The sequence below is a fragment of the Ptiloglossa arizonensis genome, chromosome 4 (genome assembly GCF_051014685.1).
Source record: "Ptiloglossa arizonensis isolate GNS036 chromosome 4, iyPtiAriz1_principal, whole genome shotgun sequence".
NCBI lineage: Eukaryota > Metazoa > Arthropoda > Insecta > Hymenoptera > Colletidae > Ptiloglossa > Ptiloglossa arizonensis.
In genome coordinates, this window is record NC_135051.1 from 15,653,806 (window position 1) to 16,230,521 (window position 576,716).

General features: G+C 39.2%; 8 protein-coding genes and 4 long non-coding RNA genes across 23 annotated transcripts; 7 read left to right on the forward strand and 5 right to left on the reverse strand.

The window, feature by feature from the left end:
* The first annotated feature begins 2,451 nt into the window (after positions 1–2,451).
* On the forward strand, positions 2,452–280,342 carry LOC143146124 (uncharacterized). Its single transcript, XR_012991840.1, has 4 exons — positions 2,452–2,549; positions 152,584–152,675; positions 211,146–211,233; positions 280,209–280,342. It is a non-coding gene; the product is annotated as an uncharacterized LOC143146124 (long non-coding RNA).
* LOC143145468 (uncharacterized) lies at positions 127,729–130,205 on the forward strand. Its single transcript, XM_076308865.1, has 3 exons — positions 127,729–128,185; positions 129,259–129,418; positions 129,492–130,205. Exons 1-3 carry the CDS (start codon positions 127,729–127,731, stop codon positions 129,850–129,852), a joined length of 978 nt encoding a protein of 325 aa, XP_076164980.1. The 3' UTR covers positions 129,853–130,205.
* On the reverse strand, positions 169,337–176,557 carry LOC143145408 (uncharacterized). Of its 2 annotated transcripts, XM_076308757.1 has the most exons (3): positions 173,889–176,557; positions 173,097–173,243; positions 169,337–172,493 (listed from the first exon to the last, which is right to left on the reverse strand). In XM_076308757.1, the coding sequence occupies exons 1-3, from the start codon at positions 173,984–173,986 to the stop codon at positions 172,412–172,414; spliced, it is 327 nt and encodes a 108-aa protein (XP_076164872.1). In that variant the 5' UTR covers positions 173,987–176,557; the 3' UTR covers positions 169,337–172,411. The 2 variants fall into 2 exon arrangements, 1 of the variants encoding a protein (XP_076164872.1); XR_012991677.1 differs by having other exon boundaries at positions 169,337–173,208.
* Positions 280,241–316,906, forward strand: LOC143145673 (uncharacterized). Its single transcript, XR_012991749.1, has 2 exons — positions 280,241–280,391; positions 316,697–316,906. It is a non-coding gene; the product is annotated as an uncharacterized LOC143145673 (long non-coding RNA).
* An 8,695-nt stretch (positions 316,907–325,601) lies between these two features.
* Tara (SERTA domain-containing protein 2 taranis) lies at positions 325,602–382,978 on the forward strand. 2 transcript variants are annotated; one of them, XM_076308815.1, is made up of 2 exons: positions 325,602–325,980; positions 375,278–382,978. In XM_076308815.1, exons 1-2 carry the CDS (start codon positions 325,960–325,962, stop codon positions 376,676–376,678), a joined length of 1,422 nt encoding a protein of 473 aa, XP_076164930.1. In that variant the 5' UTR covers positions 325,602–325,959; the 3' UTR covers positions 376,679–382,978. The 2 variants fall into 2 exon arrangements, with proteins under 2 accessions (XP_076164930.1, XP_076164929.1); XM_076308814.1 differs by lacking the exon at positions 325,602–325,980 and adding an exon at positions 374,928–375,172.
* Positions 357,303–374,103, reverse strand: LOC143145469 (uncharacterized). The gene is made up of 4 exons (XM_076308867.1): positions 374,076–374,103; positions 373,607–373,876; positions 373,306–373,494; positions 357,303–357,942 (listed from the first exon to the last, which is right to left on the reverse strand). The coding sequence occupies exons 1-4, from the start codon at positions 374,101–374,103 to the stop codon at positions 357,344–357,346; spliced, it is 1,086 nt and encodes a 361-aa protein (XP_076164982.1). The 3' UTR covers positions 357,303–357,343.
* LOC143145438 (uncharacterized) lies at positions 376,906–384,021 on the forward strand. The gene is made up of 2 exons (XR_012991678.1): positions 376,906–377,038; positions 377,267–384,021. It is a non-coding gene; the product is annotated as an uncharacterized LOC143145438 (long non-coding RNA).
* An 888-nt stretch (positions 384,022–384,909) lies between these two features.
* LOC143145294 (uncharacterized) lies at positions 384,910–388,230 on the reverse strand. The gene is made up of 5 exons (XM_076308532.1): positions 387,957–388,230; positions 387,193–387,748; positions 386,121–387,118; positions 385,798–386,023; positions 384,910–385,723 (listed from the first exon to the last, which is right to left on the reverse strand). The coding sequence occupies exons 1-5, from the start codon at positions 388,049–388,051 to the stop codon at positions 384,959–384,961; spliced, it is 2,640 nt and encodes an 879-aa protein (XP_076164647.1). The 5' UTR covers positions 388,052–388,230; the 3' UTR covers positions 384,910–384,958.
* A 2,218-nt stretch (positions 388,231–390,448) lies between these two features.
* Positions 390,449–410,258, forward strand: LOC143145152 (tyrosine-protein kinase receptor torso-like). Its single transcript, XM_076308226.1, has 18 exons — positions 390,449–390,648; positions 396,395–396,440; positions 398,422–398,564; positions 399,135–399,261; positions 400,688–400,795; positions 401,662–401,729; positions 401,905–402,067; positions 402,235–402,395; positions 403,240–403,369; positions 403,915–404,051; positions 404,779–405,007; positions 405,144–405,316; positions 405,645–405,750; positions 405,863–405,928; positions 406,905–406,978; positions 407,641–407,855; positions 407,981–408,118; positions 408,542–410,258. The coding sequence occupies exons 1-18, from the start codon at positions 390,544–390,546 to the stop codon at positions 408,708–408,710; spliced, it is 2,358 nt and encodes a 785-aa protein (XP_076164341.1). The 5' UTR covers positions 390,449–390,543; the 3' UTR covers positions 408,711–410,258.
* Positions 394,793–395,095, reverse strand: LOC143145208 (uncharacterized). The gene is made up of 2 exons (XR_012991638.1): positions 395,015–395,095; positions 394,793–394,930 (listed from the first exon to the last, which is right to left on the reverse strand). It is a non-coding gene; the product is annotated as an uncharacterized LOC143145208 (long non-coding RNA).
* Positions 408,324–420,823, reverse strand: Rme-8 (receptor mediated endocytosis 8). Of its 2 annotated transcripts, none has more exons than XM_076308225.1 (18): positions 420,393–420,823; positions 419,504–419,771; positions 418,455–419,300; positions 417,659–418,027; positions 417,107–417,517; positions 416,446–417,011; positions 415,403–416,318; positions 414,970–415,326; positions 414,693–414,884; positions 414,106–414,618; positions 413,382–413,960; positions 412,850–413,279; positions 412,491–412,773; positions 412,199–412,412; positions 411,901–412,086; positions 411,678–411,818; positions 411,171–411,411; positions 408,324–411,099 (listed from the first exon to the last, which is right to left on the reverse strand). In XM_076308225.1, the coding sequence occupies exons 1-18, from the start codon at positions 420,458–420,460 to the stop codon at positions 410,984–410,986; spliced, it is 6,696 nt and encodes a 2,231-aa protein (XP_076164340.1). In that variant the 5' UTR covers positions 420,461–420,823; the 3' UTR covers positions 408,324–410,983. The 2 variants fall into 2 exon arrangements, with proteins under 2 accessions (XP_076164340.1, XP_076164339.1); XM_076308224.1 differs by having other exon boundaries at positions 417,659–418,102.
* Positions 420,824–420,836: 13 nt separating this feature from the next.
* Positions 420,837–472,607, forward strand: LOC143145153 (angiogenic factor with G patch and FHA domains 1). Of its 9 annotated transcripts, none has more exons than XR_012991621.1 (10): positions 420,837–420,951; positions 421,553–421,750; positions 421,825–422,067; positions 422,165–422,323; positions 422,514–422,673; positions 422,968–423,128; positions 423,208–423,650; positions 424,064–424,163; positions 470,596–470,803; positions 472,536–472,607. XR_012991621.1 is itself a non-coding variant. In XM_076308233.1 (9 exons), the coding sequence occupies exons 2-9, from the start codon at positions 421,568–421,570 to the stop codon at positions 470,743–470,745; spliced, it is 1,515 nt and encodes a 504-aa protein (XP_076164348.1). In that variant the 5' UTR covers positions 420,837–420,951; positions 421,553–421,567; the 3' UTR covers positions 470,746–471,730. The 9 variants fall into 9 exon arrangements, 7 of the variants coding, with proteins under 7 accessions (XP_076164348.1, XP_076164342.1, XP_076164349.1 ...); XR_012991620.1 differs by lacking the exon at positions 472,536–472,607 and adding an exon at positions 471,163–471,730; XM_076308233.1 differs by lacking the exons at positions 422,514–422,673; positions 472,536–472,607 and adding an exon at positions 422,393–422,468 and having other exon boundaries at positions 470,596–471,730.
* Positions 472,608–576,716: the final 104,109 nt, after the last annotated feature.

Genomic DNA, 576,716 nt, shown 5'->3' on the forward strand with positions numbered 1-576,716 from the left:
GGGTCAGTTGCATTTGCATTGCGATGCGCACGGCGTTCCCGTTTCACAACTCTCTCACGTATTTTCCCTCCTTCTATCCCCCCTCCCCCTCCTCCTCCACCTCCTCACCCTTCTCCCCATGTCTGTCTCACCGTCCTTGCTTTTCCACTCCTCCTCTCTTTTCGTCCGTCGTCCTTTTTATTTCCACGTCAGTTTCCTCGTTTCCATCCTCGTTCCGAGCGTGCAGCCGTGTGCTCGACGGCCCGTATCGCCGGGAAATTGTCCGATATTCACTTTTACTTGGAAGAAACGTCGCGTGCCAATCGCATCGACGGCAAACATTTTAGGTAGACGCGTTAACGCGACGTACAACGCCGTGTTCTTTCGCGCGCGTTCGTTAGGGACGCGCGAGAATACGGGGTTCACATACGAGACAACACGGCGCAACGCGACACGCAACGTTGTCCGGTTTTTCTTTCGTCGTTCGACTCCCATTACCCCGGTCGGCGTATAAACAGTAATCGCGCGATTCGAGGAAGGTGGATATCGGACGAACGAACAGCAATTATGATCACAATGAACGTTCTTGCTAACGTTGGCTCACCAAACCCCAATCCATTACTACCGGCTGCTAACGAACTACATATCTGACGGATTGGATGGACTGTTGTATCTGTGTACCTTACAGACCCGTGGATTCATTTGTGCGTCCACGTTTGCGTATTGAAAAAGATACGTAAACATTTATGGTTGTCCGACGGATTGAACGAAAAAAAAAAGAATGAAAAAACAAGAACGCATAGCAAATAACGAAAACGGATAAGAGGAACACTCGGCGATAACGTTATTCCGCGCGAGACGCGGTAGACGGCAGGCACGGTGAGTGGTCTCTCCGTAACGCGAAAAATAATTCAAACGGTCGTAGCTTAAATCGGGATAGTCGGTGATTTAAGAACCGCGGGGTTGGCAATCAGAGCGCGAAGCGGACTTGGTGGAGTCTGGCTACTTTTACCAGCCAAAACCTCCACCAAAAGGAGACCAACGTGCTGCCGTAAACACCCCTGATGGATGGATTGTTTTCGCGCCTTTGGAGAATCGAGAACTGTTGACTCACCAGTTTCGATTCAGACACGGTGGAAAAACAGCGGGGAAATCAAACACGTTTCCCAGTCACTCGGATACGTGCGATCGTTTACGTAACGCCCAAACGAATACCTATTTAGAAGGGCATAGGAGAGTGTATCGCATTGTTCCAAGGTGTTTTCGTTGCCCCGTTGGTAACCCTATCCGGTACCAGGGCCAACACTCTGCCGCGATGGCGACGCTGCTGCCGTTTATCTCACGAAACTCCATTACCGACGTTTTCTCTGAATTCCGCGCTAAGCAGACGAGAGAGCACCGTGAGCTTGACGCAATGAAATTTGAACGCGCGGTGCGACGTCTCGTTCCTCTCTGTCCCACTCACCGACCGCCCGGTACAGCCCTCTCTCTCCTGCAGTGGTGCACCGTCACAGTTTCTTCGTCTTTGTTCGCTCCGCGTTTCCTTCTCTCTTGCCGGGCGCACGGTGGGGATAGACGGTTATCGTGTCGGCGGAGGGGCGTGGTATAAAGGGAGGGAAGCACGAAACGTGGCAACACTACACGACCGTGCCGCCAGCAATAGCGTGGATGTGTGTATCGGCAACGCAGCAGTGACTCAGCACCGGGTAGCAGCGCTGTTGCAGCTGATGGCAATGGCGTGCTGCGCTCTGCGTCGGCTACGTGATACGAGACAACGTCAATGTAGACCTTTTACAACTCGGTTTTGTAACTCGATTCTCTATGGTGAATAGTCGCCCAGGAGTCGTTTGCCCGTGGTGTCACGGCGCGACGTCGAAAATATGCTGACTGCGACGTGTTTGCCAAGTCCACTTTCATAGGACACGTGCCGAAAACAACGCGTATCTATGCTTCCCTTGATCAATTCGAAATTACGGCCCGCTTACGCTCCAAGTACATCGTTCGATTATCAATCGCGATCTAGCTGGAAATTGACGACACTGTAACGTAACGTTTAAGAATACTTCGCGTTTAATATTTTATTCTTATTCGAGATTCGTATATAATTTATATTTTGTTCTTAACGGACTCTTTCGTGTAACTTTAACTACTTCTTTAGATGCGATTGTAGCGTCTGAAATAGCCTTATCACGGTATATCAGCGTCAAAAGTTCAAACGAGAAATTATTCATTTCTATTCTTAGTACTCAGAAATAATACCGCGGGAAAACGGAGCGTATCAAAGTAACGCCGCGTCATATCAACTGCCGATAAAGCAGAGACTCGGCAAGTAATAATACGCCAAGACGTTCTCGTGGCCGGTGATTTTGTTATATCGTGCCGATATTTAGAATTTCGTGTGAGCGAGCCCCGGGAGCTCGTTGTCTGCATCGATGACGAAACCGAGGCACACGAGGAGAGAACTCTGGACTGATGTCTGGCCTGGTGGGAGCGGCCGAAGGCCGACGTTTTGTAACAACGAACATACCGGGCTCCGGAACGCCTACGACGAAATTTCGGCTCTGCTCACGGTTCGATTAAGCAACTTTTATATTTACGGTACCCTCTCTTCTGTCGTTCACAATTTCAGCGTTATTTCCTCACGATAGCTACATACGTGCAATCAAACTTTTTTTTCACGAGAAGGTGCTCGTGGAACAGACTTATTTATCAAAGACTTTTCTTTACTTTTGAACACAATATCGGGCAATACGATTTAGGTTATGACAAATATGGCGGTACGTACGGATACAAAATTTCACCCTCGTTCTCTTTCCTTTCGGTACTTTAAATATTACCACGTAGTTTTAACGAATAGTTAACGCGGAATATTTATTATTGCGACTAAATAATGGATAAGTAAAATGCTAGATTACCAACAATCCCGAATGTTTCTTCGAATCTTCTCCGCGTCTCTTAGAAATCGATGTAAGCTGGCGCTAAATATAATTACAGTTCGCGCATTAAATTTTCAAGCAGCTTCGACCTTCTACTCTGCGCTCTCAATAACGGACTCCAGTCCGACCTTATTATTTCTGCGCTCCAAAGTTTGTAGATTCAAAAGCGTTCCCTTTCGAAGATTATAAAATTTTCTAAAACGTACGTTGTCCAAAATTGTTCAAACGCGTACAAATTCGTGCTGCTTTCGATTTTTCCGTACAAAAGTAAAATAAATCTCTTCGTATCTAACGTCACGAGCAATTTTAAAAGTAAACGCGTTCGGTTCGATCCAATTGAGAATTAGACGCGTAACGTTATTAATGTTTAACGTTTCATATTTTTCGATTCTGCGCACAAATAAAACTCTATTACCGATGCAAACGCCATTCACGATGAACGCAAAGAGAAATAAAGCAATGGTGAAAATAGGATGTAGAGAAATGAAGAGAACATGTAGTGGAATAACAAAACAGGTCGTATGTACGAAGTGAGAGCAAGTGGGAGCGAGAGAGACGGAGCGACGATTCTCGTACGTTCTTTCTCGCTCGTGGTGGGGAGATCTATACTGCAAACAAAATCGTGGCACGGCGAGAAAAGCCGGGAATAGAAGGTTACTGCAGTATCGGCAATACGTCAGGATGTCGAAGAGGGAACCAATCGTTTCTGGCGGAATTGGGCTCATAGCACGCGTATATGCATCCGAGAAGGGAACTGGTTACCGACTGTGATTCGGTGAACGCGGAAAGTTCCCCAAAGAGGACCGTCGTAAGGCGCCTGGGCTCAACGCAGATGAGAATACGAAAATAGTGCGAGGCGCTGTATGAAACACGGTACGTCGTCGTTGCCAGTGACACGCTAATTATGTTTCCGAACAAGAAAATCTTCCTGATTCGGCTCCCTAGCTTCGACTATTCTATTTTAATACGAATATGTACTCTCGTTTCGCGCGAGTCAGAATTTTTATAGAAAAAAGTGTACAATATGTCTTTAAACGGTATGAGACACTACGAGCAAAATTCGTTCTCGTTAGATTTAGGTTAGAATGCCCTTTCACCATACTTTCTCCGCTACTATATTTTTTTCTCTTTTATGACGAATAAGGTCGTTGAACAAGTGAATAGAAAATAGTATTACATCGTTTTAGATTTTTATTGTAGCAGCAACGCCTTTGAGTGTATCGATACAATCGTTTACCTTTGCAATGTTTTATCTTTCGTTTTATCGTTATTCTTGCGATATATCTGTACAGTAGTAATTGCTGCCGGACTGCACACGGTATCTAATCGGTAAAATCAATCCACAAATAGGCGATGACGAAACATTGGACAGGCTTGGGCGTTATCATCGAAATCACGAAAAGACGTTCCATTGTGAATCTCTTGATCGCTTCCTACATTCCGTCGATGTTGTGACCGATCGTTTCTCTAACCTTCGCGTCGAACTTTTCACGGTTTATTCTCCACGGTGTTCCACTGATCTCGTTTTAGTTTTGTGCTTTTTACCACGACCTCGTTATTTATAGCGAGACGAATGCGTCGATCCGCGGCGCATCGAAAGGACTTTGCCTCGCGTTTGCAAACATTACGAACTCTTCTAACAACAACCACCGGCACTGTATATAGAGGTATCAAAAAAAGAATCGAGGAATCGAGGAGTTTACAATACTTGCGAAAATAAGAAAAAAAAAGTCTCCAATTAACGGATACAATACGGGAATCGATCGTTACGAAAAATATACGATGCGACTATTATCCGTTTTAACAAACATGTGATAAATTTGATATTCAACGCGACGTTCAGATTAAACACTTACGAAATATTCAAATGAATCTTTCACGATAAATACCAAGTTTAGCCATCGTTCGTAGTCACGATTTAGAAAAAGCTGTATTGACCTACAGAGACTTATTTATCTTTATAAATATCTACTTTACATATTTCTTTTAACGAACGTTGGTTACTAGTTACATAAGCAATTGAAAGCACTAAGTAAGTCATTTCAATTATTCGATTCAATTCGATATTTGTCACCGATATTCGTAAAAGTACCTGACTAGGGATTTATCAGAACCGAAGTATACGTACATTGTTCAATGCCTCGTAAAGTGTACAATAATTTAAGTTTGATGGAACAAATTCTGGTGATATTTTTTGCTTCTCCGAGCAAAAATTTCATAAAAAATTCAAGTACAATATCATTCTTCCCACACCAAGTGCAACGATATTAAATATTGTAGGTCAAATTATACATCACGACGTTTAGTAGTTTGCAAGAAAATATAATATTAAAGTAACTACTTGCATCTGTGCCGATATGTTAACGGATCTCTGTTAATTAAATCTACGACTATTCGAATAATTTAACATTCGAATATTTGATAGATATTCGAATACTATAAATAAACTTGGAATATTTGATAAATATAGTATTCGAATACTATAAATAAACTTGGAATATTTGATAAATATTCAAATACTATAAATAAACTTGGAATATTTGATAAATATTCAAATACTATAAATTAACTTGGAATATTTGATAAATATTCGAATACTATAAATAAACTTGGAATATTTGATAAATATTCAAATACTATAAATTAACTTGGAATATTTGATAAATATTCGAATACTATAAATAAACTTGGAATATTTGATAATTTTTTCAACACTATAAATAAACTTCGTATATTTAATAATTTTTTCAACACTATGAATAAACTTGACTCACAGTCCAGATTACACCATTCAAGTATTACGAATATCCAAATACTTAATCGATCACGAAACATTCAAGTGGTATTCGAATTATATTCTCCAATTATTCGAATCGCTAAAGTGTTTAAATATTCCAATACAGAAACATTCGACAATGGACTATTCAGTCTATACTATTAACTAAACATTCTTCGCGTATTTTTTAGTATTGTATATCTCCCAATTCCTCGGCCCTTTTTTTAGGTCATTTGGTGTACAGTAAGGTGGAATGGCCTCGGGTTGAATTTTGCAGGGTGAAAGTATAAGAGCGAAGAAAGTGACAAGGATATTCTTTAGCCGTCGCGACACATGGAAACTCGACGGAGTTAACGCACGCGCTCCTTTTTCGCTGTTCCTTTATTCCTTTGTACTTCTGGGCTGTGCTCCACATACAACTTGTCGCTCCTCGTTGTCTCTTTCACTTCGCCTTGATCTCTAACCGAGCTAGACGACGCCTTGAATCCCGCGAATGCGCGTCCTCCTCTCGGAACTTTCATTAAAGTTGTTGCCCGCTTTAAATATGTAACATTAAGACTCATTTTACGAGATTGTTTGCAAATCAGTTTTCTGGCTCGCTTTGAATTGCATGAGGCGACGGGAAGAGCCTTCTTTTAACACGAAGATCTTAGATAATCTCTATTAGCATAATTACTTAAACTAAAATTGTAATTAGCGCGTCAGAAACAAATCTTCTTTCGTGAATGTAACATTCAGGCTCGGTGCTTAACACTCGATCGTTAGGTTCGTGGAATATTAGCCGAGGCCAGGTATATTATAGCGGACGTCATTTGGGAAAATACCGAAGTAAAATTTATTGCCGGGCTTGTGGAAATATTTACCACAACTGTTCGAATAGCGATGTATCGAAAGATTGAAAATTATAACGATTAAAATTGCGAGAAATGTTTGAAAAAATTGGAAAATTTGCTGGTTTGGGGGATAACAATGATATTCTGTATTTTTTTTGCTAAATATTTTGTTGCTGTAATATAAGCAATTTTGGGAATGTACGTGCATATATTATCTCATTCGAGTAAGGTGATTCTTTAATTATTTTAACCAATGTAACTAAATACATCTCGTGTGGTATTTTGAGGGCATACAAAAGAATAAATTTTTCTTTTGTTAAAAGACATACATACACGTTTAAGTTCGTTGTATTTATCGTTAAATGGAAACGAATTTCTTTCCGATAGTATTCAATATATAAATAAATCGTTACGTTTTACAAAGCTTAACACTGTAGTTCATCGAATCTAAAAATCACATATATTATAAAATCGCATACATACATCACGCATGGAAGAATTTAGCGTCGATATTGAACGTGACGATCGATACAATGATATGTAAAATTTGGCGTTCCGTGTAATTTCAATACCTAGTTTCAAACAAGAAATTAGTATTCCATTTCTCATCAACCTTTGACAATCGTTTCCACGCCAACTAATAGCACTTGTTCGTTAAAAATCACAAATTTTACCACTGGTTCGTCCAGATAAATTCATCCATCGAGATAAAACAGTCCCGGGGACGAATAAAAAATGAACAAAATTTTATCTCTCACCCGTTCGATATTATTTTCAAAATTCATCGAATTAGACTCCGATGGCGTAAACGTCGTTTTCGTTCATTTATCATTCCATTCAAATACGACCTGTTCCCGGATTCGTCTCAACGTTCGCGTTTTATTTTCGTGTCGATTATTCTCCACGAATGTACATTTAAATATACCAAAACGTGTATCGATTCTATGTTTCTACGTATCGATATTTCTCACGCAATTTTCCACCCCGAGGGAAAAGCGTGATTTTTCGAACGTATGCGATATAAAAAAAAAGAAAAAAGAAAAAAGAATCGAGAATCTAGCCTCTCGGTAGTGAACTGTACGCTGGATACGAGTTCAGCGCGCAGGGACAGCTGTGCCGCGCACATGTGGGCCTCTTCGAACATCGGGCCCCACTCTGTTGGCCGCCTCGGTGGCGCGGCTATAGCGCGGTCGGCACGACACTATAGCTGTTTCCGGTATGTTCGTCCTTCGTAGAGTTTAGAGCGGTTGCTTCGACGCGCGCTGGGAGGCAGCAGGCCAAACCACTCGATACAGTCGACCGCATTGACCCTCGTATACCTCCGCTGACGCAGTCCCCTCGAAAATTTCGGAGAGTGTGACTATCGAGAAATTCTTTGCGCAGTGTGTATTGCAACAATATCAACCATTTTCGAACAATTTTTTTACCGTTTAACGGAGATGAATCACGAATAAAATTGAACACTTTTCGATCGTTAATAATCTACGATGATAGATATTTTTTAAATACTTTTTTCTTTTTTATAGAGTCAAGGTTTTAGTGGGTATTTCAACCTCTTTTAATTGTTTTGTTTAAAATAGAAATTCAGATTGTTCGTTATCCCTTTTGTAAAGATGCGTGTTGTATTATTGGGAAGTTTATTTAGGAATATTTACGTTCGATGACTTTCATGTTACAATATTTAAAATAATTAAAAGTATTTTTGAAGAGGTTGAATAGAATTATGCTATTTCTACACTTCAGTGTTGTAGAATGAATGGGGACACGTGGAAAGGGAACACGTAATATTATTTTTATGAATGTTTCAAAGAAGGAAAAATGATCGATGGCAATAGATTGAACAAACGTGAGATACATACGTTTAATATTTTAGACAAATGTAGATGGTAGATTGCGTGTAACGGGTAACGCTTAATTTTAGGATTTTCGTAACGAGCGTTACGAATTAAAAGTAACATTGAATACTTTATCGTGTATTTTTCCGTTAAATTTAAATAAATGTGACATTAATTTCAACGCTCTTTAGACCACCGTAAACGATAAAAATATTACATAGTTCGTCTAGTTAAAAATACATTCACAACGAACAAGTAATACAATAAAGAAAAAAGGAAAAATAAATTTCCACCTTCGTTTATATTATCGTACTTCTTATTCCAAAATATAATAATAAATCTACAAGGTTCCATATCACTAAGCTTCTATATCGATAAATCGAGTTTTACGTTCGAGTTTCCTTACGAAAAATTGTACAACAGTAACAAATTAAAAATGCTAGAAAAGTGTGCTTATTTTCCTCCATCGTTGTTCAAAAGCGCTTCACGTTGCAATCGTTTAACCTAATAACTGCGACATTAATGAATCAGGGAATCAAATTTCATACACTTCGTGACAAGTCTGCAAGTTACACGGTGAACCGGTAACTCTCGCCGCTTACTTTCCTAGGAGAAGTAATCTATTATTTCATCGGTCGTATGAGAATCATAAAATACTCGAATAATTTCCGCTTCTCTTCGTTCCGCGGCGATTGTTTTAACCACTTAACCGCCGCGGCGGAGTTAACCCGGGGCAACGTGGTTGTCAAATAATGGAATAAAACCATGCTTGGTGACTAAAATAATAAAGACCGTGGTAAAACGAAGAATATTAATTTCGTTGGGGAACATTTTTCGATGTATTCTGGTGGCTCGCTCGGAATATTTCACTGAAAAGAAACTTCGATGCGCGTTACGGACCGAGTGACCGTGGAAACCGTAATTATTAAGTTCAACCGGGCAATTGTACCGCGATTACGTTTTTTGTCGAACGTGTACAGATTCGTGGTCCGCCTTGGTCAGTGAATCGTCGATCGATCTGTATAGAAGACCTCGGTGCTGGCCGCCGGATGAAAGACAAACGTGGACAAAAATGAAGTCCGAGACGCACATTAAACGCACTTACCTGACTATATGCTTCTCCAGCCGGCTGTTTCTCGCAGCTGCTCGACGCTGCCGGCGGGAGCAGTACGCTCGAACACCGACGTCTCGACGCTCCCTCGAACACGCATAAGTACACGTCTCGGTCGAAGAACGCGAGGGGCTCGTTAATTGCGTTAATATAATTACGCACGCTCACGAGGAGATAACGCAACGATTAATTTTATTGTTTGATATTTTACTTTAATTAAAGATTATTCCTTTAATTACGTCGACTTGTTAGGGAATTATTTCAAACGTGGGGCCGAGGACGGTGAAGCCGGAGGTTGAAGGGCGGAGGGCGGCGGTGGGTAGTCGCGCGGAGACACGGCCGGGTAGAATTTCGGTGTTATTTATCCAAGAATGTTTGCTTGAATTATTCTAAGTTACGTTTAATAATAATAAAATCGGATCTAATAACACGCGGCGCAGTGTTCGCCGGATGTGCTTCAAGGAAACGTTTGTCGGCAATGTTGCGATGAAATTTCAAGTTTTTCGTTGGTCGATCGTATTTGGTGTCGGGGGAGTATCGTGGGGTATTGTTGTACGAATTTTTGTTCATTTATCTTGATCGAGCACGAACGAGCAAATAATGAATAATAGTGGGGTATTTATTTTTAAGTATACGTTTAGAGACTTGTCTAATGTATTTAGGTGGTTATTAGCATTGATGATTTGAAACTTGAATCATTGTGGGGAGTAACACGAATTATACGGTGAGGAGCATCGTTTCGAAAATTTTCTTTGGTTAGAGTTTTGTTTTTTTCTTTTTTTTTGGTTTTCAATTTTCATTTTTTGTATCCAAAATGTATTGCGGTCGATCATTGCATACTTTCATAGCTTTGCTTGTATATATAACACAAATGTACGAATATACTTATAATGTGTATATATTATAATATATATTATAAAATAACTGCTTTTAAAAGATCATAATATACGTATGTTATATTTAGATGCAAAACCGTTAGAATATAATTATTTGATAGTAAACAATAAATTTTGGAAAGATCTTCACAACTCGAAACTAACGATGAACATCTTTCGAGGTTTTGCAACGTTTATATTTCAGAAATCTACCTTCCTTTGACTCGCTGCTTGCCCAATGACGAGACGAGTAAACTATACAAATGTATAATACTCGATATACTAAATCGTTCAATAAGTTTTATCGTTCGATAAAATAATACTAGATTGCTCAATAAATTTTATCGAACAACCTATTAGCAGTCAATCATATTATACTGATTCCAAGTTGTCCGAATGGCGTCGTGTTTGGTTTCATTTTCACAGGAAAAATCTCGTCAATGCGTTAAAAATGGTTGCGCGAAGATGGAATGAAAAATATAAAAATGTCGTTTTCCATTAGTAGACTCACCTTTAGCGCGTGCCTTATCGCTTTCGGGATCCGGTCGCCAAGCGCAGATAATCTGAAGGGTCGTTTGCTCCGAGCAGTTCCGGGAAGTGTTGGGGATAGGAATGTACATACGGCGCAGAAATATCGTTCCACCACCACAGACCCACAAAACGTGTGTGTGCGCACCTGCCTTGCGCATCACGAGCCTCCGAAGGATCACCTTTCTTACGAACACGTTTCGTGTATATGTAGTATTACGAACGATATCTTTAAACCGAGTGTACAAGTTTCGAGGTTTGACGGATGGACATCTTTCCGAGTATCATTGAACGTACATTATCGTTGATCATTTTTTAACGATCTTAGAGCCTCTGATTCTCAAGTAATCATTTTGATATTTCCATTCTCGTCTTTACGTTTTGAACCGATACTGCTGCAGCTGAACCTCGATAGTTGTTCGTAATTGATTCTCAAGTAATCGTCGGTCTCTTATCGATTGTTTTTGTCTATAATGGAAGACTCGGTACTTTTTGGTCAGTGACTATCCCTTTTAAGTGTTAACACTGCAACGAGCACGGTTTATGTACAAGTATCGAGGTACGATCAAATTAGGTACGTTAAAGCGAACTTGAACTTGTTCGAACGTAATATTCCAAGTGAAGAATTCTACGAATATTTGTGATCCGATTTGTGTACAAAGGGGATCTAAAACGAAGGTCGAAACGTTGATCTATAGATTGTAGGATACGATTCAAATGAAATGGTAAAACACTTTTCCGGAAAGTTTAAATAAATACAAAATTTGATCCGTTACATTATCCACGATAAATAACCGAACAACGAGTTACGTATATTTTTATTATTTAATTTCCAATTGGATCTACACAAGAGGCATTGTTTTGGAATAATGAAGATGTTTTTGAAAACGTATGGCTGCTTAGTATTCGTACCGACTTATTATCCGAGCCAATAGTCGATGACTATCAACTCTGATCTTTGATGCGTAAAACATACGCAACTTGTAAGATAGTCTTATGTTTTACGGCGCGTGAAATTGAAGTGCGCCGGATAGAATTTTATCTATTTATTAATCACGATATATGATAATATCTTTGTTAGTATTTCGGAAAACAGGAGATTCGCGTTCAAACAATATATTAATTTATGAATGCTCGTTTATTTATGAGGCGTTACGCGATATTATCGAATTTATCGCCAGCATACTAACGAAGTGAGAATACCGTCGTGCAATTGAATCCATCGTTCGTGAATGTTACAAGCGTCTTGTCCACTAGAGTTATAAAACATTCATAACCGATTGACAACCTTCTGCTTGGCTTTATATACTTCGTTTTGTATTCGTCGCATACGTGCCATGTTATTAACTACGTGCCATCGTTTATGCATCGTCGTAAAAGATTGAAAAATAAACGATCTTTCAAAATTATGACATTTTTTGGCTTCGAAGGACTCGAGTCGATCGAAAATCTACTGTCGAAATTACGTTACTCCTCGTGATATTAAAAATTTGGAACAATGTCTGGTAACATTTTTATTTACTTCTGAGTGGTAGATCATTTTTTATTCTACGAGAAATATTGCAATAGCAGAAGACTTGAATATCTAAATCTGTGGAGAAAAAAATATACTTTCTATAGTAATCGTTGGTTAATTGTATAGGAAAATAGATATTTATATTAACTAAAGTTAATTAAAGACGATGACCAGTGTTTATTATTATTTCTGTTTCAGGAAATAGCTCGATTTTTTATTCAAATTTTATATGCATAATATTCTAGAGTTTAAGACACATGTTCTTAAAATCGTTTAGAAAAATATCTCTAAGCCAAGTTAAGACATCGTACAGAATTAAGAAATATAAACCGGGAGATTTACATAAAAAAAAAATCATAATTCAGATGTAAGCTCGCATTTTGAATATAAGAACAATTTTCGAACACAATGGTCCTTAATAAGTGATTCGTTCACAACATGTCCGGCCTGATGGTTTCTAAATTAATCATTTTTATTACAACGAAGAAGTCTAAGAACACAAACTGTTACGAATAAATTGGTTCTTAAGTACGTCGCGTTAAAAAATTTTTTAAATCACTTTCTTACGTGTACCTTTACTCTTAAACAGGTAATTAGTTTCCCTCCGGTGAGCGACGCTCGGAAATAAATAATTCATAATACATCAATTTTCCAATTTTTCGGACCACTCTCGCTCGGTCCAAGAACAATTTACTCGTTCTGTCGAGCAACTCGGAACAAACCGTCGAACGTAAGCGTAAATCGAAACTGAACAAACATCTCGTGTTTCACCGTATTACTATTCGTTCTACGTTCGGTTACCCACGTGAAAACGGACCGATAAGTAATATTTTTTTTAACGAGAATCGTTTTGATATTTACGAGACAATTTCTACCGAAATGTGGACTTACGGATTAACGTCCACGATGGGAAAAGTCTGATATTGGTAAATTTATCCGTAAACGTCTTTTCAATGAAATTTATAAAATTACACTCCGGTATACCGGGTACGGTTGCCGTGCAATCAACGATACCGTGGATTAATGCCATCTGCAATTACGGGAGGAAGGAACGCGAAAATGTCTTTTGAAATGCGTCTGGTTATCTCCGTTCGCGATGTGTACAGACGATACACTGTTCCAAATAATTTCAACGCGGTACAGGGAAGTCGGACCGCATCGCACTTTCCTGTTGCGTCACGCATGCCAACGCATAACAGTACAACGTACGGTCTGCCAGTAAGTGCACAAACACGCGGCCGTTTGAGAACGTCGCCGGTACACCTACGTGTATACGTACGACGAACGACGACCAGAACGTCTGGGATAAGGATCGGCGCACTCGTATGATTTAGCGTCAATTTCCATGACACGCAAAGCCTCCGCTTTACCCGTGACAATGATGTAGCGCCTATTAGGGAATGGTAACCGAGGTCAGGGGTTTCGCATATAGAATCGAAGGGAACGTTTATTAATTATCGAATTGTCGCGCACCAAACGTTTACAATCGGATAAAAACACTCGGTCTCACCGAATAGAACCAATTTTGCACAGTACTTGCACCGAACGGAGGAATTCCCGCTTTCAAGTAACAATTTCTTTTTTTTTTTTTCGAATTGTCGCGCACCAAACGTTTACAATCGGATAGAAACACTCGGTCTCACCGAATAGAACCAATTTTGCACAGTACTTGCACCGAACGGAGGAATTCCCGCTTTCAAGTAACAATTTCTTTTTTTTTTCGAATTGTCGCGCACCAAACGTTTACAATCGGATAAAAACAGTCGGTCTCACCGAATAGAACCAATTTTGCACAGTACTTGCACCGAACGGAGGAATTCCCGCTTTCAAGTAACAATTTCTTTTTTTTTTCGAATTGTCGCGCACCAAACGTTTACAATCGGATAGAAACACTCGGTCTCACCGAATAGAACCAATTTTGCACAGTACTTGCACCGAACGGAGGAATTCCCGCTTTCAAGTAACAATTTCTTTTTTTTTTTTTCGAATTATCGCGCACCAAACGTTACAATCGGATAGAAACACTCGGTCTCACCGAATAGAACCAATTTTGCACAGTACTTGCACTGAACGGAGGAATTCCCGCTTTCAAGTAACAATTTCTTTTTTTTTTTCGAATTATCGCGCACCAAACGTTACAATCGGATAGAAACACTCGGTCTCACCGAATAGAACCAATTTTGCACAGTACTTGCACCGAACGGAGGAATTCCCGCTTTCAAGTAACAATTTCTTTTTTTTTTTAATACTCGAGTAACGAAATTCGTTTCTATGAACGTTTAGATTTGTTCAACGCGACCCTTTCGAGACGCGAACGATGATTCGCGTAGTGGATTGAATTTTAGCGGTTTGTTGGGTATTGTTTTTTTCACGTTGGTCATTCTTTTTTTGGTTTGAGTGTTATCATTGGATTGGCAACGGTTTCCAGAGGAAAACGAGCCCAAACACGACCATATTCGAAGAATTTGTAATTGTGCGTTGTTCGATGATTTTTGGAAATTTTCAAAATTTGGGTAAATGGAAGGGACTCGAACCGGGTCGTGTTTGGACTCATTTTTCTCGGAAAAATAGCGTCGGTATATTGGGAATGTTCTCGTGGTTGTATAGTAAGAATTTGACAGTTTTATTTTGCGTTAATTAGTTGAGAAACCAATGCGAGATCGGTTCGAAGTTTTTGTCATTGAGTATACGTAATTCGAGATGATCGACTTTCCCTCGAAATAAAAATCACTACTCACCTCGCTTTCAAGTTAACCGATGGTCTCGATTTTGTCACTCAAATATACCAGCTTGTCCAATAAGTTTTGTCGTTTTTTCCATTGTAAAAAAATACTGTGATACTTGAACGTTTGAACAATTATAAATATATGAACGAGTCGACAGATCTACACGAAACTCCACACATGTCCATCAAGCAGTAGTACCATCTTTAGAAAAATAAAACGACGAATTTAATACTTCAATTTCTTATCGAACGACAAAACTTATTAAACAACCTATTATTATTGCGTGAAACCTACGCAAGATTCTCAATCTTCATACTTGGCTAGTACTCCAGAATGATTTATCATCTCCAAATTGTTTTAAACTTCCTGGACAAAAGTTTTCAATTCACCCTTCCATCTGAATTCTAACATTTACGGATCGGTTATAACAGTAAACAAACGAATAAAAATCTATTGGATTGTTCGGAAAGTTATTTCGTTTTCCAAAATGGACAATATATAATTTAGTAAAATGCTGATACACTCTAAAAAAAATCACCAAAAAAAAAAAAACGAAACGACTTTCCGAACAACCCAATACTTCCAAATATTTGTTAGAAATAATATTGCATAGTCGAACACAGTCAACTTGGACCGATCGATCGAAACCTACCTCAATCCCTAATTCTGATATCCACTCTGCGTATTGTACGAACACTGGAAGAAATGTCGACGTATCGATCTCGTTGAATCAATGATCGCCTCGATATCTGTTCGATAGTAAAACACGATGCTTGAGAATCGACGCGTATCGGTGTTCGTGGACGCGACATCGGCTCCGCCGGTAATTACAACAATTATCACGATTGTCGCGATATTTGGCCGTATAACTGTCCCATTGTCCGCCGAAAGTAATGTTAATCTTTGACGTCGCTCATTACGATCTCTTAATACCTTTTAATAATTACCGCGTTACGTGTAATTGGTAGACACAAAAGGGCAGTGTGCGCCACGAGTTTGGAAAAATATTTGGAACGGAACCACGGTTATCGGTAGGATCTATTGTGTAATGGTCTCCTCGTTCGTTATCGTCATTTTATTTCCTCATAATTGCAGACGCGCGTGAACGCCGGTTTCGTAATTAAACCAGGTATTATTTCCCAAACAGCACAAAGTACATGGTTCCATAAATTTCTCTGCATATGCCAGTAAAGGCGCGAGTTCGTCGCTCTCCCGCGATAATTAATCACGCCCACGCCCATGTATCTGGCCGCAGTAATTACCTTTTGTCGGGCCGCGAACGAAAGTCAGAATCTGGCAACGCTGATTACCAACTTCATTAATTCGATACGTACAGAATAGTGGCCGCGACCGCGTTACAATTCTGTTACCGTGGAGGGGGGAGGAGTAGGAGGAGGAGTAGGAGGAGTAGGAGGAAGGGAGTGTAGGTTGGAAGTGGGGGCCAATACATATTTTATTTGAGCTTACCGCAAGTTAATGGAATTAATTACCTGAATGGTAAAATGCGGCCAATCCATAAACAATGCCATTGTTGCCTATGCCGTATATAATAGTATTCGAACGAACGAATAACGGTTCAGGTATGGTAAATAATAAACGAACATAGGCAGCGTAACAATTGTCGTGTTTTCGTAACACGTTACACGTTCAAAGTTACGCGTTTCTGCGCGAGAGATACAATATGCAGTACAGAAAGGAATTATCCGATTCGGAGTGATCGTTTAACGAACGACTTCTGTTTTTTTTTTTTTTTTTTTTGAACACGATCCTAATGTTTCACGGGGTCATGGTTCGAACGATAACGATAGCGCGATTCGACGTTAAACGCGGTCTCTGAGACTTGGTACGATTGTACAGTTGGAATGTATTCAAGTGACCGTTCAAGGTCACCGAGAGGCTATCTCCATCCTACCGAGAGGCTACGCCCAAGTCCTGTTTCTGAAACAAAAAGACAGATCGTTGAAGTAGGAGGAGGTCATGACGTAATTCACGTTAGGGAATTGAATTGGTTCGGATTATTATAGCGATGTCAATGAAACTTTGGAACATTCTTCTAAAAGGATGTGACTGATAACAAGTATCCCATAGTATTAACTGGAGTTGATCCTCAAGGATTTCGTTAAGAGCACTCGTGGAACAGTATATCAGTCACTGTTTCCCAAACTATACTATTCTTGTATACTATCACTATTATTATAGTGATGTCAATGAAACTTTGGAACATTCTTCTAAAAGGATGTGACTGATAACAAGTATCCCATAGTATTAACTATTATAAGGATTTCGTTAAGAGCTCTTGTCAAACGGTATATCAGTCACTATTATTATAGTGATGTTAATGAAACGTTGGAACATTCTTCCAAAAGGATATGACTGATAACCACAAGTATCCCATAGTATTAACTATTATAAGGATTTCGTTAAGAGCTCTCGTCGAACGATATATCAGTTACTATTATTATAGTGATGTTAATGAAGCGTTGGAACATTCTTCCAAAAGGATATGACTGATAACCACAAGTATCCCATAGTATTAAGTCGAGTTGATCCTCAAGGATTTCGTTAAGAACTCTCGTCGAACAGTATATCAGTCATTGTTTCCAAAACTATACTATTCTTGTATACTATCACTATTATCATAGTGATGTCAATGAACCGTTGGAATATTCTTCTAAAAGAATATGACTGATTTCTTTTCGTAATTTTTTCTAGCTCTACAGAACCTGTACCTTAAGACAAATTGTTTGGCACGATTGGAGCAAACGTGTAGAGATTTAGTAACCTTTAATAAATTGGTTAATCGAACTAAAAAAAAGTTCAAATAAATTTCTCGTGGTGGAACATTGTCAATTCGAGGACTTTTGTTTCCACTATAAACTTCTGTAGACCTCATTACGAATATCGTTGACTTTTTTACGTATTAAGTTCACACATTTTACTACACAAGTTGGTAGAAAATTTGTTAAGCATCGTCTCGTCTATTCCCCCATGTAGTCTCAACACCAAATTGTCTCAGGCTCAAGACACAACAAATTATCCTACTGATATTACACCAGGCATGGGATCTTCTCTCTTGAACTATCCTGTACAATCTTTTTCACTTGTCAAAGATGAAGGAGACTCGGTAATTCAACCGCCTACTATCTCAATCAAACAAGTTCTCATCCAGTTATTTATTTCTACATGTAGATTCTCGGTCCTCGTATCGAGTGATCCGGTGTCTGAGCAAAGATAAGTTATCGTACTCGTGTCATATGAATCATAGAATCCTTCGTACAATATTTTTAAACTGCCAAAGATTCAAGAGCAGACTTGTTGACTTAATTGCCAACTGTCTCGATCAAGCAAGCAAGTTCTCATCCGATCGTCTATTTCTACACGTCAATCCTTCGAATGAACACCCAATGACCTTAGACTCGAAGCTACACAAATTATCAATACTAATGTCATCCAAGGTATAGTACCCTCTTCCTTGAACTATCCTACATGTACTCTCTTTTAACCGATTCAAGAGGTAGACTCGTCGATTGAACCGTCTACTGTCTCACTGTTTGATTATCCCAAAGTATGGCTCGGATTGAGCACACAGAAATTTACAACCTCTGACAAATGTTCACCTCGATAAATTGGATTCTACAATGAAATTTTCTCGACGAAGACCAATTAATCAAAGGTTACCAAATCTCTACACATTTGCTCCAATCGTACCAAACAATTTGTCTGTATCCATCACCAGGTACTCCCTTTAAACTTCATCGTACAGTTTCAGTTATCTGACCAGGAAAAGCGCGATGCTCGGTTCGAAGAGTATCAGCAATGGTACTCGGTATTTCGAGATGGTCGAAAGCGCGTGCAGACGCTCGGTACTTGGTTCCATCATCTTTATAGCATTCCACGATATGTCTCTGGCCAGCCAACGTTCCTCCGTCTGGAGTTCCCTCCACGTTCGTATCTGTTCGTCGTTCAAAGTCAGCTGTCGACGGATCAAGCGCGGCTGCAACTCTCTCTTCTTCCAGGGTCTCTCTCTCTCTCCCTTTCTCTCTCACACGGTTCCTGGTTGTCTCTCTTTCTCTCTCTTGGTCCCTCCGTTATTCGTTTTTCTTCGTCCGTCGCGAGCCAGGAGAAACGCGGAAGAACCTTGGCATTGGGCTCGCTCCTTCCGCTCAATTTAACGCACGTCCAGCGTCGTGGTAGCGGCCGGCCGCATTTACGATTCATCCACGCGGAGCGAGGAGGAACGAGCGGAGAGAGACGGTAGCAGTCAGTGATAAAAGGGATGAACGGTTGTACGTACGGCTCGGGCGGGAAAAAGAGCGAGAGACAAAGAAAGAGAGCGGGTCGAGGAGGTAAGCGGGGAGGTAGAAGGAGAAAAAGAGGAGGTGCATTGAGCTTTGATACCTACATAGGGCGAGCCTAGTATATACCGAATACATACACCGGACACACACGTGCGTGGTGACGTACATAACCGTACGTACATACACGTACCTGTTGCTTATTGCATTGTTCGGTGTGTTGGTCGTTTCGTGTACGTGTACGTTCCTCATCTCTCCTCCTCCTCCATCTCTTCCTCCTCCTCCTCCTTCTCTTTTCTCCTCCTCGCTGCTCGCGGTATATAGCTGCCGGCCACTCTCACCAACACGTCCCTGATCTGCCGGCACACTCGTAAACAAAGTATATTTGCACAGGAGCGTGCACGTTCACCTCCTTTCCCGCATATACTTATGTGTATATAGAGAGGGCCGCGACGAGGAAGACGCGAGGCCAGGATGCGCGCGTTACTCGCGGAGCACATAGGTAGCCAAGATATTTATGTATGCGCCGGATAAACGGTCGCGAAAGGGCGGGTGAACGTTCGTGTGCGCCACAAGTACACGCCTAATGCCCGCAGATCTTGCGGGGCTAAGCCGCTCGCATTCATGGCACCCGTTCCCTTGCCCCGGTGTCTTCTCGTTCCTTTTGCCCTGGACGTCGAAACGAGAGAGAGAAAGAGGGAGACGACGGGGGCGAGGCGAGTACACCGAATCCCTTTCTTCGTAGCGGGCCGGCCCTTATGTGTACGGTCGGCGTGTTAACGTTTACGCGAGCCCACGAGAGCAGAAGTTTCTCCATTCATAACCGTGGAAGTGGATGCCGGAGCAATGGTCCCTCGACCGCCTTCGGGCTGTTGCTCGTGTAGTGTACGTATACGTAGACACGGATCGCTCTCTTCGGCGATGGTAAATGTAGGTTACGCCGGTGACGACTGTGTTCCCGCGTTGCTTCGTTGTTTGTGTTCGTTTCCACCCGGGTTCAACCGTGTAGGTTAACCCGCCGTCCGTGAGAATACCCCCGAAAGTCATTGGAAGCCGCCCGCGTGCTCGTTCCTATGGTTGTCCTTCGTAACGGAGCGCACTCTGTGCGTCACTTTTTCGGGGCCAAAGGTCGCGTGCCGGTTGATTCTCCTTTTAGGTACCCTTCATCCTCGTTGGACGCTTTTTCCGTTGCTTCAAACGCGACCTCCAACGATTCAAGGCTGCTTCGCGGTTCAACAGTTCCGCGTGGACTTCCAGCGGGAAGAATCCACTCGGTTGAGTCTCTTTCGGGCCGTAGGGTAGCTTTGTTTCGTGGTAAATAAGTTGAATGAAGTGACTGTGAGGTTACTCTGGTGTTGAGAGACCTCGTGGAGAATTCGGTTCTTGATGATTGGGCCGTAGGGTAGCTTTGTTTCGTGGCAAATAAGTTGAACGAAGTGACTGTAAGGTTACCCTGGCATTGAGAGACCTCATGGAGCATTCGGTTCTTGATGATCGGGCCGTAGGGTAGCCTTGTTTCGTGGCAAATAACCTGAACGAAGTGACTGTAAGGTTACCCTGGCGTTGAGAGACCTCACGAAGGATTCAGTTTCTCGACAGGAACGAAAAGAATTTTCAGTTCGTACGGTAGCCAGTGCGAGTGTCCACAGGGTACCGTATCAAGTATGAGTGTACCATACGTCTTGGCCTGGGAACGCATCCCGCGATAGTTCAATCTCTACGAATCATTTGTCTTCCTTTGTTCAACCGTACGTAGACTCAGCGTGGTTGCGTGTCCGAGTACTCGCGCGCTGTTATTGGGGATCGTTGGTAGCGTGAAGGAACCGGTCTGCCATTTATTTTATTTCGATGTTACCGTGGAAAAAGGATCGAACGCGATCCAACGTTTACGATTTCAGTATCCCCGGTTCTACGTTATTACACTCGTCGCGTCTCGCGCGTTGTATACCATTTCGTACGAAATTGTATGTTCGTCGGGGTTAAATTATCCGTGCTATTTTCGTTATCCCGGACAGCCACGAATAAACGATTCGTGTTATTCCCTTTCGAGCGCGGAGAGAACAAGCGCCGCTCGCGAAAATAAAAGCAAAACGTGGGGACGTGAAACTGTGGAGCGGTGGAATAAACGCAGGAGTTGTAGGCACGACTTCAGCGGAAAGGAATAAGCGGAAGAACGGCTAACCTGACAAGTGGCGCCCCGTCGCTTAATCCCCCCCTAGCACGGCCCACAAAGTTTAGCATAAGACAGCACACGCTTCGTCTACTTCTCTCTCTCTCTCTCTCTCTCTCTCTCTCTCTCTCTCTCTTTCTCTCGTCGAGGTGGGACCGAGTATTCCGAAAGTACTTGCTCCGGTGTACGTGTATACACGCTTGCCAGCGTGCAGAATCGAAGGCAAGAGTGGGTGGTGCAAGAGGAAGGTAGGGTGGTAGGTGAGAGAGGATCCAGATAGAGTCGAGCAACAGGTTCCCTAAAGCTCGAATGACACGCTCTGGGGATTTTCGCGAAACGACTGTTTTGCGTCCCGCACGATCGCTCGGCGACAGTGGCTGCGCGTAGGGGAACCAAGCATTTCGTCTTCTCTGTCGTTCGATCGCGGCACACCATGCCGCGTTTCCTTCTTAACATTTGTCTTGCAGTTTCGATGAACTTGCTTCTCGTTAAGTCGACGTTTCACGCGCACAGTCTCGATTAACGGAACGACCCACTTGCGCTCATCCCGCGCACCCTTGCGCGTACTTGTCACGTCCTTGTCGACGAACCGATGGCGACGAAGAGGATCGACGGTAGACGGAAACGGAGCTCTAAGACTAAGATAGTTATACGTTTATTGGTCCCCATCGCTGTATTTAGAAAGGTGTATGAACATGCGAATTATTTGAATCGATGAGAATACGTGGGTACGATTGTACAGAGTGGATCGATTGCTGGTGGCTGGACTGAACAGGATTGATTTAGTTTTTCGAAACGTTGTGCTTTTGCATATGTGTATGGAACCGAATGGTGTATTTATTTTCTATTTGGGCGGGAAACTCTTTGGGATACCTTCGAGGGTGTCAAAGAACGACTAATATCTACGTTTCACAAGGATTGACAGGTAGCTAATTTTGCAATCCTAGGTAGCTAAATGTATCTGTGTTACGACGCTTCTGATATTGATACACGATTCCCGGTATGGGAAACAGTTATCTCGGAACGTGAACTTTCTTTGTAGACATGCCTCGATGTCAATTAAATTTGAATCGCATCTCAATCGATATCAATTTTCAAGAAGAACACGACTCGCTATTGATCACCGTCCGTATCCAGAGACTACTGTTGTTTATTCTTTCTCGTCGTGTTAGCGAAAGGTACAACGAGTGCCTAGAGAAGGGCAGCTCTCTACTGTTCCAGATCGTCAATTAACACTTCCCGAGGTAATAAGAGCGGGCCTGTCCAAAACCAGTTCTGGACGTTAAACTTCTCCACTCTCTCTCGTAGTCACCATGGTGTGGAAACTCTAGCTGCACCGTGTAAGAAATGCGCGGTCAGCGTAATTTCTCCAATCAAAATTGGTACGATCTCTATCCCCAAGACGATACGTAATTCCATTCTGGTACGAGGTGTCTTCGAAAAGACACTGCTACCTACGGAGACACCGCAACGTTGACCAAACAGGACATCTTTCGTCCTGGATGCTCAGGGGTCCATTCTCCGACAACAGAAGCGATTCTCTAATTGCTCGGAGCGAACCGACAAGACTGCCAACCGAAAACGTTGAAACGCGGGGCGTTGTTACGGTAATAGGTCAACGACACGCCGATTTCGTCCCCCGAACAGCAGGACGGCGTGGGAACCGGCGTCGATTGTTCGCACATGGCGTCCTCGGTAGCGGGCACCGGTACCACGTGGCCGAATAAGTTTCACCGGGGCCACGACGACATGCATACGTCACGGCACAGCTGAGCCTCTTGCATCCACGTGAAATACCGTGACGTCGGTTCCCGGTATGGGTCGCGCATGGATTCACATACAGGACGACGAACACGCAGTGTGCACGGCGGTGTGCAGGTTCCCGTGTGTACTCGCCAAGGGGATGAAGGTAGGGGTGTAGAGATGAATATGTGAATATGTGCCATGCAAGCGAGCGGGCGAACGAAAGTGAAAACGGGGTTGGAGGGCCTCTTCCTACTCTTCCACCCCCACCACCTCCACCTCCTCCTCCATCGTTCTCTCTCTTTCTCCCTCGGCCGACTCCTGCTCGATGTATTGCATCCCGGTATGCACAGCCATGCACCATTCGGTTCGATGTATGCGGGGATAGATGCGGTGCAACGAGGTCGAGTCCCGGCTTACTGGCTCACCCCCTTCCCATACCACGTCCCCCTTCCCCCGCCTACGGCTGCTCCTCTTCCTACACCGGATTTCCTAGTCAATCCGTACAAGCGAACCGTCCGCGACGTGAGTTCCGACGCGTTCGCTTTTGAAGGTGGCTGAAAACGGATCTTCCTTGTTCGAAGTCACCGATCCCGCTCGTGGATCCGGGTGAGAGAGGGGGGAGATCCTTTCGATGTCTGGTCCACGTCAATCACGACTCACGGCTAAAGGTCGAATCAGTTTCCAAGGCATTCGTGCAGGGTAGAACCCCGTTAAATAGGTCCCTCTCTCTACGGTGTCTATTGGCTACCGTTGGCTACAGGGTTCCGCGTGCCGTTTGCTGCCCATATGGTCCGCTCGCCTCTGGACCCTCGTGTCCTTTCAATTCCAAGCCTAACATACATTCCCATAGCCTCCTCCTCTCTATCCACCGCCTCTACACCGGATTTTCTAGCCAATCCGTACGAGAGAACCGTCCACGATGCGAGTCTATCGACGCGTTCGCTTTCCAAGACTGAAAGCGGATCTCCCTTATACGAAGTCATCGATCTCGGTCGAAGATCCGGAAGATCCTCTCGATGTCTGGTCCAGGTCAAGCGCGACGGACAGGTCGAGTCAGTTTCCAAGCTACTCCCGTAGGGTACAGACCGTTAGGTTCCTTCCTGTCTGTTGCCCACAGGGCCTAGTGTAACGTCTTGCTGTCCACATGGTCCGATCGCCTCTGGACCCTCGTGTCCTTTCAATTCCAAGCCTAACATACATTCCCATAGCCTCCTCCTCTTCCCTATACACCGCCTCTACAACCAGATTTCCTAGCCAATCCGTACCAGCGAACCGTATACGATGCGAGTCTATCCACGCGTTTGCTTTCCAAGACTGAAAGCGGATCTCCCTTATTCAAAATCATCGATCTCGGTCGAGGATCCGGAAGATCCTCTCGATGTCCAGGTCAAGCGCGACGGACAGGTCGAGTCAGTTTCCAAGCTACTCCCGTAGGGTACAGACCGTTAGGCTTCATCCTGCCTATTGCCCACAGGGTCTAGTGTAACGTCTTGCTGTCCACATGGTCCGATCGCCCCAGGACCCTCGTGCCTTCAGAATTCTAGGCTCGAAAAATAGTCCTGCAACCTCCGATCCCAAATCGTTGGTCATCCCGCAGCCAAGGGTGCCCCGGCACCCCATGGTTTTTACGAACCGTGGTGTTTGTTCCAGCGTCTGCGGGAACGTGTGGCGCAGTTGGACGTTACACGCGCGCGCGTAACGGACGTAGACCTAGGTCGTGAATACACAATGGGATGCTTCGATGAAGCTTCGCCGCGCGGGGGCAGGTCGGTTAAAGGCCTGATCGGCGGCAACGACCTTCCGAGCATTGTTTCTTTTCGACGATCCTGCGGCCGGTCGCGATCACGTCCGCATTCTAAGCCGAGTTACGTGCACAGCCGGCACGCGCCGATTACGTAAAACACGCTCGCTCCCGCATCCATAATGTACGAGCGGCCCCGCTTGAAACACGCCAAGCCGGCCTTTGCGGATACGTTCGGGAGGCAGCAGTCCTATCGGTTCGATCTCACGGGTATATCATCGGTCTCGCTCGCACGCCCGTCCGCCCGCTCGAATAAGGCGCGAGCAAGGCCGCGGCGGGTGCCCGCCGCGGTCTAAACTTGTCCGGCGACGAAAACTTGGCACGAAACATCCCAGTGACCCCATTGTCTGCCCTCCGCGAGCAACACGGCACTCTCCCTTGTGCCACCTCTTGCTGCATTAAGCGCAAATTAACAAAGGGTAGATATACTTACCTACGACCCCTGACCTGCGAGCCTCTCGCGCCGTTCCCGATTCTCCGACTCTCTTCGACCTTCGCGATCTCCCGCAAACCTCTCCGGCGCCCACCCGCACCCTCGCACCACACCACCCAACCCGAACCGCCTCCGCCACCCGACAACCGTCTCGTTCCACTCTTCCGACTACACCACCGCTTTATGGCCCTCCGTCTCCTCTGTGTACCGGGCCATTTGTTTCTAACTGCGAAGCGAACACCAACACCCTCCAGTCCGGCGACGAGACGGAGCAACAGGTCCTCGAGGATGCAATCACACGTTGGCCCGCGCACCACTTCCGGCCACTTTCTATGCCCCGGTAAGGGATATAGAGTGTCCCTTGGGCGTTGCTTCCTGTCTCAAGGACGCGGATAGACTGTCGAGAATTAGGTTAGCCCAGCTTCCGGACCGATGCTGGCCGCCCGTGTGTTGTTCGCCCGAGGATTTTAAACGCGAAGAATTTTAGGAGTACGGGGATCGCGTGTTGCGGTGTCGTGTTGCAGCCGACTGAGAGTTTTGCACACGTTGAACCACCAGGGATGACACTGGGTGTCCTGGGTCATCCTGGACGATCGTTGGAATTGTCGAGACTCGAATGGTTCGATTATTGTATTTATTATATTGTGTTGGGACGAGTGCAACAGTGACTTGGGTAGTGCCACATGTTGATGGCGAGCAGTCTGTGTTAAGTTTTAGGGACTGTGTTTGTTTTGCCAAATTGGTCAACCGGTTTGGCTGTTACTTTCTTTTTCAGTTTTCTTTAGGCAGAGAGTCGAGCAAAGTACACGACGCTGTTTGTCATTCACACGAGGTTAGAGACCTGTGGATTGTAATAAACCAGATATTTTAATCTGAGCTTTTACAACATCTTATGGTACTCCTTGTTGTAGAGTCTGTTTATGGTAGAAGTTGGAATTATTTATCTTACTGTAGATTATAATAATGGAAATGATTATATAATAAAGGATTATATAATCCTGTGGATTGTAATAAACCAGATATTATAATCTGAACTTTTACAACATCTTATGGTACTCCTTGTTGTAGATTCAGTTTATGGTAGAACTTGGAATTATTTATCTCACTGTAGATTATAATAATGGAAATGATTATATAATAAAGGATTATAACAAACCAGATATTATAATCTGAACTTTTACAACATCTTATGGTACTCCTTGTTGTAGAGTCTGTTTATGGTAGAAGCTGGAATTATTTATCTTACTGTATTCCTTGTTGCCAAGTCAGTTTGTAATAGTTTATTATGGAAAGGGAAACGTTTGTTATCACACAGGGATCCTTCCGGTATCATAGCGAACACTTGACGAAATGCGACGACAGTGTTGTATGCTCTTTATGGCTCACGGTTTGAAACTGAACTCAAATAAACAAACCTTAGTTCACGCTATGGAATACACATATAGAACCTACCATAACGCTATGGAATACCTCTTAAAATTAATACCAGCTATGGGCTATCGATGTCTGGCAGGTCTGACATCACTGTTCTGTTTCGAGTAATCGTTTTAACATTCCTGATGAATTATTATTTGGAAATTTATGAAAATCAGAGATTACGTCATGTATGTGTGTCTTGATGATTCTTACCAGAATCCAATGTCACATGAAAGGGTACACAAAATAATGAGAATAACTATGAGTACAATATCTTCTTTTGAGGCTTTTGTTTATTTTTAATTCAATCTCTACCTTTTTTGAAATATATTCATACAACTTTCGAATAGTTTGGAATATTGTCTCCTTCTTCCATCAGAACGTCTTTTAACCCTTTCCACTCGAGAGGCGATTCTTGATCGTCATTTAATTCGGTGTACTTTCTCCAATTTGGAAAACCATCGTGGTTTGGAATTGAAATTAAAATTCAATCACTCCATTCTTGTAAAATGTAAACATATGTATATGAAATGTTGAAATGAAAATGCTCCGTTTTAAATTAATTACACGATTTGAAGGATTTCCTCGAGGTGCTAGTTTCTGGTAGCAGAAAAGTTTCGAGTGCAAAAGATTAATGTTTATAGAGTTGTTGGAGGAGGGTCTATGGTTCTCACTTTATTCCTCAAAATTGCCTACAATGATTCGATGGTATTTAAATCAGATGATCGTACTGACCAGTACACGTTTATCTTGTTGCTCCTCAAACCAAGAACCATCTTAAAAAATTCTTAGGGAACAATACACAAACCATACTACAATCATCTAGAATCTATTTGTTGATACTTATAGACCACCTGGACGAATTTCGAATTTTAACTGTATATTTTCAATGAACATTTTTTGCACCCACGTCTATTGAATCTAAAAATAATGAAGTTTACAGTCTCCATCCTGTATAAAACTCAGATTTTGATCAAATATTCGTAACAATTTACTGTTATAAATCATCAGTGTTAGACTGGCGTGAAATAACGTATCGATCGTTTTATCTGATATCGAGTAAGTTTGTATTCGTTTCGTTAAGATTTATTGGAAATTATTATGACCTGTATTTGTCTAATAAATACTCTTGACAAGTTTCACAAGCATGCTTGATAATGGTCCCAGAAATTTAAACAAAAATATTTTCTAACGTTAATTTAATTCCTCGTGGTCTTATACCGAGCTAGAGTCAACATCGTATTTCGTTCTAGCCAGTATTACGTAGAACTGTCCTCGACAAAGGAATTTAGGACAATTTTTCAACGCGTAATTCGTAGCATACTTTTTCTATAATATAAGGATCGCGTGCTGCATTGTTACGAAGAATTCTTTTTTGTAACTCGTACTTTAAAATTCGATTCGAGATTAAAAATATACGCGTTTGTATTACGTTTGACGCACGAATGACACACGGAACATTATAATTGTTTCACATCCAGATGGAAACCATAAGAATTGCGCAATTCACTGTAATCGTAAAGTCTCGAGCAATGGAAGAGAGACCTGTTACATACGTGAAACGTGTGAGAGAAAGCTTGGACTACATGTTGGACGTTGTTTTAAAAGATATCATACCACGATCATAAATTGTCAAACCTCTTAGCTCATTTTCTTTCTATGCATTTTAATATTTCATTTAATATAAATACTCTATTATGGTAAATGTTCTATCATATTAGTTAGATGCTAATTGGAAGAAAAAATAGGGAAATAGGTTTCAAGATTCTTCATTTTCCAATATACAATCACATTTTACTATTATATACACATTTACACATTAGATATTTTAACTATTATATACGAAATTAGTATCTAAATGTCACTCAAAAATCGTCTCACTTTCGTTACTACATCCATCCCACTTTCTCCAATGTAAATAATGTTGTACATCAACATTTACTTTCGATAACAGAACCTCGCTCCAAATCATCATTCCCAACCAAACGAAATTCTTTCCCCAAATCCATGACCTCACCCTATTACTCATCCGAACTTCGAATTCGTTGTCTCATCCTTGACTAAACTCAAGCTTGAAGATAACTCGTACCCTAGTATCTTTCCTAAAATGTATATATTTCTTAAAAACCGCAAAATACCAATTTCGAATCAGTTCAATTCAATTTTGAATGAAAAATTAATCACAGTTTCGAACTACACATCGTCAGTCAACGAATATCTATCGTACTCCCACATTTGTACTCTACAATTATATTCGAAAACAAACCAAGCGTTACAGAACACAACAATAAATACTTAAACTAGTTTCCTACCTTCGTTCAATTTTTGATGGAAATTTCATCGATGAAAGTATATTTTCGAATATCCTTCGAAAGTACCTTTTCAAAACGAGACTCTGTCGTTTAATGCGAGACCTTTTCGCATTTTTTCGTTCAACGTTGAACCAAAATCGTGCAGTTCGAGTACCGTGTAAATCGACGAGTCACGTGTACCGGTGTAACTTTAAATTACACGATACCGATTAAAGTGGGAAAAATGATTACCGACCGGCTGGAAGCACCGAGTGCAACCCGAGATTCGCGAGCGCGTCAAACCTGTTACAAAATCCCGAAGGCAATCTATCGGGTTCGAGAGTGCCCGGAACGTACACGGACGGAAATAAATCGTCGGATTGCGAGTTACGGCATTCGGCACGGTCGAGGAGGGAGTTCTCTCTTCTCTTTTTTTTTTTTTTTTTTTTTTAACTGGGTCATTGTGTGATGCCGCATGGAAACTATAAATCTTCCCCTGGATGGCGAGGAACTTGACCTTGCCACTTGAACTTGTCCCCTTTCTCCAACGCAGTTTCGACCGCCATATAACTTCGCCAGTCATTCTTCTTCCCACGTCGGATCGCCGTAACTTGAATCATAAACTTCCGAGAAATAAAGGATTCGCTGAAACTCTAGCGATCGTGCGAGATTTCAGTGCGTTCACCTACGTCTCGTTCCGTTTCACCTTGTTGTTCCCTTATTCTTGATCATTTTCACGTTCTCGAGTAAGGTTTGGAGCGAGGGTGTACAAGATTAGACGAATACTGTTTACGTTTTTGAGAAATATTTTGTTCGAGTAAATTTGATTCATACTTTGAGGTTATGAATCATGTAGTTTGTAGGGTATAGATACACGAGTGTCTTGGGAGATAAAACTAGAATAGACGTTTTGGACTGTTGTATAGAGAAGCATTGTAGAATTTTGTGAACATTTTTTTATTTTTGAATCGTTTGAATAAAGTGAATCTTTGAATTACGTGGTTAACGAGTTTTAAAGGTTCTTTGAGTTGAACTCGGTGCAAGTTGTATTGTGTAAATACAATATGTACTGTAGGAAGAAAGAAAGATCAAATCCGAGTTAAGAAGAATGTATTATAACGAGGTAAGGGAATGTGAACATTGTTTGCTTGTAAAACGTCTGACCCAATATAAGTCACAGCTCGTTCCAGGACTGATCTTTCGTTCTCCTCGCAATACATTTGGTACTCGATCCTAATTTCAGAAGTTCATTGAAGTTAAATATATATTGTTTCTTGTGAAGTTAAACAAATCGTGTTTCTTCATGGAACTTTTTAAATCAAGATTGTATATGAAATGTATTCTAGGGAGAAAAAAGATTGCTCCAAGGTTAAGACAAACGTGACTAAGTAGAATGTAAACAGTACAGATTAATCTTTTCTTACATGCAGACCTTACCCAAGACTGACCAAAACATTTGCCCTAAGTATGACTCGAAATTCCTTTCAGAAGTGTTTTTCTTTTTCTCTAGAATACCTTGGGTCCACCTTAATATAGGAAACATCGTAAATTTCTTTCGAAGTTCAAATTTGCCTCAAATATGACTCGAAATTCCTTTCAGAAGTGTTTTTCTTTTTCTCTAGAATACCTTGGGCCCACTTTAACACAGAAAACATTGTAGATTTATTTCAAAATTCAAATCTGCCCCAAATATGACTTGAAATTCCTTCTAAAATTGACTTTTCTTTTTCTCTAGAATACCTTGGGTCTACTTTAACACAGAAAATACCGTAATTTTTTTCGAAATTCAAATTTGCCCCAAATATGGCTCGAAATTCCTTTCAGAAGTGTTTTTCTTTTTCTCTAGAATACCTTGGGCCCACTTTAACACAGATAACACAGTAATTTTTTTTCAAAATTCAAATCTGTCCCAAATATGATTCGAAATTCCTTCCAGAATTGACTTTTCTTTTTCTCTAGAATACCTTGGGCGCACTTTAAAACAGAACACACCCTAGATTTATTTCAAAATCCAAATCTGCCCCAAATACGACTTGAAATTCCTTCTAAAATTGACTCTTCTTTTTCTCTAGAATACCTTAGGTCCACCTTAACATAGGAAACATCATCAATTTCTTTCGAAATTCACATCTGCCCTAAATATAACTCGAAATTCTTTTCAGAACTGTTTTTCTTTTTCTGTAGAATACCTTGGGTCCACCTTGACATAGGAAACATCATCAATTTCTTTCGAAATCAAAATCTGCCCCAAATATGGCTCGAAATTCCTTCCAGAATCAACTTTTCTTTTTCTCTAGAATACCTTAGACCCACCTTAAACCAGAACACACCGTAGATTTATTTCGAAATCCAAATCTACCCCAAACACAACTAAAAATTCCTTCCAGAATTGACTTTTCTTTCACACCTCAGTACCCTCGGTCCGACGCCATCGCACGTGAATCTGTCTCGAAATCCCTCCGAGTTGCACGTAACCGGGCCAGCGAGGTGTCCTTCGTTGTTTACGGCAAGGGTGTCGTGAAAAAGTCGTTCGGCCATAAAGGACAGGCGTCGGTCGTTCAACGGCAAAAGAACACCCAATCCGTTCGGCGGGGAAACAAGCGTAAAACGTTGCATCGGGCGCGAGGGCGCGAAATGAACGAGGAAACGGTCGCGTAAAACGTCGATAACCCGCGGAGATGAGAGGGCGAGAACGAGACTCGTAACGGCCGGTGGTACATGTGGGCCAACAGTTTGTCGTGGTGACGTCGGCGTACGATATGGGGGCAGGTCAGTGATATCCGAGCGGAGTTTAAACGGTTGTTCGCTTTGATACAAACTCTCGGTGGCCAGTGAGGGCTCTCGAACGGCTTGCGAGCACGGGAACAAGACAAACCCGCCTCGGTCCTCCTGGCGGCTCCACCTCAGATTTCTCGCGGTATTGACTGCTCCTTGATCTAATAACGCTGTTGATTCTCGTGCCCGCCATTCACAGCGGCTCGAGCACGTTGCATTCGGCCCACTCGATGTTGTTTCGTTCGATAATCTTAGCTTTGGGATATCAAAGGGCATCACCAACTGGAGAGTGTTGCTCCTACTGGTGCCAAGGGATGGAATTCTTGGCAGAAAATTGGGAGAACGTGTCGACGATGTTTGGAAATATATTACAAATATTTCGTACTTAACCGGTGGATGAAATGTGAGTTCACCAGGATCGCCCTCAGCGATTGGCCGACTTGCTAGCCACGTGATTCTATGTTCGCACTTGGTAAACACAAGGTAGCGATGGGGATGATTATGGCTCTTGCAGTTTGGGTAAAAAGTGGACCTCCAAAGTGGTTATTAGTATATTTAGTCAGCGGAGTTACTGAACCGAAATAGACAAGATGTTGGTTTTTTTTATAAGTTATGCTCTTAATCTGGTTGCTTCTTTTTGATCACTTTGTCTTGGAGTTTGAATCGAAGTTACACTTTCAAACGTTCATTGGAGTTATTCGTGTTTGAGTAGCATCCCTTAAGTAGCCCTGGGGGGTATAATGGATTATATATGTTAAGTGTTGTCATTTAATATAGATCGGTTATTTTTTTAATTAAATTAGAAGAAAATTAAATACGCTATTTGCAGGACAAAGTAAGGAAATAATAGTATGTATTTATAATTTTAAGAAAAGTACAAATTGGAAGTTTAACAGGTCGCTTCAAGTATTTATTGACGTTTACTCTAACCTTTCAGGTTAGAGTACTCTGATTCCAAACAAACTTGTCTAGACTACAACAAATGCTTTACAGTCGGCGTCAAACTTGCGTATTCAACCCCATTCCATCAATCATAACTCGAAGTCTTTAAATTTCTAACAATATGTGCAAGTCTTTTTGAAGTCAATGCACCTCGTGCAATAACTCTCTCTCACTTCCGTTCAAAGATTGATTCTTAACCTTAAAGTGTTTTTCCATGTATTCAAAATCTTTGGATAAAAAAAAAACGTTCCAAATATTCAGAACTCATATTTTTAACTTCGTAATGCAACGAGAGAACTAAGGAAACGCAAAAGCATCAGTTGCATTCGTTACAATGACTTTAATTACAGATAAGTGATATATTATTAGAACATAATGGGTTGAAAAAGACGAGGAAAGCGTTAGACTTAATGTAACATTCTGTCCTTTCTAAGATTAGAGAATATTCTCTCGTTGTTCAATAAGTTTTGTCGTTTTTTCCATTGCAAAATAAAATACTATAACATTTCAATCTTGAACAATTGTAAATATACGAAAGAGTCGATAGATCAACGTGAAACTTCACACATGTTCATCAAAGTAGTACCATCTTTAGAAAAATAAAACGACGAAACTAATAACTCTGTTTCTCATCGAACGACAAAACTTATCGAGCAAACTATTACAATAACATAAGGTGAAAATACTTCTTTGAGCCACTGTACCTGTTCACATACTTGTAATACAACGACAAAACTTATCAAACAACCTATTACAATAACATAACATGAAAATACTTCTTTAATCCACTGTACCTGCTCACATACTTCCAACACACACCCAACACCTCTATTTCTCATCAAACGACAACAAAACCTATCGAGCAACCCATTACCTAGCATATCCAAACGCATTCGCGTCGAGAGGTTAACCACGTACTCAATATTTAATTATTTCACTCTTCGAGTTCCACGTCAATACGTGTTTCCTATTCCAACGGAAAGCATTCGTTCCATTTCCAGAATCCCATCCTCAACAATCGGTATCGAAAACTGATTCGTGGATAAGAAAAACAGCGACGGTTCGTGCCCGTCGCTACCCAGTAGTTATTATGCGTGGGGCGAGTTTCAAAGACCGTGATCGTAACCTAACAATCAGGGCTCTGGGTAGTTAGTGGGGCTATTAGCCGACGTCGCTGTGCCGCCCAGTAATCAACGCCCCGACTATGTTGTCGGTGAACGATAGAGCAAGAGTGAAACAGAGACGGATAAGGGGAGGTGGTACAAGACACATACACGCTTTGAGCCATCGAAACACCGTAACGGCATAATTATCTTTAATCGACGAATCGTAACAGAGCGTTAAGTAGGTGACTGGTAGCATCGAAAGTATGGCAGGGCAACGTTCAAGGGATAGTTGCGTTTCAAGTGGCTCAGTTTACGACGTTCCTAGAAACGTGCCGTCCTTGTAGCAGTTTGTACACGATACCTTTTTTAACGTTGTTTTTATCCTAGAGGAGGTAGTTAATTCGGTATACAAATCGCAGCGACGGTCTGACGTTTATGTTCCTAACGAGTGTTTGTCTTTGTGGCGTTTGGACGACTGTGGACGGTAGTCTCGGTACCCTACTCGAGAACGATCCTTCCGGGACGAGGATACTTAAAGACACGGGTGTGGTATCAAGTGCAGGGCATTTGTGAACATTTTGGTCGAACGTGGACAACGTATCGATGAAGATACATCGTAGAAACGACACTGGTCAGTGGATCCATTTTCGAGTCGCAAACGTCAATGGTTGTACCTTAGGTTCGCACGGTTGTATATCGATAATGGTGTTCAAGAATCAACGAGACGGTGTCGTGTTTGTTTCGTTGTGCAAAGAGTCCTCTTTGAACGCTTTCACTAGCGCGCAACTCGAAGCGGTTGCGACTCCAGGAGAAAGCATTCGTAGGCCTCTGTTCGTAAGAAATATTTCATCGCCTCGGTTGGCAAGATACGTTAGCGAAGTTTGGTGAAACAGGTTCAGAACACTTTGAATAAAAGAGTAACTGCCGAGCGAGTACAGGCATAATAGCCTCTGTTGCTAAATTCTCTTGCTAAACCTCTGTCTAAATGCTCGGTGTAAGGCTTTGCAAATTGTAACTCCTTACTCGTTGACTTTCAAACCTTAATTGTACTCTTTGGTGCTCTCTGTTCGTGCATACCTGCCCGTGCAGGTGTGCACACTTTACCAGGAACCCCGTACGAGTCCAGTCGATCCTCTTTCTGTCTCAAGAGCGGAGCTTCCTTGAAATTTGTTCAACCTGTCGATATTCTTGGCACCCTCCCGAACACTTGTCGCTCTCGCTTATTCGCCCAATTCATAACGGACTTTAAATGCACTTCGTTCGTCCTATTTGACGTGACAAATTAACTTTGTAATTGCTAGTGTTGATTACGGTTAAGCGGTACTGGGAGTCGAACTCAAGTCTCTCGTTTGCGGGATGACAGGTATAATCAATCTGGCTGAATGGGCAGTCAACAAATTCACCCTAAGTCCGTTATTCGGTACGTACGTCGATTGTAATTTTCTTCTCGCGATACGGATATATGGTCGTTCGAAATTCAGGTTAAAACCTATCGAAAATGGAAAGTCACGAGTTGCAATTTAAGTCTTTGAATACTTTTCTGGTAGACTCTGGGAAGAATTTCGATCTTACGGTTATTCTTGGTGAAAATGTTTCGTGTTAGGGACCATTGGACCGTAGATTTATAAAGTTGTTCGCGGTTAACTGGGTTACGAAGCGCGCGACTTGTTACGTTATCGATGTATACGCAGTTATGCACTTCACCCGAGGGAACATTGGATAATGTATAATGGAACGTAGACATCTACGCGAACTTCGCCAACTATGCGTTCGTCGGCTCTACGTCCTGTAAATGTTTTCGCCACGCTGATCCGCTGTCGACACGCATAAACTTAAGGAAAGTTTCAAAGTCTTCCGGCTTCGGACGTTTGTACGATCAGGTGTTGCGTAATCTCGTTATACGTACCGTAGTGTCTCGCGTAGTATTTACATTTCAGTGAATGACGGAGGCAAATGAAAATCGATTGATTCGACTCTGTGGCGGTCTACCTCGATTGCGATGCAATATTACGTAAATTACATTATCGTGTTACTCGGTAGAGTATTCCGGTCCGACGATCGTTGTAATTTCCATTCTGCTGTCGTTAATTACTTTCGAAGTGAAGAATTTTTTCCAGGTTAATTTTCAAGAGGAAATCGATAGCCCCAATCAACGGAACGGTTAATCGGTTAAATAGACCCAGTTCAAATTTAGATACTATCGATAGATACTCTAGCGTGGGTGTCATTAATGCGACGATTTTGTTTTTAAGTTACTTCGAATTTCGAGGTTCACCGGATCGACCAGGTGCTGCAGAACTATTTTTCATATCAAGGTTTATATCCACTTAGTATATTATAAGGTTATAGTTATAGTGTAAGGTTCATAGCGAGAGAGGATCCAAACAATTACATTGATACATTGATCCAGGCCTATACTCGTCCCTATCACAACAGACAAGTGTCCTGCAAAAGGTTCACATCGGATAGTTCCAAGAGAACTCGCATTTATGGGAAAAATAACCAGATACAGAGATCAGGACCCTCGCCACTAGTAATGGCACTAATTCCACGACATGTCCAATAATTCTGATGCATGTTGATGCCTGTGCACCCATTAAATAAAGATCAATATCGATTATCGTCGCTTCGGCAAGATACGATACGAAGCAGTAGGTACCGTTCTGGTGACAAGAGGATTTTAGTTTCTGACAGACTGTCTCGTTGAACTCTGAAACGACTACATCCTGGGATATCCCTTCTCAAAACTCTTAAGTAAGCAACAACGGAAAATGTTGGAATACAACTACTTTAACCGATGTAGCCCATGAGAAGTCTTGAGGGTTGTTACCAACTTGGATATTTTTCAGTTGGTGTCTAGTCAGTCTACTATTTAAATTCTACTATTTAAACAATCGTTCCATTTACTTGTCTCTTGTGTTAAATAATTCCATTATTGCCCAGAAAAGACATGAACAATCGTTAGATTCAAACTACTCAATATCGTTCGACACGTTCCACAAGAGAGGAACGTGGACACTGTTCTCGAAAATCCGTCTTGGAATTAATCGTCTCGCGTGGCCTCTCACGTACGTACCGCGGTAACATACGATAATTACCGAGCATCGTTCTCGATCACCGATGCCGATCGACGATTTGCTCGCGTGGTCGGTACGCGCGTGTACGTGCTCGTCCCCGTACGCGGTATCTTATCGTACGGTGCAACAATGTCGGGTCGGTGTGCACTTGTCCCACCCGATTCGTCTTTCTCGCTCCGTGGCACGCGAGTTCTTTATCCCGGTGTCGCTTCACGATGCTCGAACCACCATCGAAGGAGAGGGCCCCCACGTACTACGACGGGGCGTACTCTCGAATACGATGTGACTGGGCGCGAGGTCGTGTTCGTGCAGGCCTCAACATCTACCAAAGTTCCGCGCTCATGAATGAACTTCCTTGTGTGGAACCGTTTATGCTTTCCCTTCCTGCCTGTCTGGCTGGCTGCTGGTGCTGCTGCTGCTGGTGCTGGTGCTGGTGGTGCTGCTGGTCGCGTTGCACACGTGTACACCTAGAGACGGTGTACGTTCGTGTGATGATTGTGTGTGCACACGTTCTCTCTCTCGTGGGGGGTTAAACGGCTTCCCAACGTGGTCAATAGTTTCCCGATCCCTCCCTTGCCTCAGCCGCCGCCCCCTCCCCCCTTTCGGGCCCCCACCCGCGTTCGTTTCCCTTTAGTCGGCCGCCTCTGGCGCCGCGACGTTTCCTCTCCGGCACTTTATATCACGCTGTCTAAAGAACAGAGAAAGGAAAGCCAGGAGAGGAGAGGAGAGGGAGGTATATACCCGAGACGTGTAGCAACCTGACGTATCTTCTATACGCGGACCCATCCGGACGTTCCCCTTTTTCCCCTTTCTCGCGTTCCACCTCCTGTTACTCTTTTTATACCACTTTACCTCCCTTCCTTGTCTCCCCCCTACCAGCGATACCCTCGCTACCGTTTGCCACGCTTTCTCCTCACCGGTGTCCTTCTGCTAGCGTCTTCAACCGCCCTTCCCTACTCTCCTCTACTCCCCCTCCCCCAATCCCCCGTTCCTCCGCATCTAATCCGAAGATTGATCTTCAGAGGTCCGCCAGGCACGCGCCACCTGTTTTTACCCCACGGAGTCCTCCTCTCCTTTCTTGTCCCGAACCTTTTGTTATCGCATCAACGGGCGCCCGTGTTGAACTTTAGGTGGGGGACAGAGGAGACTACAGTGGCCGGGGGGCCGTGTAAGGGGACCCAAAACGAGCACCGGTCCCGAACGAGGCGAAACTTTTTTTTTCGCTACGAGAAGGTTGTTTTTGTTCGGTCTCTGTGCGTCGTGAGTTCTTCACGGTTTTTTGGCACGGATTGTTGAGGATTTCGGGGGATCGGTTTTGAAGTTTCAGGAATCGAGGTACAACCGGCGACTCGAGAAATGACGTTAATTGTCGAGGATTCTCGCGGTGATGCATCTTGAGAGGACGCAACCATTCGGCGAAATGCGAATATCCGTTTTGCGGGTTCTTCGAAATAATGATTTGCACCGGGGATGACGTCGAGCAAGATGGTGGATGGTGGATTCCGTTTTGGGTGTTGCTCGTAAACGTTCTACTTCGAACGATCGTGTAACACTTTAGACGGTGTCGGTTGCGAATGCACCGAGTCTTCGTTAACGGACTTTTGACTTACGATGATAATCGTTTCGGAGATCTTCTGAAATAATAATAGGCAATTGCCTTGCGTAGTCGATGATAGAGACTCAAGCGTGGTGTTTGTTGTTGAGAGTCATTCGAAGATTAATATTTGTAGTTGAATTTGCTTTATTTTTACCAGTTGATCGGGTTTGTGATAATACGACCCGTTTGCAAAATATCAATCTTTCGAACCAAAAGTATCCTAAACGTTAGAAGCTTTTCCCAAAAGATCGATACCAATCTCCGGTCAATGTCCATGAACGATACTCGAGAAAAGAGGCAATTGAATGTACCTCTGTGACATCATAATCTGGAACTTTGTTACGCTTTGGTGAAATCGTCGCAATATCGTCGACGTTTAAAAATAATTCTAACCCGAGTGTAACGATTCTAAAAGAAAACTTGGACGCAATCTGTCAGCGGTGTTCCATATCCCGTAACTCGATTCGGAAGTACGAATTCTCTTTCGATGGTAGGTACGTGTACGTAAACGCGTCGACGTTTAAAAATAATTCTAGCCAAGTGTAACGATTCTAAAAGAAAACTTGAACGCAATCTGTCAGCGGTGTTCCATATCCCGTAACTCGATTCGGAAGTACGAGTTCTCGTTCGATCGTGGCTGTGTGTACGAATCCCCTTGGAACTCGAGCTACCGCGATATAAGCATACGTGAACCCTCGTCTCGCGGTAAAAATATCGACCAAACGGGTGTGCAAAGCGATTGTAGAGGTATTATAGCCGATCAACCAGCCGTGACATCGATTCAACCCAGGGTGGTCGACCACGTGGCGAATTACACGGATTCTCCCACGCTACATGGACACTCAGCCTTTCTCTCCCCTCTCTCGATCACGTTCTCACCCTCCGTTTGCTCTCTCTCTCTCTCTGTCTGTCTCTATCTCCATCTCTGTCTCCCTTCGACGAACCCATCCATTTCTTCCCTCCTCGTTCCATCTCTGTTTGCGCGTTTGCACACGATATTCGACTTTTCCTTCTATTTTCCAACGTTATCAGCGCGCTCGCGCAGCGACCGGTATCGGTGAACGGGGTACCGGTGATACACGCTCGAGTCTCGGTGGCGGTTCTACAAAAGGCTTCCCCTCTGGCTCGGCTTTTACTACTCACCGGGGTTATGAATGGATTCGAACTATGTACTATTAGGCCATCAGCTCGCCGCGATACACCGGGTTTTCTGTGTTCGTGAGCGTCTCTGTAACAGGGCAAAGGAGCAAAGGAGAGCAACGCAGCGACGGGACGTAGGACGGAGGGGTACGGGACCGGGGGACCCGGGCAAGAATGAATGGCATACGCCACGTTAATAGCTTGTTCTCGCTTCAGGGTTGCACGAGGTCAGTTCACTTTTAACCGGCCCGATGCCGTTATAACTCGCACGACCGTCACCTGTCTTCTTTTTGGCCGGCGTAATATGTTAGGAGGGATTTCGAGCGTGAACTTGCCGGCTAAATTGATGACTGAATAGCCGTCTGAATGGGGGCGAGAAAGATTACGCTTCACCCGCCGGCACGCTGCTTGGCACTGCTTTTGTCGCGATGATTCAAGTTAAGATTTATTGTCGCGCCACGGAGGTGCGAATGAACGCTGGTTGACCCTTTATCGCGATGTCCTCGCAGGCTGGCCGTGCACTATCGAATTTCTGGCGCACGACTGTTCGGTCGAGGTGGTAAGGAGGCTGTACTCGACGGTGTATATTTGTTCAATTGCTCCTTCAGGCGATTAAATAGTCACTGGGTCGATTTAATAGTTTCTCGATAAAAATGTAGGACAAGAGTTTAGTTAGAAGGCCAACTACTTCTCCAGGTGGCAAAGTAGTCATAGTGTCATTTTAACAGTTTCTCGATAAGAATGTAGCACCAGAGTTTAGTTAAATGATAAGCAGGCCAACTACTTCTCCAGGTGACAAAGGTGACAGGTGACTACTTCTCCAGGTGTCGCACGACAGTTTAGTCGAGGTGGTAATCACTATATATATATGTATACAAGGGTGTATATTCGTTCAATTGCTCCTTCAGGGGATGAAGTAGTCACAGTGTCATTTTAACAGTTTCTCGATAAGAATGTAGGACCAGAGTTTAGTTAGATGGTAAGCAGGCCAACTACTTCTCCAGGTGACAAAGTAGTCGTAGTGACACTTTAACAGTTTCTTGACAAAAATATCGCACGACAGCTTACTCGAAGTGGTAACCATTATATATATGCAAGGGTGTATATGTGTTCAACTGCTCCTCCAAATGACACAATAGTCAGAGCACTTTGACGGTTTCTTGATAAGAATATCGCATGGCAGTTTAATTGGGTGGTAAGGGACATGGGACTTTTACTTATGCACAAGGGTGGATGGATTTGTTTGATTGATTATCAACTCGTCAAATAATCAGAATATGTTTCTCAGCAAAAATGTTGCACGACAGTTTAGTTGATATAGTAAGGGACATGAAACTTATAGGTGAGGGTGCATATTTATCAACTGCTCTTTCTACTGGGTAAAGTAGTCATAATAGCACTCTTTGATGTTTCTCAACGAAACAGTTTCGAGAACAAAATATCCACAGAGTATATATGGATTTGATGTGCTTTGTTTTGACCATTCATTAATAGTTGGAAACTTCACTCACCAATGACAATTAAAGTTTTTATATTTATTCTTCTATTGTTTGAGAGTGTTATCAATGAACTGGTGCAATATTCTCGATGAAAATCCCTCCAAACCCAACCTTATTCGAATTACTTTTATTATACGTATTTCTTAGAACATTTTTCAGAAATAATTCCTACTTGGTAGTATTCTCGCAAAAATATTACAAAAGAAAAAAGAAAAATCTAAAACTGTTAATTTTTCTTGAACGATCTTCGGTCAAGTGCCTCTAGTGTCCGATTAAGTTGTTTTTTCCTAAACAAAGTTCCTCGATGAAAATATATATTCTACAATTTCGAATAATTTCGAAGCGTAGAATCGTTCCACTTTGCGTGCCATGTTTCACGACCCTTCCAATTTAGCGCCGTCACGGTTCAAAAGTTGCCAAGCAAAACGTGCAATTTTTAACCCGTGACTCCCTACATTCGTTACTCTCAGCTAAGAAGCGTAAGTGGGAGAGAGCGGTTAGCAAAACGGAATCCCTTTCGTCGCTTAAAATTCAAAGCGATTCAAAGAAACAGCCAGAAGAGAGAGAGAGAAATATAAAGTGAGAAAGAAAGATAGATGAAGAGAGAGGGTGAGGAAGAAAGAAAGAGAGAGAGAGAGAGGGAGGGAAAACAGAATCTCATTTTTCCTGTAGAAACCGCGTGCACCGACCTCATCAGCAGGGAAACCACGTGTTAGCACGGCACGCGCCGGAGTTAATAGCCCCATTCCCGCTTCAGGGTTGCCTCAGGTTAGTTGACGTTTACATAAATAGTCGGACCGACTCCCGCGCCGTTGTAAAAGAGAAGTTCGGTGGCAGGCGAGCCGGCGAGGGAGTACAAGGAGAGCACGCGTACACGCGCACACAGATCCGACCACGAATCCCATTAGCGCAAGAGAGAATGAATCGGGTAGAAAGAGGGGGACCGTGGCGTTGGATAGAGACGGAGAACGGAAAGAGGCTGGTCGCAACCGTGGCGGCAGTTGGTGACAGGTTATTAGTCTGCCGTAAGTCTGCCCGCGGAGAATGAGAATAATAGCTTAGGTGTGACATTGCCCCAGTGCTAGACTCGTGCCAGGCAGCTCCGTCTCTGTCTGTTCCTCTGCCACCGGGTCTTCTCGTCCCGTTACCGGTCTCCCTTTGCTCCTCCGTGTCCTCGCTCTATACTATGTCTTCGTGTTCGTCTCCTCGACGCCGGGAACCCGGCATTATTGTCGTAATCTAGGTCTAGGCGGCGCGGTTTGCCCTCAGCAGGTGTCATGTGCCTATTGTTCCTCAATGAAATCTTGGGTCCTACGGTCACGCCACGAATCCAGAGGCGGTTCTTTGCTCGTTGATCGCGCGGGTGTGTGCACGCGCGCTCACACGCCGACACAGGGGACAAAACATTTCCGGCGGCTGCGATTCGCATCGGATTCTTCTACCACCTATTTAGCCGAAGTTGAAACACGCTCGCACACAAAGCAACGGTCTCACGATTGGAACGAGAGGCACGTTTCCGCGGGACGAATCTCGGGAACGATGAACCGTGCCTCGGGTGTACCGCGGTTAATGCGTTGGACGTACCAGTTAATGGAAAGTTTTGTCCTGGCTGATCGGTACACGTTGATCCTTTCGTCGGGGAAGGGGTAAACCCAGCGGGGCACTGCACGGTTCAGAGATGGGGTCAACTCTTGTAACGAGTGCCACGTGGGCGAATCGAAGTTCCGGAATTGCGTAAGCAACATTTTCTCGGTCTCGGTGGAACGTCGTTCTTGGTCGGTGAAGCAATCCTTGGATACGTATGGATTCCTCTTAAAATTCTTTTTTTGCGCGTCTCTATGGATTTTCTAGCCTAGTCTCTTATCTCTTATCTATACCAGACCCAAAAGTAACTTCATCCGAGATTGAATCTTTTTAGAAAAAATCTTACGACTACTTTGACGATTCCAGGTATCAGCCGTGGTCTTGGGCAAAGGCACTTCGGTGTACGGTCGGAAGACAGATTAAAGATTTATGGTTGGTGAGCAACGATCCGTAACGCGATCATTGATACTAGACACTGGACAAGATCTACAGGACAAATAGTAATGTCAGTGTGACGTCTGACCTGCTGATACTAACCAGCTGCATTACCAGCGAAACGTCAAAGTGTCTTTCCAACAGGACACAGTTCATATCTGAAAGTCTTGAACAAACTGTTATCTGTGAAAATATATTTCCATCCGCTCTTTAATCCCAATCAAGATTACGCGTACACGCGAACTACTCAACATTTCTCAAGACTCGAGGGTCTTAATTTCCCAACCGGGCTGATGATTTCGATCCTTGAACTTGAGTCACCACCGACAGTGAAACGTGTCCATACCTTCAACAAGCTTAACAAGATCCCTGACTAAGTATCCTAAGTGTGAACGACTGAACGGTGAAGTCTTACCCAGTCTTACCTACTTTACCCAGTAGAAAGAGCAGTTGATAAATATGCACCCTCACGTATAAGTTTCATGTCCCTTACTATATCAACTAAACTGTCGTGCAACATTTTTGCTGAGAAACAGTAGAAGCACCAGTTTGATTATTTGACGAATTGATAACCAGTCAAACAAATCCATCCACCCTTGTGCATAAGTAAAAGTCCCATGTCCCTTACCACCCAATTAAACCAACTATCGTCGAGAGCAAACTGTCGCATGTCGTCTCATCTGCCCGAAAGATGACACTGTTACGAAAAACATTGAAGGAACGTAGGGTCGTAGGACAAACAAAAAAGGCTATACATACTGTCCGAATTAATCCCGGATTTTCATCGCGCGATCAAGGCTCCAGACCCCGTTCAGCATTCCCAAACGTCGGAGATCTCACACGGCACGTGAATTTACACGTGTTTCATTTACAGCGGCAACGTAACCGGCGATGTTTCATCGAAACGAGAGGCGTTCCTCGTTACCAAAACGAGTTACGCTCCGCAATGTTACCACCCTCCGTTCCCGTGACAAACGAGAAACGTAATAACGCACACCGCGTTCTTCGACGATCCTTGCCGAAGGCTCGCTGAGCATATTCCTCCGCAATCTCTTCTCGTGGCGTCTGTATACGTCCGACTCGTCTCCCTCGGTTCATACGGGGAAACAGACAGAGGGGTGGGTGGGGTAGGTAGAGGCGGAGCGCGTAATGAGAGCGCGGGATTTACGATCGTAATCAAGCGTGACAGATTGCGCGTCAAAGAAAACAGGTCTGGTCGTTAGATACGTGTGTCCCTTGCTCCTCTCTATCGGTGTTGCGGCACGGTTCTCCACGACGCGGCGCGGTGCACCTCCTCGTCGCACTCTCGTGGAAAGAACTGGCACGCGCCCAACCGCTCGTGCATTAAACAGAAGCCTTTGCCTCTCTGTCCGGGCCGCGGCACCGTGTGTAAGTATGTATTATACGGTCGCGGCGCAGAGCTCGTGCGACCGTATAAGCTAAACAAATCCACGGACGTCCACGGTGCTCCTGTTCCCTTCCCCTCCCGACATCGGACATGCCGATTCGTCGATGTTGGTGACACACGGCCCTCGTGTGTTGACATTGGTTAACGGCGGTGTGTCCCGTTGACATTGGCGGCGGCGGTGGTGGTGGTTTGTCGGTCGGGTTCAGGTTCACGGAAGCCATTCACGCTTCGCACGCCGGCATAAAGAAGCGCCAGGCGCCTACCGGCGATAAACTGGGTTGCCGCATTCAGGAAGGGATTTAGGTGAGCTCCGCCGCGTAGAGAGCTCGCGCGTTCGGGCCAAGTGGAGTTCGTTCACCGGGGCTTGTTTTGTTCCTCGATCAAAGACGCTGGATAGAGTTGAGTTTTTACGAACGTCCGAGAGACGAGGATCGCTAGCCTACTCATCGTTCTGGTAAATCGGAGGGATTTCGGAGTAACAGGTACACCGACGCGGTACGGTCTTCCCTTATTACGCGGTAGTGTGCGTTGGAACGAATGCAACAATGATTCTAAGAGTGCCTGATGTCTATAGCGCTAATGCTCTATAGTGACGTCTATAGCGACATGCGCATTATGTCTATTGCTCGATGTCAGTTTTAAGGACTGTCTTCGTGTTGGCACGGAAGGGTAGTCTGCTAACCGGTCAACGGTTTGGCTATTTTTCTTTTGGGGGTTTTTTCTAGGCAGTTCCAAGTCGAGAGACACGAAGACCACACGACACTGACGTCGTTCAGGTCAAGGTATATTACTGTATACTTGTTTCTTAGGACTTATTCTCATATGTGTCAAAATTATACCACTCGATATAATATGATGTATGCGAGATCTCTGTATATTATAATGAACTACATATTATAATCTGAACCTTACAACGGTGTGTTTAATAGGAGGTTCCAGGATCTCGAGCGAGTCTGTATATTTTTATTTAGATTCGGTCGCTTTTCTCGCTAGCGACCCATGTGTCACGTTGTTGGGTATGGAAACATTCCAGGTATTGTATTATGGTACAGTTGATTAGGTTAAGTCTATTGTTGTTGTTAAGTAGTAAGTCGTATTGAATTGAAAATGAAATATTCCTTGTTTATAATTACACTTTATTTTATTAGTTGTTGGAAGGTGTATGGGTTTAACGTCGACAGTATTGTACTCGCCCAAAAGTGTCTACTATTCTGGTTGGACCCTTTAGCCCTTTATCGCATACCATAAACACTTTAGTCTTTAAACAAATAGATCGAGCTAAGGTTAAGTTATTCTTCTTGGAACGAAATGTTTAGAAGAATATTTTCGGACAAAATCTTTGATTAATGTTTGTTACGTACATTTAATATATGTAACAGTACATTATATTGAAACAGGAAAGGAATATTACAATAGTCTTTGTCAGATTGTCACAAGATCGAGGAGGAGCTGTGACAACTTGACAGGGTGATAGATAAAATTTGATTAGTCGTTATCTCCTTGTCTTGTTTGATTTTGTGTATAATTAAAGTGCAGTTCCAGGTAGTGGTGGGGAGAACTTTGCGACAACTTGACAGACAGAACTAAACTTCTGAGATTTTGAGTAACGGGTTTGGTTCTTCGATACAGAACGTTCCTTTGTCTATTAAGCGTTTGTTAAGTAAAAATTCTAGGGTTTCGAGCGAATCTGAGCATTTTTATATTCACTTATGATGCAATTATTATGTTGAACTAGTTAGACAAAGTCTACCACTGATGTTACATGGTATGCCACGCATAACTGTATAATATTTACATTCAAACAGAATAAAAATATTATACTAGTATATACAGTAGTTTTTGTCAGGTAGTCGTAACTCATGTCCGATCTTGTAACAACCTGACAGAACGGTAGATAACATTTGATTGCCGTCATCTCCTCGTTTCGCTCGCATTTGTATACAACTGGAATGAAATACAGTTAACACGGTCGCAGTTGCAGGAAGTGGATAACTTTGTGACAACCTGACAGACAGTCTCTCCGAATACGTCGCGTCAATCGCGTCGAATCAATTTTCCTATAGATTTCTCGTTTTTCGATCGGTCGTGTTCCCCGGTTAAAGTGCAAGTATATCGACCTAATCGCGTGGAAACCAAACTCGGATTGACCCGCCGAGCATCGGGGGACCACGAACCGATTCCATCCCGGAAAAGTAAAAATATTTAAAAGCGCGCGTTTTACACGTCCGCTGGTTAACTCGTTTTCAATAGAAAACCAATTTCCCCGTTGCAGGGAAAAAGGAACGATGCGACGAGGGACAGAAAAAAGAGAAAAAAACAAAAAAGAAAAAGAAAAAATAAAAAATAAAAAAAAAGAAACACTCGACGAACGTGCGTCGATACGGTAGCGGGATTCACAAACACCAATTGCGCGACTTTTAACTCGTTAATGAAGTCCCGGGCGTTAGCAACGCACGCTCTGTTAACACGGTTGCTAATGACGCGACGCGCGCGTATCCGTCGTCGTCAGTAGTGGTGCACGTCGCGTTGGTGGCTCGTGGTGGTGGTTCGTGGTGGTGGTTCGTGGTGGTGGTGGCAGTGGTTCCGTCGGTCGGGTCAGATTAACAGGAGGCTATTAACGCTTCACACGCTGGCGCAAAGAAGCGCCGGGCGCCTAGAGGCAATAAAGTAAGGTAGGTGCCAGCGAGGCAGCGCCGGCACATCGGCGCGAGTAAAACGGTAGGGGGATGCTGCTGTGCCGCATCTGTGTACAAACGCAGGACAAGGAGTACGGGCGGGGCAGGAGGGTAACGGGAATTTCAGGGTCGTAGGGAGATAATGCCTCTCTTACAGCGTTCGTGAATGGAACGGATCGCTTGCCGCTACTACGACCTTTCCTGGTGTAGTCCTATGGAAGGGTCAATGGCCTTGTTTAAAGGCGGCTGCCACGATCGCTCCACGTCACCGAGGCGTGATCGTTTTGCGTAGGATACTATCGACAACCGCGTCTGGTTGTCTCTACACAACACCGGGCACGTTGCGTACGATGTTTGACGGACAGCGAGGTTTTACGAGCACGTTGAATCGTCTTTGACCGCTTGGGACAGTTGACGACGACACGGTGACATTTAGGTGACGTTTGCCTTTGAACGTCGACGCAACCGGTCGTTAGAGGTGTCCCACGACAACGAATTGCCCCCACTTGTCGTCTACCGTCTCCGTCAGTTGCGTCGCTCGTGCACCATGTGATACACGCGCGGAAGGAAACCAGGGAGGGGCGGGGGAAGGGCAGGAAGCTTCTGGCTAATTTGAAATTCAAGACTACTCGGCTGCCGCATCTGGGATTCCCTAAAAGAGCGCCGGGGTGGCGTATCAGCTGACTGGTACCGCTTCTAAGATGCACCCATTCATCCCCGCTCCATCCACCTTCTCTCTCTTCATTCACACATTCACGTGGACCCTCTCTCGTATTCGCCCATTGACGTGCCTTTATTTTCTCTCTTCCTCGTTCCGTCCCGGTCTAGCCACCGCGTTGCCGTTATGCCGGCCGATTATTCCCCTCTCTGTCCCGCCATCCGCGGCATCTTTCTCTTCTAACGTCCTCCTGCGGTAATGCCACTACGACCAGCGCAATCACGACCACAAACAACCACGGATATCCACAAGCTTCTCCAGTCGTTACCGTCATCCCCTTGCTCCTCCAACACAAATACCCTTTCCCCCCTTTACACCGCAGCCCCTCGTTCGCCGACCTCCGCGTGCCATCCCTCTGACTCTTCGTTGTATTTTTCTCCGTTTCTCTCCCTCTCTCTCTGTCTTTTGCGCGCGCGAGCAAGCATTTTCCTTTGTTTATTGCCGCAAACAACGCGGTCGGCAGGTAGCTCGCGTAAGAAGAAGAGAGGATACAACTGGACGAGGAAAGGATCCGGTCACGCTTTCGCGGAAGAAGGACATCCACCAGGAGGATTGCGGTTGAGCGAAATTGTAGCTGTTTCGCGAGAGATGGACGAACGAGGGAATGAAATTTTAGCGCATGCTGGGAACACGGGGTATATTTATGGCTGAATGGAGAACACGTGTTTAATCTGGTTCTTGACCGTTGTTACGAACGGTGATTCTGTCTTGTGGATGGATTTTGAATGTTGTTCGATGTACGAGAAAATGGTCAAGTGCAATGGGAACCGAAGAGGTCAAAGGCACGTGGTTTGATAGGGTAGAGAGATGTTTGATCAGTATATATAATTGTTTGTCGAGGTAGTTGAACGATCGAAACAAAAGCTCTATCCTCTTTTGGAATACTAAAACTATAACATTTGTGTCCGAAGAAAATCAGTAACCAAACAGAGCAGCAAACTTCAGATTGGTACGTGGTTTGATAGGGTGTAGAGATGTTTGGATCAGTATATATAATTATTCGTCGAGGTAGTTGAACGAACTAAACATTTCAGTAGTATCATCCGACATGTAAGCTATCTATCCTCTTTTGAAATACTAAAACTATAACATTTGTGTCGAAGAGAATCAGTGACCAAACAGAGCAACAAACTTCAGATCGGTTGTACAAAATCTTCCGCTATTTGTAAAATTAAAACGAATATGACCACGAATGTAGAAATCATTTCAGGAGACATCGTTTACTATAGACGTATCTAGCGAATAATAGACATAGACATCTAGAAGAAACAATATAACAAGACACTAATAGACATCTAGTGTCTTCAATTGTTGATACTTTCCCGAGAAATTTTTTCCCAACGTAATAACACCTTTTAAAAACATCTACTGACCATCCTCTTCCATGACTCGTTACTTTTGCACCAGCTTAGAAAATACACCAGTGCACATTTCCAACGTAGCCACCGAAGAAAGAAACATTCGAACAGTTTTCGCACCGATCCGTTAAAATCTTCCCTTCCCGTGGTAGCCATCGCGGTTGCTTATCTGTAAAGAACATCTTGGGTCAAGGAGAAACGACACAATGTACGGTAGTACGAAGCATCGTAAGCAGTTTCGAACGTCGAAGACAGAGGAGTGCATGCGTCCCGTAATTTCGCGCAAGGGTGTTGAACCATTCCGATCGAACCATTCTCGATCGGGAATTCGTTCGTCGGATCATACTTCGCGCGTAGAATGGGTCAAGGTTACCAAGAGTGTTTCGATTCTCCGCAGAGCATCGTACGTAGTCCAATCGTCACACTCGAACAAACTGCAACACTCAGCCGCGTGCATTTCCTCGAGATCCCGAAACACCGTCTAACGGTGGTGGTAACGCAACGCGGAGATGCGGAAAGGTCTCGCTCGTCTTTGTAGGTTAGAGGAAACGAAGGGTGGGATCGGTGGCACTCGAGCGAGCGAGCGAACTGAAATATTCCAGTCGTCCTCTCCTCCGGGCTCTCCTTCGTTCAGTGGGTCAAGTTCAAACCGGTAGTAAGACGGAAATAGGCTGAAAGGCCTCACAGCGAAGCAGACGGAGAGAGAGAGAGAGAGAGAGAAAGAAAGAGGGAGAGGGAGGGAGAGAGAGGAGGACAGAAGAAGGCCAAGTCGTTCTTTCGTTAGTAACCACCGATCGATGCTTGATCGAGATAACAGGTAGGCGAGGTCGCTATAAGGGGTTTGCGAAGTTTCGAACGCCGGTTCAAATCTCCCTCCCCCTTCCTGTCCCCCGGCCGAGCCAACCCACCCCATCGCCTACCACCCCAGTTTTCTCTCGCTCCCTCCCTCGTTCACTCATTCACCTCGTGCGTCTTTCTCTTTCTATACGGGGGCCGAGAGTGTCCCTCTTTAATCTTCTCCCTTTGCGTTACGCCGCCACCCCACGCGAATGTAGGTGAACTTGCCTCGTTCGAGGTAAACTACAGTCGACCGCTGTGCACACGTATCTGTGTATGCTTTATGCGCACTTCCGTGCACGCGACAGTGTGCATCGCCCTTGTGCACGCCGTGCGTGTGAGAGAGCGAGTGTCGCACGTGCACGCTGACACGTTTGCACGGTTCGTTAGCGGATACCTCGTGCTCCAGATTCGTGGCACGACAGCGCGAGCGTGATAGAGAGAAAGAGAGAGAGAGTGACACCGGGGGAAGGATAGGTATGGGGGGCCACGGGCGTGCAGGAAAAAGAGAGCGCGGTTGTAGAAAGATAAAAAGGGTAAAGGGTTTATCGTGATGTTCGTGCACCGTAGGAATCCGGTCCGCTTATCGGGAGGCTCGGTTGTAAACATCGACGAGGATCTGCTCTTTCGCGTTCAGTTCACCACGTTTTCCTTTCCACGGTACCCGGGACCCCTGTTCTTTCGTGTTTTCCCGCACCCCCTTCGATTATCTGGACTACCGCTCGGCCGGTCCTCCCGACGTCATCGGGATTCGTGACCAGAGATACCCGGTAGTCTATACTCGGTCCGACGGAACGATCTCGGCAAAGAACAACAAACGTTCGTGTAACCGAGGACGACGAACCATCAGTTCGTTGGTGTCTTGTCCATACGTCGATCGTGTGCGTTCGTTTGCATTCGTCGACTCATCCCGTTGGTCCCGAGTCTAGGATTTTCGAAGACAGGGTACACGGTACCGGACGCTTGGGATCCATCGTGGACACTCTAACGCGTTAAACGCCACGTCACTCAACGGTGACTGACACAAACAAGACTTTTTGTTTGGAACGCGTCAATCATCGATGAGCGATAGTATACTTTTCGTATACTGCAGCTTTCTATACCATTTTATGAATATTCGTAACGGAGTATTACCGCCACTTGTTTCATCAGATGACTGCTGCTTTTACTGCAGTATAACATACTACAATTTTTGGTTCCAAGTAGAACTCGGATATCGCGGACTGGACGAAAAGGAAGGAGAAATGTGCGTGGCGCTTAGCGTGTTAAGGAAAAGTTTATGAATCGTTCGATACGATGTAGATATACAAGACGTCTTTGAGAAGTTGGTTTATAGGCAAAGTAGACACTATTGCGTCGACAGTGGATAGAATCTTGCGGTGCATAGTGATAAAACTAGGAGATGCAAAGGCTGGTCCCAAAGGGTACTGTGAGTAATTAATAATTCTCTACTTGGATGTCCTTGAGTCTGTTTTGGAACAAGTGTATCAAAGTCCCAATTCGGCCGATAGACAACTCTCTGGGCTTCTAACTGTATATATACTCACCCACCTACTCACCCACTGTCTCTGAGAGAAAGTCCAAGTGGACTGTCCAACGAACGAATGTCCCGAAAATTGTTCAAAGGGCGGAAAAAGTATTTTCGAAATCGTCAGGACGACAGGACAGGGAATTCCAGCGGGTCCCCTATTCCTCTCTCGACGGGGCTTTGACGTATCGGAGAACACGAGCGCGTACGGTTGCACGTGTGCATCGAAGGACGCACGTGATGCTCGCGTGGTCACGTGAAGGCAAGGAAGACCGCAACGGAGGAGAGACGAAGGGAAAAGAAACGGTTCGATCCGTCGTTCCGTTTTTCACTGGGTCAAGTTTATCGCGGCGGGAGAAAGAATAAGACGAACGGGAACGGGGGGGATGGGTAACGGAGGGGGGCTAAGGGCGGGCCCGAGAGGAAGTCGGAGCGAGCGATGAAGCGTGGTGCACGATAAAGAGGTTCAGCTTTGTGCGCGCGCCACTGACCTGTTCCTGTGCGATAGAGAGTAAAAGGAGCACGAAGAACCGTTCTTCTGTCACTAATGAGCGATCGATGTCTTATTGAGATATCGGTCTTCCCTCTGTGTCAGAATTCTTTTTGTATACCACCGCTCCGCGAGTCCTGGCCCGTTCCCCACGGCCAACGAGGACCGTTGCTTGAATCTCGTTCAGACCCCCCTCCGGGGGATCCCGGAGTCCAGCGGTTTCACTTTTACTTTTTTACCCGCGCAAAGATCTCAATCTCTCCTCTACCTTTTTCTCTCCTGGGACCGTGGAGAGTGAGTCACGCGGCCGACGCGAACGAACACGATGACTTGGACTCTGGCCCGTCGAAGAGGTTAATGCGCTTCGCGTCGAGTACCTGCTCTCGCTTCTTTGTCTTTGGCGCGGGATGAAACGATCGAACGTTCGCTTATTTGCATCCGTGGTATCGCCACGTTAACGAGGACTTGGTGTCGAGAATTGGAGTTGGGGAGGAAGGATACTGTCAGCAGACTGAGGAGTACAGTTGACTTCAGTCTTGCGTTGAGTAGTTATCTAGTCAAACTAATTAATATTTGGAGGCTTTAGTCGACATGGTTGCCCTAGAATGTGTATGTATGTGTAGGGTCGGGGATAAAGAATTCTGTCAACAGACTGAGTAGCACAATCGATTCCAATTTGACGTTGTGTAGTCATCTAGTCAAACTAATTAATATTTGGGGGCTTTAGTCGACATGGTTGCCCTAGAATGTGTATGTACGTGTAGGGTCGGGGATGAAGAATTCTGTCAGTAGGCTGGATAGCACAATCGATTCCAGTTTGGCGTGGTGTAGTCATCTAGTCAAATTAACGTTTAGAGGCTTTAGTCGACATAGTTGCCCTAGGATGTATATGTACGTGTAGGGTTGAGAATGAAGAATTCTGTCAACAGGCTGGGTAGCACACTCGATTTCAATTTGACATTGAATAGTTATGTAGGCAAATTAACGTTTAGGGGCTTTAATCGACATAGTTGCCCTACACTGTACATGTACGAGTAGGGTCGAGAATGAAGAATTCTGTCAACAGGCTGGGTAGCACAATCGATTCTATTTTGGCGTTGAATGGTTATGTAGGCAAATTAACATTTAGGGGCTTTAGTCGACATAGTTGCCCTAGACTGTACATGTACGTGTTAGGGTTGTGGATGAAGAATTCTGTCAGCGGGCCGAGTAGCATAATTGATTCGAGTCTGACGTGGAACAGTTACGTAGGCAAATTAACGTTTGAAAGCTTTCGTCGATAGAGTCGTCCTATACTATACACGTATTAGGGTCTGGGGGGAAGAATCCTGCCAGTAGAATGAATAGTACAATTGATTCGAGTCTGGTGTCGAGCAGCTGTGTAGGCAAATTAAAGTTTGAAAGCTTCGGTCGACATAGTTGCTCCGTACTATGTAGAACTAAGCCTAACGAGGTTAGTGGTCATTTTAGTTCATGACTCTTGGGGTGGTGTGTTTAGTTTTCATAGAATATATTGCGAACATGAAATTATCTCTTACACCTGTTTATCTTCAACATCTACGAGCGCAAACACGATAAACTGATCTTTGCTAAACAGTACCTAGGAAGAATTTCTTTTACAGTGTCCGCAATAGTGGGCAAAAACTATCTAGTTAACCCGAAGGAAAGCGAGCAATTAGCGTTGCTAGAGCTAAAAATCGTAATCTACTTCGAAAGGATTGATTCACTGACACGCCACAACTGGACACTTTCACCAATTTCCTCTACGCGCTTGAATTCATCGGATGTTCCTACGTAGGTTTCTCTTTGAAAGGAAATCTCTATTACGTGTCTTTGACAGCTCCAACGTAACCGTCCAAAATCATAGTCCAGATTCGAGACGCTGGTTAGCACGAGGATCAAAGACGTGAGTCTCTCGAACTTGGATGGTTCCGATTCGAGGCACTGGTTCGAACGAGGATCAAAGTTGTGAGTCTCTCGAACTTAGATGGTTCAGATTCCAGATAGAGGTTAGAACAAAGATCAAAGTGGTGAATCTCTTAAACTTGAATACCCAAAATCATGGTTCAGATTCGAGACTTAGGTTAGAACGAGGATCAAAGTGGTAAGTCTCTTAAACTTAAATACCTAAAATCATGGTTCAGATTCGAGACAGAGGTTAGAACAAAGATCAAAGTGGGGAGTCTCTTAAACTAGAACACCCAAAATCATGGTTCAGATTCGAGACCTAGGTTAGAACGAGGATCAAAGTGGTGAGTCTCTTAAACTTAGATGGTTCAGATTCGAGACAGAGATTAGAACGTTTAGATGGTTCAGATTGAAGTGGTGAGTCTCTTAAACTTGAACACCCAAAATGATGGTTCAGATTCGAGACACGGGTTAGAGCGATGGTCAAAATACGTCATCCTCGGTTACGCAAGACGAGGTGGTCGACACGCGGCAAAACAAGTGCTGAAATCGCTCTCGTAACGCACACACGTCGCTTTTGTCGGTGTGGCCCCAAGATCCTTCACCGGGCACGGTTTCCAAAGAACAACTTTTTCCCCCTTCCACTTATCCGCCGAAGTCGTTCGAGGCACGTGCGATTGCTCGTGTGACGGACGTGGATGGAATACGTCTGGATGCTGGGCATACGGAACTTGCAAAGTGTCGTGTGCTCTCTCTCTCTCTCTCTCTCTCTTTTTCTCTCTCTCACCAGTGCACGCGGTGTATATGTATGCTCGTAACCGGGGAAAAAAGGCGGAGAAAACTCGATGACGGAGAAAGAGACAGAGAGTCGGAGAAAAAAACGAGCGGGTAGAACGAGAGCAAAAGAGGGAAATAGGATGAGAGGGAGAGTAAAAGCGTCGACTGTGCGCGCGAGGCACGCGATCGTCGAAACTTTTGCTGTCCCGCGAATCGAGAGGTATGCAACAGCTGTTATCGTGTTACGGGTTCGCACGAGCGGCCCGTAACTTCATATCATCGTGGTGGTTGTAGGAGCCCACTCCGTGGAGTGGGTCAAGTTCACTACGCTTATGATAACATTTCTGCTCCGTTCCAGTTCCGTTCCGCGTCTAACTGCGCCTTCTGCCCCGTTCTCCTTCGCCTCATCCTCCCACGATCTCAACCTCCTCCGTCTTAACCTCTATTCTTGCTGTTCCTCGGATCCCTCGCTCGAGATATCTCTCTCTCTCTCTCTCTCTCTCTTTCTCTCTTTTTCTTTCTTTCTCTCTTGTTTTCTCCCTTGCTCTCCCCGTCTATCCAGGACAACCCTCTGTTATCCTCCTTTTTCCGTGTCTTCAGACCCGTCTAGCTTATCCTATCCTCTCGCGTTTGTAAACATCTCGAATCTGTCCGGATGGAGAGCTTCCTGGAACAAGTCTCCGAGCGAGGACGTTCGGATCTTTTCGCGTGAAGCGGTATTATTGCCTCGGTAGGTGGGAATTTCGAGTTCAAGGGCGGATCGGGACGTTCTCGCGAGAGACGGATGAGGTCGTTGACGTTTCGGCTAGTCTCTTTCGCGCACTCGGGTCGGTTGGCCACTGTTGCGCCCGGATGACGCGTCTCGCGATACTATAAACCCCCGGCGCTATTTATTACGTGGCATTATTTGTGATTAATCCGGGGAACGACGTCTCGGCGAGTATGCTCGTATAAACGTGTTTTATAGCGACATTAAGTGAATAACAGCCGTCCACTAGTCGTTCCGCCTCTGTAAGTTAATATACGAGCTGTACTTACCGATAATTCTTGGGACTCTGCCTGTAAACACACGAACGAAAGGGTTCAATTTCGAACCATCTCTCGAGACGTAATTGCACCATTCAATATTCTACCATTGTATTATTCCTTTTGTAGAAAAATATATTCTTTCGAAAAGAGTTTCACTTACAATACTTACTTATTATCGTTGATTGTATGGATAATTATTCGAGATAGATTTTCGTGAGAACACTTCTGTAACTAATTTTTATTTTTCCAAACGGTAAATATTGTTTACACGAGTTTTACTTACAGTTTAGAATTATTTGCAAGAAATATATTTATTGTTGTTTTCGATGGAAATACTGCATCTTAAAGGTATTGCATGATCTGACGTGTTAGAATGCTTCGAGTTTCATCGGTTACAAGTTCACCGGATGCTCAACTTTCACTGAATATTGCTCAGAATTGTTTCGCGAAAAACAAGTTTCCATCGCTGTAAATAATTCTATGGTGTATTTATGTCCGACTGACTTATAATTAAACAATCATTTTTTTCTTTTTCGTACACTCATTCTCGAATTAACGTTACTCCAATTTCCTCTCTGTTGGAAGCTATCGAGCAATTGTTCCACCGTGTGATATCGTGAAAAATATTTTGTAATAATCATAAATCATGATAAATACAGCAGTACGTTGCGAGTAGTATTCTTGAAAATAATCCCGTTTACGTTGCACGAGTATTATCTCTCAACTGGTAGCCTGCGACTGCTGGCGTGAAATCAGTTTGACCTCAATTAAAAAAGTAGATTCGGTGATACACTTTATTCTACTAAATATACGATTATTCTTATGTCAGTGTTAATTGAACTTATTACGAAGCTAGGACAGAAAATTTCATTTATCGTTCCGCATGGTTAGTCATTGTTATGCTGCACCAGATGTTCGACATAGTGACAAACTTGTAAATTACAATCGAGGATCGATCAATGCAAAGTAGAATCTTTTGCAAAAGTATCGATACGCATTTATTACTTCCGCGAGAGTATCGATACTTCCTGAAAGTATTTTTATTTAATTTTTCCTCAAAAGTATTACTAAGGTCATGAACACTCTAAAATGATAGTCTTCAAATAATATGGCATTGTGTTTCAATGTATAGTTTTGAAAATTACACACTTTTATATTATATTTACATTGCTTTTCATATCGATTATATTTCTTACATATTTACAATAATATCGATGCCAATCTTTGTATCATACGATATTGGTATCAAATTATTACAAAAGTAGTTAAAATTGATTACAATTAACCATGATTGGTTACTTTTTGATACTTTCTATTAAATACTTCGATATAAAATTGTTCGAATTTATCAATCTTATCGTTGATTCGATGAATAATTACTCAAGATAGATTTTCGTAAGAACATTCCTATAATTAACTTTTATTTCTCAAAACGGTAAATATTGTATACAGTCAAAATGACTGGTTGCAACTATTTTCATAATTAAATTTGCTTCATATTCCACCTCATGTTTATCAAAGGTATTACAAACGTTTCTATTCTACACACATGTTCAATTTAAAAAATTCCTCTTTTCCTCATCGATTAGTTTCTTTCGAAATACATATGAAATACTAGGTTCTCCAATAATTTTTTTTCCTAAAAAAAAGAATTATTCCATACACGACCCAGTATGCTTTACCCACCCAGAAACTTTCGTTAAAATCAAATCTGTAGCTTAGGTAAATGTTCTTATACTAGTTTGTTCAATAAGTTTCGTCATTTTCTCCACTGTAAAAAACTACATACACTTCTTTCTCAATACACTTCGACTTTGAACAACCGTAAATACAGAAAACTTCACACAAATACACCAAACAACAACACCGTCTTTCTAAAAACAAAACAACGAACTTAATAACTCCTTTTCCTATCGAACGACGAAACTTATCGAGTAACCAACCGAACCTTGAATATTCCAAAATCTGTCGAAACACTTCCCGAGAGATCGCCTCGAGAGAATCAAAATCGTCTTAAAAAAAAAAGAAATAAAAATTCACTACCAATCGGTAGTACGCGATCGCTAGGTTCGCTACGCGAGGCACTGTGAAACGCGCGTGGAAACGATCGAGAAAGCAGAATTCTTCGATGCTAAATATTGACGTGGTTTCACGGTCGTCGATAAATAAGTCACGGTGACGCGAACCATTACCTTCCGCAACGCGGCTCGAGCGAACGGTTCGAATGATTTCTTGCGTAGTAAACGGGGCGCTCTCGCACACATCCACCGAAACTCGATGTTTAGCGAGTATATGCGGAACCCGGCGATTACACGATCGTTGAGTGATTTACGAGCTCGCCGCCTCACGAGTCCCTTAACCTGTATGTTTGCAGACCGCATTCCTGGGACGGTTCGTAATGCGGCGAGAGCACGTGCTGCCGGGTCTCGTGCTGCTCGATTTGACCGTCAAATAGGGACGCTGTGGGAGAGGAGAGGACGGTACGTTTCCCGGGTAAGTATGCATTGCGCGTATAAACGAGCCACTCGTCTTGCTTTATCTCCCCGTGTCTTCTGTTCCCGTTTTATGGAATTCCCGCGGATTCTGGCCGACGGTTCCATACGAACCAAGGGAACGGGAACGGTAAATATTAGGCCATCGTGTAAGCGACGCGACACACGCGCGTTCAATGTACCTATATACGGGGTGTTTCCTTTAAAGAAAAGCAAAGTGAAACGTCCACGGTTCCGGGGACGATATTTTCTCGTGTATGTACAGCGTTGTGAGGTTTCGGTCCGCTTGTATGCGGTTTAATTTTGTTCTTTTGTTTTTTTTTTTCTTTTTTTTTTTGGCGAGAAGAAATTAGAACGATTATCTTGGGGAAACGTTCCATTTTTGAAATATATTCTTTCTATAGTTTCGTACGAAACGAAGATATTCTTTACGATTGGGTTAAAGGAGATATTAGGTTTGGAAAGTTATTTCATTTTTTTTTTTATTTTTTGGCGAGAAGAAATTAGAACGATCATCTTGGAGAAACCTTCAATTTTTGAAATATATTCTTTCTCTAGCTTCGTACGAAACGATGATATTCTTCACGATTGGGTTAAAGGAAATATTAGGTTGTTTGGAAAGTCATTTCGTTTTTTTTGGATAAAATGAAACACGATTTTGTTTAGAGTGTACAAACATTTTATTAAATTGTATACTCTCCGTTTTGGAAAACGAAATGATTTTCCCAAATAACCTAATAGATCGTATACGTATATCTTGATCATTTTTAATATTTTTCTTATTTTCAATATTTGAAATATTTTTCTCGGAACGTGAATCTTTAAATGCCCCGAGTTCGATATTTGTTTCTCTACGTACGTTGAGAATGTTTGCATCGGTGAGAAGATTTGCGAAAAATCGATCGTTTCGTGTATTTCGTCGCAAGAAAGTCTTCGACTACGTTTTACGAGTCGTTCTCGGTATAAAAAAGTTTGTTAGACACCCGATAGCTAACCCAAAGGCCTGGATAATAGTCTCAGCCCCGCCCTCTCGCTCAGGCCACTCCCTCAGGGATCTTATTAAAGTCGGATAGTATCTATTCAAACTGGAATACATATATCGCGATAAGGTAATTCGAACAGTGTTTCTTTCGCATCGTTAGGTATCGATGTTCAAACACGGAAAAGATCGTCCTAACCTAAATCTCCACTTTGCGAGTCAATCTTGGGCGATACATTTTCAAATTCGAACATCGAAACAGTTACGATACTGATTAAACTTTGAACTATTTACGTGGATCGAATAGCCCCTAATAAAGAATAATTTCTATCAGATGATCAACCTATTAATATAATTGAATGAACCCCAACTCTTATCAAGTTTAACAAAATTATAAAATTAAAATTTGAAGATACTAAACCTACATATAAAGGTGTCAATAATCATACTAAAAATGATAATAATAAAATTCTTATAGGAGTTGTCAAATATATATAATAATTGATCTTCTCTAAATAAAACATCCCCTTAAGAATTAATTTAACTGTATCGCTGAAAGGTTGAAGCAACCCTTAAATAACTTACTTAGAGTGTATAAACATTTGATCAAATTGTATACTCTCAACCCAATTGCAACCCAATAAACTTTATTAGGTCTTTTACGATACTGAATATAACAAATAAACTTACCCTCTAAAATTGATAAGAATTCGAAAAATAACTTACATAGTTTCTTAACTGTGTACCATTTCATTCAAAAATACAATTAATGAATTTTCCTTTTAGTACTATCTGTGAAAAACGAGATTCTTCAAAAGACTACCAAGTAAAATTGAAAATAAACAAGTTCAAACTTTCTCAAACTTCTCAAACTTTCTCAAACAATCTTTCAGCGATCGCCCGGTCGTACCGGTTTAAATTCGTTTAATTTTCCCACGGAAAGGAAAACCATTCCAGGAACAAAGAAAAAAAAGAAAAAAAAAAAGAAATTCATAGACGATTACGTACGCGATTCCCTCCCTCTCTTCGCGCGATCGAAAATTTCCCGCGTCTCTCGTTTCGAAATCGCGGACCACGAACGAACGCAAACACGTCGCCGTGTAAACACAACCGTGCACACAACGGTGATATTAAAACACGGATAATTCGACTAATTGCCGTCAGACCGATCGATCAAGCGGAACGATGTAAAATCGCGTTCCAGCGACACTCGATTCGGCCAATTCGGCACCCGCGTCCATAATGGACGCGCGCATACTCGTATTTCGGCGGGCCGATATCAATCGCGGCCTTGCGGCCGTCGTTTATACACACTGTCTTACACACCGGTGTCCTCCCTCTTTCTCAGTCGCCCTCGGCCCCGCCACTCTCCCTTTCTGTCGTGCAACAAGTGTGACGGCTCGTACCAGTGGGTAGGCGAATGAACCAACAAAAAAAAAAAAAGAAAGAAAAAAAAAGGAAAAAAAAAAGGTCCGGGTGGTTAGAGAGCGAGAGAGGAAAGGCCGGACAGAGAGAGAGAGAGAGAGCGAGAAAGAGAGAGAGAGCGAAGGTGCATCAGCTGGGGGCGAGGAGGACGGGAGCCTTAAACGGGGGAAAGATGGAAAATGGGTCGACTTTTGTGTACCGACGAGCTTTGCGAATACGTCAGCGCCAGGACACACCTGCAGTTCGACGGTTTACCCCCTTTTCTGGTAAATGTCCTCCCTTCGTTCGTGTGCGCGCGCGCGTGAGCGCGTGAGCGCGTTCGAGCGCGTGTCCTTGAGAGGCAGTCTCTCGTGTGCGGCACGGTACATGCACGCTCGGTGCGCCCACCGCGACACGTCGCCCGTCGAATGTACGATCGAACGTATAGGATATGTAGAACGCATCACGGGTTCCGGTGCATCGATGAAAATATGTAAAACTCGGCCGCTGGCGCTGATAGACGGCCCGATGGATGAACGAGGACGACCAGACGAACGCGTGATGAACTTTGGTCGCGCGTGCCGCGCACACGGTTCGACCGAGTGGGCTCGCGGATATCGAGGAGACTCCTAGCGTGCGGGGGACTTTCGATTCCGTTCTGCGTCGCTTTGATGGATTCTTTCCCGTTGATTGACGGACTCGGATGACGTAATATAATACAAACGTGACTGGTCTACTAGGGGTCTTGCCGAGAGGAAAGGAGACGATCGATTCCAGGGTTCACGATTCGAGACACCGAGATCGTTCGATTGAATATCGACCAATTTGTGCCTGGTTGACCCATGGATGATTTTGAGGATAATTTTGTATGTAGGGGGTGTCTGTTTTGTTTCGATATGGTGGAATATATCGCGCGGAGGTCTAACGAAATGTTACGAATTTTTGGTACGGATTATTTGTATTGGGTAATGTACTTTTTAATGTCAGACAATTTTTTTCAGAGATATTTTGGATATATTCAATTCTTTGGAAGATATTTTACCGAAGGTGTATCGAAATGAATGTTGTTTGGTACAGATGGAGATGGATAAATTATTTGTATTGGGTAATGTATTTTTTAATATCGGACAATTTTTTTGAGAGATATTTTGGATATATGCGGTTCTTTGAGGGATATTTTACCGAAGATGTAACAAAATGCTTTTACAAATGTTTTGGTATAGAAAGAGATGGATAAATTATTTGTATTGGGTAATATACTTCTTAATGTCAGACAATTTTTTTCAGACGATATTTTGGATATATTCGGTTCTTTGGGAAATATTTTATCGAAGGTGTATCGAAATGAATGTTGTTTGGTATGGAAGGAATTGGATAAATTATTTGTATTGTGTAATATACTTCTTAATGTCAAACAATTTTTTTGAGAAGATATTTTGGATATATTCGATTCTTTGGGAGATATTTTACCGAAGTTGTAACAAAATACTTTTACAAATATTTTGGTATGGAAGGAGATGGATAAAATATTTGTAATGTTTTTCTCAGAATCAAACAATTTTTTGAAATAATATTTTGGATATATTCGGCTCTTTGGAAGATATTTCACCAAAGTTGTAACAAAATACTTTTACAAATGTTTTGATACGAAAGGAGATGGATAAATTATTTGTATCGTGTAATGTTTTTCTCAGAATCAAACAATTTTTTTGAAATGACATTTTGGATGTATTCGATTCTTTGGAAAATATTTCACTATATAATTAACCGATAGTATCGAAAAGATGTTCTTACGAATGTTGTTTGGTATGGAGAGAATGGTTAAGTAATTTATATCATACAATGTTCTCAATGCAAAATAATTTTTTTCAGAACATATTTTCTATACATCCAATCGAGAAGATACGTTCTACTTGTGAAAATTATTTCAGGGATGGTTAGAATCGACCAATCAGACCTAACCCAGATTTCTGAGATAGGTGTCACAGGAAAGTTTCCATACTAATAGTTGTTGCTTTTCGATGATACGAATCATCTCCGATGAATAGACAGCGTGACGTCGTGTAGTTCGAAGTACCAATCATCGTATGTACATTCCATTGTGGAAGAGCAAGATTCGACTTCGTTCGATTCTTCTTCGTGAATAGACGTAATCACGTATCGGATTCAATCGCGTTTCGTATTCTTTGCGATCATTGTGTCTATCTACGACTTCAGGAGCGGAGTATTATGAAAACCTTTCGCACCTGTTTAATTGTTTGTCGAACAATTGCTCCAATCAATCGACAACATTCAGACTATGAGAAACAGTCTGAGAAACAGTTCCACAGTTGTACAGGCTCTAACCGGTGGTTACCTACATAGATTTCGAATAGAAAAAATAAAATAGTAAAATAGAATAGTGAAAATCTTTTCTCACCCCTTCAAAAATAAATTACTCTATTCCTTTAAGTTGATCACCTGCACAAATATAAAAATCTTTCATTATCCCTCGAAAAAGATCGTTCAAACCCTTGAATTTGATCACTTGCAATGACGCAAATTTTAAACAGAAATTGAATATAAAAATCTTCCATTACCCCTCGAAAAAGATCGTTCAAACCTTTAAATTTGATCACTTGCAATGACGCAAATTTTACACAGGAATTTAATATAAAAATCTTTCATTACCCTTCGAAAAAAATCGTTCGAACCCTTGAATTTAATAACTTGCACAAATCTTCAATAGCAACGAAACCGTAGATATTGAATCCAAGATAGAAATAAATATAAATCGAAGAAAAATCTTTGATCACTCTTCCAAAAAAAAAAAAGAGATCACTTCGTCCCTTGAATTTTCCACAAAAGGTCACGTTCTCTCGCTACAGAAGTTCTCGATTTCTCTGTGCAACGCTCACGTTTCGTTCATCTTCAAAACTTCTCTCGAATTCCACTCGGTCCCGTTTTCGAAACACTTCTCGGTAACAAACATTCCAGACGATACTCTTCCCTCAGAACGGTCAATATTTCGTTGCATCGCGCGTAATTCGGATTCGTAATTTACAAGCACGAGTGATCATGGGTCCGTAACGACGAAACGATGAACTGGTCACTTTCTACACCATAAAAGACGCGTTCGGGGAATAACTCGGCGCGTTCGACTAACAAGGAGGATTAATGAAATTCCGTGAGAGTGTCGCGTCAGATCGTGGCGGTTGGCGATATCGATCATTACAGGCGGCACGATTCCGATCGTAAATTGCACGTGAAAGGGGATATTGCTTTCGTTCCGAGAAAACGCCTACCAGTTTCTCGATCGGAAATGAAAAAAACCAGTGACGCAAAGTGACCGTCCGACAACTTAATTACAGCTTTTGCCACAGGTGCACGCGCCCCGGCTTTATAAATATTTTATGAGCGGGCCGTACCTATTACATTGTTTGATTACATTTACATTGCGCGCGTTTCATTGCCAAGTCGGCCGATTAATAACCGTTCGGTGCTGCGGCAGCTTCCCTCGATTTCCGATCTTTTTATAAATATTTCATTCGTTTTCATCGACGGTGTTCTTTCACGCGCCCCGATAACGAAAACTCCACGCTCGATTACACCGCGTTCCGTTGCGTTACAAACAGAAATATTTCACGAAGCAACGGCGTATTATCGACTGCAACGCGATAAATCACGTTGCTCGTTATCGAGCACGGAATACGGAACATTCTTTACCACCTCTCTATTTATTTATAATACGCGTGGCCGAGCCGTGGTTTATACTCTCGCGACAATTTTCAATTCGGTGCGCAACGAACGTGGATGATCCGCTCGTGACTGGTAACTGTTGTAATAACATGTTTGTTGCACCGTTGGAGAAAGAGTGCACGAGTATGAAACGATTTAAGAAACGAGAGTCGGTCGAGTCTAACTTATATCGCGAAAAACGTGAGGAAGAACTCGTGTGGTTTGAGTAAGGTTCGAATCGTTTTGAAGACAGTGAGGAAATTGTATTTTATCGCGTTGAAAATCGAGAATTTAGAATCACCTCGATAAGAGTCACCGTTTTGGGCCCGCTCGAGAACTCTTAACGAGGGTGGTGTCGGTCGAGTCTAACTTATATCGCGAAAAACGTGAGGACTGTATGTAACATTAAACGAGACCTATGTACACTTACACGAATTCTTGTTTGATACTACGCTGACTTTTTCGCAACTCAAAACTTTGAAAACTAACACGATCGAGTACCGAAGAAAAGTATCCAAACCAAGACACTCGAAATGCTCTTCGTTCGAGATAAAAATAATCCCACCTCGAAATTCACTAACATTCCTGGAAACCATTTATCCAGAATTCGAATCGCGCGATAAAACCAGCGACAACACGACCAGCACCTGAGAAATGCACTCGCGCGAAGCGCGCCTCGATTTAACCGAGGGAAAAAGAAGAACAAAAAAAAAGGAAAGAAAAAGAGAAACAGAAATTAAAAAAAAACCAATGAAACAAGAGTCGCGAACTACTGGTGGATAAAATCGACGATTTGGTCCGGGACGTGTGAGAAAAATGAGGCATAACCGTGTAAAATGAACGTGTAATGACTTAATTATGTCCTGCCGCGGATCGCGAGGTGTTAAGCACACCGAGACGACAAGGGGGCGTGTTAAATGGGGGGTGAAGGTGGCGTGGGACGCTCGCGGGACGGAAAGGTAGGAAGGCCAGGGTGGAGGAAGGTCGGCGGGGGCCACTCTGAATGGTTTTAATGGGATTTATGAATGGATAACGAAGCTTGGCCGGCTTTTTCGCCGCGCGTACGTGTAAACGACGAACACCACAGTCTCGCGACGCCTCGCGGGCTGATGTAACACGCGTGCACGGAAAGACACGCATACACCGGGCCGCGAAGAACGAGGCAAACATTATTATACCCGAGCCGTGAATTATAGCTCGTTCGTTCAGCGTTTCAATTTCAAGCCGGCTCTCGCGCCTCTCTCGGACCTGCTGCAGCCTCGCATCAATTAAAGGGGAAGAAGCGCCACGGTTTACCGGCCACCGTGTTCCCCCTTCGTCTCATTTCCTCCTCTACTCCCCCTCTCTCTCTTTCTCTTTCTCTCTCTCTCTCTTTCTCTCTCTCTCTCTCTCTCTCTGCGCGCGCCACGCTTTTCTCCTCCGCGCCAGGGAAGTTTCCGCGTCTTAATGCACGGCGATTTTAAGCGATTTACGTTCTGTTTACATAAGCGACCGTAATTACCTGCAATTTGTCACGAAAACGCGCCGTATCAGTTTCACGTTGCGACCATATATCGCGCTGCGTGCACCGTACGTGCATCCCGAGTCTGTACAGGTTTGTATAATTACCGTCGCCGTGGCTTTGGATTTCGTAGACGTTCGCTCCTCGAAGCGTCGGCTCGCGTCGCGCGAATTCATCGAATTAGACGCAACGTTTCACCAGGAGGAATCTTCGAACGACCGAAACGAACATTCCCCGGTTAATCGCTACAAAATCGTCCCCCACCGCACACTCACTCGTGGTTACGTTTATTCAATAGGAACGACCCGTCGAATCGAACGACGATATCGTGGCTTTAAAATTGAATTTCACGGAAAAACATTTTTAGGCCTGGTCGTTTATATCGTCGCGAGAGTATTAGCAATGGATTGGCGAGGTTCTGACGATGAAAACGAGTCCAAACACGATCCAGTTCGGACTAGATTTAATTTCAGGTTGTTGGAACGATTTTTGAAAAACCTTTGGAATAATTGAAAGTAACGGGGTAAGTTTCCAAGTAGATTTGTTCGCATTGAAAAACGTCGTTAATCGTGGTAAAATCTAGTGGGAATGCTCTCACGAGGATATAATGAAAAATATATAAATTTTTATTTACGTGAAATTTTGTGTATTTTCCGAGAAGGAATTATTTTATTGTTATTTACGAGTCTGTGTATACATTGAACAAGAACGAACTCGCAGAGTTATTAAATATTGTTGTAAATATATTTCACAGGGATTGTTCGTATGTGATTAACAGTAGGTCTCTTTGCGCAACAAATAGTTAAGATTGACACACCGATACGCGTCACACGTCATTCTGAAGTTTCATCTCGAAGTAATGCGAGACTCGCTCGCTGTGCTCTGTCTCTCTCGCTCTGGTTGCATCCCTTTCACTTTCCTCTTGGGACAGTACAGACGATGCTCGGTCTTCGCTGACAATTAAGTAACACTGTTACCTATTCTGACAAAGTTGAAGGGTTGAGGTGCGTTTGAATAGGTAAGATTGATCGTAATTTACGACTAGAAAGAATTGTTTTATCTTTTACAATTTGTACAACATAGAAATATTCCGTCCAAGACACAGAGAAATAAACACTACTTGCAATTAAATATGCAAAGTAGTAAACTCTATTCTCTACCAATGATGAGTTATCATACTTCAAATATACGAAACTTAAATATACAAGGGTCGAAGGAACTTGATTATTTTCTATTTAAATGGCGTCGAAATCGTATATCCTAAATATAAAAATATTCCGTCCAAGATACAGAGAAGTAAACACTACTTGCAATTAAGTATGCAAAGTAGTAAAATCTATTCTCTATCAATGATGAGTTATCATACTTCAAATATACGAAACTTAAATATACAAGGATGGAAGGAAATTGATTATTTTCTGTTTAAATGTCGTCGAAAATCTTTCAAGGTCCGAACACAATCCCAAAGAGTTCTACGTTGACAAAACGATGTTAATGGATCGCGACATCTCTAGTTTACCTATAACCGTAAAAAAAGCTGGAACTGGTCTCCACTGTTCGTTCTCACTCTGCCCTTAAAGTTCCAACTAGTTGCTTCGTCTTGAAACCTTTCCTAGACGCGTACGTTGTCCAGTTCCATGATCGAGCATGGGAGAACGTCTTCATCGGGTGGAAAGAACAGGCCATTTAATCCGACACCTTGCAATACGGGTAGCTCGTCTAAGCCGCCAGCAAGAAGCGTGTTCGCGTGCCAACAAGGCGAGCAAATCGTCGCAAAAAGGGCGTAACCTTATAGAATCCGCGTTCAGTCCAGTTCGGGAATGCGAAACGTACGAGCGCCGTTTATATACAGGGTGGTTTGCCTAACATTTCCGTTCGATTTATTTATGAAACCATCATCGTCGAAGGAAACACCGAAAATGGAGATTTTCTCGATGTCACGATCAACCCTTTGGACTCGAGAGAAAACTCTCAGTCCAACTGAGAATTTAAGTAGCTTGGGATTTAAATATTATACTTCTCTAAGATGGGAACGTGTGTATGTAAAATATCGATATACGAATGTTACTTTCCAGATTAATTATACGATTCAGAGGATTCAATCGAGGTGTCAGTTTCTCAGTAACAGAAAAGCTTCGAGTGCAAGGGGGTTATTTTTTCAAATTTTTCCTATAGTTTAAGTTACCACAGTAGTTTTAACCTTTTGCGATCGCATTTAACCTTATGCTAAACAAGGGATGTGCCCCACTGGATAGTTATTATAATGTCTATCGACGAAGAAAGATAAGCTTTCGTTTCTTAGTAACAAAAGTGTGTAAAGAATAAAAAAGAGAAGGAAAGATCAGCTAAGTAGAAAAAAATACTACAATCTTTAAATATTTTCATTGCACACTGTTTCAACTATCTGAACCTTTTGTACGATCCCTGCGAAACTCACTGTACCCATTATTTCGATCATTTCTGTTTTTTACGATCATATAATAAGAAACTGTGAAGAAATTTGTCGCGTCAATTGACAAGTGTTCTATCCATCAGAGAACGTTTCAACTCGAAACTTTTTTTTCGTCACAAACTAACGTATTTTCTATTCATTGGTTACTCAAAATCCTATAATCGAACATTTTCAAGTCACGTCACTTTTCACAGTGGACGAGACACACCTCTCTCCTAGACGAAAGCACGCAGATACGTCACGTTGAAAAGTACAAGTGAATTCGAACGAGTAATGTGGCATGCAACAGGCATCGCTCGCGTTTCATATCTCTTGGGTGATGTTTCGGTCTTCGAGCACTCGATATTTGCTTGCTCGGCCAGACACGTGTAGTTTGACCTATTTTTACTTATAAATCGATCGATCCAGTTCGGAGACAGGGTTCAAGGTTCGCGGCGCCGGTTCTTTTCTAATTACAATTAATAATGTAATACGGAGCGCTCCTATCAATTAAGAGTACCGTTCGATCGTCGATTAGTCTGGTTGCAATTGTCTCTCTGCGCGCCATTGGTAGGTATACTATTAATCCGGTTTGCGATCGATCGATCCGGATCGAGATAGTCCGGAGGAACGGCACGTGCCACGGTAAATATGGTAAATGACTCAATTGCTGCTGCAGGTCGGGACGTCCACCACGTTTTTTATCTTCGCCTTGCAGGCTGCGAATCGTCTTCTGCATTATTATCCGCGAGCGTTCACGTACTGGGTGGATCGTCAGGCACTTCGACCAGAGACGTATCATTTTTGAACAAGAGAAGTAATTTAATAGCAGCGTTGTTCTAATCGTTGCGCCCAGTTTGGAAAGAATTATTTTTCGACGAACTGGCCATTAAAATTGGGAAACACGAAGACCAAGCGGGGAATGGAGCAGACGAAAAATAAAGCGAGTCGGTGAAATTTAATTAAAAGACACTGGCCGCTATGAAAACTTAAGTTAAGTGACAAAAGAAAAACGAAAGAGAAACGGAAGGGAGCTTCTAAAATTAAAACTAACGTCAACCGAAAGTCAGGTGGACGTTCTTTATCCTCGGATGTTAGCACGCGGACAACCCTTGTGTCTCTGTTCGTACTTTAGAAATTAAAACGTTTCCTACTGGCCAACGTTCGCTTTCTTTCGTTCGTGGCCTTTGTCACTGTGCTGACACAATTAATTTAGCAACTTGGATGACCACAGTTCATTCTTACCAAAATATGGACGTTTCCTGTTCTCTACAGATAGTCTCCAATTGTGACCGAACCGAGTGTAACGAACGCGAGAAATACAAGAACTATCAGTTTGTTAAAAATGTTCCTTTAATTGACCAATAGGGGGTGTAACGTAAGCTGATACCATATTGAATTCGAATCCAAAGTAAAATACACAGATTTGAAATTTACTGAAACTGAAACTACATTGAAGATTTGAATTTGGGACTAGTAAGATAAAGTAATGGTAATATTGATAAATAAGTAGTGAAATTTAATTTCAATTTACGACTAATCTGGTATTAACTAAACCGAGGGAATGCAACGAGTTTTAAGGATTTTGAATTAAGGGGAAAGTCTAAATTTTTTTTGGAGTAAATGTGAAATTTGATTATTATTAAGTTAAAAATATTTGTCTCTCGTGTAAATTAGATTCGATACGTTACGAAAGAACAGTATCTAAAGTTTGTATTATAGAAATGTATATCTGGTAGACGTTCGAACTTAGAAAAGAAGTATTATACTAAATTAGAGTATTGAGTTACAGAGATGTGACTGTTTAGGACAATACAGGAAATATCAATTTAGGTTTGGTTAATGAACACTGTGCAGGTTCTACAGAGTCCAATAGTTTGAAACTAAATTATAATAGAGCCAACAGCTGGTCTCAAAAGTCTACATACGTCCTATAAATTGCTGTATTATTGACAATACGAAACTTTCGGTATCTTATGACTATTAACTTGTAGTCGGTTAAAATCAGGAATATTCTGAGAAAATAACACGCTTTCCACTCGTTATTAACTGGATTCGTGTGACACTGTCACTATGTTGTTCATGAGTATGACAGTGTCACTACGTTGTTCATGTGCGTGACTCTGTTACTGTGTTGTTCATGTGCCTGACTCTGTCACTATGTTGTTCATGTGTGTGACTCTGTCACTATGTTGTTCATGTGTGTGACAGTGTCACTACGTTGTTCATGTGCGTGACTCTGTTACTGTGTTGTTCATGTGCCTGACTCTGTCACTATGTTGTTCATGTTTGTGACTCTGTCACTATGTTGTTCATGTGTGTGACTCTGTCACTATGTTGTTCATGTGTGTGACTTTGTCACTATGTTGTTCATGTGTGTGACAGTGTCACTACGTTGTTCATGTGCGTGACTCTGTTACTGTGTTGTTCATGTGCCTGACTCTGTCACTATGTTGTTCATGTGTGTGACTCTGTCACTATGTTGTTCATGTGTGTGACTCTGTCACTATGTTGTTCATGTGTGTGACTTTGTCACTATGTTGTTCATGTGCATGACTCTATTACTATGTTGTTCATGTGTCTGACTCTGTCACTATGTTGTTCATGTGTGTGACTTTGTCACTGTAGTTTATATGCGTGACTCTGTCACTATGTTGTTCATATGCGTGACTCTGTCACTATGTTGTTCATATGCATGACTCTGTCACTATGCTGTTGATATGCGTGACTCTGTCACTACGTTGTTCATATACGTGACTGTGTGTAGTTCTCCGATAAATCAACGGCGAAATCTAAACAACTGTCTCCGATTAAAGAATCGAGTATAAGCTACCGCACGATAAGAAATCCACCCGCAACTTCGTCGCTCGTGTGCCTCTCTCTTTATTCCGACCGAATGAACTTACAAAGTTCGATGGTATTGATTAATTTCAGCAATTTGCTCCCGTAGAGCGTTAATAGAGCAATTTAGTTCGTGCTGTTAGTCCTGATTACGCGTTCGAATTAATACAAAATTATTCAGCGATTCGAGCCACTCGACTAGAAAATTATGCAAGCAAGGTCTCGCGGAGGACAGCTCCGGGCAAGAAAAGGTAAAATCGTGACGATCTTTCACGTGAATCGTTCAACATGTTTATCGTGGCACGTGCCGCTGCCTCTCCGCCGTATCGATCAATCGAAACGGATTAATGACACGCTTGCCAACGGAATACCTGATGATAGCTGGCGTCTCGCTGACCGACGTGGCCTCTGAAATCCAAGCGGTTGTAGAATCTCTGATGCCTGGGAACACTTTTATGAATCGTTTCATTGAGATGCTCCGATACGCTTGTCAGTTTAAGCAGGATTACCACGGTATTTGACTCCTCCTATAATTAGATTCAGTAGTGTGTTACGCGCGTTTATCACGTAACCTACGTGTCGACGGTAGAAAAGTAAACAGAGAGCTGACAATCGGAGCACACGATGACAACACAGATTCGATTGTCGCGCAGTTGTTACATAACACTCGCACGACGAGCCGCGAAACTTATTACATAATACTCTAGATTAACCCGTGGAAGATACCGTGCCAGTAATAAAAGTTATCGGGAGTATAAACGAAACAGATACAACGTTATTAATCGCTCTGGTGGAACAGTTTTGCAACAATTCGAACGTTTCGTTCGTTTAGACGTAACATCGAGAAGACGATGCAAACGTGGATCTTGAGATCAATTAATTGAAAATTAAATTAATTCTAGAAAATTAGCAAATTTTCGGGACACCATTGAGCGGTGTCTGAGAGATTCTTTAATGTTATTTGAACGCTTAAAGAATGCGATGGAAATATTTAGTATGTGCTTCTTGAATTTTTCTGTATAAGTCGTTAAGTATTTGACAGAAACGTTCCAGGAGGAAATATGCAAAAGAATGCTAGTTTTGTGTGTAAAGATTTAAATGTATATTTCTTAAGATTAATTAAAATATTTTCTCCTCTTAAGATTGGTTCATTTAATAATATTTTTCCTACAAAGAGAATTCATTTCTTTAAGATTTTTTGTTCGGTCGAGTATCGATGAGAAGTGTTCTATCTTTACAGTTTGTTTTTTTAAACTATAATTAAAGTGAATTTCAATATTGTCTCCTTTGTTTTAAATTGTTATTGCGACTATATTTAAGTCCTTCTCCCCGAAGTTAGATTCCCGAAGAAAGAAATCCTTATAAATGAGTCCAACTGATAGATCCAAGATGAAACTTTTTTTTTTTGTACCAATAAGTTTCTCAAAATATTGAAAATACAGACAAATTGTACGTATAAGAGTTACTCGATATAAAGTGGAAAGTATTATATATTTTAATATCGAACCCCAACGTATCGCGAGATAGCTACTTGCGGAGATTTCAACGCTTAAAATTTTTGCAACCGGAATCGTATGTCTTTATTACATTTGTACCACCGTGTTGCAATGTATGGTTGACAAGCTACACGGAGTGCACTTTTTATCGGATATTTTCATGAAAATTGACGACAGGTACCAAATTCAGTAACCGTGTTCAACTTACGACAAAACATCCGAATTGACCTACCTAGTCGTGTCTACATTTGTCGATATTTCCTAAAAAACGAAATGTACGTGTACAAAATTTTCCTTCCGGTTAAAATTTATTATTACCCTCGTAATAGAGCCAAATACGATCGAAACGTTCAAGTAACCAGATACTGCGAGACTCTAGTTATTACTATTCTGATATGAATAAAAAGTTTCATATTTTTGCAATGATGTGACGATTAATGAGAAAATATACGTTTGAATACGAAATGAACATCGGTAAAAAATTATCAACACGTGTTCCGCTCTTATATTGTTTACATCGTTACATCATCTACGTGGTTCAGGTTACTCGCACACTCTCTCGATACCTGTCGCGAGTACAGTGTCGTCAATATTGTTCTTCGTCACTCATTATAGTAACGATGTATATATATATATATATATATCAGCCTTTATAGATGTTGATTGCTGTAATATACAATATGCTTTAAAAACCTATACTTATCAACTACGTATTTACGAGACATTTCAATTCTATTAATAGACATTTTGTAACTTAAATTTACTTATCAATTCTATTAATAGACATTTTGTAACTTAAGTTTACTTATCAATTCTATTGATAGACATTTTTTAACTTAAATTTACTTCTAAATTCTATTAATAGACATTTTGTAATTTAAGTTTACTTATCAATTCTATTGATAGACATTTTGTAACTTAAATTTACTTATCAATTCTATTAGTAGACATTTTGTAACTTAAATTTACTTATCAATTCTATTAGTAGACATTTTGTAACTTAAATTTACTTATCAATTCTATTAATAGACATTTTGTAACTTAAATTTACTTATCAATTCTATTAATAGACATTTTGTAACTTAAATTTACTATAAGAATACACTTCTAAAAGTATGTTAAAAAATCGAATACTCAGGCCGGTGCAATCGCGTCAATTAATTTTTTTGTAAACGCGAGGCCCTGGGGGGCAAGTGCCCCGTTTGCCCGGTGCTAAGGGCAGTGTTGAATTACGTATTTCAAACTCTCTTCGAGTGATCTTCCCGCCGTTACAACTTGAAAAAAAAAGAACCGTACGTATATTTATCTCCTAACTCTCTGTAACCTTACATTCCCCCCATGGTCTCTACGTTTGTCCACGTTGTGCAGCGTCGATTGCGTAATTCAGAACGCGGAGCAGCCAGCCCGGAAACGCTCGAGAATAAGCAGGCGAGCGGTAATCCGTGCGTTAACGCAATCCAGATAAATCGATTTCAGCGTCCGTCGGCGACCTCGATAAAACGGTCATCGATTGTCGTAATAATTGTTACGTAATCGGCGCGAGAAGTGATAGCTCGCAACAGGTGAGGTTCCGTAATCGCGCGGAAGGACGTTTGCGTCCGCTTTTACGGGCGAAACGGAACGATTAAATAAGCAACCCGGCGCGCCAACACGTTCCGCGCGCTTTTTACTATGTACAGAGAAAATGTAACCGCGACTACTCGGGGCGGCGAGTGGCGATGACGTTGGTGGTGGTGGTGGTGGCGGCGGTGGTGGGGAGAGAGGAGCGAGTGGAGAATTTGTTCCCTTTTTTCCTCCCCGCGGTCTCCCTCGGCCCCTCCCCCACCTCCCATTCGTCCTCACAGCCCTCAGTCGATAAGCATCGTGAGAGCCACGCACGTGTGCGCGATCGAGTCAACAACGTTGTCGGGTAACAAAACGAAACGAAAAGTCACACGCGATAGCAATCCCATCGAAGCGTCGATCACGTTCGTCGGGGCGCGTGACGAGGCGCCACGTGACGCTCAACGATCGATTCCTGCGATCGAACGAACGAGAACAACGTTCCGTCGATAGATCCGACGATCGTTCACGACGAGACGATCGCAAGAAGCGTACGACGAACCGAGCACACGCCACCGACGCGACCGCCGGGAATGCCCGCGCTCCAATTGGGCGCCGCGGTGGTGGTGTAGACCGGGTGGTGGGGGTAGGGTGCGTGCGGTGCGCTCCATACGGAGGAAAAAAGAAACCGGAAAAAAGAAAACGAAACTGGACCTCGCGGCGGCCGTCACGCCGCTCGTTTACCATATTTAACGCGCCACGTGCCGCCCCCACCCGAACATCTCGAGGATCGAGCCCCGTTGGATCTCTCGATCAATCAACGTGAAACAAACAGAGACGGCGGGGACTGTACGACTTTTTTTCTTTTTTTCTTCTTTTCTTTTCTTTTTTATTTTCGGGCCGGGAGAGATAGAGGGGGGACAGAGAGAAAGATTGTCTGCTCGCTATTCGCTTGATTGATTTTTCCACTCGCGCACGTCTGTAGAGCACTACAGACACACTCCCGGACGTTTTGATGAATCGTATTTGAAACAAATTTGTTTTCTTCGTGTTTACTCTATGCGCTCGGACCGCGTTCGCGTGATGTTGACAGGTAAATAACGATGTGTATGACTCGGATACGCGTGGCAGTGTTTTTGAAATTTGACCTTGCGATTTCGTTCCACGACGTACGCGCCGAGAGAAAATTTTAGGGTTCGTCGCTTTATCTCGCGGAAGCTTTGTTAATCATTTTCTACCCTCTCTATATTTAGAATATTCTAAACTGATATTGGTACCATTTATATTTTCGTGTCCGGGGATATTTTATTAGCGCACTCTTGCGTGTTTTTGATGTTCTACGAAGAAAAGCATTTTGGAAATTTTCTTACAGAGAAGAAACATTTGATTCGAATGTTCGCGTAACGTGTCTACCACGTGTCTGTCTATTGAAACAATTGTGTAGAAATAGTTTTTCATACAAACTTTATTTTTACGTTTTGTGCTCGTGTCTCGAGATCTAATTCAATTTTGAGAAAGATCGGTCCAGAGATAACGATAGCTACTTCTTGTAGTTTTTAATTTCTTCGATACACGTATTTATCTGTGAAACTTTTCAAAATCCTTCAAACGAATCTTACAAGTAATTAAGATTCCACGTAAAAGTAAATACAAACGAACATTTCTTTGGTAACTTTTTAATCATTCGAGAATAGAAAGATCGACGAAAAAGATTCGAGAATTCGTCACCGGGTTGGAACTAATTGCAATTAACAATAATGCTGTGAAGTAATTATTGTACCCACAGATGAACGACAATTGCTTGTAATTAGATCCGATACATTTGTGACGTATGGTAATATGGAAAACACGTGTAAACCATAGACAAATATTTCACAAATCGTTGCAATAATATTAATACGACATTTTGCATAAATCCGTATATTCTACGTACGTATATTTTTCATATCTGCAGAAATGTACGAAATCCATAATTTCAGAAACAGTAAATAAATCTGAGTAATTATACCTGCCTCCGTATTTCAAAATCAAAAATATCTTTTTGAAAATATGTAAAAAATGTCCATCCGTAAATATTCAAAAATATTCCCTTAAATCGTCGTTAAGTGTATGCACGTTCGTACGAAGATTTCGAAAACAGCCTAAGATCCTGCGCTCGCCCTTAAACCAGTTCAATTTAGTGCAACCACTCTATTTGCAGTGTGCACGCTTTTCTTCGCTGTCGTAACTCACAATTCGAACGTCATCGGGTTATCTGGCTCCCTCCTCCCGCGTTCAATTTGTCCAGATTCCCCGATCCGATAAAAGGGAATGCAATCAAGAGAGAGAGCACCGTGCCCGTCTGTCCTCGTTCCGAACGAAACCACGCTGCACGTCGTCGCGTTCGGGCGATCGTTATTGTCGAACAGCGTGCATATACTTTAGGCACGATTCGGTTCATTCACTCGGTCGTTGTATTCCACCGTTCATTGACTAAGGTGTACGATAAACCACGTGTCTAGCACTTCTGGCACAGCCTGCACGACCTTGCCGCGTACGTACGCACCGTGTACTTTTACGTGTATGCACATACGTGGCTTTGCGTACAAGTAGTACACACAGGGTGCTCGTTAAATGTTTCACCTAACATTGGAGGATATTCTTCCAATAGTACTGGTAAAGAGTGGTATACAAACGGGCATTTGTAAATGAATTCTTTTCGAGTTATAGATATCGAAAGTTATACATTAGAAGGAAGATTTGAATAATTGAATGGTTTGTACTTGGAAAATGTTTCACCTAACATTGGAGGATATTCTTCCAATAGTACTGGTAAAGAGTGGTATACAAACGGGCATTTGTAAATGCATTCTTTTCGAGTTATAGATATCGAAAGTTATACATTAGAAGGAAGATTTGAATAATTGAATGGTTTGTACTTGGAAAATGTTTCACCTAACATTGGAGGATATTCTTCCAATAGTACTGGTAAAGAGTGGTATACAAACGGGCATTTGTAAATGCATTCTTTTCGAGTTATAGATATCGAAAGTTATACATTAGAAGGAAGATTTGAATAATTGAATGGTTTGTACTTGGAAAATGTTTCACCTAACATTGGAGGATATTCTTCCAATAGTACTGGTAAAGAGTGGTATACAAACGGGCATTTGTAAATGCATTCTTTTCGAGTCACGAATATCGAAAGTTATACATTAGAAGGAAAATTTGAATAATTGAATGTTCTGTACTTGTAAAATGTTTCACCTAACATTGGAGGATACAAGAGTGGTATACAAACGAATATTTGTGAATGCATTCTTTTCGAGTTATGGATATCAAAAGTTATACATTAGAAGGAAGATTTGAATAATTGAATAGTTTGTACTTGTAAAATGTTTCACCTAACATTGGAAGATACGAGAGTGGTATACAAACGAACATTCGTAAATTCTTTTCGAGTTACGAATATCGAAAATTATACATTAGAAGGAAGATTGGAATTGAATATATAATATTATGCACATACGTGGCTTTGCGTACAAGTAGTACACTGTATATATACAATATATAATATTCAATTCCAATAATTGAATAATATGGGCTCGACGGCGTCAAATACGTTTATAATGTTGATTATTGGTCGAGAACGATAGCACAGACTTGTTTAAAGCGAGATTCGTGTGGAGTCAGTGCACCGGACCGACATAACTGGGCAGTTTCGCTTAACCCTCAAGTAGGCGCGCAGGTGTCTGCAATATTTTTTTTCTTTTCGATTACCAGTAAAAATTTCTTTCGAACTGATCGTTTTTTTTTTAATTTTTATCATACAAATAGTGTATTTAATGTTTCTTTTAACGAGATTTATAACAATAGAAAAACATATGCATCTAAACTTGTGTCTAGTTTCATCGAACGAAATGATGTATTAAAGAAAATGATATCATTGAGAAAATGTTCTCGCACAAACACAGCTTAATAAAAATAAAAATATCTTGGTCACGAAGACGAATAAAGGTGTGAAAATTTAACAATTGTTTTGGATCGTAATAAGTATGTACAAGAATTCCTATTTTCAGATGACGATAAATTGAAAGTACTTCTTGATAATGTACTAAAAAGTGGAAGAACTTAAACTAAATTTTTTCACAATTACAACTACAATTGACAATACCGATGGTTCCTTGGCACGCGCGTATTGTCTACCGAAGATTCGATAAACAGGATATAATTTACATGATTTTACACTTCGGAGCGACATTTATAGACTCTCTCCTATGACAATAAAATACGTCCTATCGGGAAGGGGGTGAAATATGGGAGGAGTTAGTGAGCCAACTGAGTTATGTGCTTTATCCAAGTGGGTGTAAGTAAAGTTCGAGATACACTGCGATAGCGGATAAGATAGACGTTAACATGTATCATAGTTGGATGCTAAGAATAATAGTATTGGTATTAGGGGTTGTTCCGTTTAATGGATACTGGTCAATCGTTTATCACGATGTATAATTGTTGCGTGATAAATTAATATAGTTGAAGCTGTTCGAAATACGATACAAAGTGACGACGAATAAAATTTACGAGCTGTCGCAACAACTATAACTATTATACTACGAGACAAAGAGTGTTGACCTCTCAAGGTCACTGAATGGCTCTCCCTACTAATCGTTCAATATCCTCCACCATAGTTTTTAATTACCCTCGTTATATGATTCAACCATCCCATCTCGTTTCTTTTCGTTCGACGTTCGATCCATCGTTTGAGAAATATAAAATACAAACCAGCACGTTGTAAAAATACACGCATAAATATTCCATCTGATACGCTCCACATACGAGCACGTAACTACTAACGACAAACACATTTTATATCCAAAGCAGGTACCATCCCTGTACAATGTATAAATACACATCAGACGCGTTCTGAACTCAAGTGTCCTCGGTTGGTCTTCAACAGTCTTAAATGAGTCGCGTTTACCACGAATCACCTCCTTCGAAATCGTACAATTTTCTTAGAAACATCTCCGTGCGATTTCTCAGCGATTGGCAATAAAGAGGGCATCGGTCCTTACCAATCTTAATATTTCAGGCGCGATGAAGTCATTACGCATGCCATACGTGCACCAGATACCCATGTGTGTAAACCAGGGTATGCATATACGTGGTGCATAAACAAGGTGAGCTGTCGGGCGTAGCACGGTCGTATATAGGTGTACTTACGCACGCGGGCTATATAAATGCACACAAATATAAGCAACGTGGTAACAGAGAAAGACGATCGTATTGGCTTCGCAGTGGTTTCTAAAGACAACATCTTCCCCATTGTGCGCGCGTTAATCGCGCATTTGCTGGCCTCTGTGTAGTTAACGCTGTGTACAGAGCCCCCGGAGCTTGGTTACGTGTGGAATGAGATTGTTGTGTACAGCAACCTCGAACACGTGTTCGTGTACACGCACATAAATATGAATATAGACACAGGTGTGCGTGGAAACGGTGTGCGTATTCGATCGTGTGTGCGTGTGTGCGTCTGTATGGCCCACCAGCCACGAAAATCCTCGACACCGGGCGAACGATTTCTGTTTCTTTCTTTCTGTTTTCGCGTTTCGTCTGTTTTTAATCGAATCGATAGGCCGACCATCAGGAAACGTAACCACAGGTGATAACGCGGTCACGATGAAAAGGCTTGCGTTGCGTAGCTCGTTCACCGGTTACGTACGGAATGTCCGTGGTCAGGGTTGCAATCATTTTTTGGAAACAGATTTCAGTGGGTTTTCAGGTTGCGGTTTCCTCGATGACATCAATTGTTTCCCGATAGGGTCTAGGCACGTCGGTTTTTGACGCTGTCGTTGCTTTTACTTCAACGTCAAGGGTGCATCCTGCAACGTGAATAGTATGTACGATAGTTTGCAATAGAGCAGGCAGTGGTACAGTGACACGAAAAAAAAATTGCACGAAGAAGTATCTGCACGCTGTGTTATTGTCATTGGTTGCTAGATAAGTTTTGTCGTTCGATGAGAAATAGAACAATTTGGAGATATTAATTGATCATTCTAGAATACGAGCCAAGTGTGAAGATTGAGAAAATATTGGAAAGTCATTTCGTTTTACAAAATGGAGAATATGTAATTTAATCAAATGTTTACACACTCTAAAAACATCGTGTTTCATTTCCACCAAAAAAAAAACAAACAAAATGACTTTCAGAACAACCCAATACCTAGCGTACGTTTCACGCAATAGTAATAGGTTGCTCGATAAGTTTTGTCGTTCGATGAGAAACGGAGCTGTTAGGTTCGTCGTTTTATTTTTCTAAAAATGGTACTAATGTTTGGTGAACACGTGTGAAGTTTCACGCAGATCTGTCGACTCGTTCGTATATTTACGGTTGTTCAAAGTTGTAGTGTCGTAGTATATCTTTACAATGGAAAAACGACGAAACTTATTGAACGAACCAGCATAAGGAAACTCACCTAACCTACAGGTCTGATTTTAACGAAAGTTTCTGGTTGAGTAAAGCATACTGGGTCGCGAATGGCATAATTCTTCTTTTTACGAAAAAAGAATATTCTCCAGAGGATAGAATCAAGATCTGAAGATTCAACATTTCTCCATCTTTTTAATAGAATTTTTTTGGGGGACTTTTTCCAAAGTAGAACGATAGAATATTATACCCACGGCACTCTGTACAATGAAGAAATTTATTACATGTGAATTTATTAAATATACTTGATTTGAATTACATGTAAATTAAACGTAGACTATTAAAACTGCAATATATAAACTCTCTGAGTCACTCATCCAGTTGATTGCAAATTACATTACAATTTTTATTTCCAAAATTATTCAACATCCATTTTGTTGGGTGCTACAATTATTGTAAAAAAAAAAACTGATACAATCTTTCAATATATATTGTAATCGTGTATATATAAATCTTCCAAAAGAAATACAGATGGAGTAATTTCTCGGATATTGATCAAATATGTTGCTCGAATTCGAGATCAGGTATTATTTTTATCTATAGATGAACAAAACCTTTGGTAGATAAAAGTTTCTGACAACGAACGAAAGATGAACAATATTTTATCCGTTGTTCGTCGACTGAAACTTGGAATTTCAATTAGAAAATTAAATATTTCACAATGAACAAATAAAAGATTAACTCCTCAATGAAACAAACATCGTGGATAAATAGCTACACGTCGGTGTTATTCGTCTTCTTTCGTTCGAATAAAATTGTGCTCGTCCCTGTCTCCATTACTGTTTGTGTTTCTTCAACTCCAGCAACCGCCATTTAGAAGAATACAGAACTTGGTTCCATTGTACTCCATTCATTGTCCTTTTAGAGTGGTGCGTTAGAGTTCCACCATTTCTGCCAAAAAATTCTCTGCTCATTTCTCGTATATTGATAACTGACGGTCTTGTTGCTCTAACACTGGACGAAATATAATTGTATCGTTAACAAAAATTTTAACTTATTCTTCATCTTGTTTCGAAAATATTCGGTTGTTCTGAAAGTCATTTTGTTTCTCTTTTTTTGGTGGAAATGAAACACGATGTTTTTAGAGTGTATAAATATTTTATTATGTTATACATATTCCATTTTGGAAAACAAAACGACTTTCTGAACAATCTAATAGAGTAACTTTCGGTCTAATAATTCTATAAACAAACAGAACCGATGTAGGTCCTTTAACGCTGTAAAAACTATTCGAGTAGGTTAACACGATATCCTGGTAAACAATATTAATTGGTCTTTAAAATACAGTTAGGCATAAAGTATCCAGAACGAAATTCACTACCGAGAGTTCAATTTCGAATTAGTAAACGTTATACTTTTCAAGAAGCTTTCAAATTCTATAAACAAACACTTTTAGAGTGTATAAACATTTGATTAAATTATATATTCTCCATTTTGAAAAACGAAACGACTTTCCAAACCACCTAATAGATTAACTTTCGGTCCAATAATTCTATAAACAATCAGAACCGGTGTAGGTCCTTTAAGTCTGTAAAAACTATTCGAGTCTTTAAAATACAGTTAGGGATAAAGTGTCCAGAACGAAATTCACTACCGAGAGTTCGATTCCGTATTAGTAAACATTACACTTTTCAAGGAGCTTTCAGATTAGCACAGAATGATAATACGCGAAAACGGGGAACACCTGACCCGTTTCGAGTTGAATCGAATCCAAACATTACCGTGGTCTGTGTTTGTTATCCTTGTAGACGACCTCTGGGAACCGAAATTGAGGCAAACGTTGCGTTTGCCTTAGAAAAGGATCAGTCTTACTTGACTTTCGGTTTCGAGCATATCGTTCTTGGCCGTATTGTGTTTAACGTGCCTCGTGAGATCGAACTCGGTCGTTGTTTTCGTTAACAATGAAAACGCAAATGGTGACGCTTCCGTGACACACCGAACGCCTCTGTGTCTTCGTTTTATATTACAAACAGTGAACAGCTTCGGTCTCCGTACGTGTATTCCTCGATTGCGTGCCTTAGACGCGTTTCAAGCATCCCTGGATAGGGTTCATCGGACGCAGGATTCTGCGGTTGAAGGTAGGAAGATCGATAATCTGTTTATGATAGGAGACGCACAACAATATTATCTCGCGGGTAACGTTCACGTTTGGTATTCCATTCTCGACCCGAGAAATACAACGGTCTGCGAAAGAGAAGTTTTGCTCGTTGCGTTCGACCTACGAAGAGATTCGACATTTTTCGTCGTCAACTTATCTTCGTAGATATTCACGTGGCACGATTTACGTGGCTGGCCCTATTCAGGGTGACCCATTTCACGCGAGCACTCTAAATATTTTGTCGCTCCTGGTGTCTGGGACGGAAAATCTTTCAAAATATTAACCGCTGTAAAGATCGATGTGACGCTTTTTTTTTTTTTTTTTTCTCGTCGGTCGTATTGTGTATTTTAGATTTTAAGATCGTTTGGGTTTCTTTTAAAGCGGTGATGAAAAATATGTGTATATAGATATTTTTATCGACAGTTATAAGGTTCGTTAGGGTGACCTTCGGGTAACCTTGAGCATGAAAATTTCCGTTTGCATAAATTGCATAATTTGCTTCGTTTGCATAATTTGAATACCTCGAGTTGTATTTTTATTCGATTAGTAAACAAGAATGTCGCTTGTTTTGTTAATGTATGGACGATAATTGTACTAATATTTGGCAATAGAAGATTGTACAAGTACATACTATAAGTAGTAGATGGCTTTTTATGCATTTAATTAAAATGATTATTGTAGCAGGAAGAGTACTAAAAAATATCTTGAATATTGCTCTTCTCGATGTATGTACATTTGGTAGGATCGCTGATTTTAATTTGGTGTTAGCTAAAATGGAGTATAAATAGAAAAATATAATATCGTTAAAAGAAACACATAAATGTCATCTCGAAGCTAACATTCATCCTTCGTAACAGTTATAATAAATACAATTGTTGAAAAGTTAAGAACTTGAGAATCAGGATTGCAAAGAGTATAGAAACGAAAAAATTCACGTTCAATCTTCGTATCCAGGTAATGTTAGCAAATATATTAGAAAATTGCAAATTGAATATACAACGGAAACCTACTTAAAAATACATATCAGAACGAGTGGGAAAAGAAACGAATAATTTTGTTCAAACGATCGTTTCCTTAAATTATTTTATTCGGAATAAAATTGAAACCAATATTTATTCGTAACGTATATCAACCTCGCAATAATGGTAAATTTGATCGAATATTTACATCATTATGTGATACATAACATTACTTTTTCGTATCACTGTATTAAATATAATTTAAGAAACGAAACGTTCAAGTATACGTGAGTATCCTTAACGATTTTGCCATGGCGATCAACCGTCTCACTTGTGACATCACGATTGGAACGTTTCCTGTTTCAATTTACACTTTGTCGTGTAAACGGAACACACGCATTTAGGTTAGTCAGGCTGAACGGGACACCCTGTACGTACGCGCACGTTTTTGTTGTTCTTTCTCTAACACGTGGTTCGATGACTTGTTTTCCACGCGTCCGTGCGATCCACGGCAACCTGTATCACGTTACATGAGAAACTGAGGGTGGTGAAATGGGTAGTCGATGGGCTAGTACCGCGGTACAGGTGCACAGGACACGTGTATTCTTGCGGCACGACAAGATCGTCGGATTCTTGGCGAGAAAGCGAAACGCGACGACAATACGCTTCGTTGGCCGGATCGAACGAACCGTGCTTTACATCTGCCTTGGTAGTTTTATCGACTTAGACTCGAGTCAACTCCTTTCGCTTTTGTTGCAAGTTTGGTACTGAACTTAAAGCCGAGAGATCTATAACGTGGAGAGCAAACGTTACAAGGAGAAATTAATATTCTTCGACGAGTCGACGATACGTGTCAGAAATTTTTTTATATTTAATATTAAATTGGACATTTAATGCAAAGAAATATTTTCGATACATCGAGCTATATTAATACTATTTATTTAATTGAAGTAAAAAGAAATTAATATTCTTCGACAAGTCGACGATACGTGTCAGAAAGTTTATGTTTAATATTAAATTCGTCATTAAATGCAAAGAAATATTCTTGATATATCGAGCTATATTAATATTATTTAGTTAGCTGAGGTCATCGATAAGAGTATTCTAGTGAAAAGCAAACGTTACAAGGAGAAATTAAAATTCTTCGACGAGTCGACGATACGTGTCAGAAATTTTTTTATATTTAATATTAAATTGGACATTTAATGCAAAGAAATATTTTCGATACATCGAGCTATATTAATACTATTTATTTAATTGAAGTAAAAAGAAATTAATATTTTTCGACAAGTCGACGATACGTGTCAGAAAGTTTATATTTAATATTAAATTTGTCATTAAATGCAAAGAAATATTTTCGATACATCGAGCTATATTAATACTATTTATTTAATTGAAGTCATCGGTCTAAGAGTTTTCTAGTGAAAAGCAAACGTTGCAAAAAGAAATTAATATTCTTCGACAAGTCGACGATACGTGTCAGAAATTTTTTTATATTTAATATTAAATTCGTCATTAAACGCAAAGAAATATTTTCGATACATCGAGCTATATTAATACTATTTATTTAATTGAAGTAAAAAGAAATTAATATTCTTCGACAAGTGGACGATACGTGTCAGAAAGTTTATATTTAATATTAAATTCGTCATTAAACGCAAAAAAATATTCTTGATACATCAAGCTATATTAATATTATTTAGTTAGCTGAGATCATCGATAAGAGTATTCTAGTGAAAAGCAAACGTTACAAGGAGAAATTAAAATTCTTCGACAAGTCGACGATACGTGTCAGAAAGTTTGTATTTAATATTAAATTCGTCATTAAACGCAAAGAAATATTCTTGATACATCGAGCTATATTAATATTATTTAGTTAGCTGAGATCATCGATAAGAGTTTTCTAGTGAAAAGCAAACGTTGCAAAAAGAAATTAATATTCTTCGACAAGTCGACGATACGTGTCAGAAATTTTTTTATATTTAATATTAAATTCGTCATTAAACGCAAAGAAATATTTTCGATACATCGAGCTATATTAATACTATTTATTTAATTGAAGTCATCGGTCTAAGAGTTTTCTAGTGAAAAGCAAACGTTGCAAAAAGAAATTAATATTCTTCGACAAATCGACGATACGTGTCAGAAAGTTTATATTTAATATTAAATTGGTCATATTAATTCTATTTAGTTAATTAATTGAAGTCATCGGTAAGAGTTTTCAAGTGAAAAGCAAACGTTGTAAGAAAAAATAAAAATTCTTCGACAAATCGACGATACGTGTCAGAAAATTTATACTCAACATTAAATTCGCCATTAAACGCAAAGAAATATTCTTGATACATCGAGCTATATTAATATCATTCAGTTAACTGTTTGAAGTCATCGGTCCAAGAGTTTTCCAGTAGATGCTTCTTTCGACGTGACACGATTAATCGTTTGAGCATTCTCCACTTTTCTGAAATGAAATTTCAACATTCCCGCGCTTGTTCCAAATTTCTACTAGCAGATGGCTAAAATGTTGACGTTGATTTTTGTCCGAACCCTCTTGTAATTGGATATTGAACGATTAATCGTGTCACGTCAAAGGCGCGAAATACCGAAAGAGTCTCACCGATGAGTACAACCATTTACTAAATCGTGAATTAGTTAATACTTAATCGATTATAATGACAGAAAGAAAAAATTTCATTAATTACGTTTAATTATGCGAGTTCGAGGACCATTGAATGTATTGGATTTATCGTATCCCCGTTAACGCTTCCCCTAAATTTCGGTTTAATCTCGAAGGGGATGAACGTGGCCATTCTTTTAGCGAAACTTTGGTTTCTGGTAAGTAAACGATCCACGTTAGGGGTCATTGGTGACCAATGGCGAATTGATAGCTTTAGGGGAGTTATACTGTCCAATACGATATAAGGATTCTTCGAATCGTCATACAGTTCGATAAAATATCTGTGATTCGTAACGATAAATAATATATCGTTTCCTCGACTTTTCAAGAAGTAGAAAATGAAAAAAATTCGTCACCTTGTTATCGTTTCGTACATAAATGTTTGCAAAGAGTACTTTTGAGGTTAGATTTAAAATTAGCCTTCGTAGTTTACAAAGCCTTTACGCAATACGATTCTATGTGCTATATTATATACTAGTATACACTTTCTTTATTTGCGTAATACAAGCGGTATCGATCAATCAATGAACGAGTCAATCAAATTGTATTTCATTTAATTTAACCGAGAAAGGAATGTTCCTCGGGGAAGGGAATAATAATTAATTTTCGCAGTCAGCTTTGGCATTTTAAGATAATAAATTGAGAGAGAATTGTAGAGAGGCTTTGTCTTTAATGTTTAATTATACTTTACATCAAAATTAGGAATATATAAAACAGATTACTGACACTTTCAATTATTTCGATCACTATGCATGGTCGGAAATGTCCATATACATTTCATAAATTTGCAATATTCTAGAAAATTCAGTTCGGATAATCCTCCAGGAATTAAATTGTTCGTCAATTTCGCAAAAATTCAATTACAATAATACAGATGTATAAATCCTTCGCAATTTAAATTATTTCTAAGAATTCAAACAGGTAATCCAATCCAAATTAATTTTGAAAAAAATCAACGTAAGTTGAATGTTAAATTTATTCAATGCTGTAACTGTAAGGTTTGTTTAAAAATATCGGTCTTAATAATTTCGTAATTTAAAACGAACTACCTAAGGCTGTCGAAGTACACCTTGACTTTATACTTGCAAAGATTAAAGTTTACAAACACATCCACGACAAAGTACATTTTTAATTTATTTTCACTTCCCAAACCATATTACTTCTATCCACGTAGATTTTTACAACTCTCTGTACATAATTTCGTCTTTTTTCTCCGTGCATAATGCATAACAGTCGAATTAAATTCCGAAATACAACCGAAGAAGCCAAATAGAAGAAAAGAAAAAAATCACTTGCATTACGAGAATTGAAATTTGTCGTAATTTCTAATTTCCGACGAATTCTTCGGAGTTAATCGCGCGATTGTTTTGAGTCGTGTAACCTCAAGCGAGGAGAGGAATTCTCGTCGATTGGGTAACGTTTTCTTGGACGCACTCGCTGGCGCGGTGTTACGCAAGCTTTTTGAAAAAGCTCGCGCCTGCTAGCACGAGTTTGCAGTCCATGAAACTTCTTACGTAAGGTCCAGAATCACCAGTTACTTTCTCGGCGAGCGCTCCGTTCACCTGGCACCGCAGACAGTGCGGCTGACCAGTGCAAGCACACGCTGCACTCGGCACACGCCACGCTGCGATATAAATATTTATGTTTTAATCTTCAAAGGTAAAGAGCTTCCGTATTACGAGACGATAATTGCGTCGCGCGAGATGCATCGCCATTATCGTACAAGGTGTTCCAAAAATCAGCACCGTACTCGCGTTACCAGCCCTCGTGAAGGGCACGTTCGCGTTACGTGTCGTCACGTAAGACAAATTTACGTTGTGGTATACTTTCGAGGGCCGAACTTACGTCACGTGTACTTATGTGGGTTAAATTTACGCGATACGTAAATGCGTAACTCGTTGCGGAGATGAAATTAAAAAAGTCGATATAAATGCACAGGGTTAATTGCTCCATTTGTGATACAACAATTTTCTAAAATTGCGTATAGGTGGAAATATCGTCAGTTGAACGTTACTTAAAAAATTAATACAAATTTTAGACAAATGGAAGTTTGTTAAACGATCTACAATTCTGAATGGATTTTTAACGTACATTTTGAAATGTAATTGTAAATTTGAACTATCGAAGGATGAATTTAGAGTTTTATTTACGTTGTATTTTTTTGTCATTGAAACGAGCAGAATAATTTTCTAATTTTGCTCGTTTATTTTAGGGGCACCCTATACACAGGCACACAAAGTACAAAGCAATGATTACACATTAAAAAGATATTGGATTGCCGTTGAAGTTCTCGCGAATGTCTTCTTATGAAAGCATAATACCGTATGCAATACTTAAATAATTTTTTATTAGCCAAAGTATACGTTTCTGCGTCGGAACTCGACTGAAACTCGGTAAAGCGGATTTTACTATGGGTGATTATCATGTTCGCGTATAATGCGTAAAGGTAATAATTTATAAAGAAAAGTAATTTTTATTCGTGCAGGAATTGTGGAGATATTTAAAAATTGGGAGAATAATTTTTTGAAAAGTCGAAACTTGGAAATATTTCCGCGAGTGTTCCTTTGTCTCTGATTTAACTGTACTTTGTGTACAAATTTTAAGTTGAATTTTCTCTATGAATAATGTACATTATTATGCAATCGAGGGTAAAATAACAACCTTTTTAAAACAGTAATTTTCTTGGAAGTATGTAACTAAAAAATTGATACGTCGAAGAATTCTTTGAGACGATCTTAACTTTTAAACTTCAAAAAAAATTAAGATATATTTTTTACAAACAACCTTTGCACAAAGAAATGCAATACTATACTTTTTTATTTATTTTTATACAAAACACTATTGTCTTCTGTTGTCTAGTATCACGTATTTCGGCTCATCAGAATTTTAAATATATAACGAGTTCGTTAATATAATTTCCAATGTATATAATTATTGTATAACATAGAATTAACTAATTATTTTATAACATAGAATTCCCCCAATCGGATATAGTATCAAATGATACTTAAAATGAAGCAAAACTAATTTCTGGGATATTATTTTGTGTAAGTAAATTATTTGATATTCTATGGATAACACATAGCATAGATAATGTGTTGATTTGCGTTTAAAATAACTTGCATTCATTTCGAAGAAAATTTTAACTATTCGGGTCACAACGAATTATTTCAAAAGAAAAAGAAATAACTGGACTATGTAATATACTACAACTACACGTTTCTATAGAATAAATTCTATAGAATAACGATGGTATCGAAAAATATAACGAACGGTTCATTTTTTATACTTCTCTACTTGTCCTTTCAACCTCCCATTGCACGAAACATTGCGCGATGTATTTCTATTTTTTTCTTCTTTTATCTTCTTTTTTGTGGAAAATCAGTTTCTGCTTTTATTCCATGCTCCAGGTTTTCAAACTGAATTCGTATGAGATTTATGACGTTCTGTTTAAATTCAATAAAAATTTAACGTTTGACTTCATTCGAATAATCTTTGCTTTTCGAATGCTTCGTTGTTAACTCCAACTAGGAAACTCAAGCACGTGTTAACATTATATTTAAACGACGTTATTACATTTCCTTTTGAAAAATGAAGATTTAACACGAATATATATTTTATGTAATACTTTGATCTAGAATCTTGACAGTAATCGACTAAAAAATACTTAATCAGTTTTTGAAATATTTAGGTGTGTTTAAAGAATTAGAATCATATTTAAAAATTACTATAAATCATTACCAATCATTCTTCAAGAACGTAATATATTCCTAAAGATATTTTAATTTTAAATAAGGAGAACAGATATGTTATCTGTCCGTTGTGCAAAAGTAATTTAGTTGAATTTTACCGAGTAAAAGAAAGTTTAATTTACCTCTTAACGCTGTAATATTTATTATTTTATTTTTACACACCAGCATGAGTTACTTACAATTCTTTTTGGGTGAAAATGTATTTAATCCAACGTAAAGGATTGTTTTATTCCTGGTCATCTAGTTGGCTCTCGTTGGAAAGATTTATTCGACAAAATTGATTAATTATCAGTACTGTGAAAATTGTCCAACCAATGATGATTGCTCTGTCGGCAAGCACAAAAGTGTTTTACGGAGCAGAGAAATTGATTCTCATCGTAAACTACTTTCCTCCAACCTTGCGATTTAGAAGTTTTCACATTTCAGTATTCATCAACCTATTATATTTTAATATCACCGCGTAACTTTCCTCGTGCCTCGGGAATCGCTCGATTTTCCCTTTTTTTTTCTACTCGCTTTTGGAACACTCAATTCCATCGAGTACGTATTCAAACTCATCCTTCTATCGTCATTTTTCCCCCGGTGTTCAACGCGCTTAATTTTTCTTAATCCTTTGGCTATTAAAACTTCCATTAAATGTATTCGATTCCCTTCGTAATCGTTTTCTCCCTTTTCTTACATTTAACATAATAATCGTAAGTAATTACGTAAGTGATCGTAAGAAAAATATTCACAATATGTATATCTAAGATAGAAAATTAAAATACATTGTAGAAAATTAAAATACAAAAAATATCGAATATTTTACTTGCTCTAGAAAATATAAAAAATTTACAATTTTTCAACATCTGAAATTTTTTACAATGTCAACTTGCCAATGACAGTTTTTCTTACCTACTGTTATCAATCGTTTCACCATGTATCCTCATATTTTTACATTTACCATTCTAATAAATCCCTCATTTGAGACCCATGATCTGTTATACCCGCCATTTTAACACAAAGAGGCCCAATTAAATTACACGTGCGTTAATTAAATTACATTTAACCGTCTTGAAGAGACAACGAGAGTTCTGAAATACATTTTAAAGATTACTTCTCGATAGTATTCGAAAAACGAGTCACAAGTGTCCCTCGATGCAGTGGGTGCATTGTGTGCATCTATCTGTCTAGCCTGTTGTGCATTTCGCGCGATCGGGAAATGTAACGTTCGTTTTCCACTTTGGTTCTTTGTAACGTTTGTCTATTTTTCGCCGACTTCGGGATGTCGTCGCGATCCTGATTGAGTATAACGGTTCCATTTATTCGTCCGAAGTAACAAGGTAGAGTCGCGACGCTGATTCCAGCCTAGTGACGCAGATCCGACGCCCACGCGGCAGAAATTCTGTTTCTCGACACTGCAACGCCTTCCTGGATAACCTTTGCCGACGATTCGTTTTTCTGTCGCTCGGTGTCCCGTGCAAATTGTGTAAAATTAATTCTGATTTCGCTGTAACTCGATGGTAAAAGGATGTTTCGGTACGTGCAGTCCTATCTGGTTTTTTTTTTTTTTTTTGCAATGATTAACCTCGTTTATCGTAAATTTGTGTTTCTACCGTACGTAAAAGAAATTTGTTAGATAGAAAATAATAATAATGATAATAATGGGCCGTCGTAGGTAGCGTGGGAGAAAACAAAATATACTGTGTATATGTATGTATAGTGAGAAAAATAAATAAATATATATATAATGATATATAATATATAATTGCAAACAGATTAGATATAATAATTTTTCAAACCATGAATATCGTGCGGTTAAATTACAAGCTACTGATCGACAAATATATAAAATTATCAATCCAAATAAAGAATTGTGTTTATTGGACCAATTGCAATCTTCGTATACGACAGTTAAACAATTGTAGGGGTTAAACACATTGTACTTGACTGAACAAATGCAGAGATCCGTTATACTGGATACATGTCACATGTGTTCCTTGACACAATAGACTAGAAAACATCGCGTGATACTCGATAATAGTATCGCAGCTGCAATGCTACAGTCACTGTATTAAAAAATGGAATAAAAATGATACTAATAATAAAACGTCTTTATCGCAGCAATCTTACGTACAGTACGAAATATGGTATTGAGTAACATATACACCGTGTTACACTTCACTCGAATACTCTACCATTATGGAAAAAAAAAGAAAAAATAATAATAATAATAATACGTCTTTATTGCAGTTGTAGATGCAGATACATGCATCCAGTATGAGACGCGCGGTATTGAGCAATATACAGGTTGCCTCTTTCAACTTGAACACGTCTTGTCATTATGGAAACAAAAAAGAATGAAAATAATAGTAAGAATAATAAAATCCGTTTTTATCGCAACAGAGTACGCATCGTGTAATATAAAGGGTGTCCTACTTGATTCGAACATCTTGATATTACAAGAAAAGAAAGAATAAAAATAATAATAATAATAATAACAAAACAGGCATTTATCGTAACAGAGTACGTATTTGGTAATATAAAGGGTGTCTTACTTAATTGAAGCATCAAGGCATTAAGAGAAAAAAAGAAATAGAAATAATAATAATAATAATAACAAAACACGCATTTATCGTAACGGTGTAAGTATTTGGTAATATAAAGGGTGTCTCACTTAATTGAAGCATCTTGACATTACAAGAAAAGAAGGAATAAAACTAATGATAATAATAATAACAAAACACGCGTTTATCATAGCAGAGTATGTATTTGGTAATATAAAGGGTGTCCCACTTAATTGAAGCATCTTGACATTACAAGAAAAGAAGGAATAAAAATAATAACAATAATAATAACAGAACAAGCATTTATCGTAACAGAATAAGTAGTGGGTAATATAAAGGGTGTCCCACTTGCTTCAAACATCTTGACATTCCAAGAAAAGAAAGAGTACAAATAATAATCATAATAATAACAGAACAAGCATTTATCGTAACGGAGTACGTATTCGGTAATGTAAAGGGTGTTCCACTCAAACGAAACGTCTTGACATCGCGAGAGAAAAGAAGAGAATAGATACAATAATAATAATAATTATAATAATAATGTGTTTTCGTTTGCGACAGAGCGATATACCCACAGTACGAAACGCCGTATTGAGTAACACGCAGGTTGTTCCACTTAACTCGAGCACCTTAAATGTCTATCGTCGCCTTTGATGATACCTTCGGAAGAATACACGTACGCGTGCTCCACCCTCGCGTGTTCTTCGAAATCTTGCGCCACGCGTGTAGTTTTTGCGTTTCGCAGAACGTCGAACATCGACGGGGGTGGGGGAGGGAAAACTTTACGCGCAACGTCTAATATTATTCGCCTCCGATCTCTGACGTAACGTTCTCAATGATACCAATCATAGGCTCTCGCTCGCGAGCAAAACGAGATGCGTGTTACGAATTACACGCCGCGATCGAAAAGTTAGTCACGTTGCGTAAGAAGCGGCGGCGGCTACGGCGGCTACGGCGGCTGCGCAGTGAACGCTGCGCAGTGAACGCTGCGCAACGCGATTATTTAAATGCGCGATGGGAACATCTAATCTGATAACGCACGGCGAAATATATCGCAAGAAATATGATACATTGTCCTACGGTGCAATTAAATATTGCTCGCCTTCCCTTCGCGTAATCGGTCCGGTTCTGCTCGATTTCTTTTCAACGTAAGAGGCCGCCTCATGGGAATGAGAAAACACCAGACTTTTTCCCATTTTTTTTCACTCCGATTAGCATAGTTTCGCACACCGGGCGAACACCGTGCACGTAGCACGGTTTTTCACAATTTTCATCGAATTGTACGACGTCATCGACGCGAGAATCCGTTTCCCGTTTCTCCTTTCCACTTCTTCTTTTTTTCTTTCTTTCTTTCTTTCTTTTTCTATTTTTTTTCTCTTTTATCGCGGAAACGTAGTTTCCAGCTAAATTACCTCGAGAAGATAATCGTGTAAATGTGCTTTATAAGAAGATAGTTACTGAAACGAGATCCGTAACAAAAATGAATATTCACCGGTGCATCGTTGAGGAATACTCCGTGTGCGCGTCGAGTTAGCGATGTTTTCCTTTGAAAGTGTTCACGGTTTCTTCTTTTTTCTTTTTTCTTTTTTCTTTCCACAGCCGAGGAATTCGAAGGACGTGAAAAATCCAACGAACGTTGTTGCATCATCGATACGTTGTAATAATTAATACAGTTCAGCGCTCCTTGTAGTAAACTCTCACGGTATAGTGAGACTATTACTGCTGTTTCAGTGTGCTCGCGACATAATAAATTGAAACAAAGCTTTATCGATCACAAAGCCGATTCCGGCTAAATTACGCAGAGCGTACGGTTGCATCGATTCGTCGCGACAATGCGATAAAATAATATATATACATTTTGTTGTGCAAACGGTGCGGCATTTATTAGTCGGTGTTCGAGGGAAATGGAGGTTCCCGATAGACCTGACGGAGCATACGAAATATTCGAAATTCACCACGGGAAAGAACTCGTTTCGACGATTCGAGTAGTTGGAAAATATTTGAATAATTCGAGAAAGTTGGAGTAGTTTCGAAGGATTCGTATTCGATAACCTTTGTACCTATTATTAGAAAATATTTGAATAATTCGAGAAAATTCGAGTAGATCGAGAGGATTCGAGTTCGAAATTATTACAATCAATTTGAATAATTCGAGAAAGTTATAGTGGATTGAAAGGATTCGAATTCGAAATTATTAGAATCAATTTGAATAATTCGAGAAAGTTATAGTAAATTGAAAGAATTCGAATTCGAAATTATTAGAAAATATTTGAATAATTCGAGAAAATTAGAGTAGATCGAAAGTATTCGAATTCGAAATTATTCGAATCAATTTGAATAATTCGAGAAAGTTATAGTGGATTGAAAGGATTCGAATTCGAAATTATTAGAATCAATTTGAATAATTCGAGAAAGTTATAGTAAATTGAAAGAATTCGAATTCGAAATTATTAGAAAATATTTGAATAATTCGAGAAAGTTATAGTGGATTGAAAGGATTCGAATTTGAAATTACTAGAAAATATTTGAATAATTCAAAAAAAGTAGATTGGAAGATTCGAATTTGAAATGATTAGAAAATATTTGTATAATTCGAGAAAGTTAGAGTAGATTTTTCGACTAATCTAATAGTTCTTGTTCTTAGCCATTTATTCCTAACTCAATACCCGTGATAACGAATTGTGGTTTTTGAATAAAATGATAAAATATTATATATGAATGCATCGTAAATATTGATAATTATCGGTGGGTTCCAAATGCACGATGTTGGTAAATTTTACACACGTGTAGAAATAATCAAAATAAACAGAAAATTTCTTTTTTTATGACTTTTGAAGCATCCTTTTATTATGTCTACTCAGTTTATCATCCAACGGTGCATTCGTATCAGTTAATCGTATCTTATTGCTGCTGATAATTTGTAAATATACATTCGAATACCTCGTACAACGAATAAAAATATTTATATTTTATTACTCTATCAATACTTTTGTTTTAATTAGTTCTACACGTGTAATAAAGAAATGAGGAATTTGCGAACACCTTATACAAAAATGACATCCTGAAAATAAATAAAAAGAACAGTTTTCATAAAATAGACGTGTAAATCAGTTCGATTAGAATTTTTTACAAATCTTATATTTAATTCTATTCATTTTGCACCATTTGGAACATTAACTCGAGCATTATCCTAAGCCATTCAGTCGTTTAAATTATTTTTGTTAATTCTTGATATCATTCTATTTTATAAATGAAAAAGAATTGCGTGTTAACGAGAACGTTGACTTCTCGACAGAAGAAACGCGTAATCGATAAAAATTTATGTAATTTCTAATTTTTTATCTTTTTTTTCCCCTCGAAAATTGGTCATTTTTGTGTCAAGTGCATTTTCAATTACTGAGAATCCATATACGGAGCATTGAATATTTTTTTATACGAAATCCAAAATGTGAAGGAACGCACTCAACTTTGCAACGAATACGGTTTATGTAACACTTGAGTGCTCTTCCGAAGAAAATGTTTCACACAACAAGCGTTATCTCGCGGAAACAATCGAGAGCTACTTGTTTCGAGTAGCGGACTTTTGCTACCCTGCCATGTAGATAGAACTTTATAAAGAAAACGATTCACTCGTATAGATAGAGTAAATTAGACAACTCTATATACGTAATAACGTAGAAAAATGTTGCGCGTATGTCGACTCGAATTGTCAACGTTTGCTATGCGTAAGTACACAAAATCAAGGTTTTCGAGCACTATTATATCGTTTACGAATACTGTTACAATTAAACCTCGTTTTGTGAAAAATAATTCCCGATTGTCAACACTTTTGATTAATTTTCACGTCTTCTCTTATTTATACCTCTTTTTCTTAATTCGAATATATATCCTTACAATTTTTGTTGCATATTAAATTTTAGGTAATTAAACCTTCTTTGTTTTAAGTAATACCTAAGATTCTAAGTACAAATGTTTTTCATTTAAAAAATTCATTCATTAATGTGGTGCACAGTTCATTCATTTTATTCCATCGACATTTGTGTTTCTGCATTTGTAATTAACTTAACTTGTCACATTATCACAATTTGCGACAAAGTATCGGATTGAATTCCAAAGATTTATAACCGTTAAAAATTTATGTACATATATACTATATTCCTTCTTTCGTGGTTCCTATTAGAGTGTCAATATTCGTGCTCAATTTATCGGTACCTCAATTTATTATTATAACTGAATGTTGTAAGTCATACGAGTACGTAATCGATCGATGAAATTTCAATCGAGACAATATAGATTTAACACTCGTCAAATTCTCAATTGAAAGTTATAGACATACAATCGTGAACGAGGATCTTTCTTTAATTTCGTCGAAAAGAAAAAAGTGGAAAAAACATGACAAATATCTCATAAACCTTGACCATAACCGTAATTATTTCGATGATGATAGATTGCGCCTGTGGAGGAATAAAATTGCTCGGTTTATGACTCAATTTTACGACTCGAGCATTTCGATGTTAATGTAAAATCTGTATATATTATTCGCATTGTACGCGCAAGAAAATTTTAACGCGCGCGGGCGGGTTTCTCTATTTTTTTTCTTTTTTTTTTTTTTTACACAAGGATCACTCTTTCAGTAATTTCGTAAATTAATTAATACTTCACCTAGCGGCTTATTTAAGTACGAATATACACGGCAACGACCTGAAAGTCTATTGCACAGGAACGCGCGCGAGTGTTCGTAAAATCTTGTAACTTTTGAATAAAAATTGAAAGGAGAACTTTCTATGTTACTCTATATTAATTTAAATTGACGTCAACCTGTTTCCTCAAATTGAGGAATTTTGCAAATTTTACAACCAAAACATGGTCAGTAAAGCCCACCAGTAAATAGACACTGGAATTGAGAAACCTATGATCAAGCTTCAGATAGACGAAGTGTAAAGTTTCTCTCCTCTGTTCTATTATTTATAACCTGACAAACATAATTTTTGAAATTCGAGTAAAAAAGTTCTTATTCATCGAAGAATACTCAAACAGGCGAATAGAATACATTATATTAATGTAATGTCTTAATTAACAGTATATAAACTTTTTAACTTTCATGAACAATTCTGTAAGAGTTCTTCTTCGTCGTTTAATTTAAACGGCGTAATTAATCAAATTCTTCTCTCTCTGTATTTATTGATAAAATACAAGACAATAGTCTTGAGAACAAAGTAGTCTATTTTACACGACAAGACAAAGTTTCCAAGAACCTTGAATAATACCCCATGAATATTCTAATCATATATATATAATACACATTATCGAAACTAACAGACGATAAAGTTAAGCATAACTTGTACCTAAAATACTGAAGTATTACCGTAGAAAAATATTAGAATAGAATACTCGAGTACCATAGAAGTAAATAATATTTAATTTCATTCTCCATCAGTTTCGATGTACACGTATCCTTAGCGCATAGCGGACAAATGAAGGTTCGTCAGAATGATTTCTTGCATAAAATAAACGAGCCTTTTTGCTTCAAAGGCCATCGCTCGACGTTCTCTAAATTAGGAAAAAGAATTCGTCGCAAAAAGCTTTCCTTAACGATTGATTCAACAGTAAAACCGTCTAGATTAAAATACGCGAATCGACTCGTACACCACTGGTGTAATTATATCGGTTCCGATTTCCCGTTTAACCGGGAAACAGTACAGGTACACGTATCGGGGAACGCGGTCGTGGTACGCCACTTCGCCGAATTCGAATTCCGCGGGTCCCGCGGATCAATTCCGCGCTCGAGACCACTTGGAAGCATTCAAAAGAGCAGCACGCCGCGCTTTTCCCGCCGCGACGAGGGGTCTCGACGCCGGCAGCCAGCGACGGTCTCGCAAGGAGTAAGTGCGCGGAGGCCTTCGGTTGCTGCCGGTGGTATGTGAAAGGAGAGTTCAGAGATATTTCCTTGGCTAATGCACGACGAGGACGCGAACGTGAGAGAGCGAGAGGAGCGAAGCGGTCGCGCGACCGTACGGAGAGAGAAAAAGAAACGACGGAACGAGGATCGCGCGCGTGACAGAGACGGGGGGATAGGGAATCTCGTCACGAAAGAGGGAACAAAACGAGGGACGAGTAAAGGAGCAGCTAGAAACGAGGAAAAGAGAGGGCAGGAGACAGAGAGAGAGAGGGGGAGAGGGAATGGAAAGGAGAAAGAGAGAGGGCGGATCTAGGAGAGGGGCACGAGGAGCGGGAGAGCGGAGAGGGTAAATTTATCTGTTGGCGCCGCGCTGCCGAGCAGAGCCCACACTCTCGTCCACAGTTTTACTGTTTCGAGTCGCGCCGTTACGCGAAACTTTTAGTCCCATCGGCCCGTTAGAATTTTCGCGTGAACGGGGCACGTTCACGGTACATTCGGCTTATTTTCGGTCGCTTGAGCGAAATGTACGATTACCTTAGGTCGAGATAGCGGCAACTTTTTTCTTGCCTTCGAAAGAAAGGAAATTTAGCCTCTTTCAAGAGTTACTGTATACCACCCGATCCTTGCTACGATTGTTTTGCTCAATTTAATGCCGGTGTTCTCCTAAGCGGGAAACACTGCCTCCTAGGGTAAGCGCGTCGCGATCCGAGGTGGGGGCGCAGAAGACGGTTTTTAATGTAGAAACATGTGGGAAACATCTATTTCTATCAATGTCGGGGTTCAACAACCGTACGAGAGAATATTCTCTGTGTATTATTTTACGCCCGTACTCACTTCATTTTATGAATTGCTCCGCCTGTTCAATTTTACTTACGAGGAAATTATATTGCAAATACGTTACTTGAGTTTCGGGTTCACGTTGATTTTAGTTAATCACGATAAATTGTGAGAAAAGTTTCTTATTAAAAATATCGAGCATTGAAATTCTCTCTTTTTTTTACATGAGGTGTCTTTGAAAAAGTTTGAATATTAATGGTCTGCGAAGGTAAATTGGCCAATACTGAGGAATAAAATCTGGAAAAAATTTGTGATATTGTTAAAATTTAAGTAAAATTGAAACATTTACAGAAAATGGTACGAATAGTTTGGTTTGTCAGAAACTCGTGTTTTCCTGTTCGTTTACCCCGCCCACTCTTCCGCATAGGTTACATCTAAATTCACGTACGCCAACCATCTATTGTCAATCAAGTTTTGAACTCGTGTCTCTTGAAACTTGCATACTAAATGTTTGTCGATACAGCTTGTCGCAACCCCGAAGTTCCGGGTTTATCAACCATTCTTATGTCTCTTATCCTTTAACCTTCGTTATTAATGCTACCACACACCTTTGTAATTCATTTAATTTATGTACATACATTTCGTGCTACTCGTACAATGTAGATATGTTATTTATGTACATATATTTTTGCTAATCGTACAAAGGTGATCTGCTATTTATTATATGTATATACATGTATTTCATACTATTCACAATAGAGTGGTATTCAATGTTTATGTGAATATTTTTATTATTCACATTAAAAAAAAATTATTACACTACGTTCTTCACAAATTTATTTATCCCAAAAATTGGTTTCGATACTTTCTAGCCAAAAACTCAATGTACAATTTCAAGTATTACTGATCACAATTTTTGAAAAGTACGCGTTACGAGAAAATATATATTTCAAGATTCAGTGAACAATAAAGAAGATTATCTCGTGTAATATTTTAACAGTAAACGGGAGATACATTCCTGGCACTAAAATTAGCCGGATTAACTTGCATGTACGTATTTACAACGTGTATACGGCGTATTACAAAAATAATGTATAAATATATAAGAAAAAGTGCTTGTAATGATAATACAAACTTTTCGGTACCGTCTTTTTCCACCGAAACAAAAAGTGTAACACGACGTAGTCAAAACAAGTTACATAGTTACGAAAAGTAGGGTAGAAAGTTTATAACTCGCACAGAGTATATCTTTCAAGCTCAAACTTAAACATTCAGGGTTAAGAGGAATAACCCGCACAACATGTTTTTCACATACAACCCCTTGAGAGACAGAACTTACAGGGAACATTCATGAAGCGAGCTCTTCTTCTATTTCTCCCATTTGATGAAACTTTGCAGGTTTGCAACGCGGTCAAAAATAAGAAATACATTTTTCTTCTTAGCTACAGAATTGTTTCTTGACGGAAACTAACATCTGTGACAAAAAATTAATTAAAAACGTAAAAAAAAACTCACTTTTACCACGACGATATACTCTACTATTCTTCAAAATAAACTATTTTCATTTAGAATCCTCAGTCACAGATATCTTCATTTTTTGTATCAACATTATGTACAATACATATTTACAATTAAAAAAAAAAATGAGTAATTTCTATTCACCGCGTTATTTCCTCCCCCAAAAAATCATAAAGAATTCGTTTGATTCTCCTATACGTACAACAGCTTCGTAGATAGTATCGGAAGTCTGAAACTTCGGAGGGTGGTTTCATCCCTTGAACTCGGGGGGTGACCGTGGCTAAAATAAATACATACGCGTTCCCCGCTTTCGCCCACTTTCGACGAACTAGGAAAAGTTTGGCGAAAATCCGGAACAGGGAACGTTTCGCGTATGAGATTCTCGAGCGTTACGATTTCTCTGCGCGTGTTTATTATTTACCACGTGTACGTGACACGAGCGACGTTGACGATTTTACTCGTGCTCGTCCGTGTGCAATTCCGAGGGAAAAATCGGTGATGATTCGACGACGACGACGCGATCGTTAGCAGAACGTCCCGAGCGCCCGTGTGAAAAGTTTCGGCGTGACCAGAGCGCACAATAACTCGCAACCTAACTATGTGAATTATAACAGGATGCAATGGCATTAAGTTATTACATTTAGGAGTGCAAATGGGCGGGCACGGTGTAACCGTTTCCGGTTGTATCGCGTAGTCGTGCATCGCGATTTCTCTGGCGCTTGAATTTTCTCACTGCCTCGACGGCCCCTATGGTGGGCGCGTCTCCTCCCCCCACCCTCGTGCGGTGAATCAATACCGCTGATTAACAAACGAGGCGAATTAAAAAAAAGAAAAAAAAAAGGAAAGAAAAAACTCCCCGGTTAAACGTTTAATCGCAGCCTCGTCGAAAGCGTTGCGATTCATCAATAAGGGAAAAATCGTTGCGAAGCGGCGAAGCAAGGGGGAGGTCTGCGACAATGGCTCGTGTCTCTGGCAACGTCCCCACGGACGAGGTCGCGCACTGTTTTCGAATCTCCGTGTTTTCCCGCTCGACTAGCTCGACGAGAATGCGTGCATGCGTGCGTAAATACACGCCGTATACTCCGGAGGCCGTATACTTGCTGCGCAAATCACCGGCAACGGCTGAAACGCACGCGAGGAGCGAACAGAGACGCACAGCTTCGCCCAGGCGGTAGGCCAACGAGCGTTGTTCAGGCCGGAGAAAGAACGACAGCACGGGCGAAGAGAGGACGCCGAAGGACAGGCCCATTGAAACAGAGAGCAATTTACGAGGCGTACGAGTGAGACGGGGAGATGCCACGCGCCCGACGAGGAGAATGCAAAGAGCGCGGCCGAGAGAGAGCAGAGAGAGAGCAGAGAGAGAAAAAGTTTTTCGTGTACCCTTGGGCAATGTGTACGCTTATATCCCGAACGAAAGAACATTACTCGCGCGACTGCGCATGCGCGCGCGGTCCTCCCCACCACCGCCACCACCACCACCACCGCCGGCGTGGTTTCTTCGTTCGGCGTCTCCTTCGACCGCTGTTTAACTCTTTTCTCGCTGACCCTCCTTTTTTTTTCTCTCGTTCCTTTCCTTTTTTTTTCCTTTTCTTTTCTTCTTTCTTTCTTTCTTTCTTTCTTTCCATCGCGCTTTTGTCACGCGTCTGGGTGTCAGTCTGTTGTGCGGTTCCACAAAACGTTCGCGCCACGTTCCTTTTCTTTCCCTTTGCGGTCGAACGAGTCGCACTACAGTTCTGGCGTTTCTTTTTCTCTTTTTTTTTTCTTCTTTTCGGAATTTTTTTCTTACTCCTTCTCCTCACCCGAGCGCCGAGTTAATTGAACGGAGCGGGAAAGGTCGCTCGAGTTTGGGGTTTGACCTACGGATCGCGCTTCCGCTTCGAATTGAAGAACTCGACGAGAGTCGCGCCCTCCTTGATTTCGATTTCGAAAAAGAAGGTTTACTGGGCGCGCTCGCTCGCGACGCGGCGCGAGTGTCGTCTCGAAAAGTAAGGTTAGGACGTTCCGTGAAATTCAGCGATGCCACGTAGCGACGCGCGAGGATAGACCGTCGCGGAGGTGGCGCGTTCTTCCCTCTCGCACTTTGTACTCGTTAAGGTCGCCGGTGCAATGGTCAGGGGCAAAGACATAAGTAAGCGGCTACGTGATGCTCGGCCAGTGGCTGCGTGTGCACGCGCGCACGAAATGAAGTTTACAGTTACCCACTTTAAAAACACTGGCTGTTCGACGGAGCAAGAAGGAGCGCAAGAACAGCGGACGGAACACAAGCGAAAGAAGAGAAAGAAAAGCCAGCGACGCGCGGTCGTACGTTGAGCGAGAGAGTCGTGGAAGGGAACGACGGGGTCGCGGGAGGAGGGGGGGTGAGGAGGAGATCGGCGAGAAAAGAAAAGGAGGAAGGGAAAAAACAACGAAGAGGAGAGACGCGCAATCATCGCCGTCGTAGAAGAAGGGGACGAGGGGGGTGATGGTGATGGTGGTGGTGGAGGTGGTGGGTAGAGAAGGCGAAGTTTGTGCGGCGGGGGAGGAAAAAGTCGTCGCGGTGAAGGGAGAGAAGAGACACGGACTCTATAACGAGACAAGGTTGGGAGGTCATCGGTTGTTTGGTGCGACGAGGACGTCCGACACGCTGGCATCGGGCCATGAGAAAGAAGGCTCCCAGGCATATTCGCCCGGTCTCCGCGTCGCCGCGCGTTCCGTGGGAGCGAGCGAGACGTGAGAAACGCACGGTGAGACGAGCCGAGAGAGGACTCTAGCGACGCTGGGGACGACGGAGTGAGACGCGCGTACAGATACGAGACGAGCGAAACACCAACGGGAAGAAAAAGGACGGAGTGAACCGAGAAAGAGGGAGAACCGGTGAGAAGAACCAAAAGAACCAAAGAACTCCTCTGGCCTGGCTGGCTGGCTGGCTGGCTGGCTGGCTCGGTTGCTTCTCCTTCGGTTCCTCCTCTCTCCTTCTGGTTTCTCACTCGCTTCGTCCGTGGGTCTTTCTCGCCGGGCGAGCGTTTGCATGACAAAGACGGGAAAAAGGCCATCGAGAGGCGGCGAGCCGCGTTCTACGGCGCAACACGGCGCAACGCGCGAAGCTGTTCCCCGCGCGAAGGACGATCGTAACGCCGCATACTGGGAAGATTCTGAAATTCTCCGCCGTTACGGCACGAATATGAGCGCTGGAAATAGTGTCTCCGTTTCGAAACGGCGCCACATACGCGCCGTGCGTTACGTTATTATTATTTTACGCTACGCGCGGCCAGACCTTGCATGCACCGACCCGAACCTAGGGCGTAGCCAGGCTTCGTTAAATTCCGCGGGAACGTTAAGAGCGTCGATCGACTCTTTTCGGAGTGGTGGGCGTTGCTTGAGCGGCACAGCACGCCGGAATGGAAACCGAGAGGGTTTTATTCGATAAGTAAAACGCGATTTACAGGTATTGCGACACGCCCGTGGCTGTAACCGGGGTCTAAGAGGAGAGGACCCGTAGTAATGTTACAGCTCGAGGGGAGATGTAAGTTTATTTATTCCAACGAGCGGGACACCGCGGTCGCGAAAATTACTCGTAGTCAACCACGATCGTCACGGGGAAACAATCATCCGGCGGTGTCTACCATCGATCAAATCGCCTCTCCTTTTGCGCGGAAGAATCGCTTCGAATCGAATTTTCTCACCGACTCGGGGAGAACGACCCAACTCGGGAATCGAATTTTCGTCCCTCGCGCGACCCTCTCTTCTTCTCCTCCTCGTTCGTGGCTTCTAACGGTCTCCTGGCAAAGTTTTCGAAATTTCTTGGGACTCGGTGGATCGAAGCACGAATCCTCCCGTCGCTTTCGGTTCTGTTCTGGTTTCCCCCGGACGCCACAACGGAGAACGGTGAGCACCGAGAGGAAGGACCGGTTCCAAAGGATGCTCCTACCTTTCGTCCTTCGAGCTGCCGTGTACTCTTGGGGCTCGCTTCTCCACCTTCTTCGTTCATCTTTGCTCCGCCGTCTCAACTTTTTTCTCCGTCTCGTTCTCCTTCTCCCCCGATCATCCTCCTTTTTCTCGTTTCCCCCCTGATCCGCTTCTTCTTCTTCTTCTTCTTCTTCTTCTTCTTCTTCTTCTTCTTGGTCTTCCTCCACTTCTTCCTCCTTCTCTCCTTCTCCTTTACTTCGACTTCGAAGTTGCCTACGCATGCACGAAGATCGGGGCGTCTGGTCGCGGTCCCCCTGCCCCGCGTCGATCTTCTTGATAATTTATTTTTCATAAAAGACCATCGGCCGTCTTCGGCGTCGAGTGCCATGGGAAACTCACCGTGCCGGTTCGTTTGCAGTACCCCCTCGAAGGGGGATCCTTTTCACGGACGATCGATTCCTCGAGGTATTCCTCGAGGTGGCACCCCGCCACGAGGTTGCCTCGTTCGTGCAAGGTCGGGACCTTGCGAGTCGCACCAAGTCCTCCGGCATGGCATACCACGGTCATTACGGGGGCCCGCTATCGGCCAACAGAAATGATCCTACGGGGCCCGAGACGATACGCGCGCCGGTGCCCCCGTAAAAATCCACGCGTCCGGTCGTTTTCACCGCGATGCGCCCGTGGCTCTCGCGGTAGCCACTTTGAATCCGCGCAAATGAGCAGGATTGATGGTGGAAAGCACGCTACTGGTAAACGAGCGGTTTGCTTAACTGCACACGTGAGCCGGAAAGATACAAGCCGGGAGATCCTAGGAAGAATTTAACCCTGTTCGCGGTTCGGTATGTGCGTTATCGAGACACGTCATTGGAAAAGTATACCGGTCGTCGCTGGATCGTACTTAGCGAATACAAGAATCCAGTCGAAGAGTAATTTCTATGGACGTATCATCGGGTCCGTTTGAGAGACACTTGTCGAGGTTGGGTTGTTAAGTTTTCAATCGTACGTGGGAAATTAATTATTTTGGAGGACTTGGTATGGGGAAATAAATTGGTCACTGTATATCTCTTCAAGTACTACGATTTAATTTTTTGAAAAAATTTCGCAGAACATTAGAAAAAATGATAAATTAAAAACTTGGACCTATCTGAAATAACACTTATCGAGTTTGGACCACTATGTTTTGAATTGTTTGTGGAATGTTAAATATTTTGAAGGATTTGGTCACTGTGGTCGTCTTCGAGTATCACGATTCAATGTTTCGAAATAATTTTACAGAACATTAGAAAAAATTATAAATTGAAAACTTGGACCTACCTGAAATAACACTTATCGAGTTTGGACCACTACGTTTTAAATCGTTTGTGGAAAGTTAAATATTTCGAAGGATTTGATATGGGGGAATAAATTGGTCACTGTATATCTCTTCAAGTACTACGATTCAATTTTTTGAAAAAATTTTACAGAACAGTAGAAAAAATTATAAATTGAAAACTTATAACGGGTCTATTCGAAGTAACTGCTTTCCTCTATTGGAACATTAATCGAGAACATTAATTGTCCAGCTTTAGATGCTCGGTAAACAATAAAAGCAATGAAATTTTCTTACAACGACGAATGTAAGCATGGAACAAATTAAACGGAGATTTTTGTGATTTTTTCCAGTTGCAATTTATGATTTGAACAATTTTTACTTATTGAAACGTGAAAACGAAATTCATCAAGGATTTGTTTTTACTTTTATTTACCCTTCCATGGCTTACAATGAACCGATGCAGGTAACAGATTGCGTTGCAAACTGTGCAACTTTACAAAATAATTGACCCAATTTTAATTCCAGACTAGAATTTTAAAACGACGATAGTATCGTTTACCTGAACGAAAAGGCTATCTGAAGGGTCGATGTAATAATTTATTATTTGCAGTAGAATGACTATGGACCTTTTGATCTGTTGTTTAAACATTCGACTGTTAACCATCGCAACACTATCGTTAATTACCAACTGAATGTAACGATTGCAACGAATAGATTAGTTTTATAGTCTATTTACCAACGTAAGTAATCTGTGTTGTGAGCTTTACTAACGTATGTAATCTGTTGTAAAGCTCAAATTACAACTCGTCCAATGTAGACAACGATTCAGTTAAGGCAACTGTTCTCGAAATCACATCAATTTGCAATATTCTCGAAAATACAACTGGTACTTCTGTGTACCACTGCGCCATTGTGTACAATTGTTTTGGTACTTCTGTAGGTGTTAAATTAGTTGTCGGTTGAAGTTAGAAATACTTCGAGAAAGTACACAAAATACAATCTGATAAATATATAGGTATCTAGGCATTACGGATATATTAATGTACTTTCAATAATTTTTCCCGTCGTCGTTGATATATTGTCTGCATAAACATATCTGTATCAGCATCTATCTCTAGTTTGCCCAGATTTCTCATACTGTATGAATTGTATATGGAGAAATTAGTCCTTTGAAGATTGTACAACCTTTCAGTCCAATATAGTGGGTCGAATTCCACCTAAAACTCTAAATCCTCCACTAATGGTCAGTATTGATGAATGCTAGTTAATGATAGGACTAGAACTGTTTACAAATTCCTCTTTTGATCGTAGAGCACGTTTTCCATAACTACTGCTCGAAATGTAAGATTACATTTTCTGTAGGATTACTTATACACAAAATGGTCGATAACAAACGACAATAAAAACGAACCAAATGGCAGGAATATTATATAGTAAGAAATTAACGTTTATAAATATATCATCGATTCGCTACCAATGTTAATGCCGTTGTTGCTTCACGTTTACGTTGTATCGCAAAAATACCAGAGCAATCGAAAAAATGTAACTGGTTTCTTTTTATCTCGATGTTCCATTTAATGCAGGCCGTGAATGGGAAAAATTGTTCACTTGTACTTGCAAATTGAGGAAGGAACTCAATAGTTAAAGTGGAATTTTAAAGATCAGTAGCGGTCACTTGTTTGTGGAGTCCTAAATCAATAATTCATAGATACTTTCCTGAAGAGATCCTGTATTAAGAGATTGAAACGCCAAGAAAGAGAAACAAACAATACTTTTTCAATTACTCTACACGATCTAATACCTACCATATACAAAATTATCAAAATATCAGTAATCAATTAACACTATTACTATATCACGTAAATTATACATTTCCTTACTCTATACTTACAACTGAGACGTGATTCACCTTTTACAATAAACAGAGTATCATCTGCAGTAATTTCCAAAACTCATCTAAAGTTTTCAAGCACAATGAAATTTTTCAATTCGGTGATTCGAAGATAGTAAATTTCGTTCAGAGAAACACTTGCACGTTTATCGATAACTGTCCCGTTACCGAGTAGAGCACGTACGTTTCCGGTGCAAACATTTTCCGTTGTAAAAATTCCAAGTCTTACGTCGAGAATAAATAAACGAATAGTCGTTGAAATCTATCGGATCTTTTAATCGATAAAATAGCAAACACGTTAACAAACGGTATTAATATTGACGCTCGTGACTGTGTCCGTATCGGTGCACACTGTCACGTTCGCGTACCAACACACGCGTGTACAATACGTACACGTACGTGTCGAGTAACAATGGGGTGGCAACGTTATCGATAAATTACCATTACCGTTAGTGCCACTGCTGGTTACGTTATCGTGTAGCATCTCTATTCGCGAACGATGCGCCGTACTGATAGTCTATTTAGCTCTCTCGCGTGACGACAACAACGCCGCGCGCATATTTTATTTACTTATTCTTCTTCTTCTTTCTTCTCTTTTTTTTTTTTTTGTTTTCCACGGTATTCATCGAGGGCGAGGAATCGAAGGGTGCTCCGCAAACACCAATAGGAACGCTCCGGAATAATAATTGAAATATACGGAGCGAACGGTGAGCATTTCGATTTACACGTGTAATTCTCTTTAATTAATTTAATTTATTTACTTTGCCGGTGAGTTGTTGATCCAGCCCGTTCATTATTTGCAGCACGCGTCTTTGAACTCTTTCAAAATTATTCGTTCAAATATTACGCGCGTCCACTGTACACCAAATATTCGATTAATTACATCGTATCGAATTGTTTGAATCGGAATTGTGAAATTAATTCCGTAAGCGTGCGCGTAGGAGCGCGGCGCCGGATTTGTATTTAATCGCGGGTAACGTTAAAGTGTCAGAAACGACGACCTTGAAAAACGTGATCTTCTTCCCGTATTTTCCTCGTTTAAAATGCGCGCGACTTTCGTCACTTTCGCTCCGTTCGTGTATCGACACGCAACGAGAGTGTTGCTTGCTCGTGTGTCTCGTGTTGTCTCCACCCTGTACACTTGTCCCACTTGTAATGTAATTAATTCTTCGCGTTACACGTCGCGGTTAATCTGATTCGTTTGAAAAAACTTCTGACTTTTACGATATTCATAATTCCTTGTAACGGGCACACGTCACGTGTATGTGTGTGTATGTATGTGTGTGTGTGTGCAGTATTTGTATCGCGTACGAACAATTTTTGGTTGTTTTGTACACCGTGTTCAATTTGCTGCAAAATGGGACGCGATAAAACGTAATATGTGGTCAAGTCGCATTTGAAAATGCGAGTGTTTATAGTACTTCGCATTACGTACCCTCGTCGAAATATTTTAAAGCGCAAAAATTGAACGAATGATCTGCAAGTGGTACACGATTGATACGAATGTATAAATTATCGCGGGTATTACACAACGTGGATAAATATTGTGGATAACATTTCGAGAAAAGTTCGTCTGAATGAATATTACATAATCCAGAGAGAATCGTGTATTGTACAAATTTTTATTTGTCGCTTGTAGTTTTGAAAATTTTAGATCACCTTTTATTGTTTTAAATTGAAGTAACTTTTTACCTTATAATAGAAAATATAGATTCGAACGATTCTTAAATTCTTTTTTACGAAATTTAAAAATTTGTACTTCATTCTTCGACTACTATTATTAATATCCTAAATTGTATCTCTAAATATAAATATTTGATCGAATTAGTATTACTAAACTTACGTTTACAATCTTATTATTTCTTCCACTATCAGTTATCTAGCCATTACTAGGAAAAGAAATTTTTTTGCTATTTCTTTACATATTCCTCAAACAAAAATAAATATTTGGAAACTTCACAAATGGAAATCACTGTAATGATTAACTTCACCGATTGGTAACGATCGAAAGATTTTCAACTAATTGTAAATTACTGGTACCAGAACTTTTGTGTATCAATGAAACGAGTAGTAACGTTATTCACACTTCTTTTCTTCTTATTGTCACGTATTCATAAATTGACGTTCCGCGAGCTCCATCACAATCTAAAATTTGTACCTCTTCATTCTTCGACCACCATTATTAATATCCTAAATTGTATCTCTAAACATAAATATTTGATCGAATTAGTAATACTAAATTTACGTTTACAATCTTATTATTTCTTCCACTATCAGTTCTCTAGCCATTACTAGGAAAAGAAATTTCTTTGCTATTTCTTTACATATTCCTCAAACAAAAATAAATATTTGGAAACTTCACAAACGGAGATCACTGTAATGATTAACTTCACCGACTAGTAACGATCGAAAGATACCAATTTTCAATTAATTGTAAATTACTGGTACCAGAACTTTTATGCATCGACGAAACGAGTAGTAACGAAGTGAATAACAATTCACACTTCTTTTCTTCTTCTTGCCACGTATTGGTACACAGACGTTCCGCGAGCTCCGTAACAATCGTACGTAGTGATCGGTATTCGATATATGTTTCCTCGGTCGCGATTTCGGTGACATAACAAGATACGATAGCTGGTAATAGCACGCGAGAGACCACCGATTACGATTCTTGCCACGAGTGGTACGAATCCATTTCTCCAGCCGAACCGTACTCGAACATAATAAATCAGCGTGTCGTCGCGCGAGCAGCTTTTTGAACGAGGCGTTGATGGAAATTTAATATGATGAAAAAGACACTCGAGGAGGATTTTAATATCGCGAATCTGTCAGAAACAAAGCGCCGTGCGCTCTCCTCTTGCTTCATCGCGCGATTAATAATTTATTATCTGTCCACTCGTGGACAGGGAGTCGCTAAGTGTGCCACCGAATTAGTGCCATGTTCACGTGATTTTCTGCATATAAAAATTAACGGGAATATATATACAAACGGATTGGTTCGTTGTATCGCGTGGAGATATCGGTCGGATGATCGAACGAGACGAACGTGAAAAATGGCATGATTTACTGTCGATTTTCCATTACCATCGAACGAGACCGCCGAATAGTTATGGCTGGAACGAATTAGACTCGGTGGTTCAGAGTCTGGCAATTTTTATCTCGTTTCAATTTTTTTCAATGAACTTCGCCGAGACGATATCGAATTGGGGAATTTTTTTCATTAAATTTTTCACACCTCCATATTTTCACACCTTTTCGATAGGCTTGCCGCGAATTTCGAACCGAGTACATTGGTGCTCACGATTGTTCGAACATACTGGGGTTTTTTTTTGCAATGAGCGAAAAAAAAAAGAAAAAAGAACAATTTTTCTTTTCATTCGCGTAGTAATTATTACGATAAATAACTTCGTTCTCGGAACACGAACGTACATCTTGGGTTAGGCGTATCGATCGCTTTTGCCAAGAATTTTGAAATTTATCCCTCGTTAGAAATTACAATTGTAATTTATTTCGTTATCTTGGATTTATCCGTGTAATACAGTAGGTGATAATTCGTCGTAACGAAATTATTCGACTAAAGTAGAATTTGTTTTCGAAGTGACGATTAATGTCGGTGGAAATACTTACCTGGATTTTATCTTGCATAATCGCAAGAGCAGGAAAGGTTACTCTTATGTAATTTAATTTAAACAAAATTACCTCTTTCGAACTGTGGTCTTTGATAAAAATCCGTTTAGAGATAATTGCGTGTGTTTGCAATTGATAAAAGAGAGCTCGCTCGTTCTCTTCGCGAATCATTATTGTTTCTTCGAGCAATTTGTTATCAATATTTAACAAAGCGATACAATACTCACAACGATTCATAAATCGTATTTAAGACTTTTGTTCTTTTCGTACGTGTCTCTGTGAACGTTCGAAAAACTGTAAAACAAGATTTCTCGACTCGAGTGGCTCAATTATGTATGCATCGACAGTTCGTGAAGTCAGTTAATCAGTTAATTACGAAGTAATCGGTTATTATAGTATCGCTAATTTATTAGCTCGTAAGTAGCTCATAAGAAGCACAGCATAATGTGAATTTCGCAAAAACTGAAGCAGCGAGGCAAGAAGACTCAGTGAGGTGCACTTGTCGGAAGCACGATGATCAATTTCGAAATTAATTTTCTCAGAGAGGGTACTCGGGTACGAGGAAAATCTATTCTACAATATTTATTTATTTCTGGTCGAGGAATTGCCCTCACGGTTATTCTACAAATTACGTTCTTATATTGTAATACCGTACACGATCCCAGTAAATATTCTACGATATTTCACAATGACGAGTGAAATAATTTCTTACAGTTATTTTCCTTATCGTAGAAATTTTCCTTTTAAATAATCCGGATAGTGTACACTCGTAGAAAAACTTTGATTTGCTTCTTTAGTTGAATGTTTTACTTAGAGATTGAATATTTTCAATCCATGGTGTACGCCCTCTTTTCAATAAAAAAAATATTCATTTACATTTTAAAGAATAATTATTCTCAACATAGGAGTAATTATGATAATATTAGGTTATTCGGAAAGTTATTTCGTTTTCTTTGGTGGAAATGAAACACGATTTTTTTAGAGTGTATAAACATTTTATTGAATTATATATTCTCCATTTTGGAAAACGAAATCACTTTACGAACAATCAAATACTTTTAGTTAATTCAGAAATGCAATAATCTGTAATTTGGAATGTAAATTACAGTAATTTAGAATTGCAAACAATTTAAAATGTAATTATTGCATCACAAATGCAATAATTTCATAGCATTTTTACAAATGCAATAATTTCACAGCAGTTTCACAAATGCAATAATTTCACAGCAGTTTCACAAATGCAATAATTTCACAGCATTCTTACAAATGGTTTGATACAAGAATCGTGTACTCACAACGTAATCACATAAAGTGACACATCGTGTACACGTACCCAACGAAGGAAAATATGTGCCAGAAAATTGATTAATAAAAAATTCCGCTCCTCGTAAAACCCCATCACGAATCAAAACGATCCGAAACGTTACAAGAACAAAGTTCGTCGAGGACCAAAATCCGCGAAACTTGTTTTTCTCTTCGTTACGATTATCCCAACGAGTGTATTATAATTTGTAGTTCAGGGTTACAACTTCTGCCCCGTTGACCGATGAAAATTAATAAACACGTTGCGTAGTAAACATGTAATCTTTATCTCTCTGGACGCACAGTGAGCTCGTCGAGAAATTCTTATCGGTGCTTGTTACGCGAACGCGTGATGCAGTTACGCGTTGTTCGATAAACATTATTTCTCATTTTTCTCCCTTCTTCTTTCTGCGATTTCAGGCAAGCTCGAAATTCCAAAATTCACGTGCCTCGAGCAGAGGCCGGATCCTGATGATCATCAGAGACAGGCGACTCGGATGAAAGTTGCTCTAGCTGGCTAGAGCCTGGTCAGGCTACTTTCTAAATTTAGGCCGCCTTGCTTTCACGCACCGAATTTCTGGACGAAATAACGTCCACGTAACATCTCGGCATACGGAACTATTATTTCCTTTCAGTCTGCCGATTAACAATCTTAACACCGGACCCACCAACCGGTCAAAACGACTGGTTTCGATTGCCTTTGCAAAGAAATTTACTTTCTTAGCATTTTTACAAATGCTATCATCTCACAGCATTCTTACCAATGCAATCATTTCACAGCATTTGTACAAATGCAATAATTTCACAGCATTTTTACAAATGCAATCATTTCACAGCATTCTTACCAATGCAATAATTTCACAGCATTTGTACAAATGCAATAATTTCTTACTACTTTTACAAATGCAATAATTTCTTAGCATTTTTACAAATGCAATAATTTCACAGAATTTTTACTTATTTTTACTTAAAAAAACTGAGAAGAAATTAAATTTCTTAGCATTTTTACAAATGCAATCATTTCTTAGCATTTTTACAAATGCAATAATTTCACAGAATTTTTACTTATTTTTACTTAAAAAAACTGAGAAGAAATTAAATTTCTTAGCATTTTTACAAATGCAATCATTTCACAGCATTCTTACCAATGCAATAATTTCACAGCATTTGTACAAATGCAATAATTTCTTACTACTTTTACAAATGCAATAATTTCTTAGCATTTTTACAAATGCAATCATTTCACAGAATTTTTACTTATTTTTACTTAAAAAAACTGAGAAGAAATTAAATTTCTTAGCATTTTTACAAATGCAATCATTTCACAGCATTCTTACCAATGCAATCATTTCACAGCATTTGTACAAATGCAATAATTTCTTAGTATTTTTACAAATGCAATAATTTCTTAGCATTTTTACAAATGCAATAATTTCACAGAATTTTTACTTATTTTTACTTAAAAAAACTGAGAAGAAATTAAATTTCTTAGCATTTTTACAAATGCAATCATTTCACAGCATTCTTACCAATGCAATCATTTCACAGCATTTGTACAAATGCAATAATTTCTTACTACTTTTACAAATGCAATAATTTCTTAGCATTTTTACAAATGCAATAATTTCACAGAATTCTTACAAATGCAATAATTTCACAGTATTTTTCAAAAGCTGCTACGACTTTTTTTCATTCTATAGATACAATCAATATGATAAGTACCTCTTTTTCCTCGATCATCAATTTTCCCGAGACACATTTGAGGAAATTCATTTTTTGACACCTCGACATACTGGATTCTATCGACAGTCTTAATGTTAATCGAACACAAAAATTGATCAATTTTCCAAGGATACGCGAGCAATGATGGACAACGATGAAAATAATTTACTAAAATTTATACAAGCGATTAATCACCGGTTAATGACAAATTTATTTAAAAAGAAACTTAGCTGAATATCGATCGTGAATCTATCGGAATTTCATAGCGAATAAATTCAAGTGGTAAGTAATAAAATAAATTTATCTTCTTCCATGGGACCTATTGATTATTTTAATGGATGTTTTGATAGACCATTCCTTAGTAATTCGATTAGGAAACGATCTCTTTTAAGTGCTTTGTTTATCCTGGATCCTCGATTATTGTCGTTGAAACATCCGAGTCCCTCTTCCTGATGTAAACATTCATTTCGATCGATATATTTTTCATAGGTTGCGACTCGGTTAAGGAACAGGGATCAGAATTCTTCGTTTACAATGGAATTTCAAATCTCTGTGAGAGAAGGAAAACATGTCGGGGGAACTTTACTCGGCTGTCAGGTCTCGTACGATTAATTTCTCCATCGATGGACGGAGGATCGTTTTCTTTAAAAATTGAAATAGTTCCACAGAAATGAATCGAACCGATGGGTACGATAAAGATTCTTTTGAAAATGTTCACCATCGTACGATCGTTTCTGTATTCGAATAATTCTGGTAGCTCAAGTAGCAATTCCATTATTGCAGCGTACTGGGTGTGTCGTCTGTTTCGTTTAAGATAGAAACACAGTGCTCGAGGAAAGTACGTTGAATGGAATAAGAAGCTCTATCGTTTTTAGAGCTAATTTTGCTCGAAGAATTGTATCCAAATAGTGCAATTGAACTTCTAAAATTGAACCTATATTTTTTTCTTTCTTACGTATAAATATATAGATCGATTCTTCTCGTTATTACTCGTAGAAATCTATGGAAATGTATTCCAAACATGAATACTTGAAGAGATATTCCAAACGAAGAACACAAAGAAACGGTTCGATAGATACTTGTTATGCGAGTTCCTCGAAAGTCGAATTGATCAGCTGCACGAAATGAAAATAAGAAGAAATCGACGTTGCATTGTTCCTTAAAATTGAACAATTTTTCGAAGAATGAAATCGATCAGTTTCACTTCCCAGAAGCTCATAAGATGGTGGAACGTTGGAACAGTGCTTGAATAAAGCACACGCTACGCTAAGAAACTTGAAATATCTCATGAAGTATTCATTTTGAAAAATACCTTGCATCGATACATTTTAGATTATCGATCTACCTGGACGAGAAAAAATACATGGTTCCGTTGATAGGAAAAATTGCAGTTGCACTTGGCAGGTGCATCGTTGCTGCTTGTGAAAAAATTAAGGTCACTGGAAGGGATACCTTGTGTTAAATTTCCTTCTCGACCATTTTTTTCACATTTTACAGTACAGAGTCTGTATTATATTGTAACTACTTTAGATGGTAATTATGTACGAGCACTATATATATAATCAATGTTTAATATCTCGTGGGTAATCTTTCTATTTTTAAACAACTTCTGCAGCGTTAAATCACTTCGATCCGTTCCTTCGATAAAATCGATACTGGGTAAAAATTCTTGGGAATAATTTTTTTTTTAAACAAATCGTATTCTCACGCCAGAAAAATGGTCTCGAAATTGGATAAATTTTGGTAATTTCTCTGCGTTGAATTCACTTTTAAAATTACGTTTACATTTTATCGTACGTGTTTCTTGTAAACACGGTCTGATTTACAAATAAAAAATAAAAAAACTGTAAATATTCTTGGAAATATACGCTATCGAAAATAAAATCGTACGACACGTCGTCAGAATGAAACGGTAGTCGAATCGGGAGTCCACGACTCCGATCGAACCTCGAATTTTCTCCTCGTTCACTCGACATTCGTCGAATCGCGTCCCCGGGGACCTGGTTTCGAAAAATCGTAATAACGGGATTCGTAGTAACGTTCATCGTCCCATGGAACATCGAACGACGAACGTTCCTCTCGTGACACGAACGAAAGAAGATACAGTTCCTTCGCACGAGAGAAATTAACTCGGCGAGAAACCGTTGGAAGCGTACGGCACCGCGAATGTGTATAAATCAGAGAGCCGGGAGCATGTGATTCACTCTATGACTCAAGTTCTAGCGGCAAGAGAAGACTCGCGTGGATCGCGCGTTTTCCAATATGAGCCAGCGACTGCCACGTAGTTCGGGACCATCCGCGTGCGGTGAACGCCTAAGGGCGTTCGTCGAGTACACTCGACGAACCTGGCTATTGGAACTTCCGCACGCGACGTAAGAGTTGTAGTCTCGCCATGAACAGAGTTCAGATTTTAGGGGAAATATTGAATAGTAATAATCTCGTTCGTTTTTCTGGAATCTCTATTAACAGAGTAACTTCTTAGGCACTTGTTACGTTAAATAAGGTGAAAATAGGGTAAATTTGAAAAAATTACGTTCTGGAGGACGAAGATTATATCGTCGCATATTTGGAAACGTTTGAAGTTGTAAATTGCTAAAAATTGAATAGTACCGATCTCGTTCGTCTTTCTGGAACCTCTTAACAGAGTAACTGCTTAGGCACTTGTTACGTTACATAAGGTGAATATAGGGTAAATTTGAAAAAATTACGTTCTGGAGGACGAAGATTATATCGTCGTATATTTGGAAACGTTTGAAGTTGTAAATTGCTAAAAATTGAACACCACCAATTTTGTTCGTTTTTCTGGAATCTCTTAACAGAGTAACTGCTTAGGCACTTGTTACGTTAAATTAAGTGAAAATAGAGTAAATTTGGAAAACTTACGTTCTGGAGATTATATCGTCGCATATTTGGAAACGTTTGAAGTTGTAAATTACTAAAAATTGAACAGCACCAATTTTATTCGTTTTTCTGGAATCTCTATTAACAGAGTAACTGCTTAGGCACTTGTTACGTTAAATAAAGTGAAAGTAGGGTAAATTTGGAAAAATTCTGTTCTGGAGGACGAAGATTATATCGTCGCATATTTGAAAACGTTTGGAGTTATAAATTGCTAAATCTAGCTGGAAAAAAGTGTTGGTAATAAGTTATGTTACTATTGGTAAGGAAAAATACGATCGATACGGTTTAATCGAGTACTAGGTCAATAACGGTTTCTTTTGAAAATTTATCGCACGATACGACGCGATTGGCTAATTAACATTCCATTTAAGTATTCTTTATTTTTGTCAAACGTGGAGTTTTATTAGAATACCTGGCTGGATAAAAAATACAAGTACTGTTATCATCTACTTTGTGTTGATAGTAAATTGCCTCTAGCGATGAGATAAGTCAGTTTGACATTGTATAAAGAGGAAGGAAGAGCAATATCCGTCCAAAGATCAAACTTTGAAGACCTATGAACTTCTTAGGCATCTTCGTGAAACTATATAATAAAAAGAGAACGTTTGAAATTAAAGCAGACATATTTAACACACGGTGTTGCTGAAATTTCGTTTTCATTTTCGAGTATTGTGAAACTTCTTCAAGTTTGATCATTTATTTCTGGGATATCTTTTGTTACTTCATTGGAGGTATCGTTCGGTTTTGTTATCGCGACGAGTTGAGTACCTACGTGAACACTCGTTATCAGAATTGATTACAACGGTTGATTGAGAATTTCTTTTATTTTGGTTCGGTGGCAGGTTGAACTCTTAATTGCTTGGCTCAGGTAAACTGAAGGGGCACTTGTTAGCAGTATTGCGATATACTGGTCGATTGATAACATCGTATTGTTTCGATGTTGTCCAGTTCTCTCTCGATACGTGTAAGAACACTTCTCAAATGTTCGAAGTACACACTTGTTGATAATATTTCGTAATATAATAATTGACATGAGTATTTCTCAGCCTTCAGAGGTGCCATTGAAACGCATAATTATTGGGCTGTTCGAAAAGTCATTTCGTTTTTTTTGGTGAAAATGTAACACGATTTTTTAGAGTGTTTAAACATTTTATTAAATTGTACATTCTCCATTTCGGGAAACGAAATGACTTTTTGAACAACCCAATATTTAAAAATTCGTTCTCGATAATTATAAAGAGTAACATTGTTTCCAGGTTTCGTTAAATCGTTCGAAATGCCTTTCGAAGTTATACGAAACACATACGTGTCCTTAATGTCTCTAGAGACCTAGAAATATTTGTGTTAATTATGAATAGCACAAGTTGTGTTTTGTAGTATTTGAATTTAATCTTAAATTATTATTCCATTCAAGCTTTACATTGTTACACATTTATCTCGTTTAAGTACACTAGAATTGTTATAATTTTTATTCTGCTGTTTTCCTTCTTTAGAACTTAACATTTCAAATGAATTTTAAGCGCGATAAACAAATATATTGCTTCTTACGTTTGGACAAATATCATTATAATTTTCATTGTGTACTCTGAAAATTTAATTTTCAGTAAACTACTAATCCGTATTGTTTCAAAATGGTCGAAGACATTATTAAAGATTATATTTTAATAACAATGAATAATCATTCCATTATTCCGGAACAATGTTCCGGTGAATAACATTACGGTATCGATCGTGCAAGAATTTCAAATTCCCGGATAGACATGTTTCTTTCTCGCTCGACATATCAAGTAAAAAAAAAAAAAACCAAAGAATCTCTCATTTCTAAAAACTCTTCAATCTCTCTATTCGGTGAACAGTTAATATTTCTTCTTATAACCTTGATTGGAAGAAGCAATCGAATCGCTTTCGGTTAAACTCGGCCGACTTGGTACTCCGTACTCCCGATTTCGTTCTTAAAATATATCTTAATTGAAATTCATTCGATCGGAGACCGTGATCGACGCAAGTTTACGATCTCCACCTGTTACGTATTTCTCCCGGCACGATTCGATTCCTATCGCGGAAGAAATCTCTGTCCCTGCACTTGCTTCTCCGTCTACCTCGTATTTATTTATTCCCCGTTATTTCCACCGCGTCGTCGTCCGATCGCAGTGATTCGCTTCGATCATCGTCCCCCTTCGCAGGGCGGCGCGGGCCCGGACGCGCGCAGGCGCACGCGCGCGCGCGCGCGCGAATGATTCACTCTGAGTCAGCGATTCGTTTCGGTCGTATTTAATGTCCTGGAAACGAGGAATCGCGCGCTCGCTAGGTACGTACGCCGGCCAGGTTGATACGACGGCGACGTACGAGCGCGCGCGAGGCGAGCGCGAGACGCCGTAACGTTATTTCCACGGCGGCGTGCCCGCGGCTCGCGCCGTGGAAGCATCCGACCGGCTGCTGCGACAACACTGTCTCGGCGACGGTGGAACGACGGCGGCCGCGTTACGAGAACGCCGCGGCGCAGCTTCTTCCTCTTTCTTGGCAAAGATTTACTCGTAGATACCGTGGAAAGAGGTGTAGAGAGGGACGGAGGGGAGGGGGATTACGTAACACGTCACACCGGCGACCCTAACCGTTCTACTTGCAGCTTTGTTCCCGATAAAATATGTCGCTGTCCGCCCGTGGCACGCTCGGAGAAAATTCGAGGATCACGCGAAGGGAATGCTGATGTACACCACGGGCCGGCCAATCGGGGTCCGCTCTTCTCCGCCGTTGTCCCTCCACCTCCTTCGTCCGCGATCGAGGGGAGACGGAGACGCCTAAGCGCGCAGCGGCAGAGGGGGAGGGGAGAGGAGTGCTTGTTTCCCTCCGTACGGAGGGGGATCCTCTCTATCCCACGATCGAACTGTTTTCGCGACTCGCCCCAGCCTAGGCGCGCGTAGCCGTTCGTAGTCGGGGCCGCTAACAAGATAAAATATATCGGGACGGTCGATCGACGGGCGCAAACGGGAACTTTTCGTTTCTAGTCTTTCGAAAATCGTTACTCGCCCCGAGGGGGGGTCGCGTGTAGGCGGAAGGGGGCGGTGGAGAGCTACCGGGCGGGAAAGAGAGAGAGAGTGGGTAGAGCGGAGGAAGAAAAAAGTTCTCTCGTGCTCGCTTGGCGCGATTAGGGTGCAAAAGGGACTGCGGGACGTGGACGGGGGATCGGAGTGTCACGGAAAAGCAGAGCGAAAGAGAGAGGCGCGTGTGGGCGAGCAAGAGAGGGAAAAATAAAAGGAAAAGGAGAAGGAGAGGGACGCGACGTGGCGGTGACGCGGCGCGGGGAACGAGGGGATAGGGGGGCGACACGGAGGAGGTGGAGCTTGGTACGAGGACGTTGGAGAACGGCCGTAGATACAGTTAGTGGCGTCGCCGTCGGACGTCCTCGGGCGACGGCGCCACCGTCGTCCTCGTGCAGGCGTCCCTCGGCTAAAGTAGGTTAGGTCGATGAGGCCACGACGATACCGCCGCCGCCGCCGCTGCCGCCACCACCGCCGCCGCCGCCGTCGTCGTCGTCGTAGTCGTCGTCGCCGCCACCACCACGGTTTCTGCGCAGCGGTCTCGATTCTCTCTGCCTTCTCTCTGCCTTCTCTCCGCGTTCTCTCCGCTATCGTCTTCCTTCCTTCCTTCGTACGAACGATTCTACGAATAGTCACTCGCAGTTACGGCCGCTGATCGATTTTCATGGTTTTTCATACGACGGTCCGCGCGCGAGAAGATCCCGAGAAAAATAGCAGGAGGGCTGCTTTCGAAGTGGCTGGCTTCCAACCCTTAACCCTTTGCGGTTCCTATCGCGGGTCTTCGAGGCGGTACCGCGTCGAGTACAGCTCGACGTTCGATTTTACGACGATTGCTGCCGCGCGCACCAGAGATCGCAGGTGTATTTTTTTATAATGCCCCGATTCTGTGTCGAGGGGAATTTTTTTCTACCGATAAAAAGAGTAGAATATTCATCACGGTTCCCTCTGTCCCGACGAGCTCGAGCTTCGACGATGCACCGAATCGAAACTAAACGGTTTTCAGTTGGAATTATTTTTTTTTCGAACGGGGAATGAAATTTTCAATGACATTAAAATCGATGCACGATCGTTTCTCCGAATTCTTGGAAATTGGTGTTGCTTTTGCAACGTAGACGCGGGGAACGTCGTCTTGGAATTTTTTTTGATGTTTAATTCGATTTTATGATTGCAAGTATCTCGATTATTGAATTGTTTAAGAGCAGTTGTACAATATTATCGATTGGTGACTTTGAGAAGAATAAATCGATACCGAACGTTCGAGATGGTTTAATTCTACTGTTGGGTCTGTTTATTAATACAGTCGAGAAATATAGTAGAATATTGTAACAGGATCTGTTCTGCTTGGATAAAATTACAAGTTGTATAAGTAAGAAAATAATCCAAGTTGTCGACAAATCGATATATATATAGGATCTTTAAAGGTCAACTTACGATAAAAGATACTTACGAACAATGATGATCGTTATTTTTATTTTTTTACCACGATCTCTTATTGTGAAAACAATTTTCTAAAATTCGAGTTTCGTGCAATTGTCTTTACGAATGAGTGATAATAGGAAATATAAATTCTTCCAATTTTTGATATATCGATTCGTTAATTTTTCAAATATTAGTACTTAAAAGTATTACATTATGTTTTTCATTTTTGACACTGGTGCATACCAAATTATTATACGATAATTGGCTAATATATTCTTTCTTCCATCGGTCTTAACTTTTTTACTAAATTTACTACATGATTCGAAGCAGTAAAATTGAGCCGACAAGTACTTACGAGTGACATAGATCTATAAAGTGCTAAACTACTGGGTAATATAAAATATCACGAAGATTAGAACGGTCTACTAATCTGGTTAGTCGGATTGCAAATATGAAAAATACCTTTTTCTCTAGCCATATCTCGAGGTGAATAACCACATCCTAAACCAAAGAAAGCGTCCGACTAGACCGACTCACGAGCTATATTTATCTCTTTCAAAAAAGTTTTCACGTACTTGAAAACAAAACCAAAAATACTTACGAGTGTCTATAGACATTTACCGATGGAAAATATGTATTTTCCTCTTAAGGTGTTGGATAGCTATCATTGTAATTACAGATACTAGATAACTAACTAACTATAATACCTTTTTGTAGATTTTACAGATTTTAGAGATTTTAGAGATTTTAGAGAATTTAGATGATTTTGAGAATTTAGAGAATTTAGAAAATTTACAGATTTTAGAGAATTTAGAGAATTTATAGAGTTTAGAGAATTTAGAGAATTTACAGATTTTAGAGAATTTAGAGAATTTACAGATTTTAGAGAATTTAGAGAATTTACAGATTTTAGAGAATTTAGAGAATTTACAGATTTTAGAGATTTTAGAAAATTTAGATGATTTTGAGAATTTACAGATTTTAGAGAATTTAGAGAATTTAGAGATTTAAAAAAATTTAGATAATTTTGAGAATTTACAGATTTTAGAGAATTTAGAGATTTTAGAGAATTTAGATGATATTGAGAATTTACAGATTTTAGAGAATTTAGAGAATCTATTTTACAGAATTACAAATACTAGGTAACTAACTAACTGTAATACCTATATATTCTTTTGCAATATATCTACGACACCCTGGAAAGTCCTTCAATCGTTAAATCTTGTGTTATCCTTTCCCTATTATTTTGTAACAATTCTCGACCACAAAGTGTGAAAATATTCCAACCTCGAATCGATAACCAGATTACGTATTACTTCGCACATGGTCCTCGTTTGCTATTATTTTCGGTGTTAATGGTGCGCACAGAGAATACGTAATTCTCGACTTGTTGCGATGACAAAAAAAAAAAAACAAAAAAAACATTTTCCATAACGGACGAAGGAAAGCTGCTGCGAATAATTTCGTGGCTCTTCGTTCCACTCGCATCGATCGTTCGTGAACCATTTCAAAAGTAACATTCGCCAGTAACTTTTTACGGTCGCGTTTGACATGGAAGTATAAGTGGCCATTCAAGAAATCGAGATTCGTCGGATAATCGCTCGTAGTCGCGGGTCCATCGATCTTCACGTTTATTCCGCTTCAAAGGATTTCGAATCTGCAGGATCGTGCGACGGTCCCGAAGACGAACGTTCCGTGGATTTTAATGCGTTTTAATATTTAACCGGAAACGACGGGAATTTGCGAAACGAAAACGGCTAGTTTGAGTCGTGGGGTTCACGACGAGTCGGCCAGGTCAATAAATAGTTGCCTCCAGTTACAACCTCATCGATTTTTCTACTCCGCTTCGCTCCGTGGGCTCCAGAGAATCCGTAATCGTAACAAGACCGTAATACGAACGTTTCACGGAATTTCCAATAATATTTCGAAAATTCTTCCGACGAATTTCTAGACAATTTTCAACAGTGGATCGATTTCGTTCAATCCTCTTTCGAACCACTGGGAACAATTGTGCTCCTCGTTTCCAGTTTGTTTCTTTCGATTTAAAAAATGGAAGAATCCGTATTATTTCGAACTACTGTATTCTATTAAATAGACATTGACAGTAGAAATTGCGATACGAAAGTGACGATTGAATTAGATATTACACTCAATAATATAGTTCCATAAGTCCACGAACTGCAGGGACTGCTCACCAGCAGCTATCCCAGAATGCTAATGGTCGCGTGTATAGTCACTCATAACGCCGCAGGATCGATTTTCCTGTTCCTGCCATCTAGTTTCTGTCCGCATAAAAACTAATGGCAAAGGTAACCTGAATTCCCGTACGTTATCTCTACCGTAATAATTCACCCATTTTGCGAATATATTTCTCTATTTGTCAATATTGCTCAGGAATTGTTTCTCCGCGTGCACAGAGCGTTCAACCCGCGTTACGTATTCGCACGGAGCGTGTATTATCGAAATATATACGTATATAATTTTTCATCGAGATTCCCATCGTTTTTAAACGGGTGTCAACGAATCTCGTTCAAATTTTCCCGCCAACCGCGCGACCATTGGCGTAGCGTGCCACCGTGCGAATTCGTGCCACGTTCGATTTCTTCTCGCGTTGTTCCCTCGCGAAGGTTTCACCGTCTCGATTCCTGCAACGATGAAAACTTCATCGCGAAAAGCACGAAGAAACGAGCTATCGTCGAACCGCGAACGCGAGGGTTATCATGTAGGCCGCGTGACGTCATATCGCGGTCTCTTAACAAAATGGCCGCCTCGATGACTCGACATCGGGTCATCGTTTGCTACAAAAATTTCTCTTCACCGCGATCGCTCGCGTTCCACCGCTGCTCCTTGTACGAGATCGAACGCGAGTTATCCATACGTCGAATGTGGGTAATAAATTATGCTACCTCTTTAACCACCGCTAGAACGACACCGTGAATAAAACCGTGCATTACCCTACTAATGATCATTCGACACGATTCGATTGTTTTTTTGATATTTTTGCTCCAGAAATGATTGTCTGGGAACACGTATCGATCGTCAACCGTGTTAATTTTCTGTTTCGAAGTTTAAATTCGTACGAAGTTTGACATACTCTAGGGATTATGGTTATCTTTTCCTCGCTAAATAGTACACATGCACAGAGTGTGCAAGTGACTTGTTTGCTAACTTTGATAGCTAAACAGTATAAATATACCGAATGTGTAAGAGACTTGTTTGCAAACTTTGTGTAGCTAAATATTTTGAATACACAGGATGTGCGAGAGACTTGTTTGCAAACTTTGGTGCCACGAAATAGACGAAAAGGGTTCGGTGAACGTGGGTACGGGGATCGTGTTTTCAAGTTCTTCTCTCTGACTCGTTCTCTGACAAATCTTGAACGTTTCTTACTGCTTATGTTAGATACTAGTTGTTCGATATATAATATAGATTTTTGTTCTGGCAAGTGTCTTCGTAATGTCTCACGTTCATTGAATCACCCTTAGTTTTCTTAATCCAATTCTTTCAACGTGTTAATTACTTTACTGGGCCCTTCACTGTATCATCCTTTAAATAAAAATTCAACATTTCATTAGGATCCATGTTTATCGAGTTCTTTCTGTTTGTTCTTCTGATTATTACGATATATGTATGTCCTTGAAGAGAACAATTTTTCTACATACACATACTATGTAACTCTCCATATACTGCACTCTTGTTAGGCACTTTCACTTATTAGTACTCAATTCCTTGGTATGTACTCAGTGAATGTCTGTGATACAGTGCTGTCTTAGGTATTATAATTTTCGTCTCTGAAGTTCTCATCGAGTTATCTACACTATGTTAACTGCATCTCAGTTTGATCTCCATTCTGTGACAATCTGAGAGACAATACTGCAATCAGAACAAATAACAATAAAAATCAATTTGTAAATCGAGTGCTACACTTTACGTTATCTCTAGGAACTGTTATTAAAATATATTTTTTTATTGTTAGAGTATAATGTAATATATTTCTTCTCGGATTCCGATAACTTAATTGAGGTGAACGAATCGTATAACAAGAATAAAAAATATACTGTAGAGTAATATTGTTACTGAATGCTCCACATAAAATATTTAAGACTATTAAACAACTTATTGTTTAAGGAATACTCTCTTTATGGGGACAATTAATCCCGAAAAAATTTTTTTTCGAGAAATTACGTTTTTACTCTATATTGCATTCGAGCGTGTATTTCTTTAATTATGACTGGCTTGTGTTTCTCGATTTGTCACAAACTCACAGATAACATGTTATATAAATATTCATTGAAGTATATTCAAATCAAGGTTCGTTCAAAATAAAAATAATTAGGAAAGATGAACATTATGTTTTACATACGTACTATTCTTCTTGAATTATTTTCTTTCGAATAAATAGAATTATAGTGAAATATAAAAAATTGCACACTACAGAGTGAACGTATCCATAAATAAATACCTTCTATTATACATCCTAAGGCTGATGGAGATTAACGGTTGTTCGCTTTACGCTCGATTTTATTTAACAAAAATAATCTGTGGGCTGAGTCATGCAAAAATCAGAGATTGTCAATTGGATGATGTTCCTTTTCAGTCTTCGACTCGACAACTCCTGACTCATTGTCGGTCTTACTTGAGTTAAGGCCCCTTTCAGGCGAGCTCGTACAAGGTAGCTCGTGCGAGCCGAGACAACTAACGGGGAAGATCAGAATTGGACGTTATTCCAATAACTTTAAAGAAATTTACGTTATCTGGATAATAAATAACGTTATGGCTAAAAATTTATCTTGGTAAACTTAACGAGTAGGAATAACGAATAACGTTTTGTCTGAATAAATTTCTTTTTTGAAGACGTAGATAATAGTTTCTCTAGATAAAACGTTGTTCATCACCTCGATAAAAGTAATATGAAATATTATTCGTTACTTGTTATCTCAATACAAGTAAAATTCGTTATTTAATATCTCGATACATGTAAAATTCGTTAGTTGTTACCTCGGTAGAATTAAAATTCGTTATTTGTTATCACGATACAAGTAAAATTCGTTAGTTGTTATCTCGGTACGAGTAAAATTCGCTATTTGTTATCTCGGTACAAGTAAAATTCGTTACTTATCTCGATACAAGTAAAATTCGTTACTAGTTATCTCGATTAAAGTTCACTTCCATTAACATTTCCCCAGACAAAGCGTTACTTGTTCTTCGTTATCGTAAAAATTTACTCAGATGAAACGTGATTCGTTACCTCCACGAAAGTTCATGCAATTGAGACATCGTTCATCTCGATGAAACCTTGTCCCTTGCTCGTTATCCAGACAAAACTGTATCCTTCGACGCGAAAGGTTCGTCGTCGAAATCGAAGATCGCTCGCTGACGAGGATCGCGAGTCTTCATGCGAGCGACGCGTACTGTATCGCGTGAGAAGGCTCGCGCCATCTCGTGCGTAAGGCCTTTTAAGAGCCTTTCACACGGACACGCGAGATCGGGAACACGCGAGCCGAGAGCGAACCGTTGCTATAGTCGTAGGAGAAACGAGGCGACGGTTGTGTGCCTGTCGAACGGGCACTGGAGAGCCTGCGAGCCTGGGCACACAGTACCTGGTGGGCCGCTAGTTGCCTTCAACTCACGAGGCACAGAGCACACACGAGCCGGGTGCATTATGGAGAAACAAGTAAAAGTTTTCGATGTGGAATCGTTTGTGGAAGAAATTAGGCGGCGTCCCGCTATCTGGGACTGTTCCGCCGCGGACTACAGTGTCGTGAGGAAGAAACGAGAATGTTGGAGGGAAATATATTTAAAAGTTCATCCGGACTACGAAGATATGCCCCAGAAAATGAAAATGGCCGTCGGTAATTATACCCTGTATTTTATTTCCTCTCGTTCGAGGTACGTGTTACAAGTTTATTCAAAAAAAAAAACAAAAGAGAAAAAGTACTCGAATGCACGTCAAATTGTACGCTGCGGGAATGTTTCATATTTATAAACTTTCGAAGCTCGCCATTTTGTTTCGCCGGGATCAACGAGGCGAACTGTGAAATATTTCCCGTATCCATTTTTCGCAAATCCTTAAAATTATAGATACCTCGAACTTTTTTCGATAATGTTTTCGCAAACCACCAAATGGACTGACATTGCTTTCAATGTGAACATTGCTTTTAAAATTTACGTCGACCGATTCGTCTAGGGACACATTGGAAGATCATTGTTGTAAATCGTTTAAAATTAAATAGGCAGTATCGATCACTGTTTGGAATTAGCTCTGGTTCAATTTTCTTCGAACTTAGGTACTACTTTTAAAAGATCCTGCTCTTTTAACAGTTAAAGAAGTATCGTCCACTTGTTGACAAGAATGTCAAATGTACATTCCATGTAACGTTCGGTTCATAGTGTGACATTAATATCAAAAATACAGTCTGTTTGTAATTGGTGTCTTCCTCGTGTCTGCACCTGACCTTAAACTGTCTACTTCTCTCTGCCAACAGTACTAAACTAAGACTCCATGCATCACATTTCGAAGAATAGTAACTCTAATTATAGTACAACACTGTAACGAGTTTTTGAACTCTCCAGTCTGCAAACTTTTCAAGTCAAGCCGAGTAACATACTTGGATCGCGCAACCACGAGTTAAAACACCTGTTTGAAACAGGTATATTGGGTATACCCGGTAGCAAAGTATGAATGAAGCAAGAATGTAATCAATTATTGTATGCATTTGCTTCAACGTATTTCTGAGAATGTTTCGAAGGTGGACGAGCTAACTCTATTCCGAAGAAGTAATGGCTAGATCAAGGATTGAATCGTGCCTTGACATAGATCGTGCATCCTCATGGATGAGAATCGATGTACCCGATGTCGTATAGTTAAAAAAAAGAAAACTAGGGGACCTTGTTCCTAACAGAACCGAAATCTCGATTGTTCTAGGTACCGAAATACATAGAAGATGGAAAAATATCAGGCAGTGTTTTAAACGAGAATTGAAAAAGAGAAAGTTGTACAAGTCTAGCTCAGGTCGGTCTTGGAGAAGCACTTACGAATACTTTGACATATTGTCGTTCCTCGTGCCAGTAATATCTAATAAACAGTAAGCAACCATTTACGTTGTAACACGTAAGACGATATCGTTACGATACTAAATGGATTCTCGATGCGTTCAGAACAGTTTCGAACCTAGGCGACGATATGGAAGAAGAGGAATCACAGAACGAACAAGAGGAGGAGCAAATGATGCATCAACAGTCGCAGTCAGGATCCTCCGAATGTCGAGGGACCGGAAGAAAAACAATCGAGTGTGATCACGTAGGGGAACTTGGTCAAATTTTGATCGAGAGTTTCTCTCAAAGACGCGCCGCGGATGACGATTGCGACGACGATAAACATTTCTTGCTGTCCCTTTTGAACTCGGCCAGGTCCGTTCCGAATCATTTGAAATTAGCTATGCGGACAGAAATTATGCAAGTCGTTGCGAAATATTGCTCCACGAGTGCAAACGTGCCCCAACAATCCTATCCGATCTGATGTACCAAGAAATCACCGTATCCCAGGTGTGGAACATTCACAACTCGTCCCACGAAACGTCACCTACCTCTTCGACTCAACTTTCGTAGCAAACCACTGATGTCGAATCTTCCGAATCCTCGTTTCCAGGCTTGGAGGGATTCTTGGTGAAATAAATTGCACGTTTCGTCACTTTGTATATTTTACTGATGAATAAAATTTAAGTGCACAGTCTTAGCAAATACGATGTCTTACCTCAGGGTTATTGGTAACTTTTCCACTGGGAAATGACAATCAGATTCTTCGCGTTAATGACTTTCTTCTGTACGGAGAATCGAAATTTTGTAAATTTTTTTGGATGAATTCAAACTTGATTGTCTCACACGTAGAAGTGTGACTTTGGGTGGCTCGATTGGACGATATTACTACGAATGGTCGTCTACGAAATAAACAATATTTGATCATTCTCAAAGTGGTCTCTAGTTATTTCAATATGATTGTCATAACGGAAAATGTTCATATCGTTGAAACGACATTGGTTGTTTTTATTTTCAAAGTACCGATTTCCGCTCTCCATTTAGCTTGACATTTTCTATATCCAAAGCCGGATTAAAATTTTCAAAACGGATAATAGTCGCTCGGAGCTAGATCTGGGCTGTAAGGTGAGTGACCCAGCCCGATGAATCTGCACTTTTTTTTTTTTTTATTGTTGCCTTCAAAATATGAGCCGTGTGAACTGGTGCATTGTCATGGAGGAATCGCACATTTTAACGAGTTTTCCTTGATGGATGAACTGTACGCTACAACTATATATAGCAATAAGTTAGTATAATATTCCCCGTTTACCAGTTTACCCCAATCGACCAGTGTGCCTTTCAATTCCAAAATACGACAGCTATTATTTTTATCTCAGCTTGACCAACATTTGCCTTTGTCGAAGAAATGATTCCATTCCATAGACGATTTTTTTTGAAAGAGATTAGAACAAAGGATCATCTTCTTGTTTTCGGTCGTCATCGACTCTAAAATTTGAATTTAGCTTTCCAGGAAGCTACTGGAAGAATTCTTGGTGTTTTTAATCTTACACTTACTTCATTCCAGAGCAAATGTTCGTGGAGGATACCTAAAACAATTGGTTCAGACAGATTGTGTCTCGAGGGAATCTCCTTGACCTTTAAGTGTCTGATATTCAGCACGTCTTCCTATTACAAGTATGATTGTTTCCTCTGTCATTGTAAACGTGGATAACTGCGATGAGAGTCATCTACGAGTGATTCTTTTCTTCGTGTAGAACCCATTCGATTCACTGTTTTGCTATAAAATGCAAAGATGGAGAATCATCTTAGTCATTGTCAAACCTACGTTTGATTTCAGCCTTTCGTAAACTTTCAATTTATTACTTGAGTGGAAACCTCACTTTCCAGTTACAAAAAATCAATATTTTTTTCTCGTATTTCTTCAAAATTTAATATTTTAAGCGTACAGTTCTTGCACATACAAGTAGGATGCGATATACAGTACATTCTTATCGTACGATCATCAGATTTGATTCGTTGTACGATCATCGCTATTTCTAACAACTGGGGGAATCCCCATCAGAATCAACGAAGCCTAAAATTCGACACGGGCCGGTGGTTATGTTTACAAGAAGTCGCCAACGAGTATTTACAGATTATAGATTTAACGAAGAATAAAATTCGTTAAGTATTTGTTTCATTTTACAAAAATATTTTCATCGTATTGACGAGATTTTTCCAATGAAAACGAGACCGAAGATGGTACAATTTGGATAATGTTTAATCACAGCGAACGATTCGTGCGATCCGCTAGTACGATCGTACGTACAGTTCGCGCAAGAAACTTCGTGTTACTTGATACGGGGCGAACTGCAGTCTTTAATAGTAAAAATTGATCGGTTTGCCATCGAATATCTCAGAGTTATCAATTTTATATTGCGAACGGATAAAAATTTATGTACCTCGCTCGTTTTTATTTTCTCAGATTCACTTTTCTCTCTTCCTGATTTGTTCACACATTTTCTCACATTGAATGTCTCGAAGTTATCAATTTTTATATTGCGAACGGATAAAAATGTATGTACCTCGCTCTTTACATTTTCTCAGATTCACTTTTCTCTCTTCCTGATTTGTTCACACTTTTTCTCACATTGAATGTCTCACATGAACGATTCTTGCGATCCGCTAGTACGATCGTACGTACAGTTCGCGCAAGAAACTTCGTGTTACTTGATACGGGGCGAACTGCAGTCTTTAATAATAAAAATTGCACGGTTTGCCATCGAATGTCTCGAAGTTATCAATTTTTATATTGCGAACGGATAAAAATTTATGTACCTCGCTCGTTTACATTTTTTCAGATTCACTTTTCTCTCCATGATTTGTTCACACTTTTTCTCACACTTAATTCACATCGAATGTCTCGAAGTTATCAATTTTTATATTGTAAACGGATAAAAATTGATGTACCTCGCTCGTTTACATTTTTTCAGATTCACTTTTCTCTCTTCCTAATTTGTTCACACTTTTTCTCACATTGAATGTCTCGAAGTTATCAATTTTTATATTGTAAACGGATAAAAATTGATGTACCTCGCTCGTTTACATTTTCTCAGATTCACTTTTCTCCCTTCCTGATTTGTTCACACTTTGTCTCACACGTTGTCCTTCTCTTCGACCGTTGTTCATTCTTTCTCGTTCGCTGTACTTTTCTTCGACCGTCGACAAAACATAAAGGCGTCCGAATCGCTCGCAGTGTACACGTTGTAAGGCTCCGCCCGGTCCCGTGTGGCGATCATACAACGAGGATTTACTGTATGTGGAGCGAGTCCCAGGCGCTCCAGTCGCTATTCAGTAGTAAAGCGCCCCAATCCTGAAACTTTAAACGCGTTTTTCTCGAAACAAGTTTTTTCCAACCTGGTAAATAACTTCTCTCGTAAATTACTCATCGAATTGTCTTGAAATTTTAATCGAATGTTCACACCAAGGTTCTCTGTTATTCTTTTCCTTGCTAATATTCTTTGAGAAAACTTCAAAAATATAACATTTCTTTCGGAAAAATTTAATCTTCTTTTTAAAGAACTTTGTCGTTCCTGAACAGATCAATATTTTTTTAAATTTACATGTGCAACGATAACGACGTTCATTTATTTTCTAACAATTAGAATTTTATTCAATTTTAACCATTAGGACCAGAGAAATTCACCTCTTTAGTAAAATCATATAACGTGGTACGAAGATTTAAATTTTCTATACAGATTGATATTATTTTGTGAAAATTCACAGAAATATTATCCAATGTATAAACTCTTAACATACGTGCAAGAGATTTACATTAGACATTTCGTATCGTCGCAAAAAATTCCTAAATGTCAGTATTTTTTCTTCGATGGACGAACTGTACGCTACAAATATATATAGCAATAAGTTAGTATAATATTCTCCGTTTACCAGTTTACCCCAATCGACCACTGGCCTTAAAGATAAACTAGAATTACCAAAGGGATCAATTTGACTTGTTTCAAACTTCTTTTAAAATTACTCAATTATTAACGATGTCTTTGCCTACAATATTCATGGACAATTATCAAAATAGGCAACTAATGGTACTCGTAAATTAACTTACCCTTTCCCCGTCTATCTTCAAAAATACCTACACAGTTTAATATAAATATTAATACATTCATCGTCGGTAGTTCTAACATTAAACAAGGATAGAATGTTTATTCGATTAACACATTTCTATTTTCAAGCTACATCGTCAAAAGTATACATAAACAATAGTAAAAAACAATGTCTCGAGCAATTACCGTGTCATTTCCCGCATAATGACAAAAAGATCGTTCGGTGAGTAATTAAGAGCAGCCATCTGGAAAATCGAAAGAAAAAATCAATTTACCAGAGACAAACCGTTCAAAATTTATTTAACCACATTTTTTCCATAGTATCCTACTCTCTTGATTTGTATATTACGCGCCATCGATTTTATACTACCGATCAAAACTCCCGCGTCTTCGGTGCACTTATCGTAGTGCAGACACTTATCGAATCAAGTGCAGCGTTGCGAACAATCGTGAACACGACTCGATACTGTATACGTATCTAAAATCATTAAATTCCTTGTAATCTTCAAAGAATGCAATCTTTATCTACTCTGTTCGACTCGTTGTTATTTTGATTACTTTAATAAATATCTCGTTAATTATCGGGACACGAACTGACCGAGTTTCACAAGGAATCCGTGAAAAATGAGGGACACTCGTCGACCGCGACCAATCGGTGAAAACAAGCCGGGAAATCACACGGTAAATGTAAATACGACGCTTCTCTCCGGTGCTACCCTTTCACGGTAAATATTTCAAAAATTTATTTTTGACGTGAACATTTTTCACACAAACATTTCGAGAATTTGTTTTCGATTCACGCTCGCCGCGCCCCGTTCGGCTCCGTGCACGTTCAATTGTCGCGATAAACTAAATAACACGATGCTTTATTGGCCGTGTGTAAAACAAATTTACCGTAGATTCGAAGCGGAACAAAATCAACGCTAAATACTTCGGCCACTTGCTGGTCATCGAACCATTGACTCGCTTGACACGGGAAGAATTCGATCTTGTCGGAATTCGCGTCATCCGTCTTGATTGGGATACGAATGATGATCTCGTGGCGCGATATGGCCGTGACACGATCTTGCGCTTGTGAATTTAAGAAATGTCTACAGGGTGTACCAACAATCAGGAAAGTTTTCCGATTTTCTACATTCTTTTCTGATTTCTCCACCGATCTTCGAATTTGTTTTCCATAAGAACGAAAAGTGCTATCCAAACATTTTATTCGTAATTTTTCAAGCTGTTCTTCCACGGAGAATCCCGTATACATGGTGTCCCGTTTAAATTGACGCAACGAAATTTTTTGACGATTAATTTAAATAATAGAAGGTGGAACGTGCCTCTTGGGATTTCGTGAGGAGATTCAAATGGAGTTAGTATTAGTTCTTCAATGTGTGGATGTTTTCAAGGTCATTTCAAAATTGTGTTTTTTCTTTAGTTATTAATTTATATATTTTTTCTTTTTATTCCGAAATTCTATTCTACACGAAATTACATATTGTCCTACTGTGACTAAAAGATCAAATGTTTTACGCGATTGTACAATAAATATGTTTCCAGTTAATTTTTGACAGTTTGTATCTTTAAGATACAAACTTTTAATCATTTGTATCTTAGAAACGGAACTTCAGATTACAAAATGGTAATAATTTGCGTTATTTCGACACATAGAGTATACCCTTAAAATGTGTTCCATATTTTTATCAATACACACATATATCGATGAACTAGTTCAAACGTCATCTGTTACTTGCATAAGCTTCCCATTTCTCGTGGATCACTCGGTATAGTCGAAAGTACGTGTCAGCCAGTCTAAACTGAAGTATAGTGGAATCTCCGTTACATGAACTAATTAAATGACAAAAGTGTTCATATATGAGAACATTCTCATAACAGAACAACGAACGGTTAATACTAAATTTGGTCGAATATTTCGAACAACGTCAAACGAAATCACTGCAATTTTTTCATTGATCATTTCTCATTTACAAAATGCAAAATAGAAAAGGAACTGTATCGATCGATTCTCAATTTCTTTTTTTTAACAATTAAATCACGTAATTTCTTCCACGTTGCGCAACGTCGATATTCGTCGAACAAACGTAAAAAGTTACATTCCATTACAAATCGAACAATCGATCGATAATAACTTCGATGCGGCACTCGTTTCGCTTTTATCGCGAGCGAACCGGACACGAAATTTACTACTTAGTGGCCATCGAGAGGAAATCGAAATCTCGAGTTTGAAATTGAAAAAGGGCTATACAAGAACGTTACATCGAGTTTAATTACACCCGTTCGAGCGTGTATTGACCAAAACCGATATGTAATATCGATGCGAAGCCATCGAGTTCGCGACATCTTCATCGACAATTGGAATAAATCGTGGTAGGTACCCTTTGCTTTTTTTTTCTACTTTTTCCTCCTTTTTCAACCACCAAACTTTTTCTTGCCACGTGATTCTTCACGACTGGTCCGTTCGATTCGTGTATCTCGTAAAATTACTGAAAACGCTTGCGTATCGGTAATAAACGTTCCCGTGGTATTCATTAATGGAATCGGTTCGCGGCAAAATTGAATTTCGACGAATAAAAGTAAAAAAGAAAAAGAAAGAAAAAATGAAAAAAAAACAAAAAGCGGGTTTCTGTTCGCGCGTTCGATCAACCGAACGAACGATTTTACGACTTACGTTCGACGGGGGAGTGATTTATGTGTATCGATACCAAGTGGGGGGAAAAAAATCATTTTTGTAACAATGTTTCGAGACTAGCTCGTAACGCCACACGCGTCAGAGTCTCCGCGCTTCCGCGATACGATGTGTGTATGCTCGATTCCTCGAAACGTCGCATAACTCCGCTTACGTCATGCGATGAGTCGTATCAAGACTGATTAGTTTCATAATTAGTTCGTATACGCTACTCGCTGTGTCTTTGTGCACATTGTTCTTTAAAACGCGTGGAAGGTCGTACATTTAGCAATTCGGTGTGACACGATTGATTAACGACGATTAAAAATTAATAATGTAATTAAGTATTACGCGTTGATGGGTCTTGCTGGTAAATTAACTGCTATTTTAATACGGTAACGATTCAATGTAAATTTCGAGTCTTGCGTTTCGAGAACGTTGATTTTAATCGTTTATACGCAAGTAGTGTGTGAGTATATTTAATTTAATATTGTAAATGTAGTTTTGTCAGGGGAAATTTTAAGGTTATCTTTGATGATTTATGTTCGATCAGGTGTGAGTTGAAACGAGGTTGAAAAAGATTGTTAGTGTTTTTTGTTACTGTTTTATGTTACTGTTTCTCGAGTTTGTTGCCAGTATCGATATTATTGCAAAGATTGACGTCGATAACGTAGACGTATTGAAATTTCATTCGATGAGTTTTGTAAAATAATAAAGTCGTAAATAAAGATAGATTAATAAAGTCGTACAAGAAGATGACCACTTTGTGGACTAGTTTATATTAATATTTTTCATATATGTGTATATATATTCTTTCTAAAATACAATCGAAACGTTTTTATGGAAAGTAACGCACCTAAGTACTGAAAAGTAAATTTTTCCAGAACGTAGCAAAAACAATTATTTGTAAATTTTGATTCGTTTCTGTTCAAATATAGAACTAAAGGCAGGATAACTGAAATACGTAACGAAATTAATACAAAATCCATTACTCGAATTAATGTAATCAAAATTCTGCAAAAAATAATTCAATTTTTTAGAAAACCCAGTATGTGCACCCTTTTAGTTTACAAAAAAGACTCTACATTCCTCAATCACTTAAATTTGCAACAACTAAGCGTTAGAATGAACTATTTTTGAAACTTTCATTCTTAGATCTTCACCGTAAGGCTTAAAACGAATGAAAAGATAAAGAATGGATATAACTAAAATATAATCTAAAATCACGAACGGCAGTAAGTAACAGATGACGTAAACGATTCAAGGAACAAAAATAAATGATTAACGCTCGAGCTGGCTGGTGTTTTCCGTGGGAGCAACATGCGACGTACCGGTAGTACCATCGTTTTACACTTTGCGTAAATTACAAACTCTTAGAAAAATAAAATTTTACTCAAATTATATACCACGGAATTACCATTCGCGTATAGAATATTTTTGATGAAAAAAAAGCAATTCTTTCAATTTTCGCATTTACACTTTTCACAAAAATATAAAAATAGTATTTTCTAACGAATTCTTGTGTTCAAAGGGATGAAGAAAATTTCTACGTATTTCAAGGTCGACATTTTGTGCCTACAATAATTTGAAGAAGAGAGATTATAATAAGTTGCTCGATAAGAAATGGAGATATTAGGTTCATGGTTTTATTTTTCTAAAGATGGTACTACTGTTCGATGAACGTGTGTAAAGTTTCATGTAGATCGACTTATTGGTATATTTACAGTTCTTCAAAGTTGAAGTGTCACAGTATATTTTTTACAATGGAAAAAACTTCAAAATTTATCGAACAACCCAGGTTGCACAGTCGCTGTAAGTTTTCCCTTAATACTAGGTAGTACTATACTGTTCAATAAGTTTTATCGAATGACAAAACTTATTGAACAACCTAGTATAAAGGGACAATTTACAGTGACTGTGTAACCTAGTTTGTTTAATAAGTTTTATAGTTTCTCCATTGTAAAAAAAATACTATGACACTACAACTTAAACAACTTAATACTATACTGTTATATCGAATAATTTTTATACAAAATATCAACCTTGAAATACGTAGAAATTTTCTCGGTCCCCTTGAGCACAAGTTTTTCACAATAAGTTTCATCGAACGACAAAATTTATCGAACGATCTATTACTTAAAAAAATAATCTTAATTCGAGTAATGGATTTTGTATTAATTTCGTTACGTATTTCATTTATCCTGTCTTTAGTCGTATATTTGAACAGAAACGAATCAAAATTTACAAATAATTGTTTTTGCTTCGTTCTGGAAAAATGTACTTTTCAGCACTTACGTGCGTTACTTTCCATAAAAACGCTTCGATTGTATTTTAGAAAAAATATATACACATAGATGAAAAATATTAATAAAAAGTAGTCCACAAAGTAGTCCAAAAATAATCCTAAGGGCGGAGCGAAGTACGAATCCACCAGAAATGCAACACAATTAAAAGCTTTCGAATCTCCACCGAAGACGAAATCTCAATCACGAGAAGTCAATTAAAATCGAGCAGAATGCATCGCCATCGATGTTTTCGTTGCACGTGCCCCTACGAAGACGACGACCGATTTCAATAATCAATCGTACCCGGAAATGCACGGGGGAAGATCTCACGATAACGTTTCCTCGTCTATTCTCTAATAGATTCTCACCGAGCGAATACAAACCATTTCGAGTGGATCTATCGATTCACTATGGCGCGTTTCCATCTCTGGAATCATCCCCATGGTTAATTTCCCCGCGTGGCGAAACACGCGCGATCGATGCAAATCGTATTTTTAGCTGCATCGGCAACGAAGAGTCGGACGAATTTCTAATCGAGCCCTTCTACTACACGTTTGAATTATTCCCTCGCGAATTTTTGGGGTTGAAGGGCAAATAGTTGGCGAAAATTTTCGCCGCCCATGGGGGAAGGTTGTCTGAATCGAATCACTTTCGACGAGTCGAAAATGAATATTTTACGACGATTGTGCGACGAGAAAGGAAATTTTTCTTCGAATAAATTTTAATAGTAATTTGAAGAATTGAATACGAATTACTCGCTATCGGAGCAAATGGTTGCTTAATTTGGAGTAAAATATTGTACATGAAACTTTAAGTTTTCTATTTAGATGAACATTTGTATTTATTCAGTAACCTTCGAATGCATCTGGTTGCAGAATTGTAACAATTTATGTTTGGTTTTTGTAGATTTTACTAAATAGTAGATTAAATACAATAAGATATTTTTTTCAATTTTAATTCATTTTTCAGGCAATATTTACCTGTAATAAAAAAAATCATTTCTTTTACAATTTTATTTATAATACCATGCATTCGAGTAAAATGTATTTTTTTTAATTTTGTGCAATAACAGTGTAAATAGTAAACAATATATTTCATACCAATGTCAATAATCAAACATTCGATTGATGTTCGGAGCACATCGCGTGTTAAATAAATATAAACTTTTATTAATTTTTGTTACTGTAAAAGTTTTCTATCCAGAATTTGAAATTTTAAAGTGGTATAGAAATTCCAAATCTCTTAAATATTGGCTCTGCCATAAACGTGAGAATTTATAAATAAAAGAAACAACTTCTACAATCCTGAAACTCTATTACAAATCAATCAGTCGCTTATTATTCGTTCAATTGCAAGAGTAACATCGATTTTAGGCAAACAGATCGAGAAAACGATCACTGCGCTGCTTAAAAAGAAAAAAAAAACATATTTTCGTTTATCGATTTTAGCGTAGCTTAAATTTCCATATACATCGATTTTCTATTGAAGAAGGAATCGTCGTTAAACGTTTAAAAATTTTATAGCAACGCGTGTGAGTGGAGTCAGCCTCGAGCGACGGGACAGAGAAGGGGTTAACCAGGCGAGAATTCTTTGTGCGATCGCCCACGGCGGGCGAACCCGCTGCGAAAAAATATTCATTATTTTCGCTTTTTTTCGCGAACGATTACTGTTTACAGACAGAGGAAATCGGCGCGCGATCCCACCAAATGGTAGACGATGTCTTTGAAAAAAATTGATTGAATTTTTTGCCGTCTCTGATAAGCTCTGTTTACGATGTTTTATTACAAATTTTATGGCAATAATCGGTTCATCGGTCCAAGAATACACATCTTCGATTTTTGCCATCAATTTCGTTGCACACAATTTCGTAGAATCGAGTGTACTATTGTCAGTCCAAATTAAAATGACTGCTCAAGGTCGTTCTTCAGGCGGTCGCTTCAAAGTATCGATACAAAATAGAATAGTTGATATTGTTCACTATATTTTTACGAAAATGTTATCAATGGATTGGTAAAGTTCTCCCGATGAAAATGAGTCCAAACACGACCATATTTGGAGTAGTTTTCATTATATGTATGCTATTCGAATTATTTTTGGAAAATATTTGCTTAAGTACAAATTAAAACAGTTCGAATGAGATTGCGTTTGAACTTATTTTCGTCGGGAAAACCTCTCCGATTCGTTAATAATACTGTTGTAAAGATGTAATGAAAAAAATAAAAAAATTTGATTCCGAATCGGCGATCGACGCAAAAATATATCAAATCTATAGAATTCGGGGTTTTTTAATTAAAGTATATGAAATCTATGGAACTCGTGTTTTTACAAAAAGTATGTCAAATGTATAGAATTCGATGTTTATCAAAAATATGTCAATTCTATAGAACTCGTGTTTTTATAAAAAATATATCAAATCTATAGAAGTCGTATTTTTGTTAAAAAAAAAAGCATCCCAAATCTACAAGATTACTCGTATTTTTATAAAAAAAAAGCATCCAAAATCTACAAGATTACTCGTATTTTATCAAAAGAAGGATCCCAAATCTACAAAGATTGCTCGTGTTTTTAACTTAACAAATCGACAAGAAGTTCAAGGAAACACAAGACATGTGCATCTATATACATAATCACGTACTGTGAATACCACGATATGGGTCGAAAAAGACCCGAGAAACGCAGTAAAATCAAGCGCACGTAATGCGAGGCTCGTTCGTTGTTGCTCCGTCTCTTTCGCACTCGTTGTATTCCATTCACTTCGCAGCCTCGATACAAGCGAGGGGGAGTCGATAAAAATCTCTACCTACCTCGTTGTGGAGCGAATCGACGATACCAATTTCATGACTCGAAAGCGGGAATTACCGTGAATGGAAAACATTTCGATGTCTTTGGCGATATACGTGTGTAATTGGCAGGCAATGACTGTAGGTGACTCGTATCACTTTCTGCAGTCACTCTCTTTTTGTTGGGATCGTTCACTGGCGGATATCGTGCGATTCTCGTGAATAGCGTCGAAAGGGGAGCGCGTGGTGGTCGAATGGCGCGCAAAACACGCAGGGAGACACCTTTATGCGAGTGATGTAACGGTACAAAGCGACCAGTGGCGATCCCTTTATGGTCGTGGAATTTTGTGAAATTTGATTGAGCGCTCACGGGGTATTTCAAAGTATTCGCGACAAAGGTGTGTTTTGTTTTTTTTTTCTTCCTTTTTTTTTTTTTATTTATTATTTTTTATTTTTTTTTTAATAACGCGACAACAGCCCGATTAAAATATACTCAACGGAGAGCCAAGCAACCGGGCATTTTTCCTCTCACTTTCTCCCGTGTATTAATTAATACGCGAACTCGAAATTTTACCACGAGAGTTGTCCCGAATCCCCCGATATAATTCAGTCGCATTATTTGTTAACGAAGTATCGATTATTGGTAATTAACGCAGTTATTCGGTATCGAGGGTTCTGCTCGGAGATGGGGAACATCCAGCGAACATATTTAGAGTTTTATGGCATTTCTGACGCGTATAGAACCGGATGGCTGATCTTTCGACAGATTGTTTTTTAACCGGAAAATTTCTACGTTCGTTTTACTGGTCGTCGAGCAGTGAGAAACTCTTTGGTTTCGTAACAGATGGAATTGCATGAAATGAAATATCCGAGATGGACTTTTAACGAGGATTCAAAACCACCTCGATATAAGGATCGAGAAAGGTACGGTAGAATTGATACTCTACTAAAGTTTGTACGTTGATGTAGAATTAAACGTGAATTGCATAAAATGAAATATCCGAGATGGACTTTTAACGAGGATTCAGAACTACCTCGATATAAGGATTGAGAAAGGTGCAGTAGAATCGGTACTCTACTAAAGTTTGAACGTTGATGTAGAATTAATTGTGAATTGCATAAAATGAATTATCCGAGATGGACTTTTAACGAGGATTCAGAACTACCTCGATATAAGGATCGAGAAAGGTACGGTAGAATCGGTACTCTGTTAAAGTTTGAACGTTGATGTAGAATTAAACGTGTACGCAAATTTATTTTCAGTTATTCTTGTTGAAGTATCTCTTTATCCTGAACCTCCCCCCTCCCCCTTTATCCCAATTTTTTCGTGTTATTCGAACAAATTTTTCACAGCGAAGAGTTTAATTAATTAACGTGCAAACATTTTATTCTTTAACCGTGTGTGTATAAATTTTCGATGTATAAAAATTCAATAACGTGGTCATAATTTTTAAACGAAGGTTCGCACGAACTTGTAAACATATCGTAACTGAATTTTTTCAAAGACGCAAATCGAAATTGAAATCTCTGTTAACTTCTTCAGAGGTACTGGCAAATATGTGTATACGTAATTTTGTAACTCGAAACCGCTAAAATTATGAATAAATATTCTTAATGAAATTTTCGAATGTAACTTGGTTACACAGATTGGTAGATGGGTCAGCACCAACTTGAATATTTGTTTATATCAAACAAAATAATTCATCTCCGGAGCACCCTAACCCTTTGTGGTCGAATACCACAACATTTCCAACAATGTACTTTTACCAGTAGATTGTTCTCGTTGACTTTCTAACGGAAATAAATAAAACATGTGTTCTCTGTAAATATACCGATGCATTATTCAAACGAAATTTATAAATTTACATTCCACGCTAGTTACTGCGCTGCGATTCCACGCACCACAGTATTTTGTACCAAAAGTACCCACATGTCCGTGAGAATTAACCCTTTGCGATCGTGATCTATTTTTTCGCTCTTTGTGTTCGTTTTTTAAATGATTTCTCGCGGTATTCGAAAATCATGGCAAGTTGCGCAAAATTTGCACCGAAATCGATTTTGAAAAATCGAATAATAATTTCGATAATCATTGTGACGGTTGTACTTATTCATAGAATACAATCACTTAACCCAAATTAACAATTATTCTCGGGTTCTGTGATATTACGGAACAACAATGGCGGGTGAAATGTCATGGCGGAATGGTACCAATTACGGAGCTTTCTATCGATCGGTTTTCAAGTCATTATTTACAGCATTCTTTAACAGTAGTTGCTTTCCCCAATAAAAATCATTAACGATTTATCGAGCTACGAACAAAAGTTACCGGATAGATTCCACGAATAGCGAATTTCCCAGGCATCATCTAAAATTTAAAATTCAATTTATTCGTTCGGGAGGAAATTGAAGAGACTAGAGTGTAGCCAAATATTTTGATCTTTCCTCTAGTCTTGTTATACATTTTTTTTCACAAACATATGTACACTGTACCAGCTGTACACGTTACGATTGCACTAAATACATCAGGATATTTAGAAAGAAAATTAAATAAGAGATTTTATCATTTTCTACTGAATAGAATTTATTTAGACGAAAATAATGGTACTGTTCAAACCAGGTACCATTTACAGTAACGCAAGCTAGGAAACGACGCAGCCAATCAGCTATCGCGGTACTCACGGTCTCCAAGATTATTTCAGAAGCTATTTTTGCAAGGATGTTCTTCCAACTAAGCCAAATTTTTCTAAGGAATATCACAAGCAGTGGTTTTCAGCTCCGACTACAGTTTACAATCAAGCGGATTCGAATGTAGACTACCAGAGATGTAGTCTTTGACCGAAATGAACTCGAAACTACAGTTACTACGTACCCACTCTTGAGTTGGCTTTGCTTTGTAAGTTGTGGCGTTTTCTTGTTGGAGAATCCAGATTTTGCTTTGGAAGAGACCAGTACCGAGAGATTTTATTTTATACCTTCCAGCATATCTTTTTGGTAAACTTTTAGACTTTGGCGTAAAACCACCGGTTTTAACGCCATTCTCGCGAAAACGAAGACGCGTCAGTTTGAAGTGACGCTTTCCACAAAACGATCTCTGTGGCTTTCTGGTAGACTAGGTTTGAATCCACTTACGAACAATTATAACCGTGCTCGGAGCCGTCGAATATAGCCTGTAAAACGCATGAAAATTTGAATAGCCCGAAGAACGCCGTGACAAATCCGAAATAACCGTGGAGACTGGTGCGTGCCGCGATAACCAATCGGTCGCGTCGCTTGTAAGTCTATGTTATGGTAAAAACAACCTGTTCGGAATAATACTGCTATTTTTCTCGTGTCGCTGAGTGTACAAACAAATTTCAATCAGTTGGTAAACGATATTTCGTATTTTAAATAGTGGTGCAACGCAATGTCACTCTTGAACTGGATTGACATTATTATTTAATACGTTGTTTCTTTACTTTCTTTCTTCCTTTTTTGTTAAGTGTACTATCTATTTTAGGTTTACCAATTTCGCGTTTAAATTAAAATTAACTCCAAATTTAAGAGTCAAGATAGAAATGAATGGCAAGTGTACAATTTTTTCGAAATTCTTTGCTTCGTGTTTCTTAGTTTATTTATAATACTCTGAATAAGTAGTCGAAGATTCTTTCGAAATTCTTTGCTTTGTACTTCTTAGTTTATTTACGAAACACTAAATAGCTAGTCTAAGATTATTTCAAAATTAGTCATTAAAGTCACTTCTTATTTCTTATTTTTTTTACAATACTCTAAATAAGTAGTCGGAAAATTCTTTCGAAATTCTTTGCTTCGTACTTCTTAGTTTATTTACAATACACTAAATAGCTAGTCTAAGATTGTTTCAAAATTAGTCATTAAAGTCACTTCTTATTTCTTATTTTTTTTACAATACTCTAAATAAGTAGTCGGAAAATTCTTTCGAAATTCTTTGCTTCGTACTTCTTAGTTTATTTACAATACACTAAATAGCTAGTCTAAGATTGTTTCAAAACTGGCCATTAAAGTCACTTCGTATTTCTTATTTCATTTACAATACTCTAAATAGCTAGTTACTAAGAGTATAATTACTATACTACTAGCTAAATACCTAGTCGAAGATTTTTTCAAAATTACTCGCTTCGTATTTCTTATTTTATTCACAATATACTAGCTAGTCGAAAATTTTTTTCTAAATCGCATTTTATTCCCCATTTTATCGAAAAATAAAACCCCACACTCGTGAGCTGAACTCACAACCGGTGTAGGTAATTGTAATCCAAGAAACCAAGGACAGTGAACCCAGCGAACAAATACTCTCTTCTCTGTTCGCTTCTTCTTGATCTTTGCGGTCGCAGTAACCTAACCACTAAATTACTTATTCCCACAACCGTGAAACTCATTTATCAGTGTACGAGTACAAAGTGTCCCGCAGAAGGATTCGTCTTCGGGAAGGGATCAAGTTCCCGATTTTTCTCCCGGTTCCCAATTCCTCGAACGCGGTTCGACTCGGCTCGACTCGGCTCGGCTCGGTGTCGTTCGGTGGACCCTACGGTTATGTTCATCGTCCAGTACACCGAAAGCGACGAAGAAAGGAAAAAGAAGGGTCCACGAGTACGGGACATCGCGGAGTACTCGTGGAGATAACCAAATAACGAGTCGCGGAACAAGATGAAACGGTAATACGGGGAGTATATACATTTATAACAAAGCAATCAAGTCGCGAAATAGCGCGGGAGCGACGGAGAATTTCCAACTCGCTGGAATTCCGTGATGACCGGATGGAGGTATCGATCCATCGAGATAGTCCCGCCGGCGGAGTCCGGCACCGACACTCCGGCCATCATACGTGGCCAACAACAAATAATACGTCCACGTTGCAACGAACACGCGCGTCCAGCCGCTAACAAATAGCGCGAGCAGAGGGTCCGTGCAATCGCGTTGACACTAACACAATCGCGGACAACGGAAGAATGTTAGAACCGGGCAGATGAGTGGGTTAACTTTGTTTTGCGGGGAAGAGTACCGGTGGGCAAATTTTTTGAGGGGGGCCACTTCTTGACGAAGGGGTTAATCTTTCGTGACCATCTTCATCTAAATTTGTACGATACTTAAAATGAATGAAAATTGCATATTCTAGAAAAGAAGAAAATCTTTGTATCTTTTGGAAAAGAAGAAAATTGCATCTGCTTAGAAAGGAAGAAAATTGCATCTGCTTAGAAAGGAAGAAAATTGCATCTTCTAGAAAAGAAGAAAATCTTTGTAGCTTTTAGAAAAGAAGTAAATCTTTGTACCTTTTTAAAAAGAAGAAAATTGCATTTCCTAGAAAAGAAGAAAATCTTTGTATCTGTTAAAAAAGAAGTAAATCTTTGTACCTGTTAAAAAAGGAGTAAATCTTTCTACCTGTTAAAAAAGGAAGTAAATCATTGTACCTGTTAAAAAAGAAGAAAATGTTTGTACCTTTTAAAAAGGAAGAAAATCTTTGTACCTCTTCAAAAAGAAGAAAATTGCATCTCCTAGAAAAGAAGAAAATATTTGTACCTGTTAAAAAAGAAATAAATCTTTGTACTTGTTAAAAAAGAAGAAAATCTTTGTAATCTTTTAAAAAAGAAGAAAATCTGTCTACCTGCTTGGAAAAGAAGAAAATTGAATCCCCTAGAAAAGAGGGCAATCTTTGTACCTTTTAGAAAAGAAGAAAATTGCATCTCTTAGAAAAGAAGAAAATTTACAGCCCCTAAAAAAGAAGAAAATCTTTGCTTCCCTTAAAATGAAGAAAATCTCTGTGCCTTCTAGGAAGAAGAAAATCTTTGTGTTTTCAAATTGAATGTCAACGTACAAAGGAGAAATATCGCGCATCCCTGAAAATGAAGAAAATATTCTACACTTGAAATAAACGATAATATTCTTATGATTATCGAACTCTAATATTCAATCAATTGACAGAAAGAAACGTTTAAGTTATTCACAATTTTCTATATTACGAATTCTCTGTTTTGCTTCCTTTAGGAGTCGCGTTACCATTTTGGAAAACATTGGTGCACAGGCAATTTTGAAACATACGGAAGCATCTAAAATGAAAAAAAAACATGTATGCTAGTTCCACCGTCCTAACTTTATTGGTTAAAATATTTCCACTACGTTCGTTATTTCAGGAAAATATTTCCATTGCGTTGTAGAAAAATAGTTTCATCCTGGCTGGAGTGATCAAGGAGAAATGAATATCACCTTGACACTTATCACATAATATGATATTTTATGATTACAATTTTCCTAGTATCCATACTTATACTGATATGTATATTTATATATAATACATTCTTACTATGACACATATATTTAGAATACAAAAATATAATACGATATAATTTTCAATTGTAGCTAATAACTGGTGTTCTGCCAATTAATAAAGCTTCGAAAGCACGTCGCACACTGCGCGTCGATACAATCATCTTCGTTTTATTGTAACGTTTTCAACTCGATATTGAACTTAATTAACTTTGTTAGTGTTTCTCGACCAAGTTTACTTCGGTATCCCAGTAATAAACACTGCACCTTTTTCTGATCTTATCTTGGAAATTTACATACGCGTGCAATCATATTTATAACGCATTTAGATTATGAACACGCGTTCTAAATTTTCTATTAAAGTAATAACTTAAAATAAGTAAATACGAGAAAAGAAGATAAGAAAACCGCGACAGAAAATTGTATCTGTATCTTAAGTTGCATTTTCCAAACCGGACGAACAAGTGTCCGGTGACTTGTATAGACCAGCACACGTAGAAACAAACTGGTAACGATTCAGTAATTGAATGTCGACATAGAAATGAACTGGTAAAGATATGGAGCTTCGCTGTCTAATACAATAACCATTTACAGTTCGTGAGACTTGTTTTGGTTTTTGAAGGATTTGGAGTAGAAGCGAGGTTAATAGGACAAGGTAACGGACTCGGTCTTTCGGAGCAGGAATCAGAATTTGTTTGACGAGGAATTTAAATTACGTAGAAAATGGACGAAGCATTGAATAAAATAAAAAAATACACAACCTGGAAGGTTTGCTACGCTACTCGTTACTTCACCGGGAAGCTCATAAACGCTCATAAACACTCGTAAACGCTTATAAACGCTCGTAAACGCTCGTAAACGCTCATGAACGCTCGTAAACGCTCGTAAACGCTCGTAATTCCTCGCAGACGCGATAAGAGTCGATGCTCGAATTAATGAAATAATTTCGAAAATCGGTAATCAGTTCAACCATTTTATTGTACGATGTTTCTGACTCCATTTTCTGACTCCATTAGCTTTGCCGCCAAATCTAACCTAAAACGTAAGATTCGAGATATCACGTTACTGGAATACAGATACGTAAAATACAACTCATACAACAGTAATTTTTCAAATTCTTCAATCCGTTCGCGACATATACGATTTTGGAGCGAAGAAATGGTTAAGAAAGCATCAAATATGCTTCTGATACTCGAAACGAGTAACTAGAATGGCCTAGGGGAAAAATACTCATACCGTTGTAATCAGGCGAGTTTCTACTTTCAGACGCAACAGAAATTTTTCAAATTCTTCAATCCGTTCGCGAGATATGCGATTTTGGAGCGAAAAAATGGTTAAGAAAGCATCAAATATGCTTCTGATCCTCGAAACGAGTAACTAGAATGGCCTAGAGGAAAAATAGTCATACCATTGGAATAATTGTTTGAACCACTCGCTGTGGTTCCAAGCACGATCGAAAAGTAACGTGGTTATAATGTGACGTGCCAGTGGTCCGTAGCCCTGCGTTGAATAAATATAAAACGTAAAGAAAAATGTCACGATATCAACGGTGTCGGTAGAGAAAGAGGTTGTTGAATGGCACGCGATTCGTCGTTCCGGCGCTGCGTGAAAATAAATCCGTGAATTGGAGGCCAACCGAATAATCACGCTTCCATCGATCCATCGAAAATAATCCACGGTCCGCTCGTTTCCCGTACGTGTACCGGTGAAATAATGTATAAAATTACCAAGTAAATTGTTTATCCCGTGGCGAGTATTTTTGTTGCGTACGCGTAGATTTTTGCTTGGTTCGATGAAAGCCAACCGATCGGTAGAATCCATTTTCCGAGGAAGGATCTATTTGTCATTACCAGCACAATGCGACCATAGCGAGTGATTGACCATTGTGCGTGGACCGGAGTGGGGCAAAATGTTATCGAACTAATTATTACCGAATCGATGCCCGTTACGATGTTCATGATTACTCGATAATGATTATCATTAGTAACTGCACAGTAGGGACTGTGGCGTGCACCGACTCGTCTGCAATACGCGTATAATACCGTCCTTCGAGTTGTCGCTCTTAGATTCGATAACGAGAATCAACGTGATACGAATTGTTGATTATATCTCTAGGTAATGGAAATGGAAATTCTTCTTACGAAAGATACAGATACGGTGTAGATATTTTCGAAATATTCAACATCAGGTTTACCAATGGACCTGACTCTTAGAAGGGACATCTTACAGTTTAGTTAATATATGAAGAAAATTGTTCTGATTAAAAATACATCGATTTTAGGAATTTCGAAAGGCTACGAGTTCGTTCGAGCAATATTTTCAATTACGACACGTACGATTCTCGAGGTAAATATTAGTTCCATCGTTTAGGATCAATATCGCCTATCGAAAAGAGGCTAAGCTTCGTATAATAATTTAATGAAAAATTGTCTCGCTGCGTTATTTCCGAGCTTGAGAAGTATTTACTTGCTAAACTATGCCAGTTTACCCCCGTTGAATTGTATCACCCACTTGTATTATTTACTTTGGGTTAAATTACGTCAGTCCGGTTATAAAATGTTTTCAATCAACCGATCGAAATTTCAACGTTCTCCGGTACGTCGACTGGCGACGAATAGAAGGGACCAGTAGTCAATGTGGTCGCCGCGGCAAAATCCCGGCGCTCGCGCAGTAGCGTTTTTGAAATTCTCGGGGGCCGAAAATAGGCCCGCGAAATTCAGCGACCGGACGGATGTACGTATCGATCCATCGAGCCGAACCCGCAGGCCAGCGTCGCGGCCCGTCAGACGTAACGGACAGGATAGTAAAAGCCCTCTGGTTCCAGTCGGTGGGACTGGTCCGTCCGTACATCCGTTCGTACGTCCAGCCGCTCGCACGTCCGTCACTTCGACGGATAATACCAGAGTTCACCTAAATATAATCGGGAGTTCCGAGCGAGAGAGCCCGGAGACGCGGAAGAGGAACCGAGAGCGAGAGAAAAGACCGAGAGTCCACGGAATAGACCGAGAGGGGACGACGAGTCGACGGTGTGGGGTGGGGGGAGAACGAGTCCGAGCGGAGAAAGGAGAATCGGGTGGAAAGACAGAGACGTTAGGCGACGACGGAAAGAGGAAAGAGAAACGCGTTTCCAGGCCGCGCGGCAGCTGCGGACATCACCGCGGCGATGCATTATTTTGCACGTGGTTTAATACATACGCTAGTAGGAAAGCCGGTTAACGTCGCCGAAATCTCGACCGCGGACCGTCCGCCGAATTCGGTTTCCGTTAAGCGATGCAAATACCGCCGATAAAGCGGTCCGATCGGCGGTTTCAAGGCTCACGGGACACTTGCTCTCGGTTACAGCGCTCGGGTACACTCGTCTCTCTCCGGCTTTCTTGCGAACGCCTCGTTGCCCCGTATCTCTTTTGACCTTTCGCGGTCCAACGGCGGGCAACGTCAGACGTTGTGGGCCGACAACGAAAGGTCTCACGACTCGTCGACGAGACGAGGATTAAAAGAAAAATTATTCCAGAATGATAACGATGGAGATAAATAAGTTTTCGGCCAGTGTCTTAGACCAAACGAAATCTCGAAATAATGGTAAAGTGAATAGTAATTGTAGTTTTCTTTGGATCGTCGACGAGACGGGGATTGAAATAAAAATTACTATAGATTGATAACGGTGGGATAAATAAGTTTTCAGTCAGTGTCCTAGACCCGATTATATGTTGAACAATATTAAAGTGAATTGTAATTATGGTTTTTTTTTTTACTTGGGAAGAAACTGGAAATTAAAATAAAAATTATTCTGAGGATACATATCAATTTTCGATTAGTGATAATAATATGTTTGGAAAATCAAATTTCGAAAATATATAATTGAAAATATATTTTCAAATAAAATTTAAATCTTGATTAAGTATAGAATATCTATCAAAGATAAATCTCTTTACCGTACCATTTCTAATAAAATACTAAAATGATAGCACATAATAGAAGAAAGTTTAGTACACGAAAACATGAAGAAGAAAATCTTCCAAATACCCTCAACATTTTACTTGAGCAATATCTCTTTAATAGAAAAATGTAAAATTTTGAACGAAACTGGTATACCTGAAAAAAAATCAGATTTGTACAAAATTGAAAGTGCTCTAAATTTTTGAGCGTCGATGCAAGTGCGTGAGAAGTGAAAATATTGTTAAAAAAATCTAATCTCGAATTTAACTTCTTCCTTTCTGAAGTTTTTCTAGAAGAAAGATCGGTCATCGAGTCGAGGAGTTCAATTTTTCGATACAAGACGATTAGAGTGAGGTACGATCAACGCGTACTCGTTTGGAGTAACTTATTGGTTCGCAACCAACTATTCGTTTACATTTCGTGATTTCGAACTTGGAGGATTACGTGTTAAAGCCCCTTTGCGTTATCGCGGCGAAAATCACGCCGAGAACGTGACTAGGTCGTGTTTGAGGAAACACTGCGCTCATCATACGCGGAATAATGATCGATAATCGAAGTAACGAAGCTAGCGTTCAAACACCTCTTCCCGCTGGACGTATCGCATTAAAGCGATATCGGCTTTATTTTATCGCGGCGCACTGACAAAATAAAAGAATATTAAAACGTGTAAATGGAGGTGTAAATTCTTTTGTACAGAGAATAAAATACGAATCGATAATTTAAAAAAAAAAAACATACAAATAATTGTCTGGAACAACACATTAAATGGATGCATACAAGAAGTACCTTGTAATAATATTTACCATTTTTTCAACAAATTCTGAAGTAGTTCAAATTGGACAAATAAATTACAAAATTGATTAACTATCCACGATAACGTACGTTTAAAACAAAAATTTATTTTCATCGAAATGATCAGTTCACCTTTCTTTTTTAAATAGAGATATCGTTTCGACTGTGAATCATTTATTTTTATTTACACTTAACGAAGAACAAATGTAGTAAATTCTGTAGCAGGTTTATTTGTTGATCATAAATCGACCAGACACGAAACAGTGTTAGATTAAACGTAACTTTTGAACTTTTTGTAATATGTAATATATATGAATAACAATATCGAGTGTAATTATTCGGTCTTAAAATCAATGTTAATTTTCTTTTCAGATATTTTTGCAGAGCATTGCAACAGAAGAATAGTGATACCGAAATGAAGCATTTCCAATTATGCGATCGTGTGATTTATTTTCATCCACAATGTAAGTAGAATAATCTTCGAAACTTTGTCCATTCGTTTCTAGGACACCCTGTATATTCATTTAAACGAGTTGTCAGGTTCATTGGTTTTATCTTTCTCGTTTTTATTGTCTTCTCTTCGTAATAATATCCGCCAACGTATCTCAATATATCACTGTCGGTAATACATTCCTGTAAATAATTAATCGAATTTAATCAAGATTACAAATTACAGTATAATTTCGAGTACAGGGTGTTTCAGAAAATGCAGACGTGTATACGTAAGTTTATAAAAGGCACGAAGATAACGAGAACAATTTATAAAAACAATTGTCTTTATCAATATTTGCGATCAATTGTATTGATCGATCAATTAGTAAAATTTATCCTAAGGTAACATTTTCGGCTCTATTTTCGAGTCGTTCGCAATCAGTACAATATTATTTATTAAAACTCCAAAACGAAATAAGTACAAAAGAAAGTTATCGAAAATTAAAAATCCACGTTCAAAAGAAGAAACGATAATAATTAACATCGAACGCGTAATATTTTCAAAATTTAATCGAGCCAATGTAAATGTAACGCGAAACGTCGTAATTAAATATACACGCAACAAACCATATTGATTGGAAATGACAGCAAGTAAAGTACGTAAATAATTAATACAAGATTTGTTAACTGCATTGTCCAGAGCTACACTAATCGTTCGCTCTATTCTGTAAATGAGATGGGTGTCGTAGCGTGAACAAATTGAAATTGAAATTGTATTGAATGCGTAATTCAATGTACAATTTCCTGCGCAGGAATAATTCGCGGAACGGTTTACATCTCGTTAAGACGTTAGTGTTGTAAGAAACCTAGCTCGGGATGCGAGCGGAATCGGATGTAACGCGTGAAAGAGAAACAACAAGGGGATCATGTAAAACGCTACCGAATAAGGGAAATCGTTTACGTTGTTGCAGTCGTACGTCGTTCATTAGCGACAATTACGAAGCTACTGTGAACCCGTAACTTTCCGCGCCTCCTGTAATTAGTAAGGATACATCTCGCACACAGCGTGCCCGCAGAGATTTGTTTAATTGTCCAGAAACTCGATGCGTATCTTGCTGTGGACGATTCGGACTCCCTGCTGGCTCTGTTTCGCGCCTATTCTGTTTATGGGAACAATTTACAAAATGTCAGGGACAAAGAACGAAGAGTCAGATCGATTAAAAGAAGAATTATACAGTGGGTTGGATTTTTTGGAAATTATTTTTCGCGACACGTGCGAAAGAAGAAAAGATAGAAGTGTTGGATAGGATTGAAAGAGGAATCATTTATGGAGTAGAATTTAAAAAAAAGAAGTATTATTTTCGCGTCACGTGGGAGAAACTAAAGAAACGAAGAGTCAGATCGATTAAAAGAAGAATTATACGTGGAATAGAATGAAAAAAAATATTATTTTTGCGTCACGTGTGAGAAACTAAATAAACGAAGAGTCAGATCGATTAAAAGAAGAATTATACAGTGGGTTGGATTTTTAAAAATTATTTTTCGCGACACGTGCGAAAAAAGAAAAGATAGAAGTGTTGGATCGATTGAAAGAAGAATTATACTTGGAATAGAATGAAAAAAAAAGTATTATTTTTGCGTCACGTGTGAGAAACTAAAGAAACGAAAAGTCAGATCGATTAAAAGAAGAATTATACAGTGGGTTGGATTTTTAAAAATTATTTTTCGCGACACGTGCGAAAAAAGAAAAGATAGAAGTGTTACATCGATTAAAAGAAGAATTATACTTGAAATAGAATGAAAAAAAAAGTATTATTTTTGCGTCACGTATGAGAAACTAAAGAAACGAAGAGTTAAATCAATTAAAAGAAGAGTTACGCGTGAAATAGATATTTTAACAATTAATTTTTTACAATCGTGAAGATTTTTCACAATCTAGATTTAGAAACGTTGAAAGTTTAATTCCGGAAGCTCGTAGATATCATTTTGTAGTCGAGAATCATAAATATTGAGATCGAAAACGAGATAATAGAATTTACTTCGTTGTTCGAAGTACAGATACATGTTAGAAATTATTTTGTGGATTAAAATTTTAAACATTGGTAACTCGAGTATCACTAGAAAAGTCAGTTCTTATTATTTTATTTGCCTGTGAAAAAACTCGACAGGATCTACGATCCAGCATTATCATTGTGTACGTATATAATTAGTTCTAGCGAAGACTGAAGTAATTACTCAGCCACAAATGACCAATTAACGATTATAGATTGCAAATGTAATTTGCCACTACCGTTTAATGGATCCTGCAAAAGTTAACACACCGAGAATACTTCAGAAAGATGGACTACATTTTGTGATGTACCAAAATATCGTGAAATACAGAATGGACATCGAAATGCACTATACAAGCTGTCGAACTACATTGAATTGATAAAAATTGCTTTGGAAAAATTAAATAGCTTCGAGGAAAATTTGAGATAAGCTTGGAATAACCTTAAAACGATCTTGAAGCATTTACCCAGACATTTTTCTCGAAAAATCTTTCAACCTTTGAAAATAATTTTGATCATTTTATATTATATGTATTTATTGAAAAAAAAAGTACGACATTTTGTGCAATATCGATTCAGTGGCTGAATGATTAAAAAATATTGACAGAACAATGAATTAACGATGATTCGTAGATTAAATGTCAATATGGTAACGAACTAGCAAAGATTCAGAAGTTGAATGTTTCTTCGACAGGAATTGATTATAATTTTCAAGAAATTTCGAGTAGAATTGTGGATCACAGAGCTAAGATTTACTCAATCGCGGTTTGACGTATAAATCGGATTCGATGATGCAGGACCTAAAATGGCGCCGAGTTAAGGTGACGAGGAGTTTGGATTACGCAAAGAAGGTAGAACGAAAACATTTATCTAGAAGAGGTTGATGCATTATATATACTTAATGCTGATTAATTGGCTAACGATTATTTATGTTACGATTATTTCATTAACACATCCAGTGGAATTTTTTTTTGTTTTTGTGGATTTTCATGTTTGATACTGGTTAATTACCTGGTACTTGATTTTCATGTTTGTAGATACGAGATAAATTTCTTGTCGATTTTGTAGAGATAATTAACTAAATTAATCGAGCGTGTAAGAAAGTTGTATTTGCACAGTAGCTATATAGTTGCATATTTAAAGTTCTAGAATAAAATATTACTACCCAGCGACGGGCCAGAAATTCTAATCGTAAGAAATGTCTTCGAACGATGTGAGAAATATTGAGACGCATCGATATCGATGAATTAAATTCAAATTGATACCAAAAACGAAAATAATAAAAACGAAAACCAAAAACGAAAATAATAAAAACGAAAATAATAATCTAAATCATTAGTAGAAATTTGATTCTCATCAGTTTCATCGTCAAAATTTGATACCTGTTTAATTAAGCTTGCAAGACTCGTCAATCAGTTTTAACGTCACATTTAATTAGTAACTTATTAAAGTTCGAATCCGATGAATTCTTCATAATCGATATTGCTGAATATTTTAAATTTAAGAAGAAGAAACAAATGTAACGAATAAAGCAATGATATGACTGTACAATAATGATACACGAGTACAAATAATTTTAATTTTATTTTATTGTTATTAGAAACTTACAAAAAATAATCTTTCTTGAAGTTTTATTATCAACCGATCTAACAGCGTTGCCATTTTTCTTTTTATAAATAGTGTTAGCGTATAATCTGCCATTTATTTACAAACTCCTGGTAAAATAGAAAACATGATTTAAAAAATTATTTAAACGCAGTTACATAACGGTGATAGGAATCATTATTGGCAAAAGCTTGCAAGACTGTAACATTCTTAAAATATTTTAAATAAATTTACGAACCATACGTAAAAAATGATTTTCATTATACATAAGAATGTTGCGCTACAAGATACCTATATCTACAATAAAAAGAATTCGTAAACGATCGATTATATATCACAAAATAACAAGGAATATTTTTTCTCTACCATTCGTAAACAATTTGGAACCGAAGTAGCTGAAACACACAAATGAAGTAAGAAGATTACGGTCCATGGGAAGAATAATAAAAACAATATTAATAATATTCCACAACAGATTCATTGAAATACGAAAGATTCGTTAAAACAAAGCCTGTCGAAAGCAAAGATCTTCGTCTATGTGTCTACACCATGAATCGTTTAAAAAAACAATTCACAGAAACAATAATGAAAACAATATTAATAATATTCCACAACAGATTCATTGAAATACGAAAGATTCGTTAAAACAAAGCAAAGATCTTCGTCTATGTGTCTACACAGTGAATCGTTTAGAAAAACATTAAAAAAAAAAAAAAATAATCAATCTCTCGCGAATCACCATTCGTGTGACTTCGTTCGAAAAAGTAGCGAGCACGAGTAACGAGTAAGGAAACAGAAACCCTTGCGCCTGACGAGCAGCGCTGTCAAAGAGCGGCATCGAAGACGAGCTTTGCAATCGGTTTATTCGAAATCTGTATAGATCGATAGGTAGATCTTGAATATCACTGGACACATGTTTCACCGCGTCCAGTTTCGAAATTCGTCTCGTACCGTTATCCGATAGCGTTATCGGCACGCGTGCATGTTATACACGCAGCGGAAAGGGTCGGGTCAATGAAACAGGACACGCTCGAGGCACCCGAGAACAGAGCTTTAGAAGAGCTTCTATCTCTCATTCCGCGCAGCCCGTACGTGTAAGTGCTGGTAAGTGAATACGTGGGTAGTATTACTGTAGTTGCAATTGTCCGGTACCTTCATTACCTGTTAATGGCTTCGTATAGTCTTACTAAACCATTAGGTTGATCGTAGATTTACCGCCGTGAAAACGGTGCCCTTTGGAAGCTGCTGTTACCCTTTTCCCGACACGTGGTGTTTTTCCTGTGCATTGAGAATACATCACATTGTGCTGGTTAATGAGCACGTTCACGGAAAAGGTATCTACAGGGTGTTTGGCGAATCGCGGTGGAAGCGACAGGTGATTGGTCACGTAATTTTCTTGTTGTTCATTCTGTTCTAGATTTCATCGAATTTGTAATCTTGACAAAGTTATAGTTATATTCTCATATAATTGAGAAGTTTTGATCGTTTCCAAATGGTATGCAAATCAATGAAGTACAGAAGTGGTTACGAATTATTTTTTTTTTTTTTTAGATAGATTGGAAAATATTTTATCGAATCTGTAATGTTAACAAGGTTTTTATAACTTCGATCGAGAGGTTTGCAAATTAATGAAGTACACAAGTGTTTACGAATTGTATTTTTTGTTAGATAGATTGGAAAATATTTTATCGAATCTATAATGTTAACAAGGTTTTTACAACTTTGACCGAGAGGTTTGCAAATTAATGGAGTACACGAGTGTTTACGAATTGTATTTTTTGTTAGATAGAACGATTGGAAAATATTTTATCGAATTTATAATGTTAACAAGTTGAAGTTTTGATCTTCTCCGGTATGGAAATTAACAGAGTACAGAAGTGGTTACAAATTATATTTTTTTTTTTAGATAGAACAATTTGGAAATATTTTATCGAATCTGTAATGTTGACAAGCGTCGTTATAACGTTTTTTTTTCCGGGTGGTTTCAGTCTTTGTTATGTAAATTAAAGAAATTTGTAAACCTGAAAGTGGTTGTGAATTACAATAGAGGAAGGAGCACGTATAAAGAAGTATGTTACAAAAGAATTAAGTGTACTGTTAGAAGCTGTAAAGAATGCTCCCAAGTGATGTTCACGATGCGAGAGAAATCTTTTCGCTCGTAAATTGCGTTTCCATAAGAGTGATATTAGTTATTAGTTTACTCAGTACGAAAGCACCGACTAACAATGGTCCAGTAATTAACTTTGTTCAAAAATTCTACTCGTAGAATCTGCATTACTTTCAAGAGTAATTAGTAGTTCAAGAGTAGTACTCTCTGACTCTTCGAAGTATACTTATAAAATCGAAATCTCTTGGTGTAAAAAAGTTATTATACGGTGAATAATCGAAACGAATCTTTAATCGTAAGAGCAATATAATAACTTGGTTTAAGAAAATGAATATATTCAACGCACAGAGTGTCCTCTCTGAAGTATTTTAGGCCATTTCTTCCAGAAGTACAGGGGATAGTAAAGTGATTTTTGTTCACTATTAGAATATAGAGGGACCTTTTACACAACGTTCGTAGCACTCCTATTGAGTCCCCCAAGGGGGCAAAGGGTCCCAACCCTTCAATTTTTTTCAATAGAATGCTATAAAAATTGATGCACTTCTAGATAGTCCTCGCCATTTCTAACGATATTGATTTAGAATACTTTTTTTTTCCATCGTTTGGAAATTACAAGAAGTAAAATAATTTTACCAAATAATGTAACTACTACAATGGATAAAAAAGGAATCAGAGTCGATAAGGTGAATTGATTTTATAAAAACATTCAATAGATTGTAAATACAGTCTCAAAAATATAGTCGATATTTATTTCTATTAAATACGATCGGTTCCAACTATTTTGAATTTCTTTTTAAATTAAAAAATTGAAGGTCCCCTTGAAGGTAACTTTTCGGCGAAATATTGGTCTAATTGAAGTTCGAATGTCACTGTACAAATATGTACCGTACATGGCGTGTTTGCACATCCCGCCCGGTTGAAAGGTTTTTAAAGAAAGCCGTGTTTACATCGAATTTGAGCCACCCTTTGTGTTTTCCAGAAAAATTTGATCAATTTATTTTTCAAATCATTTTTCACCGATTGTAGCGAGCCATCCGCCAAAAATAATAGTGTGTTTTCGTTCTCCTTTAATATTATATCGATCGTTTCCATTCGAAGTGGGAAAAATATTTCACCAAATCGACATCGAACAATGTGCAATGCACGTTATTCGAGATTTCGAAATTGTGAACATAATTTTCAAATTGTCCTGGTAAAAGTCTCCGAGTAAACATTGAACAAATGTTTTCTATTTCATATTTTTACTCTATAGATGTGTAAAGTACGTTTATCATTCAAAGAGAAAGTTATTTACTTAATACAAGAAAAATAAGACATCGAACAATGTGCAATGTACGTTATTCGAGATTTGGAAATTGTGAACATAATTTTTCAATTGTCCTGGTAAAAGTCTCCGAGTAAACATTGAACAAATGTTTTCTATTTCATATTTTTACCCTACAGATGTGTAAACTACGTTTATCATTCGTTGAGAAAGTTATTTACTTGCCACAAGAAAAATAAGAAAATTACTTTTCAAGAATCATGCGCAACACCGTGTTTACAATTTTACAAGACAGCAGTGCACAGTGGTTGCATCGTACATTGTCCTCTTTTACCATCGACCACGAACGCTAATTTCCATCCAAAGGTCAATTTTCCACCCACTCTGTATTTAAACATACCGTGTATCGTTTGTACGTCTGGTATTTCAAATTTTGTGCTCCGTTTTCCAAGTTAAGTTTAAAAGCAACCTTTAACCGTAGCCCTCTACGTGGTAATGCAATCACTCGTGTGTACTTTCTGCCAATTTCCCTGATAAGTAAATTCAAAATCGTGATCATCGATACTCGATTATTTCGTCGCGACGTTTTCGATACCACGTTGTTCCCACGGTAATGAGAAAAATTTCCATTACACGTGATCAACGTCGCCTTCGAAACACCGTAACCTCCCTCTTCCACTCGGACATATTTACCGCCTACGACATCCCACGACGTCCACCTAACACACTACTCTCCGTTATATCGAAACCACCACCCCCGCGAGCCTGTTCTCGCAAAACCTTACGCAACTCCCGTCCATTCATCTATCCGTGGAACGTCGTCGCCTGGAGGCGCGACTGAGGTATCGCCACGATAAAGATCAATGAATATTCATAGACGCGGGGCAAAAAAATCGGTCACTCGATGAATAATCAAAGAGTCGTTCGTTTCATCGCGACGAAGCCGCGTCTCTACCCTGAAAATAGTCCTCGAGAAGGGGGGGTCAGTTTTGTCTAGCGACGCGTCGAGTTCTCGTCGAAACGATGTTGCGAACCGAAGAAGCTATCCCGATCTGTCATCTTATTTTCGGGTAAGATGAGTCATCGCCTGTACGAGTCATCCTGTTGTACAGGATACGTGTCATTACGACTGCTCGTGGGTATACAGTAATGATACGAAGTAAGGATATATTTTATGTACAGGATATCTTGTAGAGTATCATATGAGGGGGTAATTTTATGTGAAAAGAATTAATCGAAAATGAGAAATGAAATTTGTTGTAATGAGGCAACGTTTCTTAGAAAATTAATTTTGAAACTTTTGACGTAAGGGTACTCCTTATAAACAGAGTGTTCTGTAGAATACTAGATACGAAGATAATTATATGTGTGGAAAAATAAATTAATAATGAAAACTGAAATTTGTTGAAATAAGGTTTCGTTTCTTAGAAAATTAATTTTGAAACTTTTGAATTAAGAGTACTTCTTATAAACAGAGTGTTTTATAAAGTACTATATAGGAAGATAATTATATATGTGGAAAAATAAATTAATAATGAGAAATGAAATTTGTTGAAATAAGGCTCCGTTTCTCAGAAAATTAATTTTGAAACTTTTGAAGTAAGGGTACTCCTTATGAACAGGGTGTTCTACAAAGTATATACGGGAGAAATTATGCTTGAAAAAATGAATCGAAAATGAAGAATAAAGTTTGTTAGAATACCGCTTCATTTTTCAGAAAATTGATTTTGAAACTGTACAGTATGGGTGCAATTCTTAGTTAATGACTCGGTGAGTGATGTTCATGTCTCTTTCTGTAGAATCCACCATTTTATTGTTACGAAATAAGAAAAATGTTCAATAGGACAAAATGTGTATTTTGGAAATATTTTATTTTATTATCTTAAAAATTGCTGAAAGTGTTTGGTCATGTTGTCTATGTACAATTTGAAATGGAATTACAATTTTCTCTTATCAATGGTAGTTTTTGAAATGGACAACCGTTTTGTTAATCTAGGAATAAAAGACAAGTGTTGTCGGCTTTGGTGATCACAAAAAAATATATTTACGAGTGAAATTTATTTGTACTTCATTGTCTGTAAATTGAAGCACGAATGGTAAGAGAGATGTACATACAGACTCACTAAGTCATTATCTAGTGGTTAAGTGCACTGTCTAGACTGACCCCATTTCCAGATTATTTATAACTTTGCTTCCTTCGATTATTAATTTTTGCTCCATTCAATTATAGCTGTCTTACCAGCATGTACATAAATTGTTGACCTTATTACGCTATTAATATTATTGTTAGTCAAATCAACGTCACGAATAAACCATTTCATTCGTCATCTTTTCTTCGGATAAAATTACACACAATTTTGTTGCCAAGTTTAATATTTGGGGTCATCTGAAACCCTCTCGAATTTAAATTTTATTGATCTTGAATTAAACGAATTTGTAGTATTTATGGAAGATAAATAATACTATTTATAAATATATTTCAAGTTACCATGAACAGAAGTATAGAAAGAATAGAAAATGCAGGAATGACCGCATAATAAAAGTATTCGACTTAATTTTACTTAATTTATAGTACGCGAAGGGAATGGAAAATTTCTATAAATCACGTGCCAATAAATGGAACAAGTTATTAAATAAATAGAATATATTCCAATCGAGAATAAGAATTTCGGAGCAATAATAAAAAAAAAAGGTTGTCATGGATAAAAGGATCGTTACGAAAAATAATTATGCGCAATTGTCGCACCGGGACAGATGACAATTTTCACTGGACACTCTTCCCTGTTAAACAGTGGAAATATCCGATTGTCAAAAATCACGCAGAACGGGCTCCTGAATCAACAAAATCTTTTATAACAATAATTCCATTTCTGTCCCCCGTGTTCCTTGTTAACTCAAATATATTCCCTCATTCGACTCATCTATTCCTCATAACCCATTATTCATCTACAATTAAATCTTCCAGAACAGATGTAATCAAACACCCCTGTATTTCCCTAGTCTCCTCACAATACCATACCTTACAAAATTAAAAACAATCCTTGTCTCAAACTTAACTCACTCAATCGATTCCATCAAATCCAGCAATCCCAAACTATTCTGAAACCCCACCAGTGTACATTTCGCACACGTATAAACCTACACCCGTCCCTGAACTACCTCCTTCTAAAAACTATAAAACACCCAATTGTCATCCACGATGACAACATCCACAGCTTCCTAAAATCATCAGAAGAAACCTGAAAACCAAAACATTCAAGTGTGTCGAGTCGAAGCCATCTGTTGCAACCCCCTGTTCCTTGGTACCCAGTTATTGCTTACTGGACCCTTTCGATTATACCAGTAGTCGCGCCCCCCACTCCACCCGAACGCGATCCAAGTTCGAATCCTGATAATTCGATCCGTCTCCGTTCCCTCGGATCATCCCTTTGTCCCTCCTCTGTCGACCAGTTCCCTCTTATCTTCGTCTTGGTTCGGTCTTCGAGATCGATAAAACGTACGGTAGGATTTTTCCCGCGCCGCGCGCGCGGTCGTGATCGGGCCGTGTCCGCGTATGTTTCGTTTGTTCGTTCGGCGTTGGAGCGTTTCGAAATTGGCGTCGGGGCGGCCCCCGGAGTTTCTGGCTCGAGCGCCGGGGCCGCGGTATAGCTATAATGAAGCATCGGCACCGAGTACCAACCTAGTCTCCCCTCGTCGCCGCGGCAGGATCTCCCTGCGCCGGCAGCCCCCGACTACGGGGCTAGTTGGAAAAGGGGAAGCCCGGGCGGCCGCGCATGCGCGAGGGTCGAGCGGAAAAAAATCGGCCCAGCTCCAACGACGGGGGAACGGGGGAGAGGGGATGGGGGGCGCTCGGGGCGGGCGGTATCGATCGCGCTAACATTGGACTCCGCGGCGAGCGAGTCCGTGGGCACACAGCCGTCGTTCGTGCACCCATGGCGACGACGACGTCGACGACGACGACGACGACGACCACGACCACGACCACGACCGCGGGTACCGGCTCGTCGTCGATGACGTTCGTCGAACCGCCGAGAGCCCTCGCCAACCGACCTGCTGCTACCCGCGTATCTCCACCCACGAGTTGTCCCTTCGATCCACGAATCGATTCCGCGCCTTTGTCCCTAATTCGACGCTTAGTTTCTTTAGACTCTCCGTAGCAGCGCCCCCCTACTGATTTTTTTTTTTTTTTTTGGTAAGGAGAAACGTTTTCGAACAACGACACAAGCGACGATTGTACTTGTCGCGAGTGCACCGCGGATGATCGGTACGATTCTATTTGGAAAATTCGAAATCTTTGAGGTTAATCTCGAGTACTTTGATCTTGGTTTTTTTTGTACGGGTGTTTATCGAATCATAATTGTGACCGATGTAAGGCGTGTTAATGGATGAATGTTTCTTCCGTTTGGTGAATGTATATGTCGAGTTAGCGATAATATATGAAAATTGGACCTCGTCATTGATAGAGGGAGTTAAAGTTATAACGAGGAGCGTTTGTCGGTCTCCAGATGCTCGTTACAGCCGGGTTTGATTGTGTTTCAGTGTGTTTTGTATTACTATTATTGTAGCCGCTTTATGACGGAAATTAGAAGAAGAATGTTACGTATCGTAACGTAAGAATAATTGCATAATTGCGTGAGCACGCGGCACACCTGAAAGCTGCTTTCGTACCTAACCTGAAAATTACCGCACGAAATATGAAACAGAACCGAACAGAGCTTAAAGAAGCTAGGAGAAAGTTAACCGTCGATGGATAAAAGATCTGGTGGCACGTTTAAATGCAGAATAGCTTGGAAGAGTATTTCTGGATTGAGTTACCATCAATTCTTCGCAAAAGAAGAGTACACAAAACGCTCTTTAAAAGAAGAAGATGGCAGTTGGGAGGGGGGATTTATGCGTAAGATGATACAGGTGTTCGATCGAACAGAAAAATGTCAAGGTAATGTTTCTCGACGTAAACACAAAATTTGAATCGAGTCGGTGGAACTTTCGTTCGATCGGTGTCGTCGCGAACGTGTAATTCAATCACGGATTTCGAATAAATAGCCTTGTTCGTTGCAGCTAAACAGATTTGTAAGAAAACGATCGATAATTAGAGACACCCGTAACGCGAATGGCGGACGTAAAATGGTAAATTGGGTTAGATCGGGACGAACCGATTCTCTTGTTTCGTTCGTTTAAAAAACGACTAGATGGGGAAATTTAACAGCGAGAGGTTACGTTAGAAAACGAAGCCTGAAAATCGTCGCGCGACGACGAGTGGACAGAGATGATTGAAAGGGGCGATGTATTTTATTTTATTTTCTTTCTATTTTTGTTATCGATTTTACGAAAATGACGACGGTGGCGGTTCCCCCGCAAATGGGAATACACGGTTGCGAAAAATGGGTGAATCGAGCGAGAATTAGTTTAGATTTTAACCGTAGATCCTTCGATTCTTTTTTTTTTTTTTTTTTTGTTCAACTCTCTTTTCTCTTTGGCGGGCAGTTTGGGTCGATGACTCGCGAAAATGAGTGCGCGGAGGATCAAGTTTCTACTCTTGTTTTATGCCAGGAATCGTTTGATTTACCGCCGATTGATGTGTAACCTTCAACTAGGTGAGTGTGCTCTTATCCCTTGAGACAAATGTTTGCAGAGCGAAGTTCGTACTTTATCGGAGCGATATTTCATCAAAGGGTTAACGAGGTTATCTTGAGTGTTCGTGTGGTTAAAGAACGTACTCGAGGCGGTGCAAAGGATTGGAAATCTTATTTTATATATATGTATATATATATACATATATATATATATATATATATATATACATACACCTATACATGATTATCTCGAGTGTTCTGCGATTAAAGAACGTACTCGAGACGGTGCAAAGGATTGGAAATGTTATATATATTTTTTTTTTCTTCTTTTGTTTCATTCATACATACGTATGCAATTACATGAATTATTATCGACCTGTTTCATCTTCGTTGGTATTCATTTAACAATTTCTCGTCCATTCTCGAGATACTTTCGTTTATTCTTAATTTCTTATTGTTTAAACTCGGTACGGTTTAGCAGTTTCTTCGTATCTGGGTTTGCTCCAAGAATCGAGCTGTGCTTTAGTTGGGTTCCGCATGTTCCACAAGTAGGTGGATCTGTTTTTTTCCGTGAGGCAATTATGAGTTATTCTTGCGCGGCCTAATTGTAAGCGTTGCTGGTGGCGTTTGCTATTCTCCGCCGAGATTATCTTGTTCCACCCGAAACTTGGAATTGTCTATATTTGTTGGCCCCTGTAGACTTTTAAATTCCATTCCAATCTTCGTTGATGACTTTTTCGTTATATTCGAAAAATTTTTTTCATACCGAACTGGCACAGAACTACTATTCTCCGGGTTGATTGTAGCTTCTGTTGCAGCTCTGTCGGCCATTTCATTTTCCCGCTATCCTCCGATAGCGTCCATGACTAATATTAAACACACCGCTAACTTGGTTCTTGAGTTACTTTCACAATATTGTTCGTTACATTTACGATTTTTATTTTCAACGATGGGTTCGAGTAGTCGCATAATCTCATTCCTCTGTGTCGTTTCGTCTCTTAACCCTTTGCACTCGAAGCGTTTTTGCTACCTGAGACTGGCGCCTCGATGAAATCTTGTAAATCGCAAAATTAATGTGGAATGGAATATTTTTATTTCAATACTCGACATACACATGTTTACATCTCAAAAGAATATAATACCTAATTTTCAATTTGAATTTCAAGTCACAACATTTTTCCGAATTGAAAGAAGTTCACTGAATCGAGTGGTGATCGAGGGTCTCCTCTCGAGTTCAAAGGGTTAACATTTGGGTCGAAGATTCCTCGTTACTTCTCACTGTTGCATTCTCCAAAACTGATAACTTCACATGGTATCGATACTTCATATTTCTCCAATTCGTAGGAAAAACAAAGATTAGACATTTCTCTACGTTTGTTACAACCTCGTGTCTCCCTCCTGTATTATTTTTCAGCACATTAACCCTCCCCCTCTCCCTTACGGTCGGATTTAATTTTCGCTCGTCCGATGAGATTTGTGCATTAGAGCTTGACGATTTCGATAAGGAAATAGAAAAGCCCGGAATCTATTTCGCTACATGATTCGATGGTAACTCGAATGTGGAAAATCGACCTCCAATATCGCGAGGTGAAACGTAATCGTCGCTCCATGAGGGTCCTTCCGGAGAAAAAAAAAAGAAGAAAAGAAGAAAAAACCATCAGAGTCTGGATCACTGCCACGAAAACATGCCCACGTGGAGAGTACACCGTCTCTGGATAAATATTCCACAAAGATAAATTTAAATTCCCCGTCCCGGAAGCGCGTTAACGATCCAGGGGTTCGCGAGACCGAGAGAAGAGGAAACTGCGCGAAATTGGGGAAAATTTGAAAATTAATTCGACGTTCGTCGATCGGGAAATGTGACAGGGTTCCAGGAGAACGAGGAAGGTGTCAGGATCCCCGGCGTTCAAGTCCTTTCAGCTTGATCCTGTCATCCGCGAAAAAGAACACCGGGTGGGAGGTTTCGGGGGACACCATTCCTCACGATGGATATCTTGCTTGATGTCTGTATCCATCGTTGGTTCGTCCCCGGCCAGACCTTTTCAATTCGCGGTGAAATGATTCACCGACCACCGGGACACGCGAACTATTTAGAATATTGAATTTTTCATAAGACGTTCCCCGCCGACGCTCGAGCTCTGTTTCACGGTGAGATTTTTGATTTTATCGCGACCTGGCCACATATGTGGCCTGTTCTGCGCCACGGTATTCGCAAATCTCCGATTATTCGAGCTGCTCGTAGACTTGTTCGGATGGTTCAATGTGGTTTTGCGTTTCGGCTTCAAATTGGGAGAATTGGCTGACAGATGGTAGATACCAAGTTTTGTCATTCGATGAAACTTATTGAACTGTATGGTACTAGATCGCTCAATAAGTTTTGTCGTTCGATAAAACTTATTGAATAGTACTACATTGAACAGTACTACATTTGAGTAGTGTTCAATATAATACTGTTCAATAAGTTTTACATTGTACTACATTTGAGTACTGTTCAATATAGTACTGTTCAATAAGTTTTGTATTGCACTACGTTTGAGTACTGTTCAATATAGTACTGTTCAATAAGTTTTGTATTGTACTACATTTGAGTACTGTTCAATATAGTACTGTTCAATAAGTTTTATATTGCACTACATTTGAGTACTGTTCAATATAGTACTGTTCAATAAGTTTTATATTGTACTACATTTGAGTACTGTTCAATATAGTACTGTTCAATAAGTTTTATCGAAGGACAAAAAACAGTACTCAACTGTTCAATAAGTACTGCTCAATATAGTACTGTTCAATAAGTTTTATCGAAGGACAAAAAACAGTACTCAACTGTTCAATATAGTACTATTTGATAAGTTTTATTGAAGGACAAACAACAGTACTCGACTGCTCAATATAGTACTGTTCAATAAGTTTTATTGAAGAACAAACAACAGTACTCGACTGTTCAATATAATACTGTTCAATAAGATTTATCGAAGGACAAACAACAGTACTCAACTGTTCAATATAGTACTGTTCAATAAGTTTTATCGATGGACAAAAAACAGTACTCAACTGTTCAATATAGTATTGTTTAATAAGTTTTATCAAAGGACAAGAAACAGTACTCAACTGTTCGATAAGTTTTATCGAAGGACAAAAAATAGTACTCAACTGTTCAATATAGTACTGTTCAATAAGTTCTATCGAACGACAAAACTTATTGTACAACCTATTAAATAAGACTGGAATAAGAAATTTTCATCAATGGATTATTTAGCCAACTTCTATCGGACTGATATTATTCAAACTATTGCCAAGTGTCACTACGATTGTAAAAACATGAGTTAGGAACGAAAATGAAAACAGAAAAAATTAATCAAGTGTTGTAGATACATCTCAGTCATGAAACAATCTCTGAATTTAGTACTACTGCTAATTGTATTTAACTGTATTTTGCAAACGTGACTTCTAGTAATGATTCAAAACGTTAGAGAATTGTGCTCGATATTTTGGAAAACTTTGAAATCTCAAAGAGATTGAAAAGCATTGAGCAACTTTTCTAGAGTGTTCGTTCTTAATGTTGAGAGAATGGAATTTAAAATTATGAAATACAAAATTAAAGCGACAACGAATGGGAACAAATTTTCATAAAGATTGAAATATCATTATAATCCGAAGAATCGGTTGAATGTACGATTGAATTCATTTATTTGAACGAGAATTCTGGTTATTTAAACGAAAAATTAAAGGTGGTGGGGATAATCGATGGATGCCTATTATACGAACCCATCTGGTTATAGGGATACAGGTAACAGGGATTTCGCGATAAAATTATAGAAATTAGATAGACGAAATCGTGAATAATTTCGCGATTCGGTTAATTCTCCGATGGTTTAAATAAAGCTGATTCATAAAATAATACCGGTATATTTTCAAGGACAATGGTGGAGCAGTTGATCAACGCCAGTATCGATTTACGTTGATGTAATTTCCTGATAAATAGCCTTCTACAATGCAAAATATTTACATATTTGTTGTTTCGACAGTTGGTTTTCGTAAAGCTGTGAATATGTTTGGAGATGGTAAATGAAACTTTGCTTTATTTCTATACAGAATGTTACCCTTTTAATACAAATAAATTGAATACAAATTTAGACAAAATATTTGTACAATTTTATGTCACGTTAAATGTATTTCCCTTATTTCCATATTAAAATATTTTCTAGAATTTACATACTAGGAATTTGTGAATCAATCTTAGCGTAGATATATATAGACATGCACACACACATTCTGAGTAATTTATTTGAATAAATGTAGCAAGAAAACAGGATAATTGTACACACAAGTGTATACTTCGTCGATTTTTATGAAATTTAAATATGTTGTAAAATTCATCATTTTAAACAACTTTTTCCTATACATATAAAGCTCGACCCTAGTTTTCGAAAGTTTTACAAAAAACTGCTACTACTACTATAGCTACGCGTCCATGGCAACGTAAGCATACAACCACCGTACAATGGCTCGGATCGAAAAATTTAGTGACATTTTTGTGTAACTTTTGAACCAAAAAAGTGATGCCAATATTATATTCAGTTCTACCAAATATACAAATGCAGAACATAAATGTAACTTACACTTAGCGAAACAATTGGTAAATATATACATGTAATATACAGAACGCATGAAATATCAATAAATGGGACAGAACGAAACGAAAACTTGAATAGAACGTTTAAAAATAGATTCTTTAGTTATTTCGCTCCGAACTCTCAAGTGGAACTGATAGAGCTGAATACAGATGAAAAATAGAGGACTTACGATTAGTGGAAGGCTTATCTAGACTGTAGGATAAACATCTCGTGTGTCTATAATGTAAACAGTTCCTTAAGAGATCTCTTTAGCGTCTCACGAAGAATGCAAACGCCGCAGCGTAATGCGTGAGACGATGCAGCATCGAGAACTTTACAATCAGTAACAATTTCAAAGACATTACGTAGCAAGAAATAATTTTTGCACGAATATAATGGAAAAATAGTCCTGTAAAACGTTCCATTTAGTAAAAATACGAGACTAAGACTCCAAACATACTCCTCAAGTGTAAAGAATTTTTACCATTTTCTTTATCGCAATAAGCATTATATTTTTAACAAATTATAAACGATAAATTTTAACCATGTATAACCAAAAATTTAACCATGTACAAAATGGAACGTTTTACAGGACTATTTTTTTATTATATTCGTGCTAAAATTATTTCTTGCTACGTACTATTTTTGAAATTGTTACTGTTTGCTAAGTTCTCGATGCTACATATTCAGGAACTATTTCTATGAGAAATTTAATTTTTTATTTTTTTATCAAAGTGTCTCTAAATTCTTCGATCCGGATCGTTGAATTCATTTACAGTTTCTACAGGACGATTCTGTCACCAATGAACTCGAAGACAATGCTATCGTTCACGTTTTTCGTTCACACACGTTAAAAGTGCAACAGTCTCTACTGCAGTGATCGTCGTCGACCAATCAATGACGCAACAGGGACATCGATCACTTCATCACTGTACAAGTACAAACACGAGATTATCTCTGGGGTGTTTAGGCGACGTCTTTTGTGCACTGGCGAGGAAATCATCCTGGACAAACACTGACAACTAAGACGTATAACGGGTGAACTTAAAAACCAAGATCGTGGCCGGTCGCCAAAAGGCAGCTGGGAAAAAGTCTACCTACCATTTACCATCTACCATCTACCATTTATCTACCATCTATATTTGCCAAGATCGTAGAAAATCGTTGTTGGTCGGGGATATATTTTTCCCCGACTATGAAAAGGTCAGAAGTTTTTAAATTCGTACGTTACACGTGCATCTTAACTGTCAGCAAACGTCCATATTTGTAGAAACATTAGACAAATCGTAGAAATAATATTTTCCACACAACTTTCGTTTCAATATCTTTTCTAGTTCCAAAGTTGCACAAAATTGTCACTAGATGCTACGATCTGCACACTGAACCCATAAACAGAATTCATTGTAGCAATGGGCCAGTTACTATGTTATATACAGAAAAAAATTATTCGAAATCTTCATACTGACAACATGTTTACATTTGGTAAAAATCAGTGACGTGTACTCTTGTATACACAATTATCGAAGCAGGCAATAACAAGGACCTAAGTCACACTTCTGTGGATTTCTTATACGTAACGAGGCTTGTTTATACTTATTTATTTTGCAAAAGAACAAGGCAAAAAAAAACTTCGTATCGCAAAATTCACCGAGTTTCCTTCACTGAAATTTCTGAACGACCTTGACACTTTACTATTTAGAAGACGCGTCAAGATCAAAATTGCAAACAAATTGTTCTCATGTGAAGTTGTTCGGGAATTAATACGGAGATACACGGGGGATTCAATTCTGGGTTGCAGCCAGTGATTCGAACACTGAAATCCTACGATGATTTCGATCCAAAACCGTGAGACTCATTTGCGATGCTCCTTGATGTCACGTCCTTGATCATGATCTGAGGATGCCTAAAATCGGCCGTGGTATCGTGCACGTCTGTCAAATCATCAGAATTCCCCTGTTTCGAGGTTACACGGCTCGTTCATTGATCGCGTTTGCAAACCGAAAAGGCAAACGCAAAGCTTCGTCAACACTGTTCGATAAAACACGTTATATGAGAAAATTGCATAACTTGGTAGAAAAAAAGAAAAAAGAAAAGGGAAATGTCATGTGACATGTGTTATGTAACATTTTTTTCCGTTATATAACAAGTTATATGACTTTTTCCTGCGATGTAGCAATCAGTATTTATCATATCGTCAAGCATTGAGGCTGTAGCTCTGGCAGCAGTGTGCTGTGATCGTTATTAACCAAAAGAAGCTATAATAGTGTATATTCAATAACCATAGGTTCACGTGGTGCACGTTTTTCGCGATATAAATCAATCGACTGATTCCGCACCCCACTCTGTATTTAGAAAATTAATAACTAAATAATTGATAACAAAATTAAACTAATAACTAAATAGCTATAACTATAACTAATAATTAAATGACTAACAACTAAATGTCTAATAACTAAACGACTAATAACTAAATGACTAATAACTGAATAACCAATAACAAAATAAATTAGTAATTAATAGCTAAATAACTAATAAATAAATACAGTAATGTCCGATTAAATTTTAATAGAGTTGTCTCGTTTAAACTTCAATGACCTATCCCCCATCGTTCCCCCACTGTACACTGCCGAGCGGAACCTATAAACAAAGACAGTAAATAAATACAGCAAGAGTAAGGGAGAAAGAAATAGTAAACCGTGCAGTAATGATCAAGCTCGAGGACATCAAAGAAGCCGCACGTATCACGATGAATCATCCAATTTGAAAAATTTCAATGCCCACATTTTTCACTTCATCTTTACAACAATGATACAAACGGATCAACGAAGTTCTTCCGAGCAAAATGAGTCTAAACACGACACAAATTGGAGGAATTTGACTGCCATTCTATTATTTTCCTTTAATTTAAATATTTAAATTCGTTGCAAGGGAAGTTCGTCCGATTTATGTCGTGTTTGGACTCGTTTTCATCGTAAGAATCTCACCGATACGTACGTACCGTTATTATAAAGATAAAGTGAAAAAGTAACAAATTTTTTATGTTTGTTCTCTTTCTTTGTCGAATACTTCGACAATCACTAACTGCTCCACGATGATTTCAATATCAACCCCCTGATTTATTTACATTTGAGCAAACGTTACTGTGATTAATAGCTAAAAAAATTTGAACGTAACAAAATTGAAGATAATATTTAAACAATATTTAATATTTGACTTCGATCGATAACTCCATAAGCTCACCCGAAAGAGTCTCTGATTGTTTTCGTTCTTCTCCCATAACAGTTCATGGTTTTCATCGGTTCGTTGAATGGTCTATGCAACGTGATCTTCGATTTTTCAAAGTTTACCGACACTGGACGGATAACATATAAATAACTGGTTATATAACTGAAAAATGTTATACATCGTTACACGATATTTCTTCTTTCTATTTTCTAACAAGTTATATAACTTCACTGTATAAGGTATTTTATTATATAGTGTAGACTCAGTTTAACGAGTCCTACTAACAAGTTATAATAACACGTCCGTATAACAAAGTTAGAAACAAATCGGTTATATAACCCATGTTTTCTTGTATAATGTAGATGCAGCTTAACTCGTTAGATCAATGAAATGATTAATCGAAAAGTTAATACGAAACTGGAGCAATTTACAACCGATATTTACATTTACAATTAATGCAAAAATTTTCAATTGTTACTCTCGTTCGTTTCAAAGTATAGTCTTGTTTTTAAAGAAGTTGCTTCTTAAACACTAATCCATAAAATTCATCGAAACAAAAAGTTTAAAACTTAGATATTATATTATTTTCCTTGGAAAATGTTCGTTTATAATAACGTTAATTAGCTATTTACATGAATTTGCCGAGTGCAGAAAGACTCGTGACCGGTAGTGTAGAATAATGACAGGAAATATTTAACTCTAAAAATAACGTCAAAATTAATGACAATTTTTATCATTTTCTGCTCTTATTCATCCGAAACGTTAGTGTGCAAGGAGTAATTTCTTCGTTACTAAAAGCATAATTACCGAGTTTCGTCCCAGAACTGCCAGTGGACTCTCGAGTAAGGCTTTTCAAGCAGCAGCTGCTTGAAAATTTTTTGCAAATTTCTACTTTTTGCTCTCATTCGTCTTAAATCTAGATTCTTCTCTCTACGCCAATCTTTAAGACGAATGGGAGCAACAGATAAAAATTCGTAAGAACGAAGGAGAACCCATATCGGGGTCAAAACGTGAAAAGAATAAAAGTTTTTTTCGACTTCTTCCGCATCTAGTCAGGCGCTACCACACTTAACATATTTGAATGTAATACTATGTTTCACTGTACCCTGGAAAACCTGATTCCCACCGTATCCACACGAATGTAACTCCCTTTCTGCTGAACTAGGTTAACGCTCAGCATCTATAATATAATAGTGCTGAGCGAGTTAGCCCCTATCTATTAATTTACTCATCATTTTTCCCCTACGGTTGCTTCCAAACACTGAAACTCGATTAAAAAAAAATTACGGTTGTCTGTAGTGTTCTGAACACCATATAAGCAATACTGATAACACAGTGGTGAAAATTGAAAAAGTGTTCAGCTTTGAAAAAATTCGAGAAGTGATAGCTACAGAGATTAACACTTTCGGTTCGAATTCGAATGTGTATTAGTATCGTATTATTTGTTTTGGCTTGTTTCGACAGATCGTTGCATGGATAATAATAATCGATAATGAGAATAGAAGACGAAATGAATACATTTAACTCTGCCTCAATGTCGTTTTATGATTTATATCGCTACTCTATAGTAGTGCTTTAAGGTCTTCAGGTTGAACCATATTTGGACAGTAATCGCGGGTGGTAAATGTTCCAAGAATTCTTGTTCGTCTCGAGATGGATGAACAGTTAGAAGGAGAAATATTGAGTGCGAGCGAGATAATTACACTTGACTCGTATACGTTTATTTATTTTAAATAGGTAATGTCGAGGCGGTACACGTTTCAGAGTCAGTTCTTAGAACTGACGAGGACGGACCGTAAAGCCGGGTGAAATGTGCATCCATCATCGCGTAAAACTTCATTCTCATAATTATCTTCATTGTGTATTAACCCTTGTGAAGCTAAGTTATAATTAGTAATGATCAGAAACTGTATAGGAAACTTTTACAGAACTTTCGAGTAACAATTTTCTAAATTGGTACACGGTGTGTTTTTTTTTTTTTTTTCATATTTTTTTTTTAAACAGAATATAGGTTTACACGACGCGTAGTTCTATTGCGAAAAAAAAACTCCGTTTGATTTTTTATTCTAGACCAGCACAAAAAAATACCAGACTGCACACCATCGACGTGGAAGGTCCACGGAGAATAACATTTATTATTTCGCTAAAAGCCGATAAATTGTAACAAAGAAGAGAAATTTATATTTCGAATTGTTAAAAAACAATATACGGAAAGTGACGAGAAGTTTCATCGAGATTTTACGGTTGAAAAATATTTTCCGAGAATCACTTTTATTTTAACCGTTTACTCGAGTCTCCCCATTTAACTCTTTGAGGTATAGTGGGTTAAGAAAAGTCCCATCTTATTAATATCCTGATACGCATGGTGGAATATTTTTCAAACCTCTACTATGAAAAATTAAAATAATTCCATACAAGTTGCAACTTTTAATTATTTTGCATCACTTCGAGAGTTTAACAACTGTACTTCAAAGAGTTAACTCTTTGGGGCATAGTGGGTTAAGAAAAGTCCCATCTTTTTAATACTCTGACACTTATGGTGGAACACTTTTCAAATCTCCACCATGAAAAATTAAAATAACTTCACACAAGTTACAACTTAGTGTTAATATTCCATCTTGTAATTAAATATCTAATTAATCTATTCTTTTACTTGCAATTATATTGTATCATTTCAAAAGTTTAACAACTGTGGGCATAGTGAGTTAAGAAAAGTCCCACCTTTTTAATACCCTGACACGCATGATGGAATATTTTTCAAACCTCCACCATGAAAAATTAAAATAACTCCATACAAATTGCAATTTACTGTTAATATTCCATCTCATAAATATCTAATTAATCTATGTTTTACTTTTTATTATTTTGCATCATTTCAAAAGATTAACAAGTGTACTTCAAAGAGGGCATAGTGGGACACAGTGAGTTAAGATAAGTCCCACCTTTTTAATACCCTGACACACATGGTGGAATATTTTCCAAACCTCCACCGTGAAAAATTAAAATAACTCCATACAAATTGCAATTTACTGTTAATATTCTATTGCAACGGTACAAATTGCAATTAACCGTTAATATTCCATCTAATAAATATCAAATTAATCTATGCTTTACTTCCAATTACTTTCTATCACTTCGCAAGTTTAACAACGGTACGCCTCAAAGAGTTAAGAGAGTGTCTCGCGGGCCTAAACCTCTCGATTCGTCGCTGGTCGTTTGTTCGACGTTCATCGTGGTCGTTACCAGCCCGCGAGTTTAAATTCATTTCTTTAACAAACCGTTCGCGTTAACCACGAATCACGAAACACGGCCGTGATCCCGCGCTTCGATGGGCCCAGACACATCGTGTTTTCATTTCCATTTCGCTCGTCCACCCCTTTCGTTCGCGCGACGCTGAAATAAGACGACGAAGCTTTCACAATCAAGACCTCGGGAACGGGTCAATGAAAGAAGTACCGGACGTCTTTTTCAGCCGGCCGGCTCCGGCCTGTCTCTCGTCGCGCTCCTTTTCTCCCACTCCCCCCACCATTCCCCCCACCACTCCCCCCACCACTCTAGCCCGTTCCCCCACTCCCGTGCTCCTTGTCGCGAGAAAGAAGGGTGCTTTCAACGAGAGACGCGTTCAACGTCGCGAAACAGATGAACCGATGAATCACGACGGGTCAACGCGTCTCCACGTGGCCTTGGATGACTGAAATTTATGCAACTGTGACGGACACTATTACGCGAAATTAAATGACACTTTGAATGGACTTTGAACCAAAACCCAAGTTCCTTGAAAAATTATCAAGTTTTCGCAAATTTTTGTCGCGATACAGCGGACGATTAATGAAGTGGAATGGATTTCAGGAATGGATGATTCTTCGAGGTTTTAACTTAGGGGTTTCACGAATTTCTGATCGAAGTAACTTTTCCAATTATTTCGATTCTATTTTTTCGGTATATAGATCTTTTTCACCAGTATGTACATAAAGTGTAAGTTTTTGGTGTATCTTTTGATCTGGGAAATAAAGAAACTTGTTTCGTGCTTGGATAAATGCTTGGTAGAAAATATTATCCTTGCAGCGTTAATTGGGCGCGACTGTAATTTCCGGTGAAATTTATAATTGTACTCGGTTGGTGAATATTTAGATTCTCTAGCGTAAACTTCTTCAAACAAGTGAATATTTATCGATAAAGTATGCTGCTTGATATCAGAAGCTGTCATTCTTCAAAAAACAGTATCCAACGATCTCTATCGAACTGAGTGGTTTCAGTTCGCATTTTTCCACAGAATATTTACCATACACAATCCACAACAATTCACCCCAAGTTAATTTCTAACGATTACTAAAAATTTCAAAATAACCCTTCCAAAATCACCTCGAAATATCTTCAAACAAGAAACACAAAAGAATCACGATCCATTCGAGTCATTATCTTCCCATAAATTTCACCCGATCCATTTTTTCTTTCTCGAAATCCATGTACTTTCGTTATTTCCGTTCTCGTCGACTCGTTTATTTATACAGATGTTACAGGTTACAGTGAAATTTCCATCGATTCGTAATCTTCGACAATGATTATTCTTTCTTCGAACCCCGACCATTCCTACATGTTAGATACTAGCCTCCAGTCTACAAATCAGCAATATTTGTTTTTTTCTTTCGAACCTTCCAGTTCTTTGAAGGAGTGGGGGGCCGTTGGGGCCGGCTAAAAAATAATGTCCGTTATCGTATCGCGATCAGGCTCGCTGTCGTTTACCCGCGCAACGAGAGACCGTTTCTGTTTGTTTTGGAGGGCCGAAACTTGCCGTACTCGTTTCGCTCGACGCAATTCGGGAGCGGGTCGCACGAGAGCATAGAGGGTGACGTCCTTTCTAGTCGAGTATCGGGGTTGGCAGCGTAAGTTCACCCCTCGGCAAAGAGGGCATTTCCATCGGCTTACTCGAAGGATGGGGAGGGGGTGGGGGTGGTCGGTTAGAAGCACGCGGCCCTTTTTCGGTGCGCGCTGTTCTTCCGGAAAACGCGCGTTGGAGATGGGCCAAATATCGCGAAAGGTACCCCCGTGTGCACGTCCTGCACGGGGACATTCAAACCGAAACAGTTTAACACTAGGTTTACGGGACGAGGCGTTTTCACGCATTTCGATCGGCCAGCAGAATCACGGAAAACGTGAACAGTTTTTTTTTTTTAAACACTTGCATCGGCTACTGTCCGTTTGAACGAGACAATAACAATATATCACCGTCTCAACGATTCGGGACGTCAAGGAAGGGGTGAATTTTGCGATTTTTTTTTCCAAGTAATTTGAAATGAAAAATTTAGTCTTCTTTCGGAGAATAGAAATGTAACTTTTAGTTTCGTTTTAGAATTTTGCGAATGTGAAAATCGTACAGAATGACGAAGTTATTAAACGAAACAATAATAATTTACCATCGTCTCAACGATCCGAGACGTTAAGAAATGGGTGAATTTTGCGAATTTTTTTTACAGGTAATTTGAAATGAAAAGTGTAGTCTTCTTTCGGAGAATATAAATATAACTTTTAGTTTCGTTTTAGAATTTTGTGAAAGTGAAAATCGTATAGAATGACAAAGTTATTAAACGAAACAATAATAATCTACCACCGTCTCGTCGCTTCGAGACGTCAAGAAATGGGTGAATTTTGCGAATTTTTTTCCAAGTAGTTACCGAATTGAAAATGTAGTTTTCTTTCGGAGAATATAAATATTCACCTTCTGATGAAACATTGTTGACAAGAACTGGAAGGTTTGAAATAAAAAAACAAATGTTGCTGATTTGTAGACTGGAGGCTATTATCTAAAATGAAGAAATGGTCGAGGTTTGACGAAAGAATAATCATGTTTATCCAAAAACACGACTTTAAATGTTTGTAAAAAATTAAATAATTAACATATTTAAAAAAGTGTACGCTACATTGTAGAATACTCTATGCAGAATATTTCTATACAATTTGAAATAAATCGAATTTGTAGTTTCGAAGATTTCGTGTCGATCAGATTGAAAAATATAGTTTTGAGAAAAACGTAAAATAAGTTTATTTATCGCTAAAACTTCTCTAAATGTTTGAATTTAACTTCTGCGAAAAAATATTAGGATATTTCTCCTGAAAATTGTTGATTTAAGAGATGTTTGAACTTTGTTTGTTTTTTCGGTTTTCTTTAATCCCAGGTATATTATTATTACACATGACCGATTATAGGTACAATATTCCATCGGGAGTAACTATTTCTCCCTCTTATTTGCGTTACAAAATATTTCATATTTGAAATAGAGTAAATTCCTGATCGTTCGAGCATTTGTTTGTCGTCGATCTGAACGATTGGAAAAATGCACCCTCTATAAAAATCCTCCCAGGCATGTGAGTTACCTTTAAATATTTTACTTTTTAATTTAAACCAATAAGTTATTACAATAACGAAGAGTATCCAAGAAATAAACCAATGTTTAAAAAGAGTTAAACAACTATTTTGATTACTAATTGTGTACCCATCGAGAAAATAATATACCTATCGTCATCTTCTTGACTCAAACAAATGAACTACTATAATAATTCAGAATACCAAAACAAAAAAAGAAAAATGAACAATAATTATTTCAACTATGTAAAAGACTCACATTTTTCATTTAAACTAATAAACTCTTCCAATAAAGAAGAATATCGAAGAAGTAGACAAAAGTTTAAAAAGAATCGAACAATTATTTCGACTATTAATTATATTCTTATCGAGAAGATTTACCTTCCTGATTTGAACCGATAAATGAGAAGGACCACTAAAAACGTAGAAAAACAATTCTACAATTATTTCAACCGTACACCAATCGATATTTGCACTCTCGATTCAAACCAAGGAACAATCACAACAAAGCAACGTACCCAAGAAGCACTAAAACATTTATCAAAATCGAACAACAACAATCTACCACCGTTAACTCCATACCTATCGAGAAACCCTCTAAATTTCCGATTCGCGCTTTGATCCCTCCCATTCCCCTCAACACAAAACCCACGTATCCGAAATAAACATCGTGGATCGCGAAACTCGAGTCGCGACGTGCCCTCCGATTCGGTCGCGAGCCGTAAAATACTAATTGCATAATACGGCGTGCAACAGCGTATTGGATGCAGGCCAGCCGTTATGAAACGAGTCTTGAGTCGCAACGGGAAATATTTGAACCCGAGTATTGAACGTTGCGGGTTCGACGCGGTCTATTCCCGTTGTCCGATGTATCTAAAAATACACACGGCACTGACTAACCGAAGAAAATTAAGGCACTGTTCGTACGGAGATAGCGTCGCTGGACGGTTGCCAAATATCATAAATACCGAGCGGAGCCGATAGTCCCGAGCGTTGGAATTCGTAAATATTCGTTTCCGATCGCGGATCACCCGAACGACACCGACGATACGTCGATCGACTACGCGGCGGGTTTTCCCCGTTTCTCGGTGATTCACAATCTCCACGAATTCATTCATACGCGGCACGGAGTCGTCCGCGACGACTGGGAATCGCGAGCACGCGGTTCACCGTTCGCGAGAAAACGATCATCGCGACCGCGGCCCGTACGAGGTCTCTTTCTTTCTCTCTTTCACTCTTTCTATCTTTCTCTGTCTCTCTTTGCTTCTTTCTCTCCGCGGAAAGCCACGAAGCAGGTGGAAACGTACTTGCGAAGGTAAACGAGATCGAGGCACGCTCGTACGCAGCCCATCTTCGGTCATCGGCGATCGTCGATGCGATCGATGGGAAATTGATCGGCGCTACGTCTGGTCCCGTGCTAGTCGAGGAATCGCTGATGAAATTTGTATCTTCGAAACGCATTTGTGTACTTGGAAAATACAATTATATTTATTTAGAATAGAATCTTAGAATTTTGGATATAATTATGGTTATATCTGGAAATAATTTCACCAAAAATTGATGTATCTGGAAAATACAATTGTATCTTTTTTTTTTAATAGAATCCTATAATTTTGGAATTATGGTTACATCTGGAAATAATTTCACCAAAAATTGATGTACCTGGAAAATACAATTGTATCTTTTTCTTTAGAATAGAATCCTATAATTTTAGATATAATTATGGTTACATCTGGAAATAATTTTACCCATTGGTGTACCTGGAAAATACAATTATATCTATTTAGAATAGAATCCTATAATTTTGGATATAATTATGGTTATATCTGGAAATAATTTCACAAAAAATTGGTGGAAAATACAATTGTATCTTTTCTTTTAGAATAGAATATTATAATTTTGGATATAATTATGGTTACATCTGGAAATAATTTGACGCATTGGTGTACCTGGAAAATACAATTGTATCTTTTTTTTAGGATAGAATCGTATAATTTTGGATATAATTATGATTACATCTGGAAATAATTTCATGCATTAGTGTACCTGGAAAATACAATTGTATCTTTTTCTTCGAATAGAATCCTATAATTTTTGATATAATTATGGTTACATCTGGAAATAATTTCACCAAAAATTGGTGTACCTGGAAAATACAATTGTATCTCTTTCTTAGAATAGAATCCTATAATTTTGACTGGACCAGTTGACGCAGTTTTTCAATCTCTACGAAAAAGTAGCAGTTACTTATGTCCTACACCTAGCAGTTTAAAAGTTATTACGGTTAAAAGTTTGTTAAATTGCATTTCTGCTTATCAGCACACTTTTGCTGAAATATTCTCGTGCACTGTTACGTGTTATAAACTACACGGTACAATATTTGTAAATACTAATCCACTGTTAATATCATTCGGTGTAAGATTAACTGTGTCATTAATGAAGATTCATTCGGTGACTCATGGTATTTAGAAATAGGGGAAAAACAATTATTTTCAGTTTCAGCATCGTTTGATATCATTGAATTTTTCTTTATTGTATTTTTATTCGTCTCTAACCGTTTCGAAGATACAGCTTCTCTCAGTTACGTGGAACACCCTGTATAGCACTCACTGAATTGAGTAACAGGGGATACTCAGAAGGGATGCTTAGGTGAATTTTCATTGGTCCAAGCTAGAAGTTATCCTGCTCTTTGTAAGGGAGGAACCGCCCTTTATAGCAACACCACTTACAGCACGTGGACTTGTTTCATTCGTGCCTGTACAGCTCTTAAATTGCAAAATACATTGAAGAATGATTCAAATAAAAATTGTATTGTTTCTGGAGGTCCTGTTTCGTTGCTCCTATTTATTGACTGTAAGGGAGAAATCACCCTTTATAGCAGACCCACAGCTTCGATTCGTGTCTATATACCTTTTAAATTACAAAAGATATCGAAGAAACATTTTCAATCAAAGTTCTATTGTTTCTGTAGGCTTGTAAATTAGTAGGCAAAAATACTCGAAACAAACTTTCTTTTATTTCAGAAAAACGATTTCAGTTTGCAAAAGGAACAAAATGTTGTCTAAGACATACGTGATGTGTTATTATTTTTCCACACCAAGTAACCATCTACATATTTAATTATTGTACAATCAGATCTTGGTGTTACATTTTTTGAAAAAATTGTCGATAGTATTTAATGTTCAGTAAAGATAATACTGAACGTTTTAATATTTGAATCTCTCGAAAAGAAACTAGAAAAATATTAACAGCAGTAGTATTCTGTATTTCTAAATTCAATAATTACCATTGAGTAGCAGTTTTTGATATTGAAAATTTCCAATCAAACTAACAAAATATTAACAGCAGTAGTATTCTGTATTTCTAAATTCAATAATTACCATTGAGTAGCAATTTTTGATATTAAAAATTTCCAATCAAACTAACAAAATATTAACAGCAGTAGTATTCTGTATTTCTAAATTCAATAATTACCATTGAGTAGCAGTTTTTGATATAGAAAATTTCCAATCAAACTAACAAAATATTAACAGCAGTAGTATTCTGTATTTATAAATTCAATAATTACCATTGAGTAGCAGTTTTTGATATAGAAAATTTCCAATCAAACTAACAAAATATTAACAGCAGTAGTATTCTGTATTTCTAAATTCAATAATTACCATTGAGTAGCAATTTTTGATATTAAAAATTTCCAATCAAACTAACAAAATATTAACAGCAGTAGTATTCTGTATTTCTAAATTCAATAATTACCATTGAGTAGCAGTTTTTGATATAGAAAATTTCCAATCAAACTAACAAAATATTAACAGCAGTAGTATTCTGTATTTCTAAATTCAATAATTACCATTGAGTAACAATTTTAAATATCGAAAATTTCCAATCAGACTGTCCTGAAACATTTTCCTCAAATTGCACATTTCGAGATACATTAGTTCCATTATTTTTCACCAAAATTATACAATAATCGATATACTATTCCACCTTCGTACTCGTTTAAAAACATAACAATCGTGTCTCTCTTCCTTTAATTCCCCGGATCGCTCTCTCGTATCCGAACGTACACAATTTCTAGACCCAGTAGCGAAAAACAAATAACGAATTCGTTCGTCAATAAATTCCTTTCTCGAATAAATGAATAGTTTTTCCAAACGGCAGAAATTAATATCGATCCGTTGCTACCCATTTTAATTTTCAATAAAATTCACTCGTCCGGAGTCTCGATACAATTGATCCGTACTCGGTACAAATTATACCTAACTGCTTCTCGAGTGCGTCGAGTCTGCGCTGTCGGCTAGAGAAGCAACAGGAATTACAAATCGAAAAAGGAACAGAGAGAGGCTATCCTCGAGCCTAATCTTTCAATAAAATCGATCGAGGTCGCAGACACGAGCAACGATATTCTCCGTTAACCGAACTGGCACACTGACCCAATAACAGCACACAGTTTCGAGCTACTTTTTGTTCTATCCTGATTCACGCGGTTTATCAGCGAGCCTGCTGACGAAAGGGACCACCCGGTCGGTGGTAGGTTGTCTCACAATGGAAGTACATTCCCCTCGGGTACTGGCTCGAACGAAAACCCCGCAGGGGTTCCTGGCGTCGTTTTCGGGGGTGAAAATGTTGGGGTTCCTGCTGACGAAGAGGGCGACTCTGTCGCAACCCCCCTTCGCTCGAGGGGGATCGATCCGGGAACGGTCTGCGCAGCTAACACCGTGCTAGAACCTAAATCCGAATCCTTACTCGGGGATCCGAAGAAACGACGCACGGTTACCTAATGAAAATGAAAATGAAACCCGTAGGAGGCAACGATTCCCATCGACGTTCCAAGATGGCCGCAAATATTATCCCTTATACTCCTCGTTACCGAAAATCAAGATCGCGGTTCAAGATTGGGAGGAGATACGAACGTGTACGAATAGAATAATTGGGGATGATTTGTAATCGATTTTTAAATACGTGCAAAACTGAGAGATTAAACGGAGTTCGAAGGAGACAAAAAGGTGAATTTTAATGAAATCAAGGGTTCGTCTTCAAGTTGTCACACGCTCCGTTTCGAGGTGTGGTAGTGTAACGGGAAAGTAGATGAAATTCGATCTCATTCCAAGATGGCTGCAAGTATCGTTCTTAGTCGTTGTTGAAAATCAAAATCACGGTCCACGATAGAAGAAGATGTAGAGAGATATAATTTTTGAATATGTATGGTTGTAGAACTAAAAAATAGAGAGAGTTCAAACGAGATAAGAAGTCGAGTTCTAATAAAATCAAGTGTTCGTCTTCAAGTTGTCACACGCTCCGTTTCGAGGTGTGATAGTCTAACGGGAAAGTAGATGAAATTCGATCCCATTCCAAGATGGCTGCAAGTATCGTTCTTAGTCGTTGTTGAAAATCAAAATCACGGTCCACGATAGAAGAAGATGTAGAGAGATATAATTTTTGAATATGTATGGTTGTAGAACTAAAAAATAGACAAAGTTCAAACGAGACAAAAAGTCGAGTTTTAATAAAATCAAGTGTTCGTCTTCAAGTTGTCACACGCTCCGTTTCGAGGTGTGGTAGTCTAACGGGAAAGTAGATGAAATTCGATCCCATTCCAAGATGGCTGCAAGTATCGTTCCTAGTCGTTGTTGAAAATCAAGATCACGGTCCACGATAGGAGGAGATGCAAAGGGAAATGAATAGAAAAATTAGGAATCGTTCCATTCACTGTACGAAGATCTTTATCGACTTTAGGCATACTTGTAATTAACCTTTAAACGCATATGGTCCTAGAACTGCAAAATATTTATTTTTCGTTCATATTCGTGTTACTAGTTATTAACGATTTCTTTCTCCCATACTGTCTTTACCTGCTTAATTAATTTTCCAGTCATTATCCGTTTATTGTAAAACAATTTTTCCAATTTTATTTGCAAAACTTAAATTCTGCACTTAAAAATTAATAGAGAACACGATTTACTTTTTACTATTTAAAATTCTTTTTACACAATCTTTGAATCAATTTTTTGGAGATATATATAATTTCGAATGTCAGATCAAAACCTTAAGTATAATTTTCTCTTGAATGTTCTCAGAGTAATATCGGTATATTCTCTGCAAATTGATAAATAATTTTATTTGGGAAAAAGTGAATAGAGAAGACGATTTACAGAATTCTTTTCACACAATCTTTGAATCAATTTTTTGAACCCATCTACAATTTCGAATGTCAGATCGAAACCTTAAGTATAATTTTCTCTTGAAAGTTCTCAGACTAATATCGGTAGATTTTCTCCAAGTCGATGAATAATTTTATTCGGGAGAAGTGTCTTTCTTCGCGCATTGTGAGAATAAAGAACGAAATACGTGTTCTCATTTTGACACCTGAAAGTCCACGGTGTTGAAAATCGCTGAATAAACATAACAAAAGGTTCGAGGAAAGCGCGGCGAAGAAAATATTGCGACCTGTGACGAACGTGTCGCGTTTAAATTAGCAGCGGGACTTGAGGGAAATTAATTCGCTTTAAGGGGTAACAGAGAAGAAACTGAGGGGTTTTTATCGAAGGAAGTGGACCTCAACGACTCGAGCATTACTACTTTATTTACGATATTTTAACATCGCGTCTGCACACAGAAAATTTCCCAACGAGTGCATTTTTCGAACCACCTGACTAACTTGCATTCAACGAGTAGTCCTTAGAAACAGATTGGAAACTACCAGGGAGCGTGCAATATCTCTCCAAGCACGTATTAACGAGTATCTACGTATCGAGCGTGTCGAATGAAATTCTTAACATACCTCGCGCGTATCGAAAACATGGCACTTCCAATACATCGCGCGTAACGTGACCCCAGAATCAATTTTCATTTCTTTTTCAAATTTTCCGCGCCGCGAGAGAAAAGAAACCGAACATTCCCTGAAGAGAAAACAAACAACATTTTTTTCGAGACTGTTGAGCACGATAATTCGATTGTCGTTAAAAAACAGGATGTAGGTTCTTTTTAAAAACGAATCAATTTGCTCGAAATAAAAGGAAAATTTCCACCTATTATTGGTTTGTGATATTCATCGGGGTTGCGACGATTTTACCGCGCTATAAAATTAAATTTATTTGGGAAATTTAATTTCGTGTATATTTATTCTCAATTTCGGTAGTTACTTTTGTGCGAAAATATTCGGTACGACTTAAAAATTAAACGTACATTTGCAATGTAACATTATCTGTGAAGAGATTAATATCCATGCGTGTTGAAAGAAATTTATGTATATATAAGTTAGTTTGTATAAGGGATATAGAGTGATATAAGGGATGTGAATAAGGCAAGAAAATATTAAACAAGAGAGTAGAATAGGGGGAGCAGAAATAAAATGTGAGATTAGGAGAATAGGAAAATAGGGAATATGAGACAAATGAATATAACAAAAGTAATATTAAAACGTGATAAGATAAGAAAAAAGGGATACAGAGGAAGAGAAGATGTTAATATTTTATTTGAAGTAAACTGAATTTGAGACTGATAATTGACCTACAATATTTATCAATCTTTTGATGCCGTTGTTATTTTGTATCATTAACAAATTTAATTACGAATATTTATTTGCTATTGTAACGATTCGTCTTGCAATGTTTAAAATAATTGAAACACTGGATAAGTTAAAAAGAGAAAAATTTTGTCGGTTGACCAACAAAGGTGGGAAAAAATGGAGAAATGGAAAATTAAATTTAGTTAATTAGAATATCAACAAAAAGTGGTAGTGAAAGAAACAGCAAAGAAATTAAAGAACCTGTTTAAAGAAAGTATTTAATATCGATAAAAAACGTAACAGTTGATCGAAAATTATTCATTGTTAATTATTAAATGTAAGCATATTTGGTCAATATAGACAATCATAGTTTGCTAAATAATAATTAAGCGACGCTTCGATCTTAGGTTTACGGATGAACCCTTCGTCAAAGCTTATCCAGCAAACTGTGCTTTAGACACGATTTAATGTTGGGAACGATTCTCATACATTGGAATAATGATTAATTATATAATAGACTTACAATTAGTTAGAAGTCCATCGTCACACCCGAAAAGAAACACTAATTTTAAGTGACAAGATAATATATGAGATCTATTATAACATAATAAATATGTTATAACATAAAATAGTAGATGAATTACATAAATCTTAAACAATTACAACATAAATCATTTCTTCGATTGTTTAACTAACTACTAATTCGTAGTCTTGATAATATCCTTTGAGATTGCACCGACTACACTTCAGATACAAGAGAATAATTTTATAAAAAAAATTAAAAACTTAAATATTTAATAATAAATAAGGTTCATTTGATTACATAAAATTTTCCAACTAACAGTACCCTTATAAATAACATTAAAAGATTGTAATACAACATTTACTTGTTCTCTGTATCATTTTAGTTTTCAAAATTAAAATTCTGAGTCACACTTAATCTGTGCTTTGTAAAAGCAATACATTGAGTATATCATTTGCAAATAATCTTCTCATATTCTTTCATATTGGTTTTTAATTGATCATAAACGATTAATTTTACATAAACCAGAAATGTGGTTTTTACTAGGTTTCACGAATTTCCTTATATTTAAATCTCGTACTTTTGATATTACATAATGAAAAAGATAAATGTGACCATCATCCAGGATGCTTTGCATAACAAGTTTATTTTAAAGTCCTTTAACTTTATCATCTCTCTTTAAAAAAAATGTAGTTATAATATTTACATTTCGTCCACATATTCTAGAAAACCATCGTTGCAATTAATATTATAATTTAACCAAAGGACAAGTAATAAAAATCAAACGTGTCGTAATGAAATATACTCAATGGTCGTGATTGACGTTAAGAACACTTTTGTATACATCGATGAATTAAACAAAACTGCGCGAAGATGTTTTAAGAAACTCTAGTTATAATATTTACATTTCGTCCACATATTCTAGAAAACCATCGTTGCAATTAATATTATAATTTAACCAAAATGCAAGTAATAAAAATCAAACGTAATAAAATATACTCAATGGTCGTGATTGACGTTAAGAACAATTTTGTATACATCGATGAACTAAACATTTCGTCCACATATTCTAGAAAAGCATCGTTGCAATTAATATTATAATTTAACCAAAGGACAAGTAATAAAAATCAAACGTGTCGTAATGAAATATACTCAATGGTCATGATTGACATTAGCAACACTTTTGTATATATCAATGAACCAAACAAAACTGCACGAAGATGTTTTAAGAAACTCTAGTTATAATATTTACATTTCGTCCACATATTCTAGAAAACCATCGTTGCAATTAATATTATAATTTAACCAAAGGACAAGTAATAAAAATCAAACGTGTCGTAATGAAATATACTCAATGGTCGTGATTGACGTTAAGAACACTTTTGTATACATCGATGAACTAAACAAAATTACGCGAAGATGTTTTAAGAACCTGTTTCCCCTCGATATAACTGCACGGGCCGTTTTCATTGGGGAAACGGTTATTAGCGTCCGGTCGACAATTATTAGCCCTACACGAGGTCAAGTGTAATGCGATTCTAATTGCGCTTCGAACATGACACCGACGTTAACCCTGTTTCGATATTCCCGCTGTTCAGTGTTTACTATTGGTAATAATTGATCATCAACGCGTATGAATCGATCGAAAAGTCTGGTCAAACTCTACAATTGGAAAAACAAGAGTATCGTTTTATCAACAGCGTAAATTTATTCAGAACTGGAAGTAATTGAAGCAATTTATGAAACCTTTAAAATTACGCAAAGAGTGTTTCAACAAATATTATGTCAAAGTTATTGCATCCAATATGGACCGTGAGGATAACATTGGTCGAGAATTGAATTATTGTATTTATTGGAAATAAACGAAATATATAAGGAAATACTACTTTGAACGGTACTCGACTTTTGTAAAGAATAATCGATTATGAAAAACTTTGTAAAATACGAATGAACGGAAATAAATGTTATTTTGCGTATGATGTACGAAATTAAAAGAGTTTAAACGAATATATACTAAACTGAAAACAATTCTCGTTCGTGTTAAATATCAAAAACTGATTAATGGTAAGTGGATACTACCGTATTAACAAACTCGAAGAAGCATCGAAAATTTTGTTACGTATAAATCGTACCATTTGCTTGAACGTAATAACATAATAATTTAAAGTGTCGCACCACTCTTACGAATTAAACCAATATACGATGAATATTTACACACGACAATCGTGTTGATAATTGAGATGAAATGAAAACCTGTAATTGATAATTTACCATGTTTGTTGTTAGTATAGATCGATTCTCCCTCGATATCGCCAAATGTCCATTTTACCATCGCATCGAACGGAATGGTAACATTATATTCGCACGACATGCACAGAAGAGTGTGCCCGACCTAAAATCGAAAATTGAATGTTAAGTAAAAAAAAAAAAAAAAATTAACGCGGACCCGGAATCACCTTAATACCTCGTTTAACGAGAAGACTTCGAGAAATCGGGTTTCTCGAATGTGGGGATAATTGCATCCGATCATCCCGCGAATTCGGTTACTCGGCGCACACTAGTCGCGCGTACGGTTGAATAGGTAAAAATAAGATCTCGAGAATCTCGAAAATCCTTTCCGATTTCGAAGAATCCCGAAAATTCGGTTCCAGAGAACGAAGAACGTTCAACCTCTTGACAGTGTAACTACCCTCGAAGAATCTTTAACCCCTTCGTCGTCTAACTGCTCTCCGAGAATCTTTAAACCCCTTGATCGTGTAACTACCCTTCAAGAATCTTTAACCCCTTTGACCGTCTAACTACCCTCTAAGGATCTCGAAACCATCGGTCGTTCGATCGGAGAAAGGATCTCGGGAATATCTCGGTGAACGCTCATCGAAGCTACGAAATCTGTCGAGTGTAATTTTTCGATCAAATATTTCCGTCAGATTCGCCCTACGACGAAAAAACCGAATCGATTAAAGAACACCGGATTGGGTGGGAGGGTACAGGTACAAAACGATCCCTCTAAACGGATCGGAGGCACGGAACGGGATACTTTTAGGAGAATCGTGTTAGAAAGTGGTATCTACGGCACGACGTCGGTGTTTGCGGCGATTTCGAAAACTAAAGCGAAGGAAATGGAATCGTTAGTAGAGCCCGTCGGGGCTCTCCAAAATTGCGAATCCGAGCGCACATGCGCAACCGTCGTCCCCCCTCAGCCGCGCGATTGCAGTCGGCCCCCAGGAAGTGCAGCAGGATGCATGCACCGACGACCTTATTATCATCCTCTCCCTGCTACCAGCCACGGTGGAATGAAGTCAAACTTCGGTTGTTTGCGCTCTGGTTCGTAAAATTTGGACGACGGTGGGACGCATTACGACGCCCAACGACTCGAGAAACGTCGCGCCCGATGATGGAAGACCCCCGCTTTCATAGAAGATGCTCGTCTACTTAATCGCGATAATTGCGCGGTGTTGCGTGCCGGCACTGCCCTGCCCTGCCCTCGGTGGACTACTCTCGATCGTTCGGGGCATCGAGGTAACTTCGAACGCTCGATTCTCCGTCCCTGGACGATACAATTTACGCGTTCGACGACCGTCCAGGTTCCCTTTCCCGGGGTGTTCAAGGAATTCGGGGAAGAAAGAAGAGTAGTTAACCTTAAAGCGTTCTTACATACGATTGTAAGTTTGTGGTAGGTTTTTAGGTTGGTAGTGACTGTCATGATCGATAAGAAAGAAGTTGAATTCCGTGTGTAAGGAATGAGAGAAAGTTGTACTTATTATGTTTATATACCAGGTATCAAATATAATGGTATATATAGCTATGATATAATAGGAACATTTATACTCTATCGTACCCTAACCTCAAAGCGTTGTTCCATACGATTGTAAGTTTGTGGTAGGGTTTTCAGGTGGTAGTAACTGTCATGATCGATAAATAATAAATTGAATTCCGTGTGTAAGGAGTGAGAGAAAGTTGTACTTATTATGTTCATATACCAAGTATCAAATATAATGGTATATATAGGTATGATATAATAGGAACATTTATACTCTATCGTACCCTAACCTCAAAGCGTTGTTCCATACGATTGTAAGTTTGTGGTAGGGTTTTCAGGTGGTAGTGACTTCATGATCGATAAAAAATAAATTGAATTCCCTATCTAAGGAGTGAATTCCTTTTATGCACCAGGTATAAAATACAAAGGTATACTTAACTACAAGGAAAACCTCTATTAGTAATGGGGATACACTTTTCACATTTATCGTGGACCTCAGTTTCACATTTATCGCGACAATCCTAAATCTGGTACACCAATATGATAGGTACATCTATTACTTTTCATTTTTCGTTCTCATGATTCTTGAAACGAAAAAGTTTGTAACTAGTGCGTTATTGTTTAATAAGCTTTGTGTAGTACGATTTTTGTCAGGAGTGCATCTGTGCAATTGCATCAGTTCTTTTAAATGGAAGCCTAGGTTGTTTTGAACGAAAAAGTATTACGGTACAATATTGTAAAAATTAATACCTTTCAAGATATTCAGCTTTCTTTTAAACATTCACAATAAATGCTCCAATGTTCCACTGTCACATTTTAAACATTTTGTTCGTCGTTCATATTTAAACAGTTCCTTTCAGATTGTTCTTTCGTGGCAACATTAATATCTTATTAATTGTATAAAATTTGAAATATCTCGCAAAATATTAATTTTTTTCTAATACTTTTTTATTCTGTATGATGCGAGGAATCAATTCGCGAGAAAACATCGTAACGTACCATTTAAAAAGCAAATGTAATTGCACTTCGCAGCTGCACAGATGCACTCTTGTAAAAAATCGCATTAGACGATAGAACTTGTTAAACGATGCAAAATTTTCGCTACAATTTGTTTCTATCCTCCTGGTAGAAACATGATTATAGTCTGGTTCATTTACTAGACACAAGTGGTCACAAATAAAATAAGATAGTGGAGTTAATAATTTATTTATTATTGTACATATGTATTTCTACACTGAAACAGCATTGTAGAAAATTAAGATACAAAAATACAGAGTATTAAAATATCAATAAAAAATATATAATACACATACACGTATATCTTAATAGTTTTGAAATGCAAGATATTTGTCAAAATGTTCCAGTAAGCGAAATGGTATTTAGTATCTTTTACATTGCGGAGTAACCTCGTTTCTAATTTTATGTTTCTCTCTTATCCACTGTTATTAATTTTTCACCATAATTTTAATCTTACATTTATAACCAGAGTAGCTGCTTTCAACCACATGACGTTTGTTGCACGTCACGTTGCAGTTTGTTATGAAACGCTCATGGCACGTTTCATGTGTCATTTTCGGACAATTAATTAAAGATCGCACGAATAGCGATCGCTTGAAAATCCAACGAATAATATTTTTCTAAACCACCAATCGTAGATCGATACGTATCGGATCGAAAAAGAATTGTTCGAGAGAAATAATTTTCGCGTTTGCTCGTCCACGTGTCGATTACTGGATAATTATCAAATTTATTCGTGGTACGATTTCGTGGAATTTTTCGAACATTATTAAATTTAATGGCGAATCGAGAAACCCATTGTTTCCAGAGGATAATAATACAGGCGAATAAAGAAATACAATGCCTACTAAAAATATATATATATATAAAGCTATGGAAACAAAGGAAGAACGAAATTTAAGTTTATCGTACACCATTGATGCGAAACGAATTAGTTTAGATTCGGTGATTGAAACGACGATACAGAAACGTATTGGTAAAGGTTTAATTGTCAACTGTCGATATTGAAATGAACCGATAGTGATACAGAGATAGAATATTTAATGCAACAACGATATAGAAACAAACTGATCGAGGTACAGAGACAGAATGTATAATACGATAACGATGTAAAAACGAACTGATAACGATTCAGAGCTCCAACGTCCCTTCGGTGGAAGTTCAAGAGTTCTGGAGTGGGATTGAGGGTGATGGGACAGGGCAAGGTTTAGAAAATCGTATTTTCGAGCATGAATCAGGTTCGGTGATCCACTGGGGTTGGAACCAGACAGATTTCGAGTGACGTACAATTTGCATAACGCGAAAAAAGCTCGAATTCTAACGAAAATATCGCATTCCTTTTCAAATTGTCACTCGCTACACCGTGAGCTGAGACAGTCCAGCAGGGAAGTGGATGAAATTCAATCGTTGTTATTTCCTCAATTCGATCAACTTTGTACACGTCCAAGATAAGAGCAACGAACAGTGAAAATAAACGAGGAACGCGATAGTAAGAAATTGAGTGACAACCTGACGGACAACACCGAATTTAATTAAAAATGTAGGTACAAATGTAGAAAAATTAAAGATCGTTTATTCGATGGATCTCCAATAGGGAGATTTTGTATCGACTTTAGGCATACTATTAACATTTAAATGCATACAATCGCATAACTGCAAAATAATTAATTTTTTATTTATACACGTATTGTTAAACACTAACGACGTGTTTTTTTTCTCCAATGTTGCATTTCCACGACACATATTCGTCAATTTTAATTCATTTCCCAGCCATCGTCCACTTGTTACGAGAATAATATTTTTTGCAATTTTATTTACAATTTTCGAAAAGAAGTATCAAGAATTCAAGAGTGAACAGGGAACGTAATTTACAAAATTCTTTTCGCACCTCCTTCCTAACGAGAAATCTGACAGTAAGAAATTGTGACAACCTGACAGGGAGTATTGAATTTCACCGAACGCGTCGTTAGAAATAATTGAATGATAACGACAGTGTAACAACACCTTTGGAATTAATATCGACGTGGAGAAACGTTTCGTTGTAACGCGCGGGATTTTTTCACACCACACGTTTTCCACGTATTCGTTCAGTAAGTTAACATTAATTGTTGCTAATTACACAACCGTCGAGTTCTTTTCTCCTTTACGTGCACGCAACAAACGGGCCACTCGATACACAATTATTTGTAAACGATCAAAGAAAAGGCGATAAAATATCGGGCCGAGGGAATTCAATTAACGAACAATTTATTACCGATCGAATAAAATTAACCGCGCCTTCGGGCGTCGAAATCTCGCGTCCGTGCGAAAACACAAAGATCCCCGGGCCAGACGTTTCGAAATTGTATCCAGTTTCGCGGTGTTTAATTTTTTATCGTTGGAAACGCGGTCGTGCCGAAACGACTCGTCGAGTGTTATCAAACACCGCGCATCGCGGAATGTGATGAATATAAAAAAAAAAAAAAAACAAAAAAAACAAATACTCGACCCGTGGATCCTTCGTGGAAGATGATCGAAATGAAAAACAAAAATCGACGGGCTCACCTCGTACAGAAGTTGAACAGGCTCGCTGGCGACACTCTTCCGGCTCGCAAATTGATTGCAATTGATTGGGGGATATCCTTCGATATATATCGGTGAGTTTGTCACACCGAAAGCAGGGAAAAAGCACGAAATATCTTCGATATCTTTCGTTCTTGTCGTTGCTCGCGTACAACTTGTTTCGTTGGCTCGATGAGTAGCGAATTAGTTTTTAAAATATTGAAAACTTTCTCTCGATCGTTTTACGAAAAGGACACTGGGTACGTAATAGGTGGAAAGGTACGTAATTCAGTGAATTGAAATTAAAAAATCGTTTATCAGTATTTAATCGACAGTATCGTAAACACTGAATGTTTCTAATATTTGCGTTTTGGTACCGATTAATTTCAATTTGAATTTTTCGGTATTTATCGCGATACAATTTATTCAATTTTGTTTCTTATTGTTGAATTTTGAATTTTTGGTTTATTTTGTAGGCATATTCGTGGTCGAAGTAAACATAGCTCGGGCTGGATAAAATATTGTTTGAAATAATAAGTAAGAATCTATACGCGTTTCTATGTTTCTAATATTTGGATTTTAATATCAATTAATTTCAATTTGAATTTTTCTTTATTTATCGCGATACCATTTATTTAATTTTGTTTCTTATTGTTGAATTTCTGTTTCTTTTCATAGGCATATTGTTGGTCGAATTAAGCATAGCTCGGGCTGGATAAAATATTGTTTGAAACAATAAGTAAGAATCTATACTCGTTTCTATATTTCTAATATTTGGATTTTAATATCAATTAATTTCAATTTGAATTTTTCGTTATTTATCACGATACAATTTATTTAATTTTGTTTCTTATTGTTGAATTTCTGTTTTATTTTGTAGGCATAATGGTGGTCGAAGTAAACATAGCTCGAGCTGGATAAAATATTGTTTGAAACAATAAGTAAGAATCTATACTCGTTTTTATATGTTTTTAATATCTGGATTTTAATATCAATTAATTTCAATTTGAATTTTTCGTCATTTATCACGATACTATTTATTCAATTTTGTTTCTTATTGTTGAATTTTGAATTTCTGTTTCATTTCGTAAGCATAATGGTGGTCGAATTAAGCATAGCTCGAGCTAAGTAAAATATTGTTTGAAATAATAAATAAGAATCTATACGCGACTGATTTTTTCGATTAAGCTTATAATAGTCGATGCGAAACGATCATTTATTTGTGTTTCGATTGAAACCCTACTTGAAATATTCAGTTGGTTTTACAAATCTGAAACAAGTATTTTAAATATGTATTTCCCATTGAGCATTTGAAATAACCGATGGAGATGATTATTTATTCCATTATGTTGGCCACGAAATATTTGAGCGCAAATGTTGACTATCATCGGGCTACTAAAGTCAGCGACAAATATTTTTACCGTTCGAGGTCATCGGGCAATAAATCTCACCAAAACGTGCAGTTGCTCTGCCAGTATGTAAATTGTTGCAAATGAAGATTAAATAGCGATAACACTTTCATGTCGAAAGGAATGTAAAAGAATACCACGAAAGAGAAAGACGTATTACGATATCGTTCATAAACAATGACCCTGAGCTGTGAAAATAGTTGGCAGTGACTGTGGTAGTCGATTTCTAATTTATAAATATAAATAGTGGACTTGTATGTTTACACCCAATCATGGAATTAATAGTAATATAACTCTGGCCTCTTAGTTCCACACCATTGTTTACTCTAAAGCCGATAAGAAAGAAACCAAAGCACCGAGCTAACGAAACGAATATCTATGGGAGAAAAATAGCTTCGAATACAATAGTACAGTTGATAGTCCAAAGCAAATAAAGATTAAATAGCGATAAGACTTTCTTGTCAAAAGAAAAGTAAACGAATACCACGAAAGAGAAAGACGTATTACGATATCGTTCATAAACAATGACCCTGAGCTACGAAAATAATTGGCAGTGACTGTGGTAGTCGATTTCTAATTTACACGTATAAGTAGTGGACTTGTACGTTTACAACCAATCATGGAATTAATAGTAATATAACGTCAACAACACGCGCAACAATTTACATAATAACAACACGTATCCTATATTGAAATAATATAACAATATCCCCAAAGCAGCGGTGTAAATTCAAATGCTTGAAATATTATTCCAAGTAGCAGCCATTCCTAATCTTGTCAATATTATTTATTCGATAATCTCGAAGCATTGGTAGAAATTTCTCCAACACACTTTTACGTTTATCACGTAAGATAAATTTTCATTCGTTCGAACAAGACTCTATCCCAACAATTTTTCTCTTAAATGAATCTCGAGTACACTGTTCGAAAATTTCACTAAGACTTAATTTTCATTTAAATCATATTGTAGAATTCTAAAAAAATTTCTTTTTAAGAGATCCGAACAAAATTACCCAAAAAGATCAACGATTCGAAGAGACAGATCTTACGAAATCATACATCGAGCCCAATGCTTTCAAGTATGAAAAATCGGTGCACAGTGCGAACGATCGTTGAAAAAATTCTACCACGTGGAGATTGTTCCGCGAGGAAGAAGCGCGAGGAATGGGTATCGCGGCGTGATTTTCGAGAACAACGAAACGAGAATCGTTCGCTCGGTTGATGCATTTTTGAAATGCCTGGTGGAGCCGTTTCACGGATGAAATTAACGATATATGTGTACCGCGCGTGCGTGTGCATCGACGCGAGGGTATTCCTACGTGTACACAACATTGGCGGGCATTCACCGAATCCTTCATGTGCGTGTGCATTTAGCAGCAACCGGTCGAATTCGCGGACACTCTGAATGTGCCGTATGCACGCTCGTGCATGCCGAGCGTGTGGATTCGTCTCGCGCTATCGTGTGCGGTTGCGCATTTTTCTGCGCACGTTGTACGCATCTTCCTTTCCCACGAGTCACTATTTTCGAAAACCTTCCACGTTGTTGCGAGAATTTTCAACCCTTCGCACTCGAAGCGTTTTTGCTACCTGAAACTGGTGCCTCGATGAAACTTCTTAAATCGCAAAATTAATGTGGAATGGAATATTTTTATTTCAATACTCGGCATACATATGTTTACATCTTAAAAGAGTGCAATACCTAATTTTCAATTTGAATTTCAAGTCACAGAATTTTCCCGAATTGAAAGAAGTACACTGAATCGAGTGGCGATCGAGGGTCTCCTCTCGAGTTCAAAGGGTTAAACGATTCGAAATTACTCAGTTTCGCTTCTAATATATTTTTTCGTTTCCAAGAAATGACGAAGAAAATGAACGGACGAGCGAGATTATTTCAATCGTAAACGAACTGTTAACGATTGTTAAAGATTGTGAATTACAACGAATAGGAAACTTGAAGATTTCGCTCGTTTGCGTTTCAAACGCGCGTAGAAAATGACCAAACAAGCGAGATTGTTTCAATCGTAAACAAACTGTTAACGATTGTTAAAGATTGTGAATTACGAGGAATAGCAAATTTGAAGATTCCCCTCGAGATTGTGCAATATTATTATTCTTACTCTCTTTGAAAAAAAAAGTTTTCCTTCAAGAAACATCTCGCTGCTTTGTAGACGCATAAAGTGTACAGTAGGGGCTAAATCAATTGACCGTTCAAGGTCACCGAGGAGCTCTACTGTACCGTAACTTTCACTGTGTCACGGAAGTGGAGGGCCTTGTGTATTCGTTTGACTTTATCTCGACTTGTATATAACTTTCCACTATAGTCCATCACGATACGTGAATACGATTATAATTGTAATAGAACTTTGTTTGTTCAGTAAACATATATTACCACTTTGCGTATAGAGAACCGATTATTGTTTCTAAAATAATTCCAATTGTGGGTTGCAAAATACCGGAATACATCACGGGAGCAATTAATTTTCCCTCCCCCCTATATTTTCTATTAATTTTCCTCTCGTTGTGCTTTCTATTGTCCACGCTTTGAATTGATGTCTTAATTCGACCGCGTAAAATAACGCCAAATATTTTTTCTAAATACACATTGTCTCGCGTAAGAAAGGTATTATCCGGATAACTGAACGCGAATTGGCTGAGCTCCTGCTCAATTATTCGGGGAAGCTTTTAGAAGTATTTTATTCCAAGAAAAAGAGCTGTTCCAAGTCCAACTAAATAGGAGAGTAGAATACATCGAGAAGGGATGAATACTGTATACGTTTCATTTTCATATATCGTTGAACAGCGTAGAATAATCACGAAGGAATATTCTGTTGAGAAAAAATAATCAACATTTTTAAATTTATTAAACGAACAATTCGTCGTTTTATTCCCGATACTTGTTCTCCAAGATCTGATACCTGATCAACCTCCTTGGACAATATCTTCTAATCCTCTCCACAGTGTTCTTACATCCTCGTGGTTAAATTTTACAAAATAACATTTTCTTCCGAATGTTTACATCCACGTATCTTTAGGAATTCCCCAGAATTCGATATTTGATTCAGTCCCCATTGACAGGATGATTATTTCGAGCACTTGGACCGGTAGTATCGAATCTCGTTAAGTAAACAATCTCTGAAGGGGATTGCCCAGAGACAATGAAATTAAAGAGTACTTACCTGGCCACGATTACAATATCGCATTGTGCACACACATTTGTTTCGCTAAATCACACGTAGGATCCGATTACGTAAATGTACGTATCCACGGCTATGTACTAGCCTATCAATCTACACAGATGTGCATCTACGTGCACACGTCGTCCCTCGTATCATGCGCATGTATATTGGATACATGCATATACAGATCCATTCTAGAGCATGGCATGTAAATGCAGTTAGACTGGCATCTGCGTGTATATGTATATACGTTTACTTCCCTCGTGTCTGTATTATGTTGTTGCACGTTCAGTGTCGTAATAACAATGATGATAAATGTACTGCGCGTTGTGTATCGAAATAACAACTGCGCAACCCGAGCGAATAAATAAAACTTATATACATTAAAGTTCGGAAAATCACCGCTTTGGAAACGGTCCATTCGTATCGTTATAAATATATCCCGTTCGTTAAGTACGTACACGGATCAATTTTATCGTCGATTTCATCGTCATGGCTTACGTGCAGCACACATAACCTAAAAACTTGTCCAACGGACGCGTAACAATCGCGTCGACGTTGATTGCGCGGGAAAAATCAAAGGATCGGTGCCACGGAATGGTGGACGATTAATCGTGACAATTAACGAATTTGGAATAAATTTGTTTCGCGGAAGATCGTTTTTCGAGAAAATTCACTCGAAAAATCCCGTTAATGCGCGCGCACTCGACCACGGTGCACGAATAATTCTCTGCCCGGTAATTATCGTATTACCATACAGTGTACGTAACATACCGTGTTTACCGCGGTAATTTAACACATCTTCGCGTATTTCTAACGCGTAGAGTACTTTGTATTACAATATTGTTGTATCTTTTTCCAATCGGTGCTAACTATGGCGAGAATGTGTGATTCGTGGTGTTCACTTACGTACACGTCAACCAACGGAATAGTTTCAGAATAATAAAGTGGGATAAGTCTGTTATAAAGTAGTTTGAAAGTAGTTCTGCGAATTTCTTTCGCAAACGTTATATCACTGGCACTTTATTGACACGTAATGCACCAGGTATGCATCGAGAACCACTGGTGTCTCTTCGCCACGAACACGTGCACTCAAATTATTTCAAAGTCGGCTGTCGCGAAAATCGAGCCACGGATGGACTAATTTCCATTCTACTTTTCCGATTTATTTTACCATGAAAAAAAATTCACATCGGTGCATTACGGTTTGGGTCATTAAATTACGATTGCGAGTGTTAATTGCGAACAGTTTGGTATGATCCTGTACAGTATGGTCTTATCGAACTGAACTGACCGTTTAAGGTCCCTTTTCTAGAGGTGAATAACTCTAGATATAATAACTGCCTTCAAACGACAAAATCGGAGCTGCCAATGCACTTGAAAGCGGGGTAAGCAGCTGTTTGTACCATTAAATTATGATAGTGAGTATTAATTGCGAACAGTTTGGTATGATCCTGTACAGTATGGTCGTATCGAACTGAACTGACTGTTTAAGGTCCCTTTTCTAGAGGTGGCTAACTCTAGACATAATAACTACCTTCGAACGACAAAATCGGAACTGTCAATGCACTTGAAAGCGGGGTAAGCAGCTATTTGTACCATTAATGGGAAATAAAAATCTGTATACTTTTTATTGTATCTTTACTAGAATTCTATTAACGAATTGGCAAGTTTCTCCCGATGCAAATGAGTCCAAACACGACCTCCTTTGGATTATTTCTAATTCTACGTTTCTCAAATAATTTTTGAAAAATTTTCAATTCGGTGCAACGAAAAACAGTCCGAACGAGATCGTGTTTGGACTCATTTTCATCGGGAAGACTTCACCGATTCATTGATAACACTTTGGCGAATGCATAGTAACAAATGTAAAAATTTTAATTTTCATTAGAGCGTTGACAAAGACACGTAAACAGTGAAGAGGAAAAATTCTGTTACTTAAAGCTACTGTAAAAATTATCATTTGAAATTACACCAGTTTGAAAGACAAACAGAAGAGATTATGCACAGAAGATAGAGTTGAGAGAATTTATTCTCTTTACTCAAAATTCTACAACAAAAATAATAATATCGAGAATATAAGAAACCGGATGAAACGGATCGTGTATCTACGCGAATCCTCCTTATGGTTTTCAATTGCTGAATCTATTTCTACGGTGGATCTCGTGAATTAAAAAAAAAAAAAAACAGCAACCCCATGTATCACAGTCGAACATTCAGTTGAATTGAATGGCTCGAAACAGCATGTACTACTGTACATTAATCCACCCCTTTTGCCCACCCCGTGACCGTGGCCCTTCAACCCTGTGCGTTGCATCATGAACGGAAAGCCAAAAAATCTTTAACCGAGGTGAAACGCTTATAATGGGGTTCCACGGGAATCAGTAAACCCAGAGTAAGCGTGTATGGTATTTTTTTCTGCCTCATCTACCGTTTCTCATCCCCTTTTCCCCATTTTCTGAGGGGAAGGTAAACGCGGCGCGATTCGAACGTCAAAGATTTCTCGAAATTGGCAAACAATCAGAGTGATCGAATTTTTCCGGATCAACATCCACCGTTTGTTGTTACTGGTACCAAATACACGACAGAAGGGGTGGTTTACTTTTGTTAATTAAACCGAGTCTTTTACGACTCCGCGTCACGCTGATTCGATAATTTCTCATCCTCGAACAATCGAACGATTACGTACATTGCATTTGTACTGTCATTATACGTCGTGGATACTAGTCGATGAGATTTAAAAATAATTGAAATATAGATTAAAATTTTCACTTCAGGTTTTTTTATGTACCGATACTCGTTGGTGTCTAAATATTATACATATATGATTTGATAAATCAATTTCTGTATTAATGTTTGCAAGTACGAGTAATCGTTTAAAGTTTTTATTAACAATTTTACAAATGGAAGAAATGAGTACACGTTAGTGAGTTTTATTTTAAAATATTTAACATTCAAAGTTTTCGTCGTGTTCAATTTTTAAATGTTGTCACGTTAAAGTTTCACCGTTTATTTCTTTATTCGTTACTTTTCGTAATTTTTTTATTAGACTAGTATTTTTTTTTTTCTTTTGCTTACGAAGAGGATTTAAAAACGGAGGTCAAAAGCTTAAAGGTTGAACTTGCATAAACTATGTTACCAAATATATATTTTCAATTTGTGTTAACCGATTATTTATACACTACCTTGAAGCTATTTATTTCTTTAGAATCACTTTGCATTACTTAAAAAAAAAATTAGTATTTTTCAATTTCCATACCCTTCCATACTCTTCACAGTATTTTCAGTTCTTAGATACTGTATTGTTGAAAAACTTTTTAACGCTATATATTTCCTCGTTATTATTTTCCTCGTTCACTTCTACGTTTGACGATCATTTATCTCGTGGTTCTCTTTTACGCAACATCTATTGAATCACTTCGTTCTTTAACTACCGGATAACAACCCTCTTTCATATGCAAATATTTCTATACGAAAAACTGTTTAAACAAATTTACGCAAATGGTGTCCTTTATACTTTTAAAGAATCCAGTTGCTTCTTCGACCGTTCACGCTATTTAGGTAATCGAACGATCGGTTAAAGGGAGTTCGAATAATTGGATGTTCGATTAAATGGCGGTATTCGGATAATCGTGCTCCAACTGTAATAGAATATTCAACGCAGACTTTCTGTGTGCACCGGGAAAATATTTAACCAAGTGTATATTCGTATATTTAAAAACAAACAAAAAAAATGTCGAAAGATTGAAAGTATAATAAATAATATTCGTGTTTTTCAAGCACTCACTCGAATTTTCAGATCGAGTCAAGCTACTGGTTTTTGACAGTGAAATTAACATATTTTACACAACGAGAAATCAATTTCTAAATTTACAAAACGATTGATACTGTGATAATAATTACGCCCCTACGATACCGAGAAAAACGGAAGAAAAATTCAATTTTATAAATAAACGTTGCAACATTAGTTACCAAAGTAATGTTACAAAAATTTCGAAACACGACCACCAAGAAATTCTATCATAAAATTATTGCCATTCTGCATCGACTGTTCGGAGAAACTGCATTCATGCTTACCATATCTTATCAAAATGCATCACAGTGCATCCTTGCAATTGTAAAGAATACTTCACATGAAGAATATTATTAACGATACTTGAAACAAACTATTTTCTTCAAAATTAATTCCATCATCGTTAAATAATGTTAACGAAAAGTTAACAATCCACCCGACAGGAGATGCATTAAATACATTACGATTTTCTTGATTAAAATACGATTCTATTTATTAAAATAGAAATTTTCGTTTCGTTCCGTAGATTGTCTTAAATTTTCGCTCGTATTTCATCGTAATAATGATTTTTACGGTATCATAAATATCGTGAGGCACACGCCATAATCAAAACTACCGATCCTGATAACGCGGGGCGTATACCAGCCACGTGGCCTGAACGAAAAGTCACCTAAAATCGACCCGACACGGAACGTGTTAACTGACTCGAACAAACGTTTTCAAGCGCAATAATTCGCGTCTCTCTACCTATGATATTTCGTATTTCTTTCACAGACGTTGTTTATTCAAATTTTCATTTTCATTTCGAGTATACGCTACCAATTACAATTATCAACCTGCCTCGTTAAGCGCACTCGTGTCCTGGAGAATTCCAGTGATGCATGACCCGCGGCGCTTTTAAATAACGCGTGTTTAAATATTCCGAACAGTAAGATTTAAAAAGCTTATATATCACGGTCCCCGTTCCGCATTACTCTCCGTTGTTTACTATTCGCAATTTACGCAATTACAACGCGTGTTCGTAAAATGTCGCGGTTATCGAGGGAAACAAAAACAAAAAAAAAAAAAAAAGGAAAGGTTTCCCGTAATCCTTTTAATCGATACAAACAAAATTCGAGAGTGAAAGCTGCTGGAAATGTATACAATGTTACGAACTGTTTTCATAACCGTTATATTTTAAAATCACAATAAATTTCAATATACCGGAAAACAAATTTCCTCGATGTTTCTGATGTTTTTTAATATCGATAAATTTTTCGAGCCGCCCGATATTTGAGTACACTTTTCATTTTCATTTTGTGTCTTTCATCGTTCGGTGTCTATATTATTATGCGCGATTACGAGTTATAGTTTTCTTTTTCGAATCGAGTTTAAAGCAATCCAGTCAATTTTATATCCGTTATTACGATTGTAAGTTAACGAGACTCGACAGTTCGTAATAGTAAAAGTTTTTTCAGGATTTTTCTATCAAACTATGTCAGTACGTACTGAACGAAAAGATGAAAAAAATGTTACACAATCAGAGGGCCATAATTGCTTCGTTAAGGAATATAAAACATAAGCAATCGTCGACTCCTTTTTTAAAAAATTTCGTTTGCATTATCACCGATATAAGGCTGTTAACCAAGGACACTCTTTGTACTTTCTTAGTATTATATTTAAAGAGGCCTAATAAAATAATAAACGTAACAAATATTTTACGAAAACAAAAATCACCCTGGTACACTCCTTGGGTACCTTTCGACCCATATCACAATACACAATTTTTTCAAAAAATAAAACTACCAAACACCCATAACAAAATGCCTTTCTACGACAACGATCCCCTCAACAGGATGACCCTATACTTCCATAATCCCCTGGTTGTACCATAAAACTAAAAACATAACATTTATTCATAACATCTCCCTTCCAAATACCCCGAGCTTGCAATAAAAACGCATCAAGGTTAAGGAAAGCTCGTACTGTCACCGATCCGCGAAACTGTTCACCAGCCAGCGATTTAACGATCAAAGACGTTGTCGGACATTTCGATCAGAATCGAGACTCGGGTATCCACGTCGCGAGAATCTCGTCGAGCGTGCCGGACCCGTTCCGCAGAAAAATGTTTTTCGAAAAAAAGCTGCTCGGTTGTCCCTCAGGTACGACACGTCCTTCCCCGACAAGGACGAAGTCTCTCCCTCGCGTTCCATCTTGAGACTCGGCCCTGACGAGGGGTCGGTCGGTGCGAGGGAGACACCCTTGTGCTCGCGCGAGGAGGGTGGAAAAACTCATATCCCCTAATGAAGTAAGACGGGACATCTCTTCGCGTTCGTGTGCGTGAGGACGCGCTCGCGAAAGAGAAAGAGCTCGTGGAGCGAGAAACGAGCGAGTAGAGGGCGCGCGGGTGTAGAATAAGGGGTAGAGTAGACAGGTGGCGCGAGAGGAAAAGCGGATAAGGGGAGTAGAGGAGTGGGGGGAGTGTTTCGCGGGAAAGCGGGACCGGGAGAGCGTATCAAAGCTCGCGCGTACGCTAGACAGCGACGAGGCGAGTGGAGCTTCCAGCGAGTAGAAGGGTGGTGGTGGTGGGGGTAAGGGTATGGACGGTACGAACACGCGGGAAAAGAAGACAAGATACACGTGCTCGAAAGAGGGACGCGATACATACTCGACAGTGACGAAGCACCCTTCAACCCGGGGGAAGAAAAGAGGAGAGGAGCCTGGAAGCGAAAAGAGAGCGCCTCGTGAACGAAGGAAGAGACGTCGCGCGAAATGAAAAAGGAGGGAGAAACGAGCTACGTGGGAGGGATGACCGTACGAGGAGGGTGAAGGAGGACAGAGGGAAGTGGTGGGAGAGAGAGAAGAGCCAAATGAGACGGGGACACGGGTGCGTGTAAATCGAACGTTCCCCCCACCCCCCCCCACCCTTCTACCTCTATACTTCGTTGCCTTGGTTCTCCATTTTTTGTCCTTGCTTCTGGAAATGTCAAACCATCGGATCGCGACACGCACAGGTGAAAATGGCTGCTCGGGCGAAAGTGCTATCGGAGAAATTTTTTTTTTTCTTTTTTTTTCGGCTGTTGCGCGGCCTATCGAAAGCTGGGGCTTTCATTAACACGTTGACCGCCATGCTGGTTTTCCATATTTAAGGATGGACATGATTGTTCGCGCTGCAATGTAAAATGTAGAAGTATGCGATAAGTTCTCCATGTACTTGTTATTTTATGTTACTTGTTATTTTGGTATTACTGACGAATGTATTTAAAAGTTTGCAAATATTAGAGTTCGTGTTTTGTTACACGGGTTTTCAAAAACTGCGGTTTATAGTAACACGTTGATCGCTATGCTAGTTTTCTATTATTAAGGATGTCCATGATGTTTGTGCAAACTCTGATGTAAAATGTAGAAGTATTTGATAATTTCTCGATGTACTTGTTATTCCATAGTACTACTTACGAGAGTATTTAAAAGTTTACAAATATTAGAGTTGACCACCATGTCAGGTTTCCATATTTAAGGATGTCCACGATGTTTGTGCAAACTCTGATGTAAAATGTAGAAGTATTTGATAATTTCTCGATGTACTTGTTATTCCATACTACTACTTACGAGAGTATTTAACAGTTTACAAATATTAGATTTGACCACCATGTCAGGTTTCCATATTTAAGGATGTCCACGATGTTTGTGCAAACTCTGATGTAAAATGTAGAAGTATTCGATAATTTCTCGATGTACTTATTTCATAGTATTACTTATGAGAGTATTTAACAGTTTACAAATATTAGAGTTGACCACCATGTCAGTTTTCCATATTTAAGGATGTCCACGATGTTTGTACAAACTCTGATGTAAAATGTAGAAGTGTTCGATAATTTCTCGATGTATTTGTTATTCCATAGTACTACTTACGAGAGTATTTAAAAGTTTACAAATATTAGAGTTGACCACCATGTCAGTTCTCCATATTTAAGGATGTCCACGATGTTTGTACAAACTCTGGTGTAAAATCTTGATAATGCAAAAATTTTTAAATACAGAAGTGTAATTCAAATTTAAACACTTTCCTGTGTCTATAGATTCGGTCACAGTGATTTCAATACTTCCGGCTGGATCTACGAGCCATTTTCCAGTAGCGACACGTTAAACGCTATCCACATCTAAACCTAGAATCCTCAATTATCTATTAAATTTTCAACTCTCGTTACATAAATTAATTTAAATTATAAACGTAATTAACGAAAAGGTTTCCCGACGTTGGACCAACACTGGTTTATACGTTAAATGAAAAACAAATTTATCTTTCCCAAAATCCTTTGCAAAATTATCTAATTTAATCAAATTAAGGACATACTTGCTCATGGTATCAACGAATAAAGTCACCCAGATAACCGGTACAAACATATTACACTGTGCAATAATAATAACGTATAAACATTTCGATTCTGATTTCGGATCATCCTACGTACGACAATATACAATAAGAGTAGTATATTAAACAATTAATGTACTAAAACCGAGCAAGTCAATGCGAACTCCGAGTACGAAGTGAAAGAACAAAACACACATAAATTAAATTAAATATATTCACGAATAAATTCTTAAATTTCCTAGCTAACGAATCTTTTTAACTTATTTATTTTATTTACTTCTTTAGTTCTTTTTATTTACTTCTGTTCATCTTACTACGTACAATTTACTAGCTTGTTCGCTAAGTTTTGTCGTTTTACCCATTGTAAAAAAATATTAAGACACTTATACTTTAAACCACTGTAAATATATCAACGAGTCGACAGATCTACATGAAACTTTACACACGTTCGTCAAACAGTAGCACCATCTTTAGAAAAATAAAATGACGAATCTAATAGCTCCATTTATTATCGAACGACGAAACTTATCGAGCAACCTATTAGAATTGAAAAAATCATAACTAGAACTACCAATAAATTTCAATATACTGAGGTTTCTTATCGAACGACGAAACTTATCTATCAACCTATTATTTTCTCACATGGTGGATCGGTACACCGTGGAAAATCCACAATCGAAAACCATCCATGCGTTACGATTATCGTACGAGCATAACGCATGCTGGTATCGACCACCTGTATTATTATTTTATCGAATTTCATATTTTATCGAAGACGCGACACTTTAATGTGCATCACGTATCGGATACACTTCGTTGTTGGAATGCAAGGAGCGGATCGAGATGTCGGAAGAAATCCGACGCGGGGAGGTAGGGAGTGGGGGGGGGGGGGGTAGAAATAACTGGGAAGGGCTAAAATGAGACCAGGGTCGAAGGGAATACGAGCGGTGGTTAATATAGAAATTGATAGTCTCGTGGATCTGACATCCACCACCTACGTCGCATACACGTTTGTTACACCTGGCGTGCAGGATGACGATATTCAACCTTTATTATACATATAGATATCTAGAATATATATTCATAAATATAGATATCTAGAATATACATATAGATATCTAGAATATATATACATACATATAGATATCTAGAATATATATATATATATATATATATATACATACATCTACTTGATACAATATACATATATGTATATATATACATTTACATATATATATATACATATATGTATACATATATATTTACATACATACATATGTATATATATATATAAATAAATAGACAGATAGATAGACAAATATATATATAAATAAATAGACAGATAGATAGACAAATATATATATAAATAAATAGACAGATAGATAGACAAATATATATATAAATAAATAAACAGATAGATAGACAAAAATATATATAAATAAATAGACAGATAGATAGATAAATATATATATAAATAAATAGACAAATAGATAGATAAATAGATACATATTGTACACACACTGACGTGTGCACATACGTACACGCATAAATAGATAGATATAGACGTGTGTACTATATACCCCATGTGCTCGATAGCCCCGGGTTTATTGCGAGGAGCGTTATCGCGACCAGACGGAACGAACGTCCCGCAGCAAGTGGGCAGTAACGTTTGACGAGCGGTCTAACCCTTTAATTGAGTGCAGTTTTACGATTTCAGACGTCGTTTCGGACAAAGGAGTCAAGAGTTCTAGAACGTTATGCGGCGCGCCGGAATAATTTCAGCCAGCTACGGGGAATAATTTCAATCCACGGTGGACTCAACCCCGTTTTCCCGCGAATCGATCGCCGGGATGGACATTGTCCCGCAGCGTTTCTCGTTAATTCGGGCGGGAAGATAGCACTGCTCGACCGATCGATAAAATAGGTCGCAGCCTGTTTCTTCGATCGCGTCGTTACGGTGGTTACCGAGTGCAAAGATTAGCTGCAATTCATAAGAATTATTTAAACGACAGTGACCCCACCCCACGCGACGGTCGTTCGGTTAATCCCACGAGTTAAGAAATCTTTTTCAATTTCGTTTCCACGCTATTGAAAGTTCAGCTCCTCGTAACGTCACACTTTGGTCACGAACTTGCGACATTACGAGAGGGCGGGCGGAACCTCGACGAAAGTACTGTAATTTTATAATTGAAATTGTAATTTCTTTCGGGGAAGAGGAACTGGATATTAGGTTTAAATTGTGGAGGAATTACTATTATATCAAGTAGATGTGAATACAGTTTTTAGACGTACATCGAACGTAATAGTAGAAATAGAAGAAAATACACAAATTGTAACTACACTTGTTACTTGTATCGAGTAGATGTGAATACAGTTTTTAGATACACGTATATCGAACGAAATAGTAGAAATAGAAGAAAATACACAAATTGTAACTACACTTGTTACTTGTATCGAGTAGATGTGAATACAGTTTTTAGATACACGTACATCGAACGAAATAGTAGAAATAGAAGAAAATACACAAATTGTAACCACACTTATTACGCTGGATGTACGCAACTCTTTTCTCACGTGACAGGAGACGTTTTATTTCCAACAAGTGTTTCAAACGTGCTTCTCTCGCACCCTATATTCTTACATGCATTCGTTCCCTTTCGTTTTAATCCGTAACCTTTCTCACTTCGTGCATCTGGTCACGTTTACCAAAAATTTCTCAGTCTGGCGCCATCTCAATTGCTCGTCTTTCGCACCTTGGTTCGGACACCTCTCCATTCAGTTCAAACGCTCTTCTTTCACGCCTCGAAAACACTTCACTCGCTCGACTATCCCAAACACTTCACATTTTCTCCAGGCCACACGCAAGATCATTCGTTTCCATGTATTACCACGTAAACTTACACAAGTCTACACAATATTTACTAATTCTTTTTCCATTTAGTACTACATAGTCTAGAGCTGGAAAAAATGTATGGTTTATTGATTTTTGAATTTTATTTTTCTTGGTCGTGATGTCACCAGCAACAACCACAGACCTCATAAAAACAGAGAGGTATTTTAACGTTTAAATCAATCGTATCGAAACACCACGTTTTTCATTTTATAAAAGTTAATTATCACGAAATATGACATAGAAAAAGTTTGGAGAATAATTGCTCGATTCGATTCAAAATGCACGAAGTTCATTTACCGTAAATAATTCATTTCTCGAGCACGATTGTGGTGTGATGTTTCTTATTAATTGAGGCAGGTGAGTATTTATTGTGTAAATAATCAAACTTTTAATATGAAAATAGGGAACGATACAAAAATTATTAACAAACGAAAAAATTGAACGGGCACTTAAAACGAGAATATTTGTGACTTAATTTGTGTTTTTATACACACCTTTCGTACCTTTTGATATTTTTATCGAAATTCATTGAAAAATAGTGGATTCACTCTACTTCTTGGACTTTGTAGTTCTTGGATTTGAAAACTTCATTCCTAAAGATAAATATTTGAAAGGAGAAAAAGTTCAAGGAACGTGCAAAGTCTACACGATAATTTTTAATCAAGGCATTGGTTTTAAATCTTTTACGAAAGAAATGAGCTCAGAGGAATTAACTGACAATTAATGTTTTCAGGTCTCAGCCGTGTCCACGTGGAACATACTTCTTCCATTTCGTCAGAGTTGCAACAACGTTCCACCACGTGACATTTAAATATTACAAGGTAAGACACGCTCCGTAATAAACAAAATAGCAATAATAGTAGAAAACGAAGTCTGGTATTAATATTTTAGAAATTATGATGTACAGTTAATTAGACACGTAGAGTCTTAGAGGAAATATAGGGAAATTCTTGGAGGCTCATTAATCATCCGCATTAGCTATTGCTACACTCGAAGTATAGCTTTACGAGATTGACTTGTTTTCGTTTCTAAATCGTCTTCGCGTTGAATGAGACGCGTTAACTCTAATCTCTAATGAGAACGTACAGTATCACAGCTTACCAGATAACCTGTTTATGTATTCTCCCGTTTGACTATTCATTCATAGTTCTTGGCCCACAAATGTCCCAAATGTATACATCAATGCGAAGATTGAGAAAATACAAAAGAATCCAGTCTCGTCTATTATAACAACTCTAGTTGTAAAAGAATAATATAGAACGAGGACGAGATGGGTCGAAAAAGACCCAAGGAAAACACTTGGGTTAAAAAAAGGCTATTATAATAACTCTAGTTGTAAAAGAATAATATATTATAAGGACGAGATGGGTCGAAAAAGACCCGAGAGATGCACTTGGGTTAAAAACAGTCTTTTATAATAACTCTAGTTGTGAAAGAATAATATATTACGAGGACGAGATGGGTCGAAAAAGACCCGAGAGATGCACTTGGGTTAAAAAAAGTCTATTATAATAACTCTAGTTGTCAAAAAATAATATATTACGAGGACGAGATGGGTCGAAAAAGACCCAAGGAATACACTTGGGTTAAAAAAAGTCTATTATAATAACTCTAGTTGTAAAAGAATAATATATTATAAGGACGAGATGGGTCGAAAAAGACCCGAGAGATGCACTTGGGTTAAAAACAGTCTTTTATAATAACTCTAGTTGTGAAAGAATAATATATTATAAGGACGAGATGGGTCGAAAAAGACCCGAGAGATGCACTTGGGTTAAAAACAGTCTTTTATAATAACTCTAGTTGTGAAAGAATAATATATTACGAGGACGAGATGGGTCGAAAAAGACCCGAGGAATGCACTTGGATTAAAGAAAGTTAGGTCCAACATTTTAAAGGTTTACACTTCTCATCGAAAAGAATAAAAAATCTTTAAACTTTTTCTGCTTGAACGAACAGAAAATGCATATTGTGCACTAGGAAATTAGGAAGATATATACCAGTTGATCAATGATCAGTAGACGTGAGTTTTGCATTGCAAGGAAAAGAACACACATCGAACGTTGATACACATATCGAAGAAGTTTGTGTTAAATTTACTTCTATGAAGTAATCTTTGCCGATATTAGCAATAATCGTGTGTCAACAACCTTGAACCGATGTGCTTCGAAGTCAATTCCTCCATTTACATACAATGTGTAACAGAGAAGTTAACTCGTGATATTAAACATTCGAGAATTGCATAATCTGTTGATTAGATACATTTTATCCTTTTAAACGAGCACTACAAACCTTTAAATACTCGAACCCTTTTTCTAACCCTAGTTTTTTGACGTATATAATTTTTCTATAATTAAAACTATCATAATAGACGAAACTGAATGTTTTTGTCTCTCCTTCTCTTTCTATTATAAAATTACAAACACGAGTTTCGTATATTCGGGATATTTTTGATCATGAGTATATAATCAACCAGAAAATAATAAAAATCGAGTTTACGTCGAAACGATCGATATAGGAATTAGGTCGATTAAATATTTTGTACTTCTTTTAGTGAGTACCATATATTCCATAAAACCTCTTGGACTCATTTTTTTTAAACACCCTGTATAACCAAATCTGAATATTTATCGTATCTACAATTAAAGAAACTCATTTGAAGATAAAGTGAACTATCACCGTCCTATAACCCCTCCTTCGAGTACTCAAAATGGTAAAAATACCCCAAGGGATTAAAATTTGTCAGTGGTGAGTTTTAAAGTGGCACAGAAACATCGTCAGTAGTTTGCGTATACTATTAAATACAGAGTACGCAAAATCTCGTAGAGTAAACGAAAATAATACATCCGATTGTACGGTGTTTATTTTAACATAAAACTTTCAGCCCTGTAAATACACAAACGTTCGCGTTTCGTAAATGAATCGAAAGTCGAGAGGATAAAGGGATGCATGCCTTTGTACGCGACATGCTTGACGTACAAACGAATTAAACATTTCGCTGGAAGCGTTGGCTCACTTGTCGATACCACCCGGCGCGGCAGAAAAATCCTAGTCTTACACGCATTGTTATTTACAAACCGAGTGATAAAATTCTACCGAAACGCGAACCAATTGAGATAACATTGTCGCGTCAGATCTGAACATTTTCGGTGAACTTTTCAGCCGATACTGTACCGAAGTTAGATTTTCATTTGAAAAATCGTGCGTTCTTATTGTTCGTTACCGAGGCACAGCTGTGCACTCGCAACGGTAGCACAATGATCCCGTATAAACCCTAGATACAGACGTCTACCAGACACGAGCAAGACTCGGAGCGAGATTTTACAAACGCGAACCGATCGAGACCTCCGGTGAAATTCTGTAAACGCGAAAACGTTTTGAATCGCTCGTCGAGGTTGTCGACAACGTTGCACTTTTATGGCTCGATCGGTGGGGAGGGGAGAAAAAAAAAAAAAAAAAAAAAAAAAAACGTTTCGACCAAATCCGTCGAGCGACTAATAAATGACGTTGCTCATCGATCATCCCCCGACGCGGTACAAAACGGATTTGCAAGAATAAAGTGCACGCAAGAACAGCTGTCGCCGAAAAAAAAAAAAAGGAACGTCACGTGCACGGCTGGCCTGAATTTTTCCCGGAAAAAAGACACGTCGAAGTGATGGGTGTCACCAAATACCATTAAGGTCGACCCTGACCCTCCCGAGGTGTTTACTTTCGCCCATCGATCGCGACAGGTTCACCTTTTCGGGACGCTGACCGTACCTACACAGGTGCGTATCTCCTTTGACGAACTATCTCCATTGGATACTTTAATCGAGAGATGGTGACGCAAAATTGAATGTTGGGGATGGAATTTTGACGCGAGTTGTGTTTTTATAAAATTACAAACGAACTACCTAGGTGGTTACTCACGACCATTCTTCGCAATAGATTTGTTTTTTCGGGGGGATTATCCTACTTAGATGTGTACCAGAAGACAAAGTATATAAGTAAGTATGCATTGGGTACTGTGATGCATAGGGTGATGCAAATTGAATATTGTAGATAGAATTTTTACGTGAGTTGTATTTTAATAAAATTACAAACACACTACCTAGGTGGTTACTCACGACCATTCTTCGCAATAGATTTGTTTTTTAAGGAGGATTATCCTACTTAGATGTGTACCAGAAGACAAAGTATATAAGTAAATATGCATTGGGTACTGAAATGCATAGAGTGATGCAAAATTGAATATTGGAGATAGAATTTTGACGCGAGTTGTATTTTGAAAAATTACGAAAGTATCGTGTAGGTAAACGACAATCGACCATAACGAACAATAGTGGTTGCAAGTGGTGGAATATATAAAAAATATTTAAACGCTAACTGAATGTAATTTTATCCATTGTTAGGTGTGTACCTTCTTTGACAAAGTATCTTTATTAGATACCATAGTGTATAGGACGATGCAAAATTGAATACTGGAAATCATATTTTTACGCAATTTATATTTAAAAAGTTACAAAAATATCGAGTAGAGATTCACCGACCGACCATAACTAACAATAGTAATTATAAGTGAGGGGACGTATCAAAAATATTTAACGCCAAGCAAATGTTATTTTTATCCATTTCTAGATACCTCCTTTGACAAAGTATCTCTATTGGATACTGCAATGGATAAAGTGTCATAAAATTAAGTATTGGGAATCAAATTTTAATCTAATTTATATTTCAAAAAATTACCAAAGACACCACTTGGGAATATAACAATTCCTCATAACCAAGTGCAAAAGTATTTAACACCAAGCAAATGTTATTTTTACCCATTTCTAAATACTTCCCTTGACAAAGTATCTCTATTGGACGAGTACAAATCAAACTTTAATGTAATTTATATTTCCAAAAATTACCAAAGACACCACTCGGGAACATATATTATTCATCACAATCATTGCAGACATATTTAACACCAAGCAAATGTTATTTTTACCCATTTCTAGATACCTCCTTTGACAAAGCATCTCTATTGGACGAGTAGAAATCAAATTTTAATGTAATTTATATTTCGAAAAATTACCAAAGACACCACTCGGGAACATATATTATTCATAATAATAATTGCAGAAATATTTAACACCGAGCAAATGTTATTTTACCCAACGCTTCGACTGAATGCTCGATAACAGTACTTACAAGATGGGAACACCGTAATGGCGAGTACTGGAACTATCGCGGCAGTAGGTTTCTTTCAACGATTAGGGGTGCGTGAAAAATCGTCGCATCGGGTGAAATCCGGCCGCGTGGAACGTGGAAAAAGCTGAAAAGATTAACACAGCCGGGAAAGTCGGTCGGTAATCTCGACGGTAATTGAAACAAAGCTTCCGTTATCTGGGCGACGCGAAGCGTTCTCGATGCGTTATTTATGCGCGACGCGGCGCGCATGCGCGGCCCGCGTCCGTATTATTTATCGCCAGAAATATTAATTTTCGCTTGGCAGCGCCGTATCGCGGACGATTAATCGATAACGTTCGATGATAGCGACCGGCAGCCGCTAGAAGTCTCTTTAATTGTTTCGAGTTGTTGCGGATGTGCGAAACCAATTTTTCTTTTTTTTTCTTTTTGTATGTTTTTTCACTTTTCTCCTCCAGTCGTTGAAATCGGTTATCGACGATCTTCGTTTTTCCAACGATTACGTTCGATTAAATGAAAAACAATGGTCGAGAATACAGTTTCCTCGTCGATATTAAACGTAAGTTTAACCGAAATATGGAGAAATAATTATTGTTCGTTCTATAATTCAAATTCTAATTTTTATTTAACGAGCAACGAATGAAAAACTATTTATCTACATATCGACGATATTTGAAATGTTTATTTATAATGCTTCGAAAATTTACCTGGTATCTGGTCGAAAATAATTATTCGGACCGAGAAGAATTTTTTTATATGTAACGAATCAACGACTGGTGAGAGAAGAGTAAAATTTATATAGGATCGAAAGCTGGTCGTTGATAAAAGCGATTGATGGGTGAAATTTTATAATTTTATTCACGAAAGGATAGATTTGAGAACTTTTTTTTTTATTTTTTTTTTTAAGTAAATGTGGTAGGTGTGTTACTAATATTAATTACAGTGTATGTTCGATATCTAAGTTCAATGTTTGGAAATTGAATCGATATTAATAAGTGTGTCTTTGGATCGGTTTCATTATTAACTGCACCCATCGAACGTACATTTGAAAACGCAACTACACCGAAGGAACGAAAATTGTCTATACGAATAATTTACAACAGTATTTCGTTATAATTTTAATTCATCTTCTTTCGAGTATTTTGTTTCGACAACACCGAATGCAGAAAACTCAACTGTTATGGAATTCTTTCTGCCTCTACGATTCGTTAGACGATTTCATATTTTCATTCGAATGAACTCTTATGAACGCGAAAGAATTTAACAGTGAAATTAATTTTACCGATTTTCGAGTATAATTACAAAGCAATATCTATGTACACGAATGTCAGAGAAATATCTTTCTCCTCTTTCTCGAAAACTTTCCAACCTCGACAAAATCGATGTTTATAAACCAACGAATATTATTCGTTAATGAAATAATTGTTTCTCGTCTCTCTCTCGACGTGTGGGTTTTCTTTTTATACGAAAATAAGCTCCATTGCCAAAATATTCGTAATTGAACATCGATATTGACAAGATTTTATTGGGTACCATAGTTGACAAGTCAAATATTGATAAACGAACAACATATTTTAGCGGTAATATGGTTATTTGAAACCATTTTTAGATCATTTTTAAGGTACTCGTGTTATGTATATTTGTGCCAACAAGTATGAAACGCTACAAAGAACGACATAACTTGAATCTGATTATTTAATGAGAACCTTAAATGTGGTCGAAACGTCATACAAGGGTACCTCGCAATAAGTACCATTTGATATAACACTTAAACTACTGATTTCATGGGATAATGGTAGAGGGAATGTTTTGTCTATGTCTGCTCGTGTAGAATCTAACTGAATAATAACAATATAGTCGACCTCGGTTATAAACGAGCACCGGGGGACCGATAAAATTTCCTCATTATAACCATTATTCACTATATCAATGAGATGCTAAATATATATCCTATTTGTTTAATTCTTAATAACTCGATAGAAAGATACATTCGGGAAACAATAGAAATATTAAAGAAAAGAAAATAATGGGATCAAATAATTAAATATTATTTGCAAAAAGTAGTATACTTGTAAAAAGTAGAATACACTTAACATTAAACACAATTAATTTGCCTGTACAAGAAATATTTATTAATGGTAACTATATTTCGATCGTGAATTTTATAACGATTTCGAAGATCGATGTCCAATTTGAAAATCTCACATTGACATTTTTCTAATTTTCAAATACATTGTTAACGTTTCTCCCGCATTTTTCTATATTTCATTTCGCCACTATTCATACATTACTTACATTTTATCAATTAAAAAGTACAAACTTATCGTATATTTTTCACGCATCCGATGATGTCGAAGCAGAAATGAACAAAATTTAATTCGAATAACAGATAGCGAATAAAATCATCCCATAGCGATTTATTCGCAATATTTATCGTACCGTACGGTTAAACTTTTATTTGTTCCCTATGAAATATTCCGTTCTATAATTCAAATTCTAATTTTTATTTAACGAGCAACGAATGAAAAACTATTTATCTACATATCGACGATATTTGAAATGTTTATTTATAATGCTTCGAAAATTTACCTGGTATCTGGACGAAAATAATTCTTATCGCAAAAACCTGTCTAAAAGAATTCAAAGAGTATCGTTTGCGATACACGATTGTAAATCGATCCAATTAGGGTTGGTACAATTATTTTAATTTCGACAATGTAGTATGGTGCACTTTCGTCGTGGTGGTTCACGAATATGGAAAACTCGATCGTTGCGCGTTAAATTTGACATGTCACGATGAAACAACGTACACGGTGCCATACAAATCGGGCGAAAAAAATGCAAGGGAAATTTTCTGGGACCGGCGTCCACACGGTCCATTCATCAGACATTTTCGATCGCGATATTAAGCCAATAGTAAATGTTTGCATAGCGCGGCGCGTGCGCCAACGTGATTCCCACCGACGTAATTTATCCATAGTCCGCGGAATAATTTCAGCCGCACCGGCTGAATTATGAAATTACCGGCTCCGGGGGCCGTTGGGGGTTGCCCGCCGCCGGCGTCTCGCGGATTTCGCACGGCCGATCGCGCTTCCGATTTCCGCGCGACGAGTCGCGAAAAAATGCACGATTCCTGACAGAATTCGCGACAATCCGTCCCCGTGCAGCGAAACGTAAAGCTTTCGAAAAAAATACGCCGCGCCCGGGTACGGTTGGGTATCGCATTTAAAAACGTCCGTCACTGCTGTGGAAACCCGGCTGAATGTACAGTTGGCGCGCCGGAAGAATGCGTCCGCGCGAGTTGCGTCACGGGGATTATTTGGAAAACTGTGATTGTGTTTCGAGGACGATTAGGAACGAGCAAGGACGGTAGGAATTGTGTTCTCGATGAGTACAATTGTTCCGTTGTTGCTGTGGAAATTTGGCAAAATGTACAGTTGGCGTACTGGAAGAATGCATTTGAGAGAATTGTGTTCTCAATGGGTAGAATTGTTTCGTTGCTGATGGGGAAATTTAGCTAAATGTACAGTTGGCGTACTGGAAGAATGCATTTGAGAGAATTCTGTTCTCAATGAGTACAATTGTTTCGTTCTGCTGTGGAAATTTAGCAAGATGTATAGTTAGCGCTCTAGAAGAATGCATTCGTGCGAATTGTGCCATAGGGATTATTTAAAAAATTGTAATTGTGTTTTAAGACCGGTAGGAATTGTGTTCTCAATGAGTAGAATTGTTCTGTTCCTGCTGTGGAAATTTAGCAAAATGTATAGTTAGCGCTCTGGAAGAATGCATTTGGATGTCATAGCGATCATTCATAAAACAATAATTATGTTTTAAGGACAATTAGGAACGAGTAAGGACGGTAAAAGTCGTATTCATAGTGAGTACAATTGGTCTATCGTTGCTCTGGAAATTTAACAAAATGTACTGTTCGCGCGTCAAAAGATTGCACCTGAGCAACTTGGTCAATCTCCAAATATATATAGTCTTCAAAAATATCTGTTTCTGTTACGAAAACATGGCAAAATGTACAGTCTGCCTGCCGAAAGAATGCATTTGATCGACTTCTTTGAATTGCACCACTGCAACCGTTTAAAAAACAATAGTTGCGCATCAAGAACGACTAAGTGCGAGCAGAGACGACGCGAATGCATTTGGTCGACGATTAACACGATTGGTCGACCGCCAAGTGCCCACTCTCGGCGCGCGAACTGTATTTTTAAAATCCATTTCTCCTATACGAAAAAAAAGTTCTCGAAAATTCATCGTGCCACGTACCAGGCTGCGAAACTATAATTTTAAGAAATGAATCGACAGGAGAATTTGTTGAAATTCATCGCCAACATTTTTGAAAATTGTTCATCGTTTTCGTGACTAAATTACAAAAATTATGGACCAACGAACCGTAGGTTACGTAAGAATCCCGTAATTTGAAAGAGGGACTGTCGAAAATTTATTAAAAAAATCCGTGAAAATTCACTGCCTCCGCGACGAGTTAAACAAGAGTTCCGGTAGAATTTTCCTCGTAAAATAAAAAAAGTTTCGGAAATTCATTGTCCGTGTGAAGACTCGAGGAAAAGTTCGTCGGTTGGTACAACATCCTGAAAGGGAAAGGAATCTCGGGTGCATGATTGGCCAGGTCTGCCGCGTGAATGAAGACCTCGCTCGAATTTCACCTCCCCTCGAAATTCCATTGCCTTTAAAACACTTAACACCGCCCATTCTATTTGCATCGACACGCCGCGTATGACGCGGCGCACACAATCGCCTTTCGACTCTGCGGCCGCTCGAAACGCAGCCTGAAAGCGAAAGGGGTTGATCGTGAAATCACTTCCGGTAGCCGGAATGTCACGACCCTGAAGAGAATTTGTCGAGTTGTGGCATACACGTTCGAATTGAAAACAAAATATATACCCGGTTCAAAACCTCCGATATAATTCTGAAATATCGTTGACTCTCTCGTCTCTCGATATTTCCTTGTAAAATTCCAATCTACCTCTTGAGAAGAATCCATTTGTAAATTAAAACATTAATTTTCTTCGTGTCTGTTATATATTTAGGAAATAAATACTCGACTGCATTGATCGTGAAAATTGAGAACGCAAATGCTGAGCTCACCTCTCGATGATAATCTACTTTTAATCCTTGTAAATCACTTTTTGTTCATTTCACCAACTACCATAATTTTCCATCCGACTTTTTCGTTTCTCTTCGCCATTCTTATAATTCACGCGTAAAAAATTCGTTTGGAACTACTTGTACAATACTTTTATCACTTGAACACAAAGTACATTTTAGATGAGTTTACTTTCTTGCTTCGACGACGAAGAAAATTACAATTTGTATAGTTATCGTTACATCTTCGTGTTTCTACGCAACGTTATTTTTTCGTGAAAGTATCATTATCGAATTAGCGAGATTCTCCCGATGAAAACGAGTCCAAACACGACTCCGATCGGACCATGTTCAATTATTCAATTTTTTTTTATTTTTTTTCATTTTTTTTCAAATTTCTACTGCGTGTAACCAAAGTAGTCCGAATCGTGTCGTGTTTGGACTCGTTTTTCTCGCGGGAACTCCGCCAATTCGTTGACAATGCTCCCGCGAAGAAATAACATCGATGATAAGAATTTTTTTATTTTTTTTTTTCCAGTCGGATAACGAAATCGGGTGCCACGTGTGTAACTTATCGTTCTCATCGTTCGAGCTCGAGTCGATGGTTTGCTCGAGCCGAGTGAACATAAACAGTGGTGGAGATGATTTCGAAACTTGAATCCGATGTAAAAGTTGGCTTTTGAAAGCGGGAACTACTGGTTAATCTGAGCGAGAGCGTGTCTGCATTGTCCGTGCAGTGCACGATTCGCTGGTCGACCCCATTATACTCACGGGGGTAAATAGCAGTTAGTTTCGAAGCGACGCCGCGGCTGCGAGGCACGCGTGTTTGACGAATTACACGGCTCGACAAGATCGAAAGTAAAGTTCTCTCTCGACCGCGTTCGCGACCTGTCACCTGTCCTCTCTCAGCTGTCGCCCGCGGTCCATTCGATGACCCGAATTTTTCATAGAAATGCAGCCCCATTTTTCTTCCAACCGCCAACTTTCTTCCCTCCACGTGTTTCGTGCCACGAGTTTCCGGATATTCGGTCAACAGTGTTCCTAGATCGTCCTGTCCCTCGTTCACCTCTTCAAGAGTACATAGGTAGGCTTTAATTTTTTCATTTATTTTAAACATCGTGCCACATGAGCATTTTCACGTTCGATCGTCGTAAGACGGATCCTCTGTGCGTAAAATGGTACCTGGGTCCGTCCGGACCCACGCTAAGATATTTCTATTCTTGTTATCGGGAATAACGTAAATATTCATCTTGATCGTTTATTTATTTTTTTCTTATTGTTTTTCAATACATCGTTATTGTTATCTAATGGCTAGGAAGGAATTAATTTTCAATTTATTCGTTCGAATAAGGCGGATCCTCTATGTGTAAAATGGTGCCCGGGTCCGTTCGGACCCACGCTAAGATATTTCTATTCTTGTTATCGGGAATAACGTAAATATTCATCTCGATCGTTTATTTCTTTTTTTCTTATTGTTTTTTTATACATCGTTATTATTATCTAATGACTAGGAAAGAATTAATTTTCAATTTATCTTAAATATCGTGCCACGTCGATAGTTTCACATTTAACCCTTGCAAGATGGATCCTCTGTGCGTGAGGCGTTTATTTGTGTTATTAAAAATTACTTAAGTATTCGTTGCGATTACCTAATTATTTTCTTATGATTTTCCAAAAGATTACTATTATTAATGAGTAGAAAAAATGAACACAGTTGTGTCAAATGTAAATATCTATTATTTTACATTACAATGAAACTTTATTATAAGAGATTTTAGTGATATGTTGAAATATCTGTTTATACGTGATTAAAATTGTTAGATTTTTTTTAGCATGTTTTATTCATATTTCTGAATATTCTTGGAAGAATTATTTTAGGTTAGATTACCACATGCATCGTTCCAAAAACGATACTATTAACAAGTAAAATCCCCTATTGTTACAATTACTCGATTAACCTACATATCCTTAATAATCCACACAGTACTCTAACCTAATACAATACTTCTAAAGAGATCCAAAAATATAAACAAAACACAATTTTTCATTCGACATCAATCGTCCAACGATTCAGAAAAGTTCAACCAACAGCATTCCAATTTTAAAAAGAATATAAATTAACGTCTCATCAATTCCTTGCTCATTAAGAACGTCAAGACATTATTATACTACTCGAGCATCAATCTTAGTTTCTTTAACAAATTTAAGCAGATCGTGACTCTTCTTTTTCATCATTCTCAAATATGTCCGTTTTTCTAAAAATAATCCTAATGAAATATATCATATTGTAAAATTTACTTTCTCCTTAAACAAAAGAAACCTTCCGCCAATTCTGCAACAGGATACATCGATAATTTTCCACATCGAGAAATGACAACAACTCAACTTCAACAACTCGAAGATTCCAGTTCCGAGTTTATTCATAACCGCGTAGCCCGAATTTACCTCGTGAAACTGTCACTGACAGAATGTTTCGTTATGGCGGGAACGCAATTTTTTCCAGCGAAAAGGCGGGCAGAAGTTTCGTCCACGTGGACGTGAATCGGTGACCCAGGTGTCCCATTTTCAGGGTCCACCACGACCACGGGGTAGAATGAGTTACGCACCGGTGACGCGTTTATTTACCCACCGTGAATCGCGTGGGCGGGTAAGATGAATGGTTGCACTCGGACACGCCTGTCCGCGATGCACTTGTGCAATAAGCGGGCTCGATTACGTAAAGATCGTTTCAACGACCTGCTTCACGAACGAGTTCGTGTCGTTCGACGAGTTCAACTCGAATTCGATGTTCCGAGTGCACGGTAACGGGCACGTTCGATGCCAGAATTGGACAAAATATAGTCGACGATGATACAATGTTCGAATTTAATGAACACCGTTTATGTCTGTATCCATCGCGCGTTTATATGCAACGTTTTCGACCACCGATCGTGGATCCTCTTCTACGGAATTGATACGCGCACGATAATTGCACAAATAATAACCAGGAGGGGGTAATACAAAATTATTAGGAATTTACTAATAGCGAAAATTGAACGCAGTGTAAAGAATTGTGGGAAGAATGTAAAAATTCATTTCGATGGTTTTTCTGACTGGAATACGGTAGGCATTCGGACCGTGGGAAGTTTACCTCCAACAATTCTGTTCTTTCGTTACACATAGTTATGCATTTCATTATTTCGAAGACAAAAATTTAATAACGCCAGTTTTATTAAACACAATCTAAAAGAGACGCAATTTACATAGTTCTCGGTTCTCCAAAGGGAAGAATTTTAAATATAGTTTAATAGATTTAAAAATGATAAAGTATACAGTTCGTTTCGAATGTTAGAAACGGTGCACTGTAATCCCCGCGAGGTAATTTCAAATTGTACAGATACGTCAGGGATTGCTCCGTTTTACCGTGTTTTTGATTCACAATTTTTGAAAGTACGATATTTGAATGGAATCGATATAACGGAGCATAAAATTTAATAATTACCTACGAATTGTAATTTCCATTACAACGAGAAGTGAACGATTCTTCTTTTCCCTGTCCAACAGTCTTCCAATTATGCTAACGTAATGCCGTGGTAAAAAGTCTTGCAACAAATCATTTACAACAAATCATAGTCCAAACAAACATAGTGTACGTTAAATAAACCATTTAGTGCATAAATTGAGCCTTCCACCACATAAAAGATGTGAATTTTCATATCTAAAATATGATTCTTTATAACTAGAAAATTATTACTAATTGAATTGTACAAAAAGAACACAACACAGTATGAAAACCAAATTAGCCACGATAAAATATGATTGTTCGTAACTAGAAAATTATTACTAATTAAATTGTACAAAAAGAACACAAGACAGTATAAAAATCAAAATAGCCACAATAAAATATGATTGTTCGTAACTAGAGAATTATTACTAATTGAATTGTACAAAAAGAACACAACACAGTATGAAAACCAAATTAGCCACGATAAAATATGATTGTTCGTAACTAGAAAATTATTACTAATTGAATTGTACAAAAAGAACACAACACAGTATGAAAATCAAAGTAGCCACGATAAAATATGATTGTTCGTAACTAGAAAATTATTACTAATTGAATTGTACAAAAAGAACACAACACAGTATAAGAATCAAAGTAGCCACAGTCTACAAGAATCGATATCAATTCTAATTATTTACGCCAATAAATAATTCTTCTCGCCTAAAAATATAAAACACAGATCGAATAAAAGGAAAATAATTTCGAGCACGAACGATACGGTATGAAGATAAACTATCAAATTTGATGTCTTAGGGTTGTGTCCTCGTTCACCGATCGGTCGTCGCTGGATGACTTTTCCACTGCAATAGAGACAATCGCGGTGTCCTTTACCCTGTGTAAGTGACCATCGCTCGAGAAACTTGGACGAACATCGTTCCCAGCAACGTACACCACGTTTGTCTCGATCCTTCGCCTCGTTGCTCGCTGCTGGCAGCACTTCCTGCAAATCGTTCAGACGTCCCGTTGCCTTATCAATCAATCTGCGACTATTTATCAGCACTGTGTGTCTGTAGAAATGTCAGTTGGCTGTCAGAGAGTGGTCCACGCGAGAGGTGGAGACACGGAACGCAATAGTTGTTTTCGAACTAGACAACATAGCTGGACCAGTCACGAGCGTAATGAATCTATTTCAGCGGGATGGCGCAGAGAGGGTTGCTTCCCATCCTATTGCTGGTACCGTTGCTGACCCTCGTGTCCTCGAAAATCGTCCATTGGTCACACAGACCGGCCCTGTTCCGCGATACACGCCGCTCCCGGCGAAACGTGGTCGCTTTGTTAGCGACAAAATTATTACGAGCCTATTATGTATACCGGAGCAGAACGAAGGCCAACCGTGAATAGTAATAATCGTGCAATCGTTTGCACATGCAGCGTTTGGTTCTTGAATGAACACACGTCCGAAGGAAGAGTCGTGTACTTTGTCCAATAGGGTAAATGCTCAACTTTTACAGGAAATTTTTCTTCTCGATTTTTCGCAACCTTTTGAACGATATTTTTCGTAGATAGGAGAGGAACGTTCTGTAGTGTGCATTTGAAGTATTCTTTCTTGTGGAAGTTTTACAAATAATAATGATTTTACAAACGGTAGTAAATTGTGAATAATTGCAAGTTTTAAGTAAGGTGAGAAAGTTGAGAGTAAATATCAAAGATTTGTTGTTTATTTGGCGAATTGTTATATGTGTATTATTATATTTTCTACTTGCAAGGGTTGCAATCCTTTCAACACTCGCCACGTGCGGAGATCGAACAGTCACGTTTATCGAATGTATGCACCGAACGCTCATAGGCGTTCAACGCACAGACTGTGTCGAGCTTTTATGATAGAGTTAAGAACAAATTAAGTATATCTAGATGAGAGTGTGATACAACACGAAACTGAATACGCGTGATTCTTTTGATTATATACTTCCAAATTGTTTTTTGCAAAAGAAAATTTCCAGCTTGGATAATTCGTATCAAATTAAATTGATTGTCACGAATGAAAAATCTAGCAAATCGATACTTGAAACTTATCGAAATTAGATAAATTAGATGACAGATTTCAAATTCAGCGTAAGCACGTAAAATACAGGGTGATTCGAAAATACATGACCGTATTTCGAGTGATGAATCTACATACCGAGACGAGTAAAAATTGTCCTATAAATAACTTGGTCTTTGGATTATGGATAATTGAAGAAAGTATTCAAAATGGTCCCTACGTGGTCCAACATTTTTATTTCGGGATCGTTGAAAGTCTAATCGTGTATTCAACGAAAGCCGACAATGTACTGTGCGGAATTGAGAAGTTGACCTCTGGAAGAAATTGAGAATCGTATTGGTTTAAACGTTTTAATCGGTTCTCGAAGGGCTGCAGCTGACAATAAATAAAAATTGCTCGACACTACCCCATTCCTCTATAACACGGTATTACATTCCCCTTCAGGGGGTATTATGGTGATCCGGTTTCAAAAAATCGATATTTTTTCCGCACTGAACATTTCCTTCGCTCATCCATAATTCAAATACCAAGGTACACAGAACATATGTTCACGATACATTTTTTACTCGTCTTAATGTGTAAATTCACCCCCTGAAGTATACACATACATTTCCAACTCGTAACATAGAACCACACAAAAATAGAATTTTCAGTTAAAACTCCTTCTTGTTGAAAAAAAATATTCAGCATAGATCTCTGGAACACTTCGAGCACGAAAATTCTCCACCGTCTAAGAAAAACAAAATTCCACAATCACGTTGAATCGAAACCGTGTAAAGCAATTAACGCGAACGTCGAAAGAGAATTGTCTCCTTCCTTTTTCTTTTTCTTTTTTTTTTTTTTTTCTGTTCCCCGCTCTCGTATTATTCGAGTACGAATTCAATAAAGCGACGTGTGGACTTTTTGACCCTTTGTGAGTTATTGCCTTGTTTATAGAGGGTTGAAATTCGAACGAAAACAAATGAAATTCCATACGCGATAAAAGGGAGTTAAATCGCGTCACGGAAGCCAAGGTGGTCCCGATTCCGTTCCGAAACAATACAATTCTTTAACAACGTACATCCAACAATCGTCTCGACTGTCCTCTGCGAATCACACGAACGATACTTCCGTTTAATTCCACCGACACGAAGTTCAGCGCGTATCCAACCAGCATGATCGACCGTGTCGGCAAAAATTATGCCCCCGTGCCCCCTCCGCAGAAATTCGATCCGGCTAGAAAATTCGACGCGTCGCTAATTAATCTCGTTTCATCGACGATGCCTGTCACCCACCACCCCCGTATCCCCGACCGCCCCCCGCCCCCCCACCCTCGTCGTTCGCTTCGTTCGGTCCGCGTGTGTGCACGGCAGCGTTTTACATTTTTGGAAATGCGCGCGTTCAGCGCGCTAATAATTACACGCGCGATCTGTTTAAAGGCCACGCGCCGATATTGGCTCACGCACGCACCCGTCGTGCACGGTTTATGCGCGCACCACATTGACGAGGAAATTGAACAATTCCCGTTACCACAAGGCACACAGCGCATTATTTATCCCGGATAATAATGAATTGGTTCGTCAACGAGAATACCTGCTTTCCACCACTGGCTTCCATTTACGTTCTATCGCGCGTGTGTCTCCCCCGCGCCACCCACACCCTACAGCCACCCACTCGATAGCAACCCCTGTGCAGCATCGTCTCTCTTTTGCTTTCCGTCCCCTCGTTTCGACTCTCTTTATCCATTTATGTCTATCTCTGTTTCTCCCTCTCTCTCTCTTTCTCTGTTTATGTCTATCTCTGTTTCTCTCTCTCTATTTATGTCTATCTCTGTTTCTGTCTCTCTCTTTCTCTATTTATATCTATCTCTGTTTCTCTCCCTCTATTTATGTCTATCTCTGTTTCTCTCTCTCTTTCTCTATTTATGTCTACCTCTGTTTCTCTCTCTCCCTCTCTCTCTCTCTCTCTCTCTCTCTCTCTCTCTCTCTCTCTCTCTCTCTCTCTCTCTCTCTCTCTCTCTCTCTCTCTCTCTCTCTCTCTCTTTCTCTATTTATGTCTATCTCCGTTTCTCTTTCTCTCTCTCTTTCTCTATTTATCTCGATCTCTGTCTCCCTCTGTCACTCTATTTATCTCTGTTTCTCTCTCTCTCTCACTCACTCTCTCCCACTTTAGATTGTTGCCAACGATGTCTGCGATTGTCAGTGTTTACCGCGTACATATTATCGCGATGACGTTGCGGCGTTATGGCGTCGACTATCGGCGGGAGGGAAACGAAAAATCGTGGAAATTCGTTCGGGTGTTTGCGTCTGGACCGTGGTCGCGCGCGACGGATTTCCAGCGAATTATAATTGTTCGGTTCGAACGGGGTGGAGCCGGGCACCGCGACGCGCTACAAGAGTCGGCGACACCTCGCGGAAGATTGAACGATGAGCATCGAATCTGTTTCTTTTTCTTTTTTTTTTCTTTTTAGTGTTTACGTTTGGCGAACGATTCACAGTTTTCGACAGTTGGAGGTGCGAACGTTTAACGAGGGTGAGTTACATTTGGGGGGGCAGTGTGAAATCGATGGACACTAGATCTTCGAACGAAACTTTCGCGATCTGTAAGATCGTGTTTCGAGAGTGAACACGAAAGAAGTCGGTACAAATATTGATAATGAATGATAAACACAATTGATAAACACGTATGATGATAAATTTTCGCGTACGATCTGTCTTATGAGATCAAAGAGAGAACAGAAATCGCGAAACGTTAAAGAAATGTGGATCGTGCAGCTTTAACTGTCCGTTGACCGGGCGTGGGTCTCTTTTGACCCACGCTATCGAAAACCCCGTCGATTTTCATGACCTGCTATGAAACTTTCGCGATCTATAAGATCCGTGTTTCGAGATTGAACACGAAAGAACTCGGTACAAATATTGACAATGAATGATAAACACGATTGATAAATACGAATGATAATAAATTTTCAGGTACGATGAGATACTTATGAGATCGAAAAGAGAGCAGAAATCGCGAAACGTTAAAGAAATGTGGATCGCGCAGCTTTAACTCTCCGTTGACCGGGCGTGGGTCTTTTTTAACCCACGCTATCGAAAACCTCATCGATTTTCGTGACTCGCGATGAACGAGCGAGTAATTTTAATCGGAAACTCTTTATTTCAGAAATGATAAAGTGATTGACAGAATGACGAAACAGATGAGAATGGTATGTGCGGGTCTCTATTGACCCAGGCACGGTTGTCAAAAGGGTCGGTTGATGGAGAATTAAGAAGGCATATTTATAAACTGGCTGAGGGTATATCTCGAGTTCTAGCTGACCGATCTTCTTCAAATTTAGACAGATTCTTCAGCGGATATTCTTTTACCGCGTGAACTACGTATTTAAAACTTTGATATATTTTTCTATTATTTATAGTACGTTAAAGACAAACAAAGCATGAAAATATCGGTATTCAAACTTCAAAAGCTCTCATTTTTTTCATGCTTCACATAAAGTTGTACAACTCCTGCAATTTTTATTACTTTCGTCTACAAAAAATCATGATTTTAATGCAAGCATGGACAACTATGTCTGCGAAAACTCCATACCGAAAAGTCTTATAGTTTGTCCGAAAGATAAGTCAGAAAGAAGTCAATGTTTTTCTACTAAATTACTAGAATACCCCTTAAGAGAACACGCTTTTAAATTCGACGACGTGATCTCTACCATGTGAAAAATTACAGAAAGTAAATACGCGTTAAAATGCACAATGAACCTGAAGATTGAAAAATCCAATGCAACAACCCCTAACAGATTGTATTTTTCTATTGTATAAAATAGCTCAGGTATCTCTTTTCCAATATTTCGACAAATTTGTAATTACGCGCGAGTGTTGACCACCCTCCGAAGAACATGCCACTAATTAAAAGTCGATCAAAAACTACAATTGGAAGCTAAGGAAGCTAAGCTTCCAATGCTTTCAAAGCAAAGTTCCGAAGAAAAAGTTCTGCCCGGATACATGATAACCAGCGAACACGATTCGGTTTCTTGTAACCGGGCAACACCGTATCGCCCCGTATCTCCCGAATACAATATTTCGCAGTCGTTTCTAAGTTGCAGACTGCGTAATTACAGTGCCTCGAAATCGCGTAACATTTCTACATCGCGTTAAGTACGCATCGGGAACCTTGTCCAAGTAATCCATAAACGAGCAGCCTATTGGAACCCAATATCGCATTTAATTCTATTGTTTTACACCATCTACCGTCGGCTTGTGTGCAGGGGACAATAATTAAACGCTATTTCAATAATGTAAAAGCCACTTTCGGTAATCTCTGCGCTAATCGGTTCGCAATCATAGTGACAAAGTTCGAACGGATTTTAACTTTAATACGTATCGAATGCGCTAACAACCGACTAAATACGAGTATACACGATTCCCCCCGCGTAGCCCCTAAACTCCAGCCGCTCTCCAAAAAAAAAACTCTGACTCTCGGCTACCCTCTGTCTACCCTTAAGAACTCTCATCCCCGCACAGGTACGTGCACCCACACCGGCAGCCACCACTCAGCCGGTCTGATACACGCACGCGTGTCTAGAATCCTTGTTTCTAAACGTCTCGTTCGCGCCGGACACTTGGGAACCCCTAGCCCCGTATGTAACCTACCCTTAATCGCAGTCGTTGTCAGTTACGAAAAAGCGGATCGATCGTACCGCCGGATGATCGAACTTACTCGAAAGTGTGGCGCGAGCAGAATTTGAAATCGGAACGCGACAACGGTCGGTACTCGGACCACCGACACCACCGAAAGAATATCACCGTATGCAAATCATTCACTCGCAAGTACAGCGTGACCGGCATTCGTACACGGATTGCTACAAACGCTTGGTCCTCGCCACCGGACCGACTAGCCGTAAGAATATCACCGTATGCAAATAATTCACTCGCCGTTGGAAGTGCAACGTGTGTCCAGGATTCGAATCACAATAACCCAGGACCCTGACCGCCGGGCTACCGTAGCTAATGGAAGAATTACCCCGTGCAAAGGATCCGTTTGCGAGTACAGCCGGCCAAGTTTAATAATATCCCCGAGGTGGTGGCAAGAGAGTAGAGGAACGATCGGTACGGACGAAATCGAGCGTTTAGACTATCGCCCGGGGCTATAGCTCAGCTAAGAGTCATCCGATACCCCTGTAGAGACAAAGCGAGACCAATGGGAGCACCGACTCGAAAATATCTTATTCGAGCGGGTGCTGCCGGTTGATCGTGACCCCGATGGAACGAGGACCATCGGAGTCATCCCGTGACCACAACCCGGGACGTTCCAGAATTTTCATCCGCGGTGACGTATCCTCCCACCACTGGCTCTTCGTATCTCCGTCCCGTATTCAATTACAAAATAACGAAACTAATTCCGACGCGCTCGCAAAGAACAGTCCGGCGTAGTAATGCGTTCGTAGCGCAACTTTATATTAGGTTATTAAGCAAAGAGAGAAAAGGAAGAAAAGGGGTTCGACGGGGTGGAGAGCGAAAGAACTCGGGCGATGGGATACGCAAAGACAACGAAGCGGAGCGGGAAACAAAAGCAAGACCAATAAACGTCAGGAATGGAACGTCAAAGAGAGGCGGAGGGGGCCAGCCTGTGCCACGAGCGGTATAAAAGGAGCAGAAGAGGAAGAAGTAGAAGCGCGCAGAGCGATGGCGGTGATGGTGATGGTAGTGGTGGTTGGTGGTGGTGGTGGTGGTGGTGGTAGTGGGCAGGAGGCGAATTCGATGCATAAGAACGAGACAGGGAAACAGAGGATTATAATATAAATGAAGACACCTTACCTTCGTTTCTACCTGCTCCGTCAGCCAGTTCAACAAGGTAGGTGGTGCGACCGAGAGCGGCCGCTAGACGGACGAAGAGGTGGCGGGAGGGGGTGGTGACGAGCTCGCGATCGAGGGGGAGAAGTAGAACGAAAGAAGGAGGGTGTACGATCAACGAAGAGTCGCAGACGGGAAGAGTGGCGAACGAAGTGGGTACGGTGAGACAGAGGTGGTGGAAACCGGGACGAACGAGAAATAAAGGCGGGGTGAGAGAACTGAAAGAGGAGGAGGTGGTGGAGGTGGTGCTGGTGGCGGTGGTGATGGAAGAGGAGGAGGAAAATAAAGCCGCGTATACGCTTGGCGAACGAACGTTTGTTCATTGTGGCTGCCTCGCGCGTCAGGGTTGCGAGATTGGATGACACTCCGCTTTTCGGTGTAACGCGTTTGGTTTTTCTTCACGTTGAATCGATGCTCCACGGAAGTGCACGGAATCATTAATTCTCTTTTATTTTTTTCTATTTTTTCGCCTCGCGAACGACGACACTCGACGAATAACGTTGCGAGCTCGGGATCTTCACGAGGGTTGAGACTCGAGACGAGTTTTTTTTTCGGAGAAATCGAGAAACTCCCGATTGTCGCGAAAGGGGTGGAAGTAAAAGTGAAAGAGGAGTGGGGGGGGGGAGGAGGATGGAACACGTGGTTTCTGTACCTTTGAATTAGTTATTGAGAGGAGCGAGTCTTCTGGCATCTTCAAGGCCAATACTCCCCCTTCTCCTTGGAGAAGTAATTTGTGGCACGCGACCGGCTCTCTGTCACCGCGAACAGTGTCTCTCAAACGGTGTTCGATCCTGGCACCGAAATCTCGCGCATAGTTCGCCGGATTTCCGGTTACGTATGGTGGATAACGTCCAGAGAACTTTATTTGGAAATAATCGAACAGAGATGGTCCACTGACGAAAATCTTCGAGCGTGGAAGATACCGATCGCGAGGGATGCGTTGAGAACCGTAAACTACGAGAAGACGAGTGGGAGGTTTAACTAGTAACGTAGGAAGGGGTCTTGAGAATTTTATCGCGCGCATATGGGATGGTTCATTTAGCGATCCTCCGTACGTTCTTCCGTAGATTTTCCAACATCTATAGACACGATCCCGAACCTGTGCAAAGATCATTTTAAGATCGTGGTGTTTTTCCACGATTCCGTATTGGAATCGATGTAATCGGTACCAAAGTGTATATCGAACACAAATTTTCATATTCAAGGTTACTTGAAGACCACGTTGCTATTAATCGTTAAATTATTTAAATATTGTTCCATTTACACACAAAAAATGACGATTCTCGAATGTCTAAAGATACGACCTAGAAATAAATAATGTTTCTATTGTACTTACTCCCCAGAAAAATAGCTATAAATATGACCTTGAAACGAATAACCTTCCGATCGTATTTACCCCTTCTCCATAGTATAGTGTTTCTTTGTCACATATTTTTTCATACCGTCGAAAGAGAAGTCAACTTTTCATCTTTGCAACGAAGTGGAATTAATTCCACCCTTCTTTCTCGCAATAGCAGCGGTTTAAACAATCACAGGTAAGACCACGTCTGGGTCAAAACGGACCCAGTAATTTTATACCAATATCTTGAATAAAAATTTCACACCAACATTTCGAGTAAAAATTTTATTATTTCATCACATCTTTAAGTTTTTAAGTACAAAGTCGTGCCAATGTTACGAACGAATACGAAACTCTCTCTGGGTCCGAAGAAACTCAAACGCAATTAAAACGAGGTGTTAAGCGATCGTAACCGGCTGGGTCCGTTTGGACCCAGTAATTTTACCAACGTCTCGAATAAAAATTTCACACCAACGTCTCGAGTAAAAATTCTATCATTCTAAATTTCAAATTTCGGAGTACAAAGTCGTGCCAACGTTACGAACGAGTGCGAAACTCCCCCCGGGTCCGAGGAGACCCACGCGCGGCTAGCGCGCGAACCGTACGCCGCGCAAATGAGTCCGTTGCGTGGTACCGGGTGCGTTCGTCGCGCGCGAAAGAGGCTTAAAACCGAAACGTAGCGAAGACATTAACGAAACCCGACATACCGCGACGGTCGAGGAACAAGGAGACACGACAAATGGCAATAGAGCCGCGTAAAAAGAGGGACGAACGAAGCACAAAGGGCAACGACGGAAAAGGGGGCATCCGCGAAACAAGTGACGCGAGGTAGGCGCCGGTAGCGCCGCATGGCGACCGAGGGTAGCGCAACGGGTTAGAGTAGAGAAGAGTAGAGGAGAGGAGATATATATATATAGAGAGAGAGAGAGAGAGAAAAAGGAGAAAAAAAAAAGAACCAAACGAGAAAACAGAGACGAAAGAGGGAGAGGAAGATAAAGGGAATCGAAAGATGAACAGAGGTCGCGATGAGAACGCGATGTGGAAGAAAACAGAGACGAAGAGGTAGGAAACAGAAGGGGGTTGCTACACGGTACCGTTGGAGGGTGAGTATTCCAGCTCCGCGACTGTACCGCGTCGAACAGGGAGCAAACGACGCCGAACAGAGGGAGTAGGAGGCGAAGGGGGGATGGAGGGTACTAGAGAGGTAAAGAGAGGGCGCGTGAGGGAGACAGAGCGAGGAAGGAGCGGATGAAGAATATAGGAAGAGGAGAGGAAGAGAGTGGAAGGGCGGAGGACGGTGTACTGATGAATATGACAGATTATAATTTTACGCTGTGGGTGGTGCGAGGAGGCAGCCGGAGGTGGTGCGCCGGTCTACGCCGGCGGAGGTGTGCTGGTCGTCGTAGCCGATGGAGGTGACTCTGGAGGTGGAAGTCGCCGGGGCGGATGGAGGTGAACCCGGTGAAGGAGGGCGGAGGAGGCAGCGAGCGAGTGCTGTCAAAGCAAAAAGGACGGGGTTGGAAGGGGGAGGAGGTGGACGGATGGAGGAGGAGGAGGAGGAGAAGGAGGAGATCGGGGACAGGGGGGACACCGGGTTAAGTCGCGCTCGTGACTCCTGACGTTTCGACGCTAGAGACGCCTCGTCGCCTTTTTGCACACCGTGCTTCCGAGTCACCGAACCCGATGGACGTATCATTTTTTATCGCGTCCGGGAATTACGATCGGGACTAAAATAATCCCAGCCACCCCACCCAACTCCGCCCCCCCCCTCCTCCTTCATCCCTTCCACTATCAACTCGCTTTGATTAACTATTTGCGGCTCAACGTGCTACTCGTTGCTAGAATTAATTCGGAAAATATACCACCCCGTCTCTGTTCCTAGAGGCATCGCAGTCGGCCAGTACCCGCGAACAACCAACGACAGTTCCAGGTCGTGTTCCTACGCAAAACTAGTGCTCACGGTAAGTCCGAGAACATCAATATCGCGTCAGGATGAAGATAAAGCATAGAGAACGGGAATCCACTCTGAGTGTACATCGAAGCCCGGCTCTCTGTGCTTTATCTTCATCCTGACACCGATATTGGTGTTCTCCAACTTACCGTTTACATCGATGCACGTTGCGTTCTTTGTACGGGGCAACAATGACATTAGAACGGGATAATCGTTGGTCGGATGGTTCCAATATTGACAAATATTCGGGAATTGAAATTCTTTCGCGCCACTATTTATGGTGAACTTCGTTCTAACCAATTTTTGAGTAAAATATTTCTATTTGCCATTTACCACGGAGGTGTCCTGGAAGTAAATCGAATAACATCGCCAGGATGCGTGGTAGGTCATTCTGAATCGGAAAAATCGTGTACACTGGGTCTTTGGTCCACTTGCTTTCTGTTTGTTTTCAGAAGTAGATTCTATAAGTGTACAATTGAATTAGAATAGGGGTGTCTTATTTTTCATGTATCTCTTGCCTGTTTTTTGCTTGTACGAATCAAGGAAGGTGTTCGAAATAGCGACCCATCCACCGTAAACATAAATCTATTCGAAGTTTTAACGACCGTTGCCACTCCGTTCTAATAATTTCATTTCTGACGCCGTCACTTGCAACAGTCTGCTGCTCTTAGCTCGCATTTTGCGCGACACTCGAGTAAGGTAAACAAACGATTACCTCGAGAACGAATCAACCAAGATCCTCGGCGTATCGATCTTTTTGATTCAGAACAGCCCACCAAACACACATTCTTCGGTTTCCTCTTAGCACACCCTGTGCACAAATTTTTGTCTCAACAGTGTTCACACTGATCCACGTGCCTTAAGAGATTCACGTGAGGTCGAAAGGTCCTGATAAAAATCGATATTTACCAAACATCGACGTACGTGTTTGCAACTGTTTGACCAAGCATTCTAGTGGTGCAGTTCCTTCTGTTCGTACCACAGTAGACGCATAGAAAGCGCGAGGTTCCTGATTGGCAGAACAAGGTCGACATGCATTCTACCAATTAGTAGTCTTACGTTTACAACCAAGTATAAAATAACGGAAGACTTGCGACTACTATTCGGGAGAACGTAATCTTCTGCAGACGGAATAATGGTAATTTGGAATCGGTTAAAAGAACTACTATAGTGTCTTTACCAGGAGTACAATCCACCAATACGATCCAGTTATCCTAGAGACCCATCCGAAATGATTTACTTATTATACTATCTTGTTAAAGTCTACCATCGAGTTCACTGTCTTCACTATTTACTTACATTCGCTTTACAAATAATATTTTCATATATTACATTATATATATTACAAATAATAATACTAATATTTTCTCACTAATATTTTCTCACCAATATTTTCTCACTAATATTTCCTCACCAATGTATTCGATATTTCCGTCACGTTCGACTTACTCAAAAAAAAATACACCCGTCTGTGAAGCCTACAGATTCTACGTACGCGCGTAACACTCGTTAACGCTGTTTGGTTTGCACCGTATTTAAAATAAATAATTGGCAAGAATGAAAAGTGGTTGCGAATTTCGCGAGGAAGTACAGATCGACGAGTAACGATAGAGCCTTGTTCCCCTCCCTCCGGTTCTTATTCGCACCCTCTCTCAACGATCACCTGTTCCATCTACCCACATCTCTGGCGTCGGGTCGGTCGTGTAACGCCCGTTGAATTATGAATTGCGTTTACACTCTTGGATTCTCTCGATTCGGACGGCTCGGGTTGGCGAGGAGAGGGGAGGGGGGGGGGGGGCGTTTTACGACGAAGATCCACGTAGACAGTGCCAGCTCGGACCCGGGCCTGTTATTATCGACGATAATCTCGTTTACTAGGCCCGGTGAAAGAGAGTACCGCGCATTGCTAGGATATTAGGATCGTAAATATTTAAGTTTAATTGCACGGCACCGGCACCGGCACGTCGGTGACTCCTTGAACGACCACGGTCTGCGTAAGGCCTCCCCCCACTCCGCACCGGCCGGACTCCGGTTAACGAGGAGTAGGGGCAGACGCTTAAGGAGGGTACGGAGGTCGCGGTCGCGACTTCCGGTTCTTCCACGCGCGTGTGTGGGGCTGACGGCTCGTGAGACGCCCGTGGGAACCTGACTTCCTCCGCGATACGTTTTTTTCCAAGCCGGTGAAAGTAAAGCGGGCGAAGGCGTGCGCTACCCTCCCCCTCGGTCCCGTACGAAAGTACGTGCACGCAACTCTTCCGCTCGTTTTTTCTTTTTTTTTCTTCTTTCCTTTTTCCTTTTTTTTTTTTTTTTTTTCTTTAGTGCTCTCACAGTGTTGCCGACGAGCCGGAAATCGATACACCGTTACTCCGTCGTTCTTAATGAAGCCGTATCGTAATTAACCGGTAATAACAATCGTCGTGGAGTGATCCGTCGGAACTGTTTCGCCAATTGGGTCGGTTTTGACCCGTGTCGCGATTCAGGGAGGATATGTACAGTGGAAACGCAAAGGTACAGGAGGAGCGCGAGAATTATATAGTTGACGTTTGGGTTGGTTTTCCTAAGTTTGTTTTTAATCGGAAAAATTAAATAGGAACAATGTTGTTGCTATTAACCATCTCGAAAATCAAAATTGGGGGGACGGTGCAGTGTGGAACGAGTATGGAAACGAACGTCGTGTGTCTTTATTTTTTTATTTTTAGTTGAAAAAAAATGATTGACACAAGAACGATTACGATTTTCGAGGTTGGTAATATCGTTTGGATCTTAATTAAGGGTGTATTGAACACTTTTTAGAAAGGGTGTACAAAATGGAACGTTCGTAGATATTAATTTTGTTTTAAGGGAATATCTACGATACTGAGTCGAAAAATACATTTTTTGAAGATTGAAATAAATAAAAGGAACATTGCAGAACGTTCTTTTTGTTTTAAGTAATTTAGTTTTATGGTTATCGAGTGTTCGATCGAAACATCTTAAAAAGGAAGTATTTTTTTGCATTATAATCTACGATAACGTCGCTATCCTCCGATCATGAAATAACAATTTGTAACTATATAAGTGTCATTTAAAGTTAAAAATTCCAATTTTCGCATAAGATTTCTCTTCTTTTTTTTAAATATAAAATGAAAACAAATGAGAAGCATAGATCGGAAAATGGAACGATATGTTTCAAAATGTGCTTCCAAGATTTGAAGTTAATTAGTTTATTACGTTCAGAGAAATCTTGAGAGCCAATTCACGATTAGTAGGTAAGTAGACGATCTTATTCCAAAAATCGACCATTTTCACCTCAATCCGAGGCTGAGTGTCGCGTGTACCATTCAATGAGAGAGAATGGGATACAACGGAAGTGAACGAGACAGATAAAGCAACAATGAGCAGTCCCTAATAAAAGTCAACAATTTTTATATTTTTCGTTGCATCTTAATTAAAGCACTACCAATAAATTGATGAAAATTTCCCGATGAAAACAAGTCTAAACACGACCTCGTTCGGACTACTTTTAATTACACGTTACTCGAATAATTTTTAAAAAACTTTCAAATACGCTTAATTAAAAATACTCCAGATACGATCGTTTTTCAAAAAAAAAAGTTTTCCTTCTAACCGAGAAACCTCACCGAACTATTGATAATACTCTCTTAAAGATACAACGATTGAAGATTTTATTTTCATTATTAAATAAAATTTTGCTTCACCCTCGACGTCTCTCACGAGGGACAATATTGTCTCTCACAATGCGAGTTTGCTTTTACTATTAACACAAATAACGATAATGAGCCCGAAACTTATACGGAGGTAAGTATCCGGACTTTTAACGAGGAACGTACACCATGCTTGGTTGACGTAAATCGCAAAATGCAATCTATCGACATTGGTATTAGTATCGACATGTTTAATACTAATACCAATGTTTTATCCTTTTCTGACAATTTCAAACAGCGTGTAAACATAGTAGGTTATTCAATTAATTTTGTCGTTTCTTCCATTGAAAAAAAACAATACTACGACCCTTCAACTTTGAATGAGTCGACAGATCTGCATGAAACTTCACACATGTTCGTCAAACAGTGGTACCATCTTCAGAAAAATGAAACGACCAACCTAATAGCTCCGTTTCTTATCGAACGACGAAACGTATCGAGCAACCTATTATGATCGTCGAACGCGATCGTAGGCAAAAGAAAAAAAAAAAAAAAAAGATACAAAGGCAGCGACCATCGTGGCGAGTCGGTGACCGACATCAACGTGGGATCTACGAATGATTAATGATAGCAATAGACCCTGACAATTCAACCTGCACGGAGCCCCGCGAGTCATTGTCATCCGATTCTCCGGAACGATAAGTTAACTCGCGTCTCGCAGACAACGAGAACGTTGCGTTTTATGCCCGGAGAGGGGTAACGAACAATCGGCCGAGAAATATGCGACATCGTTGAAAATTATTTCAACCAGCGAGCTTTATTATCCGAACGAAATTGTTTCGTTCATTATACCGGGATTCTACGGCAATCGCGACATAATTAACACTAATTCGCGGCCGACCCGCGAAAATATTCACTTAATTGCACAAAGGGTTCTGGTTACCTTCGCGAAATGAGCTTTTCAGTTTCGAAAGAACGACAATGGCTAACAGACGCTAAATGAATTTTTGTTTGCGATATTCCGTTTATTTCTACCCCCTCCCCTCCCCCCCCCCCCCCTCCAACTGCCCGGTATTTAAATAATATTCGATGGACATTTTCTCTGTCGTTCTGCTCGCGATTCCTTCCAGTCTTCCGGTCTAATTAACGGTTCGATCGCTTGCACGTTATTCCTCAGCTCCAAAGGGATCGTTTCCTCGAAAGAGTCCTGCCTCGTAATTTCTGATTTCCGTTTTACGTTCGTGCACCCGTGCAAATCGATAAATCGACAAAGAGCGCGAACAAACATTTTCAATTTATCTCGCTCCCACACGGTGTACACCATTCGTTTTCCCGCGTCGGGCGGTTTACGCGTGGTTGAGTCCCGGCTGAAGATAAAAATCGCTACTCACCCCGCTTTCGAGCGTACCGACGCTCACGATTTTCGCGCTTAAAAGCGGGAATTGATCGCAGGCACAGTTTGTCGAACAGTTTCCAGCCCGACACTATCTATAGTCGTGTGTCTGGATTGGACGTCCGTGAATGTTATTGGTTTATTTGCACCGACGGAATGTTCGAAAATTATTTTCTCATAAATCGATCGAACCGAGAATTTCAATCAATTCATTTCGATTTCTCCCACGTACGATGATACTCTATCACTTTTCGTATCACTTCGTACAATTACAATGCAAATGAATCTGCGAAGACAGAAAGTTGTTCGAGTAATGAATGTAATTTATTAGAAACAATGATCATAACGTACGAATATGGTTCAAATAAGCATAGTTTCTTTCTTTAATGTGAAACTTTCGGACTTTAATTTGAGTCTACTTGCTAGTACCTAGAAATAAATTATAAGTAAATAAAGTAAACAGAAAAATCAAGACACAGATAAAACAACTATGGAAATGCGATTACTCACAATAGTGAACTAATACGTTGGTCAAAGAGATAAAATGCAAGTGTAAAGTGTATAAAATTTGGAAAAGTCGATGATTTCACATTAACCGAGAAATCTCACCGAACTATTGATAATACTCTCTTAAAGATACAACGATTGAAGTTTTTATTTTCATTATTAAATAAAATTTCACTTCACCCTCGACGAATATTGTCTCTCACAATGCGAGTTTGCTTTTACTATTGATACAAATAATGTATTATTTTATGCACGTGTAGGAATATTTGTTTGCAGAATTTCAATAGAAAAATATTCCAATAAGAAACATTTATGTACAGCTGTTTGTAACAAACAGCTACCTTAGCAACATATACTCAATTCTGATAACAGAACGTTAGATCAGTTGAACACTCGGATAACAATCTTTCGAATTATGAACGTCTGTTGCATCTATAGCAAGCGTGACAACCATGACGAACAAACTATCATATATTAACACGGTCAGAAAACCGAGTGATTCCGTAAATGAAAAGCAAATTAGCAGTTGGAAAAATCAAAAGAAACGCTCGACTGTTTATTCGGTATAAATGCTCGCACTGCGTTGAAATTCCCGAGTAAATAGGCGCTTGTGAAAACAAGTGTCGAGTAAAAAAAAAAATACAAATAATTGATCAAAAATTGACAAACAACTCGAGGAGACCACGAAAGAGGTAAATAAATCTACCAAGGTTTCTTCGACCCTCCTTTTATGCTATTTCGTCTTTTCCGCGACTCTTTGGTAAACAATTTTTCAGTTAGGTCTGCGCCGATCTTGATTCGCGTTGTAATTTTCCCCCTTAAGAGCTCGTCCCTTGTGAAAACCGCGAACACGCGAAGGTCTCGCCCCTTGGAAGGGTACACGGTTGAAATGGAGTGAAAAGTCGAGGCACTGGAATTTACATATTTGTCGATTTCCGATAATACGTGGAAAAAAGAATAAAGAATTCGTCACACGCGAAACGAAAGATGGAAAACGCGACGCACAACCGATACCACCGTGTGGATAAGAAGATCGTTCCCGTGTCGCGATTAAGACGAAGCATTCCCTTTTTTTTTTTATGAATTTCGAGGGGAGCTGCGATGAATGGTACTTTGATCTCGTACCTGCCGCGTTTTAAATGTTATATTCAAGGTCGTCGTTCTGTCGGAAGTGTCCCCACAAAGATTCGTAAGTGGCCGTAAATAACTTATAGGTTGAAACTTTAGGGGTTGAAGGGAGTCATTGAAAGGGATAAAAGGGTCGTCGTAAACTTATGTACGGGGAGCTAGTGGTTCGAGAGATATTTAATTTTTCAATTAACGTGCGCGTTACTCTCTTCGCGTTACGAGTATCGTGGAACACCGTTTCTGTAATTTTCACGAACATTTTACTGAATTGATATAATCACCGACGAAAGATCATCGTTTCGCGAGTGTACGTCTCAGAGAAACGAACCCAAGGGCGCACGATATCGTTCCACAAGTACAACCGGACAAAGAACTATTGATTTACAAATTACAGAGGTCGGCTCATTAAGATCCTTCTATTGCTTTCAATAAGCTCTATTGACCCATAGAGTTCTTCCCCTTCGTTTACAACCTGTGTATCCTCGTTGAAACTCTCGACACGGAAACGAGAATACCGATACCTTTAAACGTTGATCGAAAATGGAGATTGATCGTTAGACGAAAAATTCATTTACCTGTGATTAAAAAAGTACGATAGAGAATTGCTCGTGACCGCGTGGAACATGAATTTCAGGGATTTTGCAAAAACCAAAGAGAGGATGGATACGATCGGTTAGATTCGAAGAAATTTCACCTGAACGGTTCTAGACGGTGCATGATTCGCACGAACGACAGTGTGCACGAGAACGAACGTGTGCAAACGATAAGCGATGCGTGGATCGAGCCTAAAGGCGCGTTTTCACGTGGCAGTAACAACGTAACAGTTTTTCGACTGTTTCTATGAAGTTACGCGTTACGTAATGTTAATTTTAATATCCGTTGGTAAATTATTGAAACTAAAGTTTCTTACCAGAAAATATGAAATTTTCAAATTACTATCATGACAGTGATCAAAATTGTCAAGACATTGGATTTTCTGTCGCAACACCGACTATTTATAGTGTCATGGCGGCTAAAATTATGAATACGTTACATGAAAACGTACCTTAACATTGAACTACCAAAGGGGTCGTTTGAACCATTTTAAATTTCTTTTTAAAGTTACCCGAGTATTAACGGCGTTTTTGCCTGTAATATTCGGTGACGATTATTAAAATAAAAAACCTAATTATATTCGAAATTAACTCGCCTTTTCCCCTTCTACTTTTAAATATACGTACCAAGTCTGGTGGAATTAGGAATACGTTCGGGTAGTTTTAGTGTTAATTCTTTGCATTGGAATATCTCTAATTTTCCCAATCTCCAAGGAAAAAATGCTTAGCAAAATACTCAAAGATATAAGTTTCGAATCAATTCCACGATTTATTCTTATTTTTCTATTGAGAAGACCTCCTTGAAGTTTTCGATAACTGATCGTATTCGTAAATTAATAATCTTCCACTTTGAAAGATAAGTACAAAGTCCGTTAGAGATATGAATACGTTCGCAGTTTTAGCGTTAGCTCTTTGCACTGGAACGTGTCTAATTTTCCGAATCTCCTTGGAAAACTTTACAACTCGAGATGAAAGTGACGCTTAACGAAACACGGAAAAAGATACCGAATCGATTCCACGATTTATTCTTACGTTCGATTCGGAAAACTTTCTCGATGTTTTCAACGATTAATTATATTCGTAAACGAACAATCTACTTTGAAAGTTAAGTACGAGGTCCGTTGAAAATAGAAATACCTCCCCCGTCGTTGGTTCGAATGTTAAACGCGTCACGGTTGCGAGAACTGGAGTGCTCAAACGGGTCATCCGATCTACGAGTCTCGAAAACGGTGGAAAACAACGGCGTCGACCGCGTCGCGACACCGAACGTTCGCTCGATCCTTCCGACGGATCGATTGAAAATCCCTACCGCTGGCCCCCCACTCCAACCTCTCGCGTATACCCGCGAAACGCGTACCCTCGTTGCTCCGTGATACGAAAGGTTCGCGGTGGCGGCCTGGAGCGCGAATTAAACGCTAGCTAACGACACCTAACACAACAGAAACGCGGCGCAAAGAAAGTGTCCGAATGAGGAATCGCGCCCTCGCTCGCTCGCGCCACGCGTTCCGAACGCGGTGATCCACGCGCGTGCGAGGTTCCCGTGTACGGACGCAGACCGCCGCGACGGTTGTATTAGTCTCGAATCTCCCTCGACGCGAAATATAGTCGGCTGGCCTAGTACCGGTGGACGACGACGCGGTATACGCGGAAACCCTTCTCCGACGTTGCACGAACACGTTCCCGCGCGCGGCTACACACCCACACAACGGTGCCATTAACGCTACGATCGAGTCGTAAAGCACTCCACACAGCCGCGGGGAGATCCACACGGGCACGGCCCGAGCTCTCCCGTTCTCCTCTGTGTGGGCGTGTGTACACGGAGGGAACTAAATTTCCACGTTGCACGATGGAGCATTGCCCCTCGCGTCACATACACTCGCGATGCGGAGGCTGCCGGCGCGAGAAGGAGGGGACGCGAGAGCCTCCGAGAGAAACGAGGCGCGCGCATCGAACGGTGGAGCGGCGGGGTGGGGAGGAAACGGTGACGCTTATATAGAGAGCCTCGGGTGCGGGTGTGCGACTCGAACGCCGGCGCCGATGCGCGTGTACGTGCGGCGCACGCACACCCGCGACGCCCGCGTTAACACGTACCAGACAACCCTCCCCTCTCTCTCTCACTCTCGCTCTCTTTCTCTCTCTCTCTCTCTCTATCCCCACGCTGCTTTCCACGCGGTGGAGGGGAGAGTTCCGTCGATCCCCCCACTCTCCCTCCGCCCGTCACCTCCCTCCCCACCGGGGTAGAATCTACTTGTGCCACCCCTTTGGCCCACCCTTCTCTCTCGCCGGTTGTCTCGCTCGTTCGTAACCCTCTCCGTCTCCGTTCGTTCGACGACTATACGTATCGCTCTGTCCTCGTCCCGTTCGCGTTACGATCGTATAACGTCGTCCTCGTCCCGCTTTCCAACGCTATCCAACCTTCCTGGCCAGCAGTTTCAATTTGTTATTTTTACATCATTTTGCCCCCTACCGCCCTGTAGACCGCCATCCACCACCACCACCCCCCTCGACGGAATCTTCTCTTTCCAGTACGCCTCTCTTTCGCTCGATCTCTTTCTTTTTTTACGTACCCCTCCCTCCCTGGCGAGCTCTCTTCCTCCCACCTACCCCCCTCTCTCTCTCTTTCTCTCTCTCTCTTTTCCCGTGCTCGTTCCGTCCTTCTCGTTTTTCAGATCCCCTCTTCCCGTCGCGGCCGCCACCGCGTCCCCGACGAGAGAGCGCAGTCGGTAGGGACGCGTTTTAATTGTGTAGTTATTATGTTTTCGGGGAAGTTTTAATTATGTCGGCCGGCGTGCTTAGATCGTCGACACTTACCCGCGTCCGCGAACGCCCCGTCGAACTCGCTCGATGCCGCCGATAGGAAGAACTCGCGCGAGGACGAGGCAGCGGGTCGCCAATGGGGGTTGGGCGTTTTCCGAAAACCCGAGGCGCCCCCTGACCGTCTCCCCCCCCTACCCCCGATCGGTTCTAGGGGAACCGGTCCCCCGATCGTTGTCCGAATATTTTAAGACGCGTTCCCAACGACGCGCTAAATATAGCGCGTCGTAAAGCATCCGTGATGTCACTTTCCCCTTCTTTACTTGAATCCGGGGCGACGGGTAGTTGCCATCGATAACGGTTCGATCGGGCTGGTGAATCCCGTTAATTGAAAGGAACAGGATTCGGACGATTTCGTTGATCCCGTGGAGAACGGGGTAATTATATGTTTGGAAGTTTGCAGAAGAAAGCGGGATGCTCGTTTAGCCGACTGTGGAGTAACAACCTCCCTTAAAAGCACCCGTCGCCCGTGGATCGAGCAACGAAACGATGGACCGAGGCGCATCGCGTTCCCTCCGCTATCCCCCCCCCTCCACCTCCCCATCCCACTCGCTGTAAATTTAACGTCTCAACGTTTCAACGGGAAGCAAATACTCCTAATCGAACTCGACGTTACGCCGAAAGAACGGTCCGTTCGTTCGACGCGAACGAATATCCCGACTCGATCGCACACCAACGTCCTTCCACGGGGGTGCGCGATACCGTTGTCCCACCCTCTTTCGTTTCGAAGACGTTCGGTTTCCAGCGTTTCACCGATCGTCGCTAAATTGGCAATAATTGTTAATACTCGTCCGTCGGGACGTTGCGACGCAACGTTCGCTACGGAAAATTCCAAGGTGATCGTTTCCGTTCACGTGGACCGTTTCGAACCTTGCAGGGACAATTTTTCTGGAAAAAGAGGTCGACGATACCCCGGGAGAAACTTATTCGTGGAATCGGCTCACGGTAGGGGCGAGCCCGGGGTCTACGGTTTTTCAAAAAAGAAAAAGGAGGGAAAAAGGTCGCAGGAGGAAGATAAAAAAAAAAAAAGAAGAAAAAAAAGTCCGTAGAAATCCAATAGGCGCCACACCGACCCCCCGCCCCCTTACCGTCCCCCCGCATCCCTTGGAGCACCTTAGGCAGCGGCCCTTACCGTAGTGCTCGGAGCTAGCGAGGGTGGTGCGCGCGCACGTATCGATCCACGGGCAGCAATCGATCGATCTATATATATACACGCGGATATAGCCCGTGTTGGTGCACGTAGTAGGAGCGTGACGTACACGCGGCTGCACACGGGCCACGGGTCAGAGACGTGGATGTGCGTGGCCCGTGTACGTGTGGGCACGGAGGTTCGAGCGTGTCGCGTATACATCGTTCGATCGATAGTTGGTGCTCAGCCAGTCACACGGCTAGGTGCTAAAGGACGAAGCGAGCGCGACGTACGCAAGATCCTTCGAAAACGTCCACACGGGCCTCCATCAATCCTTTCGATCTTATTCCCGATCCTACACCGGCCCTCTCCCCCTTTCTCGCGGTGGAATCGTGGCATCCGAGGCCTCTTCGCGTTTTCCTCCCCTTGTTTCCCCCATCCTTTCATCACGGTTCGTTCGTTCGGCGGCGAATTTTTCATCGTTCCTCTTTATCGCGCACCGTTCGTATTGTATTCTCTTTGCAACATACTCTATTTTTTTTTTCTTTTTTTTTTTGTTCGTTCCCGCCGGATTCCATTGTTCCACTAATCCCGTCCACCCGTTCTTTTTCGTCTTTCGACCTTTCGCTTATCTCGATGCTTCTACTTCGTTGAATTTTACATGTTCCGCCGGTGTTTTTTGCCGGTTCTAGTCTCTCTCCCGTTGCTCGCCTTCGAACCGGCGTTCCTTTCGTTTCCTTTTTTTTGTTCCTCTCCTCTTTGCACGCGCGCGCGCGCGCTCGCTCGCTCGCTCGCGCGCCTCGTTCGTTCTTCCGCCTCCTCTCCGTTCGTCCTCGCTTTAATCTTCTATTCCGCGCTTCTCTCGCGCGTTTCAGAGCGACCGGGTCTCCGCCTGCTTTCCCGCCCGTTCTCTTTGATTCTTGTATCATTCTCCAACGGAACCTTTTGACGGACTACCAACCTCTCTTCTCTCTTCCCCCTCCCCCTCCACCCCTCCTCCCACCTCTTTCTCAATTCCCCGTCGTTCTACTTCGCGAGAGTTTTCCCTCTTCTGCTTTTCCATCCCTCGACCCGTTCTCTACGGGAATCTTAACGGTGCCTACGTTCTTCCAGCTCGGTTCGTCCTACCGTCGACCCGATGCGAGGGACGATTTTAAGCGTAGATGTAGTCGCGCGTAGACTGCGCCTCCTGTAGGGGTATTGGTGAAAGAAGGAACCGAGTAGAAGGTAATTCCCCGTCTCTTCCTCTCTGTGCCTTCCCCTTTCGCGCTTCTCCTACACCTTCTCCCCCCGGAGAACGCCCCACCTTCGGCTCCCAATTTAGAGACACTTCTCCCGATGTCAAAGCGAGAGAGAGCCCCACGTGTATTCACCGACACTACTTCCAGCTACGGTGCTGTACGCCGTGTCCCGTGTGAACGCGGCCGCGAGACCGCTCGCGAGAGCGAACGCGTGTGCGCCACGTACGGCCATATATTTAAATAGATTTATGCGAATATACACGCGCGTACGTATTCCCGTAAGTCTGTTGATTTACATCGCGCCGAAAATACACCTTGTCCATTACGGAACCTACGCGTTCGAGATAAATACTTATCCGGCGAAATTAAAATCTCTCCGCCGGCACGAGCAACGTGGAACGACGAACGGAGCCAGAGAGGGAGAGTAGGAAAAGAGAGATGCGTTAATGCTCGGACACGATTTCACGTCCTGCACTCCCTTTTCTGTCTGTCTGTCTCTTTTTACGTCTCGCCTGTTCCTCCTATCTTAGACCGGCGCAGAGTATCGCCCGACGCGTTTTCTCTTTCTCGCTCGCTCCCACCGTTCGTCTCCGGCCGCCTGTTTTTCTGTCTCTCGAAACCAGCTATTGCTTGCGCGCGTATCTGCCGTGCTGCACGGAGGTCGGAGAGAAATAACAGAGTAAGCGAGAGGGACGAGAAATATTACCGCTGCCGGTGAGCGAGCGAGACCGAGAAGGGTCAGGGAGTGAGAGAAGCGAGTAATGGTCGGATCGAGCGAGTGTGTTGGTGCGAGCCATGGGATTGGGCAGAGGGACGAGGACGGAAACCAGCCTCGGTTTGAAAGCACGACGAGGACGGAGCGAGACGGAGCGAACGACGGAGAAAGAGAGAGAGAGAGAAGCAGGCATGCGAAGCACGAACGACGACGCGAGTGAAACAGAGGGAGAGGAAGACGGGTGAGAAGCGGCAAGGAGGTAGCTGACGAACGAAGACGGAAACATCCCAGCGACCGAGCAAAGGAGCGAGATCGCCGGGGAATGACAGAGGCGAAATGAGGAGGGACAAAGACACCGAACAAACGAGTGGGCGGTAGTGCGGAAAGGACGGAGAACACGAACGAAAAACAGGGACGGGAGATTAAAGAACTGGTTGGACGAGGATCGAGCGTTCCCTTCTTCTTTGCTCCCTTTCTTTCTTGCTGCATATTCGACCGTGCATGCGCGACTCGAGTCTGTCTGCGTGCGTACATTTCTCTCTTTCTAGTCTTCCAGCGTCGTTAGACGGGCTTCGCCAGAGTCCCTCTCTCTGAAATATCTCTCCGAGAATATTATAGAGACTCGGCGATGGCGGTGTTGCCTGGACTTCCCGAGAACGATGCTCTACCGTCGTATCTGTGGATTATTGTATTATACGCCGCTAGGAATTTTTTCGGCGCTGCGGTACCAACGATTAGAATCTTTTTAGAGTTTTTCTTTATTTTCTCTTTCTCTCGACACACACGCCCCGTGCACCGTGACTTCTCTTCGATGTTCTCGAAGATCGTTCGATGTTGAGTAGGAAGACGATGATTTCCGAGATACGGAAAAATAACTCCTGAACGTGACGACGAACTGGAGTAAGTCGTTGCCAAAGAGTTCACGCGATATAGACGCGCAATGGAAACAGAGTGCAATATAGAGTTCTCTCGATACGGCGTACGTTGAACATTTCGCGTACTCCCCCCGAACGAGTTTTGTTTCACTAAACGTCGAAACGAAATGCCGAAACGTCGCTTATCCCGTTACGAAAATGATCGTGAACTTTGACAGAACCTCTGGAAATGGGCGGCCGTTGTAGATAGCGTTTCTCAAAACGGATGATCCACGAAAAGTCCCGCAAAGGCGTCGCGAAGCCTTTCAGATTTTTGGTCAGAAGGTTCGTGTCGGACCGATTGAAAACACGGACAGTTACGAGAATCTAGGGGAATATCGTACACGAGAGAGCTAACGAGAATGCGGGGATCCTTCTACTTCGTGGATCCTGTGGGGGTTGGCTTTCGTAGGATACGCTAGAGCACCGAGTGCATAACCACGAGGAACGGACCGGCAGGGGAGCGGGAGAGAGAGAGAGAGAGAGAGAAAGAGAGAAAGAAAGGAAAAGAGAGCCAAATGTATCCACCTAACCTACCTACCGCAGGGCAAGAACAGATGAGCGGAGATCCCTCTCTGCCAGCCATCAGGGAAAGGGAACGAGGCGAGGCTCTCTCCTCGAGTCTTCCTCTTCTCCCTTCAAAGCGTCCTTTGTTCGCTTGTCGTGGTCCCCCGGGACCCCGCGTCCAACGCGTTTCCTTCCACCCAGTGCCGTACGTCAAGCTTCGTTACGAGCGTTCTAAGCTCTTTTTCACGAGAGACGATTTTCCTTAAAGCTATTTCACGGACCGTGTTAAAAAGGGCTCGAAGAATTTTTAAAGACACGCGTGACCGTTCCAACGGTTCGATATCAATTTCTTGCTCCGCGAGAACGACACCTCCGTCCGCGAGAAAACGAAATTCCGTTTTTCAAAATTTCTCGTTGCAGGAGACGTTGGGAAACGTTTCCATCGGTGCTCGGTGATTTTCCTCCCGTTTAAGATTCGGTCGGGACGAAAATACATCCGTCGTTATCGACGAACTTCCAATCAACTTTCAGACCCTTCCGAGAGCAAAGGTTTTTTCTTCGATCGCTTGCCCCCGTACGCCTTACGGCCCTGCGCTTCGTCGCTCTCCCGTTTTCCCTCATCCCGTTGGATTTCCTCCCCACCAGCGACTGCTTTCCACACAGCATCCCTCGGACTGTTCCCCGCTCGACCAGCGCGGAACGCGATTGGCCGACCGACCGACCAATCCGGCGCTCCCGTTACGGACCTGGCGCATTCCCCACACACGTGGTTGACGTATGTCCATATTCCTAGGGTGGGTGCGCGAAAAACGTCAAAAAGTTTCGTTTCGGGTCAGATCGCGCGTTACGCGAGAGAAACGGCGCGATGCTGGAAAAAAGGATGAAGCAAGAGAAGGACGAGCGCTCACCGAACGAGAGCGAGCAACCAACGGTGGAGCGAGACGCACAAAAAGCGAAGGGAGCGAGGACGATGAAACGGAGAGAGAACGGTCCTCGATTATATCGGTAGAAGGAAGAGGAACGACGCAGAATTGTGGCTGGAGGGGAGGGGCGAAGGAAAGAAATCGTCGGGCGAGAGACGAGGACGCCGCCAGTCTCTTTGCGCGCGATGAAAGGAGAAAGAGCGACGAAACGAAGAGAAAGACGGTTAACCGAGCACGGAAAGGAGTAGGGTAGCGGTTAAAGGGAGACGAACGGAGATTGTTTCTCTTTCCTCTCCGTGTGACGACGTTGACGTGAACCGGCAACCACGTGGCTCTCCTTTCTCTCTCTTCGACCGGTTTCCACGTCTGTCTTTTTCCTCGGGACTTTTCTCCCTCGCTTTTTCGCTCCGTCTCGCCTCGACGTTACTCTGTCTCCGTCGACGTTGAAAAGCGCCTCCCGCTCGCATGGCTTTCAGGCCTCTGCGGCTGGCGAAGCCTCCGACGCCACCTCGGCAGATGCAACGCCGCAGTCCCGCACTGCAGTTGCAGCGTGCCGGTTCACGATCTGTCGATCCATTCTCGTGTTACGCTCGCGAGGGAACCGCGGCGAATTAAACGGGAATTATGCGATTCAGACCGGGAGGACGGATTTAATTGTATCCGTGTTCCCCGTGTTTTCTCGGCAGCCCACGTCTTCTTCTTTTTTTTTTTTTTCATTTTTCTTCCTCGTCACGCGCATACACACGCGGACGTAAGCGTTCGCGTCAACTACAACCCACCACGGTATACACACGTGGACGAACAGCTTCGTTGTAATTTTCAATACGGAGTTATCGCACCTAATGATTCGAGACCCGAGTTCAGATCCAATTTTCGCGACCATTCCCACCATTTTATGGTATACTCTTACGGGGAGTCGAGTCACGGTTCTGAGAATTTTCTGTCACGTGAAATTACTCGGATACTTGTCACTTTTAAACGGCGCAATTTTAGGGGATATTGTACCTCGCGAAATTGACCACTCGTGTATTCGAACATGTATTTTGTATTTCATACGTTGCTTGACCTGTTAGGTGTCAGTGCCCCATATATGTAAAAGGTATTCGAAAAAATATGTTTCTTCTGGTATTAAAATTTGTTTGAATATCTTATAATTTTCAAACTCGAATAAACGACACTGTGACTTTGTTGTGATCTTTTTTACAATTTACTGTAATCTTTTAGTTGATTTTTCTGGTGTACAATATTTGGGGACCTAATCAATTAATTGATTTGATTTTCCTCGACTAGAATCATCTTGACTACATAAATGAAAACAAAATTTCTTTTTAATAATAGAATTACACTCTTCTCTGCGTAATCTTAGATAATGTCATCGTTATGATAACGTAGAGAAGATTCACAGTAAATTTAAAATTGTCACAGTATTTATCAAAAACTGAGCTTCTGGTAGCTGCACATCACCATCCATTTTCTTCTTAATGGGATACAATAAAAGAGAGGGTTTAATATCTGTGTTAATTTGAACAACGGCAAGTTAATGAACGAGCGACGAAGAGGTTGCAAGATTACAAGAAGGACGCAAACTGTTTATTAATCGAAAAATTATTATAAAGAAAGTGGCCATTAAGAGAAAAGTGGCATTAGCATACTTTTCTATAGGTGGAGCGAAGGAGAATCGACTTGGTGAAGGAATTGGGTTTATGGTCTCAAAAACCTCGAGTATATTGAAAGAAATATGAATTTGCGGTTATTCGATGTCCGGAAAATTCAGTAACGGTTAACTGGTATCTCCCAAGTCAATTCATTTTTTAGTCCGGCTATGCAAAGTGATTCCAGACATTTAGATAAACAGTAGCTCCTTTCTAGGATAGAGACAATTTGTGGAGAAAAAGTTGTACGGTTTAACGAGGTCTACCTTTTAAACGATATAATTTTGTTTCTCAAGTGCAACCATGCGAATGCAATTAGCACGTGTACTTTTTCTGGAAACAGACCCATATGTTTTATTAGCATACGTTGATCCTCCTAATTATTCCGTGTATGAAACTATTAAGGAATGTTTATCGAAAGATGAATATTTCACGAGTTATTGCATATTTTACTTGAGAGAATTACTTTATCCCGGCGAGTGTTCAAGTAGCTCACCATTACATTCTAAACACTTTCTCGGCCACTTGTTCGTGTTTTTGTACAAACATAACCTACAGAGTTCAGTCTCTATCGTGGTCCCTTCTCTCAAGCCCAAATAACGGAAACAAGGCACGTCTACCTCTGAATTATACCATTATATATTTAAATCTTAAGTTTCGTAACTGGGGGAATACCCAAATACGTAAAAAGAACCGCTAAACGAGCCACCCGGAAACCAAGGACGATCACCACCGTGAAATAAAGAATGCACAAAACTCGAGTTAAATATCATTTCGTTAAAATTTAACTAAAATCGAGAGGTCAACCGAGAGGCTCAAATGGTCTCTTCAAAGTCGCAAAAAATTCGGTGGAGAGCAATGTTTAAAAGGAGTTACTACAATTATTTATTTATCAATATTATATATGTATAATATAATTCTACATATATTTATATTTTTTAAACTCTACTGATAGTCGAGACGAGAATTGTACATCAATTAATTAAAGTTCCTTAATCTACCATATCAATTTATTAAATTAAACGTGGATTATGGGTTAAATAACTAAATAACTAATCAGTTGTATTTACCTACAGACTAGTTCAGAACGCCTATAAAGATACATTTATTTCCATACATTACCTTTCTTAGAAATTATTCCCTTTTGCAATCGTTATCTTTCATAGAAACGTGACCATTTGCACTCCGAAACGAAGGGGTTGACTCGTCGTTTCTCCCGAACTCGAAGACGAAAGAGTTATCGAAATCGCGCGAACAAAATAAAATTCCGTATTCATCTTCGCGTGAATTTCATACCAAGGATTCAACGATTTCGTTAAAGGGAGCTGTACAATTGGCCCGCGACACCGATCAAGTATCGAGGCACTTAATCGGTGCAACGCAGCCGCAGCTTTTGCCACCGTGCTTGTTGATCGTATCGGGTTGATCTTCGTCCATAGTCCACGCGTATTCACGCAGCCGGAACACTCGCGCTCTAGAAATAGTCGCGTTTCATCGGTTTCGAGCACGGTAGCCAACTATCCGCACGAGTGCTCCGCCGATCGCCCCAGATAATTGCAGCGGAATCATAGACCGCGATGTTTCTTTCGTGGAAGCAACTTTTCTCTGATATAATCACGGCCAATCGACGGTGTCTCGTAATTCCACGGCCCTTCAATTAATTGGAAAGCGAGAATACCTGTTAATATCCTAAACGGTAGCCGTTATGCTTCCTTTCCACTGCGTTGACGAACGTGCTTGACCACTTATCGATTACCGGCGCTGTTCACCAATTGGCAGGTTTGTTGCTCGAAAGTAACATTTTTTTTTCATTTTGTTCAACCGAACGTGGCGCCGGTCGAGTTTGTTTCTGAACCGCCATTTTAACGATCGGTGATTTGAAACGAAAAGTTCCGCGGAGATTTATTTCTTTGTCAAACGTAACACGTACGATGAACGTATCGAAGAATCGGTAGGAGTCGAGGCAATGTAAAGTGGCCGCTCAAGGTCACCGCGGAGCTCCTCCCACCACAGGGTACTGCTACCCCCACTCCACTGTCGTTTCTTCGCGCGAACATGCAAATTGTACCAGTCGAACATGAACGTTTAACAGCGCGAGGTAATAGTAGGAGTCACGTGTGACACTACGAGCGGATAATTTTTGTTTTTTTTTGTACGGACATAGTACCAATTTGCAGAAACAATATTCCCGAAGCTTTGGCTCGTGACGCGTCGTTTCAGGTTTATTCACATTGTTGTACAACGTCTTTGTTACGCAAGCGTAACGGTGCTAGTACACGAATGTAAAACAGAAAGTACGTAAACGCGTACGAGGTGTTATTAGAACCTAACCTCAATTGGTTCACGCGTTACAGTGGCCGCTGGAAGTAATTTCACGAGTTCATAAGCTGCGTCATTTCAAATTTAACATCTCGCGCTGATAAAAAGCAGGTTATGTTTTAACAGCTCGTAACGAGTCGGAATAAGATGATGCAAGGGATTAGATATTCTTTTTAACCTCAATTTCACGAAAGAAAGCTCGACGTTAATTCGTTGCCCGACACTCGATGTCGCGACAGAAAGGAAAAACACGAGATTAATCGTCCGCACACACCGACTGAAGGGATTAAACTGATATTTGCGACAGAGAGAGAGAGACAGAGAGAGAGAGAGAGAGAGGGGGGATGGGTCAAAATCAACAGTACAATACTCACTGCTAACCGGGGACATTAATTTGTCTGCCATAGCATCAGCCCCGTTATTTAATTACCAGACCGCATAGTATCGATAGGGTGAACAGATTACAACTCGCAGACAATACAGAACCGTCCGTGTTCATTGATACTCCGCGATGAGTCTAGTGTAATTAATAAATGAAATCTTGCAACTTTGGAGCAGTTCGAATACCGCGACACCGTTGTGATTCGACTTGTTGTCGCGGACGTGCAACGACGATGCAATACGATCTTACTTCGCTAACTGTCACAGCCTGAGTACGGTGCCGCGACAGTTACGAAGGGAGATCGGTGTTCCAGGAAATTGAGCACCGTTGTCTACCTATGATTCGTTGAATTCTGAGTACGAGAGTAATGTATAACGAGAGAAAGAGAGATACAAGGGCGTGGAAATTGGTAAACTCGAGCTTCAAAAAAATACGAAATATTTTTAAAAATGGAAAGTTTAATTCTTTGTTCAAATTTTTTCTGAACTGAATTCCTCTTTGAGAAGTAATTCCACGAGGTTAATTTTTTGGTAATACGTTCTTCGGCGTTCGTATAACCTCAATTTTATACAACAAAGCGAAATCGATAACGATAAAAGCAATTTTTATTAACCTTCTGTAGATCCTACGTGCATTATATAAAATTCATCGAATCGACGAGCGAATTTATTTTTCTTCGAGTATGGATTGAAACAATTTATGCATTGATATGTTTGTAATAAAAAATCTATCGACTGTACCGGACGAGTTTTTTCGTAGATAGAAGATCAACTACGATGGAGAAAAGTTTAATTTATTTTTTCATAACATCAGAACGTTCTGAATATTGCAGAAAATGCTGGTATTGATTCAGAATGTTCATTTTGAGATCATTGATTTCATCTCGATGTTTACCAAAAGATAAGTAAAAACGACTATAATATTCTATAAAAAAATATTGATACGACCTTGAAAATTTACAAATATAGAAACACTTTCGAGAATTTGTTCAACCACATTAACAGTTGATACGTCCATTACCAATATACGTAACAAAGATAAATAAATTAGCTACTTTCGTTCGATTCATTATACATTCAATCGTTACTCAACAACGGGGCAAAAATAATTAAATAATTCCACGAATTACATTTCTCGAATATCTAACCTTTCGAAACTATATTCAATTCGATTCTCAAGACTGAAATACCAAGTAAAAGAAAATACTTTAAAGAAGTCTAAAGAAAATACTTCACCCCGAGCAACAAATTATTAACCCAACAACAAAAACACCATCTCCAAGAGACAACCATAGCTCCATCGACCTCTCCGCTCCGTATTTCAACTAATATCCACGATCGTATCCCGTGCGCAAGAAAGTTCCGCTTAACGAGGTGGAAACCGCGACGTTTATCGAGGAAGCCGGTCACAGAGCTCGTAGAAACGTCCACGTGGACAAAGATCGACGAACGTCGTCGATGTTTGAACGATCGAGAGAAAAATCAACGGTACAACATTCTGGAAAGCCGGTTAACGCATAAAAATCGCGCGAGTCCACTGTGTTATCGCGTCCGAAAAGAACGAAAAGGGATAAACCGACGCGCAATCGCTCAACGATCGTGCCTCGTTGCCTTCCCCCTCGTTATTTTCTTTTCTCCCCTCCCTCTCCTTATCTCCGTCTCTCTCCCTTTTTTTTCCTTTTTTTTTCTTCCTCGGGCAACTCGACATGTAAACTCAAACACTCGAGGGCGGAGGGATGAACCACGTTCGATTAGCTACGAGTGCACGAACTCGAGGCAGGGCTGACCACCGACGGAATCGTTCTACTGACCGCGCCGCGGCCACCCGTTAATCAAACGAGTTCCCAGCCTCGGTGAAGCTTTCGCGCAGCCAGAGTCGTGGAAATCGTCTGCGATACATCGCGCGGCGGTGTGCACGCGCGCGTGCGGACGCGACGCAAAGTGGACGTGCTCTTTCAACGGGCGGGAAAACGACGACGCTCGCTGTTTTCAATCGAAGCTGCTTTACCGTCCCGGCTCGGATCTCGATCGCGACGCGTGCAACAGTTGCGAAAGGGGACGCTCCGGTTTGTTTCGTGCACGCGAGGGATGCGCGAACCGACGAAAGTTTATTTAACAATTGAACCGGGATCGATGACGGTGACTCAACCGGTCGGGGAAACGCTCGAACGAACATTTCGTTCGTGTTTGTGCGAATAGGTACAGTGCGCGAAGAAGAAATAATTCACTGTGAGAATTTTTATTTGGAACGAAGAGGAACGATTATTCGGTAAAGATTAGTTGATTTTTTTGGGATGCTTCTCAAACTTTTTTGGATTGTTTTGGAAAGAGGAATTGTTATTGAGTATAGTGGAGGAAATTTGGTTTATTTGTGATTATAGATTTGTGTGTTTTGTTACGGTTGTTTCTTAAATTTTTTATTTATTGTTAGTAAAAATTTGTAGATTTCTATAAGATACTTCTCAAATTTTTTGAATGATTTTGGAAAGAGGAATCGTTATCGAGTATAGTGGAGGAAATTTGGTTTATTTGTAATTATAGATTTGTATGTTTTGTTACGGTTGTTTCTTAAATCTTTTATTGATATATCTTCCATTTTAGATTGATATGTTTTTTGATATGTTGACTGATTTGATATTTCTTTTCATCTCGCTTAAAATTTAGATTTTCCTTGCCAATTCACCGATCGAAGATTTTCGTTCGTAAACATACATTAAAAATTCAATCGAGTCTCCATTTCTGTTTTCCATTTCGTTCGTAAGATACCATCCAACTATCGGATAAACGACACATTACAATTATTCCACTATCGTTTTTACAATACCTTCTCTTCCCTTTAGATAGATTCTCTCAGCTTTCGTTTATCACCAAGTTTTCAAAAATCTATGGCTCAAACTAGCACACATTAAAATTATTTCACTATCGTTTTTACAATACCTTCTCTTCCCCTTAGATAGTTTCTCTCAGCTTTCCTTCGCCAAGTTTCCAAAAATCTATAGCTCAAAATTACACACATCAAAATTATTTCACTATCATTTTTACAATACCTTCTCTTCCCCTTAGATAGTTTCTCTCAGCTTTCCTTCGTCAAGTTTCCAAAAATCTATAGCTCAAAATTGCGCACATAAAAATGATTTCACTACCATTTATACAATACCTTCCGTTCCCTTTGTACGTGTTCCCCCGTCTTTCGTTCGTCACCCAGTTTCCAAAAATCGATGGATCGAAAACGGTCGGGCGACGAGGTCGGTTCCTTTTTCAACCCTTCGTTAGCCCGAATTGTCTCGGTCGTTCTTCGCGCACGATTCACCGACACGGCACGAAACCGCGTTTACATAAGCGGGAAGAGTCGGTTCCGTTCGATCGGGCCGTGGCATCGGTGCCACGGTTTCAGGATTTCGGGCGCGCCAGCCGTCCTTGGCTCGGCTGCGCCGTGGTCAGACCACCGACGGAAAGACCAACGACGGTCCTCGAGGCCGGCCGAAGGCTGCAGGATTACATGACGCCAATGCTAAGAACTTCTTAAACCTCCCGAGAACCGAGAACGTCCCAGGAATACCCAAAGAATCGCGGCCGCGATCGTCCCGTTGAAAAAACTCACTACCGAAGAACGGAGATCGATAGGGGAAACTCACTCACGCCGTGGAAGGGAACGCGAATGAATCATCGAACCCCGTTCGTCCATGGTGACGAACGACGAAAAGAGAAAGGTCTCGGATTGGGGGGAGGGCCGAGTTTCGTTTCGTGGATCCAGTTTTCGAAATGCTTTGTCCATTCCTCGCTCCGTTAACTTTTTCGAACGTGGTGAGTTACAAAATGGCCCACTTTTTTTAATAGCACGATATACACACGGTGGAATATATTTTAATTCAGGGTGAGAATGTTGCGGGGTGGGATTGTTAATATTTTGTCCAGTGATTAAATATCTTAAATATCTTGTTTCTATATTTGTATGTTCTATATCCGGGAAGAGAAGGTATTGTTAAAACGATAGTGAAATAATTGTGATGTGTGTAATTTTGAGCTATAGATAATGAAAATATATTTCTAATTAAATATCTTATTAGTCTGTATTTTAGTTGCGGTTTTAGTCCAATATATAGCAATGTACTATTAATTTAACTATATAGAGTGTAGTTTATAAAATATCACACTTTGTTAATAGCCGGTGGAATATTTTTTAATCCAAGGTGAAAAATAACTCGATAGCTGCAGGGTGGGATTGTTAATATTCTGTCTAGTAATTAAATATTTTATTAATCTGTATTTGAGTTTTGGTTTTAGTCCAATATATACAATGTGCTATTAATTTAACTATATAGAGTGTGGTTTATAAATATCCCACTTTGTTAATAGCCGGTGGAATATTTTTTAATCCAAGGTGAAAAATAACTCGATACAAGTTGCAGGGTGGGATTGTTAATACTCTGTCTAGTAATTAAATGTCTAATTAATCTATATATTAATTTTGGTTTCAGTCCGATGTGTAGCGATGTCCTATTAATTTAACTATATAGGGCGTGGTTTAAAAAATATCCCACTTTGTTAATAGCCGGCTACACACGATGGAATATTTTTTAATTCAGGGTAAAAAATTAAAGTAACTCGACACAAGTTGCACTATGAGAGTGTTAATGTCCTGTCTAATAATTAAACAATAATTAAATATCTGATCGATCTATTTTTCAGTTTCGATTTTTTTACACGTTTAACAATTGTGTCTCGAAGAATTGGATAAAGTTTCAATGTCGAAAGAAAAATAATTTGCTACTCAATGGGTTAAATTTATAGTTTGGAAAACATTTTCTAAGGTTAGATTATATTATTGTGTAACCTGGCTTAGGTTATATTGTTGTGCAACCTGGCTTAGATTATATTGTTGTGTAACCTGTCCTAGGTTATATTGTTGCGTAACTTGTGTTAGGTTATATTCTATACATGTTCGTATTGTTTCGATATGTGAGCATATCGAAAAGTATTTCAGGGTGGTTCAGCAATCTTACTTCGAAATATTTAAGGGTCTCGATTAAAAAATATCGATAAACGTTTAAACACTTATTTCATGCTTTTGCATAAATAAGATCATATTTATAAGCATACGTAGCCCGTCTACGATAATTCCTTCCACTACATACAAAATAAACATGTTTGCAGTCTCGTTTAGCAGCTAAACTTCTATTGACGTTGGTATATCGAAGGTGTTGATTGTAAATGGAGGTTAGGTTCGAATAACAGCATTTCAGCCACATTTACGTACTTCACTCGTTTCGTGTTCCGTGGCTCTGCATATGCGTGGTAAAAACATTGAATAAAATAAACTGTTTAAAAATAAACAAATCGTATTGGTTCGTAATCGAAACAAATCCCGACCCCATTTTTCAAAAATTGATCTTGCACATCGTTGAAAATGGTCGGATGTTACAACGTAGAGAGTTTTTCGTTAAATGTGAACGTAACGTTAACGGTGAACACGTTCATATATGTGTATATAAAGGTGATAAAAAAAGGTTTGTAGCAAAATTAATCCCGCGTGACCTGGTTTTCGAGTTATTACCGATTTTGTATTTTATCGATCGTTTTCGTGTGCATTTTTCCAGAACCGTTGCTGGAAATTTGGAATTGGTGAAAACCCGTAGCCAATGATTGTAAATAAATAAGGAGACTCGAACACACCACTTAGGCGAGACTTATCGGAACAATAAAAACACTCGTAACTCGGGAACAAGGTCGGCTAAGATAAATGTTTGTACAAGCATTCTTTTATTACGAAATACTCTGCGTAACGTAGTTTTTTTTTCTCCTCGATGTAAATAATGAACAAAATTTTAACCATTAACAATTGGTATACAAAAGAAAATTTGTCTCTTTTTAAATCGATACAATCATCGAAGAACCGTATCGGTGAAAAGTATAGTATATTTTCATCAATGTGCGAGATTCCGGGCGAGATTATTGGAAATGTTGTTGTTTACTTTGACATTGGTTAGAATGCGTGTGTTATGTAACTTCGAATCCGAATGATAATTCAGCAGGTAGGTTCCGCTCTCGGTGAATGCGTTGGGAGACTAAACGACCTTGCCCATACCTAAATGGGTCACTGTGTAGAAAGAGGCTAAGAGAGAAAGGGAGAAGCTCTAACCAAGGTTAAAGTATTCGCATGGAGTCTGTCGGTCCTTCCGTGTTTCATAGGAAAAAAGAATTACTATTACGAAGACGTGAGCAGTTAGTTACGCGTGTCAAAATTTTGGATATTTTCTCGATGCGTTTACCAGTACGTGAAATTAATGAAAAGATCGTTTCGTAAACGAAAATGTTGCTTTTGGAAAATTTTCCCAATCCATTCGCGCGGGCCTACTTTCCGCCATTTTGTGTACAGGGTAAATAACAGAGGCAAATAAAAAATTTGAAATATCTTGCGTGATATTTTCCGTGCACAATTTTCGAATATAATTCCCCAATATTGATCTATCGAAAAAGAGAGGAAAAAGAAAATCTATCCAAGTGCACTTTGCAGATGCATCGTTGCACTTCTAACAAAAGTGAGGTTATACGAAGACGGACCATTCTTGTAACATTCAACCTTTTTCTGCAATAGTTGAATAGAATGCACAAGGTTGAAATAAAATATAGAGACTTGTAGCTCAGGTGTAGATATAGTTTTTTATTTATACGACGTTTCTACTTGCAAATTTTCAAGACAATCTTCGAAAGAAAAAACATAAACTGATTGGTATAAAATAGAACGAGAGGGGTTACAAAATTTATGAAACAGAAACATTTATACCAACTTATATTAAAAAAAAAAGAAAATACAAAAGAAATTTCGTGTATACATTATGCAATGTATACGAAACTACGTACATAATAGAGAATCATAAACAATTGTTAAATCGCGCAAGAATTATTTACGCATAATTCGCATTATTACCACCCTCTGAAAATGATTCGAGAGTTAATCAAAAATCTCGTTCAAAATTACGCTATTAACCTCCACCCAAATGTATTATACACAAATATACTATTTGGTACAAGACTATTTACCAAACTATGAATTTTAAAACTACGAATCTTAAAGTTAGGATACATTTTGCGTAAGGATCTTTTCTCAAAAAAAATTCCCACCGATCGGTCCCGTGGAAAGTCTCGAAGAAATTTTACGTCTACACCCTGTATACGAGAACACAACGAATACGTCACCTTCGGACAAGCTGCAAAACGTCGATCGATTCGAACGGTTCAAGAATGCTTGAAATTTCTATGCACGGACGGTTTTATGTCGCGGGTACCCCCGACTCCGATCAACGAATCTCAAAATCGCAATCTCGCGGTGCCCTGGGACCCCCCTGACATCACTCGGCCAGGGTAAGTTCCTGAAGAGTCAAGGTCGGACGAAGTCGCCGGGAGCGCCTCGGTGTTTCTGGGATCCTAAGTATGCCACGGCGATCCCCCGATCACCGCGTACGCCCTGGCCCTGTCTACGATCGAATTCCGGAGGTGCCGCGCTTGAATTTCCCGCGATTTTCTCATCCCGCTGCCCGGAGTCCCCGTAACGCGCACGGGCCAAGATGGCGACGCCTTTTTCCTCGATCTCTCTTGCCCGACTGCCAGACAGAGAAACCAACGATACTTTTCGGTCGATTTTTCACCACGTTTCGCACAATGCGTTGAAAATTATCCTTCTCGACTGTCGAACTTAATTGTTATTCTCGAGTATTAAATTTTCAATGCTGGGCTAAAATTGTTGGGAATTAATCGAGACAATTCGACGACTTGCACGTACTGTGTAAATTCAACGAGTTTTCTTGACAATTTCAAACGATGGGAATTGGTATTCTTTGTTTTTTTTTTTATTTAAGGGGTTGTTCCGTTGTTTCTTGGTCTTGAATTTTCTGTATTGGAATAAAATTTCTGTGGATAATGGGTCTAGTTGAGCCTCTCGAGAAACAATAATCAGATAACTTTCACTTTCTGCAAATGACGAAGTTTCTTGTCAATTTTAAACGATGGAAATTTGTTTCTTTTGCTTTTTTTTTTATTTTATGGAGTCGATCCGCTGTTCCTTGGTCTTGAATTTTCTGTATTGGAGTAAAATTTCTGAGGACAACGGGACTAATTGAGCCTCTCGAGAAAGAAGAATCCAATAACCTTCACTTTCTGTAAATTCCTAAGCTTCTTGTCAATTTTAAACGATGGAAATCAGTTTTCTCTGCTGTTTTTTATTTCACGGAGACGATCTGTTGTTCCTTGATCTTGAATTTTCTGTATTGGAATAAAAGTTCTCGAGAAAGAGACGCCAATTCCCCGTGCCTTCAACTTTACATAAATTACTTATTTTCAACTTAATTTTAAACGATATACAACATTATATGTTATACATCCATACATTATTTTCTTTTTTTTTTCTTCCATGGGGTTTACCAGTTGTTCTTCGATCCTGAATTTTCTATATCGATATAAAATGTCCAACAACATCAAGATTGATCGATCCTCTCAAAAGACAAACTAATGAACCCCACTTATTAAAATTTCTCAATTTCAGCTGAATTTTAACTTCCTTAGAATTTCGTTTCGCAGAAAATTTTTCAAAGATAACCGTTTCGATTCGACGACATTGTAATTCCAATGTTCGAGTTAATTCTCCGTTCACTGAGCGGCACTTATCAAAGCATATGTCACGGATTCTATCAATCGGGAGCCTTCGTGCCTCTGTGACGCACTGTATGGTTCTGACAAGTTTTGCATCTGCCAATTTACGAACGACTGATCTCAACCACGCTTTCTATTCCACAGTTTACGTATTTCAAACCCTCCGCCCTCTAATTCGATCCAATTCGTAAAAAATATATTACTCTCTTACTAAAACGCGACTATACTGTCTATATTTCTGAACAATACCCATTTGGAGTCACGTTCTTCCATTTTGGAGTCACAATGGGTTTTAGAATGTGTTCTATCCCACAGTTTAAATATTTCAAATCTTCTCCTCTTTAATTCGATTTTAATTCGTAAAAAAGAATGTTACTACTCTACTCTAACGCGACTCTACTATCTATATGTCTGAACAATATCCATTCGGAGTCACATCTACCATTTCGAAGTCATAGTGGGTTCCAGTATACGTTCCATCCCACAGTTTAAGTATTTCAAATCCTCTTCTCTCTAATTCGAATCTATTTCGTAAAAAAGAATGTTACTTCTCCACTCTGGCACGACTCTACTGTCTATATTTCTGAACAATATCCATTCGGAGTCACATCTACCATTTCGAAGTCATAGTGGGTTCCAGTATACGTTCCATCCCACAGTTTAAGTATTTCAAATCCTCTTCTCTTTAATTCGAATCTAATTCGTAAAAACTATATTACTCTCCCACTCTAACACGACTCTACTCTCTATATTTCTGAACAATATCCATTCGGAGTCACATTCTTCCATTTCGGAGTCACAATGGGTTCCAGTATACGTTCTATCCCACAGTTTAAGTATTCCAAATTCTCTCCTCTATAATTCGAATCCAATTCCTAAAAAGAAATGTTACCCCTCACTCCGACACGACTCTACTGTCTACATTTCTCAACAATACCCATTCAAAGTCACATTCTTCCATTTCGGAGTCACAATGGGTTCCAGTATAAGTTCCGTCCCACAGTTCACATATACCGAATCCTCTCCGCTCTAATTCGAATCTAATTCCCAAAAGATATATCGCACCCGAATTCTGGCGCGACTCGACCGTCTATATTTCTGAACAATTCCATTTCGAAGTCACAATGGAATCCAGGATTCGTCCAAGTGGATCCCAAGGAATGTTTCCAAAGCGTAATGGTAACGCTCCATCCAAGGGCACGCGTTTTGGTCGTGTGGGTAGGGGTAGAACGGGTGGGTGAGTAGTTAGTTTGCGATTTCCATCAAACTAGTGTCCCCTCGAGCGATGGACTCGCGTATCGATCCGTGCACGCGGAAAATCACCCGGCGAAACATTCATCGTCGGCACATATCTGTCTACCAATGCAGGGGCCACACCTCCTACGATCTCTCTGCGCGGCTTAGCGGACCGTGTCGCTGCCGCCTTTTTTTTTCAAAAAATCGCGCCTGTCTCTCGGCCAGGTCGCGATTGGTCCGACGCCCGGGCTTCGCAAACGAGGATAAAGAAGAGGACCGCGCGCCGTGGGACGAGGAAGATAGGCACGCCGGCCTGGCACACTTAGCCGACGACTGTGAGTCACACGGTGTGTGTTGAATCGCCGAGCCAGAAAGGAACGAGAGAGGCGGTCGACACACTTCGACGAGAGAGCAACCGGCACCGTCGGCCACGAGGCACTCCCATCGTAAAACATGCTGTATCTCTGCCTCTCCTCTACGTGTCTTTTTTTTTTCTTTTTTTTTGTTTTGTTTTTCCTCATTTCTTTCTTCTATTCTTTCTTTCTTCCTTCTCTTCTTTAGTCGTAATTTCGCGTCCCGTTCCAGCCGTGTCTTTCGACCGTCTCCGTTTGAATTTTCAACCCCCAGGATCAACGATAATTGCCTCCAGTGTCCTACGGAGGTTGTTTCGTGTATTACGTATACATGGCCGGGGTGTTCGTTAAGCAACGTCCCTTTCGCACTGTAACTTTGACACATTGGTCGACTCTCGTACCGATAACACCGATTCGATACTCGGTGGAGTCTAAAGTATTGTGGTCGGTACACATTAGTGGAAGTCGGTTTGGATTTTTCGCCAACTCGTTCCGTATTTATGTTTTTCATAGGGTGAAATTAATCAAGAGCGGGGGATCGAGAAGGTTTTTGTTTTGGAGCTGCGTTGGGTGCGTCGAAGAAGGTCGATATCTTGGTTGTTATCGATTTTAGCGAAAATTTGCGTAGATTGAAAAAGATTTGAAATTCAATTTAGAGCAATTTTTGTTCTATATGTTTTTTCTCTAACATTAACGCTAGAGGTGATAGCAAACGTAGATTTATGTTTGGCGCACCTCGTAAGTTTTCCAAACGAGAATTTTTCAATTATGTTTAGTATTTTTTTTTAGAGCTACGTCGAATGCGTTGAAGAAACTACAGTCGATATCTCGATTACTATCGATTTTAGCGAAAATTTGCGCAGATTGAAAAAAATTTGAAATTCAATTTAGAGTAATTTTCGTTCTGTATGTTTTTGCTGTAACATTAACGCTAAAGGCGATTGCAAAGGTAGATTTATGTTTGGCGCACCTCGTAAGTTCTTTAAACGAGAATTTTTCAATGATATTTAGTGTATTTTTTTTTTTAGAGCTACATCGAATGGGTTAAAAAAACAATTGATATCTCGGTTACCATCGATTCCAAGATTTGAAATTTAATTCAGAGCAATTTTTGTTCCGTTTGTTTTAACTGTAAAATTAATAATAAAAACGATAACGTACGTAGATTTATGCTTGGCGCAGTACACAATTTTTCTAAACGAGAATTTTCCAATGACGTGTAACTTAATTTTTAACTCGATCTATTTCGTAGATACACACTAGACAACATGATAACAAACAAACACTACCGCATTTCATTTTTACAGATATATTTCGAGTCACCGTTCACTGTCATCGAAAAGACATTAACCAACATGTTTTATAGCCGTTTATAAGTCATTAAAGGGTCCGAACTTTCTCAAATTATTCATCGTCGTTCTTACTTTCCATTTCGAAATCACCATTCGCACGAACTCCGTCTTACTCATCCAGTAATTACGGGCTAAGGTCATCTCCTCTCTGCTAAGTACTGCAATACGTCTCTCCGTAATCTACACTGGAGCCCGGTATTAACTCGACAATAATTCGGTAATAATTCACTCGTAGTTCAATTAGAACTCGGTTACACTTTTCGTCCGAATCGTACATATAATTGTCACGAGACACTACCAACAAACATACACTTAAGTAAGAATAACTGCGCGACTATACTCGTGAAAGTACACATCGTGATACCATTTTGTTGACCAAAAATCCGCTACCAAAAATACTCCACCGATGTTGATACAAATAGATTCTTCGATGTGTGTCTTGTTGCTCCAAACTCGGGTCTCGAGTGACCCAATCTCGGTCACACAAGGATCTCAACCCGAGTATCCTGTCCAACAGAATTTCCTGGGTTCCTAAAAGTTTCATAAACAAGACCAAGGGTAATGAACCAGTGTTTGAAGAATTGTGTCGCAGCATATGAATCATGTTCGGTGAATCAACGGTTGGGAAAAGTTTTGGATCAGCGAGGAAATATTTGCTCGGTGGAATACGCTTTTCGCACAAGGAAGTGATCGTTACGTCGTTGAAAAAACACACCCAAAGGGCTCATCTTCGAGAGTCACGGTTCGTTATCGTAGCAATTTACTGGAATCTCTTTCGAGTGTGAATAACACCAACGATTACCGAGACTTTGGCCTGTAACCCCATTCGTCAAGGATCACGAACCATAAGAAGCACCTACGCCCTAACATTCATCACTACCAGGTGATTTAACTTTAGGATAACTAATCATCTCGTCGTGTTCGAATCATCGATGACGAATACGAAGGACCCTTGACTCCAGTTTCTACCACTAGCGAGAATCTTTGCTCTTGGGTTAGGTCTGGGTTAGGTTCTGAATTATTTTTTCCTGCCAGTGTTTAACAATCGATTCCATCAGAGATACAACGATCTTCTAGGGTCATCTAGAGTCTTTCGAACGAGAATCTCACGAGTAGCCTCCGTGGCTACCGAGACTTTCTCTTACAACCCCACTGATCAGAGATCAGGGAACTATGGAAGCACTCACCCCTTGGTATCCACCAGCAGCGAGGGATTTAACTTTGGAATAACCAAGTCTTCTCGTCGTGTTCGAATTACCGAGGACGGTTGCGAAGGATCCTTGACCCTCGGTCTCCAATCTCGATGTTTACCTTTGAATCATTATTGCCGCTAGACTATAACTAACAATTCCATCCGAGATACCCTCTTAACTCCTCGCTCCACGATTTCAGTTTCGATAACGCGTATCGTAATCAACACCAACCACCGGTCACGGTTCTCACTGACCTCGAGAACGTTAAATTTGCTTTTCGAAGACTACACAAGGCTTTCTTTTCAATATCACTAAGAATATTTATTCAAACGTAAAATAAGGAGAAGAATGACCAATCACTTGGTGCTTACGTTGGTCCAGTTTCCTTACCACGATCAACTCACCATAGTGTGACATAGCTGAACCACTCTGATACCCCGTTTCATTCTCGATCGAATCGCCACGAGTGGTTAAAATATTCACGTGAACATTGACGTCGATCGTTACAAATTGCACGATATTACCAAACGACACCGATCTCACGGGTACTCGGTGTCGCTGGAACCGCTACCGTAATCGCGGCTGTAGTTGACAAACGGAACACGCATTGTTTCCAAACTTGTCCGTAATTTTCTTAGCTCGCTCGATCCAGGAACTTCGGTAGAGAAACTTTTCCTACCAGCCACCCCTCGCGCCAATGTGGCCCCAACACACTCTTCTATTTCTCTTCGCTGCACTCTTCGAGTGTCTTCTTCTTCTTCTTCTTCTTCTTCTTCTACTTCTTCGTCTTCTTATTCCTCTTCTCTTCTTCTTCCGCGTCCTGTTCCTCTTCTTCTGCGAAGATTTCCTTTGTCTATTTGCCGATTCAATGCCACCGCCAGCAGGTGGGCCGCTTGATAGATGGCGCGATGCTGGAATCCCCCAGGTCGCACACACACGCGCGTACGTGCACCGACACCGCTGAAAGGCACGTACACGCAAAAACGAAACTCTGGGTCAAGATCGGCCGAGTACGTAAATCAACTTTCCACTTCCAGTGTACTTCCTCGTGTTACGACGCGGCCCACCTCCGCTACGACGTCCCCGCGCCGTCCCGACGTCCTTTTCTTCTTCTTCTTCTTTTTCTTTTTCTTTTTTTTTTGTTTTGTTTTGTTTTCTTTTCTTTTTTCACCGCTCCACCCCGTTTCGCCACACGGCCTTTGTTTTTCGGAAGCTCCCGGTGCACCCACCCGCTAGCCACGAGTCCGTGCATCTCGGCGGGAATCTTTCTCGTGTTTGGACAAGCGATTCATAAACGACTCGTGACCCTTTTAACGCTGGAACTACCGATTCAGTGTGCCTTGTATGTGTCTCTGGAGAATCGACGATCGTGGAGATAAAAGAATTTGTGAAATTGATTATGTGTAGAGAATTGAAAATATTATGAGTGGAAGTATAGATTTTAATGTATTAAGGTGTTCCTCGTATGTATCTATGAAAGTGATTATGTGTAGAGAATTGGAAAAATTGTAACGAACTATAGATTTCAATTTATTAAGGTGTTCCTCGTATGTATCTCAGTAAAATTGATGATCGTGGAAAAAGAGGAACTTATGAAATTGATTATATGAATTGAATTGAAAAAATCATAACTGGAACCTACCTATAAATTTCAGTATACTAAGGTGTTCAACTTATAAAATTGATTATGTGTATAGAATAGAAAAAGTCGTAACGTCTTCTGAAAATGTGCTATTGTATTTAAAGTAAATTGCATTGTAAAAGCAGTTGAAACCAGTCATTTTGACTGGTTGGTGAGTCTAGTGTTAATTCATAACTCGTCATCAGATTACTTTATTGTTCCAGAGTCGACATCTTAAAATCGAATTTCCGTTGCAAATTTTTCAATCACGAATCACACTTCTGGAAGGTCCTTTTGCTTCCACGTGAATGGAAAAACAGTGAGTCTAAGGATCACATTTTGATATATTTAAAGAAACAGATCTCTGCACTCTACGAACTCGAGGGACAGACCCAAACACGGGTACAGGATACTTCTGTTGCACTGTTCTTGATCCTAACGAGTTCTATGCATTTCTATGCGTTCTATGCATTTTATATACAGGGTGTACGTTGGCGTGTGTAAAGTACCACAGGTACGATACAAGAATGAAGAAAGAGTTTATACAAAGCTCGGTATGATTTTGTTTCTGTCAGAAGGAACATATTTATGTTGGTTTAGACATAGTTGTACAAATGTAGCAGCAAATGTGACAGGATTTAGATCGATGGCTGTGAAATATGTATTCATTGTTAAGTCAGTGGTGTGCTGTCTTTGGGATTCGATATCAGGGAAGATTTGTGCGACGCAGAGTTTGAATAATAGAAAATTCGAACGATGAGGGGTTCGTATAACCTGTACGACTTGGATAACGCGGGAAAAGGTTGGAATGCAAATATTTACCTAGGAGGGTTGGGTGTATTACACCCTTCTGCGAATCGTTTGGTACTGATGATTCAGGAAGTGGTTAGTCACATGCTCTGCTCGAGACGATTCGTACGAAATGTACAGAGTATGCGTCACTGTGGTTGTTCTCATCGTCCAACTGCGATAATTCGACTTGTTTTTAAGAGTTTACCTAACAACGTTGAACTTCGAGAAGATCCCTGGGGTGCCAGACTATGACGGTCTACGTGACCGTTAGGTTATAAACTGACGGTCACATTATGGTTAATTTCATACCTCGGTATACTTACACTGTGTATATCCAGGTATTTTGTATTCTAATATGTGCATATTCGTTAAGAATTGCACAGTCGACACGATCGAGATTTTTTCTGAATTTTCAAACAGTAATAGGACGTCTTCGTTCCATCAAGATTACATACAAGAAAACAAAGTATCGAGCGAAAAAAAGAACGATGAAGAAAGAAAAGAAAATTAACGTATAGAAATAAGAATAAGTGTAGGTTACGGTACAAAGGCAAGATATAGTTATACCCTGTTATTAACCTAACCTGGACTGTAAAGTACAAATAGTATCTTAACTATACGTAATATACCGGGTGTCTGTTTTATCTCAACACGATGGAATACTTTACGAGCAAAGTATCGGAGAAATATTCTTGCAAATGTTAATTAGTATAAAGAAAGAGGGGTGAATAAATCATTTATACCATATAACAATAATATTTGATATTTTCAATTATTCGTGACATATTTCACCGTATCTAGATAAAACAGACATCCTGTATAAATCTAAAAATCACTTCATACATTTAACCAACTCTAAAAACTATTACTACCTAGAATAACGATTGAAAATACAATTTCCTTCCTTTCTTTCATACCAGATTCCCACCTAACCTCAAAACTGTGTAACCGAGCCACGGATAATTATCCTTGAACATATTTCTAAAAATATGCATCTCACAATTTTTAGAAACATATTTCTAAAAATTAAACGGATCCACGACCGTCTCAAAATAATTTTTACAAAATCATCGAAGCGGACCAAAAGTATACTCTCGAGGCCATCTTCTTCGTTCTCACGTGCATAGTAGATCGTTAAAGTCGAGTCAGCTGTTTCGTAAACACCGTGTACGTCGAAATGCACGATTGATTCCCACCTAACCTCAAAACTGTGTAACCGAGCCACGGATAATTATCCTTAGAACATATTTCTAAAAATATGCATCTCACAATTTTTAGAAACATATTTCTAAAAATTAAACGGATCCACGACCGTCTCAAAATAATTTTTATAAAATCATCGACTCGGACCAAAAGTATACTCTCGAGGCCATCTTCTTCGTTCTCACTTGCATAGTAGATCGTTAAAGTCGAGTCAGCTATTTCGAAAACACCGTGTACGTCGAAATGCACAATTGATTCCCACCTAACCTCAAAACTGTGTAACCGAGCCACGGATAATTTTCCTTGAACATATTTCTAAAAATGTGCATCTCACAATTTTTAGAAACATATTTCTAAAAATTAAACGGATCCACGACCGTCCCAAAATAATTTTTACAAAATCATCGACTCGGACCAAAAGTATACTCTCGAGGCCATCTTCTTCGTTCTCACGTGCATAGTAGATCGTTAAAGTCGAGTCAGCTATTTCGTAAACACCGTGTACGTCGAAATGCTGCACAATTTTCACGTGCATAAATATTCGTGGAAGCTTGCAAGCGAGCGCCTCCACGCGAGCAATTTTTCGCACGCATAATCGATGCACATGCGTCGAGAGCGAGCTGCGAAAGACGTTGCACGCTTGCGCCGGTATCTTCCAAATAACGCGAGCCACTTTGGCTCGATCTAACGTAACGGGACGACGAAAACGTCGGATGTGTTCCGCTTCTACGGGATGTCCTACTTCGGCACGAGCCAGGAATTCACGGTGGAAAACCGGGTGTAATACTGTCTTTTGTTCTTAACAACTCGATTACGTGTACAACCGAACGAACGTGATCAACAGTTATCCAAAGAAACGTGCACCATTATCCGCGTTCCGATACGAGCACGAAACTTGCCACGATAACGCACTCGCGTCAATTATTTAAATTATTCACCGCGAACGATCCAACGAAATTTTCTACGTTCCGCGTAATACGTTAGAAATACGTACTGGGTATCTCTGGATAAGTGTCCTACGAAATGGTTGTTAAACAATTGGTTGTTGAACGATGGAAGATTTTAGGAAACACAGTAGGAATTGTCGCCATTTTTTGCGAGGAATCATGTCTGGTAGCAATGATACGTTTTATTCGTTCGTATACATTTATAGTTTGTATTAAAATATTGGAGAATTGTTTAGGGATTTGTATCGTTTTGATTTGTAATTGAAATTACAGTTTAACTGTTTGGCGAATTGATTTCAATTTTTATATCTCGAGGGGTATCTTTACGAGATGATTCTTGTAAAAAGAGCCCACTTTGTATTGAAAGTATTAAAACTTCGTAACAAGTTTGTATGCATTTGTGCAGCGTTTGATGCAACAACGTTATTGTACGTTTGTTTTCGATGAAAAAAAAAGGTGAGCTTTTTTTAAGGTCGCAAAGCTATTGAAAATGATTTTATAAAACTTTCTACGGTACTTTTAACTTCGCCATTTTCACGTGCAACAATTTGCAATCAAAATCGATATTCATCGAGTTACGAAACGATTTTTGTATTATTCAATTACTGTAATAGTCTGATAAATAACGGTATTTATGTATCAATGTCTTATTTATAGGATGCTCGAAAACAAATTTTTGGCTGTATTCAAATTTACTCGAATATTACGTGATTTTTATAGATGATAAACATTATATTAATATTGATAAGAAAGTAATTTAGTACTTAATGGATTAAATTGAAGGAAAATTTCTTTCAACGTTTGGCGATGCTCCAACATTCACAACATTATTATATAATAATATATACAGGGTGGATCGTTTAATTTAGAATATCTTCGTTGTTTATAAATACATGGAAACACTGTTAGAATATATTAATACGAAGAAATGATCACCAAGGTTGCTTTTTCCAAGATTTAAAGATCATCTGAGTTCTTTTTATCAAGTACTCAAAAATGATACGTCAATGAAAATTTAAATTTTCACGAGAGTATCATCAATGGCATATCGAGGTTTCGCCAATGAAAATGAGCCCAAACACGATCTAACTCGCATACTTCGAGCGACAGTATCGCAAGCACCTTGTCCAACACATACGATCAAAAATAGTTCGAAGAAAGTCAAGTTTGGGGTCATTTTCACCGGGAAACTCTAGCACTTTGTAATAATACTTTCACGAAAATATAACGAAGAATATAAAAATTTCAATTTTAGCAAATGAAATTCGATCCCGTTCACGTTACACTCGCCATATCTAAACAGAAGCAGCGATAGCTATGACCTCGTTGCATTTATCGAGGGTGAAATTGTAGCATTTATCGAGGACCTAGTTGCATTTATCGAGGGTGAAATGTTAGCATTTATCGAGGACCTCGTTGCATTTATCGAGGATGAAATTTTAGCATTTATCGAGGACCTAGTTGCATTTATCGAGGGTGAAATTTTAGCATTTATCGAGGATGAAATTGTAGCATTTATCGAGGACCTCGTTGCATTTATCGAAGATGACTTAATCGCCATCGTTCGCCAGCTAAAATTTAAAAACCAAGCAAGCACTTGTATCGCAACTCGTCGTTAAATTATCAAAGTAAATTAATTACCGGGATAAAGTACAAAATATTCGCATACTGGCAATCGTTGCAATTATAACACCGCGTCTCTACGATTCATTGCCCCGTTCACATATATGTCTCAATTTGTCCAAATTTCTAAAGATCTACCCGCAAAAAGAAAAAAAAAGAAAAAAAAGAATATACCACGTAACGGCTATCACCATCGCCCATCGATACAGAATACCATTAATAAAATCCCCTTCGAATCGAGCGAACCCAAAGATTCGATCGGGCAAAAAATTCCGGACAGAATTCATCGTCGTGAGCCATTCGTTCTCCCCATCGATGCTCCGAACTGTGCCACGCGCTCGAAAATGTTAGGAATCACCGTACGCGCGGATAATACAGAGTTTTTCTTTTCCTTTTCCTTTTCCATTTCTCCTGTTTCGCGCCAGGTGTACGCGCGGTATCGCCTCGATGTCTCTGCCCCACTTGGGGTAGAGAAAGATAGAAAGAGAGAAAGAAAGAGAGAGAGAGAGACGCGTCTTACCGAAACGACTGCTAATCGGCGCGCGCACAATTTACCACGTCGGCCCGCGTAAACGCGCCTTCGGACGCACGTGCGGCGGTACTTCCCCGCGGCTCGTTCGTTCGAAGACGACACTACACGAAGGAACGTACCGAAGCGAAGCGAAGTGGGGGAGAGGGGGAGGGGGTAGTCCCCGAGACGCGAGGATCGATCGCGTCTCGGCGAAACGCCATCGAGATCCAGCTTACGAGATCCCCGATGGACGCGAGAGAGCACCGCCCGACGCGACGGTTGCGCCGAGGTGATACTCGCGCGTCGATCGCCGCGTGGAAAAAAGAAACAAAGAGCGTGGGCGTACGAAAAGCAAAACAACGGACAGTTGAATGTCGGGGGGAGCGAACGGGGAGTTAGAGGGGGACGGTGACGAGGGTGGCGGTCGGGGCCGGTACCCCGTGGCCGGGTGAGGTGGGACTGGAGGGGGGCGGAGGTAGAGGAGGAGGAGGAGGAGGAGGAGGATGAGGACGAGGAAAAGCAGATTCAACAAGTAGAGGCGACAGCTGCTGATGAGAGCGGTCGAGAGCGGCCGGACTTTTAGCTCCTCATTTCGCGCGTACGTGAGTCCTCCGCGCGCTCACGTGCACTCTCTCACCTTGGTTACGGGTGTGTGTGTGCACGTGTACGTGTACGCGTGCGCATGTATTCGGCACATAATACAATCCACCGTGGCCTGCATCCGCGTGGGTGTGCGGGAGTGTGACATCGTGTAACGATGCCGGATCGCTTGTGTTTGTTCCGCGCGTTAACGCGGTTGCGCGTGTGATGGAGGAGGGGGCGGGGGAGGGGCCGAGGGGTAGGGGAATCCAAAGGCAGTTTGACGATATCGGTGTTTCGAGTAGTTTTATGGACAGACTGCACACGGTGTCCCGCGAGAGGTATTGCAGCGATTCCCGCTTTCGAGTGGCGTGGTTTTTGCACCGGATTCGAGTAACGGAATCATCGCTCCCACTCACCCCCTCCACCCCTCCTCTGTACTGTTTATGTTTATTTATGACTCGCGTCGGCGTTGACGCGTTCCTGGTAATTTTTTCCTTTTTTTTTTCTTTTTTTTGCGAAAGCATCGAATCCGATTTGGTGCTTTCGCATTCAACGACAAAATTTACCATTTTAGGGACAGTATTAGGGTCTAATGGATTACCATTGTTGCACGTTGGGACTGGATTAGGTTAGGAGTAAGATGTAGTAATCTTTTGACTGTATTCCAAGGGGTTGTGGAAGCGTTAAGTAGTGTGGAAGGGGTTAGGAAGATTTTATGAAAAAAAGATTAGAAGCAGCGAATCGAATTAATTTCGGTGAACGTAACTCTAGGAGAATGATATCTAACCCCCAAGTGGGCATTTGAACAAAAATGCGGGGAGGTAAAATTTGATTCAAGTGCTTTTACGTATGTATATCACCTGGAAGAGTAAATTGGCCGAAAATTAAAATTCTGGAACGGATTTTAAACGAAGAACCCCTTTATTTACCAGCATCCGTATGATGATCCTCTCCCAGATGAAAAACGAGCTTCGAAGTTGTATATCACCCGGAAGAGCAGTTTTTGTTCAACGTTGGAACTTTAGATTGTATTTTGAATAAAAGACGAATAATTTTCTTTACTTGTCATCATCCCTATAGAAACAGACTTCGAAATTATACTTATGAAAAGCAAGAGTGCGGTTATCCAAACGTTAAATCCGAACTTACAAAAGTTCCCCGCTTTCAAGACCCAACTGTCGCCCCGGATACAAGAAACAGAATAATTCTCACCAGTGCTTGCATTTTCTAGCCTGTCTTAACGACACTTACTGTCCATATATCCATTCCATTTACTTTCCTACTTACCTCGTATTCAAGACTCCATCTTGTCACTTGAAAGCGGGTATTACAGTATTGTCGGATGTAAAGTGATCTATTCTGAAAAAAAACAAATAAAAATTTGTACAAGATGCTCGAGGGAACCAATTTTGTAAATTCACCGAATACACTTGCACTTGATCCACTTTTAATTCCATGTATCTTGTTGTAAATCAAACTAAACATTCGAGAAACTTTTGAACTTAGAAAGAATTTTCACTGCCATCTTCTCGTGAACTTTTTGGACAGTCATAAGCTAGAGAGTTTGGGTCGATTTACGGTCAACTTTTGTCATTAATTTTCACGAGCAGGTTTCCAAATTTTCCGAACAATATTCATCGGGAAATCGACAACTTCGCCTCACCGAAAACTATATCCATTTGACTCTCGCGACACGAATTTACCAATGACGGTACAAAACATCTCCCAGAGATGTAACGTACAACCAATGAAACACAGCTATTGTTAACTTTAAGGATGCAATCTCACTCCACCGACAGAATTCATCCAACACTCGAACTAACCGTACATTCACCGGTCAAACCGCAAAGCAAACAAACCAACATATTTAAACAAACGTACACTCCGTTTGAACCATTTGCACATTCAGTTTGTTTCATCGGTTGTTTCGTTGCATTATATTCATCTGTCGGTCATTGTGTCAACATTCAATACATACGTTGTACCGGTACTGTATCATTAATTTGATGCAGACAAACCGATTTGTTTAACGTCGCGACAGTTGGTAAACGAGATTCACAGTATCGAACATTTCTTTTTCGTGTAACGGTGTCCGAGTCAAGACGTATTCAATATTTTTTTCTCTTTTTCAATAATATTCGTTCCTTCGAAATATCTGTACATACGGTGACATACGCGATTGTAATAAATTATTTGTAATTTATAAATGTAAACGGTATGTAACAAAATATATATGTATGAGTATCAAGAAATAAAAACAAAATAGTTGATGTTTCGTTGAATAAAAACTATAGATATTAACAAAAATTAGAAATGTCTTATGTAACTTTTGACTTATTCACATTAATGGATTATTAGAATCTGAGGATACAGCTTTAGTCAATATTTTTAAATTTTTCCAAGATTAAGTGTATTTCACATCCATTTTATATATATCATATTTATTAAAAAACTCTAATCAACATTACCATCATAAAGTTTCCTAAATGGTACCAATAGGATTTAAGAACCATAGAGGATTGTTCAGAACTCATAATAAATTCATACGTTCGTTAAATTCTATGTCTGCGTTACTTAACTTAAAAAATTAATCGTTACAAAAATTAAAATATGATTGTACTTTGCTACATATCGAGGAAAAATTAATCACACGGTATTAAGTGTCTTAAATCGCTGTTATTATTTTTTTCGATTTATTTCCTCATATCTTAATATCTTATTCGACAATAATAATAGAAAAATATGCACACGTATGCGTACAGTGTAATTATACTCTCGTATATACATGTGCATGTCACACATGATCAACATACCTTGTACACGTAATATTCTTCTTTACTGTATGGGTTTTACAAATTATTCTCTGACATACTTCACATCTCGTAAGCGTCGATTCGTCATTGTTTACATTATAGCGATAAGACGACAGTCGAGTGTCGCGTGAAATGGGCGACGAGCAGAGTCAAAATGTTTGAGTGTTTAACATCCAGCTACCATATTCAGTAATAGTAATTCGTGAAGAAATTAGCGTCGAATAATAAATAGAACGTAAAATATTGAAAATGACACGATTTCGGCTACTCTCTCTTATTAAAATCTACCAAATTACATTCCTACAATAGATTGTGACAAAATGCACACCGAGCAGTCTTAGGCACAATTTACATCGCAATGTAATTAGTTTTGACGCGTAGCCAACTGTATAGATGGCCCAGGGTGTTTATGGAGTACACATCTCACAAGGGAACATCGCCAACTGTCAGCCGCCAATTTTGATGAAACTTCGCGTAAATGTTCATCGATCTAACCTAAAAACCACACGGTATTCCGCCATTGTTAATTTTCGACATTAGGAGAGAAACCATCCCATACACTGGATCCATCCCGATTCATTCGCCACTGTAGAACTTTTTAATTTACAAACGGTACTGAAAAATAATTCGAACAAAAATTGTAATATTTCTGCAAGTTCGTTCATTAATAGAGAAAAAAAAATATTTGAAAAATAAATATTGAAATTCGAATATTTCGATGTTACAATTTGAAAATGTAGTGGAATATTATTCTCTATAGTCATCAATATCGTTTACAATAAATATCAAAAGTTGAATAGACATTGATGATTCGCGTTGATAACATCACGATAGAAACTACAAGTAGTATAAACGATAGTACGATACTATAGCACTGCGAGAAGTAATTGAAATTTTAGTCAAGTGGGTGACAAATTTTCCAACATTTTCTCCACAATTTTGGATTGGTTCTTTTCGAAAGGAATTTTTCATTTATATCACGCGTACCGCATACTGCACCGTACAACCTCGATAATTGCAGGAAAATGAGGCTGAAAATTCCTCCGAGTATCGGAATTCATGCAATTATCGAGGTAACCAATCCAATAAAGAGCTCTACTTCTCAATATGCGTCTATTACCTGTGGTTACTACTACCTGTTATTTCCAACTCTACTCTCACTCGTTGCTAAGTGACCATCCCTTCCACTTGTCAGCGTAGCGCAGCAAAGGAGGTGCTCGTGCAATTATCGGGGTTGCAGTTAATAAGGTACCGTATATCGTACGAAAAACGAGTAAAAACTGGACGTGAAAACACGAGCAAAAGAACGTCTCAGCTTTCGATCGGTCCTAGTATTTCAAATCGAACCGTTTTAAATTCCTCTTTCGACGAATATTATTAATAAATAACAAAACTGAAACGTGAGACCAGTTGCAAGAATTATTTCAAAGTTTCACCGAACATTGTTTCCATCGTCGATCGAACCGTTTCAGAAACGTCACGATATCGTTTCTCCATATCGAAAGTTGAATCTCGAAGTTGAATCGAAGAGATGAAATCCCGCGCAAAAAGCACAATTATAGCGACTAGCGGTGGTAATTAAACAGTTCGAAAACGATGGGTGATACGAAAGTCGCGCAAAAGGGACAACGTAAGGATCGCAATAATCGCGGCGGAGGATCGAATTCGCAAACACAGCGCATCAACTTCTTTGAGAATCCGCAAGAAACACATTACCCACGACATGATCCGATACAGAGGGCATGAATATGCACGAGCATATACACCAACCTCGTGTCCCTGTTCCCACATGCGAGTATCCACGCACACCACGTACATATAATCCATCCAAAGGCATACGTCCATGGATATACACGTACATAATGTAACACGGTGATTGTGTGCGTGTGTGTGTGTGTACGAACGCGTGCATACTCCCACCGATGTATCCGTGTTCGCACAGAGAGAAACAGAGACAGAGAGAGAGAGAGAGAGTACGCGCGCGCATTTAATCCACCCAGACACGCGTCAGGGAATATATACGGCGCGATATAATGTAGCAGGGATGAGTATAATCGCGCGCAGGTGTGTGCATATGCCCGTACGGATGTGTACGACTAGACGGTAACGACGAACTTGATCAAAATCTTCGTTTCAGGCCGCCTCGATCGGTTAAGGACACCGGCCTCGATGAAAGTCAATGGGAACGTGGCTAGAGCCAAATCGAGTCGTGGGCTTGCACCCTGGAAGAGCCAATCCCGAGGGAAGCAATCCCCCGGAACTGGAGTTGGAACGAATTCGGGGATTTCGTTATTATTGCAACGATGTGGGCCTTTTACGGGTGACTCTCGACGGCCGTGATAGTAATTTTTGGTAATTCGGAGGAACGGTTTCTTCCCGGTTGTTGAAAATGAAATTAATAATGTTACTTTACTCGGTGCGGTGAGTGGATTGTGGGAAATGAATTAAAATTGAATGTAGGTTCGATCGATTAGGAAATAAATTAACATTGAACACAAGTTTGATCGGTTAGGAAATAAATTAACATTGAACACAAGTTGGACCGATTAGGAAATAAATTAAAATTGAATATAGATTCGATCGGTTAAGAAAGAAATTAAAATTGAATGTAGATTCGATCGGTTAAGAAAGAAATTAAAATTGAATATAGATTCGATCGGTTAAGAAATAAATTAAAATTGAATATAGATTCGATCGGTTAAGAAAAAAATAAAAATTGAATATAGGTTAAATCGGTTAAGAAAGAAATTAAAATTGAACACAAGTTGAACCGATTAAGAAATAAATTAAAATTGAATATAGATTCGATCGGTTAAGAAATAAATTAAAATTGCATAAAGGTTCGATCGGTTAAGAAAGAAATTAAAATTGCATATAGTTTCGATCGGTTAACAAATAAATTAAAATTGAATATAGATTCGATCGGTTAAGAAAGAAATTAAAATTGAACATAGGTTCGATTGGTTAAGAAATAAATTAAAATTGAACACAAGTTTCGATTAGGAAACAAATTAAAATTGAACATAGGTTCGATCGATTCAAAAATAAATTAAAATTGAACATAAGTTGGATCAATTAGGAAATAAATGAAAATGGAACACGAGTTTGAACGAATTCCGGGATTTCGTTATTATTGCAACGATGTGAGCCTTTTAAGGTTGGCTCTCGAGCCGTGAGGGTAATTTTTGGTAATTTGTTGAAATTTGCTATAATTTTCAAGCGTAGAAATGAACTTTACGTACGAAAGTTGCAAATAAATTGAAAACGTTATTTCATTCCTTGTAATAAATAGATGGATATTGGCTGGGAAATAAATTAAAATTGACAAGTATTTATTATGGAAATGCAACACCAGGTGAGAAACACGTAGCTAGTACCTAATAGTTTTCTTTTTTTTTTGCGAAAGTTGCAACGAAAATTGAGAAAGTTATTTCAGTCGATGTAATAAGTAGGTAAATATTTACCGGGAAATAAATTAAAATTGACAAGAATATGCTGTGAAAATTTAACACCGGGTGTGGAACGCGTCGCTAATATTTAATGGTGTCTGTATAAACGTGACGAATATGTTACAGTTGTGTAACAGTGTGCATTTAAAGATTAACGTATGTATCAATTATATCACAACGCACGATAAAATGAATAAAAATTTTCGTACTAAGAAAATTGTACCAACGTGATTTAACTCGTGAACGCAAGATAAACAAAGTTTGTTTGAAACTTTGAAGATATGAAATAGTGTAATCGAAAAAAAAAATGGTTGCTCGAGATACGACCATGTAATGACTGGTGTTGATACGACCAAAATACTGCCTTTAAAATACTTTCCACCGTAGGAAAATAATTGTGCATCAGCGGTCCGGGACATGATAGCAAATTGTAAATTGGCCCACAGGTGTAAAATTAATTTACATATGTGCAAGCGGTACTCACATTATAAAATGAGTTTGACGTGTCTGGTCTATATTATGCAAATTGGAAGAAAGTGCAGGTGTCATAACAGAGAGTAGTTGGATAATTGCATAATGTTGGGATGGAGTCGATGGTTACTTTTAAACCTAACCTTAAATACAGCGTGTATCGTGGCAATTGGTTGGTCGTTGTCGTTTTAAGACAGTTAAGAACCAATTTCCAACGATAGTAATTCCATTCGTGTATATGTAACTATGGAGGCGTTATTCGTATTTATTTATTAACAGAAGAGAACAATTGGACGCAACGATCGATTGCAAGATAAAAGACCAACCCGAGATACGTTCTTAGAGTTCGAAACCTTGAACAGAGTCATTTTAACCTTACGTGGACAATAATAAATGAAAACACAGATACAAACGAAACGTTATTGAATTTAATAATATTATTGTTAATTGCATTTTATTATTATTACTACGTTACGTAGCATCGCTTGAAACCTGGGAATTCGGGGAATTATCGTTTTATCGAGCGTTTGTACGGGCACGCTATAACGAAACCGCATTAAACGAGGTAGCGTTAACCGAGGTGTCAGTGTATAAGAAATACACGAGGAGCGGAATATAAAAAAGCAAAGTGTAGACTTGTGGTGCAGATTGAAGTACCGAGATTTAAAAACGAAATAATCAAATACAGTTGAACCACGATAAGTATAATCCCGATAGTTGCATTATCTAGATAAGTGGATGAAATAGTTGCTTAGCGGAAGTATAAGGGTGTCCTTGAATCGGTTACCTCGATAATTACGCGAATCTCGATACGTGAAGGAATCTTCGACCCCATTTTTTCTAACTACGTATCGAGGTTCTATACGTCGTTATACATGGTCGGTATATCCTAGACTTGCAACACCATCCCTCGATAAGAAGATTAATAATTTGATCAGCTCCGAACTTTGTTAATCTGTTTCGTGAAATATAACCTCAAATTGCAACCAAACCCACTGAATTTAAAACAACGACCGAGCCTTGATATTTGAACATCATTGAACATTTCATTATTTCATCCATCGACGAAACGTGTAAAGAATTTACAAAATTTACCAAATTTCTTCATTGTACAGATCTACTGTTCACAATTGACAAAAATGCTTTTGGGGGGTATCGTACATTTTCCTGACCTAAATTCCAAGTCTGAATTCAACACCGGTCCAGTAGATGTCGCACTTTTTAGATCTCATTTAGTTTCAGTACCGTAAGAAGTTCCAAGCAACATTCTCAGCTCGTAACAGTACTTTCTGCGTTTTTCTCAACTGGTATCAGTACGTTCCGCGGTGTTCTTCGTCAAGGATTCAAAAGCAACGTACACGACGCGACACAAAACGCGTCTCGCTCGAACCCATTGCTGCACACCGGTGCACACGTGAAAACGTAATCTACCCGGTGGTGCATGCGTCGATTACATACTGCGACATAATGTAGCAAGGAGATGCGGCAGCGTGTCGGGCCTGTGCAACGAGTTGCACCGCATATGCACACAGAGACGTTGCAGCTGTGCATAGGAGAAGAGAATTGGCGCTGGTGGAAAAGTTGGAATGCGACCGAGCGGGCAGCCTTGAGCTGCCCAGTAGTGCGAGTCAACCTCCCGTATGCCTCAAGCCGGGTTCACACGTACTCGAAATGCACACCGACTTTAGGAAATCGCGGTCGCTGCTTGATCGAGGAATTATTTTTTATTCACGAGCAATTTAGATACTCGAAAGAGGTATTCGAAGTGGAGTAATCTTTTCAGCCACTTGAACGTATATTTGTAAAATTATTAATGTAATATATATTTTATATTTTGCATCTTCTATAGATAGAGCATAGGTCGCTGGTTGATCGAAGAATTATTTTTTATTCACGAGCAATTTAGATACTCGAAAGAGGTATTCGAAGTGGAGTAATCTTTTCAGCCACTTGAACGTATATTTGTAAAATTATTAATGTAATATATATTTTATATTTTATATTTTGCATCTTCTCTAGGTAGGACAAAGGTCGCTGGTATTCACGAGCAATTTAGATACTTCAAAACAATGTTTAAAGTGGAGTAATCTTTTCAGCTACTTGAGCGAATATTTGTAAAATATTGTAATATATATTTTATATTTTGCATCTTCTATAGGTAGAGCATAGGTCGCTGGTTGATCGAAGAATTATTTTTTATTCACGAGCAATTTAGATACTCCAAAGAAGTATTTAAAGTGGAGCAATCTTTTTAGTCACTTGAGCATATATTTCTAAAATTATTAATGTAATATATATTTTATATTTTGCATCTTCTCTAGGTAGGATAAAGGTCGCTGGTATTCACGAGCAATTTAGATACTTCAAAGAAATGTTTAAAGTGGAGTAATCTTTTCAGCCACTTGAGCGAATATTTGTAAAATTATTAATGTAATATATATTTTATATTTTGCATCTTCTGTAGATAGAGCATAGGTCGCTGGTTGATCGAAGAATTATTTTTTATTCACGAGCAATTTGGATACTCCAAAGAAGTATTTAAAGTGGAGTAATCTTTTTAGTCACTTGAGCATATATTTGTAACATTATTAATGTAATATATTTTATATTTTATATCTTCTATAGGTAAGACATAGATCGCTAGTTGATCGAAGAATTATTTTTTATTCACGAGCAATAGTTATACTTGGAGTTTTTAAAGTGGAGCAGTCTTTTTAGTGACTTGAGTATTTACTTGTAAAATTATAAATGTAAAATTGTATATTTTGTATCTTCTTTGTGTAACGCATAGGTTAGCCCCATGCCTAACCTAGTGGTAGAGAATTCTTAATTTTAATAGGAATGAATGCTCGAATCACCAAAATAATATCCCTTATTTCAATTATTTTTAATATAACAAAATTTATCTTTCGCTTCATGCAAACTGTAATGATTTTATCGGAATTCTTTATTCCGTTTTATTCTGTATTTGCTACTCTATCTTTTTCCAAATACAACGTTCAGATTCTTTTATTTCCACTTACTGTTTCGTTCAGTTAACAACGTGGTTCTTTCAACCATTCGCAACGGGACATTTTCAGTTAATTCTCCTTCATTTTTATGAAAATTTAATATTTTCGTAATATTATAAAACGAAAATTTCCAAGATTTTAATTTCCCACTGATTAATATTAATACAAAAAATCACGCTCCTTTAAAAATTTCAGATCCATTGTATTTATTTCACTCATTCGATTTGAAGATCTGTTTTACGAAAAATACAAATGGCGTGCTTTGTCGCAGACTAATCTTTTACATTTTTAAACAATTTTTCCTTAGCACGAGTGTCGAGAGGCCCGTAATAATATTTTGAATATTTTCAAAGATCATGTACAGAGTTTCTGCTATTAATTATTCTAGTTCGGTAGCGAACCTGTAAAAACGCGACAATGGCGAAAAAATATTTTTCCCAAGTGACGATTGGTCGCGATAACCTTTTCAATACTTTCAATCGTTCTCAGAACGAAAGAACACAGGATGCAGAATTTCTTATGTAAATAGTTAGCGACAAAGATTCCAGAATTTGCTTTTACTCTCTCCCTTCCTGATTTTAATGAAGCATTTACTGACCCGCGTTTGCATAACATTTTTTCTTACTTCCACACGCAGAATACACTGACACAGTTTAGTCGGGAAATTCTCAGACGCCCCGATGGAAACGATCGATAATTTATTCGTAAAACGAAGTTGAGAACGTAACTTTGTCGAATGTTGGAAACAATTCGTTGCTCGAAAATACTGACATTCGTCATTTTTCATTCGTACGTTGTCGTCGTTCATTCTTTCATTTTCGCGAAGATATTAATAATTAAAATTATACAATTTGTCCTGCCGTATTATACCGTTGGTAAAATGTTAATACTAGAAGTTTCTGTCTATCTAAAATGACCGCTCGCGTCATTTTGACTCGCGCTAATTCCCATCGGCGCTCCAGTCACATCGGTCCGCGGACAAAACTCATTTCATCTGGACAAAAGTAACTCGTGGATTAGTTCTACGTTATCGTATCTTTTTCATTGTCCAATATTTCACAAATATTTATTTCGTCTACTATTGTCTGCACCGATTTTAAATTCTAAACTACCGTTTAGTAATATTCGATCGCTCGTTACATCTGCATATAGAATAACCTAAAAAGAATATTAATTTCAAAGAGTTAATGTACAGTTAGATATTATACACACCAGAGTTATTGTATAGAGTTATTTTTTGTAAAATTATAGATATCATAGATACTAGACTGATTACACAGAATTATTTATGTACAAGATATTATAGATATTCAGATATTATAGATATCGAAATCGTTATATAGAATTATTCGCGTAAAATTTCATATATTGCAAATATTATAGTTACTGTATACAGACTTTATAAGTATATGTAAAGTTTGTACAAGTAAACAGTAGTAAATATAGTAAAATGTTACTCTTTAAGCTCAATCGAAATATTTGTGATAAAAATCGAGCCCGAGTCCCTTCAAACTTACGCGCCCACGTTCGTTGAACAGAAACGAATTTAAACGCAATCGATTACTCTCAGGGGCGGCGGCGGTGCGTGTGCGTTCCAAATTTCGGAAAAGCTCGTTCGCGTTTTGCGCGAAATTCGAAACAAATCGTTTCGACCCGGTTCCCCTCGCGAACGTTGATAAAAATGAACCAAAAGGAAAAACAAAAAAAAAGAGAGAGAGAGAGAGAGAGAAAAAAAAAAAAAAAATAATTTCGTTTCGTTCGGTCGAAGCACGCGAAGCGCAGCACCGATGTCGCCGTCGCGGCGCGATCGAACTCTCCTCGAAACGTCGACGGAAAGAGAGCGAAGAGCGGCGTCGAGCAGCGGGGAGGTAGAGGCGGGTGGAAGCACGGCGGGTGGATGGGGCGGGGGGTGGAGTGGGGGGGCGTGGAGCGAATTTGATCGATTCAGTTGTCAGGTGAAAACGCAACGACCGCGAATAACGCAGTTGTATTTTCGCGACATGCCCTCTGTCGGCAGGTACGCCAATCGAGGGCTCTTAAGTTCGATCGATACTCCGTCGGTCGATCGTTTCGGAGACCTCCTCGGCCGTCAATCAACCCGCGGAAAAAACGTGAGCGCGCGAACGAGCCTGCGAGCGAGCGAGCGAACGAACGAACGAACGAACGAGACCGAGCGCGTACGAGGGAGACCGAACGCGAGCGCCTATCGGGAGACTTCTGGGGCACGCGCTCGCGCTCGCGCGGCCCTCGTCTTCGCGAAGATCGAGGACTCGATTTCGCGTATCGTTCGATAAACGCGTCTCGACCCGCGAGAGTGTTTCAACCGTAATCGACGATTTCGAGAAGACGTTGACCCATTGCCTTATAAAGCCGAGCTCGTGCCGCGGATTATCCAAATCGGGGTACCGTGCGTGGCCTGGGGAGACGAGACGCGATCGGTCTCCGATGATGCACGCATTGGCGTAAACTTTCCGTCGGAATAGAATTCCTCGCCAGGTTTATCCACTCGTGAACCAGATATGATTTCCACCGTTAGAATGTCTTTCGGTGGACCGGTTTCGTCGCCAAAAACTCCGGAGCAATTATCGCCGTTTTGTCACCGTAGCCGGATCCGACGAGGAAATTGGATCGTGTCGGCAACTCGCCGGGAAAATTTACGCCAATGTTCCCACCGAGCGACAACGCGCAAATTTTCGAAACCACGAGGCTTGAACCATTTTTACGTTTATCCTGCGATCGTATTTCTTCCAGAGTGTCGTAAACGGATCGGTGAAACCTTCCCGAGGAGAATGAGTCCAAACACGACCTTCTTCGGACTATTTTTATTTATACGTAGTGGGAAAGTTTTCTTTTTTTTTTCTTTTTGAAAAACTGCCGAGCGACTTGTTACTGAAAGTGGTCCAAATATCATCGTGTTTGGACTCATTTTCCTCGGGGGAATCTCGTCGATCTATTGATAATATTCTCAGGTGTTACAATGTTTTTATTATGTCAACATTATGTTCTATTAATGTTCCATTAGGTATGTTAACGAATGGAGACGAGGTAACTAACGAACTCGCGAAATTTGAAACAAATACGATGCTCTATTCTTTATTCGTCAATTTGCGAATAAATAAATAAACGCACCGTTCGATTACAATATAATGAAAGGTATACCGAATTTTAGTCGTAGAGCGCGTGTAATGCGAGGCTCGCTTGCTGTTGCTCCATCTCTCTCGCTCTTGGTGTATTCGATTTACTTTCACGGTGAAATGGTACACGCGACGTTCGACGTCACCTGAAGATAAAAATCTTTACTTATTCCGCTTTCGAGTGAATTGTACTTGTCAAAGATCTAATACTAAGCCGATCGACGCTCTCAATAATGCTCTTCACAATTTTGTGAAAAATATATTGCACATATAACCCGATCTGTCTCCTTTGAAGTTTCTTCGTCGTGTGTAATTACTTCCTGTTCGATCCCCAATTTATCGTACTCAATAAGAACGATCCAGTTCCTTTAAATTTTTATTTAAAAAAAGAAAAGAAATAATGTATCTCGATTGTGACACTGAGCTGCCCTGCAGTCTCGATTACCACGCTCATACGCGTACCAGAGATATCTACCCACTTGATGTTACAATAATTTGCCATCTTGATAAACACTATCTTAATCTCTAAAACACTTAGATAAAGATTGATAAGTTTCATAGTTACTACGTCGTACAATGACGACCAACATCGAACCGACTCACCCGGAAATTAGTAATATTATTGTTTACTTTTAACTCTAAATTCGATTGTCATTTTTGTCAAGTTTTTAAGTGTAAATTAAATATTATAACAAATATGGAGAAACGAATATACAATAGTTTATTTAACATAAACGTTTGGATTCTTTTCAATATACAAAACATGATTTCAGATTTTACACCCTTTCATTTCACGTATTTGAATAATTGCTAACAATTCACATTCTTTCATATTTTCCTAATCACGGTTTCTCCTTTTTGTACAATTTATTTACTCCTGTGCACCGAGAAGAGATCCAAAGGTTTACATTAAATACATTACGATTGTTCGGACTATATTTATTACAATATTCAGTTTTGCCAAATCTCGTCGTAAACAAAAGGTGTTTATATCTCGGAAAGGAAGGATTCCCAGACTCATGTTTATATGACCATTTTTCATCCTTAAGGCGAGTAGAATACGCTCCAAAAGTTTGCCCACCTATTTCAGTTACAGTCCATGTAACGTAATAAATTCCCTCTTTTTCGATATTTCACAGTTTTGTATCTCGAAAGAATTAGAACTGTACAATTTCTCGGTCATTAGACCCTCGTGTAAAGTTCCAGACAAGGACGAACTTGTACGAGTCACGGTAATCGTTTTTCTATTATCTTTGTAAACAGTAAAAGATACACCGAGACATTTGAAACGTGGAAATCCATGACACTTTATACAGAAATTGTTTCATGTAACCCGATAATGACGTAATCTCAGCTAACGCAACGATACACTTGCTCGAACACGAAGTCTCTTGCGTTTTTACGTTGCATTCTATGCGTAATACGACCAATAAAAATGAATGTTATAAAATTTCTTATTACTAATTAACTCGGGTACACACAGTCGTTAAAAAAAATCGTAAGACAATGGGTTGAACAGGATGCTCTAAAAGGATATCGTGAAATTTTTCTGACGTATTCCGTGCTTAAACGTTTAAATTGAAAAAGTCACTGTAAACGTGCGTTTAAAGTATAGATTTTATTCGTCTCTTACGAAAAAATCGACAAATTTTAGAAAACTTATTTGCATATTCAAATCGATTGGAATTTCATTCTTAATTCCGATACGATGGAAATCGGGAAGTAGTACGCAAAAGGCTGTTCACGATCTTCGATAATGTTTAGGACTGAGAGTCGCTTTCAGCCATAAATCCTGGTTTTTAACATTTATTGAGTTACCTTTGAACTCTACGTACACTCGGAATATTGAGTCTGAAAACAGATAACGTTGCGTAATCCTCTTTCTCGAAACACACACCGATGCACCGATGTAACGAATTTATTATTCAATTTTTTGATCGAAAATTTAACACAGCTATCCTAGAAAAATGTTACATTTTACACGAGGAAACGAAAACGAGGTTAATGAGAATTTTCCAACCACAGTTCCCAGTACAGTCAATCGCGTGACTCTATAAGTAACCTAACCGAGCCAAGAATGTACATTATAAGACTGTTTATGTTTGCAATAGAGACTAATGAAAATATTAATGTAACAATACGAACAAGTTTCGTACGATTTGATAAACAAATGAATACTTAAATGAGAAATTTATCTACAAGTTGTTCCTTTTTATTAATATCCTAATTATAATTTTAAGTTTCTATCAATTATTTTTAACGATGGAAACTTAAAAGTTATTCTCAAAATCTGTAACAAATTATACGTAAACTCGAGTGCACAGTATGTTTCGATTGCAATACGAAAGATTTCTTTGATTTTAGTGCAAAAATTTTGACTAATGTATAATCTAATAATAAAATTATCGATTCACTGATATTTTTACATTGCTTCAGAATTGTACGGTAGACTTTTGTGACTCGATGGTATTAAAAAATTGCAATTTGTTGGCACGAATTATCGAGAAGAAAATGATCAGAGTGCAGTAGCCACTCGGAGTAATTATGCATTTCGAGATTAGAGAAAATAAGGAATGAAATATTTTCGTTCAGTTTGCTTCTCCGCGAGCGCAGAAACGAGATACATACGTTGAAATTGTATTTCAGACGATGCATGAATTTAACGGTATTAAGTTTATTCCGTTTATTTTTCGTAGTTGGCTATCGTCGGTCCCCAAAAGAACTTATAAAAATCTTACGGGCAACTGGTTTTCAGTAGCGCGTGAAACACGAGAAAATGATATTTTCTACGTGTTCCTTTTCGTTTCGAATAGAAACACTATATGGTGTTCCTTACGGGGGTACACGAGGCAATATTCAACGATATTTAACTGTAAAACAATATTCTGGGAAACTTTGTGCACGAGGATATTTAAAATGTATTTTCATCTATTTATCTTCTCTTTGTAAATGTAAATAACCCTCTTCGAAAAGAGCTACGTAATTATAATTGTACAATGTATAATGAAGAATAATATAAACGAATAAAATTAGAAAATATATATTTCTGTTATTTCACATATAATATAGTTCCTATAACCTAGTACTATACTGTTCAACAACCTAGTATACATGGTCATAACAATTACAGTAATCTTGAACTAATCTGTCCCAAAGGTCATCAACATTGCCAAAAATATTGAGAAAATATTCTCCGTAAAATGTTTGCTCCGATTGCTGAAAAAGCGAGAATTTTTTGTTATAAATATGTCACTTATTTATACATAAAAAAACAAACAATTGAAAACTGTTGCGTTATTTTAAAGTGTATTTTCGTCGTCGAGTGTTTCGATAAATATATATATATATTTCCATTGTGAATTCAAAAGGAATATAATCGTCGAGATACAACCATTAAGTTCTTTTTTCTTTCTTTACGATTGAGCTACGAGTACTTGACTCGGGTTCCAATTATACACTAAACGTGTATCTCTCGTCGCACGAGGCGTAAGATTTCAAATCCACAAATTGATAGAAAAAATTCACCGGTTCGTTTATATCGCAAAATTCACCGAATTATCTGTGTACGTCGAAGCAAAAGCAAAATACGATGAAATACACGCAAGTAGGCATTTCGCGACTAGCAACAATAAAATGAATATATTTCGCAAATAAACATCGTATATTTCGCGAGGGGAAATATTTGTATATTTTTGTTCCGTGCATCGGGGTGAACAAAATTATTCGCAACACGCGAATAAAACATTACACAAGTAATTCACTTATTCGTGGTTACGATATGTAGAACGAATACTGATAAGCATTCCAGATGTACGATAACACCTCCGTGTATCTACAATGTAAAAAAAAAAAAAAAAAAAAAAAAAAAAAGAGAGAGAGCGACCGTTGGAGTTTTTCAAAATTTAATTTGTTCGATCAATTGATCTCGATTAGTCGCTCTACGCGAGTAACAATACGCGATACGCGAAATCGTACTTGATAAAATTACATTTAAAGATCGATTGGTGAAAGCAATTTTCGAAAACGTATCGTATACACGCTCGGAAAATAATATATTTCCGTCTTTTTTAGTGGCTTAATACGACCCGATATCGCTTATCGTTCTTATCGGTGTATTGCCTTGCATACAAAGAAATAACTCCTTCCGAATTTAAATACAGCTCGCATTATGTTCCAGTTAAGATAGTAAATAGTTAAAACGTACGTTCCGCAATAACAAATCCCCGTTAATTAGGAAAATATTCATATTTAAACGTGTATCTATTAATAATACAATTTCAAAGATAGTTTACACAAAGAACGCATTACCTTACCGTATTATATCTAAACGGTTGAAAATAAATATTAGTGTCCAATTATTTTTATCAAGCAACTCTCAAACACGGTTTTCTTTCATTCGAATCGTAACACGATACAAGTAACGAATAAAAATATTTGTCGTCTACATTACTGACGAACAATTACCATGAATAATTAAATCTAGACTTTCGTCCGCAACAAATGTTCAGGAAAATCCTCTTTTCGTCTGCAACGTGTGCTCGATCGATCAGGTGCGTTAAACAATCGTAAAATTCTGCAAACTATAATAAACCAAGAAACCATAAAAAATCAAGGGAAAACCAACTCCCGAACCATAAATAGTTACAACTCTCTTTCTCGTTCTTGCTCCTTTATACATTCATATTTTCCCCATCCACATTTGTACATTTCTTTTTTATTTTTTTTTTATTACATTACGCCTCTGAAATGCGTTCAAAATACCCAAATTGTACCCGGAACCGCGTACTCCGAACGTGACAACAAAAGTTTATTCAATCGCTCGCGTACGTGTACAATAGAAATACAACAATTATCCTTAATTCACGTACGACGACACCAGCCCGTTGATTGGCCCGAGAATCGTCTCTTTGTCCGAGTAATTATTCACGCGGCAGCTAGCAACGATTTAAAATCCTAATATCGAAAGGTTACGCTCACGTGTGCGCGCGCCATTTTGTATAATCGGTTTCGTTAATAATTGATACGTTATCGACACTTTTGCGCGGACGTCGAACAGCCACCGACGCCGCTCGACGCCCACACAACGGGACCGTTTCACGGTGGGGAACGACGCTTTATTATCCGTCGACGCCATTAATTCGTTATTACTCCCATCACCGCGAACCCGATGGATTTCTTCACCGTGTCCAGAAGCGATTGTGCGATTGGCGCTCGAGGTGGGCCACCACGCGTTTATATATATGTATATATATATATATATACCGTACGCGTGTTAATGGTTCTGCGAAACCACCCAAAGGAGGCTCGATGGGATCGCTTACGGTCCTGATAAACGGGTAAACAAGCAGGTAATGTCGACAGTAGTAACGGTTCGATGTGTGGTCAGACGCGCGCGTGACTGCAGTTGCATCGCGTCCCGCTAATTCGGTGCAAATACGAATCACTCTCGATGACGACGCGTCAACGTGACCGGCACGATCGACACGCGGCCAGGGAAGGGAAAATAAAAGAAAACCACGTCCTTTCGATCTGTAACTCTTGGAACGAATGCATTAAGGGTGCAAACGATGTCAGTTTTAAGAACTGTCTACGTATTTTAGCGCGAAAGGTTCATCCGTCACCGTAGATGACCAACAGTTTGGCTGATTTCCTTTTGGTTTTTCTTCTCCTGGTTCCAATCAAGTTGATACATACTGAGATAAACTTACATCTCGAAAATGATGAAGTAAACGTTAACGCCACATCAATCTGGTAGATAAGTAAATATATATCTGTTGGAACAGATAAAATATTTCCAAAAATTTTTTTGGAAAAAAACCCATGTCCTTTCGATCTGTAACTGTTGGAATAAATGCATTAAGGGTGCAAACGATCTTAAGGGTGCCAGATGTCGATGTCAGTTTTAAGGACAGAATACGTATTTTGGCGCGAAAGGTTCGTCCACTACCGTAGATGACCAACAGTTTGGCTGATTTCCTTTTGGTTTTTCTTCTCCTGGTTCCAAACAGGTTGATACATACTGAGATAAACTTACATCTCAAAAATTATGAAGTGAACGTTAACGCCACATTAATCTGGTAGATAAGTAAATATATATCTGTTGGAATGAATGCAACAATGATCATAAGGGTGCCAGATGTCGATGTCAGTTTTAAGGACTGTCTACGTATTTTGGCGCGAAAAGTTCGTCCGTCACCGTAGATTTGTTTGGCAGTTTTCCTTTTGGTTTTTCTTTTTAGTCGAGTTCCAAGTCCAGAGTCAGAAAGACCACACGACATATTATAATAAACTAGATATTATATTCTGAACTTTACAACAATATCAAATTTCAAATACCACACGACACTGTTCACATCAAAACATATCACTGTATACTTATTTCTTCAAACTTTATATTCTTATATATACAATAACTATACTACTAGACACTCGAGATCCCTGCATATTATAATAAACTAGACATTACAATCTGAACTTTACAACAATATCAAATTTCAAATACCACACGACACTGTCGTCGTTCACATCAAGACATATCACTTCATACGCATTTCTTCAAACTTTATATTCTTACATATACAATAACTATACTACTAGATACTCGAGATCCCTGCATATTATAATAAACTAGATATTCTAATCAGAACTTTACAACAGTAACCGGTCACGTGTACCTCGTGAGTGTACAAGAAGGAAGAACACGATCGCGTACACTCGCGCGGGTCTACGCTCCATCGCGAACCTGAAGCGTGAATTACGAACCGGAAGAAGGGAAGGGGAAAAAAAAAAAAAGAGTAGAAAGAAACCACGTTGACGTTTGAATTATACTCGCTCGCGGAGAGAGGGAGAAACGAGAGAGGTATTGTGGACCGGAGAGGAGGGAACGTGTTTCGGAATTATAATGCATAGGTAGTTGTCTATTCGAGCGCGTCGTATAGATAAAACCGATTTATGCCCGTGTTTATGCTCGATGATCGTTTCGTTTTACTTTTTTCCCCTTGCTTATTTGCCGTCACGATGAGCAGGGACGACGTTAATCTGACTTTTATAGACGTACCGCGCGGATACGTCTGAATCCCGCGGTCGATTCGAACGATCGATCGAGGTGTCCCGGTAGTATCGTGTAATCGAATTTTATATATTTTTTTTTTTGTTTGTTTTCTTCTTCTTTTTTTTCGTCATTGTTCCCGCTTTTTTCCGTTTGTCTCTTATCCATCATTTCGAGGCTTTTCGTTACCCGACCGTTCGAAACAGCGGCGTCGAATAGTCTTTTAAGCTTTTAGCGAATGAACCAGCACCGGAGAAATCGATCTTACATTCTTTTAGGTTAATGATGGCGCGGTATATGCACCAAACGATGTACCACGTTTTTTAGAAAATCTGTCGAAGATCGTACAATCGTGGAAAACATTGTAAAATTTCCTCGAATCACCGATCACGAATTTATTCCATTCGGTGAGGAAAGTTATACAAGATCGATGCGAGCGAATCGCTCGGTTTTGTAACTAATCTTCAATTTTTTAAATTCGACGAGAAACTTACTCAAGATCCGATCGATTCGTAACTAATCTTCAATTTTGTTTAATTCGACGAGAAACTTACTCAAGATCCGATCGATTCGTAACTAATCTTCAATTTTTTTAAATTCGACGAGAAACTTACTCAAGATCCGATCGAGTCGTAACTAATCTTCAATTTTGTTTAATTCGACGAGAAACTTACTCAAGATCCGATCGATTCGTAACTAATCAATCTTCAATTTTTTTAAATTCGACGAGAAACTTACTCAAGATCCGATCGATTCGTAACTAATCTTCAATTTTGTTTAATTCGACGAGAAACTTACTCAAGATCCGATCGATTCGTAACTAATCTTCAATTTTGTTTAAATTCGACGAGAAACTTACTCAAGATCCGATCGAGTCGTAACTAATCTTCAATTTTGTTTAATTCGACGAGAAACTTACTCAAGATCCGATCGAGTCGTAACTAATCTTCAATTTTGTTTAATTCGACGAGAAACTTACTCAAGATCCGATCGATTCGTAACTAATCTTCAATTTTTTTAAATTCGACGAGAAACTTACTCAAGATCCGCTCGAACTCGATTAACAAAATGCGATGTACGTATTTGTTACGAAGTTTGAATAATTTGAACGTTATTAGTTAACCGTGTACAGTGATATTTATTGACGTATACCGAACGTGGATCATCCACGTAGGAGCCAACGCGTTTGAAATAATGAATTGAAGTTTCCCGCGATGAATAAATATTTATCTTTTATCGAATACGTAACGTGTGTCTGAGTAAAAATATACGTGAGCATAGTTTCCAGAGTGAATGTACGTAAGCGTTGCTGCGGTAACAATATTATCATAAATGTGATAAAAACTGGCTCGCGAAATCAGCGCGTCCATTGAATGAAAGTTCCGCGCGTAATAAATATCGTATAAATAAACATCGCCGGTGACCCACGTGACACGATACGCGTTTAAAAAAACAGAAGAGGGGCGAAAAATTCACAATGGGACCGTGTAAAACGTTTCACGGCTGCATAAAATATTGCAAAAGAAGTGTCAACAACTCTTACGATTCAATAATCATCGTCGTAATTAGCCTCGTCTCTGGTGTTTATTTTCCAAGTAATGGAATTTGTTTATTCGTTGGTCGTTTACTTCGAGTCGATTAGATGACACCTTTGGTTCCATAAGGAAGAGGAACATGTTCTTTTTTTTCACACTTCGCGAAGAGGAGCGTAAATTATTTGACAAGTTTCGAGGAAACATAGAGCACGCGTTGCAACATTGTTGTTTGGAACTGTTCTCGAAATTTACCGAGTGAAATATCAGTGGAAAGTTTTGGAGTCTTCGTTTCTAGCTTTCTTGACTTAGAAGTTTTAAATGGTAAACTGGAATCTGATTTAAACGAATACTAGTAGAGATTAAGTAAAATATTAAAATAGAATATTTTAATATGTGTAAAGTAATGTGTATTAATAATAGTATATGTATTAATCGGTGTACAATTTTTCTTTTCGACGAAAACTATATGCACGTTTGTTTAATTTTAGTTGATTATTGAAATTGATCACCAAATGAGTTGTACTGGATTCAAGGTTTTGGTCAGCCTTCGTAAGATTTATGACCGAACAGAAATTAATAAAAATTGACGACACTGTTGTTATTATCTTTGCTCGTGCTACTTGCGTGGAAAGCTGTGGAACTAATTAACTGGGTAAATCTTACCGTATATATTTTATCCGACAAATTTCACAAATTAAACAACCACAAATCCAACTATCTCCAAGTGCTTTTGCATAACATTAAATGCTTGACAATTGTAAAGATACAATTAATTAAAGTTACGTACGATATAAATTACACTATAATCTGTAAATATCCATTTGTCGAAGTCGTCATAGACATAAATGCTATAAAATCTCACGGTGTAACGTTTCTCCCTTTCGTTACCTTCAACATGGATTTCTGTGGACTTTTGGTACAGTAATGTTTGCCAAATAATTCAATCTTACGTTAGTACCACGTTAATCTGGGAGATAAGTAAATATATGTTGAATTTTAATTATTCGTATCTCCAGAATTATGGAGTATTTACATCTAATATTCTACACATCTCATCAGGGACTTGTACTGTATCACCTTGCAAAAACTCATCAAAATAGAACAGGTTCTAATCAGATTGATACTGAACTTGAATTAGTTATATTTTCACAATTATGGAGTATCTACATTTAACATTCTACACATCTCATCAGGGACTTGTACTGTATCACCTTGCAAAAACTCATCAAAATAGGAGAACAGGTTCTAATCAAATTGATACTGAACTTGAATTAGTTACATTTTCACAATTATGGAGTATACCTTAGTATCACATTAATCTGGGGGATAAGTAAATATATATCGAACTTCAATTATTCGTATCTTCAAAATTATAGAGTATCTACACCTAATATCCTATACACCTCATCAGAGATTTGTACTCTACCACTTTGCAAAAACTCATCAAAATAGGAGAACAGGTTCCAATCAGATTGATACTGAACTTGAATTAGTTATATTTTCACAATTATGGAGTATCTACATTTAACATTCTACACAACTCATCAAGGTCTTATACTCTACCATCTTGCAAAAACTCATCAAAATAGGAGGAGAACAGGTTCCAACCAGGTTGATACATACTGAACTTCAAATATTTATATTTCCAAAATTATGAAGTATACCTTAGTATCACATTAATCTGGGGGATAAGTAAATATATATCAAACTTCAATTATCCATATCTCCAAAATTACAGAGTATCTACATCTAACATTTTACACACCTCATCAGAGACTTGTACTCTACCACCTTGCAAAAACTCATCAAAATAGGAGAACAGGTTCCAACAAGATCGATACACACTAATATAAACTTACATCTCCAAAATTATAAACCAAACCTTAACACCACATTGATCTGATAGACAACTAAATATACATGAAACTACAATTATCCATATCACCAAAATTACAAAATATCTACACCTAATGTTCTACACGTTCCATCAGAGGCCTTTGCACTACCACCCGGCGAAAACTCGTGAAAATCGGAACGTATGGCGTTCCCCCCTCTCTAAACAACCAAAACGACGATCTACCATTGATGGTCGTTCGTTCCAGACCTAACCGCCTCGTAAACGAGCATAAAAATATCGCGGAGCAGAATATCCGGTTTGTCGGTCGAGATCGAGTCCGTTTAAAAAAAAAAGATTTCTTAATTATGAGTTTCGGTCACGTTTGGCGCGATGGGATCACGGGGCCCTCGATCCCGCGGAAATCGGAAAGCGATACGAAGCTCGTCCCGCGCGCACGGTGGTCACCGGCTATCGATAGAATTCTATCACTGCGGCAACGCGCGCACGCACACATAGAAACGCGCCGGAAGGCATCGACCGAATAACAGTCTCTCGTTCTCCCTCGCTCTCTGCGCATCTCTCTCTCTCTGTCTCTCGCTCTGTCCCGTGTTCGGCATCCACCGACCCGGTCGCCGATTGAATAAGGAACGCGAGATATTTGGAGATATTTATAATGCATGGACGCGTGCGACGTCGTCGGAGAAAGAGAACCCAACCCGATAGACGAGGATCGCTTTTGGCCGTTTTCAGGGGTTCCGGTGTAAGAGAGGGGCGAACGGGGGAACGAAGAAGCGGAGCAAGAGACATTGGGGCAGGTCGCGCGCAAACGTGCCTTCGCGGAAGCTCGCGCGGGACAACCGAAGAGACAGGGACGGAGAAAACGCGGGGAAACTGAAGAGTAGCGATGGGATTCGAACAATCTCAGTGTCTCGAGTCAAGAAGCGAGTTCGAGCAGCCTCGAGAGACCCACCGCGCGATTGTTACGATAGAGAAACTCGAAAGTCTCGAATGCCTCGAATAGCTGGCAAGTTGAAGGTCTCGATTGACTCGATCGACTCGTGTGACTCGAATCGCGCTCGATCGACTCGGTTTCGCGGACGTATCGAGAGTCTCGAGAGTGTCGCGACCCGAACTAAACATTCGCGGCCACTCGAGAACTTCCACGGGTACGGATCTATTGGCTCGAGTCGAGTACGCCGAACCCGCAACGGGATTGCAACGACTTTTTCGTTCGCGTTATTGTTCTCCGAGGTTAGGTTTCGGTAACGTGGACCAACAGCGAACGTGGCAAGAATGGAGATCGTTACGAACGAGGATCGAAATTAATCGACCGACTTGGAGCTGATCGTTGCATCGAGGAACGTAGAGAGACACACATGGAGAGGATTTTTTTTTCGTTTCTTTCTTAACCTCGTTAAACTTTGAACAGATCTCGGGTTCTGTGAATCTTAAAAACAATCTTTTCGAACACTTTCATCGATGTTCGTCCACCTTGCTTCCCCTCTGACGGTACCACTTGGATCTCTCTCAAGCACAATCTCCTTATCGATTCTCGAGTACGAACCGAAAAAGGTAGATTTATTTAAATGGTTCTGCAATTTGAAAGCGGTTAACGACTCGACGTAATTGATCGAGTTCTTTATTAAAAATAAAACACTGTACCACGAAACTGTTGAGCCGGGGTATCGGTTGAATCTGGATTCAGAATTTACTCTCCGATGGTTTCTACTTTTCTAAGCGCACCGCTACTTTTCCAAGTGTAACTTATCGAAAGTGGAGCCAGACTCGAGAGTGACTAGTCTCGACTTGTTCGAGAACTCGCGAGAAAGACTCGCGGAGAGCCCTCGCTACCAAAGAGAATAAGAGAGTTCGGGAATGGTTCGCCGAGGGGCCATGCAGAGGAGGGACGAGGAACGACGAGATAGAGAGGCCGGGAGAGATTAGGTGATTTGTATCGGAGCTCTTATAAGGCGCGGGATATTTTGTTCGGCTCCTACTTTACCATGCCGTGTGCACGCGATTGTGTGCGCGCGAACAGCGGATCCGACCGCGCTGGTAATAAATAAGGGGCGAGAGCCATTGTACGGCCGATTTGGTAATCGCCGTTTAAGGAAGGCGTTAATGCGTTCCGATTAATTGATCGTGGTGTTCCCTGTCGCGTGCGACCGAAAGATGAGCCAGAATCTCGCGAGACCACGGTAATGTCGTCGTACTATTCGCTGGCAAGTTCCTGAGAGATGGATGAATTATGGAGATTGACCAGTGAGAAATTAATTACATCGTCCTATTTGAGATTATTGGGAGAGACGTGGTAAATTTTAGTCTCTTAACATCTTCCTATGTGAGAAATCACAAGACGATGTCCTGAGAAATCTCCAGTAGACCTCACATTGGAGTACATTATGCACTACTGGCTTCTTGGATTAAATTTTGAAACATTGAATACACTATGCAGATAAATTATGGAGATTGACCAGTGAGAAATTAATTATATCGTCCATTTGAGATTATTGGAAGAGACGTGGTAAATTTTAGTCTCTTAAGAAATCTTCCTATGTGAGAAATCACAAAATTTGTGTCGAGACTTAAATTCCAAAACTAAGTCCAGTAGACCTCATAGTGGTGTCTCTTAATGTCTTCCTATGTGAGAAATCACAAAATTTGTGTTGAGCCTAAAATTCGAAAACTAAGTCCAGTAGAACTCATAGTGGTGTCTCTTAACGTCTTCCTATGTGAGAAATCACAAGACGATGTCCTGAGATATCTCCAGTAGACCTCACATTGGAGTACATTATGCACTACTGGCTTCTTGGATTAAATTTTGAAACATTGAATACACTATGCAGATAAATTACGGAGATTGACCAGTGAGAAATTAATTATATCGTCCATTTGAGATTATTGGGAGAGACGTGGTAAATTTTAGTCTCTTAACATCTTCTTATGTGAGAAATCACAAAATTTGTGTCGATTCTCAAGTTCCAAAACTAAGTCCAGTAGACCTCACACTGGAGTACGTTATGCACTACTGGCTTCTTCGATTAAATTTTGAACCATTGAATACACTACACAAATAAATCATGGAGATTGACCAGTGGAAGAACCAATTATACTAGAACGATGATTAATTGAAAAAATTTCAAATTATTGGAAGAAACATGTTAAGTTCCAATTTCTGAGAATATTCGAATTTGAGAAATCACAAGATTTGTTTTGACTCTCAAGTTCCAAATCTAAGTCCAGTGGACCCCTCACTGGAGTGCAGTTACACCCTGTTGGCTCTTTTAGTTAAATTATGAAACATCAAATACACTATCTTCATGAGCAAGATAAGAAAAAAGCGGTAATATATTCGTAATTTAATAGAGGAACAAGTACGAGCACGGTTATTTAAGGGTTAACCCTTTCACTCGTGATCTTTCATTTCCTGAGATAAAAATTTTATTTCTGGCGCACGAACGGAACTATTTCAAATTTTTTCACGTTGGGTTCAAGTTCCCGCGTTGGCCCGTTTGGCAGCTATGAGTCGCGCTATATTTAGAGCATTGTGAACGAATGATTGAAAGGCCACTGCGTAGAAACTTTCAGAGTGCGTTAATTTTTTCGTAGAAAAGATATTCGAGAACACATTTACCGTACTTGTTTTCACCACTACTCACAAGACGAATTAAATTCTAAATTTACGTACTGGTGTCGAGGTAAAGATTTTCGTACAGTCCTCGGAGACTCTAATTCGATTAATCGATACTACCAAAGTGAACCTTGCGTCGTTCAAAAAAGAATTTTATATATAGACGCGATAAAGATATTTTGAATTGTATCCTTTTCTTGAATCGGTGCATTAGCTGATTGGTTCTGCAAAGGTAATGTAGAACTGTAATTTAATTTCAATTTTTCTATTAAAAAAGTGGACGATAATACGGAATACACGTGCACGAAATATAGAAAACGAGTACAAATGCTTTCCACTTTGTTTTAAAATTCGAACTTCGATGTAAATTTAATACGGTGGGAACGAAAGGGTAGAAGTATTGGCATTTGATAAATAATCAGCCTTTTGTTAATATGTGCGATAGCTGTGTGTATTATTACGATATTGTAACAGTATTCGATAATACAAATTATACCTGGCCTCCGAATATACAATCTTTTTCACTGTTGTCCCTATTGATCGATTCTATGAAAATTCGTTTATCGGAAATGTTTTGTCCCGCCATTATTTCCGACAATCGACGTTCTACGGTATATCCGACCCTCGAGTAACACGGTCAATTGATCCCGTTTTATTCGAGACTTAACATTTGTTCGAACTTTTATAAATTTATTTTATTTACTTACTATTACAAACGATCGCGGAGCTTTTGTACAAGCGAAAGGGAGAAACAAAATAATGAGCGGAACTAGGGAATAACTAATGCGAATAACATAGAAAAGGAATGGGGAAATAATAAAGTGCAACAAGGCGAGGATAATTAGTTTACCTATGGCACGCTTAAATGTCTAAACAGAGCCGAAAAGGTCAACGCTGTTATAAAGGCAGACGGTTCGTGAACATTTATAAAAATATTTTAAACGAATATTAAAACGAATTAAATTTTGCATACAAAAAAAAAGACAATTAAATGTACTTTTCTTTGTATTCTCGAGTGAAGAAAAAATTGAAATAAAATTTCATTCGTTGAGCACTTACTTGGGTAAACTGACCTAATACTTCACCGGAGTATCAAAGAAAGTTGTCAACTGGTCGGCACAGCACCTGGAATTTTTCAACTTATTAGAAAGTCAACGAGAAGATACTTAGTAGCTTATATTGAAACTCAAAGTGATCACTTGGAGCATTTTCTTTGAGGGAAGACTTTCGCGAGGACTCCGCGATAGCTCGGTTGGTAACGTGAATTTTTAAAATACAAAAATGCCTATAACTCGGAAATAATGTTACATGGGACAACTGTTTGTATCAATGGTTTTCAAACTTTTTTGGTGGCGCCCCCCTAAAAAGAAGTTTTATTTCATAAAACGGATCTTGTGAAACTAATCTCTTTCATCTTCTTCTCAAAAAGATTCTACCTCCAAGATAATTGGCAATGGTTAAAGTGATGAAAAAAAAGATTTTTGCAATTGTCAAGTTTCTAATTTTTCTTCTTATTAATAGAAAAAAATTATTTAAGTTTCTGCTCTGCTTGTGTCGTAAGACACCCCCTCTAGTCGAATAGTATTTCATAATTTTTGCGTTTCAATTTCTCCCTTACAAATATGCCCGCATGTTTTGATACACCCTGTATAATGACTTCCACGTTTGTTCACACGGACCCCACACCCAGGATACGTAAAACAGCAGATTCATGCGGCAATAGATCAGACTTCTTTGACCGTATTCCTCACCCCATTTCGATCGAAGCAGACCTATAGTTGCAGACTTAAATTCTCGACAACTACCTAGGGGAAAATGCCCCAGCACCAATCACTATGACTACCATTCAATTTTTTACAGACACAACTACTTACAAAAATAAATATAGACCTACTGACAACGATAACATGAAAAACTGGTTAATCAATATGATCAACATGAAAATAGAGTCAAACCACCTAACCCAATATATTACAGTTAACCATTGACCTTGTGCAAGCTTTCTTCCTCCATACATAACAAAGTATATTTCAAAAACTTACTAACCTACACCAAAGAGAGAGCAAGATAATAATCAATCGATATACTTAAAATAAAAATGAAGAATCGTCCCTGTGACCTACACCACAATCTAGAAAATGCAAAGACACTCCAGCCAACATATCACAATTAACCACTAACCTTGTGCAAGCTTTCTTCCTCCATATATAACAAAGTATATTTCAAAAACTTACTAACCTACACCAACGAGAGAGCAAGATACTAATCAATCGATATACTTAAAATAAAAATGAAGAATCATCCCTTTGACCTACACCACAATCTAGAAAATGCAAAGACACTCGAGCCAACATATCACAATTAACCACTAACCTTATTCAAGCTCTTCTCTTTCATATATAACAAAATCAAATTCGCAAATAATTTACCTATAAATACAAAAGAATCCATGGAACTATCCCACTACCACTGTACTCCATGACAAGATTATCATCCAAATCTTAAAACCATGATAGTATCACATTACACCCAGCCTGAACCTAGAAACATTACTTTAACCCTTTGCACTCGAAGCATTCCTGCTACCAGAAACTAGCACCTGGATGAAATCTTTCGTGTAATTCGTGTAATGAATTTCAAACGGAACATTTCCATTTCAAAATTTCATACACATATGTGTACATCATACAAAAAAGAAGTAATTGAATCTTAATTTCGAAATTCCAAACCACGATGGTGTTCCGAATTGGAGAGAAGTACACCGAATTAATCGGCGATCGAGGATCTCCCCTCTCGAGCGTAAAGGATTAACACCGAACCAAAGAAACATTGCACGGTAGGTTGCCGAGGAGAGAAATAAAAAATCAATGACCAAATCGAACGCCACGCTCGTGTGTCCATTCATACGTCGAACGCGATATTTACCGGAGAAGGAGGGAAGCTGCGCGGGAAAGAGAAACAGATAGAGGAGGATTATGTAATTTGTATCTGGGAGATTAGTTTTACGACACTTCGGTTCCTGTTACCGGACGGTGCCGCCTCTTCACCCCCCCTCGCCCGACCGCGCTCCGGGCGTATACGCGCCGCGTGGGCACGAGACGTGAATCATTGTTCCCTGGAATATATTAATGATCCGTACTGATAACGGCGCGCGAGAAGGCGCCGGGTGCCATCGAAACTGTCGTAGGTCAGGGCGAGATCCTGGCTCTGTGTTACGACGCCGCTTCGATTCATGCTCGTGCTTGAAATTCCTTTCTCGAAATCGAACGTCCGCCCTTCGTACCATCGAACGATATTTAAGCCTCGCGTGTCCGGAACGCGATCAACCTTCGACGCGGCCCGCGTATTTTTCATTATTCGCGAACAATATGTATTTAATTGGGTCGACCGAATACACCGAATACCGTGACACGGGTATCGTACGGTAATTGTACACGTGGTGCGTTAAAGGTTTCGTGAATTAAAACGTAAACTTATATTCGTTTGTGTTTCACGAAACGGTTTTTACAGGCTTCTCGAGCATGGTTGGATGAAGACGAAATTTAAATAACGATACGGAGCAATCAGTGAACACTGACTGGAAATTATTTTGATGTATGTGAAGCGTTTTGGACTTGATTCTTTGGGCTTCTTTTGGTATTATTGGATCGATTTAAAATGGTAGTGTATTAGGTATGTGACTTAGATGGGAACGTAATTAAAGAAAATAAGGGTGTTTGGAAAAGTTGTATTAACGGACGTAGATACATTGTAATCTGAATTTGTGTAAAATGGTGGTAAGAAACAATCGACATGTGTAGATTATTTGATCTGTATTTGTTTATACGGACGTAAATAGAAAATCATCGCTGTCAGACGTACGTCACATTGGTCTCTCGTGAGAATCGACACGTTATGCTTTTCTGAAACGCGATAACGAATCCATTTCGTTCATGATTTTTCGGATAAACGATTGATTTTCGGTAGACGAGTACGTTGAATCGTTGAAAAATTTTCAACGTTGAGTTCAAGTTCCTGCATTGTCCCGTTTGGCAGCTATGATTCGTGCTAAAATTAGCGCATTGTGAGCGAATGATTGAAAGACCGTGTAGAAACGTATGAAATACGTTAACTTTATCGTAGGAACGATAAATGAAATTATGTTAATGTGGTGTTCAGGAGGATTTGGAAAGAAATGTGTGGAGATTTTCAGTCTCGATTTCACGCGTAAAAATGTCGAATCGGTATTGTCTCCGACCTCGTGGTATTAAACGTGCGACGAAACGCGAGACAATGGTAATTTAAATACTCGTAAATTAAATATCCCTCGATATTTTTAATAAATTTGCATGTATCACGCAACCGCGTCGCTGACATATTTTTTTTTTTTCATTAATTTTTGGCAAGCACGCGAAATGGTTTCCAGTCCCTGCATTAGCTGATTGAGTTCACCAACTCAACGTACAACTATACTTTGATTTCAATTTTTGCTATTAAAGGGAGGAGGACAGTGAGCCTTTAACGCAGACACACGTACGCGTACGAGATGTAAAAAGAACATAAAATATCCGGTGAAATTGTTTTCCACTGTGTTTGAAAATATATGGAATTCAATGTGCTAAATTTAACACGCGGCGAGCAAAGGGGTTAACTTTGTATTACCGCGTGAGATAAAAACAACGGAAAAGTTTCACTTGCTATATACAGGGACCGAACAAAATAACGCGAACACCTGTGAAATACGCTGTATCGCTTTATTAATACACCGTTGGACCATCGTTTGTTTTTAATACAGCTACCGTACTCTCTTGGAATAGATTCGTACAACTTTTGAATGGTTTCCAATTGGAATACTATATTATACCATTCTTATTCCAAAACGTCGCTCACTCTGTTCTCCAAAACTATCCACAGATTCGATAATGTTTAAATTGGATGATTGTGTTGGCCAAGGAAGAATGTTGAAGTTTGTCTTCTTCTTGCTCCAAGACTATTCTGATTGTATCCATGATTGCATCAATATTTTAAAAATTTGCATCATCGTAGGAAAATTATAAATAGATCGTATTGTAAAGTTGATCGTCTAGATTGTTCGTTGAGTGTAACATTCATGAATATCGAAACTTTTGCCTATAACCTCATTGATCAAACATCACAAACTATAGAATTATTTATCATTTAGTATCAACCACTATTAGAGGCTCTGACTCGAAATAGAATCAGTTCTTTCATCATTGTTTAATCATCAGAAACGAGACCCTCGACCCCATTGATCAAAGATCACAAACTATAGAATTATCTATCATTTAGTATCAACCACTATTAGAGGCTCTGACTCGAAATAGAGTCAGTTCTTTCATCATTTTTGAATCATCAGAAACGAGATCCTCGATTTCAGTCTCCAACAGTTGCAAGGATGTTTATTCTTATATCGTTTTTGTTGTTGTAGTTTAACAAACAATTCATCTAGTTAGTCCAAGTGCTCGCTACTGTTAATACGATCACTTAGGGTAATGATGGATCTCGGTTGAATACTAAGATATGATTCATATCATCGCAGAACCACCCCCGTGTTTATCAATTGCATGTGACAAATGGTGGCCCAACCCCCTATTAATAACATAATAGACAGTATTCTCTCGATTAGAATTGGATTTGGCTTGCTCGATGAATGCTGGATGCTCTCCCAATCGTTTCTGTTTCTCGTGCACCCGTTGCTCCAATCTACGACCGAAATATACAATTTTAGAAAAAAAATTAACAGAATCGAATGTCTCGTAACAGTTTTCTCTCTATTAGATTAGATAAAAAAAAAATATCTATTTAACCTGTTACATATACTTCGAATTTCTTCAAGATTCATTAAAAACATTTTTTTTTAATATTTACGAACAACGAATATGTTTCGTCGAACAAACTGAAAGAATTAGAAAAGGTACATCACCTATGAAACTATTTTCTCAAAATTGAGCCTGGTCTTAAGATAATAATATAAAACTGAAATATAAATGTTCATTAAAATCTAATCAGTACATACGTACGATATGTATATTAAAAAAGAAGACGTTTCCCAGCACGTGTTTTAAATTAGTGAATCTCAAAAGGTACGATTATTTCGAAAAAATGATTTCAGAATTCGTCTCCAATGCAATATTTTCTAGTAGTTTAGAAATTAAAAATAAAACCGATACATATTTCACAGGCATTCGTATATCAAGAAAACAAAAAAAGAAAACTGTTTTCGAATAGCCAAAAGACACACGATCGAGGTATCTCGAAACGTGTCCCTCCGCGAAAAAAAATTTCTTCCAAATTTGTCTCTAGTGCGTTATTCTCTCGTAGCCTCGAGAGTAAAACTGAAAAGAATTATAATAAATGAATTGAAACAATATCCACAATTTTTCGTACACGTGTGACAAAGTAACAACGCGGAGAAGATCCATTGTAAAATTACATCCTTACACTGTTTAGTCGTACACTATTTACATAATATTACTCCTGAATAGAATTCAATTATCATAGACTAAACAAGTGCAAGTCATGGATCACGGAACAAGCGTGAAAATTCCTTTTTATATATAATAAAATCTATAATAAATTTTCACGGATGTTCTCGTCGTATCGCCTCCCCTCTGCCCGGAATTTGATCATTCTCCCGACAAGCGACTCCAAATATTTGTAAACGGCGTTGCGCGTCACACTTCGGCCAGCAATTAAAATCCACGTGTTGTGAACCGCTCGCGACGGCGGCACTCTGGACGAGGATAGGCGTACGCGGTGGGTGGGGGGAGGGGGTAGAGTGTTTGGGAGGGGAGAGGGGGAAGCCCGGGTCCGCGTCGCGCACACGCCACGCGCACCCCGTGCAAGGGGAATCCCAAGAATCCAATGGTAACAACGCGGTCCGCATAATTGGGGCCAACTTCTGCTATTGGAGTTTTCTAGCGGCCGCGAGCCGCGCGTGTCCGTGCGTCGGTGAGGGCCATTGTTCGCGTTGGTATAATGATTCCGTGCGATAGCGCCACGCGAACGAATCTCCTCGGGGGCCGGAGAGCCGTGAAATTTGACGTAGGTCACGGCGGGATCCACACCGCTGACGTTTACGTACACGCGTCCCTCGCCGCGGCCGCCCTTAAACCCCGAGGATTGAATTATAATCGGGACGCGTCGGTATCTCGCGAGACTCCGAATACCTGCGGCGAGTAGAACGTGACTGCTACGTACGAACGCATCGGGAAACTCCCCGTTCTTCACGGGACTACCGGGGAATCCGTGGATCGACCCGCGGATGACAATGTCGAGATATTGAAGGAATAACGGGAAACGAGAAACGCGACGAAAGAATTTAGACGAGCCTTAACACGGAACAGATTTCTCTCTCTCTCTCTCTCTCTCTCTCTCTCTCTCTCTCTCTCTCTCTCTCTCTCTCTCTCTCTCTCTCTTTCTCTCGGCCCCGGTTTCGTGTTTACGATTGCTCGCGAGAATTCGTCTCGCGGCGGAAAATACGACGCGACGCCCCGTTGAAGATCGGACTTTACGAGAACGCCACCGCGGCGTGTCGTTTTCGCGCGTCTCTCTCGCCCCGGTTTCGTGTCGCAGTCGAACCGCGATTTCTTCGAACGGAACCTTCCTCGCGAAGAGCGTACCGATCACTTTCCTCGAAACGAACAACTTGGTGAAAATTTTCACGCTTGTTCCGTAATCACAACTTGCACTTGTTTAATCTATGGTAATTGGTTTTCAATAATTAACATTCTCTTTTGAGTTCTATTCGGGAGTAGATGTTTGGAGTAATATTATGTAAATAGTGTAAGAGTAAACAGTGTAAGGATGTAATTTTGTAATGGATCTTTTCCGGGTTGTTACTTTGTCACATGTGTACGAAAAATTGTGGATATTGTTTCAATTTATGTATACATTTTTGTGCATTTTTTGTGCAAAATTGTGTTTCTTGTAACCCGTGGAATTTTACATCAAAGAGCTTTGCACGTAAGGTCGAAAACGTTACGATCAAGGAAATACTGAATCTTTATTTTTAGACGAGCATTATTTTACCAAATATTCATTTCATGAGTCTGCGCGTTTCTCTGTGCGCACTTTTCATGCAGGCATACATAAACATGACTCTACCGGCTCAAACGAGACGTCTATCGATTTTTTATAGATACTTAGTCTTCACGGTTGAAATAAATTTTAGCAAGACAGTCGGTATACAAGGTGTCCCAGTAACCGTAGTACAACCTGGAAGGGCATGATTATTCGTGCAAACACAAATCTAAAACATAGAACGAGGGTTCTCAACTTCTCTAACGATACATATGACAAAAACTACAATTCGAATATTTCAACACTACCCATTAGCGTGTATTTGCATCGAGAGAAACGATTAAAAATATTCAACCGATAGCACCATATTATATACAATACGTAATTTTATTTAATTTGAGATAGAAAAATTGATCGTTAATAAATATTAAACAGAATTAACTATAAAATATAGTTAACACAGATAATCTGGTAGAAATTACATAAATAGATAAGTTTATGTGGTACAGCGGGCACTTTCGACTACTAAGGATTAAATGATCTTTCATATTCAAAAGATAAAAAATTCAATCGATTGAAATCAATAAGTAGAACTTAATTTTGAATTAACAAAAAATTAATGTAAACTAAATGCGAAGAAAAATTCTCTCTACTTCAAAATGGTGCCGTCTGAAAACTTTGAAAATCGCTAAAATGGAGGATTAAGAGGCACACGTGGAACTGCATTTTATCTCCCACAGAGATTCGTTTGTACTTCGTGTCCCCTCGCCTAAAAAGCTCTCAATTTTCAATTAATCAAGATTAATAAAAGAAGCTCAATTTGGAATTAAGAAAAATGAACGTAAATTATTCCTTCTTTGTAAATCTCCAAGGAAAAAGCTTCTCTCTTTTAAAATGGCGGCGACCAAAAACTTTGAAAACCACTGCAACGGAGAGTTAAGAGGCACGGGTAGAATAGCATTTTATCTCGCAGAGATTCGTTGGTTCTTCTTCGTACTCGTCTTGTCCCACCAACTATCCAAAAAGCTCTCGATGGTAGCTCACCCTAACTTACCAAATACTTCTTTATAATTTTTTACTTTACATTCTTCTGTTTACAATTTACTGTACTACCGGATATGTGAGATCCGTCTGTATCGTGATAAACTTTATATTATAATCGGAATTTACAACAAAAGAAATTCATTCGATACTATCGTCGAATAAATTGTATTAAATTGTAAATTGTATTACTATACATTTATATAATGTAAAATGTATTACTATACATTTTTTTATAATCCAGTTCTTCTATTTACAATGAGCTTCCTGAGTATTATAATAAACTTCATATTATAATCCCAATTTACAACAAAAGAAATTCATTCCAAGTTGTATTACTCTACATTTCTTTATATTTTTTACTTCACGTTCTATTTACAATTCATTGTACCACCGAATACGTAAGCTTCCCAAGTATTATAATAAACTTTATATTATAATCCCAATTTACAACAACAAAAATTCATTCCAAGTTGTATCACTCTACATCTCTTTATTTCTTTTACTTCACGTTCCACTTACAATTCATTGTACCACCGAATACGTAATCTCCCCGAGTATTACAATAAATATTACAATCACGCTAAAATTACACTCCGAATTCACAAAAAAAAAAAATTCCTTCTCCATGCCCTCGTATCCTCCAGTACAAGAAACCGAGCAGCTGATCAACGCTGAACGCTGATCGCGCGTTGTAAGTCGCAAGTCTCACGCACGCTGATAACGCTCCGCGATACCCTGTATTTGAGAATCTCGATTGCGTTCGTATCCGTAACGGTCGCCACCGGAAGAGACCGTGGACGAGTCTTCGCGACTCGTCGTCGCGGAAACGTCGTTCACCGATGTCGCATCTGTCGAATAAAAGCGTGTCGGTCCGTGGCGGTTACCAAAAGCGGCAAAGCCGGCAAAAGAGTGGCTCGAGACGACGATAAAAGCAGCAGGTCGCGCGCTCGTAAATAGAGCCGCGGGTCCATTCATGAGTTCGGCCAGCGGAGGCGGCGGAGGCGGAGGCGGAGGCGGAGGCGGTGGTGGCGGCGGCGGCGGCGGTGACGGCGGCTCGCTCGTGCGTACACGTTGGAAAAGTCTTTTTCTCGGTGTATTTTACGGGAGGTCAGGGTTAAAGAGGCGGAAAGAGGAACGAGCGAGGGGCAGGGGGGAGGGACAGGAGGTGGAGGAGGGGGGAGTAGGTGGAGGAGAGAAAGAGGCGAAGCGAGACTCTGTTTTATGGGGCTGCGATTCCTCCTTCCACGGTACGTCGACCCTTCTGTCGGGGCGGAGGATTAATTGAAAGTAACATTTAGGTGAATCCGATCCCGTCCTACCCCCCACCCCACCACCGCCGTACCAGCCCCTCGTCCCCTCCCCGGCCCGTTGCAACCGTTGTTTTTCGAACGCGACCCGTTCCTCGCTGGTTTCGCGCGCAACGAATGGAAAATTGGGAATTTTAACGCGCAGCCGTGCCACGATACGCTCGGCCACGCGTAATTCGTCCCTCGCCACGCATTCGAGACGAGATACTCTCGAGACTCGAGAACCCCGTTATCGTCGATAAAGAATTTCTTATCGCTTAGCGGCGTACCGATAACACGCGCGACTTGCACGCGCGACTAACGCCGAGTGTCACTCAGCGGCTCGGTTTCTCGTACTCGACGATACCGTTCTCTCGTTAACCCCCCTCGCGAGGACGTTTCCTATCGAAGAATCAATTTTTTTTTTTTTTTTTTTTTTTTTTATTGCAAATTCGGATTATGGTACGAGGTTTATTTCGATGCTCAGGGATCTTAGGTATTGGATGGTAGAATGAATTGTAGATTGAAGAACGTAAAGGCAGGGATATGAAGATAATGTATAGATGTGTCTCGAGTGAATTATTTTGTTGTAAATTCGGATTGGAATGTGAAGTTTATTGTAATACTCGGGGAACTCGTATTAGGTGGTACAATGAATTGTAAATGGAACGTAAAATAAAAAATGTAAAGGAATGTAGTGTGATAGAACTTGGAATTAATTTTTTTTATTGTAAATTGGGATTATAGTGTGAAGTTTATTGTAATACTCAGGGAACTCACGTATTTAGTAGTACAACAAATTGTACATAGAACGTAAAATAAAAAATATAAATAAATGTATAGACATGTATCCAATCAATTATTTTGTTGTAAATTTGGATTATAATATGAAATTTAATATAACACTCAGGGAACTCACGTATTTAGTAGTACAATGAATGGCAAATAGAACATAACATAAAAAATATAAAAAAATATATAGTGATACAACTTGGAATGATTTTTTTTTATGCAAATTTGGATTATAATATAAGATTTATTATAATACACAGGGATCTCACGTATCCGGTAATATAATGAACTGTAAGTAGGAGAATCTAGAGTCAAATATATAGAGAAATGTAATACAGGTTAGAATGAACAACGATAGTATCTTGGGCCTTTTACGACTTTCGACTTGGAACTGAGAAAGCAGAAAAGAAAATAGGCAAATCTTTGACCGGGACGACCCTTCGACACTGATACAATGGCAGTCCTTAAAACTGACATCAGTCATTGGTTAACGACGTCTGACACATCCGACATTATCGTTGCATTCGTTCCACCATTTCTTCCCAAGTGACATTTGTTGTAGAAAACACACAAATTCCTGTAGTATTATTACGGAGAGAATAGTGCAACGTTGACAGATAATTTTTAAACTGGTGATTTAATGGATGGAAATATATTTTATAAGAATAATTATGACAAAAATAGCTCGTTGCTTAACACTACACATAATTTCACAATAATCAGGATTATTAATCTAGATTAGTTTCGCAACCACTGTGCAGTAAAAATTTCCAAAATTGACAAAACAAAACCACTTTAAACCGAAATATACAATTTTAATTTTTCCCTCTACTCGACAAAATAATTCAAAATACAAAATTCTCCAAATATCCAACCGATCATAGATGTCTCCATACTAAACAAACTCTTATCCCATAACATATTCAAATGTCAAGTCGTTTCCCAAAAAAACTCAAATTTCCAAGTACAATTTTAAACTCTCTCAAGAATTCAGTTCAAACTCCAAAAAAATGCTCCAGTATCCACTCTAAAAAAAGAACTCAAAATGTTCCAATCCGAAATCACTGAATCTGCCTCTCCCCCTCTCGAGAGGTTAACGGATAAAACAGTTAAGAATCAATTAATCGGCGGTGTCGTCGACGAGGCTGCGAACGCGGCAGTGTCCCCGTGTTGCGCAACGGGCCGTGACAATAAACGATTAATGAATAATAAGTTTCATCGCTTTATTGATACGCGTTAGTTCGTGAAATGCATGAATGGAGAACGGTCGGCGCCGTGGGAGTCGGTGCTCGTTCTGCGCGGCCGCGTTGAATTCGCATTACGTCCACGGTAAATAATTAATAAATGTCTCCTATAATTTATACGCGTCAACGCCCGTTCACGATCAATGACACGAACGGACGCGTCTTGTACATTATTTTTTCTCTCTTTTTTTTCTTCCTTCCTTCCTTCCTTCCAGTATTCTTTCTTTGGTTTATCGTCAGGTAACTAATAAAGTCACCGCGAAGGAAAACGCTACCACGGCTTATCAATTTGCATAAATCTAACGCGATCTCGGAAATGTTCTCGGTATCGGTTTGTTTACATTATAGGTACCCTCCTCCGCTGCCCACTCCCCTCACCGCTCGATCCCCGGTCGAGCAAGATCGTCCAGATCGGATCTATTATGTAAACACCGTCCAGCTACGGTCGGTGGCCGAGTCGAAATTGGCAGGCTTCTTAACCGGCTAATCCGGGACGATTCGATACGAATTAATTCGTGGCAATCGCCTGTAAAGCGGAAGGGATTCCTGGCGGGGCGAGGTGGGTGGGTCGAGGGGATCTTATTGCCGATCTCTATCGGTGCCCGCGATCGGAATCCATAATGAGGATCCGATCGTCGCTATTAGCGTGACCGCCCTTTCGAGGGCCGCCGCCGCTGCCGCTACCGCGGGCCACTTTGTTCTTCTTATTCCTCGTTTCGTTCGTTCGCGTACGGTCCTCACGGGCGCGGTGGTGGGGGTACGAACGATGCGCAGAATTTTCAGTGGTCGTCGCGCGCACGCCCCGAGTGCGCGATAGGCTCCGCAGGGACCGTTTAACCCCTTATTTTTATCCCGAGCCGTGTTGTAGCGCCAGTGACGGGGCAAAAATTCCACACGGACAATAGGCGTCGAACGAAAGCAATATATTTTGATTTGGTAATGATAATATTTAGCGATCGTGTTTCCTCCGTACCCCCGTATGGAAAAATTCTTTTGTCGGAAAAGAAACGCAAACAAGTTTTTGTTTGCAATGAGAATATTCTCGTTATGAGAATAACGATTGACGCTAAGACGAGTCTCGTGTCGAGGTTATGTACGTTAACGGAATTTCCGAAACAATCGATGCGTTTTCGAGAAGTTTTCGTTTCCACTAGCGCGAAGAACAGAGACGCGAGGGAATAATTGTATTCTTGAAAGAGGCTCGCGACACGGCTCGAAACGTTGTGTAAGATTATAGATAATGGTTGAATTCGCGCTTACGTAAGCCTCTACTTTTTATCGACAAGTACGAATCGAAATCTCAACGGATAAAGAGTTGTTTCTCTCTCTTATCCGCGATTCGAAATTCAGATAAGAATTTTTACCGGTCTTTGGTACCGTGGAAAACGAATCGTATGCACGGGGAGCGAGCAAGATGGAGCGATAGCGAGCCGAGCCTCGCATTACATGCGTTCAATTCTCGAGACACCTCGAAACGATTCGTTCGCCGATAAAAATTATAATTTTCACCGTTACGTCTGTATCATCGATCGTATTTCCACCATTTTTACGAAATATATTTCTCATTTTCGTCGTAAGACAAAAAAAATCTCAACTATTCGTGTCGAAATTTTTCGTACGCGCAAAGTCGAACGAGAACGAAAAATAGGACAGAAAATTGTCACAACTCGCGCGATATTACCTTGACTCGTAAATAAAGATTTCAGGTTGTGTAAATAGAATTATTACAGTACAATAGAGTACACAAACTCTCCACAATGTAGGTACCGTACACAATTATACCAGTGTCTCGTGCGCTGTCCTTGCGTCGAAGATAACGAGCTTAGCGTGTACTTGGCAATCTTTTCAGAAACAGATAAGAGAGTAATTCGAAACGCTTTGAGAATTGTCTTCCTACGATGAAATTGTATGCGCGTTATTGGAAACAATTATCAAAATTGCTGGCACGGCTGTTCACCTTCTAGCTTTCACCTCTCGAAATACCGACGAATCTATCGATAATCAACACGAGGGTCGAGGCGGAAGTTTCGTGCACGCGCAATTCATCGAATTAGTCGATTAACTTACAACACCTGTCGATGGTGCCCGGATGTCACTGTAAAACCGAACGTGTGTTAACAGGTGCTTTAAATTCGGCCGAGCCGAAAGGGACTTCCAGCTGCTGGGCCCCCCAATTGGATAACAACGTGAATTTGAAGGATTATCGATAGATAACGGACGACAGTCTCAGTTGGTCAAATAAGGAGACAGAGAACCCGTAAGAGGTACATAAGATCGAGCTGAACACCTCGATATGCGACCAGGAAGGAAATTGATGTCAAATGTTAATTAAGGAGGTAAGGAACCTGAAAGCCTGTTAAAGGAAGTCAGAAATTCACCTGTAAATTTACATCTTCTTTTTCGATGATAGAACAAAGTCGTAAATAAATTATTTTCATCGAAATGGAATATATAGCTCAGAGCTGATATTTAGCTCTGCTCGTGGAATGTATTATTATCGAGGGAAATATTTTAAAAGAAAAAAAATATATATACACACACGTGCGTTTAGAAGAAAATAGATTTCACCGAATGATTTTCTTATTTCTTCGTTTGGGGGGAGATTTATAACCGACACAAATTGACAGAATTCCAATCGACGTGACACTAATTTGAGATCCGTTGGTAAATTCTTGCCCGAATAAAAATGTTCCGGTGGACGTTACACGCGTTCTGAAATATTCCTTTAAAAGTTATCGCTAAAAACCGGGCCACGCTTTTTATTCGGGAGCAGAAATCGAAACTCTTCCAGGAATAACCGTTCCCAACTGTTATATAAAGGTGCTTAGCGAAACGGTTATGACATACAAGGTGTTTAAAAAAACAAGCTCGGAACTTTCGGAGAGGGTGGTACTCACCAAAAGGAGGAAAACAGTTCTGTTAAATATAAGCTTGAAAAATTCATTGATCTCGGTATTATAAATAATTTTCTACTCTGGTTCGAGCACACGACTTCTGGTAGTCAATCGTAACGCGAAAACAACAAATTGATATATTGTTTCTTCGGTTGATATTTATGCAAAACTTTCCACGTGTCCTCTAATTTACACATGTTTCTTCGTTATTACTCCCTTCGTTCCAAATCTGTCTCTCGACGATATGTAATTATTTTTATCCCGTTTGTCCCCTCTTTTTATTTACACGTGTTCGTCAACAAATTATGATACCTTGCGGCTGACAATCGGTTCGATGAGCCAACAAACTCCAGTAGCTGATCGGCCACAATGCCTATACAAACATACCTTGAATGAAAACCGATATCGGCGATTTGTCTGAATAATTTCGTAAGTGGTTTCTTCGGTCCACACTTGGTTGTTGAAAATTTGTGACGTTGTAGCTTGTAAACACAGCTACGTCGCTGGATAAAATATGCAAAATGAACTGTAGATTTGGTGCACGCTTTACAAGGATCCGCTGCGAAAACTCGGCTCCTGGTGGATAATCTGCTGGAACGAGGGCCTGCACTCGTTGAACACGGTACAGGTTCAGCAACTGATCGTGAAGAATTCTCCACACAAAAGGATAACTTGTTCCTAATAGTGTTGAAATTCTCCTCACACTTGTCCCTGGTTTTTTACAACCACCATTAAGACACAGACCTAATTATCCAGAGTCGTAACAGACCTAGGTCCTCCCGAATCTCGATGTCCTGTTTCAAACGAACTGACCCAACAAAGACGTTGATAAAATTTCTTAAACAATGTATCAGATGATATTTTCTCACGTAAAGTCTTGGTGTGGTTGCAACTTTTCCACCAGTGAAACAATAAACGAAATTCATATGCCATTTTCTCGATTAGAGTAATACAATGTCACTGCTGAGACTTTCTGAAAAATTTGCAACAAATATTTTTGATAGATGATATTTTCTCACGTAAAGTCTTGGTATGGTTGCAATTTTTCCACTAGTGAAACAATAAACAAAATTCGTATGTGCCATTTTCTCGATTAGAATAATACAATGTCACTGCTGAGACTTTCTGCAAAATTTGCGATAGTTCTCTTGTAATTGTTCATCGATCGCGTCAGTATGCAACAAACATTTTTTTTTTAATAAGATGATCCTTTGTTATGAAACTTATACGGAAGTGGAGAACGGATTGTTTACTTCTGTAAATATCAACGGAATAAATAGTAAGGTAATTCGTTGTTTTTATACCACGATTGTCTAACGAGCGTTCAAGTCTCGAGCTTTGATCGAAGCAAAAAATTGTTTGTAATTTTCGGAGAATATTAATTTGAAAAATCGTCAAACCGGTGTTTGTTGAAACATTTTTCCTTCGTTTATTTTACTTTCAATATTATTTGCCCTGAAATTCCTGAGCCCATTTCTTTGGGACACCCTGTATACTCGTATATACGGTTCTCCATAGATTTATATATTGATTCTGTAACATCGAGCATGTTATAACAGTTATACAACGATTCTATATCGACTCTCTATCGGTTGTGTATCGATACAAGGTTCTTAAATGTTCGTAAAGGGGACTGTAAAACGCGCGCCATATTTCGCATTTTCATTCTGCGAGAAATCAATGCTGGAACCGAAACTAAAATTGATGTTACCACCATTATAGAAACATTATAGAATCTATCATCATTACAGATATAGAACGTTCGTGAAATCTATGCAAAATCGTTGTAAAACGGATACGAAAATCCATATTGGAACCAGTATCAGGGTCGATACAAATAATCGCGATTGTTATATTAAAACAGTATATTGGGTGATTCGTTGAAACAACTATTTGATCTTTGGACATAAATGTGTATAACATAAAATTAACCTAAAGAATTATATATAATTGAGAGAATTTATATATATATATATATATATATTTATTTATTTATTCTTACAACGTCTCTTATTTTTATCTTTTTAAATCCATCGACCATCGCACAAATTTATTTGTACGACACGCATAAACATTTCATCGATCTATTTACCACGTAAATACATTAACAGGTTTCGTAACAGATCGCATTCATTATTGTAGGTTCCTCGACTATGAATAATTTTCTGGATTAATTTTATTGTTATATTTATCTAGGTGTAAAAACGATCGCGAAACCGACGAATGGAAATATTAATGAAATGCTTATTTCGATTAATCATCCGACATACGAAATCCACGTGACCACAAATTTCGGCTCTTTATGGCAGTCGTTCCGAGTAACAGTTCTTTGAAACTGTTTCGTGAACGGAAACCAATGTCACAACTGTATTTAATCCCTGGCCAGGAAGCTAAGAAAATTGTAATAAATAAAACTCACGGATATCCTCGTGCTCGCAACGGCCACGATTTATTATAGAAATTGCTAAAAATATTTTTCACTCGTTTCGAAATATTTTTTTACACATTCTATTAACTACATATTCAGAACTGTTTCTCTCGCGTCGATCGACATCGAATCAAATTTATAATTACCCTAAACACAAAAATCCAAGGATAGTCCGATCGATTTTAATTTTTTAATTTTTTTTATTGAAATTATCCAAGAGAAGAAAGATTCGAACGCGCTGTAAAACGAATAGGAAAAGTTTTTTTTAACGTGAGTAATTTTTTAAGAAATCGTGTACGAACATGTATTTATTGGAACATTCTTATTCGCGATTGACTTTCCAACCGAATGACAAGCTACTGTTTTCTCGGTTGGGATCACCTTGTACAGCATATAAAAGTACTTCTCCCAAAGTAGGAAATAAATACATATATTACCGTGATCCGTTGAAATAATTCTAGTCACGGTAACGTTCGTTAGTTTGCGTCATGTGTATGAAACTGTCAACGACCGGACTTTAGACCTTGTTTACCAGATGCCACGCTTCTTGAATTTCTAGGGATTTTTGTATTCGCGATGCATCGTGTGGAACTACTTCGAATAATCGGCATAGTATTCTTCAAGCATTTAAAGCTCTTAAGTACACCATTAAGAACAAGACACGGAATCAGATCCTGGCCCGTTCGCGTCCACGATTCATTGGAACGAAACTCAAAGAAAAAAAAAAGAAAAAAGAAAGAAAAAGATAAACGTACAACTAGTCCTACTCTTAATTAAATTTCGTTGGCGAAAGAGCCAAGAACGAAGAATTTCGAAAAATGAATAAAAGCTTGGAAATTTTAACCAAAGAATTCACTACCATTTTAATTATTTGAGCTTTCACGTGTTCGTGGCTTTTTTTTTTAGGATGAAAGTGTTTCTTTTGTACACATTCCTTTACGACTTTTAAGTTTCTATCGAAACTATACATTTCGTGAGTGCGAGTCTAATTATATTGATTTATTTTATCAATTGTTTATCGTCGTTCGCAAACTACGTTATTATAGTATATCACGGATATTACAACAATCCTGGAGAGTCGATTGAAAAAGATCGTTTCAATTTTTTTCCGAGATTGACAATTTCAAAAATATCATTTTATTTATCACGAGTGACAATGATTGGTAAAATTTGTTTTCCCAATAAAGCGACGAAGTAAGTTTTACATTAATTCTAACCGCGTTTAAATCATATCTCCGGACAGTGAGATAAGAAGTAAAGAAGAGAAAGAGATTTAGGGATGAAAGAAATGCACACGAAGGGTAACTTCCGGTTGCAGAGTCAAGCAAAGGATTGGTGAGAGAATTGATCCAACACTGTCTCTGTCGATGCACTACAAACGTAACGCGATTCTCCTCGATACTTTTCTCGGTTAATACTTGAATATTTCTGTAGATTTATTAGATAAATACTTCTCAGCTCTTACGATCTCCATTCGATACCTCGTGGCACGATTTTGCAAAATATTCAACATCGAAATCCTAGCGTATATTCAGTTTCAATTTCGAAACGTTTCGCTACATAATACCAGAAATATAAACAAATCGATATCGTGTAAAGTCGCGGCCAACTCCTATTAAACACCATGGATGACAAATTGCTCCATTATGCTCGGAGTGTGTCTCTAGAAATTGTCAGATTTTTTGACAATACATTAACAGAATTGTTCCCCCAACGATGAAACAGTTTCTGATTCGCGCAAATAATACGAGGAAAATCGATAAACTGCATGGACTACGTGCTAACGCCATCGGGGTATTTTCAGCAGTTGCTGAATTATCTTTTCGCTTCCGCGAAAAGAAAACCGCCTGAAGGTGCTTCTAGAATCCAGGCCGGAAGTACACAGGAGTCGCAGCTTTCGAAGACGGTCGTAAAACGCCCCGCGAGTTCCTCGATGTTTCCTTATCCCCACCCCGAGTACCATCTACGTCTAGTTCCCATTCCGCCGCTAGATGAGAAAGTCTAGTAATCATATCAAAGGAAAGTCTAAATTATTCTAATACGAGACCGATAATAATAACCGACGGAAAAGAATGAAAAAGAAAAGAAAAAAGAAAAAAGAAAAAACGATCCTGCGAGGAATAAGTTATCGATGTCCGTTTTCGTTAAAGTATGCTTTGTCGTGCGATAAAATAGGTGAATATATAGATCATAAAACTGTCTATCCGCTACCATTAAAACACCGTAAAATACCTACGGCTAGAATTGCAGACGATTTTCAAAGAAGCGTAGAATCGTTTTGAGCGAGCATCGAGCTCGTAGACCGCAACCGCTCATAATGTTCGAATAAGTCTTGCTTACGTCGCCGCGGCCTCGTCCAGAGAGCAAGGACATTCATTGGCCACAATTCATCTGTCGCGCGATGCCCGACCAATCGTAAACCGGACTGGCTCTTTACTTCCGTCGCGAAGCCACGCGTTCGTCTGTCCTCGTGTACTGTTCTTCGTGTCGTAGCACAGGTATTGCGCGTATATTATTAGCCGCATACGGCTGTGCCGCGAGTGAGCGGGTTTAAACGGCCGGTACGTGCTTGTTTCCGCGGTCAGAATCATCGGGGCATTCTCAGGCCGACAATAAGCCACCGGTTAAAACTTCTATCCACACGGTATATAACGTTCTATTATTTTTCCGGTCCCTCCTTCTTCGATCGGTGGAATACCGCGGTGTTAAGATCGTACGGCGACAACGACAACGCCGAGGAAACACGCGCCAATTCGACGTGACGTTCGCGACTCTCCCTTCTTCGATCCGCAAGGTAACCATGATACCATGGATCCCAGCGGTACAGATGAAACGCGTTACATGGCTTGCGCTCGTCACGGTAAGCAGTTCGGCCTCCCTGAAAACAACGATCTCTGCATGACCGACCCGGTTGTCGATCGTACAGCGCGAACGAGAACGAATTTCTCGTACGCCTCGACTTTGCTTCGTGCCACGATCCACGAGTCGACGGGCTTGACCGAAGTTCGAATTATGGATCGGGAGACTTTCACGGCGGTGGCAAGAAGTCGAAGTTACTTCTGTTAAAAACCGTTGTGAACGCCACGGACGTGCGAGCAGAATCCCGGCAACAACAAAGAGAGAAAGAAGTTTGTTTCTCGGCGAGGAGGAGGAAGACATTTTCACCGCACCTTCACGGAGAAAACGACTTCGCTTAGAACTGCTTCGCCGTCGGCTGTGGCCGTCGCGCGATACGCCGTACGCTCCTCTCTCAGAGCCTCGAGCGCGCTCTCCCCTCGGGCTGCCTACGGAATGTCGCGCAAAATTCGCGAAATTAGCTGGCCTGACGAGGAACGACGATCATCGAACGATGCGTCGATTTGCGCGGCGTCGTTTCGCGATCGAAGCGTGCCGATGATGCGGCCCGTTTACCCGATACCGAATAAAAATGTTCGCGGTGAATTTTCTTAGGCTGCTTGCCGTATGGTAGGTGGCGCGCCGGCATCCGTGCGGCGTTGTCTGCCTGCTGCTCGTTGCTGGCTTGCGAGAGCCGAGGCCTTCGAGCGCTCTTACGCTGCTCGCCGTATACAGGCTGACAGTCAGTGGCGGGTTTCGAAGCTAACGGCGTTGAGCAGACTCCCTCGTACTTGGGGGCCCCAGTATCTACGAGTTCCCCGTTTCACAGCCTCAAAATCGAAATCGAGCCGCAACTTCGATTCGATATCGATCGTTTAAACCGTTGCCGCAACAACGTTGGCGCTCGAATTTTTTACGATCATTTTTTTTTTACGATCGCGTCTATAATTTTTCTTACGTATATTTTACAAAATAATATTTATTTTTTCCACGCAGTTCGAACGTTTTTGGTTTTATATTCGGTTTTCAAAATTAACGAAATTAATGCTGGGAAAAATTTGTCCGCAATTTTGTAACGGTTAATATTTTAAACAGTCGAGTAATTTACGAATCATTGTATCGCCATAACGGGTAATTAATCTACGGAAGTTTCAAAGGTTTTTGTTTAATTTTAAAATTCGTGGAAGCGTATAATTCGATCGCGTTGTTTGAACAAAATTGCTGATAAACGGACGCGAGAAGTGCGAGATTCGCGAAATAGTTCTCGGTTCTCCGTACCTATCGAATGGCTCCAGTCATTTTGAGTTTTTGCGGCGGATCAAATTTTTCATCGCTCGTCAATCCATTCTCCCGTAACTTTCATCGGGCAAGGCCTGGCTATCGCGCACTTTCTCGCGCAAAACAATTTTTCTCGACCGTTAGTGCAAATACTGTTGTATTAAAAACGTCCAAGTAAAACTAATTTCTGTTTCGAACAGCGGAAAAATAAACTCGAAATTCCGAGCAAATACAACATAATGTAACATAACCTCATTAAATACACGTAATACGGGTACATATTTATTTTCGCAGTAGCGAGGTAAATAATAAATACAACGTCACTTTTTAACTCGGAAAATATGAACTTTATATATTTTAATCCGACGCCCTTGTTTCCCTTGGTAAAGTTTTGAGGACACGTGGTTTTACCCTTTCGTTTGCCCTTCCTGCTCCGGTAAGTTTATCTGGACTATGGCGATTATCTTCCCACCTTTTTTTAATTTCGTACGCACACAATAATAAATTGTATAAATCATTTTGTATAAAAGTATTGATTACACTTTGAAATCGTGCGTTTTAACAATACATTTCCTGTCTATGAACAAGCTGAATGACATAAACAATCCGAGGATATTCAATATTAATTATACAATTAATTTACGTGGCGTGAATAGAACGCGCCCTTCCGCTCGTACAAAATCCACCACCATTCGAACGTCGACAATATGCTATTCGCTTTTCCATATACAATGGCTTTTAAAAATAATTTATTAAATTCGAAGTCCAATCGACCACGTACTAAATCATCGGAACACTGGACTGTTTTAATTTTCCCATGTTCGTTTTGATAGATATATCGAAACAATTTAGCTAACGCTCTAATAGATTCGTATTGTTGGTTGCGCGCGACTGCGAAAAAATTATTCGATCAAACATCTAAATCATTGGCATCGCGTCGAAATTCATGGAACTCATTGTGCAAAATTTCGTACGAATTAAACACACGGTAATGCATTCGTTACCATTGGCTACACAGGCAACCGGTAGCGTATAAAAATAAATTCTGAAACTTTCTTCGGGAACATTAAAGGTACCCGCCACGCTCCCGTTATTACAATTTTACAGGCCGGAGAATAGCCAGGACCCTTTAATTTACGTTCATTCAGAAAGTCTTTCTTTCATGAAAAATGAAAAACATTGGCGCGTGTGTACCTCTGGTAATCAAATGAAACATAAATCTATCCACGTAACCTATAGGTTATATAACGATTTGCAAGAATAAAAAAAAAAATATGTTACGTTCCGAGGAGTCGTATTTGCGATAACGATTAAACGTAATTTAATTTTTACGGTATTTTCGTCGCTTAATAGTTCCACACGTGGTACGCAGTTTAATTTCCTTGTGCGCGTAAAACACGAATTTCGCGTACGAGGGACGAGGCGAGCGGATGAGAACAAGACACGAAAACGGTGAAGGGGCCCGGCGTTGTCAGTTACGGTCCTGCGTGCCGTGCCGTCATGCTAGAGTGCAGGTGGGCCGAGGTCCAACGGAAACGGCCGAGCGCACGCTCGGGGGAAAACCGAGCGGCGGCACTCGGCGAGTACTGTTGTCAGAGTATTCAGTAATGCTTTGCATGGCCAGCCAGTCGCTAGTAGGCTCGTCGGTGAGAGTCGTGTCGTTCACTCGAAGTGATCGTGTGGTGTTACTCGACGAGCCAGTCAGAAGGCGGTATACTGAAACGCGAAGTATAAGCAAACGGCGACGAATGAATCCGCAGTCGTGAGTGTATTTCGTGAGACTGTGAAAAGAGAAAACGAACAAAGCCCATTATAAGCGGAGCGTACACCGACGGTGGAGCTTCGATTTCACGTACTGTTTCTTCACTAAAAACAAAAAACCATTACGTTGCACTGTGTATGGTACACGAGCGATCCAAGATGCTGTCGTCAGTGCCAGCGAAATAATAATGTGGTGCGACGTTGGTCAGGTGAGTGAAGTGCTCCGTCAGTCTTTTTCTCCGCATATTTTTTTCTTTTTCTTCCTTTCGAAAATTGTGCCCGGCCTGTGTTCGTTTGCCTTTAACGTTCCAATACGGCCAGCCAAGAGAGCGTTACGTGAACACGACACCACGGCTACGGGGTGGCAGTGTGTCGTTCTTTGTGAAAATCCAAGTCCTGCTTCGTTCTTGGGTTAGGTGGTTCTCCGTCGAGGGACTTTACTCTCGATTCTTTCGACGTTTCACAGCCATCGCCAACGTGTATCCCGGCCGTGCGTACATGTATCAAGTGCATCAGTGTGTGATCTTAGTCGTTGAAGGATTCCCCGTACGCGATCGTTGCTTCTGTCTCCGACGACGGAGGAGAACGGTTCTCGTTCGCAAAACGAGGAACGGTAGCTCGCGATCGAAAATTATCCTCTCGTAACGCCTTGAACGACTCGCGCACACGGAACGACAGAAACGGCCGCGAATCTCGTTGAAATTTTTACACCCAGTATTCCTCGCGATCTCGTCTTTACGATATATCGATCGGTGCATCGATAGAATCTCGATCGATCGATGCATCGACGAGTGAACCGAGTCGAATATCCGTCCGTCGGCTCGCGGGATTCGATCGAGCCTTCTGTGAAGCCTAACCAAAAAAAAAAACCATAAACACGGGATCATTGCTTTCTCTTCGTCGATTGTTCTTGAAACCTATGCGAGAGTCCCCGCGAACCTTCGATGATGTACCGTGTCCCTCGAAAAACACGAGTATCGCTAGAAACTGTAAGAGAATCGGTACATGAAAATCGTAGATGTTTCACGTTGCCAACGGTGTTTTCGATGCCGGTTAGAAAATGATACGGCGGTGCATCGACGTCGTGCCGAAGTGTCAGATTTGACGCGTGGTAACCTCGTGTTCAGTAGTTTGAATTCGAAGCGATCCCGCGTTTCCTTGGGCTTGGTGACGAGCGGCGGAGGGAGGGAGGGAGGGTGGCAGGGGCAGGAGGAGGAGGTAGGACGGCGGCCGCGGCTGGATGGCGGAGATGGTGAGGTCGAGGGGGAGATAGAGGTGGCTGTGGTAACGACGGTGGGTCGTGGGTCGCCGATTGGGGGGGAAAGAAAGAGAAAGAAACCACGTTAGAGAAGGAACGAGCGAGACACATATATACGAGACGGGGGATGGAGAAAGAGCGAGCGGGAGAGAGATAGAGAAAGGTGACCGGAGGCTCCGTGGCTGCCTCTTCTTTACTTGGCCAGCGCTGTAGAGGAAACCTAGCGTCGCCACGGCGCTGCGAGGAGTGAGGAGAGGGGTGTACGAGTTCGCTAAGTGGCGGGGAGGGGGCACGGTTATGACCAACCATCAAGGGGGCAACGTCGTCATGGTTACCGCGACGACAACAACTCGACTGTTCTAAGGGATGTTTTTAGAAGCACATATTTGCCTTTGCTCTTTTTTTCCCTTGCCGATCGCGTGGTCGCGATAGGAACGATTTTCTTTTCTAAATGTATAGCATTTGATGGCCCGTTGCGCTACCAGCGAGAAGCTCGTGGTTTTTTTTCTTTTCTTTTCTTTTTTTTTTCGCTTGGACGCTTACCTACCGGAATATCGAAAAAGAATCTCGCGAACTTAAAACGTTAACGAAATTTCAGAAATTTTCTATTCCGGTTCGAATCCGGTCCTCTTCTCGCTGCCACAGTCGGGCGGAAGTGTTCAGCGAATAAAAACACGCAGCGGTCGCTAGTTTCGTGTCGAATTTTCAAACAATGGATTCGTCGTTCATCTCTAAATGTTAAATGTATCTTGGAAAGTTCACGCCGGTGAAATGTCGATGTAGAATAGTTGGACATTCTCGCATTGACGTCAGAGTCTCGCGTAGAGCCGTCGGTGTCAGAGTTTTGCCGAAACTGTGACGCGACTATTTTTTCGACTCATTTCCCGTTTCGTCGTACAATAGGAAGTGCGTCATCAATTTTCGGAACGCTTAGTATACTCGTAGCGTACTTTCGGACGTTTCGTCGGTGTGGCCACCACGAGTTCCGTTAACCTCTATTCTTCTTTTTCTATTTGCAATCGGATATCCATCGTTCTTCGATATTTTATTTGCGACGAGATTATACACGGATTCGTATACAACGAGCAGTAATTTTGAATGCATTTCGGTGAAAGTACAACTACCAGTAGCGCGTGCGAAGGCGTCCGACGGACAGTTGAAACGCACGTTCCTCCGACCAAAATGCATCGATCTTTTCCCATCGGTTTCTTCAGATTGTTCTAAATAATTTTGCCCGTCGATTTTCAATTGCACAGGCTTCGGTTACCCGTACAACAGGGTAGAAGTATCTTCGCTAGTGACAGATAATGCACGCTACTGTTACATAAGTGGAATATCTCCTTCCGATGCGGTCGACCGATCGAACAGCTAAAGAGAGGCGTAATAGCATTGACTGGCGTAGTCGAGAAATCTATCGATTACTTTTGCAAGAGATGAGTATTTTTTTTCCCCCCTCGTACGCACCTTGTAATTTCCAGCAAAACTCCACCATGTAACTCAATTCCCAATCTCTCGATCGATTCTCCGAAATCGTGAATTCAAGATCCCGTGTAACGCGTAGGGAAAAAAAAATCTAAATCTACAGCAGCGCGTAGCGGAGAACGTCGAGCTCGGTTCTCGCTACGTTACCGATCGGTGTTCTCTCTTCGTGCGCGCACTTTGTTTCCCCGCGACGCTCTCTTCCCTTCTAAATAGTCAAGCTCGATCAGCTATCGAGAAAAACCTTGCGCAACGGCAACGAAGTTCGCGGAACGACTCCATCTAGCTCGAGTTCCTTCCGTCGAGGAAAGTTTCGCGCCAGGGAGAAGACTACGGTGTCTTCTGGACTGTTTTCCATCAGACTGGGACAAAGACACGGTCGCGATGACCCAACGGCGTGTGCCGCGAGCACCGGGACGGCGTAAAGCGAGTCCAAGTCTTCCCCCTCCCCTCCCTCGTTACCCTTCTTCCTACGTCTAGCCCCTCCCCCTCTTTCTCTCTCTCTCTTTCTCTTGGTCGTCGTCGTCGTCGTCCTCCTGCGGCGCATCGAGCCGCTCACCCACCATCACGGGCCATTAACGAGAGTTATCGACGCGCGATCTGTCAATAGGCTTCTCCCATTCATAAATTCGCCCGGCGTGTGCGGCCGCATAGTTTTGCCGCGAAAACCACGTGGCGGCGGCGGTGGCGCGCAACGTCCTTTCCGCCGTTGCACCGCAACGAGCAGAGCCGAGGCTCTACTACGTGATTTACGGGCCGCGTCCCCGTTTTAAATGCATGCAGAGCAACCCGTGCGTCGCGTATGTCCCTTTCTCTCGCTCCCGCGCGCACCGCGATTCCTCTTCCTCCTCCGCCGCCTCCACCACCTCCTCCGTTCGGTGTTCTCCGTGTGCGTGCACACGTGTATTTTGTGTACACACGGACCTCGTCGCGCGACCAGCGTGGGAGTCGAATGCCTTCGGAGGACCCAGTCGCGCGCGGGTTTCGACTGCCTCGTTCAGTCGGCCAGAATACGGCTGCAAGTTCGGCCAGATTGTCCTTTGGCTTGGAACGGTTTCGCAGGAACCGGGGGACACACGGAAGGCTTGAAAGTCTTCGGTGAGACTGGTACCTCGCATCCGATCACTATTGACTCTTCGGGGCACACTTGGTTAAGAAACGTGTCCATCTTTTTAGTTAACACTGACGGTGGGATATTTTTCAACCCACTGGGAAAAAATTAAAACAATTCCGTACTAGTTGCACGGCGAGACTGTTGATATTCCGTCTCGTAATTAAATATCTGTTCTTTAGTTTTGGTTCTTTAAATCTATTCTTTGGTTTCGGTTCTTTAAATCTATTCTTTAGTTCTGGTTCTTTAAATGTGTTCTTTAGTTTCGGTTCTTTAGATCTATTCTTCAGTTTTGCTTATTTTGTATCGTTTCACAAGTTTAACGACTTTGCCTCGAAGAGACAACCCCTTGCCGTAACATTTAGCTCGACAAAATCCGGGTCCGACTGGTAAGAGACGACGCGCGGTAAACGGGCCAGAACGAAGCGCGAGAACAGTTGCAATGCAAGTCGAAATGCAGAAACCTGTGATGTTACCTTGCACACGCTACCTTGCTTCACGCGCTGCAGTTCTTCTGGACGTCGATATTCATTTATTTCTTTCTACTATTTTTATATATTTTATACGGCTGAATTTTATATTACGTCGAAGCGAACAACACGCAAACGATCAATACTTTAAAATATAAATAATCATACTATAAATCTTACATAGTGGATAACAAGTAACTGTTTCAAAACTATATTTCGTACGTAAACAACACTTGGATAGAAATTACAGTCTTCTGAGCTTCTTCGAGCGTAACTTCGTCAGAAGGAATGTAATATTACAACGCCTTTTGTAAGAAAAAATTTAATTCGGTTGCTTGTTGCAATTATTGTTCAGGCTTCAAGTGTTTCGATCGTTATCTTCCCTATTGAACTATTTTTAGTATATACGGCCCGATCTTCGTTCCACGAGTCTGACTCGTGATATTTGTGTTCGGTTCAAAATTTGTATCACCAGTCGAAGTATAGGAAGAGGTTAAACATTCATCTTGGTATTGTTAACGCAATCATCTTCGCTGGTTGTGCATTAGAAACTTTCTCGTCGTAACGTGGAGACGATTGTATCGGTATTGCTGTCCAAGATGGGACAATTATTGTCAATAATAGAAAGAGGGTAGCGAATAGAGCGTTTGGCTAGAATTATCCACCATGCAGTTGAAACGAAGGCTTTGTGTAATCGACGCGTACCTCGAGGTCATTTGCATAAACGAAATTTTGTCTGGTTCCACATATAACGCTCGTTTTGTATTATTTGTGGAAAAAAATTACTGGAAGTGTTTGTAATAGTATATGTACAGGGTGAATTATTTTGCTCTAGGTATTCAAGGTTGAGAGTAAATTTTGTTTATTTATCGTCAAATAGTAAGTAAATCGTTGTAGTACGATTTGTAAATTATTTAACCGTATTCACGATAAAAAAGCTTGTGGACAACTGATAAGTTTTGAACTGCTTGATTCTTCTTTGTTCGATTTTGTTACATACCTTAAACAGCGGTGCGTTTTTCGAATATTGATCGAAAAAATAAAAATCACTTATTCCTTCTTTCTCTTCGCTTTATTATCGAATATACAATACATTTTAACCGATAGGGTAAAATACTCGTCGGAATAATACCAAACTATCCAGCTGCATACGCGATCGATTAACCTATCTCGAAACTATAAACTGCGCCGAGAAAATGAACGAAAAGAGTTTCCAATAGGTACGTTCAACTTTTCCGCCTTTCGCCCAAAGTTACACAATGAGCAGCGATGTTTCGCACAAAGAGCTATAACCGATCAGCTTAGAAGAAACGATACGTTTAACCAGCTTACCGTACCGATATCGTTTAGGACGCGCGTTAGGAAATTCTCGACAAATTCGTGGTCTCGAACCGGGGAAAAAACAATCGATCGTATTTCTATTTCGATCGAAAGGAAAAAAGAATTCGCGTGTTCGACCGATAAAGTAACAAATCGATGACCCCGCGATAGTTTATCGAAAATTGAATTCGTACATCGGGGGATGTGGTAACTTTTATACGATTGATAATTTCCAGCCATCTGGACCAAAAATTTGTCAAAATGGAAAGTTTTTTGACCCTTTGAGTCATACTGGGTTAAGAAACGTTGCTCCGTTTTAACTTTTTGCGCTCGAAGAATTTTTCTACGCGAGGAACCTCATAGAAATCTTTTACATCGGATGTGAAGAAAATAAATAATCGTAGAATAAACTTGGATGTTATCTCATCGTGAGATATTTCGTATATAAGATACTTTATTCATCTCGAGCCACGAAGGAAGTTTTCCTGTTGAAAAATTAACAATTGGAAAAATTAGACAAATTGTAGTGCATCGGTCGCTTTTCGAGTGCAAAGTGTCAATACCCTGATATACATGGGGTATTTTTCAATTCACCGTGAAAAATTCAAATAACTTCACAAAAATTGCACAGTGAGACTGTTAATATTCTTACAATTAAATATCTAATCAATCCATTCTTTAGTTTTGATTATTTTCTATCGTTTCACAAGTTTAACTCTGCCTCAAAGAGTTAACTCTTTTAGCAGCTTTTTCAATACCGTGATATACACGATAGGATATTTTTCAACCCATTGAAAAATTAAAATAACTCTGTACAAGTTACACGGTTAATACTCCACATCGTAATTAAATGTCTAATTAACCAATTTTTCAATTTTTGTTGCTTCGTATCGTTTCACAAGTTTAGCAACTCTACCTTAAAAAGTTAACTCCTCTAGTAGCTTTTTTTAATACCGTGGTGGGATATTTTTCAACCCATTGAGAAATTAAAATAACTGTACAAATTACACAGTTAATACTCCACATCGTAATTAAATCTCTAATTAACCAATTTTTCAAATTTGCTTGCTTCGTATCGTTACACAAATTTAGCAACTCTGCCTCAAAGAGTTAACTCTTAGCAGCTTTTTAATACCGTGATATACACGATAGGACATTTTTCAACCCATTGAAAAATTAAAATAACTCTGTACAAATTACACAGTTAATACTCCACACCATAAGTAAATGTCTAATTAACCAATTTTTCAAATTTTCTTCCTTCGTATCGTCACACAAGTTCAGCAACTCTGCCACGAAGAGTTAACGACTGCGTTGTACACAGCCTCGGTAAAGAATAAATATAAACCGCAGCGGCCGCTGACACAGTATTTTATATCTCCGGTTGATAAGAGCGATGATGTCATAGGCCGGCGTGTCCGTCGACCGCGAAGGGTTGATACGCCGTGGTTGTAGCCCGCTGCCTACGGTGCCTCGCGACGATACGCTGGAAATTCGCAAACTCGGTGTGCCCGGTTGGTAGGTACCGACCTACGCCACTGTTTGGCGTACGCCTGATAACATCGGTGAATCACGAATCACGAATGTTACGTTGCGTCTGGCATCTCCCACTGTCCCCCTTTCGATGCAAAGACACCGACGGCAGCTAGCACGTGGCGCGCCCGTACACGCGCATGCAACCTCGCAATGCACTCTGCACCGTTTTGTTTACGTTACCGCCGCCACCTCCCACCGCGATCGAAAAATTCGCAGCGACCGCGCGTGTCGCTCTCGTAATTCGCGCGCACCGGCTCGGTCTGCACCGCGCTAGCTAGCTATCGAACGTTACGTCGTTCGATTTCGTTTCTTTTTTTTTTTTTTTTACGATCCACTCGCGACGAAAATAGATACGCCGTACTCCCGATCGAGAACTTCGCACACATTTGGCGTTATTGTTACAAAGTCCATCGAGGGTAACCACCGTAGTGTCTACTCGCGTATCGTCGACTTTACCGTGTTACTAAATTCTCGAACAGAAACCGAACGCTCGATACTCGCGAGTCCCGTTTCGCGTTGACAATTGCGTACGATCTGTCAACGATTGCTACATCTCCACACTCGAGGAAACTTGAACTTTGAGCCTTGCGAAACGCTCGAGTCGCAGTCGTTCGCTCGTCAGACGTCTCCATACATATCGGTAATTCTCGTTCAGAGAGGAATTCGCGACTCTTCGGTCACGATTTTTCCGAATTTTTCACCGATCACCTTTTCAAGGAATATTTCCAATCGCGCGAGTTCCACGACGCGCTATCCACGTACGTGTAAATATAATTACGAACGCTTCTAAATTTCCACTTGTGTCTCTAGCCTTTTTTTTGTATACATCGAAACATTGATACGGATCCCTGTTATCCTGTTGTACGACACACGGATACAAGAGGCAAGTGTCGCCGTTAGTGTTCAACTAAGAAGGATTCTATCCACGTGCCATTAACGATACGTCCGTTGAGAGCCCTATTCACGAAAAGTAAACCCCATTGGCGAGTACGTCCACCCTCCCTGGCAGCTTTGTGTGGTATTCATCGATTCGATATCTCCACGCAACGAAACGTATCGTTGACCATCGTTCTATTCGAGTACACGTCGGTATAAGCAGCCTCCTTTGCGGTAGGTTAACCAGTTGTGCTGGAAGGATATGCGTAGCACGTGGTGGCCCATCCGTACCACTTGGAAACAACGTGCCGTGCACGTTGCCGTGACTTTTTCACGATTCGCGACTAACTCGCTCGCGTCGATCGATTTACATCGTTGTTTTCGGCAACGCGTTCTCGTACGATTGTTTCGAGCACAAATAATGAAACTCCTCGTTAAAAGTCCGGATTCTTGCCTCGATAAAAATTTCGAAATCATTCCTACCGCCGCTCCGCGCGACTCGAGTTGCCGACGGTCTCGAGCGAGAACGATTAGAAACCGTGATCGAATTTCATCCACTTGTGCAAATGAAAATTGTTCGTCGCGTTGTATCTTTACGAATATATTACGAACGGAACGACGAGGTTTTTTCCGTGATCCAAACACGACCCTGTTCGAACTATTTTTAATCACGAATCGCAAAACCTTTCGAACACGAGTAATTAAAAATAGATCGAAGGGAGAGGTTGTGTTCGTAGAATATTTTCATAGGGGAAACATGGTCAATTTGTTAACGAGACACTTCTGGAAGCGAATTGACTCTCTCACTCGTTAAAAGTCCGAGCTGGTGACTTTTATCGAGGAGTTTCTACATTTCTCTGCGAATCAGATTCTGAACGAGGAATGGCGCGAAGAAAGCTCGAGCGTGTGTGTTTGGATTTGAAATCTGTTTAACGGGGAAAATCGTCGAGGAATATTTAAAAAAACAATCCAAACGTAAAAGTTGTTGCGTCTCGTGAAAATGCACCTTTGTATTATCGCGACTATGCGCAGTTTGCATTCGTACGAAATTTGAATAGAAATACTTTCGAGCGTTAGATGGCACACGGCCGTCGACTTCTGACGCAACTGGTTAAAGTTAGAGTTAGGTTCGAGAAAACAACACCGAGAGCGAGGATGCCTCTCTGTTGTCCTCTCCCTTCCCTCCCGTCGCGGCGGCGAAGCTTTTGCGCGGACAAATTTCACGCCCACCACGTTGATGGTCTCGTAATTGCGAAGGGAATACACCGAGAGACTGAATTGCCGAAGCGCCAGTCTTTGCGAGACTTTCGCGCGTAGAGGAGCTGGCCGGGGCTCTCTGCGATTCTTGCTTCTAATTTCAAATCGATGCTTCCTTTCAGAGTTGCTCGATCGGTCGTTTTCGTTCGCGCGAAAACGACGAACACAGCCAGTGAAACTAACGAAACGGATTCGAAAGGATTCAGACGAATTCGTTGGAAATCAAAGGCGGTAGCCATTTTCGAATCTTCTCTTCGATAATACCTGACCACCCCCAAGTATCGTTCAATGATCTAGTAATATTCCAATTTTGGAAGCGGAGTTACGATTGTTAAACGAACCGAGTAGACATTGGTAATCTCTTAACGTTAGACTCAATGCGAAGGAATTTGTAAAAGGCCGGATTAATTGGACGTTCGCTAAGGATTTAGGTTCGAATCCTATCGGTTCGTGCTACCTCCTCCCTGAGACCTAACTTGCGTAAGTTTTGCAAGAAGAAAAGTCACTCGACCGAGAGAGGTTAACGACCAGTGAAAAATGTTCCCTTTTTTGGCGCTCAGATCCACCTTCTGTTGTTACAATGAAACTGGAATAATGGCACCTGTCCGTTGGTCGCTCATTGCGGTTTCCTCATAGAATTTTCAGTGTATAGGTCATGCAAGCAGGTGTTACCTCGAGCCTTCGTGACACTCGACCCTTGTTTTGCCGTCGGCAGAACTCTCTGACTCTACGTTTCTACCGAATGGTCTCTACCCCGCTGCTATTCGACCTTGAACCTTTAATCCTCCGTGTAACCCTCCGGTCTGTGCGTTCCTTTTGAGTTTCCAGGGCCCTTATATTGTACTTTTATTAGTCTTTACGATGCCGCCTTTATTTACCACCGTTCGAAATTATATTGGCGGCTCGTGCCACGCTTATTGTTTTCCCGATGAATGAAACTGGTAGCTTTCAGCGTTCTTGCGGTTACGAATGTTCGGTAACCTTTCCAGGTGTTCCTCGAATTCGTTCGGTGAAATTCTTTTTTCTTTTTTATTTTTCTTTTTTCTTTTCTTTTTCTCGCGCGTTGCTCGTTAAATATTGTACTTCGTGCACCGGGGATGCTACGAGCGATACGCTGCGAAATTATCTTCCTCTGTTTTACGTATTATACACGATACGCGACTCGAGATACAGGCGATACAATGTGGCCGAGTAAAGCAATTTAAAATAGTCGAGCAGGGTAGAAAAGAGTGGATTTGAAATATTTGAGAAATATTTGAAAAATAACTAGAGAATCTCAGTTGCGAGGAATTGACTAAATGCTACAAATTACAATGCAGTCTCGAAATATATATCTAGTCTCAAGTTATAGGTTATCTCGTTCGAATGCATTTGCTTAATCAATGGGGTTCGGATAGAAAAAAGTGGATTTGAGATACTTGAGAAATAACTTAAAAATAACTAGGGAATTTCAGGTACAAGGAATTGGCTAAATACTACAAATTACAACGCAGTCTCGAAATACGTATCTAGTCTCAAGTTATAGGTTATCTCGTTCGAATGCTTTTGGTTAATCAGTGGGGGCCGGTAATAATTTTGTCGATATTCTTCCAGAACTGTATACCACTGTCTTCCGCAATTGGATAACTGTGTAAAATAGCTAGAGCACGATACAAAATGCATTAAGAGTTCTGACGTTCGCCGTCGGGAAAAGAACGTCTCGAATCGTCCGCCATCTTTCTTCCTACAATTTACGATATCCTTGCTATCTTCGTAACTCCCAACTCGAACTTGCTGGTTATTTGTTAGCAGACACCTTTGTTAATAATTTCCAATTTTCTTGCATAATTTCGTTACTTGGTTCCCGATGCCAGTTTCGTCTTGGTTCTTGGAAATCTATTCTTTTTTTTTTGCCCCCGACCCGTACGCCCATCGGTACACAATGATAAACCACACGTAGCGCAAAAAGTGTTCTTCATATTACGCACAGATGCAGGGGAACGCGTTTGGCACGTTCCGTCTTCCGATTGGCAGACTGTACGCATCGCCGTCGCATTCCACCAATCAGAACTCGGGACCCGCGTAGCGCCTCGTTGCATCTGTCTGCTATGGACAAGTTTTTTTTGCGCCGGGTGTACACTCGCAGAAATATCGTTCCATCGCTACAGATGCACCCAGCGTGCATCCGACGAACGCATTTCGAGGTTACGAAGGCTCGTGACTCCGTCGGGAATGCGAGATTCGTTTTGGAATCGTTTAATAATAATAAAAAATCTACGATTTCTATCGTACAGTCTTACGATTCATTTTTAAGCAAACGTACGCGTCGATCGGTGAATTTTGCCGCGAATCTGTACCAGTTATTGTTGCAAAGAGAATTTAACGTAAATTAAATATTTCGGTTCGAAATATCGCGTAAATGCGAAAAACTGTTTTGCTTTTGGTACGGTAGATTTATAATGTAACGATACAATCAAGAAAAGTGACATCTCCGTAGCGCAGGAGTTAAAGCCCATTTTTCAGTGGTACCAACCCCATTAATTACATCGTCATATCGCGAGCGAAACGTGTACAGGATCGTGGAAGAAAAAAGTAATTGTCTTGGAAATAAATAAAAGATACATTAAAGTCTGTCCCGGGAAATTAATTTCACAATTTACTATTTCGTAATTATATTATACTTACAAATATACGGAAACCGACGAAGTACACCCGGTTACTTTCACTGACCGGTAAGTGACATTATTTAATGTTTTCGAGAGTGCAATCGTAGATGCTCTAAACGTGTCGAATTTTAAAAGATTCCAAGAGCCATCGATTCAATTTTCCTTTCTACCCCGATTATCGTACAAACGCGAGAAATCTCTATCGTCTTCCGTAACGGTTTCCCGTTTAAAAATTGACCGTCGTCGATTCAATTTTCCTTTCGGCGTTAATTACCGAGATAGTACGTAGACGCGAGAAATCATCGGTCGTCTTTCGTGCAATCATTTTTCCCGAAGAATCGGAACGATTCGATTTCAATTTCGCATTATCGGAAGACTGGTGCCCTCTACCGGAGGGATACGATAATATTTTTAAGGGAAACTTCAATGGACGCGCTCGATCGCGTATAACCTAAAATTACTAATATACGTATCGCCGAACGCGACGGATATCTCGACCGCAAGAGTACCGCGTAAGCAGCAGCACGTGTCTGTCTGTCTCTGTGTCGTGTACGAGCCTCGAGCGAGCGAACGAGCCCTCTTTCTTCCCGCCAAAGCCCGTTGGAAACAGGTCGCCGTTTGCTGCACTCGCGCACGCAGAACGCGTTTAATAGACAACCGACCGCGTCTCCGTGACATTGGCAATCGTACGGTTCGCAGCCGCGCGTTCTCACGTGAAATAAGCCGCGTACGTGTCCGCGAAACAATACGCGTCGGCCATTTGCAACGCGCGCGGCAAGTCGAACGGGTTCTCCCGCGTATTATCGGCGATAGCGACGGCACGCTTGGACCACTCAGTCTCCCGTAGCCCATACCTACGATCACGTCGCGATAATGCTGCTGCACCGGTGTGGTGGTACGCGCGCGAGTTATACGCGCCGACGGGCACTCGCGTAGCGAAACGCGACGGAGCAGGAAAGCAACAGCTGACGAGAATGAACTCTTCGTTCGTTCCGTGTTCCTGGAAGAAGAAACGTAGCGAGATACCCGAGGTACGCTCGAGTGGTTTGTTAAGCGATACCCTTGTACCGGGTACAAGCCGCCGAATGTCTCTTTCCATGGCGAAACGTCCGTTTGGTTAACAGAGTCGTACTCAATGGATCTGGGTTAGACGCGGTGGTACTTTCTTTCTTGGTAGTTTTAAGGAGAAATTTCTCGAAAAGAAAGAAAAATTGTACACCTTTGACGTAGTCGATACAGTAAGTAGGAAATATCCGTCTTGGAAAAATCGGAGCCGAGATTCGATGGTTACAGTACAGTTTCCACTATTTGTCAAATTTCGCGGTAAATTGATGGACAGAATTGGCGGAGAATTCTTACCGAAAGAGACTGTTGGAAATCCCTCGGTGTGTACGTGTTCTCAAAGCGGCACCCTAAAAGGATCTGTCCGGATCGTCGCTGAACTGTTGACACTCGACGCTCAAGGGCAGTACCGTTTTCGCTCTCTATAGTTTTTATAACCTCGCTATATTTCTTCCAGCGAGGCACGTATATACACGCGCGCGCGAGCACACACATATCCCGAGCAACGTCGCGCGGTAGAGGGAAAGGGACGGTGGATGATCCACGTGTATGCGTGAGAGGTTCTCGCGTTACAGCGGAACCCGGTCGTACATAGCGTAAAGTACGATGTAAACACACGTGGATGGGCGAGAGAAGCGAAGAGAGAGAGAGAGAGAGAGAACCACCGACATAGAATATCGTCGGAGTGTGCTGCGTCGGTGCATTGTGACTCTTCTACCACCGTCGGCCCTCTTCTCCCCTCTGCCCGTTGTGTACCTCCTCCTTTCCCTACCCACCTCCTTCCATCCATCCCTTTCGACCACCGGTAGATCGTTGCGCACTTTCGTCTCGCCCCTCGTCCTGCGCCCTTCTTGTCGTGCAACCGGCAATACGCTTTGTCCTCGTCGTTGCTTCCATTCTGCGGCTCAGTCGATTTCGGTCGGCCGCTGGCGAGCATAGCTCTCTCTCCCGTACCTCCCGTCATACGTAGGACACGATCGCGCCAAGCAGTTTCCAGCTAACGATTGCTCGTGTACGGTTCCACGGGAATAACTATCGCCACGATTCGCTGCTCGCGGTCATTCCCCGCTTTCGAGTGGCGATCTTTCACACCGGATAGAATCATCCCCGTTTACGGGTCGTTCATCGACGAGCGATGGGATAAATATTGACTCGGGATAATAACCCTCGAGGAAAGACATGAAAAATATCAGTATCGCGACGAAATACAATCGGATACAAAAGAATTTCGTCGCGTAACGAATATTTTAATTCTTCAATTTTTCAGCAACGTTTCGAGTTACACGCAATGGAGACTGGTCGGAACGAAGTCGTGCTCGGACTCGTTTTAACCGAGAAATCCTCGCCGTTACATCGACGATACTTTCGTAAAGTTGTCGAGACAAATGTTAAAGAATTTTCTCGTCCCCTCGGTTCAAGATCAAAATCGTTACCTAATCCGTTTTCGAGGAAACTTGGGAATTTCGTCTACCGGATAGTAACTCTATCGTCGGTGAATTCTACTTATTTTCGTTGCGATTCGTCGCGAGTAGCGGCAAAGTCCTTCGATCGTGGCGCGGACAGTAAATTCCATTTATAGAACAGCAATCCGGGCAGCGAAAGACGACAATCGCGATCCCATTGGCCGAAAGAGGTCACCCCGATACCGTGTCCCGAGGACCGAAATAAAGAGAACTTACCATGCCCAACCTGCACTTGAACTTCTCGGTGACTCGGTAAGAAACACGTAGCGGGTTCTTTTGTACGCAGAAAGTTTCGAGGTGTAAGTGTACACCGGCCACTGGCGCCAGTTAAACTCGAGTACACAACAGGTACGTGAGAGCGTGTACGAGGTTGACTGTGAATGAAGTCTATTTGCGTACGACAATAACAGGTGACACTCGACGGCTGTTTACCTTCCCTATCGGCAAAAAGCCGGACGTGGAAAGCCGCGGGGGTGCAGGAACGGCTGTGCGGATTGTTACGGTGAGAGAGAGGGAGCGAAAGAGCCAACGCCAGGAACCACGTGGACGGGCGGCGTATTTTAAAGAACGCACGGAGTCGCACACGCTGAATGAACATGTGCGCCCGCCGCTGCCTATGATCGACTCTGAAACGGGTCGTTGTACCGTCGCAAGGCACGTAACATTGCACGTGAAACGTTCGATGCCGATGACGCGTCACACGCGAACCGGGTCTAATCGTTTTTAAACGTTGCATTGTTCGCGGGACTCGTGCGGGACCGTTTCGATCGAAACGCCTTCGCGGTTAACGATTCGAACGTTCGAGGGCCGTACGGTCGCGATCTAGGTCGAATCCGCGTCTGTGCTCCACCCCTCCCCTCCCCCTCTCTTTCTCTCTCTCGCCAACCGACTCGTTTGTATCTCCGTTGCCCGGAACACGGGGCACACGCACACGGGCGCGGGCGCGCGCACGTCTCACGAAACTCGACGGTACACCGCGCGCGACACGCGCGTACACGTTTCCCTTCGGTTCTCCTCTCGGTTCACGAACACATCCGCGCGATTTACGAGTCCCTTGGTCAGCGCTCTTTCTTCTTTGTCTCTTTTGCTCAGACACCGGGTCGCGCGCACACAGACGTGCAGGGGATGTGCGAACGTCCCCCGAGCGAAGAAATGCTCGGACGGAGCTCCGAAGATCACGTGCTGCGCATAACTTACATTCCCACCTCTCCTTTCGGTAGCACGTGCCTCCACGGGTCTCTCTCTCGCGCGCGATCTCTCTTTCTCTCTCTCTCTCTCTTTCTCTACGTGAATATATATGGTATATATCTATACATTTATATACATATATATATGTATGTATGTATATACATCTCTATCTGCTCGTATCTCTGTCTCGCTTTTAAGCGTGCTTCCCCCGCGCTCGCCTCCCCTCCCCGTTCGCGTTTGATTCCGCGATTCGGTTCAATCGAATGGTATACGTTCTTAGTCGGTCGCCTCCCGCGACGCTGCACCGACGGACTCGCTGGTTATGCTCCCTTGGATCGAGTCGAAGGTTAACCGTTCTCACGCGGTAGCGCTGGTATTTTATTTATCCGCCGTACGGCCGCTTTTTTCCGTTGAGTTATATATATATATCGTCACTGTGGAATATATATGTATAAATGTTTCTCTTTTTTTTCCCTTCGTTTGGATATTTGGTGACCGTCGATACGAAAGAAATATTTTAGTTGTATATATTCCGCTCTCCCCCGATGGAGATCGGTTCGATCCGATTCGCGGTCTCGAATTTCATTCGACGGTTCCGTAGCTTTCCTCGAAGCGCCGAACGCGATACTTCGTAGCCAGACGAAGACGCATCGGCGACCTAACTCGATCCGACGGTGGCCGCTTTCGCATGACAAATAGATCGCCACGTGGTTCAGGTTATCCCTCGTTTCCCCCTTCGCATCCCTCCGACCAGCCTCCCCCCCTCGACGTTCCGGCCAACTGTAAATTCACGCGCCTACACACAGGTGGCACCGCCCTCTTGCCAAGTGCATGTACGAACAGGAACAAGTACCCCCTTCGGAGATATAGTTATGTCTGTACATATGAAGTAGAAGGGGTAGGGGGGATAAGCGCTGGCGAGAGAGAGGGGGTTGGTCTGTTTATCATATGTAAATTTGAGGTAGCCGCGTGGGTGCGACGGAGATGGTAAAAAGAGACTGCACGGACGGAGAAGATACGAACTCTCCATTCAGCAATAAATGCATTCCAGCGGCGGCCCTCGTGCCGCCAGCAAGCCTCTCTGCGCTGCTCCGTGACTGTCCGTACGTTGTGCCACTGCTGTACTAAATAGTGTCCAAATTTGTGAACGCATTTCGTGTGGTTTAATGGTACAATTCTATCGTATCGGATACCGTTCCGTATAATCTTTCTTCCAAAAAGAAAAAAAGGAAAACAAAAGTAACGGTACTCGCTACTATTGCTACTCGATAACCGACTAGCAACAGCGGTATCGTAAGCTACATTGTTGGAAACCTGAACTCTCACGACGAATGCATGCGTGTCGCTGCAGTTGGCTGGAGTTCGCATCGTTCGATATTCGTTCTCGGTGATTCTCGTACGCATATTTATCGAAGGTTGTGCACCAACAGGATCCGAAACAACCTCTCGCGTTGTAACGCACGCAACTGGGATCTCTATTGCGTGCGAAAGGCCAACCACATGCAACGGTTCACGCGCTCCCTTACAGGTGGCAGCACAGTACGGTGCTCGTCACTCACACACGCGATCGTGTGCACGGTCGAGAGCGGCGCACAGATCCAACATCGTGAGCTCGACTCGCGCGTAAATACCCGGATACTTGCGCAAGAATTCCTCTCGACGCACGACTCACGCGCTCGTGCTCTCTTTTTGACTCCCGCGTGCATGCTTATCTACAGTTTCCCCCCTAACCTCTCCGTCCTCCACCGACTCTCCCGCGTTCGCGAGAGACGTCTCAAAAGTCTAGCGCAACTTCGTCAACCCGCATGGAATGTTCGTCTCTATCGCTGGTAGGGCCACGCGGAGCGAAAACATAGTAATTGTTCGAATTTAGTTTCGTATTTAACTTCGGTGTAAATAACGCGCCGAGTATTGCAGTGGCTGGAATATTCGCGCGTTGCGCCGTCTCGAATGTTCTGGAAAGAGAATTTTGAAATTTTGAAACGCCTCGTGGAACATTCCGTCGGGTATCGCAAATCTAACCTCGCGCGGCTTCTGCCGAGACACAAAATGTAATCGCGTATATTGCTCGCTGTTCCACCCACACGAGGAACCCCTTATCGCGTAACGAGGCTACATCCACGTAGTTTGCGCCGAGGCGTGTTGGGTGGGAGACTATCACGGGCAACGTGCTTTCAACTGTGTTCGAGGTTACGCAATCAGGCTTTCCACTACGTCGTTGACGTTGCCGACTGTACGTCGGCGTCGTCGTCATCAATGTCGTTTTCGAAAGGGCGCGCGACACTGTCGCAGGTCACTCGTTCGATAACGCTCGGCGAACGCTCCTCATCGATCCTCGAGAAAACCTGCTGCCACGCGGAACGGTCTTTTTTCGAAGTTCGAGTAGCGTGAGCAGCAGTTACGTGGCGGAGCGAGAGGAGAGGGGGCACGGGGAAATTGAGATTACGTAACACTGGCCGACGTGCAAGCGCTTCGAGATTTTTGATGTAACGGATATAGACGGTGGAAAATGCCGACAAAGTTGGAACGTAGGATTCATTTTTCAGAAAATCACCGTCCCCGACGAAATAATTAGAAACACAGGAATTACGTAAAAATATCAGCACCGGGTAACGAAATTTCTTCATTTTTTTTCTTTTCTCTCCTTTTTCAATTTTTAACCGCGATTCGCGCGAATTCTCGTACGAGCGAAAAATACTCGAACGGAAAAATACCGTGCCGCGTTCCGTGAGCGTTGTCAACCAACGGGCAGTGCTATCTATCGGGTTGTTCGGAAAGTCATTTCGTATTTTTCGTTGGTGAAAATGGAACACGATTTTTTTTAGAGCGTATAAACATTTTATTAAATTACACAGTCTCCATTTTGGAGAACGAAACGACTTTCCGAACAACCCAATAGATTCACGTACGCGTACTCGTGGGCTTCTAGTATTTTTTTTTTTTTTTTTTGTTTCTTTTTTTTCCCGCGACACGTCATCCAGGAAGAAAACGCAATAAAATTGCATAATCTCTTCCAGCGAACGTACGCCGGCTTCTTTTCACCGGCAACGATTTATCTCGCCGGTCGGACGCGACGCCGCGCCGCTATCCCGATTTTATTCTCTTTTTGCGAAACAACCCGCCAATTACGATGCACTCAGGGCGCTCTTCGATCGTCTGAATGAACGTGTATACCGCGTTCAGTTTCTGGTCGAAAAATTGCTCCCCCACCCGCGCGGCGCATAAAATCATCAAAATACGTTCATCCACCTTGAAAATAACCAGACATTCTCCCCCGATGCCTGAAACTCATAGTGCCTCCCGAAATTGTTCAGCGTTATTTTCGCTGATCTCCTCCTCCCTGCCCCTCGTTCCTCCCCCCCACCTCTCTCACCCTCCAAAAAAAGTGCCCCACCACCGCCACCCCAGAGTCAGTGTCCTTTAAGTAAGTTAGACGCCTGCGCGAATCGACGGTACAAATTCTCGACTGGTAATGGTGAGGGTGGTAGGTGGTGGTGGTGGTAGGTGGTGGTGGTTCGGCGTGATCGGTGGTGGGGATGGAAGAAGGCAGAAGGGTGTAGATATTGGTGTGTGCCGCGTGGGCGGATGGGTGGAGGGTTAATAGGACGTTGGCGCCACGACGGCGGCTGCGGGAACCACGGCCACGTGCGCTCGCTATCGAACGGGCGCCATCCCCAATCTAACCGACCGCCACCCATCCACCCCTTCTTCTCTGTCTCTCCCCCTACTTCCCCTTATCCGTCAACCCTCTACACCCTTCCCCTCGAGTCCACCCAACTCCCATTGCCCCCGTCGCTACGCCTCTCCCTTTCTTTCCCCCATACCACCACGCCCCTAACCCTTATACACGCTGTGCCGAACTATGGCTACGTGCTACGTATATATACCTAGATACGCGTACGTATACGTGTGCACATCTATACGTGTGTATATATATATATGAATGCGCGCATATGTATATATATACACATGTATGTACATATATATATATATGTACATGTATGTATATATATGTATATATATATTATATACGCGAATATATCGCGCTGTATGTACACGGGGATACAGAGTCCCTGGTGTGCGAGCCGTATGTACGACACACGGATGTACAGGCAGCCCGTGTGGGCGTGTATGCGCGCCGTACGTACTCGGCCGTACAGCTGTATTTCAGAATGAGCTGGATATATCGCGCGAGAGAAGTCGCTGAACATGAAGTATACAGTTTATGCCATTACCGACGCTTCAACGAATTTCAGGCTCTTTTCAGACAACACGATAATCCGATAGGAAGGTCGCCGGTAGAGACGCTCGGTATACAGCCGCGTGTGTGGGCAGCCGTATTGTGTTTTCGAATTTTTGAACCGGTCGGACGACCGCGACACTCGGTTTTCAATTGTCCGTGTCCCGTGCATTTGTCACCGGACAATGTAGTTTATCTTGGTACCGTTTCCACCCGGTATACGCTAATTTCGCGGCCTCTAATTTCCGTCAACGGGATAGGTCTTGGATAGTATTGCAGCGTGTTTACGTGTGTATCTTTCGCGAGTTTATCCCTGGTATTATCCCTTACGCGATGCTTTGATCCCGACGACGCGCGCGCGCTGTCGGTAAACGTTTAAGAACCTCTCGACTTTTGATGTCGAGAAGAAGATGGAAAAAAAAAACGAAAAAGAAATAAAAAAAATACCGTCGGTCAAAATTGTCTGTCGATCGAGGTAAATTTCTTCGAAAACGAGCCTTCTATAATAAGATCCTTCGTAGCTATTCCTCCTCGCGCGCCAAAAGAATTTTCAAGGTGTACAATCCCGTCCGCGTATGCGTGCGCGGCGTTGCATGCGTGCACGCGCGTCACATCCTTCCAAACCAGTTTCACACGGACGTAACCGATACCTTCGTCTTCCTCGTGGATCGGACGATCTCGCTCTCTTCTTTCTTTCTCATTTTCCCTTCCACTCGGCGCCCGACTCTCTCTCTCTCTCTCTCGCCCCGTCTTTTTCTCGCTCGTCTCGATCCGCGCAAGAATACCGCGTTCTCTCGCGTTACTACGGCGATTTTCAAAGTCCTCACCCGACCGGCGCGAATTATTGCGAAGTCGACTCGGTCACCTCGAATCCAGCCACGAAAGCTCCGTGAGTTTTCGAGTCTCTCGAGGTGGTCCGGATCCGGGGAGATTTTTACGTTCTCTCGGGGTTACCGTTCGTCGATCACGGATTCGCCAAGTCTTTGCGAGAATCTTTGTTCGGTCGAGTTAATCGGGCGATACGGGAACTCCGCTTTGTTTGTTTGTTTATTTTTTTTTTCTCTTCATCGCCGCGCATAATCGTAACAGTGGAAACGATCTGTCGAGGATACGTTCCGACAGCCGAAACCGGCCAGTAACGAGTGGCAGCCTCGCGGTTATTTGCTTAATGGCGCTTACTGTTGGATTCACCGCGACTAGAGGCGGTCCCTCTAATTGCCGACATGGTCCCTACGCTCACCGGTAATAATTACCCTCAAGGCATCGCGCGACACCGCGCCATTCATCCGAACTTCGCCGTGTTTCACCTGCCTAAAATCATTTAAATTAGAACGCCGACCGAAGCAAGAGAAAAAAAGAGAAAAGAGAGAAAAAAAAAAGAAGGAAAATGTCATTCAGTACACGGCGCGCAAAGTGAACGAGTGCCTCGCGCGGTGAAGTGAAAAGCGTGTAGATTTACGCGATTCTGCGTTCACGCCGATGAAAGCAAGTCTGGTCCGTCCCGCGTTCCATTATAAAATAAATTAAGACAGGAATTAGCAACTTTCCAGAAAGAGTTCTTTAACGAGGTTCGCGGTACTTTCGCCCTATGGGCAAAGCAAACTTTTGCGAAACACCTACGCAACGCGCATTACACGAACAGAGCCGCTCGTTTTACGCTATCGGCGCTACCCGTCTCCTTCTCCCGCGTGACGCTTCTTCTTACTCTTCACGCCGCCCGCTCTGACGGTTTCAGAAAGGTGCGTTTTTCAGAGCTCCTCTCCCCCTCCCCTCCCTTACCCCCCGCGCTCGAACCGAACTTCCCTGAAAACCCAACCGTGCTTCAGCCACAACGGAAAATCTATACGTCGAGGGGAGACACAGAGCAGAGCGTTCTACCGCACCGTTCAGAAACCGTCGTTCCCACTTTTTGTGTTGTCCCTATTTGTGAAATTATCGTTGGAACCGCGTAATGGTATCTATTGGTACGCTCGCAACGATGGAAGTTAAGCTCCGAGTAGGTTCGCGATTCGAATGTCACGTTCACCGGAAGCGGTAAATGTTACTTTTCTATAATGTTGAAAAAAAAAAAATTACCGGGGCAAGAGGAATTCCTTACTTTGCGCGGTCGTTAAAAATAATCGATCTCCTGTCGGACGAGCACTCTAATATTATATATTGCCACGCCCACTGTCGTCGAGGGGGAACAAAAAAAAAAAAAAAAAAACGCAAGGACAGAATCTCTGCCGATTTTGTTATCACGTTGCCCACTGTTGGGTCCATTAACGTTCTTCCATCATTTTCTGCAATTTTGCACGCGGCACCGACGACGATTTCGCCCATCGCGGAATCCTCATTTCGAGAGCGCCCGTTATTCGTCCTCCTCGAGAAGCCTCGATATCGTACGGACTTGCCGGTCGTGTGTGAACGAGCCTGTACGCAGAACGCATTGGAGAGAGGGAGAAAGAGACAGCGTGTTTGCGTGGCTTGCGCGCGAAAGAGAGAAAACGAATGAAACAAGAAAGTGGGAGGGAGAACGAGAGAGCGCAAGTGTGCGGTACCAGGAGCGAGAGAGAAACAGAAGGGTGGCTTGGAGGGGAAGATGGACGCAGAGCACGTCAGACAAAGAGAGACACATTACTCGCGTATGGGGCGTTGCCATGGAAACCTCCACTCGTACCACCCCCTCGCTCGTTCGTTCGTCGGCGAGAACGAGAGAGGTGAAAGAGCGGCAGAGCGAGAGAGGGGGAAACGACAGAAATAGAGGGAGGGAAAGGACGGTCGACAGAGAGGCAGAAAAAGAGGCGCGAGAGAGACGGCAGTACCGTGAGTGCGACGGAACGAGGGAGAGAGAAAACGGTACTGGAACACGAGAGTAAAACAGGAAGGAATAGGGCAGGGAAGCGAGAGGGTGATTGTTAGAGAGAATGGGACGGGGAGACAAAAAGAGAAGAGTGAGCGAGAAGGCTGCCAAACGCGGGGCCGCCAGTGCAATCAACCCGTTGCCCGCCCGCGAGGGTAAAACTACCCCAAAGTCAAACGAGGATACGTATATTACGGAGAGAGCACCGCCGCTTTGTGTGAATGCTGCTATATATATAATATATAGTGACGTATGTTATACGCATATACACACATCCGAACGGGGAGATAGAGAAAAAGAGAGGAGAAATAAAAATGGTAGTATGGTGGAAAGAAAGGAATACTTTGCTATTTAATGCTTAATAATAGAAAAGGAACTCCGTCGGTAAAACAGTCTCATCTATTAAAGTCTTCACTGCTCACGCGCGTTTTTAATTTACTTCGAGACCCGCACCGATGATGGCCGGCTAGATTTTTCGAGATACCTGCTTTTGACGTGCAAAACGGGTAAAGTGAATAGCGTATACACGCGAAGGAATAAATTCAAGAATTTATATTTCAACGTGAAATGAATAGGAAGGAGGGTAGATTATTATCTATTTATAGCTTAAGTTGTGCGTTGGAATGCAACATTATTTCATTCTGCTCGCGTTAACCGTTCCGAAGAATGCTAAGTTCAAGAATACGCGTTGAATATAATATTCGAAGATTTAAGAAACGTTTTAGAATGAAAAATATTATATTAGCGAAATAATTATATAACGTTACGCGCATTTCTTTCGCGAGTCTGCGTACTCAAAGAGAAACCCAGAGCTGCTAGGAAGTTCAGTACGGCTCGTTGTTGAAAGGCACCTTGCGGTACGTCCTTGCAGACGTTCCAAATATTCACGAGTGGAAAGGATCATGGTATATACGGGTACGAGGTTAAACTCACGCGCGAGGGTGTCGGGGCTTTCGTTCCTCGTGCTGTTGCTGGTAAGGCGCAGTTGCTCTATTCTCCTGGAACCAGTTTTCCTCCACACGCTCGACAGAGTGCACGCGCGCGCAAAGAGAGAAAGAGAAACACATGCTCACACGCTCGCACGCACACAACGTACACGCACGCATATGTGCTATAACTGTGAGCCACACACACACGTACTTACATACGTGCGCGCCACACGTCAGCTAAACTAGAAAGTTGCCCCAACCAACATCGAAGAAACAGCGGTACACGCGGGGCTATAGAGCCTTTCAAATTTTAACCAAGAATGTTTTCCAAGAAAAGTATTTCGCTTCGTGGCGAACAGCGAAATTTTTATTTAAACGAGCGAAAATGTGCGCGCCGGAGCGAAGAGTAAATCTGAAACTTGATTCGATTCATTACTCTTCGTAAAATAATTTTATTTGTAATTTTCCCGCTTCACTTTGCGAACAAAATATTCGTACGAAATAGAAAAAGCAAAAAATATAACCACCGTCTCTTGTCGTTTGTACAGTTCGTCGAATTGCGAACGTTTTATTCGAATTTCTAAGTATCGTTAAATATTATTTCATAGAGTGCTACATTAATATTTCTATTCACAATAACGTTTGAAAAGTAGTGAAACATTTCATTTAGATTAAGTAGAGGATAAACTTCCACCCTCGATATGTTGTACGATTGTTGCGTTGACAACCCCATTCTGGCTAGTAGAAAGTTCGTGTAGAGGTATTTTGCTCGGCACAAGAGCGACATCGCGCGAGACCTCAGAGCGTGGGTATCAGTACGTAACCGAGTCTACAACGCATTGGCGCTGCGTTGCCACGTTTCGAGGTCTCTCTTTCTCGTCCCCTCTCCCTCTTCTTTTCTCGCGGTATCAGACTGTCTCGTTCTTTCTTGGTTTTCTGTGATTACGCGACGTTGCCGGATCGACTGGCGGGAAAACTGGGTTTCGAAACAAATTTTCCTCTACTTACCGCGTTCTTTTGTTGCGAATGTTAATCAGTCTCTTCTGGTAAATTCCTACAGGCTTAATAAATTTTGTACGGTCTCGCGTATTATTACATTTTATGCGTTGCTCTCGTCGCGAGCAGACAATTATATAAAATAAAAATTCATGAAACTCCGCAGAAAATATATTTTCAGAAAAAAAAATACGAATTCGATTCGTAAGTACGTAACGGGCGAATAAAGCAACGGAAGGGACTTCGATCGAAATTCAAACCAGTAGAATTACTTTATATAGTCGCTAACACAAGTTCCATGGTATCGTAACTATTTACATATACGGTGCGAAGTAGGTGTTATTCGCGATACTTTCGGTACCATTCGAACAGAAATATAGTCGTGGTTATTATTGGCATTACTTTATAATCTTGGAAGCGGAAAGTAAGATTCAAAATCTACTTCGCCGATTATCCTTCCTAATGTGCAAGTCGAGTAGAAGACCAAGATGAAGAAGAAGTAGAAAAGAGAATCTCGTTGCTCGATCTGGCGGTGTACAGGGAGGAAGGAGGGTAGACGGTTTTAGACTACGGACTCGACGCGTCGGCGTCGAGTTAAAAATAACAGTAACAGCAGCAGCGGGATAGAGCCAGCCAGTCCTCAGCGTCTTCGTCGTCTACGTTGCGTTTACTGCTGTCTTCTTGTCGTTACTGCTCTGCCGGTCGTCGGATCATCAAGTGCTAAGCTACTTTGGCGATATCGACGACTACGCGACGTTGTTGCGCCAGAGCCTTGAGCGTAAATGATACCATCAAAAAATTAGGGCCCGTATACAAACGCGATATCTAATCTAAGGAAAATCCTTGCGCTACGCTTTGCATTAGATTTTCTATTAAAACTGAAAAACAGTCTCGCGTCGATGCATCGTACTATATTACATTAAACGCTATCGCTCGAGTGTTCGATGATATTTCATGCCGCTGTGTCTCATCGCGCGATACTCACGTCGCGTCGATACGCAACATTATCGAAATAAAAGCGATAAAACGAAGCCAATCTTCGTGTCGCATTTATCGTGACTGACTTTATCCCCGTATCTGTCGTCTAAAAAATTCTCGTTTCTGTTGGAAATGAATATTACGCATCTCCAGCGAATCGGCCATCGGCCAAGTTCGAGGCGATGTATTATAATTGGGAATCAACCCCGAAACTCTGTACCGTGTTCGAAAAATTGTGAAACATAGGAGTCGATAGGTTCGCGCTTCCACCGTGAAGGTGTGCATTGCTTGAACGCGATAATGGATCGGTGTTGCCGCTAGTTCGTTATTGAAAACAGTTTAGTCCCGCGTTTAACATATTCGACTATCGGTCGTTTATCAGAAACGAGCAACCAGGCGAGAAAGAATCGGCCTCGTGTCGAAAATAACGCAAAATTTCTATAATTCGCCGATCGAGAGGCGTCGTGTACTTTTTCCACGTAGAAATCACGCGATGCATGCTCCTGGCGTCACCCATACGAGCTCCATCGCTAATTGCAATCCAACGTCGGGATCGAGCAATGGGCCACCGGCGAAAGACGTCAGCCGTAACGGCGCAGCCTTGAGGGAACGGCGGTGGCGGCGGCGGTGGCGGCGGCGGTGGTGGCGGCGGTGGCGGCGGCGCGTTGGTTCGTCGCGGCGTCGAAAAAACGACGGCGATCACACGCCGCTAGCTGGCGCTCCGATCGCCGTACGGCTCTCTCGCTCCCTCGTTCGTCAACGTGCGCGCGCGTTCACGCGCTCTCTTGTGTACGGGCTTTACAAATTTGACTTTCACGAGGAGACTCGTTGCTTCGTCGCACGTAACCTTGGCTGCGCCGTCGGAACGGGCCGCAAGCGTCGTGCAGCGCCGGGATGGATTTTATTTTCGTATCGCCGTCGCCTTGTTGTTTTGCTTGCTCCCGGTTTCGCCAGCGCGCGCGGCTGACGCTCGTAAATTCGATGCTTCGCGTATCTTATAATATTGCCGGATGTTTCGATGATTCCCGAACCACGTCGCCGCGCTCCTATTCCCGAAACGATACGAATCGCGCGTAGAAGAACGTTTCGTGACACACGTAGCGGGTTGCCCAACACAGCCAGCGAAATCGGCCCTTAGGCGCGTTGCTGCTTCTGGTGAAAGCGTGCGCGAGGGTAACGCCGGTAGCCAGGGTCCACATTTTAATAATGATCGTTTCAGCGGAGTTGAGAAATAAATTCTCGTTTAAATACGCCGGTTACGGCGTACGCAATTGGTCGAGTTATTGCGAACGGATGCGTGCACGCGGCGATCAAAATCGAAAGGCGGACGAATTTTCGAAAAGTAAAATTCAGCGGTTCGCGCGTTTCGAACCGCCCCACCAGAGATTCCGCGTCCTTCTACTTTCGAATTTTAATCTCCGCGTCGGCGATCAGATTTTTGCACGACAACCACCGACCATTGCAGACGTGCTGACAACGAACACTCGCTCGGTGTCGAGTTCTTCGATTCGCTCGTGGCGAGTATCTGGCTTATACAAGCGATTTTCGGTGCGGTTAAATTTTGCCGTTTGGTCTTGCACAAAGACGTTTATTTAGGAATATGCATTTGAGCCTATTTTCGAGCTCGATGTAATTTTATTTATATTTTTTTTCTTTTTTTAATAAAAGTGTACCACACGCGAACACAAACAAAATATTGGATTGTTCGGAAAGTCATTTCATTTTTTCTTTTGGTGAAAATGAAATTATTTTTTTAGAGTGTACAAACATTTTATTAAATTATACATTCTCCATTTTGGAAAACGAAATGACTTTCCGTACAACCTAAAAGTTTCTTTTAAATCGAGTTCGAAAAATGTTCACAAATTCGGAAAATTGTAAAATTATTAGCAATCGAGTAAATAATTTCGGTAAATTTATACATGTTTGCAACTCGTTCTTCTATCGTTATAATTGTTAAAACCAAAAAAAGTACTTCTCATTCGCCAATCTTTACGATCGGTAAGAATCATAGTAAAATTTTCTTTAATTTTAAATTCTGCAGAATTTAAATAGGTTACATCTTTCCTCCGTCCGTGAGTGACATTTAACCAAAACTAACGTCAAAAGTCCTGCATAGACGTGAAACTGCAAAACCAAGTCTACCCACTTGGTCGCGAATCGGGAAACTGAAATAGTTTAATAATTATTTCTGCACCGTGTGTCTAATAGAATCTCTGCAAATTGAAACGTACGTTAGAGCTATTTATCATGCAAATGCTTCGCTTTCTGCTTAACGTAACTTCATGGAACTTAATATTAACGACGTATACGATGTTATCTACGTTCTACGTAAATACGATTCTCGATAGCCGGTCGGTGTCGCGAAGTAACAGTGATGTTCCTCGTCAAGGCGGGGAACTGGCTTTACACTTGTCGCAAATCGATATGCAACAGGGCCAGGTCGGTCTATTGCGAACAATCTGGACACCTGTAAGGGTTGCTCGGTTTCTTTTCTTTACATTCCCGAGTTCGTCCAAACAAGGTGCAGATGGTCGTCGCGCGTAACACGCCGTGAAATCGAGCGAAATTGCTGATTCATAAAATTTGTCTTTCGAACGTTTTACAAGGTAACTTTTGCAATTGTTTGGTTTGCACGACAAATTGATAATGGCGAGCAATCAAAATTAATACCCGATGGAACCGAGCGTCGTGCACCACGTACACAGACGTTGAACCAAACAATGCCTCTCGACAATCCCTAACATCGTTCCACGTATTTCACGTCTCGCGTTGCACCACTTTTATACATTTACCTATGCAATTTTTCCATTCGTTCTCTTCTATTTCCACCGAGGATTTACATACCTCCTATATACTTACACGGTATATCCGATAATGTCAAGGTTGCGCACGTATCTAAATTTCGGATTAACCGATGGCAATGCGAAAAACGGTATCGTCGAGTCATATAGAAAAACGAGCTTCTCTCTCTCTCTCTCTCTCTCTCTCCCTCTCGCGCGCGCGGTATTCAATATCTCATAATCTCTTTAATGTAGTTGCACTTTTCTCGAGACCGAGCTAGGAATAGCTCGTGGCAGGATACGGGAACAGTTACTGGCCGGGGCTGGTATTGCTCGAAGCGATCGTGTAAGGACAGTACCGCTACGGGCGAATATTCACCATAGCTGTTCACCATAGCTGTTCTTCTTCCTTTTGCGGTGAATTTATCGCTCGAACGGACTCGTTGGTTCCCATTTTCCAAAATAATCCAACAATGACCCGCCTTCTCGAAGAGAAGACCCCATCGCACGGTATAAATCGTTTTCCCCGTGTGCGCTCATACACGCCGAAGAAACCAGATAAACACCGCTCGTGCATCGCGGGGCAACTACGTTCGCGTACTTTCTATCAGCGGCAATAACGTGAGATGATTTTTGTCCGTGAGACGAACTCCACGTTAGCTCGGAGGGATGGTTTCCTACATTGGGTTATTCGTTGGAAACGATCACTGTTAACCGTCGTGACAGGACTGGGGAACTCCATCGACGCGAATCGTTCGAAGAACACCGTGAACCAATCCGGAGAAAACACCGGATCCGTGGTATCCTTCCGCAAGGACCAACAGCATGACACTTGGTGTCTGTACACGGGCACGAGAGGTCGTTGAATCCCATTAAGCGGTACTCCTTCGATCGTTCTCGCTTCGACCACCTGTACACCCGAGTCGTTCTTTCGACCGATATCTTTCCCTCCCTCCCTCCCTGAATCTTTCTCTCTCTCTCTCTTTATCTCTGTCTCTCCCTTCTTTACATGTTCGACCATCAGCTCGAAGAAGTACCAGCAATCAACCACCAGGATGAGAACGATTACGCCCGAAGCCAGGCGGTTCTCTGTGTTTCTGCTTGGCGTATTTGCCGGTGAATATCGCGTACGAGCAGCCGGAATATTGCATTCTCGTTTTCTTGTGTAGCCAACGCGGCCACACCTTTCACCAACACCCAACCGGGCCCGGCCCTGCCTGGCTTAGCATCTCTAGCCAGGCGATGGTGGCTGCTGCCGTGTTGCTGGTTGGCTGGTCGGCCGGTCGTACGACCGGCCAGTTGTGTAGCGATCCTAGCTTTTGCCACGGCGGCGTATAAGTTATGTACGTGTACCGGCTAACAGTAAACTCTTACCACTTGGTTCCAGCATCGGTAAGAGGGACTCCTTCGCCGCGACGAGGACGCGTCGGCATTGATGAGCCGCAGGCGCGGCTCGCGCCTCGTTTCACCGCCATTTTCTAACATCTTTTTCGTCTATGGTACGCGACGCGCGAGCGTCGATGCGAACTCGCTCGCGCGCACGCAACGCGTAAGCGTTTATTATGTAATTAGCGACGAAACGTGGGCCTTCGATCTCACCGCTTTCGATCCAACTTTGTTCTTTTACACGGGAGCTTATATGGAGGCTCATGGTGTTCGTTAGTCAAGAGGATCGTCTTCGTGAACCGAGTCGGAAACTTTGAGGTGTTTCGACGCGGATAATGTCTCGTTTGTCGTATAAATGTTATTATAATTAGAAGTACCGTAGATTTATCGTTGGTTTAACATTTTTTTTTTTTTTATCTCGGTAGTCGGATATTGCGCGCCAATCGGATCGAGGGCTATCTTGGAGAACAAAGTCGTAAACTTGAAGTTCTTTCACGAATAATATCTCGTCATCGTATAAATATTATTGTAATTAGAAGTACCGTGGATTTATCGTTGGTTTAGTTTCTTTTTTCTTTTCTTTTTTTTTTTGTTTTTATCGCGGTAGTCGGTGTAAAAAGTATTTTTATATTTTACTTTTAAATATCCAAAACGAAAAATATCCGAATCGTATTTTATCAAATTCTTTGTTATTTTGACCGTAGTTTCGCGCTTTTGTGTGCCGATTTTTAGGGTCTCGAATCGATTTTTAGGGTTCGAAAGGAACACTTTTTCGAGAGAGAGAGAAACTACTCGGCGACTTTCTGAAAAATCGAGAGCGATTCGACGGAAATAAATGAAATCGCGTTCATTTCGGTTGCTATGGCAACTATCGCAAAGATACGCGTGTATGCGTCCACCGCAAACGCTGATAATTTTTGTTTGTATTGAGAGAGTATAACCTGAAGTTATCCGTCGAACGGGTATACGGTTCGTCGTACTCGAAGAATGAACGTCAAAAATTTTAATACGAAATTAATATCGATTGTTCGGTTATGAGTCGGTGATAATGCGTTTATTTAAAATAAATTTAGACTCTCCGATGCACCGAACGTAAATACGGAATTTTGCTGCTTTGTGAAATTGATTGAAATTTTTGTTAAATTGATAAGTATAATGAATAAAATTCATTGTTTCGTACACGGTGAGACGAAATTGCCTCGCTTCGAAAATAACTCCGTTTTACACGAAGCTGCGCGGCAAAAGATAATTTTGAAATTTCGTTATATTCGTAATCTTTGTCTACTTTCTAGTGGATTACATTTCGACGAGTTTTCGAGGGAAAGATTTTCAAGGGAAAGTGCACGATAGAAAAATGAATTAGGTCGGTTCGAAGATAACTCCGTGTTACACGAAGCCTCACGGTAAAGATAATTTCCAAATTTCATCGCATTCGTGATCTTTATCGCCTTTCTGGAGGATTGTATTTCGAGAAGAGCGAAGAATTCGATGAGTTTTCGAGGCAAAAATTTTCAAGGGAAAGTGCACGATAGAAAAATGAATTAGGTCGGTTCGAAGATAACTCCGTGTTATACGAAGCCTCACGGTAAAGATAATTTCAAAATTTCATCGCATTCGTAATCTTTATCTCCCTTCTAAAGAATTATTTATATAATATTTCGACGTGTTTTCAAGACAAAGATTTTCAAGGGAAAGTCCATGATAGAAAAATGAATTAGGTCGGTTCAAAGGTAACTCCGTGTTACACGAAGCTTCACGGTAAAGATAATTTCCAAATTTCATCGCATTCGTGATCTTTATCGCCTTTCTGAAGCATTGTATTTCGAGAAGAGCGAAGAATTGGACGAGTTTTCGAGGCGGAGTGGTTTTTCAGGGGAAAGTACGCGTCTCCGTTCGTAGTTCCGCTCTCTTCCACCATGAGTCGGTTCCTAGTAGCGTTAGTCGGGTAAAAGTTGGTTTCCGCGCGTCGGGGACGCGAGATATACGTCGGCCTGCTGTCGTCAGTCATAGGACGGGCAGGCAGGCAAGCGGGCATGGCACGGTCGTCCGTCTGCCTGACGAGGGGGATTTCTCCGTTGTCGCTTCGACAAGCCAGACAAAAGGAGCTGGGGCCGATAGCCGACTGGCGACCCTTCGGCATAAAAGGTTCCAACCCTCGTTTCTCTCTCGGTCGAGGGTATATACGGGCTGTCCTACCCCGAATCCAACAATACGGCCCGCAGTTCGGAAGCCTCCTCTCGACAACCACCGGGGCAGACCCTGGGCCCTGAAGCTCCGTTACACGAAGCTGGATGTAGCCAGATTGTCGAAGACTAGTGGTCGTTCTCAAAACTGAACGTCTAGGGCAGCATTCTGTTAAATAATCGCAAATGTGGCGATTAACAATAGAATAGAAAATATTGAATCGTAATTTAAATTTAGTCATCCCCAAGTAATATGTTTCTCTTCTAAGAATCGATTGTTTCTCTTACTGTCACGGAACTAAGATAAAGATGAAGTTACAAGTATCCGGGGCGAATCTAGGACCGTTAGTCTTGCCCAACGCTTGGATCACGACGCTCTGGGTCTGTACGGACCCAATTCTAGACGTAGAACACTCGAAAGCATGGCTCGGAAGATACGATTCTCAACAGTATTCGATTTTGAAAAGAGAAACGTATTCAATGCCGAGAAAAGTTCACCGTGTTTCGAAAATTGTCATCTCGCAAGTTGTACAAAATTTCGCTACGCGATTCCTAATTGTTGCCAATTATTACTTTTCACGAGTCAGTAGGTAATAACAACGTACATAACAAAGCGACAGACACAATTGGATATATTTATTTCGTTCATTATTCCACTTATCGATTACCGGTGTTGTGACGTCTAGAAACGAGCGATAACCAATGATGAGATACCAGTGTATATTGGGGTCAGAATTGACCCGACCCCGGCGTAAAATTCGTTCGAACGAACGCACGTTGCGCTCTTTGATCAGCCTCCAGCGAGGTGTTCAAATACGAAGTCTGTTAACGAGTCTCGATCTCCATCTTTCAAATCTCTATTGACCGTTTCGCATCGTCCGTTCCAGCGTAGAACAGATCCAATTGATGATCGTTCAGTCGCGCGTTCCTCGCATCTCGATAAGTTCCGCGCGGTTCGTAACACGCCCGAGCCGTAACAGTAATCCGGGGCGAACCGCGCGAAACGTGGTTGTTGCCTCCCTCCCCGCGAAACTGTATCGCAACGTTGTCGTGGACCGCGACCTTGACGCGGCGTGCAACCGAGGAGAGTTGTTGTCAGGTGCAGGAACACGAGGACGGTTGTACGTCTAACGCGCGGGAAAAGAAGAGCCACGGGAGAGTAGGAGCGTGCCCGTGGATGTGGTGTGTCCCCCCGCGTGATTCATCTCCGCGTTATCGACGAATTGAGTTACTCCCTCGAGTTGCCCCGAACAGAGGATCGATAACATTTTCGGGGGGAGACGAGAAAAAGGATACGAAGGGCCAGGCCCCTTTCTTCGTCCCGCTCGCACGCGCTCGTACGTTTACGTGGTCTCTAAGAGGTTAAGGAACCCTGCGCGTGAAGGGGACAGTGGGGTGGGTGGGTAGTTTGCGGGGCGAATGGAATTACTCGAAAGAACGAAAAAAGAAAAAAAAAGAAACAAACCGACGCGCGCTCAAATTGTCGACCATTTGCCCCCGGTCGTGTACGAATAGTTGCAACCTAACGGGCGACCATGAGAACCACTGGCGGCCGGTCAAGTCGAAGGGAACCTCTTTCATGGGATCCCCCTTGACGCGGCCCGACATCCGACCCTCGTCAAGGCGCAACATCGAGCCATCCTGGCCGGGCACCACGACGATCAACGTTTTCTACCTGAGCCCCAGGTAGATCGGTCCTCGCAAATGGGCGCGCACCACCACGGTGCGTTTCGTTCGGCGGACACACTTTATTTTTTTTTTTTCGAGGGAGTTTCTCGCCGGAACCGCCCGCGTAACGGCAGGAGACCCAAACGCTCGGTTCGGGGGAGTTTTCATCGTAAATTCCGTCCTCGGGAACGCGCACTGGGTTTTCAGGTTATGAAGTTTCCCTTGGATTAAGAAGTTGCGCCCCCGGGAAGCGAGAGGGGTGTTGCGTGGGACAGTGGTGGGCGGGGGGTCTTGATTAACGTTAAACGTCCGTCCCCTGGCAGCAACAGGTTCGACGCGAGGCATTTGCGGCTTGTATTCTTTGTCGACGTATCTGTCGTTCGTGGCCGGGTGAAATTTTATCAACAAGTTGGCCAGCACCGGGGGTATCCGAGGTCGGGGAGCGGAGATAAGTGGCGCGACGCGAAATTAATTAGCGGATCTTATCGCGTATACGTATTCGTTGACTCTCGCCACTTACCTACGCGCCCGACGTCCCTTTCCCTTCGCTTGGCGGGGGCTGGGTGTTGTAGGTCGCGTGCTTCGAATCCGTCCCACGGAAACATCGCGCGAACGACCAGCCGCGGTCTATCCTGCACTGTACCAAATACGTTCGTCGATACTCTCGTCTTCGTGCGGGCAATTCGAATCAATCGAGGGATCAGGTGCTTCACCGGTCGTCGTAAATGGAATTCTCCGTGGGTACGGATACATCTACCCACTGCCGCGCGCGAAACACTCGCAAACGCGGATCGTAAAAACTGTCCTTCGCAATCCCCGCTTACAAGTCACAATCTTTACACCGGGTTCGAGTAACGGATACGTTACACTCTTCACGTTCCATACGTTCATTGGATGATTTATCATCCATTACGTTCCACGTAACGCGATCTACGTGTACCCGCTTAGTTGTTCGTCGATAGAAATCCAAATTTTCATATTTCTTCTCGCGAACGGTGGTACCGAACAATTAACGAGGTTCTACCGATGAAAATGAGCCCGAACACGATTCGGATTATTTTCATATAATTGTATACAACACAATTTGCTCTTGAATTTCGCAAATACTCCCACTTCGTAACAAGCTCGTGTTTAGGCTCATCGGGGAGATCTCACCGATCGGTCGATAATATTTACGCGAAGATATTTTTAAAAATGTAACAAAAAATTGTGTGTACTATCTCGAGCACGTGTAATGGGAGTCTCGGTGGCTGGTATCGCGTTCCCTCTAAATGTATTCCGTGAACTGTCCCCGTTACTATACGTTTGAGACAGAATTCGCTACCAACCCCGCTCTCGAGCGAACTGATTTCCTCGCTCGGAGGAGTCACATTGTACACGGTTACGAGTGCTTGGAAAATTTTCGAAGCTCGTGTTCGCATACACGAGCAACGTGACTCGTTCGAGACAGAGTACGCGCAGCAGGCAGAGCAGAATTTGTCGCGCGAAACTTGCCTCCTCGTCGCACTGCACCGAATGCACCGAATGCACCTTGCGACCGGCCCACTCGTAAGCGGCTGCACTCGCGAACGCACGGTACAGACGCATGTGTATTATTTACCGTGGCTGGTGGAGGCACCTGCGACCCGCCTAACCATCTTATTCTCTCCTTCTTTGACTGTCCTACGATGGCCACCTCGTAAACTTCAGACCGCGCGCCCACTCGTCCGTGCGAACAGGTTTCAACCGTGTTGCGTCTCCCGATTCGCGCTTCCTCTGCCTCTTGCTTCATTTCTTTGCTCCACGTTTTTTTTTTTTTTTTTATGGACACGACGAATGTTCCAAAAAAGTCGAGCTTTTCGACGCAAGGGAAATCTGAATTTAGATCCCGAGGAAACACGAAGGAGACAGTTTCCAACCAGAAGTTGCTCACAGTATCACGTTGCACAGTATCACAGTATGCCCAATAGATCTCGTTAACCCTTTATACTCGAAGCTTTTTTTTACCGAAAAATTTTTAAATTAATCTTACACGAAACATTTTTATTTCAATACTTTGCATACGTATGTTCACATCTTATAAAAGTGCAGTATTTTAATTTTAGTTTGAACTCCAAGCCACGAAGTTTTCTCCGATTGGGAAAAGTCAGTTAAATAATTGTTTGTAATACTTTCTCTTCGATTTACGCACTATGTTTATTTTTCTTTGTAAATCGTTGAGTTTATTGCCCGTAAATAAATAAATAAATAAACATTGTCAGGAATACACGAAAGGATATAAAAACAGTTGTTGAAATAAATACAACAAACGAGATGAGGGAACTTTATAACAACCCCCGTATTATACGACGAATAAAAGTATCGCGCGATCTTTGTTCGATTGTTACTCGGTTAAGTCTCGGTTCGTTTTACGTACAATGTATATGCTCTTTGATTCAAATTTTCATTGAAATAAGAATTTTGTTCATCCCAGTTCGAGAGGAACGGTGATCCTTTGTTCCAAATTTTATTTCACGATCATAATGGACAACGCGTGTGTCGAATCATAATTAAAGTCCACTTTTGATGTTTCGTTTCCAACGGTGACGAAAAATAAATAACAGATGCTCTTAATAGTCTTTAAAAACAAATTAAATACTTTTACGCTTACTTTTCGGGTGCTCTTTGGAAGTGGATAACTCGATTCCGAGTAATGAATAAAATGTCACTTGTTCACGGAAAATTATATTCGCAACTGTGTCGTGAAGCTAACACAAATCTTTACCTATATATTTTTTAACAAGAAAATTAACATTTCTCCAAAAAATATTCCAAACCGTCCCCCAGTATCTCCACGGGTGCATCGATAGACAAGCGCGTAAATTTACTGCAACAAAAATCGTGCTAGGGTCGAAGATCGCGTTCTGGAAAGGGAGTCAGCGAGACGTCATAGACGTCATAGACGTCATGAACGTCAGGCGTCAGGCGTCATAGACCTCATAGGCGTCATGGACCTCATAGACGTCATACACGTCACGAACATCAGGCGTCATGTACCTCATAGACGTCATACACGTCACAAACGTCAGGCGTCATGGACGTCATAGACGTCATAGACGTCACAAACGTCACAAACGTCAGGCGTCATAGACGTCATAGACGTCACAAACGTCAGGCGTCATGTACCTCATGGATATCATACACGTCATGAACGTCAGGCGTCATGGACCTCATAGACATACACGTCATGAACCTCTGGCGTCATAGACGTCATACACGTCACGGACGTCACGCGTGTGTGACCGCATTTCATTTCCACGAAGAATCACGCGGGAAACGATCCCGGATAATTGCACAGTTCGAGCGTTGTCGTCGGGAGCGATCAGTGAAGCCCCATCGATGCCGCTAAAATGATAAAAAATAAAAAAAACGAGACCCTTGCGCCTGGATCATCCCGGAAAGGAATTTCCCACCGATCCGTGGTTTCGATTCAATTTCGTCGATCGAACGACCACGCGCGGATGGACCGACGTTAACGTTTCATTGTGCCGCGCGCTCGTAAGCGGGAAGATGCTGGAGGGGAAAAAAGAAGAGGGGAGGGGGCCCCCTGCTCCTCCTCCCTCGTTGCCCGAGGGCAGAAAAAAAAAAGTGCGGCGCGGAAGGGAGGGTAACGCGTATATCCCCCGAGCGTGGCTCCCACACACAGGGGTTGCTTGCTATCCGTTGTCTGCCATATGGCCCCTCTTTTTGCGCCACCCCTGTACGGCTTTCTTCCCACACGACAAAGGTAGCCCGCCACCCACGTGTGCGTGCACGTGCGTGTTTTACAGCTGTACGTGGGCCCGTACTCGCGCGGTCGGCCTCGCTCGAAAGTGAACAATCTTTGTTAAAACAAAAGTGAGCAGCGAATAGGCCCCAGTCAGGTGAATGCTCTCTCCTATCTCTTTCGATGGCAAATGTTAGATCGCCCCCTTTCTTCGACACTTTCGCTGCCGTGCAGTCGGTGAAGGAACACGAACTACGTTTTGCGGCCAACGCGGTGCAGTTTCGAGGTGTAGTCGGTTTTGCATCGATTCGCCGTATTTTTTTTTTTTTTTAGGTTAGAAAGGATTTGGGAACGGGGGATATAGTTCCATTTTGAAAAACGAACTTCGACACGGTGAAGATCGATTCGTCGACCGAAATTAAACCACCAAAGCGTGGGATATAGTTTCAATTAAACGAAAAATACTCGCATCCGTTACGGTTAACGAAATAATAAACAGAAATTGAAACTAATATTCAACCGTGACATTCATCGATCCCGTGACGATGTCGCCGTGTTCCATCCACGAGAGATTTAATTACGAATTTATTTATTCGCAATTTTAGTAGTTACTTCACACGTTACGATATTTAACGTAAGTTAACATATAAACGTTTGTACACCAATATCTTCCGAGGAGGTTAAAACGAGAACTGCGATAATCCGTACGCTCACTTGTGAGTGTATACATAACCTCTCCCGCTAGCTTCCTCGTACGACTTTGTTTCTTGTAATCGTTGAACGCTCAAAGACGAATTATTGGGTCCAGTAATACGTTTCTCGTAAATTCACTTTTTTGCTCCAATCCGAATCGATGCTCGAGGTAAATTTGTTCCCAACTTGTTTGCGGTTTCGTAGCGATAGCCCGAAGTGCTCGAATGCTGTCCGATATGGCGGGAAGATTAACATAACCTCGTGGAACGGTAGCGTTTGGTACGAAAACGGATAAGATTTATATTCTACACTGTACGATTACCAACAGGAGATAAAGTTGTGTTTTCACGAGAAATGAAATTATTAATTCGAACGATTCAAAGATGGAGATTTCTACCTCGATGACCGTTCACGCTCGGTTGCATGCTCGTCGATCGTAACGGGGAATATTTTGACGATCGAGTTACAATTTAAAATTAGATCGCATTGTACACTATATTTTTCAATTTTTTTTTTATATCACTTCCGTATCATATTTTCGGGAACTTCTATCTCGTTTCGTCGAAGCAAATAAAATTATTCGATAACCAAAAATAAAAAAGATACAATTTAAATCTAAACAAATATTGCTAAATAAAAATCTAATACCTAGACCCAATGAACGAACCAAGGATACTTTACCTTACCGCTTGTGAACACAAAACAAGCACACATGCTTACTAGTAAAAGTATCATTAATCTAGCCCGTGTATACTTTTACCAACGAAGTTGTCAAGTGTACACACTTCCCAGGTAGTGTGTACATTAACCAAGTTCGCGCATTAACTATACATATTAAACACCGATATCGCACATAGATAGATCTTGCTCCAAAACGAAAAAGTTCCAACGGAAAGTATCCAGACTTATCATTTTCGAAACTCGTGGAAACCACCCCAAAAGCGACCAAAAAAAAAAAAACAGCAAAAAAAAAAAAGATGTTCTCTATCAAACGTGAAAGTATGGTGTGTGACGCGAGAACCCCATTGACCTCTTTAAATTGATTTGCCGATTCTCGCGCCTCTTAAAAATCGCTCCACTCTCTGTCCCCTCCCCATTCCCGAAGGTATTTATTTGACGAGGAAACGATGGAAGGAAGAGGCTCGGTTCCGTTCGTTCTGACACGAGCCACTGCATCCGGCGCGTTCTCTCGGACCAATTAACAGGGCGTCCGTAGTCCCCTTAAGGACTGAAATATCGCGTCTTCGTTTCTCGATCTCTTTATTTCCACGGGCCGACGCTAAGAAGCCAACTACATTTCCGTCTCTCCTCGTGGCCCCTCACAATTTTCCATCCCTCACTCTCCTTCTTCCACTGCCGTTTCTCTTAAACTTCTTTCTCTCTTCCACGTATTTCTCCTCCTGTACCTTTCTCTCTCACCCTCTAGTCTTTCTCTTTCCTGAATCTTTCTCTCTTTTTTTCTCTTTCCTGAATCTTTCTCTCTTTTTTTCTCTTTCCTGAATCTTTCTCTCTTTTTTTCTCTTTCCTGAATCTTTCTCTCTTTTTTTCTCTTTCCTGTATCTTTCTCCCTCTCTCTTTCTCTTTCCTGTATCTTTCTCTGTCTCTTTTTCTCTTTTCTGTATCTTTTTCCCTCTCTCTTTTTCTCTTTTCTGTATCTTTCTCTGTCTCTTTTTCTCTTTTCTGTATCTTTTTCTGTCTCTTTTTCTCTTTTCTGTATCTTTTTCTCTTTCCTGTATCTTTCTCTTTTCTGTATTGTTTTCTCTCTCTTTTCCTCCTTTCCTGTATCTTTCTCTTTTCTGTATTGTTTTCTCTCTCTTTTCCTCCTTTCCTGTATCTTTCTCTCTCTCTCTCTCTCTCTCTCTCTCTCTCTTTTTCTCTTTCCTGTATCTTTCTCTCTCTCTCTCTCTCTTTCTCTTCTCTCTCTCTCTCTCTCTCTCTCTCTCTCTCTCTCTCTCTCACAAATCTTTCTCTTTCGCATATCTTTCTCTTTTTTTGGCTATATCTTTCTCTTTCTTCTTGCTATATCTTTCTCTTTTTTTTGCTATATCTTTCTCTTTCTCTTTGCTATATCTCCCTTTTTCTCTTTGCTATATCTTCCTTTTTCTCTTTGCTATATCGTTCTCTTTCTCTTTCCTATATCTTTCTCTTTCCTATACCTTTCTCTTTGCTATATCTTCCTTTTTCTCTTTGCTATATCTTCCTTTTTCTCTTTGCTATATCATTCTCTTCCTCTTTCCTATATCTTTCTCTTTCCTATATCTATCTCTTTCCTACATCTTCCTCTTTCCTACATCTTCCTCTTTTCTACATCTTCCTCTTTTCTACATCTTCCTCTTTCCTACATCTTCCTCTTTCCTACATCTTCCTCTTTCCTACATCTATCCCTTTCCTACATCTTCCTCTTTCTCTTTCCTGTATTTCTCTCTTTCCTTTCGCTCTTCCGTGTCCCCTCTCACTTCCTCCCTCCCCCTCTACCCAGTTCTCGAACGCTCGGGGTGTGGGACCCTTCGTTTAGGGTACCGCAGATGCCGCGCGCCCTACTAGATTACGTGCCAGTGGTTCTCAACCTGCACGGCGCGCCCCACGTTGGTACGAATCCTCGATTCCCCAACGACGCCGACAAAGCACAGCTGCCTACGGGTTCTGAGAACCGCTTCCACCGGGGGAAGCAATCCTCCCTTTTCGGAAACCTTCCTTTATTCATCCCCTAATGTAGGACCGACCGGCGCCGTAGGTTCTCCTCGTCACGGTATATAGGGTAGTGTATTTATCGTGAAGGTTGTACATACGCGATATGTACATTTACACAAGAATCTCGCGCGTACGTGTGGTACACGTTGTTCGAAGGTGTGTACAAACGCGCGAGCGAGCGCATTTGTGTCAGCTGTAGGTTTAATCGGAGGCAGTTGAAAATAAGACGCAGTGTATCTCTGTGCACTTACCGTGCTGGATATGAATACGTTTGATTTCATCGGGAGTATGTTCTCCTGCGTTTTGATGGATTGATAACGCTCGGGAGAGAAGCGAGCCCTACTTGTTGAACTTGGTTTAAATTAACCGAAGTATTCCATTGGACTATCATCCCCCCTTGCGTTCGTTCGAGCTACGGGACCCTTGTGTAATTACAATTAGAAATCGTAAATTTTAGATACTCGAGAAACCAAGAAATATATGCATACAGTGGCGCGGGAGGGTTCACTGGCGGGAGAAAATTGAGATGAATTTTAGATAGCGCAGAATCGAAATAATTACACGGATATTTATTTTTCAAGAATAGTCTTTCCTGTAGAGAATTTCTGCTGTATTGTTGCATATATGCGTATGGAATACATTTATTGTAACAGCTTGTGCGCTACGTGCAATTAGCCATGCGTGTACCGGTCGTTGCATTTTGCGGTTGCAAATGTTGCATTGCGGTGTGTTCGTGTAAATCTGCTGGCGTTTCCTTCCCTGTAACATTTTTCTTCGATCAGAAATCTTGGAGAATCGGATACATCCTCTCGGTCGATAATCCGAGTGTATACAGTATTATAAAATTATTGAATACGCGGAACAACATTGTTTCGAAAAAATGCTCATAGTTCAGGGTCGACGTCGGAGCTTTGAAAAGAATCTATAGATATAGCACAGTTCGCACACAGTTCCAATCTCTATATCACTGCTAAATTATTATTACTAAACCTCCTTAGTGTGCATATATGCAAGTATATACACGAATGTTAAGATAAAACATAATTAGAACTTTGGTGCATATAAGAACCGAGAGGCAATTGAAAATGTCATTGGAAAATTTAACCTCGATTACATTTTTTGGTATAAATTTTTTGGTGTATCGACGTATTGTTAAAGTACTCTGTGTTTGAAAATTTACCAATGCGTACAATCTGTGTGCATCTGTACGTCTGTGTTCTGTCTAAGTGAAAAGATAACATTTTTTTGAGGGAAATTTTTACATATATTTTCGGCGGTGTTGTATAGAAGTAAACCTGGTACTTATTGGTCATCGATGCAAGAATGCACCGGGGGTAGTTTCCACCCTTTGCTCGTCTGCAGCTTCCCCAACGATCGACGAATCTGTCCGCGTGACCAAAGTGAAACCCCCCGTTCCTTGCGCGCGATCGTGTTCGCGAAGGATAACGGTTATTCGTCATATTTTCGATGGTTTAGAGCCACGTTATGTAGATCACCGTCTCTCGTGTTTTCTTTTTCAACGTAAAGGTCGTAAACTGACCCCTCGCGTGGCCCGTTTCATTAGGCGCGAATACCGGCTCTCGGTTTCGTGACAAGCGAATAGACTAGACGCGTTTCTCCTCTTCTTTTTCGGATTTTCGTGTAGCCGAAGGGTGAATCGCACCGGTCTTGTCCTGGTATGCCACTTGTTTCTAAAATTGGCTTTAGGTATTTATCGGTAAAAAAAAAGAAAAAAAGAAAAGAAACAAAAGAGGTATTTATCGAGCGAAATGTATCGGTTAATTAATCAAGATATCTTATTCGCTGTATACTATACTATATAAATATTTCAGTACACTTCGTTAAGTTATTCTCAAATCGTTATTTATTCACTTTTGTCGCAAGACATTAATTTTACATTTCGATTAAATAAGATATATAAATCGCGTAGAATGCGATTAATTAAAATATATTTATATTAAAGAGCGAAATTAATTCATAATGAATTCACATTGTGATATTAAAAATAATATTTATAGGATTCTTTAGGAAAATAATGTACCGCGGAGGTACTATAAAGGTACGTGAACTCAATAGCAACTGTTTTTAAATTCATTAAGTCTCCGTTGGTGAACTCTTTTTTTTTTTTTACCAACACAATCGGCGCAACGGGTTTTTTCATTCCCGGAACTAATTTTTTTTTATCGTTCCAGTCGTTAAAAGTTTCTCGCACTTTTCTTTGAGAAATTTCCAAACGAAAAATTCTCATAAAGCGTTGAAAATTGTTCTTCGTAACGAAAAGATTGTTGCTTTATTAAAAGTTCCCTCGCGATAATGGTAGCTGAGAAGCACTATAATCTTTGACTCTTAAATTCTGGAGGTGTCTTAAAATATGTACATATATCGTAGTAGAAGAATTGGTAATTGCGCATTAAAAGTAGTATATATACCACATCGATTTTTATGAAATTTAAATATGTTGTAAAACTCGACATTTTGAACAACTTTTTCTTATACGTGTAACCCCCCTCGGTTTCAGTTTCCGAGATTCTTGCGAGAAATTGCTACCGCGACGATTTCTAGCTATACTAACGCGTCCATGACAGCGTTTGCATAAGCATAGGATCGAGTGTTCCCAGAAACAAATAACGGTGACTGGCGGTCAATATGTGTAACGAGTAAACTTAAAAACTACAACTTGCATAACCTCACAATGATCGTGTGAAAATATTCCCCCAACAATTTCGTACGATTTAGAATTTTTTTGCAAACAAATTTTTTCCCATGTGTTCAGAATCGAAGTTTTTAAATTCACCCGTTATACGTCTCAGTGTCGGCGGCCACCGCCGCGATGTGTTTATAGAAACTGTAGATAAGCGGCAGTCATACGCTTACCCACACTGTCATAACGGTGTAGGTATGGTCAGAATTCATTTGTAGTAGCAGAAGCAGCAGCAGCAGTTTTTTGCGAAAATTTCGCAAACTAAAGCCAAACGGCGGTTACACGTATAAGAGAAAATGATCGGAGATATTGAATTTTATAACATATTTAAATTTCAGAAAAATCGATCTTTCACGCGCAATTGTCGAAGAAAAATTAATTCGCTCAAATTTCTGTACGTTCGTTAAGAGAGGTTATAACAGCGCGAAAATTGATAATTTTTTCCCCCGCACGAAGGACGAGTTTGAAAAGATATCTTACTAGAGGGAAAGACACAAAAATGGCAGTTGCATCAGGAAGAGCCTCGTCGTCGGATTTTTCGAAGTCCGTGATGAGCGCAATTCGCGAGTCCTTGAAGCCTAACTGGCTGTTCCCCGACAATCTTATCCGCTCGACGAGATAGCGCGGCGCTAATCTGCCGCGGACTTTACACCGTTAAAGCCGGCGTTCAGGCAGCTTCCAGGATCGCGAGCGCGAAACGTACGAAGAAATTTCGTCGCCCGATGACGTTGTTGCGTTGGATCGCGAAACGAAATTCAACGATTACGTAATCCACGCTACGAACGGGGAAAAAGGTTGATTTCGAAAAACTTCCTCTTACGATCGAACGAGGAACGCGATTCAACGGTCGCTTGAAAAAATTTCCATTTAGAAATCCAAGGATTTTTATCGAGATAATGGAAGAAAAAGAAAAAAAGGATTCATCCCAATACCGGTGCGATTTATATATGTATGTTCCTTTCGGGTAAAATAGTATCATTTTGTATAGAAGTATTCTTACGCAATCTTTATCGATCGAAATCTCGCGGTTCGTATGATACTTTCATCACGGAAAACCATCGAGAACACGGTACTTATAAATAATACAGCACGTCGGTAATAAATAGTCGTACAAAAACTCCGTTGAACGATACTGCGCGACAGGAAAAATAATACCTACGCTGGTAGAATGCATAGTCGCGTGTACGAACGAAGAATTTTCGGATTTCGTGAACGGTCGTTCGATTTCTCATTTATTTGAATATTTCCGACGAAATTACGCTTAATAATCTTAACACGGTGGCCTGTATCGTACGCGTTGTTGTTTCTTGGCCCGATAGCGACGTACGCAACGCCGTTGTCGAGCCGTTTCTCGTAGTTGACGATCTCGCCGGTAGGCGGCGCGTCGCTCGAGTCCCCTTTCGAAAATAACACACGGCCGGTTGACGTCATGTTGTCATGACTGCCGACTGCCGGCATCAACGTCGCCTCGACGTCGTTCTTGCGTTGCCGAGCAGCGCAGAAAATTTGCACCGATACGACTCGTTTGCATTCACGCGCCACACAGTTGCAAATTCGACGTAAACCGATGTTTCGTGACTTTCGTGGCGAGACTCGCAACGATCATTGTTTTCAATATGTCGTATTTGGAAGAAAGCACGGAGATAATATCGCGGAGTTATTTCGCTCGTATTGTTATCTATTTCTTTCTTTCTTTATTTTTTTTTTATTTTCTCTTCTCGCATTCGAACTTCGAATATGTCGTATCTTCGTCTGTTTCTTTCTTCTTTTTTTTCCACGCGACTTCGGAACTCTGACCGAGTTGCTCGATGTTCGTACGGTCGGTACGACCGAGTTATCGAACTAACCTCCAAGCGACTAGAATTTTCGAGTGTTCCATTCTTTTTTTCCCCACGTAGAATTTTATCGGGTATACAGAAAATTCTCGTACATTCGCGCTCAAAAGTTGTGTTCGAATATTCGATTGTATCTATAATACAACCGTTTCGGTGTATTCGCGCATGCTTAGCGTACACGCATATAGCTTAGGAATGTACGACGCCATACAGTCGCTGGTTTTATCTACGGGGCTCCGACTGGCTCGAGCACTGCTTCGTGTGTGTTCGTTCTCTGGCTGGCTAGGTAGCTTTGACTCGTGTAGCAAACATTACCTCATCGTCAGGCATAGCCGGATCCACCGCAAACCTTCTCTACTTTTGATTCTTTTCTCGCGTCCTCCGTGCTCGCTACTGCTCATGGCGAGTCAAACAAAATTCAGAGAAATATTTATTCTCAGCGAGATGTTCGTTAATACGCAAACAAAGGATGTACGCTCTGGAAAATTAACCGAAATATTTTTTTTTGTTTTATCCCGCGTAAATAGACATTTCTTTCTTATATTAGGTTGGTCGGCAAGTCATTTCGACTTTTTTTTTGGTGATTATGAAACACGATTTTTTTAGAGTGTATAAACATTTGATCAAATTATATATTTTTTTATTTTGGAAAACGAATTTTTCCGAACAACCCAATATTTCGATTTTTCTTTTTTTAATCGTTAAATTGAATTTTTCTTTTAAAAGTTTTACAAAGGGTAACGCAAAATCTGGGTTTTATTAATCTTCTCGTGCGTATAGTGCAACTCGTCCAGATAGGCTTCACGCGGTGAGTATTATCTTATTGCGGGCGCAGTCGTCATGAATCTTTTCTAGTTCTAGTACTTCTCTCACGTTCATTCCATTGACCCACATTTCCAACGATAAACCAGGAATTGGGGCGAATTTGTTTATAGAAATTCTACCATGAAATTACACTTTGTCGACGCAATAATATATTTATCGCGATGTTTCTTTTTGGCTCCATCTTTCTTTGCTATTCATCTACGTTACTACTCGAATCAAAACTATAATTCCACATTGATATTACAATTAACGCGATTAATATTTCACGAGTAAAAAATCGGCGCTGGTATTTCAAGTGTCAGCAAACATCGTTCCTTTCCGTAAATTCGATAATTTTTTTTTATTAGAAAATCCATGCAACATCGTACACGTTTTTCCTTGTTCGCGTCGAAGTAAATTCACCGGCAAATTGGTTTAAGAATTCTCCGCCAGATGGCTGTATCGATAAAAGCGGATGTGAAGTCCCGATATTATACGTCGTACAATTCCGTGAAACCGTTGCGTTGTACAATCGGTACGATCTCGTACGATACGCGCCATCTTCAACGATACAAGGGAACTAGAAAGAATCGGTAAGGAATTGGAAACGTTCCGATCCTCGAGCGACGAAACGGAACCGTGCGTTTTACGAGAACTGTATTTTGATCGATTCGATCGACTCGTTACAAACAGCAGCGCGAAAAGTCTGGAAAGCGTAAAACGAATGAAAGCGTCTCGGCCTCGGGTGTTTCCCTTTGAATCGGTGCCGCGATCCCAACTAAGGCGGGGTTCAAAAGATTCTTGGACTGTGTGAGCGCGAGCCGTGCAAACTCCAACCCCTGAAAAATTTCGCAGAGAGAAACGAAAGAGAGAGAGAGAAAGAGTGGGACGGGCGGCGCTTCTTGACTTTGATTTATGGGCAGTTAAGAGCCGTGCACTTCTACCACACACAGCTAATCCGTTACGCGGTAACCCCCCGCAGCAACCACCCGGTGGTCGTCTCGATTCAACAAGTGCCCGGACCATGTTTCGCAAACATCATTCGCGAGGACGGCCGGCGAATTCTCGACCGCGTTAACCGAGGTCTTCATCTCGCGTGCCTTAGTAATACAGGCAACGATTATTTTTTTTTCCTCCCCGATGTTGTTCTCAGGGTAAAAGTATCCGTCGACGAGGCGGCACGATCGGTAAAACAGGTCGCCTCGCCGACCGTAAAAACTCGAAATCGTATCTAGTCCCTAACCTAGATCTTATTGTCGGTATCACGGTGTTATTATCGAATATCGTAGACCGTCCCGTGGTTTTACAGCGACGAATAAGGGCACGCATCGGGAAAGCTTTGGTCGTGGAAAAAAAAGAAGCACTTTCCTAAGGAAACCGCGTTTTCACCGTGATGGAAGGCGAAACCAAGCTCACCGATACGATCCGTCATTGTTTTCCCCGCGATTCCACGAATCGTCTCTCGGAGAGCTCCGGGACTGGTCGACCCTGTTGGAAGGAGAACCTTCGCGAGCGAGTCGTATTCCAAGTAGGCCGCCGCGGCGGATGTACACCGTCGAGTCGAGATTGAGTCGTTGGCTGCTGTTTCTGCTACCGTCGTAGCTACTAGTTACCGCTAGAAATCCGTAAATCGGTTTTAAAAAAAATCACTCCACTCAAGTGAAATTTCAGGAAACGTTCAGAATTTTTCAAAGGGAAAAATCGAACGTTATTAGACTTGGTCGGTAGCCATTGTTTCCTACCGTTGGGATTTGTACGGATTTTTGAAGAAAATGTACAGTTTGTTTCTCGAGAATTTCGATACGAAAATTTCTGTTAGGTAACATTTTTTGTACCGGTTCGATTGTCACGCAAGACGATTCGCTTGTTTTGCCGCGCGCGTATCGTAAGCGCGCGGTATCGTCTCCGATGGCATTGCTCGTTTCCTCGGAACTTTTTTCCCCTCCCTTGTTCTTGCCAGTTGCACACACTCCGCTCTTCGACTTCGCTGTTAACAACGTAACGCATCGATTATCTGTTAAATGATGTCGAAGCCACCGTGAACCACCCCTCCCCCCGCTACCACGGTGCCGCTTTCCGCGACTCCTATTTGTATTTTTTTTTTTTTCTTTCGTTTTCCTTTTTTCTTTTTTTTCGCGAAATCAAACGTCATGTGCAGACCACGTGGATACGTCGAAACGACAAACCCGTCGGTGGTGACATCTCGCAGCGCATCGCGTAACTAGCCGCGCTGTCAGCGGTTCTCACACGAGACCGCGATTTTTACCTTTCAAATTTTCTCCGATATCCCTTCTTTCTCTTCGCCCCTTTAGAGGCTCGCTCGAGCGAGCAAGGCTGGGGGGGGGGGGAGGAGCGATTATTTACTTACTTTCACTCACACGGTCGCCGAATCGGTCTCGCGCGGACGTAAATCATTGATGCCCACGTGCGCCACCATTTGTTTGGGATTACATCTAATGGATACGTTACGTTTTAGGTAGCTCCACGTGACAGTATTTTTTTTCGATGTTCGCGGGAAGATCGCACTTAATATCGTTCGTTGAAAAACGTTGAACCATTTTTTATCGATTCATTAGTGGTACTCTCGTGTAACGAGTTTCGAACGCGAGAGAAAGGTAACGCGTTTAAAACGTGGATAAATTTTTTCAGAGATCCGTGTGCAATAACGTTGTTTCGTTTTTACATTTGGTGGTGAACTTTTGTGCTCAACTTTGTTCACGTATTTACAGACATTGTAATTGTCGCGTGCACGGCTAGAAGTCGCACGTATAATTTCGAAACGCGGAACAATTGAATTTTTCCGAGCTCGTTACACATTGTATCTTGAAACAAGTTTAACGGGCGGAGGGAAAAAAGATGAGAGACGGAAGGAAAATGGAGAGAAGCGTTTCACAAGGGGCCCGCATGCTTGCTGATTGAGCCCATGAGTAACACGCTCCTCTGACCCCCCTCCCCTTTCCATGCCCACTCGATCATCCATTCCAACGATGACTTCTTTCAGGCCGGGGTAGGGAGACGCCTGACGTCATTCTCCAACGTCTGTCAGCGAGCCGACCCTCTGAGTCACGTCGTTTTGCCTACTCTCTTGCTTGTAACAGAGTATCGAGACTCGGCAAGGTCTTTCGTGGTCATGCCGCTAAAACGCCCTCTAGGAGAAATCCTCACTTTATTGCTGACATTGTTTCTCATTCGTATGCGTTCAACAGTTTCGTATTTCCGTTGCTTCGATTTCGTTTCGTACCTTGTATTTCCCGTGAAGGTACACTCCCCTCCGTATAATCGAGTTAGTTTTCAATTCGTTGCGAAAAAAAAAACCTATGAAATAGAAACTCAAAATTAAAAATTCACACGTAAGAGATAACTCATCGCGTGTTTCATTTGTTTCCAGAGTTGTGCAATGATGGGTCTGCAGGCCACGGCAGGAAAACGTAAACTGGAGGGAGGTGTGGGCTGCATGGAGTTTGACATGGATATGGGCGAGAGCCCATCGAAGTTAGGCCGGGTGGAGGGTAGCTGGTGGGCGATGGAAGATAGTTACACGCCCCCGCTGAGCCAAACACCGACGTCATACTACGATATGGAAGTGAGTCCGCCATGCCTGCAGACAAATCCTTGTCAGCCGACATCGGCAAGTCCTCAGCAACAGCAACAGCAGCAGCAGCAGCAGCAGCAGCAACAACAGCAACATCAACATCAACATCAGACGTCGCAGCAGCAGCAGCAGCAGCAACAACAGCAGCAGCAGCAGCAGCAACAACAGCAGCAGCAGCAGCAGCAACAGCAGCAGCAGCAGCAGCAACAGCAGCAGCAGCAGCAACAGCAACAACAGCAGCAGCAGCAGCAACAGCAGCAGCAGCAGCAGCAGTCGTCAACACCGACGTCTACGCCACCGCCATCTACGGTGGCGCATCTGCACCATCACCCGCAGCACTATTACCATCATCAACGCGGACCGAGCAGTCCGGTCGGTAACAACGGTTACAGTCAACTCTCGAGGCCTCAGCCGCAGTGGGGAGCGCCACATCATTACGAGCCGCCGACGATACGGCGAGAAGAAAACGGTAAGAGTTATCTCGAGCTTGGCTCGAGTTACCGGGCGAACGAGAGGTGCTGCGAAGGCTCGAGGTCGAGTTGGTGTCGACGCGGCAGAGCCTGCTACAGACAAAGGCGGTTAGCTGTTCTGAACATTTCGATGTGCAAGCTGGCGAGGTACCGCCAGTTTCCAGATCCGAGCTTACATCGATCGGTTCTCATCTGCAACACGCTGAGGCATCTAGAACGCGAAATGGAGAGGGACAGAAGTCCACCGCCCATGGAGCCGGTCATACCGGCGCCGATTGCTCAACTACAACCACCGGAGCAGGGCAGGCTGACGCCATTCCCGATGCCGCCGACATCTTCGAACGAAACCGACGTCGATTCCGGCATCGGTGACAGCGACGACAGTCGTTCGATCAACTGGGGCAGCGTGCTGTCCCTATCGAGTCAGTCGCCCCTGGACCCACTGAACAACAACGAACTACTGGACGTCGATATCGGTCCAGACCTTGACTTAGACTTCATGCCTGGATGGAAGCTGACGCCCCTGTCCGCGGACGATATCCTTAGGAGTACGACGGCGCAGGAACAGCATCAGCACCATCAGCAGCAGCACCACCAGCATCAACAGCAGCAACAACTCTTGGCGCCAACTAGCGGCAGCTGTGGTAGCAGCAACGTGGGCAGCGCCTGCGTTAGTACCGGCAATAGCAGTAGTACGCACGAGTCGTTGATGTGCGTTGGATCATAGCCCCCGATTTTGACATCGTTGAGTCACCTCATCGATTTTTATCCACTGATGCCGCAGAGCAAATAAAGCGCGGCACCTCGAACTGCAAGTCGAACGTGGCCGGCCTCTTTCGAATGTCGGCGACGCGCCTGGCGGGCGACTCTCCAGGAGGTCTTCTTTTTCTTATTTATTACCGTTCGTGTCAGTTACGCACCGATCGATTATCTTGGTTACGTTCTACTACCACCGCCAACCGACACTACCATGGCGTCTGCTCCCCGTGGGAGATGGGTACGCGTCGTGACACGCTGCGTTCGCAGGTGTAGACGTAACGGGATACATGGCGCATACTTTGGAATGTTTAGAATGCGAAACAAAGAGGTGATTACAATTTCTAAATCGACGAAACAACACCACACACCAAATCCCCGAGCTCGCGTTGTTTCAGATATATTTAGCAATTAACACAACAATACGTTCCCGTAGTTTCACGAAGCGTAGATCGAATTGTCTATTGCACGAAACAACCTGCTTAGAAACAATTTATTTTTATACATGTATATTTTTTTTCTTGTACAGTTAAAAAGATTCGATGAAATTATGTTTTAGTTGAAACTCTGCAACGCGAGATCGGGTTCTACTTCGGCTTCTCAACGGGACACCTCGAACGACTAAGTATAACTATATCGAAACGATCTGGTTTTTGCAGTTGCACCTGCGAATTCGGCGGCGCACGTATAAGTTCCCGAGTCGCTCGAACTGTGTCGCTACCGGCACGTCGGACAAAGAGAGCGAGAATGTGTGAGTGTGTGTGAAAAGATAGAAAGAGATAAGAAGAGAAGAGAGGGAGATAGAGAACGAAAACTCTCGGAGCTTTCAACGTCTACGCCCCCGGGCTGGCGATGCGGTAGACGGAGTGCAGGGATAGCCTTCTCCTCGAGTCTTTAAAGCGACCGATGACTACGCGACGAAACAGTGACAGACCCACACACATACCCAACGGAAAATCACCATCTCCGTTTATAAGTTTCGCTTGTGCATTTTTTCACAAGTATTCGACATGTATCCGCGGTATCGCTCGCCTAGCCGGTCGGCGTTGAGAACTCAGCGTCGCTCACGACACCCAATCAAAACGGGAGTGTCACAATCATCGATCGATGTTTTTCCTTCGGACCAGGAAGGACATTAAGAACCAGGCGACGATTAATTAATGCCATACACTCTGACACAAAAAAAAAAGGTACACTTACACGCATAAGACGTAACCGCCGTGGCCTATACTACACACGCATCGTACACGCATGCATACACAGTACACAACACAACACATACACACACACGATACACCAAAAGCGTACATACATCATGTACAGGGACACGTTTCGTACATAGAAAAGTCGATATGGTGCTAGGGCGATCACGTCCTGGTGCTTACTTCTGTATACACAGAGCCATGTGCGTACATTCGCACGGATCGCCTGCAGTCTTCGTCAAGGAGTCTAGATACGTCCTGACGTCGTGAACAGGACACGAGTGTATCGAACGCGCTTCCATCGAGACGTTCGACGACGTAAACGTTCGGACTAACCTAGTCCCTGAATTGGTGTTGTTAGACGGGCCGGAGTTCGGCGCAGTAGCGTGGCCTGATCGAGAAAAAAGAAGTGCCGCGAAATCCCCCACCCCCTCGTTTAACTGTTTAGCAAAATTGAAATTATTTTTGGGAGATTAACCAAAAACGGGAAATGAGACGAGATGGGAAAGTGTCTGAAAGCACGCGAGTTACGCACGTTTACAGGTTAGGTTTCTCACGGTAAATTTCACTGATAGAGGTGGTATAGTTGTAAAGTTATTGGCTGATTTTTTCTTTCGTGTGCGGGATTCGACAAAATCGATAAATATGAAAGGGAAATCTTAATTTTTCCCTAGCTCTATCGTCTAACAAAAAGATTCAGTCGGCTCGGTAACAAGAGATGTTAATTTCGCAACGCAACAACGGGCAAAACTCATTTCTGGTACGAGTAACGCATAAAAAATAAATAAATTTCAGGTTTCACGCGACTCGAAGAATTTTATTTGACAAAAATTGCGGGGGAGCACCTTTAAAACATAAATCGATTTGGCCTGCCTGCCTGTCTGTCGAGACCCGCCAAAATTTTTCGGCGACCGTCTAACAACACTGCCCTGAATTCCAGAGCATTTACCCGAGGCTGCATTCAGAGTAGGGAAGGGACACGTGATCACGGATGGAAGTACGTTCGAGTCGAGAGCACTCTGTGTGCTGATGCACGACGCTTAACAAATGTACCTGCATTTTAGAGATCGGGATTAATATCGGTCCCTTCGGATCGTCGCGCGAAGGCCACTGTGCGCCACTGATCTCCCGTAATGTACCATATACGTGTAAAATAGAGTGGCCGACGGGCAGAGAGCGAAGGTGACCGTCACTTGGGGTGGAACGAAGAGATTATTAACTCGACGGAGAGACGCACTTCGCGAAGAGGAACGGCGATCCGCGCGCGATCTCGTCCTCACGTCCACTAACCGAACCCAGGAGAGCAGCTATACTTAAATCGAAGTTAAGCGTTTAAGCGAGTCTAACGCGGTAAAGCGATATAATAATTTATAAATCGACTGATTACTTACGCGAGAGAACAAAAAGAGATAGCTACAATAACGTTTTGCGACAAGAGTTGATTTAAACTGTAATTAATTCGATGTTAAGCCAGCGTGTATACACACGTGCAGACACCACAGGACACTGCGTCACGCTACACACTCGTATACAGACACGCAGGACGCGATTGTGCATGGGGACACGTTAGATACTTTGATGTATATAGGTACACACATACAATGACTCCCCCCTCCACACACACACATACACACACATACGTAGACACAATGTTCTATGCGATACTGTAACGTAACTGTGAATTCTGGTCGAGTTACACTTTTCGTTCGTTTTCTTTGTTATTCAGAATTCTTCGGTACAATACAACTATCGTAACTACTTCCTTTACTCTGTTAATTTGATCGCGTCGATTCTCGGTACTTTCATCTATACCTCTGTTTTTCAACGATTCGTTCCTCTTCTCGTATTTTGCGTAAAACAACAAGCAATATTGTGTTTAATGTTGCGGAGAATCTAGGAAAAGTGTGTACAAACTGAAACGATTCGAAAGCCCGTAATACATGATAAGATAGATGAGCTTCTCTGTACTTAATAAATACTCGAAATGGTTGGTGACAGGTGCATAACGTACAGAAAAATCAATATTTTTAGAATTACATTCGCATTCCGATATATCGTTGCAAAGAAAAGCTAGTGAAAAATAGTTTCTAAACTTTGTTGCAATGTTGTTGCATTCAATTGGCTCCGTTCGGTAATACATCGTATTCTAGTTCATTCGTATCTGCATTGTGCAATTTGTGACCGAGCATCTAATCGGAAAGCATGCGGTACGGAGAAAAATGTTCTCATCGCACTTCGTACGCAATTCGATTCGTTTCGGTGTAATCGTACAACTTTATCTGTGGCCGCACTAATGCTAACATAAAACATTCATACAATACAAAAACACGTACATACAAATACACGTGCACGAACGAACGTTGTGTGAAATTATATACATATGCGCGCTTGATGCAAATGCTGGTGGAGCGTTTCTAAAAAAAAAAAAAAATGAACATTGTTGTTTTCTTGCATGGTATGCCGACGAGATGACGCAAATGTGTCGTAGCATATGGCACATACGAGCCTCAGTAACGTACGTTAGATTGTTACAAAATTTCGTCCATTGCGTTGATGCGTCTCGCGCGTGCCATCTTGCGTTTCGCGATCGCGACGCCATCTCGTCGGACAGCTTGGTGTTCCGAGTATAGCAACAAGAGAGATGCGAGCGCCTATTCCTTGCAGTGCACATCGATAGAAATTCTTTCGATTTTTATTGACGATTATCGATTATCGAGAAACGTCGACCCGCTTATGTATTGTACCGATCGACGTGTCGAAAGCGTACCGATTCGGAGAACTAACGAAAATAAAAAAAATGTACGCATAGAAGCGAACGTGGACGCAAAATACTCATGTCGCTCGATCGGTATTTCGCTCGAATTGAGCTGGCTGTCAAGCGGAATACCAAGCACACAGCATCGGAACAGGGCGTGGTGGTGTTCTCGTCTTTCGTAGAAAGAACAGGCACTCGAGGGACGGGGAAAATAATTTCGTACTTTTTACATGGATGTACCTTTGACGCGTTGTAAACGCGTCCGTACATACGGTACCGGTGGAGTACCTGCAAATTCGGCCGACAGAGGGCGGACGGGGCGAAGAGAGGCGCGGGGTAAGTTCGTCGTGGGTATCGCGTGTTGCACAGAGCGTGGAATGTGCACCACCGTACCGAAAGAACGACGAACGAACAACGCGTGCGCGCTTCGACATTACACCGGCGCGCGTATTAATGTTAAAGAAAAAATAAAGGGTGTGCGACGAACACTTCGGGGACTACGATTTAAACGAAAAAAAAAAAAAAAACGGGAACGTTGTAAATAGTATAAATAGCGCACGCGAAGAAGTACGTTTAAGCGGAAAATAAAAGATGATATAATAGGTATAATGTGAAGAAAATATACATATAAGATATTATATATTATATATATATATACATATATATATATAAACACAAGAAGTATATATATAAGATTATTATATATATTTACCGTGATAAGTGATACAAAGCGGTGACGGGGACTCGCGCAATCTCGTTGCCATTCGGATGATGGCGTCAGCGATTCGTGGGCGGCCCGCGGGGCCATTTTCCCCACTCAAATTCAATTCAACGCAGGCGCAACCGACAGAGGGATATTCGCGACCAAGTAACCGCGCGACAACTGACCACTCTGTTGTCATCCGATTACGCAGCTCTTCCAGAACGTCCTTACACGCGCGTCGAATATAGATAAATACGGTAAACGGGACACGTTTGCGAAGGACTCGTTAGCTTCTTTTGAAATTTCCCGCTCTTCTTTGCTTGCTGGAGCGGTCAGTTGTTTCTGAGATGTTTGGGATCGAAAGGTGGTGGCAGCATCGCCTTATCAGGGTTGCGTTTTTAACTCCTTACGGGACAGAATTATTATCTTTTTTTCTTCTTTTTTTTTTTTAAATTAGTAATTTCTGAAAAACGTTCTCACGCATACAACGGGCTGGCAATTGTCAATCGCTTTCAGCCTGCTCGTACCTTATTTGTACAAACAAAACGAGGGGTGTGTATGTATTATCATCTATGGGTATATGTTACTTTTTTTTTATTTTTTCTTTTCTTTTTTTTTTTTTTTAAGAGAGAATAACGAAAATATTTCAGTTCTATTGTCCTATGAAGAGTTAATCGAATTGGGCTGGCGCGAAGACGTACGATTAAGTTCCTATTACACGATATCTAAACGAGAATTAGTTAGCAATTAACCCGGATTAAACTAATGTGCAACGACAGCTCGAGTGGGCCGCCTTCGAACGCATCAGCGTCCTCGATTCTTTTCTTTTTCTTTTTGTACGGTTATTATTATTATTAATATTATTATTATTATTATTATTATTATTATTATTGCTATTGTTAATATTATTAATATTATTATTACTACTATTATTATTATTATTATTATTATTATTATTATCATCATCATTATTATTATTATTCTTCTTCTTATTATTATTACTACTACTACATTTGTACTAAACGTCCGCGGATGCGAGAACGGTCTCCTTCTTTCTTGAGGGAAAGAAAGAGGCCGCGCAATCGTCGCCCGGGGATTCGAAGATATTGTCCGAAAAACAACGAGGACCAGCGAATGTTAGGTATTGGGTTAGACAAAAAAGTCTTCTCGTTTTTTTAAACGAAATTCGAGTACCAGAAAACACAACTAATATTCGCAGTTTTTTTTTTCTTTTTAAAGTAATGCGTTAAATGTCCACTGTTAGGTTATGTGCAGGAAGTTAAACCGTTTATGCCCGAAGTAAACATTTCTTTTCACGTTTTCGAAAGTTCTTTCGTGATAACAGTGCGAAATCATTATCTTCAGGAGATAAACGACAAAGACTATATTATCCACGATGAAAATTTGTTAACGGTGGACTACATTAGAACGCAATGCATAAATAAGTTAAAATAGAGTGTGGTTGCGTTGCACTCAGTAAGTATCATCGAATGATTGAAAAGAAGGAAAGAGAAAAAAGAAAAAAAAACGAGAAGATATATTGTTGAACCAAATTGATCGGAACGGTTATCGAGACGAACGAGTCCCATCGTAACCGCGAACCTAGGACAGGTGAAAAAACACACGACACTGTACATTGTAAATAGTAGCGTGGAGAAGACGGTTACAGAAAGACAGAGTTAATTAATTAAAAGGAAAAAAAAGATGACGCGAGGAAACGAGGTTGCATCGAAATCGCGCCGGGCGCGTGAAGCGAATGCACGTTCCCGAAGGGATTCGTCGATTTTACGGGCGATCAGGTGCCGTTTTAAACGAAAACGATTCGACGTTGTAGCGACAAAAAAAAAATTCTCCCACACGCGTGTGCCGTTGAATTCGTAGACTACTCGAAACGATCACGTTGGCCTGCGCTTGCCTGAAATCGATGCATCCCGATGGGGTACGTTCGCCATACGAGCTGCGTGTGCGGCCATTTTAATAGAGCTAGGAAAATTTTAAGATGCACGGTTGTATCTTCGGACGTGTGCTGATCACTCGACTGTAATCCGTATTCGTGTCACGAGGCCGCGTCTAAAGAAGAGATTAAAAAAAAAAAAAGAAAAATGAAAAACAAATACGAAAGAATAATGATACGAATATCCTCGTAGCAAATACAATATGGGAAATCGCGAGATCAACTCCACGGCGGGGCGATGCGCGCGCATACGAATCAACTCGGGGATGAATGCGCACTCGCGCATGCGCCCCGCTGCTTTGTCACTTTGCGCGAGCGTTACAGCAAATTTGTCATGGATGCAAGAAGAAAATGTAAAACAACAAACAACGTGAACGAAAAGAAGCCAAGAATCGCAATTACTCTAGTCCTAAGTGGTCCACGAGCATATACGGTACACGAGAATGCACGGTTCTCGAGTGATTGGACACGTTTATATTATGGATTTCTTTCGTCCGTTTCATTTTGTTTCGAAGTTGTGACGTTGTATCGCATACCGTTTTACCAAAATACCAGCAGCAAAATCAGCAGCAACAGAAAACAAAATGGGATTAAACAAATGCAGCGCAAAAATGATTAACCTGATGAAAAGTAAAAGAATAACGCACGATATGGACAACAACAACAAAAACTATCAAAAACAATAAAGAGTATTATTCTATATATAATAATGGTGTTGTGATATTTTGCAACCTTCTTCTCCTCCTGATCGATGAAATTAATATTCCTACGTTTGTAAAATTTTAATAAAAGACTAAAAATCGATTGGATTATTTAAATGGATTTACATTGCATTAACTCGTGCATTGCATTGATCGTTGCTTTCACATTTCGGGAAATGATTCGAATGGCTAACGTACTTGTGAAATTTATTTGAATGATATTAAAACGACGATAAAAATGGAACACGTTATCTCACATCAAACAAATAGTAGAAAAAATGAAAAATCAATTGAATGTACAATGTTATGAGATATCGTGCTCTTTTAATACTTTTTCTTGGCGCTAAAAAGTATATCTAACGGTTAGTTCATATGTACGAAGTCTAAGCTCGATTCCCACTACCACTCAAGTGACGATCACGCCACACCCACGTTCATGGAACTACATTTTGCAAGAAGAAGGCGTCGATATACCAATAATTTCGTAAAATTCGTAAAAAGCGAAAATTTCTTTCACGTACCAGATACGACTGAAAGTAGAAATAAAATTACAAAGTAAATGAAAATTAAACAACAAAAATAATTAAACAGAACAATATTTTCATAAATATATCAATATTTGATATACAACAACGAGATATCAATTTCTATAATTTACACTAACTACATCTTGATATAATTGAAATTGTCTAATTGTACAAGTTTGATTTCTTAAAATTAATGCTTGTAGTTTGTATATTATTGATGCAGAGTGTAAAATTTCAATTAAAATTCTACTTAATAATAAATAAAAATAATATTTTGATTTTATTAAAATAATTACAATGGAAATCTTAACAGTGATTCAGATTGTAAATCGAATTCAATATACACAACATTAACTGATATATTTGACCATACAATGTATCATTTTATTGCACAAAAAATTAACCAAATTCAGGACATGTTACATTTGTGAGGCCGCATATGTTGTTGCATTTCTACGTATTCTTGAATTACAGGATCTCCCTGTTCGTGCAAAGCGACGTGTTTTAATATATCTTTCTTTTTCGTGAATACTTCGTTACAATGTTCGCAACGCATCGTTTTCTCGTTGTGCGTTTTCGTATGCTTTAACATATCATTCTTTTGCGAAAACGTTCTACCACACGTATCACAGAAAAATGGTTTCTCACCTGTATGAATTCTTTCATGAACTTTTAATGCCCCCTTACGTGTGAAACTTTTATCGCAATACGTACATCTATGAGGTTTAACGCCAGAATGTGTTTTCATATGTTGATTAAGATTACTAGAACATTTATATTTCATTTTACATATATTACAAACATAAGGACGCTCTCCAGTATGTATTCTTTCGTGTATAAGACGTGCTTCTTTCGACACAAATGATCCACCACAATACTGACACATGTGCGATCTTTCTTTAGAATGTATAGATTTGTTATGATATATCAAAGAATTTTTACTTGCTAACTGTTTTCCGCAAATGTTGCATTCAACGTTCAGTTTTTCTCTTTTATGTATGCGCTCGTGATTTAACAAGTTTGCCCTCGTTAAACATATCCGGCTACAGATTTCACATTGCCAAATAGTTTTATCATTACCCTTTTTTCTTATGCTTTCTACAATGTCTTCTTCTGTATGTTTTTTCCTATGTAATTTCAGTTCACTCATTGATTTACATCTGTGTGTACATACCTAAGAGCAAAGGGACATAAGTTGATTCAGAATTTTGGCTAATGCTAAATTAATCTCAACATTAGTATACTTACACTACACGTGTATATCCCATCTCCATTACCGTGCCGTTTAAGATGCGTATTCATATTTCCTTTACGATTAAAAGCCGCTCCACAGACTGGACAAATATGTTTATTTAAACCATGAGATAATTTATGTTGCCTTAGCTGTATTCTCTTATAAAAAGCTTTCCCGCATTTTTCACAGGAGTAAGGTTTATCTCCATTGTGTTGATTCATGTGTTCTCCCAAATGAAATCTGAATTATATACGTAATACATATTGAATAATATAAAACTGATAATTCGTTTTGAAAACAGTTCATGAAACAGTACTTATAAGTTCATAAATGCTACCTAGATCTAAATGCATTTCCACAAATTTCACAGACATGTCGTTTCTTTTTTGCGTCGTCTAAATGAGTTCTTTTGTGCCCGCGTAAGTTATTAGAGTGTTTAAAGCTCTTCCCACATAAGTCACATAAATAAGGTTTATCCATTCTGTGAGTGGCTTCGTGTACATCTAAACTAGACCACTTTTCATAACTCTTATCACATGCAGTACATTTAAATAGTAGACGGCCTCCATGACATTCTGTAATGTGATTTAACAAGTCTTTCTTAGTACAATAAATTGATTTACAGTGACCACATTGTTTATTAGTTTCCACTGTTGTAGTAGAATTTATAGAGAAAGAATGTTTGTGGATATTATACTGTTCTTTGGTCGTATCCAGCTTATTTGAAATTTGGCATTGTTTTTTTTGAGAATGTTTACACTGTGAAAGTTTATGTTCAGTGAAAAGTTTTTCATTTTCAAAATGTTTGTCACAAACCTTGCAAGTCTTGGTAACAAATTGAAAGGTCATTTCTTCTACATCATTAGACTTTCTACTGTTTATATTATTACTAATTTCTTTTTGTTTTTGATTTATTATATCCTCTTCATAGCATAATATTTTATGATTTTCAAAAATTTCTTGTGTTTTAAATGAATCTTTGCAATGAGTACATGCAATTTTATTAATATCACTTATTGTTCTATTGTTTGAATGATTTGTTATATCATTATTTAAAGAATTATCTTCGTTTTTTTCATTGTATGATTCAATAAGGCTATTTAATTCAGACTGCATTTCCTTCCTTATATTGTTTACAAAGTTAGTTTTTTGTGTATTAATATTTTCCAAATAATTCAATTTTGTTGTAATTTCTTGATTCATTACAATTGCTTCAACTTTATCAGAAGATAATTCGATGGATGTACTCTGACTAGCTTCATTTGTACACATTTCTTTGGCTACTTCCAAAGAACATTTCTTTGCTATTGCATTATATTTGCTTTCGTAGTTTAGCTACAAACCAATAAAAACACATTTAATATTATACTGGTTTAATATAATTCTAGTATAATTTAAAATGCACTTACTTTTTCATTCATATTTAGAAACCTCTTCAATCTCATATCTGTTTTTAATGAAGTTATAACAAGCGAGTGTGCAATTTCCAATTTATTGTAACAATTCATACATAATTTCTGTGGCATTAAATCTTCTATATCAATGGTTATTGGTAGATGTAAATTTATTTTATCTTTTAACTTAAATTCACTGCCTTTCGTGGTAAATATTTCTATACCATCTAAAGATGGCTCTCCACATATCCTGCACAAATTTGGAAATCTAATACTGATATCCCTATAATGATCTATTTCAGTATCCATATCACAGTATGATAATACAACATTGTCGGTTACTTCTGCCTGTTCATTTCTTTCAAAGTTATTTCTTGAATCTTTCTTTACTAGAGCATCTGAATCGAATAGTGTAGGAACAGCATGTTGGTCTATTATAATAGGGTCTGTTTTACTTATATAAAAACGGTCCTCTATATGATATGAGCATATATAATAATTTAAGTGTAACTCTTCATTCGATTTCATTAACAGGTCTGTTCTGCCACAATGGTGTGCCCATATTTTAGAGCTGTAAGGAAAAAAAGTGTTTGATTATTTACACAAACAAATTTACCTTGAAATACAACAAAAAAGAACTGAAACTAATTGTTGATATCTTACATATATATCATATATTTTAAAGACAATCTTTGAAATTATAAATTGTATATTAGCGTTTAGTGTGAAATTAAAGCAGTATTTTTAAACGGTGCAACCTATATTTTTGTGAGACTTACGTATCATCATTTGGAAAATTAATAAAAACGACATGTGTCGTGTCTTCATTGTCCGAAGAGTATTTACAATTTTTTGCGGCACAAACTATTCCCATTTTGCGAATATTTTAATTTATAAACTAAACTATGTTTACTTTTAGCAATCGCTATCTTAATCAACATAAATTACAGAACTATCTCCTCCCTGTCTATCATCATTCCTACGGTACAAGAATGCTACTTGGTACAAACACGACAAGTATTTACACGCACAGATGATACTTCATTGATAATACACATGACTCAGACCATAGATAAAGCACACAGTAGACTGTCAATCAAGATTATTTTCTGTTATGCGATTGTTATACGATTGTGTAGTTCCCTTTCAGAACTACAGTGTATAGTGACAAATTTTCTACTTTATCGACTTTAATGGATCGATTGTGCAAAGTTTGTAGAATCTTCGTCGTTCTTAAACGAGATGTCGTTTTAAAATTAGTGATATTTTACGAGGTTGGTATTGCAATCTTGACTAGTTCTGAGCATACTGTAGTTCTCAACTAGCCTCTGGAATTTAGAGACCTTCCTACACTTTGTCCTATTACTATTGTACTACAATAATAGATAAGGTGTAAGATAATGTTCATCTTACAGAAGTTGGTGTTAGTTATACGTTCTGAAATACCGACCTAGTAAAATATAAATAGGTTTTGAGAGACCTCTGCAGTTAGGAAAAATAATTTTAGAAACTACATTCAACTGAACCATCATAGTCGATAAAGGTAGAAAAAGGTAGTAAACGTAGGAAACTCGTCAGTGTATATCATTTGTGGATAATGACCAGATGGATCTTGAAATATTTTAACTATCGGTAAGAATATTTTCAAAGTTCCAGCTACCCCTAAGTAAACTCTAAAGTTTAATAAAGTTTCGAACTTCTAAGGAAGAAATTTTCGAACAACTTCTGCAACTTTCATATTTTTTAAGAGATATTGCGAAATGTGCAAAGACCGAAGCTTTCAACGAATTTTTATACCGAAACTTGATTGTTATTAATGTTCACGCGGGTTGTTAATGTTACAATACGCGTTTATTTATGCAATATAAATCATTATCGAACAAAATGAAGTAAAATTGGGGTAGATGTGATGTAAACCGTGAAGTTGTTCCTATTAGGTCTCGTTTTCTTTTAGTGAGCCCAATTGAAAAGAAAGATGGTCGATCATCGAAAGAGATGCCTCATTTCTTTTCGAATCATGCAAGCGTGGATACAACTTAGGCTGATGTCAAACAAGCGTGAAAACAACGGACGTTCGCGCGTTTTTTTTTTCTTAGTTGGAAAAACAAGAAGACACAGGAACGTTGATCGCATACAGCATTCGTAAAGTATACTTCACTTGTAGTGTGAAGTAAACTTCACTTCACTGGCACAGGTTGAATATTTAAGGGGGTTATTTGGTTCGACAAACGCACTTCTTCAAAGATATCCGAGCAAAATTTTCCCAAAATTAGTAAAAAAAATAGTAGAAGGAAAAATAGATTTCAATTGTGCCTCTATCTTAATATTTATATAAATATAAAATTTAGAGACTATAAACTACCAAGGTTTTGTTTATGCTTATATTTAAGTCTGTTTTATCTCGTAAGAGTTATTCACTATAATAAAGAATATTATTAACAGTTTTTCTATAGGTGAAGTAATAAAGATGATTGTGAAATATAATTAATTTTCCTTAATGGAATCAAACATTTCCTAGGACGCAATCCTACTTAATTCCACTGATTTTCCATAAAAAAAAAATTAAGCCACGTTTCCCAAGAGAACAATGTTCCAAAGATATTAAAATCAGACGATTAAGTTTTTTCCTAAAGAAAATTACACATCTCTTTAAGAAAGAATGTATACATTTTGTCCATACATAAATGCACATTATCTATAATAATATTTACCAAGAAACATTTTTTACTTCTGAATTCGTCCCTAACCAAAAACCGATCAATTTCTGCCGAAAACATTTCTCATCAAAATTATTGAAAATGTTTGAAAACTCGTGGCGACGGTTACGCGCCACTGCGTGCAACTTCTTTCGAAACGAATGAAAATTCACGTTTCGATAACATCGAAATCCCGTAATAGATCGTTACACGTTGATACGTCATCCCGTGCGTGGAAATGAACTCGAGAATCCAGCGCGTGAGTTTGATTAATGAAGCGCGTGGTTGAACTGAATCGCGTGTACTGTGGATATCTATCGCTGGAGCATCGCCGATCCACGAGTGTAATCGTAAATACGATCGTACGAAATTAAGGAACCGGCGCGCGCGCGAGTTGTCCACTTCGCCGCGATAACAGATGAAACTCAGACGAGGGGCGGAGTCAGCTTGGTCGGTGATGTACCCCCACCACATTTCTTGCACAACCAGTGCAATATATGGTGGGAGATACGATCGTGGTCAGCAAAGGGCTCACACGGTAAATACGTCCACGTCCGTTATTACTTCGTTCAAGGTCGCTGTCACTGTTGAGCCTTTAAAATTTCAAAGACGTCCAAGTTCAATCAGTGTCCCTCGTACGCGTTCAAGTGGAATCGGAGACACCGGAGTGATGCATACGATACACCGATTTCTGTCGCTTTGCGTGCTCTCCGGCTATGTAATCGCCGTACAGGATATTTCGCCGCTGATCGACTGTTTGACCGCCTGTGTAAACGTGAGCAGCTTGTGATTGGGAAATTCGTAAACGGGAAGATGTCAACGAACATGTGTCCAAAAACCGTTTCGTAAAATAATCTGGACGCATGGACAAAAAATTGGTTCCGTTATTTTCTTACACGGATCGAACAATAATAGGTATATTTTAATGGGGTAATATGGATTTGAACGAGAACAATTCGTGTAATGAACAACGAATAGGTAACTGGATAATTATTAACGGAGGAGATACAATAGTCTTGCGACTGGAGTACGATTGGTTTTTGGACCAATGTTTATCAACGCTCTTTTCTTTCATTTCGATACTATAAGTGTATGTCATATTGTTATACACGAGTGTATAATAATATTTGCAAAGAAAATATTTACTTCTGGTTAAAAAGATTGGGCAATCTTGGAAATTTTTGAGAACAAATTTTCCTCGTAGCGTATTCACTGTTTGAAATAATTCTTATATTGGAGCTGTTCGAGTAAAATTGCCCGGCATAGGAAAAATATTATATTTAAACAAATTTGAATTATACGTTGCTTGCATGGTATGCTTGTATTAAGTGCAAGTAGTTCTTTTATCGATATGAAAGATCATAATTGATTTTGGGTGTTTTATAAGTAAATTGAATCGATTCAGAACTAAATTGTAAGAAATATAAATTAAGTTTTATTTATACATTTTTACAGACAACTACCGAATTTTCTCTGCATGTATGATTTTTACTTTTGATGTCGTTTATTATTTATTTTTGATCTTGCAACTACAAGCGATGTAGATGCAGATGCATCGATAATGCATTATTTTCCTGTATGTTTTAAAAAATTGATTTTTTGGTAGCAATGTTCTTCTACGAATGCAAGGTTTATTAAATCTTGATCCATTTCGTTTAAAAATAAACGACGTTCTATAACTTTGCATTATTCCAATTTGAATGTATCTTCATTTATAATCAAGTCATTGATCAATGATTTACACGATGATCACAGGTGTAGGTACATCTACTGATTGTTTAATGTATCCACAACACATTTAGTAGAATTATAATGTGCAATAACTTCCAATTTTTGGTCTGGTTAGGGTAAAAAATATTTTACTATTTCGTATCGTACTATCAGCACAGATAAACTATTAGTATAGTTCTCGTCTATATTCGAATGTCTATTTTACACTTGAATTATAACTAGTTATCATAAATTTCCTGAGAAATGAAATAAGTCATATATCTAACTAAAAATAGATACCCATTGTTTTAAAAAAATATAGAAATCTCGTACAAAACAACGTTAAATGTATTTTTACTTTCGTGATACAGTTTTCAAGTAATATTGATAAAAGTTGGTACAATTTTCGAAAATTTAACGTTTCGTTAAAATATATTTAATGACAAAAATCTCGGGTTAAATTGATCGAAACAGTGCACAAGGGTTAATCAGACCACGTAAGTTTTCTAAAACTTTGATTAAATGATCTGAAATGTTCAGTATGATTCACTATTAAATACTATCTATTGTAGATATATTTATCTGAAAAAAAAAAATAGAAATGAAACTTTTCAGAATCTTCGAACAACTTTATTAAAGAAAGAGCTTCTCGTTGAAAAAATTCTGGCTAGCTTCTATATATTTGTGTCAATAAATATTTATTATTTAGTATTTTATTAAGCTTATCAATCACTTGCTTGACTTGCTCGTGACAGACACAAGCAGTCCTTTTTTACTATAAATTGAAACAAATTTGCCTGTACTCATGGGTATCGTAATCTTTTATGTTATCTTAATTTTTTAATTTCGGCTACACTATAGTACTTAGGCGAACGACCATTGGGAGGTATGATTTTCTATGGTAAACGTATGGTAGAGGAATCCAAGAAGAATGGTCACGGTTACCATAAAATTAAAAAAAATTAATACGAGGTAGTCTTATACTAGATTGTTCAATAAGTTTTGTCATTCGATAAAAATTATCGAACAGTACAGTACTAAGTTGCTCGATAAGTTTTATCGAACGATAAAACTTATTGAACAATCTGTTAGATATATAATATCTATGTCAACTTAAATCCAACACTAGCAAAGCTACACTGGTGCAAACTAATTTTGATTAATTTTTTAGCTCAAGGTCGTTGAGATGTAACGAACTCGCTTGATTATTTTTTCTATAGCTTACACGTTGTAACAAAGTAGTTAGAAAAAGTCATTTTCCGAATGGTACGTTTGCGGTAGCTGTGACCACCATTGTTGGACTCTACTCATAACCTTTGCAACGGTGTGCCATAACCTCCCAATAACCGTTGACCTAAATACTACAGTACTGCTCTAATTCTCTTCATAGAATCGAGCACGAAGAATACATTTGAGAAAATGTACAATTTTTACTTTCTTTTTTTCAAAACGTTCCATGTGCTTTTAAAAGATAAAAAATTGTAAAGAAAGTAAAGGGTCACAAGCTACCAATATGAAGACTTTTACTCCATTTTTGTCGATCATAAAATCAGCCAAGAAGTAAAAGAACTTACCAAGTAAAGAACAATTGTCTGCTTTTGCATAATCGTACTTTGGAAAATGTTGTATTTCTAGAAAGATTCGTCGAGAAATATTTAATTAAATACGTTGTGCTCCATTTTGAATTTTGACGTTGGTAGGATCATTAACTCTGGTGCTTCTCTCGGGTCTTTTTCGACCCATGGTGTTCGTAATATATTGTTTTTCATTCATTAAAGTTATTATAATGGATGTCAATGCATGTTCCTATACTTTCTCCAGTCTCTTATTATATTGCATTGTCAAAATATAATTTCCATATTTGGGACATTTTTTTATCCAAAGACTTTCATTGTATAATGAAACAAAACGCTTTAAAATTAATTAAGTGGTTCGAAATTAGGTATGCATTTACTTGGTAAGTTTTTGAGAGTATTTATCTCATTCGATATTGTTATTAATACTTTTCGCTCGTAACTATTTACCCTTGGATTAATTATAACAATCCATAATTGAGGCTCGAAACCTTAATAATGCAACATTCGCTCGGTTAAAATTCCAACATTTATCTTGTTTCATTTATACACAAGAATTTCTACCAATTCTTTCACTCTTCTTCGTTATACTCAACATTAACAGACCCTCTACAATTATCAATTCTTCGAAGTCTAATTATCAACAATTTAAGTCTACTCTGGTCGATATTAAAACTGCAAGAATATCTAAAAACAATCGAGGTACATTGCAAACAGTCGATGCAATTTATTTTCGTCTGTAATTTGCATATTATAATTCTCATTTTCATCCCACTCTTTCAGTGTACACTCAAACGAAAGAATGTTTTTAGGTTAAGCGCTATGCTTGCAAATTTTATGGTGTACAGTCTCGTATTTTTCGTTGCACACAGAATGTGAATGAAATATTGTTTTATACTTATATGTTGTATTTCTAGAAAGATTCGTCGAGAAATATTTCATTGGGCACGTTGTGCTCCATTTTGAATTTTGACGTTGATAGGATCGTTAACTCTGGTGCTTCCCTCGGGTCTTTTTCGACCCATGGTGTTCGTAACATATTGTTTTTCGTTCATTGAAGTTATTATAATTGATGTCAATGCATGCTTCTATACTTTCTCCAGTCTCTTATGGTTCATAAATGCATCGTTGCCTGCAACCCAGTAGTGACTTGCTCGGAGATAACAACGCATTTCCTTGTCCTTCGATTCTGTTCTCGTAAGAGAAGAAGGTCGTCAATGTGTTTGGAACGCATCGCAAATTCCCCCCAATGGACGATTCGAGATGGAGTATCGTATACGTGGATTGATCAGATTTTCCTGCTTTCGAATATGTTTAACATATATAAATATATCAATATATACGTATGAAATCTCCATAACAATGGCAGCTAGCATTATCTGGAGACAGTGAGGAGCGACAACAGCTTCGAGAAATCTTTACTAAAGTTTTCGTCCAAATTTTTATTCTATAACTCTTCGTGCTTATGTTAGTAGAGTTGCACAATTATCGAGTCGGTGCACACGAAATGTCAACATTTTTCAGTTACGTTCCCACGTAGTCGGTCGAGACAGTTTTCACGCGATTTTTTATATTTTTCTCAAGGTGTTGGTATCAGCTTAGATCAGTTTTATACACAGGGGGTGTAAAAACAGAATTTCAGGATTTGAAAGTTGTACAGTACTTGGTAAATTGAATAAAAGTGCTTGGTGAATCTAGGTCGAATGTTGAATTTGTCAGAGTTCGATTGTTGGTTTTAATACTGGAAATGATTTTCTGTCCGTCGCATGCGATCTATAATTAAACGAATATCTTATCATATTCTTACTTCGATGATTATACGAGGTATTTTAAAAGTTCTTTTAATTTTACACGTACTTTCTGCAAAATTTTCATTCGTCTGAAATTCATTGGTTGTGTTCGAATTGGATTCTCGAGAGACGTATTCTGCTCGCTAAATCGAAGAAGTCGTCGCTTCTGACATTATAAAATTATGGTACAATGTTAACTGTTAATTTTCAAAGTATCAAGTACGATTATTAATTGCTTATGTTTTTTTAAAAAATTATAATATTATTCTTACCGTTGAAGAGGTGTACCATGGGTTCTTCTTTAATGTGTACTACCCATAAATCTGAATCCTGAAATCTTGATCTATTAACATTAACTTTCTTCTTCTCTTCACCTTTGAAAGGTTGCATACTTTTTTATATCTACAAAATAAATCCAATCCCATGAATCTGAATCCTGAAATCTTGATCTTTTAACATTAACTTTCTTCTTTTCTTTCACCTTTGAAAGGTTGCATACTTTTTTATATCTACAAAACAGTCCACGAATAATCATCGACAAAAACAACAATTTTGTACAGTATGAATCCCTCGATAATCATTTACAATTTTTATTTAAACTTTACTTCTTTCACGAATGTGAAGGTATTGCACGCGAAAGAAAAATCTGCATTATTTCAACGAATGATTTCACTCGGTTGCATACTTTTTTATATCTACAAAACAGTTCACGAATAATCATCGACAAAAACAACAATTTTGTACAGTATGAATCCCTCGATAATCATGTACAATTTTCATTTAAACTTTACTTCTTTCACGAATGTGAAGGTATTGCACGCGAAAGAAAAATCTGCATTCGTATCATGTTGCTAACGAAAAATGATTTTCTGTTACGGATGAAATACTCTACTCGCGCACAATGTTACACGATTTGTTGAATTTTTGGATCGGTGAGGGTCCGTTGTCAGTTTCTAGTTCTACGAGCAGATGTATTGTTGTCTTCTCAAGGTTTGAAACTAGTAGAATAGATACAGAAGATTTACATTCGAAACGGCTACGATAAACTGTACGGCACGTTTTACGTAATCTTGCCTTTGACTTTCATAAGAAATTATGAAACTGTTCTGGGTCGTGTTCACTATAGCTCTCTTCGAATTTACAACACTTACCATTTTTACGCGTCCTTCGTTCACGCTCGAACAACGATAATCACCTCAACAACCATCGTTGCAAATACATTAAATCGTTTCATCCAGTGAACCAAATGTTACTATAACGTTAATTTAAAATTAAGTCTATCGTACATTTTCAAAACGCGACCATACTTTAAGAACATTTCCATTCCACTTTCGATTCCTTTCAATATGCAACATCTTGTATAAATCGTGTAAAAATACAGAGGCGTGGTTTTACAGCGTACATGAATAATAAACGTAACTGTGTATATTGTTTCTTTTTTTTCCAGGAAACGTGCCAAGAAGCTTGTAATGATTACATAAACGAAATCGACCGTAAGTGTTTGAACTTTTTACCAAGATTAACGATATTGCGAAAAAGTTAATATCGCTCTCTAAATGTTACTCTGACCGTATCGTGATCACTTGCAAGGTACAATTGTTTTGTCTACGATATCGAATAAATGACGAGATAAATGGATATTGCACAATTACGTAAATTACAGAAACTCTACTCTTGAATTTAACGCGGGTTTTTTTATTGCAATTGTAGTTCTAAAATGTTTCGAAGAAGTACGAAATTTGTGAAAAATGGTAGTCGCGTTGTTAATAGTAAAAGAATCGTATGTGTAATTGTGCACGTTGATTCGAATTAAAAATTGCGAAAAATTATTTTTCTCTAAGTCGTATCAAACCACATGCTAGATTTTATGAATTATCGTACATCGCACCTTCTAACAGTGGACCAACATGTAAAAGCAATACACTCGTATCTTTTCATACACGAACTATGACGACATGTCTAGGGTCAATGTACACGCCTAATTTTGGACATTGAGAGTGTACACGTACACGATACTTTCCATCTATGATCTACGTTTGGTCATTCTATTTAAATATCAACCATCGAATATTGTCCTCTTCGCCATAACTAGTGTAAGTCGACAATGCACGGTTAACGGACCCAGCAGTGAAAGTTTCGCGTGCAAAATGGCTCATTTATTGTAGAATTGAACTCCAACGTTGCTCGACAAAGAGAAAGAATGTTTATAACAGGAGAAAGTGTTTTAAAGGACAATCGAAGTTCTTTTCAATCTTAAAAGGAAGTTTGAAACAAGCCAAATCGACCCCTTTGGTAGTTCTGAAGATGGTGTTGTAATAAAAAAAATAATCGTGCAATATACAAAATTTCATTTTCTGTAGCTTTCGTGTTATCTTTCTAAAAATTGCACCAATGTATTCTTCAGATTCTTCCGATTGAAATGAGTCCAAACACGACAGAAATCAGACTAGTTTTAATTGATTTAATATATACAATATTACGTGATATGTAAACTGTTTTTTTCTCTTCTGCTGGGTTAGGTTTCGTTGAGCTCGAGGCCCTTGTGAGTGGAAGGGATCGGGGGAGATGAATCGTGGAAAGTTAACCGTGCAGAGTTTAATGAAAATTAACCTTGTATTACTTCCGTGATATTTCATAACCTATAACGATTGCAATTTACAAAGGACCTTCGCCATGATTTTTTTTTTGCACACTTCGAACGATTTTTAATACACTATTTACGAGATTAGGTATTGAACAGTCGATGCATTACGTGTCTACCATTTTTTGTTCAATGTAGAATAGTTACTTTCCACAAGAATGCAGTTGGTGCAGTTGTCATTGATTATTTTTTCGTAATTAATCGCGTTCTCCATTAAATACACTTGTAATACAACGTTAATTTGCAAATGTTTACCGCGGTTCGGGGCACACTGTGTCCCTCTCAATAAACATTATCGATGAATTATTTAAATAGCTCCGACCAACGCTACTTCTTAAATAATTTTTCAGAAGTAACATCTTCGATCGAGTTAAAGCTTTAAAATGAAGTAATATTTTAGTCGGTTTGGGAGCCTATGAACATGGTGACACAATTTTTAATAAATTCTAATAACCATTTGTATCATTTATACATTTACTTTTGCCCCCGACTAGATCCATACTTGAAATTTGTTTATTTCGAATATTTTCCTTTCGTCACTGACGTTTTCTCACTAATGCAAATTTTCGAATATTTAAAGTGAAAGAATGTCACTCTAGTAAACAAAAACACTAGAGTCACGTGTGCACGAGTTTTCTTTAATCGCATCGTTGCGAATTTACTCGAACCACTTTCACACACATTTATTTCTATTAATTTACAGGTGAATTTACAGATCGTACAAGGGAATACGTACCCCCAGGAATAGATTTTTTTATTTTGCTTGAAACTCTGTCATTTCTATATACTACTTTTTATTACGTGTCTGCCATAAATCCAACTTTTGTGAACAGTTTATTCACAGGTAGACGAAGACACTACGGCCAATACGAGTCTCCATTGCACTAGCGAGAATCTAATGATGATCGCGTTTAATCCTGGGATGTACATTATCGAACAAAATGTATCCGAATATGCTTGGATCTCTGCGAAAGCGGTAAAAAACTATGAATTGCATTTCGTGTCGTTCGTGAATGAGCTATCGAGACTTTTATTCTTTAATTTTAACCAGCTTATTCTTATCGGTGGTGAAAAAAAATTGTCCAGAATTACCTTAAAATTGTCTAATTACATTAGACTACCTTAACGACAAATTAACAAATTATCGAAATCGTACAGAGAGCTACTAACTAATAGGTTCACCCACACTGCGCACAACTGAAAACGAGCAATCTGTTTAAATTTATTTCTCGAAATGTAAATCTACAACTTTAATACATTAATACAATAGAACATTGCTGAAAATTATGTTCTAGACGGAAAAACTGATCTTGTACATTATCTAACAATTATCCCCGATGCTTGAAAAATGTATGAAATTCGTTCCAACGCGTCAATTCATTTTGTTTATTGTCTATAGCATATATTATACAAGTCTTTCTCTTCTTGAAATAAGAATATTTTCCATATATATGAGAAAAATAAATCGCTGTATAAAATTGAATAATACTACCGTAAAGATACGATACATTTTTCCCGCATCTCAGATGGTAAATTTATTTTACAGACCAAGGCCAGTTTAGCAACATTTACAAATTTGACAGCGGGTACCGTTTACAGATTTCGTTTCTATAAAATAACGAAGGATGGAATTTTACACCCCGAAACGTCGAGTTTGTTTTCGACGTACAAAGGTAATCCATCATTCATGTCCATCGTTGAAATAAATGTAGGAATAATTGACACGAGTTTGAAATGTAGGTTGAATACGTAAAATGATGTTTATTAAAGATAGCCCAGAACTACAGATTCGGTATAACGTGCTACGTTATTTCGATCACTCTATCATTTTTCAAATCTGTCCTAAGATACCCACCCTCTGTTCATTTTTAAGTATCGACAGTAAACGTATTATTATTTGTATCAGATCACATACGTATCCTGGAAGTTAGATGGTTTTTTACATTAGTTGTCTATTTCAATAATTGTCTACGTATATCGTAGACAAAGACACTTTTAATAATCGAGTAATTTTAAAAAGAAGTTTCAAACAATCCAAATTGACCACATTGGTGGTTCTAGTGTTAGAACTCTGGAAATTAGATGGTTTTTTACATTAGTTGTCTATTTCAATAATTGTCTACGTATATCGTAGACAAAGACACTTTTAATAATCGAGTAATTTTAAAAAGAAGTTTAGAACTCTGGAAGTTAGGTGGTTTTTTACATTAGTTGTCTATTTCAATAATTGTCTACGCATATCGTAGACGAAGACACTTTTAATAATCGAGTAATTTTAAAAAGAAGTTTCAAACAATTCAAATTGACCATGTTGGTGGTTCTAGTGTTAGAACTCTGGAAATTAGATGGTTTTTTACATTAGTTGTCTATTTCAATAATTGTCTACGTATATCGTAGACAAAGACACTTTTAATAATCGAGTAATTTTAAAAAGAAGTTTAGAACTCTGGAAGTTAGATGGTTTTTTACATTAGTTGTCTATTTCAATAATTGTCTACGTATATCGTAGACAAAGACACTTTTAATAATCGAGTAATTTTAAAAAGAAGTTTCAAACAATCCAAATTGACCATGTTGGTGGTTCTAGTGTTAGAACTCTGGAAATTAGATGGTTTTTTACATTAGTTGTCTATTTCAATAATTGTCTACGTATATCGTAGACAAAGACACTTTTAATAATCGAGTAATTTTAAAAAGAAGTTTCAAACAATCCAAATTGACCATGTTGGTGGTTCTAGTGTTACAACTTTGGACGTTAGATGGTTTTTTACATTAGTTGTCTATTTCAATAATTGTCTACGTATATCGTAGACAAAGAAACTTTTAATAATCGAGTAATTTTAAAAAGAAGTTTCAAACAATTCAAATTGACCATGTTGGTGGTTCTAGTGTTAGAACTCTGGAAATTAGATGGTTTTTTACATTAGTTGTCTAACTAAAGCGATTCATTTTTTTCTAACGAAATGAATTTATTACGTGTAGTCATTTTTAAGAAATTAATTTCTATACACCCAATGTATTCAGCCAGCAAATCTACACATGATGGTTACTTTGAATGGAAAATTTTTTAATTTATTTCCCGCGTTCTTTTTCTTTCAGCCAATTATGTACCGCTATCCGTGCAAAGTGTATCGTTGTTAAAATTAGAGGTAGACGAGGAAAATGAATGTAATCTACGCGCAGAAGTTGATTTTGAACCGGCAGAAGGTAATAACAATGTGTTTACGAATGGCATCGTGGATAATTAAGAAGAAACAAACGGGATTATAAACGCAAATAAACGTTCAATTGAACAATTCGATAGAAATTTGGTATTTCTTTGTTTTTGTTTCTAGTAAATTAATCGTGTATTTTTTTCAAAATTACAAATTTTCTTTTTCAAATTTGACACTACAAAAATTAAATTCATAACTTCGCTAAACTCTCGATACAAATTTATTTATTTACTGCTGACGGTATTACTCTTAAAATCGGTCTTATAATTTTTACTTTTATTTTTGGTATACTGCTTTCCTTCGTATATTATTTCTTTTTGTTGTATTATTCTTTTGTTACCAAACGTATAAAACAATCAGTAATGATAAATAAGCGAATGAATATTTATCGATACTTACGAACATTTATTTACATGTATTCTTTCTTACAATATATATTTATTGTTTTTTCTATACAGAATGCGTCAATCAATTAAAATAAATGGTACATTCTGTTTCATAATGTTAAATAATACGAAAAGGTTTATTATCCTACAGTCTCACTTTTTTCGTGAGATTTATTTGTACAATGCCATTGCAGTTCCTTTAAAATGGAAAAATATGTTTTTTCGTACTTATGAAATTGTTAATTTATCGAACACTTTTCCCTAATACTTTTATACATCCAGTGACTTGAATAATCGATCTATTGTAACAAAAAAATCATATAATTATTATCGTTATCGATCCGTGAACTTATCGTGTAAATGATAATATAAAGAAACGAGTATTGTTCGATTAAAATTTTCATTCATAATATGTTGTGTATACACAATACCTGAGTGCATTGCACGACTCAAGTGTACGTAACAATTTCAGATCGTAGTTGTAATTACAATGTGTTAATCTGGCATGGAGAACACGAATTGGTGCAGTTTTCTCTAAGGGTAATAATATTTACGATTAAAATTAATTTTTATACGAAACATAATTTGTATCCTCTAACGATTCGTACGTATATAGAATTTATATTCGCTTCGTTTAGCGCTAATTTTTATTCCTCCCTATCGCTTTCGAACAACTCTGCAATATAGTTATAATTTAATTCTCTTTGTTTGGCAGATGTCACATTTTCAATTTGAAATAAAAGAGTTAATGTTCGATCAGAACAACACCGTCTCGATTTTCTCAGTTAACAATGATAGAACTAAAACCAGTCCTCAGATATCTATTAATATATATACACCCACTTGTCTAGAATATTATAATAATTTGACCATTTGCGGTGAGTATGTAAAAATTTATTATTGGACCGTTAAGATGCTTCACCGTTAATTATTTAGTAAATTAGTCGCGTGAAACGATTAGAATCGTATTTGGTAGGAGTATCAATTTTCGGATAATTCGTGAGACGAATTTTGCATTCTTCAATAATGATTTTTTACACCTTAGCACCAGAGAAAGTGGAAGGGCTACAAGTCACGCATATTTACAATGGACAATTATACGATCTTTATGTCAGCTGGAACAAACCTGTACACGAACCATCCAATTACATAGTACAAATCGATTTGGAGAAGGATCATGATCCTCTAGTTAACTACATATCCGGCGTGAGTAAAATTATTTCATTCATACCTTGTCTAACTTCGTGTCAGGTCTTAGCTACCTGTAAATAAGTAGGTTTAGTCGATTTGTACGGTTGTTTTGAATAATAAATGTATTAAAATATAATTTATCTAAATTAAATTGTATTTTGAGTTTAGTGTATCAGTAACGCGTCTAGTTTAACGTATTTAATGTTCAATTAAAAAAATAATCGTCGCTAAGATTTCGTTCGTGAATGATATATTTCTTATAATTTTAACAGTTGAACTGTACTTATAACTTTAACAGTTAAACTGTACTTATAACTTTAACAGTTAAACTGTACTTATAACTGTAACAGTTAAACTGCACTTGTAACTTTAACAGTTAAACTTTCTTGTAACTTTAACAGTTAAACTTTCTTATAACTTTAACAGTTAAACTGTACTTGTAACTTTAACAGTTAAACTGTACTCATAACTTTAACAGTTAAACTGTACTTATAACTTTAACAGTTAAACTGTACTTATAACTTTAACAGTTAAACTGTACTTATAACTTTAACAGTTAAACTGTACTTATAACTTTAACAGTTAAATTTTTTTACAACTTTAACAGTTAAACTGTACTTATAACTTTAACAGTTAAACTTTCTTATAACTTTAACAGTTAAACTTTCTTATAACTTTAACAGTTAAACTGTACTTGTAACTTTAACAGTTAAACTGTACTTATAACTTTAACAGTTAAACTTTCTTATAACTTTAATAGTTAAACTTTCTTATAACTTTAACAGTTAAACTGTACTTATAACTTTAACAGTTAAAATTTCCTATAACTTTAACAGTTATACTGTTGTTTTTTTTAAAGGATAAAATCGAGACCACCTTCTTAAATTTAAAATTGGAATCTCAGTACGAGGTAAGCATTGTTGCTGACTCGTTAGGAGGTACAAGTTTGTCCACATCGATTATCAAAAATCTCATCGTTGAACACGCAAGTATATAACTTTAATGTAACGCATTATTATTTTAACGAAGTCGATTAATTTGAATTGAAAAATGACAAATTTGCCTTTCACGTATGTTCCCGACAAATAGACACGTAACAGTAAAATTTTAATTGTTCAATTTAAAATCGAGTCCCGAGACCATTGTGCAAGTGCAAAGTAAAATTTGTTATTAGATACATCTCGTCATTAAATGTCTCTCATCCCATTAAGCATTTATTCTTACTTTTAGTTTAGTAATATATTTGATACCGCATTACAGGTATATCGTATCCAAAATTAGTTACCGATAATAATAAATCGAATTTTCCGAAAATACTAAAAACAACTGATAAATGTACAGGAATATTGTACTAAGTAAGACCAACGTTATCGTATGAAATTTTAACGTGAAAATTATTTTCGTAGGCAACATATATATATGTACATTTTTAGATGAATTTAATATACGTGATTATAATTACGATCTATAATAATGATAATAACGAATACCTGTATTCGGAATCAATTATGATTTTACACTATTTTGGCTGCAGACATAAACAAATTCAACAGTGAATATATCATTGGAATAAATATATCTATCATAATTGTGATACTGGTCGCGGTGATTTATTTTCAATACTACAAACAAAGAAACAAGCACTTTGGCGTGGAATGTGCACATTTCGAGGTGAGCGTACTGAAATCTACAACACAACTTGTGACAAACATTTCTTGTAATATTGAAAAAAAGATTAACTGCATGCATTAATTTTAATTTGCAGTGATAAAAAAAAAAAACTAGAAATTATTATCCACTTGTGTAAAATACTACATTCGCAAATAATACCTTAAAACTTTGTTATTTTGTGATTTAAGGGAAGGTTTCGGTCTAGAGCTTTCAAAAAATCGTTTCTGTCGAAATTTTCATTTCTTTGGTGTTTGAAGAATGTGTAATTAAAAGGAAATTTAAAAATTCTAAAAATTATCAAAATCATAGATTGGCTTACATATAAACGTCACATGGATTCAATATTGGTTCATATTAGATGCACATTGACACAAAACAGATTTTACTACAATAACGAATATTTTATCGTTGTATAGATCAATCAACCAACTCACCCCAAACAACGAAGAATAACTTTGTGTTCTCGTCTTGTTTGTAACTAGATTCTTGTATCACTTCGAACACAGATTTTGCATTACAATAAAAATTCTTCAGCATTGCACAATACGTGACGTTTGTTAATCCGTGGCAAATATTCATCGAGAAACAAAATAAATTAGACATCTTTCTATGCATTAAAAAAAACCATTCTCTGACCTCTCGGACCGAAACCTCCCCTTGAGAGAAAAAGAAATACGAATATAAAAATCGTCTTAAAATGAATAATCTCTTTAAAATGATTCTGCAGACACTCGATCCAATGGATTCGCTCATAGAAACTACCGCAAAATTACCCTTCAAAGATTACAAGACTGAAATGAACAATATCTCGTTGATACACGATAAATTCGAGCTGTCCCCAAAGCTGTTGAAACTCGAAGGTGTTCTTGGTAGCGGTGCTTATGGTATTGTAAGACTAGGCTCGTTGGAAGACGAATACGGTAACGTGACCGAAGTCGCGGTTAAAATGCCCAAAGGTGAAACGTATGATCTATTTCGTAATAGATAAGTAGTCTAACGCTTTGAAAATATTTTCGAGAAGCTACAACCACGACACTGTCTCTGCTTCATCTTGTATTCATGGTACTTGTCATTTTAAATGTTGCGTCACAGAGAACCCAAGCGCGGAGGATATACAAAATCTTCGCAAAGAAATACTGATCATGAAGTACGCTGGTCAGCATCCAAACATAGTATCGTTGATCGGTTGTTGCGTTTTGTACAACGAGCCAGTGCTGGTTGTGGAATATTGTAGCAAAGGGGACTTACAAACCTACTTGAGGAGAGTGAGTGATACAACGTAACGTGTTTGGAAATGTTTCGGTTGCAAACGTCCAGTAACGATAGTAAATTTAACTCTGCGCAATCCGTGAAACAAATTTTCACAGTTACCGATTGCTCGACTCGTTAACACGAATTAGACGAGTTAAGAACGAAACATCGACAGAATTTTGAGCCTCGAGGACACTATTTTTTTTCGCTCTTTAGAACGTACACTTTCTATCTACTCTTTAGAACCAGATCGATGTAGTAACTGGGACGATTTGTTCACGGTTTGTACGAGAATCGTTGAAAAATTGTTGTCAATAGCTGTAAAACGCGATCAATTTTCAGATCTGGCAAAATATGGTAAACATTGCTTTCAATCACAAAGTAAGGTTCATATACGAGGCAGATACGGTCACTAACAATGGCATACAATATCTTTCGCACACATTCGGTATTTACCATTTGCCAATCAATACGTAATTTACATAATTTACATTATTTGAAACGACGAGCCGATCGACACTCGCCTGGATACATTTTTGTTTTCTTCTCGTGTTAAATAGGTGGAAAGGAACAAAGTGATCAAATCATTCATATAATTACGAACCGTTTATACGATATTCAACAAGGTAATTAATATTTACATATGAACCTCTCGTGTAAGACAAAGATTAAACAGTGTTTATAACGTTAACTTTATCTGCTTTTTATTGCATGGAATTGATCAGCTTTCCTTCTGAGAGGTTCTATATTACATTTATATATATATATATATGTATACATATATGTGTAGTATATACCAGCATCGTTTAATGAAAAGTTATGTTTCTGTGCAATTCATTATAACGAAGTAAAAAAGGAAAACAGATTTTCGATTCTAAATATCTTATTATTATTTCATTTCTTGTGACAGATCTCAATCGTTTAATTTCTTTAGGAAATTTATAGTTTTATGTATCGTCACAGTACAGGTGAGTGAACTGCTAACAATATTTAACACGTTTACGTTTTCGTCTGATTTTTTACACCTTAAGTTCCCATTAAGTTGGTCTCCTATAGTTTACAATACTAAAAGAAAACGTAGCTCAGTGAATTTTTTCCTCGAACACTAGTGACAATAGTTTTTTCAAACATTGCAAACTTATTCACATATATTTCAAGATAACACACTTTTCTTTTACAAAGTGACTTGATGAACAATTTCAAGAGGGAACGTACGTTAATATGCGAAGTAGAGCTCTACGTAAAATGGAAGTTTAAACTCGTATAAATAAAAGACAAATCACAAAAGTGATTTATGAAATATACCAGAATTGTTTCTTTAATTTTGGAAATAAAATATATCTTAAATAAAGTCAAAAATATTGGGAATTTTTTAAACGTGACACTTTAAAGGGAAGTGAACTTTTTAGAAAAAAATGTTTTTGTTCGTTAAAGGAAACCTTGTGAAACAGATTCTTGTTTTTCCTAACACTATTTATGATTGCCATCAATAATGGTTCTCTCGTAAATTCACTTTCAATAATAGAAAGAATGTAACATAATCGTTCAAATCATGAATATCTGTCACTTCTGTTTGTAATCGTAGTATTTTTTCCTTTATAGATGTAGCACAATGTACAGAAATTGTTACAGCGATCGATTTACTGAATTATATAAGACAAATTGCTACCGGAATGGTAAAGTATACATTAATTTCAAATTTAATACACAGAGTGTGGCATTTAACATTATCAATTGCACAAAATTTCCTATAGCATTATGATCTTTAAAATGACGAGCATAAAAATTTAACGATACCTGCAATTTATTGAAATATTTCTTCAGAAAGACGACACTCGATTATACAATTTCGTGCTAAATTAATTTTTCCTATTGTCAAAATAGAATATACAAAGATTTTTGAGTCGATGATGTTGAATGCTCCATTCTTTGTTTAAAATGCAATTTTTCCTCATTTCAATTCATGAAAATTTTTAATCATTCTAACATCGATCATTGCAAACGTCCAATTTATCAAAACCAAGAATTTAAAACAAAACTAACCGTATTTAACAGATTTTCTTTTGCGTTATTATTATCTAGAAAGAAACCCCCTCAGAGATTATATTTATCGATCATTTTAAAATACGAGTATGCACGCGCGTGTGTATTTATATATCTTTTGTTATAGTTTTTTTTCCTAACGAACAAAATATCTATCTAATTAAGCACCAGGTGCTGCGTTAATTATTTAATCGTCCACTGTCTTGTTCCATTACTTAACCATCCATTGTCTCGTTCCATTCTTTAATCATCTTGAGCATCTAATTTGTTATTAACGTTTGAAAACGGTTTACAGGAATTTCTGTCCTCGAGTCGAATAATCCATCGCGATCTAGCAGCCCGTAACATATTAATATGTGCAGACGGAATAGTAAAAATTTCCGACTTTGGGCTCAGTCGTGACGTTTACCAAGAGAATATGTACAGAAAAGAAGGAAACGGAAAGTTACCTTTAAAATGGATGGCAATCGAAGCATTGACCCATCAACTTTACACAACCCATAGCGACGTGTAAGTTATTTGATAGTAACAAAATTGTTACAATTATTAAATGCATTCCTAATAACGGTGAACCATTACGTTTGTTGGTGTTGCGAATGAACGAATTTTCGTAACGTATATGATTTTCCCTCCAGATGGTCATTTGGTATTTTACTGTGGGAAATTGTTACAATGGGCGCTGTCCCGTATCCTGGGATTTCCACTGATGCAATTCTGAAGCTTTTGAAATCCGGTTACAGAATGGAACGTCCGTTAAACTGTGGAGTAGAGCTGTACGTAAAATGAAAGTTCGAACAAGTAAAAATAAGAGACAGATCACAGAAACGATTTATTAAATAATACCTCGATTGTTTCCTCAACTTTGGAAATAAAATTCCCAACAGGTTGATCAGTTATCGATTCACCAAATGATAGAAGTAACCGTAAACTTATAATAATCGATCGAACGTACAATAACCGTGATAAAATTATCGAATGTCTTTCGTATCACAATTTATTCGTAATTTACATTACAATAATCGATAATCTCGTTGATTTAAAAGCGATACTCGGAAGTGATATTTTCTTCGATCGACACACATCGGTGAACGTGTTAAAAGACGTTGAATCTGATTTCTCGTCCTTTTGGAAGTAATTCAATTTTATTCGATAGTGATCGCCGAATAATCAATGAATCGTAACACTGTTCGTTGCAGGTACGATATAATGCTCTCTTGCTGGAACATACGGCCCCATAGTAGACCCACGTTTACACAATTAAAAGAAAAGGTGGATAAATTGCTCTCCTGTTACTCGGAGACTAAGTACTTGAACATGAACGAGATTCTGTACAACGATCAAGATCAGTATCGTTTGGTCGATTAACGATACACGCGAAGTAACAACGCAAGTGTAAACGATACATACGTAAGAAACAGGGAAAATGGCGTTTCGCGGGAGCGTGCCACGAATATTGTACCATGTGCAAAATCGTTTATTTTCTAATTGTACGTACAATAATCTGTGGTATAACTTCTTTCATATACATATGTGTATATACAATATCTTAATCTCGACCTTAAGAACTCAAGCGCAAATACATAAAAATAACTAAGGCTTCTCCCATATTTGTTCATGGTTACTCGACTGGCGGTAACAATATTACACACGGTACACTGAAACCATGCCCAATTGATTTCTTTCATATTTTGTTCTCACTTGCTCGATGACGAAGAATATGTTCACTTTGTCCGATTGAACGCTCGGCTTGTTCTGTTCTCTAATTAATTCGATCGACGAATCGAGCGTACGCGAGCGAACGAGGGGTTACGTTCACGTGAACCCCCTGTGTGACCTATGTCGGAAAATTTACGGACTCTAAGAGGAACTCGGTTTGTCCGCCTTCTATCAGAACTGCAAATATAAAAAATTTATACGGTGCATTCAACGGGCACGCACGTTGCCATTACGAAAGGAACTATCGTCGTTCTTTCATTGGTGCCGGGAGCGCTCGACTCCTCGATCCGGAGTAGCAAAAATTGTATTACAATTGTTGGATGGCATGCGAACAGCAACGCAAACGCTTGTAATTGCATCCTAAGGTTCTACGGTTGTTCGATACCGCTGGCTCAATCGCATCGTTAAAATACTAAAAATTGATATGAAAAAGAGGAACTCCCTACCCATGGAACCTACTCCATTCGATAGATCCTCGTTTTAGTATCACCGAGAAGTTTTAGCGCTTTTTTCGGTCTTAAGCGTCAATGAAACGTTCAACAAAAATACACCTACTTAATATATAAACATTTTAAGAAAACGAAAGAGAAATAGAAAACATATACACTGTATTGGAAACAACGACTGAATACGTTTAAAGTGTACATTCGATTTTTCCCATTAAGATTATGTTCATCTAATATTTCGTTTTTTTTCTTCTTCTCTTCTTTACAATCGATTAACTCGTTACCAGGCATCCAATATACACTCGTGATTTCTTAGAAAATTCGTTGGAAAAATGACGCGGCATGAAATCACCACGCGAAAAGTAACAGCGAACGGATTTTACATTAGAAAATTTCACAGAACAGAGTGTATTCATATTTTTGTTTGTATTAAATCTAAAGTGTTTGCTATCGTCGAAAAATTTCTCAATGTGTTTGAACAAAGTGAAAGCATTTTGCAGTACTAAAAAATGCGATTAACCCCTGAGAGTATATTATTAAATCAAGTATATTATAACGTTTCCATGTAATGATAATGGTAATAAAACATGGGTGACATATGGGACTCTGAATATTTGAAATTTGGACCGTATAGGTACTGTCTTCGTTTATAAGTATTTAAAATACATATAATACATTCTTTAAAAGTCTTCCAAGGAGTACTAATCACACTTAAATACAGCAACAATGCTAAATATTGCACGCTATTTTTCTGTTCGCCATGAATGTGAATTTCTTAAAACATATTTCTTTTACCATAAAAGTAATTTATGCACGTGTTTCCCATTACACTCTTTTCACAATTCAAATGCTATCACAGAGAAAATTGTTGCACTACGTTTAAATTTTTGCGTAATAAGTGTCTTATTTTGCTCGCATTTTTAATTTCAACAGGTTGCACAGGTTTTCAAAGGACACACATTGTTCATTCATGATATTACTTTAACAGATAGATAGGTGTAATCTTTTGTATGGTATAAACAAATTCTTATAACGTAAATTCTCAATTTTGTAATGAATATGAAAACTTGTATCAGAAGATTTATCAAGTACAAAACAAATCTTTGTTTAGGAAAACTTTAGAATCGACAAGGGAACATTCTTTCAAGGGATATTTTTCTAGAAAAATTTGTTTAATAATAGACTTTCATTGAATACTATCTTTTGCCACACGCTAACGCCGCTGGAAAGAATGACATTATTTACGTAATTATATAATCTGCCTATACAGCATAATAAAGAGTATCGTTATATATATCATAATAATCTTAATATAAATGTAAATTTAACAAAAACATTATTCGATTGATAAATTCCTTATTTTAAGGAGCCGAAAATCACAGGCAATGTAGTCTTTATATCGATAGGATTTATCGATAGGAATTTCAGGATTGACATTCTTACTGCATTTCGTTTTTACTTGCGATGTTACCTATATCAGATACTATCATTCCTATTAATTAAAGTATCTTCTTTCTCAACTGGTGGTGGGCCAGTAGTTAGAGTGTTACTTGGACCAGCCGTTAAATAACCAGCAGACACCGGCGCTCCAGCTATGCATTACAATTTGTGTGTAAATATTTTATACAAATATATTGTATAACACATTATATGTATATCTTACCAGTAAGGTAACCAGTATTGCCAGTAGTAACAAAGAACAGATCGTGCAGCTGATCTTTGTATTCTGCCCAGATAGTTGATTTTTCCAGTATAGCATTTACTTTTTCTCCTAACAACAAACTTTTAGTCATAGCTTTCAAAGCTTTAACTATTTGAGCTTTGGTTGATGCAGGAATTTCAATAACATCTAATCGTTCATCTAATATATTTAACAGATAAGGTACCATTTCAGCATCCAAAGCCTAAATGATAAGGTATAAAATGAAAACAATGTATTTTTTTATTTAATACAATAAACTCTTGATTATCCGAAGGGACTCGGGAAGTAAATTATCCGAATAATCGAATGTCCGATTATTCCAAAAAAAAAAGAAAAAAAAAAATGATTAACATTCTTATACTCTCAGATAATCAGTAAACTAGATATGTAAAATGTAATATTTAGAATTTAATACTAATTTTTGTATTTAAATAAAAAATCTTTAGAAACATTACAAGTTCAACTCGCCTGTTTTATAAGTCTATCTTCATTAGTCGAAAATAGCCTATTTAACGTCTCGCACGCTATTGCTATCATATCGCGTCTAGATTGCATAGCATGTTTCAATGGGCTTATACATTCCGTTTGACAAATCGATGATATACAAGTCTGAAAGATGTAATTAAGTAGTTTGCATCAATATTAATGAATTTGGTCTGATATTCAATACAAAGGATGTTAACAAACTTACTTCGCTCGCTGCTAGTTCATTAAGTATTAATAACGCAGTTTTATACACAAGTGGTTGATTATTTTGCATTGCCATTTGTCGACACAATCTAGGAATGTGGCCTAATGATGGAACTTGGTCTGCTAAACTTGGTTGTGCTTGGAGTAGAGATACTAATGCTTGAGTCGTTAATTCCAACATATCAGGCTATTTATACAAATATTATAAAATAAGATGTTAATTTGTAAAATATTAAATATTACCAAGAAATGGACAGATTTTCTATTTATGGCAGATTAAAGATCGATTTTACACTTACATCAGTTTTTTCTTTGGACATAAGTGTTAACGTTGTATCCATAAGTTCGCTTAAAAATTCTTTAGGTTTTCTAAGACCCCATGCAGGGCTGGCTATAAACAATCTCAAATATACACCTCCCACTACAGGCTCATTTGTTGCAATATCAATATTATTTTGTGTATCAGGTAGTTTTAATATTGCATTAGGATTTCTCCTTTGCAATGCATAATATCTAGAAGAAATTGTGTATTGTTATAACGCAATTAAATGTTTAGAAAATTATTGGTACTTTAAAACAACGTTCACGTACTCTTCTTTTAATTCAGCCACAATTCTAGAAGCTTTGATTTTGGCATTGTCATCCCAAATCAACTCAGGATTTTCATGTTTTGTTTCAAACATATGCACGCATTGTTTAGGAGCATCTCTAATCGCTTCACTAAATAATTTAGGTAAAAATTTAGATAAGTCAAGTTTTACTTTCGGTCCAGCCAACTTGTCAGATGACATTTTGCCAAGCATTTCTGCGGCTGTTTCGCGTATTTGAGTATTACTTGAATTGCAGAATAGATCAAGGACATACACAACAGCTCCTAAAAATTTATATCAATTTTATTTTTAGAAGATAATATAGAGTAAGTATGTGATGCAAAACTTATATTCATTTACCTTTAGCCAGTGCATCTTTTACGATTTTTGTAGAGCTCATTAGAGCATATAAGGTTTCCAGTATAAGAAGCTGACATTCCTTTAATGTATTTAAAGCTAATAACAAATGCACTATAACTTCATTTGCTGCAATATCATCCACACATTCTTGATTCTTTGTAACATTGTTAATTACTTCAAGTGCGTTTTTTTGAATCAATTTGAAATTATTGCAACTTAAAAGTCCAAATAATAATCTGAAATGTCCTATACACTGTAATTCTATTCCTGGATTATTTTTAATCACATTTCTTAAAGCTTCTAGACACATAGCAATATGTTCTAGTTTTTCTTGATCTTTCTTAACTAATGCTACATTTCTCACTGATGTCAGGTATTCCCATGATCCAGATAAATAGTCGAGTAAGTTGATTGTAAAACTTTTAGGATTCTGTAAAATGTTAATTTTTTATGCATAAATATCGTTTTTTTTTTTTTTAATAAGATATGCATTTTAATATAATGGTTTCTCGCGATAACGCAAATACATTACCTCTATCGGAAATCCCGGTTGTTCGTTATATACTTTTACAAATATCTCTCCAATAATAAGTTCATTAGCATGAACGCTATATTTAAAATCGCTAAAATCGTGCTCGAAACTGTCACTGCCATTTAATCTTTCTTGTCGTTTAGCCTCCAAATATTCATTTAATTCTACTCTTGTTCCATTATCCCAAATTAAATATGGATTTGAGCAATTCGAGTTTAGAATTTTTAATATTTCCTCTGGTTTATTCTTTGCAAGTTGACGCGCAAGATAAGGCGTTAACAAACTTTCTAAAGCTGCAACTGTGACAGGATTGATGGGCGTTTCGTTTTCTTCCGACGTGTAACCACCTAATCTAACACAAGCTCGAACGGCTAATTTAGCTAAATTATTTGCCACTTCTTGACGATTTTCATCTTGGTTTCTTTCAACACCACCTTCTTCTAATGTATAATCATAATTAAACATAAATAGCAATAAATGCCACAAAGCACCAGATTGTAACAATTGCATTTGCAACACACTATCAGTAGCAAGAGAAGAAATACATTCTGTGGCCACTGAACATAATTTTGTTAAATGCTGTAAACAGGGGAGTGTATAAATTACTATAATTTAATTCATTCAAAGTTTCTAAATAACTTTAAGATTTATATAATTTCAATAATGATAGAAGTAGTATAAGTGGAGTTCATTTTAACTATTAAATTAAAATTAAATTACTAACCTTGAAATGTAGTATTCTACAGAGATCTTTAACTAGTTGTGGTAATTCAATAATTCTGTCTTTGCAGCCTCTAAATGATCCAGCAACCGAAAAACATCTAGTGATATGCATGCAAACTTGCACTGCTACATCAGTGTGTTTACTAGATTTATTTAAAACAGAAACACATCGCGTGTAAGCTTCTAACAAAATATCTAATCCTCCTTCTCTGCGAAGTTCCTCTGCATTCAAAGCAGAGCACTGTACTGTATGATATGCAAGTTCGCTAGCAGCAGCTAGTAGTGGCGCGGATTTTGAGAATAATTGTTCATCATCTGTTTCTAATTTGATTGTTTTGATTAATTGAGGATATCCAGCATACTTATAAGGTCTAAGTTCATCTGAATATCTATGGAAAAGAATGCTCTGTGTTTTTAAGATTAGCACTATGTTGTCAGGATTTGGACCATCAGTGGACCAGCAACTTCGACTACATAAAAATTCGTATGCTTGATTGACAGCCTCAAATTTATCCTACAAACAAAAGTATATTTCCGTAAGATAGATTTTAATATTTTGATATTAATAATAATTATATATCAACTTACTCGGCCTTGCGGATTCTTATCGGGATGATACATTTGCGCAAGTTTATAATATGACTTTCTAACTTCAGCCTCATTATGTTGTTTTCCACTAGTCAATTGAAGAGCTTTATAGGCTTCATCCACTGTCATTAGTGGTGGTTTTTTCTCTACTTCTTTTTTCCATGTATCTAATACATCTTTAAACAGTCGCACCTAAGTATTAAATATTACTACATCAAATGTATTCTAGAGTTTTAGATATGAATATTTTGAAATGACTTGTTTCGCATTAACTTACTGGTTCAGGAATAGGCCATTGTGGAAATCTTACAGTATCACAAAGATGGCGCAGATAAAATATTTGACAGAACAATTCCTTTTCTAATTGTGGGTACCTTATAGCAGGTATAGCAATATACTGATACCTAGCCATAGTATGACTTCTTAATTTTGGAGAGAAATCTGCGATATGTGTTGCTATTTTTTCAATAAGCATTCTTCTCATTTCAGCATTCCAAATAGCTTCCGGTGTATCGAAATCACCGAGGAATATTTGTGCAAATTTCTCCGCGCCATGATTTTCTAAGTAACTAACCATTGCATCGGGTAAAAGTTGCCCAAGAATACTTCGCTGCATAATATCAGGTGATACGTTCTATAAAAATATCAAAACAGGTTACACAATGACTGTCTTACTTTTACTAAAAATGCGAGTTTTCTTATACACTTACATCATCGCTTCTAAAAGCTTGTTTTGTGTGTGTTGTTTGTAAAAATCTTGCTACTGGTAAAACATTAGAACCAGTATACATTAATATGAAGTAGAAAACACCAGTAAGATAAATTTTTGAAACATCTGCATTATCCCACATTATTTCACATAACAAAGTAGCTACTTTCTCAACTAAAACCGGATCAAAAGTTAATAAAAGTTGAACAATATGAGGTAGACACTGAAGATCAGATAACAACCGCTTCATACGCGGTAGGGGTCTGATTACCGCGTCATCAACATCCCTACTTGGAAAATATTCGCACATTGTGATTAAAATATTTAGAATTAAAGTTGCCAATTCACTTTCATTTATTACTGATACTCCTTTCGCAACTAACGTCCATTTTAATTGCGGAACTTGCGAAACCATTCTCCAACCATCTAATCCTTGTGCCCAAACTTTTGTTTTGTGTGTAATTTGATTTGTTAGATACAATTCTTTTAAATCTTTTAAGCTTATAGGTCCTTTCCGTTGATCTCCATCATTATAGTACCATTCTTTCTCCATAATTGGTTGCTGCTGTGATCCTGCTTCTATCACATTAGTTTGTGCAGGTACAACTGCCCGAGCTGTATGTAAATGAGCTAATGTCAAGAGATCCACTAATATGCGCACGCCGTTTTGATCCATTATATCTTTCACATTTCTTCTGTGTAATATAAGTTTATTTATGAACATGACTAGCCTATCACGTTCCATTCTGTCCGAACAGCGTTCCAGCATTCCTACAATATACTTTGTATCCGAAAATGGACCTATATCTTCGTAATATCGCTCATATACTATAGTCATTGCTTGTAAGCAAAGGCACTTCATTTCAACTTTTGTTGTTAATATGAATCTATGGTACAAGTCGTTAAAAAATTCATACCTATGGTAAAAGTAATAATTTTTTATTTAACATGTATTGAAAATGAATTCAACAAATAAAAGTAGCACTATAGCCATCTACCGAATGTTTTATTGTACTATAAAAAGAAATTAAAATTATAACATACGATTTTCTTATTGGACTGTCTGGACTATCTTTTTCCAACAAAAGCCTCAAGTAATAATCACCAATCTTCACTTCATCCGACAGGCACTGGTACTGTACTTCAAATTCCCTATGATTCCAGGCGATTAGAGTTCCACCTGCTAAATCTTTATCAGAACTGAATGCACGAATTTCGTTTTCAAGCGCTGTTCTCAATTCCTCCCGTGTTTTATGGTTCCAAATTAAATTCGGCAGTGAATGATCCTGATTAAATTTATAGTAAAACAAATTCCAATTTGCTTCCGATTTGATTCTCTCTCTGCGTTTTCTTAATACTATTGGACGTTCCTTAATTTTCTCTTTACGTTCAATACCAATTCTGGCTCCCCAGTGTTGAAGAGCATGCTCAACATGTTTTTCAACCACACGCATTTGACGTTCGATAGCAATCCACTGCGGACTTTTCTTATTTTTCGATGCATGATCTATTGCTATCTTCAAGTTGTCGCGATTATTTAATCTTTCTTTCTCAAGAAATGAATCGGGGACTTTTTCGTCAGAGTCTAAGTAATTTAATAAACCAACAGGCTGTACAAATGCACAATGAACACAAACTTAGATATTTTCATTTTTGTAATTAAATGAAAATAAGATTATAACTTCAGTCAATAATATTAATTTACCATGATCCTTTTCAATAGACCCATAGCTGTAGGATGTCCTGTAATCCAAAGTCCTACGAGATGCCTACACAACTGTCTATGTGTTAACAGTCTACCATCAGTACCAAGAGTAAAAAGACTACTCAAAAGATGTCTTGGTAAAGCTCCCTCAGCAAGTGCAAGTTTTTGCATTTTTGCTGCAATCTCTGGTGCACCCTCTTCAATAATTGCTCTCATTATTAATCCAGCACCTTTGACAATAGCTAATGATGGATGTTGGAACAATTTAAAAAGTGACCTGCCTCTTGCAGCAACCATTTCTAGAAGGTTGTCAAAATGTTTACCATCAGTTGTTTCACTATATGGCACACATAGAGCAAAAGTTAAGAGATCAAGCATGGCAGAAACTACTAGAGCACTTGTACCATGATTCTGAAATATTTAATAAAATAATGATATCATCATGTATACAAGAAGAGTTATTGAAAAATACTATATATATACAACATTAATCTGTATGACAAGAATTACTTTTAAAAAGAAAGATAAAGAACATTGAATTTTAACACTTACAATATGGTTAACCCACATATCAAGTAAGCTTTCCAAGAATTTATTACTGCTGAGAAGACTACTTTTATTTAACTGTTCTTGTTTTAAATCACAATCATCATGCATTGGTTGCATAAGAGCACAAATACAATCTATAGCAGCTTGTGTTATACCATAGTTTTGTTTGTTTAAAGCTTTTACAACTTTGTGTCCAATAGCTTCTCTAAACCCAGGAAGAGTTGTAAATGAAGCAAAACCAATTTTACTAGCAACCAATCTTCTTATAGCATGGAATTGGGCTTCTATTTCATTATTTTTTTCCAAATCTTTATTGACCAACATATATAAAGCTCCAAGAATAATTTTATCTTTATTTTCAGTAAAAAGGCCCTGCAAGTAGTTATTCACCGAATGAATTATTTGAAGTTGCAACGTAGTTACAGTCCATTCAAGCGGTATAACATCCTGGACAAAAAAAGAAAATATACTTGTAGTTTATTGTAAAATCTATTAATACAAGTAGACGTAACTTGATTTTAAATTTAATAATTCTTGAGAATACTAGATGAAAAGACTGATATTGAAATTAAACAATAACATTCAAAAATAAAACATGTATTATTACAAATCGTTTTGTACATGTAGTATAGATTCAAGTTTAATTCATTTATAATTGAAATTTTCAATTTGATCTCATAAGTATGTTTTTAAAAAACATCACCGCTTCAATGTACTGTACCAATGTATACATTCATATAAGAGTAAATACAACACTACATGTAAAACATATATACATATAACATTTAATTAGTCTCACATCTTGGGTTACAGAGTAATTAAGACCACTGTAGGGAATATTTGTGTTGAATCTTTCCAGAATCTCAGTAAAAGTACGTCCACTGGGTGGCTGTTGAAGAAACTTAACGTGAGATATTTCAACTTCTTCATCAACAGGTAAATTAAGAGGTCCAAGTCTCTTTCCTCTATCTACTGGATACATTCTGACATGAACGTCCCTGTTACCAGATGCTCTAACACCATCCAATAAGGATGCTAACAGGGAGTCCCTATCTGTTGCAGTATAACTGCGTGTTTGACCATTAAGATAATGTATAGTAAATAATTGTGGGTTTTCATTATCACGGATCAGAGAAAAAATATCCGATAAAGGTCTAAGAGTACAAACATTATATGTCTGAGGATCTCTCTCCAACAAACAAGTATCTGAAAGACAAAGAGTTCTTCTCTGAGACTCTATGTGTCTAGATGAATATTTGTGAACAGTGAATTCTGATACGCTTGTTATATGTTCATCTCCACTAAACTTGCCCAATCTCTGAGCAACAAAATCATCTAGTTTGATTGGTTCTTTCAAAACTTTTATGTTGATACCCAAATTGTTCAAAGCTGATTCCAGAAGCTTTTTTTTAATTTCATCCATATACTGAGAAGCAAAGAGATGTAAACGTCCAAATCCGCCACATACAATTACAAATCCATTAGGATAATCTTTCATTGTAGCAATCCCTTCAAAATCTTTATAACAATAACTGGCTAATACCAGGTTAGTTGCTGGATCTAATTGGTCAAGACTATATGGTGTCACTTCTAATACAACAGGTAGTCTTGTATCTGACCAATGATGCTTATAAGCTTGGTACCTCTATCAAAAAAAAAAAAAGTATTATAATTTATATTCATTAATATGGTTTGAAGAAACTATTTGAGCTTTATTCAGTTGCAATGCAATACAGAACATTTTAATCAAGATACTACTGACCATATGGCTATGCTGATAACAAGTTTGAATAAATTTTGATTTTAAACTTTTCACTATAAATATTACATGAAGAATATGTAACTCACCAACATTTCTTTAGGTTTCTCAGCAAATTGATTCCTATATTTAAGAGACTCAGTTAATAAATGAGCTCTATATTCTGAACTAAACTTCATATTGTCAACTTTACGTTCTTTACGCATTGTTATACTGAATTCATGTGAACCCAACTGATTTCTATTTGTTGGCTGCACACTTATAAAATCAGAATATTCCCATTTGTTTGTAACTTCTAATGTGGTAGGATTATATGTTGTTATACCCATGGATCCAATTGAAAAAATACGTTTATACCTATATCAGAAAAAGTAAGTGTTACTTTTCTCTGATATTAATATCATTTAATAAGATTAATATTCTGTAAAATATCTAAGACATATATTTTTATATGTAATAAGGATTTCTATCAAATAAAAGATGTAACTATATTTGAAGTAATAAGAAATCACAAAAATTGTTTGCAATATATTAAATTACATTATAATTTATTATAATTTATTTAATATTTAATATTAAAGTACATTATAAATAGATTAGTAACACTATCCATAAGATTGACACATGTTTATCATATCGATATTAGGATCTTTTCACTATAATATATATGCATTTAAGTAAGTTGATTAACTGTTTTTCATTACATTGTTGTAGTACAAAGTGTTAATTACTTTTATCGGCCTACTTGATCATTGTACAAGTACAAATGTATGCAACATGTATGCAAGTATGTATGTACACATTTTATAACAACGATTTGTTTTATTTTACAAGTAATTTGACAAATATTCAAAATCATATATAACTATATAATTCTATTGCGTGTCATAAAATTAATTACAAGTTGTTATATCGAATCATACAAAATCGTTCGAAACTTTCAACGAGGCGCAAAGATTAAAGAAACGAAACACTTACTTCCCTTTCCATGAGTGTTTCGTGACCAGAAAGCACGCCACATCCTGGTTATCCTTTATCGGCATCATTGTAACATGTCCTGACAATGCAATGCGCGTATTATCTTGAATAATGCCTTAACAAAACACTGATTACTGTCCGTAAAAGACAAGTAGCGTAGGAAGGACATTCGCATACGAATTGAAAAAGAATCACACGAAAATCATTTCTAAAACCGTCAATATGAGAAATATCACATACGCCTAAACCACGTGCACGATGTTTACTTTTATCTTACAAATGAATAGTATTTAGGCACTGTTTGATCGCATTTCACCCAACAAATGTCATTTTCAACGGCTCCATCAAACTGGAAGCGGCCATGATGCTCGGGGGGTGTTAACGAACAGCTGTTTCTAGATGGCAGAGCAGTCAGAGTAGGAAACTTCACATATTTACGTACATACGAAATCCACGCTTCTGTTTTTCCCGCTCATGTTAATGTACTTTCTATGCAGCAGTTTTCTATATTAATCATTTGTGAAGAAGGAGATACGAATTTTGTGGCATAACACCGAAGGTACAAAATCATAGTGTAAAAACATGTATAAATAGAATGTCTGGTTAATTCTTATTAATATGATTACACTACTGCTATGAATCGTAGGCTTTGTCGTGACATTTATTCATCTAATAAAATCATTCATCTTATGTGTCATGCTATGAATGAAAGTATACGTATGAGATACTGTAATTTAAGCGCAAGTTCAACAAATTTTAGCTTGCTTAGTAACTAAACGTGAAATGTAAAATTATGTTCTGTATCATATAAAGCATTAATTTCATTTATTTAATTTGTACTACATTTACTTTTATTTTATAAAACACAAGTATAATGTTCGTCTTTTTAATTTAAATCGTAAAATTTAAAGTTGTCGTATTATCTTAAGTATAGGTTATATAAGAGAAGTTCGATAATTTTGTTTACGAATCGACGAAAAAATGTAAAAATTTGCACATTTTATTACGTCATATGTTTTTGTCGTGCGAGACAAATCACAATTGACTTTTCAACAAAATTAATCATTAGAAATCCTGAACTTAAAAGAAACTTTATAATGTAAATAATACAAAGTATATATGAAATATGATATGTTAAAATCGTATTATCTTATTTTTAGTATATAACGTGAAAAATGATAGACAATAATGAACCTAGTGAAAGTGACGAAGGAGAAATAAAGTCAGATTTTGAAGAAGATTTTCAAGAAGAACTATGTGATGTTCCTCATGTTCTAAAATTTATTCAAAGAATGCGTGAACATATCAAAAAGCAAAACAAAAAAATTACTAAGTTACGAAGTAAACTTAACGAACAAGTAAGCATTACTTCTTTCATTACATCTTGCGTATTTAATTTATAGACATTGCTTTATATATACATATATTACAGAGAAATCAAAAATTATTAAAAAATAAAACATTAATTGATTATGGAACCCAAACAAATCCTTTGGAATACGAGAAGGATTCACATTTTTTACAAAATTGGAACACTAATAATGATAAAACTTCAACCAGTATTGTAGATCAAGTGAAAGAGGCAGCCGAAACTGCTTTATTGCAAACTGGTTTTGTTTACGAGGAAACTTCAGGGCTTTATTATGATTATAACAGTGGATATTATTATGATGCAGTAAGTATTTATTATAGTATTACAATGTAACACATATTTTTATAATAATATTATTAAATGGTTAATATTTAGATATTGTACAAAAAATGTGTTTCAGAAACAAGGTTTATATTATGACGGCAATTCAGGAACGTATTATTATTATGACGAAACTAGTAGGACTTATCAATTCCATAGTCAAGCTCAAGTAGCTGTTAATGAAGCATCCACGGATTGTCAAGGCAAGAAGGAGCAGAAAACTAGAAAGGCAAATAAGGTTGAGATTCATTCATATCTAAAATTTTTCTACAGAAAGTCGATCACAGATGAAAATTTTTGCTTCCAGGTTTTGGATGACATACATGAGTTAATAAATGGCCTTTCAAATATATCAATTGAAAAATGCAGGCGTCAAGCTCTAGGTAATTATCCTATGCTTTTAATATGCACACATGTCTCTCTTGTAGGATGAGGGGAAAAAACGCAAACTTGCAAAAAGAGAAGAACTGTTGGAAGATAATGAACTTGAAGAGGGTGAATGTTCAAGCAATGATAACAACAGCAATTCTAATGACATTACTCCAGAATTGTGTACTAGTAGTGACAGTGACCACGAAGAAGATCAAGGTTTATTTTTAATTTGTTTTTTAAAACGTCACTTGTTATAAAAGTGGAAGCTTTAGTTTGTTGATTTACAATTAACATTAGACAAAAAAAGTGTGGAAACAGCTGTTTAAAATATTTTCTTTTAATATTTTATAAATAGTATTGCTTTTAATCATAATCGGATAAAAATTACACGCACATTGAATATACTATACATAATACAAGTGTGCGTTTGCAAATAATATTTAATACATGCTATGAATTTTGAACATACTAGTTAATTGATAATTATACGAATAACATTTTTGATTTCAGATTTGGCAAAAGTATATCCGCCATGTATGAGAATCATTGTTAAAGAAACTAATCTGCCGAAATTAAAAGTTGGAAGTCTTTTCCTCGTTGCGTATACAGGCGGTTCCATCGGTCGAGAAGGTGACCATTCGGTAGTTATACCAGATATAAACGTTAGTAAAGTAAGTAATCATAAACGCAGATAATTGTTAGGAAGAATTTTGTATAAAGTAATATGTATACAAACTTTGTATGTTTTAGCATCATGCTCGATTTTTATACGATGAAGATAAAAAAGTTTATCAAATCATAGATTCGGGATCGAGAAATGGTACGTTTTTGAATGGTAAAAGACTGTCTGTAGCAAAACAGGAATCCGTTCTTTACGAAGTTTCACACGGCTCAATTATACAAGTTGGAAGCACGAAATTATTATGCCATATTCATGTTGGGAATGAAACTTGTGGTCATTGCGAGCCTGGGCTTCTCCAACATAACAATATTATAGAAGAAAACAAAACTTCTAAGAAAGAGCTTCATAAACAAGAATTAAGGCGACTGAAACATAAATTTGGCGTGGAAAAGGACAATGTTGCAACTGCAAGTCAATTAGCTTCAGGATATCAAGACCGAGCCCAAAATAGAAGACAGTGCATTGGTTCTTCTAATCATCATGCTAAAACGCAACAAAGTTCAATGGATATGTAAGTGACTTAATTGTTATGCAGAATTTACTGCATGTAAGAGATTTTAAACTTTTAAAAATTTTCATTGTACGAAGTATGTTACATTTTATATTGCACTATTTGAACATTATTTCTTGAATATTTTAAAGGGTGTTTTGTTTATATGAAAATAATAAGTATTAATAAATTAAGCATAATAGTAATTTATTAATATACGTTGTATCGTCTAGAAGCATATACAGTTTTTTTAAAATAACGAATGTGTTAGATCCAAGAAATTTTAGAAATAGTTCTATCATTTTTCTTTTTAGTTAGCTTTAATTTTAATTTGCTTGTTAGAATTTGTCTACTGGGAAACAAGAAATTTTTTACTTTTGTATTTACAAAGTTCTACTCTATAATGATTTACAATTCTTCATCACTATTTGTAGATCTATTGCAAAGGATAACAGAGGATTCAAGCTCTTATCGAAGATGGGTTGGACCGAGGGTCAGTCATTAGGAAAAGAAGGAGATGGCCGCACTGAACCGGTAAGTTTTTGATTCTCTACTTATTTCTAGCGTATTTCACAATGATCATTTTTGCTATGATCAATTTTACTAAATAATACCTTTATTGCACTAATGTATATTATACTATTAGATAATATTTCCGCGTCTATACGAATATAATTTTTGACTTCACTATATAAATATCTAACATTTTACTATGAAATTATAGTATTATTAAAATTTTACGTGATAGAAATAATAGTATGGTAGATAGTAAAATAATTTTGTAGGACAATTCTAGTTATTTCTAACAGTAATTTTATAATAACAAAATGAACAATTATAAGTACTTTCAAGGTTTACTTTACATTGAGTAGCAATAATTATTTTAGTAGCAAAAGTGCTGAAGTTATACAATGAAAATGAATTATATTATACCGAATAGATTACATTTGAATTATTCACATTTTTATCAGAAGTATTACTTAAAATTTGATAATCAATTACATCATTTTATTATATGATGAGAAAAAGTTTGGTTTATTTAAATTATGCTTCGTTATTAGTATTTCTGATTCTGTATTTATTTGATTCATTGTAAAATACGCTCTGTATTGACAAAGGAACTGTTTTTTCGACACGATAAGTTTTTCAATTTTATTTGACGGATTTCATGGATACCTACATTAATGTTTTTAAATCAAAGTGTTCTTTTCTTCTGCTCTAGATATTTGATCATTCTTGATAAGTACAAGTAATGTAAATTACGCATTTTCGATAAAATACTCCTTACCGTGTGTCTGTCAGAGATAATAAAATTTTTGTTTATTACATTAAAACAATATATAACTACGTGATATAATTTGAGTTCGAGAATCAATTATGTCATATTTTGTTCAAAATGTAAAAAATATATATGTATATATATAATTACTTCACGATCGCGTTAGAAATATCCAATTCTATTTATCTTATTACCCGTTCTCTCTTGTTTAAATGACCAACCGAAGAATTAGATGAAAAAGTATTTATATTTGTTTTCGATAGTTGAACGTTTCTATCGATTTGAATTAAGTGTATCGTTTTAAATATTATACTAATTACGTACTAAAAGACTATCGAGCATAGTTTTGTATGCGTAAATTTCAATTAGTCGGAGATTACAATACGTATTGCTAACGCAATTTTAAATGAAAGTAATAAAAAAAAAAAAAAAAAAAACAAATGTTTTTTGCATATGCGTCAGAGCCACTTTGACAACAGAGATTCGATATGCGTGGTATACCAGAGTGTTCGCGTTATTAGTTTGATCGTAAATGGTGAATTTTCGAAAAAAAAATGAAAGAGCAATAAGTTTTACTGTTTTTTTTTTATACGTAATGCAACGATAGGGACAAATTTAAAAAGTTTGTAATGATGGCCGCGAAACGATAATCTTATGACTTTCTTTCAAATTGATACCTATAATTTTTTTTCACATTTTATGACAGCTGATGGTAAGACGAATTCGACGATTTACTAGACGACAATTTTAATAAACAAAAGAGACAAAAATTAAGAGAAAATTGTTCGAGTTGTTGAACATTCAACAATACAACTCCGATTGTTGGGAGTTCGCGTTTATTTAATATCTTGTCAATCTGTCAGATTGGGTGGAGCTTAAAGAATAGGCTCAGTTTTTTTTTTAATTTTGTGAAATTCACAAGACCTGTTTGTTCCTATTCAATTATTCCCGAAATTACTATAACGAATTACATACCGCAATATTTACTACATAAATTCCCGATTTTGTCAGAAATATTATTAGTCACGAATTCCTCAAATAATATTCCCTTAATTTCCGCCTCCTTCGTATATTAAACCTTATCGTATTATAAAGTCCAAAAGGAATGACAAGCATCGATCAAAAAGAAGCCGTGGACATGGTCGTCTCACGGTCATCGTCTGCAAATTTTTAAAATTTCCACCAATAAAACATCGCGTGTAAAAAACGTCAAAATTCCTTCCTCTTCTATTTCCCTCTAAAATACTACCATTTCGCGAGAAAAACTCTGGGAACTGATAGCGCGAGCACCCTACGCGTTCCACGAGCTACCAGTCTCTAATTGCTCCCGAGTTACGACTCGATATTTCACAAACGGTAAACGGAGATTTGCGATCTACCTCGAAAGTGGATTATTTAAAATCTCCTTCGAAAGTGGGGGACGGTGTTTCGCCGGTCTCGTGGGCCCAGCGACGGCCCCACCACCGGTACAACGATTCAGGACTTCCGGTGTACGTCTTCCTTGCATAAAAGTGCTGACCCAATTGGCAATCGTCGTCCTTGCGCGACGACGCGCCGGGGCAGACGGTAGATTAGACGAGGGGGGTGGTTGGGGAGGACTTGTCGTATTGCGAGCGCGGGTGTCCGCGGAACGCGTCTCCCCCCACCTCTTCCAGGTCCCTCTACCCCCCTCCACCGGCGTTCGCAGCCGCGCGCGTATCAGCGTTGCCGCGAGAGATCACGGGTGACGTCACACGGCAATTGCGTGCACGGGACGCTCCTCGTTTCACGTTCTGCCGGGTCTCTCCGCGGGGCTCGGTGACAGCACGTGTGTCCAATGCAAAAGGTGCATACAAACGTGACAGTAGCTGTGACCGTGGCTACGGGCCACGACTGTGGTTGTGGCTGTGGGTTGTGTTGGCGGCGCTCGGCCACTCATTAGCCGGACGGTCGCGCCGGTTGCAATTCGCAATCCAGACTGGTTCGCCTTTTTCGCGCCGCGCTAAAAACTCCCGCTGCTTTGCTCACCCCCGTGGCTTTTCTCTCCGCTTCTCGCCCTACATGCCCCAGTGGCTCTCCCCTCCTCTCTTCTCCGCTACCCTACCCGCTCTCCCCGTTCCTTCCTCTCTCCGGCCGGACTCCCTCACTGACCCGTTGGATTCACACGCGCGCGTCACGCACACTACGATCGTCGCGGAAAAGCCAGACGGGCAAGCTGCTGTGCGGATCCTGGGCTGCTTACTCGTACGGCCGCATCGCATTTCGACGGCGACGAAACGAGCGCCGACGGCACGAGCAGAGCATTCGTATGATAACGAGCGTAACTCTGCGAGACATGAAACGGAATAGTAGGAAGGGGGAGGGGTGTGGGCCGCTTCGGGTGGGTAGTAGGGGGCGGAGAAACGAAAACGGGAGCAGCGGAGAGCGAGCGAGAGAGGCAGGGAGAGAGGTGCCCCGGGGTAATGAATGCAAATGTATTGAAATCCAAATCATTATTTTGTCTAGACGCATCGTATGCTCTATTGCACGCTCCGAGCTCAAGGAGGGGGCACACAAGTCGCGGGGGTGGATTAAGGGACTGGGGAAAGGGGACCCGTTGTTTTTTCCCGTCTCTGTGTACCTTGAAGCCACCGCTGCTAATTTGCTTGTACCTTTATCCTTGCGATGTCCGACGATTTCTCTTCAATTTTTTTTTTTTTTTTTTTTGTTCGCGTACGCGCTCTGTGTGCTGGGATGTGTTCTTCTTCGATCGAATTTGTCCGCGATCGTCTCTGCATTGGAATTCGCGTCTTTTTACTCGTTTCTTTTTTTTCGTTCGGTTCACGTTATTAAACTTTTTGAATGCACGTTGAATGCACCGAATGCATTTCGCGATTCGAACGGCACGGGGCACGCTGTAGGAAACGTTGGCACGGTTACAGGATAAGGATTCTTTTTTGCAAAAGATGACTTACCAATCTGTGGTAAATCGAAGAGAATCATCGCGCAGTAGTTATTTTACCGTTCACTTTGCAAATTTTAACAGATCGTATCGATGTAGAATAATTGAGCGCACGCTTAAGGATCTTTTCTTTTAATTTCGTTTCACATACGTGGAATTTCGTTTAGTAGATTCTCACCAGAGGCAACGTTTCGTTTGAATGAGAATTCGAATTTTTGTGCAACGAGTAGTTCAATTTTACTAGTAAAGTATTCAATAGTAGTTCAATTTTTATTAGTAAAGTATTATTTTTTCTGTTAGGATTTATTTCTTCTATTTTTTACAATAGAATTTTATATTTGTTTTTTTCCGTGGAGAATGATATTTCACACGGAGTGATTCTCTCAAGGAAAGATGAGAAAATATTATCGAACTATAATCGTATCGGTGTATTGGTCTTTTACGTCAAACGCAAAGTAATGTTACAAACGGTAACTGTCTTTACGTGTACAGAACCTTCTCGATACTGCTTCGTGTCTGAACGGATAGTATAAATCAAGCTTTAGAACGTGTGCGAAATAATTAGTATTCTCATGGGTCGGAGTTTTCCGCCTTCGGTGCTGGCAAGTGTGCTGAAATGCAGTGGAAGCAATTTTACGGATCATAAATGTATCCGGGGTGGAGCGTAATTCTTTGTGTAATTGAAAGGGAAGTGTTTCTTTATGAAAAGACAAGCGTAAGAGGTGTAATAAATTTTTTTCATACGAGGTCTCGTTTTCAAGAAAATCGTGATTAAATGTTCAATGTTTCTGAAATCTTTTCATCTACCAGTACTATAAGGAAATTCCGTTGTGCTTTTTGTTCGTTTCCTACGGTACTTTAACACGAACATAATGGGACATTGTATCAATTTCTACACAATATAAGTTCATTTTTCTCGAGAACCACGTGCCATTTTATAGCCAATTAATTTATTCAATTTGATCTTTCATTTCGACGATTTCCTTTCGATGCAGTTCGTATTAATATTTTTACTCTACGATACGTTCCCTTTCTTACAATATTATTTTATAATATCTACTTTTCATTTTCAAAAATTAATCTGTTCGTTCATCTGTAACTTCTTTTCGCACTTTAAAACAAATCTGCGACGTTTAATACGATATAAAATGTTAACCAATTAAAATTCAGACGACAAACTCGAATTTAATTTGAGCATTTTTTGGAAATTATCATTATACGGTGTATTTTCGAGATTCGAGTTCATTGAACAAAAATTTTGCAAACCTCTTTTACTATATAGCTAATTACAGTATTCCCTCTAAATACTTTTCATAAATAATTAGCAGCTGTTGTCGTTTTACTGCTTATTTGATCTGCATAAATAGTATTACGCGTCACGCAATTGAGACGACTCGTATCTTATTTTTAGATCAAATAAAATGATACAGGGAATCAATATTGTTAATTTCGTCAATGATACGTACAATTAAAACTAGTCCGAAAAAAATTCTTCTTTCAACTTATTTCCCCTAGAAAGATCTCGCGATTCAAAACTCTCATAAAGGTACAATGACAAATATAAAAATTTCAATTTTCATCAATGGATGAAATTTCGCTCGATGATTTCATCTCATCCAGTTGGGGGGAAAGAATGATTTCGTGTGACCAGTGAGTGTTGCGTTTTCGAAATTTCCATTGGTAAAGCTTAAAGAAAATTCACGCAAAGGCACAGTGACGAACAGTGACAATTTCAATCGGTCGTTAAAGGATGAAATTTGTTCGGGGGTTGGATAAATGATTTCTCAGAAACGGAGAATGGTGTATTTCCCCGTGAAAATACACACCGTGGAACGTACGTCTACGAGTTTCGTTCGTTCGTTCGCTTTACATCGCGGCTATTGCAATTTTACATCGACCTTTTGTTTTTACGCGTTGCGGATGCGGCTCTTTGTCGGATGCATCGCCTACATCGTAAACTGGAAACGCGTTTGCGATCGCGCGAGGGTTGAACACCTGGATACAGAACGAAAGAAGACGAAAAGGGGGTGGTTGCTCGTCGACGGGGGTGTGAGAGCTTGCGTACGGTTCGAGAGTCCGTAAACCAGACATTGTAAAGCTCTCGAATGACGATTGCCAGTAAACCGCGAGGATACGATAAAGTATAAAATTGTCGCGCGTGGTATGAAAGTGCCGTTAGCAGGTGTAGGTGGTGCGTGTCCTATCTGACCGAATGAAATCTCGGCGGGTTCATTTATTTGAGTGCTTCGCCGCGAGTTGGGCGCTCTTTTTTTTTTATTATCGGCTCGCGGGGGGAGAAAAACAAAAAGATTCACCGACTGATGATAAATACGCGTCGTATCGTAATTTTTATATGTCATACGAACGACAAGTGACGAAGTTAAACGGGTGAAACGTAAACGTCGATTTCTATCGGAAGATCGATCTCTTTTTTTATGCGTTGGGAATTTGAATTGTACTCGTGTATTTTGTATCGTGGAAATTGAAAATATTTAAAAAGTATCGAGTATTAGAGGAATCGTTAACGAAATAAGAATCATGTATTGGAGGAAATTAAAAAACATCTTGTAATTGTAAAAGTTTCGACAGTATACTTTGAAACAATGTAAGAAAAATTTAGATACAGGTGTCAATTAACGATTAAAATCGTAGTAGCTTTCGATTGCAAATTTTAGCTCCTTCTCGATGAAAGAATAATTCTCGTTCTCTTATTTTTTACAATTTTGCAACTTTTTAACCTTTCATCCATTCCGACACTACCCTTGTTTTAAATTGTTTCGAAAGTTGATTACACTTACAGGGGACAACTTCGTGGCCTGAACGATAAAATAATTATTTCATTTGTACACGTTGAAAGGTATTAAAAAATTGTAAACGTTCGACGATCATTTGCATCCAAGGAATGTTTAATATTCGCGATTTTCGTTGCATTATGTAAATCTATCGTAACTTTGAATATTTCAGTTTCTTCCACGTATCGGTTATGTAACATTATCATTTTTGAATAATGCAATAATGTTACAATTTATTTCGAACTATAAAGTTTCCTTGGCTCGTAACGGCGATCGTTAAACAATTGTGGTCGAAGTGCAACCGATGCATTGGTTACAGTGCACTTCCTTGTAAGCCGTACTTAAACTGCATCCGGAAACTGCAACAATTTCATTTTATGGACTTTCTCGTCTATCACCGACTGTTGCGAGCCATTTCACGGATACAACGTGAACATCTACGGCAGCGCCTTTTACGATTTACATTCATTTCCATATTGAATCTGCTTGCCCTTTACAGTCCGCCGTGGAAAAACGTGACTGATTAATGACGTAATAAATAATCCAACGCAGCCCCTTGAGGGAATGAGGATTCGTGGTGCATCCATAAAATGTTTCGTTAGAGAAACTCTCTACGACTTCTCTTCGAAAAGGGGATACAGCTTGCGACTCGATAAATGAAAATTTGAACAGGAATCGTACGGAATCTTAAGTTTTCAATTTTCGAATCCCGATATCTCAAACATTCTCCACGATTGTACAAATACGCCAAGTGAGTGTACGTTACGAGTTGAGTCTTTAGAGTCTTCTAAGAATCAATCGGGATAATTTGAACGTAAATTGGACAATTGTAATATAAAGGTTTCTGAGATAAGACACTGATCGTTACAATTAACGCAATGTATTATAGATACGTTTTGAAATCCGTTCTGGTAAAAATCTTATACTTTCTAAACATTTATTCCTCGATGTTTCACAGTTTTCGCGTTACGATTTCTTTTCAATTTTTGCTAGCTACGAATCACTCCATTTGTACGAAAGTTTGTAAGTGATACAATGATGTTTCAAGCAATCGAATTAAATAATCTAAGGACAAAAATCTTCCAAGCGTTGTGTGGTAGTTGCGATTGCTGACGTTTAAAAGAGACATGTTTCTAAACAAAACGGTATTGTTCGAAACAGTAGTAACCGTTACGTTTGATCATTTTTTGATTTACCTCGCAAAATTTCTTTGTACACCGTAAGTCTACTGTTGTAGATCTGATAAAATTAATCGATCCAGGGATACGGGGGCCACGTGAAAATCACCCCCATTGAAACAGATTTCTACACCCGTTATGAACAACTTTCTAAGCGTGAATCAAAGATTTAGATCGCTCATAACGGCGTTCCGGCTGTAACTCTGTCGTTGATTAATTATACTTCCTGTCTGGAGCGCACAGGTCGAAATTAGTTAAGTGAATTCCGACTCTCAAACTGAGCACGTCCAATCTAAATATTTCGCAATCTTAACGGTGCGCTACGTTCAGATATTTATCGTAACGCGTTATGGCTGGCTGATGGTCTCGTTTCGAGTCCCTTAACCCTTTGCGGTCTGTAAACTTTTACGCATTGTAATTCTACTTGCTCCGTGTTAAATTTAATTAGGAAAAGCTGACTAAACATCGCATAGTGAAATTGATCATTGTCCAGTATTTTTTTCAAATAATTACCAACGCTTGCTTTTGCGTTCCACGATCGTCAAAGCGATAAGTGACTTTTTATTGCAAAAAATTTAACATAATCGTCTGTCGTACGCGAAGTCACGTAAATATTTTTCCCTATTTTTGGGTACATTTCTATCGGTTCGTTAAAATTGGAAACACCCTGTATGCATATCTCGGTAATCGGTGAAGATATTGTTGAAATTCACGATAGTTGTTTAACGATATGAAAGGATGCATCGTTTGGTGCATCACAATAATTTCTTAGATTTTCAGGTCACCTTGTATATTCGGTAGTTTCGAAAGCATCGGAAAATTGAAACATTTGGAACGTTTAAATTCATAAATTTGAGTTATAGTTATGAAAAAAAAATTATATATATAAATTCCTTCAAAATGGGAAGGGGTTGAGATTCACAGATTTTTCTTGTTAGTCACTATGGTACTTTAAAATTTTTATCTAGGTAAAAATTTCGAACAACGAGCAAAGGATAAACAATCTTTCGTCCGTTATTCGTTCAACAAAGATTACAATCTAACCAATAACCTCATTTTCTTCTTTTTATATTTATTACGAAGTCTGCATGGTGTAATAAATATAACTGTTCACTGATATAACCCGTGCACGAGTCGGTGAACGATAAATCAATATTCGAACGTATTTGTTTCAGACCAACAATTAAACAAAAACGTATTCGGCGATGACCGTTCAAGGTCGAAAACGTTTACACGATAAATATTCGTATCGTTGATGAATAAAAACGCATTCTGTAGAACCAGGATTATCCTTGTTGCTTTAATCAAATAATTGCATTTGATTAGTATACCATTTGTAATAAAGTTTCGAAATTTTAGTAGAAAATAATGAAAATCTAATTTTTACCGGTATATTTCCACTATATTACCGTTAAAACTGCTCCGTTTAAAAAAGTTTGATTATTTTTTTTGGTATTTCGCTTATTTCCCCGAAGAATCCATTTAACAAACTTGATTATTTTCATGGTTATTGTACTCTGTATATTGTGCATCCCCCATAAAAAATTAACAATACATACATGTATAAATATATATTGGGTAGTTCGGAAAGTCATTTCGTTTTCCAAAATGGAGAACATATAATTTAATAAAATGTTTATACACTCTAAAAAAATCGTGTATCATAATCACCAAAAAAAAACGAAATGACTTTCCGAACAACCTAATATATATTTATTATATATTAAATAAATAAAACACGTAAAATTTATAATGGGTGCATTTGCCCTGCGTTTGACGTGCATACTCGCCGTTGCATGATTTTAATTACGCGCCACATTGGAGTTCTTTTTCGGATCAAATTCCACGGTTAAAGGGTCAAGTAATTCGCGGTAAGAAATCTTGGGTCAATTTCGAGTAAAAATCGTTGCCACGGTGATTACGTTCGTTCGTCAATTCGTATAAAATCTGTTCGGTTCTCGACGTCGTCTCGCAACGGGTTACGGCGACGCCATCCCGTACACGCATCGACGACAGTTCCGAGCCATTCCAGAAGGTACATCTTCCCTCCGCGATTTAATTCGCGCCACGTCCAATAGCCGGTGAAAAAAGGAGAGTCGAATAAAAGTGAATCGTAGGTCTTGACTCGCGACTCTCCCGGCCTCCTGTTTGTCCGCCAAAACCTGTTGCTGGCGTCCTCCTCTTCTGCACGTTCGGCCTCGCCGCGCCTTCTATTCATCCGGCGGTCCCCTTTTCTTTCGGCGAAAGCAAAAATAGTGATAAGGGAAGAAAAAGACAGCGGGGGGAATGCCGGGAGTGCGCGAGCGCCGAACGGAGACGGGAAAGGTCGGAACACGGAGGGGCAAAGGAACGAGCGGGGGAGTGAAAAGGGAGCGAAACGGGCCGCGAGGTGGGGGAGTACCGCCGGAGTGGGGGGTGGGTGGCGCGGGAGTGGGGACAGGGTTCCGAGCGGAAGTTGTACACGAAGTGTACGTGTGTAGTCCTGCCGCAGGTGGTACGATGGAACGCAAGGTCGTTTCGATATTATGTAATGCAGAGAGGCAAGAGTGTGCAAGGATACGCCGAGGATCGGCTCGACCTCCCTCGGTTGCCCCGGAGGGGACCCATTGTCTTTGGAATTCGGGGCAACGTTGGGAGATCGTCATCAAAAACCGAGGAAAAAAAAAAAACACGCCCGTCTCGGGAATGTCGAGGATATTAGCCTCGTCCCGCAGGCTGATTTTCTTTACTTATTGCATCGTGTTCGATTGTTTATCCGAGGGGCCACGGTTTCAACGCACCGCGCAACGCACCGCGTTGAATCGACTCGACTCGACTCGACTCCACTCGACTCTACTCGACTCTACTCGACTCTACTCGACTCCACTCGACTCCACTCGACTCGACTCCACTCGACTCGACTCAACCCGACTCGACTCGACTCGACTCGACTCGGCGCGGTGTGTTGCACCGCGGAGTCGCGATCGGACGCCGAACGATCCTTGTCGTCGGTATTCCGCTCTCGCGGGGGACGGAACGATTTATCCGCGTGATAGAGCGCCGATCGGACTCGTGCAATCACGTATCGATGATATTTCAGCAATTTGGTACCGCAGTACTACGAACAGGAAGTATTGAAAATTATGAAAATTACGGTTACGTTCGATTTTCGCTACCGGTATTCTGGTAACGTGCACTGGGTCGATACTTTAGAATACCGAGGAGGTGTAGATGTAAACGATTAAAGAACAGGATTGGAATCTAATCGACAAAAGTTAGATTTCTAACTTTATAACTGTCATAACAGTTATATCAATTATAACTGTTTGTAATTATTTATTTTATACCGATTGAATTTTGCCTCTGAAAGTCAATACACTTTCAATTGTATTGGTGTATTTCATCAAGTAGTAGCTACTAAAATTGATCCCATGTGTTTGAGATTTCTATTAGGTTGTTCGGAAAGTCATTCCGTTTTTGTTGGTGAAAATGAAACACGATTTTTTTAGAGTGTATAAACATTTTATTAAATTATATATTTTTTGACAGTTCCTTTCAAGTATTTTGGCCATCGAATTGCTTGTGATCGCTTGTGTGCCATCGGATATCGAAAGTTTTGCAACAAATATACGAGACGATACCAATATTGTAGGGTAGCAAGTTTGTATATCTATACAATTGCAAACGGATACCTCTCAAAACTTCAACCACGTTCCGAAATTCTATTTACAAATTTTGCGTTAATCAAATTCTCTTTCCCACATTCGATAGATCTCCAAACCCTGCATTACGCCATTTTGTGCCCAACAGAATAAAGAACCTCATCCTCCCTAACTACTAGAACCTTTTAGTTACAATAAAAAAATACACGGAAACTTCGTCCACCGACGACGCGTAATCGTCGTCCCGGAAATATTCTTCCCTCGACAATTATCACAAATCCTCCCTACTCTCGTCTTTATCTATTCACTCTTTCGCGAATTCGATCAAGATCGTCGTTAGCTCCGCCACGTAAATAACCCCAAGTGTACGTTTCCATTTTTTCCCTCGTCCCCACCCCCGGTTTAAAAATAAACGTCTCAAGTTCGTCGCACCACCGATACGGAGTTTCTCTCGGCGGAGTGGTTCGTTTCTGCATAAGAGATTACCTGTTCGTCTCGACGTCGGTGAATATTTTTAGGCAATCAGTTTATCAGGTTTCGCTCGGGGGGGAACGTCTACGATCCGCGAATCGCTTCCACGCTAGTTTGTTCGGCATCGTGTCTATCGTGTTTCCACATCGAGGACGCCCATTGGAGTAAATACTCGTCCACGCGTGTCCACGCGGTACGGAATGGATGTTTTGCTTGGGATCCGCGCGTCGTCGGGACCGTCGTCGCGTCGGTCACGGTTGAACGGCACAAAGTTATGCGAAAAATTCCCAATCTTTATCTACGATCTCCGTTCATTGCTTATGCCGGTTTATGCAGATATGCCGATTCTTGCCGGTTCTGATCGTCCTGCCTCCACGGGGCACACCACGCCGTGTACACCTCATCCTCCGTGCTCGGGGGGCTCCTTAGAGGTCTCTCCGCTGTTCTTGGGAAAGATATCCCGTGTGCCTCTTCACGCTCGTTCGCTCCTGGAAATTTCTCGTTCACGCATTCGGACACTTTCATTACGTTGGCTAATAACCCTTGGACGTTGCCCGATGCCCAGATAAGCCGGCGGAGCCTTCCACGCGATTATAAGTCACAATCGTGCGCAATTAATACATCAGCCCGGCGATAGATTAAAAAGTATCCGGCACACCGAGCCAGCATAATGTTATTATCGGTAATGGCAAAGATCACCGGCGATAAATCGTGATCGTGTTCTGGTAATGCAATAACTCTTTGGCACTTTTCTCGTGTGTTCCTCCGCGTGTTCCGAGCCGTGCTGTTTAACCCTTTAGAGAGGCTGCGGTTCCAAGCCGAGGTGTACCAGATGGGATTATGTTACGCCTCGAGATGTCAGTTTATTTCATGGGATTGTTGACATCCTTGTAAGATCAACAAGTCCAATATGCGGTGCGATACATTATATTTTCTGATATCGTTTTATTGCGAGCGTTACCTTCTCGGAGTGAACTAATCGGAAATTAGAGGAATATCGGATCGATTTGATCTAGCGTACGAACACGTGAAGAACAAGACTTGAAATATTGTACGAATGTACTTGGTTTTCCAGTAAGAGCAAGAGAACTTTGAATTGCAGTTATGTTTGTTGTTCAATCGTCAGAGTTGCTTCATATTTGTATTCGGTGGTGTCCTGCATATTAGTTGAGGATCGATACACGATGTAGAATATATCTAGTATGATATAATATATTCTAGTGATATAGAACTTGCAATTCATCGTTTAGTGGAAAGATTCGAAGCAACTGGTTCGGTTGTTGATCAACTGGTTCCAATATATATTTACCGGATCGACGTAGTTCGAGAAACAAAAAGAATATTTCTGCTTGCATGGAAAAATGTTACCGTGGATATTTAAGTGATATTGCACTTTGTGTACAATATCATCGAACGTACAGAATAAATGATTCTATCGAAAGAAATCTTCAATTAAAAATGTTTGCACGGATAAGATTCTAATATATCCGTACAAACATTTTTATTTACGAAGAAATCGTGTTCATTATTTAATATCGCTCTAAAAATTTTGCAAATTTTAACCGAAATATTGTTTTCGCATCGTCAATAAATAGGTGTACTTTGTATTTTTTTTATAAGTATCTTTTCGCAAAGATGTAATGCGATTAAGGTAAATTGTAGAAATCGTACAGTAATAATTTGTTCTAAATGTTAATTTCTGAAAAGCAATCTGGTGTGTTGGTAGTCTCGTATGAAATCTATTTGTATTAATTAAATGTATCAATTGAATAGCAATTAACGGTTAAATTGCATATTAGTATCGCATCGTTGATGCAACTATGTCGGTGCTCAACGGCTATTCGTATTTTAGTTGTATCCAATAACATCTTCAGAACTTATAAACCGAGCTAAAAATAAATTCAAGATAATTAAGGCAAGGTAGAGGAAACGCAAGTAATTAAAGTGTAAAGAATTTTAACGATACGATCATTGGTTGAAAACTGACAAAAATGTGCACGGTAGCTATTTATTCTTTTTGATAAAAATTAATACTCCCCTCGTAAAGATGTCTGCGCGCAATTAAAGTAATAACGAACGGACGTATACGGATATCACTTTTCGAATTTTTCGAAGACAACTATACGGATTAATTAGAAAAATCTTTTCTACAATTATATTCGTAAGAGAACCATTAAAGTGATCATTATCGGTGGGAAGGAACAATTTCGGTATCTTATTTCATAATTTAATATACAAAATGGAAGATTAACTCGCGAGATTAATACGTCAATGCGTGTCTACTCTGGGAATTACGAAAATTACAGGACAACATTTTTAACGCTCTTCTTGAACTTTAATTCCATATACTTGGGTTGATAACGTTACTCAGTACCACTTTTAACGGATTCGTAATTGCGTGTTTTTTTTTTTTTTTTTTTTTTTCTTTTACATGCAGTTCCTGGGCGTTACCGTACTGTGCATTTGTTGCATTCTTTGTGTAAACTGGTTTTGTTTATTTCGGATCGTTAACGTTAAGTATGCGGTTATTGCTGTTCTTATACGCCATTTGTCGTGATTATAAATTTAAATCGGAAAGCGATATTTTACGATCGTTACACCGGTCGAGTATTTGTTTATAAGGGGTTATTGGAAGTTAATTTAAAAAGAAATTACACGCGAGAGTTTCTTCGAGTATGCAATTTATTTCTGCAGAATTTAATTCGAGGCAGAAAATTACTGACGTCTACTACGTGTTCTGTATCGGTGTTTGTCATGGACCGAGTCTTTTATAGAATTTTTACCGATCTTTTTGCGAATATCATAATTTTCTCAGAACCTTCAATCTATGCAAAAACGTGTGCTTTCTCCGTTAAGAAATTATTACGCGATAAAATCTCCACGTAAAACGAAATACAAAGCTGCGTCAGATGAATCCACATTTTTGCGATATACTTCTTCGATAATAATATTTTTCGCATGTTTAACATTGAAGTGAATGGAACTAATTATCTTAGATCGACGAAATGGTGAGTTGTTCTATAAAAATCACGAATTTGGAGGAATTCGATGGAGAAAATTCAAGTTGATTGAATTAATATCATTTGACTCGATTAATATCATTCCATCGTATGTCGGCGCTTACGAAACCTCGTAAGGGTTTGTGAATTATAATGATAGCTACTGCACAAATTGTCCGAAGAGAATCTTCATCGAAGAGTCAGTCACTCGTCTCTTTCGTCGAGTCAACAACACCAGCCATTTTCGGACTGAGTTATGACAGGAGATGAGTGTATATTATGTCATAATATGAGCACAGGAAACAGACGCTACATTAAGAACATCCTACAACAGTGGTTATATAAAATTTACGTTCGAAGAAGATTTCGTTGATCGTTTGATTAAATATGCAAGAAGTTAATCTTCGAGTTGATGGAATTCGATCGAACGATAGGCACAGTAGTACATTACTTCGATAATCATTTTTACTAAATGAAATTACTAGTGGAATTAAAGGGTTAGTCCTAGTCATCCGAAGCAGAGTCCTTTTTCAACAGAAGGATCACGACTTTGTGCAGCAAAGTAGGTGATGCAGAATCTATAAGAATTTGATCTTGAAAAAGAAGATTTTCTGCAGACAACCTTGCTGAAAGTATGTAGAATTATCTAAATGGAAAACAGTATGAATAATATCGAAACGAAGGGTTGAACATTTCCAGAAGTGTATAAAATGATTTAAATGGGAAAAAGGATGAGTAATATCGAACTAAAATATCGAACGTACAATCTTGTAGGAAGTATATAAAATTATTTGAATAGAAGAGGATAGAAGTAATGTTGACAGTGTCTAAATTATTCAATTTTATAATTTCTGCCAGTACGATAGAAACGAAGGATTGAAAAATTGAATATATAGATGATAGAACATTGTGCAGGTCTATGGAATATAAATAGACGATTAATATTTGTAGATGACTCGTTATATTCCATCTTTTAGGAATGTAGACGATTAATAATTGCAGATGACTCGTTATATTCCATTTTTTACAAATATAGATGTTTAATAATTGTGGACGAGTCGTTACATTCCATCTTTTAGAAATATTTATAGATGATGTTTAATATTTGTAGATGACTCGTTATATTCCATCCTTTAGAAATATAGACGATTTATAATTGTAGACGAGTCGTTACATTTCATCCTTTAGAAATATAGATGTTTAATAATTGTAGACGAGTCGTTATATTCCATTTTTTAAAAATATAGACGATTAATAACTAGACGATTCGTTACATTCCACCTTTTAGAAATATAGATGTTTAGTAATTGTAGACAAGTCGTTATATTCCATTTTTTAGAAATATAGACGATTCGTTACATTCCACCTTTTAGAAATATAGATGTTTAATAATTGTAGACGAGTCGTTATATTCCGTCTTTTAGGAATATAAACGAGTATTGAGATTATTTATGAGGCAATTCGATCGAATCGTGTAAAGAAGGAGTATGGACGGAAACGTACGAGCAGACCGGTGTCTTCGGCATTGAATCTGGGTTTTTGTAATCTCATTACGGCAGACAGATCTAACCCGTAGCCAGACTCCGCTCAGACACAAGGTATCCTTGGTATGCAGGCCTACATACGCGTGAATACGCGCGAAGGCAAGCGTACGGGTTTTTAATCTGCACACTCATTGCGTGTTGACTTAAGTATACACGAAGCAATGACATCATCGGAATCAATCTTCCGCTAAACGAACGCTGATGAAGGGAACGTGTTCGCGAGGTCGAAGTAAAATTTATGTCGCAACGTGTAAACCAGGTTCGGTTGCAATTAATATTACTAGATGTTAAACGAAACAAAAGGTGGATCGTGTTATAAGTTAAATTTAGATTTTAAATCTTAAAATTTATTATACAATAATAATATCCCACATACGAAGAAGCATATTTTCAGTTGTTTGGAGTAGCCGTTTTATAGTTAATGTATACCTTTTATTGAAAAATAAAGTTCGAATACATTGAATTTAGGAACATCTTAATACAAAAGTTAAAATGTTCAAGTTATGTATACTGCGAGAGAAAATATGAGTATGAACTTCCGAGATACGTAAAAGACTATGAATTTAATTGGTAAAGAAACAAGAATAAATATAATATACTTTCAGTAAGTATTACTAAATTGCTTAGAAAACAAGTTTTCTTATATAATACAAAATCTTGACATAAATTGAACATACTAGAAACAGAATCTTTAATAATAGATAGTATTTACGGATAAGCGGTGATTTTATGGGAAAATATGAATTGAAAATAAAGTTCGACAGTGTCGAAATTAATATTTCTTTATAGGAGCTTTGTCTTCGAGAAAATCTATTGTGAAACTTCGTAATGTACGAGTACAATTGAGTACGACTTATCTAACGTGTCTGTGCACGATTCATGGTGTAATATTATCCGTAATATCAATAATAATAACGTGAATGTTCAGGAACACCCACACAAGTAGAAATAGCGAGCAATAGACAGACGCTTTAGCCGTACTCAATCCTACTCAAGTCGTACTTAATCACGTGCCGTATACCAACAATTTTCAATGAACTTTTCCATAAAAAATCATCCCATATCCTCTTGTATTGCACTTCAACGATCGTATCGTCAAAAAGACTCGAGCTACGAAAAGGAAACGAAGCAAAAATTCGAATACACTTCGAACTGCACTTTGCAGTTGCATTTTTTTCAAAACAGGACCTCGTATACTTTCTAATGCATTATTCAACGTAACTTTCTACTCTCGACAAAAAATACGTCAGAAGACCGAAGTAGTTCAGATGACTGAAAACTGTCCTGTCCACGAAATCACCGTGAAAAAAAAAATGATTACTTTTAACTGAAACTTAAAACTATCGAACTAACATTCTTCCCGGAACAGTATCCTAATACTTTCCAACATAAAAATAAAAATTCACATCGAACAGTGTTATTCCAAGGTACAGAATACTCTTTGAGCGCAAACATGCAACTTTGGAACTGCATGCGTACCACTTATTCGGTGCATCCTATATGCAACACGATCGGTTCGATTCGAGCGTTGCGAAACGATTCATCGCCTAGGTATCTTTCCTTCAAATTCACACCTAAGAAGCATCGTTATCGAAAAACTACCGATTCGAAATCGGTTCAAATTCATACCCAGGAAGTATCGAAAAACTACCGATTCGAAACTGCACGCATACAACTTATCCGGTGCATCCTATATGCAACACGATCGGTTCGATTCGAGCGTTGCGAAACGATTCGTCGCCTAGGTATCTTTCCTTCAAATTCACACTCAAGAAGCATTGTTACTACCAAAAAGTATCGAGAAACGTCCGATTCGAAATCGGTTCAAATTCACACCCAGGAAGTATCGAAAAACTACCGACTCGAAACTGCACGCGTATCACTTATCCGGTGCATCCTATATGCAACACGATCGGTTCGATTCGAGCGTTGCGAAACGATTCGTCGCCTAGGTATCTTTCCTTCAAATTCACACCCAAGAAGCATCGTTCCCAAAAAACTACCGATTTTCCCTCGATTCGAATCTATATCCCACGAACCTAGCCCACGCGTCACAGAAACCCGAACCTGGTCGAAACATAGGCGTCGTTTCCCCTCTAAATTACATCCCGAGGACGCCGATGCCCGTCATTCGTACGTCGAAAATTTCCAAAGTCACCGACAACGCATTCTCTCACCTCCCCGAGGCGAGTCTTCCGCTTACGAGCTCCCTCCACCTCTCTCTCTCTCTCTTTCTCTCTTTCTCTCTTTCTCTCTCGTTCACTCGCAATACGAGCTAATTCTCCGTGCAACGTGCACGCCTGCCCGTACCGCCGACGCGGTGGTTCAGCGTGGGCGGGTGTAGACGGGGTGGGGTAGGGTCTGTCCTCCTTTGCGCGTTGTTTTGTAACGCGACGAGAGAATGCCAGGAAGGACTGACTGAGTGAATGGAGAACGCATAGGATTTATGGTACGCTAACGGATTGGGAGGGAACGGAACGAGAAAGAGCGAGGGGGCGGAAAGGGGTGAACGAGGAGGTTGGCGAGGACGGGGAAGGTGAACGAGAGAGAGAGAGGAGAGGAAGGAAAAAGGGAAAAGAGCGAAGTTGTAGCGGTGCGTTTCGTAAGGGGCGCGGGAGGCAACAGGTGGGAACCCACTGTCACAAATAAATCCAACACAAACGTCCCTGCCGTCTAGACGCCGATCCGCTGACTAACCATGGGCACCAGATTACCGCGCGCGTTTACTTTCTCTTTCTCTCTCTCTCTCTCTCTTTCTCTCTCTGTGTTCCCTTTCCTTTCTTTTTCTCCCCGCATCTTTGTTTACTTTTTCTTTTTACCGACAACGCCGTGGCAGTAGGCGGCCGAGTGAGAGCCGGGGGATGACGGTGGATGAACGGGCCGAGCGTACGCGGAATAACGATACCGGGGTGGGGAGAGGGAGCGTGAGAAAGATAAGAAAGCCGAGCAGGTAGCGGTGGAGAGAGACGCCTCGTCCACACCACGGGATCGGAGATCGGTGCAGGCGTCGTTACACACGCTTTCGAGCGTAAATGCGCTCGCATGAAACGCGCCGATGCGGAGATACACTCGCCGCGGAAAGTATGTTGACACGCTTGGAAAAAGGATCTCGCGTCGATGAATATTCGTTACCGGTGAGAAGGGAATCAACGTGGGACGGACGTATCGATTAGCGATGTACGACGGTGTCGCGTACTCGATGGAAATTGACACAGGAACGATCGAACGAGCTCGGGGGATAATTGACAACGTGTAGGGGGATAATGAATAATTAGTATCGGCCGTGTTGCCGGGGAAGTGTCGGGCGAGGAGTTGTAAATCGAGCAGCGGACGTGATTAGAAGTAAGAAACACGATAAGGAACGTGTCTAGGGTGACGTTTCATAGCCTCCATTTTGTATTACATCCGCGAGATTTTTTATTAACTACGCGTGAGTCGATTTTGTGTCACATTCATCACCGTTTTGTGAATGCAATCGCTGAACTGTTTATCATTTGCGTTCATCATTTATCGAGCGTTCAGTCGCGTTTTCGTTAAAATTGACTATCTCGCGAACGCGTGAATTAAGTTCGGGATTCCAAAGTGGTCGTTGTACCAACGGAATATTGTTTTTAATTAAAAAAATCTTTCTATGTGTACGATTACTTTCAACGTAATCGTTGTTCAATTGGGACAATTGTAATCTTTGAATGAATAAATTCTTCTATCGGGTTGTTCGGAAGGTCATTTCGTTTTCCAAAATGGAGGATATGTGATTCAATAAAGTGTTTATACACTCTGAAAAAATCGTGTTTCATTTTCACCAAAGAAAAAGAAAATGAAATGACTTTTCGAACAACTCGATAAATAAGTTTCGAATGTTTATCTTTTCAGAGGGTTCTCTGCAGCATTTGTCGCAGAATATTTTACATATCCTTCTTTTATCGTTAATGTAGTGTAAATTGTCTGGGGTGGATAATGAGAAACTATTTAATAATAGAGATCCATCAGCGTGCTTGACAGTTGGTGTAATTATGGCGGATGTGAACCATTCATCGTGTTATCCGCACGTATTATCTTATATTCTGTAAATAAAATTCGAATTTTGATCGTAACACGAGTATGAAATTTTGAATAGATTTTTCTCATAATTTTTGCTACTTATTCAGATAATCTTCAGCAACTGCCTGGTGTTTCGGTGCGTTAATTTTGCTAATACGTGGCCATTTTCTGGCTGCCCGACCATGAAATTTTGCTTCTTTTATTCGCATACGAATTTGTGTTTCCTGAATAAGAAGTTTTATCTATCTGTTAACACTCTTTATACATATATTACGATCCTATCCTACTGTAATCTTTTGGGGTTGGCCTGATCGTGATGGTTCTCTTCGGTTCCAATTTTTTCTAATCGATTCACTTTATCTTCTTAACACCTTCTGCAGAAATGTTAAAATCTGATAAGATTTTTTTCAGCGAATTTTCTTTTACTCGTTTATTTAAATATTTGCTATCCTTTGGCAGGTGTAGATTTACAGATTTTTGACATTCTAAAAAAAAAAAAGATCGATCAATGAATACGAATATTAATAAGTGACATCGTACAATGAATGTTATAAAATAAAGAAATCAAGTAGGTTGTACAATATTTTACGTTCATTTTACGTGCACTTTATGATTGTTACAAGAATTAAATCCGATATTTTTCTAAAAGTTACCATGATTGAAGGTTTCTTAAATAATCGAGTAATATGATCCAGTTATTTAATAATTACTAATATATGTTTTTGTGTTATTTATTAACGATAAAATATGTTACCACGAACGCATATAAACAGCGTTTAATCATTATCTTTGTGTGCTATTATCGTTATATGCGATTTTTTAAATTCTTATTGATAAACCATGCTTGCATTAAGATAAATAAACGTTACTTAATCGTCGTAATTAGTTATTTAATAATTACTAGCATATGTTTTTGCATTATTTATTAACCATAAAATATGTTACCACGAACGCATACATACAGCGTTTAATCATTATCTTTATATGCTATTATCGTTATATACGGTTTTTTTAATTCTTATTGATAAACCATGCTCTTACATTAAGTTAAATAAACGTTATTTAATCGTCGTAATATTATACACCGGGTACTTTTGTTCATTTATCGATAAAATATATATTCATTCGAATAATCCCTCGTCTTGATCTTATCTTGTCATTTCCATTCACCAATTTATTATTTAAAGAGCTACGATTTTGGGATCCGGTAGATACGATTTGGAAAATCGATTTTTCGTAAAAAGGTTTCGAACGAAATAATTAATTCCTGTGCAAGAGTTCTAATATCGGATAATAGGTATTTTAAAGATCGAGCTACGGTTTACGATATTAATTCGCGTACAAATTAGTACCAAATAGGGAATACACCAAGTTGTTCAATAAGTTTTGTCGTTTTACCATTCCAAAAAAAAAAAAATACTATGACACTTCAACTTCGAACAACCGTAAATATACAAACGAGTCGACAGATCTACACTACGATGAAACTTCACACACGTTCATCGAACAGTAGTATCATTTTTAGAAAAATGAAACAACGATTCTAATAGCTCCATTTCTTATCGAATTACAAAACTAATCGAGCAATCTATTAAGGATCAAGTGTCTTAAGTAACACGATTTTAGCAATGGTCCCTTACTATCCGCGGTTGGTGCAAGTGCATCGCTTGTCATGCGGGTGCATCGTCGATCCGCGTTGCATAGCATTGCAAATTGTCTGTTTACTCGACAAACCTTTTCCAATCCCTCACACCCGGTCTTCCTCAGCCGGATACCCGCATATTCGATCGGTCGCGAATCGGTGCAAATAATTCGGTGTTTTATTGGCTTTTGTTTGGTGTCGGCAATTCTTTTTGCTTCGCTGTATGTATCGTACCTTTCAACACCTGCTGTATGAATGCTGTTTGGTCGGGACGTTGGTTTCGCACTTAATTGCTGCCTGCTGCCAAACACGTTTAATTTATAGAATTCGCGTACGTACCTTTTGGACACCTGCTATGGATGCTGTTTTGGTCGAGACGTTGTTTCACGGTTAATTACTGCCAAACACCGTTAATTTGTTCAATTCGTTTAATTTTTTCTGCGTTTCTATCCCTAGAAATGTATTCACAAATTTGTTTCGAAATTTTGCAGTTGAAATAGTTCCTCTAATTTTGGATACTTGAGGATTTCAGAGCTATTAGAAACCTATTATGGATGCAGTTTTGATCGAGATACTGAGTTTCACGGTTAATTACTGCCAAACACCGTTAATTTGTTCAATTCGTTTTAATTTTTTTCTGCATTTCTATCCATGGAAATGTATTTACAAATTTGTTTCGAAATTTTACAGTTGAAGTAGTTCCTCTAATTTTGGATACTTGAGGATTTCAGAGCTCTTGAAAACCTATTATGGATGCAGTTTTGATTGAGATACTGAGTTTCACAGTTAATTACTGCCAAACACGGTTAATTTGTTCAATTCTTTTTAACTTTTTTCTGCGTTTCTATCCCTAGAAATGTATGGTTATTTCGAAATTTTGCAGTTGAGGTAGTTCCTCTAATTTTGGATATTTGAGGATTTTAGAGCTCTTGGACATCTACTATAAATGCAGTTTTGATCGAGACGCTGAGTTTCACGGTTAATTACAGTCAAAGACCGTTAATCTGTTTCAATTTTTCAAATTTTTTCTACGTTTCAATTCTTAGAAATGGACAGTTATTTCGAAGTTCCTTTAATCTTCTCTACCTGAGAATTTTCGAGAAGAAAGACGAGAAGATTTATATAACCGGGATATCTTATATTCTGCGAATATAAGGTCTTTATAGGTAATAATATACTGTTTATAGGTAACAATTATAAAGTAATAAACGTCGAAATCCTTTTCCAACTTTATATCGGACACATAAAGAGCTAGGAAATTTACCCAAGTTCAAGTTCTACTTAACCACCCCTCTTTAACTGTTCCCACGATTGCGTTTAAACGTCTGAGTAGATTTCAATGAAACATCGTACTCGAGTTTCACATTCTCGATTCAAGGTCCGCTTAGATTTCCAGCAAAATCGATCCACGGATTACGATGATTCCTCCCCGTAGTTTCTTATCTTCCCTACATTCATTATCGATAAAAATAAAAAAAAAAGAAAAGAGTTTCGATAAAGCTTCGAAAAAGATCAAATTCTGTAAAAAGAATTGAACAATTCTTCCATTCTCCCACTAAACGTTCGTTGTCGAGAAAAATGACAAAAGAGTTTGAAATAAATCTCAATGGAAACGAAACTCTACGGAAGAAACGCGCCTGGTGACCATGTTGCCCGTTTCTCCAATAATTCGTCGCTTTAATCCGAAATTTCCATATCTTTATCCGCAGCTGGCCGCGTCTTAAAAACTCTCCCCTATCTTCGGCGTGTCCCGCGTCATATACTCGTGAAAATATTGTCCAGTTCGAGTAACGATCGTCGTCGGATTAAAATAATTTCCGTCGTGGCGTCCACGTATTACGTGGTATACGTGTACGTTGACTTTCCGTTGGTTCTCGCCTCGATATTCCACGGCGATGTTGACCGTGGAACGTGGCACGACGATCTGAAAAAGGAAGAGACGCTGTTCGGAGATCGCGGCGACGGGAACGATGGAAAAAGTATCCCTGTAAAATCGCGATCCGGCCGGACGCGGCCGACGACGCGAACAGGATACAGCCGGCAAAAAGTAACGTAGCGGAGATTAGCGAAAAATGCCGATGTAAAAAACGAATAATAGACGCCGGGGCTGCGCCGAGTCCCAGAACGGGTCCGCCATACTACGATACCCCAGGGAGACACGTAGAGACGGAACGAAATTAACCGGAGCTCAGCCAGGAGGAACCGGACGCGAGCGCATAATGCTGTGCACACAGGAGGGCCGCACACGTGCGCGCATAACCACGTCGTCGGTTTAACAGTCCGTCCCAACTGTGTGTACACCCACACCGGATCGGTGTGTACGGTTGTTGGGGTGTGTGGTTGCGCTGGGGTGTGTTTGTACGCGCGCGCGCGAGAGCGAGAGCGAGAGCGAGAGCGCGTGTTGTACGTCCGTATGTCGACTGTCCGTAACGTTGGCCGGCTAGGAATCCAGCCAGGAGCGGCGGTCGATCGGTCTAGACGAGGTGTGCGTATACGTCGGCCAGGGCACACATTGTCCGAACAATCGGCCAGACCCGGGCATACAAATATGTACAACGAGAGATCTATTAATTACAACCAGCGCCAGCCGGCTCTGACTCGTATCGACGAGCGCGAACCGGCAGTGACCAGTGGAACGGGAACGGACGTAACGAGACGGAAAGAACATCGTTGCGCGCGCGGCCATTAATGCGCATGATTGAAAGTTCCTTTGGCTCCTTTGATGAAATAATTGATTAAATGATTCAACGCCGCGATGTTTGCCTAGTCCAATTAAGTGCGGTTTCAGCGGCCGGTTACGTTCTCAAAGTGAGGATCAATGGGCCGCTTGAACAGAACCGGAGTATTATTTAATTTGCCCGGCCGAGAATGTTGGCCAGCAAACTCGGTACATCTGGAAGGTTAATTGGTGAAGTCGCTTGTTGCGCCGCACGGTTTCGTTCGTTCGTTCGTTCGTTCGTCCGGTTGGTACGCGGAATCAATTCCTGGCGTTAATCGTGGGAAGCGACGCGTTTAAACGGTGCTGGGAGTCGGCTCGAATTAGCGGAGCGGGGAATCCCGCGGTTCGCCCGGATTTTCCTTCATCCGGATCAGACGCGGTCCCATTAAATCCCGGATATGAGTTTCCACGGTGTACGCGGGATGCACCTGCGCTTAACGAGGCTTTTCATAAAGTACACCGTAGTGTTTCACTATTAACGATAAGAGACCCACCGTCAACTCTCGGATCTCCGTTTCGGATGGTTTTCGCGCGAATGGTCATCGGTATGAACCAAGATGGAAGATACCATCCCTCTGGAACTCTAACATTGTTGGAGCGTTCAAAAATTTTCCGATGATTTTTACACGAGTGGTCATCGGTCTGATTCAAGATGGGAGATACCACCCCTTTGGAAGATAAAGGTTTTATTGGTGCTTGGGTAATTCCAACATTGTTCAAGCATTAAGAAACTTTGGATGATTTTTTACCCAAGATGGGAGGTACCAACCCTCTGGAAGATAGAGATTTTATTTGTGCTTGGGTAATTCTAACATTGTTGGAGCGTTAAAAAATATTCCGATGATTTTTACGCGAGTGGTCATCGGTCTGACCCAAGATGGGAGGTACCACCCCTTTGGAAGATAGAGGTTTTATTGGTGCTTGGGTAATTCTAACATTGTTCAAGCATTAAGAAACTTTGGATGATTTTTTACCCAAGATGGGAGGTACCACCCCTCTGGAAGATAAAGGTTTTATTTGTGCTTGGGTAATTCTAACATTGTTGGAGCGTTCAAAAATTTTCCGATGATTTTTACGCGAGTGGTCATCGGTCTGACCCAAGATGGGAGATACCACCCCTCTGGAAGATAGAGGTTTTATTGGTGATTGGGTAATTCTAACATTGTTAGAGCGTTCAAAAATGTTTCGATGATTTTTACACGAATGGTCATCAGTCTGACCGAAGATGCGTGGAAGATACCACCCCTTTGGGAAATAGAGGTTTTATTTGTACTTGAATAATTTTAATATTGTTCAAGCATTAAGGAACTTTGGATGATTCTTTACCTAAGATGCCTGGAAGATACCATCCCTTTGGAAGGTAGAGATTTTATTTGTGTTTGAATAACTTTAACATTGTTCAAACATGAAGAAACTTTGGATGATTTTTGCGCGAATGGTCATCGGTCTAATTCGAGATCTGTGGGAGAACTCACTTCTTTGAGAAGTAGAGGTTTTATTTGTACTTGAGTAACCCTAACATTGTTGAAGCATTAAGGAATTTTGGATGATTTTTTACCCAAAATGCGTGGGTGATACCACCCCTTTGGGAAATAGAGGTTTTATTTGTACTTGAATAATTATAATATTGTTCAAACATTAAGGAACTTTGGATAATTTTATTTGGAAATAGAGGTTTTATTTGTGTATTTAGAATTACTGGAGTATTTCTAACATTGTTCGAGCATTAAGGATCTGAGTAGCTAGTAAAGAACTTGAGTAACTTTAACATTGTTTAAGCATTAAGAAACGTTTGGATGATTTTTGTCCGAATGGGTCAATTTTTTCAATATTTTTTGTCACTTAAGAATTATATTGTCGTAAAGAAAATGGCTAGTTCCGATATAAGGGATGATTTCTCTCTTAAAATTGAAAACTGGCAGCGACGAAATATCGAAAGTGCATTAAACAAGATGCATTTGAAATCTGAGGTCATGGCACAAAAAATAATTTAGCAGATATTCAGTGATGTTAGTCTTACCGTCTACCGTTTAGGTTTACCTTCCAAACATTCTCCTGTCTCGTCGGTGTACCTAAATTATAATATTCTAAGTTTAATCTTGTTCGTTATAAAATTTCGATAAAAATAACACCATGCGTTGCAACGTTAAAAGAGATAAATTATACAATTTAAAAGAAAATCAGAACAATCCTCTTTCAACGAAACAAAATATTTGGGAAATATTTCTTTTTTTACTTATCGAGACATTTACAATCTACCTATTACGGACAACGAATAAAATTGATTGCAACAAGGTTTGTGATTCAATATTTGTACTAAGTCGGTTTGCACATCGTTTTAATAATTACGTGTTGAAATCTCTATTCACGTCCAATTTTCGAGTCCAGCCGTGCAAATCTCTTCATTTTATTTATTGACACACACACAGTAGTTTTGTGGTCAATTGATTTGAGCGAACGTTTACATACTGGGTGTCACACCGAATCTTTTCATCTCTTCTATCATTAGGGGAACGCGAAAGTCACGTTGTATTATATCATTTAGGATGAATCAAGGCACCCCGACGATGACCCTAAATGTTTTTAATCGAAACATCTGTACAATTTAAATGTTACAGTTGGAAATCGTCCCCGAAGTTGTAAAATTTTAATTATCGTAACTGATTGGATGTTAGAAAGCGATCACTCGGAAGTTATAAACAGTATTGGTAATAAAAGTTTGCATCGTGATAATTTAAAAAGTGATACCACTGGTCCACACGTGTGTAATATCGACACAAGGATTTGTAAGTTATTATTTGTTCAAGAACGAGAGATTTTTATTCGTTAGAATTATTATCCCTCGTGGTTTGCAATCTATACGAGTTCAACCTTGGAGTATAATTAGAAATTTCGTTTTCGTACTTTATTTACCAATGTTCGATTAAAAGTTGGTTTGTTTATTATTTGAATTTTAGCGCAGCATGTATCTAAAGTTTGAAATCCTCGACGAGAAGGTACTTCATTATTTCTTTGTTTACGAAACTTTCACCTTCGTAAATGCATCTAATTTCATCACATAGTGAGATTACAGTATTGATATAACGTGGTACGAATTAATCGTGTTATAGGAGTGTTACCTGTCTATGCAAGATGCTAAATTGGTACTCGAATAAGGGGCATACTCTACTTAGGACTAACTTAGGAACAGTCTAAGTCAAGACAAGTCTAACTCACCTGACAGGGTGAGTCGATAACAATTGCCATCCGGATTGATCAAATTATTTATTAATTTTAGAAACGAGCAACAACACGTGTCGTATTCAACAGTACTCTTTAAACGCAACCATTTCGTTCCTCCCGTGTCTCTTTATTTCCCAATATACAAAACTCAGCTCGAAATTTGTTAAAAACAACTAAACGATAAAAAGACAAATTGGTCAACGATCAGTCTCGAAACTAGAAATGGATAACTCGCGATGAAAGTTGCTCGAATCGCTCAACCGACTCCCGATCGATCCATACATTAAAACCGACTCGCTTCCAGGCCACTTGGATTCGCAAATCCGATTAAATACAAAAAAAGGATAAAAATTCGCTAAAAAACCTCGACAAGATTCTCCAACAAAAGAAACCAAAGAAAATACCCTCCACGACACTCGGATGCAACATCATCCCCCCCTCCAGCCCGTAAAACGGTAATTTCAGATGTCAGTCGTTGTTAGCTCACCCTGTACACGTTACGCTTCTCTCGGTTGATTCTCTCGCGTGCGTGTTCCTTTTCCGCTCCTCGTCCGGGTATCCCGTGTAATCAGCCTTTCCATTAACGTCTTTACCTACCGTGGTCGTAGCCGACGACGATAAACGACGCAGCCGACGCGGATACCCGACCGGGGGATTTTCGTCGCGATCAATCAGTTCGGAAATTTAAAAAGGAGGCCGGGCCCCCGGCGTCGGGACAGCTCCTCTGAGCTCCGGCCGGCGCGATTATTCCCGGCTAGATACGTTGTTGAAACGCCGTCTCGTCGGTGGTGCATATACCGTCGGTGGTCGAAGTAGAACCGACGTATCGCCCGCGCGCACCACACGTGATAGCACGGTCCTCCTATCGTCGCCAGACGGCTTCCGTCTGGGTAAACACACCGACGTACCGTAGCAGCCTGGCTGCCAGGGCTTACCGGCTACGTAGGGACATCCATCACAGGATTATCGCGCGACCGTGCTCGCGCGCGGTCAGGACATGCGGCCTCTCTGTGTCTGCTCTCCATAAAGCCGCCAAAGCGTGCATGTGCACGCGCCCGTACGGCACACGTAAGAACCGCGTGTCTGCCCGGCTGTCTGTACGTTGGCGCGCCAATGAATCGGCGTTGTACGCGTACGCATTAAACTCGCCTGGAATTGACCGATAAAGTGGTTGAAGAGCAGTTTAAAGAGACAGGGAAAGGACAAGAAGGAGAAATCGAGCGAGGTGACAGGAGGGAGGCCAACGGGTGGGTGTTTGTTAGAGAGGAATCGAGACGGGCGGGGGGAAAAAGAGGCAAAGGAGGGGGAGGGAGGCGGAAGAAGGAACCCAGGGAAGATTAAGTGGAAACGGATGAAATTAGGCGGAGTGGGATCGGGGACGTGATCGCGACGAAATTCGGCATAGATACCGCGGAACGATTTAAAGAGGGTCGCGGAATTTCGGGGATTACAGTGTGGAGAGATAGTGGTTCCGAACGTGTGGACTTTGTAAATCATACTTGACGCGGATCGATCGAAGATACGAACGAAAGCTTTCCATTTGGAGAAAAATCTTCGATACTTGCGGTATGTTTGGGGTACTCTGCGTGGTATAATATTGTTTGAGGTTTGTATTGGCTTGTCTGTGCGCGGTGTTTGTCGAGTGGATGTTTCTCTAATTGGTTTTTTGACGAGTTAATGAATGGAGGATTGGTGATTGTATCGGGAGAAAGAGGGAAGTGAGAAAAGAGTGAGATGATCGAGTTCTTTGTGCTAGAAAATATTTGGGTTTTATGTAGTCTTTTATGTATGTATTATATATTTAATAAGTGGATATTTTTTTGACGAGTTACTACGAGATTGATAATTATATCGAGAGAAAGGGAGGGAATGGAAAATGAAGATTGTTCGTGTTGGCAATATTCTATTTATTTTCATTATTTTGTTTCAATGTTTCTAATTTTGTATTCTACAGTTTGTATAATTATTTTCATTTCGAAGACGTTTTGAAACGTCACGGAAGAAATTTTATAGTTTATTTGTTTTGCATACCTTTATACACTTAATTATGTTTATTTCGAAGATATTTTATGGTTTGCATAATTACCTTCCGAAACATTTATAGCTTACGTAATTATCTTTCGACACATAAGCTTGTTCAACACTGATAATTAGTCGTTACTTAATTACACACTTGTAGAGAAAAATCGCAGAAGTGAAAAATGAGATACGATTATCTGCATGAAATTGAATCCACGATCAAGTACAATAAAACATAATGAATAATAGCAAACCGAGGGTATATACGAAAAAAAAGAGTAACGAAAAAGTAAAATTAAAAAGACGTTGAGTTGGTCGTTACTTAATTACACAATTAGTGGATAAAAATCGCAGAAGTGAAAAATGAGATACGATTATTTGCATCAAATTGAATCCAAGATCAGGTACAATAAAACAGAGTGAATAATAACAAACAGTGGGTATATACGAAAAAGAGGAGTAGCGAAAAGGTAAAATTAAAAAACGGCGAATTGGACGTTACTTAATTACACAATTAGTGGATAAAAATCGCAGGAGTGAAAAATGAGATACGATTATCTGCACGAAATTGAATCCAAGATCAAGCGCAATAAAACAGAGTAGATAATAGTAAACGGAGGGGATATAAAAAGAAGAAGAGTAGGGAAAAGGTAAAATTAAAAAATGGCGAATTGGTCCATACTTAATTAGATATTTGTGGACAAAGATCACACAAGTGAAAAATGAGATATGATTTTTCTGCACCAAATTGAATCCAAGATCAAGTACAATAAAACAGAGTAGATAATAACAAACAAAGGTTATATACGAAAAGGTAGAATTAAAAAATGGTAAATTGGTCCTTACTTAACTAGATATTTGTGGACAAAAATCAGAAAATCTAAAAATGAGATACGATTTTTCTGCACCAAATTGAATCCAAGATCAAGTACAATAAAACAGAGTAAATAATAACAAACATCGGTTATATACGAAAAAGAAGAGTAGAGAAAAGGTGGAATTAAAAAATGGCAAATTGGTCCTTACTTAACCATATATTTGTGGACAAAGATCAGAAAAATTAGAAATGAGATACGATTTTTCTGCAGCAAATTGAATCCAAGATCAAGTACAATAAAACAGAGTAAATAAATAATAACAAACATCGGTTATATACGAAAAAGAAGAGTAGAGAAAAGGTAGAATTAAAAAATGGCAAATTGGTCCTTACTTAACCATATATTTGTGGACAAAAATCGCAGATGTGAAAAATGAGATACAATTATCTGCATTAAATTGAATCCAAGATCAAGTACAATAAAACAGAGTAAATAATAACAAACATCGGTTATATACGAAAAAGAAGAGTAGAGAAAAGGTAGAATTAAAAAATGGCAAATTGGTCCTTACTTTACCATATATTTGTGGACAAAAATCGCAGATGTGAAAAATGAGATACAATTATCTGCATTAAATTGAATCCAAGATCAAGTACAATAAAACAGAGTAAATAATAACAAACATCGGTTATATACGAAAAAGAAGAGTAGAGAAAAGGTAGAATTAAAAAATGGCAAATTGGTCCTTACTTTACCATATATTTGTGGACAAAAATCGCAGATGTGAAAAATGAGATACAATTATCTGCATTAAATTGAATCCAAGATCAAGTACAATAAAACAGAGTAGGTAATAGCAAACGGAGTGGATATAAGAAGAAGAAGAGTAAGGAAAAAGTAAAGTTAAGAAATGGCGACGGAGAAGGGAAAAAAGAAGATTCAGAATGTAGCAGGGCAGAGACATCGCAGAAACGTCGCGTCGAGTTTGGTCAGGATGCGCGGCATTCTGTGTCTGCTCTCCATAAAGCCGCCAAAGCGTGCATGTGCAAGGCTATGTCTGCCTATTTGTCTAATGCTTGTCTCGGACGACGCATGCGCTTGTATTCGCATTCTGCGAACGAGACACGCGAATGATCAACAGTGACTGACAACGATCTGTTACCCTCGTTCCACGAATGTTTAGCTTAATCCAACGGTAATTGATATTTTGTTCGTGCCACGTTCAATAGATCCTGGCTGTCAGAATTTCATTACACTGTGGAACTTGAAGCGAGGAAAAACGGCAAATTACGTTTGGACGGTTCCATCGAACAGTTGCTTCGAAAAATTAAATTTAACCGTACACGAAATTCGATTCAAGTCGAAACTGCAACTGTGCGCCATAATGGTTTTAGTTCTACGTTGGATTAAATTTATTAAAATGTGATAAGAGATCTCGAACCTCGCTAAGGCATCATTTATTAATACATTATGAACTTCACAGAACTGTTTACAGCCAGTTCAACAGTCTTAATAGAATTTTTATTAATGTTAATTGATTTAGCTGTTCTATAAACTTTCTCGCTTTCTCTGTTACTTTCAGAAATAGTGTTATGCGACTATTAGTCTTCTACATCGGTTTTCTATAACTTGTCTGTTTTTTGTATTTTTACTTAGCAAAGGATTAAACCTGTTTACAAATTAAATAGAGAAATAAAGGTAGATAAGAACAACGCGTTTAGAAATATCGGATAGATAATAACAACCTGTTTAAAAATTAAATAAAGAAATAATCACAGATAATAACAACGCGTTTAGAAATATTGGACAGCTAATAACAACCTGTTTACAAATTAAATAAAGAAGTAAGCATAGATAGTAACAACGCGTTTAGAAATGTTCGATCGATAATAACAAAGCGTTTAGAAATGTTAGATACTAACAAGCCGTGCACAAATTAAACAAAGAAATGATATGGACGATGGAAACGCGATAAACGTTATGCGTGAAACATTTTTGAGCGTTCGTTGCGCACGACGAGAACACAAAGGTACACGCGTGGTTTTCCATTGCTTGGCGTGCTTCCGTGGCCGGCAAATAAACGTTAACGCGGCAGCATACATTCGCGCGTTTTGCGCGAATCGCACGTACACACGCACACCTTTAAGCGTCACGAGACTGGCGGTGACGAGGACGAAGGTACCTGCACCTTAGTTTATCTAGTTTAGTCTAGCAAGTCCAGAGTCTATAGACGGCCAAACACTAATTAATTCTGTGCAAACATGCCGCGGCTCGGCGAACAAGAGATCGTTGGCTCCGATGGCTGCGCGAGAACCTTCCTCCAGTAGTGGAGGAGATTCATGGAGTTTCTAGGGTTTCATTTCGGGCCTGTTTGGAGTATTTGCCAGGGAAAACATTGACCGAAAGTAATTGGCCCACATTTTCCGAGCGCGAACTTCTGGTCCTCGTAGCTTTAAGTAATTTCGGAGCACTAGTATTACGAGCAACCCTGGCTCTTAAATTCGCTACACACCGGAACAGCCCGGAATTTCGTGGACACGGTATCGTTTCGAAGTCGCTGCGAGGTGAATAATTAGAGCTAATTAATATTTTAGAACGATAATAAACGAGGGAAGTGTTTCATTTTGTTTTGCGGGGTTTATTACGAGATCCTCGGGGTTTCTTTATTTATTTTTGCTTCTGTGTAAATGATTTTCTATTTCTTTTATCGAACGATTGAACGTTCGAATTTAATCCAATGCGTTGTGTGCACTTTGGGCAGTTTGTGAATGTGTAATGGAATCGAGTTACACGTGCTGTTGAATTTCTTTTAATACGGAAAGTTAGGAAAATTTAATATGGAAATGTGGAATATTTCAGTTGAACGTACATGGAGTGGAATGTTAAGTTTCAGAAAAATTCCAGAACCGTGTATCATCATTAGTTATGTATATATTTTTAAACAGTATTTCGATTCATACGATGCGTAGTAGTATTACGAAAAACTATACATTTTTTCATCTATATCAAAAAGGAATACTAAATAGCTCAGCATTGACAGAAAAGTCCATTAAAAATAACATTTCTTACTTCGCGAAGAGCCGATGAATGGTAACAAAAAAATATATATATCTCGGAATGTTAAAGAATATACATATGAAAACTGACGAAGAGTGTCATCAAGATCTTAAATTACTAGTATCCCCTCTAAGAATCACAGTAACATACATAATTTAAATTTCCAAATCAGCTGAAATCTCTGAAAATCTCTTTGCATTTAGAAAGCTGAACCTCATCGTCTTACAATCACTACTTTTATCCTACATATCTATTTTTACGCAACCTTATCAGCCGTAATGATAAGAATAACCAATAAAAAAAGAATACAAATTTCCAAACATCGACATCACGACGTACGAGCGGAAAGACCGAGTCTCTGCAAATTATGGTTCCTCTTTTTTTACTCTAAACTACATGGTTCCTTTTTTTACTCTAAACTAAATGGTTCTTTATTTCACTCTAAATTAACTGATTCATTTATTTTACTCTAAACCAATTGGTTCCTTTATTTTACTCTAAATTAAATGGTTCCTTTATTTTACTCTAAACCAAATGGTTCTTTATTTTACTCTAAACCAAATGGTTCTTTATTTCACTCTAAACAAAATGGGTCTGTATGTCACTCTAATCTAAATGGTTCCTTTATTACACTCTAAATTAAATTGTCCCTTTATTTTACTCTAAAGTAAATGGTTCCTCTATTTCACTCTAAACCAAATTGTTCCTTTTTTTACTCCAAATAAAATGGTTCCTTTATTTTACTCTAAAGTAAACGGTTCCTTTATTTTACTCTAAACTACATGGTTCCTTCATTTTACTCTAAAGTAAATGGTCCCTTTATTTTACTCTAGTCTAAATGATTCCTTTATTTCACTCCAAACAAAATAGTTCCTTTATCTCGCTCAAATCTAAATGATCCCCTTATTCCACTCCAAACCAAATGGTTCCTCTACGTTCCTCAAACCTAAAAAATCCTCCCCTTTGTGAGAAACCAATCGCGCGTGGGTTTTGAAACACGTTACCTTACAGTACGTACCGCGCTGGTAGCTATACCATCGACGTTGTCAGGACGGGAAAAGCGATGACGGTCGGTGGCGTCGTAGGAAAAGCGGGGAAAAGCGCGCGAGACAGAGGAAACGCGACGTTTATTTCGCCCCGGTACGTCGGCGGCGGTGGCAGACATAGTGGCGACGTTGTAAACGAGCAAAGTTTCAAACCCAATATGCTGTCTCCGGGCTCACCGGAGCCCATATTCAACCTGTTAAGGTGCGGTGCACGTGCGTCCGCGCGTCGCTTCCCGGCATGCCAGACAGGCAAACCGGGACAAACTTTCGAACTGGCACAGACCGTCTGGCACCCTACCACCATCGTCGGCGAACCCGCGAATTCTCAATATGTTATTGTACCACGGCACCGTTTTATCTGGATGCCGACGACCGGCATCGAACGACCGACTGCGGTGTCTGCTGGCCTCCGTTCGCCCCCGGGAATTTCATTCCTTTATCGAACGCGTCGAAAGTTCAAAGGTGCACACGTGCACCTACAGGGGTGTTGTGTGTATATAGAGGGAGTCGATTCTCCGCGAGCGAATACGTGTGCTCGTCGAAATCTCGCGTATCCGTTCGCGACGCGGAAACAAGGGAGATTCGTCGCGCGCTCGCAATGTTCACTTCCGGGTAGCCGAAGACGCAGGTGAGAGAAGAAAGGAAACTCGGTTCCTTCGAAACCGGACGGAATGGAAACCGCGTATTATGATCGGATAAGAGAAAATGAAATTGAGCGCGAATATATGTAGAAAATTTAAGGGACGTGAGGGAATGCGACGAAGAGCGAGGGGAAGGGTAAAGTGGGGATGCAGAAAGTGGGGGAAAATTCGAAGGGACATTTGGACGAAATTGTGGGTACTTGAGATATTGTGACTGGGGGTGGTCAGAGGGTGGAAGAGGAAATTAAAATATTCGGTGGTAAGCGAGAATGGTATGTTAGAGGAAATTTATATAAATATATATGAATATATATAAATATATAGGGTATATGGGGACGGTGAGGAAGTAATTTGTTTTTTTTTTTTCAATTGCAACGAAATACTTGGGGTTTCTTTCGATGGTCCAACTTTTGTGGAGTTATTTGTTTCAGTTTCGAAAAACGTTAGTTGATTGGTTTAACACGATTGTAGAATTTGATTTCTACAAATGGAGGCGATTTGAAACGTTATTGCGAACTATTGGTAGTAAGAGGTTTTACCATTTAGTTGAAAATCATCAGTATGGAGCTTTTTATATCGAAGTTGTGTACATATTCTTATCGAGTTTCTTCCAAACTCGTCGCAATTATTTTTCAAATAAGTGCATTTGTATCTTTTTTATACTCGTGAAGTAGAATCTATGGAAAATATATTTTAACGGACACGATTATTTTTTCTTTTGAGCTATAGTTTCTATTAGTGTTCTCTAATTTTACCAGGTTTCGCATATGCAGTTTTTAGGCAAAGAGTTTGATATTAGTATAAATTTCTAAGAAATGGTAATATATAATTCCTAACTTCCATTCCTCTATGATAATGAAATTACTTTCTTAATTATCCAATAATCGAGGTGATGTGCACGGAGAGTGAACCTAATAGTAGACTCTGACGAATCCACTCGATGTTAAGAATGGAAGAAGTACCGCATATGTTCTATCTCTTCAGGGATACCAATATACACGCGTGAGTTTAGTTTTTCAATTATTTATTTCGAATATATATAAATATCATGGATCGATATCAGTTTGAATTTTTATTTCAAATAGAATAATTCATCTCTGAAGAGGTTAATTCGTATAAAAGAATTTCAAACATTGTTAAAATATTGCCTCGTAACTAACGAATGTAAAAATTACAAATTCGTTCGCCAACATAATATCTAAACTATCTAATCTAATTTTCAGAACGATCGTACGATTCAGTCTCAATTGAAATTTTGGCTCAGATTTTCAAAACAATCCGACATTGAACAATTTTAATATTTTCTCTCATTTTACGTGTAATGTTGACGTGTTACGATATGTAAAATTTTGGTTCAGATTTTCAAAGTAATCTGACATTGAAAAATTTAAATATTTTCTCTCATTTTACGTTTGAACGTTGACATGTTTCCAATTCAAAATTACGATACGTGTACAACAATCTTACGTAGTACAATATCCATTGGCGTACACACGTGTTACATATTCATGCGAACCTACGCATATGTGTACACTCGTAATTTCAACACTCACGATTTATTCAAATCTGCCCGAGAAGAAGTAACAGTTAACGCAACCGGGCTAAAAACCACGTTTAAATTCCAGGTTCGGTGGGGTTAATGAGAAGCAAATTCCGAATATTAAAGAAGGAAGGCGAACAATGGGGTGGAAGTAAAAAAAAATAGGTACGAAGTCGTAGACACTGCAGTCGCAGCGACCAGTTTGCATCGTCTAATTGGTAATCACGGTGCATTGCCTCCGCTTGTCCGTGTCATTCATCCAGCCGGCTTGGCCTATTTGCCTATTTTCCACCCTTTTAGTTCCCGCCTTGGCATCGAGCATCGGTTTTCGCGTTTTCTCGCCAGCGGTTCGCCGCTTTATTGTTCGTTTTATGGCCACTTTCGCGACCGAATGGCGTGCTTTTGCATAGTAGACGCTACGAGCACGAGTAAGACTTTTAGTCCAGAATTGTTCCCTATGCGTGAACATATTCGGGCTTGCCAACAAGTTGCCAGTCTCTCGTTCAATTTCACGAAGACGTGAAATATTGCTTTTTTCTTTTAGAAAACATAGACAGTGTTCTGTTTCGACGAAAGGCACGTCACTAAACGGAAAAAATATGAATTTACATTTTAGAAAACGTTAACGTACTTCGTCATTCACAGAACGACGTATTATGAATTGCAGGGTATAGGCGAGATTAGTGTTTGCTTGTATTCTAGTATTTATTTTTGACTCGATTACTCCATTCACTGTAATTGCAATGTGAAATTGCTGTTTTGCAATCTAAACCTACTTGAAGGTTTTATAAATGAAAATTTGCGTTTTTAAGAGAACGGAAAAACATTAATAATTGAACGTATCGTTGGTTCTAAGGAGTATCTTGGAAATTCTTCAAATTAGTTGCTTTTCTTGAATCCTGCTACAAAAATTGGGGACATTCTATCTGTAAAGTATACTTTCAAAGTTTATGTCACCGATTATACAATGCAATATACATTCGTGCAGTGGATAATTATCTTGAACTTTTAGAAATTGCTGTGAACTCGGTTATCGAATTCTTTAACAACTTCCTCGCGAATCCTCTCAATCCTAATCGGTATTCGTGCAACAAGTAACATATGATCTTAAACGAAAGGTTTGTCGATACAATATATGGATTTTTCTTAAATCAGATTACACGATTCAATACACAAATTTGTTCTAAAACCAACGATAAGTGCACGCAACATATATTATCTCGAATCGTTCGAAATTGCTGTGAAATCAATTTTCGAATTCATTCACAGATAACGAGTTTCTTACAAACTCATCGACTGTAATTGCTATTCGTGAAACAATCAACGTAATTAACAATCAATATAATTAACAATGAACGTAATCTTAAACTCAAGGATCTCTTAAAGGATTATCTCCACTGAAATTTCTCTTCCAACGAAATTTTGACAAATCTCTCTCGCGTTTTGTGTCTTTAAAAAGCAAACTCCCAGTCGATGTTCAATTATTCCCGATTTCGTGATCGCGGTTGATCTCAGCGGCGATTGAATTATTTGTAGTCTCACGTTCAACGTTTGCCGCAATCCGCCCCGAATTTAGAAAGCAGAAAATTTTCTCATAAAGTAAGCATGATATCTGGGTCGCGACATTCGAGTGGCCATCGATCGGACTCGATGGAAATAATTCAATGATCGGACGTTCCTCGTTCGGCTCTGATGTCTGTGTTTCGCATTACGAAGCTCCCTCGGTTCAGCCACCGATTTATATCTGTCTGCATCGTACATATGAAAACAAGTACGCCGCCTCGATCGTCTCACAGACACTTTTAATCCGTTTTTAATAAGTAATCCGGAGTATCATTGTCTCGACCATCTGTCCATCGCTCGCGAGCAGCTGTGATAAGTTTAGACTCGTACGGTCGATGGCCCACGTACCGTCTCTTCTTTAAAAGATTCGATCAAGCCAATCAATGGTAAACTTCTATTAGGCGTGAGCATATTCCAATTGAAGGTGGATGACATAAACGTATTTTTAATCGCATTTCGTTCTCACGACCGACAGTATTTCTTCTAGTACCACGAGATATCGTTCAGGTTTCTTCTTGACATTATTAATTAACTTCTGGGTGTTCTGGGTGATTTTTTCTTTTCGATTGAAAAGAACTTGACAACTTTGTGGATTCTCTAATATTTTGGTTTGAGCGAAACTTGGAAAAATTGTTGCAATCGTTTACAAAATTTGAAGAATTTTATATTGGAAAATATTTACAACCGACCATTTATATGGAAAAGGATTGTTGTACGCTTCTTTGAATCTTTCGTACGATTATTTGAAACTTATTTGAAATCAATTTTATTAAATACGCATTCATGGTACTTTCTTATTCGTATATACATATACCACAACGTTAGACAATTTGAATAATTCAATATTATTTTTGAACTTACTCTGCTTAATTTTTTTTTGTTTTTATACTTTTCTTCTTTCTTTGTTACTATACTAATATGTTCGATTCGTGAATTCTTTCATAATTTTTAATTTTAATAAACAGTTAGCCTATCGTAAAAGACGGTTGAGTTGTAGAACAGTTTTTAAAAATCCATTTTTTCATTAATTTCCCGGCGTTACACTTAAACAGAGACGTGCAAAATTTTTATTCGAGTAAAAGATAAAACTAGTTTATTTTTTATTCGTTGCTCGACACTTTTATTTCGATAAAAATTTTGCCCATTTTCGCACTTGGAGGACTTTTTATATCATTTTCAAAAGTTAAAAAGCACAGGTTGCAGTAATACCTTTCTCTTTTAATATTGTGTTCAATCAACGATCGATCGTTTCTTTCGTCTTGTATTGTAAATTCGAACTTTTACTCTGATAAAAATTTTACTCATTTGTGCACTTGGAGATTTGTATTATTTTCAAAAGTTAATATGTGTTACAGTAATCTTCTTCTCTTCTAATAGACAGCAATCAACAATCGATCGTCTCTCGTTGTATGGTAAATTATCATCGAATTTTTACTCTGATAAAAATTTCGTTTATCTGTGCACTTGAAGATTTGTATTATTTTCAAAAATTAATACGTGTTACAGTAATCTTCTTTTCTAATGGACAACAATCAACGATCGATCGTTTCTCATCGTATAGTAAATTATCATCGAATTTTTACTCTGATAAAAATTTTGTTTATCTGTGCACTTGGAGATTTGTGTTATTTTCAAAAGTTAACACGTGTTACAGTAATCTTCTTCTCTTCTAATAGACAGCAATCAACGATCGATCGTCTCTCGTTGTATGGTAAATTATTATCGCACTTTTACTCTGATAAAAATTTTTCTCATTTTTGCACTTGGAGATTTGTGTTATTTTCAAAAGTTAACACGTGTTACAGTAATCTTCTTCTCTTCTAATAGACAGCAATCAACAATCGATCGTCTCTCGTCGTATGGTAAATTATCATCGAACTTTCACTTTGATAAAAATTTCGTTTATCTGTGCACTCGTAGATTTGTGTAATTTTCAAAAGTTAACACGTGTTACAGTAATCTTCTTTTCTAATGGAGAATTAACGATCGATTGTCTCTCGTCGTATAGTAAATTATCACCGAATTTTTACTCTGATAAAAATTTCGTTCATCTGTACACCTATAGATTTGTGTTATTTTCAAAAGTGAACACGTGTTACGGTAATCTCCTTCCGTTCCAATACCGTGCATAAGAATCGACGATCGTCTCCTTGGTGTCGTACCGCAAAATTCGAACATCAGCGAAATCGAGTTTCGTATGCACCGAGCTAGTAATTCTATTCGAGATAACGTTCCGTCGGGGAGATTAATCATTTTCGTGACATAAATCGGGTAAAATATATTCGTGAGGTCCGTTCGGTGAGCGTCGAAGGAGGGAGAGGGAAGATAGGAGAAAACAGACGAGCGCCAGTTATAATATATATAAGTGGTCTAGACAGCCCAGACGGATGCATCATCGCCATCATCGTCGAGCGAGAAAGCGAAACTCGAGTCGAGCTGTTTTGCTCCTGAACGTCTCGCGAGCTCGTCAATCGGGTAACGAGCGCTCATTTTACGCGCACGATAACGCGTCTGTCGCTCGATCATGATCCGTTCTCGTCTTTCTTCCTCGGCTGCTCTCTTTCGTCAATTCTCTCTCCGGTTGTTCCATCTTCTTGTCGTGGAAGATGCTAGGACCAATATCAGCGACGAAAGAGGCGGCTGCTGACCAGGTCTCGATGCTTTCGATTCGTATTCCCGAGACACGTTGCACGGTGCCTGGGAATCCCAAAAAGTTGGACAAAATACTATTGGCGCCATTTTGAATTCATTACCGTGTATACAACGAGACTAGGTTTTCAGACTGAGGAAGTTGACAAAGAAAAGATTCATAAATATAGAGTGTTCTCAAGTTACTTATGTTTTATCTACATGAGGTACTTTTTGCATTTTGTGTTACAGTTTATCGATAATGTTCATACATCGTGGCCATTTTTCAAAATGGTAATTCGTCGAGTAAAAGTAGATGCAACTTTTTTAAATATAGATGTTGTTAGGTTGGTCTTAAGTTACTTATGTTTTATCTACATAAAGTACTTGCATTTTGTGTTGCAGTTTATCGATAATGTTCATACATCGTGGCCATTTTTCAAAATGGTAATTCGTCGAGTAAAAATAAATACAATTTTTTTAAATATAGAAGATGTTAGGTTCTTCTCAAGTTACTTATGTTTTATCTACATAAAGTACTTTTTGCATTCTGTGTTACAGTTTATCGATAATATTGAGACATTATTATTCGATTTTTCAAAATGGTAATTCGTCGAGTAAAAGTAGATGCAACTTTTTTAAACGTAGAAGGTATTGTTGGATTGTTGGGTACGAAATGGACAATTTTGAGGGGGAAACTTTCAACTTTTCTAACTGTTTTAACTGTTTGTTTGTTATAAACGAACTTTTTTTTTTTAACTTTGCTTAATTTATTTCAAACTTTCTCAAAACTTCTTTAAACTTATTTCAAACTTCTTCTCACAGACACAATCTTCATCTCCCAACGAGATACAAATGCATCTGTTCAACAACTATGAAAATTTATTTTTCCGGCTGCAATTAATTCCTCGATGGTATTTTTGTTCGACGTTTTAATCTTGAATGTTTCCTATTTAAAAATGCGATCCAAATATTTGAAAAAATAATACAAACACGAGCAATTCACCAAAATAATTCTGTTGTTCAAATTTGCCCAAACTGTATAAAATATTTGCGTACTCCACTCGCTTTTTCACAGTAATTGGATAGAACTCTGCTCTCAATTTTATTATCGGTTGTTTCACTCGGTTATTCCCTAACCAGTGTATTTATCCGACGAGAAATGATATTTTTATCGCTCGAAACGAAGAAAACTTTGTACTGGTTCGGTGAAATTCGTTTTATCACGCGTGTATCTATTATTAACAAATTTGTTCGGCATTAAAACGGCAGTTTGTTCCTTGCTGCAAGAAATCCGTTGGAAAGCCTGCAGCGACCCAGTATTTATTAGAACCGCGTTGATTATTATATTTCGTCGTTTCTTACCTTTGCTGTTTCTTTAATGCGCTGTTCCTGCAGCCTGGCGAATTCAACGTAGGCGAAAGTAAGAACACTTGGCTCAATTAAGGCCTGAAAACTATTCGCAGTGTTGCATTCTGCAGCCACTTAAAAATTTCAAAGGAGGCTCTCTCAAGGCGTAAAAAGCGAGCAAAGGAACGTTCTAAAGCGTATCTCAAGATTTTCTGAGGCGCTCGACCCTCTGCGAGTCGAGAGAAATTTCTTATAACATTTAACGGGTAATATTGAGCGGTAAGCAGATTTTACGTAATTTAATTTCGTCATTTTTTTAACAATTTCTCGAAAAACAGCTCCTTAGGGAAAGCATTGATCCGTCATTGGTAGCATTAAGTATTCGATACGATTGGATTAATCTTTTTTATTGAAAAATTCAAAGGTCGGTACGTATACTGTGCGGGAATCCCTTGATTCTATTCGTTAAGTATATTCATTGAACGCACATAGGCGTTTGCCGCACGGGGAGTACTGATCGACAGAATGATTGTAAATCTTTACGATAAATAAACGTTTACAATGGTATCACGTGTATCGATTCATTGTTAAGCATTATAATCACCGAGAGTTTCACACTTGTTGCAATCTTCAATTTTTTAAAATCATTTCATAAGTATTTGCATAGTTGATTATATATAGGTTCCTTAGATCAAATGTGAGCATACATAAGCATAGTATAAATAGTATGAATTATACGACCTCCATCACTGATTTATATTCAATCCTCCACTAGTCGTTAAAACAATTTTTGACAAGTTGATTTCAATATTCTTCGGTTAGAAATTAACACGAAGGAAATTAATATTATTTTAGCTAATATTAAACAGACTCTTCTTTTCAAATTTTAATAAAGAGTACGCAAAGCAGATTGTTCTGAGTCTTGATAAAATTTAGAATAACATTTACTTCGAAATTTAGACAATTGTTTCAACAGAGAACTCTTATACGATAGGAAAAGAATTGTTAATATTTTCTACATACCTGTACTTTTCTCGAATACAATTTTCTTAGACAAAAATATATATATTGCATTTCAACATTCGTACTCCAACTAGTGACATCGTATTTAATAAGTTGCTCAATAAATTTTGTCGTTCGATAAGAAATGAAACTATTAGCTTCGTCGTTTTATTTTTCTAAAAATGTTACCGTTTGACAAAAATTTGTAAAGTTTCATATAGATTTCTCGAATCATTCGTATACTCACAATGAATACTAATTTACTCGTATATTTGCTCCATTACGATAGTATTTTTTTTTACAATGAAAAAAAAAAAAAACAAAAGTATCAATCTTCCAGCGTAATATATTACGTTATCAATCTCGCAGATAAATAAAAAATCTCCTATCTCTCAACCGCTAGTTACACGTTACTTAACGCGGAAAAATTCCATCCAAGGACCAAGAACGTTAACAATACAACTCGACGATGTATTTATTAATTTTTCATTCGGTCGCCGCGGGCATGGAATATCGTAAAAGTCTTTTTCCCTGAAATGTCTATCTCCAGCTAGATCGGAACCTTGTTTTCGTGTTCTCGCACGGAATCCTTTCCTCTTGTTTCCTTTTTACGCTCTTTCCATTCTCTCGTTTTCGTCTTTTTCCCTTTCAACCAAGTAAGTCAAGTGTCGACGACGGGCAGATAGGGCCTCATTTACAAGCCAGACGGGGGAGGCCACTTGGCCCAAATACGTCTCGGGAGAGGGTATTCTGCCCAGTGGATGCGACTCAAAACTTAAAATAACCCTCTCTCGATAAGAGTGGCCGCCGAATAACGTTTCGTCGCTTCCTCGTCCGACCTGGCCGATATTTCTCGTACTCGTTCCGCACGGGACGTCGAGAATCGACCGGGAGACAAACAATACAATCAAAGAAGCAGACAGGTACGTTTGAACAGGATTGACCTCCATAATTTGAAGAAAGATGCTGTTTTCTGGGGAAACTCGTTTCACGTTCGTTGAGAACCAAACGACCGGGATATGCAAACGAATATCGACGAGTGTCGCGAAACCGTTCGAACGATCTCGAATTAAACGTTTAACACTCTCCGAATGGATTTAGGAAACATTGCGTTTGAGAAAATTGTGCACTTTTTCTTCTCTGTATTACGATCGTTCGTTATGAGAAATTGAAAACACGTTTCATCTTTTCTCATTATTCACGTTCATTCTTTCGTTCGTGATTTTGTAATTGCAAGGTTTTGTAAACAGTTTTGTTGTTCAAACAAACTTATTGAACAGTATTTTTTATACGAAGGACTATATTATTATTGTTCTTGGTCTTGTGATTTTGTAATAGGTTGTTTAATAAGTTTTGTCGTTCGATGAAACTTATTGAACAGTAATTCTTTATACCAAGGACTATATTATTATTATTGTTCTTAGTCTTGTGATTTTGTAATAGGGTGTTCAATAAATTTTGTCGTTCGATACAATTTATTGAACAATCTTCTTATTGAAGGATAATATTATTATTATTGTTCTTGGTCCTGTGATTTTGTAATAAGTTATTCAATAAGTTTTGTCGTTCGATAAAACTTATTGAACAATCTATTACAAAATCACAGGACCAAGAACAATAATAAGAATATAGTCTTTCATATGAAGAATACTGTTCAATGTAGCACTATTCAATAAGTTTTATAAAACGACAAAACTTATTGAACAATCTAGTACTGTTCAACAAGTTTTATCGAACGACAGAACTTATTGGACAAACTTATTGGAGACTTAATTCTTTCGTTTGTGATTTTGTATACTTTGAGATAATTTTATTTTCCATACACGTGTACGTCGAATTATTTTATATTTTTCATAAGAAATCAAAAACCTGTTTTACAAGTACCTTTTGTACTTCTTCACGTTAATTCTTTCATTCGTGATTTTGTACATTTTGAGATAATAATTTTATTTTCCGTATACACACACATGGAATCATTTTATATATTTTAAACCCTTAACAACCCCTTTGGGTTGGATGGAAGCCTTACCTTTAATTTTTAAACGATTAAGTATCATTATAATTTTCAAAATACTTTCACTGTAACGATAATATGCAAGTGTCAGGATTATATGTGTATCGCAAATTTGAACAATTTTGAACAAAGATGACAATTGTTTCCGGACATTTATTCTTCCATAGATTTTCTAACCGATATCGACATGAATCAAACGATTGTATCAACTATTCACATATGAAATTTATTAATCTTCATCAACTTTTTCCCTTTACACTTTCTCATACGACGAAGAACGTATATTTAAATTCTTCTTCCTATTTTCTTCCACCTTGTCCTGTTTATTACGATCGAGCAAACAAACGAACACCAAAACTTGAATCTCTTTCCAAATAAAAAAAAAAAAAGAATCTTTTATATTTCTTTTCTTCTTTCACGTGTATTTTCATGACTCGTTTCTTTTTCTTTTTGTTTTTTTTTTTTAGATCGCTGTTTATTTTTTTCGCTACGTTTACCAAACATGGACCGAAACGTTCGAAAAGATATATTTCTATTCGAACCGATGTCTCTTTCGGACTAATTACTATCCCTTCTTGGATCCGTACTTAACCAGCGATTTATTATCGTATTATTGAACAGGAAAGCTGTTTATACAAAGGGAATGAAAACGTTCGAAAATATATTTCTATTCGAACCGATGTCTCTTTCGGACTGATTACAATCCGTTCTTGGATCCGTACTTAACCAACGATTTATTATCGTATTATTGAACAGGAAAGGTGTTTATACAAAGGGAACGGGAAACGCAAATTGATAAAGGACACGTTCGTCTCACGTTTGTTTGTGCTTCGATTACAGATACCGATGACGAACAATCCCAACAAAACCGGTCTCGGAGCAACGAGCGAATTCCCTACGATCGAACTAGATTCTACAACGGAAAAGAAGCAGGCGTTGTGGCGAAAGACTCAGCAACGTTATAAAGAAATAACCGACCATGCGCAATAATTACACCGTGAACGTTCACCGAGAAAAACCACCCGCGCTTTTTTCGCCGCTTGTCACGGTAAGCGAAGACAATTACGTTTTCTCGTACGAATCTCGTTTTGCACCACGATACGAAAAACGTACACCACGGTGAGTAGAAATCGGTCCACGATCGTTTTCGTACAGTTCACAGCAATAGCGATGCCATTTACCGCAATTGGTCAAAGTTAGTACAAAGTGATACGAGATCGATATTAGTAAAACACGAGGTAGATTCGTGTGAACTAGATTCGTACACGTGTTAATTATATCGTTTACATTGTATTGTACATTCGCTTGTGGCTTTCTTCGGACACGTGTTGTTCATATTTTTACAATAAATGTTCCATATTACTTGTATAGTGTACAAATTGTTATATTTTACTTCGATGAATACAGATTTAACGAACGCAATGAGAATTTATACGAGAACTGTAGTTCTTCGTTTGTCCTCGCTATTGTGCTCGAAAATGAGCCCCTTGGGAGTGAGAGTGATTTAAATCGTTATTGTTTGATTTGAGTTTCAGAAGGTAAGAAACGATCACACGAAGGTGACTAAATTTTTCAATTTTTTCCGGCTTCTCTCCCATTGAGCTGTTTATAAATTTTCACTAAAATATGCGATACCGGTATAGAAATATTCGCGAGGCTATGATAATGTGTGAAACAATACTTTAGGTATAAATACGACTGCTTTATTCGTTCCTTCGATGAAACATTACGCAATTGGGATTTCATAGTCTAACGAGGAAACTATTATTGTGAGAACTATTATAATAATTCTTAACTCTCGTAACGAGCTGTGAAATTACATGTACAGGAAATGCTGTACGACCTCAATGCACGTTTCCTTAAAAGCGATAAACAGAGGATCCCATTATTGTAAATTTATATTTAAAATATATATATATATATATATAATTATGTATACTATTATACATAAATTTATATTTATGTAATAAGTAAGTTAAAACATTAAAATCTTTAAATATTATTTTACGAAGCTTTAATTCTCTACTGTTAGACACACGAAAGGCTAAGTTAATGTATTTGTTTATACATATGAGTTTGAGTTTATTCTTAGAGAATTATTAAATAAATTAAAGTGATCTTCAGAAAATGTCGATTATTGAAAATTTGACTAGATGAAACTATAGATTAGATTAATTTTTAAAAGTTTGGAGTTATGTATCAATGAGAAAGAAGATTATTAATTTGTAATCACATAAATAAATATGTAATGATTCTAATCTGATAACATTGGTCATAAGAATTTTGTTGTAACGTCTAATAGTATTTGAGAAAATAGTTTGTAATTAAAATTATAAAATGAAGTAATTTTTACAATGATAAATTGTTACGCAAAGAATTATTAGTTAAACTTTCCAGAGTCGACATTAGTTGTAGTCATACGATGGTGGTCAATATTGCTACAAATCAAATTTTAAAAACAATTTTTTTTTTTAAGTATTCTGCATATGGTGTTCCATTTGGATCGTTATGATGTGCGATCGATACTGTTTTATTAGTTGGAAAAAATTAATTTGTATAATTTTACTTTCACGCCAACAATTCCAAGAGCGTTTCATCCTGATTGATGATCATGTATTAAGGCGTCTGCGCAAGTTTAATTTCTGTTTGATAATTGAGTCATTGATATACTTATATCAGATCAGTTGCTATAAATATTATTTTCGTGGTTGAATAAAAATATAGCTTTGATCAAAAGGGACAATGCAAAGCGAATAATGCTAAATGAATAATGTTTTTAGAAAGCATGTTGCAGGCACGTCGATCCAGCAGAATGTCCAACGAGGAAGTAATGAAAGGATTTGCAGGTTTATAGTTTAAAAAATATGAAATACATATTTTTTTGGAAATTGAAAAGGGTGAAATCACCCTCTGAAGTATTCACTCTAATCCTGTCTTGAAAAGTATTGGAGTTACAGGAAAGTTCTTCCAACAAATTTTGTATAGTTTCTAAAGGAAAATAACATAGTTTACACATCAGTAAAATATTTAATCCTTGTGTGAAAATAATGATTCAGACTTTTGGACTCTATCATTAATCAAACCAACCCCAATTCCCTATTTTCAATGACCCTTAAATCACTAAAATGCCACAATCAAGATTAATTTTTTTTTACTACAATATATCCAACAAAATTTGAAAAATTATTACCTTTTTTGTTACATACAGTACGTACAAAAAATATAATATATAAATAGAAATGCAAGAGATTAATAAGAAAATAACAAAAATAACTATTGCCACCTTTATCCTTACCATTCTTCAACCATAAAATACTTTTAATTCTATATAATTAAAAACACAATGAAAAATTGCGACAAATTACACGAAAATGATCAATAGTTACTTTTCGACTATTTTCTCAATTATTTCACTTTAACAATACCGTGTTACTTTCCATTAAAAACCAAAATGAATTTATTAAAAAAATTCTCCTATATCTCCGACAAGTTTTCAGAGAGAATTAGAGGGGTGAATTTTTGGAGGGTAGCTTTACATTTGAAACTCGATTTTCCTCGGCCAAAAAAAAAAAAAAGAAAAAAAAAGGAACACGTTCCCTCTACTTCTGGTTACTTTGTAAACCCGCAAAGTTTCATCAAAATCGGTGTCGAACACTTCACGGATGTTCCTTAGCGAGTGTCTCGTCTGGAAGGCCTAAACCGTTCGTAGCTGTCGTTCCGGTCGAAGTGGCCTGGAAATCACGAGAAATGTCGTGGCTCCCCGGCGCCGTAAAAATAATGAAGATCGAGCAACGCTGGAAGTAGTTTATTATGAAAACCGCACGATGTGCCGAAGGAGTTAAGGGCTTGGCCTAAACTTACGGCTCGCTTCGTACACTTGGCGAGGTCTTTGCACCGTGAAGTTTGCTTTATAAATATCGCTGGTGCACCGGAGTGTCTAGAGAAACGAACCGTGTCTTGGATGAAACGAACGGGTCTAGCTCCTTGCTTCAATTGCAACGTACTCGTCCTCGTTTTCGATGATTTTCTAACTGTCCAGACTCTTGTGCGAGGAAACACGGAAGAGCTGCTCGAGACAATTAAGGTTTTAAGCATCGCGTTTATACAGAATTTGGGAGACGATTAATTATCAAGGACGAGTAACATAAATATTTCTTACGTATTTCACGTAACGATATTTTTGTCGAATATTAAATGTACGCAAGCAGTGTACTTGAGCTGTTGAGTTATTCGAGTGTTTTGGTGAACGATAGAGTCGTTTGAGGGTGTTGTCAACTAATTGTGCGAGTTTGTATAAAATATTTTTTTAAATTGTCTTTCTTTTGTATGGTAGGTGTATTTGACCCTTAGATGTAATCTAAGGACCTAGTAGACTCCTACTGAAATATCATGTACTTTTTAATTAAATTATGTAAAAATGAATACACTGCTTTACGAGGTAAATATAAGGAAATCGGTATTTATTCATAATGTAAAAAAAAAAAATGAATTGGAAGGAAACGTTTGAAGGGTTAAGGAAGAAGATTCTTTTATTATTGATGCTCAGATCAGTTTTCACTATTGAACGATTATAATAAATGAAGTCATGGAGTAGTTATACGATATGAACATAATAATCGTAAAAATTATAGTAGTAAACGTAGAAATGAACAAAGAAGATTTTATCAATAAAAATTGCTCCTGATGTCAATGATGAAAAAATTGTCATTCTTAAATAAACGTGCCATTGACAATGAATCGAAAGAACGAGCTTCTAGTTTAATTTTTCCATTATAAAGTTTCGTAACATTTCAATTACAGACACTTTATGGAAGAATGCAAAATGGAGTCTGGATCAATCGACTGCTTCTTTTTTCAGTCTGTGTAAGGAAAGTAAAAAAAGTAATCTTGGAAATCACGAGTTGGTGTTTCCTTTGTTAAACTTGAACTCTTCAGGGTTGTCTTTAATCCTAGAACTTTGATCAGAACGGTCGAAAACTATTTAAATTCCATCAGAGTTACGAATACAAAATGAATGACCATTGATACTCACTTGTTGGGTGATCAACCTTTTGTTACTATCAGTCAAAGTATCGAGCAGTCGAAATTCTCACCTTTTTAAAACACATTACTGATCACAGTATGCTTCCCAATGTAAAATCCTAATTTGTGTCAAATCCAAATCCCTTTTCGTAAATTGAGCAAGGATAACACTTTTCACTTTTCGAACAGGGTTATCCTTGCCCAACTTACCCTGCATACCCAAAAATCTTCACCTCTCTTCATCGGTTCGAATTCTTCGAATTCCTCGAATTCTCAGATCTCTGTTGCGAACGTGCTATATTTAGGAGTCACGACTGAAACATATTTCAGCATTGTGTTCGAGTTCGACAGTCACCGAGCCTGTAACAACCTCACAGTCAGGTAGTTAAAATTTGATAGCTGCTATCTCTCCTGTTCTCTCGACTTTATGTGCATCGGGGACGAGAGAATAATACAGATAACCGTGACGACGACTCTCTGACAACACCAAAGACAACGCTGTACATTATTGCGAAATAAACGGTCCACGAGTTTCTTGCCCGGATTCCAACATAGTCGTCTACATATTGTCAAAGTTGTAATCTCTTCTTGCAAGACACGTGCAAAGGTTCGTTTAGACACTGTACAGGAAACCTACCTCGGTGAGAATGTCTCCAGGTTAATTTTTCCTGCAATCAAGACTACAATTCTCTCAGCACTTGGAACCAAATCATCCAGGTCAGAATTCTTGGTTCTCGATATTCTGTGGTACATTTTATAGACCTTCTGGACACTAACTCCAGATCACCATGTCTCGTTTCATATCCTAACTCAGACCTAAACCAAACCTATCTCGACGAGAATGTCTCCATCCATAAAGTCCTTACTGTTAGGAGCCAGGTTAATTTTTTCTGCAATCAAGACTACAATTCTCTGAGCACTTGGAACCAAATCATCCAGGTCAGAGTTCTTCGTTCTCGATATTCCGTGGTACATTTTATAGACCTTCTGGACACTAACTATAGATCACCATGTCTCGTTTCATATACTAACTCAGATCTAAACCAAACCTATCTCGACGAGAATGTCTCCATCCCTAAACTCCTGTTTAGGAGTCTCCTAACCTGTTAGGAGCTAGGTTAATTTTTCCTGCAATCAGGACTACAATTCTCTCAGCACTTGGAACCAAATCGTCCAGGTCAGAGTTCTTCGTTCTCGATATTCCGTGGTACATTTTATAGACCTTCTGGACACTAACTCCAGATCACCATGTCTCGTTTCATATATTAACTCAGACCTAAACCAAACCTATCTCCACGAGAATGTCACCATCCCTAAAGTCCTTGTTGTTAGGATTCACGTTAATTTTTCTTGCAATCAAGACTACAATTCTCTCAGCACTTGGAACCAAATCATCCAGGTCAGAGTTCTTCGTTCTCGATATTCCGTGGTACATTTTATAGACCTTCTGGACCCTAACTCCAGATCAGCGTGTCTCGTTTCATATCCTCCGCTTGGTTGGGTTCTCGAACCCGGGTCTCCCCGATACGCGAGCAAGAAAACAGAACGTCCGTGCATCTGGAAAAGCAAGTTCGCAATTAGAGGCGAAGAGTTTCTCGGAAATAAAGCGATCCTCGCCAGCCAGTAAAATATACCCGTCATACGTTCTCGGGTAATCTCAGCGCGGAGACGACGCTCCAGGTCTGTCTGTCTTGCATAAGACACTTTCATGCGCTCGATAAATTCTCTCCTAGTCCTACCGGCCGATCCTCCGTACCGATAACGGGACAGGACGTTCCCGTGTCCCTGTGAAAACTGTTTGTCAGAGCCGGAGATACCGACGAAACTGACCGGGTTCGATGATTAAAGCGGCCAATCCATTTCTTTGCTTGTCACCGCCGTGTTTCCTGCCACGTGTCCTCGTGTTTTACGACGCTCGTGCTCGCGGTTAAGCCTGTTTACGAGCGCCGCTGTGAAAACGGCGGCCATACGTCGGCGCATTCATTAATTTCAACCCGGCGACGACCGTCGCGCGAGCAACGCGCAATTAAGAGCAACTTCGCGACAGCTGATCAAAGCTTGGTATCGGGCTCGCATCTTCGCGGGTAAATACCCCGGGAAGAAGTTTACTGGATGTTTAGGAGAACCTCTGGCCCGTGGGTGAAGGAACTGATCGTTCGATTGGGCTTGTGTTGGGGCTGACTGACGTTGGTGTTCGAACGTTGCGTGTAGTGTTGGGGAAAATGGGTGGGTTTGAACTGCAGTGATTGGTATAGGTACGAATTTTGTCATTTTCAATGGTACACTATATTACAATGTTCAATTATATACTGTATTGTAATTTTGAATTCTACACCATACTGTCATTTTCAATCCTACACTATATTGAAATGTTCAATTTTATATTATATTGTGATTTTTAATCCTGTACTATATTGTAATTTTCAATTTTGCACTATATTGCAATGTTCAATTCTATACTATATTGTGATTTTTTACTCTATACTATATTGCAATTTTCAATTCTGCACTGTATTGCAATTTTCAATTCTATACTGTATTGTAATTTTCAGTTCTACACCATACTGTCTTTTCCAATCCTGTACTATATTGCAATGTTCAATTCTATACCATATTGTAATTTTCAATTCTACACCATACTGTCATTTGCAATCCTATACTATATTGCAATGTTCAATTCTATATCATATTCTAATTTTCAATCTTATACTATAGTGTAATTTTCAATTCTATACCATACTGTCATTTTTAATCCTATACTATATTGCAATGTTCAATTCTATACTGTATTGTAATTTTCAATCCTATACTGTATTGTAACTGTCAATTCTATACTATATTGGAATGTTCACTTCTATATTGTAATTTTCAATTCTATACTATATTGCAAATATTCAATTCTATACTGATATTATAATTTTCAATTCTATCAAGTTTATACCATAAGTGGAACCAAAAACTTATAAGCAAACATATTTCTTTTAACAGTAACTTTTCAAACTTTGCATATGCAGTAGAAATTTCGATTGTTGCGAGAAAACAGAGCCGAATTCCTACAAGTACCGTAACTCGTGCATTTATCGAGGTAACCATAATATCGATCCTATTTACGCAATATATTTCCACTACCTATGCTCACAACTACCTGTTTCTTTATCACTTCTAAAGTCACTCGTTGCTGGATAATCATCCCTTCTGTTTACCAATACGATGAAACGGACAAGGTCGTCGAGCAGGTATCGAGGTTCGACTGTGAACAAGATGGGGACGCTCAGAAAGGTCTGTGAACTTCAAACTGTCACACGTGTGAGTTTTTTCGAAATTTGTATCGTAAGTTTTCGATTAAATTTTGTATTTTTGCACATTTAATGGTTGCTTTTCAGTTGTGTAATTGATTATTATCGCACACCCGGTATAAAAAATGTACTTGTTTATCGATTACGAATACCATTTTTATATATTTTACGCGTAGAATTGTATATAATACATATTGATGTATTACATTTAGTAAATTAATTCTTTATTGTATCTACCGAGGTCATTAATTATTTAAACTTGTAACGTCATGCATTGTTTAATTGGATCCGTTAGACACGTTTCTCTCACAATTATCTTCCTGCAAACTACTCGATTATATAATTATTGCCTACACTATCAATCTCAAGTTTGATAGTAATTCCATATCGTACGTAAAAAATTTTTCATTCGATTTGGAATTGTCATTTTTGTTAATGAAAAGAAATTAAGAAAATTGGTATTTTCAGACGAGATATGAAATATTTCAATCCTAAATGTTGAGTCTTCGGTACTTAAATTACAAATTACTTAAAAATGTACAAACATTATAATATCGAATTCTCTTGAAAATCTGTCTAAATCAAAATTGAATTTGAAACTCAATTTTGTGAATAACTTACGATTGTCAAGTCTTAAGATAGCAATAATCAAGATGGAAACCTTTCGATGACGAATAAATATTCTATTTCGACTACGAATAAATATTCTACTTCGACTACGAATAAATATTCTTCTTCGATTACGAATAAATATTCTATTTCCATTACGAATAAATATTCTACTTCGACTACGATTAAATATTCTACTTTTATTACGAATAAATATTCTACTTCCATTACAAATAAATATTCTACTTCCATTACGAATAAATATTCTACTTCGACTACGAATAAATATTCTACTTCGACTACGAATAAATATTCTACTTCCATTACGAATAAATATTCTACTTCCATCACGAATAAATATTCTACTTCCATTACGAATAAATATTCTACTTCCATTATGAATAAATATTCTACTTCGACCATGAATAAATATTCTACTTCCATTACAAATAAATATTCTACTTCGACTACGAATAAATATTCTACCTCGACTACGAATAAATATTCTACTTCCATTACAAATAAATATTCTACTTCCATTACGAATAAATTAATGAATTCATTATTCTATTTTGACTACAAATAAATATTCTACTTCGACTACGAACAAATATTCTACTTCGACTACGAAGGAACCGTTCTGATTCGACTTGAAAGCCTTCAAATATAATAAGTTTGAACCAAAGTCACTTACATAAGACTAAACGTTGTGTAAGTCGCGCGGGTTTTAAACAATAAATAATGGAAACGCCGTCTCGCGAATTTCTCTGAAATTTCTCGAACACTTTCTGAAATTGCGAATTATAACGAGCACAACTTTATGAAAGATAATTCTTCGCCGGTACGTTTCAGTAATTTTCAACGGATAGTAGCCGCGAGATCGAGTTTCTTCGACTGAAAGCAAATTACCGTGATAATTAGATACACGGCAGTAAACACGAATTGTTTCGCGAAACGAAGTTTCTACGGAGGATAATTTGAGAAACTGGACTTGATCGTATTTCTCCCGGTTACATATATGCCCTCCTCTTCCGGTTATTCATGATTCATAGGTGCGAACAAGGATATGTTGCAAGTTTATGACCGCCAAGATAATTACGCGCGACAGACACGAAGAAATCGAGTTTCATGTTTTCGCGGAATTAAATTTCGTATTTGACGGGACTATATTTCGTTCGTATTGGAACCTGTTCGGTACCCCAGGTTTTCGAATAGGATTTAAAATAATAATTACCGTTTCGGTGCACGTGAGATGCGGGACATACGAGGACAGGGCACGACTCGCCAACGTGTAATTATCCTTTTCACGGATTACTGCCCCGTATACGTACGTTTAATTTTTAAGTTATCGTACCTCTTAGTCCGCCCCGAGACTTAGATGCAAACCGCACGCTACGTGCAACCAGTTTACACCGGTGGTCCGTGCCTCGTGCGGGAAACTTTTTTACACGTTGAGCATATATCTTCGCGGAACGCCCCAGAGGCGTTTACCGCACACGGTGCGCTAATCGACCGTGTGCCTATAGGCGCCGCTAGCGTACGGTGAACAACTTTGTTGTGCGCCTATAGGCGCCAATAGGCGCCAACGGCCATCAACCGGTTAAATATAGTAACACGGAAGTAACCTCTAAAATTGCGTATACATATTCGTAAGTAATTCAATTTCCCGATGGTGTAACGTGGCACAATGGTCGCGAGATCGATACACGTCGATGTTTCAATTCTTTTTTTTTTTTTCGTATCGTACGAAACGATGATTATGTCGTTTCCAACGATCTTATCGATTTGAACGACCTTCGAATATTTTAAAAGGGAAAGATTTGTAAGCGTTCGAGAGAAAAAAAATGGCTTGGGTTTGGATTTAAGTCATTAATGGACAGTTTGATATAAATTGTGATTATTTATTAGTTTCTAATGTCTGTAATTTTTTAATTTGAAACGAACGCACGTTAATCGTGGGTTGAGGACACTCAGTGATCTTTTCTCTCTAATGTACTACGAGGTGAAATCAATATATTTTATTATAAACAACAGAATTACTCTGCTTTTATATTCCCCTTATAATTTTTTACATTAATGTATTAACCGACTATTTATTCAAACGGACCGAAATCTTGGTTGGAAACTTCTTGATAAGATTCGAGCTCGCCTACAATGAGTTGGTATAATTTTTTGCAAGCAAATCATTATTCCAAAAAAGGCGTGAACATAACCTTCAAACTTTTTGTCGTTGCAACTGTTAACCGTAATTATCAAAGTCCTTGGAGAGGTTAGGGAATTTTGTAAAGGGTGGAGTAGAAAAAATGGCAGAAAAACGAAATTTGTGTAGAATTATTACTTTAAGTATAAAACACATTTTCACGTTTTTATAGTTTCAATTGTTAATCGTAATTTTCAAAATCCTCAAAGAGGTTAGGGAATTCTGTGAAGAGTGGACTAGAAAAGATGGCGGAAAAACAAAATTTGCATACAATTATTAATTTAAGTACAAAACACATTTCCACGTTATTATCGTTTCAATTGTTAATCGTAATTATCAAAATCATCGAAGAGGTTAGGAAATTCTGTGAAGAGTGGAATAGAAAAGATGGCGGAAAGACGAAATTTGTATACAATTATTATTTTAAGTACAAAACACATTTCCACGTTTTTATCGTTTCAATTGTTAATCGTAACAATCGTTGACCGTAATTATCAATGTCCACGAAGAGATGAAGTAGTTCCACGAAAATTGAAATAGAAAAGATGTCGGAAAAACGAAAGTCGTGTAGATACACATTCGTATGAAACACGTTTCCGCGATTCTGGGAACGAAGGGAACACTTCAGGTTACAGAGTTAGGCGGGATCGAGTTGGCGTAAGAAGGTAAGCTCGCGAATCAGCTTCTGAGCCCACAGAAGCGTAGACGACTGAATTACCGCCGCCTGTGAATCATTCTCGGATTTACTCGACGGCTGTATTAATCGGCGTCCCGTTCGTGCGTGGCTGTCGTCAGCCATCCCGTTCCTCTCTCCCTTTCTCTCTCTGTATATCTCTCGTTCGTTTCTTTTACGAAGAAACTCGCGCGCGCGAATTTACGAGGTGCACACCGGCCCACAAATCTGCGGTAATAACCGTGCGTACGCGTCGCGCGCGTATATCCATCAGCCGCTCGATATGCTGTCTTGATAAGTTGATACCTCGCGCAGCAGGAACCGCTTGATGCTCGTGCTGGTCATCGAGGCGACATGGGCCTTTTCGCCGAATTCGTTGCGCGAATGTGTTACCGAGTATTGGGCGAGTCCGCCAGGACACGCAACGCGCGAATGTTCAACGGGATAATTGGTAATAGGTAGTGATGGGATCGAGTACAATATCGTTTTGTTGTTTTCGTGCGTCGTTTTTGTCACACGGTACAGTGTAAAGTCGGTAATACCCGCTTTCAAGTGACAATTTTTATATTGGGTTCGAGTAATGTGCGCTGAATTGAATTTTGTCTAAGGAGAATGAAATTGTTTGAATTTTTCAATAGGTAGTGATGGGATCGAGTACAATATCGTTTCGTTGTTTTCGTGCGTCGTTTTTGTCAAATGGTACAGTGTAAAGTCGGTAATACCCGCTTTCAAGTGACAATTTTTATATTGGGTTCGAGTAATGTGCGCTGAGTCGAATTTTATCTAAGGAGAATGAAATTGTTAGAATTTTCAACGTGATACTTAAGAATTAGTAATGAGTCGATAATAAACGCTTTCAAGTGACAATTTTTACATTAGGTTCAAGTAATGTTATTATTCGATGAGTAATGTTATATTGGTACGAATTTTATCTAAGGAGAATGACATTGTTTGAATTTTCAACTGGATACTTGATAAAAACTAGTAATGGAATCGAGTATAATGTTCTTCGGTGGTTACCATTCGTCGTTTTGTCACATGGTACATTGAAAAGTCGGTAATACCCGCTTTCAAGTCACAATTTTTACATTAGGTTCGAGTAATGGTCAAGTAATGATTTCGTGCAAATTTAATGAGAAATATTTATTTTGAGTGACTAACTCGAGTGTATGTAATGCGAGGCTCGATCGCTGTTGCTCTATCTCTCTCACTCTCGGTACTATATTCAATTCCCTCTTCTTTTTAAATTGGAAGTTACAGCTTTCAAGTGACAATTTTTACATTAGGTTCGAGTAATAGTCAAGTAATGATTTCGTGCAAATTTAAAGAGAAATATTTATTTTGAGTGACTAACTCGAGTGTATGTAATGCGAGGCTCGATCGCTGTTGCCCTATCTCTCTCACTCTCGATACTATATTCAATTCCCTCTTCTTCTTTAATCGAAAGTTACAGTCTATATTACTCTTATAATCAACGATCGTTTCAGGTATCGATAAAGACACTTTATCGTCTGTATTCGATAATTGAGGTTAGGTTCCATTTGTTTCTTCGCGTTTGCTCTACCTTTCCAGTATTGTATTATTTCACTGCAATTAAAATACATCGAATCGTACGATCATTGTACATCACATGCGTTAAAAAAGCGCGTAAAAAAATCTTCTCACGCATTACATTCAGAATAAATATCAACCAATTTCTTATTTCGCAAGAATATTCGTTACAAATGATTAAAATATTGAAAAGTTTCGAGGTTAGTAAAAAAAAGAAAGCTAGATTGCAAAATACGATTTTCTTGTACCGGCTGTCGTAACAGTCCTCCAGTCGCTATACGTTACAAGAATTGTTGGTACCATCTATCCTGTAATTTTTCAATTATCGGAAAATATGTGGTACACGTTGACGGATACGTGCCCCGTTTCGAGCCCATTGCGCAAAATTTGATTATCAGGCTGCGCGTTTTTCATTAGCGGAAAATAAGGTATTGTTCCAAACGGAGTGATTTATTTTGCTCCAGATAACGATCGAACACCGTATCCTTCGCGCGCAACGTCTAACGTAGTACCGTAATTTGTGAGCGTGCGATACACGCGAGAATATTATTGGGTGGCTCATAATGGCACGTCTCATAGAATAATGCGAATTAAGCCGGGTTACCGCCTGCTCGTTTTCAGGTGAAAAAAATTGACAGGTAATGTTGGTCTATCCATTAGACGATTCGTGTGGTCTGTTTTTATTAACGCGAGAATCGCGAACCATAGAAAACGTAAGCGTAATTTTATTCCTCGCGCGTGTTCCGATCGTGAAAGACGATCGTGCAAGACTGAAATCTTTTACGGAGTGAAATTTTTCACGGTGATCTAACGTACCGTGAAATTGCAAGCAGCTGTTTATCGTTACGACGCTTATTATTCAAGGAAAAATTGAATTCTTTTTTTTTTTTTTTATGTAAACGCATACAGTCTGCCTCATAAATCTACGTGCGAGCATTCGATATACGAATGTTTATGTTTCTAACGGTCGATCGAGTAAATATTAACGTATACGATTTTTTTTACACTCGTGTACGTCTGTGATATTCACGTTTGTTAATATTTTTTTTTTGTAAACGAGTTCAGTAAATGTAATTTTTTCAAAATATTTCTTGCTTCGATTCGCGAACAATTTGATACAAATTATTGTAATTATAACCATTACGCATTTAAATATTGCAATTTGTTTTTAGGCAAAAACTTTCACGATTCTGGGTTCATTGTTTAATAATTCACATTTTTTTTAAATTGATTATTACGGTCTTGAAACATTTTATTATGTCGATACTTTAATATGTATGTTAAAGTATGTATAATAGTCGGTTCTGTAATTTTTATATGAATTATTTTTTGTTTCTTATTAAAACGATAATATCGAATATAAGATGGTACGATTTCAATTTTCTGGAGTGTGTAATTGTGCGAATTAACATAGCAAAAAATCGACTAAGAATAGGAACGATGATCCAAAGCAGAAATATTTATGGCAGTTTGTTTATGATTCGTCTTGTTCCTTTTTGTCTCGTTCTTGAGATTCGAAAATTACGCGAACCATCCATTCGCGCTTCTTGGTACGAAGTCGTAAATTCGCTTGAAAATAAAGCCGAGACCAATTATTCGACGACAAAAAAATGTCTTTATGGAACGATTTCTCGAAACGTATTAACGATGATGAATATGAGTGACCTTTTTCTTTTTCGTCATCCAGTACGGAACGTTTCTCATTAAGCACGGAATCTTGATCTGTCGTATTGTTTAAAACTACCCTCTAATTGGCCTTTTACCAAACCTTTATCCATAACCATATTATTTCGTAATCGAGTTTCGATTATAAATACTAACCGTGCGTTAATTTATAAATGAAAAACGCGCGAGTGTAATATCCTTCGAGAAATATTTCGTTTTACAAGTTTAATATTTCACTACCAGAGTAAAAACCACCCTTCGATTAAATGGACAGTTTTTGTTCACTCGATCTCGTTTATTCATTTACCTTTGTAAATAATAATTGCGTGTGAAATTTAAATAAAAAACGAGGAAATAATTTTTCAAAGGAGTACTTTATTTTACTGTTGCAAATTGAGCGTTCCTTCGGTAAAGATAAAATCATCCCCTAATTGGATATGAATTTACGTCTTTATCGATCTTCTTCGTTCGATCGAATTATATCGAGAAATAAGAAATCACGATGTTATTTAAGATAATATGTGTATTTGCTCGACGTTATGTTTTATTGTTACAACATTAAGCGTTTCGTAGTTAAAATTGTCCAACGATCGATATTAATATTTCGTACTCGAGTGGCAATTATAAATAGCACCGGCGCGTCGAATTAAACTGGAAAACGAGAAGGGACGATATTTTTTAGGAGGTATTTTGTTTCACTGTTGCAAGTTTAGCGTTCCACCACTAGAGTTCTCTAAAATTTACGGTTTGAGACCCTAAACTCTAGAGAGCTCTGTCAGGTAAACTTAAGTCTAGAGTACTTGGTCGAGAAGCGTATAAGGGCAATTCCACGACGTAAAGCAGAAAATCTTGTATATTCGACTCTTTTTAGACGTGTCCTGGGCTACCATTTTTCATTGGGATGAAAAATTTATGAAACACTTTAAACATTCTCTTGCACAACTGTGTAAATAAATTTTCATCCTGTAAAAGGAGTAAACGGTGTATCCGGATGAAAATGATATTTCGGAGAAGGTTATGTTCAATATGGAAAGGATACAAGTATTTTCATCGAATGGAAATTATATTTTAATAATAATATTTTTATAATAATAATAATAATAATATTTTATTTTAATAATAATAATAATATTTTAATAACAATTTTTAGACGGTACGTTTGTTAAGAGTATTCAAGTAGATTGGCATTAGGAGAAGGTTATGTTCAATATGGAAAGAATACAAGTATTTTCATCGAATGGAAATTAATAACTTAACACGAAATACAATTACGTGTAAAAATAATTTACAACGTGTTTACAATTTTTAGACGATACGTTTGTTAAGAGTATTCAAGTAGATTGGCATTAGGAGAAGGTTATGTTCAATATGGAAAGAATACAAGTATTTTCATCGAATGGAAATTAATAACTTAACACGAAATACAACTACGTGTAAAAATAATTTACAACGTGTTTACAATTTTTAGACGATACGTTTGTTAAGAGGTTCACTCAAGTAGATTGGCATTAGGAGAAGGTTATGTTCGATATGGAAAGAATACAAGTATTTTCATCGAATGGAAATTAATAACTTAACACGAAATATTATACAACTACGTGTAAAAATAATTTACAACGTGTTTACAATTTTTAGACGATAGGTTTGTTAAGAGGTTCACTCAAGTAGATTAGGATTAGGAGCTCTGAAAGTTTCTAATCCTATTTTTGAAACACCCTGTATATTACGGGGTTCTATACCTATCCATTATTTCGATAAGCATTGGTCGGTTGGGTGTCAAGTGTGGCGTGCGTTCCAGCTATTGATGAAGAAGTGGACTTATAAATAGCCTGCATAATGGCTCAGTCTAGTTCTACGTTTTGACTAGTCCACTTCTATTCACGATGCTTTGTATAGTCTGACAGTAAAACTAGTAAGAACATTAGCGACGGCCAGCACGTAGGAAAATGCTTGTAACTGTTTTTCATTCAGACGGTAATTTAGATAATAAATTGCAGCTCGGTACAGACCAATTATGAGAGTGAAAAATAAACTCGAAAAGCTGAGTGCATTGGGTGCGTACACGTCGGACAATGTTCGTTTCTTTTAAAATTTGATCGATTTCTTTCAAATTGATACGTATCTATCGGACAACCCGACAGGGAGTACTGTATTACACGATCTTAAAATGTTGGAGTATCCATTAGTTCTGGCTGAGTTCCAAATGAGTTCTTCGCGAGTTTCGGGCGAGTTCTCGAGTTCGGAACGAGTGCTCCACGAGTTCTTAGCGAATTTTGAACAAGTTCCCTTTAAATTTTGAACGAATTCGAGTTCTCAACGAGTTCTAGTTGAGTTCTCAACGAATTGAAAATTGAGTTCAATTGAGTTCTCTAATTGAATTCTCGCTGAGTTTTAATCGAGTTATTACCGAGTATTTCTTCCTTTCTAATTGAGTTCTTATCGAGTTCTTGTCGAGTTCTTCTGAAATATTACTCGAGTTGTTTACTTGCCGAGTTCTAATTGAGTTTTCGACGAGTTCTCAACGAACTCTAACTGAATTCTCGCTGAGTTTCAATCGAGTTTTTGCTCAGTTTTTCATCCATTTTAATTGAGTTCTTAACGAGTTCTTGCGAAGCTTTTCTTGAGTATTAATCGAGTTTCTTGTCTGTTGAGTTCTAGTCGAGTTGGGCATAAATTATTATTAGGCATTTACTCACGATTTTCTTCATTATAATTTAATCTTCTAATTAATATATTGTTAATGTGGTGACAACATTGTAATAAAATGGAATCTGCTTTATAGAAGAATCTACGTATCAACGCCAGACATTTTCATTTTTCTCATAAAACATACCGTCACAATTCGATCTTTCAACTCTTCGGGCCACAATTTTTAACACCGTGGTATACACTGTAAGAAATTTTTCCACCCACCATAAAAGATTAAAATAACTCCGTACAATTCCCACCGTAAATATTCCATGTCATAAATAACCACCTAATTACTCCACTTAAAAATTTTAGTTATCTCATATCGTTTCGCACGATCAGCTGACTGTGCCTCGAACAATTGACCCAGGAAACCATCGCGTACGAGCATATTTCCTCGTTGCGTCCTCCTCTTCCGATATCGTCGCGCAACAATACCGAAAAATCCGCAAGAAAATTGAAAAATCCGCGTTAATTCCAGCGTTGCCGGTGTCCCCGTATCTTACCGATTGTTTCCCGCGATCGTTAGCATCCGGGGCACACGCCTCGAATCGGAACGAACGCGCGCGCCACCGGCGGAAGAGTTACGTCCGAACGCGAACGTGATCCACTTAAACGGGGCCCTTGTTCCTTTTTTCAACCGGGGGCCGTAATTCACGACGCAAGGAGAGTCCCGTGGATTCCGCGGTAGAGCGAACCGCTCGCGTCGACGCGGAGCGGAAATAAGAAGTGAAAAGGAGAGGAAAGAGGGCGCGGGCGGTCGGTCGGTCGGTCGGTCGACTCGTACGGTGGGTGGGGAGTGGGAGCGGGGGGAGGGGAGAGAAATTCACAGGGAGAGAGAAAAAAGGAAGCCCCCGGGCCACGCATACAGAAAGAAGAGTGAAAGGCGCGTGGTTGCATCGGTGCATCCGCCGATAGAATGGTATTTCGGTCCCCTGGTTCGAAAGGAGAGAAAAAGGACACGCGAGCGGTGCACCACCGCGCGCCGCGTCTCAGGAATCTTCGAAAACGTCGCTGACTAATTTTCAGACGGTTGTTCCTCCTTCCCCCACCCTCAGCCGGTCCCACTCCGGACCCCGTGCGCGCACACACACGTCTACCGCGTACCGCGGGCACCCTACCCCGCGGGCTCTCCCCACCACCGGCCACCGCTACGGCCCAGACTCCCCTCCCTTTCACCCGCCAAAGTTCGTCTCCGTTGCTCTTTCCGCGGGTGCTCGCCGCGATAAAAAGTCAATTTTATACCGGTGGGTACCTGAAGCTAATAGCGTCTACCCGCGGGGCACGGCTCGAGCGGACGGCACGAAACTATTTTTCGACGGCCATTCACGGACTTTACGAGCCTTATAAAAATGGCACCACGCAACCGCGCCGCAGGATCGACGATGGGGGATCCTGTAGGAGAGTTCGACGACGAGGACGACGAAGACGACGCGGAGGATATCTTGTCGAGGACAAGTGAGTCACGGGGACGACCCGTCCGGACGCGACTTCTCTGTTCAAATAGAAATCGTAGCTTTCGAGGAATTCCGTCTCCCCGGTCGACGCGTTTCTTTAATTTTCTTTCTTTCTTTCTTTCTTTCTTTCTGTTTGTTTTTTTTTCTTTCCTTCTTCTTTCTTTCTTTTCTTTCTTTTTTTTTATATTTATCGTTCCTCCCGCGTGCCTTTTTATTTTGCGCGTCCTTCACCGTCCCGTCCCTTTGTCTCTTGTTCCGGCGGTGTTTAGAGGCATCGGAACTCGCCAAGATTGTTAAGTGGATATATTAGGCTGCTACACGAGTTCTGCCCGTTTAGTTCTCGTCGGGTGAGAAGTAATAAATGTTGGATACAAATCTTGTCGTTTTCTAAGGAGAGGCTGCTGTAAATGCCGTCTGAGGAGTATAAAGAAGTCACGGTCAGGATACGGGGTTTCATATCGGTGGTGGACCCGGTGCTTCGGAGAACGAAACAAAATCTGATGTTTTCAACGTTTCAAGGTCGCGAGCTGCTGGTACACGCTTGCGTCTCGTCTCGAACTTTTCGTCAGACAAGATTCAAGGCTACCTAGAGATCCAACGATAGACATCGAGGGTACGCACAGGGGAGTTTGTATTTGTTTACAAACATCGTGCGGAAACACGATTCGAATACATCACAAATATACAGAAAGAAACGAGTGTTCGGTATCGTATCTACTACCTATATTAAGTACGAATTTTTCAGCTCAAGGACATCTCAAGATCGTTCAGGAGGCACGTGTTTTGTATTCGTTTCGATACCGGTGCAACCGTGCAGAAAAGATAGAAGGTTCAGTGGAGAATACCCAAGGTGGTTTTCACTCGAGATTTAAACAAATTGAAGGAAAGAAAATTTTACGAAGCACACGATGACAGTATTCTATTTCGTAACGCCTTCGCGAGATATTGTGCAATTTATTTCATCGAGATAACTATCAGAGATACTTATACGTTTAAATATAAAATTCTAGAAAATTATTCAAATTGTAAAGAACAAGGAAAATACCATTTGCGCGATATTATGGAATGTTTACTAAATTACGAGTGCCACGATATTGGTTATTATGTTTATATTTTAATTTCCAGTCATGCATTGATAGAATCTTGTTTGATTTTCAGAATTATTGAATTTTATCCTCTGTTATTATTCCTTTTTTATTACGATATTTTAAGGATAGTTGAACCGCGTTTAATTTGGTCAAAGTTATTTCAAGTCTTGGTTTAATTCGCCGCGATTTTACGCGACAGCACTTTAGAAGAATAATGTTTTCCTACGAAAATGCATCCGAGTACAATCTCGTGCAAGGCTGCATGCGTCACCTACAGCGATTCATTTGGTAACTCGATAAATTATTCGCCCGAAATACGATAAGCAACAGCGACGCGCGAGTACGAGAAGTTATATTTTCAGCGGGACATCCCATAAACGACTATTCCCCGCTTTGGTGACTCTACTAACAGGGTACGTTGATGCAAATATACGCGTTTGGACATGGAGTCACCCTTTGCGCGAAGAAACTCTCTCAGAAAAGAAGTGTCATTCAAATACGAAAATTCTACTGTTAGTTTAACAAACAATGCTATCTAACAAACTATTCCATTCCTTCGCGAGAAGAAAGAAGAAACACTTCAAAGGAAAAAGTATCATTAAATATAAAAGTCCTTCGAAATAAATATTATCTAAGAAACCAATCTTTCCTTACTGGTATTTTGAAAACTAAATCCGTGATAAAGTTTCTAAGAAAACTAATAATTTTCTAAAAGAATCTTTAATTTTTACTTCCGTTTAACTGTTCGGTATATTACCTTACACGTTACGTAAAATAAAAATTCTTCCAGCAACGTTATTACCGGTAGATTAATTTTCCATCTGGTCGCTCTCTTTAACGTACCGTGGAAAAAATATTTGCGGTTCCGATTGAAAAAGAAAAAAAACAGAAAATCGTCTTTCGATGTAGCTCGAACGCGACTAACCATCGAGGACGTCCAACTGGATATTTTCTTTCCGATTAGCGCTCGTTCGAGCGCTCCCGCGTTCAAATATCACTTGGAATCACTCGATCGTCGAGTTCCGTTCGAGAGCAACGCGATTCAGTGCTCGCGATGCTTTCGTGTGTCTCGATCAAAACGGGCGTTCGTAACTCGGACCTCTTCGAGTGACCAGTGTGTAACTATAGCTTTTGTACGAAGCAATGAAGGGGTTTCTAAGAAACAAAAAGCAAAAAGTGAAAAAAGGATACGTACAGCCGGAGAGACGGGAGTAGAAGGGAGAGGGAGAACGAGAGAGAGAGAGAGAGAGAGAGACTCCGTGAAGTCACCTGCGTACACGTTCGTAGCAGGTACTCAAATTGCATGGCAACAGCACTCGCTCAATCACTTTCTCCCCTCTCTTTCTTTTCCTTCCCTCTTGTGGCGTACCTGTCCTTTTCTCCATCTCGTAAATTCTCCCCTCGAAAGGTTTCGTGGTACGTGCAGATGCGCGCCTACTCGTGAAATCAGTCAAGGTCCTCCTGCCAACGACGAGAAGAAAGCGCCCCTAACCATTCAGGGACGTACGTAAGGGGGATGCTTCCGGACTTTCAATTTACAGAAATCACATCCCGCGTGCTTTCATCGCGGATGGATCTTTGTCGTACACGTATCACGGTTTACGGTGAGACCGTGTCAAGCCTTCCATTGGCTATTTTCTCGATGCTGGTTTCTTCGATCGATTCTTCATCTCCATCGATGATCTCCATTACTTTCGTTAATTACGTATCATTGGAACAGAGGGAATTTATTAGTAGTGAATTTTTGCTACGTTTGTTCGAATTAGGTAGGGCTTTTTGGAAGATGTATTCTTGACGAAGAGAATATTTATGGGTAGAGAATTTTGATTATGTTTGTTCGAATTAGTTCAAGGTAGAGTGTTTTTGGAAGATTTATTTCTGAAGAAGAGAAAATTTATGGGTAGAGAATTTTTATTATGTTTGTTCGAATTAGTTCAAGGTAGAGTGTTTTTGGAAGATTTATTTCTGAAGAAGAGAAAATTTATGGGTAGAGAATTTTTATTATGTTTGTTCGAATTAGTTCAAGGTAGAGTGTTTTTGGAAGATTTATTTCTGTAGAAGAGAAAATTTGTGAGTAGAGAATTTTTACTATGTTTGTTCGAATTAATTCAAGATTGAGCTTTCTTGGAAGATGTATCACTGACAAAAAGGGAATTTATGAGTAGAGAATTTTTGTTACGTTTATTCGAATTAATTCAAGGTGGAGCTTTTCCACAAGACTTATTCCTGAAGAAGAGAAAATTTATGGGTAGAAAACTTTTACTATGTTTGTTCAAACTAGTTTAAAATCGAGCTTTTTTGGAAGAAGTATTCTTGGAGAAGAGAAAATTTATGAGTAGAGAATTTTTGTTACGTTTGTTCATATTGATTCAAGATCGAGCTATTCTGATCGATTTCGACCCTATGGAATTTTTCACTCGTGGAATATTATTTTTTACTTAAAGAAAGCTTCTGGAAAAATGAAATACGTAATATTTCCAATAGGTAGTACTGCAAATAATGGCAATAAAAATAAAATAATCGGACAAATGTATATAATATATTTGCATCGTTTTCTCGAATTAAACTTTAAGAAGAAGGTCAGTTATTGAACGAGATTAACGTATGTAACCTCTTCGAGGATACTTACGCTGCAATCGTGAGTGAATATTACAAATTCCTGACGGTAAATATCGAATAACACTGAACCAAATATGTCTAAAAAATTGCATAATAAAAAGAAGGGGCAAAGAGTATCATCGAACGAAGATTATCACTGTAAAACATACCAGAGGGTGGTTACCGAAAGACTGATAAACCCAGTTTGATAAACCCACAACCTGTTCCTTTCTCCAAACATTTTTCAACAGTGATCATCCAAGGAATGTTATTTCTCACACATAATACTAAAACAATTCCATCGATTACACATCCAAATAAAATACTAACAAATTTAAGAAACCCATATTACAGAAACTTACATTTCTTTCACATCATTCAATCATTCAATAACCACTCCCAGTGCTATCGTTCGAACTCTCTTCGATCAGTCACGAACCTTTGCACTCTTCAACTTGATCGACAAATCCCCTTTCTCGCCATCCACGAATTCGAAAAGAAAAGAAAAAAAAGAAAAAAGAAAAAGAAAAAAAAACAATGAAACTCTACGTGAAAAATTCCCGAGTTCGTTTCAAGAAAACCAAACGGCCATAGTCCATCAAGAGTCTCGGCAAGGCGGAATTATTCAACGGGGTCAATCCTCTTAGAGGATTATCGGGCTTAGATGGTAGCGAGGGTGCAAGAGCAACCGATTAATCGATTATCGAAGACAATAGCGTGGAAGGCCCGGTTGCAGTTGCTTCGATTTTCTTTTTCTTTCTTTTTCTTCTTCTTTTTTTTTTTCGAGCGACGAGACACCCGGCGAACGCGCGCTAATGAAGTCGGTTCGGTCCCACATTCATCCAGGGCGTGCATTACACACCGCGTTGGGAGTTCATTTCCGCGCCCGGAAATGCATAATTGAAAGGCGAGGAGAGCATCGTAAATAACCGCACTAATTGTTTCTAGCCTCGCCAATTTCCTGCCTTCTTGCGCGTCCGTTCTCCTTCTTGGTGTTTGGCCTGCTGCTCCTCTTTCGTCTCGATACTTTTTATTCATCGCCCCGTTTCTTCTCTCCGTGTTGAAGCCACCACGGGACCCCCGGTTCGCTTCGTGTCTCTTTCTACGGTGTCGTTGAATCGTTGCGCGTTCCCTGTCATCGCTCGACGATTCCACGCTGAACGCGCGCGAGGAGGGTTGCCCGATTCTATGGTGGAACGAGCAACCCCGCCGGTGCGTTAAATCTTACTTTGCCTCTCTATCGTTCGTATGTCACCGTTAAGTCTCTATTAACTCCTTTTTAGTCGCCGAGAATCTAGCAACTCGTTCGAAACGCGACTGGTAGGGTAAACGGTCCTATTGGCGACTGTATTTGTTTTTGTTGAAGGTTTCTTTTTTTATACATTACGTTCTGGTCGGTCTTTTAATTTTTTCGATTTCATTTTATGCGCGGGAACGTAAGAAAGAAATGAGAGATTGTTTAAGGTTTCTAGTTACAGGGATCTCTGTTTAATTTCGTCTCATTTCGTGCATACCAATGCAAAGTAACTTGAAAGCGATATTACTCGAGATTTTTATTCGATTATGTGTCGATACGATGGAACATACTTAATATATCGAGTCATTCAAATGACAAGATTTTTAAAACTGAACGATTTAAATATTATCGTCTAGAGATTCTCGTCACTATTGATCCCGGAATTACCCCGCTAAATGGTGGAATTTCTCCTCGATAATTGACCCAGAGTCACTTTCAGCGTTTTTCTGTTTACTCTTGGTGCGTTACTCTTCAGTTTATGCGCGGGAACGTAACACAGATGCGTTCGTGATTCGCATTTTTGTATTTGAGGTTATCTCATTTGCGTTTAGATACAATGTACGATGTATTGTTTATGTAGTTTTTAGAGGGATAGTAGGTACGGTGAAAATTGTGTGGAATTGTGTTTGAAAAGTTTTTTATCGTTTGGAAATTTTCGATTAAGTTGATTGTGAACTAGATATCAACTGTAAGGTTGTTATTTAGGGTATTCCACGAGGGTTAGTAGTAGAAGAGTTTTGTTTATTTGTGTTTAAGAGAATAAACTTTGGGTATCGGGAAGATTATCGTTGGAATAATGTTTTTTATCTTGGACAATGTTGGACAATTCAGCTGATAATTGTTCGAAATCTTTATTTCTCGTTGTAACATAACCTATACGACGTGACTAGAATTGTAAACTTTTCTTATAACTGATTTTATATTGAACACTTTCTCTTGGTGAATAGAACATTGAAAGTATTTGTATAATTAAAATTGGGAATCTTAATAAATATAAAATTATTCAGTGACTCAAGAGCAAACTAGGTTAACAAATATCATTAGGTTGTATCATTATATAGAGAATAAAAGTACAGTGATTGATAACGAAGAAAGAACACTCTGTTATTTCTTGATATAATTTTCTCGCCAAAAATTGATCCAATTTGAAAATTAAAACGACAATGATCCCTAAGTGTTCTTGTTTTACTTATAACGAGGTCATTTAACCTATAAAACTTTCGGTTCCAATTGTACGATCGTATTGTCACGTTACGGTCGTTAAATTTCGCGACACCTTGTATATCACTACATTGAATAGACAGTGTTTTCATCCCTGGAATTTGGTTCTAGAAACGGGATCCCTTAATTGTTTCTAGCAGCGTGATCCCCGCCCTATAATAATGCCATCTTCCGAAACTGAACACGATAATTTACCGCAACGATTTCGAGCAACGCGGCGCGACAGGGGCTTCAGATTATTCGAATTTTATCGTGGCGAGTCTAAAGGCAATTCGAGAATGATTCCCATCACTACTTAGAAGGGTCAAGTTGGTGATAACAAATGGCCCTCATTTGTCCCCTGTCAGCCATTCTTCGGGGCCCCCCCCCCTTTTACTACGTGGCCTGGACATCGTCTGGCCTTGATGCCTCTTCTAGTCGAGAATGGAAAAGGTAGAGAATCGAGTCTCTCGTTTTTTCCCTGTTTTTCTAAAATATCCAGCCGGCTGGCAATCACGAGTCGATTTATTTCGACGGTTTCGTCTTCCTCGGGACTTCGACACGGAACTCGTCGCTGCCCTTCGATCAACGCGTCTATTATTCGCCCGTTTGAACATCCAACCGGTATGAAATCTCTCTTAGAATACGGGATCGCAATTCTTTTTTTTTTTAAATAATTTTTAACCATCTCTAATACACACTGACCGAGGAAAGTTTGTATTCGAATGTACGGTCACTCGCACAAGTTTCTATACACTTGGATAATATGCTATGAAAAGTTGACACATCGTTATAGGAGTTTATATATACGCAACAAAGTGTTAATATAATCATAGGAAAATTTTGCAAAAATTTTTGTACACCTGTGATACTTGTTAGAATATGGGATCGCAATCCTTTTTTTTTAAATAATTTTTAACCATCTTTAATAAACACTGACCGGGGAAAGTTTGTATTCGAATGTACAGTCTTGTACAATATGTTATTCACTTGTATAATATGTTATGAAAAGTTGATACATCGTTGTAGGAGTTTATATATTTGCTATAATTTCTGTTTATAATAAAAAATTGTTTAAGGTTTCTAGTTATAGCGATCTCTGATTAATTTCGTTTCATTTCGTGCATACCAATGCAAAGTAACTTGAAAGCGATATTACTCGAGACTTTAACTCGATTATGTGTCGATACAATGGAACATATTTAATATATCAAGTTATTCAAAACCTGCCAAGACTTTTAATACTGTACGATTTAAATATTATCGTCTAGAGATTCTCGTTCCTATTGATCCCGGAATTACCCCGCTAAATGGTGGAATTTCTCCTCGATAATTGACCCAGAGTCACTTTCAGCGTTTTTCTGTTTACTCTTGGTGCATATTACTCCCATCAAGCTCAATCCACTATAAAAAATTGATTTTTCTACAAATTTCCCTCCTTAAGTAAACAAGAGTGAATTTAATTCGCGATCAATTAACGAGGTAATTCTGTATATCCTTGTTTTTTATCATTTCAACCACAATTATTTTTTATCTGTTCTACCTTCTATACAGGTTGAAAAAAAGGAACTAATCGAAGACTTAAGACACGATAAATAATTCCAGAAAAATTACATTTCCATGTATCGATTCCTCTCGTTCAGATCAGAAATCAAAGATTAAATTCGAGAGATAAAAAATCGTGCAATTTATTCCGAGAAGTCCAACGAGTGTTCTCTCTGCATTTTCGAAATTTCATCATTCAAATTCTAACCGAGTAACGTTCAAATTAATCACAAATTACACCGCGAACGATCGAATTTATAATAACCGAATATTTTAATTCAGACCATACGATGAACTTAATCGATAAGATAATCTCGTCACTCAAGCGGCTCGACTTTTTATTCGTCTTCTGTTTCGTAAGGAACGCAATTATTAAAGTTTCCTGTGATATTATACCTACACCTACCGGATGTCTAAGTCCGCGAAAAACAGTCGGTGTAATTACAATGCACGGTGCTCTCTCGTTGAAAAACCACCGATCGTTTTTAAAACGTTACTGTCTATTCGTGGATGTCCGTTGATCACCGAGTTGAATAGACGTCCACGGGCGTGTTAACGTCTCGAGGAAGTCCAATGACAAGATGTCATTATTAAGTAAACGGGAAAACGGAAATCAACGATCAGGTGTTGTTACATTGGAACCAAGCAGCGAGGTGCGTTTTTACGATCGATAAACAGTGTAATTGTGACTGGTTGTCTGACAGTTAAGAGTGCCGCGACTCCGTCCTGATGGATAAAAAATTCGTATCGTTTCCTGCGTGTACGATGTAGTTTCTTCTGGGAAACAACGATACAGGGCGGTGCAAAGGTAGTCACGAACGATTTTCGTAGTCATTAAAAATGAATCTTCGGAGATTTACGAGCCAGTCTGTATACGCGTTCGCGCGGTTTAACAAGTTTAATACCGTTTATCGTTTTGGTCCACTCTGATTGCACCGTTTCGGAACCGTACGGTTGAATGGAAACAGACGACTACTTTTCCATCACCCGATATAATATATAGTTTAACACAAGATTCTTCGAGACTATTCTTGGGTTTGGTCCCCAACTTCTGGTTTGGTCCCCAACTTCTGGTTTGGTCCCCAACCCAATCCAGCTCCTTCGTTTTTAAAGACACCTGAAAATATTTCAAGCCGAAGTCGTTCGATGTCGAGAGATACGCCATTTTCTTGTTTCTCACCATCGAGAAAAATATTTCTCCTGGTAACTCTAAATTTACCGGAAAACAAATAAAAAATATATATTATTGAAAAAAAAAAAAATTTGGCATTCTCAGAATGTTCTCGACGTTTCTCGTTAAAACCTGCCAAGAAAATTTTCAATTAAATCGATCACATCGAAACTATTATATCAGAAAATATTTCAAATGCAAGTTGCACAGTTTCGAGAGGGAAGGGAATAATTTAGTGCAATAAAATTTTGCACTGATTATCTGAAAATTATCTGGATTATCGAATTATGTGACCTCACGCCATCTCACGCCGCCTTATGCAAACTTACGGATTGTCTGGGCGGAGCGAGGCGGAGCGGAGTGGGCTTGACGGGGCGGGGCGTAGCGGGGATGGACGGGGCGGGGCGGTATGGAGCGGGCGGGGCGGTATGGAGCGGGCGGAGCGGCCTGGACGGGGCGGAGCGGTGCGGGGCGGGCTTGACGGGGTGGGGCGGAGCGGGCTTGACGGGGCGGGGCGTAGCGGGGCTGGACGGGGCGGGGCGTAGCGGGGCTGGACGGGGCGGGGCGGTATGGAGCGGGCGGAGCGGCCTGGACGGGGCGGAGCAGTGCGGGGCGGGCTTGACGGGGTGGGGCGGTGCGGAGCGGGCTTGACGGAGTGGGGTGGTGCGGAGCAGGGTAGACGGGACGGGGCGGAGCTAAGCGGGGCGGAGCTAAACGGGGCGGAGCTAAGCGGGGCGGAGCTAAGCGGGGCGGAGCTACGCGGGGCGGAGCTAAGCGGGGCGGAGCTAAGCGGGGCGGAGCGGGTCTGGACGGGGCGGGACGGTGCGGAGCGGGCTAGACGGGGCGGGACGGTGCGGAGCGGGCTAGACGGAGCGGGGCGGAGCCAAGCGGGCTTGACGGGGTGGGCCGGTGCGGAGCAGGGCGGAGCGGGGCGGAGCAGGGCGGAGCGAGGCGGAGCGGAGCGGGGCGGGGCGGAGCGGGGCGGGGCGGGGCGGAGCGCGGCGGGGCGGAGCGGAGCGGGGCGGAGCGGGGCGGAGCGGGGCGGAGCGGAGCGGGGCGGAGCGGGGCGGGGCGGAGCGGGGGGGGGGCCTCGACGGAAGTTGAGGACCAAACTGGAAGTTGAGGGCGAAACCGGAAGTGAAGGACCAAACCGAAAGTGGAGGACCAAACCGGAAGTGGAGGCTAGCTTTTAGACCAGCTCGCTCTTTTTGCCTGAATACCTTCGATCATAGTACTGGATTATTATCTGCAACAAGTTTCTGCATGTTACACGTACCGTAATTGACCCATCCGAGATCAAGTAAATCGCTCGTATCGTGAAATTGTTCTATCCGCTTCCAGAAAGACAGAGCGAAGCTTCGTTAGTCGAATTCGAGTTGATTCAATAGTGATTTTGCTCTACCATTCGTATCGAGGTGTTTGTTAGGCGCGAAAGAGTGTAATTAGATTTCGAATGGAAAGTATTCGAGAACTTTTGCTGCAACAGTTCGCAAAGATTGAAATCACTCTGAGTGTGATTTATCGTGAAACGCTCAATCGATCGGAGAAGTTGTTCTGAAAAAGAAAAGATGTCTGTGTAAATTTGAATTTCGGCCCAGTGAATGCAACAATTTATCGACTACGAAGACTAACCAAGACTTCTATCATTTAAATCGAGTATCTAGACTGAAGCTCGGCCAAAGAAATTACAAGTATTTGTTACGGACGTGTCAGGAAGAGTAATTGGGAGACTGCTTTCATCTCTGAAGACCACAATAGGTTGCAAAGAACCTGCGAGTAGAAAGTGCAGAATAAATTAAACACCCAGACTGTGTTAGACACTCTCAATATTTTTTCCACTTATGATTTTGTCTTATTTAGCGAAAACGTGATTCTCTCTCATTGTATGGAGCAACGTAATACGAAATGTTAAGTTGAATGCATAGATGGAGACTCATAATTGGACTGTCTTGCTAGGTCTGAAACATCTGTTCTGATCCAGCGACTTAGTAATCAAAAATAGTTCATCCCTGAAGGGATAGAAGAAATTCAACGAAAAATTGTAGGGACAAATAGAGTAGACCTGATCAGGTTCTCAACCCTGATGTTTTATTTGTGACACTAATACTCCATGCAATAAGTCAAATACTCAGTTTGTATGTAGATTCTTCTTTCTTAAGTTCAATATTTGGAGTCTGACAACTGATTATGACGAAAATTCAATATGCGAAAGGACACGAAATCTGAATGTAAAGATTCCAAGGCAAATTTAAAGACGATAAAAAGAGAAGATATCGATTTAACAAACAGTTGGTGCAGGATTCAAATCATCTTTTTCCCGGACAACTGATCTATTGGAAAATCATTCTAAGTAGTCCTTCACAAATGTTTTTATCGAACATCCAGCTACAGAATCTACTTTATCAAATGCTATTGTAATGGTTCACGTTCTCTGTACACACACTCCTGTTCCTAACCAGTCAGCGAAATCGATTTACATGGGAAAACATCGCCAACAGAAGTCAACGGGACTGTCGTAGTCAACAAACCGGTTGGAAATAAAAAATAAGGACTTAAAACTTATATCTTTCGATTACTGGACGACTTTATCTTAACGACTCGGGTTATCTGAAAAGATTTTTCGATTCAGCTCTAATATTCGGAGTTTAACGCGTGTGATATAATCACGTCGAGAGGGCAACATTAAAGTGTTTAGAAGTTGAATCCGAAGATCTGGAGATAAATTCCTAGTATATGCAGATACTAGAAAGAAAGACTAACCGGACTGCTGGATCAAGACTATGAATGTTTTACTTATCGTTCAGTTGCTTAAGTTTTTTTAAGACTGTAAACATATTCTCGATTTCTATAATTAATCTTAGAAGTCTAATACACGTGATCCGATCACGCTGAGAACTGAATATCTAAAAGTATAGATCAGAGACACTTTGTATCGACTTCAGATTGTTGAATAGGATTTATTCGCTGTACTCGAAAATAACTACCTTTTAGATATCTCTATCTAACTGTTCAGTGTCTATGATGACTACGGTGATGATTCTATTTTGTTTCAAGGTTAGGAACTATCCAAACAGAGGAGTTATATGACTCCTGCGGTTGGACATAAATCAATTCGTTGTTTCTCGGTAACCACTCTACGTTCCATCCGTAGAGTCTGAAACTTATCTCAATGGTTCTGCGTTCAGCTATGTTCGCTCCCTGGTATTGGCTTCGGATCGTTGAAACTAGGATTTATTTGTTGGACTCTTGAAAATAACTACTTCTTAGATATCTCCATCACTACCTTTTAGATGATTCTATTTCGATTCAAGTTTAGGAACTCCCCAAACGGAGGAGTTATACGACACCCAAAGGTTGGGCACAATTCAATTCATTGTTCTTTAACAATCTTCCATCCGAGGGGTTTTTGAAACCTACTCAAACAGATCTACGTTTAGCTAAGTTAGCTCTTCGGTACTGCCTTTAAATCGCTAAACTATGATTTCTTTTTTGGATTCTCAGCAAGAATTACTTCTTGTATATTTCCATCACTACCCTTTAGATGATTCTATTCCATTTCAAGTTAAGAATTCCCCAAATGGAGGAGTTACAGATCCACATCCAGCCACGTTAGCTCCCTGGTACTGCTTTCAAATCGTTGAACAGATATTTATTAGCTAGATTCTCAAAAAGAACTACTCCCCACATATCTGTAACTAAGTACCTATGGTTGACGATTCTATTCCATTTGAAGTTTAGGAACTCTCCAAATGGAGGAGTTATACGACACTAAATGTTGGACGTAATTCAATTCAGTTTACCTTAACAATCTCCCATCCGAGGAGTCTTTGAAACTTACCCAAACAGATCTACCTTCAACTATGTTAGCTCCTTGGTACTGCCTTCAAATCGTTGAACAGATGTTTATTACCTAGATTCTCAAAAATAATTACTCTCTACATATCTTTAAATAAGTACCTATGATTATATTCCATTCCATTGAATTCCTATTCCATTTGAAGTTTAGGAATTCCCCAAACGAAGGAGTTATACGACACCAAAGCTTGGACGTAATTAAAAAATAACCACTCCCCACATATCTGTAACCAAGTACCCATGGTTGACGATTCAATTCCATTTGAAGTGTAGAAACTCCCCAAACGGTGGAGTTACACGACACCGAAGTTTGAACGTAATTCAATTCGTCGTTCCTTAACAATCTCCCATCCGCGGGGTCTTTGAGACCTATCCGAACAGGTCCACGTTCAGCTACGTTGGTTCGTTGTCGATCGGGGCCGGCCAGCGAAATCGATTTACATGCGAAAACGTCGGCCGCAGAAGACAGCGTAGCCGTTGCGGTCAGCAAACCGGATGGCGATCGCCGCGGCATGCCCGTTAGCTCGCGTCGAATGACGGCAGTACCAACAAAGCGGCCAGTTCTGCCTGAATAATAACGCGTAGCTGGCCTCGGGTTTACGTTTGTCCAGCGTTTGCGCGGCTCTAATGGACGATCGCGGCCGTGCCCCGCGTGCAGCCGCGACGTAAGCCCGGGTACGTAAGCCTAACGTAATTGAAGGCTAGGAATGCGGACGCACGCATGAAGTAGCAGCCGGCAGACAGTGCTCGCAGGGGGATATGTACGCTTTTGCCGTGTACCGCGTGCGTACACCACGAGAGCACCGGCGAACGTTAATGCGCATGTCCCTATTGCGAGGCGAGCGTGCGTAGGCTGCCGCGCACACGTTAATTAACAATACAAAAACAAGTGGTACCCGATGCGGGCTGAACCGCCGCTACCGTGGCACCCGTCTCCCAGCGATATCTCCTTCCTTTTCGGACACGTACAAGGGTGGAAACGAAACACGACTGGCCGCGATTTTCCCTCTGTTCTCGCTCCGGTACCCTTCCTCTCACCTCCATACGTCAAACGGATCTACCTTCAGCTATGTTAGCTCCCTGGTGTTTAGCCTTCTATAGTTCCTGATATAGTACTCTGAAAATGATAGATGGTCCTAGAAGATCGTCGTAGACTGTTAAACTGTATTAGTAAAATCAACCCGAGAGTAGGTTCTAGTAAAAGTAAACTATACTAGTAAAAACAACCTTTAAATCGCTAAACTATGATCTATTTTTTGGATTCTCACCTCCATCCGTCAAACAGATCTATCTTTAGGTATGCTAGCTCCCTGGTACTGCCTTTAAATCGCTAAACTATGATCTATTTTTTGGATTCTCACCTCCATCCGTCAAACAGATCTACCTTCAGCTATGTTAGCTCCCTGGTACTGCCTTTAAATCGCTAAACTATGATCTATTTTTTGGATTCTCACCTCCATCCGTCAAACAGATCTATCTTTAGGTATGCTAGCTCCCTGGTACTGCCTTTAAATCGCTAAACTATGATTTATTTTTCGGATTCTCAGCAAGAACTACTTCTTGTACATTTCCATCGCTAATGGTCGTCCATCCCAGGCCAGATCCTTTGGCAGCCAAGTCGAACGAAGACGTATCGCGTTGGCCCGCGCGCGTCGCACGAATCACCGACCGCGATCAAGTTGGCCGGTATTAATTAGCGTGAGTAATCGACGATGCCAACGGATACAGTCGTCGGTGTGAAACGAGTGGGTCGATGATAAGCGGAACGAGACACCCGTGGACCGCCGTGCGCGGTTCTACTTCGTTCTTTTTTCCCCCGATGGGGGTTTCTCGCTCCGTTCGCGGGACGGCGGGTCGTTTGAAGTCGGCGAACGTGATCGCGATACGGTTTATATGGACATCGGTATCAATTAACGTTGCCGGAGGTATTAATTAGCATTAGCTGCCGACTGTGTCGCGGTATGTGTACCCGCGGACGGGTAGACGCGTATTGATTGTCGTTTCCTCTACGATTGGAACGCAATCGGCGACCCGTTGCCGTTATCACCGATACGGCTGGGGAGGGGTTTCAACGATCAGGTTTTTCGAGACATCGTGTACAATTTTTCTGTCGTTTCATACAGGTAATAGGAATCGTGGATACAACGCTGGACAACGTTATGACGATTTTCTAGAATAGGTTCTTTCGAAGGCGAGTTCCAAGCGTAGCTTTCGTTTATAATCCTACTGATCGGTGATCATAAGCTATAAGGGTAGTTGTTCTTTGGTATCCGCTACGATCAGGAGGTTTAACTCGGATTAACCTTCTCATCGTATTCGAATCATTCATGATGAGTACTAAGGACACTTCAGTTTCCACCAGTTGCAAGGATGTTTACTCTTGGGTAATCATAAGCTATAAGGGTACTTATTCTTTGGTATGCGCTACGATCAGGAGGTTTAACTCGGATTAAGTAAACAAACGATTCCATGGCGATCTTCTAGGGCCATGTAGGGTTTTTCGAGCGCTAGTTCCAAGCATAGCGTTCATTGGTTACGAGTTTTCGTTTACAATCCCACTGATCGGTGATCACGAGCTATAAGGGTACTTATTCTAAGATTCCAGCGATCGTAGTATCCACTACGATCAGGAGGTTTAACTGGGATTAATCTTCTCATCGTATTCGAACCATTCATGATGGGTATGGAGGACATGGATCATGAGTTTTCGTTTGTAATCCTATTGATCGGAGATCACGAGCTATAAGGGTACTTATTCTTTGATATCTACTAGGATCAGGAGGTTTAACTCATTGTGTTCAAATCATTCATGATTGAATTCAACAATCATTCAACATTCATTTGAACAAACGATTCCATGACGAACTTCTAAGGCCATGTAGGTTTTTCGAGTGTCAGTTCCAAGCATATCGTCCATGAGTTATGATCTTTTGCTTATAATTCTATCGATTGGAGATTACAAGCTACAGGGGCATCTATTCTTTGGTATCCACCACGATCAGGAGGTTCAACTCGAAATAACTAGTCCTTTCATCGTATTCGAATCATCGAGGATGGGTACGGAGGATACTTCAATCTTCAGCAGTTCGAAGGATTGGGTTATTTTTACTAGTACAGTTCACTTTTACTAGAACCTACTCTCGGGGTGATTTTGCTAATATAGTTTAACAGTCTACGACGATCTTCTAGGACTATCTATCATTTTTAAAGTACAAATACCGTACACAAAGCACTTGGGTTTCGCTCATAACCCAACTGGTCGGAGATCAGGAACTGTAGAAGTATAGATACTATAGAAGTATAGATACTATAGAACTATAGATACTATAGAAGTATAGATACTATAGAACTATAGATACTCTAGAACTATAGATGTGTCACTACCAAGATATTTGACTCGGAATAAGTCCTCTCAGTACATTCCAATCAACCAGTACAGAAAACCCTCGATATCCCAGTCTCCAGCAGTTGCAATGACGTTTTTCTCCCGGATCATTTTCGCTGCTGTGGTTTAACGAACAATTCCATCAGGCGTGGTAGGTGATCCTCAAGGGTCATCCGGGGTCATCCGGAGACGTCTGTTGTCCCGTGTCGACAAAAGGTACGAAACGGAAAACCGTGAATGAATCACGGTGTCGTTGAATCGGCCAACCCAGACGCTCACGTTGTGCGTCGTTCATCCGTTGTGGAGATTGGTCATTGACGTCGGCGAGACGTCTCGCGCGCCACGTGTACGATCTTCTGTTTGTCGTATTTGGACACGTAATACGCGCCACGAGTGTGGCTAATAACGATTAGGAGGGTAACTTGTTTGATCGAACGAGAAACGGTGCTTTACGCGTGTCACAGCCGTTGGCGAAGCAGGATGCACCACTTATCATAGATTGGGTGGCCCTTTCCCAGACGCGCGTGGCCCTAGTCTGGCTAACAGTCGCGCAACCTACTTACTTACGAGCACCTTCGCTGGTAAGGACACGTGTACGGTCAGCCACGAGGACGATCCGTGTGAACTTGCTGGTCAAAGACACGAGCTGGAACAACAGGAAGAAATGTCAGTTCTAATAAAGAGAATTTATATTGAACGGAATGGAATGGTGAGCCGTCTGGCGTGAGCTCGCCTGAGGTGAGAGGTCGCATTGTTGCGTTTAATCAACGAGAATTTAGAAGCGATTTTCAATAGGGAAATAGAAATATTGATGGATCAAACGTACCGAAAATATACATTATCACTGTTGTTAAAATATCTCTGTTATCTTTGGAAAGTCGTTGGCTGTGGAACTCTCTTGAGAATCCTTTCCCAGAGTTAGCAAATTTTTAGCTTTCTTTTTCTATGTGTACTTTTAATCGTCATCAGATTTGTTTATGTTCGTTACGGTGTTGTATCTTCTTCAAGCTTGTCGATTCTGTCATTATTACATTTGTTTAGTATGTTATTATCCAGTCATCCAGTTCTCCAGTACTCCCAACCTTGTTATGGAAAATGTATTCCAAGAAGAAAGAAAAATTAGTTCTCGATTAAAAACAACCAAGTACCACGACTTGAGTTCTTTTTCCTAAAACAAATCCCACATAACATCTTATTATTTCCAGTCATTATTATTTTCCTTGATATAGCTAATAAGTCGACTGAAGAATCGTATTGGTAAATTTAGATATTATTTTGAAGCTTGTTTATTCGTCGTTGTTTCTCTTACTCGTGTCATCTGTATTAATCTTTGTCACTAGTTTGAATCGTACAGTAGTTTTAACTTTGATACGAGAAATGTATTCTAAGAAGAAGGAAAAATTAGATTCTGGGAATTACGTACCAGGAGTGTCAGTATAATGTATAATAGATAGTGTCGTTGTCCTTACTTGTGTCTAGTATGTTATCATCCAGTATTCTTGGCTTCGATACAAAAAATATCGTGTATGTATTCTAGGGAGAAAGAAAAACCAGTTTCAAATTAAAGAGAATGAGGTATCACGAGTGTTATAGAATGTAGATAGTGTTACTGTTTTTACATTTGTTTAGTATGTTATTATCTAGTCATCCAGTTCTCCAGTACTCCCAACCTTGTTAGAGAAAATGTATTCCAAGAAGAAAGAAAAATTAGTTCTCGATTAAAAACAACCAAGTACCACGACTAAATAAAACATGGCCAACGTTGAGTTCTTTTTCCTAAAACAAATCCCACATAACATCTTATTCTTTCCAATAGGTTTCTTTTTAAACAGGGTCCACTAATTTTGGAAACAAAAAGAAGCATTTTTCAAGTCACTTTTGCTGTAGAAACAATAGTATTTTTTAATCCAACGATTTTGTCACACACTGATACATGTCCCAAGAGTACTCAACATTTTTTTCAATAAAAATTTGTTCTGATTTTCTACAAAATTGATATGTCAACTTTAAATCTTTCTTTTTGTTTAAATCTCAAGATATTTGTTTGTTTTTTTTAAATTCTAGCCATAACTTCTGACCACAAACCAGAATGTTTCTTCGATTTGTCTGTTTTAGATTCGCAGGAGAGCCATAATCGTGCCAAAGTGTCAAACACATTTCTTAAAACACCTTGTAAACGCGTTTCGGTAACTTATACAATTCTTACCATTTAACAAATACTCGCGTTAAAAAATACTACGTTTTCTTCTCAAAAAATTAAATAAATACTCTCCAAACACGTATCGATGCGTGAAAGAAAAAATCGTCGCATTAAAAAGTGTCGTAGTTTCTCCACAAAAAAGAAATAACTAAGAAATTATTTTTCTTCGTCTCCGAAACCAGAAGATCCCGTTAATCTCTCCGGCGATACATAATCCGATAAACCTGTCGGTACCCTGAGAAAATTCTCGAACGTATTTCTCTGCGATCGAAAGAGTCAGTCCGCGCTGTATTTTACATACCGGGTGTCCCTCAGAAGAATGGACACTAGAATCCGATATAAAAAGAAAAAAAAGAAAAAAAACGCAATTCCGAGCTCCAGTAAACCCGCGATCGGAAAAGCCGACTCGACGAAGCGACACGTGCTACCGAGCGGAAAGTGAGCTCGATAACCGTGCCCGGGTACCCGGGGAGGGTACGGGGGCGCCCGGTACCGATCTTTATAGATCTTTCACCGTGGTGATCCAGCGCGCGGTTGTAATTACGTGGAAAATAATTATAGCAGCCGGAGAGTTCCACACCGCCGATTAGGCGACGCTTAAGCAGAACCGAAAGGATTCCGATCAGCGATTAAAGAAAGCGTCGGGAGCGCGGTTGCACGGACGCCGATCGCCGGCGGTAATTCTTCCATGAAAGAGCCCTCTCGAGCGATCGATCGACGCCTGATCGAGCCTGACGGGATTTTAATGCGTTCCACCAGGACGAGACGGCACCTCGTGATCTATAATCGCTCGGCGAAACAGTTCCTCGGAAACAGAGAATTGAGCCATTCGTTCATGTTATTGTACCCTCCCGATTAGCTTTCCCGCCAGTGTGAGCGAAATTATACAGCTGGTGATTTCGTTTCTCTGTCTCTTTTGCTTACAAACCTGTACCATCTGTACGATCCTCGATCACGGGGATTATTGGCAAAATTTTATTCACACGCGATTCGTACAATCGATTTTACGATCATTGCAGATGTTATTGTAGCCACTCGATCAGCTTTACCGCCGGTCTGAGTAAAATTATACGGGTTGTGTTCCTTTTTTCTTCTCTTTTTTTCCTTTTGCAAACTTGCACGATTTTCGATCACGGATTATTATTAAATTTTGTTATTGTAGCTTACGATTACCTTTTCTGTGAGTGTAAGTGAAATTATACAGATTGTTTTTCTTTTGATCACAAACTTCTTTCTTTTGGCTTTTTCTTTTTGCTTACAGACTTGGACGATTTTCGATCACGGATTATTATTAAATTTTGTTCACACGCGATTTGTACAGTCGATTTTACGATCATTGCAGATGTTATTGTACCTCTCGATCAGCTTTACCACCGGTCTGAGTAAAATTATACAGATTGTGTTTCTTTTTTCTTTTACAAACTTGCACGATTTTCGATCACGGGGATTATTATTAAATTTTATTCACACGTGATCCCTACAGTAAATTTTACGATCATTGTAGATATTATTGTAGTTTACGATTACCTTCTCTGTCAGTGTACGTAAAATTATACAGATTGTTTTTCTTTTGCTCACAAACTTCTTTCTTTTGCCTTTTTCTTTTTGCTCACAAGCTTGGACGATTTTCGATCACGGATTATTATTAAATTTCATTCACATACGATCCGTGCAGTCGATTTTACAATCATTGTAGATTACGATTACCTTTTCTGTCAATGTAAGTAAAATTATACACATTGTTTTTCTTTTGCTCACAAACTTCTTTCTTTTGCTTTCTTTCTTTTTGCTTCCAAACTTGGATGATTTTCGATCACGGATTATTATTAAATTTTATTCACGCGCGACCCGTACGGTCGATTTTAAGACCGTTATTTATCATTGTTGACGTTGCGTTATCTCGCACATTTTAGTCCCGGGATTATGTTAATATTGTGATACGCAGAAATATGTAAATTATATTCTTAAGGCTTTACCGGTTGCGCGGTAGCAGCGATAGTTGCGCCAGAATGCAACTTTATCCGGAATCAATCTTGGCACTTTTTTTCTCGTAATGTGATTACGAGTAATTTCATTATTAGCGTAGGAAGTGGTGTGGAACGCTTAATTTAAACTATACTGGAAATGGGAGGGGGAAACATTAACGCAATAGTATTCAGAAAATGTAACATGACCGTGTGTTTTAATGGTTGTGTAGGAGTACCGATAATTGCGCTCAAAGGCGTGTTATCGTGAATCAATTTTAGAATATTCTTATTAGAACGCGATTAGAAGCAATCTTGATTATTAACGAAGGAAGTGGCGTGGAACAATTCATTTGAACTATTCGAACAAAATAATGACGAAACAGTGTTCGTAAAATATCGAGCGAGTGAAGAAGTACTTTGAAAACGGTATTCGATATCTATGTAAGAGGAAGTAATTTTGTTTGTTCATATGTTCTTTGTGAACGTAAATATTTAATCACAATTAACTTTGTATTGTTTCTTTCACATTTGTGTGATTATGCCTTCTATATTTAATACGCGTGCAAATAACTTTTGCTACAGTCGCGTAGATTCATTCAACTTCTTCTCTTATAATTCTTTTTTCTTGTTGGTATTTTGTATTTTTAATAATTGGATGAATAATCGTGTATAATTATATTTGACATTTCTCAGATTCGTGAATATTGTATAAAACAACATAACTTCGTAATTATAACATAAATCGTTATTATATGCGTACATATACATAACACAATTTAGAGACCAATTATCATCTAGTTATAGTAATTACATTCTCTAATAGATGTCCTTAATTTACTATTGGAAATCAAACAAAATGAAAAGTGTATGACGTTACAGGATTAATTTACCATCAGAAACTAAATAAAACCAATTAAAATAAAAAGTGTACGACGTTACAGGACTATCTACGTTTATAGGATCAACGTAATATTAATATAATAATAGAAATAATTTATTTAAAACTCCGTATACCCGTGATAAACCAGATTAGGTTTTATAACAGTAGTTTCAGCTGCACCTCGTCTCTTCACGAACAAAGACAAATTTTAGATATATTTTATTTCTTTATAAATTCGCATAAAAAAAGACACTTACTAATAACGATAATAATACTCAGTCCTAGACAGACAACGTGGACAACAATTGTTTACAAAATGAATTTCTGACTCTAATTAATTTCTTTCTACAGATACATCGTATTATTCCCACTCTCATCCAGATAACTATACAGAATTTGTTGGAAAAATTTGTTCTACATCCAACAGTTTTAAAGTCAGCATTCAGAAGGCTGAATCTTTGGATAGTTTCATTTCTTACACTTGAATCACCGAAGCTAAAAGAAGATATGCTTTATTTTTAGCCGCTCTATAAACTCGTGAAGTTGCATCATAATCTTTGAGGGGGAGTGTCGCTTCATAGTTAGCCATACACTCGCATTTTTTCCACGAGGAAAGAACGTCATTTTTCTCGATTTTACTTTCTTTCGTTAAAGTCGAAGGGATTGTAATTGCATCCTCTTCCACTAATTTGCAAACTTTCCCATTGATTTTCATTGTATCATTTCGATACGAGTACGAGGTGCTTTAAAACACGCATGCATAACTTTGAAGATGAATTCAGCCCAGTTTTACATAAATTCTTTCTATTATGGTATTAATATTATGTATACTCTTTATTTTGTTTGGTAGCCTTTTTCGATAAACAAAATATTTTCCTACTATTTTTTGTCCCTATTAAATTGGATAATCGAGGGATTACTGGTGTATTATTACTGTGTATTATCAATATACATATAGTATTCTGTAATAATTTGTTTTCTAGCCATTCAATCTTGCTTCACATTCCCCTACGTAGGACATATGTTTATAAGACACTTTTTTGGTATCTTAGTTTATAGATTCACCATTTGAAATAATGTATTTTTGAATCACTGCCATACAAACAGTAGATACATATATTTTTTTTAATGTGTTAAATTCGTCCTCGTGGTTATTTTAAAATTTAAAAAAAATATAGGACCATGGTACTGAGAGGAGCACAATCTTTCAGTTATCAACTGACAAAATTGTCACGTGAAAAATCTTTTCGGAAGCTTTGGTAAAAATGTGACTCTAAATAAAATTTCAGAACACTCTGTACACCAAGAAGAACATAATCTTTTGGTTACCAACTGACCAAACTTTGACGTGAAAAATCCTTTCGAAAGCTTTGGTAAAAATGTGATTCGAAATCAAATTTTAGAACACCTGGTACACCAAGAAGAACACAATCTTTGAATTATCGGTTGACAAAATTTTGACGTGAAAAATCTTTTCGAAAGCTTCGGTAAAACTGTGACTCTAAATTAAAATTTCAAAACACTCTACAAACTAAGAGAAGCACAATCTTTCGGTTACCAACTGACAAAATTGTGACGTGAAAAATCCTTTCGAAAGCTTTGGTAAAAATGTGATTCGAAATCAAATTTTAGAACACCTGGTACACCAAGAAGAACACAATCTTTGAATTATCGGTTGACAAAATTTTGACGTGAAAAATCCTTTCGAAAGCTTCGGTAAAACTGTGACTCTAAATTAAAATTTCAAAACACTCTACAAACTAAGAGAAGCACAATCTTTCGGTTACCAACTGACAAAATTGTGACGTGAAAGATCGTTTCGAAAGCTTTGGTAAAAATGTGATTCGAAATCAAATTTTAGAACACCTGGTACACCAAGAAGAACACAATCTTTGAATTATCGGTTGACAAAATTTTGACGTGAAAAATCCTTTCGAAAGCTTCGGTAAAACTGTGACTCTAAATTAAAATTTCAAAACACTCTACAAACTAAGAGAAGCACAATCTTTCGGTTACCAACTGACCAAAATTGTGACGTGAAAAATCCTTTCGGAAGCTTTGGTAAAAATGTGATTCGAAATCAAATTTTAGAACACCTGGTACACCAAGAAGAACACAATCTTTGAATTATCGGTTGACAAAATTTTGACGTGAAAAATCCTTTCGAAAGCTTCGGTAAAACTGTGACTCTAAATTAAAATTTCAAAACACTCTACAAACTAAGAGAAGCACAATCTTTCGGTTACCAACTGACCAAAATTGTGACGTGAAAAATCCTTTCGGAAGCTTTGGTAAAAATGTGATTCGAAATCAAATTTTAGAACACCTGGTACACCAAGAAGAACACAATCTTTGAATTATCGGTTGACAAAATTTTGACGTGAAAAATCTTTTCGAAAGCTTCGGTAAAACTGTGGCTCTAAATTAAAATTTCAAAACACTCTACAAACTAAGAGAAGCACAATCTTTCGGTTACCAACTGACAAAATTGTGACGTGAAAGATCGTTTCGAAAGCTTTGGTAAAAATGTGATTCGAAATCAAATTTTAGAACACCTGGTACACCAAGAAGAACACAATCTTTGAATTATCGGTTGACAAAATTTTGACGTGAAAAATCCTTTCGAAAGCTTCGGTAAAACTGTGACTCTAAATTAAAATTTCAAAACACTCTACAAACTAAGAGAAGCACAATCTTTCGGTTACCAACTGACAAAATTGTGACGTGAAAAATCCTTTCGAAAGCTTTGGTAAAAATGTGATTCGAAATCAAATTTTAGAACACCTGGTACACCAAGAAGAACACAATCTTTGAATTATCAGTTGACAAAATTTTGACGTGAAAAATCCTTTCGAAAGCTTCGGTAAAACTGTGACTCTAAATTAAAATTTCAAAACACTCTACAAACTAAGAGAAGCACAATCTTTCGGTTACCAACTGACCAAACTTTGACGTGAAAGATCCTTTCGAAAGCTTTGGTAAAACTGTGCCCCTGAAATAAAATTACATTACACCCTCTACACCAAGAAGAGCACAATCGTTGCATCCCTACACCTTTTCCAAGATTCTTTAATTATTCTCGCAGTGATTGCGCGCGTGTGCAGCGTTCGTGTCCCAAGCACGGGAAGTGACAGAGCAAAGGGACAGGGTAGTGAAAAGAAAAAAGAAAGAAAGAAAGAAAGAGAAAAAAAAAGAAAAAGAAATGGCAACGCTCGAGAGAAAAAGATCGCTCGCGGAAGAGCGCCATAAATCTGAGCGTGCTGATAAACCGAGTACTTATGGTCGCAAGTTCTTGGTCGCCTCGGGGCGCAAACACCTTCCGTTCTCCTTCGCGGTGCATTAATCTGCTTATCTGGTTGCGTCTCGCGCGGCGGCCCGGCGCCGACGTCCGCCCGTTTGCCACTTGTAGCCGCGGATGTGTATATGTTTTGTCTCACGAGGAGCGCGGAAGACACAACTAACTGATATTACACGTGGTGGCATGGCCGCGGGATTTTGATAATAAATCGATCGGGTTCGCATACCTCGCGTTACCGGAACATCGATTGTGCTCCGCGTATCCGAGCTCCGGTTGCATCGGTTCTGCACGCCCTGGCGATCGTATAGCGTGTAGGCAGAGTGGGGACCGGTGGTGGATAAAGAGGGGTCGGGGAGGGGCAGAAGAATCGCAAGAACGCGAGCGATTATCAGAACGGGGCGGAACGCGGCTCATTACCACCGGGGGAACATTTGCATAATTACCACGTTTTTCGCGAGGTAAACGCAGGAAATCGAGAGGCTGCGCTCAGTGGCGAGGGAAGCAACGACTACCGATTCCAGTTTCTTCGATTGACCCCTTCCGTTTTAACCAATTGTTTCGTACACCGACACAGGAGAACAAGTAACTTTACCTGTGGAAGAGAACGGATTACGTGCGATGGGAAGAAAGGATTTTTAACGTTAACATTTCGTCAGCTGGTGGCCGACGAGTGTTCTGAAATTTTATTTAGAGTCACATTGTTGCCAAAGCTTCCGAAAAGATTTTTCACGTTAAAATTTTGTCAGCTGGTAATCAAAAGATTATATTCCTCTTAGTGTACGAAGTGTTCTGAAATTTTATTTAGAATCACATTTTTACCAAAGCTTGTAAATTTTGTCTGTTGATAATTGAAAGATTGTACTCCTCTCGGTAACAGGGTACTGAATTTCTTACAAATTTTTAAATAACCATGAGGACAAGTATACACGTGCAATCTAGTGTATACCTCATATTGGTACAGAGAGTGTTCTGGAATTTTATCCAGTCATATTTTTACCAAAGCTGGTTAACGCCGAAAGAATTTTTAATATCAAAATTTTGTTAGCTGGTAGCCGAAAGATTGTGCTCTTCTTGGTATGTAGAGTGTTCTGAAATTTTATTTTAGTGTCACAGTTTTACCAAAGCTTCCGAAAGAATTTTTCATGTCACAATTTGGTCAGTTGGTAACCAAAAGATTGTATTCTTCTTGGTGGACCAGGTGTTCTGAAATTTTATTTAGGAGTCACAGATTTACCAAAGCTTCCGAATGGATTTTTCACAATCTTGGAAAAGAAGTAGGAATGCGTAGTATTATGGGTTTGGAACGCGGAGTTATCACAAGGGATAAATCGAAGTTTAGGGGTTGAGGGTTTTGAGGATTTTTCTTGGAGAGAGATCGAGAGTTTCGATTATTATCGAAGAAATTGGTTTTGCGAATACGGATTTGTTTGATAATTGATTTGCTGGAGAATTGGGTATAAAATATTGATGTAGATATCGATCTACTCGTGTTGAAAGAGTCGACTTTTTGAAGAGTTGATTCAAGATAGTATCTTGAATATTGTTTATTCGTACGATCAGATTTTCTTCGAAAATATTGCGTTTGTAATTCAAATCGATCTGATTTTGTATTATATCGAGATATTTTTTCATTTGAAAACACTCTGTGTGAAAAATCAAAGAACATTTTTAATTCTCTAAAAAGTTTAGAATGTTTTGCAGATGTATTTCGATTTAAAATTAACAAATTTTGATAAATATAAAATTGAAAAGTCTTTTGGTGGTTGACAGATTGTAATATATAACAAAGGAAACGATACGATTTACATAATTGTTGAGCATCGACGAGAAAATAATTATTTTAAAGCTTTTGATTTTCATTTCGAGATCGTCTTTAGAAAAAATAAAAGTTGTTATATAAATACGCAACCTGACCTTCAACATAAACGTAATAAAATGCACGATGGTGGGAGAAACGGGTTAAATTAAGAAAATTATATAATTAATTAGGTGAATGGCTATTCTTCGGAAAATAAAGAACGACGACTTTCCGGTTCGATCCATTGGAACTCGTCGTGGCTGGCTCGTGAAACTACAATACTGTTCATGAATGGTGTCCCATGAAAACGAGTATCGTTTAATTAGTAACGACAGAGTCAGGTTTTTAGTTCAATTTTTATCATTCACGGTTATTCGAAGACTTTCAAGATCGAGAACTATACGAAATATTTCAATAGTGCCCTTTGAACTATGTCAAATTTTTTCGACTACCTTCGAATAATTATTAGCAATACGAATTGAATACCATCGAAGAACATTTTATTAAAAAAAAAGTCTATCTAATATTAATTTTTATTACCAAAAAAAAAAAAACTACACCATTTGAATCTATTAACAAAAGCACTATTGCAATTTCCAATTCAATTTTGTATAATTGTCTAAATATTATTATTATTCTTAATTATCAATTCTTTATAATCATCTAAATATTTCTAATTTTTATAATCGATATTGAAATTATTTCCAATCGTATCCCTAATTTTCTTACTTCTTTTATTTAACAAAACCTATACCAATTAAATTCTTTATAATCGCCTAAATATTTCTAATTTTTGTAATCGATATTGAAATTACTTCCAATAGTACTCTCAATTTTCTCTATGCTCTATTTAACAAAACCTATATCAATTAAATTCTTTATAATCGCTTAACTATTTCTAATTTTTATAATCGATATTGAAATTATTTCCAATAGTACTTTCAATTTTCTCGTTTGCTCTATTTAACAAAACCTATACCAATTAAATCCTTCATAATCGCCTAAATATTTCTAATTTTTATAATCGCCATTGAAATTACTTCCAATAGTACTCTCAATTTTCTCTATGCTCTATTTAACAAAACCTATATCAATTAAATTCTTCATAATCGCCTAAATATTTCTAATTTTTATAATCGCCATTGAAATTACTTCCAATAGTACTCTCAATTTTCTCTATGCTCTATTTAACAAAACCTATATCAATTAAATTCTTTATAATCGCTTAACTATTTCTAATTTTTATAATCAATATTCAAATTATTTCCAATCGTACTCTTAATTTTCTCTATGCTCTATTTAATAAAACCTATACCAATTAAATCCTTCATGATCATCTAAATATTTCTAATTTTTATAATCGATATTGAAATTATTTCCACAATTTCTTTCATTCCACAAAACCTCTACCAATTGAATTTTTCCAAATCACCTAAACATTTCCATTACTCGATGTTCAAATTAATTCAATCGCACTCTTAAATTCTCCCGCTAGTTCCATTTCGCAAGATCCACCCGTCGATCATTTCTCGATCGAACGTAATTCGATTCGATAACGAATCTCACTCGGAGTACCCGTGCGCGTATACCCGCGAGATGCGCGAGCATTCGTCCGGCGTGTACGTAACGTAAACGTAAACGTGACGCGCGGAGATCCGTCGGGCCAATGTCGTCCCGGCGTCTTTCCGTCAGTTTCGTTGCACGTTGTTCTAATTAGGAAACACGGTCTCCCCTTTCGTCTAACCGACCCCGAAATATCGCGTGCACCTACGCGATATTTTTGTCCTCCGGTGGAGGCAGGATCGCCCGAAGCGGGACCGTGGCTCGATTTACTGGAACTCGTCTCATTGAGTATACCTATTTATAGGTACAACACGGGGAACGGTGATTTGACGGCGTCCAGCTGAATGAATGGTTACGTATCTGCGGCTGAAATCATTTCACGCCATCGATCATCGCGCTTTCCTGTTCCCAGAACAGGAAAGCATTCAGGTAGAAGACGAACGAAGGGCACCGCTTGCATTTATAATGCATCGAGACGGCTGGACGTGGCTGAGCCGGTGGAGGAGGGGGGACAGGCCAGCGAGGGGAGGAGAGAGGCTGCTCTTCCTTTTTCGCGAAGCTGAATGGACGACATTGGCATCGATGGGATTCCGGTTGCGCCAGACCCGATTGTCCGAAACGGTAAGACCGAACGAAATCGCTATTCGACCGTAAAACAAACGGGGGAATTTCAATTAAGCGGACACCGGTTGTAATTTAAACCCCGATCGACGAACAATATTTATTTACATTAATCGTTCGCGCGATTCGGTCCAAGAAGGACCGAAAACAAATCGTAAAATCTAGATTGGAAGTTTGCTTGATTTTTTCCAGAGATTTTTCAATATTTCTCTCAGAATTATTCTCTACGTTACGATGGAATAATTTTCAGAATGTTGATTATTCGATTATTGAAACGTACTCGTTCGATAAGAAGGTTTTGCGGGAGCTCTGAATTTCTATTTGGAAAATAACAAGAGAGTTTTTACCAAAATTGTGGAAACGAAATTTTGTTACGTTTTCATCGTTTCGTTTACAATTGTTTAAAATGAATTATAGTGTATTCGAACGTTTTTGATATTAGTTTGAGCACTGCTTGGGGAAAGTGAGATTCTGAAACGAAATGAAAGAGTTCAAGGAGATATAGTTGTTTGAAAGTATAAACGTGGAAGTAATAATAAAGATATATGGTAAAATTGCGACGTAGAATATTTCTTAAACACGTGTACAATCGTAAAATTGTAACGAGAAATCCAGAATAACGTATACGAGGGAATCACACTGCGCGGTTCTGTATTCCTTCGCAGACGGTTTTTATATCCTTCGTTGTTTACGCCAAACCCTTATCGGTTCCAGACGTATCCGAATTGTTCCGTGTTTACGTCTGGGCCCAACTAACAAGGTACGTTTCTATGAACAGATTTGCATACGTACACCACCGATCGTAATTTCGAGACTGCGTCTCCTTGGTCCTTCCTTGAATCGAAAACAGATCGTTTCGTGCAACTTCAATAGCTCGATGCTTTTTGCAGCACCAGCGTTCTGTGTTTTATTTATGCTCGTGAAGTATCGCTTTTTTATTAACGTAATTGCAGTATGTCGTTTATTTCGTTGCAACAGTTGCTCGGTCTCATTTCTGAAGCAACTGTTGTAATCTTATTATAATCTACGCTATATTAAATACGATTTTTATCAATTTTTTAGTTATATTTCTGAATATAAGAAATCGTGGAATTTTCAAATTGAAATTTATCAACAAAGTCATTATATCATTTTTATTCGCGTTCAAAGAATATACGTATTCAGTTTCGAAAAAGGGTGAATATGTTTGAAATATTTTTAACGCCAAGAATATTTTCTTTTTTGAAATGCTATCGAATTTATTGATTTTCTTCAATTTGCATATATTAAATTTGATTCAAGTCAACGTCCCTCCCGAAATACACCCATTCATAGACTAAAATAGGCTACCCTGTTAAAGTACAGTTGGTAACAAAAGTCTACCGAGTGCAGAAATTTGTATTGTTACAGAAAATACGAGTTTTGATCATTTGGTATTGTATTATGTATCGGTTAAAGTGTCAAATATTTTTGTAATGGTCATTAAACGCGTTTGTAAGGAATTGTAACATTGTAATACTGTAACATAGTAAAATTATAATTTACAATGTTGAAAGAATGTACATACAAATAGCAGAGGCACGTCGAAGACTAAACAATTTTTTTTATCGTTATATTATTGTTTCGTTCGTTCTACGTTGTAAATATACAGTCGTATAGCAGTGTACGTTCTTAATTTACCGAAGTATCTGATAACATATTAGATAGGTGTGCGTGGACTTACACGATTCACTACAGATATATTATTAAATGAAACAAATGATACAGGAAGTCTCGATGATTACCATTTTATCAATATTATAACGATCTGTGTATGTGGTTGTCTTATAATTATTCATCATAGCGAATTAGAGAAATTAGAAATAAATCTATTATAAATATAGAAATTAATATACGAAGGTATATATCAAAGATAGTATTCATTTACAAGTGTCTTACACCTTGGTCAATATATCTTAAGATTAATAATTACAAAACTGCATAAATTATCTTTACTTTTTATTGTATGAAATTGATCGTTTCCTTCTGACAGGCTCATATGTAAGCTATAAATAATTATTCATGTGTATAGGACGGTCAGAAATAATGGAGTATTAATTTACTCAGTTTTTACCAAAAATGGTATTTTAATACCATCAAATTTCGAAAATAAGTCCCAAAGAAACTTAACTTCCTTAAATCCTTAACTAATCGTCGTTCCATCGTGTTCGTATTTCTTGAAACGATCGTTTCATCCCTTAGAATCTTTTCAATTTGAAATTTTATAAAATTAATCATATGAAATTTCGAAAACAAGTCCCAAAGAAAATCAACCTCCTTAAATTCTTAACTAATCGTCGTTCCATCATGTTCGTATTTCTTGAAACGATCGTTTCATCCCTTAGAATCTTTTCAATTTAGAATTTTATGAAATCAATGACATCAAATTTCAAAAATAAGTCCCAAAGAAAATTACTCTTCTTAAATTCTCCACCAATCGTCATTCCAACGTGTTTGTTTCTTGAAACGTTCCATCCCTTAGAATCTTTTCAATTTGAAATTTTATAAAATTAATCATATGAAATTTCGAAAACAAGTCCCAAAGAAAATCAACCTCCTTAAATTCTTAACTAATCGTCGTTCCATCATGTTCGTATTTCTTGAAACGATCGTTTCATCCCTTAGAATCTTTTCAATTTAGAATTTTATGAAATCAATGACATCAAATTTCAAAAATAAGTCCCAAAGAAAATTACTCTTCTTAAATTCTCCACCAATCGTCATTCCAACGTGTTTGTTTCTTGAAACGTTCCATCCCTTAGAATCTTTTCAATTTGAAATTTTATAAAATTAATCATATGAAATTTCGAAAATAAGTCCCAAAGAAAATTACCCTTCTTAAATCCTCTACCAATCGTTTCTCCAACGTGTTTGTTTCTTGAAACTTTTGTTTCATTCCTTAGAATCTTTTCAATTTGAAATTTTATAAAACCAATTCAATGAAATTTCGAAAACAAGTCCCAAAGAAAATCGCATTTCTTAAATCCTCGAGCGATCGTTGCTCGAACGAGCTCGTGTTCTTCGAAACGACCGTCGAGCCGCGTCGATGGTTCAACCGCGGAACCATCTTCCCGTTTTTCTCGCCGAAGCACGTGATGCGGGTCGATTAGTTCGACCTGCGATTTGAAGAATTTCCTAGAGCGTTAGCGTCACGTGTTTTGCAAGGATTGTGCACGGCATCCGGCGCGGAAATTTCCACGAAGTCATTATTATTGCATTAGCCGGCGGCTGGGCACCGATTTGAATTACATATAAGTTTGCAAATTGGAGGAACGGATAATTACGGTGCGCATGGCTGCCCTACGCGACTGTCGTCGTCGTTGTTGTCTTTGTCGTCGCTGTTTTACTTGTTAGTAGAATTTAAATACGAGTCGCCGGTTCGCCCCGAGAATTTTTACAAGCCGGCCCCGATCTACTTTGACCGCGATTTGCAAATCGTTTCGACGGCTCGAGTGCTCGATCGACCTCGATCGATCGATCAATCGACTCGCCGAGAGCGCGACACGCTCGCGTTTCAAAACGACACGGAGAACCGCGACGCGCGGATGTTCACGCAAGCCGTTCAAGGATTTTTCGTCTTCTTCTTCGGACGCTTTAAAGGGCGGTGGCAGATGAGAAAATGATGATACGTTCCGTAAATTAACCATGAATTAATCATAAAGCCGTGTAATTTATACCGCTGTTCCGTAACCACCGTTTGCCTGGTATTTTTCACAGAACGGTCTTCGTGTTTCGGACGAATGTAACGCAGTTTAAACACAGGGTAGCGAATCAGCGACCCATGGCTGCGCGCAGCGTTCGTCGAAACGGAGAAAAAAGTGTTGATGAACGAGCATTTGAAAACAAATTGTCTCCGTGTTACGTGATCGGTCCAGTCGGTCGGTTTTAAATCGTCATTTTTCTCCACACCCTTTCCTCCTCTAATATGACAGCGAATCGTATTTTATACTCTATCTGTAGATTCTGTGTGTTATTTCTGCCGACTGGGAATCACCTAGGTGTCTGGATATACATTTCAACGAGATTTTCGTCCGTTACAATGTTCTCGGTTCGAGAGCTACTTTATTTTATTGTTTTGGATATTGTTCAGAAGTTTTTCCTCCTCACCGATTTTAACCACCTTGAAATATGTTGTCAAGGTTATCATTCTGAACAACTTTTCCTTATAACTATTACCGTCGTACGGTTTTAGTTTTCTAGATATTTGCAAAGAATTGTTGGTACTGTGATATTGAAAGTAAATTTGTGGAAAAGGTATGTCTTCATTGATTCGGATATACTTGGTAAAAGTTCACTTTATAGACGTTGAAAATTTGAATTCTATCGTAATCTAATCCAACTTAATTTAATCTAACCTAACTTAATCTAATTTAATTCAATCCAACGTAATCTATCCATGAATTACAGAAACGTAGAATGATTAAGTTCCATTTGGTCAGATTTGATTAAGATAGGGGTGTTTATTTAGTCAATTTAGTATTTATTTAGTAATTGGAGGGCATAACTTCAATAACTTGAGGTTATATTTAAAAACTATATATATTCAAGTACGAAAATATCCCAAGTGTATGTAGTTTTGCTTTTAACTTTCTAATAAATTGAAAGAACTAAGGAAATACAAAAGTGTTCAGTCACATTTATTACAATAGTTTTAATTATACAAAAACAGTGTATTATCAGAACGCGATGTGTCGAAAAAAACCCATATGTACGACAAAAGAAATGTATATTTGTTAGAACCCAGGTAACATATTTCAGACGGAAGAAAATCGATCCTGAATATTTAGATAAGGTCTATTCTAAGTCTCGTCACGTACGATACAACTTCTGACGAGGTTTTCGGATTGACACGACTGCGGTACGAGTGATTTACATACTAGAGGTAGAAACCACTTTCACCACTTCTGAAAGAAATTGAATAGAAGAGTTAATTTGCTTCGAACGAAATACGAATGCAATAATAAGTGTATCGTTTATTCGCAAGATGCGAAATGAAGAAGTTGAACTCTCTTTGGAAAAAAATATTCAATGATTTCCAGAAGCGAATTACTCTGATCGCATTTTAATCGTTTAATAATTTCAATGCTTCGGTCGCAAGGTTGTTCGACTTTCTTAAAAAAAAAAATATGCAAGTATCGCAAAAATAAACAAACCATTCTGAACCATTAGGGAGAATGTAAAATCAAATATATTAATCAGTAAATGAAAAACAAATAATTTTTCTGCATATTGTATATAAATTTATCAAGATGTTATTATCAGAAATAAATATTTTTTATTATCTATGTACAAAGTATACCTATGCATATGTTGAAACAAAAAATCCTTTTCTTAATTTTTCTAATATATGCAGAGCAGAAACATTTATACGAGTTCCAGTTCTTACTACTTGTAACTTTTCATTCAGATAATCGGAATTTTCGTTCGCATAAATGGTTTCAATCATACATTTGGCTCATTTTTCGAATCATAGCTATCTTTATGAAAATCTTTTCTATTTATTGTCAATTCAGATTTGCTCTTCATTATTTATTGCCACTTGGTTTTGTACTTCATTATTTTAAATTAATTTTTTTCAATCTCACCTTTTTCTAATTTCTTACGAATCGATTGTTTTGTATGCAAAACCCTAATACTTTTTTCTATTCTTTTGCATCTCTTCGAGAAAAACAGCAAAGTATTTATACATTTTTAAATTTTTAGTTACTTCACCGAGTGCATTTCGATAAAATATTTTCCTTAAAATTTCAACAATCTATCTGACTTCTACAACCCGGAAGGAAAAGTTCCAGCTGTCTTACACTCTTCGAGAAATTGCATTTTCTCCGCGTGTGGTATAATCGTTTCACGATTTTTCTTGGCTCTTGAACAGGAATCTGTCAAGCAAGTGAAATCGTGAAACACAGATCGGTAGTACTGTACACAGAGAAAATGTAACTTCTCAAAAAGTGCGATAACGTTGCAACTTTTTCCACCGAATTAAACAAGCCGGATAATTTCTCGAAATTTTGAAAAAAAAATACTGAAAAGTATTAGGAATACAAATAAAGATTTAAGAATATATAAAAAGTTTGTTAATTTCCAAGGCAATAGTAGAACCCGACTGCAACTACTGCAATATTTTTTAAATACTACAATATACAATCTTTCGCTCAATTTGGTTTTTATAATAAATATCATCGCCTAGTCGCTCTCAAACTTCAAATTTACACGACGTAATAATTTTTATAAACACCATCAGCAATATATAAAAAACACACAAACATCACCTTCTCTTTCTCCAAAGTCCAACTTACACGACGTAATAATTTGTACAAATACCACTGTCTATTTATAAAAAATACCCAAACGTCTCCATTCCACTCTCAAACAAACTAAAACCCACATCTCTCAACGCCTTGATTCGTTTCACACTCTACAAAAGAAAGACAACTGTTCCTTCGAATGATGAAAAATCGAAGAGTTTCGAATTTTTATATCAGAAATTTTCGTCAAATTTTCAAGGTATCTGTGCCACTGTACGTCGACAAGGAAGCCTAAATGGTCCGTAGATTTTCAAAGGACGTTCAGAAAAGGGCCGTCCGGAGGTTTATCAATTCCAAAGTCCAACTTACACGACGTAATAATTTGTACAAATACCACCGTCAATTTATGAAAAATACCCAAACGTCTCCATTCCACTCTCAAACAAACTAAAACCCACACCTCTCAACGCCTTGATTCGTTTCACACTCTACAAAAGAAAGACAACTGTTCCTTCGAATGATGAAAAATCGAAGAGTTTCGAATTTTTATATCAGAAATTTTCGTCAAGTTTTCAAGGTTTCTGTGCCACTGTACGTCGACAAGGAAGCCTAAATGGTCCGTAGATTTTCAAAGGACGTTCAGAAAAGGGCCGTCCGGAGGTTTACCAATTCTGTGTTGCGTCGCAACACCCCCCCGGAACCAGTCCAGTTACTCGCCGCGAGGGGTGTAATCCTTATGCGTCTAACAGGTTCGGAGGGCAGAGGCGCAGGATACCGCAGGACACGTCAGCCGAAGCGAGCATCTCGCACGCACTCGGCGACCATTAACGTGTACGTGGCTCGTACACACACGCTACATTTGTGGCCGCGCTGGATTACACGCACACGCCGATCGTTCGTAGCCCCGTCTAGACAGCCGTCAGACGTATTATTGGGCTCGCGTAACTCTATGCTACATAGCTATCGCGTTACACATGTATGTCGCGGTCGCGCTCGCCAGCTCGCTCGCGCGAGCTTGCGCGCGCGAGTGTTGCGGACGTGTTCGCCTACGTACGCGGAGGAGTACGCGTCGTTGCGTCTACAGCGTCATTCACGAACGGTGGTTGAACGTTCGTTGTCGAATGTAATTTTATTTATTTATTTTTTTTTAGATTTTTGAAACGGTTTGGTAAAAAGTTGTGACTAAAGATCTCTACTTTAGGTGTATTTAATGTATTTTAATGTAATTGCAAATCTCTACTTTAGGTGTATTTAATGTATTTTAATGTAGGTGTTGATCCCTACTTTTGGTGTATGTAATGTATTTTAATGTAGGTGTAGATCTCTACTTTAGGTGTATGTAATGTATTTTAATGTAGATGTAGATCTCTACTTTAGGTGTATGTAATGTATTTTAATGTAAATCCAAATCTCTACTTTAGGTGTATTTAATGTATTTTAATGTAGGTGTAGATCTCTACTTTAGGTGTATATAATGTATTTTAATGTAAGTGCAAATCTTTACTTTAGGTGTATGTAATGTATTTTAATGTATGTGTAGATTTCTACTTTAGGTGTATGTAATGTATTTTAATGTAAATGTAATTTTCACGTAGCTTAACGTTCGTTGTCGAAAGTAATTTTATTTATTTTCCTTAGATTCTTGAAACGATTCGGTAAAAAGTTGTGACTAAAGATCTCTACTTTAGGTGTATGTAATGTATTTTAAAGTAATTGTAATTTTCACGTGGTTTAATGTTCGTTGTCGAACGTAATTTTATTTATTTTTTTGCAGATTCTTAAAATGGTTTGGTAAAATATTGTGATTAAAATTCTCTATTTTAGAAATATTTAATGTACTAACCTCCGTAGAGGATTTACACATATACAAACATTTCTACATTACACCATATAGAAATTGGTGCAATTTACATGTAATTTAACGTGGATTAACATTCGTCATCGAACGTAATTTTATTTCTTTTACATAGATTCTTAAATTGGTTGGATAAGAAATTGTGACTAGAAATTTTAATTTCAAATGTTTATTCAACCTATGGATATCTCAATATATGCAATCTTAACGTGAATTAACTTTTATTGTCGAGCATAATTCTATTTAGTGTGCCTTGTTAGCCTCGATTCTTTTTTGCACAGATTTTTGAACTGATTGAGCAAGATTTGTAATCTCCATTTTAAGTGCATTTAAGTACTCATCTCGAGTCAAGCAGTGATCGTTTAGACGAAAGATTTGTAACAGTTGGTCTTTGTTGTGCATTCGCTGCGTAAAGATTGTGTATATAAAGGTGCTACACACACCTGCGAAGAATAAAGGTGCTGGTTGAAAAGGAAGATTTTGTTATCTTGACAAGCTCGATTATCTGGAGTGAAAAATGTTTGAATTCGATTATCCCGTGGCTTTGTAACATTAAACGCGCGAGCGGCACCATTTTTTATCATTCTGTTTCCTTCCCCTGAAGCGGTTAAGTCAGTGGAAAACTCGCTCGACTTCTTATTGCGTAACGAAACCAACGAAGAAAATAAATATGAAAAATTCTATAAGAGCTCGACGGAATTATTACATCGTTAATTTTCTTTATATTTCCGTTTTATTTTTCTTTATCCGTGACACTTCTACTCCTCATTATCAGCGAGATAAAGGAATAGCTTCAGTGTACTAGGAACGTTAATCTGAACAGGTGAAACACGATCAATATTTTAAATCCTCCAGTCAACACCTGTAACACTTAAGTAACACGTAAGTATTCGAGTAGAAAAGACCTTGTAATGTCATTTGTGACATCGAGCTCCATCTACAAGTAAAATTCATACAAATTAGAGAGTCTTTTGAACGACTGGCTATATAATAATACTTTGGGGTCGTAGAAAATTTTTAAATATAAAGAAAAAGGTTTCTTGTTGTCTTGAAATATCGAAATATTTTATGCTTATATAAAAAGTATAATTGTACACTGATTATTATTATGAATTAGATTTGTTCGTCCACCAAGAATGATGTATCTATTCCTAAAATTAACATAGTCAGGTTGTGTGCCATGGTTGAATGTTTAATATCTATAGATTCTATGAAATTGAAGGTAGAGGGTTAGAGAAAGAGTTTGCCAGTGAAAAATGTTTAAGAATATTTTGCCATTAAAATAAAATAAGTACGGTTTAGAGTGTCACAATTTTTCATTCATGATTCTTTCAATGTTACGAGACGATGAATGTGTAACAAATTTAGAGCAATTGTCATTGATAATATTAAAAATAACCCATCAAGGATGGAAGACGGATCGATTAAATATTTATCAATTAAATACCAAGTGCATAAAAAAATCTTACATAGTCTAACATCAGTTAGAATAAAAGTACTGAACATTAATCTTTATCCAAAATAGTACAGAAATGATTTAAATAGGAGTCGAACAACGAAACGATATGTTTATATAAATATCTGTAAATAATATCCAATTAACTCCTATAATCCATTAATCCAAAAATTCTCTGCAAAATATTCAAATAATTTATTACTTCAATAATCATTTATAAAACCTTGAGACAATTACTCCAATAATCATCTATAAGTATTCAAATAAACTTGTTACTTCAATAGTTGTCTATAAAGCATTAAGACAAGTACTTCAATAGTTATCTATTAAGCATTAAGACAAATATTTCAATAGTTATCTATAAAGAATTAAGCCAAGTACTTCAATAGTTATCTACGAAGCATTCATGTAACTAATTACCTCAATAATTATCTACAAAGTATCGAGATAATTTATTACTCCAACAGTTATCCGTTCAAGATTTTATTCGATCAATTTCGTCCAGGTTCGTCGATGCAACAATATTATCGATTATTCGCTCAATATATAAACCGAAGCTCCGTGCCTAACTCACCGAACGATAAAATCGTTGGAGTAGGTGATCCTGTTCTGTACTTTCGGATTGGCAAACATTGACAGGTTTCTAAATTTTCAAATCCAGTTTTCCTGACAAGCGTAGAGGACGAGAATGGCACGTCGATGCGGGATGTGCAATCCGTGGTTGCACGTGGACAGTGCCGTGCGTACACACGGTTTGCACGTATGCACGCGCCGATGCACATGACACGCGCATGCACACGCGCGTGCGGAAGACGCATCGGGCCGATTTAGCGAGGCAATCGCGCCGGCTGGTAATTAGCGACGGTTATGTCAGCTGAAACTCGTCGAGGCTGGCTGGTGGAACTACAATACCGTTCATGAATAGTGTCCCACGAAAACGAGCATCGTGTAATTAGCAGCAATGTCGTCAGGTTTTTGGTTCTATTTTGGTAACTCACGGTGATTCGGGTGATTTGAAAATTGACAACGATACGAAATATTTTTACAGGTTATCGCGAGCTATATAAATATTGTGTATAATATTTTTTCCATGTACACGTGCTTTGCTTGATATTGACTGCATCTAAGTATTATGATAATTAGTGGCGATGTGGTAAAGTTTTTGTTTGTATTTTGGTGGTTCGGAAACTTTTAAAATTGAGAACGATACGAAATATTTTTACAGGTTATCGCGAGCTATATAAATATTATTTATAATATTTTCTTCATGTACACGTGCTTTGCTTGATAAAATATTATGATAATTAGTGGCGACGTGGTCAGATCTTTATTTCTATTTTGGTGGTTTGGAAATTTTCAAAATTGAGAACGATATGAAATATTTGTACAGGTTATCACGAGCTATATAAATATTATGTATAATATTTTCTTCATGTACACGTGTTTTGCTTGATATTGACTACATTTAAGTATTATGATAATTAGTGGCAATGTGGTCAGATCTTTATTTCTATTTTGGTGGTTCGGAAACTTTCAAAATTGAGAATGATATGAAATATTTTTACAACTTATCGCGAGCTATATAAATATTATATATAATATTTTCTTCATGTACACGTGCTTTGCTTGATATTGACTGCATCGAAGTATTATGATAATTAGTGGCGACGTGGTCAGATCTTTATTTCTATTTTGGTGGTTCTGAAACTTTCAAAATTGAGAATGATATGAAATATTTTTACAGCTTACCGCGAGCTATATAAATATTATGTATAATATTTTCTTCATGTACAGGTGCTTTGCTTGATATTGACTGCATCTAAGTATTGTGATAATTAGTGGCGACTTGGTAAGGTTTTTGGTTGAGTTTTGGTAATTCACGTATTTTGGTAACATTTGGAAACTTTCAAAATTGACAACGATACCTTTTATTATCAAGAAAAAATACACCGGTTGAAATCATTGACAAGAACATTATTACTATTTTGAATTCAATTTTTTATAGTTACATGACTACTTTTAATTTTCAATATTGCAAGTACTTCAGTTGTAACATTATTTCCCTTGCTTAATCTATTTCACGAAATTTATACTATAGTGGATTTTATGTCATATTTACTAATTTTAATTTTTAGACTTTGATTGGAACGATCATTTATTTATTCTAAATAAATTAATTTCTGTACGAATTAAATATCAATAAACTTTTTCTTTAAATACTGTATTATTTAAAGAATTTTATGACTATGGTTGAAATTGTCTTTTAAGATTCACTCCAATTGGTATTTATTTTAGAATTCGGAATATTTGATGCTTGTAAGGATACAATGTTCAATTATAATTTATCTAATGTGCAATATTTATTTTCATCAATTCTTTATTTAAATTCAATATTTTCAAAATATTCACTCCTGTACATATTAAATATTTATCAAAAACATTACTGCATCAAATATACAATATTTTGATATTTTCAATTCCCTCTGATTAACGGCAGTGTAAATTTTCATGCTGCTCGTTCATTATAGATTGCAAGAACATGAAGTGAAAATATTTGTATCAACGTTCGACAATGAATATTTGAAGCATTGAACATCCTACACAATCAGAAAACAATATTCATCCTACTTTCAGTAGGATCCTACTTGTCGTTCGGTAAATTACGTTAAGTTGCATAAATATTCAGAAAAAATATAATCGATATTTGCTTCGTTCTCTTAAATTGTTAAAAAATACGCTCTCCCAATTTCTTCGTGCAATATATCTGTACACGTTGCACCGTTTCATCGTAAATAACACATCAAGCCTTTGACGTACTATCGACCCAATTATTAACATCTACAATTTCTTAATCGTTGTAATTAACGATAGGATCACGTTCAATATACACTAAAGAATTTCTGCGCGTACACGTATACAATGTGTACACAGTGTGCGCCACGTAGTCGCCTCAGACGTGTATTTTTATAAACAAACAAAAGAAACAAAAAAAAATTTCCCGATAACATTCAACGATCGATGTACACTCACGCACAATACACACTCTCGACGAGCATCCCCCCGCGCAAAAATCCACCATCACGATCTGTTCCCACCGTCGTGAAAAATACTTTAATCTCGAACATATGATACATTTTAATCGATACCACGGGAACGTGGCGTCGTGGGAATAATTAACGATCCCTAGAAAGTATTTTGTGTAAAAATATCGGGATGTCCAGGTAAGCGTAATTTGCTCATAAGTGGAAACGTTTCAGATAAGCCGCCGTCATACTTTGTAATCGAATCAGGTGCCATTTTTTACCACGCCGCAAAGTACCCTCGGCAAAGTTGCACCGTAATTACATCCAAGGGAAGATTTAAGACTCGATAATCCTTTCATTAGAACTAATCAAGCCCGGCATCCCGTTCGTTAGATTATCTCGGATACGTTTCGAACCGAGCGTGCAACAAAACGAGCAACCACCACCCATTGGCGGAGTGGGAGGGTGGGGTGGAGTGGGGTGGAGTGGGGTGTGTTCGAGCGTTATCGGAATATAAAACCTTAAAATGAGTCCAAGGTATCGCGTTTACGCAACTTAACGTTATCTTTTACTATTAATCTCGGTGGTCGCGTAACTCATTCAGCTGGCCCACCGGTCCCAGGGGTCTAATCAATTAAATCTGCTACACTCATCGGAGCGGATCATTCTTTTTTCGCGATGTTTTTCGGTGTTGCCCCGCACACGCGTGTAATACGCGGGTTCTCGGTTGGAGCGTACACGCTTCCACGGATGCTTTACGAGCTCAGATTTACGCAGATAAATCGATTGAAAACGCATGATCTACGGCCGTGTGTTGTTCCACGTGCTTATTCCAATCATTCGTTCAATTATCGATGATAGATCTGCCCGCGTTACGTTGTAAATTACGCCGCGATACCGAGCTTCATTATAGCAATACGAGATCGCTGGACTTTTTACTCGTCGCAAATTATTTTCGATAGGAACAGATGGGACGTGTCTGTAGATATTTCAGATAACGCGTTCCCTCGAATTTTTCCGCGGTAGTATTTTTTTTAGCGAATCTTTCGTCGATTTCGAGGAACGAATATTATCTCAGGGGGGCCCCCTTGTAACTTGAAATGGATTTTGAAAATTTTGCAATGGCGAATCAAGTGATCGGTCTATTGTGCGAGGTTGGATTCTCGAAGGAAAAATTGTTCGTTTCGTTACGCGAAGTCTCTACTTTGGTGAGAGGGAGGGGGGACCCGCGTGGATTTTAATTAACATTTATGGCAACGCGTCCCGCCTGTGCGCCGCCCATCGCTGGATTGTAATCGTTTATCAAACATTCTTGGTAGAGTGGCCATACTTTCTGACGATTTTCTCGACACGAACGCGGTTTGGGTACTTGTACCTAACAACGAGGGAAAAAATCAATTGGGAGTCTTCGTCAAGAGAAAGGAAGTAGTGTTTTCGAGGACATTTTTTATTTTATTCGATAGGAATGACTTTGATGAATTTTCTATAGAATTTTGAGAAAATTTATTGTTTTATTCGATATGAATAACTTCGATGAACTTTCTATAGAATTTCGAGGAAATTTATTATTTTATTCTATATGGGTGCTCTTTCATGAATTTTCTATAGAATTTCGAGAAAATTTATTATTTTATTCTGTATGGATGTTCTGTCATGAACTCTCTATAGAATTTGGAGACAATTTATTATTTTATTCTATATGAGTGCTCTTTCATGAACTTTCTATAGAATTTCGAGAAAATGTATTATTTTATTCGATACAAATAACTTCGATGAACTTTCTATAGAATTTCGAAGAAATTTATTATTTTATTTTGTATGGGTCCTCTTTCATGAACTTTCTATAGAATTTCGAGAAAATGTATTATTTTATTCGATACAAATAACTTCGATGAACTTTCTATAGAATTTCGAAGAAATTTATTATTTTATTTTGTATGGGTCCTCTTTCATGAACTCTCTATAGAATTTGGAGAAAATGTATTATTTTATTCGATACAAATAACTTTGATGAACTTTCTATAGAATTTTGAGAAAATTTATTGTTTTATTCGATATAAATAATTTCAATGAACTTTCTATAGAATTTCGAGGATATTTATTACTTTATTCTATATGGATGTTTTTTCATGAATTTTCTATAGAATTTCGAGAAAATTTATTATTTTATTCTGTATGGATGTTCTGTCATGAACTCTCTATAGAATTTGGAGACAATTTATTATTTTATTCTATATGAGTGCTCTTTCATGAACTTTCTATAGAATTTCGAGAAAATGTATTATTTTATGCGATACAAATAACTTCGATGAACTTTCTATAGAATTTCGAAGAAATTTATTATTTTATTTTGTATGGGTCCTCTTTCATGAACTCTCTATAGAATTTGGAGAAAATTTATCATTTTATTCGATACGAATAACTTCGATGAACTTTCTATAGAATTTCGAAGAAATTTATTATTTTATTTTGTATGGGTCCTCTTTCATGAACACTCTATAGAATTTGGAGAAAATTTATTATTCAATTCGATACGGGTGTTCTTTTATGAACTTTATAGAATTTTGAGGAAATTAATTATTTTATTCCGTATAGGTGCTCTTTCATGAATTTTCTAGAGAATTTTCAGGAAATTTATTATTATTTTCGATACAGGTGCTCTTTTATGAATTTTATAAAATTTGGAGGAAATTTATTATTTTATTCTATATGGGTGTTCTTTTATAAACTCTCTATAGAATTTCGAAGAAATTTATTATTATTTTCGATACACGTGCTCTTTTACGAACTCTATAGAACATCGAGGAAATTTATTATTCAATTCGATACGAGTGCTCTGTCATAAACTTTCTCTAGAATTTTTAACGACTGTTATTCTATTAGTCGTCCCTAAAGTTCTTTTCCTTTTACTTTTAAACACGAAATGTAGAATCTTTCAGGGTATGAACCAAATGATTGTTAAATCTTGGAACACCCAGTGTAGTAAACACAACTAAAACAAAATACAGAAAGTAGACTTGGAAGGAAAAATTTGTTTTCGTCGATCGGAGTGTTCTTCGTCTCTGAAATTGATTATTCTTCTATTTACATATCTCGATTTATGCAAATACATTGGAATTGCAGTATGCAATTGTGATCATGCAATCGGTAAATTGAATATTACCGAAGGAAGATAGATCATTGGAAACATTAAACGTTTTCCACTGTTGATTTGTTCAGTCTATGGTGAACAAATAATTCGGAATGGAAATCCTAGCCTCTCCGCGTCGACAACCAATTACGTACAATTTTTACGAAAAGAATTGCCTAATTAATCTCTCCGGGCAGGATCAAGTCGCAATTTTAAGAATCAGAACCGGCCGTACGAGATTTATCCACTCTTGAATAGGTGCTCCCATGTGTGACATATGCGTGGAAAAATTACCATGGACCACTTTATCTTTCGTCGCGACAAATTCACCGTAGATCGCGTTTCGATAACAATTCCTTATCCATAACAAATAATTCGAAGCGTCCACGAAGGTACAGATTGTACAATTTTTTAGAGCAATGTTCGAGAGCCATAACTCGCGGTCGAATTGGCTGAATCGAATCATCAATAATTAACAATCCTTTCGAGCGGTTCGTGTAACCATAAATAACCGATTAAAAGAAGAATAACATAAATATTACCACGTTATCTCAACATTCCATCTCGATGTAATATATTCTAAATATTCAGATTCAATTCGGTCTCTGATAACCCATTCGTGTGGTTGATTCGAATAAGACTTTGAACGTCTAATTAAAAATAGAAAAAAAGAAAAATGAAAATTATTCTATGGCTGGTATAGCGTTAATTACGAGATTATCGTAAAATCTCTTTCCAGTGTCCCGTATCCTCGCTACTCGTGTCCAATTCGGTCTCTAATAATCCATTGGACGGTGGTTGATTCGACAGTGAACATCTAATTAAAAATGATAAAAAAAAAAAAAGAAAAAAGAATAGTCGATGCACTGGTTATTTCCGTCCTGTACTCGCGATAGAATAATTAACGACACTATCGTAACACACATCTTCCCACTATCCCGGTATCCGCGATATTCGTGTTCAATTGAGTCGCTAACAACCAATTCGAGCGGTTGATGCGACTGTAAACATCTAATTAAAAAAGAAAAGAAAGTTGAAACGGAAAAAATAAAGGAGGAGAAACCGATCTCGATCGAGCCGCTTGCTTTTGTCGTGTATTCGCGATACGAACTTTTATTACGCTATCGCGACTATCCACGATATGCTGTACCCTCGATATATAGGTTCAACCGAGTTGCTAATAACCCAATCGGGCGGTTGATGCGAGAATAAGAAATTAATAAAACGAAATAATGATGTTCCGTTAACAAGTCTCGTTCTGTACCGAACGTAGAAAACGGCCGTTTCGTGTACACATTAGAACCCAATAATATCGCGTGGACGATCGAGGGGAGCAGAAATTGCGCGCCACGGACCAGCCAGAGAGAGAGAAAGAGAGAGAAGAGAAAAAAAGAAAAAACGCGACCGAGGTGCATCTGCGCATAAACAAAATCCCGGAAAAGCGAGGGAAAAAGAAAGGATCGCGGCGATACACGAGAAGCGGTACGCCTACTTCCTCTCAGGATAATCCACGGCCTCTAGGATTGTATCAGGGTCCACACCGGCCGGTGAAAAAGGAACGAACCACGAAACCAGTTCGCAGACCGAACCACTGGAGGTTCTTCTTCTCACGCTACCGGATAGTCGCTGGCTAGTCGTAGATAGTAATCGTAATTACACAACCGTGGACGCGGTTGATTTGAGGTATAAACGCGGTGTCCCTTTTCGTTTCGTTCAACATCCCTCTAATTTACATCGCTTTCTCTTTCTCCTACCCCGCCCTCGCGATGTTCCTTTTCCCTTGTATTCATTCAGTCTCTCTCTTTCGCTCTTTTTTTTTCACCCCCTCTCTATTTTACTCACACTGTTCATTCATTTTTTTTCACCCTGTCCTTTTTCTTCGCTCGAAAGAAACACGTCTTCGCGTGTCTACGCCGCGATTGGCCGGTTCCTTTCGCATGTTCCGCGTCCAACTTCATTTATCCGTGACCGTTTCCAGCAAATTGCGCTTCCGCCGCGACGAACCGTACGAAAAATCGATCGTCGGCCTGTTTCGGTGAAAATTGAATCGGAATGTCTCGTATGGAACGGTTCAAGGGTGTTTCGAGGTAGTTGGAGCGAATTTGGGGAAATATTGTGGTGAAGTCGCTTCGAAATTGTTGTTGGTAAATATGGTACCTCGAGTTGTGGAAGTTTCACTAGGGTAACTTACGTTTTGAGTGAAAGATCGAATTGTTTTCGAGAGAGTTGTCGAGAGGTATTTTGAATTTCAAAAATGAAGTTTGAAAGCGTTGAAGTCGCTTCGAAATCGTCGTTGGTAAAAATGGTACCTCGAGCTCTGGAAGTTTCACTAGGGTAACTTACGTTTTGAATGAAAGATCGAATTGTTTTCGAGAGAGTTGTCGAGAGGTATTTTGAATTTAAAAAATGCTAGGTTAAAGTCGCTTCGAAATCGTCATTGGTAAAAATGGTACCTGATGCTCTGGAACTTCTACCTGGATTACACCGTTTAAAGTGAGAGTTAGATCGAATCATTTTAGACTGAGTGATCGAGAAGTATTTTACAGATAAAAAATGTTACTTTAAAGTCACTTCAGAACTATTGTCAAAAATGGTACCTGGGGCTCTCAGATTTCGACTCAAACAACTCTCATTTAATATGAAAGATCGAATTATTTTATGAGAACGTTTAAGAATTGCCTTAGATATAAAAAATACTAAGTTAAAGTCGCTTCAGAATTATTGTCATCAAAAATGGCACCTGACACTCAGATTTCGACCCAGACAACTCTCATTTAAAATGAAAGATCGAATTGTTTAATGAGAAGTGTTTAAGAATTGCCTTAGATATAAAAATTGCTACATTAAAGTTTCTTGAGAATTATTATCACCGAAAATGGTACCTACCACTTTAGGATTTCAATCCAAGGAATCCCTGTTCTATGTGAAAGTTAAATCGACTCATTTTACACGGAGTGGTTAAAAGGTACCTTGAGTAGCAAGATCGAGTAAATTTGAAAGGACTGTACGTTTCAATCGCTTTAAACTCATCGTCGCCAAAAATGGTACTCGACGCTTAGAGACTTCGATCCAAGCAATTCTCATTCCACGTGAAAGTTAGATCGACTCATTTTACATAAAGTGGTTAAGAGGTATCTTGAATAGCAAGATCGAGTCAATTTTGAAAAAATCCACTTTACCTTGCTTTAAAACCATCGTCGGCGAAAATGGTGCCAAGGTAACCTCATACACTGTCAACACTTGGACGATTTTGTTGCACGGACGTGTACGTGTGTTTAAAAGTTGTATATAATAGTCCATTAGTTAGAAAGGAAGAAATATATGTTTGCGTGTCTTCGCTATTATTGGTCGGTTCTCTTCGCATGCTATGCGTCTGGTCGCGTATTTATCCGCGGCTCGGGTTTCCATGTGAAAGTTGTATAGAATCGCTTTATATACGTAGAGTGGTCGAGAGATATCTTGAGTAGCACGATTGAATAAATTTGGAGAAATTCTACGTTACAGTCGCTTGAAAATCATCGTTGCCAAAAATGGTACCTGACGCTGCAGGTCTCCAACTTAGGCAAACCCCATTCCATGTGAAAGTTTATACAGAAGACTTAAGAGGTATCGTAAGTATCAAAAACGAATAAATTTGTAAAAATAAATACTACGTTAAAATCGTTTTGAAATCATTGACGCTAAAAATGGCACCTGACGTTCTAAGACTTTGATCTGGGTAACCTCTATTTAAAGTGAAAGTTAGATCATCTTATAGAAAGTAGCCAAGAGATATCTTAATTGACAAGTTCGAGTACATTTGGAAAACTCTATGTCACAATCGTTTCAGGACTATCGTTGGCAAAAATGGTACTTGGCATTCTGAGATTTTAATCCAGACAATCTCCATTTAAACTGAAAGTAAGAATCATCTTATATAAAGTAGTTAATCTTGAGTAGCAATATCGTCTAAATTTAAAAGAATTTTTTGTGAAAATCGTTTAGTACCATTATCGCCAAAAATGGTATCTGTCACATTTGGATTCAAACCCAGACAACTCTCTTTAAACTGAAAGTTTAAAGATAAAATCGTCTTCTACAAATTAAAATATACCTTGAGTAGCAATATCGTCAAAATTTAGAAAAATCCTCTGTGAAAATCGTTTCAATACCATCCTCTCCAAAAATGGTACCTGGCCGTTCCAAGGCGTCGATCCAAGTAACTCTTGCAAATAACCTTCAATTCCGTGTGAAAGTTGCAACGGATCGTGTTAAATATAGCAGTACTCCGGCCTCGAAACAGTCTAGACAACTTCCAATACCCTCGAAAGAAAAAAGAATTTGCACGAGAGTCAGTGCTCACCGGTACAAGTTTGAAAAATTGTCCATTGGTTAACTCTCGGTTGTAAGCGACTTCTTACCGACTCCTTACCCCCAAATAACTCCGTTCGCCGTCCCGGAAGATGCTTTCCCTCGGTTTCGTGTAAAGCGCTGTTAAAAAACTGAAAGCCACTAAGGTCCGCTTAGGGACAATGGACCCTCTTCCTTCTCGTTCTCTCTCGGCCAGCGGCCGAAGGTTTTCAGCACCCTAGTGGTCAATTTCCCACTCAGACGGAATCATTAGTCTACGGCCACGGCACGGGGTGCTCTCGCACTCCCTGGCGAGAGAAGTACACTCGATGAGCGCGCCAGAACCGACCGCACGCTAAAACCAAACTCGCAATCAGAGATCAGGAAGGGCGATATCCTGCCGCGTATATGATCCTTGTAACCGGCTGCCAGCCATGGGGGACGATCGGGTTAAGTATTTTTGCGGCGCGCGAGCACTCTTTGTTATCGCGGTGTACTCATTGGTTCGATCGAGTGACGGCGATTTGTCGAACCGCGAAAACGAGGCGTGCACGCCATCTTTAGCGAGCCGTGGAGAGACACGGGGAAACCCCGTGCGCACGGTGTTTTCGAAAGGTGGTTCGAAGCGCGGTTTACTCGCTGAACCGAATAAAAAAAAATCAGCTGCTTATTAAATAGAACATGGAGCTGTTCCAATGATAGATTAATCCTCCGAATTGATTTTTCGAATGGAAACGAAGAGAATTTACTATTCGTTTAAATATTTTAGGATAGCGGGTGTGTTCTATGTTTGTAATTTAGAGTGTTATGGGAGCCTCTTGTATTTGAACTAATAGAGAGACATGGGTCTTCTGATATTGAATTTTGTTTGTACAAATAGAAAAGAAAAGAATCGATAATTTTTTTGTATGTTTAAGGCAGAATGTTAATCCTTTGTGACAGCTATTGGATTGTTCAGAAAGTCATTTCGGTTTTTTTTGGTGAAAATGAAACAAATAATAATTAGAACAAATAATAACAGAAACGAAATAATAATTTAGTGGTCCAGTTCCAATAATTACGAATACTTCGAATGCTCGTAAGCTGTCTAATAAAGGTATTTTTATTGTCGTAACTTCTTCAATATCGTGCAATTTTTATTCTTCGTATAATTTTTATTTTATTATTATTCGTACAAATTCTTGTGGTAATTAATTTTTAACTGTACGTGAAACTATATTTCAATAAGAAATTATACTGTAACTGCTTTTTTGATTTATATTCTCCTGATTTGATATTCATCATTGATCATCATTTCTTTCATTCATGTTAAACTTCATGTAAACCTTTATATTGCTCGATACCACCTACATTCCTTTCTGAAAAATACGATCCACATTTCGTAACCGGTCGTCAAATACCAGCCTACGTTAAGAATCCACACATAACGCACGGTTAGTGTTAAGGTTAATAAATAAAGCAATCAACGAACAATTCACCGTGCTTGCTTCATCGAGCTGCCATTACTAATTGTTTCTCTCGATACACGACCGATTGAAAATGGCAAACAATTTCCACGTACGGATGGCGCAATCCTTATCAAGATGTTCCGGTTGAAAAAGAATTGCATAATTTATGCGTCTCGGAAGCAGCCCAGGCGTTCTATTCGGTGTAAACCGGTGTCCATACGGTTCACCGCGGAAAATCATATTTATTGTGACAACGTTTGCATTGTTATCGAAGAGACCATTCATTACATTCTGGCGGGACTATGATTAATGGACGCCGCGAAGATAAAATGTAGGTAATTGGGGTCCTAAGTTCAGCGCACGGCGTGGTGATGAATAGTAGAATTCACCGTAATTTATAGTCAGCTAACACCGTATCCGCACAATAACCACGACCGTGAAATAATGGGCGAGATCTAGCCTGGCGGATGCTCCTCGTTCGCGGCGGCGAAAAATCGGCTGCATCGGGCTGGCACGGTTGTTTTAAATACAGATTGGCCTTCGTAACAAATGACGACCGGCTAGTGCGTGAAACATAAACAAGTCGTAAATCACACGGAGTCGTGAGCTAAGTGTTATTTGCCCTTTCGTCGGGGCAAGAATCTCGGATGGCCATTGTACAATTTTTGATCACCCCGCGAGGGATGCACTTTACGTGTGTGCGTTCCCTTCTCGGTTTCCATCGCCTCGCTTGTAAAGGGCAATTAGGTTCGCGAATCCATGCTAGACATACTGGAGTCCGACTGCAGACTCCACTTCCTTGGATCGTGCTACGTAGCAACAGGGTGCCATTTCTGGTTGTAGCGTGGTTCACGATTACGGATGTAGTGAGATTTTTTCAATCGAGATTGTTTTCGGGGTAGATTGATCGTAGAGATGTTGGGGTGAATGTATGAATTATAGATAGGATTTTGATACACTGTTTTTGGGTGTACGATCGATATTTTGGGGAATTCGAATGCTTTTACAGCGATTCTTTAAGTTGCGTTCTATGGTTTATGGGATAATTGTTGTTAAACGAGGAATAACAAGGATTGTTGTGCTGGATTTAGGCGTATACTTTTGTTGTGACGAATCAATGTGACTGTAATCGTATTCGATCCCTGAAAACGTGGTCTATTGTTATATATTAGCTCCAGAGTCCAAGAGTACAAAAGTCTAAGAATCCAAGAATCCAAGAATCCAAGAATCCAAGAATCCAAGAATCCAAGAATCTAAGAATCCGAAAATCCAAAAAATTCAAGAGTCTAAGAGTCCAAGAATTCAAGAATTCAGGAGTCCAAGAGTCCGAGAGCTCCAGAGTCCACACGCTCAAGAACACAAGAGTCGATAACATTAAGAGTCCAAGAATCCAAGAGTCTACAAATCTAAGAGTCCAAGGATCCAAGAATTCAAGAGTCCAAGAGTTCAAAAGCCCAAGAACATAAGAGTCCAAGAATCCAAGAGTCCTGGATCCTGGGAGTCCAAAAGGTCGAGGACCCAATAGTCCAAGAACTCAAGAGTCTAAGAGTCCATAAATCCAAGAGTCCAAGAATCCAAGAATTCAAGAATCGAGTAGTCCAAGTGTCCTTGTTCCAACACTGTTAATCGTCTAACACCGCGACATCTCCTGTCGGAAAATAAACTTCATCCAAAAGTTCACGTTCCGTTAGCGCTCGCCCCGTACAACACGTGAACTCGTAGAACGGCATGTTGTCATCGCCGCGGTCTTTTCGCGAATCCATCGATCCGCGGTCGCAAACTACGGGGACCACGGTCCGAGGACACGTCCCTTGAAGGATCCTACGTATGCGCATCGTTAGAGCTGGGCTGTCAAGTTGCGCAGGTGGCCACGGCGGACGTGGATAGATGGGCCACGGCGTGGGCAGCAACGATCATGGCCCCTGGAGGTAGTCGGTCTCTCCCTCGCGCGAACCGCCTCGTTCACTGCCTCCCTTCCTCCTGCGTCGCCTTTTCCAACCGGGCTCCTCCGACTACCATCGTTGGCCGCCTTCTCTTCTCTTCTGGCGAACTCGAAAAGGCCATTCCACCGTGGCGGAGTCGGAGCCCCGGAAGACTCACTCCCGGCACACGTCAGTCACTTGGGTCACTGGCGTCCCTCGCTCGCCCCCCTCGCTTGCATACTCTCCTCTTCGGCTAACTCGCGCGCCGCGTACACTCGAATCACCTGCACGCACGCACGCACGCACGCACGCACGCACGCACGCACGCACGCACGCACGTATGCACGCACGCACGCACGCACGTACGCCGCCGTGGCAAGAAAGTAACGAGGCCGAATTCAAGTAAAAATATCCCGAGACGAGCGCCGGTACCGCAAGAGGTCGCGAAAGGTGTATTGAAGTCTAATGCAGACCCTGCTACCGGTAATCACCGGCTGGAATCGCGTGTTCGTTTCGCGCGGATGCGTCAGCTCGGCCCGCGAGTAACACGGTTTTTCCGTAGATCTCGCCAGGCGATGTGTAATTGGACGCGCATGCTGAGGGCGAGTGGAAAGTACTGTTGGGAAGACGTATCGAAAATATGGTTGTTTTTGGTCCCCGTTGGAAAAGAATGATTTTTTACCCAGTGGTCGGAGGGGAGTGATCATTTGAACGACCCGCGATGAGAAAGTTGGAGTAAATGCGGGCAAATTGTCGGTACGTTACGGAGGATACAACTAGGATAATTAATGTGTTCTAGCCACGGTAATGAACGACTCTCTGTTTCCCGAATGAGTAATTGTTCCACGCTGAGAAAGCGTACGAAAGAATTAGCACAACGGGGAAATAATAAAGCTTGATCCGGGGGAACTACTGTTCCGTTCGTGGAAGAATGCAGTCGTGCAAAATTGTGGAAAATGACTGCTTGAATACGTAATTATTCAGAGTTGAGAACGTTCGTGGAAGATTTAACACAACCGGGAAATAATAAAGTTTGGCACAGCGGAGCTACTGTTACGTTCGTGGAAGAATGCATTCGTGCAAAATGGTGGAAAATGACTGCTTGAATACGTAATTATTCCGAGTTGAGAGAGCCTGTGGAAGAGTTACCACGACGAAGGTATAATAAAGCTCGCTATAGAGAAGCATAAACTACTGTTCCGTTCGTGCAAGAATGCATTCGTGCAAAATTGTGGAAAATGACTGCTCGAATACGTAATTATTCCGAGTTGAGAAAGTTTGTGGAAGATTTAACACAACGGGGAAATAATAAAGTTTGGTACAGCGGAGCTACTGTTACGTTCGTGAAAGAATGCATTCGTGCAAAATGGTGGAAAATGACTGCTTGAATACGTAATTATTCCGAGTTGAGAAAGTTTGTGGAAGATTTAACACAACGGGGAAATAATAAAGTTTGGTACAGCGGAGCTACTGTTACGTTCGTGAAAGAATGCATTCGTGCAAAATGGTGGAAAATGACTGCTTGAATACGTAATTATTCCGAGTTGAGAAAGTTTGTGGAAGATTTAACACAACGGGGAAATAATAAAGTTTGGTACAGCGGAGCTACTGTTACGTTCGTGGAAGAATGCATTCGTGCAAAATGGTGGAAAATGACTGCTTGAATACGTAATTATTCCGAGTTGAGAGAGCCTGTGGAAGAGTTACCACGACGGAGGTATAATAAAGCTCGCTATAGAGAAGCATAAACTACTGTTCCGTTCGTGCAAGAATGCATTAAAGCAAAATGGTGGAAAATGACTCCTTTGGTAAAATTGTCACGGAACAGTATGTTCGAACGGTAAATCCAAGTAGAATGGATTACTTTTGCATATTCCACGCTCTCGATCTCTGAAATTAAATGCTTTTCGCTCTTTCGTTCAAATATCTCGATTTATGCAAAGAGAATTGTAATTGCGGTTTCTACGATAATTGTATCAGTGAAGGGAATATTATCGAAGTAATTAGGAATATTTTGTCAGAGTAGAGTGGTGAAAAATGACTCTGATAAGTACTGTTTCGATAAGTAAAGTTGTCGAGGATACTCGTACTGAACAATGAGTAGAAATTGTTTATAAGAAACGATTGAATATTAATCGACCGACGAGATATTTATCGTTACTCGATTAAACATTCCAGAGCTTCGAATCTAGCTTCAGTTCCTCTTCAGGACCTAGACATTAATAAACGTAAATTAGGACACGAAGTATAGTTAATATACATGTCCAGATAATAAGAAAATAACATCTGAATGGTTATTTAGTTTATCTCTCGACGTGAATGCTTTATTGACGATATTTTAGGATACTCACGTACACGATGTACATGGCACAGTCACTGTTAGTTCAAAGCATTACGTGACAGCATATGTTCCAGGTACAGCAACTTACTTGGAGATCTGATAAACCGATACCACGAGTACGCATAGGTTGGGTTACGCGTGAAAAGGTCAGATAAAGTTGTCGACAAGATTCCTTGATATTTATTCTACTTCCTATGTCAACTTCGAAGCCCCGAGTATAATTCATGCCGCGACTTAGCGCGTCGACTGCCAAGTTAACTAGCTAGCGACTTGTCACCGACGCCATTTACGATAAATAATGGATAGTGGAGGTTCGAAAGAACTGAATATTTATTCATAAAAAAGTGAATAAATATCGAGTTATCTCGTAGCTGGCGCATGTATCAATGTGCCACAGTTGCTGTACCTCAGAAACAAATGCTTTATGGACCCATGTTTATTAGATCACCTTTTGTTAGATTCCAGCTGTATCGTAACTTTTGCAAAATGACAGGACTATCGACCAACCCTGAACATCTAACAGTAGTGACTCTCCCTCGATATCGTGTCAGAGTTCGATGAGCGTGGGTCGAATATTCTGCCATCTTTGAACGTTTAAAATGGAAGCGACGAAAGAGCATACTCGAGATGGTAGACCGTACGAGTTCGAAAATAGAAGTAATGCAACTGTGGCGGCGAAAAATTTGTGTCAAGTGTATGCCGAGAACGCCATTAGCATAAGTCAGTGCTATTCAAAAAAAAAATTTCAGTCATGGAAGCTTCGTGTAACCGTTGAAAAACTAGCCCAGGATCTGAAATAAGCTCGTTCTACGAAAAAAATATTCCAAGGACTTGTAAATATAGATAATGGTTACCACATGGACTGAAAGAAGATGGTTGGCAAAGGAGTGGTATAGGTCATGGTTGAAAATTTTAAGATGAACCTTTTCTGTGTCAATTATATTTTGTATAATTGATAGGTGTATTTGGCTGACTATACTTTAGATATGGTATAAGAATTGTATTTAGATAATAATTATTACTGCATTGTAATTTTTTACTTTTTACAAAATGTTATATTTTGTTACTTAAGAATAATTAATCACTTGTGAAAGAGTGCAAGGGTAAATTATTAACAGAGAAGATGAGTAGAGAATTCATCGGCCAATAATCTAATGATAATTGGACTTACAAAGCAGATGAAATTATTAAGAATCTTAAAAAAGTATTTTACTACTATGATTCGTGTTTAAATACTTGGAACACTTTCGGTAGATGTTACGATAAAAATACGGCAAAATAAGCATTTGTATATACACTTGGAAAATAAATTACACTATCATTAATTTTTTGACCTACGTGGATTTAACTAATACTATCCTTAGTTCAATGAACAGTTCGAGAAAACATTCTTAATTTTAGACGTCTTCAAGCATAGAAGCATAGTCTAGAGGAAGGTTTCTAATTCTGAATAATAATAATAAAAAGTAACAACTCTGAAACAGAATATACCAAACGTATCATTAACTCTACCTTCTGAACCCCTTTCTCTAGTACCCTGTATATGCCCCAAATCTGTACACTGAGTAATTGTTTTGCATCAGAAAAGATGTAAAATATATTAGAAACTATAAAACACAATACTCTACCTCTACCTCCTAAACTTCTTTTCCCAGCACCTAGTATAATCCCATAAAACTGAACAATTGGTTTCTATAAAAAAAGAGACTATTAAATACATTAGAAACTATAAAATAGAACTCCTAAACTTTTTTTTCCAGCACCTAGTATAATCCCATAAAACTGAACAATTGATTTCTATAAAAAAAAGATTATTAAATACATTAGAATATAAAATAGAACTCCCAAACTCTTTTTTCCAGTACCTAGTACAATCCTATAACTCTAAACAATTGATTTCTATAAAAGAAAGATTATTAAATACATTAGAAACTACAAAATAGAACTCCTAAACTCCTTTTTCCAGCACCTAGTACAATCCCATAACACTGAACAATTGATTTCTATAAAAAGAAGACTACTAAATACATTAGAATATAAAATAGAAGTATAGAATATAACTCCAAAACACCTTTTTCCAGCACCTAGTACAATCCCATAACGCTGAACAATTAATTTCCCTAAAAAGAAGCCTATTAAATACATTAGAAACTATAAAATAAAATACACCAGATCTAACTCTGATATCTGAACCCCCTTCTTCGACACTCTCTACAATCCTAAAACCTGTATCCACCCAGGATTCGGTCCACATCGAAAAGTCCTGCCAACCTCACCCATCTATGAATACCATTTCGATCTGAAATCCAACTCGAAAATTCATCGTTCACGATTCGCGGATCTCTCCTCGTCGCGCGATCGCAAGAAACAATTCGAGACCTCCTCGTACCGAAACGACCGCGGTTCCATTTCAGGGTGGCGACATCGCCACTGAAAAAAACTCAATCCATCGTAAAGCCGCGTTTGCGCGGTGCTAATTAAGCCAGAGCCGCGTGCAACGATCAGCCGCGACGGCTACGAGTCAAGAAGATTAACGGTAGGCCTTCCAACTCTCTCTCTTTCTGTCGGCGCGCGCGAGTATCACCCCCGACAAAGAGGGTGGCTGACAAACAGACAAACCGTGGCGGGTGAAGCGTAGAGGCAAGGAAGTGCATGCAGACGAGCACGCAGCCAGCCAGTCAGGACATATCGAGAACATCCACGGTGAACAGGAACGGGAGAACCAGGGGTCCACCCGCGCTTGAAACAGGGTAGAAACAATGAAGATTTGAAGGGTTGACTCGGGCGGGGGGATCAAAGGTTGAACGAAGGGGTGCACGATTTCAACAGCCCCACTGAGTGGCTATTAGGCACCCCCAAGCCAAGCAAGAGCAATTTGCTATAATCATTACCATTCAGGATCTCCGAGCCGAGAGGGTCCGTTTCTCCGTGCGTCTCGTGCCCTCCTTGACGAAGAAACCCGTGGCTTATAACGCTGCTGCCGTCCTCAATGCCGAGTAATATCTGGCCAGCATTGCACGCACCCGTTGGGAACCAACCGGATACATAGTGTTCGTTTCGACCGTTTCTCGCTGGTAAACGCTATGACGTGTCAGCGACCAGAATTCGAACAACGCGACGAAGCTTCGAACGAGAGATTGGCTTCGTTTCGAAATCGTCTGACGTTTCTGTTTTTGAACAGAGCTGGAAAGCGATCCTGGGTGGGTGATAGTGAATCGATTCGGTAAATTACGATACGGTGTACGGACACTGACATGGGGAATTGATCTTTTACCACGTTTGAATGGAGCTTGCTTTTTCTTTTTTTCTTAGATTTTACCAGGCGTTGAAATTCATGGTTATGGACATTTTTCAGGGGCTCTGTTCGAACAGGTGAAATGGTATTTGTATGATAAAAATTCTATTTTGAATGAATATTTGTGAAGAATTGAAAGAAGAGTTCTTGGGTAACAACTGTGATGGCTGGTGACGAGGTTTCCAGGGAGGAAGTTATTTATTACAAAATTATTAGTTTCTTATTATTTGGTATTGTTTATTAGAAACGAGTGATAGGAGTTTGAAGTTCATGGTAGTTGAGTGTGATATTTGGGTATTTTTCAATGGTGTGGATAGATCTAATGATCAGAGATAATGGAGGATCGATTCCATAAATTATGATCTGGTATATGAACAGTGACAAGGGAAATAATTCTGTTTTAGATTTTATCAGGCGTTGAAATTCATGGTTATGGACATTTTTCAGGGGGCTCTGTTCGAACAGGTGAAATGGTATTTGTATGATAAAAATTCTATTTTGAATGAAATTTGTGAGGAATGGAAATAAGAGTTCTTGGGTAACAACAGTGATGGCTGATGACAAGGTTTCCAGGGAGGAAATTATTTATTACAAAACTATTAGTTTCTTATTATTTCGTACCTGTTGTTCGAAATAGGCAATAAGAGTTTGTAGTAAGTAATAATAATACGTTATTGTACAGTTTGTAGTAAGTAATAATAATACGTTATTGTACAGTTTGTAGTAATAATAATACGTTATTGTACAGTTTGTAGTAATAATAAGACGTTATTGTACAGTTTGTAGTAAGTAATAATAATACGTTATTGTACAGTTTGTAATGGAGATTGGGTTCGTTCTGATTTCGAAATACAGTGATGCTGAGGTATTTTTGAACGGAGTGGATAGATCTAGCGATCGGGGTGATAGCAAATCGATCCGATAAATTATGATCTAGTATCGAACAGTGTCGAGCGGAATACATTTCATCAGGAGAAAGAGTTATGGAATTTTTTCCACAGCTTCTGTTGAAATAGGCAAAACGGAATGTCTACGATAAAAGTTTTACTTGAATGAAATTCGTAAGGAATAAAAATTAGACTTCTTGTGCAACAACGACGGATAGCAAAAGAGTTCTCAGAGAAGAAGTTATTTAGGTGTTATTTAAAAAAAATTGTATTCTTCTCCGTTCGATACTTAATAAGAAATAATTAATTTTTTACCATTTCGTATCCTTTCTTCGAAATAAACACAACAATATTATTCTATTGTCAAAGAAAACTATTATCTACACTGTACTACAAACTCCAGAGTTTTCTTTTATTTTTTAAAATTTTGTCCACTGTAAATTCCATGGAATCTTTATTACACAATTCTTAAAGTATCTCTTTTACAAAAACAGTTTACAAAAATGTTTTCAAGATAAAAGTTTCTTTTTCTCGCAAAAGTATCGCGAGTTACTTCTTCGAAAATTAAAAGTCAACTTTTATTTTTCGACCGAAAGAATCGAATACCATGTTTCGCTTTCGAAAAAGTATCGTCGACAAAGGAACTAATCCCGTTCGACGATTGCTATTAAAACGAAAAAGTTTCGTTGGAAACGTCCACGTTCACATGCTCAACGACCGGTGTCCTATTTAGAGAACAGCCCAGTGTTACGAGCCGACATTTTCCTATGTCGCATGAATTAAAACATGCACGAGATCACAAATCACAAATCAAAAATATTCACAAGGTATATCGCTCTATTTCTCGTGACTCCGAGATTAATGAGATACAGGTTTGTCCACGTGAACCTATACCTATTCGTTCGATGCAGATTGTGCAAGCTCATTTTTCGCGCTAGATTTAGGAGTGCTAGATGGCGGATACATACTAGGAATATAGATAATACGTATAATTGATAGGAGGAAGGCAAAAACGTTCCGTGGGACCTGATACAAGACGTGATAACGCGGCGACTTTTATTCTACCTTATCATTCAGGATTTATACGGACAGATCCGTGAGTACTGTCTATACTGTCCTAATTTAGCTCATAATTATACAAACGATGTCAACTTTATCGTTTCTATAAAGGAAAATCCGGTCGAACACGAAACAGTGGTGTCTACAAGTCGCTGTAGAAAATAAGAAAATTTTATTAACAGTAGATGCCAACTAAAGGGAATTGTCGAATCTTCATTGTAAAACAACGTCGAGCTTATCGTTTCAATAAAAATAAAACTCGTATCAAATTCTAAACAGTGCCATCTTTAAGTCATTATAAAAAATAAGAAAATTTTTTAAACAGCAGATGCCAAACAAAGAGAGTTGTCAAGTCTTCATTGTGAAACGAAGTCGAATTTATTATTTCCACAAACGAAAATTTGATCGAGCCCTAAATAGTATTATTTGTAAGATATTTATGAGTAATAAGAAAATTTTCTAAACAATAGTTGCTTAATAAATAGAGTTACCCAGTGTCCACTGTAAAACAACGTCGAGTGTATTATTTCCACAAAGAAAAATCTGATCGAGTCCTAAATAGTACTATCTCCAAGACATTTATAAGAAATAAAAAAATTTTCTAAACAGTAGATATTAACAAAAAAAAAAAAAAAATGGTTTTCATCGTAGAACGAAGTCGAGTGTATTATTTTTACAAAGTAAATTCTGATAGAGTCCTAAATAGTACTATCTCCAAAACATTCATAAGAAATAAGAAAATGTTCTAAACAACAGATGGCAACCAAAGGGAGTTGTCGAGTTTCCACTGTGAAACAAACTCGAATTTATTATTTCCACAAAGCAAATTCTGATCGAGTTCTAAATAGTACTATCTCCAAGACATTTATAAGAAATAAAAAAATTTTCTAAACAGTAAATATTAACCAAAGAGAATGGTCTTCATCGTTGAACGACGTCGAGTGTATAATTTTTACAAAGTAAATTCTGATCGAGTCCTAAATAATACTATCTCCAAGACATTTATAAGAAATCAGAAAATTTTCTAAACAGCAGATACTAATAAAAGAAAATGGTCTTCATCGTAGAACGACGTCGTGTGTATTTTTTCCACAAAGAAAATTCTATTTGAGTTCTAAATAGTACTATCTCCAAGCCATCCATAAGAAATAAGAAAATGTTCTAAACAGCAGATGGCAGCCAAAGGGAGTTGTCGAGTCCCCGTCGTAAGAAAGACGTCCGGCCCAACTTCAGTTAGACTAGGCGGTAGCCACGGATCGTGATCGCGTACGCGGGAAAGAAAATGAAAGGGAAAGGGGCAGGAAAGGGTAAAAGGAAGCGTGAGAAAGCGAGAGAGGAGGCAGATAAAGAGGGTGGCGGCGCAAGGCACGGCGAAGGAGTCGAAGACGAGAACCGTACCGAGGGCTGGGGAGGGGGGAGGATGCATGAATGTGCTGGCAAGAACAATTGATGAAAAACGGTGCGAGAGTGGTTGGGTTTCTTGGAAAGTCTCTCCGCGAGAGGCACGCTGCAGAATGAAGGGAGGCAGGTGCATCGCGGGTGCAGCTGGAGGCTGCATGCACCGTCGTTGCAAGATACTCTGACGTCCTCTTCTCCTCTTCTTGTGCTTCGTCTCGCCCCTACGCCCCCCCCCACACCCCACCCTCCACGCCTACCCGGTGCCTCGCTCCTCACCTTGATCCCTACCCCTCGTTCCGTCAGGGGCAAACCGCCAAGACAAAGCGGATCCAGGAAAATATTCGCGCACGGGGGGACAGCCGGCAGGGATTTTCAAGAGAACCGTGCCAACTGACCCTGGACGTGGAAACGTTTTCGATTCCCGGGATTTTACGCTCGTTGTAACGATTTCGTTGATTTTTCCACACCGAGTCAAGGAACTGGCTCGCCGGATCGTCCGCGAATCCAACTCACAAAGAATCCCGACTCGTCCGTTGCTCAGGTTTCTTCCGTGCGTTTTCAGGCCACACGGTGATTCGTTCGTCGCGAGTCGAATTTAATTAACGGTTGGCTACCGGCTTTCGGCCGTGGAGACGTCCGCAGACGAAATTACTACGCCACGTTTCGCGGTGATTCTATCCGATGCAGCGTGCACTTTTACCTATAATAACGCGCGCTAAGTAGGCCAACCGGGTATTTGGAATATGGATGCGGATCGAGGAGAATAATATCTGTTGATATCATTGACTTGTGGAAGACAAGTTTGATTGTGTGACTTGTGGAAGTTATGGGCGAATAACCCGTGTTAAGTAGACTAATTGGGTATTTCGAATTTGGATGGGGATCGAGGAAAATAATATCTGTCGATATCATTGACTTGTGGAAGACAAGTTTGATTATGTGACTTGTGGAAGTCATGGGCGAATAATCCGTGTTAAGTAGGCTAACCGTAGGGTATTTGGAATTTGAATGCGAATCGAGGAAAATAATATCTGTTGATATCATTGACTTGTGATTATGTGACTTGTGGAAGTTATCTTTATATCTGTTATCAGTATATCTGTTGTGGAAGTTATCAGTATATCTGTTGATATCATTGACTTGTGGAAGACAAGTGTGATTAACGTGACTTGTGGATGTTACGGAGTACTTGTGGTAACGATCGAAGAAAGCAGAGAAAAATAATCGAAAAAGAAAACACTTGAAATATACTGAGTTTGTATCTTTCGTTAACGTAAATGTATATTTTGTTAGGAAGAAATGGATTAAAATTTGTGCAGCAGTGTATATTACCATCTCGAGAATATTTTTAACTACGATAAAGTGTCATTTATACTGTGCTCCAACTAATAAAAATATTGCAATATTGCACGAGAATCATCTGTCTTTCATTAAACCAGATATCAAAGAGTTCAATGGTGCAAGCCAGCTTCCAATTCATTCCCAACGCCAGGAACATTATTTTCAGAAGTATATTTCTCCTCCGTGCTTTCTTCGATTTCTCCAATAATCTTCCCGATCGATTCTTAACACGAAAGAAATCGCTTAGATCCATCTGGTCACAATATTCTCCCGCAACAACGGAGCTCCGTTAACTCTCTCCAGGTCCACGAACGAATAAATATCCTTACTCCTATATAACGCGAAAAAGAAGCTCAGAAAATTAACGTTCGTTGCGTATTCCCGACCAGCTGATAGAAATTACCCACAAAATACAGAAAAGAAATACCCACAAAATACAGAAAAGAAATACCCAAAAAATACAGTAAAGAAATACCCACAAAATACAGAAAAGAAACACCCAAAAAATACAGAAAAGAAACGCCCAAAAAATACAGAAAAGAAATACCTGCAAAATACAGAAAAGAAATACCCACAAAATACAGAAAAGAAACGTCCACAAAATACAGAAAAGAAATACCCAGAAAACACAGAAAACAACTACCCACAAAATACAGAAAAGAAATGCCCAAAAAATACAGAAAAGAAATACCCAAAAAACACAGAAAACAACTACCCAAAAAATACAGAAAAGAAATACCCAAAAAATACAGAAAAGAAATACCCAAAAAATACAGAAAAGAAATGTACAATTGGCAGATCTTCGGGTGCCCTTAGACACTCCTGTTGAGAGCTCGTCCGGAGATGCAACAATCCCGAAGGATTGAACATCACTTTGAAAAACGGAGCTTCTCCACTGCTCGGTGTGCTTGGAAAGGTTCGAAGGTAATTCGAGAACCTCCCCTCCCCCCTGGTCGAGCGGAGGAAGAAAAAAAATGGGGTAAAAAAAAAAAAAAAAAGAAGAGGAATAAAGAAAAGAGAAACGAAAGCGAGGGGCCCCGGTCGTTTCGAATTCGTCGGACGAAACGAATCGGTATCGGCGGGGCAGGTTACGTCGGGGAACACGCGAGAGGTAGATCGGTGTGTGTTCGCAGGGGCAGCAATCAAGGCTGGTTGGCTACCTGGCGCGGCCACGGTTACAAAACACAGTCGAGTCGGGGACGTTTATCGCCGCCCTAAAGGTGAATTCACTCGGTGACGTCGCGCGACCGGACTCGAGAACTCGAGAGAGTCTAGACTGCTGGCAGACGTGGCAAAACGACGATATACAACACGGTGAGGCCCCGGTGCTCGCCGCCCGGTACCGTGATTGGCTGCCTTTACACGAACGACCAGATACCTTGCTACCCGCCGGACTCATCATGGTCTCTAAAGGGGGAGGACGGAGAGGGATGGTGGGAGGGATGGGTGGTAGGTGGGGAGGTGGGGAGGTGGGGTGGGGGGCAGGTAGTCTTTATTATCATATACGTTCGCGGGAGCCCAGGGATGCGTGGTAACAGTGAGAATCAATTACGCAATCGTGATTGAACGATGAACTTTCGTGTCCGTGTGTGTTGTGCTCGCAGCCACAAAGCACCTACTACCTCTGTCGCTATGGGACACTGGACGATCCTTGTCGCGACACGACGCTACCGTTGCGAAGAATTATCGTGGTATCGGCGGTGATAGTTAAACTGGGGTGTACCGACGTGCAACGACGTGTTACGCGCAACTCGCGACCAGTGTACACCATCGAAACTACAGGGTGGTTTTAATGCTGGAGGCTGAATTTTTGATACGCGGTAGTGGTCATTTTTTTTTTGGGGGGGGAGATCAAATTAGAATTTTGGGCGTGGAACATTGGGTATTTGTAGGAATAAGGTTACTAGGAATTGAAGACAATTGGTTATGCCCATCATGCTACCTGTTAGAATGTACAGGGTGTTTTTAATGTAGGAGATTGAATTTTGAATGCACGATAGTGGTAATTTTTTTTTTGGGAGATGAAATTAAATTTTTAGTCTTGAGACAATGGGTGTTAGTAGGAATAAGGTTACTGGGGATTGAAGACTATCGGTGATGCATAACTTGCGACCGTGTTAGAATGTATAGGGTGATTTTAATATGAGAGGCTGAATTTTGAGCGCGTGGTAATGGTATTTTTTTTTTTCTAGAGATGAAATTAAATTTTTAGTCATGAGACAATGGGTACTAGTAGAAATAAGGTTACTAGGGTTTGAAGACAATTATTCTCAAGATATTCTGAGCAAGTTATGCTCAACTTGCAACCTGTTAGAATGTACAGGGTGTTTTTAATGTGGGAGGCTGAATTTTGGACGCACGATAGTAATTATTTTTTTTTTCGGAGATAAAATTAGAATTTTTAATTGTGGGATAAGGCGTGTTAGTAAGAATAATTACTTTTCTCTAATTTTTCTTTTTCTTGATCATCAAAATGGTACAGATTCTTACGTCAGCGAAGCCGCGATAGCGTTTTGAGGAACATTCACGAATTGGTTATAAAATAGAAGAATGTATTAGAAATTTACTTTCTGAAAAATTGATACACGCCAGTGTTGAAAATAATTATTTTCCTACCGGTTGTTTGCGTGCAATAACAGCGTAGAAATTTTTTAATACCTTGCATTTCCGCGGAAATATTTTTTCTAACGGTAAATAAAAATGTTACTATCCCGTTCACGTGTAATTTTAATCATTATTATCGATCGAAAATGTTACTGCGGTTTCTATTTTTTCTTGTCGTGTTTTGACAAGATTTTCTATTATTGCTTTTGCTTGCATATAGGTGCGTGTATCCCTTGAATCAAGGTTGCACCGTTGCACTTTTTTTTCAGGACGTTCTTATTGTATATAATATATATAAAAAACAAATGTCAGAGAAACGTGGACCGAGGAACAACTCAAAGGAACAGATGTACAATGAATCCTTCTTGTGCAGTATGCATGAAAGAGAAAATAAAAATAGAAGTAGAAAAGAAGGGGTACAAATAACACAGTGCACCTGTCCCTATCTTGAGATGCATCTAGGCCCAAGGAAGAGATGCACCTTTTAGGACATTTTTAAAGAGAAACCTACCGTTATAAAATAAACGTTTCCTGGATGTAACGTTGTATCATATCGAAGAAGTTTGTATAAAAAAATTTCCACCATGCTCATTTGTTTAATTATAAAATAAACGTTTGAAAAAGTCGTAACTTGTTCGTATTCAATCTTTTTTATTCACTGGTCGTTCGAGGGATGTTTTTCACACGTAATACTCAAAGAAATCTATTAATTATATTTACAAATAAATATAATTAACACAAATATTTACAAATAAATATAATCAATACAAATATTTACAAATAAATATAATTACTAGAAAATTAAAAAAATCTGTCTATAAAAGTTATTTTCCTTTCATATCATCTGTCAGTAATCACACTGTATTTCATCAAATAAGTTTCGGTAAGAAATACAACTACGTTCCTCCCTTTGGTTGCTTCTATTTAAAAGAACTACCCTAAATAAAAAAATTCTCCACAATAAAAATCCCTTTAGTGTATTTACCGATGTCATTTCCCACGAACTGGTTTCTGGCGTCGATATCGTTTCCTCGGCCGAAGAAAATCGGCGCCGTAAGGAAGGTAGACCGTAAACGAAACGATTTCAATATTCACCGCGCCGAAGGACGGAAATAGTCGCGAAGTAATACCCACGAACAACAAGTGGACCCGCGCTCGGGGCAGATCCTATCGTCATCCGGTAGATAGCCGTGTAATGCAAATAAAACCGCGCAGTGAAGTTTCCCCAGGAATGCCCTTGACTTACATCAGATGCCAGGACGAGTTCACAGGGCCAACGGAAAGGGGAAGGATGGGCAGCATTGATTTTAAGCTAACGTGACATTGGATCTGATACGTGAAATTACGAAGGTTCGCTCACATGCATAATGCATACCGTGTGAGGGTTGGGGGGGAGGGGAGAAGGAAAGAAGAAGCGCAACAACGGGCGAAAGCATCGAGTTAAAGAAGAAGTAGTAGAAGACGAAGAAGAAGACGACGAAGAAGAAGAAGAAGAAGAAGAAGAAGAAGAAGAAGATTGAAAAAGAAGCAACAGGAAGACAATGAAGAAGAAGACGAGGAAGAAGTAGCAGTTACAACTCGCCTTCTTTGGTATTCCTCGGATTACTTCTCTTCCCCTTTCGCGATTCTTCTTTTGTCATGTTCATTTCTTCTTGCTCGCCAAATTTATGGCGCGATGGAATCGCCGGGCTCTTCTTTCGCACAGCCGCGGAAATGTTCAACGGTGCATGTTCCTCGGCCTCCTTCTTCTCTTACCACTCGCGGCCGGTAACATGTGAATAAAGAACAGAGGAGGGGACCTCGTAGTAAAGTTCGAAGTAGGGAACAAGACCGCGTTAACAAGTCGTTTCCAGGGAATGTTTAAGACATGGACGATCCACCACGCCAACGAAAATATTAAATATCAATCGTCCTACGAAACACGGACCTTCCACCTTGGGGAGAAAACGGGGATCGAAGCTGGCTTGGGAAAGGTTTTATGGCTCTTGAATGGGACCGGTGCCCTTATGGAGATCACGGGGAGGAAAGTTCTTCGAGTTTTACTTTTTCTTCGGTAGATGTTGCGAGAAAGTTTCGTTCGGACGTTCCGACCGAATGATGGAGGAAGTTTTTGCAACGTTCTATAATTTTAATGTTTGATTTTTCGAAATTCCATTTTTTTTTGGGGTGGGTATTTTTAAACATTGCGGGAAGAACGATGCGAATTTTAATTTTTCTTTGATTTTTGTAGCGAGGAAGTTTTTGCAGCGTTCTATAATTTTAATGTTTGTTTGATTTTTCGAAATTCCATTTTTTTTTTGGGGTGGGTATTTTTAAATATTGCGGGAAGAACGATGCGAATTTTAATTTTTCTTCGATTTTTGTAGCGAGGAAGTTTTTGCAGCGTTCTATAATTTTAATGTTTGTTTGATTTTTCGAAATTCTATTTTTTTTTTGGGGGGGTATTTTTAAACATTGCGGGAAGGAGAACGATGGAAATTTTAATTTTTCTTCGATTTTTGTAGCGAGGAAGTTTTTGCAGCGTTCTATAATTTTAATGTTTGTTTAATTTTTCGAAATTCCATTTATTTGGAGGGTGGGTATTTTTAAATATTGCGGGAAGAACGATGCGAATTTTAATTTTTCTTTGATATTTGTCGTGAAGACGTTTTGCAGTGTTTTAAGTTTGTAATAGTGTTTGATTTTTCGGTGGTTGAATTTTTCGTAAGTTTCAAAATTTAATATATTTTATGTATGTATAGGATGTCTGATCAATCGATTTTACAAATCGATGAGTTGTAAAAAATATGTTCTTACAATTATTGTTTGGTATGGAGAAGAATAGAAGAATACATATAAATGTATTTCGTTTTCCAAAATGGAGAATGTATAATTTAATAAAATGTTCACAGACTCTAAAAGAATCGTGTTTCATTTTCACCAAAAAGAACGAAATGACTTTTCGAACAACCCAATATTTATACTATATTAGATAATGTTCTCGTCCATGGCAAATAATTTCGTTAAAAATATATTTTTGATACTTTCGATTCTTTGTAAGGTTCACTGTATCGAGATCAAACAGACACTCTGTATAGAGGCCTGCTAATGATAGTTTTTATTATTCTAAATCGATCGGTTTTTCTCATTTTTGTTTTTAAGTACTATCGTAAATTTTATAAAGTATTTGATGAGTAATTAGGCAGATATATTTATCTTTTTAATAGCACTCGTCCCAAATGCAATGAAACAACGGAATAAAAAGTTTCGTACTTCGTTTATAGCTTTGTTGATCGTTTAAAAATATGGACCAACCATTTGTCCAGACGTCGATGAATATATTGTTTTGCGAGAATGAGAATTTTTATGACACATGTAAAAACAGCTCCACCTTGAAGATGAATTTGGACAGATCATTATTTTGTGTTTGTTATTTTATGTGCTGAAGTCATATGTATATCGTGCGAATGTTTGTCAGTGTGAGTAAAAATTAATGTTGACTAAATGGATTCGAAAATAACAATAAAATTAACTAAGATATTATCCCTGTGAGTATTTTCGAACTCTAGCCGCAGATTCTTTTGTAATTTTTGCACCATAATTTAATAAAATCAAATTGTATTTTACCGATGAAAAATAATGTAAATAAAAGAGACTAAAAAATTAACATACTCTCCTCTTCTTATTTCTTGAATACTAAGCTACTACTAACGAGACTTCGAGACCTTCAACAATTAAAACTAGAGGTGTCATTTCTATTATAATAAAACTATATTGGACACTCAGCCGAGTTTATATTTCACTATACATCCGTTTGTTCAAAATTTACAAATTATAACTTCTACAACATGATTCAATACACGTTTCATCGTTTCGTTAAAAAAAATCGACATTATGTTATAAACAAAACACACTGTACATAATATATTTCTTCTACCTAAACAATCACCTTTACTTCATTCTCTCGATAGAACTAAAAATCAGCACAAAATTTCCTTAGATTCCATCAACTAAAATCAACCATATTCTTAACAAATTTCCTTTAAAAAATCACCCACCCACCTATATTTCCAAGTAATTCGCATACTTACATATTTCCCAATACCATCCACGTTTAAGTGATTTTTTAAACGACTAACCCTTTATTTTCAAATTATAAGTTTTGTAGAAATTTTATATCCAACACGATTACATGTTTCATAAATATACTACAGAAGATTGTCCTGACAATAGAGAGTATTCTTTACAAAAAAATGAATCGAAAGCATGGAATGAAATTTTTTCATACGAGACTTCGTTTCGGATAAGGAAATATGTAAGTATACTACTATTCTGTAAAGATAAAAAATTGCTGAAAAAATGTTCCCATTCCGTTAACATCCCACTTAATTTCCCACTAATATCGTAATAAATACCGGTAAACCCGGTTACTTTGGGTTGTGTATCCTCTGGCATTACTTCTATCGACGAAGACTGAAAAGTTACGGTCGAAAGTCGTGGTAAAATATTTGCACGTACGGCAAACTTCGAACAGTTCCCGATACGCGAAGACGTACGAGGCTGCCTCTCAACATCGTTTAACTTCGAATAATCTTCGAACGAAATCGAATTTTTCGCCCACGCGAAGCCCCGATTTCCGATCGCCGAATGCTACCCAATATATAAACAATCGAACCAACGAAACCAACGACCGCTCTCGATAATCATTTAAGGCCGATACTTCCCCCAAAGGGTTCCACAATATTGCAAGGCCTCTCACGAAGGAACACTGTCCGACGATGTTTGTTCCCATTCCTGAGTTTATGTCTGGACGATGCGCCTCTCTTTCTCTACACACGGTCACATCAGTAAGGTTAAGAGATTTACGTTGCACACGTGCAGCAACAGTATCCGCGATGCACGTTCTCGTGCATCCCGCGTAACGAGACAACAAAACTCTTTATAAGGCACGGAATGCCGTTTTAATTTTTCACGTGGCGAAGGGGACGCAATATTCTACGTCGTGTTAAGAATATGATATTAGAGTTAAGCGACCGCCGGGGTTAATATCGTGGATGCACGTGCGTTATATTAATAAACATTACGGGGGCGGGCGTTGTAATTGTAGAAACCGAGGCTGTGAATTTTACACGGCGGTGGGATCGTTTTTGTATTTTTTTACAGATCCTGGGACGATTCCAGGTATTGGTCGAACGTGGCGTTGTTTAAAGTTGTCGGGTGTTCGACTCGAGTATAAATTATCGATCTCGATAGACAGAATTGTCGAGAACTTGGTCAATTTACTCGACTTGTCGAGATTTAATTGTTTTCGATTCGTATCTTGCGGAAAAAATCCAAAATGTTGCAACGGGGGTCAGGAGGTGGTTTTTGGTGAAAAAGTGAATCGAAAATGTAGAATGGAAATTTTTCGTGCGGGGCCTCGATTTCGAGGAAATTAATTTTGAAAGTTTCCGGGGCACGCGTGGGATTGAGTACAGTTTGGCTGACGCGTCTGTGCAGTACTCATTGTTTCTACTTGGGTTGGTGTTTGTAAACATGAATGGTGGCACGGTGTTGTTCGCTTTGCGACAAGCAGAAGTAACGATTAATTAACGGAATTATTAGAGGTGTTATTAGAGTACTTAAGTGTTATAGTACTTAACGAAACACGCACCCCGGAAATTTTTTCAATCGATTTCATTCCGAAACGAAGTCTCGTATGAAAAAATTTCATTCCATAGTTTCGATTCATTTTTTTGTAAAGAATACTTTCTATTGTCAGGACAATCTTCTGTAGTATGTTATTTGTGAAACATGTAATCGTGTTGGATATAAAATTTCCATAATACTAATAATTTGAAAATAAAGGGTTAGTCATTTAAAAAATCACTTAAACGTGCTAACTACTAATTATTTTACACGATGTAAATATTAAGGCAAGTCTAAACTTCAATTAGAAAATGAATGTTTATTCTGAAAATTATGATTCATTCCGAACGTTTATTCTGAATATTAATTCTGAAAATCACACAGAAGTAATAAAATAGTTTCAATGAACATCTCTCTGCAAATTCAATTTTGGTCACAGCCACTTATACTTAACAATTTTGAAATAGATATAGCAATTATTGAAATTTTCATTGTTACTTGGAGCGATTCGAAACGATTGCACTTGGAAAAGAAATGGTACGAAGACCAATGTTTATCGAAACTTTTTGCGACACGACTTCTGACTCACCCTGTACAATGTAAGTGTGTAAGAAGAAGGTTGATGTACTATAACCGGAAATCTTAAAATAACATTGACAGATATGTACCCTGCATGTGTTGCCAAGCGTTCGCCTGGATTTTTACTGGAAAAAAAAAAACTATTTACCAAAACGTGGACGCAACTTTTGTTGACATTTAAACCCGCTGGACGCTAGCGCACGATAAGTGTTCAATGTTACCTCGATACCTTTCATCCGCGATCCATCATTCGTGATTTAAGGAAACAAACGCCCGAGACGTTTCGCAGCGCGGACAACCGGTTAAAAATATGCGGGAATTTGTAATTTTTCAAAGCTTACGCAAGCATTTACATCACAACCAAGTCAACATTGCCGCGCAGAATTACCTGCTACATAAGCTGTGTTCTCGAAACCTGACAACGAATCGATTACGATTTGCGATAAAGAAATAGCGAAGAGAAAGAGGACTGGGGAAAAATACGAAAAGATTCAAAGTAAACAGGATTATGGCACAGTTGTGTCCAAAGAGTTTGAAAAAATGATTTTTAATATTTTTGAACTGGACCTGGGTTGAAATCTGTAGGTACTTTTTTTAAGAATTGTAAAATTTGGAGAATTTCTATTTTATGTATGTGTTTGGGTAAATTTAGAAAGAAATCTTTTGATTATGATATTTAGGAAAGGTTGGATGAGTAGTATCGAGCAGAGATTTTGAAAGTAAGGGCGAGTATTAAAGATTATTAATAAAATAGCACTGATGTAGTATTGAAAATAATTAATTTACGTTTTTGAGGCACTGTATTGAGGTTAGAAATAAATGATAAGTCTACGATAAGAGTGATATCCTTTTTAATTGAAGAGAGTAGTAGAATTGTATGTAATAGAAGGGTTAATGAGATAAATAATAGTTACGGTGGTGGTGTAATCGAAAACGTTGATAAGATAAAATTAAAATTGATAGTAAAATTAAATTTAAGCGAAAAGTTACTACGAAACAGTTTGTGAAAATGTAAAATTATTTCTAAAAATTGTCTATATTTTAGTTTCTGTTTTTTTTTTTTTAATAAAATGTTCAAGTTAACAAGCTTGAAATACTTTGATACAATATACAGAGGTATCAAGACCCGTTGAAGTATAAATTGCTTCGAAGAAACTTTAAACGAGTCTTGAAGTAAAAGTGAAGGCAGCGAAGTGTGGTAATATTTCGTATAAAAGAATGTTTATAATGCAGTAACCTCCAGTGTGGATCATGTATTTACATATCTTGTGGTAGGAATATAACATTGAAGTTTGAGAATGGATGAGACTTATGAAATTTAAACGATTACACGAGTTGTTAGAATTTTTTATAAGAAAATTGTCACGAGTATTGCTTATCCAAGAACAATATACTAAACATTTGTTTAATTCACTTTTCAAAATTGTATTCACTAGATGGTCATAGTTGTGATTGATTTCTTCATTTGGTTTTTGAAAGTTGAAAACTACCTTGTCCTTTCCAGTACAAAATGTTTCTGCTGTTACCTTTTTGTAATAATATGGGAGAGATTATTTTATAACCGTTTTCTATATAAAAAATTATAACATTACTTAAGTCTATTCTTTAGATACAGCAGTTGCCAAGGATACCAATTACATTAGTGTTACATCTTGAAATATTTTTAAACGAGTAGTTTGAAAGTTGGCTTCAAAATCGTTTCAAACATACTCGAAACCTTTCCAAACTTCCATAAACAACTTAAATCATTTAAATATCCTCCTTCTCGAAAAATTGTCAAGCAATACTTCAAACAGGTAAGTTCCAAAGTCGTTTCAAACGCACTCGAAACCTTTCCAAACTGCCATAAACAACTTAAACCGTTTAAATTTCCTCCTTCTCGAAAAATTGTCAAGCAATACTTCAAACAGGTAAGTTCCAAACTCGTTTCAAACACCCTCGAAACCTTTCCAAACATAATCGTCTGAATTTCTCCCATTTCGAAACACTTTCGAATACTGTCTCCAAAATGTCGGTCTCGCAATCGTTTCAAACACACCGAAACATTGGCAAACTTCCACAAACAACCTAAATCGTTTCAATTCCACTGGTAATTCGCAAAGATAGGCTCGAAAGTGGTCGTCTAGACCAGAATACCCCCCGAAGTTCGCTCGACGTTCTCCAATCCCGTGCATTGAACGCTCGCGAAAAGAGCGCTTTCGCGCACGGCTATGATTCAGACCGTTTCTCGATTCAACGTGGCGTCGAACAGAGAAGAAGAAGGAAAAAGAGAAAAAAAAGAAGAAAAAATAAAAGAAGAAAAGAGAGACCCCGGTGAAGTGTCGAATATAGTTATTCGATTCGGTCGGGCTCAAGCGTTATTCGCATATGGCTAGCCGTAGTCCCCTCGGGGATCATGTAATTACGCAACGCTATTGCCAGCACGGTAGCATAATGTTCGCCCCGGGCTACTCACGAGTCTCAGCACAGATTTGCCGATTATTCGCCGACAATTCCGTGTGCAGAGAACGCTGCCGTGTACTCGCATAAGTATATACGCGGACGTATATGTACCCTGGCTGGCTATCGAAGGTAATCGAACGCCCCGAAATACGACGCGGCCCGACTAGTAGGCGATCCTATTGGCCGCGCGCGGAATTAAAATTAATCCACGGCCTGCTCGACTGTGAATTATTCCACGTGGCCAGCAACCGATCCTTCGATCATTCTCGTGTGACGCGCGAAATGTCCCCTGGCAGACATCACCGATTCCCGTGTAAAAGTAAAATTCGCGACGAGTCCAAGCGTTGAATCGAGCATCGACTTCCAAGTTCTTCATCGTGCCCGGAAAAAACCGCAGCTCGTAGAAAGGAGAGATACCGAAGTCCACGAGGAGACTTCGCGGCAACGTTCGTACTTGTATTCGGCGTTGGTGAACCGAACGACTCTCGAGATCGAGTGTCCGCCATGTTTCCTCGACAGTAGTTCTTCGACACGTCGACCGCTGTGGGTAGCCGGAGCTTTGTACTCGAAATGTTTCTTCAGAGCGCCCGGAATTGGGGAATATTTCTTTCATAGTGGGACTGGTGGAAAAGTACCAAGTGTAATTATGGTCTGTTGAATATTTTTGTTTTTGTTATGATTATTATGATTTGGGGAAACGAGGAAGATTTGTTTCCAGGTGTGGAAAATTTGACAAGGTGTCAATGAAATATAATATTTGTAGAATGTTACCTGACATTAGGAATAGTAGAAAATAACAAGTATAATTATGGATTGTTGAATATTTTTATTTGTTATATTATGATTTGGGGAAATAAGGAGGATTTGTTTCCAGGTGTAGAAAATTTGAGAATATGTCAATGAAACTTAATATTTGTATAATTTTAATTGACATTAGGAATAGTAGAAAATAACAAATATAATTATGGACTGTTGAATATTTCTATTTGTTATAGTATGATTTGGAGAAACGAGGAGGATTTGTTTTCAGGTGTGGGAAATATGGCAAGGTGTCAATGAAATATAATATTTGGATAATTTTAATTGACATTAGGAATAGTAGAAAATAACAAATATAATTATGGACTGTTGAATATTTCTATTTGTTATATCATGATTTGGAGAAACAGTGAGGACATGTTCTTACACATGGAAAATTGGTCAACGTGTCAAAGAATTCTAACACTTATATTTCGTTTTTACATTTCTATAAACTATAGAATACTTCGATTATTCGTACTATAATTTGGAGAAATACCAAAGGTATATCTAAACATATAAAATTGGTAGGTCAGTTAACAATGGCTTAAATGCAATACATACACAATAAAATGTTCATTCTTTGTCGTGTTCCAAATTAGTAATAACTATAAAGAATAAAAAGAAAAGAATTTTAAACATTGCAAGTTCATATCACGATAAGTGTCTTTCTCGTGCACCAAAACTGTCGAAGAATCAATCTTCCAGGAAGCATAATTTTTATCCCATCACTTTAATAATTATTCGAGATACCATTCTCTCTTCGTCCAAGAATTGTAGAAACGTGTTCTTGGATAACGAAAATCCTCCAAATCCCAGCCGAATGGAATTCAAGGTTCTCTAAATTGTTGCCAACCGACAAAAATATATTGGCCATTCTTCCTTACATAGAAGGCGCAACCAGTCGAATTAGTGGAACCCCGAGGAAGGGGAACCATCGAAACTATCTTTACGACACGAACTAAAATTGGACAGGTACTCACCTCCTCCAAGAATCTACATCTGCAGCTGTCTTCATCTGGAGGTTGTAAGACACCATACTCGTGGAGGAAAGTATACAGGGTGTCCGACAGTGTTCACCTCGAACTTTGGTAGCATATTCACCGAAACACCAAAGTGTACTACACACGATCGATACACCTTTTGCAATATCCAGAAGAAATTAACCAAGTGTCTCGAAAAACTATTCAGAAAACACCTCTACCCACGTGTCGCTACCAGAGAACTACACACTCGATCAGTTCTTGAGAATTCGATGGAAGAGATTGCACTTGAAATTTGATTTCTATTTCCAAAGAAGCAAAGACTCGAATCGTCGATTCGAGGAAGAATCATAGAGCACTTGTTCATCACTCGTCACGATCCCAAAGGTATACTTATCCCTCGATTCCCGTACGATTTCAAGATTATTCGAAAACATTACCGTTCGCCGAGTGGTCGATTCGGTAACAGCCGCGTCGGTATTCCACGAAGCCGAAGAAAAGTAGAAAGTAACAAAATACCCTGACACCATTAACAGAGACACACGATACCCTCTTGAATCTTATCCGAACGGGTTGAGGTTTCGACTCCATTAACCGTGGGGGAAAAACCCGTAAACTTTTGGTACGAGCCACGTACCACGGTATTCGAAGTTTTAAAAAATGACCCGGGCGTTCAGCGTGCGTTAGCTACATTTCAAGCCCACCCCATTGTGGTCGTTCACGAGCGTGTCCGGTTCGCGCCCCCGTCCCTTTCTTGACCGACATTCCGCAGCAACAAGGTAGCGAAGTGGTCGCGGGATAATGATACCAGTTGCAATCTCTCGTAACCCTGTCATTCCAGCAACATTATTGCAAAATCCCTTGGCGGGTCTGTAATCAACCGAGATGAAACCGCAAGAACCATTGGTACTGTTCGCGAGGAAATCAACCTCCCCTCGCAGCATCCCGTCCAAGTCGATGGTAAACCGAACCTCCCAAGTTACTATGAAATTCGCAATTATTATTTTCGTGAACGATGGAGAGAGGGTGGTGGTGGTGGGGGTATTGAAACGACGAGGCGGTGTATCCCTCGGTGAATCTAGCCCAGGCTCTCACGGTGTCGGCCCGGAAGTGACGGGGACGCGCGTACACCGGAAGCAGCGGTCGCTAAGGACGCTTGGCTCGCCAGCCTCGCTTGAGTCTAGGCAACTTCCTAGACTTTATTGCTCTTGCACGAACTGGTACAGGACCGTGTGCATGCTGCAGCTGCACCTTTTCCTCTCTCGTCCCTCCGCCGTCACCCCCTACCCCCCCTCTCTTCTCTCCTCTCCTCAGAGTGCCCCCTCCGCGCGCTCCGCCCTCTCCACCATCGCGGCTACGGAGAGCGGCAACGGTGCACTCGCGGCGTGCAATTGCGGCCGATGCATTTCGATGCCCTTCGAATGTCTTTACCACGAGGGGAAAAGCCGTGGTATTTTGCCGTGGATTCAATTCAACGATATCTCGTTTCAAGCCCCGCGGTGCTGCTGTGTTCCCTCGGACGATTGTACGCACGGATTGTTCGAACACGCGTGAAAAACCCTTCCGCGTCCTTTGGTACGGGGCGACTAAGTAAATCGGTGGGGCAAGGCGGGTCTGGGAGCGCGCGCGGTGCATCGTTTGTTCGTTCCTCGACGGTGTTTTGCCTGAGAAGTTGTCAGTGAGCTGTTCCACGATTATTTCTGGGAATAGTCCGCAGTGGGTTAAGGCGTGTCTCGTTCGCGAGACTCGATGGATAGGAGACCAGTGGTTGCTTCAATTTCGTACGCTTGCGATGTTGTCGTAAAGTTTATTTTTGGGATTTTTTCTGAGCTGGTCGTAGAGAGATTTGGTATAGCTTGCTTGTGTATCGTCGATCCGAAACGAGAGAAATTGTTAAGTTTAATGTGTCTGTCTGAGATTTTGTCGCTGAGTTTATTTTTGGGATTTTTCAGAGTTGGTTGTATAGAGATTTGGTATATCTTGCTTGTGTATCGTCGATACGAAGCGAGAGGGATAATTAAATTTTAGGTGTTTGTCTGAGATGTTGTCGCAGAGTTTATTTTTGGGATTTTTCAGAACGCTCGTATAGGGATTTGGTATATCTTAGTTACGTATTGTTGATCTGAAGCGAGAGGAATAATTAAATTTTAGGTGTTTGACTGAGATGTTGTCGCAGAGTTTATTTTCAGGATTTTTCAGAACACTCGCATAGGGATTTGGTATATCTTAGTTACATATTGTTGATCTGAAGCGAGAGGGATAACTAAATTTTAGCTGTCTGTCTGAGATGTTGTCGCAAAGTTTATTTTCAGGATTTTCCAGAACGCTTGCATAGAAATTTGGTGTATCTTACTTGCATATCGTTGACCTGAAGCGAGAGGAATAATTAAATTTTATCTGTCTGTCTGAGATGTTGTCACAAAATTTATTTTTAGAATTTTTTTTAAACGCTTGTATAGGGATTTGGTATACCTTACTTGCATATCGTTGACCTGAAGCCAGAGCAATTAAATTTCATTTATCTGTCTGAGATGTTGTCGCAAAACTTATTTTCACTAAGTAGTGGTTGATAATATATACACCGGGGTTAAGTATATATTATTTGTATATCGTCGATCAAGTATATATTACTTATATTTCCACCTGAAGCGAAAGCAATAATTACATTTCATTTATCTGTCTGAGAAACTATCGCAAAGTTATTCTTACAACTTTCTACAATCTTTCGCACTGTTTTATTTGTATCTCATTAGCTACCTGACCGATCCGAAGAGAAAACAGAGTTTAAATTTTGCCTACCTGTCTGAGAAATTGTCACAGAATTCTATTCTATACCTTGGATAATGATATTAGTTGAAATCTTTCAAATTGTTGATCTGTTTCAAATCTTTCAAAAAGATTCATATCTTGTTTTCAATTTATTCGTACAAATTGAATAAATTACTCATTTGAACTAGGTATAATTATCACTACAATCGTTAATAATTTAATCACTGGTAATGACTCGAGAAACATTTGCATTCGTTGTACACTATCGTACTTGCGAATCGAAGATTATAAAAAAACAGTAACAACTTCCATCTCTGTTAAAGCTTTCACGGTTCCCCCGTGTTGCTGAATTGCGTTTTCCTTTTGAAACAACTATTTTAAAACCGTTGGCGAAGCTACGGATTTGCCCGAGTGCGTAGAAAAATTATTTTGAGAAATGCAATCTCCTTCGTCGTTCTTTTCATCCACGTTTCATTACTCCATTCGATGATTTCATCGTCGAATGTATCATTTTCAAGCCAGCCTCATATATCATTCCCAATGCAATTTTCATCGCCTGGTATATTATTCAAAGCTGTCAGAATTTCATTAACTTCGTCCATTTCAGCTACTTCTTCTTCATTTTCTTCCATTTTACACTCCGTCGGTGCAGTTGATTGGACAACCTTTTTCCAATGTTTTCCACGAGTAATTTACCCGCGTTACTAGACAACTTATCCTCGTAAACATCGATCTCATCGAAAGTCGAAATTGTTCGTTGAAACTTGCCCTCGCGTACGTGTCGGTAATTACGAGAGTGGTCTAACGTCGTGAGTGAAGCATCTGGGGAAAATTTAAATTTATCGCATATTTTCGATCGCATCGATCCGCGTAATTATCAATATTAACCCCGAACTCTGCCCGATACGCTAGTTTCGTAATTACCGTGCTCGCGAGGTCGATCTCGGTTTTATCGCAATGACAATGACGGGCGTCGACGAGTGAGATGACAGCGAGAATCGACGAGAGAAGATTCTCTGTTAAAAATGCCATCGTCTCGGGAACGTAGTCTCGAGCACGGAACACGTTTGCCCGAGGATTGTCCAAAAATACCTGTTCGTATCCCTCTGGCGACAAAAATGAAAAGAAAAGAAAAGAAAAGAAAAGAAAAAAAGAAAAAGAAAAAAACGCAACAAGAGATCTCGCGCGAAGCGTAAACGTTACGATCAACGAAACGATAAACATAACGGCATGGTGCACACCCACTGAGCTTCTGGACCCATAAAAATACCGATCGTTCGTTTTTTATTCTCCTGGGCCTCTGTCTTTTTTATCAGGCTTCCAGGAGAGCTCGCTGCGTCTCAAGAATCGTCGCTGTTGTCGTCGCGTGATCTCTTCGCTTTGGTCGACTCAATCTTCTCTCGGTGTCTCTGCGTTTCACGTTTGTAATTTTACAACGAGACACCCGTCGTCGTATTCCAGCAACGTTATTGTAAATTTACAATTTACATTGTCGAATTTCGCGATCACCACGTCGAGACACCGTGTATCGAATATTGTACGGTATCGTTGGAAATTAAACAATTTATCGCGGTACCTGTACGATAATTATTGGTATAATTGTTAAAAAATTACGAAACAAAGACGGTGGTTCTTCACTCGGGCAATTTTCAATTTTTCGAGGTAGAATTGCATATTTTTTAATTGTAAATGTGGGAATACGAGAGTGCAACGATCATGGGCAAGTGCATGCACCGATAATGCAAGTTGCATTCGATTGCATCGAAATGTACTGTATAGAATATTTTACCAGTATTGGTATAAATTTATTTAAATTTTAAAATTTTGTTTAATAATTGTTGATCGAGATTAGTCTTCGACGTAAAATTCTATTTAAAGACAATTGAAAGTAATGTAATATTAAAAGATCGATAAAATGGGTGCTGGACAATTTCGTAGAGAAATTTACGTTGCATCGGGGTATCCAAAGGCCGTATTTATAACTGGCGCCATAATAAATAAAAATACAAAGAACTCGGCGTCTGTATCGCGTTATAATACGCGCTTGTTTTGAACAGAATTCAACAACACGTTCGACGTACGAGTTGTGTTTAACGCAGAAACGAAAATACTGTGTACGTTTCGTATTCTGTTTTCAATTGTTAATGAAACGAGTTGCTTACGGCTGAATATAAGTGCAAGTTTTGAACGAAATATCGATAAAATCTGGACGAGATGTTGACCGTCGTGGAAAGAAAAACGCGTAAGAAAGAACGGGTAATTTTATTTAAGTATTAAATAAGCGAATGTGTAATATTCGGTATCGAATTTAATCAGTGCATCGGAAATGCAATCTCGTGCATCGGGTAAACCTCTCAGCTTTATTTTCAGATTTCTACCACTAAAATGGGAATGTTGCGCGATTTTATCAATTTCAATTTAACTTCGATGAAATTATTTGTAACGAAATGTAAGACATCGTGTACATTCTCTTGGAAAGTGGTCACGCTTGCACCAAAAAGGAAACAAATATCGAATCGTAAGATGTATTTCCTGGGTTAATTCGCATTTGGCTGGCGAGCAAGGATGGACGTGAAATATCTAATTACAAAGTTCGTTTAATTAAACGTTATCGACCCGTAATTTGGGCCCATTTCAGAAACGCACGTTACATTTATCAATCGATATCGACGCACAACAAGAGGCAATTCAGCTTACATTTACTCCGGATCGATCTTTATCTCATTTCGGCTACACAGGAATTATAATAATTTTCATTTTTCTTCTCCAAAAACAAAAAAAGGTAAAAAAAAGAAACTTCAGCTTCGTTAATTAAGTTCACCTGTAACAACGAACCATTTCGTTTCCTGCCCAACGAACGAACACTGTTATAATTTTACTCCGTGCGAGTAAATTTACCACGCGATCGTAATTCGTTCCCGGTACGAAGGAAATCAAAAATTTCAGAGAAACCGCGACTATGGTCTCGAAGTGATTATTTCATCTTTCGAGATAAAAAAAAGGAACGTATCGCGCGCGCAAGAATTTTTTAACGATCGACCGCTGTTGTTCTTGTACCTCTTGAACGTCGCGACGTAATTTCAATCGATTAAAAAACCCGGTGCAATTACTGGCAACGTAACACATCTCGAACGCGTTATTTTTCCGTATTTAGGTCCCTGGCCGGTATGAATTCCATTTCCGAAGAAAATTAATACGCTCCCGACGAGGTTACCATTCGTGTAATTATATTTCCACGGAGATAACAGAGCAGCGGGCGTTTAAACAGGTATTCGGGGCCCGGGTGCTCGCATTACCTTATATGTTCACATCTATCGGGACCTCAGCCCCCCTCTACCCCTCCCGAAAATCAATTTCACCTTGATTCGTCGTCGGTCTAACCTTTCTTCTGGTTGCGCGCCTAAATCGTCGTCCCACCGCGGTACCACGTCGCGCGCCCGTTTCGTCGGTCTCGTTCCATCGAGTTTTTCCAGTTTCGTGCAGATTGACAGACCGGCTGGCTACCATATAGAGTATCTAGCCAGACGGTGCCAGGTATGAATGGAGCGCCGGTCGCTGTCGCATCGGACTCGAGAGCGAGAGCTGGACGGCGGGCAGCGAGTCGCAAGAAACGTGGCCGCAAGAACGCGCCGAGGGAATCCAATAAACACGAAACGTGTACTTCGTCTATACGAAGGATCGTTTTACATGACAACGGGCTCTCATTTTCGAAAGAGACGCGGCTACAGTGATAGTAGTCCCCCGTTCTCGGTCGGGGGACTTTTTCGCGCGAAATTCGGGGCTCGGTGCTTCGTTATACGGAACGGTGACGAATAAACGAGTATCGAGTCCTACGAGTATCGGGTTCGTGTAAATAAACTTGTAGGAGATCCGAGGAAAAAGTTTTGGAACACTTAGAGACATTTTTGAGTGGTAGGTTGTTGTAAATATACTGGAGGAAATTTTATAGGAATTTTAAGAAGTTTTATAGAAAATTTTGACTAATAGGTAGTTGTAAATATACTGGAGGAAATCTTACAGAAATTTGAAGAATTTTTAATGAAAATTTTGACTATTGAGTTGTAAATAAACTGGACGAAGTTTTAGAGAAAATTTTGACTGTTAGGTTGTTGTAAATAAACTGGACGAAGTTTTAGAGAAAATTTTGACTATTAGGTTGTTGTAAATAAACTAGACAAAGTCGTACAGAAAATTTTGACTATTAGATTGTTGTAAATAAACTAGACAAAGTCTTATGGAAAATTTTGGCTATTACGTTGTAAATATACTGGACGAAATTTTACAGAAATTTTAAGAATTCTTATAGAAAATTTTGACTATTAAGTTGTAAATAAACTGGACAAAATCTTACAGAAATTTTAAAAATTCTTAAAGAAAATTTTGACCATTAGTTTTTCATAAATAAACTGAACGATTCGTAGAGAAATTTTTAACTATTAGTTGTTGTGAATAAACTGGACGAATTGTTATTGAAATCCTGAAATGCATTTACACCTTTATTGCAAAAATTGATATCGATTGCTCATTCGAATCATGAGATTTATATGGTAGATTTTTCTAATCGATATTTTCTGAACCAACATTGTAAGATTTCGTTCAATTTATGTACAATATTGAGTTATTTGAAAATTGTACATTTCTATAAAATTTGTATTAATATTACACAATTGCAATTGCATTCGAGCTCAAAATTTAAATTTGTACAAGAAATGTATATATTCGAATTATACTTTGAACCATTGTTCGTTCTGCTCTGTGATCTGCCATTTTTCATTAAAACGATTAATAAACTGTCTACCGTGTCGTGTTCGTCTATCCTTAAGTTTCAAACTTGTCCTTGTATGATAAATATCATCTGGCAGTACTTTCTAAGTATAGAATCGTTTATTCGACTTTCGAAGTTTTTATGCGTTTGCGAAATCGGTTATTTCATATGCAACAACTTAATTCTTACCTGCAACACGCGGAACTGTTACGCTTCATTTAACGATGGTGCAAAAATTTTAGCAAAAGGTACAATTTATTGTCAATACAAAGCACGCGCAAGTGATTGCTTGAAAAATACTCGCTCGTAATGATACATTGTAAACATAGAAAAACGAGCAAAAACAAGCGTCAATAAGTCGAAACACGCTATTATATAATATAATAGTTCTCACGATTGTAATAGTTCGTACGAGCAATCGTATTTTAATGATAAATGAAAGTAGTTGCATTGTGCTTGAATAAACTTATCGATACCAGTTCCTTCAAACCTAAACAAATTATTGTACGAACGGAATGTATGTATGCGTCGAAAATAACAAATTTCACCCTATGAATTCAATATTTTAAATTAATATACTTACTTAAGTATTTAATATTGCGTTCGTGTGCTTGGTTTTTAATTTTAACATACTACAAAATAATGGTTGCTCATTTGTAAAAACCTAGCATATAAATCTCATAATTCGAAGATGCAATCGATAAGATATAAATTTTTGCAATAAAGGTGTAAATTTATTTCAGGATGCTCAATGTGTATTCAAATTACTGGATTATGTTCTCAATCTTGAATAATATTTTCAGTAAGTCGTACAAATTTCATTAACAATTCGTCCAGTTCATTCGCAACGATCTAATAGTTAAAAATTTCTTTACGAATCGTTCAGTTTATTTATGACAACCTAATGGTCCAAATTTTCTTCAGGAATTTTTAAAATTTCTGTAAAATTGCTCATAAAAGTGATTTAGAGTGATCAACGAAGAGAGTTCATGGTGTTTCGCGCAAGCTCGACTTTTTGAACCACGCCAGTGGTTGTCAGCCGTTGTCACGTATATGTGAATTTATCATTTTCTTATGTCGACTTTGTTCGTTTGGGATTAAGCCTTAACTTTAAAGCATTCTACCGTTTTACTATATGTTCAAAGTCTTTGAGTGAAAAACAACTTAATGGTACAAAACTTGCATTTTTAATTATACAGCAGAAGAGTAAAGAAACATAGAAGCAATAATTGCATCTTAATGATAGAAAAGAATATACTAGGAGAACTCGAGTTAAATAATATTCTTAAGATCCTCGTGTGTCTTAGAAACTCGAGTCCAGGGAATTATCAACAAGTAGCCAACTTCAAAATGGTCATTTCTATTATTATTTATTTCCTTTTATTTACTTCCTTTCTTGTTTAACGCTACAAGAGACTTGACAATTTGCTATAAATTCTAAATTGTTTATATTTCTTACGATCAGATAGGTCATAAGATAAATAACAAATATCAGGAACGTAGATGTTGTGGAAAATTATGAGATAACACGAATAAAGAGCAGACTATTTCTTGGATGTAAAAAGATGATCGCGAGAGAGTGTTACCGCGTTGAGTGCAGCGGTGTCCTTGACTTTTCGTTCAGGCTTCGTTCGTACAACACTTTTTCTGAAACAATCGCTATAAATAAACCTTAATATTTGTAGAATTCTGTATAAAATTAACGTCGTTAGGAATGCCGTGAAATAATACGTATAACGTCGAGGTATCGAGTGTATTTATTTCTTACATAGTAATTTAAACAAACGTTCATGATAACCCAGAACGCCTCTGCGACGTTCGGCGCGAAAGGGAAGGTATGAAAAACTCGCTCGGCACTCAATGTGTTAACACTTTGCCAACCGCTTGAGTTACGCCTGACAAAGCGCTGGATACCACGCATTTTTCGTGAATCGTACGTAACAACATGGCTGACATTAAACTTCTATCGATCCATGGGTAAGAAGATTTATTGGTAACAAAATAAGAATAATATCTAAGATAAGATAGACGTTTGACATAGCGCTGGATACCATGAATTTTTCGTGAATCGTACGTAACAACATGGCTGACATTAAACTTCTATCGATCCATGGGTAAGAAGATTTATTGGTAACAAAATAAGAAGAATATCTAAGATAAGATAGACGTTTGACAAAGCGTTGGATACCATGAATTTTTCGTGAATCGTACGTAACAACATGGCTGACATTAAACTTCTATCGATCCATGGGTAAGAAGATTTATTGGTAACAAAATAAGAAGAATATCTAAGATAAGATAGACGTTTGACAAAGCGTTGGATACCATGAATTTTTCGTGAATCGTACGTAACAACATGGCTGACATTAAACTTCTATCGATCCATGGGTAAGAAGATTTATTGGTAACAAAATAAGAAGAATATCTAAGTTGAGATAGAAATTAAAGTTTTGTAGCGTTTGAATATCTACGAACCATTCCAGTGGTTCTATTGTTACTTCGAATCATTCAATTGGTCCTATTCGGTATTATTAGTAAAATATCGATGGTGACTGGATAATTTAATTATTTCCTTCCCACGATCCGAACAAGTCAATTCTTTTTACAGTATTCAAAGTTTATTCGCAGCGTTCGAGTATCTACGAATTATTCGAGCGCTACTCCGAATCATTCAATACCACTCGATATCATTCGTTATTATTCGTTAATAAGATATCGTAGATACATTGACTAAATAATCTCATTATTTTCTTTCCATAACTGAAAGAATCTATTCTAATTCAAATATTCAAAGTTTATTCGCAGCGTTTCGGTATCTACGAATTATTCGAGCAGTTCCATCGCTACTCCGAATCATTCGATATCATTCCTTAATAAGATATCGTAGACACAGTGACTAAATAATCTCATTATTTCCTTCCCACGACCAAAAGTATCAATTCTAATTCAAATATTCAAAGTTTAATCACAGTGTTCGAGTATCTACGAATTATTCGAGCGGTCCCATCGTTACTCCGAATCATTCGATACCACTCAATATCATTCGTTAGTAAGATATCGTAAACACGATGACTAAATGATCTCATTATTTCCTTCCCACGACCAAAAGAATCAATTCTAATTCAAATATTCAAAGTTTATTCGCAACCTTCGAATATCTACGAACTATTCGAGCGGTCCCATCGCTACTCCGAATCATTCGATACCACTCAATATCATTCGTTAGTAAGATATCGTAAACACGATGACTAAATGATCTCATTATTTCCTTCCCACGACCAAAAGAATCAATTCTAATTCAAATATTCAAAGTTTATTCGCAACCTTCGAATATCTACGAACTATTCGAGCGGTCCCATCGCTACTCCGAATCATTCGATACCACTCAATATCATTCGTTAGTAAGATATCGTAAACACGATGACTAAATGATCTCATTATTTCCTTCCCACGACCAAAAGAATCAATTCTAATTCAAATATTCAAAGTTTAATCACAGTGTTCGAGTATCTACGAATTATTCGAGCGGTCCCATCGCTACTCCGAATCATTCGATACCACTCAATATCATTCGTTAGTAAGATATCGTAAACACGATGTCTAAATAATCTCATTATTTCCTTCCCACGACCAAAAGTATCAATTCTAATTCAAATATTCAAAGTTTAATCACAGCGTTCGAGTATCTACGAATTATTCGAGCGGTCCCATCGCTACTCCGAATCATTCGATACCACTCAATATAATATCATTCGTTAGTAAGATATCGTAAACACGATGACTAAATAATCTCATTATTTCCTTCCCACGACCAAAAGAATCAATTCTAATTCAAATATTCAAAGTTTATTCGCAACCTTCGAATATCTACGAACTATTCGAGCGGTCCCATCGCTACTCCGAATCATTCGATACCACTCAATATCATTCGTTAGTAAGATATCGTAAACACGATGACTAAATGATCTCATTATTTCCTTCCCACGACCAAAAGAATCAATTCTAATTCAAATATTCAAAGTATAATCGCAACCTTCGAATATCTACGAATTATTCGAGCGGTCCCATCGCTACTCCGAATCATTCGATACCACTCAATATCATTCGTTAGTAAGATATCGTAAACACGATGACTAAATAATCTCATTATTTCCTTCCAACAACCAAAAGAATCAATTCTGATTAAAATATTCAAAGTTTATTCGCAACCTTCGAATATCTACGAACTATTCGAGCGGTCCCACAGCTACTCAAAATGATTCGATACGTGTTCGTTGCTTAGAGACGGTCGTTGCCGTAGCCTGTCTCTCGCCTAATGCCTCCATAGCGATCCCATGCGACTGTCGGTCGCGGCCCAACGGTCTCCTCTTCGGCGCTGCTTTTCCTCCTCCCTCGTCCCTTCCGGCGTGCCAGGCGTTCGTCCATCCGTCCGTCCGTCCGTCCGTCCGTCCGTCCGTCCGTCCGTCCGTCTGCCTCAGATTCAGTCGCTGAACAGTGAATCACGTCCATTGACTGGACGCCAGCCAGATGGACTGGGCCCGACCATATACAGACTAGATTCACTCGCGTAGCATCGGTCGCGCGAGAAGTCGATGCTCTCTCTTGAAAAAGGAGGAGGATGCCCGGTGGCTATATAGCCGCTTCCTGTCTCTGTGGAAGCTATGCCATTTGCGAGGCATAATGGGCCGTCGATCGTCCGGACGCCGGTCATACAGGTGTTCGATCATACGGATCCGTGTTCGAATTCCTTTTCGGGTTAGACTTAATGACCGTTGGAGTCGGGATTCGTTTTCGCGGCGTTAATGATGTCATGCAGCGGCATTTATTGCCCCGTAGGACGTTCCGATGGTTTCTTTTCAAATTCCGAAGATCGAAACAACCGATCCTACGCGGAGCGAAAATAAATTTCGGGAAAATTTCTCGTTTATTTCCACTAAATCGTAAACATTTTTATACCATTCTTTATTTCGTCCCGGGAGAAGAAATTGTAATGTGTTCGGTTCCGCTGGTGGAGTCCTCGGCAAGGTTATTCTAGCAAAT

Coding starts and splice junctions, on each gene's coding strand:
- LOC143145468 (XM_076308865.1), top strand. CDS start 127,729: ATGCGAGCGACGCGTACTGTATCGCGTGAGAAGGCTCGCGCCATCTCG. Junction 128,186..129,258: donor GAAAATGAAAATGGCCGTCG/GTAATTATACCC, acceptor CGATTGTTCTAG/GTACCGAAATACATAGAAGA. Junction 129,419..129,491: donor CCAGTAATATCTAATAAACA/GTAAGCAACCAT, acceptor CGATGCGTTCAG/AACAGTTTCGAACCTAGGCG.
- LOC143145408 (XM_076308757.1), bottom strand. CDS start 173,986: ATGAGAGCAAAAAGTAGAAATTTGCAAAAAATTTTCAAGCAGCTGCTG. Junction 173,244..173,888: donor CAGTTCTGGGACGAAACTCG/GTAATTATGCTT, acceptor AACATTTTTCAG/TTATATAACCAGTTATTTAT. Junction 172,494..173,096: donor ACAATCAGAGACTCTTTCGG/GTGAGCTTATGG, acceptor CTTTGTTTATAG/GTTCCGCTCGGCAGTGTACA.
- LOC143145469 (XM_076308867.1), bottom strand. CDS start 374,103: ATGCGCTGCGAGATGTCACCACCGACGG. Junction 373,877..374,075: donor CGAGATGTCACCACCGACGG/GTTTGTCGTTTC, acceptor CGTTGTTAACAG/CGAAGTCGAAGAGCGGAGTG. Junction 357,943..373,305: donor AACAATGACGGATCGTATCG/GTGAGCTTGGTT, acceptor ATTATTTAACAG/AATGCTGCCCTAGACGTTCA.
- Tara (XM_076308814.1), top strand. CDS start 375,020: ATGCCGCTAAAACGCCCTCTAGGAGAAATCCTCACTTTATTGCTGACA. Junction 375,173..375,277: donor ACTCCCCTCCGTATAATCGA/GTTAGTTTTCAA, acceptor ATTTGTTTCCAG/AGTTGTGCAATGATGGGTCT.
- LOC143145294 (XM_076308532.1), bottom strand. CDS start 388,051: ATGGGAATAGTTTGTGCCGCAAAAAATTGTAAATACTCTTCGGACAAT. Junction 387,119..387,192: donor TTCTAAATATGAATGAAAAA/GTAAGTGCATTT, acceptor ATTGGTTTGTAG/CTAAACTACGAAAGCAAATA. Junction 385,724..385,797: donor ATGGGATATACACGTGTAGT/GTAAGTATACTA, acceptor CTTTGCTCTTAG/GTATGTACACACAGATGTAA.
- LOC143145152 (XM_076308226.1), top strand. CDS start 390,544: ATGCATACGATACACCGATTTCTGTCGCTTTGCGTGCTCTCCGGCTAT. Junction 399,262..400,687: donor TTTGTTTTCGACGTACAAAG/GTAATCCATCAT, acceptor TTTTTCTTTCAG/CCAATTATGTACCGCTATCC. Junction 407,856..407,980: donor TACACAACCCATAGCGACGT/GTAAGTTATTTG, acceptor TTTTCCCTCCAG/ATGGTCATTTGGTATTTTAC.
- Rme-8 (XM_076308224.1), bottom strand. CDS start 420,460: ATGATGCCGATAAAGGATAACCAGGATGTGGCGTGCTTTCTGGTCACG. Junction 417,012..417,106: donor GTCTATTGAAAAGGATCATG/GTAAATTAATAT, acceptor GCATTTGTACAG/CCTGTTGGTTTATTAAATTA. Junction 411,412..411,677: donor AAGATAGACTTATAAAACAG/GCGAGTTGAACT, acceptor CTTATCATTTAG/GCTTTGGATGCTGAAATGGT.
- LOC143145153 (XM_076308227.1), top strand. CDS start 421,568: ATGATAGACAATAATGAACCTAGTGAAAGTGACGAAGGAGAAATAAAG. Junction 422,324..422,513: donor AAACTAGAAAGGCAAATAAG/GTTGAGATTCAT, acceptor TCTCTCTTGTAG/GATGAGGGGAAAAAACGCAA. Junction 423,129..423,207: donor CAGATATAAACGTTAGTAAA/GTAAGTAATCAT, acceptor TGTATGTTTTAG/CATCATGCTCGATTTTTATA.